This window comes from Suillus clintonianus (genome assembly GCF_016758775.1).
Source record: "Suillus clintonianus strain FC179 chromosome Unknown DEU56scaffold_7, whole genome shotgun sequence".
In the NCBI taxonomy this organism is placed as follows: Eukaryota; Fungi; Basidiomycota; class Agaricomycetes; order Boletales; family Suillaceae; genus Suillus; species Suillus clintonianus.
The window spans coordinates 118,017-627,150 of record NW_024539231.1 but is presented as its reverse complement, the minus strand read 5'-3'; the positions used below and the strand labels follow the sequence as shown (position 1 = coordinate 627,150).

General features: G+C 48.9%; 167 protein-coding genes and 1 non-coding gene across 168 annotated transcripts in view; 90 read left to right on the top strand and 78 right to left on the bottom strand.

The window, feature by feature from the left end:
• DEU56DRAFT_908071 (pyridoxal phosphate-dependent transferase) overlaps positions 1 to 1,888 on the bottom strand; it is a gene marked incomplete at both ends in the record, with an annotated part of 3,393 nt that extends 1,505 nt beyond the window's left edge. The window contains 5 exons of the mRNA XM_041356958.1: positions 1 to 73; positions 127 to 264; positions 677 to 1,553; positions 1,607 to 1,798; positions 1,851 to 1,888. The exon at positions 1 to 73 is cut by the window's left edge and continues 179 nt beyond it. Coding sequence (XP_041213525.1) covers positions 1 to 73; positions 127 to 264; positions 677 to 1,553; positions 1,607 to 1,798; positions 1,851 to 1,888 — 1,318 coding nt within the window. The remainder of the gene's footprint in view (positions 74 to 126; positions 265 to 676; positions 1,554 to 1,606; positions 1,799 to 1,850) is intronic.
• Positions 1,889 to 2,006: 118 nt separating this feature from the next.
• Positions 2,007 to 4,022, top strand: DEU56DRAFT_776708 (Alpha/Beta hydrolase protein). Its single transcript, XM_041351728.1, has 7 exons — positions 2,007 to 2,275; positions 2,332 to 2,382; positions 2,434 to 3,202; positions 3,260 to 3,365; positions 3,418 to 3,501; positions 3,562 to 3,675; positions 3,729 to 4,022. Exons 1-7 carry the CDS (start codon positions 2,178 to 2,180, stop codon positions 3,824 to 3,826), a joined length of 1,320 nt encoding a protein of 439 aa, XP_041213524.1. The 5' UTR covers positions 2,007 to 2,177; the 3' UTR covers positions 3,827 to 4,022.
• A 334-nt stretch (positions 4,023 to 4,356) lies between these two features.
• Positions 4,357 to 5,504, bottom strand: DEU56DRAFT_520356 (Alpha/Beta hydrolase protein). The gene is made up of 3 exons (XM_041346612.1): positions 5,282 to 5,504; positions 4,834 to 5,231; positions 4,357 to 4,772 (listed from the first exon to the last, which is right to left on the bottom strand). The coding sequence occupies exons 1-3, from the start codon at positions 5,406 to 5,408 to the stop codon at positions 4,542 to 4,544; spliced, it is 756 nt and encodes a 251-aa protein (XP_041213523.1). The 5' UTR covers positions 5,409 to 5,504; the 3' UTR covers positions 4,357 to 4,541.
• Positions 5,505 to 6,481: 977 nt separating this feature from the next.
• Positions 6,482 to 7,034, top strand: DEU56DRAFT_520341 (uncharacterized protein). Its single transcript, XM_041346611.1, has 2 exons — positions 6,482 to 6,619; positions 6,674 to 7,034. Exon 2 carries the CDS (start codon positions 6,698 to 6,700, stop codon positions 6,974 to 6,976), a length of 279 nt encoding a protein of 92 aa, XP_041213522.1. The 5' UTR covers positions 6,482 to 6,619; positions 6,674 to 6,697; the 3' UTR covers positions 6,977 to 7,034.
• Positions 7,035 to 7,966: 932 nt separating this feature from the next.
• On the bottom strand, positions 7,967 to 8,997 carry DEU56DRAFT_520311 (Alpha/Beta hydrolase protein). Its single transcript, XM_041346610.1, has 3 exons — positions 8,740 to 8,997; positions 8,291 to 8,688; positions 7,967 to 8,229 (listed from the first exon to the last, which is right to left on the bottom strand). Exons 1-3 carry the CDS (start codon positions 8,864 to 8,866, stop codon positions 7,999 to 8,001), a joined length of 756 nt encoding a protein of 251 aa, XP_041213521.1. The 5' UTR covers positions 8,867 to 8,997; the 3' UTR covers positions 7,967 to 7,998.
• A 542-nt stretch (positions 8,998 to 9,539) lies between these two features.
• Positions 9,540 to 11,804, top strand: DEU56DRAFT_849882 (MT-A70-domain-containing protein). The gene is made up of 6 exons (XM_041355170.1): positions 9,540 to 10,099; positions 10,154 to 10,600; positions 10,654 to 10,758; positions 10,820 to 10,996; positions 11,048 to 11,316; positions 11,374 to 11,804. The coding sequence occupies exons 1-6, from the start codon at positions 9,593 to 9,595 to the stop codon at positions 11,495 to 11,497; spliced, it is 1,629 nt and encodes a 542-aa protein (XP_041213520.1). The 5' UTR covers positions 9,540 to 9,592; the 3' UTR covers positions 11,498 to 11,804.
• Positions 11,805 to 11,883: 79 nt separating this feature from the next.
• DEU56DRAFT_520293 (Alpha/Beta hydrolase protein) lies at positions 11,884 to 13,036 on the top strand. The gene is made up of 4 exons (XM_041346609.1): positions 11,884 to 11,944; positions 12,002 to 12,263; positions 12,312 to 12,706; positions 12,769 to 13,036. Exons 2-4 carry the CDS (start codon positions 12,143 to 12,145, stop codon positions 12,982 to 12,984), a joined length of 732 nt encoding a protein of 243 aa, XP_041213519.1. The 5' UTR covers positions 11,884 to 11,944; positions 12,002 to 12,142; the 3' UTR covers positions 12,985 to 13,036.
• A 1,020-nt stretch (positions 13,037 to 14,056) lies between these two features.
• On the top strand, positions 14,057 to 15,069 carry DEU56DRAFT_879668 (Alpha/Beta hydrolase protein; the record flags this gene model as incomplete). Its single annotated transcript, XM_041356067.1, has 3 exons — positions 14,057 to 14,183; positions 14,233 to 14,630; positions 14,689 to 15,069. 3 exons carry the CDS (start codon positions 14,057 to 14,059, stop codon positions 14,923 to 14,925), a joined length of 762 nt encoding a protein of 253 aa, XP_041213518.1. The 3' UTR covers positions 14,926 to 15,069.
• A 190-nt stretch (positions 15,070 to 15,259) lies between these two features.
• DEU56DRAFT_520277 (Alpha/Beta hydrolase protein) lies at positions 15,260 to 16,244 on the top strand. Its single transcript, XM_041346607.1, has 3 exons — positions 15,260 to 15,468; positions 15,525 to 15,922; positions 15,983 to 16,244. Exons 1-3 carry the CDS (start codon positions 15,342 to 15,344, stop codon positions 16,205 to 16,207), a joined length of 750 nt encoding a protein of 249 aa, XP_041213517.1. The 5' UTR covers positions 15,260 to 15,341; the 3' UTR covers positions 16,208 to 16,244.
• Positions 16,245 to 17,816, bottom strand: DEU56DRAFT_520285 (uncharacterized protein). Its single transcript, XM_041346608.1, has 5 exons — positions 17,609 to 17,816; positions 17,440 to 17,562; positions 17,273 to 17,386; positions 17,152 to 17,223; positions 16,245 to 17,091 (listed from the first exon to the last, which is right to left on the bottom strand). Exons 1-5 carry the CDS (start codon positions 17,801 to 17,803, stop codon positions 16,282 to 16,284), a joined length of 1,314 nt encoding a protein of 437 aa, XP_041213516.1. The 5' UTR covers positions 17,804 to 17,816; the 3' UTR covers positions 16,245 to 16,281.
• Positions 17,817 to 18,538: 722 nt separating this feature from the next.
• On the bottom strand, positions 18,539 to 19,406 carry DEU56DRAFT_776683 (uncharacterized protein). The gene is made up of 4 exons (XM_041351727.1): positions 19,344 to 19,406; positions 19,000 to 19,287; positions 18,890 to 18,948; positions 18,539 to 18,837 (listed from the first exon to the last, which is right to left on the bottom strand). The coding sequence occupies exons 1-4, from the start codon at positions 19,369 to 19,371 to the stop codon at positions 18,658 to 18,660; spliced, it is 555 nt and encodes a 184-aa protein (XP_041213515.1). The 5' UTR covers positions 19,372 to 19,406; the 3' UTR covers positions 18,539 to 18,657.
• A 5-nt stretch (positions 19,407 to 19,411) lies between these two features.
• DEU56DRAFT_520255 (uncharacterized protein) lies at positions 19,412 to 21,983 on the top strand. Its single transcript, XM_041346606.1, has 9 exons — positions 19,412 to 19,614; positions 19,665 to 19,781; positions 19,829 to 19,895; positions 19,947 to 20,028; positions 20,086 to 20,179; positions 20,231 to 20,413; positions 20,467 to 20,593; positions 20,651 to 21,649; positions 21,706 to 21,983. Exons 1-9 carry the CDS (start codon positions 19,486 to 19,488, stop codon positions 21,837 to 21,839), a joined length of 1,932 nt encoding a protein of 643 aa, XP_041213514.1. The 5' UTR covers positions 19,412 to 19,485; the 3' UTR covers positions 21,840 to 21,983.
• Positions 21,984 to 22,182: 199 nt separating this feature from the next.
• DEU56DRAFT_752160 (uncharacterized protein) lies at positions 22,183 to 23,709 on the bottom strand (the record flags this gene model as incomplete). Its single annotated transcript, XM_041349614.1, has 3 exons — positions 22,183 to 22,759; positions 22,869 to 23,149; positions 23,218 to 23,709. The coding sequence occupies 3 exons, from the start codon at positions 23,707 to 23,709 to the stop codon at positions 22,183 to 22,185; spliced, it is 1,350 nt and encodes a 449-aa protein (XP_041213513.1).
• Positions 23,710 to 23,879: 170 nt separating this feature from the next.
• Positions 23,880 to 25,035, bottom strand: DEU56DRAFT_776672 (uncharacterized protein). The gene is made up of 4 exons (XM_041351726.1): positions 24,644 to 25,035; positions 24,440 to 24,592; positions 24,224 to 24,390; positions 23,880 to 24,171 (listed from the first exon to the last, which is right to left on the bottom strand). Exons 1-4 carry the CDS (start codon positions 24,984 to 24,986, stop codon positions 23,974 to 23,976), a joined length of 861 nt encoding a protein of 286 aa, XP_041213512.1. The 5' UTR covers positions 24,987 to 25,035; the 3' UTR covers positions 23,880 to 23,973.
• Positions 25,036 to 26,113, top strand: DEU56DRAFT_776667 (riboflavin kinase). The gene is made up of 4 exons (XM_041351725.1): positions 25,036 to 25,390; positions 25,444 to 25,631; positions 25,680 to 25,782; positions 25,836 to 26,113. The coding sequence occupies exons 1-4, from the start codon at positions 25,144 to 25,146 to the stop codon at positions 25,937 to 25,939; spliced, it is 642 nt and encodes a 213-aa protein (XP_041213511.1). The 5' UTR covers positions 25,036 to 25,143; the 3' UTR covers positions 25,940 to 26,113.
• Positions 26,114 to 26,995, bottom strand: DEU56DRAFT_776665 (uncharacterized protein). The gene has a single exon (XM_041351724.1). The coding sequence runs from the start codon at positions 26,936 to 26,938 to the stop codon at positions 26,288 to 26,290; it is 651 nt and encodes a 216-aa protein (XP_041213510.1). The 5' UTR covers positions 26,939 to 26,995; the 3' UTR covers positions 26,114 to 26,287.
• An 80-nt stretch (positions 26,996 to 27,075) lies between these two features.
• DEU56DRAFT_908057 (ubiquinol-cytochrome C reductase UQCRX/QCR9-like protein) lies at positions 27,076 to 27,451 on the top strand (the record flags this gene model as incomplete). The annotated part of the gene is made up of 4 exons (XM_041356957.1): positions 27,076 to 27,081; positions 27,138 to 27,177; positions 27,246 to 27,340; positions 27,398 to 27,451. The coding sequence occupies 4 exons, from the start codon at positions 27,076 to 27,078 to the stop codon at positions 27,449 to 27,451; spliced, it is 195 nt and encodes a 64-aa protein (XP_041213509.1).
• Positions 27,452 to 28,157: 706 nt separating this feature from the next.
• Positions 28,158 to 30,602, bottom strand: DEU56DRAFT_908056 (SAICAR synthase-like protein; the record flags this gene model as incomplete). Its single annotated transcript, XM_041356956.1, has 3 exons — positions 28,158 to 28,985; positions 29,042 to 30,436; positions 30,489 to 30,602. 3 exons carry the CDS (start codon positions 30,600 to 30,602, stop codon positions 28,158 to 28,160), a joined length of 2,337 nt encoding a protein of 778 aa, XP_041213508.1.
• A 2,099-nt stretch (positions 30,603 to 32,701) lies between these two features.
• Positions 32,702 to 34,708, top strand: DEU56DRAFT_776647 (uncharacterized protein; the record flags this gene model as incomplete). The annotated part of the gene is made up of 5 exons (XM_041351723.1): positions 32,702 to 32,786; positions 32,997 to 33,084; positions 33,139 to 33,291; positions 33,343 to 33,536; positions 33,587 to 34,708. Coding segments are annotated over exons 1-5 (1,343 nt in total), but the record flags the coding sequence as incomplete, so codon positions are not given.
• A 311-nt stretch (positions 34,709 to 35,019) lies between these two features.
• DEU56DRAFT_727576 (uncharacterized protein) lies at positions 35,020 to 37,050 on the bottom strand (the record flags this gene model as incomplete). The annotated part of the gene is made up of 3 exons (XM_041347994.1): positions 35,020 to 36,147; positions 36,207 to 36,660; positions 36,710 to 37,050. The coding sequence occupies 3 exons, from the start codon at positions 37,048 to 37,050 to the stop codon at positions 35,020 to 35,022; spliced, it is 1,923 nt and encodes a 640-aa protein (XP_041213506.1).
• Positions 37,051 to 37,182: 132 nt separating this feature from the next.
• On the top strand, positions 37,183 to 38,249 carry DEU56DRAFT_776621 (mitochondrial 18 KDa protein-domain-containing protein). Its single transcript, XM_041351722.1, has 4 exons — positions 37,183 to 37,369; positions 37,427 to 37,515; positions 37,567 to 37,698; positions 37,782 to 38,249. Exons 1-4 carry the CDS (start codon positions 37,223 to 37,225, stop codon positions 38,014 to 38,016), a joined length of 603 nt encoding a protein of 200 aa, XP_041213505.1. The 5' UTR covers positions 37,183 to 37,222; the 3' UTR covers positions 38,017 to 38,249.
• An 88-nt stretch (positions 38,250 to 38,337) lies between these two features.
• Positions 38,338 to 40,220, bottom strand: DEU56DRAFT_776620 (eukaryotic translation initiation factor 2B delta subunit). Its single transcript, XM_041351721.1, has 6 exons — positions 39,650 to 40,220; positions 39,420 to 39,599; positions 39,241 to 39,368; positions 39,095 to 39,186; positions 38,768 to 39,034; positions 38,338 to 38,715 (listed from the first exon to the last, which is right to left on the bottom strand). The coding sequence occupies exons 1-6, from the start codon at positions 40,154 to 40,156 to the stop codon at positions 38,507 to 38,509; spliced, it is 1,383 nt and encodes a 460-aa protein (XP_041213504.1). The 5' UTR covers positions 40,157 to 40,220; the 3' UTR covers positions 38,338 to 38,506.
• Positions 40,221 to 40,327: 107 nt separating this feature from the next.
• DEU56DRAFT_849845 (exoribonuclease 2) lies at positions 40,328 to 44,556 on the top strand (the record flags this gene model as incomplete). Its single annotated transcript, XM_041355169.1, has 16 exons — positions 40,328 to 40,390; positions 40,442 to 40,490; positions 40,539 to 40,675; positions 40,730 to 40,759; positions 40,814 to 40,916; positions 40,972 to 41,085; positions 41,143 to 41,294; positions 41,346 to 41,471; positions 41,524 to 42,037; positions 42,091 to 42,805; positions 42,854 to 42,934; positions 42,991 to 43,048; positions 43,096 to 43,241; positions 43,294 to 43,597; positions 43,651 to 43,988; positions 44,115 to 44,556. Coding segments are annotated over exons 1-16 (3,312 nt in total), but the record flags the coding sequence as incomplete, so codon positions are not given.
• A 333-nt stretch (positions 44,557 to 44,889) lies between these two features.
• DEU56DRAFT_519804 (uncharacterized protein) lies at positions 44,890 to 47,622 on the bottom strand. The gene is made up of 6 exons (XM_041346605.1): positions 47,299 to 47,622; positions 47,229 to 47,243; positions 47,077 to 47,170; positions 46,953 to 47,017; positions 45,544 to 46,903; positions 44,890 to 45,489 (listed from the first exon to the last, which is right to left on the bottom strand). The coding sequence occupies exons 1-6, from the start codon at positions 47,451 to 47,453 to the stop codon at positions 45,022 to 45,024; spliced, it is 2,157 nt and encodes a 718-aa protein (XP_041213502.1). The 5' UTR covers positions 47,454 to 47,622; the 3' UTR covers positions 44,890 to 45,021.
• A 2,672-nt stretch (positions 47,623 to 50,294) lies between these two features.
• DEU56DRAFT_776606 (Longin-like domain-containing protein) lies at positions 50,295 to 51,443 on the bottom strand. Its single transcript, XM_041351720.1, has 5 exons — positions 51,289 to 51,443; positions 51,128 to 51,237; positions 50,909 to 51,069; positions 50,692 to 50,853; positions 50,295 to 50,640 (listed from the first exon to the last, which is right to left on the bottom strand). The coding sequence occupies exons 1-5, from the start codon at positions 51,358 to 51,360 to the stop codon at positions 50,486 to 50,488; spliced, it is 660 nt and encodes a 219-aa protein (XP_041213501.1). The 5' UTR covers positions 51,361 to 51,443; the 3' UTR covers positions 50,295 to 50,485.
• A 307-nt stretch (positions 51,444 to 51,750) lies between these two features.
• DEU56DRAFT_908048 (uncharacterized protein) lies at positions 51,751 to 52,571 on the top strand (the record flags this gene model as incomplete). Its single annotated transcript, XM_041356955.1, has 5 exons — positions 51,751 to 51,783; positions 51,837 to 51,913; positions 51,971 to 52,127; positions 52,175 to 52,349; positions 52,408 to 52,571. 5 exons carry the CDS (start codon positions 51,751 to 51,753, stop codon positions 52,569 to 52,571), a joined length of 606 nt encoding a protein of 201 aa, XP_041213500.1.
• Positions 52,572 to 52,638: 67 nt separating this feature from the next.
• DEU56DRAFT_519563 (uncharacterized protein) lies at positions 52,639 to 54,146 on the bottom strand. The gene is made up of 10 exons (XM_041346604.1): positions 54,073 to 54,146; positions 53,989 to 54,014; positions 53,720 to 53,939; positions 53,431 to 53,668; positions 53,367 to 53,380; positions 53,240 to 53,316; positions 53,172 to 53,188; positions 53,003 to 53,113; positions 52,915 to 52,943; positions 52,639 to 52,862 (listed from the first exon to the last, which is right to left on the bottom strand). Exons 1-10 carry the CDS (start codon positions 54,094 to 54,096, stop codon positions 52,770 to 52,772), a joined length of 849 nt encoding a protein of 282 aa, XP_041213499.1. The 5' UTR covers positions 54,097 to 54,146; the 3' UTR covers positions 52,639 to 52,769.
• Positions 54,147 to 54,248: 102 nt separating this feature from the next.
• DEU56DRAFT_898431 (general substrate transporter) lies at positions 54,249 to 56,283 on the top strand (the record flags this gene model as incomplete). Its single annotated transcript, XM_041356464.1, has 3 exons — positions 54,249 to 54,729; positions 54,813 to 55,724; positions 55,778 to 56,283. Exons 1-3 carry the CDS (start codon positions 54,483 to 54,485, stop codon positions 56,281 to 56,283), a joined length of 1,665 nt encoding a protein of 554 aa, XP_041213498.1. The 5' UTR covers positions 54,249 to 54,482.
• Positions 56,284 to 56,358: 75 nt separating this feature from the next.
• DEU56DRAFT_519548 (uncharacterized protein) lies at positions 56,359 to 58,403 on the bottom strand. The gene is made up of 2 exons (XM_041346603.1): positions 57,207 to 58,403; positions 56,359 to 57,154 (listed from the first exon to the last, which is right to left on the bottom strand). The coding sequence occupies exons 1-2, from the start codon at positions 58,310 to 58,312 to the stop codon at positions 56,434 to 56,436; spliced, it is 1,827 nt and encodes a 608-aa protein (XP_041213497.1). The 5' UTR covers positions 58,313 to 58,403; the 3' UTR covers positions 56,359 to 56,433.
• Positions 58,404 to 58,434: 31 nt separating this feature from the next.
• On the top strand, positions 58,435 to 59,242 carry DEU56DRAFT_776592 (dUTP pyrophosphatase). The gene is made up of 5 exons (XM_041351719.1): positions 58,435 to 58,631; positions 58,685 to 58,794; positions 58,849 to 58,950; positions 59,002 to 59,072; positions 59,123 to 59,242. Exons 1-5 carry the CDS (start codon positions 58,462 to 58,464, stop codon positions 59,186 to 59,188), a joined length of 519 nt encoding a protein of 172 aa, XP_041213496.1. The 5' UTR covers positions 58,435 to 58,461; the 3' UTR covers positions 59,189 to 59,242.
• Position 59,243: 1 nt separating this feature from the next.
• DEU56DRAFT_519517 (uncharacterized protein) lies at positions 59,244 to 59,945 on the bottom strand. Its single transcript, XM_041346602.1, has 2 exons — positions 59,374 to 59,945; positions 59,244 to 59,327 (listed from the first exon to the last, which is right to left on the bottom strand). Exon 1 carries the CDS (start codon positions 59,902 to 59,904, stop codon positions 59,422 to 59,424), a length of 483 nt encoding a protein of 160 aa, XP_041213495.1. The 5' UTR covers positions 59,905 to 59,945; the 3' UTR covers positions 59,244 to 59,327; positions 59,374 to 59,421.
• A 29-nt stretch (positions 59,946 to 59,974) lies between these two features.
• Positions 59,975 to 60,780, top strand: DEU56DRAFT_776588 (uncharacterized protein). The gene is made up of 3 exons (XM_041351718.1): positions 59,975 to 60,252; positions 60,301 to 60,385; positions 60,437 to 60,780. The coding sequence occupies exons 1-2, from the start codon at positions 60,009 to 60,011 to the stop codon at positions 60,372 to 60,374; spliced, it is 318 nt and encodes a 105-aa protein (XP_041213494.1). The 5' UTR covers positions 59,975 to 60,008; the 3' UTR covers positions 60,375 to 60,385; positions 60,437 to 60,780.
• Positions 60,781 to 62,523: 1,743 nt separating this feature from the next.
• DEU56DRAFT_752143 (cytochrome P450) lies at positions 62,524 to 64,597 on the top strand (the record flags this gene model as incomplete). Its single annotated transcript, XM_041349613.1, has 11 exons — positions 62,524 to 62,725; positions 62,778 to 63,102; positions 63,150 to 63,298; positions 63,349 to 63,491; positions 63,517 to 63,639; positions 63,697 to 63,886; positions 63,943 to 64,024; positions 64,076 to 64,201; positions 64,251 to 64,261; positions 64,331 to 64,466; positions 64,504 to 64,597. 11 exons carry the CDS (start codon positions 62,524 to 62,526, stop codon positions 64,595 to 64,597), a joined length of 1,581 nt encoding a protein of 526 aa, XP_041213493.1.
• A 1,286-nt stretch (positions 64,598 to 65,883) lies between these two features.
• DEU56DRAFT_776573 (uncharacterized protein) lies at positions 65,884 to 66,811 on the bottom strand. The gene is made up of 2 exons (XM_041351717.1): positions 66,158 to 66,811; positions 65,884 to 66,102 (listed from the first exon to the last, which is right to left on the bottom strand). Exons 1-2 carry the CDS (start codon positions 66,393 to 66,395, stop codon positions 66,065 to 66,067), a joined length of 276 nt encoding a protein of 91 aa, XP_041213492.1. The 5' UTR covers positions 66,396 to 66,811; the 3' UTR covers positions 65,884 to 66,064.
• A 548-nt stretch (positions 66,812 to 67,359) lies between these two features.
• Positions 67,360 to 69,449, top strand: DEU56DRAFT_849827 (cytochrome P450; the record flags this gene model as incomplete). The annotated part of the gene is made up of 11 exons (XM_041355168.1): positions 67,360 to 67,561; positions 67,608 to 67,932; positions 67,980 to 68,128; positions 68,183 to 68,298; positions 68,351 to 68,473; positions 68,530 to 68,719; positions 68,776 to 68,857; positions 68,909 to 69,034; positions 69,084 to 69,094; positions 69,162 to 69,291; positions 69,349 to 69,449. The coding sequence occupies 11 exons, from the start codon at positions 67,360 to 67,362 to the stop codon at positions 69,428 to 69,430; spliced, it is 1,536 nt and encodes a 511-aa protein (XP_041213491.1). The 3' UTR covers positions 69,431 to 69,449.
• A 2,012-nt stretch (positions 69,450 to 71,461) lies between these two features.
• DEU56DRAFT_908040 (uncharacterized protein) lies at positions 71,462 to 72,987 on the bottom strand (the record flags this gene model as incomplete). The annotated part of the gene is made up of 8 exons (XM_041356954.1): positions 71,462 to 71,555; positions 71,607 to 71,761; positions 71,811 to 72,005; positions 72,062 to 72,200; positions 72,252 to 72,445; positions 72,497 to 72,608; positions 72,668 to 72,802; positions 72,860 to 72,987. The coding sequence occupies 8 exons, from the start codon at positions 72,985 to 72,987 to the stop codon at positions 71,462 to 71,464; spliced, it is 1,152 nt and encodes a 383-aa protein (XP_041213490.1).
• Positions 72,988 to 74,666: 1,679 nt separating this feature from the next.
• On the bottom strand, positions 74,667 to 75,407 carry DEU56DRAFT_908039 (uncharacterized protein; the record flags this gene model as incomplete). The annotated part of the gene is made up of 2 exons (XM_041356953.1): positions 74,667 to 75,332; positions 75,375 to 75,407. 2 exons carry the CDS (start codon positions 75,405 to 75,407, stop codon positions 74,667 to 74,669), a joined length of 699 nt encoding a protein of 232 aa, XP_041213489.1.
• A 460-nt stretch (positions 75,408 to 75,867) lies between these two features.
• On the top strand, positions 75,868 to 76,587 carry DEU56DRAFT_908038 (uncharacterized protein; the record flags this gene model as incomplete). Its single annotated transcript, XM_041356952.1, has 3 exons — positions 75,868 to 76,167; positions 76,237 to 76,317; positions 76,372 to 76,587. 3 exons carry the CDS (start codon positions 75,868 to 75,870, stop codon positions 76,585 to 76,587), a joined length of 597 nt encoding a protein of 198 aa, XP_041213488.1.
• Positions 76,588 to 77,556: 969 nt separating this feature from the next.
• On the top strand, positions 77,557 to 78,265 carry DEU56DRAFT_519367 (uncharacterized protein). Its single transcript, XM_041346601.1, has 3 exons — positions 77,557 to 77,746; positions 77,804 to 78,021; positions 78,071 to 78,265. The coding sequence occupies exons 1-2, from the start codon at positions 77,604 to 77,606 to the stop codon at positions 77,985 to 77,987; spliced, it is 327 nt and encodes a 108-aa protein (XP_041213487.1). The 5' UTR covers positions 77,557 to 77,603; the 3' UTR covers positions 77,988 to 78,021; positions 78,071 to 78,265.
• A 4,319-nt stretch (positions 78,266 to 82,584) lies between these two features.
• On the top strand, positions 82,585 to 82,953 carry DEU56DRAFT_752138 (uncharacterized protein; the record flags this gene model as incomplete). The annotated part of the gene is made up of 1 exon (XM_041349612.1): positions 82,585 to 82,953. The coding sequence occupies one exon, from the start codon at positions 82,585 to 82,587 to the stop codon at positions 82,951 to 82,953; it is 369 nt and encodes a 122-aa protein (XP_041213486.1).
• A 273-nt stretch (positions 82,954 to 83,226) lies between these two features.
• Positions 83,227 to 85,128, top strand: DEU56DRAFT_752137 (uncharacterized protein; the record flags this gene model as incomplete). Its single annotated transcript, XM_041349611.1, has 7 exons — positions 83,227 to 83,473; positions 83,535 to 83,605; positions 83,665 to 83,750; positions 83,801 to 84,413; positions 84,464 to 84,701; positions 84,732 to 84,889; positions 85,117 to 85,128. The coding sequence occupies 7 exons, from the start codon at positions 83,227 to 83,229 to the stop codon at positions 85,126 to 85,128; spliced, it is 1,425 nt and encodes a 474-aa protein (XP_041213485.1).
• Positions 85,129 to 91,045: 5,917 nt separating this feature from the next.
• Positions 91,046 to 92,714, bottom strand: DEU56DRAFT_776551 (S-adenosyl-L-methionine-dependent methyltransferase). The gene is made up of 6 exons (XM_041351716.1): positions 92,505 to 92,714; positions 92,442 to 92,454; positions 92,234 to 92,382; positions 91,684 to 92,173; positions 91,526 to 91,632; positions 91,046 to 91,475 (listed from the first exon to the last, which is right to left on the bottom strand). The coding sequence occupies exons 1-6, from the start codon at positions 92,687 to 92,689 to the stop codon at positions 91,433 to 91,435; spliced, it is 987 nt and encodes a 328-aa protein (XP_041213484.1). The 5' UTR covers positions 92,690 to 92,714; the 3' UTR covers positions 91,046 to 91,432.
• Positions 92,715 to 92,806: 92 nt separating this feature from the next.
• DEU56DRAFT_776546 (uncharacterized protein) lies at positions 92,807 to 95,236 on the top strand. The gene is made up of 9 exons (XM_041351715.1): positions 92,807 to 92,905; positions 92,965 to 93,104; positions 93,188 to 93,263; positions 93,313 to 93,414; positions 93,467 to 93,862; positions 93,911 to 94,373; positions 94,427 to 94,681; positions 94,737 to 94,885; positions 94,935 to 95,236. Exons 1-9 carry the CDS (start codon positions 92,869 to 92,871, stop codon positions 95,069 to 95,071), a joined length of 1,755 nt encoding a protein of 584 aa, XP_041213483.1. The 5' UTR covers positions 92,807 to 92,868; the 3' UTR covers positions 95,072 to 95,236.
• A 284-nt stretch (positions 95,237 to 95,520) lies between these two features.
• Positions 95,521 to 96,850, top strand: DEU56DRAFT_776541 (uncharacterized protein). Its single transcript, XM_041351714.1, has 4 exons — positions 95,521 to 95,990; positions 96,046 to 96,211; positions 96,261 to 96,561; positions 96,610 to 96,850. Exons 1-3 carry the CDS (start codon positions 95,613 to 95,615, stop codon positions 96,539 to 96,541), a joined length of 825 nt encoding a protein of 274 aa, XP_041213482.1. The 5' UTR covers positions 95,521 to 95,612; the 3' UTR covers positions 96,542 to 96,561; positions 96,610 to 96,850.
• Positions 96,851 to 98,229, top strand: DEU56DRAFT_776538 (high mobility group box domain-containing protein). Its single transcript, XM_041351713.1, has 6 exons — positions 96,851 to 96,979; positions 97,234 to 97,260; positions 97,403 to 97,553; positions 97,608 to 97,666; positions 97,719 to 97,784; positions 97,839 to 98,229. The coding sequence occupies exons 2-6, from the start codon at positions 97,234 to 97,236 to the stop codon at positions 97,899 to 97,901; spliced, it is 366 nt and encodes a 121-aa protein (XP_041213481.1). The 5' UTR covers positions 96,851 to 96,979; the 3' UTR covers positions 97,902 to 98,229.
• Positions 98,230 to 99,845: 1,616 nt separating this feature from the next.
• Positions 99,846 to 103,096, top strand: DEU56DRAFT_727425 (P-loop containing nucleoside triphosphate hydrolase protein; the record flags this gene model as incomplete). Its single annotated transcript, XM_041347981.1, has 22 exons — positions 99,846 to 100,025; positions 100,077 to 100,167; positions 100,219 to 100,380; positions 100,431 to 100,591; positions 100,638 to 100,690; positions 100,739 to 100,763; positions 100,814 to 100,953; positions 101,005 to 101,102; positions 101,149 to 101,171; positions 101,221 to 101,322; positions 101,378 to 101,489; positions 101,539 to 101,583; positions 101,632 to 101,748; positions 101,805 to 101,816; positions 101,865 to 102,036; positions 102,088 to 102,190; positions 102,240 to 102,371; positions 102,418 to 102,457; positions 102,512 to 102,645; positions 102,701 to 102,837; positions 102,896 to 102,976; positions 103,024 to 103,096. The coding sequence occupies 22 exons, from the start codon at positions 99,846 to 99,848 to the stop codon at positions 103,094 to 103,096; spliced, it is 2,193 nt and encodes a 730-aa protein (XP_041213480.1).
• Positions 103,097 to 103,410: 314 nt separating this feature from the next.
• DEU56DRAFT_977229 (uncharacterized protein) lies at positions 103,411 to 105,396 on the bottom strand (the record flags this gene model as incomplete). Its single annotated transcript, XM_041359646.1, has 6 exons — positions 103,411 to 103,446; positions 103,505 to 103,638; positions 103,699 to 103,755; positions 104,444 to 104,636; positions 104,691 to 105,099; positions 105,150 to 105,396. 5 exons carry the CDS (start codon positions 105,394 to 105,396, stop codon positions 103,564 to 103,566), a joined length of 981 nt encoding a protein of 326 aa, XP_041213479.1. The 3' UTR covers positions 103,411 to 103,446; positions 103,505 to 103,563.
• A 2,378-nt stretch (positions 105,397 to 107,774) lies between these two features.
• Positions 107,775 to 110,159, top strand: DEU56DRAFT_879598 (amino acid/polyamine transporter I; the record flags this gene model as incomplete). The annotated part of the gene is made up of 15 exons (XM_041356066.1): positions 107,775 to 107,873; positions 107,932 to 107,978; positions 108,037 to 108,091; positions 108,182 to 108,262; positions 108,321 to 108,387; positions 108,440 to 108,472; positions 108,525 to 108,615; positions 108,675 to 108,776; positions 108,830 to 108,921; positions 108,977 to 109,039; positions 109,093 to 109,163; positions 109,210 to 109,246; positions 109,297 to 109,444; positions 109,491 to 109,803; positions 109,863 to 110,159. The coding sequence occupies 15 exons, from the start codon at positions 107,775 to 107,777 to the stop codon at positions 110,157 to 110,159; spliced, it is 1,596 nt and encodes a 531-aa protein (XP_041213478.1).
• Positions 110,160 to 116,406: 6,247 nt separating this feature from the next.
• DEU56DRAFT_695365 (uncharacterized protein) lies at positions 116,407 to 116,673 on the bottom strand (the record flags this gene model as incomplete). Its single annotated transcript, XM_041347212.1, has 1 exon — positions 116,407 to 116,673. A coding segment is annotated over one exon (267 nt), but the record flags the coding sequence as incomplete, so codon positions are not given.
• Positions 116,674 to 126,518: 9,845 nt separating this feature from the next.
• DEU56DRAFT_977227 (uncharacterized protein) lies at positions 126,519 to 132,145 on the top strand (the record flags this gene model as incomplete). Its single annotated transcript, XM_041359645.1, has 9 exons — positions 126,519 to 126,836; positions 126,981 to 127,422; positions 127,472 to 128,764; positions 128,834 to 128,958; positions 129,059 to 129,241; positions 129,323 to 130,950; positions 131,004 to 131,430; positions 131,479 to 131,629; positions 131,680 to 132,145. 9 exons carry the CDS (start codon positions 126,519 to 126,521, stop codon positions 132,066 to 132,068), a joined length of 4,956 nt encoding a protein of 1,651 aa, XP_041213476.1. The 3' UTR covers positions 132,069 to 132,145.
• Positions 132,146 to 132,576: 431 nt separating this feature from the next.
• DEU56DRAFT_908021 (uncharacterized protein) lies at positions 132,577 to 134,467 on the top strand (the record flags this gene model as incomplete). The annotated part of the gene is made up of 5 exons (XM_041356951.1): positions 132,577 to 132,644; positions 132,700 to 132,877; positions 132,926 to 133,178; positions 134,317 to 134,390; positions 134,456 to 134,467. 5 exons carry the CDS (start codon positions 132,577 to 132,579, stop codon positions 134,465 to 134,467), a joined length of 585 nt encoding a protein of 194 aa, XP_041213475.1.
• A 257-nt stretch (positions 134,468 to 134,724) lies between these two features.
• On the bottom strand, positions 134,725 to 135,526 carry DEU56DRAFT_752128 (uncharacterized protein; the record flags this gene model as incomplete). Its single annotated transcript, XM_041349610.1, has 5 exons — positions 134,725 to 134,803; positions 134,931 to 134,961; positions 135,009 to 135,295; positions 135,343 to 135,393; positions 135,444 to 135,526. 5 exons carry the CDS (start codon positions 135,524 to 135,526, stop codon positions 134,725 to 134,727), a joined length of 531 nt encoding a protein of 176 aa, XP_041213474.1.
• Positions 135,527 to 135,803: 277 nt separating this feature from the next.
• DEU56DRAFT_727563 (uncharacterized protein) lies at positions 135,804 to 137,198 on the top strand (the record flags this gene model as incomplete). The annotated part of the gene is made up of 7 exons (XM_041347991.1): positions 135,804 to 135,883; positions 135,941 to 136,084; positions 136,139 to 136,247; positions 136,294 to 136,487; positions 136,548 to 136,850; positions 136,896 to 137,024; positions 137,081 to 137,198. 7 exons carry the CDS (start codon positions 135,804 to 135,806, stop codon positions 137,196 to 137,198), a joined length of 1,077 nt encoding a protein of 358 aa, XP_041213473.1.
• A 3,483-nt stretch (positions 137,199 to 140,681) lies between these two features.
• On the top strand, positions 140,682 to 143,321 carry DEU56DRAFT_879594 (amino acid/polyamine transporter I). Its single transcript, XM_041356065.1, has 15 exons — positions 140,682 to 140,933; positions 140,992 to 141,038; positions 141,097 to 141,151; positions 141,242 to 141,322; positions 141,388 to 141,454; positions 141,507 to 141,539; positions 141,592 to 141,682; positions 141,746 to 141,847; positions 141,901 to 141,992; positions 142,048 to 142,110; positions 142,164 to 142,234; positions 142,282 to 142,318; positions 142,369 to 142,516; positions 142,563 to 142,875; positions 142,935 to 143,321. Exons 1-15 carry the CDS (start codon positions 140,835 to 140,837, stop codon positions 143,226 to 143,228), a joined length of 1,593 nt encoding a protein of 530 aa, XP_041213472.1. The 5' UTR covers positions 140,682 to 140,834; the 3' UTR covers positions 143,229 to 143,321.
• A 690-nt stretch (positions 143,322 to 144,011) lies between these two features.
• Positions 144,012 to 145,317, top strand: DEU56DRAFT_776495 (uncharacterized protein). Its single transcript, XM_041351712.1, has 2 exons — positions 144,012 to 144,501; positions 144,558 to 145,317. The coding sequence occupies exons 1-2, from the start codon at positions 144,178 to 144,180 to the stop codon at positions 145,143 to 145,145; spliced, it is 912 nt and encodes a 303-aa protein (XP_041213471.1). The 5' UTR covers positions 144,012 to 144,177; the 3' UTR covers positions 145,146 to 145,317.
• Positions 145,318 to 145,368: 51 nt separating this feature from the next.
• DEU56DRAFT_518830 (uncharacterized protein) lies at positions 145,369 to 147,610 on the bottom strand. The gene is made up of 17 exons (XM_041346599.1): positions 147,416 to 147,610; positions 147,273 to 147,355; positions 147,210 to 147,219; positions 147,133 to 147,152; positions 147,049 to 147,081; positions 146,905 to 147,001; positions 146,824 to 146,852; positions 146,742 to 146,769; positions 146,660 to 146,692; positions 146,533 to 146,609; positions 146,422 to 146,482; positions 146,292 to 146,372; positions 146,132 to 146,242; positions 146,044 to 146,084; positions 145,966 to 145,991; positions 145,693 to 145,903; positions 145,369 to 145,576 (listed from the first exon to the last, which is right to left on the bottom strand). The coding sequence occupies exons 2-16, from the start codon at positions 147,309 to 147,311 to the stop codon at positions 145,708 to 145,710; spliced, it is 882 nt and encodes a 293-aa protein (XP_041213470.1). The 5' UTR covers positions 147,312 to 147,355; positions 147,416 to 147,610; the 3' UTR covers positions 145,369 to 145,576; positions 145,693 to 145,707.
• A 6,121-nt stretch (positions 147,611 to 153,731) lies between these two features.
• Positions 153,732 to 155,086, top strand: DEU56DRAFT_727696 (uncharacterized protein; the record flags this gene model as incomplete). The annotated part of the gene is made up of 7 exons (XM_041348001.1): positions 153,732 to 153,804; positions 153,860 to 153,978; positions 154,032 to 154,193; positions 154,255 to 154,330; positions 154,381 to 154,509; positions 154,570 to 154,754; positions 154,808 to 155,086. The coding sequence occupies 7 exons, from the start codon at positions 153,732 to 153,734 to the stop codon at positions 155,084 to 155,086; spliced, it is 1,023 nt and encodes a 340-aa protein (XP_041213469.1).
• Positions 155,087 to 156,435: 1,349 nt separating this feature from the next.
• DEU56DRAFT_776462 (uncharacterized protein) lies at positions 156,436 to 158,632 on the bottom strand. The gene is made up of 9 exons (XM_041351711.1): positions 157,599 to 158,632; positions 157,465 to 157,549; positions 157,262 to 157,415; positions 157,110 to 157,212; positions 156,947 to 157,049; positions 156,834 to 156,888; positions 156,756 to 156,782; positions 156,640 to 156,701; positions 156,436 to 156,580 (listed from the first exon to the last, which is right to left on the bottom strand). Exons 1-9 carry the CDS (start codon positions 158,426 to 158,428, stop codon positions 156,521 to 156,523), a joined length of 1,479 nt encoding a protein of 492 aa, XP_041213468.1. The 5' UTR covers positions 158,429 to 158,632; the 3' UTR covers positions 156,436 to 156,520.
• A 147-nt stretch (positions 158,633 to 158,779) lies between these two features.
• On the bottom strand, positions 158,780 to 159,888 carry DEU56DRAFT_776459 (acyl-CoA N-acyltransferase). Its single transcript, XM_041351710.1, has 5 exons — positions 159,676 to 159,888; positions 159,602 to 159,620; positions 159,423 to 159,552; positions 159,309 to 159,364; positions 158,780 to 159,260 (listed from the first exon to the last, which is right to left on the bottom strand). The coding sequence occupies exons 1-5, from the start codon at positions 159,798 to 159,800 to the stop codon at positions 159,015 to 159,017; spliced, it is 576 nt and encodes a 191-aa protein (XP_041213467.1). The 5' UTR covers positions 159,801 to 159,888; the 3' UTR covers positions 158,780 to 159,014.
• Positions 159,889 to 159,964: 76 nt separating this feature from the next.
• On the top strand, positions 159,965 to 166,972 carry DEU56DRAFT_776457 (nucleoporin Nup186/Nup192/Nup205). Its single transcript, XM_041351709.1, has 12 exons — positions 159,965 to 160,135; positions 160,186 to 160,629; positions 160,680 to 165,077; positions 165,129 to 165,293; positions 165,350 to 165,471; positions 165,534 to 165,683; positions 165,738 to 165,981; positions 166,034 to 166,108; positions 166,163 to 166,302; positions 166,364 to 166,487; positions 166,543 to 166,748; positions 166,799 to 166,972. The coding sequence occupies exons 1-12, from the start codon at positions 159,970 to 159,972 to the stop codon at positions 166,901 to 166,903; spliced, it is 6,339 nt and encodes a 2,112-aa protein (XP_041213466.1). The 5' UTR covers positions 159,965 to 159,969; the 3' UTR covers positions 166,904 to 166,972.
• On the bottom strand, positions 166,973 to 167,979 carry DEU56DRAFT_776453 (Got1/Sft2-like family-domain-containing protein). The gene is made up of 5 exons (XM_041351708.1): positions 167,684 to 167,979; positions 167,521 to 167,631; positions 167,444 to 167,470; positions 167,264 to 167,381; positions 166,973 to 167,209 (listed from the first exon to the last, which is right to left on the bottom strand). Exons 1-5 carry the CDS (start codon positions 167,899 to 167,901, stop codon positions 167,057 to 167,059), a joined length of 627 nt encoding a protein of 208 aa, XP_041213465.1. The 5' UTR covers positions 167,902 to 167,979; the 3' UTR covers positions 166,973 to 167,056.
• A 576-nt stretch (positions 167,980 to 168,555) lies between these two features.
• On the bottom strand, positions 168,556 to 171,479 carry DEU56DRAFT_908008 (uncharacterized protein; the record flags this gene model as incomplete). Its single annotated transcript, XM_041356950.1, has 7 exons — positions 168,556 to 168,636; positions 168,693 to 169,258; positions 169,309 to 169,944; positions 169,997 to 170,377; positions 170,433 to 171,028; positions 171,079 to 171,279; positions 171,337 to 171,479. The coding sequence occupies 7 exons, from the start codon at positions 171,477 to 171,479 to the stop codon at positions 168,556 to 168,558; spliced, it is 2,604 nt and encodes an 867-aa protein (XP_041213464.1).
• A 906-nt stretch (positions 171,480 to 172,385) lies between these two features.
• DEU56DRAFT_970382 (cytochrome P450) lies at positions 172,386 to 175,024 on the top strand. The gene is made up of 13 exons (XM_041359427.1): positions 172,386 to 172,845; positions 172,907 to 173,003; positions 173,060 to 173,193; positions 173,248 to 173,373; positions 173,428 to 173,677; positions 173,727 to 173,852; positions 173,906 to 174,008; positions 174,062 to 174,148; positions 174,204 to 174,238; positions 174,290 to 174,336; positions 174,386 to 174,508; positions 174,560 to 174,589; positions 174,643 to 175,024. The coding sequence occupies exons 1-13, from the start codon at positions 172,631 to 172,633 to the stop codon at positions 174,836 to 174,838; spliced, it is 1,569 nt and encodes a 522-aa protein (XP_041213463.1). The 5' UTR covers positions 172,386 to 172,630; the 3' UTR covers positions 174,839 to 175,024.
• Positions 175,025 to 175,728: 704 nt separating this feature from the next.
• DEU56DRAFT_752119 (uncharacterized protein) lies at positions 175,729 to 176,221 on the top strand (the record flags this gene model as incomplete). The annotated part of the gene is made up of 4 exons (XM_041349609.1): positions 175,729 to 175,833; positions 175,878 to 175,919; positions 175,977 to 176,114; positions 176,165 to 176,221. The coding sequence occupies 4 exons, from the start codon at positions 175,729 to 175,731 to the stop codon at positions 176,219 to 176,221; spliced, it is 342 nt and encodes a 113-aa protein (XP_041213462.1).
• DEU56DRAFT_776434 (uncharacterized protein) lies at positions 176,166 to 176,701 on the top strand (the record flags this gene model as incomplete). Its single annotated transcript, XM_041351707.1, has 2 exons — positions 176,166 to 176,256; positions 176,280 to 176,701. Coding segments are annotated over exons 1-2 (248 nt in total), but the record flags the coding sequence as incomplete, so codon positions are not given.
• A 1,407-nt stretch (positions 176,702 to 178,108) lies between these two features.
• DEU56DRAFT_752118 (uncharacterized protein) lies at positions 178,109 to 178,850 on the top strand (the record flags this gene model as incomplete). The annotated part of the gene is made up of 3 exons (XM_041349608.1): positions 178,109 to 178,251; positions 178,374 to 178,698; positions 178,719 to 178,850. 3 exons carry the CDS (start codon positions 178,109 to 178,111, stop codon positions 178,848 to 178,850), a joined length of 600 nt encoding a protein of 199 aa, XP_041213460.1.
• A 635-nt stretch (positions 178,851 to 179,485) lies between these two features.
• Positions 179,486 to 181,085, bottom strand: DEU56DRAFT_977214 (uncharacterized protein; the record flags this gene model as incomplete). The annotated part of the gene is made up of 3 exons (XM_041359644.1): positions 181,063 to 181,085; positions 180,887 to 180,991; positions 179,486 to 180,831 (listed from the first exon to the last, which is right to left on the bottom strand). Exon 3 carries the CDS (start codon positions 180,614 to 180,616, stop codon positions 179,486 to 179,488), a length of 1,131 nt encoding a protein of 376 aa, XP_041213459.1. The 5' UTR covers positions 180,617 to 180,831; positions 180,887 to 180,991; positions 181,063 to 181,085.
• Positions 181,086 to 181,463: 378 nt separating this feature from the next.
• On the bottom strand, positions 181,464 to 183,859 carry DEU56DRAFT_977213 (cytochrome P450; the record flags this gene model as incomplete). The annotated part of the gene is made up of 12 exons (XM_041359643.1): positions 181,464 to 181,742; positions 181,805 to 182,101; positions 182,152 to 182,328; positions 182,378 to 182,388; positions 182,449 to 182,488; positions 182,543 to 182,601; positions 182,654 to 182,952; positions 183,011 to 183,025; positions 183,083 to 183,156; positions 183,205 to 183,286; positions 183,348 to 183,391; positions 183,452 to 183,859. The coding sequence occupies 12 exons, from the start codon at positions 183,857 to 183,859 to the stop codon at positions 181,584 to 181,586; spliced, it is 1,665 nt and encodes a 554-aa protein (XP_041213458.1). The 3' UTR covers positions 181,464 to 181,583.
• Positions 183,860 to 184,542: 683 nt separating this feature from the next.
• DEU56DRAFT_957988 (cytochrome P450) lies at positions 184,543 to 187,095 on the bottom strand (the record flags this gene model as incomplete). The annotated part of the gene is made up of 12 exons (XM_041359274.1): positions 184,543 to 184,986; positions 185,057 to 185,353; positions 185,403 to 185,579; positions 185,629 to 185,639; positions 185,700 to 185,739; positions 185,797 to 185,855; positions 185,908 to 186,206; positions 186,265 to 186,279; positions 186,337 to 186,410; positions 186,460 to 186,541; positions 186,593 to 186,636; positions 186,697 to 187,095. The coding sequence occupies 12 exons, from the start codon at positions 187,093 to 187,095 to the stop codon at positions 184,828 to 184,830; spliced, it is 1,656 nt and encodes a 551-aa protein (XP_041213457.1). The 3' UTR covers positions 184,543 to 184,827.
• Positions 187,096 to 187,666: 571 nt separating this feature from the next.
• Positions 187,667 to 189,273, top strand: DEU56DRAFT_776409 (uncharacterized protein). The gene is made up of 5 exons (XM_041351706.1): positions 187,667 to 187,858; positions 187,918 to 188,131; positions 188,188 to 188,412; positions 188,466 to 189,061; positions 189,112 to 189,273. Exons 1-5 carry the CDS (start codon positions 187,768 to 187,770, stop codon positions 189,219 to 189,221), a joined length of 1,236 nt encoding a protein of 411 aa, XP_041213456.1. The 5' UTR covers positions 187,667 to 187,767; the 3' UTR covers positions 189,222 to 189,273.
• Positions 189,274 to 190,188: 915 nt separating this feature from the next.
• DEU56DRAFT_776401 (amidohydrolase 2) lies at positions 190,189 to 192,284 on the bottom strand. The gene is made up of 8 exons (XM_041351705.1): positions 191,796 to 192,284; positions 191,593 to 191,744; positions 191,363 to 191,535; positions 191,296 to 191,310; positions 190,980 to 191,240; positions 190,862 to 190,929; positions 190,437 to 190,806; positions 190,189 to 190,368 (listed from the first exon to the last, which is right to left on the bottom strand). The coding sequence occupies exons 1-7, from the start codon at positions 192,222 to 192,224 to the stop codon at positions 190,666 to 190,668; spliced, it is 1,239 nt and encodes a 412-aa protein (XP_041213455.1). The 5' UTR covers positions 192,225 to 192,284; the 3' UTR covers positions 190,189 to 190,368; positions 190,437 to 190,665.
• On the top strand, positions 192,285 to 193,015 carry DEU56DRAFT_776396 (bola protein). Its single transcript, XM_041351704.1, has 4 exons — positions 192,285 to 192,525; positions 192,587 to 192,626; positions 192,684 to 192,733; positions 192,795 to 193,015. Exons 1-4 carry the CDS (start codon positions 192,403 to 192,405, stop codon positions 192,843 to 192,845), a joined length of 264 nt encoding a protein of 87 aa, XP_041213454.1. The 5' UTR covers positions 192,285 to 192,402; the 3' UTR covers positions 192,846 to 193,015.
• Positions 193,016 to 193,163: 148 nt separating this feature from the next.
• DEU56DRAFT_776393 (uncharacterized protein) lies at positions 193,164 to 194,607 on the top strand. Its single transcript, XM_041351703.1, has 4 exons — positions 193,164 to 193,665; positions 193,716 to 193,733; positions 193,793 to 193,955; positions 194,015 to 194,607. The coding sequence occupies exons 1-4, from the start codon at positions 193,411 to 193,413 to the stop codon at positions 194,485 to 194,487; spliced, it is 909 nt and encodes a 302-aa protein (XP_041213453.1). The 5' UTR covers positions 193,164 to 193,410; the 3' UTR covers positions 194,488 to 194,607.
• A 337-nt stretch (positions 194,608 to 194,944) lies between these two features.
• DEU56DRAFT_776389 (peptidase C65 Otubain-domain-containing protein) lies at positions 194,945 to 196,674 on the top strand. The gene is made up of 9 exons (XM_041351702.1): positions 194,945 to 195,045; positions 195,111 to 195,173; positions 195,223 to 195,269; positions 195,328 to 195,484; positions 195,541 to 195,564; positions 195,621 to 195,851; positions 195,900 to 196,058; positions 196,115 to 196,265; positions 196,313 to 196,674. Exons 1-9 carry the CDS (start codon positions 195,006 to 195,008, stop codon positions 196,347 to 196,349), a joined length of 909 nt encoding a protein of 302 aa, XP_041213452.1. The 5' UTR covers positions 194,945 to 195,005; the 3' UTR covers positions 196,350 to 196,674.
• Positions 196,675 to 196,800: 126 nt separating this feature from the next.
• On the top strand, positions 196,801 to 199,789 carry DEU56DRAFT_977207 (uncharacterized protein). The gene is made up of 18 exons (XM_041359642.1): positions 196,801 to 197,006; positions 197,059 to 197,064; positions 197,123 to 197,338; positions 197,409 to 197,519; positions 197,570 to 197,578; positions 197,625 to 197,734; positions 197,800 to 197,905; positions 197,956 to 197,968; positions 198,022 to 198,199; positions 198,253 to 198,263; positions 198,324 to 198,394; positions 198,455 to 198,767; positions 198,824 to 198,834; positions 198,895 to 198,903; positions 198,960 to 199,012; positions 199,065 to 199,191; positions 199,253 to 199,387; positions 199,459 to 199,789. The coding sequence occupies exons 1-17, from the start codon at positions 196,960 to 196,962 to the stop codon at positions 199,293 to 199,295; spliced, it is 1,434 nt and encodes a 477-aa protein (XP_041213451.1). The 5' UTR covers positions 196,801 to 196,959; the 3' UTR covers positions 199,296 to 199,387; positions 199,459 to 199,789.
• A 3,474-nt stretch (positions 199,790 to 203,263) lies between these two features.
• DEU56DRAFT_776328 (uncharacterized protein) lies at positions 203,264 to 204,026 on the bottom strand. Its single transcript, XM_041351701.1, is given in 6 exon segments — positions 203,264 to 203,463; positions 203,516 to 203,669; positions 203,721 to 203,729; positions 203,738 to 203,741; positions 203,752 to 203,788; positions 203,980 to 204,026. 3 exon segments carry the CDS (start codon positions 203,727 to 203,729, stop codon positions 203,411 to 203,413), a joined length of 216 nt encoding a protein of 71 aa, XP_041213450.1. The 5' UTR covers positions 203,738 to 203,741; positions 203,752 to 203,788; positions 203,980 to 204,026; the 3' UTR covers positions 203,264 to 203,410.
• Positions 204,027 to 204,549: 523 nt separating this feature from the next.
• Positions 204,550 to 206,641, top strand: DEU56DRAFT_776315 (Thioesterase/thiol ester dehydrase-isomerase). Its single transcript, XM_041351700.1, has 10 exons — positions 204,550 to 204,767; positions 204,821 to 205,171; positions 205,222 to 205,364; positions 205,418 to 205,525; positions 205,574 to 205,778; positions 205,830 to 205,852; positions 205,902 to 205,927; positions 205,979 to 206,137; positions 206,197 to 206,329; positions 206,385 to 206,641. Exons 2-10 carry the CDS (start codon positions 204,825 to 204,827, stop codon positions 206,468 to 206,470), a joined length of 1,230 nt encoding a protein of 409 aa, XP_041213449.1. The 5' UTR covers positions 204,550 to 204,767; positions 204,821 to 204,824; the 3' UTR covers positions 206,471 to 206,641.
• A 1,055-nt stretch (positions 206,642 to 207,696) lies between these two features.
• On the top strand, positions 207,697 to 210,801 carry DEU56DRAFT_907994 (uncharacterized protein; the record flags this gene model as incomplete). Its single annotated transcript, XM_041356949.1, has 16 exons — positions 207,697 to 207,855; positions 207,919 to 208,058; positions 208,122 to 208,260; positions 208,315 to 208,623; positions 208,676 to 208,819; positions 208,872 to 208,909; positions 208,956 to 209,029; positions 209,080 to 209,165; positions 209,219 to 209,233; positions 209,288 to 209,353; positions 209,407 to 209,532; positions 209,591 to 209,645; positions 209,692 to 210,115; positions 210,167 to 210,321; positions 210,381 to 210,693; positions 210,744 to 210,801. The coding sequence occupies 16 exons, from the start codon at positions 207,697 to 207,699 to the stop codon at positions 210,799 to 210,801; spliced, it is 2,301 nt and encodes a 766-aa protein (XP_041213448.1).
• A 4,628-nt stretch (positions 210,802 to 215,429) lies between these two features.
• On the bottom strand, positions 215,430 to 215,540 carry DEU56DRAFT_t37. The gene has a single exon. It is a non-coding gene; the product is annotated as a tRNA-Leu (tRNA).
• A 149-nt stretch (positions 215,541 to 215,689) lies between these two features.
• Positions 215,690 to 217,385, bottom strand: DEU56DRAFT_977202 (uncharacterized protein; the record flags this gene model as incomplete). The annotated part of the gene is made up of 2 exons (XM_041359641.1): positions 217,265 to 217,385; positions 215,690 to 217,215 (listed from the first exon to the last, which is right to left on the bottom strand). Exon 2 carries the CDS (start codon positions 217,205 to 217,207, stop codon positions 215,690 to 215,692), a length of 1,518 nt encoding a protein of 505 aa, XP_041213447.1. The 5' UTR covers positions 217,208 to 217,215; positions 217,265 to 217,385.
• A 1,916-nt stretch (positions 217,386 to 219,301) lies between these two features.
• On the top strand, positions 219,302 to 221,710 carry DEU56DRAFT_752107 (uncharacterized protein; the record flags this gene model as incomplete). The annotated part of the gene is made up of 5 exons (XM_041349607.1): positions 219,302 to 219,353; positions 219,473 to 219,479; positions 219,538 to 219,601; positions 219,651 to 221,337; positions 221,622 to 221,710. 5 exons carry the CDS (start codon positions 219,302 to 219,304, stop codon positions 221,708 to 221,710), a joined length of 1,899 nt encoding a protein of 632 aa, XP_041213446.1.
• A 2,719-nt stretch (positions 221,711 to 224,429) lies between these two features.
• Positions 224,430 to 227,353, top strand: DEU56DRAFT_907990 (P-loop containing nucleoside triphosphate hydrolase protein; the record flags this gene model as incomplete). The annotated part of the gene is made up of 9 exons (XM_041356948.1): positions 224,430 to 224,647; positions 224,698 to 224,904; positions 224,955 to 225,531; positions 225,584 to 225,637; positions 225,691 to 226,092; positions 226,149 to 226,271; positions 226,321 to 226,438; positions 226,494 to 226,798; positions 226,853 to 227,353. 9 exons carry the CDS (start codon positions 224,430 to 224,432, stop codon positions 227,351 to 227,353), a joined length of 2,505 nt encoding a protein of 834 aa, XP_041213445.1.
• A 1,222-nt stretch (positions 227,354 to 228,575) lies between these two features.
• DEU56DRAFT_776264 (uncharacterized protein) lies at positions 228,576 to 232,319 on the top strand. Its single transcript, XM_041351699.1, has 11 exons — positions 228,576 to 229,253; positions 229,304 to 229,357; positions 229,414 to 229,518; positions 229,807 to 229,914; positions 229,967 to 230,121; positions 230,258 to 230,293; positions 230,561 to 230,990; positions 231,046 to 231,169; positions 231,218 to 231,387; positions 231,410 to 231,879; positions 231,931 to 232,319. The coding sequence occupies exons 1-10, from the start codon at positions 228,879 to 228,881 to the stop codon at positions 231,875 to 231,877; spliced, it is 2,025 nt and encodes a 674-aa protein (XP_041213444.1). The 5' UTR covers positions 228,576 to 228,878; the 3' UTR covers positions 231,878 to 231,879; positions 231,931 to 232,319.
• A 116-nt stretch (positions 232,320 to 232,435) lies between these two features.
• On the top strand, positions 232,436 to 238,637 carry DEU56DRAFT_977198 (uncharacterized protein). The gene is made up of 6 exons (XM_041359640.1): positions 232,436 to 233,770; positions 233,820 to 234,808; positions 234,859 to 235,355; positions 235,405 to 235,616; positions 235,672 to 236,936; positions 236,994 to 238,637. Exons 1-6 carry the CDS (start codon positions 232,464 to 232,466, stop codon positions 238,442 to 238,444), a joined length of 5,721 nt encoding a protein of 1,906 aa, XP_041213443.1. The 5' UTR covers positions 232,436 to 232,463; the 3' UTR covers positions 238,445 to 238,637.
• A 728-nt stretch (positions 238,638 to 239,365) lies between these two features.
• Positions 239,366 to 241,219, bottom strand: DEU56DRAFT_517322 (3-deoxy-7-phosphoheptulonate synthase). The gene is made up of 8 exons (XM_041346598.1): positions 241,003 to 241,219; positions 240,710 to 240,954; positions 240,651 to 240,654; positions 240,550 to 240,594; positions 240,366 to 240,498; positions 240,187 to 240,295; positions 239,897 to 240,132; positions 239,366 to 239,842 (listed from the first exon to the last, which is right to left on the bottom strand). The coding sequence occupies exons 1-8, from the start codon at positions 241,084 to 241,086 to the stop codon at positions 239,523 to 239,525; spliced, it is 1,176 nt and encodes a 391-aa protein (XP_041213442.1). The 5' UTR covers positions 241,087 to 241,219; the 3' UTR covers positions 239,366 to 239,522.
• A 135-nt stretch (positions 241,220 to 241,354) lies between these two features.
• On the top strand, positions 241,355 to 242,342 carry DEU56DRAFT_727275 (pre-RNA processing PIH1/Nop17-domain-containing protein; the record flags this gene model as incomplete). Its single annotated transcript, XM_041347972.1, has 3 exons — positions 241,355 to 241,583; positions 241,633 to 241,725; positions 241,774 to 242,342. The coding sequence occupies 3 exons, from the start codon at positions 241,355 to 241,357 to the stop codon at positions 242,340 to 242,342; spliced, it is 891 nt and encodes a 296-aa protein (XP_041213441.1).
• An 876-nt stretch (positions 242,343 to 243,218) lies between these two features.
• Positions 243,219 to 244,066, bottom strand: DEU56DRAFT_752101 (uncharacterized protein; the record flags this gene model as incomplete). Its single annotated transcript, XM_041349606.1, has 7 exons — positions 243,219 to 243,268; positions 243,330 to 243,429; positions 243,494 to 243,593; positions 243,655 to 243,698; positions 243,749 to 243,822; positions 243,875 to 243,918; positions 243,960 to 244,066. The coding sequence occupies 7 exons, from the start codon at positions 244,064 to 244,066 to the stop codon at positions 243,219 to 243,221; spliced, it is 519 nt and encodes a 172-aa protein (XP_041213440.1).
• Positions 244,067 to 245,308: 1,242 nt separating this feature from the next.
• Positions 245,309 to 247,214, bottom strand: DEU56DRAFT_776227 (uncharacterized protein). Its single transcript, XM_041351698.1, has 3 exons — positions 247,123 to 247,214; positions 246,254 to 247,071; positions 245,309 to 246,195 (listed from the first exon to the last, which is right to left on the bottom strand). Exons 1-3 carry the CDS (start codon positions 247,126 to 247,128, stop codon positions 245,733 to 245,735), a joined length of 1,287 nt encoding a protein of 428 aa, XP_041213439.1. The 5' UTR covers positions 247,129 to 247,214; the 3' UTR covers positions 245,309 to 245,732.
• Positions 247,215 to 248,238: 1,024 nt separating this feature from the next.
• On the top strand, positions 248,239 to 250,802 carry DEU56DRAFT_776223 (glycoside hydrolase superfamily). Its single transcript, XM_041351697.1, has 9 exons — positions 248,239 to 248,400; positions 248,453 to 248,526; positions 248,589 to 248,620; positions 248,677 to 248,775; positions 248,835 to 248,886; positions 248,932 to 249,083; positions 249,138 to 249,158; positions 249,216 to 250,512; positions 250,578 to 250,802. Exons 1-8 carry the CDS (start codon positions 248,362 to 248,364, stop codon positions 250,394 to 250,396), a joined length of 1,650 nt encoding a protein of 549 aa, XP_041213438.1. The 5' UTR covers positions 248,239 to 248,361; the 3' UTR covers positions 250,397 to 250,512; positions 250,578 to 250,802.
• Positions 250,803 to 250,951: 149 nt separating this feature from the next.
• Positions 250,952 to 251,683, bottom strand: DEU56DRAFT_517137 (dolichol-phosphate mannosyltransferase subunit 3). Its single transcript, XM_041346597.1, has 4 exons — positions 251,467 to 251,683; positions 251,293 to 251,400; positions 251,182 to 251,236; positions 250,952 to 251,126 (listed from the first exon to the last, which is right to left on the bottom strand). Exons 1-3 carry the CDS (start codon positions 251,590 to 251,592, stop codon positions 251,183 to 251,185), a joined length of 288 nt encoding a protein of 95 aa, XP_041213437.1. The 5' UTR covers positions 251,593 to 251,683; the 3' UTR covers positions 250,952 to 251,126; position 251,182.
• Positions 251,684 to 251,809: 126 nt separating this feature from the next.
• Positions 251,810 to 258,335, top strand: DEU56DRAFT_977193 (uncharacterized protein). Its single transcript, XM_041359639.1, has 17 exons — positions 251,810 to 252,190; positions 252,266 to 252,614; positions 252,675 to 252,792; positions 252,851 to 252,887; positions 252,988 to 253,156; positions 253,318 to 253,490; positions 253,591 to 253,749; positions 253,867 to 254,229; positions 254,342 to 254,801; positions 254,865 to 255,142; positions 255,198 to 255,267; positions 255,321 to 255,598; positions 255,655 to 255,724; positions 255,778 to 256,055; positions 256,126 to 256,311; positions 256,357 to 256,501; positions 256,550 to 258,335. The coding sequence occupies exons 1-17, from the start codon at positions 252,107 to 252,109 to the stop codon at positions 258,190 to 258,192; spliced, it is 4,860 nt and encodes a 1,619-aa protein (XP_041213436.1). The 5' UTR covers positions 251,810 to 252,106; the 3' UTR covers positions 258,193 to 258,335.
• Positions 258,336 to 259,093: 758 nt separating this feature from the next.
• DEU56DRAFT_907981 (uncharacterized protein) lies at positions 259,094 to 263,440 on the top strand (the record flags this gene model as incomplete). Its single annotated transcript, XM_041356947.1, has 10 exons — positions 259,094 to 259,177; positions 259,291 to 259,726; positions 259,778 to 259,895; positions 259,951 to 259,987; positions 260,083 to 260,251; positions 260,418 to 260,608; positions 260,681 to 260,842; positions 260,887 to 261,261; positions 261,413 to 261,719; positions 261,783 to 263,440. 10 exons carry the CDS (start codon positions 259,094 to 259,096, stop codon positions 263,438 to 263,440), a joined length of 3,537 nt encoding a protein of 1,178 aa, XP_041213435.1.
• Positions 263,441 to 263,981: 541 nt separating this feature from the next.
• Positions 263,982 to 265,347, top strand: DEU56DRAFT_776199 (TAFII28-domain-containing protein). Its single transcript, XM_041351696.1, has 4 exons — positions 263,982 to 264,600; positions 264,653 to 264,740; positions 264,797 to 264,893; positions 264,942 to 265,347. Exons 1-4 carry the CDS (start codon positions 264,062 to 264,064, stop codon positions 265,082 to 265,084), a joined length of 867 nt encoding a protein of 288 aa, XP_041213434.1. The 5' UTR covers positions 263,982 to 264,061; the 3' UTR covers positions 265,085 to 265,347.
• A 134-nt stretch (positions 265,348 to 265,481) lies between these two features.
• On the top strand, positions 265,482 to 269,233 carry DEU56DRAFT_776181 (uncharacterized protein). Its single transcript, XM_041351695.1, has 12 exons — positions 265,482 to 265,611; positions 265,704 to 266,334; positions 266,393 to 266,510; positions 266,568 to 266,604; positions 266,703 to 266,872; positions 267,003 to 267,009; positions 267,094 to 267,258; positions 267,361 to 267,522; positions 267,636 to 267,998; positions 268,109 to 268,571; positions 268,625 to 269,101; positions 269,165 to 269,233. Exons 1-11 carry the CDS (start codon positions 265,531 to 265,533, stop codon positions 268,831 to 268,833), a joined length of 2,406 nt encoding a protein of 801 aa, XP_041213433.1. The 5' UTR covers positions 265,482 to 265,530; the 3' UTR covers positions 268,834 to 269,101; positions 269,165 to 269,233.
• On the top strand, positions 269,092 to 271,995 carry DEU56DRAFT_776179 (Golgi complex component 7-domain-containing protein). The gene has a single exon (XM_041351694.1). The coding sequence runs from the start codon at positions 269,216 to 269,218 to the stop codon at positions 271,739 to 271,741; it is 2,526 nt and encodes an 841-aa protein (XP_041213432.1). The 5' UTR covers positions 269,092 to 269,215; the 3' UTR covers positions 271,742 to 271,995.
• DEU56DRAFT_776173 (hnRNP A1-gamma isoform) lies at positions 271,919 to 274,380 on the bottom strand. The gene is made up of 7 exons (XM_041351693.1): positions 274,241 to 274,380; positions 273,816 to 274,188; positions 273,384 to 273,424; positions 273,280 to 273,314; positions 273,084 to 273,209; positions 272,781 to 273,035; positions 271,919 to 272,729 (listed from the first exon to the last, which is right to left on the bottom strand). The coding sequence occupies exons 1-7, from the start codon at positions 274,281 to 274,283 to the stop codon at positions 272,136 to 272,138; spliced, it is 1,467 nt and encodes a 488-aa protein (XP_041213431.1). The 5' UTR covers positions 274,284 to 274,380; the 3' UTR covers positions 271,919 to 272,135.
• Positions 274,381 to 274,639: 259 nt separating this feature from the next.
• On the bottom strand, positions 274,640 to 276,002 carry DEU56DRAFT_879509 (initiation factor 5a). The gene is made up of 8 exons (XM_041356064.1): positions 275,858 to 276,002; positions 275,713 to 275,788; positions 275,578 to 275,660; positions 275,501 to 275,521; positions 275,366 to 275,431; positions 275,153 to 275,314; positions 275,066 to 275,097; positions 274,640 to 275,006 (listed from the first exon to the last, which is right to left on the bottom strand). Exons 1-7 carry the CDS (start codon positions 275,894 to 275,896, stop codon positions 275,068 to 275,070), a joined length of 477 nt encoding a protein of 158 aa, XP_041213430.1. The 5' UTR covers positions 275,897 to 276,002; the 3' UTR covers positions 274,640 to 275,006; positions 275,066 to 275,067.
• Positions 276,003 to 276,022: 20 nt separating this feature from the next.
• Positions 276,023 to 277,810, top strand: DEU56DRAFT_776166 (uncharacterized protein). Its single transcript, XM_041351692.1, has 8 exons — positions 276,023 to 276,207; positions 276,257 to 276,277; positions 276,331 to 276,342; positions 276,397 to 276,465; positions 276,523 to 276,530; positions 276,580 to 277,282; positions 277,332 to 277,457; positions 277,510 to 277,810. Exons 1-8 carry the CDS (start codon positions 276,142 to 276,144, stop codon positions 277,561 to 277,563), a joined length of 1,059 nt encoding a protein of 352 aa, XP_041213429.1. The 5' UTR covers positions 276,023 to 276,141; the 3' UTR covers positions 277,564 to 277,810.
• A 1,022-nt stretch (positions 277,811 to 278,832) lies between these two features.
• Positions 278,833 to 281,915, bottom strand: DEU56DRAFT_776160 (uncharacterized protein). Its single transcript, XM_041351691.1, has 4 exons — positions 281,776 to 281,915; positions 281,383 to 281,721; positions 281,218 to 281,333; positions 278,833 to 281,168 (listed from the first exon to the last, which is right to left on the bottom strand). Exons 1-4 carry the CDS (start codon positions 281,893 to 281,895, stop codon positions 278,966 to 278,968), a joined length of 2,778 nt encoding a protein of 925 aa, XP_041213428.1. The 5' UTR covers positions 281,896 to 281,915; the 3' UTR covers positions 278,833 to 278,965.
• Positions 281,916 to 283,315: 1,400 nt separating this feature from the next.
• On the bottom strand, positions 283,316 to 284,651 carry DEU56DRAFT_776159 (uncharacterized protein). Its single transcript, XM_041351690.1, has 7 exons — positions 284,624 to 284,651; positions 284,093 to 284,567; positions 283,914 to 284,046; positions 283,803 to 283,857; positions 283,696 to 283,749; positions 283,413 to 283,638; positions 283,316 to 283,356 (listed from the first exon to the last, which is right to left on the bottom strand). Exons 2-6 carry the CDS (start codon positions 284,341 to 284,343, stop codon positions 283,463 to 283,465), a joined length of 669 nt encoding a protein of 222 aa, XP_041213427.1. The 5' UTR covers positions 284,344 to 284,567; positions 284,624 to 284,651; the 3' UTR covers positions 283,316 to 283,356; positions 283,413 to 283,462.
• Positions 284,652 to 284,835: 184 nt separating this feature from the next.
• On the top strand, positions 284,836 to 286,118 carry DEU56DRAFT_727710 (uncharacterized protein; the record flags this gene model as incomplete). Its single annotated transcript, XM_041348003.1, is given in 5 exon segments — positions 284,836 to 285,018; positions 285,068 to 285,352; positions 285,409 to 285,446; positions 285,496 to 285,876; positions 285,893 to 286,118. The coding sequence occupies 5 exon segments, from the start codon at positions 284,836 to 284,838 to the stop codon at positions 286,116 to 286,118; spliced, it is 1,113 nt and encodes a 370-aa protein (XP_041213426.1).
• Positions 286,119 to 286,381: 263 nt separating this feature from the next.
• Positions 286,382 to 289,970, bottom strand: DEU56DRAFT_879500 (glycoside hydrolase family 3 protein). The gene is made up of 13 exons (XM_041356063.1): positions 289,625 to 289,970; positions 289,273 to 289,568; positions 289,053 to 289,169; positions 288,937 to 289,007; positions 288,654 to 288,887; positions 288,479 to 288,603; positions 287,853 to 288,429; positions 287,589 to 287,795; positions 287,220 to 287,540; positions 287,138 to 287,168; positions 286,907 to 287,082; positions 286,790 to 286,856; positions 286,382 to 286,734 (listed from the first exon to the last, which is right to left on the bottom strand). Exons 1-13 carry the CDS (start codon positions 289,686 to 289,688, stop codon positions 286,492 to 286,494), a joined length of 2,529 nt encoding a protein of 842 aa, XP_041213425.1. The 5' UTR covers positions 289,689 to 289,970; the 3' UTR covers positions 286,382 to 286,491.
• A 117-nt stretch (positions 289,971 to 290,087) lies between these two features.
• Positions 290,088 to 292,242, top strand: DEU56DRAFT_776134 (uncharacterized protein). Its single transcript, XM_041351689.1, has 5 exons — positions 290,088 to 290,213; positions 290,268 to 290,423; positions 290,615 to 290,807; positions 290,862 to 291,309; positions 291,359 to 292,242. Exons 1-5 carry the CDS (start codon positions 290,171 to 290,173, stop codon positions 291,977 to 291,979), a joined length of 1,461 nt encoding a protein of 486 aa, XP_041213424.1. The 5' UTR covers positions 290,088 to 290,170; the 3' UTR covers positions 291,980 to 292,242.
• Positions 292,243 to 294,621: 2,379 nt separating this feature from the next.
• On the top strand, positions 294,622 to 296,772 carry DEU56DRAFT_516324 (uncharacterized protein). Its single transcript, XM_041346596.1, has 4 exons — positions 294,622 to 295,558; positions 295,612 to 296,058; positions 296,112 to 296,193; positions 296,249 to 296,772. The coding sequence occupies exons 1-4, from the start codon at positions 294,674 to 294,676 to the stop codon at positions 296,530 to 296,532; spliced, it is 1,698 nt and encodes a 565-aa protein (XP_041213423.1). The 5' UTR covers positions 294,622 to 294,673; the 3' UTR covers positions 296,533 to 296,772.
• Positions 296,773 to 297,444: 672 nt separating this feature from the next.
• DEU56DRAFT_752086 (uncharacterized protein) lies at positions 297,445 to 304,031 on the bottom strand (the record flags this gene model as incomplete). Its single annotated transcript, XM_041349605.1, has 8 exons — positions 297,445 to 298,452; positions 298,500 to 301,179; positions 301,231 to 302,855; positions 302,933 to 303,043; positions 303,149 to 303,221; positions 303,345 to 303,555; positions 303,610 to 303,856; positions 303,906 to 304,031. The coding sequence occupies 8 exons, from the start codon at positions 304,029 to 304,031 to the stop codon at positions 297,445 to 297,447; spliced, it is 6,081 nt and encodes a 2,026-aa protein (XP_041213422.1).
• A 1,659-nt stretch (positions 304,032 to 305,690) lies between these two features.
• Positions 305,691 to 307,309, bottom strand: DEU56DRAFT_727656 (uncharacterized protein; the record flags this gene model as incomplete). Its single annotated transcript, XM_041348000.1, has 5 exons — positions 305,691 to 306,289; positions 306,347 to 306,421; positions 306,470 to 306,659; positions 306,717 to 306,913; positions 306,973 to 307,309. The coding sequence occupies 5 exons, from the start codon at positions 307,307 to 307,309 to the stop codon at positions 305,691 to 305,693; spliced, it is 1,398 nt and encodes a 465-aa protein (XP_041213421.1).
• An 861-nt stretch (positions 307,310 to 308,170) lies between these two features.
• DEU56DRAFT_727318 (uncharacterized protein) lies at positions 308,171 to 308,870 on the bottom strand (the record flags this gene model as incomplete). The annotated part of the gene is made up of 2 exons (XM_041347975.1): positions 308,171 to 308,461; positions 308,511 to 308,870. The coding sequence occupies 2 exons, from the start codon at positions 308,868 to 308,870 to the stop codon at positions 308,171 to 308,173; spliced, it is 651 nt and encodes a 216-aa protein (XP_041213420.1).
• A 456-nt stretch (positions 308,871 to 309,326) lies between these two features.
• On the bottom strand, positions 309,327 to 312,395 carry DEU56DRAFT_868810 (uncharacterized protein; the record flags this gene model as incomplete). Its single annotated transcript, XM_041355522.1, has 10 exons — positions 309,327 to 309,466; positions 309,553 to 310,062; positions 310,116 to 310,360; positions 310,500 to 310,719; positions 310,773 to 311,146; positions 311,198 to 311,421; positions 311,451 to 311,614; positions 311,640 to 311,772; positions 311,820 to 311,972; positions 312,111 to 312,395. 10 exons carry the CDS (start codon positions 312,393 to 312,395, stop codon positions 309,327 to 309,329), a joined length of 2,448 nt encoding a protein of 815 aa, XP_041213419.1.
• A 2,206-nt stretch (positions 312,396 to 314,601) lies between these two features.
• On the top strand, positions 314,602 to 315,376 carry DEU56DRAFT_868809 (uncharacterized protein; the record flags this gene model as incomplete). The annotated part of the gene is made up of 3 exons (XM_041355521.1): positions 314,602 to 314,678; positions 314,737 to 315,197; positions 315,240 to 315,376. 3 exons carry the CDS (start codon positions 314,602 to 314,604, stop codon positions 315,374 to 315,376), a joined length of 675 nt encoding a protein of 224 aa, XP_041213418.1.
• An 82-nt stretch (positions 315,377 to 315,458) lies between these two features.
• DEU56DRAFT_776120 (uncharacterized protein) lies at positions 315,459 to 317,459 on the top strand. The gene is made up of 3 exons (XM_041351688.1): positions 315,459 to 315,976; positions 316,031 to 316,773; positions 316,827 to 317,459. Exons 1-3 carry the CDS (start codon positions 315,646 to 315,648, stop codon positions 317,145 to 317,147), a joined length of 1,395 nt encoding a protein of 464 aa, XP_041213417.1. The 5' UTR covers positions 315,459 to 315,645; the 3' UTR covers positions 317,148 to 317,459.
• Positions 317,460 to 318,005: 546 nt separating this feature from the next.
• On the bottom strand, positions 318,006 to 320,719 carry DEU56DRAFT_776118 (NCS1 nucleoside transporter family). The gene is made up of 14 exons (XM_041351687.1): positions 320,397 to 320,719; positions 320,326 to 320,338; positions 320,189 to 320,268; positions 319,932 to 320,121; positions 319,849 to 319,878; positions 319,713 to 319,788; positions 319,380 to 319,657; positions 319,302 to 319,324; positions 319,004 to 319,253; positions 318,880 to 318,959; positions 318,756 to 318,831; positions 318,615 to 318,695; positions 318,427 to 318,555; positions 318,006 to 318,376 (listed from the first exon to the last, which is right to left on the bottom strand). Exons 1-14 carry the CDS (start codon positions 320,531 to 320,533, stop codon positions 318,164 to 318,166), a joined length of 1,656 nt encoding a protein of 551 aa, XP_041213416.1. The 5' UTR covers positions 320,534 to 320,719; the 3' UTR covers positions 318,006 to 318,163.
• A 51-nt stretch (positions 320,720 to 320,770) lies between these two features.
• DEU56DRAFT_776113 (kinase-like domain-containing protein) lies at positions 320,771 to 323,430 on the top strand. The gene is made up of 7 exons (XM_041351686.1): positions 320,771 to 320,951; positions 321,007 to 321,064; positions 321,110 to 321,206; positions 321,254 to 321,351; positions 321,406 to 322,212; positions 322,276 to 322,798; positions 322,851 to 323,430. Exons 1-7 carry the CDS (start codon positions 320,919 to 320,921, stop codon positions 322,993 to 322,995), a joined length of 1,761 nt encoding a protein of 586 aa, XP_041213415.1. The 5' UTR covers positions 320,771 to 320,918; the 3' UTR covers positions 322,996 to 323,430.
• Positions 323,431 to 323,813: 383 nt separating this feature from the next.
• On the top strand, positions 323,814 to 326,133 carry DEU56DRAFT_970351 (cytochrome P450). The gene is made up of 13 exons (XM_041359426.1): positions 323,814 to 324,059; positions 324,107 to 324,236; positions 324,288 to 324,476; positions 324,533 to 324,684; positions 324,736 to 324,851; positions 324,906 to 325,020; positions 325,076 to 325,089; positions 325,151 to 325,340; positions 325,388 to 325,444; positions 325,506 to 325,530; positions 325,587 to 325,712; positions 325,762 to 325,902; positions 325,963 to 326,133. The coding sequence occupies exons 1-13, from the start codon at positions 323,873 to 323,875 to the stop codon at positions 326,036 to 326,038; spliced, it is 1,518 nt and encodes a 505-aa protein (XP_041213414.1). The 5' UTR covers positions 323,814 to 323,872; the 3' UTR covers positions 326,039 to 326,133.
• An 84-nt stretch (positions 326,134 to 326,217) lies between these two features.
• On the bottom strand, positions 326,218 to 327,204 carry DEU56DRAFT_776103 (uncharacterized protein). The gene has a single exon (XM_041351685.1). It carries the CDS (start codon positions 327,156 to 327,158, stop codon positions 326,709 to 326,711), a length of 450 nt encoding a protein of 149 aa, XP_041213413.1. The 5' UTR covers positions 327,159 to 327,204; the 3' UTR covers positions 326,218 to 326,708.
• Positions 327,205 to 328,101: 897 nt separating this feature from the next.
• On the bottom strand, positions 328,102 to 329,334 carry DEU56DRAFT_879475 (uncharacterized protein). Its single transcript, XM_041356062.1, has 5 exons — positions 329,017 to 329,334; positions 328,873 to 328,964; positions 328,782 to 328,820; positions 328,586 to 328,730; positions 328,102 to 328,532 (listed from the first exon to the last, which is right to left on the bottom strand). Exons 1-5 carry the CDS (start codon positions 329,063 to 329,065, stop codon positions 328,351 to 328,353), a joined length of 507 nt encoding a protein of 168 aa, XP_041213412.1. The 5' UTR covers positions 329,066 to 329,334; the 3' UTR covers positions 328,102 to 328,350.
• Positions 329,335 to 329,352: 18 nt separating this feature from the next.
• On the top strand, positions 329,353 to 330,660 carry DEU56DRAFT_727596 (uncharacterized protein; the record flags this gene model as incomplete). The annotated part of the gene is made up of 4 exons (XM_041347996.1): positions 329,353 to 329,570; positions 329,623 to 329,989; positions 330,043 to 330,147; positions 330,187 to 330,660. The coding sequence occupies 4 exons, from the start codon at positions 329,353 to 329,355 to the stop codon at positions 330,658 to 330,660; spliced, it is 1,164 nt and encodes a 387-aa protein (XP_041213411.1).
• Positions 330,661 to 331,365: 705 nt separating this feature from the next.
• DEU56DRAFT_977171 (uncharacterized protein) lies at positions 331,366 to 333,180 on the top strand (the record flags this gene model as incomplete). The annotated part of the gene is made up of 1 exon (XM_041359638.1): positions 331,366 to 333,180. Exon 1 carries the CDS (start codon positions 331,396 to 331,398, stop codon positions 333,178 to 333,180), a length of 1,785 nt encoding a protein of 594 aa, XP_041213410.1. The 5' UTR covers positions 331,366 to 331,395.
• A 12,590-nt stretch (positions 333,181 to 345,770) lies between these two features.
• Positions 345,771 to 346,778, bottom strand: DEU56DRAFT_907952 (uncharacterized protein; the record flags this gene model as incomplete). Its single annotated transcript, XM_041356946.1, has 5 exons — positions 345,771 to 346,035; positions 346,095 to 346,270; positions 346,327 to 346,488; positions 346,541 to 346,669; positions 346,722 to 346,778. The coding sequence occupies 5 exons, from the start codon at positions 346,776 to 346,778 to the stop codon at positions 345,771 to 345,773; spliced, it is 789 nt and encodes a 262-aa protein (XP_041213409.1).
• A 2,256-nt stretch (positions 346,779 to 349,034) lies between these two features.
• Positions 349,035 to 349,455, top strand: DEU56DRAFT_907951 (hydrophobin; the record flags this gene model as incomplete). The annotated part of the gene is made up of 3 exons (XM_041356945.1): positions 349,035 to 349,133; positions 349,193 to 349,354; positions 349,408 to 349,455. 3 exons carry the CDS (start codon positions 349,035 to 349,037, stop codon positions 349,453 to 349,455), a joined length of 309 nt encoding a protein of 102 aa, XP_041213408.1.
• A 1,217-nt stretch (positions 349,456 to 350,672) lies between these two features.
• Positions 350,673 to 352,246, top strand: DEU56DRAFT_776071 (Zn-dependent exopeptidase; the record flags this gene model as incomplete). Its single annotated transcript, XM_041351684.1, has 6 exons — positions 350,673 to 351,039; positions 351,091 to 351,257; positions 351,313 to 351,705; positions 351,759 to 351,898; positions 351,954 to 352,104; positions 352,167 to 352,246. 6 exons carry the CDS (start codon positions 350,673 to 350,675, stop codon positions 352,221 to 352,223), a joined length of 1,275 nt encoding a protein of 424 aa, XP_041213407.1. The 3' UTR covers positions 352,224 to 352,246.
• Positions 352,247 to 354,460: 2,214 nt separating this feature from the next.
• Positions 354,461 to 356,622, bottom strand: DEU56DRAFT_957820 (uncharacterized protein; the record flags this gene model as incomplete). The annotated part of the gene is made up of 3 exons (XM_041359272.1): positions 354,461 to 355,788; positions 355,827 to 355,925; positions 355,973 to 356,622. 3 exons carry the CDS (start codon positions 356,620 to 356,622, stop codon positions 354,582 to 354,584), a joined length of 1,956 nt encoding a protein of 651 aa, XP_041213406.1. The 3' UTR covers positions 354,461 to 354,581.
• A 3,737-nt stretch (positions 356,623 to 360,359) lies between these two features.
• Positions 360,360 to 362,921, top strand: DEU56DRAFT_776035 (Zn-dependent exopeptidase). The gene is made up of 8 exons (XM_041351683.1): positions 360,360 to 360,398; positions 360,452 to 360,691; positions 360,759 to 361,280; positions 361,332 to 361,498; positions 361,554 to 361,946; positions 362,000 to 362,139; positions 362,195 to 362,345; positions 362,409 to 362,921. Exons 3-8 carry the CDS (start codon positions 360,827 to 360,829, stop codon positions 362,472 to 362,474), a joined length of 1,371 nt encoding a protein of 456 aa, XP_041213405.1. The 5' UTR covers positions 360,360 to 360,398; positions 360,452 to 360,691; positions 360,759 to 360,826; the 3' UTR covers positions 362,475 to 362,921.
• Positions 362,922 to 363,831: 910 nt separating this feature from the next.
• DEU56DRAFT_776033 (uncharacterized protein) lies at positions 363,832 to 365,411 on the top strand. The gene has a single exon (XM_041351682.1). It carries the CDS (start codon positions 363,940 to 363,942, stop codon positions 365,323 to 365,325), a length of 1,386 nt encoding a protein of 461 aa, XP_041213404.1. The 5' UTR covers positions 363,832 to 363,939; the 3' UTR covers positions 365,326 to 365,411.
• Positions 365,412 to 365,478: 67 nt separating this feature from the next.
• On the bottom strand, positions 365,479 to 368,929 carry DEU56DRAFT_776012 (general APC amino acid permease). Its single transcript, XM_041351681.1, has 18 exons — positions 368,334 to 368,929; positions 368,061 to 368,173; positions 367,947 to 368,011; positions 367,855 to 367,889; positions 367,681 to 367,733; positions 367,545 to 367,599; positions 367,419 to 367,482; positions 367,144 to 367,226; positions 366,965 to 367,098; positions 366,832 to 366,913; positions 366,662 to 366,782; positions 366,434 to 366,606; positions 366,314 to 366,372; positions 366,187 to 366,260; positions 366,079 to 366,140; positions 365,924 to 366,026; positions 365,783 to 365,877; positions 365,479 to 365,726 (listed from the first exon to the last, which is right to left on the bottom strand). The coding sequence occupies exons 1-18, from the start codon at positions 368,448 to 368,450 to the stop codon at positions 365,643 to 365,645; spliced, it is 1,572 nt and encodes a 523-aa protein (XP_041213403.1). The 5' UTR covers positions 368,451 to 368,929; the 3' UTR covers positions 365,479 to 365,642.
• A 913-nt stretch (positions 368,930 to 369,842) lies between these two features.
• Positions 369,843 to 371,692, top strand: DEU56DRAFT_907944 (uncharacterized protein; the record flags this gene model as incomplete). The annotated part of the gene is made up of 3 exons (XM_041356944.1): positions 369,843 to 370,532; positions 370,591 to 371,280; positions 371,327 to 371,692. 3 exons carry the CDS (start codon positions 369,843 to 369,845, stop codon positions 371,690 to 371,692), a joined length of 1,746 nt encoding a protein of 581 aa, XP_041213402.1.
• Positions 371,693 to 379,263: 7,571 nt separating this feature from the next.
• Positions 379,264 to 379,931, bottom strand: DEU56DRAFT_907941 (uncharacterized protein; the record flags this gene model as incomplete). The annotated part of the gene is made up of 2 exons (XM_041356943.1): positions 379,264 to 379,846; positions 379,897 to 379,931. 2 exons carry the CDS (start codon positions 379,929 to 379,931, stop codon positions 379,264 to 379,266), a joined length of 618 nt encoding a protein of 205 aa, XP_041213401.1.
• Positions 379,932 to 380,022: 91 nt separating this feature from the next.
• Positions 380,023 to 380,998, top strand: DEU56DRAFT_514964 (uncharacterized protein). Its single transcript, XM_041346593.1, has 4 exons — positions 380,023 to 380,203; positions 380,256 to 380,573; positions 380,634 to 380,816; positions 380,881 to 380,998. The coding sequence occupies exons 1-4, from the start codon at positions 380,187 to 380,189 to the stop codon at positions 380,948 to 380,950; spliced, it is 588 nt and encodes a 195-aa protein (XP_041213400.1). The 5' UTR covers positions 380,023 to 380,186; the 3' UTR covers positions 380,951 to 380,998.
• Positions 380,999 to 387,600: 6,602 nt separating this feature from the next.
• DEU56DRAFT_727578 (uncharacterized protein) lies at positions 387,601 to 387,882 on the bottom strand (the record flags this gene model as incomplete). The annotated part of the gene is made up of 1 exon (XM_041347995.1): positions 387,601 to 387,882. A coding segment is annotated over one exon (282 nt), but the record flags the coding sequence as incomplete, so codon positions are not given.
• Positions 387,883 to 389,003: 1,121 nt separating this feature from the next.
• DEU56DRAFT_775929 (uncharacterized protein) lies at positions 389,004 to 390,094 on the top strand. The gene is made up of 3 exons (XM_041351680.1): positions 389,004 to 389,592; positions 389,643 to 389,685; positions 389,748 to 390,094. The coding sequence occupies exons 1-3, from the start codon at positions 389,429 to 389,431 to the stop codon at positions 389,817 to 389,819; spliced, it is 279 nt and encodes a 92-aa protein (XP_041213398.1). The 5' UTR covers positions 389,004 to 389,428; the 3' UTR covers positions 389,820 to 390,094.
• A 1,036-nt stretch (positions 390,095 to 391,130) lies between these two features.
• Positions 391,131 to 391,774, top strand: DEU56DRAFT_752065 (uncharacterized protein; the record flags this gene model as incomplete). Its single annotated transcript, XM_041349604.1, has 3 exons — positions 391,131 to 391,252; positions 391,377 to 391,555; positions 391,686 to 391,774. The coding sequence occupies 3 exons, from the start codon at positions 391,131 to 391,133 to the stop codon at positions 391,772 to 391,774; spliced, it is 390 nt and encodes a 129-aa protein (XP_041213397.1).
• Positions 391,775 to 392,680: 906 nt separating this feature from the next.
• On the bottom strand, positions 392,681 to 393,846 carry DEU56DRAFT_752064 (uncharacterized protein; the record flags this gene model as incomplete). The annotated part of the gene is made up of 6 exons (XM_041349603.1): positions 392,681 to 392,906; positions 392,932 to 393,015; positions 393,076 to 393,191; positions 393,221 to 393,358; positions 393,547 to 393,722; positions 393,777 to 393,846. The coding sequence occupies 6 exons, from the start codon at positions 393,844 to 393,846 to the stop codon at positions 392,681 to 392,683; spliced, it is 810 nt and encodes a 269-aa protein (XP_041213396.1).
• A 929-nt stretch (positions 393,847 to 394,775) lies between these two features.
• Positions 394,776 to 395,338, bottom strand: DEU56DRAFT_775914 (uncharacterized protein). The gene is made up of 3 exons (XM_041351679.1): positions 395,216 to 395,338; positions 394,983 to 395,161; positions 394,776 to 394,910 (listed from the first exon to the last, which is right to left on the bottom strand). The coding sequence occupies exons 1-2, from the start codon at positions 395,313 to 395,315 to the stop codon at positions 394,983 to 394,985; spliced, it is 279 nt and encodes a 92-aa protein (XP_041213395.1). The 5' UTR covers positions 395,316 to 395,338; the 3' UTR covers positions 394,776 to 394,910.
• A 2,403-nt stretch (positions 395,339 to 397,741) lies between these two features.
• Positions 397,742 to 399,779, bottom strand: DEU56DRAFT_907936 (uncharacterized protein; the record flags this gene model as incomplete). The annotated part of the gene is made up of 11 exons (XM_041356942.1): positions 397,742 to 398,137; positions 398,191 to 398,263; positions 398,320 to 398,477; positions 398,541 to 398,666; positions 398,718 to 398,768; positions 398,816 to 398,833; positions 398,891 to 399,021; positions 399,078 to 399,306; positions 399,364 to 399,399; positions 399,456 to 399,559; positions 399,611 to 399,779. The coding sequence occupies 11 exons, from the start codon at positions 399,777 to 399,779 to the stop codon at positions 397,742 to 397,744; spliced, it is 1,491 nt and encodes a 496-aa protein (XP_041213394.1).
• A 1,418-nt stretch (positions 399,780 to 401,197) lies between these two features.
• DEU56DRAFT_727570 (uncharacterized protein) lies at positions 401,198 to 401,458 on the bottom strand (the record flags this gene model as incomplete). The annotated part of the gene is made up of 1 exon (XM_041347993.1): positions 401,198 to 401,458. The coding sequence occupies one exon, from the start codon at positions 401,456 to 401,458 to the stop codon at positions 401,198 to 401,200; it is 261 nt and encodes an 86-aa protein (XP_041213393.1).
• A 497-nt stretch (positions 401,459 to 401,955) lies between these two features.
• Positions 401,956 to 404,554, bottom strand: DEU56DRAFT_775859 (uncharacterized protein). Its single transcript, XM_041351678.1, has 4 exons — positions 403,934 to 404,554; positions 403,786 to 403,880; positions 402,899 to 403,664; positions 401,956 to 402,787 (listed from the first exon to the last, which is right to left on the bottom strand). The coding sequence occupies exons 1-4, from the start codon at positions 404,419 to 404,421 to the stop codon at positions 402,259 to 402,261; spliced, it is 1,878 nt and encodes a 625-aa protein (XP_041213392.1). The 5' UTR covers positions 404,422 to 404,554; the 3' UTR covers positions 401,956 to 402,258.
• A 114-nt stretch (positions 404,555 to 404,668) lies between these two features.
• On the bottom strand, positions 404,669 to 405,323 carry DEU56DRAFT_775857 (uncharacterized protein). Its single transcript, XM_041351677.1, has 4 exons — positions 405,199 to 405,323; positions 404,973 to 405,140; positions 404,894 to 404,908; positions 404,669 to 404,832 (listed from the first exon to the last, which is right to left on the bottom strand). The coding sequence occupies exons 1-4, from the start codon at positions 405,204 to 405,206 to the stop codon at positions 404,778 to 404,780; spliced, it is 246 nt and encodes an 81-aa protein (XP_041213391.1). The 5' UTR covers positions 405,207 to 405,323; the 3' UTR covers positions 404,669 to 404,777.
• DEU56DRAFT_775853 (uncharacterized protein) lies at positions 405,316 to 406,395 on the top strand. Its single transcript, XM_041351676.1, has 2 exons — positions 405,316 to 405,427; positions 405,474 to 406,395. Exon 2 carries the CDS (start codon positions 405,497 to 405,499, stop codon positions 406,169 to 406,171), a length of 675 nt encoding a protein of 224 aa, XP_041213390.1. The 5' UTR covers positions 405,316 to 405,427; positions 405,474 to 405,496; the 3' UTR covers positions 406,172 to 406,395.
• A 4,198-nt stretch (positions 406,396 to 410,593) lies between these two features.
• On the top strand, positions 410,594 to 412,819 carry DEU56DRAFT_775824 (uncharacterized protein). The gene is made up of 4 exons (XM_041351675.1): positions 410,594 to 410,690; positions 410,742 to 411,401; positions 411,453 to 411,922; positions 411,976 to 412,819. Exons 1-4 carry the CDS (start codon positions 410,658 to 410,660, stop codon positions 412,691 to 412,693), a joined length of 1,881 nt encoding a protein of 626 aa, XP_041213389.1. The 5' UTR covers positions 410,594 to 410,657; the 3' UTR covers positions 412,694 to 412,819.
• Positions 412,820 to 414,456: 1,637 nt separating this feature from the next.
• Positions 414,457 to 416,868, top strand: DEU56DRAFT_775819 (uncharacterized protein). The gene is made up of 4 exons (XM_041351674.1): positions 414,457 to 414,746; positions 414,806 to 415,183; positions 415,236 to 416,688; positions 416,739 to 416,868. Exons 2-4 carry the CDS (start codon positions 414,813 to 414,815, stop codon positions 416,760 to 416,762), a joined length of 1,848 nt encoding a protein of 615 aa, XP_041213388.1. The 5' UTR covers positions 414,457 to 414,746; positions 414,806 to 414,812; the 3' UTR covers positions 416,763 to 416,868.
• On the bottom strand, positions 416,739 to 419,760 carry DEU56DRAFT_514010 (uncharacterized protein). The gene is made up of 3 exons (XM_041346591.1): positions 419,566 to 419,760; positions 419,210 to 419,510; positions 416,739 to 419,157 (listed from the first exon to the last, which is right to left on the bottom strand). Exons 2-3 carry the CDS (start codon positions 419,345 to 419,347, stop codon positions 417,016 to 417,018), a joined length of 2,280 nt encoding a protein of 759 aa, XP_041213387.1. The 5' UTR covers positions 419,348 to 419,510; positions 419,566 to 419,760; the 3' UTR covers positions 416,739 to 417,015.
• Positions 419,761 to 420,909: 1,149 nt separating this feature from the next.
• DEU56DRAFT_514050 (uncharacterized protein) lies at positions 420,910 to 421,805 on the bottom strand. Its single transcript, XM_041346592.1, has 4 exons — positions 421,502 to 421,805; positions 421,346 to 421,452; positions 421,131 to 421,293; positions 420,910 to 421,079 (listed from the first exon to the last, which is right to left on the bottom strand). Exons 1-4 carry the CDS (start codon positions 421,733 to 421,735, stop codon positions 420,957 to 420,959), a joined length of 627 nt encoding a protein of 208 aa, XP_041213386.1. The 5' UTR covers positions 421,736 to 421,805; the 3' UTR covers positions 420,910 to 420,956.
• A 46-nt stretch (positions 421,806 to 421,851) lies between these two features.
• Positions 421,852 to 424,699, bottom strand: DEU56DRAFT_775804 (uncharacterized protein). The gene is made up of 15 exons (XM_041351673.1): positions 424,334 to 424,699; positions 424,236 to 424,280; positions 424,080 to 424,187; positions 423,901 to 424,027; positions 423,795 to 423,853; positions 423,703 to 423,741; positions 423,534 to 423,652; positions 423,383 to 423,481; positions 423,253 to 423,330; positions 423,178 to 423,210; positions 423,013 to 423,126; positions 422,906 to 422,962; positions 422,580 to 422,853; positions 422,439 to 422,530; positions 421,852 to 422,383 (listed from the first exon to the last, which is right to left on the bottom strand). Exons 1-15 carry the CDS (start codon positions 424,476 to 424,478, stop codon positions 422,138 to 422,140), a joined length of 1,635 nt encoding a protein of 544 aa, XP_041213385.1. The 5' UTR covers positions 424,479 to 424,699; the 3' UTR covers positions 421,852 to 422,137.
• Positions 424,700 to 425,435: 736 nt separating this feature from the next.
• On the bottom strand, positions 425,436 to 426,119 carry DEU56DRAFT_727474 (uncharacterized protein; the record flags this gene model as incomplete). The annotated part of the gene is made up of 2 exons (XM_041347986.1): positions 425,436 to 425,860; positions 425,906 to 426,119. 2 exons carry the CDS (start codon positions 426,117 to 426,119, stop codon positions 425,436 to 425,438), a joined length of 639 nt encoding a protein of 212 aa, XP_041213384.1.
• A 3,190-nt stretch (positions 426,120 to 429,309) lies between these two features.
• On the top strand, positions 429,310 to 430,087 carry DEU56DRAFT_752056 (uncharacterized protein; the record flags this gene model as incomplete). Its single annotated transcript, XM_041349602.1, has 6 exons — positions 429,310 to 429,426; positions 429,485 to 429,562; positions 429,624 to 429,718; positions 429,787 to 429,853; positions 429,907 to 429,976; positions 430,044 to 430,087. 6 exons carry the CDS (start codon positions 429,310 to 429,312, stop codon positions 430,085 to 430,087), a joined length of 471 nt encoding a protein of 156 aa, XP_041213383.1.
• Positions 430,088 to 430,695: 608 nt separating this feature from the next.
• DEU56DRAFT_513806 (uncharacterized protein) lies at positions 430,696 to 431,464 on the bottom strand. Its single transcript, XM_041346590.1, has 4 exons — positions 431,333 to 431,464; positions 431,194 to 431,275; positions 431,048 to 431,134; positions 430,696 to 430,989 (listed from the first exon to the last, which is right to left on the bottom strand). Exons 1-4 carry the CDS (start codon positions 431,400 to 431,402, stop codon positions 430,911 to 430,913), a joined length of 318 nt encoding a protein of 105 aa, XP_041213382.1. The 5' UTR covers positions 431,403 to 431,464; the 3' UTR covers positions 430,696 to 430,910.
• Positions 431,465 to 431,497: 33 nt separating this feature from the next.
• On the top strand, positions 431,498 to 433,823 carry DEU56DRAFT_775783 (S-adenosyl-L-homocysteine hydrolase). Its single transcript, XM_041351672.1, has 12 exons — positions 431,498 to 431,628; positions 431,684 to 431,730; positions 431,791 to 431,826; positions 431,879 to 431,931; positions 431,981 to 432,050; positions 432,103 to 432,137; positions 432,188 to 432,366; positions 432,426 to 432,661; positions 432,711 to 432,922; positions 432,972 to 433,121; positions 433,180 to 433,428; positions 433,479 to 433,823. Exons 1-12 carry the CDS (start codon positions 431,610 to 431,612, stop codon positions 433,483 to 433,485), a joined length of 1,293 nt encoding a protein of 430 aa, XP_041213381.1. The 5' UTR covers positions 431,498 to 431,609; the 3' UTR covers positions 433,486 to 433,823.
• On the bottom strand, positions 433,824 to 435,358 carry DEU56DRAFT_775775 (carbonic anhydrase). Its single transcript, XM_041351671.1, has 4 exons — positions 435,009 to 435,358; positions 434,861 to 434,955; positions 434,720 to 434,793; positions 433,824 to 434,652 (listed from the first exon to the last, which is right to left on the bottom strand). Exons 1-4 carry the CDS (start codon positions 435,120 to 435,122, stop codon positions 434,309 to 434,311), a joined length of 627 nt encoding a protein of 208 aa, XP_041213380.1. The 5' UTR covers positions 435,123 to 435,358; the 3' UTR covers positions 433,824 to 434,308.
• A 2,168-nt stretch (positions 435,359 to 437,526) lies between these two features.
• DEU56DRAFT_775768 (uncharacterized protein) lies at positions 437,527 to 441,684 on the top strand. Its single transcript, XM_041351670.1, has 4 exons — positions 437,527 to 438,541; positions 438,596 to 438,600; positions 438,727 to 440,789; positions 440,849 to 441,684. Exons 1-4 carry the CDS (start codon positions 437,787 to 437,789, stop codon positions 441,242 to 441,244), a joined length of 3,219 nt encoding a protein of 1,072 aa, XP_041213379.1. The 5' UTR covers positions 437,527 to 437,786; the 3' UTR covers positions 441,245 to 441,684.
• An 81-nt stretch (positions 441,685 to 441,765) lies between these two features.
• On the top strand, positions 441,766 to 442,469 carry DEU56DRAFT_775766 (uncharacterized protein). Its single transcript, XM_041351669.1, has 5 exons — positions 441,766 to 441,870; positions 441,929 to 442,011; positions 442,068 to 442,092; positions 442,146 to 442,212; positions 442,268 to 442,469. Exons 1-5 carry the CDS (start codon positions 441,838 to 441,840, stop codon positions 442,342 to 442,344), a joined length of 285 nt encoding a protein of 94 aa, XP_041213378.1. The 5' UTR covers positions 441,766 to 441,837; the 3' UTR covers positions 442,345 to 442,469.
• On the bottom strand, positions 442,443 to 443,471 carry DEU56DRAFT_977143 (uncharacterized protein; the record flags this gene model as incomplete). The annotated part of the gene is made up of 2 exons (XM_041359637.1): positions 442,605 to 443,471; positions 442,443 to 442,550 (listed from the first exon to the last, which is right to left on the bottom strand). The coding sequence occupies exons 1-2, from the start codon at positions 443,427 to 443,429 to the stop codon at positions 442,443 to 442,445; spliced, it is 933 nt and encodes a 310-aa protein (XP_041213377.1). The 5' UTR covers positions 443,430 to 443,471.
• Positions 443,472 to 443,553: 82 nt separating this feature from the next.
• DEU56DRAFT_775753 (major facilitator superfamily domain-containing protein) lies at positions 443,554 to 446,591 on the top strand. Its single transcript, XM_041351668.1, has 22 exons — positions 443,554 to 443,667; positions 443,739 to 443,874; positions 443,949 to 444,060; positions 444,113 to 444,191; positions 444,240 to 444,312; positions 444,365 to 444,384; positions 444,446 to 444,516; positions 444,572 to 444,632; positions 444,687 to 444,714; positions 444,763 to 444,781; positions 444,834 to 444,913; positions 444,967 to 445,017; positions 445,067 to 445,144; positions 445,195 to 445,381; positions 445,437 to 445,469; positions 445,520 to 445,609; positions 445,659 to 445,765; positions 445,824 to 445,963; positions 446,019 to 446,096; positions 446,147 to 446,222; positions 446,271 to 446,334; positions 446,392 to 446,591. Exons 2-22 carry the CDS (start codon positions 443,765 to 443,767, stop codon positions 446,407 to 446,409), a joined length of 1,575 nt encoding a protein of 524 aa, XP_041213376.1. The 5' UTR covers positions 443,554 to 443,667; positions 443,739 to 443,764; the 3' UTR covers positions 446,410 to 446,591.
• Positions 446,592 to 446,597: 6 nt separating this feature from the next.
• DEU56DRAFT_775752 (uncharacterized protein) lies at positions 446,598 to 448,368 on the bottom strand (the record flags this gene model as incomplete). Its single annotated transcript, XM_041351667.1, has 8 exons — positions 446,598 to 447,140; positions 447,205 to 447,267; positions 447,317 to 447,420; positions 447,477 to 447,680; positions 447,732 to 447,894; positions 447,953 to 447,992; positions 448,043 to 448,079; positions 448,131 to 448,368. 8 exons carry the CDS (start codon positions 448,363 to 448,365, stop codon positions 446,781 to 446,783), a joined length of 1,206 nt encoding a protein of 401 aa, XP_041213375.1. The 3' UTR covers positions 446,598 to 446,780.
• A 53-nt stretch (positions 448,369 to 448,421) lies between these two features.
• On the bottom strand, positions 448,422 to 451,671 carry DEU56DRAFT_775739 (major facilitator superfamily domain-containing protein). Its single transcript, XM_041351666.1, has 22 exons — positions 451,184 to 451,671; positions 451,015 to 451,126; positions 450,881 to 450,959; positions 450,745 to 450,817; positions 450,676 to 450,695; positions 450,554 to 450,624; positions 450,441 to 450,501; positions 450,366 to 450,393; positions 450,298 to 450,316; positions 450,166 to 450,245; positions 450,064 to 450,114; positions 449,938 to 450,015; positions 449,694 to 449,880; positions 449,602 to 449,634; positions 449,462 to 449,551; positions 449,297 to 449,403; positions 449,096 to 449,235; positions 449,004 to 449,038; positions 448,905 to 448,947; positions 448,779 to 448,854; positions 448,667 to 448,730; positions 448,422 to 448,614 (listed from the first exon to the last, which is right to left on the bottom strand). The coding sequence occupies exons 1-22, from the start codon at positions 451,315 to 451,317 to the stop codon at positions 448,597 to 448,599; spliced, it is 1,599 nt and encodes a 532-aa protein (XP_041213374.1). The 5' UTR covers positions 451,318 to 451,671; the 3' UTR covers positions 448,422 to 448,596.
• A 510-nt stretch (positions 451,672 to 452,181) lies between these two features.
• DEU56DRAFT_957750 (uncharacterized protein) lies at positions 452,182 to 452,744 on the top strand (the record flags this gene model as incomplete). The annotated part of the gene is made up of 3 exons (XM_041359271.1): positions 452,182 to 452,370; positions 452,438 to 452,572; positions 452,625 to 452,744. Coding segments are annotated over 3 exons (444 nt in total), but the record flags the coding sequence as incomplete, so codon positions are not given.
• A 16,693-nt stretch (positions 452,745 to 469,437) lies between these two features.
• DEU56DRAFT_775726 (microtubule associated protein-domain-containing protein) lies at positions 469,438 to 472,335 on the bottom strand. The gene is made up of 5 exons (XM_041351665.1): positions 471,890 to 472,335; positions 471,627 to 471,839; positions 470,800 to 471,574; positions 470,497 to 470,744; positions 469,438 to 470,442 (listed from the first exon to the last, which is right to left on the bottom strand). The coding sequence occupies exons 1-5, from the start codon at positions 472,256 to 472,258 to the stop codon at positions 469,666 to 469,668; spliced, it is 2,382 nt and encodes a 793-aa protein (XP_041213372.1). The 5' UTR covers positions 472,259 to 472,335; the 3' UTR covers positions 469,438 to 469,665.
• Positions 472,336 to 472,511: 176 nt separating this feature from the next.
• DEU56DRAFT_775721 (ATP2, beta subunit of the F1 sector of mitochondrial F1F0 ATP synthase) lies at positions 472,512 to 474,754 on the bottom strand. Its single transcript, XM_041351664.1, has 6 exons — positions 474,444 to 474,754; positions 473,782 to 474,345; positions 473,396 to 473,714; positions 473,012 to 473,345; positions 472,797 to 472,964; positions 472,512 to 472,745 (listed from the first exon to the last, which is right to left on the bottom strand). Exons 1-6 carry the CDS (start codon positions 474,613 to 474,615, stop codon positions 472,680 to 472,682), a joined length of 1,623 nt encoding a protein of 540 aa, XP_041213371.1. The 5' UTR covers positions 474,616 to 474,754; the 3' UTR covers positions 472,512 to 472,679.
• Positions 474,755 to 477,327: 2,573 nt separating this feature from the next.
• On the top strand, positions 477,328 to 479,155 carry DEU56DRAFT_957736 (uncharacterized protein; the record flags this gene model as incomplete). The annotated part of the gene is made up of 15 exons (XM_041359270.1): positions 477,328 to 477,363; positions 477,425 to 477,434; positions 477,482 to 477,501; positions 477,555 to 477,587; positions 477,634 to 477,730; positions 477,780 to 477,811; positions 477,861 to 477,888; positions 477,944 to 477,976; positions 478,033 to 478,109; positions 478,162 to 478,225; positions 478,276 to 478,353; positions 478,408 to 478,518; positions 478,567 to 478,607; positions 478,662 to 478,687; positions 478,736 to 479,155. The coding sequence occupies 15 exons, from the start codon at positions 477,328 to 477,330 to the stop codon at positions 478,929 to 478,931; spliced, it is 882 nt and encodes a 293-aa protein (XP_041213370.1). The 3' UTR covers positions 478,932 to 479,155.
• A 1,118-nt stretch (positions 479,156 to 480,273) lies between these two features.
• DEU56DRAFT_513087 (uncharacterized protein) lies at positions 480,274 to 482,026 on the top strand. Its single transcript, XM_041346588.1, has 15 exons — positions 480,274 to 480,360; positions 480,427 to 480,436; positions 480,488 to 480,507; positions 480,561 to 480,593; positions 480,640 to 480,736; positions 480,785 to 480,816; positions 480,869 to 480,896; positions 480,953 to 480,985; positions 481,037 to 481,113; positions 481,167 to 481,233; positions 481,281 to 481,358; positions 481,407 to 481,517; positions 481,573 to 481,613; positions 481,665 to 481,690; positions 481,738 to 482,026. Exons 1-15 carry the CDS (start codon positions 480,325 to 480,327, stop codon positions 481,937 to 481,939), a joined length of 891 nt encoding a protein of 296 aa, XP_041213369.1. The 5' UTR covers positions 480,274 to 480,324; the 3' UTR covers positions 481,940 to 482,026.
• Positions 481,967 to 489,594, bottom strand: DEU56DRAFT_513074 (uncharacterized protein). Its single transcript, XM_041346587.1, has 9 exons — positions 488,953 to 489,594; positions 488,769 to 488,894; positions 488,005 to 488,709; positions 487,641 to 487,957; positions 487,310 to 487,490; positions 487,069 to 487,254; positions 484,525 to 487,020; positions 482,082 to 484,475; positions 481,967 to 482,026 (listed from the first exon to the last, which is right to left on the bottom strand). Exons 1-9 carry the CDS (start codon positions 489,241 to 489,243, stop codon positions 481,994 to 481,996), a joined length of 6,729 nt encoding a protein of 2,242 aa, XP_041213368.1. The 5' UTR covers positions 489,244 to 489,594; the 3' UTR covers positions 481,967 to 481,993.
• Positions 489,595 to 490,731: 1,137 nt separating this feature from the next.
• On the top strand, positions 490,732 to 491,338 carry DEU56DRAFT_898343 (uncharacterized protein; the record flags this gene model as incomplete). The annotated part of the gene is made up of 5 exons (XM_041356463.1): positions 490,732 to 490,832; positions 490,886 to 490,969; positions 491,027 to 491,094; positions 491,151 to 491,208; positions 491,261 to 491,338. Exons 1-5 carry the CDS (start codon positions 490,740 to 490,742, stop codon positions 491,336 to 491,338), a joined length of 381 nt encoding a protein of 126 aa, XP_041213367.1. The 5' UTR covers positions 490,732 to 490,739.
• Positions 491,339 to 492,625: 1,287 nt separating this feature from the next.
• DEU56DRAFT_898342 (uncharacterized protein) lies at positions 492,626 to 493,587 on the bottom strand (the record flags this gene model as incomplete). The annotated part of the gene is made up of 5 exons (XM_041356462.1): positions 493,136 to 493,587; positions 492,999 to 493,082; positions 492,871 to 492,941; positions 492,754 to 492,811; positions 492,626 to 492,700 (listed from the first exon to the last, which is right to left on the bottom strand). Exons 1-5 carry the CDS (start codon positions 493,235 to 493,237, stop codon positions 492,626 to 492,628), a joined length of 390 nt encoding a protein of 129 aa, XP_041213366.1. The 5' UTR covers positions 493,238 to 493,587.
• Positions 493,588 to 494,496: 909 nt separating this feature from the next.
• On the top strand, positions 494,497 to 495,098 carry DEU56DRAFT_907905 (uncharacterized protein; the record flags this gene model as incomplete). Its single annotated transcript, XM_041356941.1, has 5 exons — positions 494,497 to 494,589; positions 494,643 to 494,726; positions 494,784 to 494,854; positions 494,911 to 494,968; positions 495,021 to 495,098. 5 exons carry the CDS (start codon positions 494,497 to 494,499, stop codon positions 495,096 to 495,098), a joined length of 384 nt encoding a protein of 127 aa, XP_041213365.1.
• Positions 495,099 to 496,849: 1,751 nt separating this feature from the next.
• On the bottom strand, positions 496,850 to 499,767 carry DEU56DRAFT_775677 (uncharacterized protein). Its single transcript, XM_041351663.1, has 2 exons — positions 499,560 to 499,767; positions 496,850 to 499,493 (listed from the first exon to the last, which is right to left on the bottom strand). Exons 1-2 carry the CDS (start codon positions 499,640 to 499,642, stop codon positions 497,270 to 497,272), a joined length of 2,307 nt encoding a protein of 768 aa, XP_041213364.1. The 5' UTR covers positions 499,643 to 499,767; the 3' UTR covers positions 496,850 to 497,269.
• DEU56DRAFT_775659 (aryl-alcohol dehydrogenase) lies at positions 499,768 to 502,407 on the top strand. The gene is made up of 17 exons (XM_041351662.1): positions 499,768 to 500,107; positions 500,157 to 500,285; positions 500,379 to 500,449; positions 500,502 to 500,625; positions 500,678 to 500,714; positions 500,789 to 500,878; positions 500,928 to 501,032; positions 501,088 to 501,154; positions 501,210 to 501,247; positions 501,294 to 501,369; positions 501,434 to 501,448; positions 501,502 to 501,602; positions 501,653 to 501,747; positions 501,802 to 501,852; positions 501,907 to 501,980; positions 502,035 to 502,091; positions 502,148 to 502,407. The coding sequence occupies exons 2-17, from the start codon at positions 500,260 to 500,262 to the stop codon at positions 502,231 to 502,233; spliced, it is 1,113 nt and encodes a 370-aa protein (XP_041213363.1). The 5' UTR covers positions 499,768 to 500,107; positions 500,157 to 500,259; the 3' UTR covers positions 502,234 to 502,407.
• A 204-nt stretch (positions 502,408 to 502,611) lies between these two features.
• On the bottom strand, positions 502,612 to 503,614 carry DEU56DRAFT_727319 (isoprenoid synthase domain-containing protein; the record flags this gene model as incomplete). Its single annotated transcript, XM_041347976.1, has 3 exons — positions 502,612 to 502,888; positions 502,940 to 503,091; positions 503,147 to 503,614. Coding segments are annotated over 3 exons (897 nt in total), but the record flags the coding sequence as incomplete, so codon positions are not given.
• A 1,868-nt stretch (positions 503,615 to 505,482) lies between these two features.
• On the top strand, positions 505,483 to 506,347 carry DEU56DRAFT_512809 (acyl-CoA N-acyltransferase). The gene is made up of 4 exons (XM_041346585.1): positions 505,483 to 505,710; positions 505,762 to 506,131; positions 506,184 to 506,227; positions 506,275 to 506,347. Exons 1-4 carry the CDS (start codon positions 505,621 to 505,623, stop codon positions 506,314 to 506,316), a joined length of 546 nt encoding a protein of 181 aa, XP_041213361.1. The 5' UTR covers positions 505,483 to 505,620; the 3' UTR covers positions 506,317 to 506,347.
• A 125-nt stretch (positions 506,348 to 506,472) lies between these two features.
• DEU56DRAFT_512895 (60S ribosomal protein L24) lies at positions 506,473 to 507,373 on the bottom strand. Its single transcript, XM_041346586.1, has 4 exons — positions 507,247 to 507,373; positions 507,107 to 507,184; positions 506,758 to 507,051; positions 506,473 to 506,709 (listed from the first exon to the last, which is right to left on the bottom strand). The coding sequence occupies exons 1-4, from the start codon at positions 507,247 to 507,249 to the stop codon at positions 506,635 to 506,637; spliced, it is 450 nt and encodes a 149-aa protein (XP_041213360.1). The 5' UTR covers positions 507,250 to 507,373; the 3' UTR covers positions 506,473 to 506,634.
• Positions 507,374 to 507,833: 460 nt separating this feature from the next.
• Positions 507,834 to 508,815, top strand: DEU56DRAFT_868781 (synaptobrevin-like protein; the record flags this gene model as incomplete). Its single annotated transcript, XM_041355520.1, has 5 exons — positions 507,834 to 507,853; positions 508,239 to 508,432; positions 508,488 to 508,551; positions 508,667 to 508,682; positions 508,735 to 508,815. 5 exons carry the CDS (start codon positions 507,834 to 507,836, stop codon positions 508,813 to 508,815), a joined length of 375 nt encoding a protein of 124 aa, XP_041213359.1.
• Positions 508,816 to 509,134: the final 319 nt, after the last annotated feature.

The window sequence follows — 509,134 nt, the reverse complement described above, 5'->3', positions numbered from 1 at the left end:
TTGCAGAGGACTGAGTGTGTGCAGAAAAGTCATATATAGGCTTCAAGTAGCGTGTACTGGGGGTTGTTGGAAGCTACGTCTCTTCGCATTTTGTAAACAAAAGTTACAAAACACACGCTGGCGTACCTCAGATACAACATTTGAAGCATGCCGCCTGGGTGCTGCTGATGGGGTCGCACTAGAGCCTCGAGCCAAAATTTGCAGCCGGGTAACTGGGAGAGGACCTGACAGACGAGTCAGACGCGCAGTGGATTGCATGGATGCCTGCAATGTAGTTGAACCAACTCTCGAAGCAGGAGATGTAAAAGGAAGAGAAAGTACCACACCACAGGAATAAATTGATGAGCAGTACTATGAGTCACTGGCACACCAACTCCGAGTCTGACCAACAGCAGTAGTGTGGTACACAATTTAAGGCAAGGGGAGCCGACTAGTCAGCGGTAATTTCATAGGACCAGCGTACGTATGTAGAGCCAGTAGCATTAAACTTGCAACAACAAAAAAGTCCACCAATCACAATGCAAGACAGATATTTGCAGCACAAAATTTTGTACAAAATACAAAGCAGAAGCAAAGCGGGCAAAAGCCTCACGAGTCATAACATCCGGATAAATAATAGATTCTGGGTGCTGGCGCTGGCATCTTAATCTCTGGAGCGACTGCGTCCAGTGCTCACGGACATGGACGAATCTGAAGAACCTGAGCGACCACGTCCTGTAGGTCGCGGTGATCGCGAGGCATGTCTCCCACGATCCTGGTCTGTTCCATTACGGGGAGGAGGTGAGAGCTCTCGGTCTTGCCGAGTTGGAGATTCTGACCTATCCCGTCCACGTCGGCGGGGCGGTGTTTCTGAGCGATCACGGCCACGACGAGGAGGCGATTCTGAACGCTCACGCGGCCGTGTGGGGGGTGGCGATCGCCTCAGTGGTGGTGTTACAGACCCAGAACGCCGATAGCCTGCTCGGCCGGGGGAACGAGACCGTTTAGACTGCACAGGAGACGGAGAGCGCCGACGAGGCGGAGGAGACCGAGAAGGTGACCTGCGGCGTCGGACGTCTCTGTCACGTCGCGGGCTTCGGCTCCTGCGGTCACGCTCACCATGAAAATCTCTGGGTCGATCCCTGAATGCAGGAACGGGAGGAGGAGGCATTCTCTCCTTCCTTCGGCCGGTCTCCTCCTTCTCTCTTCTTACCCTATCCTCCTCCCTTCGACGCAAGCGATCGCGCTCCCTCTTGTCTGCCTCCCACTTCTGCTTTTGCTCCATCACTCTCAACCTATCTTCCTCACGTTTCCGCTCGCGCTCTTCTCGCTCAACCATACGACGCATCTTGTTTTCCTCCTGTTTTTCTCGATCAAATGCATCGCCCTCCGTGTAGTTACTTTTCGTGCCAAATGCTCGGGCCATTTTGTCGAGTTCAGCCTTTTTGGCAGCTGCGATACCATGCGTGTCAGATGGTTTTAGTTTTTTCGCGGATGGAGCGAGTGATGCCAAATCCTTGTTCAAAGTTGTGCGAAGTTCTTCAACTCGCGTGTTGATTGTGTCTTCATCCAGACTGTTCAGACAAAGGTCAGAGAATCGCTAATGCAAACATTCAAGTCCACGTACCCATCGTCCTCTAGCTGCAGTTGCAGCTCCAGACATTTGACTTCAACCTTTCTCTTTCTCTCGTGTTCCAAAATAGCCTCGTCCGGTTCCCTGTGTTTTGGGGGAGCCACATCCCATGCAGCAGCTCGGTCTGCGGCAGTCTCGTGCACACGAAGTGCCGAGAGGTTACGCATGACATAGCCATTTGTGCCGCTGTGATACGTCATCAGCATGATGAATTCGACCATGGCCGAAAAGAACGCACCTTCCACGGGGAGTGGTTAATCCGATACCGTTGTACATGGCGTTCCAGAGATGAAGACGATGTAATTGGGTTGGGTTCAAATGATTGAGGACAACATAGAATCGGAGATTTAATATGGTCCAGCCGAGATCGGCATGGCATAAAGATTTGTCATGACTCTCCCGTTTATAGGACGCGTCGTGGTAGCGGCAGGGCGACTGCCTCAATATAATTACATTACATAGCACGCACACCCTTCTCCATAATAACCCGTTCCTTCTTACATTCTCCTTTCTTACATCTTCCACCATTTCAGCGATTAACCTTCTCCGCAGGCCACCAGGCGCCATGTCAGCTTCAATACCAACTAGTAGTTCATCTACCTTCCTCCCACTTCCCCCGGCTAAGGATATACCTGTCACCTTTACGGCGAGCTTGAAGAGCTGGTAAGTGGAAGGAAGGCTAATACACGTTGCTGTGTAACCCTGACGATCCGAGCCAGGTGGGCTGCTGGTGACAAGCAGGGTACTGCATCCGAGGAGCGGCTACTCAGGTATGCAGCATATCTCCATGAATTGAAAGCATGCATATGACCTCATTGCAGGCGGCTTCCATTCTTCCAGCCAGAGAAAATGGCTTCCTCAACGAACGACAGTCCCGTTATCGCGCACAGGGAGCGTGTGCAGCTCGCGGCACCAAAGCACTTCCTAAATACCTTATCAATCAAGTCCACCAATCCGTCACCGACTGCGCCACCCCCCGCCGTCGTCCTTCATGGCTACGGTGCAGGTCTCGGTTTCTTCTTTCGTAATTTCCCTGCACTCGCACAATGGGCAGGGCACCGCGGCACCGACGTATTTGCTGTGGACTGGCTGGGCATGGGCCGCTCCGCCCGCGTACCTTTCACCATCAAAGCAAAGCGTGATGACATCTCTGGGCGTGTGAACGAAGCCGAGTCCTTCTTCGTTGACTCGCTAGAGGAGTGGCGAGCTAAGATGGGCCTCGAGAAGATGACGCTGATCGCACACTCGCTTGGCGCTTATTTCAGTGTTGCCTACGCACTGCGGTACCCCACTCGCGTGCACAAGCTCATTCTCCTCTCCCCTGCTGGCGTTCCTCATGATCCGAATAACCTCACCATGCCTTCGCGCGAACTAACTGATGAAGGTGACTCAGGAAGCATGACATCGGCGACTCATTCTGCGGTCGCTGCATCCACTGGGGGTGTTAAACGTATACGAGAAGAGCAGAAGGCCATCAAGGAGAAGGAGAGCCGGTCAAGAAGGCTCCTCACATACCTATGGGAGGAGGGTTGGAGTCCCTTCCAGGTTGTACGATCGACCCTTTTCTGGAGTCCCATGCTCGTAGGAAAGGTTCGCAGTATGATATTGTCAAGCAGAGTGGGACACTAACGTTTCTGCTCTATGAAGTATTCAAGCCGCCGTTTCTCCGGTTTGACAGAAGATGAAACACGCGATATGCATGATTACATCTTGAATATCACACTTGCTAAGGGTTCGGGAGAGTATTGCATATGTAATTTCTGCCTTTTCGTTTTCAGTCCGTCATCTAATATGGTTTCACATAGCTCATATCCTTGCCCCCTATGCTCACGCTCGTATGCCGCTTGTTGACAGAATAGCCGCGCTCAAATTACCAATAACTTTCATTTGTACGTACCATCTTTGGCTTCGTCCTTGAACGATCCCTCAGTGATCATTCATTCTCTTAGACGGCGAACATGATTGGATGGACCCACAAGGCGGGCTGCAGTCTCTCGAAAATTTGCGCAAAGCCGGTAATCATCGAAGCAGGATGTACAATATACCATATGCTGGTCACCACGGTATGTTTTCCGTCTTGTATGCCTCATCCAGCCATCTGATCCGATGTCATCAGTATACCTGGATAATCCCACGGCTGTGAACGAGCTCCTCGTCGCCGAGCTTGACGATGCCGGGGAGCAGTTGTATCTCTTCGCCGCCTCACGGTCATGATAAATTAATTACTCGCCACGGTTTGCTTAATGTCCACCCAAAGACGATTGTTCATCTTAGTCTGTAGATTTTCACGCATACACCTTTTTGTATAGATTTTGTGTACTAGAGGTCGTGTTTGAGCACCACAAATTACAACAGTTGAAGGCAGGGTGCGCATATGAATATTATATTTGGCTATCTACGCGTGTCTAAATATGTGGACCTCTCAACAAACCGAACGTCTCGCCATGGTCGATAGTTGCGGCTGAAGGTAAAAAGATTGCCCATAAGCTGAATTCCGCTGCGCTAGACTCTAAGCCCAGGCACAATGTTTCAGCGCTGCAAGGCGACGTAGATATTTGCTAGGATTTACACTTGCATCAAGTATCTTCCGTTACTCCCAGTCGTTCTTCTCCGATTTTCGGAATCATTCTAGGAGGTATCACGAATCTGACAACGTAGCACACAAGACGGTCACTGTCAGCATTGCGAATGAGTGCATGCATGGTGACAGACGATCTAAAAGTCGTTCAGCGATGTCTGTTGTAGGGAACAGCTTTGTGAATTGTATAAATATGGGACAGCATCCAATAAACTAAATAATATGCTCGTAAACAGCAAACCTAGCTTCCTTGAATGGCCTGTGGGCAACATCGAGAACAGGTAAGTATATATTTGAATTTGGCGGTTACAGACAAAAATTACGCCGCAGAACATTATCCCTTGATACGGCTCACAGTTTTTCTTTTGGTAGGGGTATTTCACCCATGATAGCATCGAGACACTCGTATTGAATCCAGTGTCCAATTCCAATTAAAACTCTGGCGTTCAACCTCGCCACGTCACAAGGGATATGCTCCAAGAAACAGACACCACCAAATGCCGGATCTGCTGCCAATATGGTGGTCTTCACGTGAGATGGGATGTGTTTTAATAGGCCACTGAAAGACCAAGGCCTGTTATGCTGTTCACAGCAACAGTAAAATTGTCAGCAATGCTTCCCTTTTCGACACCAGAAATATTACCTCAAATATCCGCTCGACAACAGTGCGATCACACATGTGGGCTCCTAGCGCTCTTAAAACGCTGTCACCTCGAGACCAAGCAGGATTCTCAGCCATGTGCTCGTCCGCAGTTCTAACATTCGTAACTTCCTTCCTAAACGATGCTTTAGGTATTTCGATTCGCTCCTCTGTAACCTCGACGGGGGGATCGAGGAGTATGACGGTGGTTTCTTTCGCCTTGGGCAAGAATGGCAAGAGCGATATAGTCACTAAGCCCCCAAGAGAATGACCTATAATCACGTCGTAGGACGTGTCCATGACAAAATATGGCCGGAGGTCCTCTGCAAGGGCGGACATGCTATAGTCGGTGCCCCGTCTCCATGCATGGCCAAGGAGATTCGGTGCGACGACAAAGAACCCTAGATAGCCTGTTAAAAGCAAAACATCATAATAATATTATAAAATTGACCTTCTGCTACTAATAGTTGAGCGATGCCCTCCCATGATTGTGAGGACATAGTCAATCCATGAATGAGCAGAGCCCGTCTAGAAGCGGTAGGGGAACCCCAGTTGGACGCTGAAATGGATGTGTACATAGTACTCGGACGACTCGGACGTGTTCAGAGATATTTGCGAGCGGTGAAGCTGGTGGGAATGAAAAGGGACTCAGTCTTCACTTAAATATTGAGGTGTGAATGAACTGAAAACGGGAAAAGCATGTATAAACTTTGGAAGGTGGTCATTGGATTATCCTTACTCTTCTGTGGAGATATTGTCTGGCTATTGAATTATCCTTACCTCTTTGTGGTGATGTTGACCTCGGGGGACGGCCCGGATTTGAACGTGTCGGGCAGCTACCAATATCGCCATTGCATCAACAGAGCACCATGACTGAGAGTAGATCGAATGAGGATGATTCATGACCCGTCTGAAATTTACCTAGCTAGATGTGAGAGTGAGGCATGTCGCCCAATAAGTAAATGACAGCGAAGAAACGTCCCCAGTCACACTAGACGAATACGACACCTTATCCAAATGCTCTGAGAAGAAAGTGTAATGGCAATATCAGCTGGGAAGTAGGAAGAGCAAAGGAAGAAGCGCTTTTAGCCTCGGGCAAAAAGAGAAACTCGACCTTGCAGTTACGAGTTCAATCGTGCGCTAACTTGACTCTTGAAGGCATAACGGCACAACCGTGCCAAAGTTAATCTATTTGCAATGCACTACAACGCGAAAACGGAAAACAATTACGACGTGTATTGCAGGCGCAAAAAACGAGAAGAATAACGAGTGAGGATGCGCGAACTATGCCAAATTTGCTGTTGATGGTAGGAGGAAGAAACGCACCTGAAAGTGTGGTACCGGAAAACTCCGGCAAGCTACGTTTAATACTCGGCATGGAAATATGTCGATCCCATTTAAATACCGTATCAAGCCCTATAGCGGAATCTGGCGACCTGACCAGGAGCTTTTTATGAAAGACGTGCTCGGAAGGATCATGCATGATCATCAGGGCCAAGCAGAAAGTATACCTTTTCAACAAAACCACCTGCCCTCAGACACAGGAATTCACGCCCCCTCACGCCTGATGCATCCTCCGTGTCAAATAGTACTCCAGTATTACTATTACTACTAGGTGAGTTTCAACTGACACTAAGGACTACGGTCGAAACTCAGGCTGACAGACTAGCTTATACAGTAGTATAGCACCACAATGATATCATTTATGTACTTAATGGAGAGTAGTCTTCATAAACACAGACAGGCTGTCACAGGCTGACTCTAATGTGTGTACCTGTGACTAGCTCCGGTCTGTATGACAATTTCTTGTGCTTGAATTCGCCGCTTACCAGGGCCATGACAGAGACCTTGGTGTCCTCGCTCGCTGATGGCTTGTAAAATCATGCTGCTGTTGCCGCACCCAGTGGGGCTTTTTGCGAGGATTGCAAGATCACTTACCTGGTGCGCTTCTGTATTCGTTCGACTGTTCTTTATGCTCGCATCCAATCATCTGGTGCACGATATCATGTCGCTGCCACCACCATCATCCAATATGATTCATAGGTCGTTGTCAACATCCAGTTCAAGTACACATCCATCGGTCCCGACGATATCCGGCTGGACATACTCAACCAAGTCTCACCGCACTGTGTTCTCTTATTGTTGACACCAAATGACATATCATATAGGGCACAATCAGGTTTCCTTTCGCTGGTGAGTTTTCTCATGATCACCGGTAACATCCTTCAATTGTAACAACTTTTTGGACATTCGGACACTGCGCTAGCATCGAACACCGGGTCGCGAGGCTCTGATGTAGGTACTCGCTTTCAACATACTATGTTTACCGTTACTAACACTCTCATAGCACCTTTGGATTGTGTTCGTAACACAACTCATTTGTACAATATTTGTAGCAGAGGATAATTACCTTTTTCATCCAATTAACTTCCGAAGTTCCACGACATTGTGATTTCACCATGAAATTGCACTCTAAGTAACTGTAAGGATGCTCGAGTAAATATCATGGACAGCTAGTGGTGGGCTGCCCACTTAGACTGATCAGACGATGTCAGGCCTGGTCCGAATAATAAACCCTGGCCAGGGTTCTATCTCAACTTTCAGGGCCATTGAAAATTGGCGATCCAACATCATGAGCCGTATCAGGCTATGTCAGGCGATTCTGATTTTTTTGAAAAATTGCAGCTGAAGGTGAGGTAAAAGATTGCCCATAAGCTTATTCCGCAGCGCCAGACTCTGAGCAGTGGCACGATGTTTCAGCTCTGCAGGGCGACGCAGATATTTGCTAGGATTTACACTTGCATCAAGTACCTTTCGTTACTCCCAGGTGTTCTTCTCCGATTTTCGGAATCGTTCTAGGAGGGGAGGTATCGCGAATATGACAACGTAGCACACAAGACAGTCACTGTCAGCATTGCGAATGAGTGCATGCATGACGACAGGCGTTTTGAAGGTCGTTCAGCGATGTCTGTTGTAAGAAACAGCTCTGTAAACTGTATAAAGATGGGACGGCATCCCATGGACTAAATAAAATACTACATTGTGCTCGTAAACAGCAAACTAGCTTCCTTGAATGGTCTGTGGGCAACATCGAGAACAGGTAAGTGTATATTTGAATTTGGCGGTTACAGATAAAAATTACGCCGCAAAGCTCTTACTTTACACAGCTCACAGTCTTGCTCTTGGTAGGGGTATTTCATCCATGATAACATCCAGACACTCGTATTGAATCCAGTGTCCAATTCCGATAAAGACTTTAGTGTTCAACCTTGCCACGTCACAAGGGACATGCTCCAAATGACAAACAGCACCAAATGCCGGATCTGATGCCAATATGGTGGTCTTCACGTGAGATGGGATGTGTTTCAATAGGCTACTGAAAGACCAAGGCTTGTTGTGCTGTTCACAACACCAGTAAAATTGTCAGCAATGCTTCCCTTTTCGACACCAGGAGTATTACCTCAAATATCCGCTCGACAACAGTGCGATCACACATGTGTGCTCCTAGCGCTCTTAACACACTGTCACCTCGAGACCAAGCAGGATTCTCGGCCATATGCTCATTGGCAGTTCTAACATTCGTAACTTCCTTCCCAAACCATTTTCTATGGATTTCGAATGTCTCCTCTGTAAGCTCGAGTGTGGGATCGAGAAGTATGACGGTGGTTTCTTTCGCCTTGGGTAAGAATGGCAAGAGCGATAAGGTCACTATGCCCCCAAGGGAATGACCCATAATCACGTCGTAGGACGTGTCCATGACGAAATATGGCCGGAGGTCCTCTGCAAGGGCGGACATGCTATAGTTGGTGCCCCGTCTCCATGCATGGCCAAGGAGATTCGGCGCGACGACAAAGAACCCTGGACAGCCTGTTAAAAACACAGCATCATAATACTATTACAAAATCTGACCTTTTGCTACTAATAGCTGAGCGATGCCCTCCCATGATTGCGAGGACATAGTCAATCCATGAATGAGCAGAGCCCGTCTGGAAGCGGTAGGGGAACCCCAGTGGGACGCTGAAATGGATGTGTGCATAGTACTCGGATGACTTGGACGTATTCAGGAAGACTTGAGAGCGGTAATCCGATGGGAACGAAGAGGTTAGGGACTCCGTCTTCACTTAAAATACTGAGGGTGTGAGTAAACCGAAAACGGGAAAAACGCGTAGGAAGAGTGGGTAGCCTAAGATGATTTTCACAGAAAGGGTCATAAGATGACTATGATTGAATCGTTCTGTGGAGATGCCGTCAATCAGACTGGGAGGACGGCCCGCATCTTAAAGTGTCGGGCAGCAACCAATGTTCAAGTTGCGACTGCATCGACAGAGCACTGGGAGCCGCAGATTGAAAACCGATGGACGCGTGGCCCAGTACGCAAATGTTATCGAAGAAACGTCCCACTGGAGGAATATGACTGATGATGTTCTGAAACAAAAGATGAAGAGGAAAGGAAGAAACGAAACCCTTTTAGCCTCGGGCAAAAGGAGAAACTCAACCTTGCGGTTAATTGCTCAGATCAAGCTGAGAGCTGAAAAATTGGCTATGCGACATTGAAGCGAGGGCAGCCCACGGAACGCCCTAGTAAAAGGCGAGGGCGTTGTCTGCTTGAGTTACCCTCTGTCGCTATACAAATAAGGAAATTTTAAGGTGGCGCTAACAGAAATTTGCATTTGCTTTGGTAGACGGGTTTTATTTCCATACCCATCTTGGGAATATCATACATTATCCCCTTACCACTGTTCGCCATAACACACTTGTCATCATGAGCGATGATGAATTGTCGCTGCTGGTATCGACAGGCTTGCAGACCTTCCTGACCTCAGGCAGAATCTCAACGCCGTTAACTTCAATGGATTTTCTTTTGGCTCTCATATCCTTCAGGCTCTCCACATCTGCCTCAGGCCTCGCCATGCCACGTCTAACTGATCTACCCCGTGTAGAAAAGGTGCTCGAGGCCCTCTCATCGAACTGGGATCATGGCTCCATCCTGCTGTCACACGAAGGCGGCGAGTTGCATATCACGGATGTCCATTTGGGAAATCATCGTGTGCTTGAGGCTATCAATCCTCGGAAGCGCAAGCGAGCACCCATAGACGAGGATGCAGACTCTGCTGCTGGTAATAATCCTGACGAGATCTCATCATCCAACGGAGAAAGTGATTCCTCCATCTCCATGAACACCCCCTTAGGAAGTTTAAGTAAAGCCTTGAAGGAGGTCTATGCAATCCTCCAGAAGAGCACAGCAAAGGGACGGTTACTTGCGGAACGCGTGCGTGTACTACTGATGTCCATGTGCTGTGTCATGTTGAGCATTCAGCGCTAGTTTCGATCTCCCAACGGTGGGTTCGAACCGATCTGCACCTACATTACCAAAGTAGACTGCGCCAAATCCCGCTCCGAAGCTGATCCTTCTAATCCTGCTACATTCTGCAATCTCCTGCACTTCCGCCCTCTCATTCGACCCCACACAGATCCCAGCCTTGGACATTGCTCCTACCTCAACACGTGCTACTCTGAGCCGACATACTCACAATCACCTTCAATTACTCCTTTCCCTCCCGGCACGGGAGCGCGTGTGTCATTACCGTCTGGTCTTGGCGCAGGAGGCAGGGGAAAGGAGAAAGCGCCATGTCGGTATCTGCATTTCGAGATTGATTGGGACGAGAAGGATGGACCCCTCGCTCCAATTGATGCATGGAGAACCCAGAGGTTAAAGAAACCTTTCAAGATTGAGCTGGGGATGGGCCCTGATGGAAGAGACATGCAAGTGGTAAGCACTATGGCTGCGTTTCGACATCCTTGATGGTGACGTTGTTCGGTCAGCTCCCCCCCCAGTGGATCAACTGTGACCTGCGTCGTTTTGACTACTCAGTGCTAGGAAAATTTCACGTCATTATGGCAGACCCTCCATGGGATATACACATGAGTGTGCGCGTCTCAATAGGACCATTTCATTGTACATGAGTCTGAGTGAATTCTTTTCAAATAGCTTCCGTATGGTACCATGACGGACGATGAAATGCGTGCCATGCCGATACCAACGCTCCAGGATGAAGGAATGCTCTTCCTTTGGGTCACTGGGCGTGCAATGGAAGTCGGTCGGGAGTGCCTCCGGGTATGGGGGTACACTCGTGTCGATGAAGTAGTTTGGGTTAAGACTAACCAGGTACATGCCTTATAAACCCTCTCAACTCTCCTATCTACTTACATCCAATAGCTCCAGCGGGTGATCCGCACCGGCCGAACAGGCCACTGGCTCAACCACACGAAGGAGCACATGCTTGTCGGTGTCAAAACGCGCACAGACGCTGCGGGGAACCTCACTTTCCCTTCCTGGGCGAACCGTGGACTCGACACTGACGTCATCGTGAGCGAGGTGCGCGAGACGAGTCGCAAACCAGATGAGGTGTATGGGCTGATCGAAAGAATGTGTCCTGGCGGGCGGAAGATTGAGATTTTTGGAAGAAAGCACAATACGCGGCCTGGGTGTGTGGCTGCGAACGATGACATGGGTTGTGGTGTACTGACAAAAATGCTCTGCAGGTGGCTAACGCTCGGAAATCAGTTGGGTCAGGACCAGATATATGAGGAGGATCTAGCAGCGCGGATCAAGGCGAGATATCCAGAACGTTTCATGACCGTGTCTAGTCAGGTTTTGCATCACTAGATAGTCTGCATTTTGCTCGATGGCAGCCTTCAATCTCGTCTCACTCACCTGAGGCCCCATTTTTGTGAGGTGGGTTATCTTCTGGGCAAGTTTTACCTTGCAAGGGGCACACTTCTCTACACTATGAACACAGATTGCTTCTGGTCATGCCATGTGCGCTTGTGTTTCGCGATATTTGCGCGATTCATGGTGCGTCTACCTTCCTGTACTTGACGCCCGATGCACACTTTGTAGCTTTCGTTTGCAACCGTCACAGTCAATCATACACTTGCTATTGATCATCCCCAAAACTGTGTTAAATTCCCGCTAGATAAGTTTACACACGAAAATGCAAACTCGGGACTTACTTGATGGGTCGGTTTTGCTCTCACTTCTCTGTCAACGCATGTCAAATCGTGGCGGCCTGAACCCCACATTCAGATGCGGATCACGCTCTGTTTCGCACCAGTAGGCATCTTTGATAGAGTGATAGGTATATTTACTGATTTAGAATCTAATCTTTAGTGCCTTATGACCCCTGTCAGATCTCCCTGACACCGTTTACACGGTCACTTCTTATACACTCATCATCCACGCCTCCCTTAGCTGGAATAAGCGCCGAACCTCTTCACCCTCCTCGAACACCTAAGCTATCTGAGTGTGCAAATGTCCAATTCAGCGTCCCAGTGGGGTTCTCCTACGGCTTCCAAGCGGGCTCTTCTCATTCATGGCATGACTATGTGCTCGAATTCATGGGAGGGCATCGCTCGACTATTGGTAGCAGAAGGTCAGGTTTACAATACTATGTTGATGATCTTTTTAACACGTTGGCCAGGTTTCTTCGTTGTAGCGCCGAACCTCCTTGGGCATGGATATAGACGGTGCACCAACTATAAGGTGTCCGAGTTTGCAGAAGACCTCCGACCATATTTCGCCATGAATACGTCCTACGACGTAATCATCGGACATTCTTTTGGAGGTCCAATCACCCTGTCGCTCTTGCCGTTCTTGCCCAAACCGAAAGAAACCACCGTCATACTCCTCGATCCCGCCCTCGAGCTTTCAGAGGAGCGTCTCAACTCTCAGATGAATGTGTTTTTACAATGGACGGCGAATGTCAGAAGCGCGGAAGAGCACATGATTGAGAATCCTACTTGGTCACGACGTGACTGCGTGTTAAGAACGCTGGGAGTCGCAATGTGTGATCTCAATACTGTCGGGGTTTTTCAGGTAATGTTGAACGTGTTGAAATGGGAGGCATCGCTGACATGTTCTGACTTTGCGTCGAACAGCGAAACAGCCCATGGTCTTTCAGCGGGATGTTCAAAAACATCCCGCCTAACGTCAAGATCACTGTGCTAGCATCGGATCCGAATCTTTTGGAACGCATCCCTAATGGTGTGGAGAGACTGACCGTCAGAGTCCTTACCGGCATCGGTCACTGGATACAATACGAGTGTCCGGATGTTATTATGGATGCAATTCCCCTACCAAGAGCAAAACTGTGAGCCGTGGAGAGTAGGAATGGCGTTCTACAGCGTATTTTTTCTACAAGTGTCACATCCAATCGTGTACTTGCTATTGATCTTTCTCCAGACTGTTGGAGACTCGGCATGTGGCAAGAGCATTAGAATATGCCTCACTTCAGCTCAACCCAGTGAACACTTGGAGAATGCCGTGATAGCTTTCACCACTTTTGCTGATCCATCCGATGATTCCAGCACCACCACCCCAAGGCCCATCAGCGCTCGGAGTTGTTCCCCATACGATGAGGCATGTGAGTTATCGTTTTTTCTTCTTGACTGGTAGGCAGTTCTAATATTAGCATGATTGTTCTCCCGAAGTAGTAGGACCTGAACGCTGAGACCAGACTGCTTGAGTCTCTTCACGAATCACCGTCAGTCAGTCTACATGTAACCCAACCGCAACCTGAACACAGTGCCTTCGACTAATACTAGTCCTTGGTTTAAATTCTCGATCCATCGCACGCGTCGCGCAAGCAATTATACATTGACCTGACTCCTGAGGGCGAAGTTGACTCAAAACCAGGGCTAACGACTTCAAACATAGCGGTCAAAACACAATTTGCTGTCACAAGTAGTGGTAGCACCATCCACGACCGCACTGAGGTCTCCGTTTCGCGGCAAGCCGCCAGAGTGCTTCACAAATAATTAGGTGCGAGAAGGTGCGCTAACGCGGAAGTCATGTGGTCAGGGCTGCCTCTAGAAAACTTTCTGTGGAGACCACTCTCGTAAGTATTAAGGCAAACATGACACGATCCCCGGACCGGGTTTGCTGGCAGACGCCTGAGCGGCGCAGACTGTTTTTCTTTCAGCAACTAGAGATTCGTGGCACCTCTCAACAGATGGATAAGTATAGTGATTTTCATTCTAGCCTTCAGTGTCTTATAGTTATTTCAGTCAGGATATGATATACGCCCTATAAAGATCCGCCATTTACTACGTGCCGCTTCCTGTTCTAGCTCCTCCCTCAACCTGTAAAGTCAGGATTGAGTTGCGAACCTCGTCATTCATACGTGCTCTCCTCGCGAGATTTTTACCACATCCAAGCCAATTTAGTATGTACTCGCCCAACTCAGCATCTCAGTGGGGTTCTCCCACTGCTTCCAGGCGAGCGCTGCTCATTCATGGTTTGACTGCGTCTTCGGATTCGTGGCAAGGCCTCGCTCAGCTATTAGAAGCAGAAGGTCAGGGTTTTCTATCGTGGTGATGCTGTGTTTTTAACAGGCTACCCAGGGTTCTTTGTCGTCGCGCCGAATCTCCTTGGCCATGCATGGAGACGGGGCACCGACTATAGCATGTCCGCCCTTGCAGAGGACCTCCGGCCATATTTCGTCATGGACACCTTCTACGACGTGATTATAGGCCACTCTCTTGGAGGCACGGTGACCTTGTCGCTCTTGCCATTCTTGCCCAACACAAAAGAAACCACCGTTATACTCCTCGATCCCCCGCTCGAGGTTACAGAGGAGGATTCTCAAATTCACATGCAACTTGTTAAAGATGAGATCATGAATGCCAAAACTCCCGAAGAGCATATGGCTGAGAATCCTACTTGGTCACGACGTGTCTGCATATTGAGAGCGCTGGGAATCTCCATGTGCGATCGCACTGCTGCCGAAGGAATCTTCTTGGTAACTTTTCGAAATTTCAACAGTGGAAATGACAAACCTTGCTGACAATGGAAAACAGCATAACAGGCCAATGTCTTTTAGTGGGCTGCTCAAAAACATTCCCATTAACGTGAAGATCACTTTGCTGCTAGCAGATCCGAAATTCGGCGCGGTTTGTTTCTTGGAGCACATCCCTCAAGGCATCGAGAGATTGAATGTCAGAGTTCTTCCGGGCATCGGTCACATCATTCAATACGAGCATCCGGATGCTATCATGGATGCAATCCCCGGGCCGCTACCAAGAGCAAAGCTATGAATCGTGCGAAGGAGAAGTGGGTATTTACTGCGGTAGTTTGTCTGCAACTGCATTGTGTGTTTCAGGTGTCACGCTCAGAGAAAGACAATAGCTTTTCATACATCATGTTTATATTTTGTTTTCGAATTGCGCTCGTCGCTCGCCAAGTGCAAGTTTCCCACTGCAGTGACATGAAAGCCGCCGAAGTATTAAAATTAAGCTCCTATTGATATTGCTTGCGAGTGGGCCACGGAGCTCTGGAACACAGAAACCTGGCAGATGACGGCGAGGAAATCCAATATGTCTTACAGCATAGTTTATGTCCATACTAAGTGTTAACGTTGAGCGCTGAGTCGAGGTACCCATAAAAACTGCGCTCGGTATCTGAATTGCTCCTATTAGAGCCAACTTACCTCAAGTCCTTGATCAATCTCACCATGGCCACTGTCCCGTCTGCAAGTCAGTGGGGATTCCCTACTGCAAGCAAGAGAGCACTCCTCATACATGGCTTAAATTCGTCTTCGCACACGTTCCACCGTGTTGCATCGGCTCTGGCGGCCAAAGGCGGGTCTTCTTCGCTCATGCCTTTTGACAGCGCTAATATATCAACAACATTGTAGGATACTTGGTCGTTGCTCCAAACCTTCTTGGACATGCTCTCAGGAAGCCTGGAGCTGATTTTCTAGTCCAGACATTGGCAGACGACCTCTTGCCCTACCTTCAGGCTGCTGAGTATGATATCGTCATTGGCCACTCAATGGGCGCGCTCGCGGTATTATCGCTTCTCAAGTACCTGCCAAAAACTAGGCCTACTTCGGTGGTTCTCATCGATCCATCTGTGGAGGTGACCGCAGAGCAGATGGTGGATCGGAGGGTTAACTTTGCTAGCGATGTCATAAATAACCCCACCGCAGAAGATTATATGGCATTGAATCCTCTATGGACGAGAGACGATGCCGTTTGGAAAGTGTTGGGGACCCATATTGGCAGAGACACCAACTCTGATGATCACATCGACGTCAGTGTTTGCGAGCTTGAGTGGCGTTCCAGAATCAACGGTGCTGATGGTTTTCTACAGGGCAATGTGCCATGGTCATTTTCGCATTTGTTCGCCGACAGGCCTGCTGCTGCCGCATTGACGGTTCTGATCGCAGATCCGCGATTTTGTGGTGCTTTGAAGCTGGAGGCTGTTGCGAAATTCAAGGACATTAGAACAGTGATTGTTCCGAATGCCTCGCACTGGATACAGTATGAATTCCCGGAAGTGATTGTTGAAGAGGCACTAAGGAATATCAAAGAGTAAGATGATGGGCAGTAAAGACTTGCATGATCCCAATACGATGTGTAGAAATGTACAAACTGGAATGGAAATCAGCTTTAGTCAACGAAAACCTCTACATCTTCATCCCATCCAAATGTCTCTGTTGCAATTCCAAGCTGTCGGAGCATCGTACCCATGGTGTTCCGTACTTGCTCTTCATCTTCTGAGAGGGTCTTGTTGGAGTAGCCTTCGTCCAAGGGATTCTCTGTAGCAGTATTCATCTCGTTCTCCGGATAGCCTTCGCGTTTGATGCCAGGGGAGTCCCAACCCCAATTTGAGTCCCGCGCCATATTGCCCTTGCTTGCGCCTCCAACCCAACCCCCGTCCCCCTTGTTCGCAGCATCTTTCACCGAATCCCAAAGCTCATACGCGACTTCCCTCCCTGCCTCTGTCCATTTCTTGATTAGCCCGACGAGTGTCTTTTCCTCATCATTCTCTTTCACTTTGACCGCGCGTTTAAGAAGTTGTAATTTGCGTTCTAGGGACTGGACTGTAGGCGTAAGTTGAATGGACAATCCTCTTCCGGACGATGCTGAAGCAGAGGAGCTTAACGGAGATTTGAATTGTGACGCCGCTTTGAGAGTGCGAACTCTAGTCTTAGCTGGTGTAACGAACGGGGCTGCGTGGGCATGCTGTGGATGAGGTTTCTGAGGTGTGATAGGCATTTTTGGAGCTGGTGGTGGTGCCAGAAGAACCGACAAAGGACTCTTAAACTTGGAAAGATCCTCTGATGGAACATCTTCATCGTTGCTCGGCATCAAAGGTGAACGAAATGGAGCAATGAGTTTCTTGAACTGCTGCTTCTGAGACGCCAAGGTAGCGCGCTTTGGAGCTGGTGGCAGATACACTTGGTCATCGTGTGTTTTCTGCAAGCATGATCGATTAAATGACAGGGCGTCGTCAACAAATGATAACATTCTAATTACCACGCGTTTGGTCGACCGTGTCTCTTCCAGGCTTGGTGGTACGTCCTTGGCATGCAGGAGAAGGGCACTGATCTAAACAAGCATTTTAAGTCGGCAGAATTGGTTGAGCACTCTGCTATACCTCTTCTTCCGGCCAGGGTCGCTTTTGCGGCAACGGGCTGACTTCCTTCTTGTCGTAAGCGCTCTCGTTCGTTTTTGGGATTCCCCCCTGAATGGAGAGTTCGTCGGGCTCATGCTATAATCCAAGCAATTTATTGTAAGCGGGTTTCCGAAGAAAACATCACAAACCGTTTCTCGCTGTTGATATGCGTCAGTGTCATCGCGATTGTTATAAGCCTCTTCCAAGGTATATGGGTGAACTCCATCCGGAGAATTGGTCAGATCCTGATCGTCTGGTTCTGTTGTTTTAACCTTGGACTTGTCAGCAAATACACAACGAGAAGCACGGCGCATATACCCTGTCTTCAGCTTTGTAATCATCTCCAATTTCATCGAGAGACGACTGAGACGATGCGAGCGGGGACGAAGAAAAAATCTGGGGAGGGCTGGAGCTGGGAGGCAAAGAAGACGACCGTGCGTTATCCAGTGAGGAGTTCGATAGTGCTTCTTCAACTACTTCAGATGACTGAAAGCGAGGTAATTGAGCTGTCATGCTACTGGATTTGCGACGAATGATCTGTAGGTCGCTTGTGTCGGTCAATTCAACATGGGGGATACCTCTCCGCGAGATAAAAGGAGAGAGTGATGCATCGAGGGTCTGCATATGGTGTTAGATTGCTCCACATTGCAACAAAGTATGTACGCCTACTTCATCTCTTTGTGGTGTTCCTTCGTTTGTAGTAATTCCGGACATTTCTGCTGAACATGTATTCGTCGTGGATTCTGCAATGTGAATGGGAGAAGACGATCCTAGGTCAGTGAAGTCAATGCACTCTTCAGTGGTATTGATAGAGATAAATTACCTGCATCACGTTCAGGACCCTCCAAGTCACTGAATGGTGGTAGTGGAGGAGAGAGGTCAGGAGGTAGCTGCGATGCAAGTGATTCTTCACCCGGCTGTGCATATATGCGCACAAATATGCACAAATCAGTAATACGTCAGGCGGGAATATACTGTAGACTTGCCTGATGGTTCTCCAAAGGTGACTGGTCCTCCGCGCATGATGGGTCGATAGGGACCTGTGTGTATGCGCATGGCGTCGGGCTAATTTCATCATGGGAATCCTTGGATGGGAGAGCATCAGTACTAAGATCTGTCGTTGGTTGTTCAGCAGTTGTCTCCATATCTGAATGAATGAAAATATGTAGTTTTATGAAAATGAGCACTGGTGCTTATTGAGTGAAATGGCGAAGAGATCCAAGGACGCGTCTCATCATCAAGACCACGAGAGTGATCACGTGCTCATAAAGTAGCCAGCTATATTTGGTCGCAAGCTTGCACAAAATATTGAAGACAAGTGCAATTGTCGAGCAATATTAAAGGTCTTTCAACAAACACGGAGAGGACTACTTTCGCACAGAGCGGACACGTGGATCGCCCCGTTCTGAGCGTTTTCGTAGCTTTTCTTGCCTTTTGCTGACCGTTTCCTTCTCGCCACCCTCTTCAGCAGGACTCGCACCACTAGACCAACCGAGCATCGGTCCAATAAAGTTACTCCACAACTTGTAACCGGCGTACAATGGGATCTGGTAAAGCAAGATCAGTTTAATTATATGATGAGGCTACGCAGATACTTACAACGAGGTAGAACCACCAGACCCAATCACCAAGGGCCCCACTGCCGATCTGACACGCCCCTGGACATAGACTATGTGTTCAGCCGACCAGTTAGAGCGGCGTTGACTCACATGTAACATAAAGTATATCAAAACACCATTCTGTTACTCCCGGTTGATTAAGGTCTTCTCCGGGAGAGATGAGTGCTCCAGTTGTCGGGTCTCGTCTTGGGGTGCCCATCCTTTCAAGATAACGTGAAAGAAATAAAGCAGGCAGATATGTCACGACATAAATTGCCAGCGAGCCTTTAGATGGAGGAAGAGAGTTTCGCCGAAATAGAAGACGAAAGACTGCAGAGAGGAGAGTGGGGATGAACATTCCGAGCCTCAAATTTCGGAGAGCCTGTTCATTCTGTTGCGCTAAAGAAAGTTATACCTATTCAAAGAGCACACTGAGTTGTATGATGAAATCGTACCAATTCGCTTGGCTGCACCGTGAGCCATGGGTGATGGGTGGTGGATAGTTTGCAAGCCCAATTTGTGCACGCGTCCCTAAAATTAGCTCCCGTACAGACAACCTTATTCTACATAAGTTGTCAATTTCGCCAGCTTAAGCTCATGATGTCGCAGACCAACTGCACGGATGCAGTGAGAGAGGCCGTCCAGGCTAATAAGGACCACCAACACGCCTTGAAAGTATACACCGAAAGACTCGAGGCAGAGCTCCAAACTGTCGACAAACTCCTGGTGCGTCTTATTCTGTATATTTCGCACTTAGTTTCAATGATAGCTTCCAGGAAACTGCTGATGCTGATCTGGACGGCGAGCCAGACATCAATGTTGGAGGCTGCATCCACATCCCAGGCTCCGTCAAGGCATCTGGACTCTTGACACCGAGTGAATTGCTTTCAGAGGTGAGAAAGTGCCTGTCTGCTTTTCTACTGCTGAAGCTCTCTTCCAGGACTCTCCGTTCTTCGAAGAGGCTGCGCGACGCAGTCGATATCTAAGCTTGACAGAGGTTCATCCCAGTGCGTTATCCAAACTATCACGCTATTCATCCCCCTAACTCGTAGCTAAAGTGACCAAAAAGGATCTTGAAACTCTGAAAGAAGCTGTGAGGACCGAAAACTATCGCATGCACGCTCTGGATGCTCAACGAAGGTCCGTTTCGCTCTATATATGATATAATCTTGCCAATCATGCCAAATTCTCCTTCAGAGGCAATCCTGTTTTTGCGAGTTTGAGTGATCAACCATCAAACTATCTCGAGCTGAATAAGGAGGGCCTTGATTGGGATCGCATCGCAGAGAAGGTACATTTAGAAATCCATAATCACAACTGCGTGTTAACATGCTTGCACCAGGTCTCTTCAGCATCCATGTATACGCGTACAGCAAGAGAGTGTGAGATACGCTGGCTGGGTGATCAGCATCCATGTTTCAATCATGGTCCTTGGACACAAGATGAAATCACCAAACTCAAAGGATTCGTTGCCGAATACGGGTGTGAACAAGTGGACTGGGAGGCCCTAGTGGACAAACTCGGGGTATGTCGGCTTTTCTAATTAACAAAAATTTAACGACGATCTATACTTGACAGACCCACCGAACGCCGCTGGACTGCATGATACACGGCACAACGCGAAAAATTCATTTGTGGACACCGGAGTCCGACGAGCGCATGTTGGAAGCTGTTTCTACTTTCGGTCACGATAACTGGTCTGTAGGTATGTGTCTTGCGACATTACGCGATTGTGTTCATGTTCATCAAATATACTGTACAGTCGCCTGTCATGTCTCAGAAGATGCTACTCCTAGCCAATGTCAGAACCGCTATCAACGCACTCTCGACCCTTCTCTGAAGCACAAAGCATGGTCCGATGAGGAGGACTCACTCCTACGTCTCGCAGTCCAAGCGCACGGTACTTCCTGGGTGGATGTCGCGACCGCCATACCAGGTCGTCATAATGATCAGTGTCGTGATAGATGGAACGATGTCCTTAACCCTGCAATAACCAAAGGGAAGTGGACCAAAGAAGAAGACCAAGATCTTTTGGCCATAGTTCAGCAACTGGGTACTTCGAGCTGGAAGGATATCAGCAATCGACTGGGCAGCGGGCGCACTGACAGCATGGTAACATTAAGCGCTTCTGAGGCGCATGTCTCTGACTTTTTGCTTCAGTGTCGAAATAGGTATAATAATCTCCAACAGCCAAAAATTTCGAAGTCAACCAAGACGCAATCTCAGACAGCAACCTTCAGCGTAATCGCTCAACCCTCTATGGACGTGGTCGCAGAGTCATCTCGAGCAGCGTCTCGAAAGAGAAAAGCATTCACTCCTGTTGATGAGTCCACCGACATGAATGAATTCGTGCCCATCGAGGAGTCAAGTTCTGCGCTACAGCCCAGATCCCCAAGTATACATGTGACCACGCGGACCGCTGATTCGGCTATAATGTTCCTTGATCCGATCATCAGCGTCAATCCTGAAACTCACAAGAAACGCACTCGAGAAGTTCTAGGGATGTCTAAGAGCAAAAAACCGGAAAAAATGATGAAGTCAAAGGCAAAGGATCCTGATGCTAGTGCCACCGCCAAGAACACTCACAACCCATCTATCTCTACCAACAAGGGGGGGCGGAAGAAAAAGGCTCATGTAGAACCCGCATCCGAAGAAATGCCAGTCAAGAAGGCTCCCCGTCCTAGAGCTCGACCCGTTCGCGGAAACAAGAACGCTGCGCCTGGTACCATGGTTTTGGATTTGGGGGCTCCTTCTGTTCCAGGTACGTACTCATGATACCATGTTGTTCTTATGTCTTGACTCTCTTCAACGCGCCAGCGGGGAACAATAACGGGGCTAGTGATCAAGGTGGGCCAAGCGCTATAAATCCTGGAGGCCCGGGACTCGTAGTCCAGTGCTGTCATGTCAGTGAATTAGGCTTAAGACCGCCGTCGCCGAATCGAATGGGATAAGTACTCCTGAACGCTAACGTTTCATAACGCTTTCGTTCAAAAATTCTTGTGAGCCTGAAATGGTAGATTGTGTCACAATACACGCATATAAGGTACAACCGTGAAATTGTATGATACGGTTCATTCCTTGACACTCCGTGTTCGCGTGTCCCTATCAATATCTTGCTCCTGGTCAATCCGCTAATATCACAAACGCTATCTACTAGCACCCAAGGCCTCTCATCAGTACAAAGGCGGGGACATTACGAGACTGCTAGCGCGATGTCCTTTGTAACTATAACGAAGGGTCAGCATAATTCTCGCCAACTTCGTACTTCAATGACTGACCCTGGATACTTTGCATCTATGCACTGCCGGCAATCATCCCAGTTTCGAGTGCAATCCCTGCACATGGGAGATGAGCAGGTTTTGCATGAGTACTCCGCCTCGGTCCATCTACACCGATGGCAGTAGCAGTGACCACAGCTCGAGCACCTCGATACGCGGGGCACGCAGCCATCGCAGATATGGCGGCGGCATATCCCGCACTTCTCGGTGAACCGCGGACATGGGAGTAGAAGTTGTTTCGTATCATCTTCAGGCTCCTCTTCAATGCAGTCATCGCATAGTCTTGTGCTGCTGCAAACCGTACAGCTTTGGATGTATGCACACCAGTCCTGGCAATACACGACTTTGCAGCTTGGGCATTCAACGAACGGCGTCCCGGATGAGTCGGATGAGCATAGCCCACATAGCCACGTCCGTGAACATGCGCAGGAACGCCCTCCTGGTGCACAGTCTGAGCAGACCATGTCTCGGAAGCGATTCCGATTACGGGACCAGCAGTAAACATTGCCACACCGGCGCCACGCTGAAGCATGGCCCTGGCGAACGCATTCTCGACAAGGAGCGATCCTTGGAGGATGCTCGTGGCTGATCGACTGATGGTCGTCCTCCGTATCTGGGTCTCTGATAGGATCAATGATTTCAAATGCTGTGTGGTTAGGTCTGGGAGTCCACTGAGCGTCGCCTTCAGGCCGTCCAACACACCAGCTCAATGACTCCATGCAATACCACTGAGAGCATATTGGACACTGGCCAGTTTGAGGTGTCGCACAGGAAACGCAGAGGAACTCTCGGTCGTGGTAAGAGCAGCCTACGACGGAGACTATGGAAGATGCCTTGCAGCTTGCATTCTCGCACGCGTGTACACCGCAGACACGACATCGGATAAGGTTGTGGGAACACAATGGGCACGTAGTAGTGGGGGCATCACGTTCCAGCACCTCTGGATCTACAAGGTCCAACTCCACGAGACGCTGCAAGAAAACCTAAAGGACATGTGATTATCATGGAGACTGCAGGAATCTACTAGCGAGTACCACGAGTATCGACTTACGATTGCGTTCTTTATGCGACGTTCCTGTTCTTGCTTCCTCTTATTCTCATGCTCCTGCCTTCGTGACTCTTCATCCTTCTTCCACTCGTTAACTTGTTCGGTTACGAAATTCTTCAATTCGTTTTGCACGCCCTCGTCTGCGGGTAAGGGGAAGTCCGGGATGCCCTCGGAGCCCTGGGTGACATCCCTTACCATCATATTATTCAGATCGACTGAAAAACATATAGTCTTCTGGCGTGAGAAGGGATCGAGCCTGGAAAGATGAAGACCGGAATGTTCCAGGGCACCAGTAGTAGCATTTAATATAGCAAGGAAGGACGAGTGCGAGGGTAGCATCTCATCCGGAGTTTCCACGCCGTCTACGCTATCGCGACTGGCGAGAGCTCTTGCAATCTCCACGATTTTAGGATAAATTGTGTGGTCAGCTCCAACATGGCGGAACTGCATAGTGTTCAGTTTATGGATTGTGATGTTGATGACCGGAGGTGGCATGTTGGTGGTCAGAAGGATTGAGAGCGTATTTTAAATCATACACAATGACATTGGGTGCTAATACTGGGCTTCACGCCAACTTCACGCGCACGTCATGGAGAACCCTTAACCTAACGTCATTGAGTAACATTGGGTCAATCAAGGACCAGGCCTGTCCAACTTGAGACAGGGTCATAGCGATGTTGAAATGGAGATCATTCAATTGGCACAAACATGACGATGTGACGCCCAATGCAAGGCCTAAGTATACACGAAATTAAATGGTTAACCTGAAACTTTCCACCGTTTCCGTGGGTACGTGGAGGCTTCCCAGTTTACGATATGACCAAGCAATTCGCCGTCTTCTTGTCCGAGATTATCCTCCGTAGCCGTAAGCAGATTCTTCAGAGACTCCTGAACCAGCCCTGCAGTTTTGAGTTTTCTTTCGAGTGAGGGAAGCGCGGCTTTTTTAGGGGGAGAGGCCTTTGAGGAACAAGTTCAGTCAATACATCTGAAGACACGATGATGGACGTACTGGTGTTCTGAGATACGTATGCTTTGGTGGCAATGCAGGGAAATGGGTTGGAAGCTGGCGTAGAGTCCCTGGCACGGCGGGCGGCATATTCTCGTCATCTGAAGGAAGGAGTTCGGGTGACTGCGATCGTGAAGGCGGCAGTTCGAAAATTGGTTCGGCTGGTTCAGCTAGATGTACGGTCAAATATTCAAGTCGGCATGGCTTGACATTCCATACCAGAAACTTTCATATATTCTGCAGCGACTGCGCGTAGATCCTTTGTTTTCAGATCTCGCTCTTCGCAAGCCACTAGCATATCCTTTGCTATCGGTATTGCGCGATTGGCAAGGTTAGCGTACTGGTGGGCGCGTTCAAATAGTTCCTGAATGACTGCTCTCTGAGATGTGAGCTCAATAACGGACAGAATGAAAGACTGCGTACAGACTACGACTTCTATCTCTAATCTCTTCAACGCGGGGGGTTCGATCGAATCATATTCCGAGGTCTGCAGCTGGGCAAGGATGAGCCGTTGCACCTCTTTGGATGCTATTTCTGGAGAGATAGCTGGTATGATCTCAGCGACTGCCACGCTTGGCAGACGTGGAGGCTGAACATGAAATTGATAAGTCGAGGCCACTGCTTGTGGCGGCGGCGGGAATCGAGGGGGATAATGCGCCGCCGTTGGCTGAAGCAACTGGGGAGGTCCTGAACCAGTTGCATATACGATGGGATAAGGCTGCTGATAAGTTCCATAGCTTTGCTGATATGGAACGAAATTTGACATGGTAGTAGCGTGTTGGAAGACTAGCTAGATTGGTCATGCTCGCCGTCCTAACTATTTCCCTCATAGCCGCATGATGATCTTTGTCTTATATGCCGTGCGGCACCATCGGATAGCTGATAGCTAAGCATCGTGCGCTTGCGCAAGCTCTCTTCTTCACATGTTTGGCCTACTGAGTTTTCTTATTTCTTTTTTCAAAATGGGCGATGTAGCCGCCGTAGCTTCTCCGAGTGTGTCAGACTCCAGTAAGGATTCTGCGGGGCTTGATGTTCCAGACGAATCTTTCCGCACGAGTAGGCCAGATATCGTTGGGCCCGACGTTCCAGACGTCCCATTCCCAATTAAATTGTCTGGTCCCGTGCAGCATGGATTCGGCAGAGGGAGCAAAGACCTCGGATGTCCAACTGGTATGTTTCCAAACTCAATCTTGGTCGAGCTGAATTGACGGTGTGAACTACAGCGAATCTTCCTGATGACTCCCTCCCACCCATGATCAATGCTGCAAAGACAGGAGTCTACTACGGCTACGCTCAGGTTACCCCTTCTGAGGGAACACCGTCATCATTATCTAACCAAGACGTATGCGTTTTGCCTATGGTCATGAGCTTTGGGTGGAATCCTTTTTACAAAAATGAGCGCATGACTGCGGTAAGTCTTCTTCTGCCACTTTGAACTATCCTAAATCATAACGCGCAGGAGATTCACATAATGCACGAGTTTAAGACCGACTTTTATGGATATAATATGAAGGCTTTGGTATTGGGATATATCCGTCCGGAACTGCATTACACTTCACGAGGTGGGGTTGTCTTTGGACCGCTTTCACCCACACTGACGAGTTCCTATTCATAGAAGCACTTATAGAGGACATAGAGTTCGACAAGAAAGTCGCGTTCAAGTCACTGGCAAGGCCAGCGTACGAGAAATACGCATCGGACCCATTCTTCACGGTCTAGGCGACTGATTGAGTCACTAGACCTTGCGCTACGAATAGCACACAACACTAGCGCAGCACGAGGTATTTAGAGCGTTTTACGGTAAATAGTTGTACCATGGCTGTAACAAATAGAAATTTTGTCAGTGGGCGCTGATATGTGTTGCACTGTAGAGCGAGAATCAATTATATTACCATTGGCTAGATACGGTGGAGATCCTTGTCGACAAGCACTCCCTGCCTGTAATAATGGTCAGTGGGTTGCGGATCTGAGCAGACTTGTACAACTCTGCTTGGGAGTGCGCGTGCCGCGAATGACGATAATCAATTCAGCGGATACATCACAATGAGAACTGGAAACAGCACAATACTATAGTCGTCTTGCTTTCTTTGCCCTTGTCCCTCCAATCTTTATAGGTGTCCTGTCCTCAACTACCACCACTGACGACCGGATATTATCCCCCTCAGAAGTCATGAACGCCTTTTGTACCGCTTCCCTCCCCCACCCGAACCCTTTAAACTTCAGCGCAAGCGTGACAGGCGACACACCACCATCTTTGAAGTTCGGACTAGTTATTTCCTCCTCGATGCGCTTGAAAGCACGCACGGCGCATTGATACCCTGCTTCATAGCTGCTTTTATTCGCTCCTTTGAAACCGCACGAACCACTCGTCCACCATCCATTCTTGACGAGCTTGCCGGACGGATAGGTGAAGACGACGCGGCAATTGTTGTGTGTAGTGTATACGTGAACGTGGTAAGGTTTTGGACGTTCCACGACGTCCCTCTTTGGTTCCCTCTGCATCATTGCAGTCATCGGGTTGTAGTATGTATTTGGGCCCATTGGAGGCCCATCTAATGGAGGAGCAGCCGAGTCTCCGCCTCCCCACATGTCATCGACGAGACTGGTCCCGAAGGAGACAGGTCTTGAGAAAACTGCATTTTCATGCAGGCGAGCACGATGAAGGGATTGCCGTGCAGCGTTGAGCACTGATGGCCTCAGTTGAGCGAGTGAGACCATGTCTAATGCTTGAGTTGAGCAAACGCAGGAATTATTGCAAGACGTGTCTGAGGACCGTGGGAAAGCAAAGTCCGTTGCATTTTCGGATTGCACCGGGTCTGAAACCTTCTCATTCAACTAGCTGCTCTCAAAAAACCATGGCTGTAAGTCGAATGCATAGTCAAATCAATGATACAACGCTAACTGGGGTTCCTTCTAGCTCGCCAACGCGTTCTACAACACATTCGTCAGGCGCAACAGTACGTGACCCGATCCTCTCCAGGGCTCATGGTTATGCACAACTCGATTGACCACGTCAAACCTCCAGGCGTCTTCGTCACTTCCATTTTCGCAGGAGCCTTTGCGTTCAACGTAGGCTTTGACGTCGCTGTGACCAGTTTCTGGGACCGTTGGAACCAGGGGGTAAGTAACTGACATGTATCTAACGCCGCCCGACTCCTGACTCCGCTGTTGATTTAGAAACAATGGAAAGACATTCGCTCAAGATACATCCAGGAGGAATCGGACTCATAGTTTCGTCCCGGTTGACCAGCGGCATGCATGCATAATGATCATATTCCCCAATTAGACTTCTTCCTGGAATTGACTTGTCGGTGTGTGCTAGAACGTTGAGAACCATGTCTCATTGGGTGATTTAACCGTGAAAATTCGGGGCTGTTGATGCGCTGATTAGCTCTGCGTATCTGCTTGCATTTTTCCATACAGACGGCACTCTGGCGACTTGGCACGAAGAGCCACCGTCTGCTAATCAAACATCTGGCCAAGATCTCTACTCCTTCCTGAACTTTACTTTTGGGAGCGTGCTAGAACGAGAAGTGCATATTTTGGTTTGATTTCATCGTGAAAAGTTCGGTGCTGTTGATGCCCTCAGCACCATATATTCATCCACCGATAGTACAAACAGGCTGGGCCATTACAATGAGTTCTATTGGCAAACACGATGAAGTAGGATTCAATATCTACGTGTTTGAATATGTGGAGTATGCGAGTGTATACCTCGAAACGTGGCGCTACATGAATGCAAATGAGGGTGAGGTACAGTGCTAGAATACGACGCTGAATTGTAAGTGCAAATGAGCATTGGTCTACCGATGATGATGATGGAAAAGAGACACAGTCAGACAAACAGAAGGCAGTCGAATGGAAACATACAACGCGATAGATACCGCATCGGCTTAAAAAAAGGTGTCACGGGAGGGAGGAGAGAGAAGGGATAGTATCAAGTAGAGAGCATGCCGGGGTCTTCGTCATGCTCTAAACGGCCGAAGATTTCATCAAAGATCTCTTTGCCATCAGCGGATAGAGGAGGAAGCTGATTGGTGTCAGCAGACGGATCATCCCGCGAAGCCTTGATCCTGCGGATACGTTCTTCGTTCCAGATGTTCTCAAGGGTCTCCGTAAGGCTCTTCAATCCGAACAGAAACCCACGATCAGGCTCTTCGGGAAAATGAGGGGGAAACCGAGCATATATCAGCCCTGTTTCTACATCCACTTCAGCTTGGTAACCCTTAGAGCTCGACACCTGATGGACGATATCGCGATCTGCTGGCGGGGGATAGGGAAGCCAGTCACGCCCAGTAGTTGTATGCGCGAAATCGACGATGCGAACGTTGACTTCGCCACGCTTTCGCTTCCCGCTGGAGCGCTTGCCAACTGGGCCAACAAGCAGATCTTCGCTATGGGTACGGCGCAGTAAGGGTCGTTCGTCACTAGTGCTAGACCGCGTACGAGACCGCTCCAACGATTCTCCGCGCTTACTGCGGGATGAAGGATGCTCAAGGGCGCACGTTCGGAATGCTTCTTGCGCCTCTCGATCTCCATCATAGATAAGGAGGAGACTGCAGCCATAGAACCTGAAGCCCTTCAAACGATTGATGATCCTAGCGAGAGCATAGAGCTTCTGAAGAAGAATGGGAATCTGCCAGACGAGGAGGCGTTCACCATCTTGCAAGAAGGACGCCAAGACCGATCCAAACTCCTCAGCTGTTACGTCTCGGCCCCTGTACTTGTCTTGGGTCACGTAGGCTTGAGTGGCGATGTTCCACACCTTAGATGTAAAACAGTTTAGTTGACTCTGTACTTCTCACCCATCTATGTACTGACCTGCATACCGCAGACCCGGACACCTAGGGGCCTGCTCGTCGTGCGGTCACACTTCTTCCGTTGACTCTTCTTCTTAGCAAGCGTCGCATCCATCCCATACTGCCGTGTTCCCATCTTCAGGTCAAGAACGCACGAGCGCTTTAATCGACCAGTTAGATCCTCCATGCAAATGAAATGATTTTGGCGCGTGATCGAGTCATCAAAGTTGAATGTAGACGGAGGTTTACTGGAAACTGGTGTTACAGGGGTAGAAAAATCGAGAGATCGTGACCGACTCCGATGTCTTGTGAGGGAGGGAGGGAGGTCGGATTGGTTCTGATCTTCAAGCGTAACGGAATCCCTATCGCTGGTACTTTCTTGCGCATACATCGAGTCCATAGCAGACTCGCTCTGGACACGCGGAAGCACTGAGGGGAACTGGAGAATCCCTTCCTCTCCTTTCAGCCTCTCCGCTTGTCCCACAGGGTACTTCCGACGATGCGAACGAGCGCGTCGAGCGGAAGAAATTGGACGACCTTCGTGATCCGCCATCTCGCCCTCATCCTCTGTCTTCGTAGACCACTTCGTGCGATTTCGGCGCTGGAACCTGCGGAGAATGGTGTTAAAGACGTGATCCTTGAGTTTCGTGTTGACCATCGTTAACCCTGTTCCCCCGAACCAACTAGGGGTTCCCTGCTGCTGCCCAATCACCGACTCGGAATGGAAAGGACGCAAGGACTGCGGGGGAGTCCCCTCCGGCACTAACATGCGATGAGCTGAATGGGAGTCCGCAGTTAGTGACGTCGGAAGGACGCCTGAAGAGCATTCTGGTGAGTTGGAAGGCGGCGGCGGCTCCCCCTCCTGAAGAAGGATGGTGGCCTGACGCGAGAGAGGGCTGCACTTCACCGAAGAGGACTCTGGTCGCGCAAGGTCAGGTGTTGACGCTATCATACCGCGCACGGACTGGAGATGTCTGGGAGCATCAGGAAATTTATGATAAGACGGTGGGTAAGAGTACGACACGGGACGATCGTGTTTCGGCCCGTCAAGATGGAGAACCCATTCAGGAATAATGTGACGGTTACGGTCAAGCACTACTTCGGGCATTTCATCAGATGTTTCATGGCTCGACATATCATCCTCTTCCAGAAACTGGGTGGGGCACGATGGCGACCCCTGAGTGTGATGAGGAGGGTAGGTATTAGATGTGCGAAAGTCAGGACGAGGTGGGTGGGCGGAACGGGGATGAGGAGTATGCGCATCAGGTACATTCAAGCTGGTGGATGGTAACGAGGCTTTGGCTACGCGCCGGTAAGTGACGAGCATCACGCCGAGATAACGTGGAATGAATCCAAGTAATGGGGGTGCTTCTCGCTCAACAGCTTCATAAAACTGATTCTCTCTCGAAACCAGAGGCTATATAAGATGTCATAAGAAACGGATCCCGACAGAACATCGCCAGGCATACCTTGCACACAGCGCGCTTGGTAAATCTATAGATCGCGCTGTGGCCACCGACTTGATTGTGGAAAGGACGTAAAGGGATGTGTGGAAGACTCTCATCTGATGCACCAAATGTCATATCCAGGTGGCTTTCGTTCCAGGCAATTGAAGCCGACTGTGCCCGGCTATGCATCAGCTTTGACCTGTTGGAAAAAAGACGAGCACTCGACGACAAGTACTTCGTAGATATTAATCCTCGTGCTGTCGGTCGTTGTGAGCTGTGGTCCGGAGTGACTTGCACAGCTAGTTGGTCGGGAGCAGAGTTTTTGAAGAATGATGAATGACGATATGGACGAGACACGTGCTTTGTCGACTTGTTGGAATGATGACTAAGCCAACAGGTCTAAGCACCGATGCACCTGTTACAACTTATTTCAGCACGAAATGCGGATAATTCATCCAGCGACCAGCATCTTACCTTGTAGGAATGAAAGAAGAACTTTCAAACGTCAGAACGGACTTTTCTACTCAGCGCAATCACATGCGGTGCCACGGGTCCTATCGCACGTTCGCTGGCAAACGTACTTCTCCAAATCCTACAAAACCACCTGATCCTCACCAAATGAAATCGTAGCCTGGACCAAACCGAGTAAGCTTTGTCTTCGCCGCAGTCGTCCCACCATATTTACCACCAACGGCGAATAAGAGCAAGCACGGTCTTGCACTGCCTGCAAAGCATGTATACTGCGCCCATCTTTAGCCGCACCTTCTCGAACCCAGCTTAAAACGTGGCCTTGTTTTCCCACCGATGGGCTCACACATGTATCGCGTTTTCCGCTCTCTTCAATGGCTAGTACGTGTACTAATCAAGGTGTGGGTTGTTTCCGAACTGCTGGCACCTTGGAAGCAAATTCCCCCGTGGGGGACCGATTAGTGCGATACCAGTAAGCTCAAGATTTTGCAAATTGATGAGGAATATTCCGAATGCCTGTTTTCAGCCAAGCCCAATCATGGATCGTCACCAACTTCCGAGTTCGGCCACTGGCACCGATTCCTATCAGTGTTCTTTCTGTCAGATTCAATGAATTCATTGACTCGTCCGGCGCGAGGGCCTATCAACAGCCTGAGAGTCTCAGCAAAATGGGTGTTTCCGTGCAGATAGGCTCCATGGTGCTTTCTCCACTGGGGGCGACACAACCGTCATTTCATTCATATCCAGTACCCCATTGATGCTGTCCTTTATCTTCGCCTCGATTTCGTATTCAGGGCTGCTTTCATTCATAGCTGCGAATGCTTATGATCACTCACTATCGATGTGATAAGTTAGTGTTTGAGATATCGTGAATGGCGAGTCGTATCAAGATCTCTGGTTGAATTTTGACATATTCTTAGAGCGGACCGGTGTTGTTTATACAACAGGATTCGAAGAGGAACGGCACAGATTGGAGACGAGGGGGTTCGAATATGGATGGTACATATCCGGGAAATGTTGGGGAACCCTTGCTGTCATTACACTCAGGTAAATCACATCCGTAGTGAATTCAACATGAAGCTGACATTTTGAATGATTAATTAGGTCTACGAGGGGGATCCTGACTCTGACTTGCCAAGTATTTACACCGAGAGTCTCCTGTAGAAATTTATATGGAAATTTGCACTCACTTCACATTGTATTTATAGGGCTGTGCCATGGCTGAAAGATAGGGGTACTACAATGATGTTCTGTTGTCTGTAAGCCAGGCTTTTAGCCTATGTACACATATAAACATTGCTAGACACGTGTTTTCCTAAGCTTATACACTATATTGCTATCTGCTTCAGACTGTGAGTTTGTTGTGTTTTGCATGGTCTTTCATGATTTTCCATTGTAATGTGAATTAACACTACCTGAAATAGATGGGTAGTGGTAAACATACAGGAATCAAGCACTGCTAAAAACCTCCATCATCATGTCATAATATGTTAATCTATTAGAGGCAATACATGGTGGAGGAATCAGGATCAGACAGACATACAATGTTGATGTGATACACAATAAGCATCCTTCCACCAGTTACTGCCAGTTCCAGAGTACTAGCCACTGAGTAACATAATGTATTGCTTGGCATGAGAATAGATAAGAATCTTCTAGAAGGTTAAGAACTTAGTTTGGTAAATGAGTCATATTGCTAATTAATTTCAAACTCCGACCGCAGGACTATAAATTGGGACATGGGTCCATATTTTATTGATTTATCTCTCAACCAAGTGCCACCATTATCCACAACTTTCTCTTGTAATGACACATCCTTCAAGCAGCCCTTCCTATGATGGTGGTGTTGGAGTACGTTCTTCACCTACTATTTCCAAAGTTTTGCCTTCTATCATTTCTGGAGCAAATGTCCAGTCACAGAACCATCGTTCTGCTGGACATCATGTACAATGGTCAATTCCATTAGTGCATACCAGAGGTATTCCTGCAAGGGAATCTCATGGGATTAATCCTGTATTAGCTATTTTTACTCCCTCTATTGTCTCTCATCAGTCTTTCCAGGATGATACTGGGACCATTGCAGGCGCCATGCAGGGTCTCAATTTGACCCCTGCTACTCCTAGTACAAGTACCAGTTTACCTGCTCATGGCAAGCTACCATCCCAATTTTTCCCATCATTATGTCACCAACCCACTAGCACAGCCAAAGGTGCTCACCAAGGTTCCTCCTTAATCACTGCACCCATGGATCCAAATTTGCGATTCATTTTTGAGCGCCGGTACCAAGCTGCTCGAGCAAGGGAACTTTCCAATCCTGTATGCTCTAGTGTCATTAATGAGAGCCCTGCCTCCACAGGTAACCTTAGCATGCCTTCATTGATATTCTACTCTAAACTTCACATATCAGAACCCCAAAACCCAATGTCAGAAGTGTCTGAGGTAGTGCATCACCAGCCAAATGGCACTGTGGACTCTATTGATGATGTCATTGGAACTCCCCCACCAACTTCCACTGTCATGGAAGATGCCATTGACCTCACCCTTGGCAGTGATGAGGGGAGTAGTCCTTTGCAAAAGCAACCCACACAGAAGCAGAAAAATGTGAGCAATGCTAGTTTTGATCCGAGCCCATCAATAACATTCAGACTCAGATCCTGTCCACGTCGATCAAAGTCAACACAGCCAAGCGCCGTGTTGACTCAGATTCCAGTGATACCTCGGAAGACGGTCCTCGAAAGCGCCGAAAGAGAACCGGAGCGCTGCCTCGTTCTGACTCAGACTCAGCGACGAGCGACACTGACAACGAACGCAGCCACGTCCCGCCACAGCGCTTGTCAATCGAACCACCGTCGTCGAGTAGATACTCGACCAGCAGCGTCGAAGTTACCGACACTCCGGCGAGCGGTCCAAGATCTATAGCGGACGCGTACAACAATGGTATAAAGCCTTCCGTCTCTCTTGATGACGCACCAAGGCACTCGGCCCAGGAGAGTAGGGTTTCAGTAGTAGTGCGCACTCGCAACAGGCCGAACACTGGGAGTGCCGTGGCGTCGAGCAGCAGGGTCAGGATGGAAGACATGGAAGTGTCGGACGCCGAGGCCAATACCGGTGATCCTCAGCGAGCACGGCTCTACTCGAGTGCGATCTCTCGAAAAGTGCGTTTGTGGGCAGAAAAACTGAAAGGAATCCCCCGCGCGCATTTGGATTCCCTGTTCGACGACAGCGTAGTGGGTGTTTCTCCGTTCTCGTCGTATTATCTGAGCACTAACCTACGCACCTTCCGGAAACAGGTGGTTATGTCCAAAGCCGAGATTCTGGAGTTGTTGAGAGAGATTGACGAAGACAAGAACTGGGCTACTCGTGCGGAAGTCGAGGATTCTCGTCTTGAAAGGTTTCTGGTCGCCGTCGTGACTGAACATCTGGTGAACGGGACGGAAGCCTACAGGCTCGCAATCCGCATCCTCGATAACTTTGCGCAGAGGTTCCGCGGCCAGAGGTACCCGCAGACACGTAGGTGAAGGGAGAACAGGTTGACGGGATGTAACTCGTGAGATGCTGTAGATGGCGTGGACGTGGAACGAGTTTCAAAATTTTCGCAGGTGCCAGCCATGGCGCTCATATTCTAGAGGGGTAACTTGTCCGTTTTTGGCGTGTGCCGTTGTCTCATCGTCTTTGTGCGCTGTCTCACTGTCGCTATCTTTGCTTTGTTGTCGTGCTTTGTCAATGCTTTGTGAACGTTAGAACGTTGACGTTCTTTGCTCTGATATTTTTTTCTTCAAGTCATCATGTCGATAACCCCTAACGTATATTGATAACTCCCCTAAACACAAACTCTTTGCATTAGCTAACTTTTCATGAATGCGTACGCCCAACGACTTCTGTGTAAATTCTGATCTATAGTCCTATGAATCGTAACCATGCTTCCATGAGTGTCGTATGCTACTGCTGAGTAAAATTATTGCATGAACTATAGTGGGCTGGTAAAAGTAAGTCATGAAATGGTGTAGGAACGAAGACGTGAAGTCACGTATGCAATGGGTGGTGATCAGGGAGTGGAAAAGTAACAGTTGATGAGACGCCGATGCTAACAAGCCATGTCTATCCGCCGCTTCTTCATTGCCGGGCCCTCATCAGCCGAGTCAATGTCGTCCACAACAATGATAGGAGACTCGCTGCGAGGGGGAGGTATGGGTGAGGTGATTGGCACAGGCACGGGAGGCTTCTCCGCGATACTGAGAGGAACGCTCTCAGCGGTCGGTGGATGGGCGGCTGGTGCTTGGGTCTGGGCACTGCTGAAATCCGGCACTGTCGCTGGTTGAGGCGTCCGTGATGGGAGCGGCGCAGTGGTAAATGGCCCACCTGGCGGGGGCGCTTTGTTGTCACGAGACCCGGGTGTACCTCCACGGCCGCCTCTTGCGCGTTTGGCCCGTCCGCGTCCGCGCGTCATTTTCTCCTTGAGATATCGCACGATATGGCCTTGTAGAATCTCTAGTGCCTTCTGGGCGCCAAGCGCCTCGAGCTCTCGGAGCTGCTCTGGAGACAGATGTGAAAAGATTGTGGGAGACAGTATAAGGGTATTGTTATGAAGAATAATAGGTTGTGCTTGCTCAGGGTTTGAGGATGAAGGATGCGAAGGAGGAACAGGCCCGACGATGATGGGTAGGCAAACAGATGCTGGTAATGCTGAGAAGGGTGCAGATGCAGCGCTAGATGCCGCACATGCGGAAGATTCTGATGAAGGAGTCGCTGCTAGTGCAGGAGCCACATGTGGAGATGCGGCTCCTGGTGCTGGATGTATTGTTGAAACGAGTTTGGGTGCCATGAGAGGCTCTGTCTTGATCTTAGGTGTGGTTGTGAAAGGACTCGTGAGAGGGGCTGTTGTCATCGGGTTTGACTGCAGTGTAGAGGAATTAGTTGACTTGAACGGCAGCGGCATGGATGTTAACGGTGGCGGAAGAGTGACGCCTTTGATGTCGCCCTTGACGCTGCGTTTGAGTGCAGGTTCTAGAGGCGTTGCCTTCTCCTTCTTCCTGCCCTTTCCGTCTTTACCACCCGTACTTGACGATGCAGCTTGTGATCTGGCTTCCTGCTCCTCGAAGGTGTGTTCATACTGTTCGTCCACAGACCAATAAAACCCCTTCCCGCGCTCTCCGGAGCTCCTCTCCATCTTCTTGAACGCACGGCCGGAAGATAAATTATGTCGAACAGAGTTCTGAAAAGCAGGTGAGCCATTGTACTGTCAAGTGCTATATCGGAGATAAGGCAGCTCACCTCCCACCCTGCACCCTCGTTGTACCGATACCAGTCATAATTCTCCATCATCCACGAACATATATCCTGTAGTGTTGCCTTACCGCCCATCGCCTTGATAGCTCGATAGCAGAGTTGAGCGTAGGTAAATTGAGGTTTGGGGGGCATGACCTCCGGCTTTGGTATAAGCGCAAGGTCTGATTTCTTGCGCTTCTTGGGCGCATTCTTTGCCCTGGATATACTGTTCGTATTTGGGAGTTGTGGGTCGGGTGACTTTGGTGGCGGAATCGGTACGGAGACGGGCGGCGGTGAATTCGAGGGTAGAGAGGAAGGTGGCGATATAGACGTAATATCGACAGAGGGCGACCGCGCGCGCTGCACTGATGAATTTGAACTCGGGGATGGCGAGTCCTCCGGCGCTGGAGGGGGTGGGAGTACGAAATGGAAAGTCCTCGAAGCTATCTGAATCTGGGACCTGATTCGTGGTCAAACGAGCCCCGGCTCATGAGAAACGAAAGACCGACCTTTCCCCCAAAGGAACCCTACTACCGCTGCCCGACCAAACACCGTCCACCCAAGCGCCGTTTCTACCAACGACGACGAGAACAAAGCGCTCCTCGTCCTCCTCGTACTCGATCTTTGCATGGAGCCTGGATACACTCTTGAGGGGTCCCAAATCGACATCAACAGGACTGTTGTCGCCGGCAGATGTAGAAGCGTTGGGTATGCAACGTCGTCCAATAGTTACAGTCAGGGTCTGAAGATAGAAAGTGATGTTTGGGAAGACAAGAGAATAATATGCGCTGATCTTTGCTGTAGAGTCATCTGGAGATAGTGAATTGCGAAGAACGTCGATGTTGTCCATCTGAGAGTCCAGCGCTGCGAGGGCTGTTAAGGACATTATTGTTGGAGTCGGCGGGTGTCGGTGAGACTGACTTGCTTTCGTCAACACGGGGTCAAAACAAGAAAAAACGACCCCTCCATTATGTAATTTCATGCCACTACTACGGGCCTACTACTAGTAGACTAGGACGGTCATGTCGCGAATGACAGAGAAAGCACAGGATGAAATATCATCTCTAGCCGACAGAAATGTAGATAGCACAGACTCTGATCTGCGTTACATGGCATATGCTGCTCGTCTCAGGACTGCAGTGCGCGCCGGCAGTCGCTATATCGCATATGTACGTTTCCTCCCATCACTCGACTTAACTTGTGTTCGTGGTGGTGACTGATCATAGACCAGTGATGTCGGAGAGGCATTTCGCCCGGTAGTACCTCCTGCCATAGTTACTGCATGTTATGGTATTTCATGGCTATATCTCGCCGGGTACGTGCCGTTTTATCGTCCTCTACTGGCTTGTAACATCATGCCATCCAGCGACGTGAGTTATGAGGCATATAAGACTCACAGACGCGGTCCAAGCCCAATAGAAGCCGCCCATTTCTCTGAGCCGACAAGAGTAGGGATGGTAGCCGTCAAACGTGCGGTTTTTCAATCCGTAGCATCAATGTACGTGCACGTTCCTGACTATTACATCCTTTCATCGTGAATGCATTCTATTGCTCTCATTGGATATTCACCATCACGTACAGGGCTCTTCCCGCATTCACTATTCATACCGCCGTCAACCAAGCAAAGAAAGCTTTCACGAACGTGCAAAACAAGAGATTGAAGACATGGGGTCCGACTATCAGTGGACTTGCTATTGTTCCTTTCCTGCCATACATATTCGATCACCCCGTAGAGACGGCAACAGACAAGGCCTTTGAGTGGATAGAGAATAGGCTAATTGAGAGCCAGGTGGCTAGAAAGAAGACAGGATCGTAATCATATTTCATTTGTGTTACCCACTCCTCTAGCTCACTGTTTACCCTCTGCATCGATATGCTATCTCTGTAGCACATATATTATTTGCCACCATGGTCAGAGTTAAGACCCCCCCCTAACTGTGATCACTGAGAGGCTTACTACTGCTGATGTTGTTCGTCATTGCCTCAATGTTTATTGGTTTCACACCTTTCTTTGTTTACCTTCAGATACCAAATTCAGTCTCCTGGGACCGGACCATTAGATTCCGAAGTGAGACCATATGACCATGCTGGCGTCGAACTTTGAACCCTGCACAATCAACGCACAATCGGACGCATATTAATGGGAAACCAAACACAAATATTATTATTTACACATGGACTGCATGGACTGACTGGTGTTGGCACACGTATTAATGGACCAAAGCAGCATGACATCTATCCAATTAGATCGTATGATTGTAACTTCCTACCCGTGAACGTACAACAATCGTGCTATGTGCGGTATGTTACAGTGTAGTGCGACCGAGTGCGAGTGGAATCGAGCTGATGGAGCTGGGCGGAATAACTCCGACTTCTGTCACGACAGCTGTGATACTCGACGGAGGTGTCAGGTCGTAGAGCGGATTGAGGATCTCTAGATTGAGCTGTTTGTTGAGGGTGAGCGTATCTTTTGACCGAGTGAGGGGGAAGGACGAAAATATATCGCCAGCTGGCGCTGCAGCATAATATCGGATGAGATCAAAGGCAACAACTGCGGGTAAACGTACCGAGCTCGTTCTTGGTAAAACTATCCAGCTGGATTGTTTCCGCGAACTTGTATGTCTCGCAGCAAACGACGACAGGAACGCTGTGCTGTTTTGCCATCATAGCTACTAGGGCTGTGCCTGCACGAGAAAATACGGCGCCGTTTGAATGTAGGGAGTGAGCGCCCACTAAGACTGTCGACACCTCTGTGATGACAGAACCAATCGATGGCAGAAGGAGATAAGTGCAGGGAATACCCATGGCCGAAAGTACGGAGAGTAACTTCTTGCCTATTCCGTAGGCCAAAGCGTGAGATTACAAATGGGGACTACAATAACAGGACCTCTTACCCTCTAGCATTGGCCGGGAATCGACGACGATAACCGAGAATTGCTTCCCATCTTCCCAAGCACCAACCAGAACTTGCTCCACAACTGAAGATCTACACGAAATAACTGTCAGCTGGTGATAACGGGAAAACGGCGAGCCTTTTTACCGAGCATAGGTCAGAATGACGTCTCCGTCTTTGATCTTGGTTCCTGCAGTCTCTTGGATGACTTGATCTGCTATGATAATCCGTTCGCTGATATAATCATCTATCTTTTGACAGAGGGAGTTTTTCGCCTAACAGTGTATGAGCGCGTGTGCGAAGGTGACGAATATATTAACACTAACATCCTGCTCCGGAAGGTCGATATCCGATCCACTGATCTCTAATTTGAGCTCCCGGATGGCATTACCCATAGTGACAGACATTGGGCGAGCAGAAACAAGATGAGTAATTTGAGGTGAAAGATGTGTCAAGAGATGTCTCGAGAGCGTATTGTTAGGAGGAGTGACATAGTCTTGTATGACCTTTAATAAAAGTCAGCGATGTTCGGTAGACCAGGATGATCGCAATGTACAGTTTTAAACGCAGTGAGTGTCGCAATACAGCGCGCATTCGCCCCTGCAATCTTGAACTCCGAAAATTGCAATCCGAGGCGGATGATAGCGGGGTGTATGTCTCCCTTGGTGGGGCCAGGGGGTTTGGGAAGGCCAAAATGGGAGAATATCCGCAAACTACGAGCAGAATCATCGGATGCGGTTTCTTTTGTCTCCTTGGTCGGCTTGCCATCAGGACCCTTTCCACCCTTCTTAGCTGAGGCACTAGTGCTTGCAACAGGTAGTGCACCCTTCTTCGCCTGGGCAGGATTCTGAGTAGATCCGCTAGGATGCGGACCAGCTACTTTGGTAGCAGCTTTTGCAGCTCTCTGACGTTCTTGTTGCTCGCGTCTCTCCGCTTTTGTCATCTGCTTTTGTGACTTCGGGGGCTGAGATGATGATGCTTCGCCATGAGATTGAGCAGGAGCGAGCTTGATCGTGGATTTGGAAGGTGGAGCTGTCATTGTGATGGTCGCAGTTGCGCTCATCGTATTAGCAGAATATTTAACAAAGTCCAAGCTTAAGCTTGGTTAAGAGCAGTAGACATTACATTCAACTTTGATTGATCGTATTCGAATCATCCGAGTCATAGTCTGGGGCACGTGGGAATTTTACTTACATCAGCTTAAGTTCTCACGACCATCATTTTGCTTTGACACACTCCAACGCCGAACGCTGCAGTCAACGATCACATTATAATCTTCATTTATTACTGCACAATGGTATGTTCCACAGAACTACTGACTTCAGGCTTTCATTGACCTTGGTTATAGGGTGTTCCCGCACTGTTCCGCTGGCTGAGCAAGAAGTATCCGAAAATCGGTGAGCAACCCGTGCTTCACTTGTGTTTGTTACGCTAACAGCTACCAGTAACATCTGTCGCTGAAGCGGAGGAGGAAGAAGTTCTCGACGCAGCCGGCGATCCTATCAAACTTCCCGTTGACATTACACAGCCTAATCCCAATGGCGCGGAATTCGACAACTTATACCTGGATATGAACGGTATCGTGAGTGATGCAGGTAATTACGGTTTACGTGGCTGACCACCCGTACACACACAGGTTCATCCTTGTACTCATCCCGAAGGCAAAGTACGCATGTATTGCTCTACAAACTTTGTTCACTCGCTGACTCGTCTTCCGCAGCCGGCTCCCGAAACGGAGGAGGAAATGATGCTCGAGGTCTTCAAGTACACCAACAGAGTAGTTAATATGGTGCGGCCGCGCAAGCTTCTTTTTATGGCCATTGGTGCGTTTTACATTTGTGTTACCTTATACCACGACCTTATGCAGAGTTCAATTAGACGGCGTTGCTCCTCGTGCCAAAATGAATCAACAGCGGAGTAGACGGTTCAGGACCGCTCAAGAGGCAAAAGACAAGGCGGACGCTCGTAAACTTGCTGTCGCTGAGTGGGAAGGTACGTCGTTCTCAGAGCGAACTTACGCTAGGTTTCTAACCCATTTCATTATCACAGCTATGGGTAAGATCATTACCGACGAAGAGAAAAACAAGGAATCCTGGGACTCTAACGCTATCACACCCGGTACGCCGTTCATGGACCTTCTAACAGCGTCGTTACGGTACTGGGTCGTGGAGAAGATGAATACTGATCCAGGGTGGAAAGATGTGCGTAGTGAGCATCTATTAGAGACCCCTTCTGATCTATCTCTTGTACAGCTCCAAGTCATTATCTCGGATGCAAGTGTGCCTGGAGAAGGAGAGCATAAGATTATGGACTACATTCGCAGACAACGCACAAACCCCGGTCATGACCCTAATACTCGACACGTAATATACGGTTTGGTGAGTCGATTTCCAGGTCCATGCTACTCTCTGTTATTCACCGCATATTCAGGATGCTGATCTCATTATGCTCGCCCTCGCGACCCATGAACCATATTTCCGAGTACTTCGGGAAGATGTGTTTGCGCAGGACAAAGGTTCCGGGTGCCGTATATGTGGACAAGAAGGTCACTATGCCGCTCAATGTACAACATTGAAATCAGAGATTAAAAAGCCCCCTCCGCCGGATAAAAAACCGTTCATTTTCCTCGATGTCGCCATTCTGCGCGAGTATCTGGAATCCGAGTTGAATGTGAACAATACGCCATTCCCTTTCGATTTGGAACAGGCTATAGATGACTGGGTGTTGCTCATATTCTTTGTCGGCAACGATTTCTTGCCGCATTTGCCGTCGCTTGAGATTCGCGAAGGAGCGATTGATACTCTCTTGAGGATCTGGAAGATGGAGCTGCCCAGAATGGGTGGATATCTGACGAACCATGGTCAACTAGTGCTTAGTCGTGCACAGATCATATTAGAGGGACTGGCGCGACGAGAGGATGAGATCTTCCGTAAGCGACAAGAGAGTGAGTATCTATAATGTGATCTGTCAACGCCTTAGAGACTTACCATCTCTCAGCTGAGCAACGCCAAGATTCGGAGGCGAAGCGTCGTAGGATTGAAAAGTCTGGGTCTGGAGAGAATGCCGCGAGCGATATTCAGATCGCCACCCCGTCTGCGAAGCTTGGTCTGACTGCATCCACTACATCTCTATCATCTCTTCCCCAACGTGCGGATAATGCTTTTGCTGCCAAGGCCGATTCGATTGGTCTCGGAGCGCCACGTAATGCTCAGTCTCTTGAAGTCGCTCCAGTTGCAGCGCAAGCACTTGCCGGTTCAAATCGTGATGTAGTTGCCAATCGAGCTGCTATACGGATGGCGAATATGAGTGCTGCAGAGATGCTCAAGGCAGAGCTATCTGGACTCATCCCTGTGAAAACGAGTGCTTCTGCTTCTAAACCTGAACCGGTTGTTTCGAACCCTCCACCCAAAGCAGACGCTGAGCTTATGGATGACGGGGACATCCCAGGTCTTGGGAATGCTCCGTCAGCACTTGAATTCGTTGATAATGGGGCTGGTGACATGGATGTCGAGCCCAATAATCCTGTTACTCTTCCAGTTGATGAGCCAGTAACACCTGTCGCTGGCATCAAACGGAAGCTCGAAGAGATCGAAGGAGATGACACTGATGAAGTGGCTGGCATTGATGAGGAGTCATCTGAAGATAACGAAGATGCGTCTTACGCCCTAGTAGTCAGAGCAGATGGCTCAGTTGAGCAGGCCGATAACGTGAGGTATGAAAAGCTGTGGAATATCCAATGCTGTGAATAACATTTCCTCAGATTGTATGAAGCCGGGTATAAGAAGCGATACTATCAGCAAAAATTTGGCCTATCAGAAAATGATGATGATTTCCGAAGAAAGTGGGCGCTTTTGTTATCGATTTCTGAACAAACCTGGCTGACTCTGCTGTGTAAAGGCTAACAAAACACTATGTAGAAGGTATTGCGTGGGTTTTGCATTACTACTACCAAGGGGTGAGCTCCGTCCGCCGATTTGCCTTTCTTTGCTGACTCGGTATCAGACCCCTTCATGGCAATGGTATTATCCATATCATTTTGCGCCTTTCGCGTCGGACTTCGAAGGTTTGGAAAACATGCAGCTGGAGTTCAATCTCGGACAGCCATTCAAACCTTACGAGCAACTTATGGGTGTTTTCCCCCCTGCTAGGTACGTTCGTATTTAGTAATGATTTGACCTCACGGCTAACCAGTAACGCCAGTCGCAAGCACATACCTGAATCATTCCATGATCTCATGATGAACGATGAATCCCCAATTCATGATTTCTACCCAACAACCTTCCAGATCGACATGAATGGGAAGAAGATGTTGTGGCAAGGTGTTGCTCTTTTGCCTTTCATCGATGAGAAGAGGCTATTAGATGCGATGGCCGAGCACTACCCCAAGCTCACTGAGGATGAAGTCCGAAGAAACAGCTGGGGTCACAACGTCATGTTTGTCGCTGATGAACATTCATTGTACCCATTCTTCGAGGGATTATATGGTAAACGCAAGGAGAAACAGGTATGTGGTTAGTTCGATTGAAGCCAATCTCGTTATTGACCACGACTACTCAGCCTCAACCCATGCCTACCAACCTGTCCAAGGGCATCAGTGGTAGCGTTCTACCGAACCCTGATTGTTTACCTGGCTCGACGTATTACTCTCCATTGACTTCTATGAACCTGCAAGATATTAAAAATGATCGCTCTCTCTCCGCGTTGTATTTCTTCCCAAAGCAACTATCTCCCCATCGGTCAATGTTTCTTCCTGGGGTTATAAAACCTACAAGACAACTTACTGGCGAGGATCTTGCTCGGAGGGGTCGAGGGGGTGGCCGAGGGGGCGGCATGGATCGTGGCGGCCGCGGACGGGGCGGCTATCAGAATGGCTCTTACAACAACAACGGACATGGGTACGGCAGCACCCATGGCCAGTCGCACACTGCGACATCATATGTCTCGTCATACACCTCACAGTCTCGGACGCCGTACGCTCAAGGGCCCCAGCAGGGATTCGGAGGGTATGGCTCCAATGGAAGGCCACCAATTCAAAATTACGGTAACAATTATCCTGCCCAGTCGCGTGGTGGTCCACCCCCACGGGGAGGAGCCCCTCCCTCGCGCGGAATGCCACCAGCCCGCGGTGGCCCTCCCCGTGGTGGTCCTCCCCGTGGTGGCCCTCCTCGTGGTGGTAGTTCCGGGTATGGAGCTTCTACGTCCTATCCTCAATCCGCTCATCAACCGGCACATGGCCGTGGAGGCTACTCTGGTGGGTACAATGGCGGCAGCGGAGGGTATGGTGGACAGGCGACTGGTTATGGCGGCTATGGAGGCTACGGTGGCCAGGCAAGCCGAGGTGGCTATGGTGGTTCAGGAGGACAAGACAGCAACAGCAGCTACATGGGTTATGGAAACCAAAATGGCGGACAGACTCGTGGTGGCTATGGAGGCGGCTACAATGGAGGAGGCTACCAGAATCCTTCAAGGGGCCGGGGCCGAGGATTCTAGAGTAACTTATGGATACGGCCTTGCGTTAATATTTTTTCTTCGCAGATATTTTGTATTTTAGACCATCGATATATATTTTGTTGGTTTCTTTCACTGCTGCACAGTCCCGGTCGAGAAATACTTGAATGACGCTCCCAGATCCCATCCCTTAGTAATTCAGACTTTTTTTCGTTCACTTTCCCTGCAAGCGGGCCTGAGCGTCTCTCATAGCCGTTGAATAGAAGATTATCGAGCGTCAACAGAATGGCAAGCTTGGATTCTCGGAGCCTTATGTAAAATGACCCAGTACTTGTGGACCTCACACAATTGAATATTGAACTTGACGACCTCGACCGGGTAACAAATTGATTCGCAGTCCGTAGTATGTAGTACAATGACAATGACAAGATTAGGTATCAACAAATTCGACGTTACTGGATTCATGCGCTGCATGTTCTATTAGCCATAGTAAGATCCCGGAACAGGCATGTCGCGAGGCGCGATGTAGTTCAAGTACAATGCGTACTGCCTCTCGCGTTCCTTGACCTTTTTCCTGAGCTTCTTTTCCTTCTTGCGCCACTTCTTTTCCTCCTTCTTCTCTCGGCGCCTTCTCTTGGAGTCTGCAAGATCAACGCCGCGACCGTAGTACCTGTCGTCCTCAGACTCCGAAGAGAGAGAAGAAGAATCAGACAAGTCTGAATCAGAGTCGAGGTCAGGCATTGGAAGTTGGTTGTCCAGAGTCCCCGTGTGCGGACCTGAGCGTCGTTCGCGGCCCTTGTACAGGACCACCTCGACGCGACGGGCACGGAAGAAGGAATCGTTCCACAGATTGATCAAATCTGCAACAAGTGAACTCCGCTTAGGGGGAGCTTCACCCCTGGAGAACTCATGAATGGGCAACTTGCCGGCCCACGCAAGAGCAAGATCCTAAAGTGGAAAGTGAGTTGATATGTCAATGAATACACGTTTGTAACCACATACATTCATGAATCTGATCCAATCCTGGTGGTATACATCATGAGTATCGAGTACAAGCGGCATGCGAGGAATCTGTTCGTAAAATTTGTCCATATCTTGGATCCTCATCACGCCGAACGGAGTGTAGGGCTGAGCGGCATTTGGCGGACGGGAGAACGCCTCTGGAGCAGCAAGTTGTTGCAACGAGTCTCCTCCCGTGGCAGCGCCGGGCATACGGGGCGATGTAGGGAATCCTGCGTTGGGCATGCGGGGAGATGAAGTGAATCCTGTGCTAGGCATTCGTGGGGATGAATTGAATCCTGTGTTGGGCATGCGTGGAGACGAAGGGAATCCTGGCCCGGCAGGCGCACCGGGCATTGGAGAAGGTGCTCGCGACCGAGGGGCCGCGATAGGCTGTCCCTCCATTACATGCCCACGGGGGTATACTGAATGAATTTGCGGTGGGGGCACAAATGGTGAAGGAGCGCGCTGAGGATAAGTCGATGCCGCCTGTTGACCATGGTATGGGGACGGTGCGCGAGACGGAGGGCGTGCGTATGGGGAAGGAGCACGAGGCCCCGGTGGCATTGGAGAAGTAGAACGCGCCGCCTGCGGCATTGGAGAGGGCACTCGAGCGCCATAAGGAGAGGGTCCTTGGGCACCATAAGGAGAGGGCGCTCTGGCACCATAAGGAGTGGGCGCTTGGGCACCGTAAGGAGAAGGCGCTCGGGCACCATAAGGAGCGGGAGCTTGGGCACCGTAAGGAGAAGGCGCTCGGGCACCATAAGGAGCGGGCGCTTGTGCACCATAAGGAGATGGCGCTCGGGCACCATAAGGAGCGGGAGCTTGGGCACCATAAGGAGAGGGTGCTCTGGCACCAAAAGGAGATGCTGCCCTCGCCATGGGATCCGGTCCACCAGGGTACGTGGAGGATGAGAATTCTTGCGGCCTTACATTTGGTGAAGTTGAGAAAGCACCCACAGGTCGGTAAGGAGAGGCCGCCCGGTTGTAAGGGCTGGCGCTTCCAGTTGTAGGATAACCTGTTGGACTGGTATACGTTGCGGGAGGGGACGAGTACGCCCCTCCACCACTCTGAGAAAGCTTTCTGGGCCTCGCACCGAAGGAAACCTCCTTGCGGTCGATGTCGAGATCATTGAATCTGCGGTCAAGATCTGAGCTGCTGTAGGCACCGTATGCAGCGGTCCCCGGCGCTGGATATCCAGAGGGAGGTGCTTCTCCGTAGAAGCTCCTTTTGCGTTCTCTGACCTGAGTATCCCTCTCACGTGCCATGCGGATCTCCATTTCGTCCCTTTCAAACTGTTTCGCGATGTTCTTTAGGGATGCCTTCTCTTCTTTTTTCTTGCGCTTCTCTTCAGAGCGTTTCCTGAAAATGATGTAGAGAACGGAGCAGCATGACATTGACTGGACCGTACCACTTTTCAAGCTCCCTCTCGTCTTCCCTGTTGAGCTGGCCGCGATTCCAGGATGCAGCAAATTCCTGATTCATATGCTCAACAGTGTGGTCATGGGCAAAACTCAAGCTATTTGAGGACTCACTGCATTGGCAGGTTGAGCGCCAGTTGGCAAGATCTGTGTGGCTTCGGCAGGGACCCATTGGATACCATGTACAACACCTTGGGGTGTCTGATAGCTGCGTATCATAATCTGATCAGGCGGTGCGATCTTATCAACGTCGCAACCACACTTGCCTAGCAGGCACCGCTCTGCATGATCGATGGGTTACGATAGAGCTAGTTTGCAAGACAGATGCGATCATACCTGAAAGGATGGTATGTAACCTGGCCATCCGCACTAGTGGACGTCGTATAAGTGATAGATCCAGGTGCGATCTGGCCGCCAGACGGGGGTGAATATGGCTGGGGCTGCTGCTGGGGTTGCTGCGGGGGCGCAGTGAATCCTCCGGTTCCGCTCATTGTGCAGTCTGATTCTGAAGATGAGGGAAGGTGGGAGAGAAGGGAATCGCACTGATAAGTGGCGATTGTCGCCTCTCATCTAATTAATTGACCCTGTAGCCCTACCCTGCCTCGTGTTGTGCTATATCGAGACAATCACTGGCGATGGCCGAGTTTTTCAGCGCTGATTTTGATCGGATAGCGCGGAGCGAATGCATGCCGGTCGGATTCAGTACCTTTCTTGATCATTTGCCCCTCGACTTACCTGAGACCTACGTACAAACTCCATCTTGGATGTACTTAGGTATAACAGCTTGCATTGTTACATGATGTATACCCATCCATATCCAAGGAGCGATGGCATAGCAAGAACTCCAATTGACTTCAGACTTCAGTAGTCGCACAATCATGACAACTATACTTAGCTCATGCTCGATATTATCGATGAGCTTGTATCGCGACTGGATCGAGGGAAATATCATGGCTTGAGATAAAGTTGGATGACTCTTACCTGATCCTCTCAGGCTGGTCTGCACGCCGTTCTCGTACAGATAAAAGAGCAATTTTTGTCGCATTGAACTATCAGTTTAATGATTGCCCACGCAAGAAACGAAGCTCTGCCAAAATGAATCCCGTAAGTGCATGTATGCATGATAATCAAAGAAGGACTGGGTCAGATGCTTCCAACATACCAAGATGTCATTATTTTCCGTGAAGAAGCTCCAGAAATATAGGTTCCTCTTTGTCTCCCAAAGCCAGATGCAGCATTGCGTGGGTCCAGTTTGACTGATTACCGAAGCGACGAATCCGGGGGTATACGTCAGGATCTGCATCATCTGCCTATCCATCATTAATGATTTATGATACTGGTGGTAGAGGTGGTCACCTTTAGCGCCCCTTTGGGAATGAAGTATCCATGATAGGCTCATAAACGTCTTCCGAGGGCAAATCATGTATACCATTGCTTGGACTTTGATGTATCGATGGCCTGCTTCTCAATAATACCACGGAGAACCACCGAAGCGCTTCATTTATGAACTTGAATACTTTCACATACGGCCCCGGGAGATGTCCCTAGGTCAGGTTGTTGGCAGCCTGTGCTTGTTGTGAATTTTCGGGATGAAGCCTGATAGGTAAGAAATAATGGTCTACAGAGGTCAGTTCCTTTGCCATCACATCGCAAAAACGACTTACAGTATCAGCTCCCCGTGTACAAACGCCATTCGTCTGGGCAGCCTACTGCAGCGTTATTTGGGCCTTTCTCTGAGCACCTTTCCCTCAAGCAATCAGTTGCAGTGAAAAATCGAGAGGCAGCACCGTGAGCTAGCAATACTTTCAGTTCGTTGACCATTTCCGACGAAGAACTTGAGGACTCTTTATGGAAAAACGCTCCAGGGTGTCAACAGCGAAGGTGCCTAACTGGTTACCAGCCGTCAAAACCATTGCGTGATGAAGATAAATGTGCACAGACATACATGAAAAATTCACTAGATATGCGCGTTGGAAGTCTTGTGATAGTAAGGCTTATTCTCGTCCTCGACATCGTAGCATTGATAGTCCGTTCTGCTAACCAATGCATATGATCACAAAACTCGTGGGGTAAGCGCGCTTTAGGAAACGGCACTCCTGGCGTCCATGAGTGCATGATGTTCAACCAGTGCCAATAGGTACGGCAAGTTTTAGGGCGGCGACACTTTAACCCGTTGCCATATTGCGGCAAAACATGGGAGTTCTTCCATCATCTACAAAATGTCACGATGCAATGATTGGTTCCGCGGAACCAATTTACATTATGATATCGTCGCCCAGAACAAGTGATGGACGGTTCGAGTAGGAAAAGCTGCACTTTTCGAGTAGATCTTTCGCGGGCTGCACAGGTTTGATAAGGATCATAACATGAACCAAGATTATTTTCACTGCAAGTTGCGCAATGCATCAGCCATCGGCTATTTGTAGGCGATAATTTCCTCTTACCATCTTGCTTCCCCAGACTGAATGTCAACGTGGCTGAGCTGAATACACGGTGATGGAGGCTGGTCTCAGCAACTGCGGTGTTAATGCATACTTCATCAGATCCGGGGCCCTTGAGTATCAGGGTACACAACGATTCTCCCTTTCTAACTTCTGGCACTCCAGCCGCGAGAGGAAGCGGTCGGTTAGCGAATAACACCACTGGGTAATGTCATTCAGTCCTCTGTAAATAGTGGTCGACTTCCCGGAAGGATTCGGTGATGTTCCACGACTAGGCGAGTTTGCCTGGAAACGCGGCTCCTAGGAAGCACTTGACTTCCTTTTCCGTAAGACTGACTGTGCAGGGATAAGTGCGTTTTACGGAAGTGGGCAACTCACATCTATTTTTTCTCTGGCGTCCAAGCCTCTTCGCAGTGATGTCGAGATTTGTATTCAATTTATAGACATGATAGGAGATAAACCAGTCAACTGGAAACGACGGTACATGCCACCGAGTTGTCGTAGCGATTTAAAGTTCCATGTGGTCAAACGAATAGCCTTGCGGGAAAGCTGAGGACCGGTGATGCTTCTGATTGTCACGAATCTCCGCCGAAAAATCTGGTAACGTGCCATTGATTTCACTACGACGGAGATGTCGACTATTGCTCGTAGATTGCACATTGCTCCCAAAAAACTCACTCCTGTAGGAATATCGAGTCGCTTTAGGCGCTTTGCGACATGGAAGACAATATCCTTCAGGAGGGAAATGAGTAGCATGATGCGTTCGTCATTGACACTATCCGATACTTTCAGTAGCCCCCATGTCACAATATTATTGACAGTGTAAGAGGGTACGAACGAGGAGATCGTGCAATTGGCGTCAATGTCAATTGTGTCGCGTTCTCATTGTACTTGACCAGCAATGCGAAGGGGCGAGGAGGTAGATGACACTCGCTGTATATTCCACGATTCAGATGGCAACAGAAGATACGACATACTGGTCCGATGGGATGCACAATATTACAAAGTCTTGCAAAAGGTAATAGATTACTTTGCCTGGATGACAGTTTTCCAACTCTTCGCGGAAGGAGCCCGAATGCAGTTCATGAGAACCGCCACCACAATACGATGATAAGGATAAGTGCCACAGCACCAAAGGGTGCATATTGTCGTATGAGCGCCTGAATATTGATGTTTCTTGCTGCCTTGCGGTACTTCTCCGATTCAGAACGCAGGGAAGTTGACAGATGCGACATTCCTGTAAAGCGTCAAGATATCAAAGAAGAGCCTCAAAGATCTCTACACTCACTATCTAACGAGTCCCCCCTCCATAAAAGCTCCTCCATATTCTTGGTCATGATTCGAGTAACGTCTTGCAATTCATTGTTTAACTTGTCCAAGTTTGATGATCCAGCATTATCAGCTGCACGTGTATCTAGATATAGCCGTGCTGTTTTCGACATGAAGGTATCTGAATACAGCGCGAATGAGTCTTCGGTAAAGATACGTGCAGAAGGATCGCGCACCAAACCCGACAAAGGCATAAGGTTTCCGCACCGACTCGACTTTGGGTCCGTAAGATACGGAGAATTCCTTTGAAAGTTCTTCTAAATACGAGAAAGCAAGCTTCCGCGGGTAAGATTTGTCCGCAATAGTGAGATACACGACATTATCCGCGAGGAGGTAGCTATAGCAGCCGGCGGCTTAGAATGCGGAGCCTGATCGAGATGGGAACGGATGCTCACTGAAGCGTGTACTGCCCACTTTCGATGGAACACCGCGGTTCCGAGTTGGGTGTGATGCGTCGAAAAATCAGTTTCGACTGTTGCTTGTGCTCCTGAAGAGCTTGCTCGGTCTATTAGGGTATATGAACCTCCTAAGTAATTGATACAATGAAGAAGCTGACCTGTTCATCATCCACGCTTGCTGCCATTGGCAAAGCATCTGTTGCGCGGACTATTATTGTTGAGCGGACCATGGTGGGAGATGACGACGTTTCAAGATGTTGTCGTGGCTCACAAGTGGTATAAGCACGTGACCGGCGGTGAATTGGTCGATAACCGAAATAGGAAACTTCTGGCAGCACTGTGGTGTGTACGTGTTCGAACGTCCAAGGCCGAGTTCTTAAAAACCTTCTTCAATTCTATCAGTTCGATGGGCCGGTGAAGGCGAATCTCTTACCACTGTCATTCACAAAAAGTCGGGCAATATATAATGGACAAAACCCGAGGAAGTTCTCTGCTCGGCGTCTGCCGCCGGCAGTGTCTCGTTCCGTTGGGGCGTGATTCGTCACTCCGTGAGTGTTTTATTTAAGCATGTTCCAGGGGCCAATTTCTGTTTCAAATCAGCTTTCACAACCACCATCATTATGTCTCCCTCCTTGTTCGACGTTCGCAAACAGGTGCGTACCAAGCGTTGACCATCATCGACTTTACCTGACGTTCGCCTCAACAGCTCGCATTCTACGGTTCCTACCATTCTAATCCAGTCAACGTCCTCATTCACATCTTTGGGGTCCCAGCTCTTCTATGGTACGTCGCCTTTTCATACGTGGAGTGTGGATTAGGTACTACATTGGTCCAATTCAGGAGTGCACTGCTGTTGGCAACTCGCATCCAGACTCCCGCTTTCTTGCCAGAGATTCGCTATACGTTCAATGAGTACCTCGTATTTGATATGAACACCCCCGCGATGGTCACCGCTATCTACCTCCTGTACTATCTTATCCTGGAACCGATTGCTGCTGTCAGTCTCTCTATCGTATCTGTAGCGCCACCTGACACTAGTCCCAGTTGTTGTACGCGCCGCAGATGGCGGTGACACTACTGACTGCAACAGCTCACGCACACCACCCTGATGGTATTCGAGACGCGATTATCGTCCAAGTTGTCTCATGGATTGCGCAGTTTCTGGGGCATGGACTTGCTGAGGGTCGTGCACCGGCCCTTCTAGACAACATCGTTGGCGGTAGGTCATCTGTCTGGCATTTAACCTCTGTGTATTGGCTGCTAATAGTCCTTTCCAGCCTTTGTACTCGCTCCTTTCTTCGTCCACTTGGAATTGTTGTTCATGCTAGGATATCGTCCCGTCCTGCACAAACAGCTGCAAAACGATGTCGGCGTTGAGATCGCCAGGATCAGAAAGGCACAAGGCGAAAAGAGGCGTCGTGCAGAAAAGAAGTCCAGTTAATTTGATCGATGACGGGAGCCTGATATCAGATCTATAATCTTTGAATCTCCATGTTGTGTATTTTTCGGCTAGTTGTCAGACCTTATTATTCCTAGCCTGTGGAGGTTCTGGGCTGTACATAGTTCGTCATCGTCTTGTATCATACATTACATTGAAACCGGTCTCCACTATCAGGTTGCATATTTATCAGTTTACCCTTCAAATGAGACTGGCGGGAGGTTGGAGGGCCGGCTCTCCAGTAGGGGTAACATAGCACGAGGTGAGGCCTCCGTCGACCTTGAAATCCGTACCCTATTGACGTGGCATTAGACAAGCATCTCGCATTAATTGGAAAGAAACACACAGTCATATAACTGCTGTCATCGCTCGCCACTGCGTATGAGATAGTAAAATCAGATCAGCCGGATAGCGTCACCCAAGCAGAGACGTACGGAACAATGCAGCCTTGGCGAGTTCAACGGCCTCACCGAAACGACCCATGGGGAGGTGAACGAGCCGGCGCTCTTTCTTCTCCGACGTGTTGAGGAAATCCATCAAAAGAGCTTCAAAACATTATATGTCAGCGACATAAATTTTGGTGCAGATGTGATGTGCACTGACGCGTCTTCAGCGGTCCGCTGCGAGTACCAAGGTCAGCATGCAGCAATGCAAGTCTCACTTCAGCTTACGGGCAAAGGGAATTCAGCCGAATTCCTTCTCTCGCATGCACCATTGCGAGCTCTCGTGTCATGGATAACACAGCGCCCTGATGTCCTTTCAAACTAATGTATCCTAGCGAAAAACTATTCTACTTACCTTGGATGCAGTATCTGAAAATCATCTTTTAGAAAAACAAAAAAAGTGCAGTGTGTTCACGTACATGCCAACTGTGGGGTAGCGGCACCCATGATAGCAACAAAGCTCGCAGTGTTGATGATGGAGCCCCCAACACGGAGGCCCTTCTCCTCGTCGACAGGATTTTCCCGCATAGCCATAATGGCATACTTGCAGCCCCACCAGACACCTTTCACGTTGATTTGCATTGTCAAATCCCAAATCTTCTCCTCTGTGTTGAGGGCGTGATCGTCTGCTGGGTGCATGATACCCGCGTTGTTGAACTGCGGACTCGTTGAAACACCGTGCAGATAATCATAAAATATGAATCCTACCATTACATCTAATCTACCGAATTCTGCAACAGCGCGATCAACCGCTGCTTTGATGTCATCTTCCTTCCCGACATCAGCGCGAACGGCCAGCGCTTTGACGTTCGGGAAGCGTTGCTGGATGAGCTCAGCACCTTTCTGCGCAGCTGGTAGATTGATGTCGACCAGCAAAACATTTGCGCCTTCTTGAGCGAAGAGCAGAGACGACTCAAGACCTATCCCACTGTAATCGTATTAAGATAAGAAAATGCGATTTGTTCTAGCAGACTCACGAGCCGGCTCCAGTAATAAGAGCAGACTACATCAAAATTTTCGTCAGCAGTATGTCAGGTTGCAAGGTATCTATGTTGGATTACTTTGTTTGCAAGGCGTCCTGGCATGACTAGGTTGATAAGTTCAAGTTGTGGTTGGTTCAGGAAAGGTCGCGGTGCTAGAGCTGATACTATCAGATAGGATAATGCTATTTATAGCTCAGGCTTGTGATTGTCGATCCAATAAACCTTAATTTATGTGCACCTTCCGAAGTCAGCCTCAGCCTCAGCGTCGACGATGGCTCATTCGAATACTGATAGGTCGCATGATGGGCCATGGCCAGTAACTTGATCAGCCTGAGACATTTGAGTCCAGCACGTCATCATGTTTTCAATCAGCCTGGCCTATATAAAACCCCTCAACTTCAGTCGCCAGTCTCTCATTCACTTTCTATCTACTAACAGGTGCAGGTTGCCTTTCCACTACAATTATTTTCTCTCGCTTCATTTTGACAATGACTTTCACTATGTCCCTTCGTCCTAAGACCTACACTGCTCGTTACCCACAATGGATGGTCGGGAGGCCTTTGCTCTATATGTCCTCCGCCCTTGCATCTCTCGGCGACGCTATGTTTGGCTATGGCCAAGGCAGTATCGCCTCAGCTCAGGTTCAGCCTTCTTTCATCCTCCGAATGTTTGGCAAGGAGGTCACCATGGCGCAAATCCAAGCTGGCCAGACCGGTGTGAACCCCTTCTTACAAGGTTTGATTCATTTTTGTCCCATCCTCGGGTCGCTCAATCGCCCCTTTTGTTAGCCATAGCCGTTTCTTGTTTAAACCTAACAGCGCTGCTGGCTTCATTCATCGCTGCCTACCTCTGTGATCTTCTTGGCAGGCGGATGTCTGTTCGTATCGGAGGCGTCATGTATTTCATTGCCGCTCTTATTCAGCTCTTTGCTCCAAACCTCGGCGCCCTCATCGCCGGCCGATGTATCCAGGGCCTAGGTGTCGGCATACTTTCCATGACTGTTCCGATTTTGCAGTGCGAAATCGCCCCCGCTCATGCTCGCGGTCTCTTTGTCAGTATCGAATACATCTGCCTCAATATCGGTTACGCTGTTTCCGCTTGGGTCGGATATGGCTTCTTCTTCGCCATGCCTTCTGAGATCTCATGGCGTGGCCCCTACATTGTACAGGCTGCTATCGCAGCTGTTCTCATCGTCTGGACGTTTTTCCTTCCCGAGACACCTCGTTGGCTGGCCCAGAATGGCTTCCAGAAGGAGGCTTTGGTAACTCTCGCAGACTTGCACGGCGCTGGAAACGTCTCCGACCCCAAAATTCTGGCTACCTACGCTGAGATTGTCGGTGCTGTCGAGTACGAAGCTCACTTGGGTCAAGCTTCCTGGCGTCAACTCTTCACGCAATACACTCGTCGATGCATCGTCGGCATCACCTGCCAGATGTTTGCTCAGCTCAACGGGATCAATGCCATCTTGTACTTCTTACCATCCAACCTCACCCGTGCTGGATTCACGATTTCCCGTTCCCTGCTCTACTCTGGTGCTTGCGCTCTGATCTATTGTTCTGGAACCATTCCCGCGATGTTTTTAATCGACAAATTCGGACGCCGGGTGTTCTTGCTCTTTGGAAGCTGTGCGCTGGCTGCGTCCCTTTCCATTGTCGGTGGTCTCCAATACTACGCGGACAGTCTTCCTCTGGGATCTGCCCGAGTCTCTGCTGCCGACGCTATCTTTTTTGGTATGCTGTCATTTTACTTGCAAGAAAAACATGCGCTGAAGCTCATCCCCCAGGTGTTTGTCTGTACCTATTCTTCTTCGGCGCCACCTGGGGTCCTGGCCCCTGGCTTCTTGGTGCTGAAATTTTCCCTCTCCGCGCTCGCGCCAAGGGCATGTCGCTCAGCACATGCACCAACTGGTTGTTCAACTTCATTATCGCCTTCATCACGCCCCCGCTTTTCGACGCTATCAAGGCAGGGTACTACTTCGTCCTCGTCGGCTTCTGTATCATCTCTCTCCTCGTCGTCTGGTTCATCTATCCCGAAACCGCACACCATACCCTGGAAGACCTTGGCGAGGTATTCGGCGACAAGGTCATGGACGATGAAGGTCCTGCGCGCGAGAAGGCTCAGAGGAGTGCGAACGAGATTCAACGGGAACGTTCGGGTTTGCCTGTCGCCACCGATTCAGAGGTCACTCTTCAACCCAGCATGTCTTCCATCATGCCAACGTCCAAGGATGACGGTTCAATTATCATGAAGGAAAGGTCTTCTGTTGCTACGATGGAGTCGGACGTTTAGCCTCTGACCCAATGGACTTAGTAGACTACTGAACTTGTATACCGGACAATAACACTAAATGCATAAGTGATTCAACCAACGTCCATGTGCATATTAATCCAATGACTTCTTGTCTGCTCTGCTAACCAATATTAATATCCGACTTAACTTTTAACAACGCAGGGACTCCGGGAAATCGTCAGGGTAACTTCCATCGCCCTCCTGGAACATCTCGAGGAATTCTCTCACTGCCGGCGGTGGGGTTCTTGAAGGTAATAAGAAACATCTGCGTGGTGCTGGGACACTCATCCCAGCACCCTGCTGCATTAAATCGTCCAGTGAGGAAGTGTATGACGGATCAGGTGTTTGTCGCTTTCTGTAGGGAGAAAGTTTGGCAGATTGGTTTGGGATGGAGGCTCTAGTTGTTTGAGGCCGCTGAGTCACGTCTTGCGGTTTACAATTCGCGATCTCTGCTGGGAGAGCGACAATCGGTATTTCTGATTCTGGCTCGGTTTCGGAATCGTCATCTGGACCAGGTTTGAGCACTTCTGGTTCTGACTCTGGCTCTGTGACAGAGTCGTCTTCCTGAGCGGGGCGAACATTATCCATAGACTCTGTACGCTCTATGGGCTTCTTAAGGGGAGAGATCTTGTCTAAGACGCGACTTGGAGTGCCTTTCAAAGGCCTGCGAGACGGCGACGCAACAAACGAGGATCTATTTCTTGGAGATCTATATGCCAGGAATGAACCAGAGAATCTTCTTGGCGGTGAAACAACAGGCGATGTGGCAGGACTTGACCCAAGGGAAAATTGGTGCGGTCGTTTGCGCTCACTACGATTGAAATGGGCAGCGTGCGTAATGGGACGCGGCGTTGGGAGGTCGGCTTCGATTCTGGAAGTTGCTGGTAAGTAAACGAAGAACAACATGGACATGTTTTGCTGACCTTGCCAAATACAAGTTGTTCAACAAGCTTCCGGATAGAGACGCCATGCTAATCGCTCCCTCCTCCTGCGACTGTGAGCTTGGGACAGGCTCATAGTTGCTGATTGACACGGGTTTTACTACCCGTTTGCGACTCGGCGTCGCATCTAATGCAAGCAAGTATTGACTTTGCGAGGATGGGATGAGTTCTTCGACTATAGCAGGAGCAGACTGCAGCTCCTTAAATGGTGAATCTGGGGAAGACACAGGGGTCGCATGGACCACGTCGCTGTTTCGGGGCGCGCAGGTAAAAGGGTCGTCAGGATCTATTATCTGTCGTATTCCATGGGAGGTATCCGTGAGTTTCCTCGGGTGGGCGTCTAAGTCGTTGGCTACTGGGACAGTGAGCTTCATAATGAGCGGCGCAGAAGCTGGGGAAGGGCTCGATGATGCATGAGTGCCAGACCCATGCTTTATTCTGCACGGCGACGTCGCGCCAATAAATGTGTGCAAACCGGTCGGTGCATGCATATTGCTGGGTTTACGCACGTTGGTCTCCGGAGTAGGTAAAGACACAACGGCGGGAGCTACGGTAGCGCTCCGAGGGAGAGGGCGAACTACCGCAGTGCTTGATACTGCCAGCGTCCGCTTCTTTGTTTGGTTCGTTGGGGGAGGAGTGGCTAGAGATTGCTTTGCAGTGCTTGCGAGATGCACGGGTTCCTTGACACTGGAGAAACATGGTGCATTTATTCTATGCGAAACAGTGTTCGAGCTGCCCTTCGCCGACCGAGAGCTGCCCGCAACCGGCCGCTCGGGTGACGAGTCAATGACCACTACATCGTGGGATGGTCTGCGAGGTAATGGCCTCTCTCGTCGGCTGGAGGTCGACGCGACAAGAGGCTTCGAGGGAGGAAGCTTTGTTTGCTTCCTAGTTTTCTGCGGCCGTTTGGCGCTACCCTGAGCACCCGTATGCACATCAGCAGAAACTGCTGCCCGCTTTGCTGGACCTCCCCTGTCGTCCGCAACTGGTGCGAGTTTCCTCTTCTTGGTTTGTTCTGCCACTTTCTTGCCCTTCTTATCTCGCGCAAAGTAGGATGTGATGGGGAGTTCTTGTTGCGACAAGTTCATGCCAAGAGTTACTTAAGCTTAAGGTTGGTTTCCCTTCACGAAGATCGCTGGATGGTAATGAGGGCGGAGTTGACACGCTTTTAAAACTCAGAAATATACATCCGACGCGTCTCGTCACGCGCTTTTCTTTCACAAAGCTCAATAACATTATGGGAGACACTGGCTCACCGCAGCTCAAGAAACGCAGGATGTCCGTGTCCGACAGCGCAAATCACGACCCGCTCACTCCCACATCGCAGTTGTTGGTCAAGAGGCTCTCTGACAAGGCCAGAATTCCTACTAGGGGATCGAGTTTGTCTGCGGGGTATGATTTATACAGGTGAACACGTTCAATGAGCAGACTTGATGATCTGACCCAGAAATACAATACAGCGCAGAGAAAAAGGTGATTCCAGCGCATGGTAAGGCACTGGTTGACACTCAGCTTTCCATTGCTGTTCCTGTGGGCACATACGGACGGGTTGCACCGCGCAGCGGTCTCGGTAGGTCATGTTTTGTGTGCTATGTGGTGCCTGACTCAGGAGATTCTCTTTCAGCATCGAAATTTATGATTGACACGGGTGCTGGTGTCATCGACGCGGATTACAGAGGTGTCGTCTTTGTTCTGCTTTTCAACCTCTCAGACAAGGATTTCCAAGGTTTGTCAAAGGGTGAACCTAATTATTGTGTGTTACTAATCGGGTCCGAAGTCGAAGAAGGCGACCGGATAGCTCAATTGATCATGGAACGTATTTATACGCCCGAGGTTATGGAAGTAGATGTGCGTCTTGCTCGCTCGCATTCTGAGTTGTGTGATTGATCACCCAGCAGAACCTCGATGAAACATTACGTGGAGCAGGAGGGTTCGGCTCTACGGGTGGGCACGGCTTGCTGTAACATATCATACCTACTGTGCGCCTATGCATTACCATGAGACCTGTTTTTTTTTTTGCGACGGGATCGATATTCATTACGAGTTGGCATAGTCCAGTATGCAATTGTTGAACGTAGATGCTCCGTGGATGTCTGCTGATTCCTGAATATCTCAGCATTTTGTTGGCCCGTTTCAATGTCGTACTCACCTGATTATATGATAAGTATACAATGCTGCAAAACCATGACCGGAGCGTTCATCTAGAGCGATCTGTCTCGACGACATACATCCCATTCGCACTACGACTCGCATATGAAAGCAGCTCCTGGCCTCTCACATCCTCGTCCTCGCGTGGTGTCCTATCGAGGGGTGTCCCAGACCCTTCTGCTATCACCCGCCCGTCTGGGATGCCTATGTTCCCCGACTCCTCCACTTTGATCAGCTTCGTGGCCTCCACAAGCTTGATCAACTCCTCTAATTCGTGCTTTAGCTTTGCATACTCTGGTGTGCCTTCTTCGGGCGGTGATAATGCAGAGAGTTCATGCAATCGTTTGAATGTGGCTGGTGATATCGTCGGAGCTGGATAAGAAGACAACAATTCCTGGACGGACCAGGTGGGCTTGAGAGGTATACCATACGCGTCGGTTTCTACTATGGCTCTAGACGTCGAGTACCGCAGTGGGACATTCAGAGAACGATACCATGCATGACCTGCTTGTATGACTGAACGCCGTAGCATGGTGAAGAGTAGTACTAGAACAGCGTGGGAACGTTGTGGGAAACTGCTTCGGGTGTAATAGTTTGCATTTGCTCAAACTCTTCCGTGACCGTCTGCAAGTCAACATGGAAAGGGCAGTACGCGCTATTCAGGGCCTATTACCGAGTACACTCCCCCCATCTCTACGAACAACACCCGCAAATCTTTACCAGGTGCTTTCTCGAGCTCCCGGAGGTGGCGCGGGCCAGCGTGTGCACCAGATCCGATGGACAGAAAAAGGCATACGAAACTGCTACTGGCAGGTAACGCGAACACGACTCAAGCTTGAGGGGAACCACGGAAAGGCATGGGGGAAGCTGTACTGGAGAGGTGAGTTCTCACCTCGCGAAGCAGACACAAACTTATCTGCATATGCAGGCAAACAAATTAGTGAACAGGAGGAGAGGATAGATGGTTCGTTAAAATACAAGTGGTCAACAGGTCCATCTTAGCCAATGGAAATGTACGTGAGATTGTACTCCGTTGTAGAGTTCATGCTCACGCAGCTTCCAAGATTACCGTGCAGGCAAGCCGGCACACTGACGTTTGGGACGGTTCAAGTTAGTTACCCGCGTAATGAACATCGCCTCATTAAAACGTCCTCTACCCATCATTATTTTCGACAACCATAGATTATCATCAAGTGAATTTGGCATTGTTACCCGTTAATGACTTTTCCATTTTCGAAGATTGTCACTATTCATTCAGTGTTTGGACTATGTATATGTATATGATGTAAGTGCCAAGTGTGACTATGGCTAGATCTAATGCAGGCTTGGACAATATCATCGCGAGCCATGACACGGTCGCGACACGAGCATCTGGACTGAATACCAAGGTGGTCGCCAGATGCTGCCCTATTTAAAAGCCATTGAACACCCCGAGGTCCCCACCATCACCGTGCAGGATATTATGGCATTGATGGAGAGCGAGGAGAATTTCTATGGGAGTTCCTACCACGACGTCAAGCCCTCTGTCCTTCCTACGTGGGTCGCTGCTCAAACGCAAACTTCAATCATACGATCAGCGAAGGTGAGTAGACGGAGTCCACGAACATATCAGCGCGGTAAATATTGTCTGCAGCTCCAGAAACCCTACTTGACCATACACGACTTGCGAGTAGCAAAATTGAGTGGATTTCACTGTAGAGCAATGAGCTAACTTCGAAGAGTGACTATAGCAACGATTCAGACGCTGAGCTGAGATTTATATTGTTTGTAAATGAATGATGGCTTCCTGTTGAAGAGCGCCAGTCTCCTATAGTTAGTCAGACCTTAAAAGAGACATCACGTGACTTCTCGCAGAGCCGAGGCGTAAATTTCTCGACATAAGTATCAAGCTCGTGATCACTCTAACTTGTGTTGATTTCAACAGTTGGATGGAACTGGGTGGTGGCACGTCGTGATACAATGATTGTACGTGTCATCGTATTGATAATGCGTGCTCTGGTATCAAAAACGCTCGCAGTCTACCTGACAATCAGTGGCCTGTCTTGCACCTCCCGCTCAATGATGAAGAGCATACCCAAGTTATTTGTCTCTCTGTTACATGACTGACAATCAGTCAGGTAGGCTCTACGCATGATGACCACCCTCGACTAAGTACTTCCCAAACAGGTCACTGCCGGACAGCGTCCGACGTCGCACAGGGTGGTGAAGAATTCATCAGAACGCGTAGCACGTGAATAGTCCGATGCTTTCTATCGTGATACGAATTCCGGCTGCTTATCCTTCTAATCCGATCCTGACCTCTCCTCCAGGGTCGGGAAGCCCTTTTTTCTATATTCAAGTCTGTGGTGTCTACAAACGCCTCGAAACAATGAACCTTTTTATCTGGTTCAGTATGAACATGTACTAAATCTAAATCCTAGGCATCGCAAACATCCGAATACGAAAACCAAAGTCCCCAGGCCTTTTTTTTGATGACGCACGACTTACTTCGCGGTGGTAGGTAGGCACAATGCGCATCCCATCGGAAAGTCAGCTGTCCACTTTTTCGCCGTGACAGATGGTGATTTACCAGTAAACGTTTTCCTGCCAAAATGTGTCGACTCTCTGGAATGCGGATTGCACCGCAAGGTCGTTGTTGTCTCCATCTCTTGTTGTCAATTTGATAAACTTGCCGACTTCTCTTGGATACCATCGATTGCACCGGAAGGTAGTAGTTGTCTCCATATCCTGTTATCAATGCTTACCTCATTCTATGGTGTTTCCTCTCATCAAATACAGCTGTGATAATATACTATCACGGAGTCCACATTGATACATGTCCAGTCGTAGGTCTGGCGAACCCAGATGCCCAGATTCAACTGAATGTGCATTTTGGAAATTTCCACCATTGGTCACTGCCAACGAACGGTCCACCTTCTTGGGGTGGAGATTCACGACTACTCATGATCTCTCACGCTCGCTTGTAGGTTTTCACTGAGACCGATTATCTCTCTGATTTTAGCACTTCAGATAAAATGAGCCTGTGCAACGTTGGAATGTGATATACCTAGGATAATACCTGAGCCCTATCCTGGCATGTTATATCGTGTAATGACTATATAAGAGGCAACACACAACCTCGTTCTTGAGTGCTCATCTCTGCTTGTAATCCATGTTAACGCTTACCAACGTCGCTTGGCTGAACCTACTATGTCTTGCTGGTGTCGGAGTATATCTGCTACTGCGGGTATTCAGCAAGAAAAACCCTGCACCATATCCCCCTGGTCCTGCAGGGTTGCCTCTCGTTGGGAATGTCCTAGACATGCCTCAAATCAAACCCTGGCTCATCTTCACAGAGTGGGGCAAGAAATATGGTGAGCGTCTCGTGTTTTGCCAAAATCATATATTTCAAAGTCTTGTCTACAGGTGATATCTCACATGTCGAGGTTCTGGGTCAGCATATCATGGTGGTGAACTCTGTCAAGACTGCGATGGACATGTTGGAAAAGAAGAGCATTGTGTACTCTGACCGTCCTGTTCTTCCTATGACTGGCGAACTTGTTGGCTGGAAGCACGCTTTGCCTCTTCTCTCTTACGGCGACCGTTTTCGCCAGTACCGCAAGAACTTCCACCGCATCATTGGCAGTCGTGCGGCATTGGGGGCGTACAACCCGATAGAGGATATTGAAACTCGCCGATTCCTTAAGCGTGTGTTTGAGACACCCGACCAACTACAGGAACATGTTCGACAGTAAGCATTATTTATCCTTGCATCGACATGATCTTGAATTTTCATAGCACCGCTGGCGCTATCATTCTGCGCATCTCTTACGGTTATGAAGTGAAAGAGAACGACGATCCCTTCGTCAACCTTGCAGGACGCGCCCTCGACCAATTCTCGCGTTCCACTAATCCTGGTGCCTTCATGGTTGATTTTATGCCATTCTGTAAGCTATAACATTCAGACGTTTGATTCTAATGGCCTTATGATGTGTAGTGGCCAAGGTCCCCGGGTGGTTCCCTGGTGCTGGCTTCAAGCGCCTAGCGCGTGAATGGCACGAGATTGTCGAAGAAATGGTTTCTGCGCCCTACCAGTTCGTCAAGGATCAGATGGTGACCGACATTCGTAGTTTTGCGATCGTGCGTTGACCATTGAATGATACAGGCTGCTGGCATTGCCCCGAAGTCTTTCGTCTCAGATCTGTTGGAAGGCCATACTCTGACTGCAGAGGAAAATGATATTGCGAGATGGTCCGCTGTATCTATATATGGCGGGGGCTCCGACACGGTCGGTCCCTACATATTCAAAATAATATTTCAACGAGACTAATACCTAATTTCCCAGTCTGTTTCTGCAATCTACTCGCTCTTTCTAGCTATGACCCTTTTCCCTGATGTGCAGAAGAAAGCTCAGGCTGAAATAGATGCTGTTGTTGGTCCTGATCGCCTTCCCTCCTTCGCCGACTTCAACTCCCTCCCCTATACAGAGGCGCTTGCCAAAGAAGTACTACGCTGGAATGTTGTCGCTCCTATAGGTACGTGTATCTCGTTTATCGTGTTCTTTTGTTGCCGAGCGATATCTCAATAACAGGTTTCCCTCATCGTGTCACTGAGGACGATATTCATAATGGGTACTACATTCCAAAAGACTCTGTTATAATAGCAAACATTTGGTTGGTACCCCCTTTTGCCGTATTCGATATTTTCACAGGTCATATCGACAGGTCCATGCTCAATGACCCGGAGACATATGCTAACCCCTCGGAATTCAACCCTGAACGGTTTTTGGCCAATAACGGAAAGAAGCCTGAGCCCGAGCCCCGCACGATCTGCTTTGGCTTTGGAAGGCGGTAAGCATCAAATTTATTTTGAGAGAAAAACTAATTTTCTGCTCCGTAGTATTTGTCCAGGTGTGCCCAACTCATAGAAATGCCGATATATATATATATATTCTGACATTGCTTTATTTTCATTTACAGGTCTCCTCCTCGCTGAAGCCTCCGTTTGGTTATCCGCCGTGAGGTCACTGGCTGTGTTTGATATATCCAAAGTCGTCGAGGACGGTGTTGAGATCACCCCCAAAGTTGACCAGTTATCTCAGGCTGGCACGATCAGGTATGTCGCGTATCTGATTACGTCCGCGGTACTATAGACACACCCCCAGTCACCCCAAGCCCTTCAAGTGCTCCATTAAGGCTCGCTCTGCGAAAGCCATTGTGCTCATTGAGCAAGATGCTAACTACTAAGCGCTCAAAGATGGATATGCAGGCAAATTCCTCACCCTGGGCGGTGACTACTTCAATTTTGTTTTTATTTTACGTCCCATTTGTTATCTTCATGGAGGTACGCCCGATGTAGGCAGTACACGCATTATGCTACGGTTGTTCTTGTGGTTGTTTTGTTTAGTATCGTGAATGACATGACTCGGTGTTATGAACCGCTGGCTCGCGCCCTGTACGTAGGTTTGAGGCGGCATAAATCATGGGAGGCGTTGACTTTCACTCGGAATTATCTGTCATTATTTGTATTTTGCGCTTGGAACGGGCCGTGGCACAGCACGAAGGTCGTACAATCATATGTATTGCTTCATCTATATACATTGCAACGGATAATTACACACCGGCAACAATATTACCTTGCTTTCGTCGCCTTGGTTCAAAGTGCGACCAGACCGCCCCCGCCAAATTCTGGCATTTGAACCGTGCAGCCACAACTAGATCTGTTGATCGCGTACTTACTTGAAGGTCCGTATTGTAATATTCATTAGAAAATTTTAAATAAGATTGGTAGCAGGGCAGTCCCTTATCTGATGGTATGTGAGAGCTCGTCAATGAAAATCATTTCATCCTCGTCGAACAAAGTTAATCGGATGACTGTAATACTGATAAGCCTTACTCGGTCTTGGTCTTGGAGCCCTAAGTAGATCAATAGAAGACTTCTTACTTTTTAAGCATTAAGTTCAAGGTACACAGATGAATATCAAACGCAGAATAGATTATTTCAAACATTGAAAACCAATTGCAAATATATTAATCTGTATACAAAACAAAACCACAAGGCATGGAGTACTAATAAGTTAGCAGTAACCATGCAATGGGTGATTAGGACCACTGACACAGCATAATCTGGTGAACGACCAAGAGGGGCCTGGGATGGGTGTTTTCTATGACGGAGAAGACACGAGAATGTTATATAGCAGCAAGTTGAGTAACGATTGTGGCTGGTGTCGCCAAACTTTGATGAGATCATATATAATATCATGCATGACTCGGACCCTGCACCGTCGCAGGAATATGTGGCTCAGCGTACCCATACGAGGCCCTGAGGGTGTTTGGGTTCGCTATGTAGGGAGATTATGTCAGCAGATATCACTGGCGTTAGTAGCCTAAAAAGGTAATGAAACATTTATTCTAACCCTTAAAAAATTTAAAAGTTTATAAGAGGTCAGATCAATTGCAAATTGGATTCAATGAGTATTTATTCTAGGCTAAACTGGCCTTTTTTGATTTTATTCTATTCTATTTCGCAGTCACCAGTGGCCAAAGTGGCCAGGTATTACGTATGGAGTTACCACCGTGGTCGCACAAATGAAACTTGCCGTCCGCAGTCGTTGTCCTCGCTCAGACAAGCCTGTTTTCTATTAATGTAAACCTGCATTATATTCACCCTGGTCCCCCGGGGTGCCCATTCGTTGGCCACGTTTCAGACACGCCTCACATCAAGCCCGGTTGACAGCGGGGAAAAAAGTATGGTGAGTGCCTCCCGTTTTGCCAAAATCATTTTCATCCTGAAACAATTTTCTGCAGGTGATATCTCGCATATTGAGGTTCTCGGTTGGCGCATTATTGTGCTGAACTCTGTCAAGACTACAATGAACATGCTGGACATACAGGCACTATACTCTGACTCCGTTTTCGCAGGTACCGCAAAAAACGCCACCGTATCATTGGCAGCCACGCCGCATGGGGCATATACGGCCAGACCGAGGAAGCTGAGACTCATCGATTCCTGAAGCGCGTGCTTGAGAAACCCGACCAACTGCATGAATGTTCGAAAGTATGTATTACTTATCCTTGCATTGATACCTTACCATGATGCAGCCTGTCTGGCGCCCCCTGCCAAATAATGAGGATATTAGCTCTATGTTCTCGAACTGACACCTCAGTCATGCTTCACGCATCGTGACCACCCTCGACTACTTCAAAAAAAAGCTCTCTGACAGACTTCTCGTGCTGACTCGGAGTTCACCATCTTATAGGGTGGTGAAGAACCTCGTTGTTTTCGATTCAACCGCGGTGGCCCAAGCCTTGTGAACATTAGAACCTCGGTTTCCGTTGTCGCTCGTTGGAGCGCATAGCACGTGACTTGTGCTTCTAGACTCTATTGCGACCCAAATCCCTGCCGCTTCATAATTTTCCGATATGATCCTGATCTCTCCTCTAAAATCGGTTTGGAAGCGCTTTCGTATATTCAACCAGTCTATCGTATCTGAAGACCTGTCTGTTTACTAAAAACACGTTCTAAATCTAATCCCTGGGCGTCGCAAACGACCGAACATAGAACCCACTTGCTTCGCGGTTGTAGGCCCTCACATGCTGTCTCCATGTTTTGTCATTAAAACATACCCCACTCTATCGCGTCTTCCCTCATCAAATATAGCCCGTGACAACGTACCACCACGGAGTCCACGCCGACACATACCGCTGTGGATTTGCGGACACATCTCACTTGAATGTGCATATTGGAAATGACTACTCATGTTCTCCCACGCTCAGTCGCATGTAGGTGGCTGTAGGTTTTCACTGGGATCGACCATCTACAAACAAGTCACTGGTACCAGCACTTCGCTTCGGCTCTCTGATTCCAGCAGTTTGGATACAATATGCCAAGGATAGGACTCTATCCCGCGCATGTCACGTATAGTGCGCGACCATATAAGAGGAGGCTCTTCTTGTTTGATCGCTCACTACACGACCTCACTCTTCAGTTGATCTACCAGTAGACTATGATGACACTCACCGTCACTTGGCTGAACCTACTATGTCTTGCTGGTGTCGGAGTATATCTCGTAAAGCAGGTGTTCACAAAGAAGAACCCAGCACCATATCCCCCCGGCCCTCCGGGGTTACCTCTCGTTGGGAATATTCTAGACATGCCTCACATCAGGCCCTGGCTCACCTTCACGGAGTGGGGCAAGAAGTATGGCGAGTGTCTCATATTTTTCCAAAATCGTGTTTTTCAACCTCGTGCGTGCAGGCGATATCTCTCATGTCGAGGTTCTGGGCCAGCACACCATGGTGCTGAATTCTGTCAAGAGTGCGATGGACATGCTGGATAAGAAGAGTTCGATCTACTCCGACCGTCCTGTTCTGCCTATGGCTGGCGAACTTGTTGGCTGGAAGCACATTTTGGGTCTTTCCCCTTACGGTGAGCGTTTTCGCCGGTACCGCAAGAACTTCCACCGCGCCATTGGCAGCCGCGCCGCAATGGACAGCTACAACCCGATCGAGGAGATTGAGACTCGCCGATTCCTTAAGCGTGTGTTCACGAAACCTGACCAATTACAGGACCATATTCGGCAGTATGTATTAAATTGTTCTTGCCTGGCTCAATCTCGAATTTTTATAGCACTGCTGGCGCTATCATTCTGCGAATCTCTTATGGATATGAAGTGAAGGAGAACAACGATCCATTTGTCGACCTTGCGGACCGTGCTCTGGAGGAATTCTCACGGGCGACTGCTCACGGTGCCTTCATGGTTGACATCATGCCATCCTGTAAGTTATACATAGCATTCAGACGGTCGCTTCTAATGGCCTTACAATTTTTAGTGGCCAAGGTCCCCGAGTGGTTCCCTGGTGCTGGCTTCAAGCGCCTAGCGCGTGAATGGCACGAGACTGTCGAAGAAATGGCTTCTGCACCCTACCAGTTCGTCAAGGATCAAATGGTGATCGACATTCGTAGTTTTGCGATCGTGCGTTGAAGTTTGAATGATACAGGCTGCTGGCATTGCCCCGAAGTCTTTCACCTCAGATCTGTTGGAAGGCCATACTCTGACTGCAGAGGAAAATGATATTGCGAGATGGTCCGCTGTATCTATATACGGCGGGGGCTCCGACACGGTTGGTCCCTTCTCACATATACCAAATTACAATGAGACTAACACCTGGTTTCTCAGACTGTTTCCGCAATCTACGCGCTCTTTCTAGCCATGACCCTTTTCCCTGATGTGCAGAAGAAAGCTCAGGCTGAAATAGATGCTGTTGTTGGTCCTGATCGCCTTCCCTCCTTGGCCGACCGCGGCTCCCTCCCCTATATAGAGGCGCTTGTCAAAGAAGTACTGCGCTGGAATGTTGTCGCCCCGATCGGTATGCATTTCTCGTTTATCACATTCTTTGGTCACGGAGCGGTATCTCAATGTCAGGTTTCCCTCACCGTGTCACCGAGGACGACGTCCATGACGGGTACTTCATTCCAAAAGGTTCAGTTATAATGCTAAACATTTGGTTGGTACCCCCTTTTGCCGTATTCGATATTTTCACAGGTCATATCGACAGGTTCATGCTCCATGACCCGGAGCGATATGCTAACCCCTCGGAATTCAACCCTGAACGGTTTTTGCCCACTGACGGAAAGGAGCCTGAGACAGAGCCTCGCACGATCTGCTTTGGCTTTGGAAGACGGTAAGCATGGAATAGGTTTCCAGTGTAATGCTAATTTTCTGCTCTGCAGTATTTGTCCAGGTGTGCCCAACTCACAGAAACGCCGATAAACAAATATATTCAGACGCTGATTTCTTTTCATTTACAGGTCTTCTCCTCGCTGAAGCCTCCATTTGGACATCCTCTGCGATGTCACTGGCCGTATTTGATATCTCCAAGGTTGTTGAGAACGGTGTTGAGATCACCCCCGAGGTTGACCCTTCATCACTCACGATCAGGTATGTCGCACATTCTTATCACGCTCGAGGTGCTGGTATCAATAGACACGCTCCCAGCCACCCCAAGCCCTTCAAGTGCTCTGTTAAGGCTCGCTCGGCGAAGGCTATTGCGCTCATTGAGCAGGATGTTAACTACTAAAGGCATGAAGACAAGATCCTAGCCATTTCGATTTGTCATGATTTTCATGAGACGTGGAGTGTCGTAGCGTGTGTTGTATATATTATTGCCTTATCTTTTTCAATTACTGATACTACTCGCAATCTACCTGATCACTCACCCATCTGGCTCCTCTTGTCCAGTGATGAGTAGAAACCTTAAGCCAGTCTTCCGCCGATTACCGGTACCCCATATAAGGCTTTGCGCCTTGCAACTACTCCGACTTCATCGCGAAGTCCGGCCAGACTTCCCATGTGCACCAGCTCGCACTGGTGGCATGCTGCAGGAAGTCCCACGCTCCTACCCAGCAGATGTCTCAAGGGTGGGGGCTAGTAACGAAGGCCGAGCAACGTGGAGCAATTGTCCAAATTGTTACATTGTGCGTTCATATGTTCAAAACTGTGACTTAACTCCACACATTAAAAAGAAGTTGTCCTCATAAGTATCATGCCGCAAAGCTTGATATGCATTCATAGAACACGCAGCAACGAGTCATTCACGCGCTCGCACGAATGTGCATGTCGACTAGCACTCATCCCGGGCCCCTGCAACGATTCTCAACGCAATCCGATCGTTGTCGTGTGAGAGCGTCATACGCATACAGGAGATGGGCCAGATATTGCTTGTTGGATACGTATATGACAACTTCGACGTTGATTTGAAGACTCATCAGCGCCAGTATACGAGAAGGGATCTGGTTTTGTTGCGGATTTAAATTTTTGAATATACTTGACGTGAGGTACGACGCCAATCCTAAGTCCTTGTAATCTAAATCTAGTAACATGACGGACCAGGCCATGGACCTGTGGCTGCGCTGTTTACCTATGTTTTTTTGGCTAAATTACAATTTTATTTTTCTAGGACGGGAACCCAGCTGCAGCGTGACCCCCCTCGAAACGTCCACTGGGAAGGAGCGTGTGCAAGTCCGTGAAACCGCAGGTAGAGTAGCTCAATTTACTGGTATGAGGAGTATTTGGACCAATACCACCGGTGCTGTCTACGTACTCAATGCATATGCCAAACGAGGATGGTAGGCCACGTCATATTCAGGATACACTCCACCACTGAAACATAAATTTTACGACCAACTCTTATACTTACCTTATAAAATGTCTAACTCCTACAATCAGTGTAATTATGACATGTCAGTCTGTAAACTCATGAAGAGCATTACACACTTAAGTCCCGTGGCCAATGACTAGGACGATGAGTGTGATTTAGCTTCCTTATCATTCATATTGAAACTACCGACTTGCGTCTGTGCGGTATCGTTTTGGCTGCAGAACCATAAAGCTAAAATTTGGCCATAGGCGTCTTTGATATGACACAATTATGGTATAGCATCCAAAAGTTATAATTCACCAGTAAGTGGCATCCTGCTGCATATCGGTAATTTTGACTCCATATGTCATTTGTTGGAGCGGTAGATATCATGTGGTGGCAGTTAGTTACACCTGGTCTATTCATGCATAATAGATACTACATTATAATCCTAAATGTGATGGCCCGTCAATCTGTCACATGAGTCAAGCTGTAGTAACTATGGACCAGTAGCCAAACTTATCCCCTATTGATATATGTTTAAAACTATGTTTACTGTGGTGCATCTCTTGCACTTGTTCCATTCTGATGTTTTATTTGCGCTGTACCAATCTCGGGCGGTAATCACATCCATTTCATAAACAGTGGCAAAATGTGAAGATTTCCCAGACCCCTCCAGGGTAATATTGGCTATCATTCAATGTCTCAATTGTATGGTTTCGTCGTGTCACACAATCAGGTCTACATGGGGGATACATAATTCTGTGGCAGCAATGTGCCTTTTGTGATGATTCCAGCTTCATCTGTCGCTCCATGCCATTCGTTTGTATTTCGGTTCAATTTCGATGATTCTAGAATAGCTGCTGCGCATCCATTATACTGATCCCACGATGTGAAGGCCAATTTAGGTTCATTGTTGTATATACATATATATATAATACAGATAGGTAGTACGTGTATTAGTAAAACATATCACTGGCGGCGTCTGGCAGAAGTGTTAGCAACAGAGTACTGCGCTACATTCTGAGGCAAGTAAGTAGACACATTGCGAGCCCCAAAGACCGTTCTACAAAGTGTAAGAAATGTGTGAACAACAGCAAGCTTACAACACACCCACCTGTTCCACCAAACAAGAAGGGCGTCAATGGAGGCTTTGGCGGCAGATGTAGGTGGTTGCTCAAAGTAGTCGATGATGTAGATGTAAAACTGACGATGATCAAACTCGTCATCGATGATACGCCAGGCACCGCAGCTTGACAAGGCAAATCGTAACTGGGGTCCCTTCAGTTATCCTCGCATCTGAGAAAATTATTAAACATACTTGGACTGCTGAATACGCGATAGCTCGCGCTTGAACTGAGCGCATTCCTAATATCGTCGCAATGTTAGACCGGGTGCGCCGTTCGCCTGAGGTCCTAGACCGCTTGTGTGATGGTTCCTGATAGCCCAGGAGTTCTTCTTCGTCGGGTTGTATCTTTCCAGCAGAGCTGGGGGACGTAAAAATATGTTTGAAAGTCTGTCAATAGGTGAGCACAATACCTGAAAAATGAGGACGCATATGCTAAAACCCACCCTGACGAGCAAAACACTTTTGAACAGCCCTTTCATCGGGTTGTCACGGTCATATTTGCCGTTGCTATACAAAAATGCTGGCCATGAATGAGCAGTAACTTGGAAGTCAGGTTCGTAGTTTCGTATCCCTTCCTTTGTTCTATGGCTATAATCAACATGAGGAGCAGCAAGCCGGTCAGTGAGGTCATACCTTGGATCGACCCAATTGAAATCCACAGGACAGAGAAGTTCCCCAGTTGTATCGTGATAAAATCCACGTCCAGACTTGTCGACCGAGGTGATTGGTGGGTCGGGGGTAGGACGGCTCTCATTAAGCCACGAAGCCACTGTTTTCTTCAAGGAACTAGCATCATCGCCACGTGCCGAATCAGCACCTCTATTGAGCTGAATTGGGTTCAAGCATTGATGTGACTACTTGTGTGATGGACGACTTACCTTTTGAAAAGCAACATTGAGCTGATACCCGTCACTTTGAGAGTTGAGAAGGTTGCGGACACATGGAACCCAGCGAAGTAGCTGTTGAAATGACTGATAGAGTTGTTCCTCCCTAGAATTTCGCAAATGAGATTAAACCATCCAACTGAAGTACTCAAGCACAATACCCACTCTTCTGTGTGTTGGTCGTCTTCATCACACAGAGAGCTCCTTCGGTCGTGCTCTCCGACGAGGTCCTCGATTCTATCGGTTAAGCTCACGAGGCGCCGGATGGCTCGGCCAGCAGTGACATATATATCACCGCGGCTATTGGACACGAGCTGCGTCAGATACATAGTATAGCAATCCACATTAGTACAACACCTATTCTTGCTGCGGCTTTCTCCCTGCAGCTCAGCGTTTTGCTCTTCTAGAGCAGCAATGCGTCGTTTTAGAGCGTTTTGGGTTGCATAAGGTGAATTGCTGTCAGAAGGACTTGGGGACTGTGACATAGGTAATAGGAACGTGAAGGAAAAGATGGGGGTGATAGACGTACTCGAGATGATGAGCTTTTCAAGCACTGATACTTGAAATTGACATGGAGCAAGATTTACGCTCGTTGGAGCCGTCCACCCTGTTTGGAGTATTAAAATGGAACATACCATCATGTCGTTATATGAACCCTTGCAGTGTTTCCGAAAAGAACGGAGATATGGTGTCAGGAGCAAAGGTACTGAGTGCGAGCCAAACTCTGAGTCGGATCTCATCACGGAACTTGTAGCATCATTGTAATGTCTGAAAGTTGAACAACAGCTCCTCACTGACATCAATGATCGAGGGTGGTGGTATGTTGTGGACTTGACTCTGATCGTCCAATTCAGTGTCCTTTCAAAATTGTGACCACATGTCGATAACTGCGATGCAAGAGGGCAGGTGAGTATGGTGAATATTTAGATGTACATGCAGTGATTATCACTTCACTTCAAGCATCCTCACTGAGATTGAAATTGAAATAGACCCATCAATTTCGTACCCCACCTTGGAAGCCTTTATGGTAAAGCTCGACAATGATGAGCCAGCGCGACAATGGCCAGACTTATTCCTCACCCCTTTGAAACGGACGGGAGCGAGGACACTTGATGATGTTGTGGATATGTGCATCGTGTCACCCACAATGCTCTCCGTATTTTTTGGGCTGTGCCCTATGATGATCATGGATTTTTATGTCCATGTCATTGACACTATTAATGCGCTGCAGCACACAAAGTTAGTATAATGCAAGACTGAAAAGGTAAGAAACTTCACCTTCAGAAAGGATTGCGCACTGACTCCTTAATATTCTAGACTAAAATAGTGTAGATTAGCGCAAAATTTAATCAAATGTATTGGGTTTATACTGAACCAAAAATTAATTGGTACAGTGAACCGTCCCCACTTCTCATCAGAGGGACCTGCCAGCAAATCACCAATTATTTGACCACCGCAAAGATGATCCTGTTAGATTTGCCATCTCAGTTCTTGCTCGTCTGGTGGCTGACCTCCACCTACCCCCACATCTTCCGCATCATCAACTTCTTCCCACACCCATTTGATGTCTTCTAGTTTCACCCGTTCTTCTGGCACAACCAACAATTCTTCCGTGTCATCGGCATGATTTGATAGCAAACCTCGGGAGGATCCTAGCAACAATCCATTCGCAGTTCAACTCAGAGGCTGTACCACAGTATATCTACACTCGAAACCAAGATCCTCAATGAAGACCCTGAAGACCTCGTGGATGAAGGTCGCATTGTTCCAAGGATGAGGGCGTGAAGTTAGTGATGAAGACCTCCAGCTGCGTCCAGCAGCACAAATGGACGAAATTGATCTCAAACCATAAATGGTATGTGACTCTTCGATCTTCATCATGATATGATTGATTGAAAGTATGCAGAGTCGCTGAGATGATGCATAATCTGATGGAGATCTCCCTTGCCTTGAGCATTCCGGCTTCCCTCCGTGTTATCCCGGGCAAGTACAATATCATCATCCATTCCATAAACTCCTCAAGGCCTTGAGACGTGCCTCTTTTTTTTCCGCCCTAGCTTTTGAACGCCTCCAAGATTTTATATATTAGGCTATGGACGTATAGCTTCAGGTATCTAGTCTATAGTACATATGTGTGTAGTGCTTCGGCACTTTGTGACAAATACTACCACAGGCTCATCCCATCACTTGCTACACGATCCCAAGTATCACGAGGGCTCTTGGCATTCACAATAATACAAGGATCGTCAAGACCATGCTCCAGCAGCCATTTCTCCACAGTGCTAACTTCCTCTGTCACACGCAAAACCAATACCTCCAGGATAACACAATTTGCAAGGATCATTTGGAGTGAGGCTGGCGCTGTCTGCTTCGTGAAAACTCGGAGGGAAATATGTGTGAGCTGGGTCAGGCAAGGTATGCCGATTGGAGAGCCCCAAAGCACCCAGCCTTCCAACAATTCAAGATGAGTAACGTGGCTGAATATAGGGATGGATGGCAGAAACGGCATGGCTGTCCCGCGGAAGACAGTCGATAGTTGAATGGACAGCCATGACAATGGCAACCCATTCAATGCCTCCAATAGAAAATCCGGCATAGCATGGTTATCCCCCTCTGGAAGAATCCAGAGGGCAAGGCTGCAAACACCACTACAAAGGTGCATGACCTCTGCCGCTGTTGCAAGCTGCACTGTACCGCACAGGCAGAGTGATTTGACATTTTTAGAAGCAAGTGCCAGTCGAGAACGAAGTGAATCAACGAAGTGACATGCGCGTGTCTCGTTCGTAAGGATGATGGTGTGATATATCAATCCTTCAGTCCTATCCGCATCCTGTAAGTAGCGACTTCAGAACATTCCGGGACTTGTACTCACCAGTTTTGAACTCGCTGGGCAACCAGTAAACATGAGCGCACATCATTTGCAGGGTGCATGCATGCAGCAAGTCGGAAGACTTTTCGTTCAATCTCGTATGGCAGACACAGCATATCAATGTCAGGTCAATGTTCGAATATTCAACCGCTTGGACTCGGAAATACTGGTTAGTTTCATGTGTAATCCTGACGCCCACCTTGACAATTCACAGCTTCCGACTCGGAGTCGATTCAATGCGGATCTTGTATCAATGACACATTCCCGATTGGAAATTCCACTACGTCCTACCTAATTGCACTAGTGCAGGGCCAACCCCGCAATGCGTGCAAGCCTAACCACACCTGAGCGCTGAGCACTGAGCCGTCAAAATCATCATATCAGCCTTATAAAGGCGACGTTCCACTAAATGATATCATTGTGGTGCTGTGCAAGCCGCTGTTAGTTTTGACCATCACCGGCAAACCTAGTACTACTCACATACTCATTCATTGCGATGCCTTACTATGATCCAGACCAAAGCTCTGAACACAGCTCACGAGGCTCAGGTTACAATGACGGTGCATCAGAAATCCTGGGAGTTGAGGACAAACATCGTGGAGGATGGCGCTTTCCAGCCAATGGTCAAGGAGCACCAGCAGACTCCCAAGGAAATTACGTCTACACCCGTGAACCACTGGAAGGTCCTGGTGTTCAAGGGGCTTTAGATTCTGCAAAGTCGCGCTCACCATCATCAAAGGCACCCAGCATTGCATCACTGGCAGGAGACGACTCGGAAAATCATGCTAGTAACCAGGTGCGTATGCCGGTACCATTTCATAAATTATGAACTGACACAAAGAGGCTCGAAAACCATGTTTCCTAGCATCCTGTCAATATCCCACATCATAATTTGAAGCGTGCACTGTCAGGCAACGAGTCAAACTCTGATGTGAAATCCGATGCAGTGAGTCTTCTCTTACTCCGTTGATATAAATCATCTGCTCACACTTGTGCTCAGAGCCGGCACTTCGCTGACAATATCGCGAACTCCCTGCACGTGCAACCACCCACCAAGAAGCGGCGGGTCACTTTGTCTGACAGTAAAACTATTAGCAAGGCTGCGGATAAAGTGGATGAAGTCATAGAGAATCGAAAAGAAATCGTCGCGGTGCTTCGGGAACAGACTGCTGTCCTGGCACGGCTAGTATGCGTTCTTGAAGCCGTATCTCGGTGATTTAATGGATGCACCTTGGTGGTCAACACTGCACAATCATATTGATGTATTATATTGTTTATATCTCCACGTCCTCATCGGAAATGATGGAATCCATGCACCATGCAAACCCTTGTCTTCATGGCATACTCGTTTGATGACGTTCATTGACGACGGGAACACATTGATGAGACGCGGTAGATATATCACACCGTGACAATGACCTAGCGCAAGACTAGCGTATTGTGGAATTTGCCGACTGAGTTTGAAAAATGTGTAAATCAAAAATTCGAACTTTGGTTTTTGTTCCTCAGGTAGTACCATAGGGATTATCAGTCATGCTCATTCCAAAGACCGATACGAGCACCATGCGCGGCTCCCCATCAGCGGGACACTTTCAGCTGCTTAGGCACTGATCCGCGAACATCAGCCGTTAACTTGTGTCTTTTAGGTCCCTGAGCAGGGCGCCCTGGGAATCCTCATTTTTTCTTTGCTGTGGGTGAGGCTGCCCTGCTATGGCTGGAGGTCTCCATGCGAGCTTCGATGACCCCGCAGCAATGATTTGAATACTTTCTGAATTTCACGCCAGAGTAAGTAGCTATCTACTCTCCCTCCTTGTTCTACAGCCGCTAACACCTCTTCGCACAGTGTTTTTTCAACGCTGTGGGCTAGCCATGCTGACTGGGTGAGGTGCGGACTAGAACATATTGTTGAGTGCGTCCTTTCTGTTCTTTTTAAATGTGAACTCACTTGAACATTCAGCGCCGCCGCCCAAGACCCCGTCCTCTTCCACTCCAGCATAGGCTACTACATGGATTACAGCCAACCCAGCACCATCACATGCCCAGACAGCACCATCGCATGCCCAGACAGCACCATCGCATCTATGTGGGTGGACCAGATGAGCGCGTCCGAAGATCCCAAGTCATTAGGACACGATATAAACGACAACATGTTGTCGTCTCACCCCTTGGCACTGTCTCGCATCCCCCTCGTTCGATCATGCCGATCTTTCCCCTCAGCAAGTTGCGAAACTCATGTCAAATCTTCTTTCCGAGTCCGTTGCTGAGACCCCCATCTTGGACCCCACGCAGCATCGGGTGCTTATTGCTGCTGTGCAGGCAAAGTATGGGCCCGAAATCGTCGCTCTTATCGTGCAGCGCATTTTCCCAACGTTGAGGTAAGGGCAGCGCGTTTACCACTTCCGTCCCATAATAATCCGAACCCTTTTGCGCAGCTTGCCTCCTGGGACTTCCCTGGTTCAGACGCTGATTCCGTTGGGTCCTGACATTACAAGCGATCCAGACACTGTCTGCGCTCTGCTCCAGCGCTTTGGCATTTCGGATGCTAATCCTCCTGGAGACGCTCAATTGGTGGAGATCGTGGGCTCGATTGGCCGCGGAGGGTACAACTCTATGTGACGTTGGAGCTTTGGTGAGGGTGTCGAGCAGCTACGTAAGTGTCGATTTGATCGAGATTTGCACATACTCACGTGTATGATTAGCACATTACTTTGAATTGGGCGAATGTTACAGGACCTGCCATTCCCGAATATGTCACCAACATTGACTCCTGCCGATGAATGGGTTTGATCCTACTCGTATGCAGGGTGAAACCCAGGTCATGCCGATTGGGCCTACACCGGCAGCTGAGCCTCAACGTGCTGTTGGGGCACATTGAATCAATTCTCTCGAGCTTGCAATGCAGCTTGTTGACCGTGCTGTCCGGGAGGTTAGTGACTGTACATTGATTTTCGCTCCATTAGTCTGAGGTGTCCCGCAGATCATTGTTCCAGTTGTTGAGAGGTCTGTGACGATCGCTCTCATCTCGCTACAAGGTGCGGCTGTGGGGTTTCAAATGCTGCAAAGGTTAAACTAATGCTGGTCTGCCCACAGTTCCTTCATGAACTGCCTTGCGGGTTTGATCTGGAACAGTTATCTTTGAAGGCGATGAGCTAGTGCATCGTTCTTTCCACTATGTGACCTCAAGTATTTCAAATATATCCAATTTCACGCCTTCACTACGAAAGTGGAGCTATTACATAGAGTGGCAGTGTTTCCCAGTACCTACTTCTTGATTCTCAACCGCTTCACCACTGACTATAGTCGACTGTTGGGAAATGATTGACTCGAAATGAACAACATTAGATATATCCTCTGCATCGTTCTGTGTCTGGCTTTGTGTCTTTTTACAATGGACCACCACCGCTGGGGATGTGGGACACCCTGTCTACGCCAGTTCTCTGACTACACGGGGCTTGGTCGACACCGTACGACTTGCAACCATTACAAGCATCGCGTGGATCTACAAGCCCAGAATTTCAAACGCCGAGCTCGTGAAGACCCCCAGCACGTTAAGGCGTTTAAGAAGATGAAGCCCTCTATAGCGGATGAAGACCAGGTATGTGATACTTATCTTACCGTCCACAGGTGATAGACTGATTGGTATCCAAGACCTCAGTGCCTTCATCCTCGACAATCAACCATACTCCCCAGATACTGGATCAATCCCATGGTATCGCTCCCTCCCCATCCGTCAACGATTCAATCGGCTGCAATCCAACTAGTTCTCCTCCCCCAGACCCTTCCAACACTCCGGACTGTGATCATGGTTCACGCCCAAGGCGCATGCAGCGACTCCCATTGCGATATAGGGATGAACTTCCGGAAGCACCACTACCTGTTGCTCAGGATCCACCAACCTCGCGTCCTACCCGCATAATCCTTCATGTTTTCGACTACATCAGCACATGTTTCAATAAATTTGGTATTGCTCGCCAATATCGTCATCGCCCTTCGTATGATCCAGATGCAATTGTATCGGCTGATGACCTCTCTGACCTACGTCCTGCCGAATCCCATGTTAGTGACTGTGGCATACAGGATGGCGAGGTGTCCTCGGGTGACCCTTCACATCCACCACCCTGGCCTTGGAAAAACATGTCAGTCTGGAGGCTGATGTCGTGGTTGGTGACAGGAAGCGATCGGAAGTCGATGGCAGAGGCCAAACGTCTGGTCAATGACGTGATGCAAGCAGAGGACTTCAACGTTGATGATTTCGAGCACTTCGACCCCAACGCTCAGATGAAGAATCTTGATACATCTGAAGATAGCGCCGACACCACGGACATTCTGCAGCGAGACGGCTGGAAGCAGTCAGATGTAGAGATTATGGTGCCATCAAAGGAGAAAAATCCTAGAGGGAATGGGCGTGTATTCTCAGTTTCTGGGCTCTTCTACCGGCCACTCATTGCAGTTATCCAAGCTGCATTCTCGGAGAAGTCTTCGAAATGGTTCCATCTAACGCCTTTCAGGCGTATTTGGAAATCACCAGTCACAGGGCAAGAGCAACGACTTTACGATGAGCTTTACACCTCAGACGCATGGCTTCAGGCTCACGATGAGTTACAGAAACAAAGAAGGGACAATAATTGCAAACTGGAGAAAGTTATTGCAGGTCTTATGTTCTGGTCCGACGCCACCCACCTAACTCAGTTTGGGAGTGCATCAGCATGGCCGATATATCTGTTTTTTGGGAATCTATCAAAATATGTTCGTTCGGATCCTAACTCTGGTGCTTGCCACCCAATAGCTTTTATTCCCACTGTAAGCTTTCTAGACGTCTGTCAACCGGAGATGTGTCATTGATTCGCACCCTGTGTAGCTACCGGACTCAATTACAAGCTTTTTATCCACCTTTTTACAGAGGAAGAACTACAGCGATATACTTACACATTGCAAACGGGAGCTGTTCCATGCGGTGTGGTGCATCCTCCTGGATGATGAGTTTGTCGATGCTTACGAGAACGGCATTGTGATTAAGTGCTATGATGGGGTGTATCGACGTGTCTTCCCTAGGATATTCACGTATTCAGCAGACTATCCAGAGAAGCACGTCTACTCTCGTCCTCATCTCTTTTTTGACACTGACTGGGTGTTGATGCTCGTAGAGTCCTCCTAGCCACCATACGTGATAAAGGGAATCGGCCATGCCCTCGCTGTCTGACTCCAAAGTCAATGTTCAACCGCATTGGATTTTTGCATGACGTCTCGCAAAGAATGAACCAGCTACGGACATATGTTACCGAGAAAGTGGCCAAAGCCCGCAATGCAATATATATGCACGGTGCTCCCATCAAGGGAGCCTTAGTTGAGAGTATCCTGAAAGATCTTTCATTGGTGCCTACCGTTGTAAGTGTGATGCTTGGCTCTCACAACGTGGAACTGACATTTCTCCAGAATAGCTTCGTAGATCGCCTCTCATCATTTGGTTTTAACATTTTCCCCGCCCTTGTGGTCGATTTGCTCCATGAATTCGAACTCGGAATATTGAAAGCAGTAATGACACATTTGATGCGGCTACTCTTCGCACTTGACCCACGGAAGATTGTCATCCTCAATGAAAGGTATGGCGTTCTTTTGGCTCTGATTGATTCTTATTTTTGATGCCTTCGCACACCAGATTTTGGTTAATACCTTCCTTTGGGAAAGGTTCCATTCGTCGGTTCCCCGAGAATGTATCATCGATGAAACAGCGAACGGCTCGACATTTTGAAGATATGCTGCAGGTAAGTCTCTACTATCTCATGCGCAACTCACATGCATTCTGACCAACTTATTCATTCCAGTGTGCAATACCGGCTTTTGAGGGGCTTTTCCCCGGAGAGCATGACCATGTCATCAGGGTCCTTCTGTTTCGCATGGCGGAATGGCATGCCCTTGCAAAGATGCGCCTTCATTCTGATGATACCCTGAACTTGCTTGGCCAGTCGCTTCGAAGACTGGGAGCTCAGCTTCGAAGGTTCAGCAAGTTTACTTGTTCAGCCTTTCGCACTATGGAACTTCCGAGTGAGGTGTCTGCACGTCACAGGAGACAACATAACGGGTTTGAATCTCAGTCCAGACCAAATACGGCTGACCGAACAGGACCTCGACCAAAGTCGTTCAACCTGTTTACGTACAAGTTACATTCCCTCGGTGACTATGTGCAATCGATACGAACATTTGGCACTACTGATTCATATAGTACTCAACTGGTCAGTGTATTTTTCAAATGTGCATACCCGTAAAGCATGTCTCATTTTGGATGCAGGGAGAAGTTGCACATCGCCTCATCAAGAAGTTCTACCGGATGACCAACAAACAGGATGTTCCGAAGCAAATGGCAAAACATGAAAGGCGGCACACACATATCAGACGGCAGCAGCAGGATCTCGAAATAGACTCCGAGGAACCTGTCGAGACATTGCCAGAACTTCACCACCACCTATCGGATTCATGGGTCAATGTTATCAACCTCGCAACATTTCTACATGACCATTCATCTGATCCGGCAGTCAAAGTCAGAGTTTGTCCTTCGTGCACCTCATTTGACAGATACTGATACTGATACTATATACTATACTAGGACTTCGTTCCGAAACTCAAAAATCATCTTCTAACTCGCTTGCTGGGTCTCGAATATGATGGTGACGAGCATCAGTTTTCTGATCCCGAGAGAAATGAGCTGCGTTTCATTGATAACCTCTCTCGAGTCCAGCAACCACGTCGTTTTCAGGTCAATTATACTACCTATGATGTCCGGCGTGACCAAGACTCCATGCGACCCGGATTTAATTGCACTGTCATGACACTATCAAGGGAAGAGGACGAGAACGCACACCCTTTCTGGTACGCGCAGGTACTACGTGCCTTTCGGATACAGGTGTTGCATACTGGATCGCAAGCTCGAAACCGTTCATCTCAAAGTGTCGAAGTTCTTTGGGTTCGATGGCTCGGGGTCGATCCTACTTATCATTGGGGCCTTAAAGAAGCACGCCTACCCAAGGTTGGATTTGTCCCTGAGACTGATGATAATGCCTTTGGCTTCCTCGACCCATCACTCGTTATCCGCGGCTGCCATCTTATTCCAGCGTTTTCAGAGGGGCGTTCAAATACTCTTCTCAGACGGGGTCCTTCTCTCGCAAGGTTTCAGCATGAAACTGATGACTGGGAGTGCTTTTATGTAAACATGTGAGGAATGGCCCTCATCGCACTACAGCCTACACTCACTTTGCTCCATAGTTTTGCAGATCGAGATACTTTTGCACGATTTGCTGGGATTGGTGTCGGACACGAGGTCCAGTACACATCTTCGGCAATCAGGCAACATTCCAGCAAGTATCGGGATGACTCTTTCAGCTGCGGAGATGAATCATCAGACGAGGAAGACACTGTCGAGGATGGAGATGCCAAGGAAGGTGATGTTCAGGAAGGCGATGTTCAGGAAGATGATGGCGAAAGTGATGGCGGCGAGGACAGTAACAGTACTGATGATGAGCCTGAAGAGTCAGACTCGGACGGGGAGGAGGATGGCAGTGATGACGACGACAACCTATACAGATTTTAATGCATAGACTGCTGCTTACAAACTGCTTGGTAAAACTGGTGTCAATGAACTCCTTGACGTCACTCAGTATGTTCCTGGCCACTTGTGTTAACACCCTCTATAGTACTCTACTAGTACTAGTATACTACCTGTAATAAAACTTATCCCTTATAGCGGAAATTGCCGGTTGTGACAGCTGTTGTTTGTTGACAGCCGCGATCATGGATAAGGCTCGGAACTCTGCCGTGTATATATAAGTGGAGTTGACTATGGTGCCACATCAAGCACGCTAGCATGCCTCTCTCACCACGCCGAGCACAGAGCAATAATTTTGGGGGCAGAAAAAATGCAACACCCTACAAAGGGAGTTCTCTTGGAACTAGCTGCCCTCAGCTCCTCAAAAGGACTTCAATATCTCCGGCGGCCCGTTTGACTGCAATCCCATCTTCAAGTCCTATATCCTTGAACCACAAATTTCATGGTTTTCAAGTAACAACACCCCCAGCAAAAGTGCCCAAAGTTGAGATTTCCAAAAAGGATGGTAAGTTTTTCCCTTTAAACATTCACACCTGCCAGTGGGTTGAGCTAAATGTTTGTGATAGTTTTACATGGGCAGATTATCGGTTTTCTCAGAGGAGAAGGACAACCTGAGGACACCAACGCTGATTTCAAGGTATGAGGCCTTGAGGCTCAGACTCCCACGATAATTCCGCATACTTACTTGTCCCATAGATCTTCTCTGACGTGTCAATCGATGATTACGAGTTCATCATCGAGGCCATCGCCGAAGATGATAATAATCAATTCAATCGATACAAGTAAGTCCGTGTGCGATAATCCGATAACCATTAACAACTCTTTCCCGCAGACTATCACATTCCCCGTCATCCAACCAACTGGTCGCAACACTGCCTACTCCACTTCACGAGAACCTTCTCAAGCCGTTGCGCGACACTATCGATGCTGTTCTCGCATCGATGGGTATCGATGAGGCGCTCGGCAACTTTATAATCCAGATGAACACGACGCTCAGAGGGGAGGGAGAGGGGGGGTCTACAGAGAAGGCCCTTGGTACCCCTGATGCGTTGGTAGAGTTCCACGATGGAGACGGAGGCCGTCTACAGCTTTGGGGGACCGAGATTTCGTTTTCGCAGGCTCGGGATGCCGCCATCGCCAAACTCCAACGCTCCGTCATATTCAACAAATTCATGCGGGCTGTCACACTCTTCGATGTCCTAGAAGATCAGCGCTACTCATCACCCTCAGAATCATCACACGCGTTCCAAACACTGTCGGAGACGGACAGGGTTGTACCGTACCGCAAATGGCTTCAAAAGGACGACTTACCAGTCTTTGGCCCAGTCACCGGCTTTACCCACAATTGGGTGTCGTCGCTCACCGTTGTTGTTACTACTTGGGTCCGTCCTGATGACGGACCGTTTGATCTCTATGATCAGGATCCGCGATATTATGCAACTGCTGTGAGTTCCCCTCCCCCCTCATGTGTAGTACTATCTAATTACAATGACAGCAATTGTGTCCTGACACGGACCTCGTGGGCCTCGACAACGTACAGCAATTGTTCCATCGTACATTCGCGAGCATCAGGGACACCACCATCAGCCACCTCGAAGACCTCATGGCAGAAGAGGAGGGATCCAGCGCCGAGTCCGACATCTCAGATGAGTCTGGCGATGAGGGCACATCCCACATGGCAGAGGCATCCGCCATTTCGGCGTCTCCTACCCCTGACCCCTTCCAGCTCGTTCGTACGTGGGTGCCTCCAATGTTGCCTATAGACTGGAAGAAAGTCATGGTCCAATTGCGGAACGCCGCACGACAGACGGGCTATACGCGTTACTCCACCTGGCACGAGAAGCTGATCAAACGCAAGCTGAAGAGGCAGAATAATCTTCCAGATCCTCCAAGAGGACTAGACGTTCACGGTGATGTCATGGTAAGTTTAGATTATTCATAATCGGTCATTCACTAACGCGCGCTCAAGTTCTAGGATCGTGTATTCTACTGTACACTCGAATAGGCTTCCCATCATCAAGTTCTCTGTACGACTCGCCCACTACTACTTGTACTAGTACTGTTGTTTGTTTTGCACCTCATGTTTTTTACTACGTACTGCAGCCATTTTTTACTGTACCATTAGTACTACAATACACATGCATGTAGCTCGTTCAGTAATGTCTAGATCGGATCCGTATCAAAGCTTGCATTGATGCTTACGCCGGAAAAGTTTTGGTAAATAAGCGATAGCGCCAGCTAAAGTGGCAAAGCCCGCCTTTTCTCACGACATGCAGTGAAATCTCGATGCTTAGAGCGTGGATCTAACTGTAGACACTCACCATATGCATACGGAAAATGTCTGAGCAAAAAACCAGTACCCCACCCCTCCACCTCCACCTCCACCTCCACCTCCACGAGATCACGAGCCAATCTCATTAAGATTCTCTAACCGAGTCACTACTACCGAGCGATGGTACCGCACGCCCGATCGACGTATTCTCTTTACCAGATCCACGGCATATCACTTGAAGTTGACGGAAGTTTGATGACTCGCACTTGACCATATTTTGGTGTACGGGTGTTTCTATATGCGTCTTCTTGCACTTTTTATCTCTGCTATCTGGGCATTCATTGGTAGTTTCATGAGAGATAGAGACCAAGAACCGTCAGTGTGTTTTCTCGTTATTTTGACTACGCAAGCTCATCAATGTACTCAGTCTTTGACTGTTCTCACTTGTACCCCTCGTTCTCTCCGTCATCACTGCCAAACGCTTAGTGAATTTACCCCGAGAAATCTGTTCAACTTCCTCTATCCTTGACCTTACCACACAGCTTCTCATTACAAATCCTTTCCTTCTCACTCTCTCCCATGATGCTTCTCGCCATGCTAGACGCATCTATACCATCCATTACCCTGATCTTCCGACTCCTTTTGATCGGTGATGTCTTTGAACCCAATGGGACACTAGAAGGGTATTTTTGAGGGTGGGCGAACTGGGCGATCGTTGGTGCGGTCGGTGTGTGGCTTTGGAGCTGGTGTGTCGCGAAGGGTATGCTATGTACGATTTGTGCAGGTGTTGGCGCTTGAAAGTTTGCCGAGTAAGCGTTTTTTCTTCCTTGGTTTTTGTCTCGTTTACTCATGAGTCATGTCCTAGTCCCGATATTCCAATTCCACTGCCAGGCGATACTCACATCATTCATACCGCTCTCATGTGGGTGGCATGCCCATTCCTTGGATTGATTGCCCCCAACAAATAGGACTCCTTACCCCCTGTGCTGGATTCCACTATACCTCCCGCTCGCTCTGCGTCCATGGTGTCAGCCTATAATCATTGGTTCAGGCATGGCAGTCTCATCTTGTATACACTGGGTTGAACGGAGACCCCTTCTTTGCGAGCGCAAGGAGAACCCGGGCCCTCACTGCCGCTGTCAAGACTGCCAGTGCAGGTCGTTACCGCGAGAAATTGAGGACTGACCATATGTATAATTTTATGTTTTGCGATATCTAAGACAACCGATACAGGAAGATGAGCAACAAACGAAGCCATGGTGGTAGATTGAAAGAACGAGGGGCGCACAGTCGCAGGTAATGCTAGGGGCCCGAAAATAAAAGATCCTAAAACAACCAAAAGAGTGAGGTCTCGACTGATCGATCAGCACTGCCTCTGTCTATTCCAAGTAAAAACGCTGCCACGACAAAATCTGAAGAATCTACACCCAAAAGTTTCCCAACCGATGTGATAAGACCCACTACTCAAGGTAGCGGGAATATTGATCTTCCCACTAAGAAATGTGACGAAACCCCCAGCTTTTCTCATTGGTGGAATTAGCGATCCACCCTTGTCAGACTATCCAATGCTATCTCAACAGCCAGAACAATGCTTCAGGTTTGCAGTTTGAATTTACTTGAAGATAGACTTGGTAGCACTTGGTAATGACAACAAAATTTGGCGCCTGTGTTACAAGGGTATTTCTTAGAGTATAATACTTCACCCGAGAACGACAGATTTTCTCATTAGTGTAATTAGTGTTCCACCCATATCAGACTATCCAATACTATCTCGACAATAGGCATGATGATTCAGCTTTGTAGCTTAAATAAGGCCATATCACGATATCAGGTTTTCAGTGGTGTTCAGTCGTGAGAATGTAATGAAAGAGACATGCCTGTCCAGTGTCGACTCACCTTTAGATCTGACAGAAGGTTGTCAAAGCCAGCTTCTCTGACAATCGCAGCAGCGTCCCACGTGTACGCGTTGTTGTCCCAGGAGCCAGTGGTTAGTAGCTTTCCATCCACGGAAAACGATACGCAGTTCACTGCATTCTCATGCCGGAGTGGAGAACTGATGGGCTGGCCATTGTCGAGGTTCCACAATAGCACCGTCCTGTTTGCTGATGCGTTTGCGAGGATGCGGCCATTGGGAGATATTGCAATGCCCAAGACAGTGTTGGTGTGTGCATCCAGAACTGCAATCTGCTTCCATGTTGTCGTATTCCACGTCCTAATCGAATCGTCAGATGACCCAGAGATGAGCATTTTCCCGTCCATGGTCCAAGCCAGGCAATGCACCCAATTTGTGTGTCCTTTGAGAGTTGCGACAAGCTCGCCTGTCTTCGCATCCCAGATTTTAATTGAAGACTCCTCCCGTCCACCAGTCGCAATCATGGTCGTGTCTGGCGAATACATGGCTGCGTACACTTGTACATGCCCTGTCTTGATTGGCCCGGGTGCCAGGATTGTCTTTCCGCTCTCCACATCCCACTGCCTCGCTGTCCCATCCATAGATCCGCTCACTACCCGCTGACCATCTCGACTCCAACAAACAGACCACACACTACCTGTGTGTCCCGTCCATTTTGCGATGACCCTGCCTGTGTTGATGTCCCACAACCTCACCACACCGTCCCTACTCCCGCTAACCACTTTCTTTCCATCTGGGGACAACTTTATATTGCACACTCCACTGTCTCCGTCCCGCCAGTCTTCTCCTATCTGTTTCCCACTCTCCAGGTCCCAAACCCGCAGCGAGCCATCTTCCGAACTAGTAATAATATGTTGTCCGTCAAGCAGGTGTATGACGCCCCAGACCCAATTAGTGTGTCCTCCAAATTTTTGGCGAGGCGTTATCGCTGATATCTCTTTCAATTTAGTGGTGGGTGAAGACATGCTTCAAAATTCCTACTAACGAGTGCAGCACAGTCTCAGCTTTCATCGAATTCCGAATTCATCTGAATCACTTACGAGGACAGCAGTGACGGGCAGACAGCAGGGCCGATGGGTGCTTCGGTCAGAATTGAGTTCACTGTTTCCTGGTTCATTTTACATGCCGTGTCCTCATATTTGCTTTAGAGCGTATCAATTATCATCATCGCACAGCCAAACATCAGATGCGCCGGTGAAATTTGCCCCTGGTCGTCGTTTCATATCGGGTGAGGTCCGTTACGTGGTTCACGAGAACGATAACCCCGCTTTTGGGTCGTCGGGTTCTGACGTTTGCGCGCCGCCAGCAACGGTCCTCGTGTTGACGAGCAAAGTAAAACCCATCTACACGCTGTGAGTTCAACCTGCAAGGAAAAGTAGAACAATGGCCATGACCACGCAGGTTCAAGCCATCATTTACTTACCGAATTTCTTTGGGTGCACTGATGCGCCTCATCAAATAACAAAAGTCACAACGCAGGAGTTTAAGTCAAATCATTGTGATTGCAATATTTTGCGGGACCTGACCTGACCTGACAGTTCACAGAGAGGGAGAGACTGTCAGAATATGCAAAAATAATTGCACTTACCTACTGACATGCCACCAGCCGTGTAGAGGAGCGGGTGTGTTTGAAAGTATTCCTGTGGTGAGTGGAAGAAGTGAGAACACAGCTGGATCGTGCAAGCCGCGATGGTAATTTTTGAACTTTGCTAGGCTAACAACTTACAAGAGTCAAGTATTCGACCGCCAGGAGGATACAAGCACCATTAGCTCAAATTTCACATATATACATACACGTGCGCCGATGCAGATAGATATGACAAGGCATCTGGTGTAAAAACAGATGATTGGTGATACAGCAGAGTGCGTTGAGCACGTCAACGAGAGGTGTAAAGGCATGTAGCTCATAAGGGATGAGAAAATCACAGACTAATGACGATCATCTGTGTATTCAGGAGACAGACAACCAATGAAGAGCCAAAAGCGAGTCCAAAGTCCAGCGTGTCTTATCATTGCATGAGGGCGCGAGGCTGTTGGCGTTGAAGATGTGGTGATATTACCAATAGTAGGTGTGGTAGACGGATCGAAGACAGCTGGCTGGGTCTGAGTCGCACCACTGGATTGCTGCGTGACATTGGGCTTTGGAGGCCGTGAGCTGCCCAGCGTAGTGTGTAATGTTTTCGTTTTCCGTTTCTCTCTCCCTGAAGCATTCCTCTGCATGATGTCAGGTCGACTGGAACATCTGGGAAGGAGAGAAAACATACACGTTTTCCCTGTGCATACGGGACCTCGGCAACTTCTGGGCTGCGCCCGTGCCATTCGATGCCTTCACCACCCTGTCCGCGCTGTTTCAAAGGGTTTTGTGCCCACTTGAGAGGAGAGGACGGTGAGGTATCATGTGGATCGGAGAGGCTGCGGTTGAATAAGCGGCCAAGAAGTGTGCTTCCTTGCGGTGCTGAGGAGTGGAGGTGACTTCGTGCAGAAAACTGAGACCATGAAGGTCAGGAAAACATCAAAGTGATTGTAAATGACATACGTGAGAACGATCCGATGGGACATCGAAAAAACCTTGGGGAACCTGATGGGCAGGCTGACTTCGCTGGACCAAATGTGGTGAAGAATTGATAGCCTGCAGTTTATTATAAGGTTTGAACGCAGTGAAATCTGTTTATGAAGGTCTCACGTACACGGGATGCTGACTTGTTGGCCTGGCAGAGCACGTTCAGTTTTGAAAATGTAATGAAATGAGATATGCCTGTCAACTCACCTTTGGATCTAATAAAAGGTCGCCGAAGCCAGCCTCTTTAACAATGGTAACGATGTCCCATGTGTATACGTTGGTGCCATCGCAGCCAGTTGTTAGTAGCCTTCCATCCGCGGAAAATATTACACAGCGAACTACATGTGCATGCTGGAGTGGAGAACTGATGGGCTGGCCGTTGTCGAGATTCCACAAACGTGCTGTCCGGTCGGCCGATGTGCTCGCGAGAATGCAGCCATTCGGAGATATTGCAATGCTCAAGACATAAGAAGTGTGCTCATGCAGAACTGCAATCTGCTTCCATGTTTTTGTTTTCCATGTCCTAATCGAGCCATCGGAAGACCCGGAGATGAGCGTTTTTCCTTCCCTGGTCCAAGCCAAGCACAACACCGAATTTGTGTGTCCTTTGAGAGTTGCGACAAGTTCGCCTGTCTTCGCGTCCCAGATTTTAATTGAGGGCTCGTGGTTATCTTCAGTCCTAGGTCCATCATATCCACCAGTCGCAATCATGGTTGTGTCTGGGGAATAGACGGCTGCCAACACTTCTAGATGCCCTGTCTTGATTGGCCCGGGTGCCAGGATTGTCTCTTCGCTCTTCACATCCCACTGCCTCGCAGTCCCATCCAAAGATCCGCTCACTACTCGCTGACCATCTCGACTCCAACAGACAGACGTCACATCATCTTTGTGACCCGTCCATTTCGCGATGACCTTCCCTGCGTCGATGTCCCACAACCTCACTCCACCGTCGCTACTCCCGCTAACCACTTTCTTCGCATCCGGAGACAACGCTATACAGATCACTCCACTAGTGTCTCCGTTCCGCCAGTCTTCTCTTATCTGTTTCCCGCTCTCCAAGTTCCATACCCGCAGCGAGCCATCTTCTGAACAAGTAATCATCCGCTGTCCGTCAGGCAAGTGTACGACTCCCCGGACCCAATCAGTGTGTCCTTCAAACGTCTGGCGAGGCGTTATTGTTTCTTGCGTCTTAGCGGTGGGCGAAGACATACTCCTCAATTTCAGCTACTGAATGCAAAACCGTCTCAACTTTTACCCATCAGATTCAAAATTTATCACTCACCGAGGACAACAGCGACGGGTGGATAGCAGGTTACAATACTATGGTGTTACGGTCAAGTCAGAGTTGAGTTCACTGCCTCTGCGTCCGTTTTGACATCGCTTCACAGCTTATATACAGCATAGGCTGTGCATTTGAAGCGCCCAGGACTTATCTGCCACTCCGTAATTCCTATTACTGTTGGATGGAGGAAGCATTGCAGTTTTGCCTGTGTTCATGCAGAGTGTCCAAAGATGCAGCCAATGGCTTGGTTTCAAGCTGCGTATAATTCCTCTTAAGAAATCTTGCGACTCCTACATTGTAAACCATCCGCTACCGTGATTGCCACTGGGTTGTGCATCGACGGTAGAGTGATCAATCACCATATGGATTGGCACATGTGAGCGTTGCAACAGCGCGTGTATTCACCAGCCTGATATAATACATCCATCGAAAGTTCAATCAAGCAAAATGTATGCCCTCGTCGTGAAATGCAGATAGTAGTCTGTTGAGATGATGAGAAAACACAAAGGAGACAAAACGAAGTCCACTGACTTTAGAAGATCGTCAAGGGTCATCTTGGCTGCCCGCTGTTCCGAGAAACCCGATGAGCTCAGGACTTCTTCTACTTTAGCTTTCATGTTTGTATTGTCATCGATCATCTAGTTTGTAGGAGGTAAGGCCCCATTTTCAATGCACAAAAGTAGAATCACCTTATTTTGCGTTGAGCACCACGTTCTCCAATTTTGTTCCAGCATCTCGATGACGCCTTTGGCCATGAATGTGGCATGCACCATTTTATTTCGCCTCGAAAAGATGATTCTACCCAGCCCATCAAATTCCTCGAACTTGATAGGGGGAGGAGGATCAAGAGGTACCAGTCGGACCACTGACGATTCAACTTGCGGTGCTGGTCGGAAGTTATTTTTCCCGACGTGCATAACCAGGTCCACCTTCGAATAAAGTTGTACGTTCGCGGATAGCCGCGACCAAAGCTCAGTCCCGGGCCGAGCGACAAGCCTCATGGCAAATTCTCTCTGAAACATGAGGATTGCGACGCGAAATATGGGTCGGTGAGAGAGAAGGCGGAAGACAAGGGGTGATGATATTTGATAGGGCGTGTTGGATATGCATACGTCGAAATATGGGAGATCGGCTTTCACAAAGTCTCCGATGATTATGTCGAGTTTTCGTTGTTCCGGTCTTCCGAGGAGTACATAGCCTGTCAGGTGACGATTTTAACAGAGAGAAAGTTGTACGCACTTCCCCTGAACTCGCTTCGTCAATTCAGCCGCCATCCGTGGGTCCATCTCAACAGCGGTGACATTTTTGACTTTTTCAAGGATCTTTACGGTGAGGTTACCCGTACCAGGACCGACTTCGAGGACTTTATCCGTGGGGCGGAGATTTGCCTAATGGCACGGTTGGCATCTATGAGATTCAATCAGCGCACGAACGAGCTGAGGCGAACCTTATCCACGATACTAATGTAGATTCAGCATGAGTGATATTCCACGAGAAAATGTGAGCGTACGTTTGAGCGATCTGCGGATTCTTCAAGATATGTTGCCCGAATCTTTCTGTATTGAATATTGGGTTGCGGACGCCAGCTGAAGTCCCTTCATTTGCACTGTGGTTTTTGGATGAAGATGATGCAACGGCTGATTTTATTGACGGCTGGTGAGTGCGCGAGAAACGCCCTGAAGTTGCACGAGGCATTTTGTATGGTGGTGGGGTCGATTTTACAGAAAAATGCAATGCTGCCTTGTGCTGGAAGTCAAAACACGTGACCAGAGAATGGAAGCACCAATGTGGCAATGCCATTCAAGTTGTAGACTCCAATTGACTTGTCCAAGTCGCCCAACCACTAGAGTCCACGATCGAGCACCCAAAACATCATGTTCAAGAAGCCTTTGGGGAATTTAAAGACTTCAGGTGTGCGATGGTTTCTGTTCATCGACGTTACGACTAATATTCATTGTCATGCTCACAAGCACCCCTGCGTAGCTCTGACAGGCGCAAGCTGAAACAACGCGTTATCCAAGCCTTTTCCCTCAATCCAGAAGTCGGAGAGGAGCTTGTTCCGGACGGTCTGCTGTCGGCAAAATTCAACACACATACCGATGAGCCAGGTGTAAGCGAGCATCATTACAGCCCTTGTTACTGATCACATATCGATGAGACCCGCGAAATGCCTCACAATCACGCCACACTTAGGTGGCTTATTTGGGACCTGGTGGAGACCCTTTGTGGTTCACGCTTGGGATAGGCAGCGAGGACATGATTCCGACTGGTGAGTTGTGCCTCATACGAATCTGTCATCCGTAGCTCAGATGCGATAGTGTATACGCTGTGGAAGAAGCCGGATCTCCTCTCTTTTCTGTCCACACCATCTGCAGTTATTCCCGTTCTAGTTGGTGGTGCAGATCTTATGATTCCTGGAGGTACGTATCACTTGTTGGTTTAAATATGTCCTCGCTCAGGAGTCACTGCAAGTCGTCCAGCATCCATCATCACTTCAAGCCGGACAACTTGTCAGCATTACAGAACACATTCACCATTCGACGCGTATTGGCGCTCCACTTGCTGTCGGGCGCATGGCGGTGGATAGTCATGTCTTGTCTGGGGTTGCCGCGAAGGGCAAAGCGGTGTTTGTCATGCATGCTTGGAATGACCATTTATTTGATATGGGGCACAAAGGTAATCCACCGGATCCATGGGAGATGAGCCAATTAGTGGAGAAGGATGAGCAGGCCGTCAAAGATGAGGATGACGCAGAGAATAACGCAGAGAATATTGCGTCGAAAGAGCCATTGGTTGATGCGCTGAACTCTCACCTGTCGCAGACGCAGTTAGATGATCCTGCTCCAACAATAGAGCTGACGAAAGAAGGTGCGTTCAACCACATTAACTGTGTCTTTAATCCCTTAATTCTGGCAGACGTTTCGAGTATCCTCCATGACGCCCTTCTTCAAGCAATGAAAACGATTTTATCGAGCCCCCAGACCTCCGCGCTTCCCATGCTCGCTAGCACGTTTTACTCGACTTATGTTCTACCCTCGCGACCTGCCCAGTCACCATCTCAGCCAACCGTATCCACACCCATCGATATCAAGCATTCCTCTCACAAGTCACTCGCGTCTTTTCTCAAATCTGCAGAGAAACAAGGCCTCTTAAAGCTTAAAGAAATTAAATCTGACCTGATGGTATTTTCCGTAGCCACATCACATGCAAATGTTGTCGCACACAGACCATATTTATCTCTAAAGGATGTATCTCTCAGGAACGAGAAGCGTGGACAACGAGAGGAGGAGGAGCGGACACGGGTCAAGGAGCTTGAAGTAACAGAGCTTTGGAAACCCCATCTGCAATCGCTGAAGTTCTTTGCTGATGCTGGATTTGAGTAGGTAACAGCGCCATTCCTGGATCATCAAACGCTGACGACATCCCCTGCAGTAAATCAGCCCTATACACCTATACGGATATCAAGGCCACACTCGACAAGTACGTCACCGATCGTCAATTGGTGAACGCGCACGACCAGTCATATATCAACGTTGGCGCGGATGGACTTCTACAGACGACCATCTACAAGTCTGACAATCCAGCGAATACGGAGTTTTTCAAACGCGAGGAAGTGATTGAGCGACTATCAGACAAAATGCAGAGTTGGTACAGGATATGCGCCGAGGGCAGGGATCCTATGCTCAGGTATGTCCGGTCTTCAATCATTCGTTGATTATTGTTTCACAAGCTTCGGGTACAGGAAAGGGCAGATCAAACCAATATCGGTGGTAGTTAAAATCAGACAAGGTCGTAAGGCGACGACGCTCATCACAGGGTTCGAGCCATTCTTGTTGGAGGCGGTTGATATTTCAGAGGAGCTGAAGACGAGATGCGCCTCCTCCACTTCAGGTGAGGCAAACTATTTTGATGTGTGGTGTTGCTGACATGAGCTGGTTAGTTTCACCTGCACCAGGGAAGTCGTCGGGCATGGAAGTACTCGTGCAAGGAAAGCAGATCAAAGAGGTCACAGCGTTCCTTGCCTCGCGAGGTGTACCGAAGCGGTGGATTCATACAGAGGGCGGGGGAAAGAAATAGATGGGCGTCGGTGCTGGCTGAGTCCTTGTGTTCGGAGTTATTGTTTGACAACGAAGGCGTGTATATGTTACGATCAAAAGGGTGAGATCAATATTAAACTAAATATTCACCTCTGCGCGTCTTTCTGTCTCCATTCTTTGGCTTGGGCATTTGCTTCTTGCCTGCTTTAGGAATTGCTTCCTCTTTCGCCTCAGGAAAACCTGGTCCACACGAAGCTTGCAAGGCGTGTGATGTGAAATAATGTCTTGCAAATTAATCAAGTCCTCTCTATTGTAATTAGAAGAGGATCAAACAGAGCTAGCCGCTGTGTACGTCGAGATCCTCGACCGCGTTCAACTTGAATTGGCTTTTGTGTCCGTGAACGAGTCACGAACGCGTCATGTAACGCGTGGCACGTGATCGAGCTTAGTATTAATTTAATGAACTCAAACCCTTCCTTTCTTAGTTCTATCAAGACTAGTACTCGTTTTGTCACTTTGTTTCCGTGCCACTCAATTACTGATTATTCTCGATCGGGCTATCTTCAAGGAGCTTTCTCATAATGCCAGGTCCATGCAACCCGAAAAGAAAGAAGAAGGCACTTGTAAAGAAGAGCAAGAAGAGTACATCTGTTATACAAGCTACGCCTTCGGAACCTCCTCCCCCCGTTCACGAGCTTGAACCACCTCCCAGCGAAATTTCTTGTCTTGGCTATGAGCCTCCACCTAAATTGCCTGCTCCTCATGTCCAGGAATTTCATGAAGAAGTACTACCGATCATCCATGATCCCGGAAACGGTCCGCGAGTTCGCGACGTCCGGGGTTTCCTATCTTCATTCTTTGCCCACCCTCCCTCACTGGATGACCCCTTATGTGCGGAATTTTCACAGGAAGAGGTCCTTCAGATGCTCTGTACCGCGCTGCCGGAGGAAACCGCTATGGTGAGTGAATGTTGTGCGAGGTAGCTAGCGAGCTCACAAATGGATCCCCCCACAGGTCCTATGGTACAATAAGAGTCGTACTACTAGTCGCATCTGTCCATCATGCCGACGGCTTTATCGCCTCGGCGATATTTTGCAAGACCTCACAGACGATGGCGAAAATGATATCAGTGAAACGCGCTCACCCTTACTTGCCCGGGAACAAGAGATATCGGGTCTTTGTATGTACTCTTATCTAAAATTCGATCAGAACGGGCCTGACTAGTTTAGGTTCTCCTGTCTGCTTCATCGTTGCATCGTTCGAGTACCCAAGTGCGATTAAAACGACTTGGGGTAGAACAGCTGAGGAAATAGATGACTTCACGTGGGACCTTCTAAATGGTCCTGGGGATGGACAGGGCGACAAGGGACTTAGTCTCTTACTCAAAATGGCGCGACTGCCTGACCTTGGTTTAGGACAGCTCTGTCTACCTGACATTGACTTCGAAGCGGAACCCGCGGATCGAATCTACTGCAGGCAACATTACGAACGTGACAAATGTTCTTATTAGCTATTTATTTGTTTTCGAATGTGAGTACAGAGCTTGGGAAAGACGTGATGGATGCTAATTGCCTTTAGATCTGCTGTTCTCCTGCATATTCACATCGTTCATACTGTCTGGATCACGGGCCTGCGTACTATTTATGTGTGTCAAGACTGGTCGTCATTTAAATTACTTAGGCCAATGCTGGCCCTGCATGAACCCATCGCTAAAGAGACCGTAGGTCTGCTGTGTGTAAGACGGGCCGTTACATCGTGGGTTTGTTGAATTGGTGGTTATGTCAGCAAGAGTCCGTGCCCTATTCCCACGCTTGTTAGGTGGCTGGCCTTATACAAGGCTCCCACCCGCCAAACTCCCCCTCAGCCAACCTTGCCTGTATAGCTGTACTGTGGTCCCCACCCGCCTAAATCAAACCGTGCTTAATACTCACCGTAGTACACACCAACGGTCAGTCATACATTTTATTTTTTATTATCTTCTATCTGCTTCATGGACATCCTGCGGTGTTCACTGTTGCTCTCTCTACGTCGTTTTACCGTCGTCGAGCTCGTCTAGAAAGTGAAGACGGGCGCCGGCAGTATTTGTTTGGCCATCGACGCGTTGACGCGCACCGCGTCTCCCCGCGTCGCACTCGTTTTCCTCGATTTCTCTCATGTCAACGACGTGTTGAATCGATCGCTTATGCGTTTTCCACGCTCTAGATGCCCAAGGACACCACCAAAACCAAGGTTCGTCCCCTATGCATTTACCTTAGCCTCAATACCACTTTTCTCCATATGTATCATACGTTCTCCATTATTTTTACCTTGTTCAACTTCCATTACGTCACTTGGTCGAGTTCAACAACCACGATACTGATTGATTCAACAGCGCAAGGCTGCAGGCAAATCAGAGGGCAAGGCAACCAAATCCAAGGCTGCTAAGGCCAAGGGCGCTCCTAAACGTGCTCTTTCCGCATACATGTTCTTCAGTCAAGATTGGAGGGAAAGGATCAAGACTGAGAACCCAGATGCTGGTTTTGGTATGCCTTAGATGTTTCTTCCAATCTTTTGTTGTTTTCTGATCCCCATCATAGGTGAGGTTGGCAAACTACTAGGTGCCAAGTGGAAGGAGCTTGACGAGGAGGACAAGCAGGTTCGTTCAAGCTATCTGGCCAAAACGCGGTTGTGCTGACACAATTTAACAGCCTTATATTGATTTGGCCGCCAAGGACAAGACAAGGGCGGAGGAGGAGAAGGCATCCATGGCTGCGGTATGCATATGTCGTTTGTCCCAGTCATGGCACGTATTGATCATATTTTTGCAGACCAAATCTTCGGCAAAAGAGAAAAGTGACGGGGAAGAACCAGCCGATGAAGAGGAAGATTAGTGCTGCGTCTCCCCATCTCCTTGTACATATGAAGGCATTGTTCGCTTTCGTTCTAACATAATTGTCATAAGCCGTTTGATGTCAGTTGAGTATATTAACTTTCTATGCGAAACATGCGACACTCGTAATGCACTCCCCACGAGCCCTCGTACCGTTTGCCTTCCTTTTCATTCGTGTCGCTATTCATGTTGTGTGTTTTGTTACACATTTATGTTCTGCATGTTGTCCCTCGCTACTTCAGAAAAGATTGTATTTTGTACGATCAACCTTTCTGTGGCAAGTTGGAGGAGTTGCTTGAATAATGATGATGGCACACTTTCATGCAGTCTTGTCAGGACTACGTTAATAAAGAACGTGTCTTTCAAGTTTCGACCAGAGTCACGTGATTGTGCTACACATAATCACGTGATGCTTAATATAGAACGACGCGCCCAAAATCGGTGTTCTCCTTTTTTCTTACCCACACCACGTCCAGAGACTTGTCATTGGCCCGCTAAAGATGTCACGGCGGACTGCAAAAGTGAAAATTCCTACTCATGGTCAAAGCAAGTCCGTGTTCCTCAGGATCAGTTTGTAGGCTGACCATAAGCAGGGATCCTTGAATCTGTCCCCGCACCCCTAGGTTCGCGTGATCCACTCGAAACAGCATTGATGATCTTATGCATGATTTGCTATCCCCCGTACAGAACTTGATTCAGATCCAGAATTTAACCCTGGGACCTTTGTTTATGAGACTAGTAAGAAACGTGGAAAGCGCAAAGCAACGGCTGTTGGGGACGCGTCCCCATCTGCCCCCCTCAAGTCACGCAAAAGACGAAGTGAAGTCCTTGGTAATTTTGAGTCATCATACAGAAGTCGTGAGTCGTTTTTATTTCTAAACAATACGCGTTTTTGAGGATTATATTAGTGAAACGCCGACCAATGGATCCAGAGGCATCTCGACTTCACAATCCCCTTAAACAGTATTTTGGTTCGTCGAGTAACTTGTTTTTTCGGTAACGCTTAACACTTTTGTGAACAGATGAGGATCTTGGATTGCAGTCTGCGTCTGATGACGGCGAAATGGATGAAGAAAATCCTGAAGACGGTGACTCGGCAGAAGAGCATGAGTCTGAACCTGAACAACCAGTCACACTAAGGACAATAACTGCGTTCATTCAAGCATCGAAACAGGGGACTCCTATTACGCAGCGAAGTCATTCACAAACTCCGGTTGATGATGATTCTGTCACTGGTAAGTCGATCTTGGGCACATGTATCACGACTGTAATCACTTACGCTTCATTTCAGAACCAGAGTCTGAGCCAGATGTTGCTCAAGTTTCGATGAAGCGGAAGTCACCTGCATCAGAGCAGATTATGCCAGCTTTCAAGTGCAGGAAGATGCCTTGCCCAGATGGTACGCTTAACCTTTTGACCAGCCGGAGTAGACATATCGTGACGCTCGCAACAGATGATTCTGAAACCGAACCCGAGTCCGACGTGGATTTACCGATAGTTTCCAAAGTTTCACGACAGCTACTGCTCAATACTGCGAAGCTTCCAGAATCCGACTCTGAAACGGAGCCCGAAGACGAAGATGAAATAGACACATATCCCAACCCAGTAAAGCACAATCCAGTAATTTGATCCTCATCTACTGACACAGATACAGAATCTCCATCCAAGACCCGGCTTCTCACTTGCTCCCGGTCAGAGTCCTCTGGGTCCTCTGATATTGGATAAAGCCGAGGGTATCACGGTGCCTGCCTCAATCAATACCTATCTGAGAGAATACCAGAGGGAAGGCGTCGGTTTTTTCTGGGATCTATATAAGCAAGGACGTGGTGGTTTGCTGGGTGATGATATGGGTCTTGTCAGTCCAGACGCGTTCTTCTTTTCTTCTCAACTGAACCCACCTACTCAGGGTAAAACTATCCAAGTGATATCGTTTCTATCTGCAATCATGAAGAAGAAGGGGGACGAACGCGATATAAACAGGCGTCGAAATCATGTGTCGAACCTCCAGGATGGACCGGAGTGGACAAAACGTCGCACTTTGCCACCGGCGAACAAAACCTGGCCTACATGCCTTATCATCGCCCCAACATCTGTTGTGCCAAACTGGGAGCGTGAGTTTCAGACGGTGAGTGCTACGATCAAGAAATAATACCACAATGTCTCACCACCGCCTCAGTGGGGTTACTTTGAAGTCGGGTCTTATACAGGTTCGAAGAAAGAGCGGGACGATGTTTTGACTGACTTCAAAATGGGCCGCCTCGACGTTGGTAAGCCCATGAGCGCATCCACTCTATCCGGCTGATATCCTGGAGAAACAGTGCTCACTACGTTTGACCTTGCACGCCGGGACATCGCACAATTGGACGACCTCGCTTGGTCTGCTGTCTTCGTCGATGAGGCGCATAGAGTAAAGAATCCAAAGTCGAAGATCACCTTGGCATACAATCAATTTACATGTCTTTGCCGCTTTGGTCTGACAGGTAGGACTACTCTGCTTCTTGAGGGTGGTCTGATCCAGCGGAATATTTAGGCACAACCATTCAAAATAGTTACATGGAAGCATGGACGATACTCGACTGGACCAACCCTGGCCGGCTTGGAACGAGCAAGCAGTGGAAAGGTTATGTTGTGAAGCCATTGACAATAGGTCAATCTACTAGTGCGACTGAAGAGGAGAGGACAAAGTCTTTGGTGAGTGCGGATATCATATCGCGTGGCTCATTCTAATATCCAGTAGACAGTCGCTGTTATTGTCAGAGACAAAGTACTACCCCAGTTCTTCAAAAGGAGGTACGACCGACGATTTTTCTGCAGATATTGCCTAATTTATTTCCCCAGAACGAAGGACATTATTAAGGATCAAGTACGAAGCATCAACCTGGTACACCATCTTGTGCTGAAGATACCCATTAGTTACCCACGAAAACCGACGAAGTGGTCTTTTGCCCGCTTACGCCTATACAGGTTGCTGTGTACAGACGCATTCTAAACATGCATCCCGTACAGAATCTCGTTAGAAAAGACGAAAATTGCGATTGCGGATCCGAAGAAAAGTTCGTTCTCCTTTCATGTCCCAAGCACGCTGAGAATCGATTTTTGTACAGACGTAAAGACTGCTGTCACCCTATTGAGAAGGGAGGCGTCCTCAAGTACATGTCAATACTCATCAAGATCTCGAATCATTTAGCTTTAATACTTCCAGGTATGGATCAGTGGCTCACTGCCAAACGAATGCTCATACCTACTAGCCCCAAACGATAGCCCAGAGCAAGTACGTGGATGTTTTTATTGATCTAAATGGTGCATAATAGTTATTCTAGACTCTACGAAATCGGGAGCTCGCTGAAGTGGCCTTTCCAGGCCAACCTATACCGAAGTATGGGACAGCCATGCTACTGCCTCAGTACTGCGGGAAGTGGGTTGTAAGTCATTGTTTTGTGAAATTTATCTCCTACACTACACAATGTGCCCTGGCAGGTACTCGACACCCTACTAAAAGAATGGAGAAAAGACCGCACGAACAAAGTCCTTATATTTACTAAATCCGTCAAGCTTATCGATATGTTGGAGTTTCATCTCAACACCAATAGTATGCACGACATTCGTTCCGTATCGGTTGGGCACTGATCAATTGTCAGGTTATGGCTTCCTCAAACTAGATGGATCCACGAAGCAGAGTGATAGTAAGAGACGATCCCTTTCTTCGTTGTTGTTACTAATGCCCGCTTCAGGGATGCCTATGATAGATAGATTTCACCAGGACTCGGATATCTTCATATTTCTCATCTCCACTCTCGCTGGAGCAACCGGTCTTAACTTGACTGGAGCGAATAAAGTGGTCATTTTCGGTGAGTTTAAACGTCCTGCTTTGAATGTTAAGATTAAAACCCTGGATGTTATGTAGATCCCAACTGGAGTATGTATTTGCATGATTTTCGTTTTACATCGACTCATGTCCACGTAGATCCCGCCCATGATCTGCAAGCTATGGACAGAGCATATCGCTTTGGGCAGACGCGCGACGTTTTTGTTTACCGCCTGCTCGGAGCCGGGTCAATCGAAGAGTTGATATATGCAAGGCAGTTGTACAAACAACAACAGATGGCCATTGGGTATCAGGCAAGCGTGCAAACAAGGTATTCAATAAGGACCAGGGTTCGAGCGCATGATTTCAGCTTTCCCCCTAGGTATTTCTCCGGCGTTCAAGGGGACACGTCCAGACAAGGAGAATTGTTTGGAATCAAGAACATTTTCAAGCTGCACGAGGATACTCTGGCAACCAAGATGGCTGTAGGTTGAGAAGTTCTGCGCAGGAGACATTGATGCAAATCTGCCGCAGATCGAAAAAGCAACGATCATGGAGCTTGACTGGGCTCTTGCTCATCTCAACTCCTCGAAGTCAAAGAAACCAGCAAAATCCAAGGCCGATGACTGGGTGTATGAGGCCGATTCCAAGGGCGGAAAGGAAGACGTGAGTCTCCTGTCTACTTGTTTCACGCTATCTAACCATGCGTCAGGCCGACTTACGGGGGCTGAGTGCTCTTCTTTTCGATGATGGTGAGCTTCAGCTGGAACTAGCATGCGAAAAGACTGATTCTTGTGTTTCCAAAGAACCGCCGGAGGTCACAGACGATAATGACATCCACAAGACACTCAGCGCAATAGGCGTTAAGTACAGCCACCGCAATGACGACGTGTTATTACCAAGTCGCATAGAAGAAGAACGCTCTCGGACCGCACTTAAGGTCAGTGTTCGTGTTATTCTCTCATAGGTTTGTTGAGCGAATATGCTGGCAGGAGGCGAAGAAGAAAAGAGCAGCTGCGAAGAAACTGAAATCAGAGCGAAATCAAAGCACCCCTCAGCAATCGAAAACACCTGAACCACAGTGGCCACCTCAACGGAAGCACCATAAAGCACCTCTGTCTCCGCAGTCTAAGTGAGTTCTCAAACAAGTGTTTGAGGGTGTTGAGATTCCTATTCATCGTACAACGTAGATTGGTCTCCCGACAAATGGCGCTGATTGAACTAGGCATGATCAACAGTCCAGCCGACCTACCTTTTTTCGCGCAGTCTTTGTAAGTAAGCCGTATGTTGCCGATAACCACAGCTAATCTATTGCTAGTTCTCGTAAGTCAAGCGAAGAGCAGAATGAGATACTTGGGAGGCTGGACAAACATGTCCACAGTCGTTCTTGAATTTTGCTAGGCTACGATCCAAATGTTACAATGGCAGTCATCAGTTCACGAAAGTGCTAATTAGTTGTAGGACTGATCAATTGTTATGCATACATTGGTAATGATGCATCAGCTCGAAGACTGTGCCAGCAAGTTGTGAAGCTTGAGCGCGAACAGGAGAATGACAACGCATGTAATTTGCCACGTAAGTAGGCGATTCGAACCTCTGAACCGTAAGAGTACAATTGCAAGTGTACCACGCTTCAGAAAAGCTCAGATGGCATTGAATTTGGTAGGCAACCTACGTGAATTTAGGTTTCCTGATGCCAGTGTGCCAGTCCGGGACTCTGGGTCGAATTGTCATATGTTGGCTATTGAGAGATTAATGCGTAAAAAGGCTTGTTATTTTGTTTCCATCTGGGGACACACCAGGCAACCCTACGGACAGCAGATGAAGAAGTCGACTTCATCACTCCAATCAGCATCGACTACACGATGTATTTAGTGTGGTACGTTTCGTATCGGGTTTCATTGTATTCGACGTTGAAGGTGTGCGCTGGCAGCTAGATTGAAGAACAACAAGTCAGGTTTGATGTTGTCATTAAGTATTAACCGCTACGAACATAACTGAAAAGCGCAGCGCTCTCCACAGACGCCGAATCTGAAGATATGGAGCGGCCCTAGCATATATCGATGAAGTTACAGTGAGTGTCAGATCAACTTCTGATTGTGCAGATGCCCTGCTCGCCCAGCTAATTGTTTCTGCACAAGTATCGTCGGAGGTATAGTGAATGGTATGTAAGTGAGAGTCCGGACTCGGAAGAGCCAACCAAGTTTGTTTGTTACGGCTATGTAATGAAACTACAAATGTGGAAGAAACTCGGTCCAATCCACTACATCGTACACGCCAGGAGGCGGTGATAGAAAGCTCAGCATAATTAGTACAAATATTATAATGCGCGCAGCAATATATAAGAGCAACATCAATACTGCGGAGGAACGCCGATACCACAATATTACGGATGCAGGGAATCCCAGAAATTTAAAGCACGGGTCAAGCATGCGGGAGCCAAGCGTAGTCAAAATATTCAGCGGTGTACCTGCCACCGCAAGGGAAGCCGCTCGCCATAATATTTGCTCTGCGGGTCTCTGAAATAAAAAATTCCAACCTAGACAATGTATCCCTCCTAGCAACACCCCACCCCAACCTATAATGAGAATTGTGATCTCACGCTCTCCAACACGCCACCTCGAAATAGCTGTGATCTGGCTCTCGATAGATGGCCCCATAGCGTGACTTTCAGTGAGAGGTGCGATCTGGTTCCTTCTAAACAGCCTCGTGGCCGCTCTCATAACGAGCCGTCTCACGTGACCGCTGATGACGATGAGAGTTATGATAAAATCACCAGGCCCACCATAGCCACCTAGAGACGCGACGCGACGTGAATGGGCAGCACTGGGGGACATGATTGGGCCCATTCCCGCAGAACTCAACCAGGGATAGATGAGATAGAATAGATAACGAGAACAACCTGCGTTGCTGAATCTCGAATCTGCCTCGCTAGAATGTTGGTGAATCAGAGCAGTTTCAGGCAAGCAAATTGGCAAAACATACTCGTAAGTAAAGGTGAAGTTGCTCAACGGCAATGCTTTTCCTTTCCAATGAACAATATAAGGACGTCCCACATCCTTTGGCTTCCACCACCACCAGAGATAGGCAATGAAGGTCAGAACAGCTACAGCCAGGGTATCAACTTCAAGCAGCGATATCGGAAGGTTCTGAACATGACGAGCAACGAGCTGGCAAATGAACCATACGAGCTGAAGAATGGCGATGCCTTTGGATATTATGTCACCCTTGCTTCGGTCTTTGATGTCCGCCTTTGGGATGACAGGCATGTCCACAGATCCCTGAAGAACAAAGTGTAGCAGTTCATCAGGTGTAAGAGTGGCTCGCGGCTGGCCATCGACGTAGAGAATGAATCCACCCATCCACACGAAGAACCCATGAGTGATTGTCCAGTCTGCGAAGACATCGGTTGCATGTTCGGTACTGAAAAAACCGAGTACTGACCTCTAAACTCTGCAGGTCTAAGAGCGCCACTCGATTCTGGATGGTGGTCGTGGGCTTCAGCAGGTTGTGCACTTAAGGCATCCTCTGCAGGTCTAAGAGCGCCACTCGATTCTGGATGGTGGTCGTGGGCTTCAGCAGGTTGTGCACTTGAGGCATCATTGAACCGCTTTGCAATTGCAATAGCGCTGAAAAACTGCCGCGAAGCCCAAGCGATAATGAGTTCTGGGGCGATCAACACCATGGTCATGATGCATATACGACGAAAGAAAATATAGCGTGTCTTCTCTTCCATACCCGGGATGTTCGGATGAATGGCAGTCCATGCGCATGCAAATAAAGTTATGCCACAACTCCAGATGATGTCCCACAAAGTTCTGGTGTTATTGCTAGGTGGACAACCGCTGGTATCGAGTGTAGGGATAGCGGTGCCATTGAGACACATGGGTGAAGCGAAAACAAACGGAATGTATAAGAGGACAGCGCAGTGAAGGCCGAGGTACTATGATTTGTTCACTCAGCTCTCTTTTGAAGGTGTGGCCGCATGTATCAATTCATGATAAGCTGGGACTTAAGGTGTCGGAGAAATATTAATAACAAAATGTGGCAGAACAAATCAGGTTCTTTGACAGAAAAAAGTTCAATTGCAAGTGATCGTACCTTCCAACTCGAACTTTCCGCAGCCGCGGCGTATCATACGTAATGGTGAGACCTCGAGGTACTGCAACGTTGGTAGTTGTCGAGCAAGTCAAATTATGCCAAGCGGATATCGGCAGTAGTGGCCTAAAACGGAAGGAAAAGTCTGCACTAGATGGGCATGCCTGGCTGCAGACCCGAGCTGGAGAGCTTGGCTGCAAACTCATGGAACAAAAGACTGGTTGAAAACCGAAGCGGGGGAGGCCGGCTGTAGATGTGGGGATTTGAATCTCCATGTTTGCTCTCTACGAATAGCCAACGTTTCGCAAGTTTGCTTGAGCCATTCAACCGCCGGCAGAAGCCGATGGGCCATAGATGACACTTGTTTTTTAACATTAACGTTTAACCTCGATCGATCGGGCTCTAAATGAAAACTTGAACTCGCTCGTGATAATTCCACACCATCTTCCTGTGCGTCTTCAATTGACACCTAAAACCTACACCATCACTATTTAAATCGCAACTTGGCTTACGATAAGTTCATCTTCGCGCTCATACAACTACCCCGGGCCGACATGCGCGTTTCTGACAACACGCAGCTTGTCTTGAGGTGACTGTTTGGGCTTCCCCTGCCACTCGGAGACTTCGAAATTCGGTGGCACTCCTTGCTACCTCGCCAGTCAAGTTTCGGATTTTACACATAGTCAGGCAAATTAACTCTTGGTCATAACGCTGAACAGGTCATAACTGAGAGTGTGGGTCGCAATATCCTTCGCGACGTGGGAGCAATGGAAAATATACTGAGATATTGCGCTCGCCAAACGTATTGTTGGCAAGCGGGTTCCTATCTAAGCCTCCATGGGCACCAATTCATGTGTAAGTATCGAGCAATGTATATTGGGTATGGCCGTCGTGTGCTAATCGTTGACGCGGGGTGTTTGAAACCTGTACTTACGAAGAGTTCTCTTCAAACAGACTTCGCACTCATCCTGTCAACCATACTCTTGTTTACCCAAACAGTTCGGGCACCCGCTGGTTCGGACACTCACAACCCTCACAGGGTGGTAATGCTAAGCCACCGCCTGTCTTTAGCGAGCGGCTGCCAACAGCAACGTCATGTCCTCTAGTGGCGCTTTGATTTGTCTGAGGTGTTTAAGACATATGCCATCACTTGAATGCGCTGTGATTTACGATGTATTCCTTCCCCTCCTTCCTTGCGCTCATCCCACTATAACTCAACACGCAATTCGTCAGACCCTATGATGCGTATCTGACCGCCAAGGCGAGACAAATACAGGAAGCTATGGTGGAAGTGCGTCAAAATGGAGATCAAGAAGAAGTCGGCGAAGTGCGTTCGGGACTTGAATCGAATGCAGGAACCATCGGCGTCTTGCTCTGCCCTGAAGGCTTTCCTTCTGCGTCCTGCTATCTTTTAGCGACCGAGTTCCACTGGCGTTGGTGGTGAGGTGAACACACAAACCTACGTGAATCTCAACCTGGTGTTGAAATCAGACAAGCGACGAGTTTTGCAAGTAGGTGGGCTCAGGCCGCTGTGACGACCTAGTACTAGCAACCTGTTCCTGTCGTTGACGCCCGCACAGCCATGAACGATCTTAATTGGCTGCCAGCAAAATGAAAGGCTTATGTTACGTAAGGCGGTGATGCAAAGTACTGGTCAGTTGAATTTCGACAGAACGCTTTTCCGAGTCCCACTGGCGGGGACTGCGCGCTGAGCACGATCCCGGGCCTAATCCCGATATCCAATTGTTGCACAGATCAGTGCCTATCTTACTTATCGGCTAGTGATGTCAGGTGGTGGTTTACTTATCGGGCCTCATTGACAGTTCTATCAGTGTTCCAAATATTATCACATGGCTTACTCCGTAATGCGCGCTCAATGTTCAAGTTTTAGATAACACAAAATGGGTTTGGTGTGGGGCCGGCTTTCTTCCGCGCCCCATCGCTTCTTCTTTTCGACCCACTACCCGCGACATGGAACAACCGCAGCACGCCACTGCAAAGGCAGACGAGGCCCTGCTCGCTGAGCTCGGGTACAAACAAGAGTTCAAGCGTGCATTCACACCCTTAGAAGTATTATCAGCGCTGCTATGTTTAGCGATGGGAGAACTGATGGCGACGACGACCATAGGTTTTTGGAATAGCTTTCAGTATCATTGGCTTACTTCCCTCAATTGCGTACGTCGTACTTTTCTTCGCCTTCCAAGGATGCAATTTATCTCGTTGTTCTGCATAGTTCTGTTCTGTTTTACGCCGTGCCTAATGGTGGACCAGTCTCGATGGTGTGGGGTGTACGTGCTTGCTTCGGGTATCTCCATGCGCGAATTATGCTGATGGATGTCATGCTTGTTTGTCGATATCCCATACCTGTTTGCCTATAGTGGGCAGTTGCGAGCTTGTTTATTCTCTGTGTAGGAATGTCGATGGCAGAATTGGGTTCTGCAGCGCCAACTTCCGGAGGCGTGAGTCTGTTTTTGTCTTCGTTGACGTGTAGCCTCGAGTGACGTGGATGATCTACAGTTATACTTCTGGACACACTCTTTGTCATCTCCGCGGTGTAGAAACTTGCTTGCATGGATTGTCGGGTGTAAGTATTTATAGTAATTTTAACGAGCAGAGGTATAATGACTTGAAAACAGACTCAAACACCATTGGGACCATAGCGTCGGTCGGTAAGACGCTCATTTTCGTCTTATATTATTCTTAGAATGACACACTGCATAGCATCTATCGACTGGGGATGTGCAGTGCAAGTCATGGCTGCTGTATCCATTGGCTCAGGCCAAACTTTCACCGCAACGAGTGCGCAAACTTTGTGCGTAATTTAAGACACCGATTCAGTCGACCAACTTGCTCATAATATCGAATATCTAGCGGAGTCTACGTTGCAATAGTCTTGTCACACGCAGTGATATGCTGCTTGGGAACTGCTGTTCTCGCAAGACTGCAAACAGTTTATGTTGTGCTTAACGTCTGGTTTGTGCTGAAATCGTGCAGGCGCACTCGAGATGCTGAATTACTCCGGGTAGTTTATGTTTCGCCGTTATCATTGGCCTTCCTGCTGCCACCCCAAAGGCCAACATGAACAGCGCAAGCTACGCGTTTGGTAATTTCACAAATTGTCAGTGAACCCATTCCGTTGGCGAACCCGACTGATTCCAGAATGATATCTATAGTGAATGGCTGGCCAAATGGCTATGCATTCATTCTGAGCTTCCTTGCGCCGTCCTGGACCATTGGTATGTTCTCACAGGTTCTTACAGGCGTCATTGGTGTTGATGTCATGTTCAAGCTTCCTTTGACTCGAGTGTGCATATTAGCGAAGAATCGTCGAATGCTGCTACTGCTGTTCCATGGGCCATCGTAAGCTTCGAGTTCCGCATTTATCCAAATGCTGAGTGCATTCCAGGTCAGCGCCATCGGTATTGCAGGAATCCTTGGTTGGGGTACGTATTTATTCATGGTAAATTCTCGAACCCTGCTTACCGTCTAGCAGCAATAAACGTCTCAATCACATTCTGCATGGGCACCGACGTGAACTCCCTACTCAGTAGCCCAATCGGACAACCCATGGCTCAAATTTTCTTCAATAGCTTCGGCCAGACTGGAACACTGGCGTTATGGTCCTTCGTCGTGCTTGTTCAGTGAGTGGACAGTTGTGTCATTTGAACCATGATTGACTGGGTACAGGTATATGATGGGCTCGAGCATGGTCCTTGCTTCATCCCGCCAAACATTCGCATTCGCCCGTGACGGTGCACTTCCGTTCTCATCCTACCTCTATCGCATGAATAGCTTCACGAAGACGCCTGTCAACACCGTCTGGTTCGTTGCGGTCTTTTCCATCCTCCTCGGTGTATTGTCGTTCGCGGGTACACAAGCTATCAACGCTATCTTCTCTCTCTCCGTGACGGCGTTATACATCGCATATTCGATCCCAATCGTTGCACGCTTCGCGTTCAAGAACAACTTCAAGCCTGGTCCATTTGATTTAGGCATCTTTGTAAGTCGGACGGCTTGGTGCTTACGGATCCGTGTTCACCATTGACATGTAATTTGAAGAGCCTTCCAGTCGCTGTCATTTCGGTATCGTACATGTTGATTATTAACATCGTGTTTTTCTTCCCGACGACACCACAAACCGACGTTGCGAACATGAACTATACCGTGGTCGTGCTATTTGGTATACTCTTTTTGTCTATCATGTGGTACTATTGCCCTGTGTATGGCGGCGTGTATTGGTTCACGGGCCCAGTGTCAAACCTTGGGAAGGTAAGTGAGGAGAGCACGTCGAGTATTCGCGGGTCGTCGGTGGAGAAGAATGTGCGTGTGGATATCGGGGAATCCGTTGGGGCTTGATACTAGAAGGATTCCGATATTGGGTCCATAGTAGATTTTATTCGGTTACCCCGTACACTGCTTGCTGTTCGTCGATTGTCTGGTTGAGCCGGACAAGGAGAATGTAAAAATTGCGCTTGATTTACAAACCGATCGCATCACGAAAAACCTCCCCTGCTAATACTGTCTTAATGTCGTCTAATCATGAGGAATTCTTGATAATTAACATTTTTAGGAGATATGATGTATTATGTTACACCCCCTGATAATCTGTCAATTATTCTTATAATTTGACAGTATTTGGAAGAATGTCTGCCTTATTGTCTTTGCAATGTAAAAGATGTGTTTGAGTTTAAATCTAATGAGAAACCCCCTTACCTGGGGGTACTTGCTTAGTCAGTAAAAACCCTTCTGACTTTACACCTTCTGGCAGGGTTTCTCATGGCCAGAGTAACCGCCATGCTCGGCTACAGACAGCGCTGTCTTGCTGCAAACACTGACATATTTCAGTTGAACTACAGTACTCCAGACTGGTCTGTTCTAGGTCACTGCGAATGAGTTCCGAGGAATCCTATAAAACATACTCAACACCCAATCCATTTTCAGCATATTCTAACAATTATTTTCAGAGCATCACCTTCGAGAATCCTGTAGCTCTTGAATTTCCCGAAATTGCTCCAGCCAGCTCAGTCTCTCGCTGGTGCTTTGATCTCGATGTTCCTGGCTCGGCAATGGCCACCATTATCCTGCCTGGTGAAATTGTCCTTCACTTGGATGACCTGCAGCCCATCAACCAAGACATGAAGGAGGCATTCAGCAAGAGTGCACAGTCCATGTCTATAGATGCAATAATCAATGGACAGCCTATTTCACTAGTCTACCACTTTGCAAAGGTACCATCTATCACTTCACACTTGTAGCCTGACCTTACTATGTTGATTGCTAGATACAACTTTTTATAGAAGTCAATAATTTCCACCCGAAGATCATCTATGCATGTCAGCTCAATTAGGCAATGTCATGGGTACCAGCAACCCACGTGGGTCGTGGGTGTGGGTATCTCGTGGGTGTGGGTGGGGGTATGCACTTTGGGTACCCACACCCATACCCATACCCCTATGGTGGGTATGCACTGCGGGTACCCATACCCGTACCCCTATGGTGGGTATGTAAGCAAAATGTTATGTAATTTCCTATACTGTACCAAGTTCGAACCTTAACCTAAAGCACGATACCAATCAACAGAAGGATAGCCAACAACACTAACAGGCTACCATGCATTCAACAATTCTCAAAAACACTACTAAACGTATCACCAAACTTACAGATAAAGCAAAGGCAGCAGTGGACGAGAGGCTCGAAATCACATCCAAAAAAAGAAAGAACACTGATGGTAGCAACAGAACAATACACACACAGCCAAAGAAGGCCAAGTCAACCCAGGAACATGGCACTAACGGTGTCGAGGAAGCACTTCATAATGTCCCAGCATCAACCGAGCCTCATGGCAAAACCATTGAACAAGCCCCGCGTAAAGCCCTTCCAGCACCGAGCCGACGAGCAGTGGTCCACTCTGAAGATGAAGACGAAGTGTTGAATGACGAGGCAATTGTGATCAGTGATGAAGAAGAGACTGCCAAGGAGGAGCTCGGTGAGGGGCCAAGTTCGAGTTCTATGTATAAACTAACATTAGTCACTACAGAACGATTGATGAAGGAGTGGAACTCACCGATCTATGCCTTTTTCGATCCCACACCCACCATCGAGATCATCGAGGGACGTCGTGCACATGGGTTCAAGTGCATGGCGAAGGGATGCAAGGTCCGTATTCGTCGGTTCCTCGATAAGAAAGATGCTCGCTCGACAGGTAACATGCGAAAGCATGTCAAGTCTTGCTGGGGGGATGAGGTTTTGCAGGCTTGTGATGAGGCAAAAAACGCGGAGGAAGTGCGAACCAAGATCGTCAAGAGTATCCTGCATAGCGGGTCAATTACGGCGTCATTCGAGCGTAAGGGAAAAGGAAAGGTCACGTACTCGCATAGGCAGCATACTCGTACTGAAACCAAGTGGGTCCTCGAGCTTCATCTGCACATTAGCTAACAGACAATCTTGCAGGGCTGAATTGGTCCGTTGGGTAGCGGAGAGCCTGCGACCATTTGATATAGTCAAAGATAGAGGTTTTCAGTCATTGATGAAGACTGGGAGGCCCGAGTATTACATACCTTCTCCAAGGACAATCTCTCGTGATGTAAGACTGGTGTTTGCGCGAACGCGCGAGCGAATTGCTAAGATGTTAGGAGTTAGTAAAGTCTTATTTAATTGAATCACAGAAAAAAACTAAAACGACCTACCAGGAATACAAAGGGAAAATGAATTTTACTACGGATGCGTGGACCTCGGAGAACCACCGTGCGTTCGTCGCGTTCGCAGTACATCTCGAGTACGAAGGTATCCCCCTGAGTTTTCCGTTAGACATCATCGAAGTCGCCACGGTATGTTGATCACTTACATCGTGAACGGTCCATGTGTTGACCCACTGCTAGTCTCACACTGGAGAGCAGCTTGCAGCTGTCTTTGCAGATATGCTAAAAGAATTTGGAATATTAGAGAAGGTAATGTTTTAAAATAGTAGAAAAAACTTACATGCTGAAGCGTTGATAAATAGATGTTGAGCGTAACATGCGACAACACATCGAACAATAACGTCATGGTCGACAAGCTTGCAATGTTGGTTCCCGAGTTCGCAGGAGAAGCGAGCCACACACAGTGTTTTTTGCACACTGTGAATCTTGTCGCAAAGTCCTTGATACGCGAGTTTGACGTATCGAAGAAAGACGCTGAATGTGCCTGGGATAATAATGCCGCCGAAGATGATGGGCTTATCGAGCTCAGCGCTGACATTGAGAGGGAGGACAGGGAGATGGTCGCACAGTATAACGAGTTGGAGGATGACCCGCAAGACAACAATGAGGGATGGGTGAATGAGGTGGCCTTGTTGCCAGAGGCCCAAGCTGCAGAGCTGCGAACAAATATTCGACCCGTTAAGTTAGTTCTTCTCAAGGTGCGTTAGAATCGATACAAACTCACCTGCAAATTGACCACGACATTGTGCAGTTGCGCAAACTCGCGTACAAGCTCATACACTCCACAACGCTCCTCCTGCCTGCCTGGCACAAGATCCTCCTTGATCAGTCCATGTCGCCAACTAACATGCCCCGCGATGTCTCCACTCGTTGGAATTCCACATACAACATGTTGGAGTATGCCGTCTCGCATCGGAAAGCGATTGATGCTGTTACACAGCGAAGAGAGCTGGGTCTGCGAAAGTTCGAGCTTGCTGACAGTGAGTGGGAAATTGCCGGTCAACTTCGTGACGTCTTGAAGGTGTGTTATGACTTTGTTTACTAAGCAAACACAAACATGCTCACCGGCATCTAAGATTCTAAAGGATGCTACCCTCTTCTTCTCTCGTTCAACTCCTAATCTTGCAACCGTTATACCCGCAATGGATTTAATCGACACCCGGATGACCAAGTATTCTCACGACACGAAATATTCTCCATCAATTCGCGCGGCAGTTCGACTCGCAAAGAAGACCTTGGACCGATACTATGAGCTGACCGATACATCAGAGGTCTACAGGATTGCCATGAGTAAGTTCTTCCGTCCCACTCAGTAGTTACCACATCCCTATGAACACTGACTATTCTTTAGTCCTGCACCCTCGTCATAAACTGGCTTATTTCAAGTCCGCCGGTTGGGAGCAAGATTGGATCAACACCGCAGAAACCCTGGTCCGTGACGAGTTTGAGCGGTCCTACCAGGACATGGAGATTCAAGACGACGATGCTCTTGAGATGGCGATTGACGTGCCTGCTCAATCGGCGGTGGATTCTTTGTGCGAGGTTCGTTTTTCTTTGTTCCATCCACTCACTACTCACTGTGTTCTAGAATATATTTGACCATATGTCAGCGCTCGCGCCACCCCAATCCATCGACTTAGGGAACGAGCTTGACCGTTACCTGAGTGCTGATGTTGAGCACGTTACCGACGCTATCGTGTGGTGGCATGAGCACCGTTCATCTTATCCATGTCTCTCGCGGATGGCACTCGATTACCTGACAATACCTGGTACGTCTAATTTTTTACTATCAAAGATTGTTCTGACATTGTTGGTAGCTACATCGGTCGACGTTGAACGTCTTTTCAGCCGCGGTAGGCTCCTCTTAACTCACGTTCGGTCACGTCTGTCTGCGCAGTCAACACGCGCCTTACTCTGCCTCGGCGCTTGGAGCCGTTTGAACCTTGTCAAGGCTGAAGACGTTACGAAAGTCGCTACATTGCCCGACGTTGATGGTGATGCTGACGAGGTACTCGAGGATGGATGGGATAGAATAAGGTTGAATTAATTGTAGTTACATTTTGTTTTTTTTCAACTATGTTAGTGTGCACCCGCAGGTGTACCCATGGGTGCATATACCCGCGGGTGCGCTACCTACCAACCCACCATAAAACCCGCACCCGCGTCGCGGGTGTGGGTATATCTGCGGGTACGGGTGCGGGTGACACTGGCGACACCCACGGGTATACCCGTGTCATTGCCTAAGCTCAATAAGTATATCACGACAGTGCTTCCGATTTCACAGCAGTGAGCGACAAATTTCCTGTCAGCATCTGTTACACAGCATATTCAAGGATTTCATGTTACTGAGTTCCCACTTTGGAAACTTGTTTGTCTATTGGACAAGAATTGGGGTGAAGAAAATGTCCTCAATGCAATGGCAAACTGCTGTACTTTTGGCTAGCATCAGCATCAAAGTTCATTTTTTTTTCACTTTCTGTTTCTTCTGACATCGTTTTTCAATGATGTGAGATACCTCTATGGTCAGAAGCCACAGGTGTTTAGTTGAAATTTTGCTGCCTTATGAGACCAGCTGCATAGTTCGGAAGTTCAGACTATGGGCTTTATTGTCTGGGATCACAACCATTTTGCAGCATATTTTTACAACAAGTCTGCATGACTTCTTCACAATGACTCGATGGGTCTCGAACCAGCTTCAGATGTCCTTGATGTCTTGTCGTGGTTTCTGACAGGTCTCAGTGACCACCCCCCACCTAGCTATATCCAGAAGGGAGCTCTTGCTCTATAATCTGCTAGATCGTGGAGTTGTGGTGTTGCAGCCCACAATTTTGTTGAATCACTTGTCGACAATAGCATTCCATATTGGAATAATGTCTCATCACCAGCGTTCCGCAAGAAATCACTACAAGTAATGATTATCTATCATGATGCAGCTGTGCAAACAACAGTAAGATGGTCATATGATTCGTAAAATTTTATGTAGCTCATATTTTCATGTACTAACTCTTAGGACATAGTCTTTCTTGACTGGGTTCACCTGTGTCTAGGCAATAAATTTCAACCTAATGTCTTTTTTTTTTTTTTTTTTGATCCAATTTCTGTCCTTTGCAGAGTCTAACTCTATGTAGGACATTACATTCTAGTCTAGAGGCCCCCGGTGCCTCGTTCGCATCTCGAAGTACTCGAATGCCCTGACGTGAGGCGTACCTCCGTCAGTCCGCCGTTCCTGCCGGCCGTTTTAGACGAGTCCCTTCTTCTGATGAGACGACTTTGTAAGTACGTTCGTGGTGTAATGTATCTGATAATGCAAAGCTTGACGCGTACTCGGCTGCAAATTGCAGCTTGTACAGGAACATATAGGGAGGAGTATAAATGGATGTGATGTGACGTGGCGCGGATGCTGATGAACATGAGCTGTCTGTGCCTATTCCATTGGGATTGTCCTTCGGATTGAGGTTCCATGTAAACGAGTGGTGGGGGGTGAGAGAGTGAGGGCGACTTGATTACGGAGGTTTCACGATGCGCTGGTACTGATCTGGACGAAGACTGCTATATTAATCTGATGGAGTGCTGGGCAATGGTACTTCACCGTATGTCTGTTTGAGTCTCCCTGTCGAGTTGACATAGCGTACAAGATGCGGAGTGGCTTCTGGACTGGTGAGGAGGAAAGGGAGGGAGGTGGCCTTGCGCCCCAATGCGCATATCAGATTGTGTCGTTCAGGGCGGTAACACGTGCAGTCGATAAGGAAATGGGGGACTGTCTCTTTGATGCCTGGACAGTGCGGACAGTGCGGGGAGAGGGACTTTCCGATACGGTGTAGATGATGATTGAGCGGGACATGTTGTGAGCGTAGGGCCATATATAAGCTCGTGAGGCGTTTGGGGAATTGCGCGGAGAGTTTGACAAATGAACGTTGGAGAAGCTTGGGGTCTATGCGGTTCATGTGTGTGTAGCGGGGTGATCTACGCCAGATTCTCTCCCAGCGAGCTTGCGTGAGTTTGCTGTGTGCGGCCTTGAGCGCTGACACGCTCAGTGGAAGATTTCCTAGCCGCAGGTAATTGGGAAGGGACCCCACTGGGCTGTTGTTGTGTCTTCCTTCGGCCGCTCTCTTCGCCTGTGCGTCTACTTGCTCATTTCCATGTACTTCTGAATGCCCTGGCACCCAACGAACCATAACGTTGAACTCGCGGTACTCTCTAGCGATGTCTTCCATTCTGTGGCAAAAACGGTCTATTAAGTATGATCCAGGTCTAGAGTAGAAGTGTTCACCGGATTGTATGGTGGCTTGATTGTCGACTAGTATGGAGATGGGGAAGGTCAAGTCATCTTCAGTCGCCAATAGTTCCGCTGCTAATGTGAGGCCTACTGCCTCCGCCTCAAAAACGGTGTGCTCATCTTCTGAACCTAGGTAGTATCTCAGGGTGTGCGGGCGGCGTCCTGCTCGAAAGAGGATTGCCGCCGCCCCGATGTTGCCTTGATGCCCTGATCCATCGCAGTATACCTGGATGTCGTCTGAAAGGTGAGTGACCTCTTCGAGCGCTTCTTCCTTGGACGCGGCTATTCGGGTTTTGAACAAGTTGGAGCTGGATGGGGATCGGTGGACTGGATCGAGGGTCTCGATATCGTGTGGCACGATCGCGAATTGACGCGTGAGGCGGTGGAATGAGGAGCGATGGGAGCTGACATAGCGGTTTGCCGCACGACGGATAGGGCTGTATAAGGGGTGGGTGGCTGGGCGTGTAACGATGCGGACTGTGGCCCTGTAGCAGATATTCTGAAGGAGGAGGGGAATGGGTAGGAGGTTGGCATGTGCCTCCAATAGATCGGTAGCCGTGGTTCTCATTGCTCCAGTGATTGCGGTCGCTGCCAAGCGTTGTACTGAGGTGAGACATCTTGCTACTCTGATGGACCCGCGCTGAAGCGTGTCTGAGTGGTTGCGGAACGAAGGGGTGAACCATAAATCTGCTGCATATAGCATCTTCGGGATGGATACTGCCTGGTATAACCTGCGCATCAGCCGTAATGGGAGACCTTTGGTAGAGGAAGATAGTCTACGCAGCTGGCAGACATATGCCGTTCCCTTCGCCACTGCATTATCTACTTGCGCGCTCCATCTCAACTCCTGATCTACAATAACGCCGAGGAAACGATGCGTTGTAGATGGTCGAATAGTCGCCCCCTGGATGTGCATGTCGGGTCTGTCCTTCTGCCGATTCATCGAGAAATCTATTAATGCAAATTTGTTAGTTTCGAATTTGGAGTTGTGCGCTCTGGACCACTCGTATCCCCCGTTAGGGCGCTCCAACATATCTGCTAATATGCGGTGAGTGGAGGCAAAGTCTTTACCAATGGCGATGAATGCCGTGTCGTCGACAAATGCTAACGTTAGTTCTTTAAGCGCTTCGTTACCTCTCCTTGCCTTGGCGACGTCAACTGAGTCCGAGCTGTAGATTATGTAGAGGATCATAGATAGTGGATCCCCCTGGCCGATGCCATTATTGATGGGGATCCAGTCTGACACGTATCCGTCGAATTTGAGTTGAGTTTGTCGGCTAGATAGTACACGTTCTGTGAAGTCCACGAGCGGCTTTGGGAGACGGCGCTTGCGCATGTTGTGTACCAGGCGGGAAGTAACGGCGTTGGGAAACGCGCCTTCTATGTCTAAGAATAAGGCCGATGCTACTTTGTTAGTCCTCCATGCGTTCTTGACCGTCTCTTCCAGTAGATGCAAGGAGTCAGTAGTAGACCTCCCCGGTCTACCCCCGAAATGGGTGTGCGGAAGCAGTTGATACTTTTCTAGAAGATAGGTGATCCGTTCAGCGACGACCACTGTTAGTAACTTCCCCATGGTGTTAAGTAAAGCGATAGGGCGGTACGCCTTTGGGAGTGAGTAATTGGGCTTCCCCGGCTTACGCAAAACGACTGTGGTGAAGTGCTTCCAGGGTTCGTAATAGGTGCGGAAGGTAATCGAGGCGTTGAATAGATGTACGAGATGTGGGACTAGAACACCAGTGCACTTCTTGTATACCACGTTGCAGATACCATCTGGGCCTGGGGCCTTGAAACCATTGAGTTTGAGGATGGCGCGGGAGATTTCGGCTGAGGTGAATGGGGTGTGGCGTTCCACGGCATCGGGGTATAGGACGTCTGGAGGGATAAAGTCGTTAGCAGGGGGAGGCGGGAAAAAGGACTTAGCTATAGCGGTGCTCTTCTCTTGGTTCGTGTTGGCGATTTCGAATGTGCCGTCGGGTCGTTTGATCTTGAGGGTTGGGATCCTCGTCTTCCCTCCATCCTTGGGTTCCGAAGAGACGTATGCGTTCGCGGTCCATAGATCGTTTCCTTCGAGGCTCTCTAACCACTCTGTCCAATGTTCTTTCTTGGTGGTCTCGATCTCTTCGGCATAGCGTCGTTTGATGTTCTTGAGGTCTTCATGGCAGCGGTGGTTGGGGAGGCCTCGTAGTTGGTAGGAACGCCGGCTTGCCTCATTGACCTGACTGCGGAGCTTGGTGAGATCTTTAGTCCACCAACGTTTTGAGTATGGGCTGGGTTTTGAGAGTGGGACGACGGCTTCCATGGCATTGTTGATGGCGAGCGTTATGCGTCTGGCAGCCTGTTGGAATTCCACGTCAGAAGTCAGAGGACGAGGGGGAGAGGACGCAAGGGATCCGTTTAGGTGCTCTACAAAAGCCTCCCAATCTGTATCCCTCCAGTTGCGGCGTGGTACTTCCTCGTCTTTCTGGACTCCAAGTTCGAGTACTAGGCAAATGGGGACATGATCCGTGCGTGGACCGCGCTGGCTGGGATCGGTGTCGCATGACGTGATTGCGTTGACGAGGTGTTCTGTGCCGAATATGTTATCAGGCCTCGTCCAATTGCCGGTGGAGGTTGATTGAAGAGTAGGGATTCCGCAGGGAAGGAGCTGGAACATGTCGAAGTTGGCGATTAGATCGATAAGGGGTTCTGCCGCGGTATAATTGAAGAGGTGGCGGTTCTCGATGGCTTCCCACATGGGGTGGTGACGATTAAAGTCACCCATCCATAACATGTGATCGCGTGCGGACGGGCGGACAGTTGCGATGTTGTTTTCAAGATAGTCGTTAAGGGCCGTGAGCGTGTGTTGAGAGCGACCATCGTTGTAGATGTTGAGAATGGTGCAGTGTCCGTAAGGTCCAAGGAGCTGAACGATTACTACGTCAGATGATGGGAAGGTTAGTTGTTTCCAAGAGTTAGTGTTAAGGGACGTGTTAATGAGTGTGATAGCGCGTGTGCGCTGTTGGGGGTGAGTATGGTGTTGAGTAGGGTATAGAACATGCCATCTATGGTTAGCGCAAGTATTACGGAGAAAGTTAATGTGAGGTTCCTGGATTACCATTATGTCCCATTCGTTGGCGGATGGGTTGTTGAGCAGAGAGGCTTGCGCGACCATGGATGTGTTCAAGTTTTGCTGCCAAATTCGAAGACTTGCGTTCGGCTCCTCCAGTTGTTCAGGCATATTGGGTCGGGGAGGGGGGGTTGCTGTCTCTGGGGTGTTGTCTCCCCAGCGAGGGGAGGGGGCGATGGCGTCGTGTATGGCTGGATCCTGTGGCTGTTGCGGGGATCGTGGCCGTTGGAAATTGATCATGGTTTGCCGGAGTTGCAAGGGGCCTGAAACCTGAGATTGTGATGGCGGAGGTGAGGGCGGTGGTGTATTGGACTTGGGGGATCTTGGGGGACGTGTGACCTGGGTCCAGTTGTGTTCTGTGGGGAAGTAGGGTAAGCGGTTTTCAGGGTACTTATCATCTATTTCATTGCAGCGCTTGGTGAATTCTGGGCATGACCTGCTCCAGCTCGTGTGTTGCTGGCTTCAACAATTGGTGCAACGAGTCGTACGGTAGGAGTTACACTGGGAGGTTCGGTGCTGTTCACCGCATGTACCGCAGGTGTCGTGCGGGGCCGTACAGTTCTTGGCAATGTGGCTGAATTTTTGACATTTCGCGCAACGCATCGGCTCTCGTTTGTCCTTCCATATGTTGATTCGTTCGTTGACCACGCAGAGGCCATCACGGAGAATGTTATTTGCTGTGTGAATGTCCGTGACTTGTACAATGGTGAAGGCTTTTCGTTGTTCCGCAGCGCGTTTCGCAGGGGGTTTGATCCATCTAATGGTGGCCAACGATGATGGCGGGAGGCGGTTTTCTTGCTCTAGGTTCTTGAGGAAGTCGTCTTGTTCTATCTGTAAATGGACAGGTAAGTATTCAAGGACTATTGCGTAGGTGCGTTGGCGGAACGATACTGCTATGTCTAGATTGCTTTCGAGGGCCGCTCTGCCTGTTGGGCTGTTAATCCATGTTGCCAATGATTCTGATTCAAGCTCAATCACTACTCCTCCATTCCTTAGTGCCATAACCGCCTTGATGTTGCCGGGTGGGGTTGTCTCGGTTCTGGCCTTCGCGAGGGCTCCATTTAATTTCTTCGCTATATCGTAGTTTGAGGTGTTGGGAGGGAAGAACGATCCGCCTGGGGTCGGGTCTAGCAGTACTTGACGAGCCCGGATGGCTGCTCTCCCGATTGCTTGGTCGATTGCCGGTGGAAGATGCGATGCGGTTATGGAACTGTAGGTTGGTTGGGGAGTGGTAGATTGGTGGTTGAATGACGGTTCTATCTGTTGAGAGATTTGGTTAATTTTTGCTTGCATAGCGTCAATGGATGGAGTTAGAGTTTTCAGGGCATCTTGGCACGTCTCGACGTATGAAAACAAGGTGTCCGCTGATTCTTCGATGCGTTCGGCTGCCGATTTGATGTTGCCTTCGCTTTCTGTGTGTAGTCTGCTTGCTTTATCTTGCGCTTTGTCGGCTTGCTTCAAGGATTCTGAGGTGGCGAGGGATGCGGAGTGGACTAAGGCAACTTGAGGTGAGATGGCGGCTACCACGTGTTCTACTAGACGAGAGGCTAGAGTGTCCGAGATCATCTTTGCCGCAGTTTCTGCTATTTCACATGCTGCATGTTCCTTGAGAACAAACGCCACTGCGCGAATTGCCGAGGTTACTGGTATGGGAGTACTGCTCGACATTTGCGTAATCTGAAAAAGAACCGAAATTAGGTGAGTCAGCGAGAATGGTTCGTTGACGTGGCATAGCAGCTTTGAGGCCAGGAATTCTTTTCCGCTTGCAGAATCTTTAACTTTGTTGGACATAGCTTCGATAGCTTCTTGAGATATCGTCGATCTGGTGGTCCTCCGAGTGTTCAAGCCGTATGTTGGGGACGTGGTGCGTGATAGTGGAGTTGAGCCTGCACTGACACTGGCACTCCTCCGTGTTCCCGGCATGTCGGTGTGTTCTGTTCTGGGAGGAGGTGTGTACCTCTTTCGCTATTGGGACTTGTATGGATTGGTTACGCCTAGGGCGATAGGACGCCGGCGGGCGTTGTTGTACTCGCTGTTGGGTGAGTATTTTTCGGGGTCTTGATCCGGGGTGCCACTTGGTGTGGGTCCAAGGGGCGTTTTTTCAACCTAATGTCTCTGAAGCCTTTGTCAGCTTCAATGATTTCAACCTATATACACCATTGGTAGATCATAATCTAGACCTTATATGAGTTTCACTTACTGACATATCACCTTCATGCTTCTCATCCAATCTATAAATTCAAGACTTTAATTTCAAATGAACCAGTAATAGCCCTGCCATTTTGACATCTCTCGTCTCGTCAAATGGTCTTAACTGTAAGATGAACTTATCGAACATGTGCTAATAGTGGTATAATGATTGTTTAGGACTCATCACTGCTAAATGTACCTGCCATAATGACATTACTTACACCCCCTCTAATCACACCAATCCTGCATCTGGTCACAGTATGCTTAATCCTATCATCCTCGGATCCCCTTGATTTTCGGAATGGTCCAAAATGCAGGAACCAAGGACTCCGCTTCAAGTTCCAAAAATTGAGGTTATTGACCTTGTTTCACCACTCCACATCACGCCAAGTGCACTGCCAAAATATAATGTGCCTACTTTCGTGCATCAGCAAATCTATGTGAATGAGATGTGTGGTAAATATGAGATCATGGTATAACGTCGATCGTGAGGTGGTTTGGTATGTAGGCTAACTATATAGCCTATTGATTCATCTCTGGTCACTCGTTATAAGTCTTTGAAACTTGCAAACAAACGGAAAGCTTACCCTCTGCACTGCCAATCTCACTCGCTGAATCACACGATGGAAATCGTCCTTCGAAGATTGTATCCATCTCCCGACTGGACTTGGTCGCGGCGCTTGCGGGATATTCAAATTAGCCGCCTCCAAGCGCTAAAGTCAGGCTGATACGATCGAGTGATTGATATAGATGTGCACCTTAATTTTTGTTTCTAGATACTCTAGATGTGTCTGTTGCGCGTTAGCGCAACTTGGACGATGTAAGAAAGCATAGTGTTACTTATGCAGGCGTCATGATCGGCGAGCTGGGGTCTGTTGATAACCCGTGACATTTCTGTCTACTAACGTCGACATTGACATCAATATCTATTAGTAGATCTGATCGGGCATATTTAGTCGATTTATCATACCTTATTTGCCGTAGTTTGACGTAACTAAAGTTGTCGTTTATGGGAATAACGAGTTATGTGTGGTATTTGTGATTGTTTACATCTCAATACCTGTTCATTACTAATTGACCTGGACTTGCTGCATTACGTAATTTTTGAACTCTCGCCGCTACCACTACCATCATCTGGTCTGATCTAACTAAGGATACTTCGTTGAGGTGTTCCCTACGCTCAAAAAGTGCAAAGGTGCGTTTATCGTTCACCTCATTCGAGCCACATCACGCTAAGAACATATTGATGATTTTGTGATAGGAGAATATGGTACGTCTAATCGCTACCTGCCTTATGATGTTGCGCGATCCTCAGGACCTATCATACTAGACAACATCACTATCCCGACAGCAATCTGTGGCGTTGTCTGATTGCACCCCTGGTTGTAGTATTAGACCTAGTAAAATGGGAACTACCAGTTTTGCCATAGACACTTTTGACAGCAATTACCAACAGCACAATTTGACCTAATCCATGGCATTTGTCAGGCCCTATTTTGCTGGGTGTTTTGGCTTTCACAGCCGCATTTTTTGGATTTTTGAAACTCAGCTATGTTTTCAGTCACAAATGTGTTTTCCACATTTGTCAGATGTTTTGATATGTTTTATTCCGCAATTTTGGCCTCCTAAAGCGGAAATTCACAAAACACATCCTGTTTTGGTCACCTCCTCATGTCAGGCCTCCCCACATTATTCCCACACTCCGCATTTTCGCATTTTTAGCCACCTACTGTGGGAATTACCCCACAACACCCAAAACATCATCCCAATATGGTATACCACATAATTATAATTATTCCCACACCCTCCCCACCTCACTGCAGCTTCACCACTACACCACAATAGGTCCCCCCTTGTATCTAAGTAGTAGTTTGGTATATACATGTATAATATTATATAATAAACCGCTTTTTTTGTCAATTTGTGTGCCTGCTCATCCTCCAGGGCCTTTTTCAAACAGGGTAGGGTACAGAACATTTTCGCATTTTTGCCCCTTTGATAGGGGGGTGTTCCAGGACATTCAGAACATATTTATGAGCATATATGAGTATATTCCCATCTTTATTTCACCCCCTGAAGTGTCCTACATCAATAGATATAGCACATATGCAAGAAAACACAGAATATGTTCTCATGTGATTATTTCTGGGTGAAGAGCCTTGTAAAAATGATTCCCAGCATCTATTTAACAATAGGAACAATGTATCAGGAGCCCAGGACCATAGGATAATTCCCTGTTGCATGGTGTGCCCCCCCTCTCCTGGTGGTTTACCCCCTGTGAAATTTTTTCCTGTAGGACCGGACCTCAATTGAGGTAGGGGGTCTATTCTTATGTATATTTGAGGTAAGTCTATCATATAGCTGGCCCAGGACACACATAGGATCCTGCTACAGGAACAAAAACATAGAAAATCGCATTTTTGACACTTTTGATGTTTTTTAGTCCCTTACACTTGCACAAATGACCAGGCTTGCTCATATATGATCAGTAGTACATTCACAAATATGTTTTGTGCCAAGGATCAGCCCTACATAGGGTGCAAATGTGATATATGATGTACAGGGGCTTGTCTACTGATAAGAAGCCTACATAGTAATCAAGCCTGTGGTAAGTCATCAAAGACCTTGGATATGTCCTATATATGCCCCTGATGATAGATTTGAAGATTTAGAAAGATCCATCAAGGACTGACTGAATGACAAGTAAAACCACATATGTGTGAAAAGTGACAATTGACATCTTTTCACACAAAGTTACATTTATTTAAGATACAGGTCAAATATTTCATTAACAATATGTAGGATACATTGTAGACTACTAAAGGAATATATACTACATACTGCCCTGAGGTTGAAGGGTGGTGGAAGGGATGTGGTGTATATCTGAGTTGACCTAGCATTAAAATGCTACTATTGCTCAACTGACCATTTTCGATGTTTTGGGTCTTTGAACTTTCCCACACTCAATTTCTTATCTATTTCACTTCCTCAGCACTCAATTCTTGTAGGATTGTTCTGTAAATTTAGGACTATGATACTGAGTATATTTGAAATCTACTCCAGGTGTCTGATTATTAAATTTCGATGTATTGAAAGTATGGGATCCTTATCAGTAGAAATAGCAAGTATTCACACTAACTCAAACCTCTGGCCTATTTTGAGCTGATCCTTGTCACAAAAAGCAAGTATATATACTATGATAATGATATATGAACAGGTTGTATTATTTATGCAAGTGTAAGGGACTAAAAAACATCAAAAGTGTCAAAAATGCGATTTTCTATGTTTTTGTTCCTGTAGCAGGATCCTATGTGTGTCCTGGGCCAGCTATATGATAGACTTACCTCAAATATACATAAGAATAGACCCCCTACCTCAATTGAGGTCCGGTCCTACAGGAAAAAATTTCACAGGGGGTAAACCACCAGGAGAGGGGGGGCACACCATGCAACAGGGAATTATCCTATGGTCCTGGGCTCCTGATACATTGTTCCTATTGTTAAATAGATGCTGGGAATCATTTTTACAAGGCTCTTCACCCAGAAATAATCACATGAGAACATATTCTGTGTTTTCTTGCATATGTGCTATATCTATTGATGTAGGACACTTCAGGGGGTGAAATAAAGATGGGAATATACTCATATATGCTCATAAATATGTTCTGAATGTCCTGGAACACCCCCCTATCAAAGGGGCAAAAATGCGAAAATGTTCTGTACCCTACCCTGTTTGAAAAAGGCCCTGGAGGATGAGCAGGCACACAAATTGACAAAAAAAGCGGTTTATTATATAATATTATACATGTATATACCAAACTACTACTTAGATACAAGGGGGGACCTATTGTGGTGTAGTGGTGAAGCTGCAGTGAGGTGGGGAGGGTGTGGGAATAATTATAATTATGTGGTATACCATATTGGGATGATGTTTTGGGTGTTGTGGGGTAATTCCCACAGTAGGTGGCTAAAAATGCGAAAATGCGGAGTGTGGGAATAATGTGGGGAGGCCTGACATGAGGAGAGGACCCCTGATAATGCCTTGGGAACCCAGTCATCGATCCGGACAGAAATCGACCCAAATGACCATTTGTCCCAGGTTACAATCCGGACTTTTAGGGTCTGATTTTGGGTCTACCTGGGTCAACCATCCGGACATCAGCAAGGTTGTTTGCGAGCCAGGTCGCCATCCGGACACGGTGTTCTTGTCGCATGGTACAATAGTGTAGTGGGTGTAATGTATGATGTCACGTTTGACTGCTGGAGCGGTGGAGCTCTGGAGTTCGAACCACACTTTTTACCATCTGCCGCAAAACTGCTCAATATTAATCGTTATGATTCGGAGTGTGTTGTCCGACGGAGGCTTCATATTGGACAGATTGGCCTGTCAGACATGCAAATTGAGTGAAAAAAAACAAACCATACTTTTTCTTCAACACTCCTAACATGAATGATGTTATCGATCTCATACAACCTCCTATCTTTAATCCTCACGAGTGGATTGGGAAGGGAAAGATATACGATAAAAATACACTTCCGATGTCAGTACTCAACGCTCGTTCCGATGCACTCGTTATTCCATCCACCCACACCCAACACATTCCTTCTCATCACCTTCCTGTTGCCGATTTTCTGAAGATATCCTTGCCTACTCGATCACCAACTATTGTCGCTGTGAAGATCAAGTGTTGGTTCAGTCATGACCTTCCGGACCGTGACTTCTCTTACCTAAATACCCGGCCTATTCCCTCTGCTGAATTCCTTGTAGAGATCAACAAAGCCTTCGATCAAGCATGGTTTGATGGAGCTCGGTCATTGATAGACCCACGGTATAATGATGGCAAAGATTGACTGCCTTTATGGACCTTGACATGGTGGCGCGAGTTAACGACTGTCATTCGTGCACAGTCCGCATGGAGAACGAGCGAGGCGTGGCTTGCGAAAGCATTGTTGATGACTGGAGAGGCTCCTGACATGACGGCGCATGTCCAAGATATGTTCCTTGCCGTGCTGTGGAATAGTAAAGGTGGTGGATCCACGTCAACATTAGAGTTCACGCACCTACTTGGAATGGGATGGATAACGGACGAGCTCATAGATTCAATGATGGCGCACCTTGCTCACCGTGCCCACGCACAGTCCCATGGAAGACGAATTCTAATCGAAAACTCCCGACTCGCAGAGGTTATCAAGGGTCTCACAATTTCCGGCAACATGCATCCTCTGCTGTCCAAATGTCAAGAAAAAATTATTACCTTACACTATGAATTGCTGTTGTTCCCTGTTCACGTTCACGGTAACCATTGGGTCGCGGTTGCTGTCGACTTCAACAAAAAAAACATTGCTATTGGTGCGTCAGTATATCCACAAAGAAAACCAACAACTTACGAGTGTACTAGGGGATTCCTTACGGGGACAAATACCACCACCTGATGAATTCGCGAGGCAGGTGCAGCAATGGCTTCTGCGTGTATTCAACGCACATTTTAGTATCAACAACGAAGGCCTGACATGTGCGTCACAAAATGACACATATTCATGTGGGGTCGTGAGCACCAATGCAATTGCACACACTGTATTTGGAGATGAGCTCTGGCAACCAAAAGCGAAATCAGTTGCACGAGCTACCTGGTTTGTGATCCTTGCAAGAGATTGGCTGAGTAATGTGAGGATGTACTTTGCCATTTGCTTCAAGTGCCATACTGATATGATCATGTTTGCGAAGTGCGAGATTCGGAAAAGTATCAATGGTGGTGAAGTCGATAAAAAGAATTCACTATCCTTCATTCTCAACAACCCGTCTTCTTGCGCTCCTCCGATTCTTGCAACATCGAGCACCAGCACACTAGCCAGTACGATCGAACCAGTGGTGAATCATTCCAGTGTCGACTTGAGCGCAACTACGGGAGACTCGAAGATAGAGGTTCCAAAGCAGAGCCTGTTGAACTGGTTAAGCCACGTGCCAAAAGTCGGGGGGAAACGCACTCGTTCAAAGACAGATTTTGTGGGCACCGAAAACAAAGTGGTGGAGGTGGTGAAAAAGGCAAGATTAGGTGAAGAAAGCTTTGGCCCAGTGGGAATAAGCCAATCTGCCACTGCTTCGCGTGGTTTGCGTGCTGCAGCAAGGAGCGGTGAGTTCAAACCATGTCCGAAGAAGAAGGCCACTTGGAAGAAGAAGATCCGTGAACTCGATTCAGATGCCGTGGCCGAAGACGACTGTCAGACAGTCCGACATTCAATATGTGGGCGCACCATCAAAGTGAAGGAACCATATGATGTGTCAAGGTTTCGAGAGCATGCTACGAAAAAGTGTGCTCATCAAAAGTCAACTCCCGCTGCTGGAATGCCTACAGTCACTCAGTGGACAGAGAAGTTTGACATACAGATGAAAAACAACAACACATCCAAGACGTCCCTTAACTCCACCTTATCGACACCCAGTCTTCCTTGTCCTGGCATTTCATCACAGGTTGAACCTCTGATAGAAAATTATCTTTATCGATCTGCGGTCCCTGGAGGAGGCTCAAAATCAGTCGTGGAGATTGCCAATGAACTGTTTTCGAAGACATTTGGCAAATTGTCGAAAATGCGAAAGCAGATCGTTATGGACAAGCAAAGTCAAGGATGGAAGTGGAAGAATGACCACCAGCGAATTCGGGTCTACTCCACACAATGTGAAAAAGTTGTAAAAAGTACTGATGGACGTCCTCAACCATGCATTGAATGCTATTCTCTCCTCTCACTCGACAAATTTCTATGAGCAATCAAGCGGCCAATTCCAAAAGACAAAAACTTCATCCATATCAATCACCGATTTCGCTCAGCTGCACTCGCCATGATATACGCTCGCACCATTGGAGTTCGAGAAATCCTTGAAACAGCTGCAGTATGTTTCAATCTATTGACTCGTTGATGTGCTTTTATAATTCAGGTCTTAGAGTGCGGAGCGAACACCTTGCATTTAATTTGCTACTGGTGTCCTTCAGGGAAAATATACAGACCTCAATGTCTTCACTGGCCTCGTCGAAGCCATGGTGACCAAGCTTGACCGCGAAGAACGTGGTGTCGGCATGCAAAACTTCAAGTACTCGCCTAGCTGGGACGAATTTTCCAATGTCCTCAGGATACATAGTCCACAAGCACTTCGGTTTCTATCCAAACACCTCCCCGTTCATACAGAGCGAAGCTTTAGAGAGAAAGAGAGTTGACGGCCACATTTTCCGATGACAATATGCGAACATACCTTTCAGCTGGTCGCAGACCATCTCGCAGACTTGAGTTATCGTGGCCCGACATCTCTATGCTGTGACAACACCAAGCTATATTCTGCATGGCGTATCTTCTGGGATGCCGAGAAAGAAGCTCACTATCTCATTGGGGGGATTGGTGAACCATATCTCGTTGCCAACCTGGATGCTCTCCGCGAGATCATCAAGGAGGCTAAGTTAACTCTTGCAACGAAAATGCGTCTTTGGTGCTTACAAGTCCCACTCCCTAAGATTGCTCCAATCATCGTGGCTGCGCTCCCTCTCGCTTCCGACCACAACGCTGAATCTCTCGCAAAATGGAGTTTAGAGATCATTGGTGGCCTTCGGAGGCATCAAATCCCCATTGTCTCGTATGCGTGTGATGGCACCGAGGTCGAACGTGCTGTCCAGCGTATTGTTGTGCGAGATGCAGATAGTGTCATCGTCTACGGGATCGAGAGTCCATTTGCTGGCATGAGCGCAATAAGGCTGGAGATTCCTGTACACCATGGACAGGCCTTGGTTAATATCCAAGACCCGAAGCACGGCTTAAAAATGTTTCACAACAATCTCTTTTCTGGCGCTCGTCTACTCATCCTCGGCAACTACACAGCTCTCTTCGCTCACATACGTGCCATGGCCTTTGAAGACGGGACACCATTGTATCATTGGGATGTCGAGAAGCTAGACCGCCAAGACAACAATGCTGCTGCGAGGCTTTTTTCATCAGCGACCCTAAAGTTCCTTGTTGAGCACCACCCTGACCATGTTGGAGAGATAGTTTTTCTTTTCATCCATGGGGAGATTGTTGACGCCTATCAGCATTGGAGCATCTCTCATTGCGAGCGAGTCAAAATGGTGCTTCAAGCACGCTATTTTTATGACGGCTGGCGACTTTATCTGGCCAAAATCGGCTACAAAGAAAACAAGTACTTCATGTCACGCGAGTCGACCGACATTGTCATGAGGCTCATTGATGGTTTAATTTTGCTCGTCATCGTCTATCGTGACTACCTCCCCGATGACCACCCTCTCCTTCCTTGGCTTCATACCAGTGAACCCTGCGAGCACTCCTTTGCCAACCTCCGGAACATCAAGAAGGATTTTGTCATGCTCGATGCCTATTATGCCATTCCGAAGCTTCATGCCAAGCTGCAAGAAGAAGTCCTACGGCAACGATCACCCGATTTCAAGGCTCATGCTCAAGGTTACACGATAACTTACTTTTACGATCACACTGTTGACATTCCCGAACTGTCACAATATCCCTCTGACACAGATATACAGGAAGCTTCACAAGATGCAGCACACGAGGCACAGAGCTTATTGGCGTTATGTGGCATCAGCCCCGGCCTTCTCATGCAAACACAATCAATTGTGTTGCCAAGTATTGTTCACTTCGACGGCGGAATGGATATTAGCGACTCGGATAACGGGGGTGATGAATCCGAGAATGAATCTGTTGTTGACCGCGATGCAGATGCCGAGGAGCAATGCGAAGCTCAGTTACTCAACACACTAATGAAACTCGCCGAAGACGATGACATCTCCCGTACCGAGAAACAACGGAACAAGCTCCTTCAATTAACATTCGCTGCAATTGCCCTAGATACTGACGAGCAACAGTGCATGTAAGCATCTGTTTGTGCATCTCTTCATTAGTACTCACTCATCAATCAACCAGACGTAAATTTGCTGAAGACGAAGACGAAGACGACACCGAGATTTGTGCGCATGAATTCGCTCAAATCGAGCACTGCTTGTCACTTCCCACTGTGCGCCTTGCCGATAACTTGAGCAAGCCTATGGGTCTCGGTACTTTTCCTATTCAAGCCCTCGATATTGATGCTCTTGTGAGGATTCGGAGCAATCACGAGACTGAACAAGTTAAAAAGGGTATATGCACGGGTCGTGCCCAACTGAATGACATAGCGGGGAACGTGCTATCAGAAAGGCGGCGTTTGATACGCGAGTTCCAGGTGGTTCTCAAGGAACAGCAAGGTCGTGCGATTGGTACCGGTCTAGAACATGCTGCGCATTGGACAGAACAAGTTCCACAGGCAGGTAATTCTGCTAACGCCGCTAATGCAGCGAAGGCGGTGGTGAAAAGGGTGGGTGTGATTTTTGCTCATTCGTTTTTGTGCTGATTCTGTCATCAGGCAATGCTGCGCAGGAAAAGTGTCTTCAAAACGGCAAGACTGCCTCTACTTGCCATTCTTAACGACGCTCATATCACTTTACTTCGCCCACTCAAAGATGGTGACTTCGGCATTGTATTCACGGAGCAATGGGGACTACGTGTTGGACGCGGTAAGTTCTATCACTTCGTAAAGCTGGAGTTTAAACTAACTTCATGAAAGTCGTTGCAATATACTCAAAAGGTGGCGGAAAGAATGGCAAGCACGGCGCTGTTGAAAGCGTGGATGCTATTGCTGCAATCTCGTACTTGGGGGTTCAGCTCTACCAACAACATTTCCGCCAGTACTTCCGCTCCCTGCCCGATGCGACCTCCATCTTTCAGTGCCGTCAATTTGTGTTCCTTCCATCCACTGCCTTTCTTTGCCTTCTCACTTCTGCACCTAAGGTGACACCTTCGGGACTTGAACTTGTACCAGCTGACGTCTCCGCATTCGAAACACTACATCACGCATCTCCTCGACTTACCGAAGCAGCAAAACTTTTCCGCAAGCGAGTAGTAAATCAGACGGTCTTGCAAGCGGATCATGATGAGGGGGAGGAGGAATACTAGTATTTCCGTGTTTCCCTAGCTGCGCTACATGATCCTAGCTACTCCAACATGCAAAAAACGCGTTTTTGAAAAATTTTATAACCCGGGTTGGAATCCGGACAAATTTTGCGCTCATGGGTGACCCAGGACGGGATCTGGACAAAATTGGACAAAATCCATCCGGACAAGTTGGGGCCTCCGCCAACCCGGGTTCCAAAGGCATTATCAGGGGTCCTATGAGGAGGTGACCAAAACAGGATGTGTTTTGTGAATTTCCGCTTTAGGAGGCCAAAATTGCGGAATAAAACATATCAAAACATCTGACAAATGTGGAAAACACATTTGTGACTGAAAACATAGCTGAGTTTCAAAAATCCAAAAAATGCGGCTGTGAAAGCCAAAACACCCAGCAAAATAGGGCCTGACAAATGCCATGGATTAGGTCAAATTGCGCTGCTGGTAATTGCCGTCAAAAGTGTCTATGGTAAGAATTGTAGTTGCCATAATATGTAGGTCTAATACTACAACTATGGCTGCTGATTGTGGTATTGGTATCTGGCCGACGCAATTACCCCGGTACGCTGAAGCGGTCTCACTGTAAGTACTCATGTCATCAAGTACTTGGAGTTTGTATTGACTTATATATACATAGTCCGGATGACGCCTATGAAGATAACCTGGTCCACAAGAGGGAAATAAGTGATCCCCCATTTGTTGCCTTAATTTCGACCAGTGTCAATCTAACTTCCATTGACAGGCTCTTGATGTACGGAGACTGGCAAGAACTAATTCATCCACTGGGTGGTACATATTTCTACAATCTCAAACAGGTAAGCACTGCTTATACTTTTGAGTCACTTTATCTCATTCAGATTCAGAACGCGTATACTATGACAAATATGAAGACCTGTCGGAACATGCAGACACTCGACGCATTTCTTAATGCATCACGAGCTGCGGCGCAAGAAGATGCGTGGACATTGGTCGTTCAGCCGACGCTGTTTATGGGTGAGGAAAGATTTCAATACTATTATGTAGTCCCCGGCAGCCGCATCATTACCTGGCTAGAGGACCTGGACGGCTACATTCTTTTCCGAGCTTGTGTCAAGCCAAGCGAATGGAAGCACAAGAGTATGTCGTCTCCTACATTTATTTCATGAACTTAATCAAACCAATGCAGGGCTCGAATTGGAAGCTCAATATTGGTGAGTGGTCAGCATCACACAGAAATAAAGTTGAACTAAGCTGAGCGTTTCTCGCTAGGAAACACTTCGAGTACTTTCTGCACCAGTGTAGAATGTCTCGATCAGAAGTGAGGTGCATATGGGGAGAAATGGTTTGCTATCTTGGAGGTAAGCTCTATGCTACTGTGGTGACGCTCAGAATAACAGCAAAATAGAAGCGATAACCTTAAAGCAATCCACTGCGGCGTCCATATTCTGGAACTTAGACGAAATGAATTAGATCGTTGGCCAACTGGCCTGTATCGGTATGTGTCCCTATCTCACTGTACAGCAGCCATGATGAGATTAATCTAGTTCTCGTCGCTTAGAAGAAATTGCAGAAAACGATCTGGTCCCAGAAACCGGAGTCATAACATGTTGTTCGTGAATTTGTAGGGCCGAGAATTTCAAATGCTGATCCTTTTTTCACTAACAGGCAGAATTTTGTACATGCTACATGCGTTGCTCTCTTGTATCGCATGCGCTATTAATCACGCAGAAACATAGGTCATCATCAGTATTTGCACCGCCACAACCAACCTGAGGCTCGTCTAATTCGTACACATGAAGTGAGAGAAGTGAGAGAGAAGAACAGAAAGTTCAAACTCCTGGATTGTATGGGCAATACTGCAGCTACAATGCTCTGCGTGCCGATCACTATTGCTCGCGTCAGGAGCACCTCCATTGATGGTATCATAAATGGGGTGGAAGTTCAGTCGTTTATCGATGATTTCGGCAGCCAGACCAGAAACCAAATTACCCTGGTAAGCGTATATCAGTGCCGTGAATGAGGACACCTCCCCATTCAGTCTGCTCTTACAGGCAAGTGTCTCCATGGCCTTGGATGTCGCCATCCTTGCCATTCCATGGTTAGGCACAACAACAATTGCACAGGCATTGTGCTCCTGTTCCTTTCTTTTAGGTGTCGGCTGTATTTTTGCAGGCACGATAGTACACAACTTTGGTGAGAGAATGAAATCTTTAGATTTTGCAGTTCGATTTCTTCATCTTTCTGCGTCTTGAGCCTGACATTGCCAACTGAACAGGCCTATTATCTGCAAAGGAAGGTGCTGATGCTTCTGGTTATCACATGCATACCGACCTGTTTTTACGTCTTGAGGTAAGCAGATTTGATTTTGATTTTGATTACTTAGGTTACTCATGGAATTGCTTGCAGTGTGACAGGTTCCATTCTAGGATTTTTCACAGGTATCACTATAGAATTCAAGCCATCCGCGCCCTTAGTCATTGCGTGCTTTGCTACACTTGCCGTTGTGGTAGGTTCATTGATCATGTTGGTGGTCGCCAGTTACGGTCCAGGCCCAGCTAGGATAAGGCCTCAGTGATATCTGCGGGGATGTTTGTATCATCTCGCATGGGTTGTGCTCAGAAGAGGTTAGCTCTAGTTATTTAAATAGACAATGTCAATTTCCATGTTCTGAGTCTTAAGGTACCTACTCGTACGTTGGTTGGATGTGTTCGATGTTTTGACAGAAGCTTTTACCGCTCAGCTGGACAATATCGGCAACCGCACTATTCAAGTCAATTATTGTTGTATGCTATCGCAATTTCAGCTGGAATAACTACACTAAGATCTTCTGGTCACAGAACACTACCGCGACTACCTCAAATCACGCGTTACAATGTCTTCTGCACTTACTCCTGGTATTCAATTTTGTTGTCCTCATTGTCTGAGGAAATGGTCAGTTTATTTCAAGGGAACTCACGTGGGACATACTTTGAGTGGGGGAAGGGGCATTCCATGTGATCTGACGAGGAGAGTATGTGATGATCTCACTTGGTGCGTATTCCTCCAAAATTTTGGTCCGATAACATTCCTCTAACCAACAAAGCCTGCATTTTTGGTACATCTCTTCCAGTTTTGAATAGCACAAGTCTGCAAGTTGCAGTTGTTCTTTGAGTTTGGCTACAGAGTCCTCGTTCTTTTCATGAATGTGCTCCTCCAGAAGAGTGGGAGCCTCGTTATCTTCCGCTGAAGATGAGTTCTTGTCAATGTCCGTCGCTCTGCCTACCATAAGTTTTGGGAATGAGTGATGATGGTGTTCACAGACCTTATGATGATGGGCTCGCCCCTCTGATTGTCGTTTCCTGCTGCCTCAATCCTAATGGATGGCATTAGTAAGTCCCAGCGCAAGTGCATCATCAAAGTTACCGGAGGTTCAAGCTAATAATATATCCGGATATGTTAGAGGTTTGGCTCTGATTCAAGGATTGCTGCATATTTTGGTCGAACATTTTACTTCTTAGCACTGGTGAAAGTTTTAAGGAGCTTTTATTCCCCATCGATCTAACGGAATGTTGATAGCCTGCGAGTGTAGGCTATCGTGGCCCCCGGTCGCCACGGCCAGCGCCCAAGCCCCCATCACCATGTTCAGCCAGCCAGCCAGCCATCTTGACTTTCGCTTGGCCGCCATCAGGTACATCATTTACCTAGAATCCCACGTGGTGTGTTCGTGATAAAAGCTGACTCCAGTACCAGCGAAGCATGAACTTTCTTACCTCGCCAGCTCCCATGAATACTGAAAATGCCGCTTCCAGCATTCCGAGTAAACGCACTACATCAGCCCTCCAGATGGGGCCCCGTAAAAAAGCGTAAGCTGTCCCTTTTGTTTGATATACTGAGTTTGGCATTCTCATCTGGTCGCACAGTTCAACATCTGATCCTCTTATCTCCCATGGCCGTCACTTCGGTCGAACAGTATTCGCTCTGTGCAATTTCCCTTCTCTACTCACCAACGGTATCCTCAGGTTAGAGCAAATGGAAGATGCTCCACTAGAGGACTTTTCTGCTGAGTGAAAATGACATGCGTCTGTATTTACTCGCTGGCTTATTGACATCATTGGCAGTGAGCGACGAGAGCATCGCGTTTTTGAACACCTCTTAGAATCTTACCCTGGCCTTTTAGAGCGACTGCAAAACGGATCCGAGGAGGAGCTTATTCACGTGGGTGAGCTAGTGCGTTTTTTTTTGTGCCCCCAGAGTTTATGCTTATGCTCTGTAGATCGGTAAGGGAGCTGCAGGTGCCAGGGGCGACGACACGAAAACATTGAAGTCTGCAGTGATTGATTGGATTTCCCCGAAAGGGATTGCAATCCAGCCTCCTTTACACAGAAACTCAAAGATCGACCGCAGATTCAATCATGAGCTCACCGGATCACTGCTTTGTCCCACAGGGTTGGACTGGAAAGACCCAGAGTATGTTTTGGTTTACTGGCATCCGCAGTCACCAATCATTTTTCACTTCACTATTTACAGGACGAGAGAGAACCTCCGAAGCGGAGAAATGTCGGTATGTGGAGATCAATGGCCCGTATTTTTGTACGCCAACCATACTTACGATGCTGATGACCCGTGGTGTGGTCTTCTTAGGAATTGTTTACTTGTATCTGTGAGTAGGCACACCTATTCTATGTTATTCTTAACTACATCCCCGAGCTCTGTTGACAAAGAACCAAAAGCTACGCGATCTGGAAATGCTCGCCTTCATGGCATGAACACTGTCACTCTCACTTCTATATCTTATATTGCAACACAGGTTGGTTTTAGCATGCTTCTGAAGTTGAACTGTTCTGACACATGACTGTAGGTCTGATTCGCTCTAAGTTCCTCTTCAGTGTTTTCACGGACCGACACGACAACAGACTCAGAGACATTCTACCACAGTCTCCTCGACCTCTTCGAGGACCCTGATGAATGCAATGAAGTCGACGAGCTGCTGACGTGGTGGAATCGGTATTCTTCTCACTCTTTACCATTTTGCTGGGACTCGCGTGTTGTTGTTTACCCAGTCAAGTTTTTCCTACTTCATCTGCTGCCAAGCGACCTATCAGCGCCAACAGCGCCTTGGCAAAGATTCGACTTAAACGCCTTGCAGTCAAACAGACTGCAGATTTAAACTCCTCGTAGTCCTCATTCGAGTTTTTATTCGTGTAATAAATACATTTGCAATTTCATATTAGTACTCTCGCAACAAAGCTAGCACTGGATTGACCACAAGACAAGCCTACACATTACTCCGAATGCAAATGGTTCACTTTGAAGACAACTCAAGATAAAATAATTGAAATTCAGCTGTTGGATGACAACTTGTTGTCACTGTGCAGCACAATGTTCTCCTACGCCAAATTGATCCATGCGAGCAGGCCCTAAGAGACTATATCTACAGCTTACTTTCCGTTCGAGCCTTGGGGAATTATAATAACCAGCTGAAATGGAATGTGATGATCATTCCTCAGCGGCCAGCTGGTGAAAGTTAATGCATTGTTATTACTCCGCGACCTTGAATCAAAGTTAGCCGTAGTCCTTTGTAGTCTAGCCTTGGAATACTGTAAAGAACAACGACGTTCTGAGAGAGTTGTTGTGGAATAAAATGACAACCTTCACTTGCATACCATGATCATATCTCATCGGAGTGGGGCAGGATGATAGTTCACTGTCATTCATTGCTTACATTGTGTACCTAACAAATCTGGGCAACACAATCTGGCATCACAATCACATATCTAATATCAGCAACAAGAGAGATCTTGCCGAGTCTGCAACAAGAAGCACAACTTGCATATGACAACCATCTCAATATATTATGATACCACACTACAGTTTTCCCACACCCTTTACCCGTTGGCGGTGGCGATCCAGAATAGTCCGGCCATATAAACCTTGATATCATATTGGCATTTATCCAGATATTGTGAAGGAAGAGAACCATCAGTAAAATCACACATTACTTAATCTTACTTAAACAGGCTTAACTCACTTTTGTAGCTTTGCAAAAAGGGATCTACTTTGCTAAAATTCAAACTTGAACATATTCAGGAAAAAATTGTTGAGTTATATTAACATGCATGTTTTATTATATTTCACACCAAAAAACAAAGAGATATGCCGAGTGAATGATGCATGAGAGTGCAAACATTTTTGAGTAAAGTAGATTAAGCTGATTAAGTAATGTGTACATTTACTGATGACCCTGTCAAAGTTTACATGTCATGACCAGGACAGGGCAAAATTGTAGTGGATTACAAGTGTACCAGCATTATTACTCAAGTTAGAAACCATGGAGGCTCTCATCAACTTCACAGCAGCTGGCAGATGTTATAAAATATATCATCTTGATGACAAGCTAGCAGGTACTTGCAATGATACTATCAACATTGTACATTTGGCCGTTTCCATCCCATGTAGTCCGGGTATTTAAAGCTTTGTAATGTGAAGTACAATTATGATATTTATTGTACATATTGCAGATCAGATAAAGCATTCTATGACTTTATCATTTTCGCATCGGTTACCTGATGAAATGGGGTCCGGTCCATAGAAATGGATCCCGGACACGGGAGACAGATTCCAGTCCAGGGAAAAGGAATGAGGATAATCTAAGGTGATATTCAAATTGAGGAAACTACTACGAGTTACAAAGGGTTTATATACTATAGTGTATCCGATGGGTATCCAGCCGAAGCGCAGTCCTCGGAACATAAGGCTATGTAGGAAATGTACTAGCGGAACAAAACATACTGCGGACAATCGAGAATGGAGTCGGATATTAACTGTCAAGCAGATCCGGGCATATAGGGGTTAGGACAAGGGGACTCGGACTATACAAATGGGGTAACAGAATAGGAGCAGGATCGGAAATGAACTGTCAAGCAGATCATGGGAAATGGGGACGGAGATGAACTGTGAAGTAGATCCGATGTTTTCAGGGGTTAAGTGGGTCCGAGGCTCAGGATCTGAGTAGGTCCGATGTTTAGGGTCCGACGAATAGGAGGTCCAATGAATAGGACATCCGACGAATCCAGGAGGAGTGGACAAGTGGACGAGCGGATGAGTGGACAAGCAGACAAGTGGACAAGCGGACAAGTGGACAAGCAGACAAGCAGACAAGCAGACAAGTGGACGACATGGGTGGGATCTGATGAATAGGACATCTGATGAATAGGACATCCGACGTATAGGATGTCTGATGTATAGGGGATCCGAGGCATACAGGAGGAGGACTGATGAATAGGAGGTCCGACATATAGGAGAAGCAGGGCAGATCCTGCTGAGGGGTATGTCCGGACCGTCTGGTGGAGACTGGGATGCAGATTTATCCTGCCGAGGGGTAGGGATAGGGTTAAGGTATAGCTTGGCTACATTTCAGAGGTCCGGACATTGTTTGTTGGGAGAGATGGGATATGATTCAGGGGCTCAGTGTACGGTATATGACAGTACGCAAACAAAGTCTGACATACTTACATTTCTTACCTTTGCAAAGGTTCTTTGCATTTTGCACAAAATTAGAGTTTTGCCGTCTCGAATTTCTTAGATTTCTATCTATCTCAATCTGTACTTAGTAGACGTCTATTGCTACCTATCTACCTCATTCCTGTCGATTTTCACTGGGGCTGATTGCTCATACCTTGAAGTGATGCAATTCCAGGGAACCAAAAATTGTCGGACGAGTAACAGGGGACGGTAGACTCGTGAAAATGCCAAATTGATCAATAACATTTCGAAATAAGTGTTGCATAGCGGAAAACTCCCAAACCGCCGGTGTGTGATCATTTTCGGGTCGGTTACCTGATGAAGTTCCTTCGCTCGTACCTCGCTACGTAATAGAATTGCAATAAGTCAAGTTGCCTTACTAGATAGTCCCACGAGTTCGCGCGTCCCTAGAGTTCGCGCATTGGCTTTAGCACACGCAATTCTGCACGGAATCCTTATGTATGTTACATATAGGTTCCTCCCAACATAATACACATGGCCATGTATTTTGTTTGACAAAAAATGAAGCGGATCTCGTGCCATGGTCGAGTTATGGGTGTTCGAGGCTCATTTTGTGCATAGATGACTCCCTCCAAAGGTCAGATCACCACGGAAAAATCTGGGATGTGATATCATGGTTCTACATGATTATACAATGCCAAAATAAATTTCTCCGGGGCCACATGCTTGTCAGAATCATCCGCTGTGAATGAAATACGACCCAGACGTGACAATCTATCCAAAGCGTTATAATGACTGCACGCATCTAAACTCCGCCGTACCGAAATGCGGCACAAAAACACCAATGCAGACTTTCAAATGGTGCGGAGTGTGAAAAGGCATGGCGGCAAACGTGTGACATGGTGTGACAAAATGCGCGAACTCTAGGGAAAACTGCACTTTTCTGCGCGGTAAGTCTCCGCTGGACTCAACACGTCAATTTTAAAAGAAAAAACTAGCGGGCCTCATACTCTAAAGGTCAGGCTATCCATCCGTCGAAAAATTATATTTTTATGTGGACGTGTTGTAGAGTTATAGATGTTTTCTCGAAAATGCGCGAACTCTATGGGACATCTAGTAACTACACGTGACCGAGTCATTTGAGCATCGAGTTATCCTTTTCGCCCTATATTCGGGTTACAAACCACCGGGTAGACGAAGAAGCGATCCATCGTATGGCTTACTCCGTAATGAACGCTCAATGCTGTAGATAACACAAAACGGATTTGGAGTGGGACTGCTTTCTGCCGCACTCTATCGCCTCTTCTTTTCACTCCACTAGGTGCGCGCGACATGGAACCACTGCAGCACACCATTGCAAAGGCAGACGAGGCCCTGCTCGCTGAGCTCGGGTACAAACAAGAGTTCAAGCGTGCATTCACACCCTTAGAGGTATTATCAGCGCTGCTATGTTTAGTGATGGGAGAACTGATGGCGAAGACGACCACAGGTTTTTGGCATAGCTTTCAGTATCATTGGCTTACTTCCCTCGATTGCGTACGTCGTACTTTTCTTCGCCTTCGAAGGGTGGAATATATCTCGCTGTTCTTCATAGTTCTGTTCTGTTTTACGCCGTGCCTAATGGAGGACCAGTCTCAATGGTGTGGGGTGTACGTGCTTGCTTCGGATATCTCCATGCGTGAATTATGCTGATGGTTGAAATGCTTGCTTGTCGATATTCTATACCCATTTACCAATAGTGGGCAATTGCGAGTTTGTTTATTTTCTGTGTGGGGATGTCGATGGCAGAATTGGGTTCTGCAGCGCCAACATCCGGAGGCGTGAGTCTGTTTTTGTCTTCAATTTCATTGACGTGGTAGCCTCGAGTGACATGTATGAACTACAGTTATACTTCTGGACACACTCCTTGTCATCTCCGCGGTGTAGAAATTTGCTTGCATGGATTGTTGGGTGTAAGAATTTGTAGTAATTTTAATGAGCAGAGGTATAATGACCCGATCAAAGACTCAAACACAATTGGGAACATAGCGTCGGTCGGTAAGACGCTCACTTTCGTCTTATATTTTGCTTAGAATGACATTCTGCATAGCATCTATCGACTGGGGATGTGCAGTGCAAGTCATGGCTGCTGTGTCCATTGGCTCAGGCCAAACTTTCACCGCAACGAGTGCGCAAACTTTGTGCGTAATTCAAGACACCTATCCAGTCAATCAATCAACCTGTTCATGATGTCGAATATCTAGCGGAGTCTACGTTGCAATAATCCTATCACATGGAGTGATATGCTGCTTGGGAACTGCTGTTCTCGCAAGACTGCAAACAATCTATGTTGTGCTTAACATACTGTTCGTGCTGAAATCGTGCAGGCGCACTCGAGACACTGAATTACTCTGGGTAGTTTATGTCTCGCTGTTATCATTGGCCTTCCTGCTGCCACCCCAAAGGCCAACATGAACAGCGCAAGCTATGCGTTTGGTAATTTCACAAATCGTCAGTGAATATATTCCGCTGGTGAACTCGACTGATCCCAGAATGATACCTATAGTGAATGGTTGGTCAAATGGCTACGCATTCATTCTGAGCTTCCTTGCGCCGTCCTGGACCATTGGTATGTTCTCACAGATTGTTACACACATCATTGGTATTGATATCGTGTGTAAGGCTGCTTTGACTCAAGTGTGCATATTAGCGAGGAATCGTCGAATGCTGCTACTGCTGTTCCATGGGCCATCGTAAGCCTCGAGTCCCGCATTTATCCAAAATACTGAGTGCATTCCAGGTCAGCGCCATCGGTATTGCAGGAATCCTTGGTTGGGGTATGTATTTACTCATGGTAGTTTCTCGAACCCTGCTTACCGTCTCGCAGCAATCAACGTCTCTCTTACATTCTGCATGGGCACCGACATGAACTCCCTACTCAGTAGCCCGATTGGACAACCCATGGCTCAAATCTTCTTCAATAGCTTCGGCCAGAATGGAACACTTGTATTATGGTCCTTCGTCGTACTTGTTCAGTGAGTGGACAATTGTATCATTCGAAGTGCGATTGACTGGGTACAGGTATATGATGGGCTCGAGTATGGTCCTTGCTTCATCCCGCCAAACATTCGCATTTGCCCGTGACGGTGCACTTCCGTTCTCATCCTACCTCTATCGCATGAATAGCTTCACGAAGACGCCCGTCAACACCGTTTGGTTCGTCGCGGCCTTTTCCATCTTCCTCGGTGCATTGTCGTTCGCGGGCCCCCAAGCTATCAACGCTATCTTCTCTCTCTCCGTGACGGCGTTATACATCGCATATGCAATCCCAATCATTGCACGTTTCGCGTTCCAGAACAACTTTAAGCCCGGTCCATTCAATTTAGGCATCTTTGTAAGTCTCATGGCTTGGTGCTTACGGATCCGTGTTGACTATTGAACTGTGATTTATAGAGCCTTCCGGTTGCTGTCATTTCAGTGTCGTACATGTTCATTATCAACATCGTGTTCTTATTCCCGACGACGCCACAAACCGATGTTGCGAACATGAACTACACCGTGGTCGTGCTAGGTGGTACACTGTTTCTGTCTATCATGTGGTACTATTGCCCTGTGTATGGCGGCGTGCATTGGTTCACGGGCCCAGTGTCAAACATTGGGAAGGTGAGTGAGGAGAGTACGTCGAGTATTCGTGGCTCGGTGGAGAAGAATGTGCGTGTGGATATCGGGGAGTCTGTTGGGGCTTGATACTAGAAGGATTCCGATATTGGGCCCATAGTAGATTTAATTCGGTTACCCCGTACACTGCTTGCTATTCGTCGATTATCTGGTTAAGCCGGACACGAAGCTTAAGAAATGTGATTGTAATCATCGCGAGTAGATGACTCATCGAATCCAGCAGTAGAAAACATCATGGGTCGTGTCTGGCGAGTACATGAGACTGCCTTCAACAAATTGCCTAGTCTAGATAATTGGTGTGAGATAGTCACGGTCGCGACTCGCCCCGATCTCCACGTCCCACTGTCTTGCAGTCTCGACGTTCCGTGGATCAGGGTCATGCCATGACCATCATGGGCACGAATAGGTTCGAACCTTCTCCTGCAGCTAGGTAATATTAGATTTCTGATCTATAGGCTTGCTTCATAGACAGGTCACAAGCCCAGGATTGATCATATGCGGCGTGCAGTGGGCGTAAACAGTGATCGTCGCACCCCTTTATCAGTTGTTCCGAAGACATCCTCGAGTCTTATCTATCAGGCGCTCTTGCTCTCTCCCACTTCCCACTTTCAAACTCTCACTAATCACTCCTACAACTCACGATGTCTACCTTGGGAAATGCGCCAGCTGGCACTCGTCGGACATATGCCTTTCGCCCCAGAGCAACAGAGTCCACACAGCCTGACACCTCCTTCATCCTCAAAGACCTTGGAGATAAGGTAGCCAAGTTTAAAAGGAGCACAGATGTTCGTAGTCCTGTTGACGTTACAAACGTGAAGCCCGTTGCTTCATACTCATGGATCGAGGCTGCAACGCCAACGATCGCTGTCCCTGGTGAGCAAAACGTCCATATCTGTGTAAGATCAGGTTAATCGGTGTTTGCTGATGTCGCATAGGTTCTCCCAGAGTCTGGTTCAACGGGCCCCAGCGCGTTCCGGCTGACTCTGGAATACGCTTTATAGACCAAAATGCATTTTACATGCGAAAAATGTCCCCCCTCATTCCTCTGTTTGCGGCCATCGATGATATGGATCCTAGTTTTGACTACAAGCAGTTCGACTTCATCACGGACCGCAACAACCTTCGCAAGCTTCTCCGCTGGGCCAGTGGCTCGCCGGATGAGAAAGACTTCCGCATCGATGTCGATGTGGCGGGCTGGACGTGCTTGTTTACACGCCTTGAGGCACAGAACACAGATACCGTGCAAGGCTTTATGGGGTATGGACACGAGTATGAGAAAGCGGCAACGAGGGTCACTCGCGGCTGCGAGAGAGCTACTGGGCATCATCGGATGATTTCTATCGTAAGACTCTTGCATTATCAACCGGATCACTCATCGCAAGGTATTATGTTTCACAGGACATTGATGGACTGAAAATTCTCCTTCGTTTCACGATCGAGGCATGCACATCTTCCACCAATTACACGAACGACGAGGACGACCTCCTAGCAGCGTTCTCAGGCCTGGGTATCGGTGGAGCATCTGCCTCCACCGGCCGGGACACTAAGAAACCTCAAGTTACTGTGCCAGCCGTCCGTGGCGTCTCCATCAACCAAACTACACCGCGCAAAGTCGTCCCGCAATCTTCTCTCATCGAGCTTAAGACGCGCGCCGCCCGCCGAGAGCTCGACTGGGAAGAAGTATATCCACAAGTCTATCTTTCTCAGACAGCATTCTTGTATCTTGCGAAGCACGACCGCGGCAACTTCAACACCCTGGAAAAAATAGAGCTTGGCGCGAAGAGCATGCAGACCCATGCCCGCCGTGCTGAGCAGGGTATCGCGAAGCTGAAACTCGTGCTTCAAGATATCTTGGATGCTGTGAAAAAGGAAGATGTGGGGGTAGGCTTGAGTTTGGTGTCAAAGGATGGCAAGTTGGCATTGTACAAGCGCCAGGAGGGGACTGGAAAAGGGCCGGGAAAAGACATCACGGATAAATTCAAGTGATGTGGGACTATCTTGGTAAGTAAGAGATGTCAAAGCAAGTCTTCGACAATTCGCGGTGTAGGATATGATTAGAGCGATACCATGGTATTGTGATCAAATTCATGTAAAAGAGTGCACGCATGATTAATGCAAGATCGACCATTTGTGGGACCTATGGTCACTCGAAAAGCCGCCAATATCGCTGGAAACCCCACGTGCCGACAGAGGGGAACAGTACTGAGAAATGACAAACGGAACAGAAACGATGCACGGAACAGAGGCGACAAATGGATGTACTCGAGGATGAGCACGCGACTAACTTAGCTAGGCCCAAATTGTGTTCGTAACGATGTCCTGCAGCACAGTTCATTGACTAGGATGCATTCTACATTTGTTCTCCATGCAGAAAATGTCCGCATTGACGTGCTTGTTGGCGCAGAGAACGCATACACCTGGGTAGTAGAATATCTCACCACCGGAATGTAATATCGCGATAAAGAGAAGCCGAAACGGGTGAGCAAATTATAGTCAGCAAGATCAATCGACAAGCACTATTTGCGTGACCCACAGACTATTAGCAGGCCTAAGCTTGCCAATCTGGCTGGACAGAACCAGCAACCATCTCGCTACCATCAGACCATGCTTGAAACTCATGTGGACGGGACAGCAATTCCATCGAAGACGTCAATCGCTCGGTGGGCAAGCCTGGTAGCTCGCTGCTCACTTGAAGATTGAATAGTATTCGAGAAGCAAGAACACTGTGCGCAACAACTTGAGGGCTGAAATGAGGAACATGAGCTTTCAACATTATACATCTACATATATACTTGACCATACTAACGCGTTTAGCGTCTCGCTGTACGAGAGCTAGGGGATTCACTCAGTCCTTCGATGTCAACGGAAATAGGAAAGGACTCACAGGTAGCGCAGCGATAACAATCACATTGAATGTGGACATCACTATACATATGTCAGCACGAAATAGATCATGACAATGGTGTTAATACTTGTGATGCAGAACATGTAGAGGAGTCCATCACGATAGATACTCTTTATGAGCGTGCTATGAGACTCAAAGTAGTGTCGATATCTCAAAAATGCAGTGACGGACATGAGAACTAAAGGCAGATAGTCAGAGAAGGAATATTGAATTGATTGTCGTCTCACGAGTCTCGAATAAAATTGCAAGTCCATATGGGAGGGCAATGCCACGAACCTCCTCAAACGCGCAACTTGAAGGCGGCGCGACTGAAAAGGAATGAATACTAAGACTAAGAAGTGAACCTTGAGACCTCGCCTTCTGGAATGTTTGAATTGATGGGAGCAGCACTTAGAATCACAGACGTCACCAAGATGACCTGCGCCATATGGATTAGCGGTGCACAGGGAAATAGAGATATCATTGTACCAAACCAAAGGAGAGAAGACTGATAAGATAAACTTTCTTGTTGCCAGAAAAGGCGTAGACCCTGGCGATCAATAATCCTATTGTGCAAATGTAAAAGCACGCTGCGATGTGGTATTAAAAACTTAACCTTCCGAGGCAATAATGCCCAAGAAATGTATGCCTGCGAAATGTCACTGCGAAGTCATGTCACGAAAGACGTTTAAACCAACCATTTACAGCATTGTTAAAGGGTGCACACTGTATATTGATGTGAGTTGCAACTGACACTGCACATATCAAAGGTGTACTCACATCTTGCGCACCCCATGTCTTGACAGCGGCTTGTCAGGAATCAGCTTTTGCGTGGCAGTGCGTACGGGCGTAATATCTCACAGTACGAGGTCAAAAGTGCACCGGCAAAAGGTACATATCGTGAAACCGTGAAGGCAGTGCGAATTATTCCCCACTTCCGTCCCCAGGTCCATTGAACCTGCAAGAAATATTAACGGCGAGGTATGGGTGGCTGACTTTTCTGACTTCAGAGTGTAGCGTGACAAAGTAGTCATAAATCTGGTGAAACATCAGAACAACTCGTAATGAGACTGAATAGACGCAACTCACTAAAATTGCTGATGCAGCGACTTCAGAGCAAAGAAGAGATGTGAATAACGAGAAGCTTGACATCAGCACGACCTCACCGTTAGTATACTTCAATAATAAGAGACGTCAGAGAAAGGCTGGACAAAGCACGAATGAATTACCTTGGCTAACTGCAAGCCGAAGGTGTCTGGGGCGGACATTTGCGAGTGGCAGTGACAACGGGTGACTGAATGGAAATCTGCTGCTGCAAGAAGATGGTAATAAGTACTGCACAATGCAGTGTGCACTGCAATATTGTACGGACTCGAATGTGCATGTGATTGCCCAATGCCGACGGTAAGTAACGAGGACTGTGAGAAGCGCTCAGCGTTCAGATTTGAAAGGCGCCTTGATCGTCGTGATATTATGATGCACAAATCACGATGCGTCACACGGCAGGCTGCTACGTGATTGGAGCGCAGTATCGGACTCAAGCACGTTGAAATCCAATACCTGACTGCTTCAGGACCTTCTTGTGCACTCCCGACATTTTCTGTTTCTGTTTGAACCGTGAATTGTCCTACAGGAAGCGAGGGGTGTCGAGGTGTCCCTCCGAGTCATCACCGGCGGAGGTACACTACGTGCATGGATTCCCATACGTCTATGCAAACGTGCATGTAGAATAAGTTTATGGAGAGAGTACTTATTCAGAGTTGGGTAGTGGGAGAGCTCGAGGGAGCCTAGCTGACCAAGATTCCCACTACCCTGGGTAGTGCATTGATGGAAGGCCTTTGCTGTTGGTATCTTGACTTGTCAGCGTCGAGCATCTTTTCCTAGAAGTGATGGATAACACGCAACGTCGACTTCATTCTCACGGCGAAAGTAGGGTGGTTATTAGTAATCACACATTATGTGGATGGACGACCCAAATTCAACAGACTAGTCCCATCGTAAATCTGCTTAACACTCGCCTTTCATGTCGGCTCCAGCAGACAGTAAACTCTCTGCGCGTGTCCTGTCATTGTGCAACGATATTACCTGTGGCAGTGTCCCACAACCTCACCTCACCGTCACTACTACTGCCGCCAACCACTTGCCAAGTTGCTTCGCACCCGGAGATAACGCTATGTTGAAAACGGAATTGTCTTCGTCTCTCCGGTAGTCGTCATGCCCTATCTGCTCCCCACTCTCCAATTTCCATACTCGGATGCCCTCGAAACAAGTGATGATACGCTGTCCACATCAATAGGAGGTGCGTGCAGTGCGTGGCCCCGTATGGACGTACTTCAAATTCGCGACGGGGCTTTATCGTTGATGTCTCCGAATTCTGCGTCCCAGCAATGAGTGAAGACATTAATCAGATCTTCAACCACTCCCGTTTCGGCGTTCATCGAGACTGGTAACATATGCATTATACGTGATTAGCAACGGTCCTCGTGTCAACAAGAAAGAGAAGAAAAGTAAAACCCATCTACATGCATGCTAAAGTTCAACCTGCAAGGAAAAGAACAATGGCCGTGATCAAGCACGTTCAAGTAATCATTTACCGACTCGTGTGCTGACGTGTGTCACCGAATAACAAAAGTCACAAGGCAGAAGTGCAAGTGAAATAATTGTTATTGCAGCATTCTGTGGGGACCTGTCCTGACCTGTCAGTCAAAAGAGAGGGACGAGAATCACTGTGCTTACCTACTGATGAGCCGCTAGCTGTGTGGAGAAGCGGATCCGGTGGAAAATATTCCTGCGGCGAGTGGAGGAAGCGAGAACACAACCAGATCGTACGAGCCGCGATGGTAATTTTTGAACTTTGTCAAACCAACAACTTACAAGAGTCAAGCATTCGACCGTCAGGAGGATACAAGCACCATTACCTCAAATATTGCATATAAACATATACATGCGCCGATGCAGACAGAGATGACAAGGCATGTGGGTATCGAAACAGGACAGTTTGAAATATAGCAGAGTGAGTAGCACGAGTGCGTTGAGCACGTCAACGAGAGGTGTAAAGGCACGTGACTCGTAAGAGATGAAAGAATGACAGACTAATGACGACCATCTGTGTATTCAGGAGACAGACAACCAATGAAGAGCCAGAAACGAGTCCAGAGTCCAGCTTGTCTGAGCATTATGTCAGGGCGTGAGGAAGTTGAAGTTGTAACCGCGGTGGTATCACCAACAGCAGGTGTGGTAGACGAATGGGAGACAGCTGTTTGTGGTTGCGAAGATGGCTGTGTCTGAGTCGTACCACTGGATTGGGTGGCATTTTGCTTGGGAGGCCGTGAGCTTCCCATAGTAGTACGTAATGGTTTCGTTTTTCGTTTCTCTCTCGCTGAAGCATTCCTCTACATAATGTCAGGTCAAGTCGAATGTCTGGAAGGAGAAAAAACATACACGTTTTCCCTGTGCATACGGGACCTCGACAACTGCTGAGCTGCGCCCATGCAATTCGACGCCTTCGCCACCCTGTCCGCGCTGTTTCAAAAGGTTTTGGGCCCAGTCGAGAGGAGAGGATGGTGAGGTGTCATGTGCATCGGAGCGGCTGCGGTTGAATAAACGGCCAAGAAACGTGCCTCCTTGCGGTGCTGAGGAGGAGTGGAGGCGACTTCGTGCAGAGAACTGAGACCACGAAGGTCAGGATAAAACACGAAGTGATACTAATAACATACGCGAGAATGAGCTGGCGCGATATCGAAAAAGCCTGGGGGTACCCGATGGGCAGGCTGACGTCGCTGGACCGGATGTCGTGTAGCATTTTCCTAGAGTGAGTATGTTTGAACGCAATGAGATCTGTTTATGAAGGTGTCACGTACATGGAGCGCTGATTTGTTGGCCTGGCAGAGCGCGTTTAGTTGTGAGAATGTATGAAATGAGACATGCCTGTCGACTTACCTTTGGATCCAACAGAAGTTCGTCGAGGCCAGCTTCTCTAACAATAGTAGCAATATCCCATGTGTACGCGTTGTGATCAGAGTCACAGCCAGTGGCTAGTAGCTTTCCATCCGCGGAAAACGATACGCAGGCAACCATACGTGCATGCTGGAGTGGAGAACTGATAGGCTGGCCGTTGTCGAGGTTCCACAATCGCGCTGTCTTGTCCCACGATGCGCTTGCGAGAATGCGGCCATTCGGTGATATTGCAATGCCATAGACAGAGGAAGTGTGCTCATCCAGAACTGCGGTCTGCCTCCATGATTTTGTATTCCATGTCCGAAATTCCGAATCGAGCCATCGGAAGACCCGGAGATGAGCGTTTTACCGTCCGGGGTCCAAGCCAGGCACCACACCAAATTTGAGTGTCCTTTCATGAGAGTTGCGACAAGCTCGACTGTTTTGGCATCCCAGATTTGAATTGAGGACTCGGTTCCATCTTCAGTCCAGGGCCTATCACGTCCACTAGTCGCAATCATGGTGGTGTCTGGCGAATAGATGGCTGCGTATACATGTTCATGCCCAGTCTTGATTGGCCCGGGTGCCAGGATTGTCTCTCCGCTCTCCACATCCCACTGCCTTACAGTCCCATCCCAACATCCGCTCAATACTCGCTGCAGCGGCTGACCGTCATCTCCGGGTCGACTCCAATAGAGAGACCACACTTCATCTGTGTGTCCCATCCATTTCGCGATGACCGTGCCTGTCTCGATGTCCCACAACCTCACTCCACCGTCCCTACTCCCGCTAATCACTGTCTTCCCATTTGGGGATAACGTTATACTGCCCACTCCACTGTCTCCGTCCCGCCAGTCTTCTCCTATCTGTTTCCCGCTCTCCAAGTTCCATACCCGCAGCGAGCCATCATCTGAACAAGTAATCATCCGCTGTCCGTCAAGCAGGTGTATGACGCCCCAGACCACATCGGCGTGTCCTTCAAATTTTTGGCGAGGCGTTATTGTTTCTTTCATCTTAGCGGTGGGCGAAGACATAATTCAGAATGTCAACTGCCGAATGCAGCACCATCTCAGCTTTCATCCAGCATATTCCAAATTCATCACTTACCAAGGACAACAGCGACGGGGGGATAGTAGGGGACGATGGGCGTTTCGGTCAAGTTAGAGTGTAATTCACTGCTTCCTGGTATTGTTTGCCATGATTTATCCTCATGTCCACAGCTAATACACAGCATAGGCTGTGCAGCTGAAGCGCCCGAGAATCATCTGATACTCCGTAATGCCTATCGCTGTTGGACGGAGGATAAGTTAGCATTGCAGTTGTGCCTGTGCGTGTTCACGCAGAGTGTTTAAAGATGCAAGATGGATAGCTTGTTTTGAGGTTGTGTCCATTTCCTCCCAAGAAATAAATTCTTGACCTCCTCCCTAGACATCGTAAACCATCTGCTACTTGGACCTAGGCATATTCCCCACACATTATCGATCCACTGGGAGACGGCTGGATGGTTTGTTGGGCTTCACCTCCATCTTCTTGTCTGTGATGCTACCCTCGTCCTTTGATGCTTGAATTATGTATGCGGCGTCTTCTCTCTTGGGCTTTGCTTCTACTGCGGCTTGACGCTTTGCTGATCAAGGTTTTCGGCATTCTCTTCAGGTGAGCAAGCCGTTCTATGAGACGGTCATGAATCGTTCTTGGCTGTGGACGAGGACTTAATGATCGCTCGATGATATAATGAGCAAAATTGTCTCAATCCCTCAGCCGGCACTTACGAGTGAATATTTCTTCATGGGACAGTTGAGATTGCAGGGATGTGATGATCACATCCGAGTTCGGCGATTCAAAATATCAGAACGCTTGTTCGATGGTATCGAGAGTGGAGTACGAGCGTTCCACGTAGTATTGAATGATTCCCCAGCTACTATTGAAAACGCAGAGTTCCGTCCCACGATAGTACAACTATACACATAAGAAGCGGATTACAAAACGTTCTCGAGCTACAGCATTGCATAACAATGCAGAGCAAATAAAGAGGTCGCACGTAGAACCAACGTACAATGCCAGATATATGACATTGGATAAGAACTAGAAACTTGCGGATTGAATAATAACGAACGTCGATGTACGAGATGCACAGCAAATAAAACGCCAGAAGTGAGTTCAGCGTCTGGCCTGTCTTATCGTTGCATCAGGACGCGACGGCATGGACGCCCGAGCCGCGGAAGTACCACCTATGGCAGGTGTGGTAGACTCAGTAGCCTGGGGTTGCGAAGTTGGCCCGGCCTGAGCGATACTGCACGTTGGACACCGTGTGTGACGATTGAGACGCCGAGCGTAACACCGTGAGCTACATGTAGCAGCCTTATTCGAGTATTTCTGTCAATGAAGCATTCCTGTCATATCGGGGCGTCCAAGAAGAAACTTGCGCATTTGTCCTGTATAGCACCTCGACTAGTGTCGAGGCTCTTGCAACTCGATATATCTGCGCTGTGTAAGATTTCGAGCCCATTGTATAAAGGATGGCATATTGAGAGAATGAGGTGCGGCGAAAGTGAACTGAGACTAAAACCAAGAATTGAATCGATCATAACGAAGCCGACCCTCACCGACAATGACGCAAAATGGGATTGGCAAATATGAATAAATGACAAGGTGGTACGATGACTCACTTGCGAATTCATTATTTTTTGACACACTCGCCGGGTACAAAGTACTGGCTCCTGCGTAATAGCGTCCGGGAGTGTTCTGATGGGCGGATACCAAAAGTGACATTGTACGTTGAAAGAAAACATCCAGGGAACCGACACTCCGGGAACCACAGACTCTGGGAGTTCGAGTGTGGGAGACAGCAAGCTGGCAGGCAGAATTGAGTCGCAATTTGATTATGTCTATGACTTCATGAACGCTTCCTGACGCCTCCCAAGTTGTGCAAGTTCTCGGTGACAACACGTCTCTACAGATGAATCATGACCAAGACATTGAAAGAGGAGTTCGCGAGTTCTGGGTGCGTCGCTCAGACTGAGAGCTGAAACAGACTCCCTGGAGTCCATGAAGGACTGAAAAGTAATAAAACTGGTGACTGCCACTGCAGCGTTGATGACAGACGGTGGTGGTTGCAGTTATGTAGCTATATATTGGTAGTTGTCGTCGCGGCAAGTTGATTAGGGATAAAACTCCGACCCAATTCGAAGCCTCAGTCACCTTCGACTTCTTAATAGGTACTAGTAAGGTAGGTAAGAAGAAGATTCCATGTTGAGACCTTATCGTGACCTGCTGATCCGCATCAGGGAGCCATGCAGTGGCTGATGGGTACAAATTTCAGGCGGAATCTGCCATCATGCATCATCATGTGTTCTGCAAAATACCACGCTAGTGAAGTCCGATGGTGCCGGCTGTCTGCCAAAAGCCAGGGCAAACACTGCCGAGGGCTCAGGCGCAGGTCTGTCATATGTGACACATACAGTTCAGCGGTGTTACACCGGAATACTAGTATGAGACGCATCGCCTTCGTCCTACTATTTCGTTTGATTCTGATTATATATGGATACTACTAACACCTAACACCTTAGATAACAGCCTCGTCGCTTCCGAAATTGATCTCAGGAATTAGGGCGCTGAATAATCAGATATCCGCATGATAGAGGCCGATCTGGGGTCTTCGTATTAAGTTCTACTAGAACTATGATATACATGGAATTGACGAGAGTGCAACGCCCTTGTACGCCCCCAAGCAATCCCCGGGCGTCATTCTTGCCATGGCTTTTGCAAGCTCCATCTCGCTGGATACTGCTGCTATAATGTCGACAGCGCTAGAAGGCATTTTATACGGTGAGTTCCTCAATCAGTTCGTCCATCTGGTAACTACAAAGCTAGGGTTCTTCAGGCTTTTCGGTCCTCATGTTTATCGGCACCATCTGGGCACTGACCTACAAGCGATCCATGCGGGATGTCAATCGCCCAGTCGCTGCTGCGGCCATCCTGCTGCTGTTACTGAGTACCGCAGTTAGCCTTTCATATCTTTCATTCGATGTCATCTGCTGAATCATTCATCCAAGCATATAGTCTTGGACATTATTCGGACCGTAGACGGACTGGTTATCTATCGCAATACGTATCAAGGTGGGCCAGCGGCGTACTTCGCAGACGTTTCTCAAAATACGTATGTGGTCAAGAATTCCATATACGTTGTGCAGACTCTGCTTGGTGATGCGGTAGCGGTGGGTTCGACTTTTGATCTGCAAGCTTGAAATTGCTATAGAAATGTCTTGCTGGTGACAGATCTATCGTTGTTACATCGTTTGGCAAACTGCCTGGGTCATCATCTTACCAGGCATGTTATGGTGCGGTGTCGCAGGTTAGGTTGCAATGATTCAGGAGGTCGCATACTCTGATGTTGCCTTGAAGTCACTGGCGCTCTTTCAGTCTACGGGGATTCACAAACAACTAATGCTGGAAGCATATCCGCCGAAGTGACTATGGAGTGCATGGGTGCGTTCTGTGCCTTAACACTTGCAGCCAATTTGTCAAGTTCAGGTAGGCACGCTTCTGCTTGAGCGTGTTGTCATATCCTCATGCCAACTTGAATTTGTTAAGGACTGCTGGCGTATCGCATCTGGAAAATCGAACGCAATGTCTCTGCCTCTCGCGCTACGAAGGTCGTGACCACGAGTATCATGCGCGTAATTATGGATGCTGCTATTTTGTACACCATGGCGCTCCTCGCTACAATAATAGGATCCCTCTGCTCAGGCAGTGGACCGTTTGTTCTAATAGACATGGTGATTCCAGCGACAGCTCATATCATTGAAATTACTGACCTTCGATCAACTAGCTCACGCCGATCATCTCAATTGCCTTCTACATGGTAATCATCCGAATCGCAATCGGTAAAAACGCTCACAGTCAGATCTTGACTGTCCGTGGGGGGATGGCCACTAGTGAGACGGAACGAGGGAGCTTGCCGCAATATCATTCTATGAAGCCTCTCCAGGTCCATATATCCCGCTCCACGCACACCGATGGTACTCTGTATGAAGTTTGGAATCAGAACCGACCACCGACACGTAAGGAGTCTCTGGAAGGGGCGTCTTGCGACGTGTCATCAGCCTAAACGTTGGAAATTGTTGTAATAGTATCAGGCGATATCGATATAACCTTCGGTGAGTCGGTCCGAGGCGCGTGATAGCGAAGAAGTCATTCAACAATACTAGTCACTGAGATGATATATGATTTGAATAGGTCGTTGTACAAATACTATATGTTCTTCTCGTCATGAACAGTGGTAGCAATAGTATAGAAGCGTAGCGCTCAGTGTAGATTAATGATGACCGTCGTCAGTAAATTCAGGAGATGTATAACATATAAAGAGCCAGAAACGAGTCCAGCGACCAGCATATCTTATTGTTATGTGAGGGCGCGGGATTGTAGCTGCGGAAGTAGTTGCATCGGGAGGTAAGGAAGAGAACGTGGGGACAGTAACATGTAGTTCCAAAGACGACTAGGTCTGAGCTACTCCGATGGATTGCTGCGTGACAGTGTTCTTGGAAGGTCGTGAGCTGCCTACGGTAGCGGCCTTCAAGTTCAATGGGTTGTTCTTACGTTGTTCTCTTGTTGAAGCGTTCCTCTGTATGAAAGTAGGAGTCAAACATTCGAGAAGAATAAAAACATACACGTTTTCCCTGTGCATACGGGACGTCGATTACTGTTGGGTATTCCTGCAATTCCATGCCTTCGCCATCGATGCATCCCGGCTGTGCTGTACCCCAGGCTGGAATGGTGTATCGTGGGCATTGGAGTGGGTGCTGCGATATGACGAGAACAAGAGCGGCCAAGAAGCGTGCTTCCTGATACTGATAATATACCGACACGGTGGTGACGTGCATAAGAGCGGCGTTGTGGAGAGCTAAAGCATGAATATCAAGGAAAGACTTAATTTGATACTAATGGCACACGTCAGCGCGATCTCGCAGGTCATCGAAAAAACCTCGGGGTACACAATGATCGTTCTGAGGTTGCTGGACCGGACGTCGTGTAGCGTCAGCCTAAAAACATATGTTTAATCTCATTGAGATGATTTTGTACGTGTCACGTACATGGAGTAATGCCTTGTCACCATCCTGTAGAGCATGTTGGTTTACAGAGAGAGAAATGAAACGAGAAATGCCTTGAACTCACATTTGGATCTTACAGGAGGTCGTCGAGGCCAGGGTCTTTGACAATCACAGAAACATCCCATGTGTATTGCGTTGCCAACGCAGCCAGCGGCTAGTAGTTTTCCATCGCTCGAAAACGACACATGATTCGAAGAATATATAAAGCTGCAGCTAACTCATAACACGAAGGAAGGCTGACATACAACAGTGTGAAGACTTGCTATCGTTTCTTGGTATGCGCGCTCGGCCCATTTAATGATAAACTTGCCTGTATGTCAATGTCCACAACCTCACTGCGCCGTAGCAGTCAAAGTTAAAAATGATTGCTTTCCTCGACTGAAGGGATATACATGAATACTTTACTCTCTGTGGTATGCTTAGCAGAGTTTACATCAATATAAGTCTTCATTAGTGGGAAGATCGAACCCTGCGGCATGGAGCAGGGTAGCAAACTGAGTGTGAATTCATCAAGATAAGAACGAGAGCGTGCTGGATAGACAGACAGACGAACCTGAACTTTCGCAATAGAGCGAATTTGGCTCAAGTCGTAGCCAGGACGCTCGCTGAGATCACCTGAGGGAATATCAGCTCTGGGGTGGAAAGAATGGGAGGGTGTGAAGAACTGACCACTGTTGTGGTACATGGGGTCCGCAACTAGGTGGATGCGAATTAGCACGTCGAAGAGTATGTGCGTTTAGGGCTTACTTGGGCCAGCACGCTCAAACACTTGGGTCGAGGCATATCCTTGCTCATGGAAGGACTGAAGGAATGCAATACGAGTTGGCTCGTGTTGTCATGCATGAAATCACAAAACTGACCTGATGATCACTGCAACATGCAGCAGTGTAGCCCACAGTAAGCTCAGGGCTGTAGATGGCTGACATGTTTGAAACAAGTTGAGCCACTTCTGGAGTACCGATGCTGTAAAATGGAAGAGGTCGTCCATGTCCGGTTTAGTAAATCAGGTATAAAGAGACGCACTACATCGGAAGTCCAAGTTGAGGAGGTTCGCCAGGGGCATGGTACGCAAGCATATCAGCTTGAATCATCACAGTGATATTTGCATCCTTCTCGCGCATCTCGCCTGCATGGAGTGGTCAGATCTTTGACGCGTCGAATAGGTGCTGACTCACGGGCGTAAGCCTTTGAACCGTACAAGCCCTGTTCCTCGCCTGCGAAAGCGACGAGCTCTACGTTGCTGCGGAACGTGAGACCGGAGCGGGCAACGGCACGTGCGATTCCGAGCAGGGCAACAGTGCCTGAGCCGTCATCGTTTCCTCCAGGAGCCTGAAAATATTCAGAAAATGAAGCTGGTGATAGCGGACAGAGACATTACCCTCTGTGAACCAAAGGAACCACGAGAATCGTAATGCCCGGAAATGAGAACAGTGGACGTTGTGTCCACAGAAGCAGGGTATTTGCTATGACTTCGTTGAGCAACTGCAAGAAGAATGAGCAGACTTTGCTTACCAGGCTACATTCGGCGCGAATCCGAACATGAAGGTCTTGAGTTCGCAAGTTGCGCCCGTCTCCTCAAAACGCTCCTTGAGCCAATTAGCAGCGACGCGGGAGCCCTCCGCAAACGAGTGGCGGGAGACAATTCCGGACTCTCCATCCTCACCCGTGAGCCATCTGATGTCGTCACGCATCTGATCCAATGAGATGCTGTTTACGACTGATGAGACGACTGGGTCGAAGCGAACGGTCTCAAGGAGGTTCTTGACATGCTCGATAGCAGGTTTTGGGACCGGAAGAAACGACCTGGGTTGCATGGATAGAGTATATGGCTTCCAGTAACGAGGGAGCAACGCCTCAATGCTGGGCGCTAGACTTGGTTCGACGGTTATGAGTCCATAGGATCCCCCCGCTGGCTGCAAGTCCACCAAGTGCAACTCTACCCCAGGCTCATCTGCAGAAGACAGCAAATGCTGATAACCAGACAGTTGTTGACCGCCTCCCATGGAGTATCCGTCTTCTCTCAACCACCTAAAGAAACCTTGGACCTCCGCCTTGTACTCTGGAGTTACTAGAGCACTGTCGATAGCCGACTCTTGCAGCCATATAAGTTGACGGTCACTGTTGGCAACATATGGAACCAGAGAGGCCGCTTCTAAGCCATTGAAAGAGCTGGTTTCGAGGCAAGTAGGTGAGAGATGGAAAATGCTCCGTCCTCCGTATGTTCCATAGAAGTTGTCTGTTAAACAACCTGGTGTAGTTTCGACGGTAGCAATGTTCGGCGTATACGGGGTTACCAATAGTAATGCAGTGGCAACACCAGTAGCAGTTGGGGAGAATACCATGTTGATCTGCAGTCAACGAAGGGCACCGAGGCACTTATATCAGTTGATAGCAAGTTGCTTGAGATCTGCCTCGAGAACGCGACACGACGATTTGGGACAAACTTCCAGTAGCCGGTCGCCGTGAGTACATACCTCCCGGGGCCCAAGAAGCGACCCGGAACGGACCAGAACGGCGGCCAACGGAGGCAATATGCGTCCGTGCGATACCCGGTAACGTGACCGTTATCGTGGAATGACTGGGAGTTTCGCCTTCCTAGCTCTACAGGCGAGGTCGACTTTTGCACCTGCGGCCAATGCCATGACAGTTACCCACCGTAGGAAGCGAACAGGCTCATGGCGTATCTGAAATTCAGGGTCTCGATCCTGTGAATCACGGGCTGCATCAAAATATTACTACAAATATCACTACACATGTATGTGGGGTATACTAGTGCCTTGACACGATGAGAAACAGGCGATGAATGGTTGAACCTAGGTTGAGCGGGGTTATACAACTGAGACGGTGTTGCTGTACAGCTAGGGGCCATTATGACTATAGAAAGTCAGATTAGAATGTAAGGTCATGATATTGGTCGTGTGACTGAAATCAACGATATGAGACCTCGTCGTCGTCGTCCGGAGCAACTGGATAGGAGAGAATGGTGTTGGTTGGGGAACGCTTCATATAGTGTGGAAGGTTTCGATCCAATTCTGATGGAGGGATAGAGAGAACCAAACGAAAAGCATCCTTTCCATTGAGGTAGAATCGATACAGCCGTTTCTCGCGGATGAATCCCAGGGACTCATAGAGGGAAAGAGCCGGTGCATTATCATATTCAGTTTCAAGAACGACCTAGTTGGGCGTTAGGCAAGTTCTGAAATATAAATATGAATTACGCACCTCGTCAACTCCGTGTCGTCTCATGACCTCCACTGATCGTCTGACCAACGTGCTTGCTGGGATCGGTGGGTAAATAGAGATGATTGGATAGGAGCGCACGTGGTTACAGCGTACCTACACCACGTTTGCGCCAGCTCTTGCTAACGCTGAGCATAGCGATATAACCTCTATTGGATGCATGTTTGTGCATACTCTGCTTGCAAACGATGACACCTATCGGGTCCGATGATCCCGCAGGTATTGCCTGAAAGGGTCGTTCATTTCAGGTGATAGAAGGAGGTCGTAACACGCACGAGAAAAGAAAGTTGTGGCCTGTACATAGTAAAAGTCAGTGATTCGATTTCGCCAAATGGATAACGAGACTTACCATTGATGTAGGAAATAACGATATGTATATATCACATACGGCTCACTGAGCTCACTCTGCACGAGCGCCATAATGTGTGGTAAATCAGATTCGCCTACATACTGTCTGTACAATATTTCAGTCATTGTCTCAGATAATGGTCAGGAGCAAGAGCGGAAACACGACTCATCCTCAAGGCGAGCACGCGACCGACATTGCAAGGTCCATGGCGCGGTCTCCGGTGGACCATAAATATTCCCACGATTATACAACATCAAAACTAATCCCAGTGTCTTGCTCAACTTGATCTGCATTATGGAGTCCATATTACGACTCAGAAGCGTGCTTTTGACCAGTCTCAGCTCTCGTGGACATGGAGAGCAAGAACTCTTTGACGAACTCATGATGCACAAGCAGCGCCTGCTGGAGCTGTTCGAGGTCGGGCAGAGCAGTCAGCAGGAACAACAAGAGCTGCGAAGTGGTGAGCGCTTTGCACCTGTATCGACGCGTAAAATCCAATCATTTCTCTAGGAAGAATTACGATCAATGGCAGGTCATTCGCAGTCAACGCGGATTTTGCTCAGCAGGCAATATTCCTTGCCCAGCAGCTCAAATCCTCCGAGAAATACATCGCGAGCATACTGCATTCTGTCATGACCGAAAACCCAAATATCGGCCCAGTTGGTTGCATGGAAGCTACAGTCGTTGAATTTCATCAAAGACGACGCCATCTGGTCGACTGTCTGCGTTACATCTTTGAGGCTGCTGAGCTGGCTGAATTGCCAGATGCACCCCGACTTTACAAACGACTGGATGCTTTTGCTAGGCAGGATCTCGTCCCACCCACGAAGGGACCAGGGGGAGAGGTGTCTCTGGCATTACGAATATTCAAGGAGTTGGAGAACTTGGGCAATACAGTTGCACGAGCACAACAAGCAAAACAAAGTGCCACGAGCAATACTGTAGCCCCTTCTGGTGAGTGCTGCCTCGTCGTGCTGTTCATATCTAATGGACCATCGTTATAGGTTGTTCACCCACTCTGGGCCACGACATCCTCAGTGCACGTTGCGACTCACTCAAATACGAGAGACGATACCTTGCCACTGTCTACTTTCAGATTGCCCGTCTTGGATGTCTCACAGTCTCTGACATTCGCACTTCCCTCGACTGGCTATCCGTGAATCCCAACGACGCCATGACATTCTATGTCTTGACTGCCATTCTGGCTGCCTTTGATTTGGTGGATCCCTCATCTGTTGGTGGCCAGAATCGCCAACGTCTGGCTACAGACAACGCAATGATAACATATATGAAGCAGAAGCTCTCCCGAAATACGGAATGGAAGGATACGGGTTTGAAAGCAATTGTGTTGCTAAAATGGACTCTCCTCTTGACAGAGACGCGTCACCGGGACCCCTCTTTGGAGGCCAGGGAGGGTTTTAAAACAACAGAGCTAGAGACTCAGATTTGGAATGCGGTCCAGGGCGATGCCTTTACGTACCTCACCACAGCGCTTATCCAGTTGCAGCAGAGGTCCAGAAGCTCCCCATCGACATCATTCGCTGCCTTTATCGAGCTTACGCCCGAGCAGGAGCAACTAAGAGAACCGCCTCACGAAGACTTTAAGCTCGCCGTTCTGAATGCTTGCGACGCGCTGGTGCGCTCGGTGATAACATATGCATCTTCAGAGCTACGTAAAATCAAACAACGCCAGGAGGACATCGTGCTCGCCGGCGCACGTCTATTCCGAACAGTGACACATTCCGGGCAAGACTCGGATTCTCAAGCAAATCCACGCAACGACATCGCCATGCTGTACTCGTTCATCGGTCTTCTATACTCCATCCTTCCTCCCGAACGAGCTCTGCAGTTCTGGGGGGCTACGCCACTCACTGAAACTCACCGTCTCACCTACCTGGAGGTCACGGAGACCAATGCAGGAAGACTTCCGTCTTTCCTACAGTGGGCAGTATGGTCCACACAAACTCGTGATGTCATTATGACCACTGCGCTATACGATATGCTGTCTGGTTTAGCAAAAGGCCAACAATGCAGCGAGCTTGCGTATAACTTCCTTGCTAGAGGTGGTGCAGAAGTCGTACCAGGGAGCAGCCTGGCTGCCAGCTCATCTCACTACAGTGCTGGTTCGGCTGTGTCCTGGACGCTCATATTCGCCCTCCTAGAATCCTGGGCAGCTTCATCGACCAGCCCCAAGCCCCACCCACCTCCGCAACAAAGCTTGGGGGCATCGTTCAGTAGCTTCAGGTCATCTCATTTCGCCGAGTCTCAAGCTTCCTCTCAACAGCAGCAGCAGAAACAGGTTGTCATAGGGCCCAATGATGTTTTGCTTGCCCAGTCGTTCCTCCGCCTTCTATCTACCGTGGTTTCGTGCTCGGTCGCTGTCCGCCTCGCGGTCTCGGGAAACACGCATTTCAGGGCTATTCCCACGCTAGTCTCGCTGATACCTCTTGGGATACCCTTGGAGCTGAAGGGAGCCATTTTTGACGCCCTGGCAGCGTTTTGTGAACCTGGAGCAGGTGTTGCCGGAGTGGAGATATGTAGATCGGTATGGACGTTGATGGAGCGGCTAGAGGTCATAAACGTCCGCGCAAGCACTTCTCGTATTGGAGGAGTCTTGCATCCCGTCAAGGGCGTCGAGGTGGAGTTAGACGAGGTTGAAGCTATCCACAAGCTCTATCCCGCTACGATCCCATTCCTTAATCTCCTTAGCACCCTTATTCACACTCCCAAACGCATTTCCTTGAAGGACCTCGTCACGGATTCGGAGCCGCTAAATACTATTCCTGATGCCCTTGGTCAACCTTATCGTCTTCCTGGAATCGGACCTTACATATCCTTCGTCATCGACAATGTTTTCGCTAATATTCCCCGGAGAGAGTACAGGCGACCTTCAGACAGGTGGCAGATGAATGACTTGTGCTTGTCTTTCGTCGAGCGCGTTCTTGCGAGCTACGACCTCGAGCTGCTGGTCTCATCAGGGGAGGATGTCGTCTTAAAGCGAGAAGCCATTGTCCCCCTTCTCGTTCATCCAGGATATGATATCATGCAACGCCTCTTGACAAACTCGCTGTTGCAAACCAGCATCTTGACGTACATCGTCGACGGCGTGGAAGGCTTTGAGAAAGGGTTCGCCGATGAAGAACCGCATTTCAAAAATACAATCGTGCGCGTTTTGCGGATCCTCCACCGCGTTCTGGACATCCAGGACATCTTCCTTGACGTGCTCGTGCCGCTCCTCACGGAGTTTGATGGCTCGCAGTTTGTCGGCGTCGCTCATGCTCGGTCATATTACACGCGTTTCGATCAAGCGCTGTCGTATGGCACGCAGCATATTCCTGCGATTGCTGCGTATGTGGCGTACCCTGCATACCCTGAGCTTGTCCTTCTCGCCGTAAAGATAGTCACGCAACTGTCGTCTTCCGTCAGCAATTTGACCACCCTCATTGAACGCAGCAATGACTCGGATCGTATCCTCAATGGCTTCAGGCAATTACTCAGTGTCGAGTCATTTGATGATGTGGATGCTAGCGAAGCACAGGCTGAACAGGTGACCGGCGCTGGCGCTCCTGATAGAGAAGCACAAGAACCCCTCGATCAGGCAATACGGCTTGCTATCCTTGAATTGCTCATCCAGAATTCGCGACCAAACCGACCGTATCCCACCATCGGCCATTTTCTGCTATTCGGTGGCCCAGAAAACGATCATCAAATCCAGGATCCACATGCATTGGGTGTGCACAGAACTTGTGCCCACGTCATCTTCGACCTCGTCAATGCCGGCGTCCCCAGAGTGCACGGCAAAGGCAAAGAGCGCGAACGTGAACGCCGGCTTGCGCGTCAAGTGGACCCGTTGTTCATTTCTATACCAGCCTTGGCAGAACGTTGCTACCAGGTCATCCACCAGCTCTGTGTGCACCCGCGGACATCAGAGTCCACCATGCGATATCTACGCACAAGAGAAGACTTCTTCGCCCGCCATCTCGCAGCCATACCTTCCAAAGCCCCAGAAACGCAGGATGAACCTGTCATCGAGGTACTATATCATGACGGTTCTCGCGTCATCACCAGCGTATCAGCTCTGCGGTCGTTCATGGGCATACGCTCTCGCATCCTGGATTTAGTATCTCTTGATCTCCACGCCCTGACCCGCAAAGGCCATCACAAAGGCGTTTTGGAGGTTTTGCAGATCATATTTGGTTCGGAGGCCATGGCTGGTGAGGATTCGTTGGAATGGGATGTGGACGCGTTGCAGCCGTTCCAGGAGATGGGCCAGTCGCATCTTCGGATCATCGAGTCCGTTCAATCCCTCAGCTTTGATTGGTCAGACAGTTTAGCCGTTCATCCTGTTGACCTGGATTTCCTTGGTCAGTTGAACCTCCAGTCCTGTATCCGTGTAGATGGCACCGGTTGCGAAGTCGTTGATCGATCTGCGCTGTTATCCCTGTTGACGCTCGCACGACGTGCCCTCCATGCCCAAGGCCGAATCACCAATGGCGCGCATGCTGATAAATTGAACGCTGAAACTTCGTACGTCTTGGAGAGTTGTGCGATCGAGAACCATCGCCGCGAGGTCGCTTTTGCTGTTGCTACGGGATATGAAGCGTGGTGGAGGCTATTGGACATCACACTTACCAAGTGCTTCCAGCGTCTGCCGCACGACAGGCGCGAAAACATGCTCTTCGACTTGTTGCACGTTCTACCTACCGCCATTCGTTCCTCTGATATCCAGGAACCTACCGCAGTTCTGCTTTCGGAAGCCGTGCTCTCTTGCATCACGAAGCTACGGGAAGATCGACGTCACCAAGTTATGCTTCAATCCGCCGGCGGGGACACTGATGCGGGCTCTTTGCCTGCAGAGAGACTGTATGCCCTTCTTCGCAGCATCCTTGACTGCATCCTGGACAACAACCGTTCCGAATTGGTCCGCGGCAACCTATACGCCTCGTTGATCAATTACTTCCACCTTATCGGAGGGAGTGATCAGAGGCCTTCGGGAGAGGCGTCATTGGAGACATTCGGAAAGCACTCATCGTCAATGTCGATGTCAATGTCAATGTCCCTCTCCGTTCTCTCATCGCGCGACGATCTGTCCGAATCTCGATCTATGCACGGGACGCCAACGCCTGCAATGAATGCTTCGGCGCTAGAGCAGGGTACGCTAGCTGCGTTGAAAAGCGTGTTGGAGAGGCTTGTCACAATCGTATCTCGGGACGCTATCGATGGCACCGAAGTTTGGAAGACTGTCGCTTTCATGCTGCTAGACTCCCTCACTCAACTATGCCGCTCGGACAAATCCCGCATGCTCCTCACGTCTTTGGTTCGCTATGGAATTTTGTCGAACTTTGTTCAGGGACTGAAGGAAGCGGAGTCTCAAATGCAGTATGTGCTGAAACCAGACCCAGGTACGTGAGCGGTACACTTGTATCGCGAAGAAAACTGAAGAAATGGCGTAGACGATCTAAATCCTCTATACGTTTACGAGTCAAAGATGTCCTTCTTGATACGGATGGCACAAACGAGGCCAGGCGCGGAACGGTTGCTCGAAGCTCGAATTTTCCCGATCCTGAGTCAATGCGAGTTCTTGGATACGAGACCAGAAGCGGATCAGTCGTTTATGGGTGTGTTGACTTTGTCTTCTTCGGAGGGATTTCACGTACTGAGTCGTTTTATGAAGACCAAGACTCTTTCTTGCCTTCGGCGATTCAGCGATACCACCAGCTTTTCATGCCGGCACTTCAGCTCGTTGCTGCGATGCTGACGACGTTGGGAGCTCAACATGCTACAGCGAGTAGTCAGGTAAGACTGATTTCTGATTTTTGTTGTCTGATGGATGGACTTTGACTTTGACTTGCTATCAGGCACTTGACTTTTTATCAAGCCATCGAGAAACGATCATCATTCTCCTCAAAAACGATGCTGAAGAGATCGGCTTGTCAATTGTTCAAGAAATCCATCTCATCGTGTCGCTGAGCAGAAGTGTCCTGACGCTCGTCCCAAAATCTGAGCTGGTGAGCCGCCGTTCTTACCCTTGTCTTACTCGGTGGCTGATTATGCTGTTCTAGATGTCGACAAATTCTGGGTTTGGTGGTATCCACGGAGCCGTGTTGGGCCTTGCTGCGAGGTGCCTTGGAAATAGAAACTGGAGTCAAGCAGTGAAACCTCAGACGGACGCAGAGGTTCTGCGAGCTAGCGTCTTTGCATCCGGGCATGGATCGACCACTCAATTTGATCTAAATTTGAGGCGCCAAGAACGGTTGCTCCTCAAGGCCATCGTGGAGTACTTGGGAACTGCTAGTGAATTTACAGGTAAGTTAGTGGCTGCCTTGCTTGAACGCTTGCTGAAAAATTGCAACTGTAGAGCCTGAGATTACGCTGGTGCTTTCTCCTGTGGTCACGGTCCCTCGACATGATGAACGATCGTCTCGTTTCGTTGGTATGTAATGGTCCTCTCTGTGCTATCTTCACAATCTTACATGGTTTGGCGTAGCCACCATACCGGCAGTCGGCGATGCTATCGAAGCGCTGAATGGACTCTGCGATGATCTTTCAGAGACTTTGAAACAAATAGCTGACTTGTCTGCTGAACTGTCTTCAAGAGACCATATTCGAGTCGACAACATTCAGGAGGTACGTCTGCGCGTCTTTCTGGAGGGTATTTTGAATTTGAACAATGTTTGGGTTCGTGCAGATCGTCAGCGTGTCTGATCCTGCTTTCCTACAAGATCTAGACATTGCGCAGAAGAGATCGTTGATATTTAGAGAGTATGAGCGACTTAGGAACGAGGCTCAAGATGAGGTTAAAAACATGCTTGGTGAGAATCGTTTCGGGACGCTATTGCTGGGTGATATTCACGAGCGCATACACAGGCACTACTGAGATGGTATTACTGTTGCTATGGCGCCATCTCGTGAGCTATGTGGAGCGTGATTTATCGAGCAGCACAACCTCGGCGCCAGCCATGAATATGAAGAGCACCCTCAGGCTTCTTCCGCCTCCAGACTCTGATTCGTTCAAGGCGAATGCAGGCAAAAGATTGATCGGCGCGCTGGCGAGGCTATCAACATTGGATTTGGTGAGTTCATTCGTTCGTGTTCGCATGGCTTTTGGTGACGGTGATATCAGACGGTGGATACGCTGGGAAGTGAGTGGCAGTCATACCAGGGATATATTGAGATTATGTCGCGGAGGTTGAGGGATACGGTTGGGTTGCATGAAGCTCTGGAGTAGATGATTTGTTGTAGTAATCGTTTGTTGTTTTCAAAAGCATTGATCGCACTGCGCTCACAATGGGTTGATTGGCGGTGTTAGAATGAATAATGAGCAAGCACTAGATATCGTATGTGAGAATACAGTCATGTCAATGGGTTTCTATCATTATTTTTAGAAGGGTAATAGGCTTCCTGCTCCTCGAAGAGCGACTTGTCCACCAAAGCGCAACGTTTGTGTACCTCCCGGGAAGTACGCCAGGACATACGCTACTAGAGATACTACCTGGACGATACCTGCTAATAGCGAACCCAAGTACGATTGGACCTAAAAATGATCATTGAAATGGAGCCTCGTGGTAATGAAAGACTGCAGACTCACGCTGATGGAGAAATAGAGTGTCAAGCCCAAACTTGAGAAATAGACTAGGGTGAATGGCAGTCGCTCTTTTGAAATTAGATGTTTTGCGTGATTTAATGGCCCTATGAGCACTGAGAAACTTGAATATGGTAGTGCAGTCAGCTATGATCGGTTGGATTGACATGGAGTGGTAGGACATACCCGAACATCACGAGCAAGCTCCCCAGACTGCGAGGGAATTATCGATCGGAAGGTAAAGAACAAGGACCTATGCATACCTAAATGACAAAGCAAACTTTGCAGGATTGATTGGAAGCATAGGGAGGGTTATGAAAGCGACAAAAAAGCAGACTGCTGCGCCCAACAAGCATGCACCGAACCCGAGTAGCCTGGAGATTGAGGTCTGCGTTGAAAAGACTGGTAAAAGTTTTGAACGCGTACCTCTCCCAACGTGATAGCGCAAACCATGCCTCATCTTCGTTGGAGCGTTCGTCGGATCTGAGTGGGATATAATCGCCTGCTACTGCATTATAGAAGCGCGAGAATGGGTTTGATGATGGGAGTGATTGTTGGGTTTGTTGAGAGTCGTCTGTGACGCCTCTGGCCCAGCGAAACTGAGAGAGATTGGCCCTGAAGCTTTGTTCTGAGGATGGCGGCATGATGGTGTTCACGGGAAAAGAAGGAGCATGTGAAGCTTAATTTTGTGCCTTGTTCATTCACACCAAACTGGGCTCACGTCATGCTTCGAGTCGACTTCTGCTGCGGCAACTGCGCCTTACAGGCACTCATCACACAGAATCGACAGGATGCTACCAGAATGATATACGCGCAATGCATAAGGTCTGAGCTGAGTGCACACCGTTCGCGATCAAATTCAACAAGGGCGAAAGCCTTAAGGGCAGGAAGTGACTTGGTAGTCTAGTAAGTGCGATCTTTAGTGGCCCCGAATCAAGACCAAATGGGTTGATACTCCAGTTATGGTTCCATGCATTATTCGGATATGATAACACGAAGGTCTGTCTAAGGGAGATTAGCACAACGCTCGAGTGCGACACGCCGGCTTAGAGCATCGAAATCGCGATACAAGCCTACCCAGCACCTGCCACGACGACGAGATAAGCGTGCACAGTGAATGGTCACCGTGCGTTGTACTGCATGGCCAGCACACCACTTGTCTAATCCTCCACACTAAAGCAGAGATCACCGTGCCGCGCCATGAGGAACAACTAGCATCCGTGGTAGTATACGACAGGCTGGTCACAAGCCTACATATCCTCGTGGTATCTAACAAAGTAGTAAGGGGATCTCTAAAGCTAAAGAGTAAACTCTATAAGATTGCTACTTTGCATTCTGCGTGCCATTGAGATATCTACAAGATCATGTGTGCAGGCCATCTAGGGATGCAGTAACAACCGACTACTTATAACACACCAACAGGATGGCGACGTACAACGCGTGGAACGACAGACTCTACGTGCACCAGGAGCCATGTCTGGAATATAGATCTATCGTCTAGCACACTGGGCCGTTGGAGAGTGAGAGTGTGAAGGCAGAGTATCGCGATCTTCCAATTATCTTGGTGCGACGACGAGGCTGTGATACCATACTTGCCATCATCCTTCTTGTGCTGAAATATCCCCTTAAAGTCAGACTTTTTCTCCCTGCATCTAACCGCATCCACTGTGAGCCAGTCGTCGAGTAGTCTGCCCTCGCCCGAGGGCAAGAGTTCGCCACCCTTATACCGAAGACAGACCCAGACGAGGACCCATATGAACGATTCAGCGTCGTGCTGGTACAAGTGTTTGACTTTGCCTGCGAGAGCATCTTCCCGGAGCAGTTCAATTGCCATAAATGGCACTGTTCCTATGCGCTCGTTGCCGCTAGGCCCGTCGGAAATTGATGACAAGTCGTAGTCATTGAGAACCGCCACCCATTTGCCATTTAACCGGTACACCATGAGATTGTTCGGACTGACGTCGCGGTGATGGATACCGTGCTTCCAGAGGGTATAATGACCTGTAGGCGCAGTTAGGGACAATAAAGAGCACAATAAAAATCACACTCACAGAGTGCGGCTTGCCACCATGCGCCGAGGAACTTGTTATCGCTCAGCTTCGTGATTGGACGAAGCTTCCTGAGCACGATGATATACAAGACGCGACTGCCTTCTTGACCGGGAGGGTCTTCAATCCCTAGTGCCTTCCTGATGTTCACCGTTGACGTCTCGTCAAACCTGTGGGACCAGACCAGGTCTGGAATGTGGTTCTTCACTGTTGACTCCTTGCTCGCAATGGCATACACCTTCTGCAGTATCTCATCCTCGCTCTGGCGCCGCTCTTCTGGCCAATAGAGCTTGGCAACCAGTTTCTTGGTACGATTACCACAAATATCCCTAGTCTTCCTCGTCTTCGATAGATACTTGCTTTTCACTGGAAAGACATTGGTTGTGCGGCCGCGTAGACCGAAGTGAGTAGTGCAAGCGTTGGACTGCAAGTCAAGTTTGAGATCAACTTCGCCGACAAGAATGTCGCACGAAACTCCAGGCACAGTGGTGAAGTGCGAATTATGGCCCCATTGTTTGGGTGTCATGCGCTGCATAGAAAGCAGCAAGACCAGAAAGCGAGGAAGATCTTGGATGAAATTGAAGCCGGCGGATTGAATGGCGTTCTCGCGATCAAAATACCAGATGTAGATGATGTCGTCTAGCACGGGTCATCAATGTGACGAGGGGCCTGCAGGATTCAGTCGACCTACTCATCACCACATAGGAAATGATGTGCTGCAGTGCAATGTTGGCGGCAGATATCTCTGCGGCATACACACCATTCTGGACGTTAGGATGAATCTTTTTTGGCTCCTGCTCTGTGTTGTTGTTCTTGTCGTTCTCGATGGATGTGTCGTGCTTGCGGGATGCGTAGTCGTTCTCGTTGGATGACTCGTCGGGCTCGCTGGATGACTCGTCGGGCTCGCCGGATGTGTCGTCGCTAGATACGTAGTCCCTCTCGTTGGATGTGTAGTCGCTCTCGTGGGATGTCTTGAGGCGCTTGACGTCTTCGCTGGAGATTCTATCCTCAGGTTTACGTTTGTTTTTTGCTGCTTTTGCTTTCAGTCGCTCGGACCTACGCGGAGCTCGGGCTGAATCGTGAAGGTCAGCAATGAAGTAGTAAGTAGATGCTCTAGGTGGGCTTACCTTCATTCGATGTCATGTTCGCAGGAGCCGAACTCGTTGCATTAGCAGGGGCTTTCGTTTTCTTCCGAGAGTCCAGATACTTCGTCACAGGGGCGGTATATTTCGTCACTTCATATTTTTTGGGGGGAGGGGCCAGGCGACAGCGAGGGCATTTGAATTCCACTGTTGATCGAACACCCGTCCACTCGAAGTGGCCGACAGGTTTGTGTGCCGCCTCCTTCGTGTAGAACGCCTTCTTCGCCCTAGCCTTTTCGTCCAGATTCCCCTCTTTACCCTTACCCTTATTCTTCACCTCGGCCCTACTACCCTTACCCTTTCTCTTACTCTTACCCTTGCCACGCTTGCTCTTTCGATTGATCGTCGCATCCTTCGCCGTTTCCCAAGAGACAAGAACGACCTCAGGCTTGCATGTCGACCATACGCCTTGGTGCATTTGTGTTATATTCTTGTCGTTATGATGAAAGAGGATATCGGTGTCGTCGTTATGCGGAGAAGCACGTAGTCCGGACACCTCCACATTGCTCAGTTCGAGGAGTGCAGTGTTGGCCGCACGCACAAAATGCTCGTAAAACTCTGGCTCTACAGTGCAATCGGCACTGGACAAAGGCATTGAGTTCCTTACACACTGTTTGACCTCCCTACTTACAAAGCAGTCAAGTTATCTGTGATTTCTGGAGTGTTGTTACAGATGTCCAGCACGGCTTCAAGGGAATCTTGAAGTAACTTCGACTTCTCACTGCTAGAGCGCTGTTCGAAGCCACAAAGAAGTTCCTGCAGCATTCCATCTGCATCGCATTCCTTGTAGTTGTCGACATCCCGAGTGATCCATGGGCGGACATTATCAACCCTGCGTGCATGACGAAGTTCAATACCGGTGGCCGAGAAAAAAGAAGAAGCAACGTACTTAACGCCTACAGTATTGACGGCGTCGCTGATAACGGCAGAACCAGTTGCAAGTGGGGTAGACCTGAGCGCGGATTCAGAATTGACGCCGTGACCCGGAGGAGCCGTCTTTGGCGCAGTGGCGCCAGTGGCACTATTGACCATGGTGACAAGGCTAAGTGCTGCAAGGAAATAATTCGTTAAAAACAAAAGAACTCAGATTGAGGTTCGCGTTTAGGTCAGAACGCAACTTCGGATGAGTTGATAGCAGAATGCAGGATAGGAGCCACAGTTCAACGTTCAACGTTCAGACTCTAGGGGCGTGTCAGCCGCTCGGCTCAATTCGGTCGACTCGTCCCGCGCGTCTGTTGGTATGGGAGAGTTGAGGAGAGCGGTGCGGGTGCAAGGTGAAAACAAGTGAATATATTCAGAGAGCACCCGCTGGTTTTGGGTGGGGTCTCAGCGCTCAGCATGTGACTAGATCTACAGTACTAAAAAATCCCTAAAAACACGGAGAGTGGGAGTCTGCCTGGTCTGTCTGAAGGCTGAGGCCTGGGTTGTGCCGAGAGTACGAGGTGACACGGAAACCACCCAACAGCGCCAGAAGGACGTAGGACGCGAAAACAGGGAACGCGAAGACGAACGGGGGAACTGCCCACAAGCGGAGGCCTGCAACGAAAAGAGAGTGATGGGACACGAACGCGAAAGAACGGAACGGCGAAGGGGGGTAGGGGATGTTCAAGGAGCAGATGAGATTCGAGGGCCGATCATTTCTACATGTAGGGGAGCGAGTTGTTCGAGGCAGCGCCAGTAGCGTAGGAACGCGTCTGAAGACCAACAGCTCAGAGTTTTCACTGTGTGGGGAGGTACACCACGGAGCAAAAGCTCTGTGCCACTGCAACAATAGCGCTTTCCCAAAAAGGACATTTCTGGTCAATTCCTGGGGAAATAGAAAAGTCACCCTTCGATTGTGATTTTGCACCTAAAAGTGTGATCAGCCGCCAAAACCTGTCCAGTTCCGAATAAGGACCGGAAGAATTTGAATTTGAATTCGAGCAGCTCACATGCCAGCACTGACATTAAAATCAAGTATGCTGGCCAAATGAACTGCATCCTCCAATTCAGGTGTCCATCAGCATAATTTCCTAACTCTGGGTCACTGTAAATATTAATATTAACGAGTTACGGCCAACATCTTCTCTTGGTGGTTAGATGAGGCCCGTGGGTCGAATGCCAGCATTACTTTAATCTATTGGTACGGGGTGCTATGGGGTGCTTAAAAAGCTATTCATCACTTGACAGCACTTTGACTTACGATGAGTTTCTTCCAATCCTTCTTTGCGCTCATCCCACTACAACTACCTGACCTGCGCATCTCTGACAACACACAGCTCCTCCTCAGTGCTGTGGCTTGTTTTAGTGTCATAGGAGTAATTGCTCGGGCTTTCCGTCCTAAATCAGAAAACAACCTTCCTCTCCCGCCTTCCCCACCCACATGGAGACTTGGGGGACACTTCCGGCCACCTAGCAAGTAAGAATCCGCATTCGAATCACTGGCTTTTGAATGTTAATCGTGTCCTATCGTTGACAAGACCATTTCTCACTACAGCGGGATGGATCGACGAGTACGGTCCTGTGATCACCATTCGATCAAGACTTGAGAAAATTGTTATTGTCGGTCGTTACAAAGTAGGTCCCTACACGCTGCGTTATCATATTTAGGCTCAACGGCATTCTGTTTGCAGGCCGCCATGGACATTTTGGAGGATCAGGGAAAATCGACAGCTGATCGTCCCCCAAAGATTGCTGCTGAAATGACTAGCGGCGGATTGAGCATTGCCTTTGCACCCTTTGGAGACAGGTACCGTCGGATGCGTAGGTTAGCAGTCCGCGATACTTCTTCTTATCTATCTTACGTTTCAACGTGATGCAGAGCACTTCATTCTCATCTCTCGCCTACAGCGGCTGGGGCCTATGAGCCCCTGCAAAAGTCACACGTGAAAAACTTGATTCTTGGCATTCTCGATGAGCCACACAACTTCCAGAACCATGTGGTAACGTAGGTGCTGTTGCTTATGATAGAATTGGTACTTTGCTTACGGTTGCTTTGAAGTTATGCTGCGACGACAATTCTGAAAGTCGCATATGGGAAGAATACGCCCACGCTTGCGACTGATCCCGAAGTCATTGAGATACGCAAAGTCTTCGGGATGGTTGCTGAAGCCCTGCGCCCTGGTGCTTACCTGGTAGACTCGATCCCGTGGCTCAGATACCTTCCTTGGTATGGCCGGGATTTAAAGATGAGGTTTCAGAGGAGCAAGAAACTTAACACTGGACATCTGAACCGTGTGAAAGAGCAAATGGTGTGCATTCTTCTTTCCATCTTCACTTCATGATTGAATCGTTCCACAGAAGAGCAACGAGGACATCGGCCCTTCGTTCATGAGATATATGCTAGAAAATAGCCATCTCTATGGTTTGACAGAGATTGAGATGGCCTTTCTTGCAGGTGCATTTTTTGGAGCTGGATCACAAACGGTGAGATGCTGTTTTGTTGCCTTTGAAGATGTGTGGCTGAAAACAAGCGCAAGACTTCTATGGCAATTTGCACGGTGCTCATGGCAGCCGGATGTTTCCCCGAGGAGCAAGCTAAAGTTCAGGCCGAGCTCGATGCGGTCATCGGAAGGCACCGAGGTAGCTTGATCCCCTATTGCAGCGCTGTGGGTTCAATATTTTTTGCACTAAAGCGCCGACCTTCGACGACCAAAAATCCCTTCCTCGCCTACAAGCATTCATCTCTGAGGCTATGAGATGGAGACCTCTGACTTCCGGTGGTGGGCATCTTCCTTTTCGTTTTTGTGCCTAGGTGTCACAACATTCACGCCGCAGCATTGGCTCACCGAACAACCAAAGACGTGATTTGGGCAAGTGATCTTTTAACAACTTTTCGCGCGAATGATGATCTGGCCCATCAGGAAAACTATTGTATTCCAAGTGGGACCACTGTATACGGCGACGTTTGGTAAGCATCGTGCTTCAAGATACTGAGGATCTAACGGTCGCTGCCTTAGGTGCATCTCTCGAGATCCAGATGTCTACCCGGAGCCTGATGCGTTCAAGCCTCAGCGCTGGATTGACGACCAAGGTAACCTGAGAGAGGATTTAAAATTCTTTACTTTCGGGTTTGGTCGACGGTGAGCATTGTCTTTCGGTTACTAGTTTTTTTGAATGACATTCCTTTTCAGCGCATGCCCCGGTCAACATCTCGCGAGCAGGTAACGCTATTTTGTACGCACGCGGTCTTTAGAACTCATTTTGGTTGGTGCAGGTCGATGTACATAACTACCCTCCTTATTTTCTGGGCCTTCCAGCTCACTCTGGATCCTACGAAGCCATTAGAGGATATGGGGTTCATTGGTAGGTTGGGGATGCCAGTTGTACCGCCGTGCGTATTGGAGTTTAAGAAGAGGATTCCGGAAGTGGAGCTCAGGCGCATGATGCAGGGGTATGCTGAGAAGCATTGATGTCTTGATGGGTCAGGGAGAGAACGAAGAATCAATTGGTTCCCAACGAATCACCAATATTGGTGCATCCCTGCAGGACAGTATGTTTAATTTTGGCCGAGCTGATTCTGAATTGTGCATCATGTAGTTCCTATCTCCAAGTAGCTACCCTTTAATTTGTTGCAGAGCCTGGTAGCCATTTTCGAGTGGACGAAGCATCAGCTGCGTCAAGCTTGTTCTTTCTAAATTCAAAAAAAACAGTAATCGTCGACTCCCTGAAACTGTTCCTCTTTTACTGAGTGCAACGTGACTGTGCATATCTGCTCCAGATTAAGTGTGTTGCATCTATACAATATTTAAGCTTGAATAAATTGCGTCCACCCCGTCATGCTATGCTGACGCGCGTTTTTGCCGTTGGTCTGTACCGATGCATTTGAATAATTCGCGTCATTTGATATCGTTGCTCTGCGTTCTCCTATTTCCTTGCGCGCACTGCACTATGGCGCTCTGCAGAAAAGAATTTCTAGCGATACGACAGATTCGAATTCATCGCCACTTCAGACAGCGGTGATCTCCATCACCAAAATTCCCCAAGTCTGAAATTACCTTATGCGGACACTTTCCCGCGCCACAATCTTTTACGGGCTGATGACGCGATGACGATTGATGACAATGGGCTCGCAGGTTCAACGACACTCCCTCAGACATACCTCAATACCCTCCTAAACGTGTAAGGCCGCCATCAGTCTGATGCGCCCCTGGTAAGTTCAAATTTCCCCTGATATTCCACAACCAGCTCCGATAGATATATACGTGGGGGACGTTAATTCTCAGAATGCTTCCACTCATGCCTTTCTTTGGCAGGCGTCTCTCGTACGACGGAGCATTTTGACTTCTGCAGAACTTAACCCATGATTTCTTTTTTCCAGGACGCTTCGACCAGACCTGGCACAGGGTTTGCCTTTCACGCCACCGTCAGATTTCCGCTCAGAAAGCCAGTGATTCCAATTCCTTCAGTCCGTCTTTTCAGTCAAACTATTGTGCACGTCTCGAAAATTAGTCTGATTCACGCCACTCTGAAACCGTCGACTTCAACTCTCCGGTAAGTAGATATCATATATGCGCATTTTCCTGTTGAATCAAAGGATTTTTTCCATAGAATATCCTCGAACCACTTCCGCTCGGTGATGGACCTGAGAAATTGATCCTCGCAAGACAAGCACTTCTTGCCACGCTTCTTCTCCCTGCTCATATCCCAGATAACGCTCTAAACCCAATCCTCATTCCTCCACTGTTAGTAAGTCACACTCGACCTCCCGAGCAAAAATATTTTGAAAACTTTTGTAGCATTGGCACTATACTCGCAATCACCATCCCTCAAGTACCTGTTGTGTCATTCAATAGCTCCATGCCTCTGGTTGCTGCCACTGGGAACTACAATGCCTCGATTCCCAGCAAATTTCTCCCTTCCGGCACACGCAGTTTATCCAAGTTGATACCACCGCTAATATAATTCCCCTTACATTCAACTACATGTCTGCTGAAGTTCGGGATCCAACACGAATCTACAAGTCGGTACGGCTTACTTTGGAAAAGACACCCTCCCCGCCAAGTTATTCGAAGATCCAGGTCCCGCTCAACTTCTTGTATATTGCATCGAACGACTCGGATCCGACGTGGAATGTCTGCATTGTGGTATGCGTGATGCTTTCCGTGTACGCAGTGTTTGACTTGCTTATGCTGGGGACATGAAATCAGTATATGCAATGCACCATGTGTCTTGTACTATGTGACAGTCTGTAAATGTCTTGTTAATCCACTAGGTTGACCATCCCAGCGACCACGGGGACGAAGTAATGTATAGGTTCATCATTTCACAAAGCCGTCGAGAAAGTCATGTATCTGAATTTCAATGAATGCTATGTATGATGGCAGACGTCTATCAGTAGCAAAGTATCTTCAAATACATGCAATAGTAGTCTCTTATATTGCAGCGAAGAGGTTCTGAAGGGGTGACCGGTGACCGCTTAGCGGGCGCGGGAAGCAGCAGTACTCGTTCGCTAAGTGTGCGAAAGACACGAGAAACACCTTGCTAGACGTGCAAAGCAGCTAATGTCTGGAACATATTCAACGTCCATCGGAGAAGGGGGTCTGTTGGTTGCAGCAGAAGTACTCGTACTTCCGGTCTGCAAGGTTGCTGAGGTAGTTCCATCAGTCACATTGGATGTGCCCAATGGGGGTGCGCTGCTGCTCGAAGCACCAGCATTCGCTACACCAGTGTTGGAAGTGTGGGCTGGTTGGGGAGGGGGACGTGGTCGCTGCACCACATGCCGTTTCCCGCTGATGGCGTTAGCGGTGCACTGCGAGAATGTCATGAAGGGATCATGGATTGCCACAGCTCAGGAAACTTACGTATTTGCCCCGAGTTGCGAAGACATCCACAGTGGGGTTCCTGCTGGGGAGGGGAGTATCACCCTGAGGAGCGGAAGAGCGAGAAAAGAGACGATTCATGATGTTTTTTTTTTTTCATTCGTGAGCCTTCGGCATGGCGCGTGGTTGCAGTAGTGCGATTGTTGCGTCCAGGTGGGGAATGCGTATCAAATTGCAGAAGGATGATGAGATGTGCATTGAGACTACCCCATGGTACGGCAGAACGTTGAGTAATGGTAGTGAATTTGATAATCACGTGCGTCATTGATACGTGAACCAAACACCACGTCAATAACACCAAATATTGATAACACTATCTCATCGGCGGTCGTGTCCTAAGTTCTAACCCTTAGCCCTACCACCATGTCAGCCTGTCGCACTCAAGCTCCTCTGATCCCCTATTTGATTATTTCTCGTCGTATGAAGCTTTCACTTGGAAAGTGTAAATTGTAAGCACACTGCATACATCCATCGGAGTCATCACCAGGGCCCTTGAAAGTCAGAAAATGGAACTTTGGAGGGGTAAGCAACCACATAACGAAGTTGAAAGAGCAAAATAAAGTAGTCTAAGCATCCACAATTGTGAGTTCTCAGATTACATGTCAAAATATAGCGCATATATTGACTTTATTCGATCTCGTAGTCTTTTGACACCCGACCTCCCTCAGCTTAGGTGAGTGATGTGATCCGAACATGGGCGCTAACTATCTTAGACTAAGTCTATCTCTCGTGTGTTGCTATGCAAAAGCCACGGTGAGCCGCCAGCCCTATGTCATGTGCTTCGCGAGCTCAACATAACTCACTCCGCCGTCGGAAAATGCTGTTGTCAAATCAAACCCTGTACGCCTCGTCTCGCATCTTATGTTCACACAGCGGTACCGCAATGCTGCGTTCGCTGGTGGAGAGGAAAGGTGTTGTTTGATTAATTTGATGGCTGTTGTAGAGTTCTTGGAGAATGTGGATCTTGGTGCTGTGGGTGTTGGGAAGGGTGTTGGTATTGTTAGGTGGGTGTTCAAGCTTTTCGATCCCTCCATCTCGTGGGTTTGCTTGATTCAAACCGCTGTTCCTTGTTTCCCGTACTCTAATATCCATTCTCATTCGATGCGCTAACATTGATTGTCTACAGCACCGCAGACCTCACTCCAATCCCAATTGTACGCACCACACTTCCACCAGACGCACCTGCAGACGCGCCGGGCAGCCCCCACGGACGCGTAGAACAAGGTGTCGATGCCATCGCTGGGTCTGCTAATAAAGTAATGATGGGCGTCGTAGACAGCTCATTCGGCGTCCTCCGCTCATTCCTACCATCTGCACCCAGCGCAACATCTGCTCTTACTTCAGCATCTGCTGTAAACCCAATATTCACGTCTGCCCCTGCTACAGAGACCAGCGACGCGCAGTGGAACATGGACCACGTACACCGAGCCCTCGCTGGTATACCTGCACCCGTCTGTTGTCTTCAATGCAGATTCGGACGGGAATTCAGAGCCAGGCTGCTGACAACGAGGGCATGTCTCGTCCGATCATCGCATGTTTCCTTCTTGTTGTCGTTGTCATACTGAGCCTCCTTCAGAAGCTTTGGCGCGTGTCTGCCTCTTAGAGAAGCCCTGGTGCACGTTCTGCTCTTAGATGTACTTTTACTGTCTGCGCATACCATGTAATACAATACCGAAATGAAGTGTTCTTATCAGAATCCAATACCAGATCAGAACATATAAGTAGCATTGCCATATCAATGCTTATAAGCTCAAAATCTATGCTAAGGTACGAGTTACTTACCCAACCTCCGCCATCTTACCTTCAATTGAGTTTCTCAACCAGATCTTATACGTCGGTTCCCCCGCCTTCCGCGCGCTGATACACCTGGTGCACCTTTTGTGACCTTGCGCATCCTGGTCAGTCATTATCAGCCCTTATCCGAGTTGGGGAATTTCGGTGATGTCCGTGTCAATGTATTTATGTTTGGTGCGAATACAGCTTCCGCCGAAGATGGTATCTATCTGTTGGACGTGCACGAACGACTATTCTCGACCTCCGCACTGACCCCTTTGCTCACGGTCAATTATATACAGCGTGATCGAGAGTAAGGACACGGAGAGACACACTATCCTTATTTACGGAGACGAACGAAGAACAAGATTCTGCAAACATTGTATTTTCCGAGTTATTATTTTAAACGCAATGCTATTATATACAATGAATCATATATACAATATCAGCCATATCATAACACACCTAGTCGTCTTTAGAATCATAACGCCCAAATCCGCATGCCCAAACCTTCTGCCAATCTTCACGAGCATACCTAAAGTGTAAACGAGAACGGGACACCTTGAAACGAACATCATCCGACACAATACACTCCTCTCCGGGACCCCTCTTGATAAACCCACTCGCCACGTACGGAACAGGGTGGCGCAGCAAGGATGCAGACAACATCAGCACCTCCACATGCAAGGGCAATCCCGTTGTGATCAATGCGGATGAATCGAAAGGGCGTCTGACATGCGCATAGGCCAATGACACTGTTTGAAGCTTCTGGAAAGAACCCCATGGAGTGCGCTCCATCCACTTAGGCAGGTCGTACATTTGAGCATAGATCAGATCATGGGCAAGATGACAAGGGTCAATAAGCCCAACCCATCCCCGGGGGATGTCCGCCGTGAGGGGTCCCCATGGGGTGTTGTTGGACGTGTTGTTGGAGGCGAGGTGAAGGATCGAAGCAACGAAAGCAGATCCATGGGAAGTACCCATCAGGAACTCCCATGGTCTGACGCTATCTGCCTTACCAGATAGCGTCAGAGTTTGGGTTTTCCAGGGAGGCGGGGAGTGTTCGTTGTTGACGTCTGTGTCTGTACGGGACTCCCATGCAATTTCCAGGCAGTCTGAAAGAAGGTCCAGACTTGTCCAGGCAAGGGCAATGGAGGGCGCAGTGAGTAGCACCGGAGCCAGCAGACCCATGGCACGCTCGCGCTCAGACGCCGGTTCATAGCCCAGGGTTCTGAGCAAGTTAGGTTCTGCAAGATCCTCGTCCTCTCCAATCCAAATTTTCTGTACGAAAGATGCGTACTCGAATTGGAAGGGGCTGCTTTCTTGAGCATATGCTTCCTGCATATGCAGAGCTTCCACGAACTTTCTCACGTTCTGAGATTTTGGGAGCGATACGGTGTGCAGTAAATAAGGAAGCACGATCTCCCTGAAATTTTTGGAGACGAGACATAGCGAAAGAGTGGTCGAATAGGGATTATGATCAGCATATTTTTCAGCTTGGGAAAAAGTTGGCTGTGCAGCCTCTCTGATGATGAGGAGGACAAGCTCAGCTGGAAAGAAGCCAAATGGAGATCGGGTGATAGGTTGAGATGCCATGATGAGTGGGTAAGATGTGAAGCTGGTTTGAAGGAGCCCTGCCTTTAATACTCCCCCATGATTTGCGGCGTCAAAGACAGTAGTGGAAGCGCATTGTGTGTGGGACCACACGCTTTGATACGGAGGTCTACTGCAGATTCGTTGTTCCTTCGAGGTCGTACAATGTGCTTTGCCCTGCCTTGTCCTTGCCTGTTGTGCTCTCGCCCAGTCGTGTACTGGACCTGTGGATTACCATAGTGATGCAAAGGTAGCACGAACTATAGATTCTACCTGGATCTTGATTTCCGAACAGAGTCCATGTATCGGGTTTGGTGGCCAAACTCGATGCGTGTGCACGAGCTCATTCAGATTCTGTCATGGCAGAATGAGTTGCTCCTGGGGAAATTTCACTGCGCTTCAGATCAACGATAGTTTGAGAATGAACGTCCTCCACAAAACAAACACACCTCATTGCTCTCTTGCAGCTGCGCGTGTCGTTGAAACTCGAGGTGCCGGTTAACCATGGTTAGCAAATTTGATAGCTTGTTTCATATTATCTTCCACCTTCTTCCACTCTGTCGGAAATTTCCAAACTTACAAATTTTTTCGGGTCCGCTTTCAAGGCGAAGTTGCTTCAAATGGGCTCGAGGACTTATAATGCCCCACGCCAACCAAAAATAACTTTTCCAACATCAGGGTTTCCCTGTGGATGAAACATATCGACTTGTTGTTGTTCCCTTAGAGTCAATTTAGCCTGACAAGCTAGCCAAGGGTCGAATTACGAAACCGCGGGATAACACAGGTTACTAGTACATATGAAACAGCCTCACATTCGTCGGCGCGATTTCTTCGGCTTCCTTCGCTTTAGCACTGGACCTGCAAATGCGCGAAAACCACTCCAGCCCATGTATATAGGTACACCCCGAGATTGACACGCAGTTCTGTTACAGGGTTATTTACAGTGGTATTACATAGCTGCAGACAACAATCAAACCTCATAGCGGCGTACGCGAAGAGGCATACTTCCAGCATCAGCATTTCCAACCACACTCGGTCTCGGCAGAAGCCCAAAACTCTCCACAATCTCCACTCCAGGGCTATCCGCCATCTCAAACACGAAGTTTCGCATAAGCACGAACATCACAGACTGGGACGAGACCAAACCCGGTCAAAACGAATCAGAACCAATACTCTTGCACAACTGCATACCTTGAACTCTGTCAATGCAAATACTCGACCCAAGCACATCCGCGGGCCATCGCCAAATGTCATTAAATGACGATAGCCATGCAGTGCTTCTCTGCCCCCAGGCGTGTCCTTGTCCTCATTGAGCCACCGGGAAGGTTTGAACACCTTCGCGCCAGGCCCCCACATACTAACTGAGCAATTGAGCGCCGCCAGCGGGATAACGATTTCTGTCCCCTTTGGGATGCATACGCTGTCAGTAAAATCACCGGCCGCCGTACGCATGGGTTCACTGAGCGGGATCACGTCTTCTTCCAGAGCCTGCAATAGTTTGTTCGAGTGAGTTGTGTTGAATGATTATTGGATCGTACCGATCGTGCAAGTTCCTTGATCGACGGATGGAGCCGAAGAACTTCACTCACTACAGCGTCCAGGTATGGAAGCTTATTTGTGAGGTCGTCATATGAGGGGGTTGACCCAAAGTCTAGACACTCGTCGCGAAGCTTCGTCTGAATGTCTGGATTCCGCGCAAGTTCTATCAAAGCCCACTGTGAAGTTGAGAAACGCGGATGAAGCAGTGAACAGTTCAAAACATACTGTCATGCTGACTGATGAAATGCAAGCAATGGTGAGTGTGCGATTTATTTTGCTAGACAAATGCACGTTACCTGAAGTAGTCTCGAAGCCGCCGAGAAGTAGAGCCCTTACCTGGTGGAGATGGAAATTAGTATCACATAGCTTAGGGAACTTCTATGATTATACCTGGGCTAGCACTTCTTCGTAAGTCAGCCCCGCGCTCTCACCAGAATCCTCCGCTTTTACTACACAAAAGTTGTAGCGTTTGCAATTCGGAGAACCAAGGGCAGAACTCACAGAGCAAACCCAAGCATGATTTGTCCCCCTGCCCGGTGCCGCCAGCCTCTTTTTCCTTGCGCGACCGCGATATCGTCTCGTTGCATATTTTACCAAGACTCAGGGTCAGCTTCTTGAAGAACCGTGTGTGAGGCAATGGCAGCTTCAGGATGGAAGGAAAATTTTGTGCAAGGATGGCCAGGTCTTGGGAAGCATTGGTAGCTGAACTAGCCGCATTCAGGACGTACTGGACATCAGACTCATTTCCATCGAGTGCACGGAAGTCATGGGACAGGACGGCTATGCCCACGCTATCAAGTCTACGTGGCGGGTGTTGCATGAGACAGCAGCCTGGTAGAGAGGGATGGATATACATACGTAATGTGATTCATCCTGCATGATGTGTGTCTGAGTGCGTAGGTAGGAAACTTTGGGAGAGAAAACAAATACCATTGTTGAACGTCAATTACAGCGCAATGACCGCCCTGGTTCGATCCTATCTCAGCGTCCCAAGCGATCGCTGCCTGTGACCTATTTTGAGTGAAGTGACGGGCGAACGATTAGTGACTGACCTTGTGAGCTGCATCTTGGAAAACATATGTCAAGCTACGGATGGCAGCCGCGCTGAAGGCAGGGTTGAGAGCCTTGCGTTGCCTGATGAATGAGATAATGGCGTGGATTTAGAGCGGCACCACGCGAAGGTCATAGTTCTGACCTTTTGTGACTTTCACCATTGGACCACAAAATTCCTCGTCCAGCCTGTTAGTCGCAGAAGCTCACCATGACCATACAGTTGAACAAGGAGGTAAAGGGACATACAGTTATGCTAATGGCGAGCTTGTTGAATGGAGTTTGGTCATATAACAACGTGTCTCTTGCGACGAAATGAGAGATCGCTTTTGGGTCCCATAGTATGACCCTGGACTCTCCCAAGGCGAGGGGGACCCTGTACACTGGACCATACTCTGTGGCCCAACGTTCGTATAGTTCAGTAGTGGCGGTAGAATCTAGCACTGTCTTGGACCAGCCAAACACCCAACTTGGGCTCTGAGGTCCTCGTATGCGTGTCGCTCGTCGGTTTCGGCGATACACTTGCAGGAGATAGAGGGACATCAGTATCAGAGCTGAGACATGTGTCGTTGAACTTGTTAGGGACACTGAGAGGCAGAGGTCCTTCAAGGCATGCCAAATGTCCCTGCCGTAGTGCGTGCTTTGCGACACACCCATGGTTGAGAACAAGGGTATGATCGGGCAGTAACTGAATACTGGATGGCCTTTTATTATTTTGTAAACCAAATACACCACGAAAAGGGGTTCAGCTGATTGGCGAAGGACTTTGCTAAACACACACAAAAGGGCTCAGATGATTGGCCAAGGACTTTGTCAGACACCCCAAGTGAAAATTAAAAATAAGCGAGAAGAAGCGGGAAACAGCTCGCCGTAATCAAAGTTGATGATTGACTCATCGTCCATTCCACGATCGTTGATCGAGTTTAAACCGTCAAGCACGGCAACCGTCCCGGTTGGGCATCATGCCCCGTGAAGAAACTGTGTCAGTGAAAATGGAGGGAAGTATAACCAACATCGCATTCGGAATCACCTGCAGCTGTTGAGCCTCATCAGAGGACTTGGTAAGCTGCATATATGCCGATATGATCGTGTATGAAAAGGTTGTCGTTATATTGGAATATAACTAAATAGCAATCAGATAGAGCCATGATAAAGTCGGAAAAATTCCAGCATTCAACGTAAAGCACTGTGGAAAGACTCACGAGTTCTCTGATGACCCTTGCTCCTCTGATGAGGGTCGGGGACCTGGCGCCCGATGGGCACTTTGAGGAGGTAAGCAACCGCATTATAATACCCATGCTCCCTCAATTATGGCAACAGTTTGAGGGGCAGACCTGTAATCACATATTAAAATGACATCATTTATATGGTGTCATTGCACTAACATTTATCATAAGTACGACAAGGTTAACGAAGACTGTGGGGCTCTGACACCAGTAGTCCAGTAGTAGTAGTGAGGAACTCACGGTGAAATTTCAACTTAGAGATCTGGTTGTTCCTGTGTATGGATGACGTTCGTACCCGGACCACGTCGGGAGTACCCGTTACACACATAGTCATCCAGACGATCCGCGAGATCGACGATTAGGAATTTAACGGTGGCATTGCACAGCTGCCGACAGCAATCAAACCTCATAGCGACGCATCCGGAGAGGCACACTTCCAGCCTCAGCACTCCCGACCACACTCGGTCTTGGCTGAGTTCCTAAACCCTCCACAATCTGCACCCCAGGGCCATCTGCCATTTCAAACACGAAGTTTCGCACAAGGACAAACAGCACAGCCTGGGACGTGACCAAACCAGGTCAAAACGAATTGGAACAAATACTTGCAGTGAAGTGAGCAGCTGCGTACCTTGAACTCTGTCAACGCAAATAACCTCCCCAGGCACATGCGCGCACCATCGCCAAAAGTCATCAGATGACGGTAACCGTGCAATGTATCTCTGGTCCCATGCACGCCCTCGTCCTCTTCTAGCCACCTGGAAGGTTTAAACACCTTTGCGTCGGGCCCCCACATGCTAACTGAGCAATTGAGTGCCGCCACCGGGACAACGACGACTGTCCCCTTCGGGATGCATACGTTGTCGGTAAGATTACCCGCAGCCGTGGTCAAAGGTTCACTGAGCGGGATTACGTCTTCTCGCATGGCCTGTCATTGTCAGTTCGAGTGTTGCATCGAATGTCTGTCGGATACGCACCGATCGCGAGATTTCCTTGGCTGCTGCGTGGAGGCGGAGAACTTCATTCACTACAGCATCTAGGTATGGAAGCTTATTTGTGAGGTCGTCATATGAGGGGGTTGACCCAAAGTCTAGACACTCGTCGCGAAGCCTCGTCTGCATGTCCTGATTCCTCGCAAGTTCTATCAAAGCCCACTGTGAAGTTGAGAAACGCAGTTGAAGTAGTGAGCGCTTTGAAACTTACTGTCATGGTGACTGATAAATATGCAAGGCATGATGAGCATTAGGTTCTTTTACTAGATAAATGCACGCTACCTGCAGTGGTCTCAAAGCCGGCGAGAAGTAGAACCTTTGCCTGGCGGAGACCAAGATCAGTTTTACATCAGTAAGGAGACTTCTATGATTTGTATACCTCGTCTAGCACTTCTTGTTGAGTCAGTCTTGCGCTCTCACCAGATTCCTCCGCTTTCACTACACAACAATTGTAGCGTTTGCAATTCAACAAACAAAGGGCAGAACTCACAGAGCAAACCCAAGCTTGATTTGTCTCCCTGCTCGGCGCCGCCAGTCTCTTTTTCCTTGCGCATCCGCGATACCATCTCGTGACATATTCTGCCAACGATCAGGTTTAGCTTCTGGGAGAACTGTATGCGAGGCAGTGGTAACTTCAGGATGGAAGGAAATCTGTGTGCCAGGGTGACCAAGTTGTAGGAAGAGCTGGCAGATGAACTAAATGCATTCAGGACGTGCGCAACGTCGGAGTCGATTCCATCAAGTGCGCCGAAGTCATAGGACAGGATCCCTATACCCGCACTGTCGAGTCTACGTGGTGGGTGCTGTATGAGACCACAGCCTGGTGGAGAAGGACGGATATACATACGAGATATGATTCATCCTGTATAATGTATGTCTGAGTGCGCGAGCAGGAAACTTTCAAGGAGAAAATAAATACCATTGTTGAGCGTCAATTACAGCGCAATGACTGTCATGGTTCGATCCTATCTCAGCGTCCCAGGCGATCACTGCCTGTGACCTAATTTTGAGTGAAGTGACGGGCGAACGATTAGTGACTGACCTTGTGAGCTGCATCTTGGAAAATATATGTCAAGCTACGGATGGCAGCCGCGCTGAAGGCAGGGTTGAGAGCCTTGCGCTGCCTGATGATTGATGGATTTAGTTCAACACGACTTGATGGTCATAATTCTGACCTTTTGTGACTTTCACCATCGGCCCACAACACTCCCCTTCCAAGCTGTCAGTCGCAGAAGCGCACCGTCATCTTATAGCTGTACAAAGAGGTAAAAGGACATACTGTCATCTGGACGGCGATCTTGTTGAACGGAGTTTGGTGATACAACCATGTGTCTCTTGCAAAGAGATGAGAGATCGCTTTCGGGTCCCATAGTATGACCCTGGACTCTCCCAAGACATCCGGGACCTTGTACACTGGACCGTACTCTATGGCCCATTTTTCGTACAGTTCAGTGATGATAGCAGCAGAATTCACTGTCTTTGCGAAGCCAAACACCCAACTTGGGCTCTGAGGTCCTCGTAAGCGTGTTGTTCGTTGTCTTCGGCGATACACTTGCAGGAGATAGAGGGACACCAGTATCAGTACTGAGGCGCGGATCATCGAGCCTGACAAGGACCCAGCGAGGAAGAGGTCCTTAATGGCCAACCAAAAGTCCCTGCCGCAGTGCAACAAACCCATGGTCGTGAACAACTTGAAGAACCATCATCAATCAATCAAGGTTTATGTACTACCGGCAGCAACGGGCAATTGAGAATCGGAGAATGACGTGGCCGTGACGCGGCGTGTACGACGCGTTGGAATTGAATTCGAAATACATTTCATCTTCATTCTTGATGGATGTCCGAATCTGCGTACATGCCCGGAGTGCTGAAATGCACATCTAGATCTCAGCACAATTCCAGTGCTTGTCCTCCACATTCATACAGCTTAGGGATGTATTAATTTGTAGTGTGCCTCGGGGTTGAACGTTGAACCGTTGAACCAAAAGTCGCGTTCAATTTAGCGGTTTTGCTGAACGCATCAACAAGGCCATAAGAACACATACAACGTGTACACATGTTGAACTCGTCTGCGCTGGCTGAATTTGAAGGGTGGGAGGAGTGCGGCACCTGGAGTTCTAATAGCTAGTGGCCATGAGAGGGCGGGAGTGCGCAGGTGGTCCAGTAGTCGGTTGCGGCTTGCCAACGCTAGGCTCGTGACCAGCCTGAAGCGAGGAGTTTGAAATTTAGCAGGTGTTGGCCGTACCGGTGGTACTCGAATCGTTGTGTATAACCAAGTCTAAATTCGACAGTCACGCATCACAGCGTTTGATTGCAAAAGTTGATTAGATTCAACTTTAACAAACCAACCATGTCAATGGAGCTCAGTAGCGCTGCAGAGCTCAGACGATGGCTCACCTCCCATGGCGGATTTTTTCATTCGCTCGTCTCTTTGTCCCAAGGTGCTCGATCTAACACGTAAACACATCATATGCTTTCCGCCGTTTACTTTCACCGCCAGGCAAATTCGGACTCTCTGCCATCGCGCAGGATACTATCAATACCGACACAACGATCGTATCTTGTCCATTTTCACTGGCCATCGACGTGGAGTGTTCTCTGCGTGCTCTCACAGCGCTATTTGGCGAATCGACTCTCGTTGACCTGCAGTCGTGGTCGGAAAGGCAGCTTATTTGTACTTACATATGCTTGCACTGGATCTTCCCTGATTCTAGGCGCGTTGAATTATTTTTGTCCGTCTGCGTGCGTGTTTGATGATCCCACAATGCAGCCCAATTCCCGATGTTCTTCGACATCTCCCCTACTTGAAAAGCCTTCCACCTGCGGACGCATTGCTAACGCCACTTCAATTCACGCCATCTGAACTTGAGGCTTTCCGAGGAACTAACATCTACGGCGCTACCCGTGATCGTCAGGAGAGCTGGAGTGCTGAGTGGAACCAATGCCGAACCTTCATCCACGCCGTTAATCCGGATTGGGCTGAAAGATACACTTGGTATGTACCCTCCGTGCTTGTTTTATCCGCGTACACTCCTCAAACCAAATCAGGGATAAATATCTAATAGCATCGACGTATCTTTCAACCCGCGCATTTCCATCCACGCTCCTATCTCGATCCCCTACGCTGCAGACCACCGCCTCGAGTTATCCGTTCATGCTTCCGGGCGTGGATATTCTCAACCATGCTCGTGGACAGCCCGTTTCTTGGTGTACGTCGTATCCAGAGGGAAGTAAGGAAGAAAGGGATGACTCGGCCAATATTTCCATCATTTCGCATACCACGACGCTTCTTGGCGAAGAAGTCTTCAACAACTATGGACTGAAAGCAAACGACGAGCTGATCCTCGGATACGGCTTCTCGCTTCCACAGAACCCGGATGACAAAATTACGCTACAGCTAGGTGGGTCCTCTAACAAGTGGGTGATCGGTCGTCTTGCAAGTGGTGTGGAAGGACTCTGGAACGAAGTGAGGCGACTGGTGGCTGCAAACCTGGAGGAGATAGGGTACGAGGACGATTTAGAAGCAGCACAACTGCTGTTGGAAATGGTTCAGAAGAAATGTGATTTACTTCCGGATCTACCGGACGAGAAGGACGTCACTATACGCCCGGAGGTGAGATTGATGCTCAAACATTACCTAGAAGGTGGGTCTTCGGGAAATTCGTTGCGAGGTTTCCTGACGTCATTTTTTCAGGGCAGCGTGACATTCTTTCTTCGTTGAAATTGTACTTCGAGGAGAGACAAGAGGCCGCAATAGAGGCCGCAAGAGATGAAGGCATTGAATTAGTATTTGATGACGAATGAATATGAATAAAAGAGACTTGCTGGGAGCGCACCGTCAAGGTTCCTACAACCAATATCGACTAGAAATCAGTCTGCCCACTCAGACATCGATGATGGGGTGAATTTTTTTCAACAGAGATACAATAGCGCGGATATTGTGTAAACCACGAGTTGATAAAGGGCGAAACTCTCCAACCCAAGGACTCCAAAGGTAGAAATGCATTGGACCCCCGCCTAGTAAACCAACATATTTCTTCAAGCTGGACTTGCTGGACTTGGAGGAGATGATGCAAGCAATACGTGTAGCAACGTGAAAAGTGATCAACTTGTACCTGGGTCAAGTGCTGGGTTATGAAAACCATTGAAAATACAGGAGCCTTTGTAAGCTTCTGCCCTTCAGACAGAACGACGAGGTACGAACGCAGGCCCATAGAACACCACTGCATTTCAAGCCAGGAGAGGAAGTGATTATTCCAGACAGCCATATATGTATGGATGAGTACGTCGTCCCATGAGTTCGGAGCTCGCGAGAGATGAATAGCCCAGTGTTAACATGCGTATTTGAGAGTACCCGAAGCTGATCGACTTCGTTCTCGTTTGCGAGGTTTGTAAAGGTCTCCATGGAACGGATGACTTCCACATCGAATAGAAAACAATGTCGTTGTGTTGAATGATCATGGTGCCTCATGGCCAGGAGCGCCGAAAACATTAGGGAATTAGGCGTGCTTTTGAACCGCTGGATCGCTTGAAATGCCAGCTGTGAACACAATTCTGGGACAACTTTGGATTCGCTAATTGCTTCCAGTGTGCTCGAGAATTCTTCCGTTGTCACCCAGACGCAGGAGTAGATTGCCATGCTTGACCGTGAGATATGGGCAGCCACTCTCGTCCGTCCCTGGCCTGGCAAGACGGTTCCAAGAGGTAAGCCGTGACTTGACCAATATTAATTTTACAAGGTTTTATGTAAAAAGAACGTTCACTCAAATTCCCATGACAATATTTGGTCACCGGTGCCGCGCGCGGTGGTGCGCCATATTAGTGCGCCATCCGTTCACCGTCTTTTTCACCCACGGACGCCTACGCACGCTCGACGTAGGAGTTCCACATTGCATTCCACCACCCAACAGTGTCAGGCGGCTTTTGGACTCTCTGCGACTGCACTCAATCCGTTCGTCTCATATCTATTTTCGCCGATTGCGCGTTGCGACGAATTGACATGCTATGGTGATATCCAAGTTTACTTCATTGTAATCAAACTTTTGGGAGAAACAAAGAGATGCGATAAAGACTGCAAGGGAAGACTTAGGAGGCCAATTGAAGTCGTTTACGACGATAAATGGATACTTCAGTGCTTCTGGAATGAGTACATGAATACGAAGACACCATGGAACGACATTGCAATCTCTTGTATTCTCCCGCCCTTCTTTGTTCTGAACCACGGCGGCCCGTGTGTTCCAGGTGAATATCACTGGGGAGACAAAATACTAATATTCGGCTGAAGCCCTAGCATATAGATGCGATTCGCATTTTCAAAGAATGCCATCTTCACGATAGACACTGCCTGGTCTTCCGTGAGGTCTCGTTTACCGACAAAGCCCGCTAGGACCTGAAGAATCAAATTTCATATCTAGAGGATTCACGCAAGGAAATATACCGATTACCTCGTACATCACCTCGCGAGCTTGGGCAGTGGCAAGGTAGAACCTTTCCGGCCACCACGCCGCATCAGCTATGGAACGGTAAGTGGTGTGTGCGGTGACAGATAGGCTGCTGACGAACTGGACCACAAGATCTTATTGGTAGGCGCCAACTCAAGCACTTGACGTATCACGGTGCGTTGGCCGTCAGCGGAGATGAAGGGGAAAATCTCTCCAAAGTCGAGATAAACGTTCTTGTACACGGACGTGAGGTAGCCAGCGTCTCTCGTGTAAGGGTAGCTGGAATGCAGGAGAACGAATATGGTTTCTGGGAAGGCTTTGATGATAGGCTGCATATGCGCCGGAGAGGACTTTGTCAGCGTAATGTCATTGTCTCCGAGACCTTGAGGCGGATAAGTATCACGCACGACGACCGAAGCCGCAGTTTAGCAACGCACCTGTGTGGAACTGGACTTTATACGACGTGAGTGGGAAGGTGACGCGCGGAGTGGAACGAATGCTTACTAGGTTTCTTGCATCTGCCTGCAATATCGAGGACTATCTTGACTAGGTGATCGTTCAAAGCTTTGTGCTCGAAGCGAATAAAACCTTTTTCCTTGAACTGCTCAGATGCAGATGTTAGGCACTGGTAGAGTTCATCCGCACTGCAGGGCGCAGGATCGATATCCAAACCAGTTCTATTGCATCTGTGAGTCGACCTGACCATCTATCCAGACCACGATACAACTACTTACCTGTAGCAAGCAACAGATTTGTACCCTACCACATGATCATCTACGGCAGTATCATTCATGTAGATGGTGAACTCCTCCAGGAATGTGTCGCAGAGAATATTAATTGAAAGAGGCGAGTTATCATTTGCGACGAGGATGTCTTGTAAGATGTTCTGTGCATCAGAACTGAGCGTTTCTCAAAGATAGGGATGGTGATCCCTTACCTGGCCCTCCACTTCTAGTCTCACAATCCGCTTCGATGGACTTCCAGTGTACTGGTCGTGCCAATTCAAATCTTCAGCCATTTCCGCGATTCCACCTAAGCCATCGTCGAACAATATACACTGGATTCCAGTAGGCTCCATGCAGAGCTTACACAGCTCTGCATAATCAAACTCGAGCCTCTTCTTCTTGACGCCCTCCCAGGTAGCATCGTCACCCGTCAATCCAAAGAGTTGGGATAATTGAGCTGCTGCACGCAAACAAGGAAGAGTGTGGACGGCGTCGTTTAAAGCGTCGCCGTGGGCCTCAGATATGAGCACTTCGTATTGAATGGCGTCGCGGTGCTTTGATTTCAGGAATGGATGTGCATGGTTGTCGATAATGGGGTACCCGAAGGCAGCTTTGGCTAGTTCTCTGTACATTGGTCCCATGGTAGTTAGATGAGATGGTAATGATATGGGAGTGCTCGGAAGCAATTCTTATCTAGGGGTTGCAGCTGAACCTGGAATATTTATAACCGACATCGGACGATATCTTATCAGATCAAAGCACGACAATACAAAGTTGCTCCCGCTTTCCTTCACCCACACGAAACCAGTGACTGTTGACATGCCTGTGTCAGTCGAGGATTTGGATCGGGCAATTCGAGCTGCATTCCCCGTGTCCCATCTTGAAATCGAGGATCAATCGAGTGGGTGTGGATCCAGCTATGCAATTTTCCTAGTTAGTGAGGTATGTACTCAAATCGAACTGAAGCTGCTCATAGTCAATATGAAACGGAAATACTACATAGGTCTTTGAGGGCAAGAATACTCTCGCGAGGCATAGATTAAGTGAGAGACTCTCAGCATGACGTTCATCAAGATACGGGGATGCTCATCGTCTGACAGTCAATCAGGCACTGAAACAAGAAATATCACAGTTGCATGCGTTTTCTCAGGTGAGCTTGGGGGCTTCTTCATGGTTGGAACGGTACTTTGATTGATCGACTTTCTCTCCAGAAATCCTTCACTCCAGCGCAATACGCTACGTATCTAGCGAAAAGCGGTTGACCAATGAAGTTCTTTTGAACAGCACAATAGTTTCGCCACAAATTAGATGGGCGACACCAGCATGTTTTTTTTTAGTTCAAGTGGGGGATGTGACTAATAAGTAATACTGAAATCAACGCTCCAAGTGTAGCCTTCAGATCCAATGTGATGTTGTCTTCTGAAAGTGGACAATAGAGCCGGTTGCTCCTGCCTAGACCTCTGCCACTGTGCTTGTACACTGGCTGGCATTCAGTTGTTTCCACATACCATCATTCTCTACTACTAATTCACATTATTCACACACGGTTACACGACCTTTCACGTGACCTTGTGGACTCAGCATTATGGTTGATAAGTCCGATGGCCCTGCTTTGGTCAGTGCCTTCAATCACTTGTCAGTGTGGCACGTTCCCGTTTCATTGTGATTTGGTGAATATCCACAGGGACGTTTAGGGTAAAACAATAGCTTCTCGCGACGTCGTGCCCACAACAGAGGGGTATAAAGATGCTCGCGATGGACAGCAGAAGTCCCAACGCACAACACATCCATCTTCTTCTCCGTATCTTTTGATCTACCACTCTCACCATGTCAGAACAGGTTTTTGTCGACATTGACGCTCTTGTGAACGAGCTTCAGAAATATCCGCTTCCCACCGAAACAGACGCGTACTTTACGGAATTTGAGCCTGGAAGAGCCTTCCTTAGAGAACAGCTATACGCCGTCTTCAATGGTTTCCTCTCCCAGTTCTTCACGCCAGACGCTACAACATTTGTCTCCACTTGCGATAGTCTGATCCCTCTGCTTGACCTGGCGCTACTTACCGCGGAAAATCGCAAGCTGGTATGGTTCATCTCAAGTCATTTTGACGCGCTGGCTTACAAAAATCCTAGGTTTTAGATATCTTGGAGGTATGGGTTTTATTATGGCTCGCTAATACACGTTAGATGTTGACTCCGCGATGTACTAGCTGGCCGACGTAATGTTCGATAAATTCGTGAGCGTCTCTCTGACGCTCCAGCAGAGCTGCGACCCGCTTTCTGTTGTGCCGACACATTCAATCATCCGAACGCGCTTGCTTGACCTCATTGACCAATGTCTCGCGCCTCCGCACTATTTCAGTGACATCGGCTGTACGTATCCAGCTCATTCTCGATTGTGCATGCATGTCTCATAATTTCGCCCGCTTCAGCCGAGCTGCAAACTCTAAAATCAAAGATTCAAGAGCGCGAGGACCAAGCGAAAGCTGCCTTATTTGCTTGCGATACACAGTGGATTTACGATCTATGGGATTCATGCCCTGAGTTCAAAGCACTGGACTCGTGGCTGTCGGAAGATATTCCAGCTTTAGCGCTGGAAATAGTTGCTCAGGGATGCACGTCTACTGTTCCCACTTCCAATGAGGTTTCCATGCTTTCACCAAGCACAACCGCGCAACTCAGACGGAACTCGTCTATCATTTTGGAAAACCTACGAGCGTCCAACCTGGGAGCATCTCAATATTTATCTGCTCTACCTACATCAGTTTCACGCCCCATTAAGGGCCTCCCCAAACGAGGTGCCTCGTTTTCCCGGACGCAATCACTTTCCGCGATGCTTCCTCCTCAAGCTCAAGCCCGTGTGCTGGACGCGCTTGGGACGGTTGCTGAAATGGAGGAAGAATAGGACTGAGGTCCGCAGTTGTATTTGTATCGCATTTTACTGGTCTCAGCATAGTCTCAGCATATTCACGTACATATACTACTATTGGTAGTTGTAGCATCACAAAAATTCTGTCTTTTCAAACATTCGCTTTGCGGTATCTTGAAGTTCTGAACTACCTGTAAGTGGACCTGAAGGTTAGAATAATTCATAGTTGAGTAACAAAATACTGAAAGACACCGGTAATTGGCCAGTTTCCGAGTCGTGCTTTGGACCACCAGAAGGGGTCAATAATTCTGAACACTATTGTCTGAGGTCAGCAGACTTTTATTGGGAGGTTCTATGGCGGGCGGGGACATGCAATTTCAACGGTCAAACCATACTTTTATAAACGACGTTCGCCACAACCTTGACTATGTTTGACCATATTTGGTGTTGTTGAAAACAGAAGGCTTTGATCAACAAGTTTGATCTCTTGATCAAGAACTCATATACGACATTTAAGTACTAGTATCATACATCCAGTTGACATCCAGCACACAATGAACGACGAAGTTTCACGCTCTACATCTCCCAGTCCTTGTGAGTTATTCATTTTAGTCTGCTCACAATACACGTGCTATCGTCTGAATGCTGATCTTTTGAAGCTGAAGGAACCCATTTGAAGTCGGCCCAATTACACAGTACTTCACCATTACAAGAAGAGTTAGGTAGGTAGTTCTGCTTAATAAAAGCACGATGTAACAATTCTTTTGACAGATACCTATGATGGGGCACACAGATCTCAATTCTATGAATTGGGTCAGGTTGGTTTATAGTCGATGCGCTGTGCTGCGTACATAATTGATGCAGCTTCGTTCTTAGAAATTACTGGAGGAGAGTATGGGTCCAGATCGGCCTCTTATATCTCCACCGACGTCAATGTATGAGCTCCGGGGAGAGTATACTGGCGCCCCATCTTTTGTGGCGCAGATTGACAGCTTGATGAATCAAGGTTACACAAAGATTATCCGTACTAAAGGTAGTATATCAATGAAGCGAGGTACTCGCACAACCTGATGCGAACATTTAAACCAGGTGATGGGAATTGTTTCTACCGAGGTAAAGTTGAATTTACGACTTCCGCCTTCCGCATACTCACGAATTCATAATATCAGCTCTTGGATACGCGTACCTCAGTAGCCTCATCGATTCGCCAAACCTCGTCTCTTCTGCAAAATCTGTAATTGAATCGGGCTGCAGAATGATGGAACATAATTTCATGGACGCGGATATCATTTCGACTTTCTGCGAACCCCTCATGGATCTAGTAGATGCCGTTGGAAATCCCGATCCTACTCAAGTGCTGACGGATGAACATCTATTATCTGCTTTTCTGGAAGACGAAAGTAAGATTCTCGTGTACGACCTGACTACTTGCATCTGACACAATTCAGCGTCTAACTGTATTGTCACGTACTTGAGACTTTTAACCACAGCCCAAATACAATCCGCCAGCGACGATTATGCTGGCTTTCTCTTCAATGATTCAGGAGATCCGTTGGAACCCATCGAATTCTGTCGGCAATATGTCGATCCCCTCGGGAAAGAAGCAGGTCAATATACTGAGTTGCAGTCGCATTGATATATTCAAGTTGATATCATTCGATAGACCATGTTCAGGTGGCGGCCTTGTGTCGGGCTCTCAAACTGCACATCAGGATCGCGTATCTTGATGGCCATTCTCCAGACGGCCAAGCCCACTTCCAAGACATCACACCGCCGTCCGGCGGACAGAACAAACCGTTGATTCTCATCTATCGGTATGTCGACGACCGACTTTGAATTATCCACAGCTGATATTTGGTAGCCCTGGTCACTACGATGTTTTGATAAAGACGAACTGATTTGGTGCAGTATGAGCCCGCTGGTGCAAATATTCCCTGCGTATCGGTATGGCATCTCCAACCTATGAGTCTGACATACCTATATATCCTACGCGCACGCAAATGTGATTTGGCCGACATTCGTTCATGAATTCGAATTCTACTCGTCACACGTAGTCAAACTGTTGGCGAGTATATGTGGTTCATATGTGTTTCATTGCACGTCACCCTGTCCCGATCGCCCGCGACTTACACACATTGCAACCCGCTGGCTCAACAAGAATGTGCATATCGAATGTATCTGGGTGTACGTTCAGGGATAGATATTAATCCTGCGGCCTGCCAGCCACGAAAATAAGTGTGCCACTATGGCTCTTGAATATTGAATATTGAATCTTGATCATAGTAGTCTTCCATAGTACTAGTTTCGTGCATTGAATTTGAGCTTGATCCAATATTACTCGGCCCTGAGGCCTGAGTCATTATAACGCGCGCCGGTCCAGATTTCCCACAGTTTGAATCGTCCAATATCTGTCCCAGCCTGCCTTAGGCTGTAACAAATCAATCATCCTTGATTCTCTAATCTCTTCTTACAAAACCAAGGACGTAGTCCTTGCAGCGCAACTCGGAGATGTTCCAAGCACCATACCCACCGTATGATCCAACTGATAAATCTGGGTGAGTTAACCCTTGCGGCATGAGAAGAAAGCTGATGAGCCTAATCATTCAGATTCTCGTAAGTCTCCTTTCGCTCGTGCTCTGAGAGGTCTGTTGTTGACTGGCTCTCCATCAAGATATGACACAGTAGTGAAGAGGTGGCCCATCATCTTGACAACCATCATCGATCATGTGCATCGTCTTCTCCATGACATCACTATAGAAGCCCAACAAGCCCGCAATTCAGATGTTTCTAAGGCAGAAGAATTGTCAAAGAAGACAACAGAGGGGCAAGAAATTATCTCGGAAATAAGCCGTTTGAAGTATCGGATGGCAAGGGACCACGAACTTGAGTGGGTAGAACATGACAATTTTTCTTAAACATATCTGAGATTCCTTTATATGCTGATGCATATGACACAGGAATATTCCCCAGGACGGGGACATTCTAATCGCTGAATATAATGCAGAACTTGAGAGTCTAAAACAGACGTCCCGGAACACTTGGTTCAAGGCACCATGGTTGTATGCGGAGTAAGTTAGGTCTGCCCCATAAAATTCGAAACTCTGAATTCAACGTGCAGATGCTACTTGTATGTCACCTCGAACAGGAGTTACTACACGCTTAGACACGCATAGATACCGTCTGATCCGGGCGTATTTTAACCAGAAGACACACTGGCGCGGATTTGATCCATTTTTTGCTCAAAAGCAGGAAATGTTTAAGAGCAGCGGGGCAGCTATCTACCGTATGTTCGACTAGGCCCTCTTCTTCTTCTTCTTGGGCACGACTGATAGGATATGCTTTTGCTAGAGATCGCGACCACTATGCACGAATTGGAAAGTGAGAAGGCCAAACTTCAAGGAGATCCCGATAAACTTGAAGTGTTATTCAAGGAGATGATTCAGATATGCCTTTGGTTGGTCTGCATTTCCGGTTTTGTGACGTTTTACTAATAGATCGATGTAGGGGCAATGCAACAGCAAGTCTGCCGTGATGCTCTTTTTCGCATATCGTTAACGTCGATATATGTAGGATCTTTCCCTCTTGACGCACCTCTCGCCGTCGGACATAGAGCATTTGCAGACGGTCGGTAAAGAGGCTCAGGAGGCTCGGTCAGGATTCATTCTTAAGGACGACCAAGGTGCTGTTTGGAGTTACATCAAGACTCTGGCCAATCAAGGAAAGCGTTTAGACTTCGTATTAGACAACGGTACTTCTTGGCGCCTGTTGCTGCACTTATGTCTAATCATCTGTCATGAACAGCTGGTTTTGAGGTTCGTTATTTATCGTCTCTGCAAGCAATGTGAAGCTCAATTGCTAACCTCGAAATACAGCTGTTTACAGATTTCGTTTTTGCGGACTTTTTGGTCACTTACACCCCGTACTTCTCTCAAGTTGTATTTCAGTACGTCATCTGAGGATTTTCGCTTTCAAACGATCGTGACCTCTGACTAACATTCACAAGCCCCAAACTATTCCCATGGTTCGTTTCTGATGTCACTCCTACCGACTTTGCGAAGACTATTTCGTCTCTACTTTCTGCCGCATTCTTTCCACCAAACTCCACGATTAGTCCAGATTCTGCTGCCCACTTACAACAGATGGTCACTCGATGGAAAAATTACATAGACAAGGGCATTTTCGCTCTCGCCACAGACATTAGCGATGGACAGAAGATGACGGAGTTTTGGAATGGCCCGTGGCCTTACTGGAACATGAACGAACTTGCACCGGAGTTGGGGCAGTGGCTGAGTGGTTCTGGGTTGGTTATTTTCAAGGTAAGTGGCACCCGTTAATTTTTAAAAGCCTAGCATTCGAAATATGCATTTCTTAGGGGGATCTCAAGTAAGTAAAATTCGTTACCATACTGATCTCTAAACCTGAAGTTTGAACGCTGCGCCGAAGTTACCGCAAGTGAGAGCTTTTCTTTTCTAGTTAACATCTGTGACATTGATGCGACTCAACGTCAGACTTGCAGGTGATGTTAAGTGGCCTGTATCCACTCCATTCCCAACCGCGATCGGTTGGTAACCCATAAATCCTTTTCGTCATTGCTTAAGAATGATATTTGGCAGGCCCACTAGCCGGATCATTCCCGCTTCTCAGCCTTCGTACGAATAAGGCTGATGTGGCGGTGGGAATAGATGAGGAAGTAGCTGAGAATCTTGATAACAAAGGCGAAAAGTGGAGAGTAAGCGGGAAGTGAGTTACGCACAACTTTGGACCATTAATCGGATGCTGATCTATGTTCCACACTGCACAGGTATGCCTTGGTTAGCTTTTTGCCAGGAAGAATTAATCAGTAGATCGGCACAAGTTTTGTCGTCAGAACCATCGTATCCATAGGCTGGAAGTACGGTACTAGAGTTATACTTAGATTACTTGCAAACGGGCACAGGTAAAATGCTGCGGCAACTGCCGCGATCCACTGCTGCGCTGCTCACAAAACATTAATGAGTGCACATTCAGATACTCACTACGCCTGCTGTTACTGGACCTCTGTGTATTCCAAACTACCCATGGAGTCAAGCATGCGCTAGGTCCTTATGCATCCACGCTCACAAAATCGGGTGCTGTCATACCAAGATTCACGCGCTCTTACTAGCGCTCCTTCTGCAAGTCTTGGTTCAATAACCAATGTTGTCTTCTTCAAAGTCGTCAAACAACTAATTTTCCTGATGTCACCAACACTAACTATACCGCATCATTCGAATATTCAATGACAATAACAATATTCAATTTCTCCCCATACACACGCACCATCATTAGTCCCAAAGATTGATATATACGCCATGCTGGTTTCTTGGATTCCATAATGATTATCTGACTCGACACTCCGTCATGTCTTTTTCAACGTTCTTCGGAACAAATGACTTGAATACATATTACGACGAAATATTTGCGAAGACCTATGTCTATGTCTAGATCTCCTTGAAATCCGTTCCGCAACACTAAATAAATAAGTACTACGACGAAACTTGAAAATCAAGAAGAAAAAGCCAAATTCTCCTGCTCCCTGCATAGCACCAGACTACCGTCAACATCATAGAGCATCTCCCATGCTATACGCCACTGCCTGTCGATATTTGCACGCGCTCCTGGAAAGCGATTGAGGTCATGTCGGTTGCTGCATCAGAGTCGGCCACTAGCCGAGCGTAATATTCCCGGACGCTTAGGATGAGGCGTGGTCCTAGCACAAAGGACTGTATGACTTCCAAAATCTGACCAAAACTAACAAGAATCTGAGCGTCCAGGGAAAATGGGTCCTATAGAAATGATGAACCGCGGTCGCATGCAGAGGTCAGTGAAAGATTGCCATACCAGTAAGAGCGTTGGAGAAAGATCAATAATGAGGTTGAAGCAAGACACAACAACACAACTAGCACGTTCAATCATTCAGCGGAAAAGGGAACCACATTCACAATATGAGCTCACCTCGCAAGGTAAAGCACATGGAGTTTTATCAACTTTCCGATAATCCCTCCTGCCGAATGTTGTCGCAGTTCACGGAAGTGTTTTACAGCAATCCAGACTGCGAGACACAGTGCGAGGACCTCCCAGACAGTGCTGAGTACCCAAGCCATGAAAGTCAGAAGTACGGGATTATCGTCCGCATGGCCAATCGTGCACGCATAGGTGCCAGAGAGAATGAGTTCCTCTTGTATTCATCAATGAGCGCCATGCACGGTTTTCATTCACAATTAAGTGTACCTCCTGGAGCATGCCTCGTTACCACTACAATGGCCACTACGTCGACAATGTTGACAGCAAAGCACACGATGTCGAGAAATATCAGGATCCTTCTGGATCGTTGATACATGGCATGTAACCAAGCGATCATGATGACTGCAACATGTTTCGGTCAAGTCAATATCATAGGTCTTGTAACTGCACAACTCACCACACAGCATTGGCAATGTCACAACATCCGTCCAACTCTGTACGAGGTACATAATCCGGCCTGAGAAATCCAGTTAGTGATGGGCCTTGGGTGGATCACACACTACAAAGAGACTCACATCTGTAGCAGTCATGATAGTAAACGAAGAAGCTAGTCAAGAATGACACTCACCCCTACAGGGTGTCGCGGTTAATTGAATGGGAATAGCAGGCATCTGTGCAGAAGACTCACTGCATCTGTCAACAAAATCATCGGAACATTGACTGTATTCCACTGGTCACAAGATACAAACACGGTGAATGCGAGAAGACATACGCAGTATGGCCAGGCTGATTGTGAGAGATAGCAGATTAGCACGACAACAATTATCAAGCCTTCTAAACATACATGACAAAGAACATTCCAAGATAGCGCACCTAGGATATTGTCAAGTCGGCAGAAATTCACAACAGGCAAGCTACGTACACTCAGATAGAGAACCGTCATCAGGGACCAACGTTGCCTCTGTCGCAAATCAATATCGTTCTTCTGACGTGGAACTGTGCTCACCCAGACCAGTTCGACCTACAAACCAATCTTAGCGAGATGGCTGCTCCGGTCATAGCATCAACATACCTCTTGTCCGAACGTAAGGGCTGGAAATACTTGTGGGAAATCAGCAATTCTCTACTGTTATCATGCTCACCCCAATCATACACCACTCCAACACCAGTGGCAACTGGAAAACCACAATCAAGGTCAGATTAAGACATCAGCGTCAACATCTGACTGCTCTTCACGAACCTATAAAATAGCTTAAAAAACGCCATGAATTGATGAGTGGCCAATAAGCAGGGTCGTCTGAGATCAGGGTCATGCTGTTAGTGGATGGATGTGAGGGAGCGGGGAACTTGGTGGACATACAACGATGATATTCGTGCTAGATATACCACCATCCAGTGCTTGTATGACCGAAATGAGATCGAGGGATGATATCCGTTCCTGCCAATGGATATGATATCATGAAGTGATGCATTGGGCCTTGAATAAAATGCCGCTCATGCGAAAGTGATTGGATACTGACGGTTCGATGCTAGCGATCACCGCACCCCGCGCCAACGGCAGAATCGTTGAGTGTTGGTGCGGCAGTGTCTTCCCTTCTATCGAGGTCGTTCACTACAGGTACCAGTAGATATCTTATATCATTGATCTTCATTCTAATAGCCAGTGTTGCCAGCCTGTGCTTAATCAGGGAATAAATAATGAATTCAAGATGTGGGGCTCAACGTACGTAGAACAAGTTAGTCATGACACATTTGCACAGGCAGAACTTGAACACCGCAAAAGATGAAAGAACATCTAGAACTGTTCGTGATTTTGTCACCTCTGTTCTGATGCCATTCTCATATGCTGGTCATGATGCATGATGGGCGCAGTATTTTCGAATTTGCATCGTGGAGTTGGTGACAGGCATCAGTTTTCACAGCCAGAGACATGTGCATCATGGTTGAAGTTCCGCGATTGATATCTGGTGAAGATACTACACCATATGTAGCTCAAGATAGCAACACAGGGGAAAAGAGGAGTGGGAAGCACCGTTAATGACCGCATCAAGCCTGACTTGTTGTTTTTGGACCTAGCTGCCAGCGCACACCTTTAACGTCGAATACAATGAAGCCCGATGCGAAACGTACCACACTAAATCCATCATGTAGCCGATGCCGATTGGAGTGATAAAGTCGACTTCTTCATCCGCTGTTCGTAGGGTAGCCTGGTATGGAATACCGTCAATATCTCACGTGAGCCAGTTACTACCAGGACTACATAGTACACCAACCCCCCAGAACACCCACTAAAGATCAAGATTCGAGAATGCAGAGCCTCCAGATCATGCAGAAATGCTGTCTGAATTTGAGAATGCAGAGGCTGTAGACGGAGAGGTGATTGTAGCAGTGAGGTGATTTGTGGATATCACTACTACCTGGCGGGTGTAACAGGATCAAACCAGGACGATAAGTTGACTGGAGTTGCGGGATTGGTTGATGGTACAGCATTAAAGAACCTACTTATCTTTAGCCTCTGATTTGGTCTTTGACGATTTCATCATCGCGATCGATGTGGATCATCATAGGAATGTTTCTGTGCTAGAACGCGGATAGCTTGATCAGAAAGATTTCACGAAAGATTTCACTACTCGAGGGCCTGTGCGCATTTGGACATTCAAATGTTGATCTATTTGGAGTGTTTAGAATATTTTTCGAGGTTTACAGCATAGTATTTGAACAAGCTATACGCCGTTAGATATTGCATATAGATGGAAATATGGAACAGGAAGAGTTACATCACGGGGCAGCAGACTGAGAAGCAGAGACAGCGGGACGAGTTCAGCGTGGGATACACCAAAGTGCGAGGCAAAAATTGCCTCAACAATCATAGTCTTCTTCTTGAGTAGGTTGTTGTATCGCCGTCTGTACCTCAGGCTGACGCTGAGGGGTCGAATGTGGCTGCGATGCAGGCTGAGCTACTGCTGAGGGCGACTGACTAGTCTGAGCTTTCGAGTCGGTCTTCACAGGGGGAGGTGCTACGTAGACTCTCTGAAGATTAGGTGATGTATAAATAAATCATAACGAGGGACATCTAATACACTGCTTGCCTTTTTTCTTCCGGAAGAGACGGCGTTTGGGGTGCTATTGCATCGCAATGGACCCCCTTGCAGTAGGACGATGTCGAGAGGGGAAGAAGAAGTTCCAGAGGCGGCGAACCGAGGAAGCACGAGGACGCTGGGAACGAGGAGAGGGACCTGATGGTGCCGATGGCATGATAAGGCTTCGAATGTTTATCAACAATGTACCCTTTGCATGACGAAACACGAGGCTTACCTGAAAAAGTCGCTGTATGGATCTTCTCCCCCCTCTGAATCTTCTGTGAGAAGATTTGTAGCGTTAACGGAAAGCAGTCGAATGCGAGAGTACTGACGTCAAGGCAAGGTGGTGGCGGCGACTTGGTGAAGTGCCCTGTTGTGTAGCTTGTCACCTTGAAGCATGGGTGTAAAAGCACGTACTTGAAGATCAAAAGCTACATCCACAAAGTGATGTTGCTGTCATCTCCACTATATGCGATGTATCCTCCATCCCGAGAGAATGATACACAAAAGGGTTTTGCAATCCTCCTGGCTTAATGACTGTCTGGGTCGGTTATGGGGCTCTGTGTCCCATAACTTTGCTTAATACCAGAATAGCCCACGCACGCCAGTACACTGTGTTTGGGTGAAAGTGTGACGGAATTCACCAAATTGTTGTGTTTGAACTTTGAAGCGATTTCGAACTTCTGTGCCAGAGTTGGGGCAAACATCGCGGCATTATCACGTTGCCCCTTGCAAACGTATCACATGACAGATCTGAGGCTCCGGTCCGGCAACATCTTAAGCCGAAGAACTTTTGTCTGTTCGGTTTACGATTTTGAATGTCCACTGGTAGTCTGGTACTACTTAGTATGGCACTTTTACTCTCGGAGAACGTTTTGGATCCAACAGTCGTTCTGACGCTCTGAAGACGGTGACCGTACATATTGATATCTTACAACCTACTGGTCGAGCATTTGGAAGTATGTTTGCACTCCGTTTGCCGAAACGACAGTGTCTACGAAGCAGATCACTCAAATATGTCCTCGCCCCCTCTCAGCGGTGGATATCGTCTTCTCCAGCGCAGCTATGGAAGACAACCCATGCAACATCTACCTCAACAGAACTCAAGGCTGCAACTGAAACGCAGGATATCAAAGCGTTGGATAATCTTCTCAAAGCCGTCAGTCAGTATCAAGACGCAGTGTTTTGACGATATGATTGCTAATCTCGAGTTGGCGGCTTTGTAGGCGAGAAGGCTAATCCTGCTTACCACAAGTGCGACTGTTACTCATGTTGAAAGGAGGCAAACAGAGCTGACCATAATCTAGTATTATGCCAATGAGGACGCCAATGCTGTGGTCAGAAGCACTCTTGAATGCCACCTCGGCGTCGAAATCTTCTGGGGACAATCCCGTAGAAGCTCCTGCGCCCGAGAAAACACTTCCTCCACGGTACATGCACGATACATATGCCGAAATCCTTCTTCCGTTTGCGTCATCTCCAAAGTTATTTGAGCAGTATACAAACGCATGGGGTGGACTTCGGACTGGCATGCTTATGGAACATCTTGACTCGCTGGCTGGATCGATATCTTACAAGCATATGTTGGGACCAGGCGTGGAAACGCTTGGTCGTATACATGAAAGAGGCTTCTACATTGTCACCGCTTCTGTTGATAGGTCAGTAGAAGCCAAAGGGAAGTTATAATGCGTCTTAATGCTTGTCCCAGACTGGACGTCCTCGCCCCTCTTTCGCCCGTCAGGGACATCCGCCTGAGCGGCATAGTTATCTACACTGGGACTAGTTCCATGGAAGTAGCTGTCAAGATGGAAGCTCTCGGGGCAAGCGGCGTGGAGGATACTCTGCTACTTGGTCAGTACCCAACACTTGTCGGAGCTTTGTCTTGAGAAGTAACGTTTCTGCAGGCCGATTCTCTATGGTATGCAGGGACGCCCGAACTCACAAAGCTCGGCCGGTAAACCCACTCATACGTAGTTCACCCGAAGAGACTGCATTGTATTCGATGGGCGAAAGTGCGTTGTGGTCTCACATATCTCGTTGGATCCGTTGAAGACATGTAGATGCAAAGAAGCGGAGACGATCGATGGCCCTTCGCTCTCTTTCTAAGGTACCTCCCAGTTCTGATGAAGCGGCAGAACTGCACTCGATGTACTTGCAATACGGACAACTTGAAGACAATGGTCATCAACTGTCCAACTACGAACGTGTTTGGATGGGAGACACACATTTGGAGAAGACCATGCTCATGTTTCCGCAAGAGCGCAAGTAAGTCTTTATCCGGCTTTGTCTTTGTAGCGCTCAGTGACACGCTCGAAGTGTCCACCAGAAAATCTTCGGAGGTGACTATTTTGAGATCTGCCTCACACAACGCTGATTGTTCTCCTGAAGGCTATCTTATGCGACTTGCTTATGAGGTGTGTTGACTACTGCTGCTGCTAGCCACATCGTTGATATGGCATTCTCAGCTTGGTTTTGCGAACGCATCACTTTTCACACGTTCGCATGTAACATTCATGTCACTGGACAGTATCTCTTTCGCAAAACCCGTTCCCATAGGATCTATTTTACGACTGACCTCGCAGGTTCTTCACACTACACCTCCCGGAGAGCTCCCTGGTGTAGTGGTACGTTTTCAATGTATATGTTCTTGCTGCTCGTGCCTAAACCCCTGTATGTCTTTCAGCACGTTGGAGTCCAAGCTAATGTTGTCGATGTGCGAACTGGGCACGAGCAGACTACCAACGATTTCCGTTTCACATGGTATCCGGATGATGGTTCCGCTGTCCTTAGAACAGTTGTTCCAAAGACCTATCAAGGTATGGGCGAGCGCATTTCAGTAGAATTCTTGAATGATCAATTGTGGAATGACAGAGGCGATGCTTTGGTTGGAAGGCAAACGAGCACTGGAGATGGGCGATCAAATCAGGGGGGAAAGAAACCAGAAACGAAGCGCCTAGTAGTTCTTCTAATTGACGTTCATAAGAGAGGTCCCTCTAGACCAACCTCGCTACAATATCATTTTCGTGCCACTTCAACGAGAATGAAATCAATCAATTCACCCCTACTACAGGACGTTTATTGTGATGGAAGCATGCACGGATTGTGTTGTGTAATGTGCGCCCCGAAACTGTTATAGGCCTCAAATATTGTTCTCCGAAATGTGCACTTGACGAACCGAATGCTACCGGTATCCTAAGGCGAGGGTGTCCGAGGGACGACAATAGTGCATAGTGAACCTGAGGACTGTGAGTGCATTGAACAGTTTAGGGAACGGGTTTGATGTGACGTCTCTGAGACCTATGCACAATGATTGAAAGTTTGTATGCAGAACGTTTCGGCCCGGAAAATCTAGCGGGAGGAGAGGTTGGGGCGCAGCTGGAGTTGCTCAGCACATCATTTGGTGGAAGTACACCTATATCCACTTGAAAATAAGCACTCTAAGCTGGTCCTTGTTGAACAGCTGATTCATTAAAGCCGTTGTCCTGGTGTACAGTCCTGCTAAAACCTGAGTGCTGGGAGCCGGAAGTCTGTTAATCAACAAAGGTTAACGTTCCGGTGTGGCGTCGAGGAGAATGCAACACAAAGAAATGATACCATATTCGCATTTATCTGCAAGGCTGAGCACTGAAGTCCTGAAGAATTCCGAAGGCCTCGTACGGTTTACAGAGTAGGCTGTGTTCACTGTTTCTCCCAACTTGAAGGCACTGAGGTTTACACAAACCTGCGAAATACTGGCACTCTGAGTGCCGTTATGTAACCAGTGGCTGAGGCTGAGTCTGAATCGTACTAAGAACTTGTCTCCGCCACGGACCACGTCTGTACTTAAACTCAACGGAACACAGTAAAACGCTCAACAGAAGCGATATTCCTATAATTTTCGTCCGTGCTGTCATTATCCATGTCGCTCGAGTAATGCAATGCAATTTTGGGTGTTTCATTTCTGGACACGCTGACCTTCAGCTGACCTCCTTGTTATCTCCGAAACTCTCATGCATGTCAGATTTGTTTGATTTCAACGTTCAGCGCTTTAGTTCTCCTTTGTGATACTAGTACTATCAATCTACACAACAACACCAGTTTAACCGTTCTATTACAGTTTACCTGACTTGCTTTATCGCATGCTACGTCCCTGGGCAGTCCCTTCGGAACAACGACCCCGGGCCAGTCAATCAACTTCTTCGCCATGCCGCTCAGATTCATTCGTACGAAAAAGCTTGGAATCGACCCTTTGCAAGCAGCGATCACTACAACGGCTTTCGCCAGGGACCTCATGGCAACTATGCAGTTTCCTCCAGCCACTGCCGCTGTCTCAGTTTTGCTCCTGATCTTGGAAACTATCCAGGTGAGTGGACACTTCAAATATACATGTCTGCGCGTGTTTCGACTTGTGTTCGCCTTTATATAGAGCATTCAAGTCAACAGGTCCGGCTGTGATCGTTTGGCGCGTCGTGCTGCACAAATACTAATTGATATCGACAAACAAATGCGTGGACGATACCATGAAGCTCCGGAGGCGCTTCTCAGGAATTTGGACAGGTTTGAAAGGTACATCTGGCTGTTATCTGTTACATGATTCTTGACAAAGCATTCGTTCTCAACTTTTGACAGCACCCTCATTTCTATCCATCAGTTTATGAGAAAGTTAGCCGATTCGAAATGGAGTGATAGGTTCCTCCGTAAGTCGTCAATTGACGACGCTCTGGTCGAGTACATGCGCATGCTTGATGAGGCAGCGCAGTCTTTTCAGGTGTGCGTAGTGTCAAATTTACGTTCCAATTACTGAAGAGCCCTTGTAACGAAGCTCGCTACCCTCATCAATATACACCTCGCTGTGAGTTCACTGAGAGGGAATGCTGCTTCGGACGCAACTGCTGAAGGAGTCGTCGATGCTCCGCCTCCGCCTGCATATGAGGTTCCGAATGAACCAGACTCGGTCGCTGTAGAGATACAAAGCCCAGGGATAGTCGATGCAGTGGAGTGTCTAGCAGTTGTTAAATCTGATCCTTCGGTAGCAGCAGGAGGGGATCCTTTGTCACCACTCGAAAAAAGAATTACAGACCACTATCTTCCTGAAGAATTGTCATTCATGACTCTAGAGGATGATCACGGGGTCAGTAATCACTTCCTTTATTTGTTTGCTTGCTCATGTATTGTATACCTAGTTCCGACGATACCACCAGTCAGAGGTTATCTTACGCGGCCGGTCTCGACTGCAAGACGGATGGTGGGCTGGTGCGACGGAAGTCCAGGTCCAAGGACAGCGAGCCTTGATTAAGAAATACGATGACAAGGACCATGCATACTCTGTAAAGTGGCCATTTTCTCGTCTACGCAGTGGTTGCTCAAATCGCTTTTTAGAAATGGCTGCGAGACGTCAAGGTGCTGCAGAATCTTTAGTATGTCACATGAAGTACTTTAATTCCACCTAACCTCATTTTCTAGTCACCCCAATTTACCTCAGATGCTTGGGTTTTCGGATGAACGAGCCCCAACTCCTTTTATTTTGTTGGCAAATGGTATTAACCCATATCAAGCGTTCACGATATCATATCTAACACAAGAGCAGTTCAGACGCAGAGCCCTCAAGCACTAGTTCGCGAAGTGTTGCGCTCGTCAAGTCTAGGGACCTCGATGGAGCTCTTATTGCGTTTTGTAAGGTGTTTCTTTTGACTAGTTGATCAGCATATTGATATAGTGATATACAGTATCGCGACCTTGCCGTGAATGTTTAACTACATATATGCCGTCATTCTCTTGTGTTAATGGTTGTTTAGGACACAACGATGTATGTCCAGAGACAACTCAACCTGGATGAGAACAAGGTTCAAGATTTCATCGAGGTGTGTCGCCTGATCTGCCTCGCAGCTTATACTTGAAGTCGTATTTTCTGCAGGCTTCCTCATTTCGCGTCGATTCTCTCAAAACTCTTGTGGTTGGTCTGCCTCCTCCTCGAAATGGCGAGTGGTATACTGCGCGAAACTACGGGTTAACGCATACATTGCTAGATGCGTGTTTGCGAGTAAGAGCGTCGTCTTTCGTATGCTTTAAACCTTATACTAATGACATGCGCGCGCAAGATGTTGCCAAACAATGGGCGCGTCACTTACTCCTATGATAGAGGGGAAGAATTTGGTATGAATTCAAGCTCATGATGACTCCCTCGCTTACATCATTGCAGTGACAGAAGAGATACAAAAGAAGATCAACCACCTCGTCACTTTAGCACGAGCCTTGCTTCCCAGCGGGAAGCAGTCCCCCGTACTCCCAACACAATTAGAAGCCTTAATCGAAGAAACGGAATCCGAGACCCCTTCGCTGACTCTGCGACAAATTCGGGACCTCACTTGGAATGCTGAAGGCGCCCATGGTCATACGTGGTATGAGAGGAACGTGCCGGCTGATAAGTTTTCTATCGGTGACATCGGCTACATTCCGGCTGGGAAAGACTTTGGATCCTTCGTCCTTCTCAGCAATGTCATCAAAGATGGAAAAGCTGTGCTCAGCCTATCTCAGCGGTCGCACGGCGAGCACTGGTGCTGGAAGCATGTTCCAATACACAGACAACCTCTCTATGCTTTCGAGCTGCCTGAAGCTGTTGCAGGGTGAGTATTTTGACGAACTGACAGAAATTTTGTAAATGACATCCTGATAAGATGGCCCGTTGCAGTACCTCCGTACACTCAGATTGATGTCGTGGTGGTGCACGAGGCCTATATTGATTGCGTCAAGGATGCATGGCAATATCTATTGAAGAATGGACATGGCCACGCGGTCAATGGTGGCATCAGGCCGGAGGATTTGATCCTTGGTGAGCATTTCCTCGGTCCTGCGTGGCTTTGCGATGTCGTTGCTCACCCATTACGACAGTGACTCATGTTGGAACCCATCAAGATTTCTATGTGAGGGATTTTCGATCAAAGCCTCTTATGCCGCAAACACATGCAGCAAATCCCCGGTTTGCTACGAATCAGTTCCATCACCAACAGAGGCACGGTTTTCACCAGCCACCGGGCTTCGGGTTCCAGAACCATGGCGTCCCGCTCGCCCTTCCTACAATAGCTTATCTATTGACCTCGTTGGATGCTAATCACGAACCGCATTGGTCATCCTCACCAGTGTGTTTGCCAAAAGGAGCGTCTCGTCAACCTCTGGAGCGATATTTCACGACAAAGATCGGGTGGTGAGTGAAACCTACTGTATTACAACAGTTGGGCTGACCTGCCGGTGCAGGAAAACTGGGTTTTTGAACTATGTTCAACTTCATGCTGAGGACTTCGATGGCACATGATGTTTGGAGCTTGAAGCTGTTCCTGTCACCGTTCTCCTTCGGGCTTGACCACTATTTGCACATTTAAATCACGCTGAATGCCACCCCTCAATCCTCCACACTCTTGATACTCCGCTGCTGTCACACCCCTTCTGAGCACTAAGGGATGATCCGCTGCCCACAACATTATCTATCTTTTAAGCGCATCTCAAATCAGAATCAGACGAAGCGTTCCGAAACGTCTTTCTTGAACGCCAGATAATGTATACATTTTGCAGCGTATGTATACGTGTATAGCTGATAGCTGTAAGAGCAGAGCAAAGAACCGTGATAACACTGAGGCCTGTAAAGTCGACACCTGTCAGTCCCAGTCTCCCAGTCGAGAACTTGCGCCATCGTTCATACTCCTATGCGACCGTCCTGTCGCTTGTAAATGAATATGCCTAGGAGAACACGCCTTTGACGTCTCCTTTGTGCTGGTCTGAGCGCAGACTGCTGAGACGTTACTGCGCTGCATAATGACTGTCTGGTTATCTATGTCCATCAGGAGCTTACTCTCCATCATCGGTTGTATTCTCAATACAGTTACAATGTTCTCTCGCAAGAGGTATAATGGCTAAATAGCCCTTTGCGCGTCTGTTGTTAGGTTGTTGTCTGTAGTGCATATGCCTTGTCAACGTGTTGTCCGACGCGAGTCATTAGTAAGTGTGAAATCATCCAAATAAGGGGCATTCATTCTCTATTTAATACTCGATCGAAAAAGAGTTCTTCTCCAAGCTCAAATGCACCGCATCCGAGAGTCTCGTGTAGTAGCCAGGTGTCTGCTGGAATGATTACTCGTAAGTGATGATTTCTTGGAGTGACCATCGAGTCGTCATTCACAGCTGAGCGCTGAGAGGTAAGATGGTCGCAGCCCCGTCAAACACGGCGGGAGTGTCTTGTGCATCTTGTACTCAGAGAACGGCTCGCTGCGATTATGCAACTTGAACAGCCATGGACAGGTATGGGAGGTGACGATGGTAGTGAGGCGCTCTTAATACTTAGCGTATCGTATCATCGAGGCCGGGCAGTAAAAGTGGAAAACGGGAGTCAGGATGGCGGAGCGAAGTTTTGCCGGGAAATGTCATGACGAGATATGTGGGCGGTGGGTGGTGTGCGGTATGCGGTTAGTTCTTGTACAAATGAGGCTTGGGCGCTTCAGCTGCACAGCCCTATGCTATAAGCTGTGAAGTAAACGATGACACGTATAAAACGTACCAGCTCGAACTTCCTGTGCGCTTGACTCTGACTTGACCGAAATACTCCTCGTCCTCTTATTTCGTAGGTCGAGTCCTTCTGAGAACCACATTCTCGTAAGTGCTCATGAGTGTGAACTTTGTTGGATTAAAGCTGATACGGAACTGCCACCGGTAGTTGAGATTCAGGATTATGTCTTCACCTAGTATCGTTGAGACGCCGGGGGCATCAGGAATAACGCCCTGCCAGAAATTTGAAGGACACACATATTGCGTCGAGGGCGTCATTCATCTGCCTGACGGACAGCAGATCATGACTTGTTCAAGGGATGGCTCGCTGCGAGTATGGAACATGGAGAACGGGAAACAGATAGGAGACGACTGGCGGGACGTTGATGACAATCAAGTGTGGACCATAGCGTTGTCTCCGGACGGGAAGAAAGTAGTTAGTGGGGGTGGTGGTGATGGTGTCGTGAAGTTGTGGGATATCGAGACAGGCAAGGTCACTGCCAAATGGAAGGGGCACACAGATACCGTACAGTCGCTCTCCTGGAGTGAAGATGGTCAACAAGTGTTAAGCGGATCTAACGATGGGACTGCAAGGCAGTGGGATGTGGAGAGTGGAAAAACAATCCTCGGACCAATCGAGACCGGACACAAATACGTGTGGGCAGTGTTATACTCGCCAGACACGACCGTGTTTGCGACTGCTGGATATGACGAGTCCTACACTGTAGAAGATGGGGGGTGCTCAGTTAAAATCTGGGATGCGAAGACAGGGCAGCTGGTCACTACTCTCAAAGGACACACAGATATTGTTACGTGCCTGGCTTGGACCCCGGACGGAAAAACGCTCATTTCCGGGTCATGGGATCCCTCGATTCGGACATGGAATACGACAACATGGAAGCAGACCGCAGTTCTGGATGCGCACACTTCCGCTGTCTATGGCATTGCGATATCTCCGAATGGCCGCATCCTCGCAAGCGCGTCGAACGACGACACAGCGCGATTGTGGAACCTCAACAACGGCCAGCCCATTAGTTCGCCACTCGAGCATGCGAATTCAGTGGAATGTGTGTCATTTTCGGATGGAAATCTACTAGCCACTGGCGCCCGGGACTACAACGTATACATATGGGATGTTGCTACGATTGTTAAAGAGGCTGGCCTCGACGAACTTCTGTCAGATCCAAAGGTGGGTACTCATGTCTCATTGGAACTGATATCTTCGGTGGTTACTTAATAAGTGCTGAATTCGCCCTCCCAGGATAAAAAATTGCTGCTTGATGTATGGAGCACATTTACAAAATCATCTCATTTCGTTCGAGTAATATATTTTCTAGGATGATGCTACACGACGTCCGGGCCAGCGACGTCGGCCTGCTCATCGGGCACCCCCAGGTTTTTTCAATGTCCCACCAGATCGTTCTCGCGTACGTCATTCAAGTTAGTATCGCCACAATTTTTTTTCCTTGACATCCTTGGTCTCAGTTCTCTGCACCGAGCCGTCTCCGCTCCTCAGCACTGCAAGGAAACACACTTCTTGACCGCTTATTCCACCGCAGTCCCTCTGATGCTCATAATGATACGTCAGCGTCCTCTCCTCTTGGCTGGACTCGAAACCTTTTGAAACTTGGACGAAGCGGTGAAGGCATCGAATTGCACGGGCGCAGCTCATCAGTTGTGGAGGTCCCATATGCAAAGGGAAAGCGTGTATGTTTTCTCCCTCTCGGCCATTCAGCCCCACCTAATGTCACGTAGAGAAACGCTTCAGCGAGGGCGAAATGGAGGCCAATCACATTGCCCTCGAAGAACTCTACGGCAGGAAGCTCACGGCCTCCCCAGCCCAATGTCACCCAGCAATCTGGCACAGCGACTGAGGTTCAGCCATCTTCGCAACCACAGCCAGCTGTGTCCCCGTCGCCCACAACACCTGCCGTTGCGGCGACATCCGCAGCTACTACGTCGACGATCTCGCGCCCTGATATAACGATAAGACAGGCTGGGTGCTGGACTCGCTTTTGGCTCTTTATTGGTTGTCTGCCTCATGAGTATACCGACAATCATTAATATGCGATTCCCTCGGTGATTTCTCGTATGTTTTTATTAGTTCAAAGTGGACATACATCTGTTCATTGTGCTCCGCGACCTCCGTCCACGCACGCCACTCGCTCTGCTACATGACTGATGTTTTCGTTTTTTTGTACAATGCCACAAATAGTGATAGATTGAGTCTGGCATATAGGTCCATCATTTTGTCTAATAAAGTGACAATCTTGCGTTCATCAACCACCGCTAAGATGCTCGGTCCCCGCATCCCAAAAGTCAACCCAACCAGATTTTCCTAGTTCGATCGTCATGCAGGGCGCACGGACACTTGCCATGATCTCCAGCGCGAAATGGAAGACCTCTCTAACGACGAAAAGGAATTCAATGATGCGATACGTGTTTCTTTCATCTCATTCAGGCTTCGGAGTGGCGATTACTTACTAGGTACTACCATTTATTCATACCCACTCCTCGATGCGCGCGAAACAGAACCTATCAAACAGAATTGTATATTCTAGTGGCTCATCCCCATGGCTGGGCAGCATACAACGCTGCTTGAAGAGCAGGACAAGGCGCGTGGCAGGAATTTTTACATATTCTTTTGTTCTTGAACTATCGCTGATCAGATGGATGTGCTTCTCAGCAGAAGAGGACTCAGAGGAGTCCGAATGCCAATAGCCGTTTAAGCAGGAGGCACACAAACGCAGTGAGTTATGGGGGACACATTTTGTTTTAGAGCCAATTAGATAACGGCACTAGCATCGGTAACGTAACTCACTGCAATACCAACTCATCTTCCCATTCGACAGCAGCAGACACTGACCGCGATGCACGAGAACCAACTAATCATGGTGGAGTAGGGAGCCCCCAGGCGAGGGGTGAGGTCAATGGACTGAGGCGTCAATAATCGTAACTGGGCGGATTATTTAGGCAGTGAATGGGACGAACACTTGCTTGTGGAGAATTCATACGTGTTGGGAAGTCGCAAGCTGAAGTAGCGATGCCGTACACGCTCTTCAGGGGATCTCATGGTGTTGATATTCTGCACGACACGATCAAGATACGTTCCCTTAGCTCATGGTGTACAGGGAGCACGCGAGCCTTCTCGTTGAGAATTGGGGTACCAGATGTAGAGTTACTCACCAAACGGGTTGATTGGTAATTTGGTATTATAGAACAAGTGACAGAAGGAACTGCCAGTCAATGAAGCCAGAGTAGATTTTAGGAGCCGTTGGCGCCCGGGGTTTGAAGGAAGCTGATTGGAGACACTAGACCTTTCTCTTTTCTCAAGGCTCGAACGCGAAGACCGTCCACTGCAAGTCCACTGGCAGGTGAATAAAAACTACGACAACCAAAAACATTTGAACAGAGTGAGATTCGAACTCACGCCCCCGAAGAGACCAGATGATAAGCTCATCAAATGAGCTGGTGCTCTCCTTAGTCTGGCGCCTTGGACCGCTCGGCCATCTGTCCTGGGCTCGAACCTTGCTTCCGTGGCACCTTTCACTCCGACACCAACTTGGTGTCGCGGTATGGTTACTGATTGACAACAGATCGAGAGCATGTTATTACAAGGTAAAAAATGAGTAGAAAGTAGTAAAGGCTTGATAGCGAAAGTTACGCTAAAGGTACAACAGAGTCGGGTGTTCTGGTACGTGGTCGGGACAACAAATTTTAATAACTTCTTTTGTCATCTCCTTCTTCCACCTTGCGGTTGCCGCTAGATGAGGAGATGCATGTGCATCCGAGGACAGCAAGAACCCGGTAAATGGGATTTTCCCAGACCTGTCGATGGAACCATCCTCACCATCTACGCGATAGTCCAGGACACCTATTGCCCAGGCCGTGTCGCGACGTTCGCGCTTTGGGCCAATGTGCCTCACCTTCACCCTAAAGTAATCATGCCTGAACGAAAGGCATCTCGAGTCAGGCAGCTCTTCGGTGATGTCCTCTACCTGGACGGCCAGTAGGAGCACCCTTATTTCGAGGCCGTGATTGGTCAAGGCAAAGCGTCTATCTCCAATCTCGTCAACTGCGCTGGGGAGTGTTTCAGTACATCCCGCAGCATAGCAGTGCGGAGCATTCGGGAGGGCTGCGTTGTAGCGGGAACAACGGCCGCTCCACAAAAACACATCCCATTTGTCGTATCTCTTCAGTATCTCCTCCAAGAGACGGAAGAAGGCTCTGTTGCCTTCGCCGTATGCGATCATGAGGCTGATATCGAATATTCCGATAAGGCAGTAAGCGATGTCTTCGATACGAGTTGTTCGCCTCCTGGATGCCCACAACATCTTTTCTGGAACTCGATCGGTGCCAGGTGTGAATGATATAAGATCATTCATATGAATGTCCGTGAGCTCCGATATCTTTCGCATGATGGCTTCACTGTCCCTGTCGTTCGTAGAGCCTTGGATGAGGGGTTTCCAATGTGATCCGTAGAATTTGATTTGTGATGGAGCGAGGAGCTCTTGAAGCGTCCATCCTCTTATGAACCAAGCATCGATTCTCGCCTTTTCACCTCTTTCACCCTTCTCCTGCATTTGAAGAGCTGCTAGGTCTGCCGTTTCTGACAGAAAAGCGATGCATATATAGGAATTCCTGTACCAGCGAAACATGGAGCGGATGGATTCATCCAGCTCTGCGCTGCTTTTTTTGTCTATGCAGCAAGTATCAGACCAAGCAAATTCGCACTTGTGGACATCCTTTGCTGTGCGGCAAAATATTTGAAGCTTCTCCCATCCTGGCTCGGGATCGTCAGGGATATCCATCGGTTGATTCGACATGTGGTCATACAGAGGCTCTTGTTCGCCCGGCAACCACCTATGCGAGAAGATGGCATATTTCAGTTCCTTTTTCACGCGCTCTCTGATACGATCCTCCCTATCCTCCCCGTTCACGAGCATCATTTGGGCAAATTCTCCGTGAATGATGTCGGGGACTGATTCGAAGTGGTTCCTTACGAAGGCCCTGTCCACGAGTTTAAACTTTGTCTTCTGGTCGTGTTTGGTGATATGAAGTAGGCGAATGGGCATCTCGTTGGTGATGTACTCGTCGAAAACTTCTTGAACGAGGTCTTTAAGGTCGTCATGGCTGCCTGTTGTGGCAGCAATAGAGGCGCTCGTAGTAGGAAAGCCACCCATTGAGTTATCTAAGAATGTTAGAAGGCAGCGACTGTCATATGCATAGTGCGAACTCACGATCGATGACGTTTGGTAGCAGTGGTGACTGAGAGACTCCCAAGACGCTCTGCAAGGGATCGAAGAGGTTTTGGCTTATGAGGGTTTCGTGAACCCTGCTTTTAAACGAACGGACACGAGGAGCTGTGGATTTATATTCAGCACATCATCACGTACATTAGCCGTCTTCTCCTGGGTTAACTGATACAGCAATGCATTGCCTTCGTGAAACTTGAAAGAATTCCTACAGGTCTCCCTGCACTGCATTCGAGATATGGAACTTTCATCATGTCATATGGTCGTTCAGCGTCAAAGTAAACAGTCTAGAACTTCTGTCTTCTATAAACGGAACACAGGATGTGAATATTACATACCGAACATTGTCTGAACGTGGGTAACTGCCTCTAGCTGTTTTGGTTCAGATAGACGCGTGTAGAAGCGCCGAACCCGCTTTCTTCATAGCATCCGTTATCAAGAAGTAAGCCCACCCCAATTTCATTTAAGCGGTTATTCCTCAGAAAGCCTGACTTAATGCAATCTTTGATGCCACCCTCTTCATGTTGTGGTCCGATCACGGATACAGACAGACCGCTGAGATGTTATCAACGTATGCTTGTGAGCGCCGAGTCATGCATAAGCATGAGGGCTTGCGTTCGATGATTATTATCTCCTCATTTGAGGACACAGCTACTGCGTCTATTTCAGAATGTAAAACGCTAGATTGAGTGATACGCCAACAAGACGAGGCAGACGTACCATTTTACGATAAATCTGTTGGTTCCTGCCATCGCCTCATGAGCGCTGGACGTGAACTATTGACTGAGAAGAGTCTTAGGAATGAATCTAGAAGGAAGTTGGCAATTTCCATACCTCGTTCACGGAGTCTACATAGTTGCCCACCCTCCTCCTGTTCTTCCTCCCTTCTTCTCTCGGTTCGCACACGCGCGTGGGTCAAAACCAGCCTTTAAGGAGCCTCGACCTAAAGTGTGTTCTATACGGGAGATTGAGCAATTGAGCAGTATGCTTAGTAGTAGGCTGCTGTGTCCGCCGCATCGTCCACTCGCGCCTTGTTCTATCTTTCGCGTCATTTCAAATTGGTAAGAAACCGTAGGTCACCTTCCTCAGGCTCCTGCCTGAAGCAAAAAAAAAATCCATCAATTTGGTCAAAACTATTACACTCTGTCGACCAAACCTTTCAAACCCTGCGCATTGCCTCGGGTCTTCTGTAAGGCGGTGACTGGATAACGCGCTCCGCAGTGTCCGCACACGTGTTGTACTTCTAGGGACTCCGGAGGATAGCAGGATATTCGGTGACAGATTGTGCGACTCTACTTGCGGGAGGAGGCAGGGTTGAGGCAGGAGGTGGATAGCCAAATTCAGGCACGAAAGAGGACGAACACTTGTTTTAGTTGTTTAAGTAGAAGCTACATGTGTTAGTTGGAGTGTTTTAGATAAATGAGCTTCAACTTGAGAGATGACTTTCCCTGGCACGGTCAACTTGAAGATACAAGACTAGAACTGATAACCAGCTTCAAGTACTACGACCTCGAGAGACTTGTCGATCTCCGAGTTCGGAGCAGCACAGGTCGCTACTTGGCAGGGTGAAAACGTAAAAGTCTACAGTTGCCGATTGTGCAGCGTGCGTTTTACCAGTACTGAAGGCACGTCGCTGACTTGGCTCTTCGCCAACTCCTCCCACAACTCTCCGCGTCGTTCACCAAACAATTTCAGATAATCAGTTTCTTCTTATTTCAGAATCAACGACAAAGCCAGAAGAAATCAATCTTTCCTGTGGATGTGGTCTCGCTGGAGTAGCCGTGTTCTAGTGCCACTGCGTCTTCTCGGTTCGAGACTACATACCGTGGAATCTGGATGCAATGATATGGGGGTGTTCTACGGCAGGTGCACGCACGTCGGCTGCACTCAGCGAATTTGCAACTAACCAACTGCTCCAACACAACAGACTCTGAGCAAGCCGCACGGCACGCGCCGGGCCAACGGCTCAAGCTTCAAGTTCTGGTTTGCGGTCAATGCCACACTGCAGCCGGTGTTCTTCCCATGGACGAGCGTCAAATTGTTCTTCAGTTGCATTCCACCTGCTTACTCTGCAGTAAGTAGCAGAACTCGACTGTTCTATTATCCAGCTCATCACCGTTGGACAGACTTACTGCGTTAAAACATCGTTTCACAACTTCAACTTGAAGTTTTAGTGTGACCTTTGTTGATCAGCGCCCTCGTAAGTCGCAAGATAACCGTCGCTCCTATGATTTCTAACCGCTGTCGTATCTGATTAGAGTTATTCCACTTCATCCCACAATCTGCGTTATCATTATCATTGTCCCTTGTCAAGGAGTCGACGTGAGTATGCCTATCACTTTTCCTTATCTGTCTCTGACCGTATTACCAGTTCTTGGATATGTCTGAAGGAACTTGGGAGAAGTTGGCCCAGATCACCGTCAAGGGTGCTGAACACGACTCTCGTGAACGCCTTCCCCATCCCCAATGTTTGGAAGGGACCCGAGTGGTCCTTCTCAATCACATCTACGGAGTATTAGATGACAAATCAAAGAGTCGACTCATTTGGCTTCATGGCACAGCGGGCGTCGGAAAGTCTGCTGTTGCGTTCACTGTGGCTGAAAGGATGAGAGGTCTGAAGGTGATGGAGGAGACGAATGTCGAGAAGCGGCTTGCGGGAACATTCTTTTTCTCCCGCAAGCACACGAATCGGCGTACAACTGGTTATTTCTTTGCGACGCTTGCCTACCAGCTGGCCAGCAACTTCCCCAGCGTCAAGACGCATGTAAATAAAGCTATTCTCGAGAACCCTGCCCTTCTACACCCCGATGGGTCTCTCCGCAAGCAGATGGAAGAGTTGTTTTCCCGACCTCTGCGGCAGCTCAAATCCAGACTACGCGAGTGTCCGCCTTTGACATTCGTTATTGATGCCCTCGATGAATGCACAGAATCCCTCGATCAAGCCTCACCGGAATCCCTCGATCAATCCACATTCGAAAACAAATCCGAAATCGAGCTTGCTGAACTCATTTCCCTGCTCGCCCAAGCTCTTCGTGATCCTAATTTGCCCGTAATCCACATTTTAGTCACAAGCCGCTCGGAAGCGCATATCCAAGAAGCCATGCAGAACGAAGACGTGTGCCCGCTGGTGTGCGAGATACCAGTGAAGATTTCCGGACAGGGCGTTGCTGCTACCATCTCGTTAGACGGCGCAGATGTTGACGAAGACATCTATTTGTTCTTGGAACATTCGTTCAAAAGAATGCGCAGTCGCTTTTCCACTTTCCCGCAGCCAACGAAGGGTCAACTTGAACGGCTAGCGAACCGAGCGGGCAGACGCTTCATCGTCGCATCTACAATGATGAAGTTTATCAATGATCAACACAGTGATCCCCGCGATCGGCTTGAGCTCATGCTCGAACTAACAAGTGAACTGCTTCCAGGGACGGAGGTGTACAAGTTATACGACCGTATTCTCTCCACATGCGCTGACCCGACGCAGGCATACCTGCACTTGTCGGTTGTTGCTGCCCTTGCGGATCCTCTACCCATGGCACAAATCTCGGAACTTCTTGGCCCTGGTCAGGGCAGGGATGTCGAGGCAGTACTGGTGCAGCTACGGTCTGTCATAGATATTCCTACCGACAGCAGTCTCCCCGTGAACATATATCACTCCTCTGTCCGTGACTACGTTTCCCACCGCTCCAACTGCAGCCTCATTCAAGTGAAATATATCACATCACCACATTCCCTACTCGCTCTTTCCTCTCTCCACTTGATCATGTACGGCATCCCAGAACGTAAGGCTCTCTTGGACGCTCTCTCAGAATTGACGAAGCACAGCAATGCTATGGTACCCCAGGAGCCCCAGAATTTAAAACACTCATTATCTTTCATGGTCCAGCCACCGGACCCACTGCAAGTTATTACAGCCCTACTATGGCTTCGGGGAGATCGAGGCTCAAACTTCCAATTCTGGCTAGAGACCATGGACGGGCGTGCCTGGCTGCAGACTGACGGAGTGGAAGACTGGCTGCAGACTCAGGGGGGGAAGGACTGGCTGCTGACTCACGCGGCGAGTGAGTGGTTTCTGACCCGGTCTGGAAAGGATTGGCTGCAGACCCCGAGCGTGCGAGACTGGCTGCAAATACAGGGCGCCCAAGACTGGCTGCAGACAGAGAGCGGGAGATTCTGGCTACAGACAGAGGGCGGGAAAGACTGGCTAAAAATCAGGGGCGGGAAAGACTGGCTGCAGACTCACGGCGGGGGAGTTTGGCTGCAGACTAAGGGCGGACGAGACTGGCTAGGGACAGAGGGCGGCCGCGACTGGCTGGGGACAGAAGGCGCGACAGATTGGCTGCAGACAGAAAGCGCGACAGACTGGCTGCGAACAACAAGCGCGAGGGACTGGCTGCAAACAGAGAGCGCGGCACACTGGCTGAAGACATATAGAGGGAGAAATTGGTTACGGACACAGGATGCGGAAGCCTGGCTGCAGGTAGAGGGTGGGGCGTACTGGCTGCAGACCAAAAGCGGACAAGACTGGCTGCTGACAAATGGCAGGCGAGAGATTTGGCTGCAGACCCATGGCGGGCGAAGCTGGCTGTGGACAGAGGGCGGCCGCGACTGGCTGGGGACAGAAAGTGGGGCAGACTGGCTGCGGTCAGATAACGCGGCAGACTGGCTGGGGACAGAATGCGCGGCAGACTGGCTGCGGTCAGATAGCGCGGCAAAATGGCTGCGAACAGAGAGCGCGGCAGACTGGCTGAAGACACATAGAGGGAGAAAGTGGTTGCGGACACAGGATGCGGAAGCCTGGCTGCAGACAGAGGGTGGGGCGTACTGGCTGCAGACCGAGGGGGGGCAAGACTGGTTGCTGGCAGATGACGGGCGAGAGAAGAGATGGCGAGACTGGCTGCGAATAGAGGGTGGACAAGACTGGCTGCGAACAGAGGCTGGGCAAGACTGGCTACAGACAGAGGCCGGGCGAGAGTGGCTGCAGGTCAATGGTGGGCGAGAGTGGCTGCAGGCAAATGGCGGGCGAGAGTGGCTGCTGACCCTGGACGGGCGAGAGTGGCTGCTGACCCTGGGCGGGAGAGACTGGGTGCTGACCCTGGGAGGGCGGGAGTGGCTGCAGACAGAAGGCGGGAGAGAGTGGCTGCTGACAGCGGGCGGGAGAGAGTGGCTGTACACCCAGCACGGGCGAATATGGCTACTGACCACAGGTGGGCATAACTGGCTGCAGACAGAGGGTGGGCAAGACTGGCTGCACAACCACAGCGGGCAATGCTGGTTGCAGATCCTCGATGTGCTTGATGTGCTTCTATCCTCGCTGCCACTTTCCCAGCAATCCTCGCGCTCATCCCTCCAGCAATCCTCGCCCCCGCCTGTCAGCAAGGTAGACCTCATGGAGACTTGGGACGATTATTGGCTAAAAATCCATGGCGTGAGAGATCTGCAGACCCAGGACGGGCAAGATTGGTTGCAGACACAGGTTGGACGACACTGGCTGCAGACCCAGGGCGGACGAACATGGCTACAGACCCAGGGCGGGCGAACATGGCTACAGACCCAGAGCGGGCAAGACTTGCTGCAGACCCAGCACGGGCGAGAGTGGCTGCAAACAGGGAGGGGTGGACGATATTGGCTGCAGACAGACGGTGGGCGAGATTGGCTGCAGACAGATGGCGGACGAGACTGGCTGCAAACCCTGGGCGGACGAGACTGGCTGCACATTCTAGGCGGCGAAGACTGGCTAAAGACAGAGGGCGGGCGAGAGTGGCTGCAGACCCAGCACGGGCGAGAGTGGCTGCAAACAGAGGGCGGGCGAGGGTGGCTGCAGACAGAGGGCGGGCGAGGGTGGTTGCAGAACCAGGGAGGACGAGACTGGTTGCAGACACAGCACGGTCAAGCATGGCGGTTGACCACTACCTGGGTAACCATGGAAGAATTCTCGAGCACTTTGCAGGCAGTCAGGGAGTATATAATCGTCCCAGAATTGCCTTTGCAGCCCACTTTTCAAGTTATCCAGCAGTTCAAGAACCTGCCGGATTACTTGATGTTCCCGGCATTTCTGGCGTTGAGGCACCAGGGTCATTCCACTGCGTCATTACCACAAAGGCATCTCCCACAAGACATGGAAATCATCCATGCTATAGAGGCCTTTTTATGTTTTGCCCACGAAGCACGGGAACAAAGCCAATCTACTTCCGACGCTCTTAACTACGCATGTCAAAACTGGGCCGTCCATCTCTCGCGAGCTTCGAATCCATGGGACGAGAGGCTTGCCCATACATTTAAGTCTTTCTGGAATCGGAATCTCCCCTCCTGGCTCGAGCGGCAGTGGTGTTTGAAGGATTTGCGCTCTTGCCTCACTATCTTATCCGAAGGCGAGAAACTTGCAAAGGTGCGTGCGTTCCGACGGTTGCCTAGGCTCACAATCTGACCCGCTCATATAGCAACATCTCCAACAAACCTCAGGGTCGTCTCAGTAACCAGCTGGAGCTGTCGGGTTTATACCACGTTATGTTACTGAAATGCCCGTGACGGAGTTCATTAATTATTGATACTTTCTTCAAGGATTCTTCAATGCTTGCTTGAAAGTATCTATCTGTTCAATTTCAGTTCAATACGAGTACATATAAATATTGTATACCCATGGTCCATGAAAATGCAACTCATTACAACGGCCGAAGGATTGCTCGTGAGTAAAGTAAAAAGCAAGGTGACAGTAATACCAGGTACCACTATGGTCCATGCAAATGGAAATACTAAAAGTATGTGGCTGTGCTATACATGTCCCTATCCGCCATTTTATTTCTTCCACTTTGCAACGACATTCAAATCGAGGACGCTCTTCCGAGCCTCGGAATTTAACTACACGCTGGCCACCTTCCTGTGTTCGAAAAAATTGCTGTCGGATGCGTTGTGCGGAGGCAGGGTTCCGAGTTATCCACGTATCCCGACATCAATCAAAACGTCCTTGGACGGCTGCAGGGCGTCTCGCTCAGCGAGGAACCTGACTTTCCTCGGTATTCGAAGCTATTTCAATAGTCTCGAAAGACACGTCCAGAAACGCAATAATGAACCTCGGGGTGTCCGTCGGGCACAGTTTTCGGTTTCGTGTCCCTCGCGGAGTTCAGCGCAGGTGTTGCTTCAGAAGCCAAAGGAAATGCATATCCCAACAGAAGATTATTACCCTGGAACTTCTGCCCCTCTGCCACCTTCTCAGCGCTCTGACTGGCGGCTAAGAGCCACTTCGCGTACCCACCGCACTCAACTATTTGATGCTCAACGACACAGGAGATACATCAAACGTGTAAATCCACCCCATATCCAAGTGCAGCAGGGAGAGCCATTTTTTGAAGAGATACAGGCCTACAATAAACAGTTCGTCACTTTTCTGAATCTCGTCGTTGTATCCAATCAATTTTCTACAGTTTCTTATCCTTGCTCGAGTCTGAACAAGCCGAGGATGAGGCAGTTCTGAGGGAGCGACTGTCTACTTGGTCGTTGCTTCGATTACAAGAAGAAGGTTATACTATATCGGGTCTTTCTGCCTTTTGGATGGGCGCACCAAAGTTCGGACGTCCCGTGGCTTCGTTTTCTCTTGGTCCCGGTATCGACCTACCAGAACATAGATTTGAGTAAGCTTTCAAGAGTGGAATCATGTCACATAAGTCATTACTTTGTTCAGGAACGGTACCCAAGTTCTGGTTTCACGGTTCGATCCCCTTCAAGAGCCACCGCACCGAGGAAGCGTTCTTAGCAGGACTGCGTCACAGCTACGCGTAGCATTTGAAGAGAAATTCGACATTGAAGATGGCTGTTGGCGCTTGGACATTGGACGGTCCAACATCGTGTTCATTCGTATGCGAGAAGCCATTTCTCGCTTCAATCATGATCCGCAAGCACTAGAAGACCGAACTCAGTTGATATCCTCTCCAGACAACCAGTTTATTCTCCACGGGACACATTTGCGAGACGTATTGTTGCGTTCGTTCTCTCCAGATAGACCATCATTGCATGCACCGTTGCAACCTCCAGATGAGGTTGAGTACGTGCCTCGAGGGAGACTTGAGCATGACAGTCGCGAGGTGCGAGAGCACGGAGGCGCGTTCAAGGAAGACATGCACATCCAAAGCTGGGCAAGACGCTATTCGCAGATCAATCCAATTATCATAGATGGTGATCCGGTCCTTGAAGGCCTGAATGCCACGCAGATTCGAGCTATTGCCATGATGATTAGCGAACGAATTAGTCTTGTTCAGGGAGTACGTCTCATCTCGCCAAGTCATATTGAAAACTAAAGGACATTTGCTTCAGCCGCCTGGTACAGGCAAAACGAAAACCATCATTGAAGCCGTGAAACTACTGAAGGTCCGATATTCCTCGCCATCAATTTGATATCTATCTCTGATATGTCATTCAAGGTTCACTTCGAAGTCCATCACCCTCTTCTCGTCTGCACCTACACCAATGTCGCAGTCGATAATCTGGTGGAAGGTTTTGCTGCGGCTGGCGTGAAACCTCTTCGAGTTGGGTTTGGTGCTAAAATCAAATCGTCTCTATACGAATATACGTTAGATGCGAAGCTGGAGGCGCATCCTCTCAAGCCTAAAGTCGACCAACTTCTGAAAGACCAGGAAAACGCCGAAAAGAAGTTGGGCGCGCTGGAGCAAAGAATTGTCGAGGCTGAAAAATCGGGCAGTGAAAAGCTCAGTAACATGCGGACTGCGTTAACCGTATTGGAGAGGCAAGTTTTAGCGCTGAGAGCAAAACTGTATGCGCTGCATCAGGAAATGCTCAACAGTATCACTGCCGCGGCCGACGTAGTGAGTGATGTATTATCTGCGCCCCACTTTGCCACGGACTCACGACTTAATGGTAGATTTGCACGACGTGCATTACATCCGCCAGTGCTGCACTCAATATTCTTGACTTTCCTGTTGTGTTCTTGGATGAGGCCTCCATGTCGACAGAACCGGCGTCACTCATTCCTTTGATGCGAGGAGTGAGCCGACTGAGCTTTTCCCACATTTTCGTTCTGACCGTTAGTACAGTCTCAGCATGTGGCCCTGATTGGAGATCATAAACAATTACCTCCCGTCATCACAAGTCGCGAGGCGCAGCTTAACGGCCTTGGCATCAGTCTGTTCGAGAGACTCACTGAAGAAGGAGGTGTGTGATTCTTGCAACATCCGTCTGGAGATTTCTTATCAGAAATTTCAAATAGTTGTTCCGTCAATCATGCTTGATGTGCAGTACAGGATGCACCCTTCCATTTCTAGATTTCCCTCTTTAGAGTTTTATGACCTTGCCTTGCAAGACGGGACGGTGGACTCTGCTGGTAACATACACCCCATGCTTCTACCCCCGCTGTCAAGTCACCTCGAACAAAATGTTCTCACTGGTCACCGCCCCTCTGTCGTATTTATCGATCACGGCGGTGCAGAAACTTACAAGGACCGCAGCAGGGTGAACTGGAACGAGGCTTACATTGTTTGTAGCATCGTTGAAGACCTACTCTTGCAAAACGAGGTAAGCGCTGCCTGATCGCCGGGCATGTCAGACCGACATTAATAATTTCCAAAGAACCTGCAAGGAGCAAACATAGGTGTCATTGCCCCATATGCTGCGCAGATTTCGCTCTTGTATCGCCTCCTAAACACCGATGCCAAGTATCGCAAGCGCTTCGCATCTACTCTTGGCGATCATCGAATGATGCAGCTCAGCAGTATCGAAGTGAAGACGGTGGACGGGTTCGAAGGACGCGAGAAGGACGTCATAATCTTTTCGACCGTGCGAAATAATACGTCAGGGTATATTGGGTTCCTTGCTGACAGACGACGATTAAATGTTGGCCTCACGCGTGCAAAGAGGGGGCTGTTCGTTGTTGGGAGTATTAGTACTCTGAAGGCTGGGAAGATGGCCAAGGGTCGGTTGGGCGAGGGCCCTGCAAGAGTGGGTAAAGGCGCTGAGGCTTGGAGGAAATACGCGAAATATCTCCTCGAGGAGAACATGGTGCTGACCCTTAGCGGAGATAAGCTAAGGAATGTGCTGTATGGACACGCAGCAAAGGCGACGTTGAGCTGAGTCTTTCTACCTGCTGGATCCTAGTACATATTGGTCATTGGTCTCGTATGTGCTTAGCGCTATTATGTCGCAGTGACCCCTCTTTCTGTGCGAGTATCAGAAAGGACGTAAGTTTTCCATCGACCTCGAGAAGTCAGAACCCTTTGCGAGGCTATGTTTTCGAACATTGATTGACATTTTTCGGCGCTCATATTACGTTGTACCCACTCATGGGGCAATCCGGGACAGCTTGGCATTTGGACCGAAGCCGGAAATGACAGCATGCATACCGACATGTAACATACAACCCTGAGTCGGATAATAAGGCGATACTTGTGCGTTCCTTGTGCGCTATAAGCACATCGGTCCCGGAGTTCGTGCCGTTTTGACAATTATGGTTTCTCTCGGAGGGATATCGATTCGATCGCAGCCTTCGCTAATAGCGGCTGTTGGCATGAATGTAAAAAATGCCGCAGTTGGTAGTCTAAAAACCTTGAAGCTGCGATTTGCTGGACAAGTACGTGAATTGATCCAGATCCGAACCGCATAACTTGAAGCAGGGCCGGCGCCATCGCTGGAATCACTTTGTTGAGACCCACGCTCTGTATGAAGGGTGAGTGCAACTATATTCAATTTTCCCCGGTAGTGCACATCGCGGAATATTTGAGCAATATGTGACATACGGGATTTGGATGGAGTCCGAGGGTTACACACGGGGCGAGAGAGAGAAAGGCTATATCACTTTTGAGCGCTGACATTAATCAGTCACAGCCCAGGGCTGGATTCGCACTTCACTTCTTTTTTTCAGGGCCAAATTGGCGCTAGGCCTTCGATGGTGCTGTGTTGCACGCTGGAGAGGACTTGTGGTTCGGATGAGCTTCGGTTGGCTTCCATGGCCACCGACATACACCAACGGAAATCCGAAAAAGGAAAGTGTTGATCCGTCACGTTGTGCACAGCAAAGAGCGCGGGGCTCCGAATCGTATGGACCCGAGGCGGTGCCGTGCAGGGTAATTTATTGAATGCTCCGCTAGTGCTGAGACTAATGAGTCTCTCTGAACTTGTTTGACCGAGGATCCGGGAAAGAACTGGGATAGGACGCCTTTGGACGCAAGCTTCTTGGATAAATTGATGATCAACTTCCTTGATGATGATGCTGTTGTTGGAGGATGCTTTACGTAGTTACGTAGGGAGCGGAATGGAGCGGAAGTAACCGTCGGAGGATGCCACGTGTGGCGAGATATCGCACTCTAATTTGACTGTGTGAATTGGGTGTCAGATTGTTACTGACAAGTGACGGAATCGTATACCGTACGAGCGTCCTTCCAGGACAGTTGAAAAGGACGTTTGGAATGAGATTTACCCACTTATTTCCCTCATTACTTGTCACGGCGGTCGTAGCAATCCGGTATAGAGAAGACTACTACCATTCGAATTCTATTAGGAATCGACAATCACTTTAATCTGCAAATCGTAAACTTCTTGGTAACCAACAAAATTGCCATCTCCGCTGGCGGTATCGAGTTCAAATAGGCCCCTCCTCCCTATGTCATCCAATTCATTCAACATGCACTCCCATCCTGCAGTGTCTTTCGAGAACATGTTGCGTCAATTTCGCAAGTTGTCCTCCCCCTCATGTAATTCCTCCCATTATCACCTCGATCCTAATTGTATTCCTCCATCGGCAATTTCTCAGCCGCCTTCCCCCCTTCCTTGTCTCCGCGTCCCTGTATCCTGCCAAACGTCAATCGATTTAGACATCGGCATACCTACCTATCACCGCTTTCACAGCGACTCCCACTTGAATTTGTCTCCGACATCCTCAGGGAGCAGCGAGGGACATTCCTTGCCGTCGTGCGAGCTCTCTGCTAGCCGACCATTATTTGAGCAATTCAGAAATACACGGTCGCGCGTCCTGCTTGTAAGTACCTTGGTTCTCCATGCCTTTCAGTATCTGATAACCACTCGAAGCTCCACAAAGATCGCCGCTCCCCATTGTCCTCGTTTGTGTCGCTCTTTACAGAGGTAAGCGCATCACCGCTAGAACGTCCAAACCATTTGTTGAGTGATTGTCTGAACAGGGACGAGACAGACGCGCTTTTGTCAGACCACCTGTGTCTATGTGGGCCGCAAACGAGTGCATTGAGCCAAGCGACGTTTGGGCAATATTCCAGTCACACGAGGATGTAAGCGGCATCTAATTTCTTTATATGGTATCGTTCCCTCGAAGGGTTTAATATTCCCGTGATCCGGAGACCCATTGTTTCCTACTTTGGCCACTTCCGGGCCAACGTGTCCGCCACGTGAGAGCGGGTTAGTGCAAAGGATACCGTTGCATTGCTACCACTCAGTTAGGCACCAGCGAGATGATTATCGATGATTTATTCCACTGCTGGCTTATTTTTTTTTGTTCATCCACTTTCACTGATTATCCGATCTTAAAATTGCGGTGCTGACTGAACATGATTTCTTAGGCCTGTACAACTCTTTCTCTCTCTCACCCCTCCATCACCATCACCCCCGCTCTTGAGAGCGATTTGGAGCCTTTTGATAGGTTGCGCAGAGTCGATTCCGTGTTGAAGGTGCGTCATATACCATGTGGCTTAGCAGCGGCTCAACTCAGTGTCACGTCAGAATTCTTCTGCGATTTCATATCCTGCTGGTCTCCGCATGTCCCTGTCAACACCTGACCTTCACAAATACGTCCAATACGGTGCGCCGCATGATGACTTTGTCATCTCCAGCAACCCGCCCAACCCTCGGACGACATTCAGACTGGGTGACTGGATGTAAGCACTTCATTTCGAACTCAATTTGCAAACATGATTTTGTTTGTGATCGTGTTGTGGAGTTGCCCAGACATCATAGGGGCAACTTTATTTGAAATGGATTACAGAGTCAGTTTGCTGACTGGTTTCTCGACAGATGCAATTCGCCCAACTGCGCAGCGCACAACTTTGGGTGAGTTTCGTTCTTTGACGGTCACCATATTTTTGGCATATTTTTCACTCTCGTTGGATGTGAAAATCCCGAAGGCGAAACTAGGAGAACACGTCACACTCCGAAATCGCTCGATCATCATATGCGTCATCGTTACCTACTTTGAACTGCTCTTCTCATTCTGTTATCCGTATCTTTACTTTGATTGCTCGCCACCTTCCTCTCCCTTCCAATCTCTCATGCAAGGATGGTACTGACTGATTCGTTTCCTTGCATGATTTTACACAGGCGTAATTTAGCTTGCAGAGGTTGTGGATGTCCACGTTCTGAGAACCCGCCCTCAACAATGCAGCGACAAGGGTCTTGCGGGCCACCCGCGTCGCGTCTCCCAGTATCACCTCGCTTCGTCAATCCATCTGGACACACGCCCATGCCGCAAAGCTCTCTTTCTCCACCACTTACCTCTCCTCTTTACGCCAGTGCCGGTCATAACGTGCGTCATGCACCCCAGCCTATCCAGCCTAGCATTATGAGTGCAAAGCCTCCCACTTCGCCTACCCACCCACTTCTCACCCCATCCGGTCGTTCTTTTGCGGTGGGAGGGAAGGTGCAAAACGTCTCTTCGGACCCGTTGTCGCCGTGCGTCATGTATTGGCCGGATAATGAATCATTCCCAGAACAAGGTCAAATTCGACCGAGCAGCTTGATGGTCATTCCGGCAAGTACCGCACTCTATGTTCTTCCTTCCCAGGCTAACGCGCAATTATTTCTAGCAGCCTCCGATCCTGAACACTGGTAACCGTGGGCCTATCGAACATCAGCCTGGCGATTGGATATGTCAGAAGTGCAATTACCTGAATTGGAGACGCCGCAAAGTTTGCCAGACTTGCTTCCCTTGTAGGTGCACATCAACTGCGAAGTCGAATTTTTATTAACCTTTTGCAGATGCTGAAGGAAACGGCGATTCTATCTCCGCTGCTGTGCAAGCGGAGCGCATCAACTTACTTACGTCGCTCCTTGCGCAGAACCAGCTTCCGCTCGCGAGTGGCCCCCCATCTCTTCCATCTCAAGCCCCTCGGTCTCATTCCATGACACCCCCCGCAGCGCCGTCGTATGTTCATGGACAACGTTCCTCAGAATCAAGTACCATACCGATCCCGTTCGCATTCTAATTTCGACGCAGACACCCAATATTCTGATTCCCAGTTCATCTATGAAACGTCCGCTCCCCGTCGTACCTCGCCGTCTTCGTTCCCAAGTCTTGGTGACCTCGAGAATTATCTTCCTGTCAACCTCCCTGCTCCTTTGCTCCCCTCTTTCTTGCAGGATATTGTGCAATCCCCCACTCTGTCTCCGAGTTCTACCTCATCCACTGACCTCTCTCCTGAGGATTATGATGATAGTTTTTCTTCGGAACGTTCATCGTTTGGGAAGGATCGCATTGCGACGAACGACTCTTCTTCGAACCTGCCTGTTAGTAACATTTGGAAGCTAAACGACGAGGAAACCAAGGGTATCGCCGGCGTTGCATTGCCTCACATAGGTGTGATAGGGAGTCGGAAAAGCAGCCACGAGGCATTGCGTCGCCGAACCAATTCGCCTTGATTGTAAGCTCTCTCTTCGTTCCAAATCGATGAGTGTGCTCACGATGCCTTTAGTCATCACGTATATATATTAAGCATTAGGGAAGGATACCGACAAGCAAGGTCAAGTGCGGACTCATCCGCGGATGGACATGTGGACAGCGTCCTGGGTATTGTACGGAGAATACGGTTAGAATGATTTTTCTGGTATTTTTATTTGTTCTTCCCCTAGTGCTGGCTCATATGACGGATTGGCTTGCTTCGATGCAAGGCGTCCCACGCATTTTTTCTGCTTCATCTTCGCACTTTCAAGTTGGATCTCGCAATCGCACCAGCATATTCTGCATATTGTTTATCTTGGTCATTTATTTTATCTTGGAGTTCTTACGCCTCCCTTATGTACTACTGCATAGTCTAATTGTGTTCGTAAAAGTTTGCAATAGTATCGACGTGGTCACCCTTAATAGGAGTAGCGTGCTCCCGACGATGTTTGTGCATGTTAGGATCAGAAGGTGTTGCACAACAATGGACACTAAACACAAATAACGCGCTTGCTGATATCATGGTAGTCGCTTTTGCTATCTATCAATGTTTGCACGCCGCATATTATGTCTGGTGTTGTAATACAAGTTCAACAATATCAGCCTTCCGCCGCCACCACATTCCTCACAACCAAATCAGGAGATGCGTCCGAAGAATCTGACCTCCTTCGCTCCATACGTGCTGCCATTCGAAGTTCTCGTACTAATACTGTGACCACGACTTTTAGCCCCCTCTTCACAGGTGGATCGGAGTCCTGGATAGACCAAGAACTTTCCTGGAACGACTATTGCGTGGTTCTGAGTGAAGGTGGCGTCATCAAGAGGAAATGGGACCTCACGCAAGAAAATCAGATCATCCAACACGCTTGCGTCGGAAAACTCCTGCAGCCGACGGGATGTTCTAGTCGTCAGGCCCACGGCAGTGCCCACTATACGAGATCAAACGAAACACCTGGAGCTACGAACATCTTTGGACCCTTTGCGTCACTCCGAGACGAAACTAGAGCTGTTGGGGATGCAGACGAGGAGATAACGGGCGTGTTTGTGTTCCTGCGGAGCATTGGAAAGGTTTTCTTGCAGAATGGGATGGACTACACGTTTTCGCTTCCGTTTCTCGTTCACAAAGCGTGGCCGCTTCATCCTCATGGTGTCCTTATCCAGCGAATCCTTGATCCGGCTGAAGTTGACGAGGCTCGGGCTACCGGAGATGAGCTATTACCCACCATATTCACCATCACAAGCGCGTTCTCGGAGCCTGAAGCTGTAGGGATCACGAGTGGCATTTTGGGAGGCTGCGGTAACGAACCTGTTGCTTTAGTAGATGAGGAAGAGAATTGTTCCAAGCCACTGGTCACTGTCTCTGCTAGCGAGGAGGTCGTCTGGGTCTCTCCTGGCGTCCCTAATTCAACTGGCGAATTTTTGGTCACCTTCGATGCAGACAAAGGGGGTCTGTCCATATGGAGATATGCCTACATCAAACCCAAAGACGCTCCTGTGCCTCTTACTCGGGCTATACGTCGCAGTACTTCGCGGAAGAGCATGTCTGCACCCGGAAACAGGCGACAATCAAGCATCAGCGACCTATTAGAACTTGACCGCCGTCTACCGTCTCAAGACATGGAGTTTGATGGTGATTTCCCCCCACCGTTTCCCTCAATGTCAGCTTCAACGGCAACTAGTATCACTGCTCAACCACCAATACCAGGACGAAAACGGGATTCCCTCACTCGCCTAGATCTCAGTTTGACAATGGACAGAATGGCGCTTGGGGGACAGAAAGATGCAGAAGTGTTGATCACCCCTGTCGAACATGGAAGAATGAAGGCGTCTTATTGGGCCCAGCAATTGACCACTCATCGTTTGGGAGGGAGACAGTAGGAGGTTATTGATGCCTTATTTAAATGCACACTCATGTTGTTGTAGACTGTCGTCGCGGGATATCTCTGTTGCGTTATTTGATCAACGATGTGATGACAAGGCTCACCACTCGCTCCTCGCAGTCTGCCTGCCCGAGGCCAAGGTGATCGTCTTTACGATTACCTTTGAGGAAGGCAAGAAATCATTTGTGGTTGAGACTCTCGGCACTCTGGAAGCCGTCGCAATTGCGCCGATACGCGCAACGCGCGGTGATATTTGGGACCTCCTTGCAGTGAAGAAGGATGGTTCATTATCATTGTACACCCATGGATTACACGAGCTGCGTATACGACTGAGGCTCGCGCAGCCCTGGAACGGCGACAGCAATGATTCATTTGAGGTCATCTCACTTGATCATGTTGTAGCATTGAACCACGTTTGCGTCTCGTCGGTGTTTATGGAGATGAGTGATGGGAAGGTCTATTATGCACGACTGGACATGACCCCATGCGATCCATTGGTGACTCAGGCCATACAGGTTCTGTCACTTGTGTTGCCGAAGGCTCAAGCTTTTGATCTGCACCGAAACTTTCTCGAGTCATGGTCACAGCATTACTTCCGAACATCGCCTGGGCTCGAGTTCCAGGAGTTCACGCTCGCACTTTTCGCCCTTCTTGAGCTGAAGCTTGTGTATCCATTCAAAAACGACGAGTCTACAAGTTCTTCTGTGTGGGAAAGATTTTCAGCTCTGTCTACTTCTATTCGTTCTTTCAATGACGATCCGGCTCTCAAGCGCTTGAAGCTTCCTACACCCCCGACCACGCAACATTACTTCCTTTTTACTCTGACCGTCAACCCTCTCCTCGCGCCTGTGCTCTATGCATTACATATGCTGGCAGAGGATCTCCGCTTAGTGGTCCTTCGATACGAATCTCTCATGCTCCTCATTCCTCTGATATGTCAAATTGCACACATCATTCGACCAGAATGGGCAGATTACTGGAAGCGCCTCTGCCCCAATATCATGCCAGGATGGCCAGCCCCATCCACGACCCGTCAGTTCACAGGTTTCTTACGCCGAACTGTTCTTAATCTTCTTACTTAGGTGTGGACATGCTGGACGACCGGATACCAGTCTGGCCGCCAGATATGTCGGCGATTCTTTATGGAAGCATAAGTAACCCTGACTGGCAATTCCCTGCGTATGGAACTTCCCGACTGGCCCGATCTTTTTCCATTGATCCGTCATTTGCTTTCGGTGACACCGAACCGCTCGTGTCGTTGCAGCGTCTCACGGCGGCCTATAAGTGTCTTGCTGACAAGACGGTGCCGTCTACACAAAAGCGGGCAGAAGTAACCGTTGAAAAGCTCGTCGACATACTTGGGACGGCGGAGAAGGGTTCTGCATTCCTCAATAGTCTTCCCTTGGGTATCGCGGCGCCCCTGAGAGAAGCTGTTAGAACCTGCCAGCTGGCGCCTCCTTCACACTGGCGTAAAGAGCATTATGACCTCATTGGCCGGCGTGACTTGGCTTTCAGCGTCGCTGGGACACAGCCAGAGCTCTCTCAGAAGGGCATTGCTCAGTCTCCCGAGACCTATATGGTAGGGGCTTGCAATTCGAGATTTATTGGAGTGACTAATCCAATTCCAGAATACTCATCAACGAGTGACGATCAGTAGTCTGGCCGAGCAGGCAAAGCATGCAAGCATCGGAGAAATCGATGCGGTTTCTGGAGTCGAGCTGGATCTCAAGGGATTTACCAAGATCCGTTTTGGGCAAGATCGCAGATTGGAAGAAGTGGCCCGTATGCTTTGTTCGTCAGCAATTCCATCGGTTCGGCTTATAGAGCGCCCGGAATTGAAGTGAGCAGGACACTCAGTGAATCAGGTCGAGGATTTGCTAACAACTCCTGAATAGCGAACATGACCAAGCGAAGGAACAGCAGCATCAAGTGGTTCGTATCGCAGAGCGAACGCTGGCACTTCCCTATGGCCGTGCTATGTTCACCTTTGGTTCTGTGTTGATGGTCACGAAAGAGGCCTATATCATCCCCAAGATCGAGTATGCGGTTAAGATACAACCATCAAATATCACTACTGCACCCGAGATTGGCAAGATACCTATCGATTGTCTCAGCTGGGGCGAGTTCCATAATGGCGTTGCAGCAGGATTACGCATCGCTCCGGAAGCTCGCGGTGTGGAGAGTTCGTGGATTGCCTTTAACAAGCCTTCCGACCTCACACCAGAACATGCCGGCTTCTTGTTTGGCCTTGGGCTCACGGGCCATCTCAAGGAAATGCTTACATGGCATACCTTTGGATATCTAACCCCAAAGCATGACTTGACGTCCATCGGCGTCTTGCTTGGTTTGTCAGCTGCGAACGCTGGGACAGGCAATCGGCATGTGACAAAGCTGCTTGCCGTTCATACCCCAGCTTTGCTTCCCACGCAGAGCGTTGACTTGAACGTATCCCTCATGACCCAAGCGGCCGGTTTGGCGGGAGTCGGCATTCTGTACCTCGGTACCAAAAATAGGCGTATGGCAGAAGTATGTCTTCACCAAATCAGCAGAAAAGACCTCGTGCAACCGGACCTTAGCAATGAACACCGAGAGGCTTATACTTATTGTGCTGCCCTAGCCTTCGGCATGATAATGCTAGGTCAAGGCTCCTCCGTACCCGCAGATCTCTCATCGCTCAATCGCCTCCGCATCCTTGTGCATGGTGAAGGAAAGTCAGTTGTGAACTCCCAAACACGGCCGACATTCGATGTCAACATCACCTCGCCAGCGGCTTCTATCGCGCTTGGGCTGATGTATCTCAAGACAGAGCGACGAGATGTCGCTGACATCCTGGCGATTCCAAGTACGGTCTTGGAACTGAACCGTATACAACCCAGCTTTTTGCTCATGCGGACCATTGCAAAATCCTTGATCATGTGGAACGATATCGCAGCGACGCCGCCGTGGTTATTTGCTCAGGTTCCCGAAACTATCGTAAAGGCTATGCATGGTCACGTACAAGGAAAACCGGCCGACGATGCTATCGAGCTTGCCTATTACAACATTATTGCAGGTTGTTGTTTTGCTATCGGCTTGAAGTACGCGGGGACAGCACGTCATGAGGCGTATATCATGCTTTCGAATTACTTTGATATGTTCAGTAGATTTGTGGCAGCTAGTGGTGAATTTCTTTCACGGGACTCGCAGGGTTTCATGCTAACTATCTGATGCTTTCCAGGCCCTGCCTTCGACCACAAGATCAAGCGCTCTGCTGTTCGTGAAGGCTTGAACCTCATTTCTATTGCGCTTTGTATGGTCATGGCGGGTACAGGGGAAATCACCTGTTTGCGACGCCTGAGGTATGCATATGGGATGTATCACCAAGCGTTTCGATACGGTGTCCATGTTGCAACTCATCTGTCACTTGGTTTATTATTCCTCGGGGCCGGTCGCTATACCCTCGGAACTTCGAATGCCGCAATAGCTTGCATGATCGTTGCCTTTTTCCCCCGTTTCCATCATGTATCGTCGGACAACAAAAGCTATCTCCAGGCCCTCCGCCACCTCTGGGTTCTTGCAGTCGAGCCCAGATGCCTTATGGCACGGGATGTTAATACCCGGGAGGCAGTCTATCTCCCAGTCAAAATCACGACAAAAGAAGGTGCCGAAAAGGGCGCGACGCAGCTGATATCGCCCACATTGATACCGGATTTCAACAAGCTTTTATCCATCAGAATCGATACGCCCCGCTATTGGCCTTTCTTTGTGGACCTTGAAAACGTACCACAGCACAGGAGAAGCCTGTTAAAGCACCAAACGTTGTACGTGAAACGACGGACGGCTTTCTTGAGCTATACGGAGGACCCTAGGGGAAGTAGAAGTCTTTTTGTCCGCTCTGGTTCATCCGCTGGGGATGCTGCAACTTTAGACTTTCCGCAACTGACCGACACGAAGGCGCACCCCGCAAGCGACCTGACTCATTTCATCTCATCATTCTCCAACGACACCCTATTCCTAGCTTTCGCAGATTATTTCTCACGCGAAGACGGCAAGACAGTCGAAGAAAGAGTTTTCCACAATTACTGTCACGCGGTCCTGCTCGATAGCATCCTCCAGGATAAGATGGAAACACTACAGTCCCATCTGATGCTCTATCAATATCGCACGCAATCGCCATCGTGCAGCTACTTTCATCTCCGGCTGCAAGATCTCCGTTTTGCTGTTGACTTTTACAGCAAAGTCTACGAGCGGCGGTTCAGCGGGAAATCCGAAAATAACATTCGGCCTTCCTTAATTCGCGAAAATACGGTCTCTGGCGCATTACAAGCGTTGGATGAGCGCCTTGCGCAGGTGCAGAGTTCTACGGCCCTTAATATGGTCTTTAGTAGATATGCGCGTGGGGAGCTTATTGTGGAGTCTGAAGATACCCCTGAGGTGTCGCGCTGGCTGGCTTGGTATCTGCTGCGCCATGGTGTCCCGTCTGCGTCGCTGCTGGCTATCCTCAAGCAGCTTGCGCAAGATGCTCATACACAATGTGCTGCTCCTGGGAACGTCGATTTGAGGATGCTGGATGAGGGCATAAAGGAAGTTTTGAGAGGGACGGGGACGAAAATGAATACGGTGTTTGGGTCGGGGTGGTCGGGTCCGTCTTTGGAGAGGGTTATTGATGCGTGGCAGGGACATTCGTGAGAGCTGATTCCGTCTGTGACTTTCTGTTGTTTATTGGTAAATGGCGAGAAGATGTAGCAGATATGATCGTGCAGAATGAAACTTGCAGTTACAACCGTGGATATGTTCATGTCCGTCCGGCATGCATTGGCAACCTTGCATGGAGACACATCATCCAGATGTTAAAGATCCTGCGGAGATTCGACCCATAATGCACTCGTATATTCGTTTCACCTGAGATCATAACGCAGACCACACTGCATAATATCTATTTTACTCTGTATCACAACACCACATATGTAGTTTCACCTTGATCAATATGACCAGACCATGTGCATGAGCGCTGGATATGTACCGTATAAGTGGACTCCGCAGCGTAATGTGAATGGCACTGCATGTGCAATGTACACCGCACTCTAATTTTATTCGTTTCACCCTGATCACTACCGTAGCGCTCGATGGAGGCACGTCCAGTTGTGTCAAGATTAGGAATACTTTACCGCAAGGAGTGATGGCTTGGGGTGATACGATGCAGGGAACCCCTGAACGTCGCGTCCATGGATACATGGGTACAAATCTAGAACGGTCCGGAATATGTATGTAGCATGCTGGGAATCTTTGATGTGATTCTTCATTGATATTAAGATTTGACAGCAACGGGTTTGGTACGTACGCGCTCCAGCCTCCAGCGCATATGCATGCATAAATATCTCATTGAAGGTATGCGTCCCACGCCGAGAAATAAAACACAATTGAATGCGAAAAAGAGGCTGTAGTATTATCATGTTATAATTAAATGCAAGGAACGCAGATCAGCCAGTAGTATTTTAGACAAAAATCCGGGAAACATTGATAATATTATCGTATCATGTTTTGTGGGTGGACAAAAGATAAAGCATAAGAATAGTTTAACCCGCACAACGTTCGATGGGGGTAATGAACGTTGGACTAACTAAAGGAATACAGCAAGGATCCCCCCTCCTCCTCTCCTCCTTCTAACGATCTAAATACTATGGACGGTTGGAAGAAGACTAGAATACAACACATACATGGCGTACATGTAACAAAGCATCCACGGAGTTACAATATGAACCCAGGTTCACGGCGAGGGAGGTGTGCCACGTTGGAAGCCAGCTGGCCGTTGCAGACCCTGCTCGAAGAGGAAATCACGACGTGCCTTGACAGCTGCGTTAAGCTTGTCCAACATCCCAACAGTGCACTCCCAGTCGACACATGCGTCGGTGATTGAAACACCGTGTTTCAGGGCAGCGGGGCCTTCAGCGGGAACATCTTGGCGGCCTGAGTTGATGTGGGACTCAATCATGACGCCGGTGAGGTTCCTGTCACCGGCGGCGAGCTGTGAGCAGATGTCATCGACTACTTTGGGTTGGTTGTTGTGGTTCTTCTGCGAGTTGCCGTCTGAAGATATTGCATGAGTGATTTTGGCTGACTGGGATGATTAATGATGCTTACGACTGCAGTCTACCATGATGCTGGCATGATTTGTTGGGCGAGCCTTCTCGATTGACTTGGCACCCGCGCGAACGTGTTCGGATGCGAAGTTGGGACCCTTTGTACCACCACGGAGGATGACATGTACATCATTGTTTCCACGGGTCTTGACGATAGCGGCAAGACCTTGCTCTGTGACGCCCATGAAGGCGTGGGGGTTTGAGGCTGAGCGCATCGCATCGATGGCGACGTTGACACTGCCAAGAACGGGATGAGGATATGTTCCTCAAATGAAAATATAAAGTGTGTACCTTCCATCAGTGCCGTTCTTGAACCCTATAGGAAAAGAAACACCGGAAGCGAGTTCGCGGTGGAGTTGGGATTCCGTTGTTCGGGCTCCAATCGCTCCCCAAGAGATGACTGTGTGAAGGAAGAGGCGGTGTGTGTCAGACTTCTAGGAATGTTGGGAAACTGATAAGGCGTGACGTACGGTCTGCGATGTATTGAGGCGAGATGGTATCGAGTAGCTCGGAACCGACGGGAACACCGATATCGGTAAGGTCGCAGAGAAGCTGCCTTGCTACTCGAAGACCCTTGTTAATCTTGAAAGAACCATCGATATCCTTGGGGAAAGAATGAGGATGAAATTAGAGGTAGAAGAGAATTGAACTGACGGGATCGTTGATGAGACCTTTCCATCCGACAGTAGTTCTTGGTTTCTATAATAGGAAGGGTGAGTCATTGCCAGGAACTGATTGATGTGCGGGCGGCGAACCTCACTGGATGACATAAGTTCAGTTGAAGTACAATGTATGAGTAACAGGCACGACTCACAAGTATGCGCGCATCACGATGAGGAGATTATCCCAGGAAGCCATTTTAGATTTGAGCAGGTTTGCATACTCAATGGCTTGGGATGCGCAGTGAATGGAGCAGGGACCGACGATGACGAGGACGCGGTCATCCTGACCTGCTACAATGCGAGCAGCATTGTAACGGGCAGCTGCGATTGTGAGCTGTGAAGCAGCTGTTGGCTGAACTTCATGCCTGAGCAAAGCAGGTTGGACGAGAGGGTCATACTATGGTCGAGTTTAGAGTATGAAAATGGATGTTAGTTGAGTACATACGCCAATGACACGTCTATCCTGGATGTATTGCTGTAGCTTCTGGTCATCATCGACGTCGGGAATGGGAGTGACGTTGTAAGGCATTTTATAATAATTGATTGATTTTACAAGGTAAAAGGAGATGATGATTGTACCAAGGTAAGTGAAAATGCGCGGGTTTTTATAGCATATGTGAGGCCGAGTAATTTACCGATTTCAGAACACAGCAAACGTTGACAAGTCATTCTCAATTTGCCAATTTCGTAAGTAGAACTTCATTTTTGGTAAGTGCAGGTCCATAGTCTCAATTAGGAAATGAATGTAATTCGTTGAAACTCGTTGTTTCCACTTGGTTTCCACGCTATCTTCGCTTATGTCCTCCTCAATCAGTCTAACGCTAAATCCAGTCCCCGGTTTCTGTCTAAAATCAAACGTCCTCACCGCCCCCCAACTAAAACTTTTCCTTAACATCGCATGGGACGCTAATGTGCCACCACCTCCGACTGAGACTGAAGATGTGATTCAAAAGGCGATGCGTGGCGAAGACGTTGGATGGTTCGTACCGGTCATAGTCTCAGATCTGCGCCATGACAAAGATAAAGGTCGGTGCAGTGCTCTACCCGTCTCCTACTTCCCTCAATCGCCATTCAGTCGGCCGACCGGCCCTTGTCGTCGACTGTGTATTCAATACATCGATCAAGTCACGAACGATGAAAGAACCAGATTTCAAAGCGTTCATTATAGGTACGTCATTTTAATACACCTCCGATACCTTTCTAACCATCAATCTAGAACTTGCCCTCCAGCGCGTTGAATCCCAGACCTCTCTTTTACTTTCTCGGCAAATCGGCACGCCCAACATCGCCTCGAAAGGCAAACCTGTGTCGCGCCAAGTCCTCGTGCCTGAACTACTCTTCCCGCCTCACCACAAACCCGACACTAAGTCGCTCGTTCAGGAACTAGCTTCTACACCGACAGTCAAGGGGATATCCACTCCCACATGGTCTTGGTCCAACGATGACCGTAAAATCCGCATCATCGTCAATGTCCCCAATCTGGTAAGTCTCATCCCCCGGCATACCATCTACTTTCCCTGTTTCCACGGAGACACTAGCATTTTAGTTCCCGTGTTCATACCGATCATACAGACTCATGCACATATTACCACCTCAACTCTCGACGTAGAACCACGAAGAGTAATACTTCATGTTCCTTCATTATACGACCTAGATATCAACTTCGATCTCTCGCCTACGTATCCTCTTGGTCCAACAGACCTCAAAAGGTTCAGAGATCTTGATGTGGACGGTGCCAAGGCGGAGTGGATAGTTGCTGAAAAGGTTATAGTTCTTCTGGCTTAGCAGTGCAGGCGCCATACCTCCGACTCGGGGTAACCTTGACGAATATGTGCGCTTTAATTATTTAAGTGACTGTATAATCCGTAATTAGCACAGCACCTAGCACTGCGCAGAGATATAGTGCGAGGGTGAGTTTCATTCTTCATCAACTAATAATCTTATGGCTTCTAACTACGCCACCAGCGATAACCTGCTCGGGTCGTGACTGCTCACGAGTAGGGTCGCAACTGCTCACGAGCAGCACTTCGGGTCCTGACACCAAGATTGACGAGGTCGCGAATTGTGCCCTAGATATGACAAGGACCAATGATTGTCTGGACACCTCTAAACTTGCCGTCTATCAGTGCGTCTTTGTTATCTCTCCTACCTGCGTATCATGCACGTTGCTCCCTCCATTTTACTAAGCGCAAACGTCAACCGTTCCGTACAATTGCTGTGACTTTGATCATCATCATGTCATCCCTTCCCTCGAAAAGCACCCCGGCGATCTATGTCTATATCTCACCAGGGACATCCTGAGATTTGCGACCGTCGCTTACTGATTGCTGTCCTCGCCTCCTACGTCTCCGGAAGCTGGCGAAATTAATCCCTTGCGCAATTAGAAATACAGGCACCATCATGCATGGCTTAGTATTTCTAGCGTTCTTACCGGCCGCATCAGCAGCGAACAGAAGAGGGAACCTATCTACGCCGGGGACCCGAGTCAATGTGCCCAGCTCCACGTCATATGGGAATCAAAGTTCACGGTGACTTGTTGGTACATGGTATCAAACTACAGGTTGAAACCCCTTGAGCGATACGTTTCATTAACACGGGCCCCCATATCTGCGCTCAGGCCTCGCCAAGGGGGAATGATATAGTACATCGGTCTGGGGTCATTTAGCAATCGAAGCGCAAGGCGCCTAGCTCCTGTGCAATGTCCCGGGGGCCTGTGGAGCGGGGGGAGCGAAGATCAGCAGCAGAGCAGCATAAGAACGGAGATAAGCATACACTGGCAAGCGCTTTTGATTAGGGCCATCCCTTCCAATTGGCCGTTCTCGACTTCGTGTCCGAGGCTGATGATCGCTTGATGGCGCTTTACTGCGAGTGGCTGTAAGAATGCTATTTGTTTAGAGAAAATGTAATTATGGCTTCTTGACGCTGAAGGGACAGACTATGAGTTCTTGCTGTGCTTCAGCGATCGCGGCTGTGATCTGTCGCTTCTTGTCTTCTAGAATCGCATATTGTTCGAGGAAATTCTGATGGATTGCCTCCCTTTGATTTGTGCATCAGCGTTAAGTAGCAGTGGTGTGTGCTAGGACAGGGATGTCCCTACATATCGTGTATGATGCTGGCGATTTCTGTTTCCTTTTTATGGAGCTGGTTGGGAGTTGAAGATTATGAGACGATGAGCCTTAAAGAATACGAACGGCGAGGTCTAGTTCCTTTTGTGTCGTCTGTATGATTTTATCGTCGCGTCCTCTCAATTTCTTATCCCATGTCGCTAGGAGGCGCATATAGGTAGCGTAATGAATCCCATGATGCGTAGGACACACCTTTGAACTCCGCTGCGACGACCGCGAATGTTCTTGGATATGGGCTTGTTGTCAGCGTGGTAAGATTAAATTGGGTGGAAATTACTCGTTGCTGTGGTCAGAGAGGCTGTCTTCGGGGGAGAGTTTGAAGTCTATGTCTTCTGATGGTGCTTGGGAAGGGGGTCTGGCTGATGGGACGCGTCTTTCGGGCATCTTGGGTGATATCGGTAAGAGATCAGTAAGCAGTAGACGCGCGTCGGTGGTTGTTCGTAAGACGCGATCACGTGATCATATATTTATGCGTCGTTATACATATGCTCCACCAGCGTCCATTATGTATATGAGGAAGAGCACGGGTTCTCTTTAGGGGCTTCTTTGTCGTGGTGGCAATGGCATTGATCATGAGACTCTACTGAGTTCAGACACCGGCGCTTCGCGGGAAACCAACACGGTCACCCGCGAGTGCCCGTCGTTCCTTTCATATCGTCGAGATAGATATATCCTGTTCAAAACAACCGCTCCGAGGGCACGTGTAGGTTGGCATCTGCACAAGTTCAGCCTCATCAGTTAATTCTCTCTTGCAACTTCACAAGTTCAGCCTCATCAGTATTCTCTCTTGCGACTTCTCCGTCGTTGTCATCAACTTCGAACACCGGCGCTTCGCGGGAAACGAACGCGGTCACCCGCGAGTGCCCGTCGTTCCTTTCATATCGTCGGGCATCATAGATAATATTATCCTGTTCGAAACAACCGCTCCGAGGGTACGCATAGTTGCGTCTGCACCAGTTGAGCCTCATCAGTTAATTCTTTCTAGGGGTCTTCTTTGTCGTGGCATCGAGTTCGAACACCGGCGCTTCGCGGGAATCCAACACGAGTCTGGTCGTTCCTTTCACATCGTCGGGCTAGAGACACCCTCTTTCGAAACAGCCATTCTGAGCGGTTGCTTGGAAGGGTATTTAAGGGTATTTAATCATGGCATTGATCCCAACAAACGTGTGCAGGGAATATCCCTATAGATCAGCGCTAATATCTACGCCAGGAACACTAGGTGGCCAGACAATCATCGAGATTCAAGCAAGGGACGTGGCAAGTTTGATTGTGTAGGTGCGATAGAATTGCTAATGGAGCGCGCGCGCGGCTGCTGATCATTTTGCTGGATTAGGCGTTCCGGGAACCCTGCACTGCGGAGCTTCAAATGTCAAAGTAGAGGTGACTAAAACGTACACAAGCCTAAAGCTTGTGCTCCGCCTCGCTGATATATGGACCCACAACCCTCATTGTATACCTAATAACAGGCACAAGCGCGTGCAGCCGATGCCAAACTTTGCGACCCTGTAGATAATATACTCTTTGATCGCTCTGATAGCGGCACAAGCAGTACTCGGTAACTCACATGTTGGCAATACCAGTGCTTGCGGCGTGTTCACCACTAGGATTATGGCCTCACCCGAAAAGACCGCCTCGCGCTTTCCCGCAGCGTTTACAACCCTGGATGAGGTTTTGAATCTTAAACGTCGCATCTCCTATCCGCCTCACACCTTGGCCGCCATGTTGTTGCAAACCGCGGATTTATTGTATCTGAATTCTGTAATACATGGGACTGAGAGTAAGCGGAGATCGGGGCACAACATCGTCTTGAAGTTTCAAAAACTCCTTTCGGTATCTAGAACATGTTAGAGGAGGAAGATGGGCCGCCCTGTTCTATGTATTTTTAACGTGCAGATTTGTAAAACACTGGCGTTTGACGGCAAGACGTCGGCTGGAGGACTTTGGATTGATTTAGATTTGAAACGACACTCTAAGCGCAGCGGGAAGTCGTCAGTGCCAGTGTAGCGGTCACCCAACACCAGATACGGACTGTAGAACAAACTCCTATTCCTCAGTCTGCCTCCATAATGTGCCATCTTGGTACAATAATAACGCTTCTTGGGGGCATCAATGGCTCAACCGAAAGGCTTCCCAGTACCTCCCTCGGCACCACACTAGTGAGCATAGCCTTGTACCACGGTGTCCAGGCCAAGATATCCCTGCCCTCTTCGAAATTACGACTGGGCTCCACAACGTGTGGAAAAAGGACGACATAGCATTGATCTCCCAAATCGGATGTGTTGGCGGACCTGTGGCGCGATGAGATGCGACATATGGCGATATGAACACGAGTGGGGGTGGGGGTTTTCGTGGGAAGAGGTTGTACGCGCAGAATACGTAGGCGCATGTCACACGCTGGAATCGGTGCGGAGGGTGGCGCGGACGAGAGCTTCTGTTTGAGCTGGAGGCACCAAAGGGTATAGTCGGTCTTTGTTCCTGAGATCAAGTGGTGCGCGCGCGCTGCCATTCCACCGCTGTTATACCGTTGTGTTTCAGTGTTAATCGGCGAGTATTTTCGGGGCGCGCACGTACCGTATAAACTTCGCTTTGGCGCTCTTGTTTTTGCGAGGGCTGAGTCCAATACCGCGCTGCATCTCGCGCTCGAATGGGGAGATAAAGTTGTGTCCGTGCTGTTGAAGGAAAAGCGAGAGCAGCTCGGCACCTGCACCATCCTTTGTGGGATTTGTCGCAAAAGATGAGATGGGCTTCATGTTAGTTGATGATTTCTTTGAGGGAAACGGAGCAAAGCTAGGTGGACCAAGAGGCTTCAGAATGACCGCTTTAGTAGTTGGCTGAGGCATCGGAGGTGGCTTGAGAATCGAGAAAGATCGGGGTTTGGAAGATGATGCATTTTCTGGGGCACTGGTTATGAACGAAGGTGGCTTGAGAGGTTGAAGTGCGGAATGTGGTTTTTGACGAGATATCGGGGGAGGGTGCGCAGATCCTGATTCCGAAGGGGCAATGGCGAGACGCTTCACGGTTGGCACGCGAGATGTGCCTGCCTCTGCGTTACTCGCAGTGGTAGATGGGTTCAGTCGCTTGCGATTGCCAGCTGGGCGAACTGATGACTCCTTTTCCTTTTCCTTTCCCTTAGCCTCACGTCCAAGTGAAGTGTCGCCAAAGTCTGGGAGCTCGGCAGTGAATGGGTTCTGTGGTCGCTCTCGAACACGAGTTGAACCCTTTGACTTTTCATCGGGAATCTTTGTTGATGGCCCGGCCTTGGGTGAGCCAAAAGAAGATACAAAGGGCGGGGGAGGTTTGTAGGCCGGTTTCGAGGTGGTCTTCGTTACCTGGAAGCCGTCGGGTCCTTGAAAGCGATGTCTTTTAGCTGGTCGACTGCTGGACTGCTGCTGGACCGTCATCAGTATTTGGAGTGAGAAGGATCTGCGTGTGCCACTGACCTCCATGTTGCTTTTTGTCCTGCAGTTTCTGAAGTGATAGGAGCCACATCAGGTTGAATGATTAGTCAGCTGTGATTTTGCAATTTGTTCCCCGCCGCGGGTCGTGACGACGGTCCACAAAAAACCTGCATTATCATCGCTTGACTGGCTCGATTTAGATTTTTGAAGTGCTTGCGACGAACGGACTCGTACAGAGATAACAGTTGTCCCCGTTATGTAACTCCGTGGTCCAGTGAGCGTTAGCTTTCATGACGAACGAAGCTGACAACAGTGACAACCACTATTCAAATACCTCTGGCCTACATAATGATGTGGGGTCAAGTCCCATGTCAAATTCCGCGGCTGCCTTGTCAACCCCACGTCAATGTTTAATCGGCTACACCTAGTGTGGGGTCAATTCCATGTCAAATTCCGCGGATGACTAGGACTTGTCAACCCCACGTCAATATCTCTGTCACTGCTGCGTCGAATTTCCGTGTTTGTGCCATCACATGCACCACATTCTATTCATGACGTATCATGTGAGGTGTGCTATTTTCTGCTTAATCCCACCCAGGACATCCGATCTGCTTTGACCCTGTACCATCTGGGCGTCTATTGTCAAGCGCACGTGCATCATCGTATTGTGCCAGTGCGCGCGGACTCGGTATACCTTTGCAGTGACCAGCTCTCATCGATATTAACTTCAATGCCATTTCAGGGTTATATTAAAGGCCGGATCTAAGTTATCAAACTTTGTAGCTTCCTGCTCCAGAAGCTTTTGCATTCGCCAAGTGCTCGGAGTGTCATGCCTCACAGAGAAGCCAGAAAGGGAAGGGACGCATAGAACTCAGGGTTACCGTACGGTGATGTAACTATGTGTTATCAGGATGAATGAATCCGAAAGCGAGAAGACAGCCGTTCATTGTTCCATAGACTCGGTGCTACGTGCTCCAATTCCACTCTTGAGGCGCATTACAACAGGGCGCAAAGGGAGCTGTCACAGCGCAGCCATGGGGCCGCATCTGGCCGCATCAGCTAAGCTTGATGTATGTGTACTACTAGCTCGGTGCAATTAGGTTTAGCTACATGGTAGCTGGAGTGCCTTTTCAAATGCATCACCGTGCGGCCCGGTCGCTGCAAGACCGGGTCACCTTAGCCACACTCAATTGCTCCGAAGTTGAAAGCCACCTTGTGACAACGTGATCACGATGTCTTCAAACCATATGGCCGACCTTCGTTTCTTCGTTCTTGACTACCATGAATCTTTCAGACGAGGATAAGAGGGAAATCGGTCAGGTGCGCTGAAAGCTACTCTAAGATAAAATCAACTTCTGAAGTCGGACTACAGCACTTCGTTTTCGGATTTCATGGACATGAAATCAGTGAGGATGCAAAGGAACTCATCGAGAAGTATCATGTTGGGTAGGGAAACACGAATATAGATGTGCTCTATGCAAGGGAGCTCACGGGCCATTTGCGATCAGGAACATCATCCTCATGAAACGGAACGTACAAAGTGAGATGCTAATGTTTGTTCAAATATTGACACCGTGCAAACAATGATTGTCCTAGGTGTGAAGCAGGTGCACGCGCTTGTTCAATCTTTGCAGCAGTGCGCAAGAGATGCTGGTCATGCGCATCCTCTGATGATTGGGATCGATCAAGAGAATGGTGCGCTGAGGCTTCTCAGTGACGATCTCATCTTTGGCAGCAACTATATGATCACACAGGCCTCGTATCCGCGTTCAGCTCAACTGCAAAGTATCAGGCTGGGACACAGTTGTAAGTTGTGTTCCGTTGAACCTATTTTGTCTCATCATTTTTCAGCCCAGGGGCTATGGCAATCGCTGCTACCGGTGATCCAAAATATGCCAAAGAATGCTCAGAGGCTTCAGCTCGCGAGATGAAAGCTGTTGGCATCAATTGGTCCTATTCCCCGGTAGGAGATGTGAATTCTGACCCGCAGAACCCGGTCATTGGTGAGTATCAAGCTTCGCCCCTCAATGGTATCTTTACCTGTGATTTTTCGTAAGGTGTTCGCTCTTTTGGAGATGGTGAGATCTAGGCTATCTTATTTACCTCGAGAATTTTGGCTGAGCTTAGGTGATTAGACCCTACAAAAGTTGCGCGATATGCGAAGGCGGTTGGTGATGGCCTCACACAAGGTGGTGTCGCACCGTCCGCGAAACATTTTCCAGGGCACGGTGATACAAACATCGACTCGCATCTTGGTCTCCCCGTCATCAAGAAAAGTCGTATCGAGTTGGATCAAACAGAGTTGAAACCTTTCAAGGAACTGATCGACGCTGGCATCGCCAGCATCATGACGGGGCATATGGTTATCCAGGCCTTGACTGGTGACAGTGAGACTCCAGCTTCCCTTTCACGAGCTGTGACTACGACACTCTTGCGGGAGGAGCTGCACTTTGAAGGAGTGGTCGTGACGGATTGTCTAGAAATGAATGCGGTGAAGGAGAGACAAGGCGGCGTACCACGTGGTGCTGTGGAAGCATTAGCGGCCGGTGCAGATGTGGTAATGGTTTGCCATACTATGGCGTTGCATAGGGGAGCGATGGAGGCCACCTATGAGGCAGTCCAGAAGGCCGAACTGAATATGGACGAGCTGAGGAAAAGTGGAGAAAGGATTATTGCGCTGAAACGGGAATTCGCTGGGACATGGGACGACGTGCTTGGAAAGCCATTTGACGAGAAGGCGATGAATGCGTTGCAGGCGACGAACAAGAAACTGAGCAAGGAAGCATACGCAAAGTCCACCGCGCTAATTTCTGGATCTCTCCCTGTGTTTTCTTCAGGCAAGATTGTGGTGATGACACCAGTCGTGGAAAGCCTAAACGCAGCAGTGGATGATGCGGAAGGTGTGCAACGCACCGACAATGGCCACGTCCGGAATACGGCAGCACCTTACTACATGTCTTTTGCGGAGTCTGTGCAACGCCGCACTGCAGATGTCGAACATTTGGTTTATGCAGCTGATTTTGACTGCAGAAGAGATTTTGGCGAAGGAATTGTGTTCGTGACACGCAATGCGGATCGTGGCGCTTGGCAACTGGATGTCTTGGAGAGAGTCAGGACGCAGGCCAGTGGAGTACCGGTCGTGGTACTGGCGAGCTGCGCACCGTATGAATTGTTCTCTAGGAGGGTCTTGGGTGTGCAGGCATGCGTGGCGAGCTTCGAGTACACCAGTGAAGCGTTGGAAGCTGCTGCGAAAGTTATTTTTGACGGGATTTCTCCGGTGGGGGAGTCGCCTGTTAGCAATATTCGAGGACAATAAGCTTGGTTGCTAGAAAATTATGTACATATGTACCGCAGACTCTGCCAAGCAGTACGAGCGTCTTCGAAATTTTGCTATGCTCGTCGTTGACTTCACACGCACGACTCGCGTCGAAACTAAATGCATCATGCATGTAAATTTATTGTCTGTGTATATATACTAGCTAGTAGTCACGACTCACCGGTGCACCACCCTAAGCGTTTGTCGCAATGCTATACTTATAATCAGCAGGCTCTTGTGCAAAGTGCAGATAAAGCTTCCTCATCCATGATATCCATGGCAGCCACCCAGCTCCTTTTCCTACCAACGGAGAAGGAATTTGAGCGCGATAAAGCAAAGCAGCAACAAGTCACCTCGAGCAGAGACGTTGATTTTGTCATCGACAAATATGTACGTCTTGAGTACTGAGTCTTAGCTTGATCTCTCACTTACTTTTTTTTTGCAACATCATCAACTGGCGCTGACTAGAACTCCAAAGCATATGGATAGGCCGTACACGTTACCAGTCACACTATCACCATGCCTACACCTACACCCACCCCCCAGACTAACCCAAATCCAACACGAAGAGACGGACGTACTGAGACAGAGAAGGCACAGCCTGGTATACTGAAGGAGGTACGAGAGCGCCTTGGGCGAGAGGAAGTTAATCCCTCAGAGCTTAAGCGCATGATCGGTAGGTCACTTCAGCCGACACCTGATGTCGCAGGCATTAATATCTGCAAGGTGTCTGCAAGTACATATTATGAGTCGGATGTAGAAATGGAAATATGCGAAGGAGACGCCTCAATCGACGGTAACAGCCCGACTTCGGAGATCGTTTTTGGCTTCGTTGATCTCCTGCGGATGACCAGATATCAGCACATGACTCTTTGAGAAAAATTTCCGGTGCTTACCTGCAACAACTCGTGATAGGCTTCGGGGCAGTCACGGAATGTAAACACCCCCCAGCCGAGACTCCAGAGGGAATACGATCCGAATGATACCAAAAGCCACCAGGGAATCTAGTATTATGTCGAGTGTGCGTGAATTAAGGTGTTCGTGCCAGTGAGCTCATGAGAAGGACGTACGACGGGAAGAATTTCTTGTGCTACACCAGCGTCAATGAGTGGTATGGGTAGGATCTCGAACAACACCAGTAGATAGATTGAAATAAGGATGGTGGAGTATATTGAGACTCGATGCAAGCGAGCCATGTTTCGATACAATAAAGTGTCCTCACAAAAACCGGGTTGGCAAATGATGGATGTTGATGACGATGAGGGCTGTCGACGGTCGTCGTGCTTGACAGCGTCGGATTTCATATTTTGAAGGTCACGTGATTCACTTGAAGCTTAGTAACAGCATCCTGTGACTGTCAGTAAGTCTTAACTTGGCACGTGTTCGTTCAAAAATAATGTTGAAAATTCAAATAAATCGACAATTCAGCAAACTTGAGCAGAAAGCAACTGCCGACCACGACGAGCGCACGCTGTCTAGGGTCACCTCCTGAATGCTCTGACGAGAATGCCTCTCATTCAAGTACTATGCATATGCACATACTGCAGACTCTGAGCAACACAAGCGATGCATAAATATCGGCCGCCTGCAGCTGTGCCCTGTATGGTAGTCGTAAAGAGGCTGTGACTCACTGACATTAGGAAGTTCCTGTGCAAAGTGTAGGGATTAAAGCTCTCTCATGATGACCAGCCCTGTTTCCTTTTCCTACCAATGAAGAAACTCTTTGGGCGCGACAGAGTGAAGCAGCAAAAGGTTACCTGGCACAGCGATGTTTCGGATGTTCTCATCGACGATGTAAGTCTTGAGCTCGAGCCTTGATACATCATAACTTGGATTATCACTAACCTGAACTTTGATGCATATGTATAGGACGCAGTACTACTTGTGCCAGTGCGCCCCAAACGGCCCACACAGGGCCACCGTGACTGGGATATCACACTATCTGAGCCCCCTGCCCCTTCTAGCCCACCTCAGTTTGCCGTGCCTCCGATATCGCCGAACCGTCTAGCTTCCATTCCACCTGTAATATTACTCGCAGAGAAGAAGAGTTTCTGGGACGGGATCAGCCGGGATAGGGACAGGGACAAAGACAAGGAGCGCGGACGTGATAAAGAGCGCGAAATTCGTGAGAAGGAAAAGGAAAGAGAAAAGGACAAGGAGGGTCGAGACCGCCTTTGGCGCGAGGAAGATAATCCCTCAGAGCTTACGCGCATGATCGGTGCGTCAATTCAGCCGATACCGTGTCTTTGATGGTGCGGGATCAATATCGGTGGTGTAGTGTATCTTACGGCGACCTCATTGGAGGACTGGGTGCTCGTACTCGAAGTCTCCGACCGCGCGTCGGCTACTGAAGCGAATGCCAAGGAGGCTATGAAAGCCCTTAGGCGGGAATTCAAGTGCGTTTCATAACCGAACTTTACTTTCTATACCGTTGACAGGGTACATTGGATACAGATATGCAGAGCCTAAATCTCAACTATCGGCTGCCAGGGTGAGCACCACCCTTCTTGTTGCTTTGTCCTTGATCTCTCTCACCTCGGAAAACGCATATTCGTCCATTCTTTGTCCAATTTGTATCACTGTTTGCACAGTTATGGGCAATAATGCTCCGCAATGCGTCCGGTATCTTTCTTACCCAGATCAGCTCCCGCAAATTCATTGACACCGTCGAGGACGTGCTAACAAGCTCAAGAACGAGTCCTGTTGTCAGAAAACGACTAATGGAGGTGCTCGCAGCTGCCGCATTCATCACTGCTTCGCGTATGTGTTAAGTTTGTTCTTGACTATACACTCCCTTTTGCTGAATATCTTTTTTGACTCATTTAACTTTTGGAAACCCATTTTTATCGGTCTCCAGCCATTTCCCCATCAACCCACGTTCTTTTCGCGTTACTGCTACTCTCACTGACCCTTCTTCACAGGTCCTCATCCATCGCCTTTTTTACTCAATGATCGTGACCATGATTGGGACGGTTTCTGTGCCCTATGGATACGATTGAAACCTGCTGACAAGCCCGATGTGGGGATTCCGTTCGACATCGAGGATGCTATGTTTAGCCCCCCTATAGGTTCTACGCGTCCGCCAATAGAGGAGGTCAGTGTCATTTTTGTTTGTGTTTATAACGGTACCCTGATCGATTCTCTTGATCTGTTCTTGCTTGCGGTTTGTCTTGATGATGTCTTGTTGTGAATAGCCGCCGTCGAGGAGTCTCCGCCAGCGTGGTGTCATTCCTCCTGAAGATGATATAAAACGCTTATTCCAGGAATGCAAGATCGCGAAAGGAAATGCGACCGTCCTTAGCGAAATGCTTGCATACGCGAAACCGGAGCAGATAGAAGGGAGCCAAATACTGGTGCGTATGATTTCTCAGTTAACCTCTGATCTCCATTTTGTTAGTCTGCCACATCTCTGCGTGGCATCATGACTCTCCTGCCCAATTCCTGTTGACATCAATCTGACCGATCCATAGGAATATTTGACAAAATGCCGCGGGTCGCAAGAACTGATATATACCCAAATTCCATGGGCGTCTGCAGGCGCCGAACGGTCACGCAGTGACCGAGAAAGGAATGCAGAAGGAAATGAACGCACGAAATCGCAGCCTGATGTCCAATTCAGTTCTCCTCCGAGTCGAGATTACCATGGCATAGAGGGTAAATTCTATAATGCAGATGGAGAAGAACAGACTTTGGAGGAACAGCTTCTTGCGGCGTTGCTTGACGCGAATGAGGCGCTGTTTGGGGCGTTGAGAATATATGATGATGTTATGCGGGTCGCGGAGGAACGGGTGGCTGTTGAGATTAGTAGGAGGGATGTGAAGATGGACCGAAGAGTGAGTGTTTCTTTTTTTGCTGCCTCAGCCATTGCAACTTTCATGTACTCTGTACATTTTCATTTTCATTTTCTTCCCTGTACCTCCGGACTGAGGCTGACGTTTGGTATAGCACATGGAAAATGAATACCTCGGAGAATCTCAACATGATTATGGAGGCGGTTCTTCACGCACGCCATCTCCGATTCCATCACCACCTGCTTCGCCCAGCCAACACAATCTCCCTTCCTCACAAGTCTATACCCTTCCTCGGGTCCCTGCCACTATCTCCCCTGCCCATTCGCACTACAGCCCACCACCACCGTACGACCTGCCCCGACAACACGATCTCCCACGTGTTGTTCCCTCACAAACCCATCCCCTTCCTCGGGTCCCTCCCGCGCTCTCCCCTGCCCATTCGCATTACGGCCCACCACCACCGTACGTGAGCACATCAACGCTGCTCATGCCGCCGCCGGTACCCCGTTCACCTGCAAACCTGCCACACCCACCCTCGCCTCCGCCTCTGCCACCTCTAGCTAGTACATCTCTCATACGACCGAGCGCGAAGGTCGTGGAAGAAGTCGATGATGGTGCGTTACGCTCTCACTTGATCAATGACAAAATTGTGGTTTCCTGATGTGTGGTCGACATAGAAGAACACGAGCCGAGTGACTTGTACTGCGAGCCAAGGCATGAATCGGTTGTACTGGACTCGGACGAGGAGGTTCACGGTGAGGTTAATGCAAATACGTGGTGGCTTCGAAGACAGCCTATACAGTACGTATATGACGCAGTTGCTGAGCGCACGACGCAGTATCTGCGAGAAAGGAGCAGACCTCCCGACATATTCGGTGTGAGCTTTGCCCTCGACGCAGTGGATGCTACGTCCATCCCCACCGTAGTTCCTACACATCTGCCAATGGAATGGGAGGTGAGCACTTTTTCCATCTGTGTTTGACGAGGGTCTATAATTGACTCCTTTCTAGCCTCCATCCCCAATACAACCGAGCGAAAAGGCGCTCGGGAAGAGGAGGGTCGTGGAAGAAGTCGACGATGGTGGGTCACAGTTGATCACAAGACTGTGGTTTGCTGATGTGTTGTCGATATAGAACACCACGACTCGAGTGACTTGTACTATGAACCGAGACGCGAATCGGTTGCACTGGACTCAGATGAGGAGACACATGGTGGGGATCATGCTAATGCGTTGTGGGCTCGAAGACAGCCTATACATTACGTATATGATGCGTTTGCTGAGCGCACGGCGCAGTATCTGCGAGAAAGGAGCAGACCTCCCGACATATTCGGTGTGAGCTTTGCCCTCGACGCAGTGGATGCTACGTCCATCCCCACCGTAGTTCCTACACATCTGCCAATGGAATGGGAGGTGAGCACTTTTTTCCATCTGTGTTTGACGAGGGTCTATCATTGACTCCTGTCTAGCCTCCATCCCCAATACGACCGAGCGAAAAGGCGCTCGGGAAGAGGAGGGTCGTGGAAGAAGTCGACGATGGTGGGTCACAGTTGATCACAAGACTGTGGTTTGCTGATGTGTTGTCGATATAGAACACCACGACTCGAGTGACTTGTACTATGAACCGAGACGCGAATCGGTTGCACTGGACTCAGATGAGGAGACACATGGTGGGGATCATGCTAATGCGTTGTGGGCTCGAAGGCAGTCTATACATTACGTATATGATGCGTTTGCTGAGCGCATGGCGCAGTATCTGCGAGAAAGGAGAAGACCTCCCGATATATCTGGTGTGAGCTTTGCCCTCGACGTAGCGGGTGCTACGTCCACCCTCGACATAGTTCCTACACATCTGCCAATGGAAGAGGAGGTGAGCACCTTGTTTTCATTCATGATTAATGACGGTGCTATGATCGATTCTCTTCTGTTGTGCTGTATAGATACCTGGTAGCAAGCCAGGTGCTACTATTGCTTCCAGCGATTTGGACAGGGCTATTGATAGGGTTACCGACCCATACTGGGCAGGGATGGATCTGGATTTTTCAACGGATACTGTCTTTGCATACAGCAGTAAAGTAAATTTAGAAAAAATGGCATGGGAGGATGCGCGTCTCGATGCGCAAAAGGTACGATGACATCAATCACTTTGGAGCCAGAGCTCATTTTGGCAGGTCATCATACTCAACCCATCGTCCTATCTTGGATACCAGTTGAAGCATGCAGCGCTTCATGGCGCACACCGCTATGACGAAGCGATCGAGACTTTCGACATCATGCTTTCCAAGTTGGACAATGCTCCTGAGATGCAGCTACGAGGTGAGCCCCAAATAACTCATGTGTCAAGGTGCTTGACACTTTCTCCAGAGCTGCGCCAGCAGTATTTCAGTCTATCCGAAGCAGACGATGCTATTCGACAGGCCATTCACGCTCAACTCGACGATGCCCCACTTCGTCTACTCGACACCACTTCCGGGCTCTTGTGTGATCGAGAGGCGCAGATATGCGCCTTCAAACTGAGCACCGAATACAAGGGGCTTCTGTCATTAATAATCAAGCATGCAGACATTCGAATGGAGCGCATAAAAGAAGTGGTGGCGTTCTACTTCCGCTGTGTCATGTTATCACACAGGTGGGAAGGGAAGGAGCCACTGCTGCAAGACATCAAGGACAAGGTCGTGTACAAGTTGAATCCGGTCAATGGTATCGTGAAGTTGCAGTCGTTCTGCAAAACTGCGCGCGATACGGGCTATCGATGGGCGTGGATTGATACGTGTTGCATCGACCAGAACAACAACGTCGAGCTCCAAAAATCACTCAATTCCATGTTTATTTGGTATCGCCACTCGGCGCTCACGATCGTCTACCTGTCGGATGTCGTGCCTTCGTCCAAGTCTGGCGCCCTAGCGAGGAGCGCTTGGAACACGCGTGGGTGGACTCTCCCGGAATTCCTTGCTCCTGAAATCGTTCTCTTTTACCAAAGAGATTGGTCGCTATATCTCGATGACCACTCTCACAATCACAAAGAGTCTTTCATAATCATGGGGGAGTTGGAGGATGCGACGGGCATAGATGCACATACCCTCGTTACATTCCGTCCGGGAATGACAGGTGCCCGGGAGAAACTCCGATGGGCATCGACGCGTGTAACAACTGTGCAGGAAGATGTTGCATACTCACTGTTCGGCGTCTTTGGCATCCACCTACCTGCTATTTATGGCGAGAAGAAGCAAAACGCGCTCGGGCGGCTCCTACAGGAGATTGTGGCTCAGTCGGGCGACATTACTGCATTGGACTGGGTTGGAACATCATCCGAGTTTAATAGCTGCCTGCCAGCCGACATAACCTCATACACAGCTTTACCATCCACGCTGCCACCTCTGTCCGAAGACTACATTCAGTCATCTGTCTCCTGGCTGCAAAATACCGTGGATATTGATGCGGCTTTGAAACTTTATAGCCTGCTTGACAATCTGGGTGCTCCTCGTTTCGCGAACCGCAGGCTGCGTCTGCCTTGTATCGCATTCACTGTCACAGAAGTCAGACGAAGCCGTGCTCAAGACCAGGAGGCCTGTTTTGCGTATGAAGTCAAGGCAAGCGGACTTCGTGACCTGCTTTTCACCACGGAAGACAAGCTAGTCCAATTTTCGCGGGCAAAGCCCACTCTGCAGACATTCCTGCTTGTCCGTCCGTGGGATCCTTATCTCTTGGAGTTGCCTGAATTTGCAGACAATCCACAGAACATGGACAATTGGTCTGTGCGCGGTTCTATGGTTCACGATACTTTCAGCATGTTTTCAGGTGAAACGGGGCCGATTGATTTCCAGTCAAAACCACGAGCATTGCGATTGATTGTTCGCCTCGGACAGCCTTTCGGCGCGTTTCTGCTAGCGCGGCAGCGCGGTGGAGAATACAGGAGAATTGCGTCAGATCGCAATATCATTGCGCAAGTCAAAGACGTGGCGGGTTCTATTCACAGAATGCATGTCAGAACACTGGAGATATCATAATATTTGGAAGGACAGATTTTAACATTCATACCTTGTTCATACCTTGATAGTTGACCTTATATATAGGTTGCACATATACCTCTCTGTACTCGTGGTGATACTGTTACAACTGGAAAGCGGACTGTCATTTCACATGCTCCATCACACAGTGCTCAGTACTCAGTACTCAACTCCGAGGCCTTTGGAAGTTGCATTGTTTGCTGGGCAAGTACCGCTCCCTCTCCTGACCTAATTAGTATCCCTAAATCACCAGACCATGAGTCCGGTTCGGAAAGGTCCAGGTTCGAACCAAGGTTCAGAACCTACCTGTAAAGCACTACTCCCAGCCAGTGAAGATATATACTGCCCTCCACATCCACGTTAGCAGTTACTTCCTTGATGGCGGCATTGACGCCTCGACTCGTGAACTTGGCTCTGACCTTCCGCAGAATCTTCATGCAATGCGCAACAACACTCCACGGTTCTCGTCATCCCGTTCGGGATTCAACATGCTCGTCAAACCAAAGCACAACCCCTGGGATAGGACATGAAGTCATTCGTCATTTCATGGTTTTCCTGACACTTTCTACCTGAATCTACCCTACAATCAGCTAATCAGACTGTGATAATCCTTTAGATTGTTTTCTTTACCTTTGACTCTACGTCAAAATTTTATACATAGTTAGTATTGAAAATGTCGGAGTGTCTGCGCGCGATTTCTTTTCTGCGTGCGTGCGTGAAATTCTCGCGTGCACGTAATTTGATTATGTTATCCACGGTACACTAATACGCCCACGCTAAATAGTAGTAACAGGTGATTCGCAATGCTGTATCATGATGCTTATAATTAGCAGGCTCCTGTGCAAAGTGCAGATACTAAAGCTTCCTTGTCCATGGCCAACCCTGCTCCCTTTTCCTACCAATGGAGAAGCTCTTTGAGCGCAACAAAGCAAAGCAGCAACAAGTCACCTCGCACAGCGACGTTGATTTTGTCATCGACAAATATGTACGTCTTGAGTACTGAGTCTTAGCTTGATCTCTCACTTACTTTTTTTTGCAACATCATCAACTGTCATAACTTGGGTGATCACTGACTCGAACTCCGATGCATGTGTACAGACCGTAGACGTTACCAGTCACGCTATTACCACGCCTACGCCTACACCCACCCCCCAAACTAACCCAAACCCAGCCCATACCGAGCAGAGGAATGGACGTAAGATTCACAAGGCACAGCCTGCACTTGGTATACTGAAGTATCATGATCCACATCTGGAGCATGCCCTGCAACAGATTCACCCACACCATGTCCACGAAATAAAAATACCAGAAGATTCTTTTCCAATGGATCACAGGGACAGGGCAGAGAAGAAGGAGAGGAAGAGTTTCTGGGATGGGATCACCCGGGACAGGGACAGGGACGAAGACAAGGAGCGCGGACGTGATAAAGAGCGTGAAACTCGTGAGAAGGAAAAGGAAAGAGAAAAGGACAAAGAGGGTCGAGACCGCCTTTGGCGCGAGGAAGATAATCCCTCGGAGCTTAAGCGCATGATCGGTAGGTCACTTCAGCTGATACTTGATGTCATGTGCATTGATATCGGTGCAGGGTACCTTACAGCGACTTCATCGGAGGACTGGACGCTTGTGCTCGAGGTCTCCGACCGCGCGTCTGCTACTGAGGCGAATGCCAAGGAGGCTGTGAAAGCCCTTAGGAGAGAGCTCATGTGCGTTTCACAGCCAAGTCTCACTTTTTATATTGATGAAGTGCATGGATTACAGATATGCTGAGCCTAAATCTCAACTATCTGCTGCTACGGTTAGCCCTATTTGTCTTGTTCTTCATCCTTGATTTCTCATTTTCGCCAATGCATACTCGTCCGTTCTCTGTTCAACTCGCATTATTGTTTGCAGTTATGGGAAATAATGCTCCGCAATGCATCCGATATCTTTCTTACTCAGATCAGCTCTCGTACATTCATTGACACCCTCCAGGGCGTGCTAACCAGCTCAAGAACGAGTCCTGTTGTCAGAAATCGACTAATGGAGGTGCTCGCAGCTGCCGCGTTCATCACTAGTTCACGTACGTATTTTTCCATTGCTGAGTCTATACATTCCCCTTTCCTGAACATATTCGTTCTCATTTACCTTTCGGGAACCCATTTTTATCGGTGTTGAGCCATTCACTCGTTGCATCGAGCCCCCATTCTTTTCGCGAAACTGCCACTCTCGCTGACCCTTCTCTACAGGCCCTTGTCCCTCACTCAAATCTAAACCATCGCCTTTTATACTCAATGGATACGACTTTGATAGGAACAGTTTCCGTGCCCTATGGATGCGATTAAAACCTGCTGACAAGCCCGATGTTGGGATGCCGTTCGACACCGAGGACACTGTGTTTAGCCCCCTCGCAGTTCCGACGCGTCTGCCAGTAGAGAAGGTCAGCGCCTTTTTTGTTTGTGTTTATGACGGTACCTTGATCGATTTTTTGCTTGCGGTTTGTTTCGACTAGCGGCCGTCGAGGAAGGGTCTCCACCGGCGTGGTGGCATTACTCCTGAAGAGTACATGAAATGCTTATTACAGGAATGCAAGATCGCGAAAGGACATGCGACTGTCCTTAGCGAAATGCTTGCATACGCGAAACCGGAGCAGATGGAATGGAACCTAATACCAGTGCGTGTGATTTTTCAGTTAACCTCTGATCTCCATTTTGTCAGTCTGCCACATCACCTCTGCGTGGCATCATGACTCTCCTGCCCTATTCTATTGATATCAATCTCAGGCTGACCGGTCCACAGGAAGTTTTGACAAAATGCCGCAGGTCGCAAGAACTGATATGTACCCAAATTCCATGGGCGTCTGCAGGCGCCGAACGGTCGCGCACGAAATTGCAGCTTGATATCCAGTTCAGTTCTCCTCCGAGTCGAGATTACCATGGCATGGAGGGTAAATTCTATAATGCAGATGGAGAAGAACAGACTTTGGAGGAACAGCTTTCTGCGGCGTTGCTTGACGCGAATGAGGCGCTGTTTGGGGTGTTGAGAAAATATGATGATGTTATGCGGGTCACAGAGAAATGGGTGGATGTTGAGGTTAGTAGGAGGATTGTGAATATGGACCGAAGAGTGAGTGTTTTTCTTTTCTTTTTTGTGTGTCTAAGTCATTCTATTATCCTTGACTTTATTGCCATCACCCCGATTTGTCATTCTGTTTTTTTCTCTTGGAGATTGACATTTGGTATAGAACATTGACAATGAGTACCTCGGGGAATGTAACAATGATCACGGAAACAGCTCCTCTTGCACGCCATCACCAACGTCATCACCACTTACCTCGCCCCACCGATTCGATCTCTCTCCCGTTACGCCCACACAAATCCATCCCCTTCCTCGGTTGTTTGTGAGCACATCGGCGCTGCCCGCCCCGCCGCCTCCCCCTATGGGACCCCGTTCGCCTAAACTGTCGTCGCCTGCTCCTGCACTAGATAGTAAATCTCCCATACGACCGAGCGCAGGGGCGTTCGGGGGGATCGTGGAAGAAGTCAATGATGGTGTGTTGCGTCGTTCTCATTCAGTTGATGACAAAATTGTTTGCTGATACGTGGCCAATATAGAACGCGATTTGAGTGATTCTCCAGAGCTGCGCCAGCAGTATTTCAATTTATCCGAAGCAGACGATGCTATTCAAAAGGCCATTCACGCTCAACTTGACGATGCCCCACTTCGTCTACTCGACACCACTTCCGGGCTCTTGTGTGATCGAGAGGCGCAGATATGCGCCTTCAAACTGAGCACCAAGTACAAGGAACTTCTGTCATCAATAATAAACCACGCAGACATCCAAATGGAGCGCATCAAAGAAGTGGTGGCGTTCTACTTCCGTTTTGTCATGTTATCACATCGGTGGGAAGGCAAGGAGCCACTGCTGCACGACATCAAGAACAAGGCCGTGTATGAGCTGGATCCAGCTGGCGGCATTATGAAATTGCAGTCGTTTTGCCAAACTACGCGTGGTGCGGGGTATCTATGGGCGTGGATTGATAATTGTTGCATCGACCAGAAGAACAACGTCGAGCTCCAAAAATCACTCAATTCCATGTTTGACTGGTATCGCTACTCGGCACTCACCATGGTCTACCTGTCGGATGTTCCACCTTCGTCCAAGTCTGGCGCACTGGCGAGGAGTGCTTGGAACACGCGCGGATGGACTGTCCCGGAATTCCTCGCTCCCAAAATTGTTCTCTTCTACCAAAACGATTGGACGCTATATCTTGATGACGGTTCTCCAAACCATAAGGAGTCTGCTACAATTATGCAGGAGTTGGAGGATGCGACGGGCATAGATACACAGGCCCTCATCGACTTCCGTCCGGGGATGACAGGCGCCCGAGAGAAACTCCGATGGGCGTCCGGACGTGTTACAACAGTGCAGGAAGATATTGCATACTCGCTGTTTGGCATCTTCGGTGTCCACCTACCTATCCTTTATGGCGAGAAGAAGCAAAAAGCGCTCGGACGGCTCCTGCAGGAGATTGTGGCCCAGTCGGGCGATATTACTGCACTGGACTGGGTTGGAAAGTCGTCCGAGTTTAATAGTTGCCTGCCAGCCGACATTACTTCATACAAAGCTCTGCCATGCGCCCTGCCACTTCTGTCCGAAGAGGACATTCAGACATCGGTCTCCTGGCTGAAAAATGCCGTGGATATTGATGTGGCTTTGAAACTTTATAACCTGCTTGACAATCTAGGTGCTCCTCGTTTCGCGAACCGCAGACTGCATCTTCCTTGTATCGCATTCACTGTCACACAAGTCAGACGCAGACGTGCTCAAGACCAGGAGGGATATTTCGCGTATGAAGTCAAGGCAGACGGACTTCGTCGCATGGTGATCACCACGGAAGACAAACTGACACAATTCTCGCGGGAAAAGCCCACTCTGCAGACATTATTGCTTGTCCGTCCTTGGCATCCTTATCTCCTCGAGCTGCCTGACTTCGCAGACAACCGACACTGGAGCATGAGCAGTTGGTCTGTGTCCGATTCTCTCAGCGTGGTTTCTAGTGAATCGGGGCCGATTGGTTTGCAGTCAGGCTCACGGGCGTTACGATTGATTGTTCGCCTTGGACAGCCTTTCAGCGCGTTTTTGCTAGCGCGTCAGCGCAGTGGAGAATACAAGAGAATTGCATCAGATTACGATATCATTGCACAAGTCGAAGACGTGGCGGGTTCTGTTTACAAAATGATGGATGCCAGGACATTGGAGATATTATAAGTTAGCCGTGATTTTTTTTTGGAAGGACAGATCTTAACATTCATACCGTCATAGTTTACCTTACAGTCGTACAAAATTACATTTTTGTACTCATAGTATTTTGTATATCGGCTTACAACAGAAAAATGACATCTGAAATGCTTTGAGGTACACGCCCAGAGTGCTCAAGTCCGAAGTCTTTGGCCCGGGAGGCTGGGTTGGGTTTTCCCGACAAGCGGAGGACACAGGCTAGCGGAGTACCTGGGTGAAGCACCATATGAATTGTTTTCTGGAAGGTGAGAAGGCACGCGTAGCGAACTTTGAGTACACCAGCGAAGCTTTGGAAGCTGCTGCCAGATTTAGTTTTGACGAGGTTTCTCCGATGGGGGGAGCAGCCTGTTAGCACTCGAGGATGGGGAGCTAGGTAGTGAGCTAAATAATCGCAAGAATTTTATGCACGTAGCTGAGTGTGATATGTTCAATTGGGCAGTAAATTAGGTGAAGAAATGGAGCATAACTTATCACTGACTCGTGATAGTCACTGGCAGGACTGTCAGCAAGTCGTTGTTTTGCATTGTTTGGAGTACTTCTTCTCCTGATCACATAGGCTACAAACATTGTCATTAACCTTGCAGATTAACGATGACCACGCCATACACACCGACGTCGTTCATTCAGATGACTCCTAGCACACCAGCAACGCCAAGTCCAGCGCCAGCGCCAACGCGTGGTCGCGGAACAGGTGCAAAACGCGGCCGCAAGCCTCGCGGTACATTCCCCAACGTGTCCACCGATACCCCTCGGCCCTCACCACAATCTGGGCCATCTACACCTGCAATGCGATTTACCCCGGTTCAGTGGGCGACTCCTGGAGCCCCTGCGGGCGCCACTGCCACTGCTTCGACATCTACTGCGACTGTTCCTGCTCCAAGTACCCCCGGAAATACTGGAGACGTATCGATGGACAGTGGGGACGATGAACCTGTAGCGACGCAGCCTCCACCTGTTACTGCTGCTTCTTCTTCGACAGATACGATAATTCCACAGCCTGGGACCACTGCAAAACCCGCGGGTGCCCCGGACGAGGATGCGGAGGGTGAAGACGAGCTCTTGCCTGCAATGGCGGATGATGACTATTCTGCGCAGTTGTCATGGCAGAGTGAGAGCAAGGATAATCTGAAGTGAACTGGGTATTTTGTTTGATAGTACACCGTGCTTATCAAATTGGTCTAGGGTTCTTATGGACAATTTCAGTCCAGGACAGTATGAACGCTTTGAAGCCTATCGACGTCATGCACTACCAAAGCAGGCTATACGGAAGGTGCGAGCTCGTGATAACAAGATGTTGCTGTCTCTTATTTGTGACACCATGGATAGGTCATACAGCAAACGACAGGACAACAGGTCTCTCAGCCCGTTGCACAAATAGTAGCAGGTGTTGGGAAAGTGTTTGTTGGCGAGATTGTGGAAAAAGGTGTGCTTTTTCGTTTGTATTGTGTATTCTCATTTAGCTCGCATTTAGCCCGCCAAGTCCAATCACGGCGTAACGATTCTGGGCCCCTCACGCCAGACCACCTTCGTGAGGCATATAGAATGTATCAGGCAGAGACTGGGCGTGTGGGCAGCGCGCGACCAATGAGAGGAAAGCGGCTATTTGTCAAATAGTGAGTCAAGCTCAGACTTGGCAGTGTCATTATATCATGAAGTTGCAACCTAGGCGTACGCGTGAATTACCACCGGGGGGCCACTTCCCTGGTATTATGTGGACATTACGGTGCAGTAAATTAGTGTTGAAAGTTTATATCTGATGGACTGTGCATGGCTATAAGCGCTTTAACATTGATATTAGATAGTGACCTTGCTACGAAGTCATTACAATCACTGATAGATCGACTGGCTGTGCATGTGAATGCTGCCAAGACACTGAGACTAGCCAAGACTACATTGACCGACGGTGCCGGGAATTGAGTTGAACGCGGCAGTCGCGACGAAGGGATATGACTTGTCACGTGATGGCAGCAGTAGCTGTGATACACAGCCTCGTGTGTAAGTGACTGCTTGTAGTCCTCATCCATCTACTCCCAACTCTTTTCTTTCTATCTATCATACCAATGAAGAAACTTTTTGGGCGCGACAAAGCGAAGCAGCAGAAGGTAACCTCGCACAGAGATGTTGATGTGGTCATCGACGATGTAAGTCTTGATCTCTCACTTAACTTTTGGCAACAATCATCCATGTCATAACTTGGATTATCACTAACCCCAATTTTGATGCATATGTGTAGGATGCACCACTTGTCCGCCCCAAACAGCCCTCGGAGGACCACCGTGACTGGGAGGTGCTATCTGAGCCCCCTGTCCCTTCTAGCCCGTACCCTCAGTTTGCTGTGCCTCCGATGTCACCGAGCCGCTCGTCTTCCTTAGCTTCAATTTCACCTGTAGTCTTACCCGCGCGTTCTAGCAGCCCATACAGCGTTACCAGTCACACTACCACCACGCCCACGCCCACACTCGCACCCACACCCACTCCCCAGACTAACCCAAACCCAGCCCATATCGTACGGAGAGATGGACGTAAGATCCAGAAGGCACAGCCTGCGCCTGCCGCACTTGGTATACTGAAGTCTCTTGATCCACATTTGGAGCACGCCCTGCAACAGACTCACCCGCACCATGTCCACGAATTACCAGACGATTCTTTTCCAATGGATCACAGGGACAGGGCAGAGAAGAAGGAGAGGAAGAGTTTCTGGGACGGGATCATCAGGGACAGGGACAGGGACAAAGACAAGGAGCGCGGGCGTGACAAAGAGCGCGAAACTCGTGAGAAGGAAAAGGAAAGAGAAAAGGACAAAGAGGGTCGAGACCGCCTTTGGCGCGAGGAAGATAATCCCTCAGAGCTTACGCGCATGATCGGTGCGTCAATTAAGCTGATACCGTGTCTTTGATGGTGCGGGGATTAATGTCGGTCTAGGGTACCTTACGGCGACATCATCGGAGGACTGGGCGCTCGTACTTGAAGTTTCCGACCGCGCGTCGGCTACTGAAGCGAATGCCAAGGAGGCTATGAAAGCCCTTAGGCGGGAATTCAAGTGCGTTTCTTACCCAAATTTTACTTTCTACACCGTTGACAGGTATTTTGGATACAGATATGCAGAGCCTAAATCTCAATTGTCGGCTGCTAGGGTGAGCACTACCCTTCTGGTTGCTTTGTCTTTGATCTCTCACCTTGGAAAACGCATATCTGTCCATTCTCTGTCCAATTTGCATCACTGTCTGCACAGTTATGGGCAATAATGCTCCGCAACGCGTCCGATATCTTTCTCACTCAGATCAGCTCCCGTAAATTCATTGACACCCTCGAGGACGTGCTAACAAGCTCAAGAACGAGTCCTGTCGTCAGAGAACGACTAATGGAAGTGCTCGCAGCTGCCGCGTTCATCACTGGTTCACGTACGTGTTCATCGGTTTGCTAAAATTATTATCAGTCTTCCCCCTTTCCCGAGCATCTTTCGCAATAACGTTTCCTCGTTTACTCCACAATTCCCCTTTTGTAACCCCATCTCCATCGGTTCTGAGTCAAATCCTCATCCGAACCTGCGTTCTCTTCGCGATACTGACCCACCCTCTTGCCGGTTCTTCTTCACAGGTCCCCACCCCTCACCCAAGTCTGAACCATCGCCTTTTTCGCTCAAAGATCGCGACCGTGATAGGGACGGTTTCCGTGCCCTATGGATACGATTAAAACCTGCTGATAAGCCTGATGTGGGGATTCCCTTTGACACCGAGGATGCTATGTTTAGCCCCCCTATAGTTCCTACGCGTCCGCCAATAGAGGAGGTTAGTGCCTTTTTTGGTTTGTGGTTTATGATGGTACCCTGATCAATTCTCTTGCTCTATTTTTGCTCGCGGTTTGTCTCGATGGCGTCTTGTCGCAAATAGCGACCGTCAAGGAAGAGTCTCCACCAGCGTGGTGTCATTCCTCCTGAAGAGGACATGAAACGCTTATTCCAGGAATGCAAGATCGCGAAAGGAAATGCGACCGTCCTTAGCGAAATGCTTGCATACGCGAAACCGGAGCAGATGGAAGGGAGCCTAATACCGGTGCGTGTGATTTCTCAGTTAACCTCTGATCTCCATTTGTTAGTCTGCCACATCACCTGGCATCATGACTCTCCTGCCCCTATTCTCTTGACATCAATCTGACCGATCCACAGGAATTTTTGACAAAATGCCGCGGGTCGCAAGAACTGATATATACCCAAATTCCATGGGCGTCTGCAGGCGCCGAACGGTCGCGCAGTGAGCGAGAAAAGAATGCAGAAGGAAATGGACGCACGAAATCGCAGCCTGATGTCCAATTCAGTTCTCCTCCGAGCCGAGATTACCATGGCATGGAGGGTAAATTCTATAATGCAGATGGAGAAGAACAGACTTTGGAGGAACAGCTTCTTGCGGCGTTGCTTGACGCGAATGAGGCGCTGTTTGGGGCGTTGAGAATATATGATGATGTTATGCGGGTCGCGGAGGAACGGGTGGCTGTTGAGATTAGTAGGAGGGATGTGAAGATGGACCGAAGAGTGAGTGTTTCTTTTTTTGCTGCCTCAGCCATTACAACTTCTATGTACTCTGTCCATTTTCATTCATTTTCTTCCCTGTACCTCCGGACTGAGGCTGACATTTGGTATAGCATATGGAAAATGAATACCTCGGAGAATCCCAACATGACTATGGAGGCGGCTCTTCACGCACGCCATCTCCGATTCCATCACCACCTGCTTCGCCCCGCCAACACGATCTCCCTCCCGTTATTCCCTCACAAACCCATCCTCTTCCTCGGGTCCCTCCCGCACTCTCCCCTGCCCATTCACATTATGGTTCGCCACCACAGTCCATGAGTACACCAACACTGCTCGCACCACCGCCTCCACCTATGGGTCCTCGTTCGCCTGCATTCCCGTCGCGTCCGCCCTCACCAGACAGGGGTGGTCTCGTGCGTCCATCAAGGGGGAACTCGCTGGAAAGTATGGGTGGTGCTTTGGACCGGTTACATATGGACGAAAACGATGCCGATGAAGAAGAAGTTAAGTCCCCAATACGACCGAGCGCGAAGGCGCTCGGGAAGAGGAGAGTCGTGGAAGAAGTCGACGATGGTGCGTTACAGTTGATCTGAAAATTGTGGTTTGCTGATGTGTTGTCGATATAGAACAACACGACTCGAGTGACTTGTACTATGAACCGAGACGCGAATCGGTTGCACTGGACTCGGACGAGGAGACACGCGGTGGGTACCATACTAATGCGTCGTGGGCTCGAAGACAGCCTACGCAGTACGTATATGATGCGGCTGCTGAGCGCACGGCGCAGCATCTGCGGGAAGGTAGAGTGAATGTAGCTGCGAATGGGGTTCATTAGCGTTTTTGATACTTGGTCCTTTTAATCTGTCTCGAGCTTCATTTGAAGTGTGGTTAGAGGAGATGTCCATTTTATTCCGTTCTTCATCACATCATGTTCAACCAATTTGTACGTTAGTTCTGCAGTCAATCATCCAACCCCCTTGCTATTTATGTTTTTGGAACTGTCTTCTTTGACCTGGACGTTACTCTACTACAATTGTAACTTGTACCAACCTGCTATACAGCCTTGATTGGAGTCTTTCACTATCCTTGTGTGATCGTAGAAAGTGGGCTCCGGCGCTTCAGCTCCACAGACCTGCTAACTGATGCTGTGATGACTTTTCTGTCAGATCTCATTGCCTGACACAAACAACCACAGGCACAACTTGAAACTCTAGCGTATGGCGTCCACATCAGCGTCTGCGCTCGTGCAGGAGCTAGATGATACACCCGACGTGCTCACATGGCTCAACGATACGCTTACACCACAGGACAACCATGTTCCGCTTGCTGCTCTGGAATCCCTACTGGCGGACCTGCTGACCGCCACAGACCTCTCAGCAGTAACAACTTCCGCCACACTCGAGCACACGATCGATGAGGTGTCGCGCACCGCTCCCCGTCTCACGTACGACCTTCATTTCATGCGTGACGGTGCTCTTTCCCTACACTCTGCTCTCGCTACCGTCACTGCCCGCATTCCAGCAGGAACAGGCACTTCTGCTGCTCTCGACAAATTGCAGACTCTTGACACTGCAAAACGACGGATGGAGGCTGTGAGGGATGTGCTACGTGAGGCAGAGTCGTGGTCCAGCTTAGAGGCAGAGGTTATTGCATTGCTGACGGAGCGTGCATATGACAAGGCTGCTGAGAGATTGAACGAGGCTAGCAGGAGTATGCCTGTATTTGCAGGAACCCCGGAATACGAGCCCCGTCGTGCGCTGATGGTGTCCCTTCAAAACCAACTCGAAGCTGCCCTCAGTTCCGCGTTGGTTGGCGCAATCAACTCGGGCGATACGGCGATTTGTAGAAACTTTTACGGGATATTTTCTAACATACAGAGGGAGAGTGAGTTCAGGAACTATTACTTTGGCTCTCGGAGAGCAGGGCTGGTTGCTTCGTGGCAGAGCGAGGTGTTGGAAGACACGGAGCCGTCATTGCCTGCGCTGCCGAAACAGACGTTCAACGCCTTCTGGGCGACTTTTTGTACCAGTTTCCTGGCTGTCCTCAATGCAGAACGCACGTCTATTCCTGCCATATTTCCTGATCCTCAAATCACGCTCTCGACGTTCATCACTTCCACTTTATCCACACTACAGCCTTCGTGTCCGCAACGCCTTGCATCCCTCTTCAACACCGCCGGTTCATCTGCTCTCAAGGATGTCATAGCCATCTACAAAACGACAGAGGAGTTCGCGGCGAGCACAGACAAAATCATGGAGAAAATACAGTTCTCTGTTATCCCTACGGACAGCACTTTGGAGCCTCCGAAGCACACACGCCGCCGCTCCATGCGTATGTCCATGTCCTGGCGCTCAAATTCAGCAACGAACTTCTCACGGGCCCAACACTCTACACTCAATGATGAACTTGATTGGGACCAAACGCTCTTTCAGGCGTTTCTCGACTTCCAGGTTGAGTACGGCACACTGGAGCGGCGCCTCCTCTCTGATGAGCTCGCTTTTCCCTCTACACTCACTCCTAACAAGAACCCAAGCACTGATCGGGCTCGCCTTCTTCGCGAGCGCGCGGTCGATGTGTTTAGTGCTGCAGAGGAAAGCCTCGTACGATGCATGTCATTTACTTATGGATATGCTGCTCCTGGACTTATCTCCGCGTTGGATACGGCTCTCGCGTCATTTGTTGACTCTTGGACCCAATCTCTGACCGCAAATCTAACTGCTCCTTCAACTGCTCATGTGGAATCCGAAGATGACCTCGCGGATCTGGATTACTCCCCGCAGGACTGGAGCAACATTCAACTTGTCTTACACCTCCTCGCTTCTACAAGAGCCGTGCTTGACCGACTTGGGACATTTGAGGGCAAGCTGCGAGCTGCACTCGTACAAATCGCCACGGCGTTTCGGCTGGCACAACACGAAGGCGGTTTGTATACACCTTGTGCAACTAAGGGTGCTAGTTTGCTCCTTGCGCAGTCCCCTCTGAATAGCGCAGCTTTGCACACTCTCTTATCCTCTGCGGAATCCCATCCCCCTATTCCACTCCTCACCACAACACGCGCATCCATTGCGTCCCTTGCCAGGGCCCTTCAGTCATCACTCCAGCATACCCTTCTTGCCCCTTTACATGCGCATCTCTCACCCTATGCATCCCTTGCCCTCTGGGCGGCACCGGGTGATCCCAAATCTATGCGCACGGCCAGCGACCTGCACGTGCCTGTGTTTTCGCTTTCCCCCAGTGATACCGTACAGCACGTTGCTGAAGGGCTGTTAAATCTCCCGCGGCTCTTTGAAGTGTATGCAGACGACGACGCGCTGGGCTTCTCACTCAACACACTCCCGAATGTTGATGAAGCATATCTGAGTGGTCTGGGTGAAACGCAATCCCCTGAGCTTGGACACAACCGACGAGCTTCGCTCGTCATGCCTTCCAAGTCGGTAGTGCTGAGCCCGGAGGCAGTTGCAGCAGCCTGGCTGTCATCCCTCGGACATTCTATCTTATCACATCTTACCAGCAACGTCCTGCCAAAAATCCGTACGCTTTCCGTCGCAGGCGCGGCACAGCTCTCATCGGATCTTGGGTATCTGTCGAATATCGTGAGGGCACTCAATGTTGAGTATGAGGAATTGGATAGGTGGAAAGAGTATGTGGGGATGAACAACGAAGAAGGAAATCGGGTGGTTGGGGAGAAAATACCTGGTGATCAGGTCTTAGCGCTAGTGGCGAAGATGAGAGGGTGGACGTGATGACAATTGATGGGGTCTTTTTGCTTTTGGTCTTAGTTAGACATGCTTAGGTTCAACTGGATACGCCTCAGAGACAAAATTCAGCTGAAGTGTACAAAGAACAAGGTGGAATTAGAGTATCAGTGTCGATCTACACTGAACATATACGTATGCATCCAGGAGGGCATTATCATATTGTGATGCCCTAAGCCTGGTTCGAATTCGTAGTTCCTGAGTATGACATTTCCTAGTGTAGCTGAAATTGTAGTGATATTGGTAGACAACACTGTCGCTACGTGAGGACAGCGCACTTCAAGAAGAAGTTTGTCATGCACTCAGCCATGCATAGTTAAATAACTAGTGGTGATATATGGTACAGATCAGCAAGTGCAAAGCAAATAAAAATACCAGCACACTATCGTGCATATGGATGGAATGAATGCTGTCCACGACTCGACATTCTCGAAGGACCCAATCCCTGGTTCATCGTCATGCGCCCTGCATTCGCGTTCGGGGTAACAGCGCCAGTCATGCCCTGTCGCATCCGCATCCCCATGCTGTTCATCCCCAATCCCGCGCCTGCACCCGCAGCGTTCATCATCCCCATCCCTGGCATTCCCATCCGCATGGCGTTCATACCCATACCACCCATAGGACTCATACCGCCCATCATGTTCATCCCCATGCCGCCCATTCCGCCCATGCCACCCATACCACCCACGCCGCCCATGCCACCCATACCGTTCATGCCGCCCATGCCTCCCATGCCCATGCCCATCATCATGGGATTCATCATGCCCATGTTCGCTGCTCCCATCATGGGCATGTGACTCATGACGCGTTGATAAAGCATGTTAGTGGCTGCGGAGTTGGGCTGTTGCGGGAAGCCCATTGCGGACGTGTTGGGCGTGCGTGAGTCGGAGTCGTTGAAATAGGGTTCGCGGCTGCCCTGTTGCATGTTTCGCGCTTGATCGCGCTGGCTTCGGGGTTGAGCAGCTTTCACTTCGATCTGTCGACAACTTGAGAGGAGAATGTGTTCGGTAGGCACATCCATACGTACCTGCTTATCATCCAACATCAACCCGAGTTTCCCCACGAACTCATCAGAGTTGTTCGAGTCCTCAAAGGTGACGAAGCCAAAGCCTTTGGAACGGCCTGACTCGCGATCGACCATGACTGTCGCATCGACGACCTTCCCAAACCGCGCGAAAAACTCGCGCATGGTGTCTGCATTGGTTGTGGGGGCGAGACCGCCAACAAAGTACCGCGTGTTTCTTAGGTGCTCTTCTCGGGGAATCGCGCGTTTTGGGTCGATCTAATGCTTGCGTTAGTGATCGAAAAGTTGCAAGCCGGAGACACTGACAGCTTTCCCGTCCAAAACATGTTCCCTTCCGGTGACAGCATTCACGCTCTCTGGTTCATCGAAGGTCAGGAACGCGAAACCCCTTGAGCGCCCATCCGGGTCGCGCATAATCGTACAAGCATCCACCTTAAATGCTCATCAGTATCATAACCCGACGACAACATCCATCAACAGCTTAAATCCAAAAATAAATTACCTTGCCAAACTGCGAAAAATATGTCCTTAGACCCTCTGCTCATAAGAACAACATAGGATAATAGTCAGTAGATAGAAGTTGATTGTCATTGCATGGGCGTATACCATCTGTAGTGTCCCAGTTAAGGCCGCCAATAAACATTTTGCTATCGGAGGTGACGACCGTATGTGAGGCAAGGACCCGTAGGTGAGGCAAGGCATGTAGTAAGAGTAGAGCGTGTCGATGGGTCCACGGAAGTATCCAGAAAGATATAAGTGATTAGTGACCAATTATAGCAAGTAGCCATGAGAGTATGAAAGACGGCAGCATAGGCGATGCGCAGAGTGTAAGTGCAGATAGTAAGCTCGACTGTAAGCAGTAGTAGCAGTGCAGCGGCATGTACTGTAACTGTCAGGCCCTGTTCGTTCATCTCTCGTGAAAGAACGACAAGGGTAAAACTATCGTGCAAGACATAGCGGAGACCGAGTCTAGAAATGCTTCGCCCCCAGGAGAATACAGACAAGAAATAACCATACATATAGCAAGCGTGCACTTACCCTTCATCTTTCATTTCCGACGGTCGGATAGGCCTGTCCGCATGGCTGTCGGTCGGTCCTTCGTGTGTTGCTATTGCAGAAGGCCCACCTTGTGTACTCGGATTTGGTGGAAGGGGCAAAGGTGGTTTCTGAATACGCTCCTGGCTCGGTGTCTGTTGGTACGCAGAAAACTGCTTTGCAACCTGTGCTGAATATGACATAGAAAAGTCGCCTTTTGATGACTGAGGTTTAGCAGGTAGCGATGACGCAGACGTGGTCGATGTTGAAGTCTCCATCTTCACAGGTTCAAGATTCTTGTCGGCGTGCGGAGGAGCCTCGGTGGTAGGTGAGGCTTCATCGTCCAGTGGGACAGTGAACTCGTCATCGTACAAGTCTGCGCAATGTGAGTTATTGCCCTAGAGCCGATGTCATGAAATAACACTCACCTCCGTAGAGGTCAGAATCTGGGTTTTCCTTGGAACTTGCCATGTCGATGAGCCTTCAATAATCCGTTAGCCGAGGGCTTGTCCGTTGTGGTTGATAGTATTGTCGTGGTCGCTGTGCAAGGTAAAGCGTTAAAATACCGAGTCCTGTGCACTTTCAAAGGTAGGATGATGCTCAACCAAACAACCTATATATAGAAGTCACTTATATGTAATATAGAAATAAAATTTGAAGAAAATAATAGTAGTTAACATTTACAAGTAATTGCTGTACGAGGATCACCGTGGACCAACCGTGGACCCACGGAAAATTTGACTGGCAGGGCTGCCATATCTACTCAGTGGTCTGACCACAGCATGCCATCATGCCACCAAGACTATGTTGGTGATAGTTAGGGGGCAGAATTATCGCGGTTATTCTGCTAGCAGGACAACCGCTTCCACCGAAGCGCTTTCCAACATGCTGGGGAAGTACGTAGGGGTACTAACTCTTATCCGGAGGTGGTTCGGGCGTTCACTGCGACAACTCAGAAGTGGGCATATGATCGGAATAAATGGGAGACCACGATCTCCTCCATAAATGCCTCCTGTGACCTGTCTACAACATGAAATACATAATTCTTTATTTCAACACCGGAACCTAGTCATACTGATGTACATTCAGTACAATGCCTTGATGAAAGTACATGCGCAGATATCGACTGAAAGTAAGAATAGCTGACGTGACAGAAAAATGACAGGACGTGTACGACAATCAGAAGCGAAAGACCTTGATAACAAATAGTGTGAAAATTGCGGACAGAGCATATAATCAAAGCAAAGACATACGTTTACTGATTGGAGACCTTGAAAGATGTGACCTAGAACGCGCATTAGGAGTCAGAAAGTTGAAAGGATGTTGCATGATAAATGTACCTGCTCCTCGCCCATCGCGGCAGTGACCGTGACCATGACGGTGTCTGCAACTTCGTAGCCAGCCAAGATTTCTTCACCGAGCTTCCCATCGGGAAGCTTGACATCATCCTTAGTACCTCCGTCAGTGTTCATTAGATTGAGGAAGCCGTCATCGGTACCGAGCTACCGCGAATTTAAGTGACATCAGCAGACGAATGTAAACAGCACACTCACGAGCTGGTACTCAGTACGGTTCACATTGGGGACGTCCATGTTGTGGGTGGAAGGGGAGATATCTTCCTATAAAAAGGCATAAGGGAGCCGTAAGCGGCAGCGCTTATGTCTATGAGTCAATTATTGATACTTTACCATCTTTTTGTCAGTGAAGATCTGTGTGATCGGAAATTAAGGCAGCAATTCGCAGGTTTAGTGGAACATGAACGCACGTCGACACCGACGAGATGGACCTTCGCGTGACCGTGTTTTCCGGTCTTGGAGGTGGACATCTCAACGATCTTGCAGGGACGACCTGGAATAAGGTTGTCGGACCGGCAATGCAAGACAGATACAGTCTAACGCACCTTTTATGACAACGTGGCCGTTTTTGCGGAGCGCAGAACATTGCATAGGGAAAGTGAGCGAGGCACCTGCGCTAGCCTATATGACGATTATCGCGCAATCAGTTGTCTAGGATGATCGCGGGCGTTATAGATCAGATAGGCGGACCTGCTCGAACTGCTGGTTGTGTTGCTCATCGTCAGACATGATGGCGGAATAAGAAGAGAAAACAAAAATCTATGAACTGGATAAGAGGGAGGGAGATGGCGATGAACGAAAGATTGGCGTGTAGCAAAAAAGCGATTTAACTTTCAATCTCCGATGGATGTTTCCCGTTACTCCTCCACATTACATAGTCACATCCGCTCATAAGCACAACCATCCTCCAAGCTTGCACTGATACTAATCTGAGACTTGAACTTGATCAGGTACAAGTCAAATTTACAGTCACAATGCACCCGTTTGGCGGTACGCCGATATGTCCTAGATGCAGCAAGGCTGTTTATGCTGCAGAACAGGTTAGCAGCCTCGTTTCATGCTTCGCGAATTTCTTATGACGTCCGACAGGTGATGGGACCTGGCAGGAAGGTGGGCTGATCGTAGTACTCTGCAATACAAATGTTATTAATAAACGTAATCAGCTCTATCACAAGGTGAGCTCCCCCACATACGCCTCGCTTCGTGTGATTTACGACAAGTCCGGTTAGCCTTGCCTTGCCTGCACGACATGCAATAAGAGATTGGACTCGTTTACTCTTCTTGAACACGATCAGGAGGTGCGTTTTGTCTGTGAGGATGTTTTTGCGTCGTGCAGCTTACCCTTCCCTCCTTAGCCATACTGGTAATCCCCGCGGCTCTTCGTGTCTTCCAATCATTGACCTGAATTACAGCAAAACATGTCACGTTCGAAACTTCGGCACTCGCGACCTGAGGCATGCCAATCTTCCCCATCGTAATGACATGGCCTCGCCTCCACCACTTCCTGCGTCACCCGTGCGCAGCACCTTCCCTGCACCCACTCTTGTGCGCGGCGAATCTGTAGATCTAAGCCAGCGGCAAGGTGCGCGATCACCGGTGCATCCGCACAATACTGGCACAGGACGCTATACGAACGGTGCCATGTCGCCACCACCCATCCTCAAAGCGAACTCGGTCCTCCCTGCACGGTACAATCGCTCACCCATTAATCCTATTCCCGATATTAGCTCTGAAACCCGAAATCAACCTCTCAACACAAACTCGCACCGTGAGGAAGAGAGAGAAGAGACACCGGCAGAATCCACGCCGCCTTCAACGCTCACGTTTGCGGGGACAGCTACTAGCACAGCACGCATCGGTGATATGCCACGTACTGTTCCATTGAGTCCGACTAAATCGATGGGCAATGGGACTTATGCTACGTCTACCCCGAAATTATCTTCTGTGGCACTTGGACGCTCAAGTTCATCTTCGACGACGCCGTTGCAGCCAACTGGCACTGGCACGCGGTATGGCGCAGCATTTGGTAGCGGTGGCACTCCCGTAAAGGTCTTTTCTGCGGGTGCAACTCCAGCGTGTCCGCGGTGCGGGAAGAATGTTTATTTCGCTGAACAGGTAAATTTTATCAAGAGGCCGACGCGAGTTTGACTAATATGTGGGATAGATGAAGGCCATAGGAAAGACATGGCACAAGGGATGTTTGAGGTGCAAGGAGTGTAATACTCTGTTGGATTCAACTAGATTGACGGAGAAAGACGGAGAACCCCTTTGCCATCGATGCTACTCAAAGGTATGATTATTTTCTTTTCGTGTTTTCGGTATTTCTCATGCGTGCAATGTAGCTGCACGGCCCAGCAGGAAGCGGCTATGCTTTGCTCGGTAAAGCCGGCGGTTAGGCCTGTTAGGTATGTATATCGGCGACTCGGCACACCCCAATCGTTCGCACCAATTTTTACTGTCATATGAATGGACTCTACATATTTCCGCTTTCTGTTTTCTTGATTTGAATTGTTGTTGAGATACTACTGTACTGCCACTCTTCTTGATGGTGTATCGATACCTTTCACTGTCTCCGCTAGTGCTCGCTTTCGTATCCACTCGTCCATAGATTGCTCAATGCTCACTATTTTTATCGAGCTGCCAGTATCTAAGCTTGCAAGTTGCGGCACTGTTATGATCATAGATAGCCACGCAATAGCTCGAGGGGGTGAGATGAGCTTCATGGTATGTCGGATGAGGTGGGAGAAATCATCATTCTTGGAGGAATAGAAAATTTTGGTAGACTAACGACGACCTTGAGTATATTTGGGAGAGGTACAACAAATAAACAGCCAGAAACGAGACCATCGTCCAGGCTGTCTGATCGTTGCATGAAGGCCCGAGTTCATCGATGTTGTAGATGCGAAAGTGGTAGTGATGGGACGCGTGGTCGATGGTGTCGCAGTCAGTAGCTACGAATGTGACTTGGAGGTGAGGCCGCGAGCAGCGTTTTTGGGGCTCATTGTAAGAAATTGTTGGAAGGCGAAGGAGACAAATGATGAAACGAAACATGAAACGTCAGCTGGCAGAAGCAGTAAGGGGGTATGAATGGGTGAGGGGGAGTCATAGTTGTTGGCACCATCCGAAATAACACTCGCCATATTTTTCTTTCTCTGTCGTGCCACCTACCGGAGTATCATGCTCAAACGGCGCGGGCCACAGCTGAATCAGCGGGGGCGCGGGCCACTTGAGTGGTGTGAGGGTGAGGGGGGGGAGGGGGGGAGGCGGAAAGGTGACGCGAGGGTACGCATATGAAATGGTGCGGAGTCTGCGGATCATAAATATGACTGTAGATTGGCGGGACCTAGGAGCAGCCGCCAGCGGCAGTGTGATCAATCATCGGGTCAAGTAAGACAGGCAAGTTACAACGATTTATGATCTGCAAATTTGTTTAGAAACCGGCCGCGGCAAACAAAGTTAAAGAATTGTGAAATACAACATGATCTTCCAATGGACACGGTATGAATGATCATGTTGAGATATAAGCCCAGTTTTCCCATAACATAGAAACTGGGTCTGAAAGACTCGTTATTGGCACCGAAAGCTGCTGCATAAGGTGACTATTGTCGATCTACTGTAATTGGTCGTGTACTGGAGAGATCGACGAGCTTGTCCGAAGAATGACCATCCCTGATAATTCAAAACCCACAACTCTAGGGTATCGATCCCATTGATCCTACACATACTTGTTGTACATCCAAAAGCTTAAATTACGATCAACCAACCCAAAACCAACCGGGTAATATAATGGTCGAGTTATCAAGTCAAATCAATGATATCATTCTCCGCCACAACCGTCCTCGTTGATTTGCCCTTTAACATCGGCTCGAGGTCAGGGCGTTTGCTTTTGACGTGAGACAAACCATCCCCTTTCTTGGTTCTCTCTCTGGCAAGTAGCAGGGGTGCTTTGACACAAAGTTTCGTGGGTGGTAATGGTACATCGGAATCACTGGATATATCAATTATATCGTCGAACTTCTGGATCAGTCGTATAGATGGTGGTGAACCCGGGCGCATGGTCAAGCTTGACGAGCGCGGGGATGTTTGCTGCGGCAATTTTCTTGGAGATTTGGTTGCGGAGGGTGGGATGGGTTCGGAGTCAGATGACTTGGTATGTTTCTTAGAGCCGGTTTGTGAGGACTGCTGGGACGTGTGAGCGCGAATAGAATGTGTGGGCTCTGCGAAAGGATCGTCAGAAGTAATGATGAAACCTGACAGTGGGAAAGGACGAGGAGCAAGCGCAGTGGCCTGGGGTTCTACGACCGCTTTCTTCCGGCGGACTGTTGTCTTCTTCGGAGAAGATGAAAGAGGTAGGGCATCTCTATCGCTGTCGCCTTCGGCGGTGGAAACATCCTTCTTTTTCCTCTCCGTCATGTCCGAGATATCAATGATATCGTTAAATTTGCGCATCGGCTGTATGAGTGACGTTGAACCCATGCGCCTGGTCAAGCCTGGTGAGCGCGGGGATGTTTGCTGCGTTGATTTTCTTGGAGACTTAGTTATATGGGATTGTGGGGAATCTGAGTCCGATGATTTCGTATGTTTCTTAGAACCAATTTGTGACTGCCGAGGCGGATTAGCGCCAACAGGATTCTTGGGCTCCAAGCAAGGATCGTCAGAAGCACTGATGAAATCTGAGATTGGGAGGGGATGAGGAGCAAGCCCGCTATCCTGCCGTTCCGCCACCGCTTTCTTCCGACGGGTAGGTTTCTTCTTCGCAGGAGCTAGGATAGGGAGAGCATCTCCATCGCTGTCTCCCCGCGCAGCGGAAGCACCCTTCTTCCCATCCGTCTTGTTCGTTCGCTTGGTCTTTTTCTCCAGCTTTCTGCGCTGGATGTCCTCGAAGGCTTCGACGAGTTCTGGCTCCACAATCTGCACCATACATGCTGGCATCCATACACGAAGGTGGCTCTTAGGGTCTGGTGGAGGTTTCTTCCCCTTGCTCTTGCCCTTTTGCTTTCCGCCGTCCTCGTCCTCATCATCCCCTTCAGTTTCATCGAAAGTAGCATCTACTTCGATTGGGGGCCTTATTCCTTGAACACCATCCCCAGCCAGTCGTACAAGCTGTGCAGGCGCAATCTCCAGTCGATACTCAAGAATTTTATCCGTGGACGCGTGCCGTCGCGAAGAGTGAATCTTGACAATAAGCCTATCTTCTTCTGCTTCAGATTCAGTATCACTGCACTCTTCCTCCTTCCGGTTGTCTTTGCTTGGGGAGTTGAGCTTCATCGACGAAAAGTACTTTGTAATCATCTTCGAGGGTGTTCCGGGCGCGAGCTTGCCTGTTGTCTTGCTCTTTTTTGGGCTCATTGGTAAACCCTTACGCCTCTTCTCATCCTTTTCCATCGCGCCACGCCGCAAGATACGTTGTACAGCGCTTGACCATAAAACGGTGCGAAAACGCTTGATAATCACATCCTTCACACCCCATTCGAAGTACAGTTCGCAAAGTCCAGCGATTTTACCAATGTCGGGCTCTTGTTCCCAAGTGATTTCTCGCGTCGGTTTACCCTCTGTCTCGCTCGTGATAGGATTGGTGTAGGACAGTAGAATATCGACATCAGGAAAATCATCAGGAATCTTCTTTGCGAGTGCAGGCTTTTTCGATCCGATAAGACCGCTCTTGTTCGTACGCAATTCCTCGCGCACATCTTCACGCCATGTGTCAAGCCATTTCTCTAGCTCTTCACGGCTGAGGGAGCTGGCAGCTTCAAGCAGTCGGTCTCCGAATCCACAACGTGCGAGGGCAGCAGCAATGAGCTTGCCGCAACCTTGAACGCCAGCCTGATGGTAATCTCCGCCAGAGAGGAGGCCGATTAGGATACATCCTCCTTGCGAGAGACGGATGTCGTCGTGGGAGAGAATATCAGCGGCGCGATACGTCACGACGTGGTTTCCATCATCACGTCCCTCAGCGTTCTTCACCGGGTGCGCACGATTTCCGGAAAGCGTGTTGCTGGGACTATGCGACAGTTAGCGTTTGACGGTTTGCTTAGGGTGATACAATTTACTTGCGGATGACCATTGTGGCACCAAATAGAAAGTTATCAACATCATCAGAGAGTACAGCATCAATGATTCCCATGCGATTCAGATATGCAAGTTCAGCTTCAGCCTCTCCAGGAGCCTGTGCAGCGTAAATATTCTGTTCGTCATCACTTGTTGTGCACACGCACCGTTCTCCACTCAAAACCAAAAGCAGCAATAATGTTTTTCATTCCAGTAGTAAGCCAGTGCGCATTGCCGCCCACCCTCTTCCCGCGCTTGACCGAAGGCCGTTTTGGACCATCGAATACGAAGAGTGGGAGAAGAGGCATGTTCATGAGTCTAGAACAGCGAAAGAAGAGCGTACGCAGCTCCGGATTCTCTCCTTCTTTACCGTACGCGGCATGGAAGAACCAAATCGAGGCATCAATGCCTATGCGAAAGCCTCGTCGGCCACCAGCATTGGCTTCAAATCCTTGGATAACAGAGAGATGCGTTAAAGACTGTGTTTGTCCAGCAGGTCGTAGCACCTAGTAGTAGACCATGACTCAGAACGAAACTTCGTGTCAACTCATGCGACAAACCTCCCAAAGTCCCGCTACACCCATGTCCTGCAATAGTTGAAGTAGAAAAGGATCGCAAGGCAAACGCAGCCTCAGTTCACTGCTCGATGAATGATTTGCTGCAACTTGAAGTTGAATCATGCAGACAAGTTGCACGTGATCGCGTGCTTGGTTGTATTACTAAGCTAACTTGCGGCCCATTTGATGGCAGCCAAAACATACAAAGATACAAACCCCCCCCGGCCCATTTGGGGTCCAAGCCAGGACCTGTGCAAAGAATTGCGACAAGCTCGCCTGCCTTTGCATCACAGATTTAGTTGATTACTCTCTGTGTTCTTCAGCCGAGGGCGTCCCATCTACCAATCGCAAACATAAGTATTCATCTCTGGCGAGCACACAACTACTCCCACACGTATTCGTGCTGGGCCGAGAGTATGACCAAGGTCTCTCCGCAGTCCCATCGTTGGATCCACTCACCACTCGCCGACCATCTTGACCCCAGCAGACAGACAATACTCTCCCTCTGTGTCCCATCCATTTAGTGGAGACCTTGCCTGCGTCAATGTTCCGCAACCTCACAGCTCAGCACACACTGCCGCTAACTTTCTTCCCGCCTAGAGACAACGCAATGGTCCATATTCCACTGGCTTCAACGTCCTGCCTGTCGTCTCCTACCGAGCGAGCGACAGGATACGTTCTCGTACTAGGTCACTGATTTATGCTCCACCAGTTCCATCAGCGCGCCCAAACACCTTTGCATCGATTTCATCTGCTGCGCCCGATGAGAGGCTACGTACAGGATGTGCAGGAAAGTTGAATTGTTGCTCGCGAAAGACGCCAAGTCTCGAAGACATCAAAATCTCATGCGTCGCCCAAAGTTCAACTACAGTGTAATTGAATGAGTGCCGCTCAGTGCACGAAAGACAAACTCACAGTGTTTCTCAAGCTTTCTCTCGCGTCATTGGAGAACAGTCATACTCACAAGTAGCCATGGAACAAGGAGCGGATCGCAATGTCATCATGCGGCACATCAGTAGCACACTTTCCTCTTGGCAGGACAATGTCATTACGTGGACCTTTCAGCACAAAGTGCCACCTCAAATCTGATCAATCGCGATGATTAGTTGCCGCTCCTCGAGAATACATGCCCAACATTGAACAACACTGTTATACATAGCCTCACGGAGTAGAACCTGTGTGATACATCATTGCCGGAGTTTGAATTTATGCTGTAACTCTTTGTAAAATATGAATCTTCAACTGGAAGTACAGACGTAATTGCGGGGCCCGCGCTCATCACCATCGTCGCGACTTTTTAGCCCTGCGAGCACATCCGCGCTACAACCTGCAAATCATTCTGATTGAGACGGTGGCTGATTGGTATCAGGAGGCCAACGAGATGAAGAACCAGCCCCTATTATCATCATTAAACATTGCGAGGTAACATTGGCAGCGAACACAACAAACCACCATTCACCCCGATGTTCAATGTTGTTCCTGTCGATTCTGAATCAAAAGACACCACGCTTTGGTTGATATAAATATTGATTGTGCAACTGCGGCTAGGAGACGGCGGTATACTTTGTGAGGTTGAGGGTCTGACTGAGAAATCAAGAAGCTTGTCAAGGGATATCATGGGTGACAATTTAGAAACCCACTTGTTTCACCATCATCGTCGTCGTCATCATCATCATCACCATCATCATCATCATCCTCTCTGGAGAACGTAATTCCAAGTCGATCGAGCATCGCAAAGGCCTCTTGTGCTTCTTGTTCGGTGTTTACATTCACATTTATGTCTTGCATGTTTTCGTTCGGAGACAGATCTTCGGCTAATCCGCTGTATGTGAGATATGGGGGCAGAGTAAGAACCTTCACACCGACCTGAAAGATCGTCTTGATCAACGATAGTGTTTCACCATAGGATGTGATAACACACACCTGGACCCTCCTCAGTAACAGACTCGTTGCATTGCGCGGACTCCCCGAGGTTCCCTGATTAAGTTAGCCAACAAATTGAAGTTAGCAATAGGAAATTGCTGACATACTTAAGATAGTATCAATTTCTGACAACAATAGTCTATTCAGGTCATCTGAAGTTCTCTGTGTCGCTATTCAACTGCAATTCTAAGGATCTGCCATGCGGTTAGTCGACTTACTCTGATAGACGAATAATTCCGATATGAGATTTTATAAAAGTGCTTGGTCTTTGACTCGCGGACGAAAAGGTTGACAAGAAATTTGCGAAAAGATTTCTTTTGCGTCAACAGTTGGTTTCTGATTTTTATCGTCCTGCGAGAATGATTAGTGAGGTCTTTTTGCTGGGTGAAAAGCCTACTCTTCAGATAGGATCCTACCACTCCTGTAAGCTTCAGCGCAGGAAGCTTTTTGACTTGCTGAAAGGCGCTCGTGTGCTGACAAGCTGGCGAGCTCGTTCAAGGTTGCCAGAGATAATTGTAGATAGTGCGAGCCCTTTTCGTAATTTGTCCGGCCCTTCAGCAACTTGGCTATAGTAGTGGGTGAGTTCGAAGATTTGCTCGTAGGATCTACGGGCGTGGCTATCGGTATCGTGATGGTCGGAGGATCCATTGGTGAGGACTACTAAAAATGACGGGAGCTGCCAGTGGTAGCGCTGATTGCTTTAGGTTGTGTACAAAGGCTTATATGCAAGCGATTGTATACAATAAACCTGTTTCGTTTACAAGGAGATTATGGCAATATGGCAACTGGCAGTGCCAGTGGTGGACGAAAGTTACTGTATAGTTCGAGCCTTGTCGACCAAAAATCATACCATCCTCGATATCGATGAGATGCTATCATAGAACTTGTTCGGGTAACAGTTTCCTATCGCGGGGTACTTTGCAGATACATACTGGATATGAATCATTGGTTGTGCTTTGCCTGCCGGTGAGATAAGCCGCTAAGTGACTTGTGGTCCACAAAACGTTCTAACTAGGAAGTTGAAGTCCGCGAAGTGCCGGGGTCCGAATTACAAAGTTGCTTGTAGGTCCATATTTGTTCTGAAAACGTTTATGTAAGGGTACCCTTAGTTGACACCACAGCTCAAGCAGTTTTCATAGGATGGACTCAACCTCCGCTGCTCATTCCCATCTTTCTGAATTTGAGATTTGGTGGAGGGACCACTATAATTTCCTCAAAGACAAGGGCTACAAGTTACGAAGTCGCTATAGTCCGGATTGGGTGCCCTCTTGGACGAACACCAACAAAGTTGACATAAATTGCGAGGATGGAATCATGCCACGAGTAGGTGCTTCCATAAACCAATTTTGATCATCTGCCATGCGTCCTTTAGCATTATTCTTTGCTAGATGCACGGCGCACTCAAGACGACGCTCGCGTATCACTCAAACGTATAGACGTATCGCGACATCCATATGAGATAGAAATCGGTCGCTATTTCTGTAGCTCCCCTCTCAGCGAAGATCCAGCCAACCATTGCGTGCCAATTTACGATGTTTTGGAGGTACCCGGCGGCAATCATCTTGCGATAATTGTTATGCCGTTACTTCGAGATGCTACGGATCCCTATTTTGATACTGTCGGAGAAGTTGTAGACTGCATTCATCAGCTCTTTGAGGTAAAGGTCTTGATTGACTAACCCTTCGTGACTCATCTTTCCTCTTTCTTTTGAAGGGGCTGCGTTTCATGCACAGACATCACGTCGCTCACCGGTACGTATCATAGCCGCTCGAGTGACTTGGTCTCATCGCCTGGGCAAAGGGACTGCATGCAGCTAAACATACTGATGGATGGCAGCATGTTCATAGACGCATGGCATCCAAGCGACGAATACATGTCTGAGGACTTCAAACGCGTGGCCAGGCACCGCACACGCACGCAGTCTCCGCCGCGATACTATTACATAGACTTTGGCATCTCCCGCAAATATGATGTGTCCAATGCCAATCCACTGGAAATACCCATATACGGTGGAGATAAAGGAGTGCCAGAGTTCGCGGAAGCCTACACCAAACCTTGGAACCCTTTCCCAACTGATGTTTGGTATCTTGGGCATGCTATCCAAGAAACATTTCTCGACGTAAAGTGCAGCAGCGCTTCTCATTTTTCATACTCTGATTTGGACACAATAGCGCTACTCAGGTGTGGAATTCTTGAGCGGTCTGGCAATGGATATGATGCACTCCGATCCAGCACAACGTCCGAACATGGACGATGTTTTTTCTCGATTCCAGGTTCTGCGTCAAGACCTCAGCAAATGGAAATTACGTTCCCGGGTGGCTCATGATGATGAGAGATCTCTTTTTAATTTAATAGTCCACTGGGCCCGTCGCATTCAGTACTTAGTACGCAGGATTCCCTCAACGCATACCTCGCTGTCATAGAATGGACTTCTTTGTAACCAGTCTCCTACAATGCACGAGTTTTTTGCTCTCAAGTCCTCGCATCTGTAGAATGGATGTCGCGCTGACTTCACGCTGCACACTCGACTGCACATCGTCTGATGCATTGAATTCATCCGTTAAGCTGTGGTTCCTTCTAGGCTCTTACGCACAACCTTACAATGACGTCAGGTGACTAGTGGCCTTCGTGCATGCACGCAACCACGCCAAACCGCGTTTTGCTTGAAACTTAAAGTTGACACATCGGCAATGATATTTGACCCATCCTGCATTCTAGAACGACTTGTGCGACGTAGATTCGCCAAAACCTGTTCAATGCGCCAAGTCAAAAGCATCTCGAGCATAAATAACAAACTCAAGCAGGGATAACACCCCACAACCTAAAGTCCCTGCTGCTTGCGCCAATAGAAAACGAGATCTGGCCGTCAGGTTTGCACCAGCCTTGAGCAATGACGTCCCAGACAGACAGTTCGTAGCGGGAGAGTGTGATCGAGACATGCTTCGTATTGTACGGTCCGATTTCAACATTTGTAAATCCCTTCAGAACCGAAGGAGGTTCGCCGGCGGAAGACGGGTGGTGGACGTAGAGCTGAGGAATCTATTCGAAGTTGAGCGCAGGGTTAAGTGCGGCTAAAGTAACAGGTTTCACAAACCTCAGTCCCGGACAGAGTTCCAGTGTTAGTGACCTTGAAAGTGACCTTGAATGCGGGCTCATGGAGCCTGGGAGCGGCATCAGCCTGCAGATCTGTCATTGGTGGTGAAAATCTCACCAGAGCGCAGTAGAAGACCCTTCGGCGATGGGCGACGCCTCCCCGTTCTCCCACGCAGTGATCAAATCTGCCTGATCAACGTTTGATGACTGAATAGTAGTCACGCCCAGGTCGGAGTACGAGAACGTGGTGTAGCTCAAGCCGAAGCCAAACTCGAAGCGCGGCGTGATATTGGCCTGTAGTTCCCCTTATTCAAGACGCGAAAGCACAAAGCAGATTCGGGTATCTCACTTGATCAAAGTGGCGATAATCGATGAATAACCTACAGAGATCGTAAAATCAATCCAGAACGGCCTTGGCCGAGTGTACGTACCCCTCCGTATAATCGATTGTCACAATGTCGGTTCCAGAACCATTAGTGATGAGTTGTGCGGGATAATCAGCAAGATCCTTGGCAATGGTATAAGGCAGTCTTCCAGAAGGGTTGTATGCGCCATAAAGTACATCAGCAATAGAATTGCCTGCTTCCTGGCCTTGGATGCCGGCCCAGACGACGGCAGTGATGTTAGGGTGCTCAATCCAGGGCTCCAAAATGAGCGGGCCGACGCTGTTTACGACAACTATTGTATTGTTGTTCTGCGCGGCGACAGCAAGGATAAGGTCATCACCGTTGTTCCAGGCAGTGAGGTTGTTACTGGCAGGGAATGAAGATCACCATCACCTGAAGATGTGAGAGACGTACCGATCGCCCTCGTTGCCATCAACAGTAAGATAACCCTCGCCAGAGTCCGAGTTGGTGAAAACCAGAGCGACGGCCTGACCAAACGCCATGCTACCAGCGAGAACAGTGTTCCAGTCGTCAAAGTCCCAGAACACGCTGCTGCCATCCTGGCGAGCACGCTCCTGGATACCCTCAAGAGGCGAAATAAGGTAAGGGAAGTAACCAGTCCTATGCGGCGCCAACCTTGTTCAGGAACAATACAAGTATATCTGAGAACGAACATACCCAGATCCCCAGCCCATGGCAAGAATGCCATCACTACCGCCGCCACCAATCTGCTGTGTAAACTCGTTCGGGCCAGATTTGCCTGGACCCGCATCACTTCCGATCAATACCAAGTTCTTGGGTTTGTTCAATGGCAGTGCGCCGTCTTTATTTTTCAAAAGTACCGTCCCGGCCGCGCCAATCTCCCTCACAAGCTTGTAATGATCCGACTGCACGTTTACATGCTTGTTGTTCACTTCATCATTCGGATTGAATAAGTTGAAGTTTGTTGCAGGATAGTCCTCGTCTTGGTGAAGGTAGTACCAAGCAGCAATGATACGCGTTGCCATATCGTCCAGGCGAGCCATGCTGATATATCCGTCGTTCACATATTCCGTGAGGTTGCCCCCGAAGTAGGAGTTGCCAGAGTCACCACTGATATCACCGGGCATAGTCATGTCAAGCCCTGCAACAGCAGAGAGGGTCGACATTGTCGCCCACCAGTCAGATAGAATGAAGCCTTGGAAACCGTACTCCCGCTTCAAGATGTCATTGAGCATCTTGTCGTTGTTGCATGCGTAGGTTTCGTTGATGAGGTCTGTAGACCTCAAATGATGCAAATGGTATAGGACATGATTGGAGCTTACTGTAGCTGCACATGACGGCTGAAACACCAGCCATGACGCTGCGCAGGAACGGGTGCGCGTAAATCTCATGTTGAGTCCGGTCATCAACATTTGAGGATTCTATACCTCGAAAATGCTCCTGTTCACTAGAGGGACAGATAAGAACAAGCGCAAATTGGTGTAACGGGAAACGAACTTGTTTATGAAGTGCTTGACGCAGGATTGTACTCCGCCGTGTTGCAGGCCTAAAACTGTCTCATACGCAGACTCGCCGGCCAGGAAAGGGTCGGCACCGAAACCCTCCCAATTGCGGCCACCTTGAGGGATGCGTCCCATATTCATCATTGGGCCATTGGCAATGTTGACGCCCTTGCCCTTGAACTCTTGACCCAAAGCCAGGCCACGAGCACGCATTAAAGCACGATTCCAGCTGTGATACATATCAGAAATATTACGTTGGGGAGTTGTCGGTGATTTACGTGGACGCTACCTGAATGCCAGCTGGAAACACAGTCGCAAAGTCTACATAATTGACGGCGAGAGGTGAGTCCTGGCTCATCATCAGACAAATATTTCATAAATTCAAGCTATGCACCTCAAGACACAAACCAGGGAAGTTCTTATTGGGTGGGGTGTTACCAATGCAGAAGCCATTCCCCAAACCGACTCCAGTGGTGATGCTGACTTTTTCCTCCATGGTATAATCTAATATCTGGGTAGAAAGTATATTCAGCACGTGCCGGCATCGGTGATTATGGGAAGTGTTACAAAATTCATGATGAAATTGGCAAGACGACCAAAATTATTGCACTCACATGGTTCTTGGCCTTCTGGTAGGCAGCGGCCCACGCAGGCGCAAAATCGGGCACAATGTGCGGATCGCTGCTGACATTGGGAGGGTTCAAAGGATCGGTTGCGGGGAAAACCGGGGGGCGAGGGTTGAGAGTAGGTGTAGGGTAGGGAATGAATGAATAGTTAGAGAGTGGAATAGTGACGACACCGGCTGTAGTGGACGCGGCTGGGATGTTGGCGGGTGCGAAAGTTGTAGTGAAGCTTATTGTATCACTTGACGAAGAATTGGATGAAGTTGTTGCCGACGAAAACGAGCCAGCTAAATGAACGTTAAAATTAAGCCCTGGAGTTGGGGGCGGGCCAAGGCCGGCGCACCTAGAGCACAGGGAAATATACACAACAGCGACAGTAGCTTGGGTAGGTGGGCTGAACGCGTCATGTTTTGTGGAACAAACGAGCGAAAGGACCTACAAAATTCAACAGCTGGGACATTTTATGAACTGTGTGCTAGCACTTTGTACTTAATTATTTGAGCCACGAGGCTGCTGACGATTGGCAATACCGCATCATAGCTACGGACCACGGTACGGTTGCGTGTCATGATCGCACTGGCACCGGGCTTGTTCCGCAGATCATATAGAGGCCCTCGATGATAGAATTGACGAACTAGAAGGCTGATGCGTAAGATTTTAGGATCATCATACAGTCGAACATAGCATTCATTATGCATGACTGAAGCAGTACTGCTAAGTAGTAGTATTGTTCAGCAGAGCTGATTTGTCAGCAAGCTCATTTTGAGCGGAGTCCATAAACAACTGGAGACAGGGTTCGGAGATTGATTTACTTCTTGCTCACCTTCCAATTCGTTGCACTCGCCGTCACGCTCTCGAGATTTTTGTTGTTGACATCCCGGTTTTAAAAATGTGGAGGCCTGCTACTCGCGAGGTGACTGGGACGAATGAAGGTCGGTCCCATTTTTGCGACAAAACCTTACATTTGCTGATAAATGTTTATTCAGTTCCGCTGGGCACCCGTCGTCGTTTTGGACCAGCACCTGCAGAAGAAACTGCGCGCCCACAGCTTGCCCAACCATCTCCCTCTGCCTATCCAAAACAGTCCAATCAAGACCAAGACTCGAGGAGGGGGAGGGAGGAAACCCCCACCAATTCCCAAGGTAAGCCCATCATCCTTGAACACCGACTTCCCAAGTCGTGCTTCCTTGCCAAGCATTTCTCTATAGCAGGTCCTGTGAGATTTGCTGGCGATCCTGGCAGCTCGTCTGTTGCGATTGCTGTTACAACCTTACTAATTACTAACTGACTGTGTTACTAACCCTGATACTATGTGCTTTTCACTTACCCACAGCTGACGCTAATGGTGCTCGCAAAAGGCGCAGCCGCTGGGGAGAAGCAAAGACGGACATCCCTGGTTTACCTACTGCCATCTCTGCTGCCGGCGTTTCCCAGGCACAACTCGACAATTATGCAATTCACCTTCGGTTGGAAGAAATCAATCGCAAGCTGCGATTGAACGATTTTATCCCGCCCGAGCGTGAGCGGTAAGTAGATGATGGTTTGACGTCTTCAGGGACATATGCTCATTCTGGTATTAGGTCACCTTCGCCCCCTCCCACCTATGACGGCCACGGTCGCCGTACTAACACCCGCGAGGTCCGCTATCGCAAAAAGCTGGAAGACGAACGAATCCGCCTCGTCGATCGTGCTATGAAGAATGACCCCAACTTCCGCCCTCCTGTCGAATATCACCAGCAAAAGCGTTCCCAACGTCCATCCGAAAAAGTCTATATACCTGTCAAGGAATTTCCGGAAATTAATTTCTTCGGTCTTCTTGTCGGTCCTCGTGGCAATAGTTTGAAGAAGATGGAGAGGGAAAGTGGTGCCAAAATTAGTATTCGTGGCAAAGGAAGCGTCAAGGAAGGCAAAGCTCGTCCTGACCAGTACGCTGACGACGCAGAAGAAGATCTCCACTGTCTGGTTCTTGCTGATTCTGAAGAGAAAGTTGCAGCATGCGTAAAGATGATCAATAGGGTCATTGAAACAGTAAGATCCCTAGTTTGTATCATCGACCATTTGCTGAAAGTTTCTTCAGGCTGCCTCTACTCCTGAGGGTCAGAATGACCACAAGCGCAATCAGCTTCGCGAGCTCGCAGCATTGAACGGTACCTTACGTGACGACGAAAACCAGATTTGTCAGAATTGTGGCGGTCTTGGTCACCGAAAATATGACTGTCCAGAACAGCGCAACTTCACAGCTAACATCATCTGTCGTGTCTGTGGTAGTGCAGGCCACATGGCGCGCGACTGTACCGTTAACAAGGACCCCAACGCAATCGCTATGGGCAGCCCCCCTCCTATGAACAAGGGAGGGTTCGACTCTGAGTACGCTAGCCTGATGGCAGAGCTTGGCGAGAGTGGCAGAGGCACAGGCGGCGATACAGCCAAGAGCTCGTGGGGTGGCCCCAGTGCTGGTCATGATATCACTGCAGGCGGGTCCAGCATTCCTCCTTGGCGCCGACCAGAGTCCTGGCAATCCAACAACCCTCCGCAAAACCAAGGTTACCGCCCACCACAAGCCTACAGTGGCTACAGCGCTCCTGGGTACAGCGCGCAGTGGGGCCAGCAAGGCTACCCAGGTTACGGCTCACAGGATTATGCAGCGAATTACGCCCAGTACTACCAACAGCAATATGCCCAGCAACAGCCCTCATAGTGACGAGTCTTTGCCTGTCGGTAAACTCACCTAACAGCCCCATAATTTCCGCCCACTTGACCAAGATTTGTTTCCGTATTCACATCTCATAGCAGCTCGTTCTTCCCTCACTTTCGGGTGAAGCATGGAGTCCAGGAACCGTACTCACTGCAGCTGACATCCAGCATTGTTTAGGACCGTTATTGATAGCAGGGTAGCTCTTATTGATTGAATTGATTGTAGCTCACGTTTCCTTGATGAATTTCATCCTATGAATTTGTAAACATAGTCGCGTGATAAGCTTAGCTTAGTCTATGCCTGACGGCCATCCAAATGCAAGACAAACCGAGAAGTACGTATGTAGTCTTTCCAGGCTGCATATGCGCGCTGCTTAAGGCCTAAAGAATGACGCGGACTTTGAAAACTATTCCAAGTTGTGTAAACTGCGCAACTCGTCTGTCACTCTGTGGACTTGCAACGGGAAACGTTCAGTCTAGTCTGCGACAATCTGCCCTCATCGTATCCAACGCTGGACTCGTCGTTCTTTAGTGTCGGAGGCTAATCGCTGCCATTAGAAGGAAGATTTCAAGACAGCCGTTCCTTCTATATATCGACATGTAGTTCAAAAGACGCCTGAAAATACAATATGCACAGCTGACTACATACCATGCGAAAAGGCCGAGTCAAGCACATTTACAAAACGGCGAGATGGAGGATGAGGGGCGGTGTGGGACCCACCGGTGGTTGGTAGACCTCATCGGACGAGAAGGACCTGCCACGTTATGGTGCACAGCACCACCAGGATGCACTTTGGGAAGGGGAGTCACCACATTGTGATGCCTACCGACTTACTCAACGAGAAGCAAGCGGGAATGAAGAGCTTCTTCCTGGCATTCTATTATCTTAAACGGCCACCATGAACTCAATGGTGGCAGTGTGAGATGATCAAATGCGATATCAAGATTTCACACTCATGCCAGGATCGCCGCCAGGAGCGAGGATCTCACAAATAGATCACCACGAACAACTCGTTTCCGGATGCGAATGGCACATTTCACCACATGATCGGACCTACTTCGTCGATCACAGTACTCGAACCACATCGAGGAAGAAGCCAACGCCAAAACGTCCACCAGGGAGCTTGACACTGGATTGCGTCATTCAAGATCATTCCAATGTCATTTGGAGCCTTGCACGTTTGGGCACCAGTTGAAATATAATGAGCACGTCAGGCGATGGTTCAATTTGTTGAGATGGAGAGCCGGTGGGGATGCTTCGAATAGTCGTGGAGGACCGGTTGGTCCAGTCGCAATGTGTTCGGATGAAACAAGGATCGTGAGTGAAAGCATAGACGGGAGACTACGGTTGTGGGACATCAGGAAGGGCAGCATGTCACAAGCAATGGGATGGACAAGGTAATACATGTGTGGTTGGGGGACAGCGAGCTGCTATTCGAGATTAAAGGATATGAAGAGACAGTGATGTCGTTGTGTTGATCCAAGGATGGTACATGCATCTTCTCTGCATCAGTCGATTGACGGGGAGGAGCTTGCGGTGTATGCCCTCTGTATTTCCCTTGATGTTGGAGCCTGGGAGCAGACAGGCGGACGATGATCATGTGAGTGCGAGTGTGGTTATTCATTGTCAACGTCTTTTCTAAAGCGGGTTTTGGTTGTCATTCAGATTGCGGATAATGACTATAATCGCGACGTGAAGCTCAAGGCGAATCATCTGCACTTCTATATATGAATACTGCATCTCTTTTTTTTTGCCAGGGACGTACAGTCTGACCGAGATATGTGCGTCAGGCTGCTGTGAACAACCAGACCCTTTTCTCATTTGTGTCGTTAGATGTTTGAAGTGCATCTGGTATCCAAGTAGCAGCCCAACAAGAGAGGCTTGGCAAAATGTGTCAGTAATCCTTGCTTTTTTTGCTCCTAAGTTCTTGCAAGTTTGACATGAATACAGGGCGAGGACTTTTGGAACACTGATACGCACCGCGCGCCTCATCAAGCAGCTACTCCTGCGAGCCCATCGTCTGCCCTTCATCGGCGCCAATTGGTCGGTTCCCTGCTTTTCAAATTTCAGCACTCAATCTGCAAATGCACCACAATCAGTACGCCAGGTACCGCTCGAACCACGGTATCGGAAGTTCAGCCTGCTTCTTGTAGGAATCTCTAGATGAATCGTCGATTTAGCTGCCTTGTCGCGAGGAAGATGTAAGCGTTCGACATGATCGATATTCACCCTGTTTAATAGATTTGATATTTCCCATGAGATGGACACAGAAGCAGCTGCAGCTATACATTGTACATGCGGTAACGAGGCTGACGGTTTAGCACTCTACTACGCCAGGGATACAAGGGGCTATCAACAACAGAGGCTCGAGTGTGGTGGTGGGACAGGAGAAATTGTCTATGGAGGGGTAAGCTTCCATGTATTTTTTATCGTCGTCGTCCCACCTCGCATCAGTTACGAGGTGATCTACTGAGACTCTCATGTTACTTTAATAATCTTCGCTCTTCCCCCTCTTATGATTGACTGTATGTTGATTTTACAAACACGTGACTTTCGCGTTGGTTGTTTGATGATCAAGTTGGCAAGCACGCACAAACAATATATTTATTTCGCGGGATATCTTGGAATCGCCCGCCGTCGAATATCTTTCCAGCTGCACGCCGTATACGCATACATCTCATAACGATATTCACCATCATGATTTCTACCACTTGTCAAGTTACTTCGCGCTTGGCCATTACGGGCCTCATATCGGTGTACTTCTTTAGAGACACCGTCGTCCGTCCTCAGGTTCTATCTGGACGCGACAAGAAGGTCACCGCCGGTCAAATCGTCGTGTCGACCTGCGTATCGACGGTCATTCTCGTTCTCGCCGCCCATAGGACTGCTGCAAAGTTCCTCAGCGGCGAGATCGGTGCACCCTCCACCGACGAGACCCTTACCGACACCGATTGCCCAGCGTTACGACGTCAAGACACCACGAGCCGTTGCCCGCCCGTGAATTCAGCATCACTAGTTCCAGTCCAGCCTCCATTTCTACCATTTCAGCCAATCTTATCGTCACCTGTACTCGACCCAACGCCTTGTAATACCATTATGATCAATTTATCAACTTCTTCGTCACCTGTATTCAAATCAACAACGCCTTACAACATCACTACCACCATGGATTTGCCAACTGCCTCGACACCTGTACTAGATTCAACAGCGCCTAGCGACATCACTACCACCATGGATTTGCCAACCACTTCGACACCTGTAATCGATTCAACAACACCTAGCGACATCACTACCACCGTGGACTTGTCAACTACCTCGACACCTGTACTCGATTTAACAACGCCTGGTGACATCACTATCTTCGATTTGCCGACACCTTTATCACCTGTATTCCTATCAATACCTTCCGACATCTCCATCATCGAGTTGCCAGATCTCGCCAATTGTTCCCGCTTATCGTTCACATCTGATACTACCGTCATAGCCCGCGACGACAAAGACGACTCGAAGAACACCTTCGCTGACGATACCTCGAACACCAAAGAGGCCGAGTCGTCTGGCGACCAACGGACCTTCCACGAGGTACGAAGAATCATTCCTAAACTCTCCGTTGCCTAACGTTTTAATCTCTATAGGCTGAGGAACCAGAACCAGAACGTGCTGCACAGTCACAGGACAACTACGCTATGACAGCTAATCTGATAAAAAATCCTCCCTCTCGTCCGGCTAACCTTTGGCGACTTGCTTTGGTCGACAAAATGAAGTCTACGAATACTAACCCTGCTCTTCCTGGATTTACTGATCCCGCTAACGCTAACACCTCTCTTACCGGATCCGCCCACCCCGCTATCGCTAACACCTCTCTTACTGGATCCGCCCACCCCGCTGACACCAATGCTTTTCTTACTGGATCTACCTACCCCACTCACGCGCTAGGTCAAAAGACGAAGGCCGCTGCCTCCTGGCTAAAGCCTCTGATACTGGTCACGAAATACGCCAGTCGACTTGTACCTCCCCCTCCTACAGCACTTCAATACCCCCAGCCTGAGAAGCCCCGTCCGCATAAGCTCAAGCCGCAAAAGGTACGGACGTGTTAATCACTAGATTAAGTATGTCACTCATCATGTTTTATTAGCGCAAACACAGAGCTTCTCGATCGAACGCAGCCTGCGACAGCATCGTGCGTTCTCGCCTTCGGCGGCACGCCAACAGGATTGGTCAGTTATTTCTCGTGACGTCAACAAAATCGCTTATTGATTTCATTGCTACTAGTTGGCCACCTTGCGCAAGTCTGCGAGCAGATTCGCGCCGACCAGGCAGTCCTAATGGACGGCTGGGTTGCTGCCATGGCGGGGCTGGGGCTCACCTCAACACTAGCTGGCAACCACCAAACGTCGCCAGGATCGCCGCTCCCTCCTATAGCTGATGCTGTTTTAGTGTTAGAGCCTGGCTCACGCACAAAGGCCCGCATTGCGTCGCTTCGCCAGCGAACGAATGCAATCGTAGCCACGATTCCAGCTACCACCGCCACCACCACCACCATTGCCTCGGTCTAAGACCTCTGACATCTTACGCCCGCCCGTCGCCGCTTCATTACTCACCACAGCGCCCAAGAACCACCCCCTAACAATATCACACTACGTACGATAGCCCACCATGTTCACGGGCCACAAGCCGATGAGCACAATACGATGCTGTTAGGAAACCATCGTTTCATGACACTTACGCCACGACGCTATCAAACAACACGACTTCGCGACACTCAAGCCAGATCACGAAAGGCGCTACGACGCTCTCAGACGTAGACCATTTCACGACACTCACGACAGACAATGCTAATCACCATTGCACGACATCCAAGAAAACTCTTATGACGCCATGAGGACAAGACGACTTCACGACACTCACCACTGACCTTTTCAAAATGGCTCGTGTTATCGCCGGGAAGCGCGATGTTCTGCTAGAATAACCCAGCGAGACGAGTCTCAACCTGCTCCAGAGAACCTATTGACCTCGTTGGGTGTTCGATTTGCTAATTATGCTTGATATCTATCTACATTACCTGCTTCCCTTACTGTTCTGCGCATTTTTGTATTGAATGACAATCTCCTTTGATCAAGTTCATTACCTGCTCGCTCGTCCTTTGTTTGAATGTCATGATAAGTCAGCTCAGCTTCAACAGCGCATGTGTATTCTTGTGCCACATGCTATATATGTCTTCGCAAAGCCATTCATAGGTCATCAGATGCATTGGATGACATGCGAGTTATTGGCTCCTTCCAGTCGCAAAATGATAGTGACTGTGAATCAACCTTACACTACGTAATCCATGATAGAAGTGGTGAACAATACAAGTAACATACCATGACGTGAAGTACGGAGATCAACTTGAACAAAGATGAGTGAATTGTAGAGAAGAGATACCCAACGTAAAATATCCCGCGTAGAACCGCAAACACATTCAAAGGCTAGAATGTAGCTGTGAAGTTGCGATAGGCCTCCTGCCCGATTACTCCCTCGATTTCATCCCCAATCTGCAGGGGTGGCATTTTCTCCCTCTTGAACACCATAATCTTTTGGAGTCGAGCACGCCAGTTGGTGATCACCTCGACTTCCTTGGTGTCTCGTTCTGTGCGTTCAAACACAGACGCAAAACAATCCGCCAGTAAGCTGAGTTGCCTGACCAACAAAGGGAGCTGTTCCGCCGATATGAGCTTGAAGTCACCGACAGGCGTAAAGTCACTCATGCCAGGGGCACGTTGGATAGTGACCTTGAAATACTCGTTTTCGTGGATGTTGTTGGAAAAGGCAGCGATTGCGCCAAGGGAATGTGGTTCGACGACAATGTTCACAAATTGGAACTGAGTGGCAAGTGTGTCGAACCGATAGGGAATTCCAGAGTCATTCCACACGATTCGGACGTAGTCATTCCCAATATGACGTTTTTTGTCGACGCAGTACTCGTCGTCAGGTTTGGACGGCATCATCGTAGCGGTGTGGTAAAGGACTTGACCTATGTCATCCCACCATGCATAGGCGTATTCACCGTCTTCGTCCGGGCTGAGGCCACCCGCATAAACGTCGACTTGACCTCGAAGATTGATGAGTCTGCCAATGCCCTCGAGGAACCTTGTGTACGCAGGCGACCCATGGGTGTTTCGTAGAATATCAAGCTCATGAGTCTGGCCAGGTGCAACGTACATGATTCCCACTTTATGGGTGTCAATCACGGGAATCTGGTCCAACGACCGGAAGAGAGCCGGAAGTAACGCTGGATCGACCATCCGCTGGCTAGCGGGTTGGTTCATCCTATCAGGGTAGGGGGAAAGTTGGAGGGCGAAGAAAGCGGGATCGACAGCAACATATTTTCGACGTTGGGAGGGAGCAGTGTTACTCCACACGTAGCCAGTGATTGGATCTGGTGCTGGTGGTGCAGTTCCACCATCATCCCCTTCGACGACGGTTTTGATCGAGTCCTAGAATGGATGAGCCCATTAGTTTGTGAACGAGAGTTCCGGCTTACACTGCGAGGATTCGTTTCTAGTGATTGATCAGCGCCCGCATCGGGGCGTTCAGGGCGTGGAATATCGCGCTCCATCATCATACCCGCAGCCACAGAAACCATATCAGGATCGACATCACCCGGTCCAACTAAGGGTATGTTTTCCAGCTTGCAGAGGAACCTAGTTAACCCAGAAGGGCGGCGAGATAGAACTTCAATCCAACCGAGGCGGGCCAGAGAGCGGATGGTGACGACAGAATTACCCAAAAGCCACGTCTTTTCACTGACAGCAGGGTCCGGAGATGCCAGGTTACTGGGATTCATCACAATCTCACTCAGCGTCGAACGAGCGGGTCGTGGATCGGCGCTGGCGTACGCATATCGCGCCAGCCAGTCGAAGCATACCTCGGTGGGTTCGTCAATGTCATCCTTCCCCTCGTTCGCTAGTAGCAACTGGCGAGTGATATATGAGATATGTCGAGGACGATGAGGAAGTTTGACTGCCAAAAACCAGACATATACCACGTAGAACGAAATCGTTCGAACATGCTGGGACATTGCCCACGAAATTGTGGGCGTTGCACCAGGACGATTGTGATGCTGAAGGTATTGCAACGCAACACCAAACACCATTTTGAAGTCTTCTTCCCGAAGATTAGCATGTAGCGCGCGGATTGAGCCAACGATGGAGAGGAAACTGAGAATGTGAACAGCCATGTCTGGATTTGACATGATCTGCGAGAGCTTCTCCAAGATTGATGGCAGGGACCTCTTGAGCGAAGACAGAAGCTCAAAGGCACATAATGACAAAGTCTGCAGACAGCAGATGATGGTCGTTGGCTGACTATCCAACCCTTCTCGAAGCACATCGACAATAACGTGTCGCAACGGCAAGTCGAAGCACCGCCGATAGCTGACGAGGACGGTGAGTGTGTGGAATGCCAATCCATGAGCATCGCGAGGTTTGAGACCGAGAGGCCAGCGATCAATATTGGAGGCTAATTGACCACTTGCCAATCCCGAACAGATGGTGGTAAGCAATCTCGCGATCACCTCGCGACACTTGGGGCCGCAAAACAGGTGTTTGTTTGCGAGTTGGACGGGAAGATGACAGAGCACGTAAGAGAAAATTTCCCAATTTCTCTCTTTCTCTAGCAGGTCGAGGACGGCAGACAAATAAGAGTCCATGTGTATGACACCAATAGACTCGGCTGCTGGATCATATGAAAAAATGCCCTCGCTTGGATTGTCTGGGTCTATGGAAGTGAACGGGAGAGATTCGGGAACTTGCCAAAGGGTCTCTCGTGATTTTGCTTGATTTGCACTGGGCGATGGCGTTGGCAAGGGTGCTCTCGATCGACTGCGGCTGCCTGCTGATTGATTGGGTCTGATTCCCCTTCCACGAGATGCTCGTCTCCCATCGCGCTCTTGCGTACCTCGAGGCTGCGGTTTGCGCACATGAGAGTCATCGTTGTTCAGGTCACCAGAGCTAGTCCTCTCATCTTCTGACTGCTGCGGCTGTCCATAAAGCGATGGTTCTTGTATCCGACCTATCAGCGATGCCAAGGTCGTGGTATTGCCATCCGGGTCATGATGGGCGTCAACGAAATAAAGGCGATGATCTCTGTCGGCACGGATTCTCATGGTGAACTGGAGAACTGTGAGGCGAGTGCGGGGGGATTTTGCTTCACCAATGAGCTGAACCAAAGTATCGAATATCTGGCCTGCCAAAACGACGTTATGCTGCAGTAGTGCGTGAGGAGTGAATGCGAGTTGGCTGAATATCGAAACCAACGACACCACTGCTACAGCTGCACGAGGCAATATTGGCTCTGATACAGGGGAAGCGACCAATGGCACGAGGGTACTCTCATTTTCTTGAGAGTGCTGGGACTGGGAGCGGGAACCCGCAACGAATGAGAGAATTGACATGACTGAGGGCATATTTGAATCTCTGTCTCTAGCATTTCCGCTGCGATGCTCTGACTGCTTTCGTGAGAGAATAGGAGTTGCGGCAGCAGAAGCACTGCTGGAGGAAAATGCAGGTGATGCTGGGGTGCCAGACATGTTGGCACATCCAGAGTCATCGTCATCCTCTTGGACTCCTTCGACAGCAACAGCTATCAAAAGGTCTATCATTTCCCGCAAAGGTGCAAAGAGAGTCGGAGCCTCGGATTCTGAAGATGGGGCCGCTGACGCTGGTGCAGTATGTTCCTCTGCTGCACGAAGGACTACTTCATCGCCTAATATCTTCCATGCCACGCTGCTGTCGAATGTCATGTCTTCCTGCGGATTTTCTGCCTGCATCCGACAAAACTTGAAGACTAGGTCTGCCAGGGACCTCCTGTAGCTATGCATGTCCTTGAGAGAGTCGTAGACGGATCGTAATGCCTTCATGATTTCCAACCGCGTTAGCGCTCGCGTAGGAGCAAATAGAGTGGGATTTGAAAGAATGTCCTCCCAGCTCTTCAACCAATCTGGTGATGCAGGTGAGAGGTCATGTTGTTCAAACATCATGCTTGGGAGTTTGGCAGTATCTGCATCGGTAAGATGGTCCGCAATAAAGAAGAGTGTGGTTGACAGCAACGGGATCATGTAGGTTGAATGATCTCGGGCTAACAAGGATGAAAGCGTGCGTAGGAATGGCGTGGGGGCTTCGGCGGGCTGGTCTAGCGGTAGGATCAGAGGTCCATCCATGGTCCTGCAAAATTAGTTTCAATGTATGCGTCTGCTCGTAAAAAAAGCAACACACCTGATCGGACGAACAAAACTGACAAGTTGGCGGAGGGTCGCTCCTGCAACGCTCGCTTCTTCGTCGTCCATATCGACGCCATCCTCCCTCTCATCAAACTCCTGAAATATATCTCTCATGGTACATGCCGCTTCGTCCATGATCTTGTCCTTCTCCATGTCATAATCCTCCACGTTATCCGACGGAGTGAATCTGACCCAAGCTTCAACCGATTTGCAGAGCAATCTTGTGAGCCTTGTGTGATCCCATCCAGAAATATCATCCTTCGACCATGCGCGCTCCATAAGATCTTTCTCAAGATCCTTTTGTCCGGGAGCTCCTGAAGCGGTGTATGAGACGGAAGTCAGTCTGCAAATGTATGCGCGAGCCATTTTTGTACATAGTCCTTGGCGGATGATGTTTCTCAGTGTCCTGTGTGCGCCAAGAGCGACGATTGGAGCGATATGAAGGTCCTTCCCAGCCTCGGTAGGAGGAAGAAGGTGTCGTTTGAGTATTGCCATGCACGAACTGCCATATGGTCCGGAAAACAACACGTTCAAAGATTTTTGAATCCTGTCCTCTAAGCTAGCTGGCGTATGAGTGCGACTTGTCATTATGGATACACGGGGTAAAGGAGACGCAAAGAAGGCCTGCGCGCGCAAGAGGACAGGAAGAATGAGCGTTAAGAATTTGGGTGCGAGTGCTTTGAGTTGCGAACTAAGGTGGTCCAGATAGATAACGACCATTAACTCTGCGGGGTGCTTTCGAGAAGGCAAGTTTGGAGATGAGATGGAACGGATTGATATGGATGATGGATGGCGTCTGTGTATCCCAACAGTTGTTTTTACGCCGATGGGTTGATCAGCGTGAGCTGCGAGAGGCGGTGAAGGTACCGGATCAGCAGCAGGACTCAGGGGAGGTACTGTCAACGCCCGACCAAGAAGACCAGCATAGAACTGAAGCGCACTGGCAAGGTCACCTTCAGATACACGAGCCGCGGATTCTGGTTGCTCCAGTACGGAAGATAGGAAGGTAGCTAAAAGCTCAATGTGTCGTTCTCGTTCTGCACGGTCAATAGAATCGGCAGCATCGCCCGACATGTAGGCATCAAAGGCGCCTTCTGTCCATGTTCTGAGCAAGCTAAGTAATGGGATTTCAATACCAATGACTTCGGTTCCCCCTCTTGTGAGAGCCCGTAGAGCCCGTAGTCGAGGTTCTCCTACATCGGCAGCCCAGACGGTGTGCAAGAATAGCGAGAAATACTGAAGGATATCTGCTGTACCCAGGTGGCCGTCAAATTTCTCCCAGAATGTGGCCATGATTTCATATCCTGCCGCCTGCAATGAAGAAGGCGAATCATGACCGCAGAGTGCAGCCCATACTGGGTTCAGCACGGATGGTCGAGGCAGGGGTGATTGCGATGCCATTAGAGTAGCTAAAGAGCGTGCATGGGCGAGACTTGGAACTGCAGGGGGAGTCAACGCCTCGACAAGGGCATCGAAGGTCAACGGCTGTGTCTGAGGTGGGATGGTGGTAGATACGGTGTCGGCTTTGCGCCGCCACGCAAACGGTGCGAAAGCTGTGGTGTTTGACCTTTGTCTGAACCGGGGATTGGAATCTGCATCCTGTTGTTGACGAGACATGTGCTGTATCGTACAATGATGCTTATGTGCTTCAACTAAACCATTAACTGGAGGATGTGTGATGCTTTGACATAACGTACCTTCCACCCGAGATCCGAGTCAATGTTGGCTATCTCTAGGTAACAGATTTCGGCACGCTCGTCTCTACGATAACTTGAAAGTAACGATTTTGTCGTAGGCTGCCGATGGAACTGCACAAATGTGACAGAGGGTATGGATCCAGGGAGAGTTAAATTATCATTGGAAATATTAATATTATTGGATATTGCCACCGTAACGGTCAATCATTATGATACCGACCAAGTACCGTTGGACTGTATCAAAGAACGAAAAGTACACCCGCCGGCCTCTGCGATTTTTAAAGCTTCTCTACAACGCGACATAAGGGAGGAACAAGATATGAACGTATTAACGAAAAAGATCATTTCCTCTCGTAATCTCGTGAAAGATCGATTTCTCCCTTCAAATGAGTGTTGGTAATCTTGGCTTGACGTTGTCGCGGTGCTGAGCGCTTTCCCTTCTTCTTCAAATTCGACGGTGCTTTTGGTATCGGCGTTTCTTCCGCAGTAGCCTGGAGACCCTCTGTAGATGCCTGTCAGACAACAAATGGAAGGAGATAGCTCGAGACTCGTGCCAGCATGCAGCGCTTTGAGAAGGTCAACATCGTTCGGCACCTTGAGCGAATGCCACAAATCGAAGAATTCTGCGAGAAACGATCAGTAGGGGATATATGGATGTTATCATAGCTAAAACTCACCTTTCTCTACTTGCTTCCCCCCACTCTCGTCATCCGGTTTTATTTCGTTCCAAAACACCATTCGCAGCTGACCGTCCTTCACCGTCCGCGTTACAAGCACCTCCCCCTCCTTCTCTAGCTCCTCGATAGCTTGCGGTGCCTCTTTCCAAGACTCCTTCAGCGCACGAACAGGAATCCCACCGCCTTTGCGCGTCTGCCGCTGTATTTCTGTAAGGAGTGCAACTTTATTTCGAAAGCTGAACTCATGCTATATCACACGTTAGTACACCTCTAGTGAGCCCATCATACAAACATACCCGATATGAGTACAGGTCAGTCTTAGGATCCCAGAGAATGCGATCGTGCGCCTTGAATTTCTCCAGCAGGACCATATCGGTCTCTAGCGGCGTATTCGTGACTATGGCTATATCTTGAAGACGCATGGGATTATGCGTCGACTACGTAAATCTCGATCTCAGCAAGCGCAGTGGTCGAACGACACGGAAAACACGATACCTTCAGATGGTCAATCGCATATACTAGCTGGGTATTTACATTAGTACCAGTTCCCGTGTCCGCCGGTTGTGAATAGACGATATCTAGAGAGGGATTGAAGTCAGAACGCTTGCGAATGTGCAAGCATTGAAGACGTGCTCGTCTTTGGTCGTTTCTTTTTGGTGCTTGGCGTTGACTCAGACGTGGATGCAGATGCAGGTGCTGCAGCTGGTGCGGGTGCTGGTGCTGGTACAGAGTTAAGTGGTGCGGGCTGCGAGTGCCATGAAGTATAATCTTGACGATGAAGGACTCGTTTGAAAGCGTCGGCGTCTTTTCCGAGAGACATGGTAGTTGACAAGAGAAGAAGAGTGTTCCTGCCTTCTGTGGCCTGAGCACTCAGTGTGGAATTAGTCCACTGTGTGGACGAGTCACGTGCGCACAACTTGGTATGTGACACACCGTCACGGTAGTCACTGGAGCATGGCAAACAACCATATCTTCCACCTGGGTAGCCCAATTAGGAAGCCTTACTAGGCTGAACGATAACGTGCCTCGTCAACTATAATTAGGCTAGGATGTAGTAATATCCAGACACCAGTATTAAACCGTGCCCCAAATCACCTTGTATCTCTACCACCACCAAAGCCTAGTACTAATGTTTAAGTAAGCTGGCGCCCCGCCCCAGGAACGTATACCGCCGCCGCGCTCAATCCGGCACTTCCCGCAATGTGCCTATTTTCGTCATAGAGGTTGATTTGTCGGGTTCCCACGACCTTTCCCTTATCCCGACCACATAGCAGGCTGCTCACTGCAGGCAATCGCTGCCGCCTCTATAGCCTGGCCACTGCCCTCTACAACATCTGCCCAAGGCCACCACTGCCCTCTACAACATCTGCTTCATCTGCCTCACCCAAAATCCCAGCACCGCAGTCGTCTCTGCGCCCCCAGCACGTTGCTTGCAGCATTCTGCCTCCCATCCCACTCTACAACACCTGTCCCAGCACGCTGCTTGCACCAACCTGCCTCCCACCTTGTTATCCTTGCCCACCACCGCCCTCTACAACCCCTGCCCAAGTGGTCTGTGCACCCACCAACGCTCTAGTCTCGGCTACTCACCTACGCCCACAGAGTCATCACTTAGGGATCGCACTATTCAGATATTCACCCACCAACGCTCTAGTCTCGGCTACTCACCTACGCCCACAGAGTCATCACTTAGGGATCGCACTATTCAGATATTCACCCACCAACGCTCCGCTCTCAGCTACTCACCTATGCCCACAGAGTCATCACTTGGGGATCGCACTATTCAGATATCTGGTCTCGCACCCACCAATGCTCCGCTCTCAGCTACTCGCCTACGCCCACAGAGTCATTGCCTTATCGTCCTCACAGTTCCCAACCATCCCACCGGCTCCCAATCTCGTCTCGCACCCACCAACGCTCTGCTCTCATGGTGGATAGACCAGGGTATGTCTGTAGGGACTTGAGAACTGCGCACTAAAATATATTTTAATGTCGAAAACACACTATATTCATGCTACTACGTCAGCAAACAATGGTTGAATGAAAACGAACATAGGTAAATGAGGCCGAGGCCTCCATCCCTACAACAATGAGCTCAACTGCACAGGGCCATACAATCTATCTAACTCAGACAGCGCGGCATCATAATCAAATGGGGGAGGGTCAAAACTGTCAGTGAATGAACCAGAAGCACCGTCTGAGGGCTGTGGAATAGTAAGAGACTCGTCTGGAGAAGCCAAAGCAGAAGCAGCAGCAGCAACATCACAAGATGATGTAGCTGGCTCGTCTTCCTCCATACTGCTGTTGTCACTGATCCCCGCGCTCGTGTGCTGCTCACGGGAGGCAGTGGACTTCCTCGTGTCTGTATTATTCCGTTTCTTTCCTCTGTCAGATCTCGGACGGCGACGACGATCAACTATTTCGCCGCTCTCGAGCTTGTCGTTGCGTTCCTTGCGGTATTCCGCAAACTCCTCGTCGGTCAAGGCCTTCCAGTATGTTTTGTTAGTGTCCCACTTGCGCCAAAGCATTTCGAGGTCTGCAAGTGCGCTCGACGCTTGGCTCAGGTTTGCGAAAGGAATGTTCTCGGGCCAGCCTTCCACAATGACCTGGTACCGCTGAACGACGTTGCGGAAATAATGAGTCCATTGCATCTTCGCGCTGGGGTCACCAGTAGCCTCTTCTATATATTGAATTTAGTCAGACCATTGTCACAAAGTCAGAAGAATCAAATACTCACGAAGTTTTCTGTTGATAATTTCCCGGATTTCTGAACGTTTGTCGGAGACGCGCTTCTTGTGGTTTTTGGCAGAACCTGAATGTAATTAGACAGAGAACACGATACTAGTAGGCAGACACTCACCTTGCATGCCTTGTACTGCAAAACCCTCCATTTTACTGACTAAGTCTTGGTTATCAATGCCCATGACGGTACCCATAAAATTTTCGACACCGTCGGTGGAAAATGCGATACCTCGAAGGGGAAGATCGGTAGAGCCACGTGTAGTGTAGAGAATAGACTCTGCACCCGTACGACAATGCAGACTGATGAGCTAAAATTTAGGGGGGTCGTGTGAGAGAAATTCAATCAAAATCGACTAAGAACGTACCTCGTTTTCGACCGCCTTTAAGGTCTGTGTGATGTCGTTTATCTTCGACTTCGTTGAGGTACGAATACCGGTAGTCTTCGTCTCCTTCCATTCAGTGAACTCGGCAAGCAGTTCGTCTTGCTCCTCCCTCGAGAGGGCAAGGTACTCAGCCTTGTGATCATGCACGAGTGATTGGAGTGCAGCTTTACCGTGGGCTTCTACAAAAAAAAATTGAGCGGTGCGCACGATGAAGTGTGTGATAAATAAATGAACTCACCGTTCTCTCTATCCTGGTTCTTCTTCCAGCAAAACGCATTCCATAGATTCGGCTTTGAGCGTTTCGAGCGGAGAAGCCCCCGACCCACGTACAAATCATTTTGAACACGCCGGATACTTTTATGGTGGGTAGTAGCGATGGTTTTGGTAGCGTCGTCCAGCTGCTTCCAAGCATCGTCTAAAGAATCCTTGAATCGAAGGGACTTTGCACGTCGGTCAAGTCTGAGAGCAGCGCGAGCCTCTTTGCTGAGCACGACCTTGGCACGTTGACGTGTGGGTGGCTGAATATGCTTTGCGCCGCTTACACGCTTCTTAGCATAAAAGGATTGGGTGACCATCAGGAGAACCAGCAGAGACGAGTCAACAAACAATGGTCAAATATTTTCTCAACTATTTAACGCACCAGGTCCATGTTTGTTTGAAGTCCATGATCGGGACGAAATGACACATTATTGCATACTAACAAACCAACATTTAAGATCTACAGTAATAAAAGACCAAAAAGGTAAAGCGCACACAAAAAAACCAAAATGCCGAGAAGTTTCAGGATCGTGGTAAGCACCGATGATCGGTGCTATGCACAAACATTAATCAGATCAACTTGAAAAAATTCGCAGAATGGAAGATCACTAACCTCCAAATTAGCGACCTCAGGGTTGACGGCCTTCATACCCACTTGTAAGTCTACAAGGAGAGCGTTAGCTAAAATGGAAGCATTTTCGTAGTTGAGGTCCCATGCTGGAGACCTCAGTATAGCCTCCCATCTACTACTGCGAACACTGCTGATCAAAGAACGGAGCCTTGGCAAGTTTTCGTCACCCAATCTCAAATGATCAAGAGCGGCATCCGTGCGTGGCCCAATACTGATCAACGGTGCCTCGAAGACTGAAGGATCACAAGCGAGTCCTTCATATTTTGGTACCGCTGCAAGTGGGCTAGGCTTGGCAAATATATCGGCCGGACGACGTTGACGTATCTCGGAGCGTGGTGTCGATGGCGTGGCTTTGTTCCCTGATCCACGAGCCAATTCTGCTCCATGCCGAAGAGCTGCGGAGTCCGAAGAAGGTAGCGGGGAGAAGGCTTTGGAGGCTTGCGCCGAGCACTGGATGCGAGCGCCTGTGGCCACTGTGGGTGGAGGGAGATGTGGTGGACCACTGGCACTGATATGAGTTGCTGCGACTTGAGAGCTTCATTAGCAATTAAATAATGAAATAAATAGTGAAGTACTTACAGTGCCTTGGGGGTTTCACGTTTTCAACAGCACAACGAGCCGTAAAGCGCTGGAGATGAGGTACCACGAATTCCTGCGCAAATGCTTGCACCAAGACAGCAACATCTCCGCCAATTCTCTGCTGTGATTCTTGCAGCTCGCGGGGCGTGATATAGACATCGATGGGAAATTGTTCGGGCGAGATATTCGGAGTCGCTTCACTGCCAGCGCATCGAATCAGAATTGATATTCCACCATCAAGACGGTCTTGCATAGTGATCTGAGAAATATCGTGAGGTTTAAGAAAAAGAAAGGTAGAAACAACTGACCGCATCAAAGACATCCTGGAGGGCTGCCTCGCCCAGCTCGCTGTGAGTCAGGGTCCGCTCTGCCTCGTTCACGTCAGTTGGCTGATTGAAGCCGAGGTAGGATGGGTGAAGACCCCCCGCTCTCCTCGTCTGGTAGTGGGTACCGTCGATATGAGCATCGTGCCTAAGCAGAGCTCGTGCAGCAGCTTGCCGCTCATTATTGCTGAAACCTGGTGCGAAAGTAGAAGTATACAAAGCCGCAAGACCTGACATAGTGAAGCGGTGGTATCCCACTGTTTTGGCACCTGAACTTGAAGATGGCTTCTTCAAGTTGGTGGAAGACGCCAGAATGAAGGGTGGTGGAGAGGGCGGTGGTTTCATGGATGCGAGTTGTTGGATGTGAGGTGTGGTTGAAGAAGTGAGGTGTAATACATGTAATGCTGTGAGGTGTAATGGCTATAGTATTATGTACACAGATTGATGTTCTCGCATACAGATTGATGTTCTTGCATGCACTATAATTCAAGTTCGGAGGCTCAGCGCTCAGCAATTATATGTATGCTACATTATCGCATTTTCTATCCTACAGTTGTATGTTACATTATATCCTATGTACAGTTGTATGCTACATTATCGCGCGTTATCTATCCTACATGTACAGCTGTATGTTACATTATCGCATATCCCACCTTAGTATGCTACATTAACGCATTTCTGCATTTCCGTCTGACGGGGTGTTGGGAAACAGTGTTTATATCACAACTAGACATACAGAACTAATGAACTAAGAGGTAAGTAACTGGTGCTCAAGTCAATGTCGAGTAGGTGGTGCCCAAGTCAGTCAACAATCAATTGTAAATAATCAGCCATCTCTTCCGTCAATGCATCTTGTTCTTCTTGATCAATGGCGTCAAGGTCAGTGTTCTCGAGGGATTCAGAATTGACCTGGAAACTCGCAATATTCCCCAGCGGTTGTCCTGTGAGATAGATTAGTATGAGATCTATGTACTCAAACAACACATACCACGATGGCCAACTTGATCAGCATCACGAGTAGATTCACCAGCGCGCTGAAGGCGGACGCCAACACCTTTGGCTCCCGAAAAACCTGCGAGTTTCTCAATGCGACTCAACCGGTAACAATGCACTGCATTGATAGCCAGGCGCGAACGATATTGGCGCTGTAGCTCGCAGGCCAGGTGAGGGTCTGAAACGAGAAGTTCCTGCATGACGTCAGACACCCCAAGCTCTTCATCATGGATGGCGGTGCGCAGGCGCCGAACTTCAACGTTTAAACGAGTGATTTCTTCGCGAGCTCGATGAAGCTTGAAGTATTTCGTGGTGGCCTCTCGATGACCCGGCTTCGACCAATCACTGCTTCGAATGTCATCGCGAGAATGACGCAGAAGATCAAATTCGCCTAGAAAGCCATAATCAGCAATATCTTTCCAAGAAATATTCGGACGCGGTGGGTTGAGTCCGGCGGCTTGAGTGTTGTAGCGAATAATGGCATTGCGAATAGCTTCTGAACGACGTTGTAGAGCTTTGCCAATCTGCTGCCGTAGCTTGTACCCTACAAAATAAATAAATTCATCAGTGTGCGTATTTTGACATAAACGAGCTTACCGGTTCCTGATAATGACAGTTTCGAGAGCTCGAACAGCCTCATCACAACGAGGCGCTCTAGCTCATCTAAGGCGGTGCGATACTTTCCCATGCTCGCTTCTTCCTTGAAACGTTGGTACTCCAGTCCACCAATCTCCCACCGCTGGTCCACGGCCAACTGAGCCTCTATATGCGCGACAAGTCCCTCGGCGTTCTGTAGCTTAATGTATGAAGAGTCAACTCGAATACGAGCTTGTGCGAGGGCACTGTTGATCTGCGTTAAGCCTCCAGTGGGGATATTAGTAAGGGCGTTGTTGCCAACTTCGCGAGCTACATCCCAATCAGCACTAGAATGATCAGACATATCAGAGATAGGCTCGATTACGGTATGTAAACTTTACTCACCGCCGTTCGGCAAGTTCGTCCAAAACCTCAACGTAGCGTATGCAGAGTTGATCCCAAATTGGTGGCAGCTTCAATCTGTCAAGGTAATTACGTTCTTCATCAAGAAATCGCGGGAAATCTTCATCAGTAAGAAATAACTCGGCCTTGATGGCTGTGAGCTCGGCGGTGAGCGTCTGAATCGATTTTAATCCCTCTCGATAATGATTCCAAAGAAACGTGCCTGATCGTTCATTAGTTGCATAATTGATGGACTTGAAAAAAAAAATTACGCACTGAGCGCGGCATATTTGTCAGCGTCCCAGAACGAGAAGTGCTCCTCGATTGTCTGGCGCCGGTGGAATGGGGTCGCATGTCTTGTACTGCGAGCAAGCTCATTTGATGACGAGAATACATGTTCACAACCTTCGCCCTCAGTGTGTCCAATTCCCGGAATGTACATGGGATGCCAGTCTAGCTGGCATTTGCGGTTATGGGCGTGTCCGTGAAAGGCGCCTACCATGAGCCGAAAATCTAACTCGCGTGCTTGCGTTCCCAGGGAACTGTTAGTTAAAGTCTTCGAAAAGGCGCATCCGATGTCATAGGCACAGCCGCCATTCTTCCCATACACTGCGAGGAGCTTCTCAATAATAGCAAGCGGATATTTAGCCCTGTAGAATTATAGCTCAGCAACGATAAAGATGAGGGAAAAATAACCTAACAATTCCCCACTCCGGACCATGTCGCATGCCAGAACAACGAATCGATGACGACACGCTGCGATGAAAATACCTGATTCATCGAATACGGAGAACATTTTTTTGCGAGTGTCTGGTCCGGCATTACGCCACCGGTTGACGCACGTGAATGTCCCAGCACCTTCGTTTGCGGTGGTTTCATCTGTCCAGTTGTCATCGTCTGAATCCCTCTGCATAGCATAATCAGACTACAGTTGTGCACAGAGAGACGTCTTACCTGTCGTGTTCTGACTTCATCTTTGAACCTGTCTACATCACAAGTGTCAAGCCAGTAGTCCGACCGTGCCTTACGAGAATCTGTACGCCTGGTTGAGCCGTAGATCGCGGAGTCCCACCGTTTCAGACTATTGTTGCCATCTATAGACACCAGCCAATCGAATTCTAGAGCAGGCTCGTCCTCCAGCACGTAGAAGCATGCGCCAATGCGGTGTGTCATGTTTCAGCGCCTTGCGAAGGCGCTGATTCACACGGTGGATGATTTCCAGATAAATATCGTAAGCGGCTGAAAATTGCACGCAAAGGTATGGTCGATAGGGAGACTATGACAGCATCATTAGCGAAGTCATAAGATGCGATTTATACGTACGTCATGCAGGAAACAGAGACTCTTGACTTGGGCTTGGACACTGAACCGAGGGCAAGTTCGATGTATTTGACGGTAGGCTGCAAGAGTGCGCAGTGATATGGCAACTGTTGGATAAATTGGTGAGCACCCGATGTAGCCATGATAGATCAATGTCTCATTGGGGTATTTGTGTGAGAGCCGTGATTGAGGTGAACTGTGGCTTCGTGCTGCAAATGAGTTAGGGTATGTAGAAGTAAAAAAAAAATTGTACGTACTAAATATATCAACAAGTTCAATGTTAGTCAATGAAACACTAGGAGAATCGCATAAAGGTGGTTCCGGATCTTTGAATGTCGGCATCCCGTCACCAGAGTCGCGAGAACGGTAGTCGAGGTAAGCATCGACAAGCTGGTCTAGCTGAAGGTCCCATTGATCGGTTTGATTTTCTGTGCGGTCCTGTCGAGTGCGGAGGTCAACATAGCGACTAGTATATGGTATGAGTGAGAGAATATAGAGATAAAAACCATACGTGCTAGCCACTGATATCTGCGATCTGCTCAGCAAGTCCTTCGAATGCTTCATACTCTCCACCTGCATGACTGAATTCCATCCCTTCGTCTCCAGGAGGTGCCGTGAGTGGCAGGGTCTCAATATCCATGCCGCAGTCAGCCATCATATCCTCCACCATATGGCGATCCTCATTGGACATCTCTGACATGAGTGGGACGTGGGGGTTAGAGTTACAGGCGATAAAAACTATAAAGCAAAGAAATACCTTGAATTTGAGCCTGACGGCTTGCATCTGTAACTTCCCTGCGTTGAAGCTGCCGGCCAGCTGTCAGAATACGCGATTGGCGCTGTCTCCCTCGAAATTTGTGTGTGATGACCGAGTTTGAGAGGCCCTTGAGCTTATGATACCCTCCTCCACGAGACATGAGGAGCAAGAGTGATATTTGAATAGTGCAATCCCCAAGTGATGACTCTGTGGGCGTAGGTGAGTAGCTGAGAGCAGAGCGTTGGTGGGTGAATATCTGAATAGTGCGATCCCTAAGTGATGACTCTGTGGGCGTAGGTGAGTAGCCGAGACTAGAGCGTTGGTGGGTGAATATCTGAATAGTGCGATCCCTAAGTGATGACTCTGTGGGCGTAGGTGAGTAGCCGAGACTAGAGCGTTGGTGGGTGCACAGACCACTTGGGCAGGGGTTGTAGAGGGCGGTGGTGGGCAAGGATAACAAGGTGGGAGGCAGGTTGGTGCAAGCAGCGTGCTGGGACAGGTGTTGTAGAGTGGGATGGGAGGCAGAATGCTGCAAGCAACGTGCTGGGGGCGCAGAGACGACTGCGGTGCTGGGATTTTGGGTGAGGCAGATGAGGCAGATGTTGTAGAGGGCAGTGGTGGCCTTGGGCAGATGTTGTAGAGGGCAGTGGCCAGGCTATAGAGGCGGCAGCGATTGCCTGCAGTGAGCAGCCTGCTATGTGGTCGGGATAAGGGAAAGGTCGTGGGAACCCGACAAATCAACCTCTATGACGAAAATAGGCGCATTGCGGGAAGTGCCGGATTGAGCGCGGCGGCGGTATACGTTCCTGGGGCGGGGCGCCAGCTTACTTAAACATTAGTACTAGGCTTTGGTGGTGGTAGAGGTACAAGGTGATTTGGGGCACGGTTTAATACTGGTGTCTGGATATTACTACATCCTAGCCTAATTATAGTTGACGAGGCACGTTATCGTTCAGCCTAGTAAGGCTTCCTAATTGGGCTACCCAGGTGATATCTTCACGTGTGACATGTGCCACTGTCAGGCGTTCAGTTGTCTGTTTCTTAAGCTAACACACCGAGTTTCAAGTGTTCTGACATGTTTTATCTTTCTTTTTAGTTTGGCCTACTGTACTGGCGAGGCTGCAATGTTAATGCCAATGATCTTCGTTTTGAACTCGCAATGCCATCTTAATGCGAGGTTCATCATGTCATCACATATTCAACAGCCTAAGTGTGCTTTAGCACACCTGAATTTTGGTGATCAATATCAATCTGTGTGATTACTGACTTCCTACTTGAAAATTCACTGTAGATCCAAACTATTTCTCTGCTCGCTGCTCTCACCTGCCAGCTCTGGACTCCCTCCCACTGGCTCCCTCGCGAGTCGCACCTTTTTGGCCCTCAAAGAGTTTGTTTCGCCATTCAACGCCCTATACCAGCCTCCCTGCACCTCCCCATACCTTTCTCGACACCTCCTCTATCCTCTCACATTCCCAACTACACATTTACTTCCTCTTGCACCCTCTAGTAATGCTGCACTACCACCACTGTCTCGCACCATCCACTACTGTCGCTGTCTCGCACCCGCCACCATCTCACCACTGTCACCGTCTCGCACCCACTGCCGTCTCACATCGAATTCTACCTCCCCACCCTCTCATGCTGCCGTGCCATCTTGCAGCCACCGGAGCATCCCACATTGTCGCATCACTCGATCTCGCACCCGTCAGCCACACGGCCTGTATCACACTTTGATTAAGTGATCACGGCAGTTGCAACAAGTCGCAGCAGTGGGTACTAGTTAGAAACACCAGAGTTATTAACCGGTTAATAGCCGATGTTAGTAACATCCGGATTTCTCACTGAGCCCTAGTGTACTAGTACTATATGCATCGAGGAGTCGACGAGTTCCGATACCTGGTAGCGGTGTTCAGGGACATTGATGGTGCGCTGATCAAGCTCAGATGCGATTACGAATGAATCTCAGCCTTGCGAAAGGGTTTAAAGGTTGGCCACAGCACTTTAAACTCCATCTCCCAATACTCCACGATGCTGCCGCTTGTCCTGTATGATATCCTCTCTGATCTACCAGGCAATAATTGGTCAACCAACCCCGCGAAGCCGAGGTCAGTAATTCATGCTATGTATACCAAGCTTTGGTATCTGACCAAAACTGCGCCCCAGGTTCGTTTTGAGCTACAAGGATATTCCGTTCGTGACCCTCTGGGTCGAATACTCAGACATCCCCATCGCTATGAAGGCCATCGGTGCAAAGCCAAACAAACGCAGAAACGGCTCGGACATCTACACCGTCCCCGTTCTCAGCGACCCCAACACTGGCGCCCTCATCACCGACTCCCTCGAAATTGCCTCCTACCTCGAAAAGACATATCCCGAGAAGCCTATCTTCCCAAGTAACTCAGAACCCCAGATACGCACGTTCGATTCTGCCTATCCGAGCCTCATTCGACCTGCCATTAAGTTCATCCTCGCGCGCTGCACGGAAATATTAAGTCCCGCCAGTGCGAAGTTCTTCATGGGAGCTCGTTCGGTGGATATCCCACTGCCTTGGGATGCGACGCGCGATGCGGATTGGGAGCTACTAGAGAAGGGGCACAATACTGCGTATGATTGGTACCAGAAGAGTGACGGGAAGTAGATTATGGGCGACACTTTTTCATATGCAGACATCATCGTCGCTTGTTGGCTGCTGACATTCAAACGAGTGTTGAAGGAGGATGAGTGGGCTAGGATCAGTTCTTGGAATGGGGGGAAATGGGCTCAAGTCCTTGCAGATGTTGAGAAAGAGTGTAAATTGGCTTAGAAGACTTGCACGTATGCTACTGTATATTTGCTAGGTCTTTCCGTCCTGCTAATCGGATGCACGAAGTTCGAACAGGGCTGACCTTACGATACATCGAGGCGTCGAACCTGAGGCCTGAGAAGTGTGGGTCTGTGTGCTGAGTGGTCTCATCAAGTTTCATGCAGCTGGACATTACGGTAGTGCACAGCCACTGCCGAACATCAAACACAACTACATATGATTCTTTGATGATACTAGCAACCACCCCTTAAGCTTGATCAAGCACGGACATGGCATCTCAAGCTGCAGCGGCAACCATCCTCGACTCGGTCATCCTAAAGATTCTACATGCTCACAATTTTTCAAGGTCATCGTCACAGGCTTCTGTGGTTCTTGCCAGCCTCGTTTCTCGCTATCTTATTCTCCTCTCTTCTGTCTGTGGTAGCTACGCCGAACTTTCAGGACGCTCACGAATATCAGTATGGGACGTGTTGAGCTCATTAGGAGATCTCGGTGTGAACCTGGAAGAGTTAGACGAGTATTGCGTCTCTGAAGGAAAGGATCTTGGAAGGTATGCGAGCAGTAGTGCCAGGAGACTCGACGATCTCTTAGAATTCAGAGGTAACTTTTCAAATAATCCTCTTTACCATTAGGTTAACCCACTCATGTTCACAGGTTATCTCGAGGACGGCCACGAAGATAACTCGATACCTCTTATCGACCCGCAACCTTTGTCAGGCGACGACTTTGACGATTTATTCGACCGCTCAACTACTCCAGATTTCCTCCCACCTCTCCCAGATGATACATCACGACCGCGAAGCGCATCGCCCGCGCCCACGCCTCACCCCGTGAAGCTAGAAAAACCGCCTTCACTCATCCCACAGCACATAACCTCCAACACCGTTTCCGACTACGTAACACAGGTCAACTACTCAGAGTCAGTCTTAGCTTCCACCCCAGAGTGGCACCTCCCCTCGCGCCCACCAGCCAGCGCCCTCTCCCGAAAACAGCCACCTCACCTTCCAACCCCCCAAACAGAACAAGCGCTCCTCCAAGCATACCACCACATCCTCACGCACCCCGTCCCCCCTCCCGGCCCACCAAACCCCTTAAAACACAAAGTTGCGACGACTCTCCTTTCCCAAGTACAAAACAACCCGCGGTGGAACCCTCCAGATACGCTATACGCCAATATTGCACCCTGCCCACCTCGTGTCGCACTCATCGGCCCTTCTTACCCAATCGCACAGTCGACTCTGGACGACATACGCGCAGGGAAAGACGACAAAGAATCAAATAATAAACCCATATTCCCCTCTGCGCCACCTCGCCCAGTCTTTTCCTCAGACAAACCCGTTTTTCTGGTGTCTCAGCAATCTTCGCGTCTGCCAGACCTTGCGCGTCAGATCTTACCTGTATGTCATACTTTCGCACATCCGTTTCATATCTCACCATGGTGCTACCATAGCCCTCAGTGCTCGCACGCACCACGCGTCTCGCACATCCACCTGTATTACAACGGGGCAACCAGAAACTCTATTACGGCACTGGTATCAGCGCCCCGTGGAACTCTTCAGCATCAGGGGCGCCTACTGCCACGAAAGCAAAAGACGAGAGCACAACTAACGGACGCAGCAACGAACCTCCAACGTTCACATTACCCGACGCACAAATGTTCGCCACGTGGGATTTCGAGGCAAAGAGACCGCAAGAGGCATTGGTAGTACGCAGAGGGAGGGGCGGACCTGCTTCTGGAGTGACACTGTCTATGGGGAACCGTAAAGGGTAGCATGCTGAGGCAATTGAATTGGATGGCGACCATTTTCTCCACAAATGTACCATGATCGAGGGCTAGATTCGGCTCAGCATTGGCTCAGCAATAGCTATACATTGGTGTACTCAGGGGATGCACAACAAACAGGTGATAAGAGGTGCGGTGAGTGATATGGATACGGGCCGCAGCCTGTAGTTGCGAAGATGGCTGAGCATGAGCTGGTCCACCGGATTGATGGGTGTCACTCGTCTGATGAAGAAAGACTCGACGGAAGTGACACAACGCCTCATCCGATTCTTCTGCGGTGCACCTGGGAGACATTGTGCGGGCGGGCGGGCAGACCCATCCTGGATGCTTGTAAGGAGTACTATATAACATATTTTGCATACACGAATGAGTTCAGAACTTCCGAAAGAGTGTCACGAGTGGGAGGGGAGAGCATAAGTATTAAGAGGGAGCTGGGAGGCACCAATCAACTTTGTGTGCCGTACTGTACCGTGCACGGGTGCGTCTTGTTCAAGTTCTAATTGGCTCGTACTCCCTTAACACTGTTCGAAGTTTCCTCGCAATGCACACTGGCAGAATATTTCCAGCCACGAGGAGAACCCGGTGAAGTGCCCCTAATCACGGGCCTTCAAATCTCTTACCGCTTCACTCTCTGCTATCAAAACAAACATGTTGACGATTCAAGGGAACGACAGCCGACTCAGAAGCCAATCATGTCACAGGTTTCATCAATGCATTGCAAAAACATCGTGAGTGCCCAGTTTCACAAACTATAGGCGCTCGCGTCTCATAGTAATAATCATCAATCACTTTAGGTGACGGAGCGAGTGGTCGTACCAGTCAATCTATTCAGATATATGATATGATGCCATGTTCATGATTATAAAATTGCAGACCTCGAAACTCCACATTGTGGGATTTCAGGTTGCGCTGTCACGGAGAATATTGGCTTTCCACGGAAAAACATCAATGTCAAATGACGCCTGTGAAGATACACCATGTGCCAGGCAGGTACTATGCATATGTTACACATGTACTTCAGTGGTCTCGACGTTTACGCTCTTCTTATCCTCGCCGTCGGTACCACTCTGCACTGTTTCTGTGGGAGATTTCCTGTCATTTTCATATTGCTTGTCCATGGGCATGACGTCGTCCGCAGAGATTAGGCCATCGACATAAGTATCGTGAGGAGGGAACAAGTACGATGTAACGTAATAAACCAGGGACGCAACCACAAACTAGCAGTAGGTGTGAGCAAGACATGTGAAGGAGATCAGGAGTGCCGTACCCCATACATCCATGCGATGTCGAATAAACGGGTCGCATACCCTATCTTGATAGCTGGGTTGATCGAGTTGATAAGGCCGGGAAGCGTGGGCCCAACTGTTACTAACATCGCCAAGACTGCGCGCCAGTTCTATGTAAGCGGACAAATATATCACGAGGCGGAACATAGCAAGTAGTATCAAAGCTTACAAATCCTGCGGTGTAGCGATATCGTCCTGAAGGGTCATACATGGCAGGAACGTCAACATGGCCTTTATGCACCAGGTAAAACTGCGTAGTGCAAAGGTTAATCAACCATCAGGCGCGGGCGTGCTTCTAAGTTACACTCACATCGGTGACCATGATACCAGCAAAAGGGCCCAGGAAAATGGTATATCCATCCATAAAACTCAAGAACCCCGTAGCACTATCGGATTTAAGGGCTCTATGAACTGCACACATGACGAAGACTTACTTAGCAAGAATCTCCCATGGGCACAGAGCCCAGCCACCAATAATCGCACACAATATCTGACCGCGCCTGATGTTGATATACTGTTCCAAATGAGCGATTGTTTGTGAAGAGTATAGATGCTAACCTTGGGACACAGAACTGTCATATCATTTCCCGCCCCGAGGGAATTGGCGCTGATGTTGGTACCAATCGTTGTCAATGCGAATACGAAGGAGGCGAAAAAGGCTGCGGCCCGGTTGTCCCAACGATCGATTATCAGAAGAGGGTCCCACAGGACCTCGCCATAGAGCTGTATTCCAGCACTAGTCACAGCAATTCCGACGAAGCTGCACAGCGTAAATGCGATGGGTATGATAAACGGTTGGACGTATTGACTGAAAGGCCATTAAGCAACATCGTGGATCTCAGACGGGAATTCATACGCTTGTTCATTCTTGGCGTAGCGCTGCAGGTTTTCGTGAGCAATCGTGGCAGCACATTTACAGACTCATCTGACGCACAGTAAAATCGGGAATATTGACTGATAAACTGGCATAGATTCCCAAGGCGCTGTTCATCGCGCTGAGCCATGCCCATGAAAAGTAGTTGCCCTCGATAGTTGCATGCTGGGAAAACAATCCCTGTGAGGCAGGGACCCTTACAAATGCCCATATGATCATTGCCAGCCATGCTATAGGTGTGAGTACACCCTTTGCGAAGAACAACCAACGGATTTTATGAGGAGTCACGAAAAGAAACGGTAACTGGATGAGCCAATAGAGAAAGTAACATAACAATCCTAAAACAATTGGTCAGATAACCATACCATAAGGGCAGCAGGGGAAAGGATGTACCAGAGCTGGTAATATTTGCGGAGACAGGTAGTTGATTAGGCATCCTTGCAATCGACGGCCAAATGGCTTTGATCATCTGAAAGGTATTGGGTGTCAATATGCCCAAAGAAGATTAGTAGAGTACGACTCAATGCACCTGATACACGCATTGCGACCCATTGTATGTCTAAATGCATGCATGAGTACCCATGTCATAAAATGCACTCCCACAATCATTACCTGTATACCGAACCAGAACATAGATAATAAGACGCGACTGAATACGGTGAAGTAACTGAACCAGAAGCCGAAAGACGATCGATTCAATACAGGGAAGGCGATATGTAGACGAGCGCCTATTGTGCCGGTCAAAACCATCACGACGGAGATAATCGCATAGGCAGCCGCAATACATGGCAAAGCCTGACGCCTATCAATTAAAGCGACGTCAGATGAAATGTGTTATCAGAGCGGAGGACTGGTTCGAGGAGTCATACCAAGATAAACCGATTGCAAGCATGGAGCTAGCCAACTCCCAAACTGCAAGATTGGTGGCATCAGAGACCCAATAGGATATCTAGAAAACAAGCCCATTAATGCAATGTATGGTGATAACTTTGGTGGGATGTCCTACATAATTCCAGGTGCTACGAATAATCATCGAGGTTATAAAAAACGGCTGGACGGTGCGACTATCGTACTTACGTCCATGTTCTCAAACGAGGAGGTACCGGATCCATGTCCTTGTTGCTCCATCCATGGTTCGCGAAAGTCGTTTCTTCACGGTCGAGAGCCCAATTGGAGGGCCTGAAGAAATTGACTAAACCTCCGCTTTCCATCATGATGGTTAACCTAGAACAAGAGATAAGTCCATAATTTAAAGTCAGTGCATTTCATTATATACTAGGCTATACGCGTGAACAAGTGACCTCTGCACTTATTTATGTTGAGATAAGAGTTCAAAAGTTCACAGACAATCGGGATGCCAGCTTTCAGGCTGTCATGGCCAACGAGTTGTGATAACGAACTTGTTCAAACTGCTATTCCCAAAATGGATAGCTGACTAAATGACGTTTGCACAGAGAACCACGTGGGACACGTTCAGTCTCACAAACGCGGTCAGCCTGGCATATGATGCAGGCCTTGCTTCCTAAACCGTAGTTCTCAGTGTCACCATACCTCTTTCATTCAACCGCTGTGAACCAGTCGATTTGGTCCGATCAACTCATGTCCGACCCATTCGACGTTATACCCTTCGAGGTACGTGCTACTCATATAAGTAGCCTCAAACCACACCCACCGGTCTTGTCAAAAGGACATCAAGGGGGAATGGAAGAAGCTAGGATCAGGCTCTTTTGGAAATGTTTTTAAAGGTATCTTGTTCGATCAAATACTCCTCCCAGCTAACAGGCGTGTAGGATCATACCTGGGCATTGAAGTCGCGATCAAGGAAGTCCTGCCATCCAACAGTTATAACGTTGCCAAATATTTTGAGAGGGAATGGAGACTTATGAAGTAAGTGTGCGCTACTAGTTACAGATCGATATTAAACGTCGCGTCAGAGAAGCTCGCCATCCAAATGTTGTACTTTACCTCGGCCTATCGCGTGCCCCGCCCCCGGATGGACGAATCTTCATAATATCAGAGTACATTGAGAACGGTGGGTTCAGTTTTGGAACATTATCTCCTGTTCCTCTTGATGCCGTTTGTTCAGGAAATCTCAGAATGTACATATTCGATAAGACGAAACCCTTTCCGTGGCGTCTCCGGCTTTCTTTTGCTACAGATATTGCCCGTGCTCTCGCATACCTTCATGCACGCAAGTGCATACACCGCGATTTGAAAGGCGAAAATCTCCTGGTCACCACAAACGGCAGGTTGAAGATCACCGACTTCGGTTTCGCTCGGATTGCCGCCCGCAACGAAGAGGAAAGTAAACGTCTAACCTTCTGTGGGACCGACTCTTACATGTCACCCGAAATTCTACTCGGGGAAGAGTTTGATTTACCTACCGACATTTTCTCTCTCGGTATCATCTTCTGTGAGATCGCGGCTCGGAGGTTAGCTGACGACCGCCATTTCAAACGTATCGGCCCAACTTTTGGGATTGACGCCGAGGAGGTACACCGGTTGGCTAGCCCCGGCTGTCCACCTGCGTTCCTTGCTCTTGCGTTCGACTGTCTTGCTGAGGATCCAAAGGCACGCCCCACCACTCGCGTCATTTTAGACAGGCTAGGCGAGATTGAAAAGGAGGTTTTGTCACGTCCAGACACTGATGATTTGCACGTCGGGAGCATCAAACTTATGACAGGAGGCAGACGTCCGGGTGCTGCTCCCCGCATCCCGAGTTTTGGGGCTAGTGTCGGGAAGGACATCAGGCATGGCACGACCTCCGCCAAAGAGGACGTTCTCGCGGCCTTGTCCAGCGGTGAAGAAAGCAGCGATGAAGAGCTCGTGGACACCATGCAAGGTCTGGCTATCAGTCTGTATCCAAACAGCGATTGGAGCACGGCTGCCAACGGTGAGATTATTGATATAGACTTCCTACGACTTCTGATAACGTGCTTCGATTGTTGACGCCCAGGACACGCAGGTGATAGCACCCAACCTCTTCTCGTCAGTAACTCTAGCACATTGTCAGAATACAGCACCTCCGTCATCCGGGCCCATGTTCCCACAACTGCAGATGACATCCCGACATCTTTGTCCTCCATTCTCACTATTCGGCCTGCACTCAACCCAAACGGAACAGCAGAACCCATTACCCCAGGCGCCTCCTTGACTGACAATAGTAATACTCCGACAGGCAGTGACTCCATTCTGTCCGCGCAGAGTTATCAGACTGCTCAATCATCCATCCAGTATTCCACCACAGCAACGAAAGGCCACTCCTCCATCGACTCTCCCCCTATGCTTCATCGCTTTACCTTACTAAGACCTGGCTCAAAGCGTACCAGTGGATCAGTATCCCCGACACGTCATGCCGACGGAGGATGGAACCCCTTGGAGCTGATCTTCTCTAGCGGACTACTCGTGCAGAGATGTGATATATGCTCAAAGAGGATTGGTTGGAAACCTGTTTTGGAATGTGACGATTGTGGGCTGCGGTAGGTCCTTGACCTACGATGATAGCGGGTCTCATCCATGACATAACTCCAGGGCTCACGTCAAATGCGGAGAAGTTGCCCCTCGTGACTGTAATGTTCGTTCCGTAATCCAACCAGCCCTGCACACATCGTCACCCTTGTCAAAGGGAAAGAACCAGGCGAAGAGAGTGTCCTTACCTAATTCGATCACGCGATAGGAACCCTGCATGTTCTCGGATTAGTGTTTACGAGCCTGTCGCAATCATCACTTAGTCGCCTCCTTTCTGGATTCCCATCAAGCCACATAACTTACATTCATAGGACGATAGATCATACTACGTCACTGCTGAGTCACTCGGTATCCTTGCCTTGTATTGTTTACCTACATTAATGTATTCCCATTCCCAGCATTCGACAATGCAAATAGCACTCGAGCTCTGGTCGTTATCATTTTGCCGAGTGACAGCGACGTCGTCGACTAGACAATTGTGCCAACACAAGGACTCTACATAAGTACACGATGTCCTTTACAACTTTACCCATATCAATGGCAGATCATGTGCGTCGATTCTTAACCACCATCTTCTCATCTGTTTAGGAATACGTCCAATCGAGGCATGCTGCCGCAATTCAGGGCCTCCCTGGTGCTACGGACATTCATGATGTGTAATAATACAGTCCCTGATGCCGATCTGGGACCGCGTCCGCCATATATCTGATTTGAATAGACATACAGCACGTGTGCGACACCTGTTGTGGGTGCTTGACGATATGCAGCTAGGTAGGTGCGAACTCAGTCTAGTGTGTTGAGAGGAACGTTTCTTACAATCATGTTAAGGTTACGCCCAAGTTTGACACACGCTCAAGCAGCAATAAAAATAAATGGCAGGTCGCAAATCAATACCAATCAAATATCAATCTGGCCACTGTATCGTGCTTGTTCGGTACAACGATGTTTCATCATGAAATGGCATGGGACTCCCATCCTATTCTCAGCTGTATCAGGAGAGTACAAATAAGCTCTTCTTCCGAAATTCAACAATTGGCCTCCTGAACAACGCCCCAGCACCATACTCAAAGGTACACAGCGTGCAGATGTCTCCGTTCCCTTATATCCTTGCTGTAACTGTCTTGTTGCTACTGTATCGCAGGTCTTGGTCAAGGAAGTCAGCTGGGCTACCCCTTCCGCCGGGACCGCGACCACTTCCATTCCTTGGCAACATTTTTGATATTGACATGGTGCATCCATGGCGTACATATAGTGAATGGAAGAAGAGATACGGTTAGTACTGCGATTTCGAATACTTGCCCCTCTCACATTCCCAGTAGGTCCCATTGTATCGTGTCGTCTGATCGGTCAGACCGTCGTCATAATCAACTCTGAGAAAATTGCAAGGCAACTCCTTGATCAGCGCTCAGCGATATACTCTGACCGTCCTGCAGGTCCTGTGCCCAAACTGTGAGGTCGCACTTCCCCTCATGATTCGTTCTGATTGTGATAAATTGTTAGTTTTGGCGTAGATTTCATCACCGCGTTTCTTCCATACGGGGATAGACTTAGGCTTCATCGACGATTGTTTCACCAGGCATTGCGTTCTGATGCAGCAGATTCTTATCGAGATCTCTATTTAGATAAGGCTCGCCAGTTGTTGTCTAACCTCATTGACTCTCCTGAGGCATTCGAGAAGCACATTTTCCTGTAAGTTAGTCATTCCTTGCCCCCTGACGCCTACTATATGACTGAGACGGGATCAGGTACACAGCTTCGATTATCATGTCGGTAACTTACGGACACGAGAAAGTCTCTTGGGATGCTCCTCCCATCGTGTCTGTCGCCGAACTTGCGGAGCTATTGACTGTTGGCCTTCCGCCAGAAAGGAGTGCAATACTCACGGCATTTCCGATACGTACGCAATTTATTTAAGATAGAGCTTCTGATGCTACTTACCTCGTTGCAGTTACGCAACTACCAGCGTGGTTTCCGGGTGCAACATTCCAGCGTGTCGCGCAGCGTACGCGGAAGCTGGCACTTGAGTCCATGAACGAACCATTTGAATACGTAAAAAGGAATATGGTGAGCGCATGACCTAATAGTCTCGTGGACGCGGATACTCAAGGGGGGCTGAAGGCTGCCGGAAGGGCACCAAAGTCAATGGTTTCAGATCTTTTGAGTGAACGGGATGAGGGCAAGGAGGCCTTTCCAGAACAAGCGGTGAAAGAAATTGCCTTGACTGTCTTTGTTGGTGAGCTCGCTTTCTTTTATGATATAGGAACGAGCCAACATGCGGACGTTTATAGCTGGATTTGACACAGTAGGTCCATTATATTACGCTACACATAGTCCGCGGACAGATCAGCTGATGGATTGCACAGAGCTCCTCTACGTTGTGCTCCTTCATACTGGCGATGGTTTTGCATCCCGAAGCTCAGCGGCGTGCTCAACAAGAAATTGATTCTGTCATTGGCGTTAATAGACTGCCAGATTTCTATGACCGACCATCTTTGGAGTACGTGGAGGCAGTTTTTCGGGAAACAATTCGTTGGCATAACGTTGCACCCCTTGGTGAGGGACTCGATGTATTAACTGTATCATTTTCATTGTTCCTACAGGTCTTCCTCATGCAACATCGAGAGATGACGTCTTCGGAGGCTATTTCATTCCAAAAGGTTAGTCGGCGGGTTCGTACTCTATAATCGCATCCCTACTAATGTATGTGTCTCATTATAGGCTCTCTCATTATGCCTAATATATGGTTTGTGGCGATCTCTTGATGAGAGTCTCATGCTTTGTAACTTAGTCGCCCTTCAGGGACATGTCCAGAGAAGGACACGAAGATCCTGATGATTTCAAGCCAGAAAGGCACTTTGAAAGTGACGGGACGCTTTTGCCAGACACGATAGCGGCGAAACCTATGTGGGGTTTTGGAAGGAGAGGGTGAGTGAATAACCTTATTCAGGAACCATTCTTCTTACAACCTAGATAGATGTCCGGGGCGGTTCGTTGCCGAAGCTGCGACATGGAGTGCGGTGGTGCATCTCCTTGCAACATTCCGGATTACGAAGGCAAAGGATGAAGCAGGGAAAGAAATTGAAGTGAAAGAAGAGTTCACATCTGGAGTGGTTTGGTGCGTTCCTGTGTGTTTGATAAATGAAGTTCGATATCCTTACCACTGTTAATTTCGTAGCCGACCCATGCCGTTTAAATGTTCTTTTGTCCTCCGATCGACGGACAGGGAGCAGGCAATCTGCTCGGGCGATTAAACTTGAATGGGGTCGTGACCTGCTGTACGAGACGAGGTAGTTTACTTTCAGTATGAAGTCTGTAATAACACATTGTATTTACTATTACATCAATAATAATCGTTCGCTGTCGAGTTTTCGTCCAACACACACTTCTAATAAAGTTTTGCAGCACCGTTATGAGCAGCTGCAGGTACCTGCTTGTGTTGATTTCGTTCGATTGGGACACTCGTTGATTTCTCCGATGGGGCGTTTCATCTACACAAGACAGTTGTTAAGAGTGGTTGAAGACTTGTAAAGGACAGTGACCGGTACGAGTGAAGTGTGACGACGTCAAGTTTAGTAACAAAACAAACCACAAAAAACAGTCTAGGAAGATAAAAAGTAGGATCCTGCAGTTGAAGTAGATGTGAAACGTCTATCCTTGCGCCATAGAATGCTGCAATATGCATATGGTGATCAATTTCAACGATACACTCAAATGCCGGACAGTCCGCGCGAAGAAGTTACGAGCTCGATGAGTATACCTAGTTATGACATGGTGGCGGAATTAATCAGAACCAGGAAGTAGCGCAGACGCGGAGTAAAGAAATAACAAGTGCTAACGGAGTAGCGAGGGGCTGAAAAACGCCAGTAAGATAGCATTATCAATTATTCCAAGGGAAAACCTACCTGAAGAGACGAGACGCACTTATTTCTTCGGGGCAGCCTTTTGCTTCTTGCTCAGTGGGGGCTCGACTTCAGCCTCAACACCCTCTTGAAGCTCAGTCCACTCTCCCACACCAACTTCCTGTCCGAATTTTCTCCTGAAGCGTCCTAAACGACCAGTGCCCTCCTGCTCTTCATCTTCTATGCCTCCCTCACCAACTGCTCCGCTCAAACGTTGTGTGGCATTCCACAGAGGGTTATTTGTTGTGTCGCGCGTTAAATGTATTCGTGAGCGTGGTGAAGTCGTCCATTGCATGTATGATGAACCGTCCGCACGAACCACACGCTGAGGGAAGTGAGGAACAACTGGGTTGGGCAGTTTGGGCAGACGTCGCTTGAAGATATGCGAGCGACCGTACGGGGAGGTAGAAACATTTCTAATTAGTGACGATGGTGACAATAGTGCAGAGGGACGTTTATGGAGTAGAGACATCGTCGGCGGTCGCTGACAATTAACTTGAATGGAAGTACCGCAAACCTATTAAGCTTCAAGTGGATCATGTGACCCAAAAACTTTGAAATTAACTTCGGGTGCTCATCAATTGATCACTGGCAGATTTCGCCAACTTCAACTAACATTTTCAAGGACTTGTACCATAAGCTCGGCCCAGTGCCCACTACTCACAAAGGAGCCTGTCTCGCACCAAGACTACAAGACCACGATACCGATACCTAGATCCTCCCACAAACCCCAGTCTATACACGAAAATTGCCTTCTCCGTACACAGATAATTTAAAACGCCCCCCACAGGGCCCACACACCATGTCTGACAATGTTCTCATGCGATGATCAACATCGTGGTCCATAGATGGAGGTCATTTATGTCGGTTCTTTCAGAGTCGACTCGACTATTCCCCTCAGTTCCCTGCTACGTCACCCCTGCCTCGGGCCACCACTCATTTCGATCATGTCAGTCTTCATTTTTAGTAAACTCGCGATGAATGACTGATTCAGTGTGTTTCCAGTTCGAGATGGGTTCTCCGCCTCACCCTCGAACGGAATTATACAATTTCTACAGTAGAACTTTTCTTTCCTCGTACCCAGACATAGCCATGGGCCACCAGTCGTTGAAGCCGCGCCCGGGCAAAAACGTCAAGCCAAGATTACCAACACCCAATTTCGCGAGATTTCCCTCCTTATGACGTGTTGTAGAGAAGCTTTAAAAATTGCAGGGGCGGGCGGGTGTACTTTTTGTTCTTTGACAACTCTCGTGAGTATCCAACATTACTCTCCTTGGACACAACTATCACTTTTACTGTGGGTCTGTCCCTCGAGCTGGCAGCTGCAGTATTTGTTGGGGATAGATGATCTACATATTTCCTTGCAAGCACTGCAACTGTATCGGCAACGGTTTTGCTTACCTTCATCCAGTCACACATAAATTGCAACCTTTGCAGCTCCCTCCATGTTCAAGAGTCATTCAGGCGGTCGTGTTTCCAGCCCAACAACTTGAACGTCCTTCCATTGAAGGCGCACATTGCGAGTCTTCCTAGCCTTTACTCATTATTGACTCAGATTCATTTCATTTTGTAAAGGACAGGCGCACGCGATATATTATTTCATCAAGCATACACATCATATAACGCATAAGATATCACCGTTGCAAGCCGAAACTGACGTTCGTTCACATATTAGACAACAAGACAATACTGCCTGTACCCAGGACCGCAGAAACGCCGACGATCAAAACAGTGGACACAGTACCCAAGGAAACTCCCAGAGGACCATCCCAATTGGAAGGGACGGTCAAGGTAACGGAGGAGGAAGGGACGGTGAAGCCTGCGGATGAGCACGCGGCGGCGTATGCTGATCGAAGTGGTCAATACAGTGTGATGATCATGGTAGCAGGGAGATAGTACCAGTAAGAGCAGTAGATGAACCAGCTCGGGGATCGGTGCTCGTTGCAAACTTGGCGATCAAGTCACTGAACATGCATTGCTCGCAGGATGTGATAGCCGTGACTGTGTTGGATGCGCAGAGACAGGAATCATTGGCGGCGCACATCTGAAGATGGGGATAGATTAGATAAGGATGGGAGGATGGAGGGGGACATACAGTGATTTGAGCGGTTGCATTGGAGCACTGGTTCTGACACTGATATTTGACGGTTACGAAAGAGGATATGATGATGGAATGAGGGACTTACGTCACTCAAGAGGTATGCATCGGTGACGTTGAGAAATTGGGTCGCATCGACAGTTCCGACAGAACCACCGACAGCGATCGATAACGAAAGGGCTACGATGATGTGTTTCGGAATGAATTCAAGAAAGAGAATGAGTAGACTGACCTTGACCAGCAAACAAGATGAAAGAAGCAAAGGCAATAAAAGCACGCATGACTAGCAAGGTGTGGTGGAAAAGGACAAGGCAAGATATTGATAGAGAGGCTCTTTATAAGAATCTTCCAACGCCTACCGGAGCCGCTGGGAATCCAATGCACTGGTTCTCCTCTATTTTCGTTTGACAGACACAGCTGAGAGCAGCGGGCTGCAGCGGGTAACCCAAGGCGATGAGAACGAGCGGGTGGATGTAATACCACCGATCTCTGAGCCGCGACCCACGTGATGTGTTTGTTGACGCGAAATGTGCAAACATCAACATTTCATACTTACAATCTAACTGCCATGGCCCCAATCGCATTCAGCGGTACTATTCCTTCAAAGAAGAAGGCTGACCTTCAGGCTATTGCAGTAGCTCTTCAAATCAGTGATGCTGGAACCAGAGAGGATCTACAAGGCAGAATCAAACGTCATCTCGAGCAACACCAATCCAAATTTGAAGATGACCCTGTGTTCTCTGGTCTATATGGGAAGAAGAAGAAAAGCGTGCAACCTCCTCTAGGGTCAGTGCAATCTGTATTATAGTTACCAGTTTCGTCCTTATCGTTTTGGCAGTCGTTTCGTACCCGGTTCACCAGACAAATCGGAAGTGACGCACGAGAGCCCTCAACTCACTCGCAGTGCTCGTCGTATTGTTGCGGTTGACCCACGTGAGACAACCGCTGTCGACGACATGCACAACGTGTCTGTAATGCTCAGGAACCTCCCTATATCCCCTGAGGTCGACTCCCCTCTTCCCCCGTCTGCTAAGCCTTCTCCCCAGAAGGAGCAGCGCAAACCAGACAGTGTTCGACCTGTCGCGTCCATTCCAAAAACGCGTCCAGTCTCTAAACCTGTTGCTGTTGTCGTTCGTGACTCCCTCGCGAGCCTCCAAATCAGCGTGCAGACGCACACCCGAACTACTTTGTTGACGACGCGTGCCGTAAGTGTCACCTTCCTGTGGGGAATCAAATCCATTAACCACGTGTTGTTTAGGTCCTCTCCGACTCTACAAATATTTTGTTCCTCACGGCTCTCCTCGAGCTACTCTATGTTCTCTACATGGTTGTTCCATGGCAGATTGTTAAGGTTAGTTTTCCCGTACTCTTCTTCAGTTCACGTATTCAACTTCCACTTTAGCTAGCACCATCGCTCTCAGGCTCGCGCAGCCAGTTTTACCTCGCGATCCCATATCCCCCCGCTCGTACCTTCTTACAACCATCCTTCTGGACCGTCCTATTCCACTGGTCGATACCTACCATCCTCGTCCCCCTCATCTTCGGTCTACTCGTCTCCTTCCACCCCGCTAATTCTACATCCGCCCGGATCCCCCAAGTCCTTGCACTCGACCCACTTTCAGCTTCTATCGCTCGTCTCGCAGCTCATGTTGTCTACCCCTTCCACACTCTCGAAGCCTCCCTACAAGGTGTAGACGTCATCGGTCAGAGATGGCGCCTCTTGACAGCATCTGTCGTAGTTGCATTCGCATTCGCAGATGCTATTTTCTCTGCACCTAGTGCGTTTGCCGAGTCGAGGGTTCGCTTGCGCGCAAGCACTCCAAGGCGTACTGTCCCATCCGAAGATACTCTCGTCTCTGTTACCGCTGAGTCATGAGTTTTGCGCTTTTGCGTGTACATACTATGTAACGAGCCGTTCATGATCTGTTTCTCTCATTTGATTTGCTTTGACGAGCTGCTGTTTGGTTACCGCACCGACATATTTATTCTTTACCTATTGGCATTCTATGACCTGGAGTATTACTACTGTTGTGTCCCTAGGCCTGTCGCAGCATTGATGTGTGCGAGTTCTTTACGTCGTGTATGTCTTTCATTCGGAATATATGCTCTTGCATTGACCCCCATCTAAGCGGTGTCCTGTTGGATGTTGATGGTGTTTGAATCAGTTCTGGGTTCCTTGTAATGAGACCTGATTTGAGCGCGCAACACTTTCAGCAAGTACTTGGGTACTTGAGCTCGAGGGTAACCACGAAACAGACACTTGACAAAGCGTTCGAATCCCAGTTGTAAAGCTCAGGCGCTCGTCCGGTCCTAGGTAAATGCACGATTCGCGGATTTGGGTGTAGTCATGTATGAGAAAAGAAAGGGTGGGCAATAAAGTTCTCTGCTGTACCAGAGATAGTAGTGGGGCGGTGGAGCGGAGCGATCTAGCGGGACTCGGACGGATCTGGTTTAGGCAGAAGCAGGGGTAGCAGGGTGTTAGGAGTCCAGGGGAGTTCGGGGTCGCAGCAGTAGGCACTTGCATGTAGAACACAGAGACAGATCATCATCATCGTTGTCTAGCATCTTCCTTCGTCGCTCCTGACCATCGTGCTGACCAGTCCATCTGGTGATGAGAGTGGGGCAGCGACCCAGCACAGGAGAAATTAACCTCGAAGACTGTGCAAAACTACGTGGACTCACTGATACAGAAACGACACGACGCAGAAACTCGAATTCCTCTCCTACTCAACTTACTTTCTTTCCGGAATTTTCAGATAGCACAGCTCCAGGCACCCCTCGCCGTCGCATTGTCTCTCTGCCGCCCCACCTAGAACGCCAACATTCCCCCGAATTTATATCGGAGCAAACCGGGAGCACGAAGTTTATGCTACAACCCGCACGGTTTACACCTAGACAAAGAGAGAGCACAACAACATCACCATCTTCAACTTCCTCACTTACAATCACCCGTCCTACGCCGACCCCATTTAATAGCACCGCACAGTCACCAACCACGAAACGACCAACCTCATCACGATTCAGCATGCCCAACGAAAACCCGCGGCCGGTACCACTTTTTAGGGGAGACTATGGAGACAAAGAGGAACCAACGGAGTGGTTCGCTCAATTTGAGTTATCGCTGCCAGAATCCTGGGACGATGACAAGAAGGTAGACCGCTTCGAGATGCAACTAGCGCCAGGAAACTTAGCGGAGGAATGGTTTCAAGACAACGTTCCCACTAAGTCCATCACGTTCGCAAGTCTCAAACTCGCATTCCGAGGGCGCTGGCCACCACCACGACGGCCTAGATACACACGTGCGCAGCAGAAGGAACGGATTATGGCGGAAATACTGGAGGAAAGTGATATAGGGTCATGGACGGCAGGAAACTATGGTCATGTCACCTGGGCAACCAGAGTGTCGCGCCTGGCCTTAGGAATGGGAGACGTAGAGGGACACCTGATCGAGTACGTTATCGAAGGGATACCAAATCTCCTGAAAGACCACCTCAAGTGCGACTACAAAAACTGGGACGAGTTCATAGAAGACGTGCAGACGGTACCAAGTGTGAAGATTAAGAGGGGACGAGAGGATTTGGACAAGGAAAGGGCCAGAGACGCAGACATCGCGAGGTTGAAGGCACAAAGCACACCGTCAATGGCTGCATTGCAGCAGCAGTTCGCGCAGATGGCCACAAGCACCTACCGACCAAACACGTATCGAGCAGCGTTACGCACTCCCACACCACCCAATCCACCACCAGTACTCATGAACAACCCAACAAATGCTTATTCGTTTCCAACTGCGCCAACATTTCCAGTTCGAGGAGGTCTCAACATGCGAGGAACACCATTCACGCGTATGCAACTAACTAGAGCACAGATTCTAGAAAAACTGTCTGCAATACCTCAACGAAGCAATACGGAGATGGGAGTACGTCAATACGAAGCAGACGTAGAGTTATGGCATCGAACACACGGCACAGAAGGGTTCCCGACCATAGAACGACCGTATCCACTCCGCCCAGGAACAGCAATTCTCGGATCGGGAGAATGCTATAACTGTGGCATGGTCACAGAACCACCTCACCTCGGAGCGCAGTGTATAGTCCAGGAACCGTTGAAACCTCAAGAGGCTCGCTGGAGACAACAGGTGGCGGGTCTCCTCAGACGTACAGCTTCACCTATGAACCGACCAGGCTATGCAGTCGCGCCAGTGCAATACGTCGCATCAGACATCCACCCAAACTACGGCGCATATCGGGCAACAGCGGCAGCTCCAGTATACACGATAGCGCAACATGAGGAGCAAGGAGGGTGGGATGGACAAGACACTTGGGGCATGCAGGAAGCGGGGTACGACTGGATTCCGGAAAACAGCCTGGGACCACTGCCGACAGCGGACCAGCAGTAGCTCCCATGATAACTAGTCCACACTCTAACGCGTCATCCACACCAAATACTGTACATGTTATTCCTTCAACTCTCGTATCGACGGACGCAGAATCACTAACCGATACATCGTCTTTGCTTACTACCCCGGTTGTACTTTCATCTATGCCAAACAATTCCATTACTGACGTTTATTCGGTGGACGCGTCCGGCAAATTCATTCCCTCTCGAACAAGTAACCCGTTTTTAACGGTGCCATATCTGCATGGACCTCGTGGAGAGAAAGCACGATTCCTAGCCATTGTTGATAATGGCGCAATGATCAACGCGATGGACACAGCGGCGTACCAGAGAATAGCACGACATTTAACACCGCTAAGTCCTTCGAGTAGAACCCTTCGCATGGCTGACGGAGCGTTAGTACCATCCACAGGAGAATGGTCAGGAACGGTATCATGGGGACCAATACAAATCAACACAACCTTCGAAGTATTCCCGAGCGGGGGATCATGGCGCATGTTGATAGGTAAACCATTACTCGAACAAGCGCGTGCAATCCACGATTATAGTACTGACTCAATCATGTTACCCCACAAGGAGTCTCAATATCAATTACAGAACTTCTCTACTTACCGCCCCCTCCCAACTCCATGCCTACCAACAGCCATTAGATTCCCTTCCTCGTCAACATTCATAAAACCCCCTACTATAGAACCTAATACACCAACCGCACATACTATACATAATACCCAAACACAAAGTCCTACATACCCACCAGAACAATGTACTATAGAATCATGGGATCATTCTGCGAGCTTAACGCTACTAACACCCCCATCTAGAGCACAGACAGACGAACGCATCAAGAGATCATCGGATCATTCTGCGAACTTGGGACCATCGGATCATTCTGCGAGCTCGGGATCATCGGATCATTCTGCGAGCTTGGCACTACCGGTAACCTCAGTCACAACGCAAATGGACGAACGCACCAAGAGATCATCGGATCATTCTGCGGACTCGTCGCAGCCCATACCTCCAGTTATAGCGCAGGTATACGAGCCAACAGAGGTCAACCAGGTGGACAATGTCGAGGACGACAGAACGATACTAGGTGAAGTACCGGACCTCACAGATCCAAGCCTACCTGACGAAATCTATACTAGATTAACGGCTCGAGGACCATTCCACCCACCACGAGTAGAAGCAGTAGTGAACGCAGTCCGTTTTGGACCCAACCTCGATCAAGAACAACTACGCAAAGCGCGCGAACTGGTCACAGAGTTCGCAGATGTGTTCGCACTATCGATCCGAGAAGTGAAGCCGGTAGACTTCATCAAATTTCGCTTGACAATCCCTGAAGAGGCCGTGTTCTCGAAGAAAGTACACCAACGGCCGTTAACGAAGCCGCAACGGGAGTACCTATTTCCAGTCCTAGATGACATGAGACGAGCGGGGATTACGAGGTTTATACCTGCGGACGAAGTAAAAGCGGTAGCGTCAACTGTGTTAGTCCAGAAAACACACTCGGGAACTAGTCTATCGTTGGACGACATTCGACAAATTGTGAATCAGCAGTGTATCGAACTCGGTGAGCCCCCGGATTATGATGTTGAGATGAAATCTTCACCCGCTCGCAACCCAGAACCAGTAGACCCAGCCAAGGTGAAATGGCGAATATGTCAGAATTTTAGGGACGTAAACAAGGTATCCGACGTAGCGGCCACGCCTCAAGGAGATATCTCAGCAAAACAACAACGGTTAGCGGGACACGAGTACATATGCGTGTTGGATTTTGCGGCGGGATTCTACGCGATCCCAGTAGAAGAAAACAGCCAACCGTATCTGTGCTTTTACACAGAGGGACGGGGATACGAAGCATACGAGCGCATGCCAATGGGGGTGCAAGGAGCCCCATCATGCTTCAGCGACCTCACAGCACAAGCGCTACACGACATAATGATACAACTACTCCTCGAGTTGTACGTCGACGATGGCGCTATGTCAGGTAATGTATTCGACGAACTGTTAGCACGCTTACGCTTGTTTTTTCTTAGATGTAGGGAGAAAGGCTTATCGATCTCACCGACTAAAACGCAATTGTTTATGGAGGAAGTCGTTTTCGGTGGATCGCGAGTTGGTCGCAAAGGTATACGACCAGATCTAGCGAAGATCGCGGCTGTAGCAGAATGGCCAGTGCCATCAAATCTCTTAGAACTAATGAGATTTCTAGGTCTTACAGGATATTTTCGGCCGCTCATCAAGGATTACGCGCGCTTAGTACTACCGCTAACTGACCTTCTCCGAAATCTAGATAGACCGCCGCCTAGTGCGAAAGGAGGTAAACGGAAGTATAGACAATACTTACGAGAGCGGAACTTAGATTCGTACTGGGATCAACGACACGCGAAAACCTTCCTCAAACTTAAACAAATTTTGATTTCAGAACCTATCCTACGTGCGCCTCAGTTCGACGGAACACCCTTCATTATCACAAGTGATGGGTGCAAGGATGGGTTTGGAGCGGTGTTAGCTCAACAAGTCACTTCGCAGGGGCCCAACGGGGACACGATCACCACCATCCATCCTATCGGTTTTGCGTCAAAACGCACGTCACCGACCGAAGAGCGCTACAAACCATACCTACTCGAGTTCGCCGCCATGAAATTTGCATTCGACCAGTTCGGGGCAACGGTCTGGGGATTCCCGGTAGAGGTTGAAACAGATTGCACCGCACTAAGGGACACACTGCTTAGTGATAAGCTCTCGACCATACACGCGCGCTGGCGAGATGGAATACTAGCTTACCAAATAGTAGCGGTACGACATCGACCAGGCATAACCAACACCGCAGCGGACGCGTTAAGTCGACGCATGTCTGGACGACCACGAACGGATGGAGACGGGAGCACCTGGACAGTCAGCGAAGACTGGGAAACAGCCCACGGCCTAGTAAATGATCTTCTATTAGTACAACCAACTGACTCGGTGATTTCAGACCTACGGGAACACTTCAAACAGGAACCCTTGTTCCTCGAAGTCATAGAAGCGATACTCAACCTAGATGGCAGCAAACCCGAACGCGAACGTCGCAGAGCACGCTATCGTGCCCTAGGGTATATGATTGATGAAGGACGCTTATGGCGTATAGCAGATGGGAAATCCACGAGAGCACGAGCGCGAATAGAGTGCGTATCGCAACTAGAGGCGATGGAGTTAGCAAAACAAACGCACGCCAACAACGGGCACTGGGGTAGGGATCTCACCAAACTCCAGCTAATGGATCGCATCGTCAGCCCGCGACTCGATAAGTCTATAGTCAACGCACTCTTGGAATGCCCGCAATGCAAAAATTTTGGGTCAGCGCAACTACACGCACTCATGTACCCCATCACGCGACGTCACCCCTTCGAGCTTCTAGTCGCAGATTACCTAGCACTTCCAAAAGGTAAAGGCGGATACCATAATGTCTTGCTAATCCTCGATACCTATTCACAGTACGTCTGGGGGTTCAAGTTAAAAGTTCACGGCACGGCAAAGACAACGGTAGACGGACTCGAGACGATCGCACACACCTTTCGCCCACCGGACACGTTTATGACGGACGGTGGCTCGCACTTCGACAATGGGATCGTGCGTACGTGGTGCACAGCGCACGAAACCAAACACCATGTGGTAGCGGCATATGCTCCATGGATTAACGGACTAGTGGAAAACGCGAATGGGAAGTTGTTGGGGCGTTTGAAGAAGCTGTGTAGCCCAGGTCTAGGAGAGGACGAATATGAGGGCGTGGAGTCAGAGAACCTGGCCAAAACATGGCCAGATCACTTCGACAATGCCATTCGTCAATTAAACGAGCGCATCATCCCAGCATTCAAGTTCTCGCCCAAGGAACTTATGTTAGGGCTCGTCGTCAACACAAATCCAACACCAATTGCGGACGCATCTCTGGTGATCAGAGGCGAGCGGGGATGCGAGAGAGCGGGAAAACTAGATAGATTATCTCAGTCTGTATAGAATGACTCAATACAATGTATAGTACCTAGATAGATTCTATGGAACGAGTTAGCCGCTTGGTATAATGTAGGGGGGGAACATAAGCTTACATCTCAGTCTGTATAGAATGACTGAGATGCTCGGACGGATAGAGTCGTGAATTTAAGTAAAGTAGCATAGTGATGAAAAATATATGATAGCATACGACCTTGACACTTTGTATCGTCGGCGCGATGCCCGACGTCAAACGTCGTCATCCAACTGCGCTCGCAATGTCTCAGCGTGACGTTTACGACGTCACCTGTCCGGTATTCGATCCGGAGTCCAATACTCCCCCTCGAGCGCTGTCGAGGTGCATGAGATGGCGTAGCTTCTGGAGCCTAGGACGAGGGAGGGCCTTGGTGAACGCGTCCGCGATATTGTCATCTGTGGGACAATAGGTGAGGCTGAACGTGCCGTTCTTGACGTGAGTTCTGACGAAGTGATAGCGAAGATCAATGTGCTTGGTGCGGGAATGAAACTTGTTGTTGGAGGCGAGGGCTATGGCTGCCTGGTTGTCGCAATGGATGGGCGTTGGGAGAGTAGGGGGATCGTATAGCTCGTCTAGCAGAATCTGTAGGTATAGGATCTCTCTCCCGACAGTTGTTAGCGCAATATATTCGGCCTCAGCCGTGGATAACGCAATGATAGGCTGTTTGCGTGCGCTCCACGCGACTGGCCCACCGTTGAGTAGGACAATGTATCCTGAGGTGGAGTGGCGATGCGTCTGGGACGCCCAATCAGCGTCTACGTATGCTTCCAGACCACTGTCTGTCCCTCCAAGGGTGATACCGTACTCAGAGGTACCCTTCAGGTAGCGTAGTACGCGTTTTGTGGCCTCCCAATGAGCAGTTCCCGGATTTCTCATGAATTGAGAGAGTGTCGCTACGGAGAAGGCGATGTCGGGGCGTGTGCTGGTAGCTGCGTACATCAGCGACCCGATGGCACGCTGGTAGGGTACGTCGCGCATGGCTTCCAGCTGGGCGTGGGTGGCAGGGCACTGTGCATCCGACAAGTCAGCTCCAGGCTCCATTGGCGTCTGGCTGCTCTTGGCGTCTGTTAGGTAGAATCGCTGTAAGATGGTGTCAATGTAAGCGTGCTGCGACAGAGTGATGGTGCGTTCGAGACGGTTACGCTCGACCTTAAGGCCCAGCAACCAATTGAGTTCTCCTAAGTCCGAGATTTCGAAGTAGTTAGTGAGCTCGCTCTTGAACTTCACGATGTGGCGTAGGTGCTTTGAGGTAACTGCCATATCGTCGACGGATACAGTGACGACCGTGTGTTCCTCGTCCACGCGTCTGTAGTACACTGCCTGATCGACCTGTGAGCGCTTGAAGTCCATCTTCGCGAATACTCCTGCTAATTCCTCAGACCACTCAAATCCTGCCTGCTTCAACCCTGGTAAACTCCTCAACAACTTCAAGACCTTCTTCTCGTCTCCTTCCCTCAAGTAACCCGGTGGGGCCCGCATATAGATGTCTTCCTTCAACTCCGCGTAGAGGTAAGCGCTCTTTATGTCCACTTGATGTATCTCCCAATCTTCTTGTGCAGCCATCGTGAGGACGGTCCGTATGGTGGACATATTCGAGGTAGGGGCGAACGTATCGAAGTAGTCGATCCCGAACTTCTGGCGTTGACCGTTTGCGACTAATCGAGCTCGGAGTTTCAGCTTCTCACCGTTTGGTCCTCGTTTTGTCGCCAAGACGTAATGACACGGTATGAGGTTCGCGCGTGCCGGTAAGTCAACGATCTCCCACGTGCCTAACTTCTCGAGTTGGCTGATTTCATAATCGATCGCCTCTTGCCACTCAATGGCATCAGGCCCGTTCAAGGCCTGCTGGTAGGTGACCTCTGGCTCTACTGCAGCGAAGGCATATTGGCTGGGTGAGTACTTCTTCGTCGATGAAATCTGACTCTGCAGGTTCAAATACCTGCTCTGCTGCAAGCGTGGCTCGCTCCCCCTGCTGCAAAGACGCATAGTATCCAGGAGGAGGTCTTGCACGTGTCTCGCGAGGTGCTGATGGTTCTGGAGTTGGGATGAGTGGTGTTGGCATTGGCGACGGAGACGGTTGGGTAAGTGGTGTTGGCATTGGCGACGGAGAGGGTTGGGCATGTGGTGTTGGCATTGGCGACGGCTGGGCGCTATTAGTAGTGGACTCCCCCTCGCCCAGCGTTACATCAACAACGGCTGGCGTAGGGACGAAGGTGAGGTTTCTTTCCACTGACACACGCCTCTTCGCTGACCAAAACACCCTGTACCCTTTACTTTCAGCATCTATCCCCACGAACACTGCCTCCTCAGCACGCGCTTCAAGCTTACCGGCATGCTCAACATGCACCAGCACCTGGCATCCGAACTCCCGTGCCCTCGAAAGATCTGGGGGCGTACCATGGACCAAAGCATAGGGCGTCTGGCCTGGTATCGACCTGGATGGAAGACGGTTCTTCAACCACACGGCATAACTGATTGCCTCCGCCCACAGGAACTTTGGTAAGTCCTTCGCGATAAGCATAGCACGAGCGTGCTCTACTAACGTCCGGTTTAGCCTCTCTGCGACCCCATTCTGCTGTGGGGAGTCGTGGACCGTCAGCTCACGACTAGTCCCACGGCTTTTGAGGTGGGCTTCGAACTCTGTGGAGAGGTACTCTCCCCCTCGATCAGATCGAAGGGTCTTGACGTTGCGACCGTGCTTGTTGGTGAGTCGTGCCTCATATGCCTTGTACGCTTCTAACGCCTCGCTTTTGTGCTTCAGGAACGTCACTTGCGTCTCGCGGGAGAAGTCGTCCGTGAACGATATGTAGTAGGAGGACCCTCCAATGCTCGTGGTCTGCGCTGGACCCCAAAGGTCACTGTGCACGACCTCACCGTAAGTACTCGCCTTCCTCGTTGCCTCCTTTGGGAAAGGGTGATGTGCTGACTTTGCTTTCACACAGGCATCGCAGAATTCGTCCTTCGAGGACAGGTCAAGCTGAAGGCCTGTGACAAGTCCGCTGGCAATGGCGTGCTTAACGGCGGGCTGGGCTATGTGCCCCAGGACTTTGTGCAGCGCATGGACGGTGAGTTTGGAGTTCGCCACGTTGGCGTATTGGTGCTGACGCTTCGCATCCACCACGTATAGACCTTCGACTTGTGGGATTTGGGCGATGAGGGTGGAGTTGGGGGCAGGTGAGTATATTTTGCAAAACTTCCCTTCGAAGTGCACTGCTAACCCTGCCGCAGTTATGCGATTCGTGGCGATCAGTGTGAACGCCATACGTGGGGCGTGCAGTGCGTTCTTCAAGGTCACGGTACTGCGCTTGTCTCCCAGTGGTAAGTCGATCGTGACGTCTCCCCTTCCCACTGCGCTGATCTTGGAGCCGTCTGCAGTGTGAACGTCTTGGGGCGGGATGGGGACGTAGTTCGTAAACTTCGCCCGATCGGGGCAGAAGTGCGATGTCGCTCCCGAGTCCATTATCGCACCACGACGATCTGGAGGTACGTTTAGTCCTTCCGCTATCCCAGCTAAGTCTGACGTTGCCGCGAAGGCATAGTTATCAGCTGCTGGCTTGTCTGTTGCCGCATTAGCACCTTGCTTTTGTGGCCGTCCTCCCCTCCTTCTATGGTGAGGGGGGCGCTGTCCCTCTTTACCACCCCCTGGCCTCCAACACTCACTCTTGTAATGTCCCTTTCGCTCACAATTATAGCACGTGGCGTCAGGGTTGGATGAACTGGTAGTGCGGCCTTTGTTCTGGGTGGTATTGGCGGATAGGGCAGAGTTAGTGCCCTTCTTCGCGGGGCGTCTTTCGGTGAGGAGCCTATGCTCATACTCTTCGCTAACGACATTCATTAATTCGTAGGGCGATAACGGCTTCTGCGCGATCTTCGCGGCAGCGTTTATGGAGGATAGCAAGGGTCGATACGATTCTGGGAGCGAGCCGAGCGTGATCGCGTAGAAGTCGCGGTCTTCTATATCGGCCCCCATGCCCGCTAGGGACTCTCGTAGACGGAGTAGCTCGCTAAAGTGAGCTTTAACGTCTCCATTCTCGTCGCATCTGACCTCTTGTAGGCGTCTACGAAGGTCAATCTGAACCAGCTCAGTTTTGCCTTCGTGGATATCGCGTATCTCCTTCCAGATTCTCGCAGAGCCCTCGAGCTTCTGCACGCGCAGTAACAGTCGATCAGTGATCGTACTGAACATCTGCTGCTTGACGAGTGAGTCTTTCTGGAAGTACTCATCCGTTTTCTTATCTAATTCGTCCACCTCCGCTTCCGTAGCTGGCGAACCGTCTGGCTTCGACAGGGCGCTCGTCTTCGGATCGATTTTGAACGGAGTCGGTTGTACTGCTCGACCGTCGACATAACGCATCAAACCTCGGGCAGCAATCGCAGTCAACATTCTCTCCTTATAGGTAATCCAATTGCTGCCATCCTCGGCTAGCTTGGGGACGTTGAATAGTGCGGAATTGGTGCTGGGGAGCGCGGAGTCCATGGTCGAGGCAGGGCTCATAACCTCTGGTGATCAGAGGCGAGCGGGGACGCGAGAGAGCGGGAAAACTAGATAGATTATCTCAGTCTGTATAGAATGACTCAATACAATGTATAGTACCTAGATAGATTCTATGGAACGAGTTAGCCGCTTGGTATAATGTAAGGGGGGAACATAGGCTTACATCTCAGTCTGTATAGAATGACTGAGATGCTCGGACGGATAGAGTCGTGAATTTAAGTAAAGTAGCATAGTGATGAAAAATATATGGTAGCATACGACCTTGACACTTTGTATCGTCGGCGCGATGCCCGACGTCAAACGTCGTCATCCAACTGCGCTCGCAATGTCTCAGCGTGACGTTTACGACGTCACCTGTCCGGTATTCGATCCGGAGTCCAATACATTTCAACTGTAATAATAAATTATATACCAGCCTTTGACTGGCCTAATTATAATAATTACAATGTGGCGTGGGTTTATCTAGTTCTGCTCCGGTGATCTCGACAAATGGAAGTTTCCACTGGCACAAGAACCAACTTGTCATAGGACAATCAAGAAGTCGAGCTTGCTATAGCCAGTCGAATATTGGTTTCCCGTTCCGAGATAGCTGCGTGGTCGATTCACGACACTCACGGAGGGTGCATTTGGTCTTTCAACACGCTGCTTGAATTGGTGTGCTCAGGATGTAGGTCGTCGCCGCCATCAAACACAGTAATTAGTAACTGTCTTTCAACATTCTTGGTTTGTAATTATGTTACTGACGAATCACTTTGCCACGTCAGATAAATTCCAAAGTCCAGTGAGCATCACGATGATTTCACTGATGGACTGATTGTAGCAGGACCTTCCGGACGGCGAGGAACAGCGCTGCAAACGGTATACCGAAATTTTGATGTACAGCCTTTCACGGCGTTCAAACGTTCTACCGTGCAGCGCTGCTTCCCAATTGTTCATACGAGGTTCATATGGCTCCTCGTGCAATCAACGTGGCCACCAGGAATATACCAGTCTCAACTTTGTTCAAATGGTAGGTCACCAGCATGTTTTCAGCTACCTTGTAGTCTCGTGGAGAGTAAAGCCAATTGGTTAAACTTGGACAAGAGGCAGGCTGATACCATTATCGGAGCAGCCGTCTAACGAAGGTTCTGCAGTTTGAACAACCTGAGCAAAGTGCCTCATATCAAAGAAAAACAGGATAATTCGGGGCAGAGGCAAACACCGGTCGCTCGCGACTCTTTTCCATATCTTAGTGCACGCGTCCCATATTACAAGCACAAGTTGCGAGGTGTGGTGGCTTCACGGTATTCCGGGTGCGATACAATTTTCTGTTCATGTTTGACTAAGATATACGGCCAGGGGGTTTCCCCAGCTAGCAAAGAGCAATTTTTTGCCACATATGATGTTATTGTATCGTGCACATGGGTCGGCCTAATTGGATTTTCCTATTACAACCCTCTAACCTGCACATTGGAAATCAAGCTAATAACGACTTGTTGACCTTTTTCGTCCTACATCAAATAGAAACTCATTTTTGCTCGTCTTGTGACGCTGGAATAGGGGACCCTTAATGAGAAGGGCTGCAGAGACGCGGAGTTTGCCGAGGAGGAAGAGCATTTGTCAGCGGTTAGACACGACGCCCGGATGTAGTAGACAGAGGGCATTGCTTCTAGCAGAGAGCAGCCATAAGGCTGACACCACTCCGACGCGATCTAGGCCGGGCGTTGTGGAAATTTTTCATGGGCGCCCACCACCGACGGATCGCTGAAGAACCATAGTTCCGGAACCGTGCTGTCCCAGGGTTAGAGATCCTCAACTGGACGATAAATATGGCTGGATTCGGTTTTGGTGCGTTTTGTATGTCTTTCCTGAGAGGTTTACAATCAAAAATAGTCCATTGTAGCTCTGTGGCTGGATAACCGGAGCACGGATGACGTGCAAACTGTGGATATATGCTCCTCGTATCATCCTTGGACGCAGACGGAATGGGAGACCAACATTCGGAGCGCACCTGGTATGATACAACGAGACCCACTCAAAAGAGGCAAGAATATTCTGATCCGACCATTATTTTAATGGAGAGGTGCGATTGGATCCAAGTCTGGGGTAACTCTGTGTGATTAAGAATCATCTTCAGGATTGGAGCGCCCCCCGCGCAAGGCCTATATAGCCAGACCCAATTAGAAGGAAGATGTTTCTTCTATTAGGTGCAAGTCCCGGATCAGGATGAGAATTTCAATCCCAACTCCGCAAAAAGCACAACCAGTTTGAAGGATTCAGGTGGTCCCGCCATGCCAGGTTGAAGGTCATCGATACGAAATTATCACCAAATCAGAATTATTGTGCCTTTCAAATACTGGCGTTACACAGGGTGCTACACGCCTTCAAATTGCTTCTCAGACTACTAGTCTACAACTGAATCCACTCACCCGTGTAGGATGTGGCGGTTGAGGATTCACAACGTTGAGAACTTGTGAGTTCCTCTTATGTCCAGTAAGTCTCTTAAGTCCATTTGTGCGGGCTTTATCAACGTGCCTATCAGAACGAAAGAAAAGAGACAGAAAAATAGAAGCGAAGGCTATGCATTGTCAAAGCGCTTCAAATCTTCAAATTACATGGCCAACTTGCTGTAGGAGCTGATTATCTTACGGCTACACAAGCTCGAGCCTCAAGTTGCCCTTAACTGACGTTGATATATTGACTTTACGTACGTCCTGTATCTGTACGTGTCTGAGGCAGTAGCCATTGATTTCCGCCAAAAGCCACTACAGCTTATACGTCATTGACAGGGCACACCGTGGGTTGTAATCAACCCGTATTTGCTCCTTGGGAGTGGAACTCAGTGCCCGAGTTCGAGGCATTGAGCTTTCCGACACACTCTGCAAACGAGAGATCTTTCTCATCCTGGGTCCGAAGTTGTGTGCATACATAGTACAGTTCATTTACACATATATGTTGTCGTGCTCCCTGGGGCTATTATTGGCTTATCACGCCGGACTATTGGGGAAACTTCAAGCACATCGACAGCTCGGTAACCTTCCCTCCTCGCAGGGCTGAGACCAGCGTCAATCATCTCCACATTGTCTCCACATCAATCCATTATCTCGTACATACGTAACAAACTTCAAAATTAATTCACAAAAGAATACAAGTACAAGGACGGACGAACAAGATTACAGTCAATATTTGGTGTTAATGGTGTTAGTACGATAAACATAAACCTCCGGCAACTTGGTTGAAACCAGTCCTCTCTCTTCCCGTGCGTCGCGCCCACACCTCGCTTCTACCCCACCTGTGGCGGTAATGCCTCCTTCGATCACATCGGATGTAGCGTCTAGCAAAGGGGAAATAACAGGTGTCAGCGGAAGATCAGAGGAAAAATAGATTGAGTTCAAAGCTTTGTAAGATGGAATGGGAAATGGAACGAGTAAGGGCCTTGACGAGTTTTGCCAACATCACCGGTGCCGGGATGAGGTTATCTCGAGAGGAACGGCCAGAAAAAGCGCAAGGTTTGACGAGCGCCAGTGATAAACAGGGTTATATGAGAAGCATGTCACGGTCTACTGCACAGGACACATGAAAGAAGAAATCTATGAAAAGAAAGACGCGCAACATGGCGCAAAGTGATAAGAAGGGAAAGAGGCTGTATAAAGGGAACAGCACACATGGTGATGAGAAAGGTGACGCGCGGGATGCAAATGAGTGTGAAAATGTACAGCATGGAGATGAGTATGAGAACGATCCGGTACAGCATTAGACCTCAGCAGAAATAAAAAAAATGCAAAACAAAACAGAAAGCGAGAGAGCGAGATGACGAGAAAGAGATAAGAAGAACCAATGGAATAAAACAACAACAAAGCGAATTGAAAAATTAAAGTTCCAAGAAAGACACATACTCATGATCCTCTAATACAACTGGAAGAGAGCCGATGCTCCGCGTATTTTCAGATGACGAGCTAGATGATGACTGATAAGAAAAATAACGTGCATTCCGTCGCGATGATGGGGTGTCAACGAGATATGAGCGCCTCCGCATGTGAGAGTAAGGAACTGGGGATGAGGGCGGGGAAGAAGGAAAATTGGGGGAGGTGCGGAGACGCTCAAGCAGGAGTCACTCTTCCCGGGACCCAGGATCCCCAGAGCCGGGGTTGGATGGGTGGGATACCTTGCTCCAGAGAGCGGCGATTCCATGTTTCTCTTTGGTATCGCGGGAAGGAGCCCGTCCACTTGGGTCGCGCGACGCGGAGCGGGAGCGTATGTTTCCAACCCCGCCGCGTCCAGAGGATTCGAATTCGCCGTGACGATGGACTACACGCTCAATATCAGGTGAATGGACATTTGTAAGGTTTGCAGCTCCGCCTCTGCCAGTCGAGTGTCTGATAGGGGGATCACAAGTGTGTAAGTTAAAGACCGCAAGCGAATGCAGCACGCATACCTCGCTTGAGTATGAGCATGCTTCTTTCTTTCTTCTTCGTCCGTAGTGTCAACGCTGGCGGCAGCTCCATATTGAATGTTCCCTGCTCCACCTCGTCCCGTAGAATGAACTGTTGGACCACGAGAACGAGAGCGGGAACCTGATATGTTGCCAATGCCACCCCTTCCAGATGAATGCTAAGATATATTGGGCTTGCATCAATGTTACGTGACATGGAATGAGACGGACATACAATCGGGTTGGATTCAGCGTGGTGCTTCTTGACTTGCTGTTCATATTCTGCCTGGACCGCAGCGTGCTCGTTGAGGATAGTCACAGTTTGAGGGTGGTCTGCTCCCACTTCCTGAGAAGGGGAACGCATGTTACCAGCTCCACCCCTGCCCACCGAGAACAACTGCCAAGAGCCATGTGAGTAGGTGTCATAGAGGGTGATGTGTACGGCATACCCTGTCAGGGTGTACAGCTTGCTCCCGCCCACGAGCCGAATCAGAATCACTAGAACTATCGACGGGACGAGGATCGCTTGAGATGGAGGAACGCCGAATGTTGCCTATACCACCTCTACCCGAAGATTGCTAACGCACGCAATCGTTAGTAGACGTCTCTGGCAAATATGACTGCACTTACAAATGATTCACGTCCCCGAGACACAGACCTGCTCTCGTTGGTAATCGAATCTGCCATGAGCACGTATTAGCTTCTGCAGCGAGAAAACGATAGTGATGGTGATGGTGATAGAAAGACGAAAGGGAGTGGAGTAAAGCTGGACAGAAAGATGTCCGTAAAAGGGACGGCAGGGGCAATTGCCAGCCTAAAGCTACAGCTGTGCACGAGGTCGGATCCTGCACGAATGCCTGTGATGACGCTCAAAGTTAACAGTGACAGCCGGAAGACAGCTCTTGCCCCTGGGAGATAAGAAGAGAAACCTAAAGGGACAGACAGCCGAGGCCCGAGAACTGAAGAGAATGCGGGGCCGTGTGATATCAGCCCTTATCTCAGAGTTATCTAAATTATCTCTCTTGCGGCTGCCAGGCGCTTATCTTTCTTCCGACCTGCACAATGCAACAAAACGACAAAAACATAAAACTCACTTGTTTCGTTCACCAACGTTGCCCCGTCATCGCTGTCAAGCGTAGGCACCCGACTCAGCCTCGTCCCAGGCACAGACATATGTTCTCCAGAATCTCCAGACATGTTGTTTAGCGTTCTGTTCATCTAATCTGCCACCGATCGACAGCTTATTGACAGACTTTGGGGGTTGTGTCGAATTGTGTTGTCAGGAGAGGATGAAGTCGGAGTCGATGGCGACTGATGGCGTTATATGGATGGCCTCCGGATCCAACTAGTGAGTCACTGTGACATCAACGGTCGGATCTCTGTCCAACTGCAAAATGGAGCTGGCTCTGGACTGGACCTTGCGTGCATTATTCCTCCAAACAAGTGAGTACCGCATGCCCTTCCGTACATATGTCAATAATCTTTTATTTGTCGACCGACACTGGCACTGGCAGCCGACACCCGTAGGAACAGCAAGGGACTCCTGCCAGGCTGCCAAGACCTAGCATGTCAGACATGCCACCGCCAAGGCACCGCATGAAAAATGTACGTAAGTACTTCACGGCATCCCGGCAGGCTGCACCACTCGAACCGACTCGTCTGAGATCCGTCGTCTCTTCAACCTCCTCTTCACTTTATACCCCGCTCCTCAATTCGCCAGTGCGAAGGAAAATAAACTGATATCAGATTCGAATGTAACCCACCATCAAACACATACAATTTTCCATTGTGAGTCGACCGCCTGTCGCTCGACAACTTCAAAACCAGGTCAGCAACTTTGATGCGAAATCCATGGGACGCGGGTGGCCCTTCCGCGTAACTGCAGGTTGTACTGAAGTCCCGACCTCAAAACTCTCACCGGTGTGTGTCTCACCTATAATTACAACCATTTCGGAAAATAATGCCCGACCCGTACAGAGTGGAATGCCGACTTAGCATCCACATCAAACGGAGTATGCCCTGGCATTGCCTCATGCTGGATGAAAAATCGTAACCACAAAGTTGCTTAATTTAACCATCTTGTCGAGAAGAATTATACAATATTTTTAGCGGGTCAGGTTCGCGAGAGTGTTACACCCCATGGTTGTACGATCGACTTTAATCGCTACGTGCCGACGTCTTCGAGAAGGCGTCAAACGACCAATCATGATTCTTATTGGCACTTTGGGGCACCGTCCGAGCTAAGGCAACCATATGATACATCCTCCCATTCTACGTGATCTCGAGAGTCTCGACCATCATCTCCGTGAACGCTTCTGCTCGATGTTTTTTTTTTCCGTGGATCTCCGAATGGCTTACGATCTCTGGCAATCCATCACGATATTCTCATATTCACCCCGACGCTATTTCTCAGGCCTTCGAATCGAAGGACGGCGTCAGTCTCATGACCATGCTGGCTGCATTGCAAATGCCATAGGATGCACCACGTCGACCCTGCACAAGCTTCACAGGTCTCAGCGAGTCCGCCGTCGTCGGCGCTAGAGCCTAGAGGCCGTCCTTCTCGAAATTTCATAATCGCATGCCAAACAAATTTGTTAGGGACGCATGTAGTTCCCGCCAATCGTTGTCGAACACAGATCAAAATTTTCAGATGGCCCCCCAGCATTAATCAACCCTCATGATAGAAGCACAAAATCAAGGCACGTGCACGTATGCGTTTCACCGCCTTACGTTCCGCGATCTCAGACTCGACCAAGGCATCAAGAGGTGCGGTAATACTACGGAACTATTTACAAACAAATTGTGGCTGAGCTCTCGTCCGAATCGTATAAAATATGGGCTCTGAAAGACAACTTTTTTTCATTCCTCTATCGCTCTTCAAACAACTTTGACTCTCCTCTAGCACCTCTTGACCAACCTCATTAATCTTCTTTATTCTCAAAAATGTTTGCTCGCATCTTCGCTCTTGCTTCCCTCGTCGCCTTCGCTCTTGCCGATCAGTGCGACACCGGCAACATCCAGTGCTGCGGGAGTTCCACTTCCGTATGTGAATGTATCTTTTGTAGTGCAGCGAGATGACTGACGAATGGCGCGCTACGTAGGTCCAGAACTACAACTCTGCGGCCGAGATTCTGGGTCTCATCCCCATTGTTGCTGAGGTTGCCGGCGACGTCGGCCTCAACTGCAGCCCTATCAGCGTTGTGGGTACCGGTGCTGGCTGCGAGGCTAACCAGGAGCCTCTGTGCTGCAGCAACAACCAATACGTTAGTGCTTTCACGGCGGTCCATGTAGCTCCCTCCTGATAATTGTGCTTTAGAACGGCCTTGTTAACATTGGCTGCACGCCCATCAACCTCAACCTCTAGATACCCAGCAAACCCCTTGGTGGACAAATGATTAATGTGTGGTTGGAGGGTCGCTCATTTAAAATTGATACATTTTGTTGTCGAAGATCGTACTGCATCATAATCACACGCTCTCTGCTTGATTTCCTTTTGCGTTCTTTGATCGACTAGACCAGTAAGACAAACCCTCAGAAGCCTTCAGGCCGCAAGACGACGATAATGTGATAGATTGTGATCTCGACGATGAAATTTAGAATTTGTGCGTGGGCTAAATGGAGATATCCTTGACGATCTGATTCTGATCACGGTTTATGAGAAGTTGAGAACGCGTTTTGCATTCTTATGCGTTGTCAACTTGTCACGGTTGTAATCACACGCTGAAGCTCGAAGACGTACAGGTCTACATAATTTATTCCGACGGTACTTTGTCTGTCCTCCGAATCGGCCATCTGGTTTCTCGGGGTTTTTGACGGCGTTTGAGGAGGACCCGTCAATCATGTATTGCAAACCATCATACTGCTCATTCCTGAAGACGGTTGTTTAAGCTTGAGCTCGGGTCTCCTGTTACACCAGTACTTTATGAACGTACCAAGCTGACAAGGGCACTCGCTGCGGCAAATTATGCTATCTGACTGGCAAGTGGTTCAGTGAATTTTTTTTTTTCCTACCGTTACCTTGATCCCTCGGAGTCTCGAACTCAAAAGTGATTTGCCGTCTGGTCGGCCTTAGCGCAGCTTAGTCAGCAGGTAAAGTTTCCGCATGACAATTGTCAGTTGCTCGACTTCTGATTCCACCCATGACCAGCCTTCTCGTTGTGTCTCTTGGCATCGAGGCATTCTATCCAACATCAGAATTCGATATATATACCTCTAGCTAGCGGAGTCTGCGGAGTCGCGACAACTTTGTGGTACCCAGACACTGGCATCAAGTGATATACCGCAGGGTCGTTGTGCCCATTGCAGAGGGCCAGAGGCGGCCTGATTTTTTTCAAATAGAGGACAAGTGTATTACGGGTGCTTGGCGCGAAGAACCACGGCTGTGACGGACCGCGCGGCCGTGTGCTTCCCGAATTGTTCTCATTCTTGAAGGCAACGGACGTTCGTGTGAGTGAATATCGCTAGAATTGTATGTATTTGCTTCAATTGTGAGGCTGTCCATCATTACCCGCAGCAAGCTCTTGCTTCTGTTTCAAAATTCAAACGGCCTGGAACTTCTCTTTTCTTCACTAGCTGTAGGCAATGAGACCATCAACCGCACTGTATGCGCTCCTGCCAGTGTCTGTTCTCTTTGCATCCGCTGCTACGGTTCTCGACCAGCCGCCTCAGGATGTACTCAACAGGCCCACAGCCGATATTCTGGCTGACCGTGATGCCATCATAGAGAAGCTGCTTGCTACCTATGGGGACGATCCTGTACATGTTATGCGTCTTCTGGATCCCGAGAACGCGTCAGAACTCGATGCGCCACGATTGTTGCAGGTCTTTGGGGCCGAGGCAGTATGGATGACCGAAGGCGACAAACTGCGCCTTCGACAGCAGGGCCTCGGGTTCATGGATCTCACCAATCACCAGGATTTACACGCATGTTCTGGGTCTGTTGAGTCGAGTCCGTCTACCTCGTACTTCCCTGATTTATGATAAGCTAAGTGTCGAATAGCATGGCCTAAATTACAATATCAAGAGAAGGTGAAATCAGTCACAAAGCTTTTGAGCAAGGACGAGATGAAGAACAACTTGGGGAATTTAACCTCGTTCCACAATCGGTATTATCGCTCGGAGTTCGGTGTCCAGAGTTCACGCTGGTTATACAATCAGATTCTGGACGTGAGTGTCATCGCATTGAACTTTTCAAACTTATGTATCCAATATTCTCGTGCAGATTGTCTCTGCTGCCCCTCCCGGTGTCCGTCTGTCAGTCGAGACATTTACTCACACGTTCCCCCAACCTAGCGTCATTGCCCGCTTTGAGCCGTTCTTTGGACGCTCTTCTCCCAATCCAACGATAGCCCTTCCGCGCATCATCGTTGGCGCTCACCAGGACTCTGCAAATTACCGCTTCCCCTTCCTCCCTGCGCCTGGAGCAGACGATGATGGCTCAGGAACAGTCACGATCCTCGAGGCGTTCAGAGCCCTCGTCCAATCCGGGTTCGCGCCAGAACGCCCAGTCGAGTTCCACTGGTATGCCGGGGAAGAAGGTGGCTTACTAGGAAGTCAGGAGGTCGTGTCGGAGTATAAGCAATTAAAGAAGGAAGTGGGCGCTATGATCCAGTTTGTGAGCATGCCAGTAATCCATCCATTGTGAGCTGAGAATCAACTGACTACTAGGACATGACTGCATATGTACCAAAAGGAGAAGTTCCCATTGTGACCTTTATCACGACGGACGTTGATTCGAATCTAACGAAGTGGGCGATGACCCTTGCAGAAGAGTACAGTACGTCTGTTGTGGGCGGGGCGAAACTCTTGTAAGTGGGGTACCACAGTTCTCGCGGTGTTCCTTGCTGAGCTTATTGCGTAAAGTGCCGGTGCAGGCTCAGACCATATGTCATGGCACCGAGCAGGATACCCTGCCATAGTTGCAACAGAGGGTGATCCGTTCAGGACGTTCAACCCGTACATCCACACGACGGGAGACAGGATGGACCTTGCCGATGGAGAGTTTTCATTTGAGGTGCGATTTCTTTTTCCCTGATGTACATTACGTCGTGAATCATTGACGATGTAAACAACCAGCATGCTCTCGAATTCGCGAAGGTTGCTGTCGGATTCGTGGTCGAGCTCGGTGGATGAGTCGAATAGCTTCGTAAAGATGGAGTTATAGATACTAGCTTGGTCGTACGGACCAATGATATACTTAAAAGATACTCTCTATGATCAATCCCCTCACATTGCTACTTACAGCCATGATGCATGAAGGTCCTGTCGATCATTAGGCGAGCTAATGATCAATCGCGATTTGCAAGTTCAGGGCCAAGAAGTTGTAGGGTACTCATGAAGTCGGAAATGAGATCGCAGTTTCTGGTCCAATGCCATTTGTCAATTGGGACCATGGGACTTCGTGCATTTGCATATAAGCTTGGCTGCCTTAAGTCACTAACCATCATGGAGTCCGTTCGATTGGCGTGAAAGCTTGTCAGCCGTGAGGCCAGTACACTGGCACATATATAATGCGGCGATCGTCTCCGTTTCTTCTTCTTCTGTTGTTTGTTGTTTGTTGTTTCTGTACTCGATCATGACTTGGGAGATCGTAGAATACTGGTGTTTGCAATTACATAGTAGTGGTATTCACAATAAGATTTTAAACGTTCATGAAACGCACTGAAAGTGCGTTGAAACAAATTTTGAAAGAGCTATGAAACTTTTTCAGCGTGAATTTAAGCTCCGCTCGATTACCTTCAACTCGGTAAGTCCAAATCTAAGGTTAGGGTTAGACACAATGCCTCGACAATCTGCGCGTCAAGACCTCTTACATCAGCTCGACGCTGCTTCACTGGAGGTCGCGATAGCTCGGATAGAGCATGCTAGACGTGAGTTGGATCTCGACGATTCGAGTTCGGGCTCCAATAGTACGATACCGAGTCCGATGATCATGTCCCCAATCTCCCCTATCTCACCAGATATATCAGACTCTAGTAGTACATCAGACCATTCAACTGACAGTTCAGGTACCGACTTCTACAACGTCGATCTGCGCTATCTGCGCCTTTTGGGGGACATCGCGGCACTTCGTGATGAAGTAGAGAGAGCACGAGTCCTTCATCGCCCTGACGAGCCCCCCATGCGCGCACCACAAATTCAGCTCTTACCGCACTTTGCTGCCCATCGCCCGGATCTTTTTCGCCAGAAACTGCGCGTCCACCCCGACATTTTCGACGACATCCTCGACTGCATCAGCGATAACCCTATCTTCCACAATAATTCCAATAACCGTCAGCTCCCCATTGCCCTGCAACTCGCTATTTTCCTCAATCGCGCAGGTCACTACGGTAACGCAATTTCTAACGAGGACGTCTGCCAATGGGCGGGCGTTAGCGTCGGATCAGTCACCAACTGCACCAACCGCGTCATGATTGCTCTACTCGAGCATCATGACCGGTTCATCTTCTTCCCAAGTCTCAATTCTAACGATGCTGCTCGTGCCCGAGAGTACGTCTCGAAGATCTGCCCACAATGGCGCAATGGTATCTTCGCCACCGACGGCTCGATGATCAATCTCTGCAACAAGCCGGGGCTCTACGGCGAGACGTTTTTCAACCGAAAATCCGACTACTCCCTCAATTGTCAGGTAAGTTTTCTCATTTTTTTCTTGACACATTCAACTAACATACGTCTAGGTAGTGGCAATGCCGCACAACCTTCTTATCGTGGATTATTCAATCGGCCACGTCGGTAGCGCGCACGACGCATATGCCTTCCACTCTACACGTGTTTTTCAAGACCACGAGGCGCTTCTTGGAGACGACCACTGGATATGGGCCGACAGCGCTTACCCTTTGGAACCGTGGTGCATCGTGCCGTTCAAGAAGCCGCGCAATGGCGCACTCAGTAGGGTGCAGAAAAAATTCAACTATAATCTCTCTACGGTACGTATACTATTTTTTCCGTTGTATCTATGTACTGATTTTTGGGGTTAGGTCCGCGTTCGCATTGAGCATGTCTTTGCGGCTCTCAAAGGCCGTTTTCAATCCCTCCGCGAGCTTCGGCATCTCATACAAACTGAGAAACACCTCGAGTATACGTCTTACTGGATCATGTGTTGCTTGATCCTCCACAACATGGTCATCCGCTTCGAGGAAGAGCGCCACATATCTACCATTCAATGGGCCACAGGGGAGGACGGGTTTGAGGAGGAACGAGAGGAGGATGTTGGTGAGGATGGAGCCGGTGATATGTCGTATGATGGAACGCCTGGACAGGCATCTCGCAGTCGGTTGATGGACTACTTGCTCGAAACCCTCGAGAGGAGGCAGGGGTAGGCAATCACAAGGAACATAGTATAAGTCACATAGAACATGTAAGGCATACTGGGCATATGACAACGAGACTAGGGAATGCGCATGACTTGGAACATGAATACAACGAATGAACAAACACAACAGCTTCAACACGAACAAGCACAACAACAGAGGCGAGCAAGCAAACAGCAAATCAAGTTTCTTTCGACGCCGACCCTTCTTTGAGAGTGATCAACTCGATTTCGAGGCGAAGGGCCGCCGCCTTCTCTGACTGAACTTTGGCCTGGGCTTCAAGAAGACGAAGCTCGAGTGCCTTCGCCTCCTGTGACCGCTTGTGCACTGAAGCAGCTTCACTGCGCTCAATTACACCCTGCTCCCGTTGGAATTGTATATCGCGCTCATGGCGAAGCGCATTGACCTTGGCGATTTTATACTCGGAGGCAGATTCCTTCGCAGAGTATATGTAACTCATATCGTCGGTGAGAGACTCCACCTGGTCAAGCACATCGGACGTGCCCGATTGAACACGCCCTGAAAGGCTGCGCTTGTGCGCAGCCTTTTTCCGGCCGGGTCTCTGTGAGGTCTGTCGGTCTTGTGATACGCGGGATGACGAAGCAAATGTCTGCACGGATGAGCTGGGGGTATTCGCCGACGAGGACGCCATAGACGCTGGCTTTTTTGCACGAGGGGAGCCATGATCCATGGTACGAGCGACATGAGACTTGCCAGTGAAGGCTGCTTCACGAGAATCATACTGCGGGGTGCGATTTGTTGGCTTGAAGGTATTGGGTGGTGGTGAGGGGGATTTTTGATGTGGGCGTTTGTTACTTGGACGCTGCGTATTATCTTCTTCCTCGTTATCCACCTCCATCTCCAACTCCTCAGCGTCGCCACCCCAATTTCCGGGGTCGTGCTCTCCAAGTGCAGGGTCAAAGTCGTCGTCTGTAGGGTTATATGGAGGGTTGTGGCCCCCAATCGAGGTAGCAGGGGGGACACCTCCACCAAGTAGATTGTCGGTGTTCATATTGTCGAGGTCAGATTCCATATTGTCAAGGTCGGTGTTCATATTGTCGAGGTTAGGGTTGGTGTTGGAACAAGTTTGGGAGGCGGTAGGATAAGGGGTGTCATTGGATTCAAAATTGGGAGCCCTCTCTTTCCCCTTTGCTTGTGAGCGCACCATGGAATCATCTGCGGTGGCACTGGAATTTGCGGGATGAGAAGCAACCTGCTTGCGAGAGGTCTGTTTGCGTTTAGGCTGTGTTAGCGCATGGAGGGCACCAGCACGATCATTTCCAGGAACGGAGGAGAAGGTCTTTGGGGCAAAGGCAGGGTTGTCCTTCCACAGCGCGTCAAGGTCTTCGAACCATGGAAATTCAGATGATACTTGCGCTGCAATTTTTCTAGCTTGATAAGATCATTTAAATGATTTAAAAAAAACTTGCCTCGAAGATTAACTTTAGATAGAGGGTCAAGAGGGTTGATGCCAGCGCCAGTCATCCCAAAACGATCGGTTGCAGCCTTATACTTCCCCCTAAGACTAAGATTCATTAGTGAATACACGTGTAGGGAGAAAGATGGATGTACTATGCGAGACGATTGGCAACGGCTTGTCCGAACTTCGGCTGGTTCGCTTCTACAGCGTACCGGGTCCCATATGTTGGGTCGTCTTCAAATACGTGTCTGGCGATTACAAGGTAGATATCGGCTTTACTCTTGCCCGAAGGACGATCAGTGCCGATCACCGCGCTGCGATTTTTCTTGTTATCGGAGAAGAGTATCCGACAATCGGCTGGATGTGCAGCGAGCCAGGATACGAGGGGTGTAGTGCCATCAAAATCGGTGGTCTCCCACCTGATCTTGGCGGGGGCAAAGCTGGTGTCATCCCCAGGAGTTGTAGGCCAATCTTCAGGGCCTGTAGTGCTTTCGATGTCGAGATCGGTTGCAGATTGATGTTGGGGGGGATCTGGATGGTTGGTTCCTCCTCGTCCTCGTCCCCTCCCACGAGTCACAGTAGTACCCCTCACTCTCCCCCTAGCCCTAGCCCTCCCCCTGCCATGCGAGGATTCCAAAGGTTGTGGCGGTTGTGGCTGCTGTGGCTGCTGTGGCTGCTGTGGCTGCTGTGGCTGTGGTGGTGGTGGTGGTGGTAGTTCGCTCATGTTAAGACCAGCTGATATTTGGGAGAGTTGCTTGAGGCGTGCTGAACGCCTTACAGTGGGTGAACGTATTGGGGGCATCGTGCCCGTGCAGCATAAAGTTTTGATTTCAGACTCCGATACCTGCTGCCGGGGTTCCGAAAAGTTTGCATGTTTGTTGATGTTTCAGGGAAGTTCCAAGCAAGTTTCAGGGCCAGCTTTGAATCCCACTATTGAGTCAACAAACGTTTTATGTAATTGGAATTGTTCAACCACAACATGATTTATATGATGGGCCTCGACATCTGAGACTGCGATGCGGATGATCTATTCATTTTGCTTCCCCATGCGTCGAGGTATGATCCATGTCGGTGTGTTGAAAGAGGTCTTGGTATCCATATGAACCTGCGTTGTATAGGAACAACTCATACCGGCGTTGACGGACGTCGCTTCAGACTGTAATCCAGAGATGTGGACAACCAGGGCTCAATATTAATATTCAACTACGACTCGCTCTACGAGAGGAAAGGCGAGTCACGTCAGGCTCTGATGTCACCTCAATCGCGCTAAAGCACTTCTGGTCGAAAACGCTTACAGAGTGGCACTAGACACCTAGGAGGTACAATCCGAGATCTTACTTGTGATCGACGTACTGCTCAAATACATCGCACTGTGACAACGATAACCGCCTCATCTTGACGCTCGCTGACAGATTTGGGGCATGAAAAGGCGCCTGCAAATACAGCATGCACAGCCCACCATCTCTTCATCACTTCCACCATCTCTCCTCGCCCTCGACTATTCATTTTGCGCATTGTCGAAGTCTTCCTTGCTATCAACCCGTCTGTAAACCACGGCATCGTTTCGAAACTTTGTCAATCATTGTCATGCTCCGCGAAGAGGTCGAAACAAGCACATCAGCAAGACGGAGAGATGGAAAACGAGGAGTGATGTTGGACTCACCGGCAATTGGTGCACCTCTTCGGACGCGCACGAAAGACCCGCCACTCTATGGCGCACAGCACCGCCAAGATGCACTCTGGAAAGGTGAGCAATCGTTTTGTGATACTCACTGACTTGCTCAACGAGATGCAGGCGGGAATACAGCTCTACCTCCTCAATGGCAGCAGTTTCAGGTGTTGGATGATCCAACGCATTATCAAGATGACACACTCACAATGGTTTCCTCGAACCGACCTTTACCAGGAGTGCGTCTAGGTGAACGAAGAATGTGCCGCTAGGAGCGAGGAACTCATGGTTGAACATAGATTATCCTGGACAACTCGTTCCCGGATGCGAATGGCACATCTCACCCCTCGGTCGGTCCTACTTTGTCAATCACAATACTCAGACCACGTCATGGACGAAACCAAAGCCAGAACGTCTACCAGGGAGCTTGACGCCGGAGTGTGTCATCGAGGGTCACTCCAAACGCATATTGAGCCTTGCCTGCTTGGGTACCAATTGCAATATAATGAGCGCATCAGGTGATGGTTCAATTCGTCAGTGGACAAGAGACGGAGAGCTAGTAGGGCGGCCTTGGAACAGTGACGGAGGATCGGTACCGTCAATAGCGGTGCATCCAGATGAAACAATGGTCGTGAGTGGAAGTGAAGACGGCAGGCTACGGCTGTGGAACATCGGGAAGGGCAGCGCGGTCGGCGACCCGTGGGAGGGGCACAATGCTATAGTGAGGTGCCTCGACTGGTCTTCCGATGCGCTGGAGATAGCAAGTGGATCGGAAGACGGCACGATACGACGCTGGAATCCGAATACTGGCCGGCAAATCGCGACACCAATAGAAACCGGTCATGGCTGGGTGTTTGCTGTCAAATACTCTCCGCAATGCGACAAATTCACATGTGGCGGTCTTGACGCTAAAATCTGCGTGTGGTCGAAGAGCGGTGAGCTGCTTATAGAGATACAGGGACATGTCTTCTCCGTGATATCGTTGTGTTGGTCCAAGGACGGCGCACATATATTCTCCGGGTCAGGCGATGGGACCGTCCGAAAATGGCGGTCAATGGATGGAGAGGAGCTCGTCGTTCTTCGGGGTCATACCAACAGTGTCAGATCACTGTGTCTGTTACCTGATGAAAGCCATCTCGTCAGCACATCGCGTGACTACTCAGTTCGCATCTGGGACCTCGACACCAATCAGCAAGTCGGAGATCCACTCTTGCACGATGATGAACTGTTAGATGCTGCCATATCTCCCGATGGAAAATACATTGCCACTGCTGGATTGGACGCAAAGGTCTATCTATGGAGTGTAGAGGCAGCACTCAGACGGCAGAGTGGTGATCAAGTTGCCGTGCGTATGCGTATTGTTGTTAGTGTCTTTCTAACGGACATCGGGTCTCGTTCAGAGTGACGTAAAACGCAAGGCAAGTTATCTCTGCCTCTCTTCCACATTGGATCTCAGTTCTTTGTCAGGGACGCGCAGTTCCATCTAAAGACGTGCGCCAATCAATTGTGGACAAACTGGTCTTTCGCTTATTTATCTAGGCAGATGTTTGTCGCCCCTCGCATACCTAGACAGAAGGCCAAGAACGGCTTGGCTAGATATGTGGGTCCAATCATGTCTTTCTCCAGCTAAGCTTGCTCGCTTAACATTGATGCAGGGTGAAGATTTCTGGGGCAATGATACAAGTCCGTCAGCTCCGCTCGCGGGCCCAACAGCTCCCCTCCGTTGGCGTAGTTTTTTCAATTCCCTGCGCTTCAGCCCCCGGCCTGCAAATGTTCCACAATCAATACCGCTCGAGCCCCGGCGTTGGAATTTCAGCCTGTTTCCCGGAGGAAGGTCTATACGCACCGTCGATGTAGCACCCGGTCGCAAGAAAGATGTACGTGGCTTGGCATTGCTCCTTTTGATACCATTGAAATAAATGTTTGCAGAGAATTGCCATTGCCCCTCCTACCGCTGCAGAATTGGCCAAAGCAGAATTGGCTGCAGCTACTCAATATGCGAGTGGCACAGAGCTGGGCAGTTCACTGCAACAAAGTCAACCTGCAGTGGGGGCGCAAGAGTCTCAAGGACAACCAACACAAACACGTGTCCCGACTGACGAGTCGGGAGACAGAGACATTCCCTATATAGGAGTGAGCTGCTGTGGACTTGTCTTTGGACTTCGCCGTCCCCCTTCGAATCAGTCATGAGTTAAATTGCTGGAACTGTCAACTACATTCGTCGGTATTCCTTCTTATGAAGTTCTCACTCGAAATTTCGACCGTGTACTAGTCTATATCTATGCACGAACACATTTCAAACTACTGGCAGGTAGTTTAGCTTTGGTGGTGCAATTGAGCGGGTTTGTTCGCGCTTTTGACCATATATGAATCCTGCTCTGACTTTAAGGCTGCATAGAAAATATCACAGATGTACATGCTTGCTAAGGAATTCTTGACGTCATAAAAGTCAGTGGTCTCGGTCAGTTCCAATCCGACGGATCCTCTCATCACCCGTTTTATGACCTCCAAGTGGGACGTGCTACTCCCATGGATGCAATTTTTTGCACGTCATCTGTTGGCAGCGTAGAGAAACTCATCGATGGATGTTTTATTCAAACTTACTAGCATGTCTGATGTTCGGGTCTCCTGTTACACCAGTACTGTATGAACGTACCGAGCTGGCAAGGGCCTCGCTGTGGCAAATTATGCTACCTGACTGGCAAGTGGTTCGATAAACTTTTTTTTTTACCGTTACCTTGATCCCTCGGAGTCTCGAGCTCGAAAGTGATTTGCCGTCTCGTCTGGATCACGATGTCGGCCCTTAGCGAGCTTAGTCAGCAGGTAAAGTTTCCGCATGACAAATGTCAGTTGCTGGACTTCTGATTCCACCCATGACCAGCCTGCTCGCTGTGTCTCTTGGCATCGAGGTATTCTATCCGACATCGTGCTTTGAGAATTTGATATGTATACCTCTAGCTAGCGAAGTCTGCGGAGTCGCGACGACTTTGTGGTACCCAGATACTGACATCAAGTCACGACACACCACAGGGTCGTTGTGCCCACTGCCCATTGCAGAGTCGGCCTGATTTTTTCAAATAGAGGACAAGTGTATTCCGGGTGCTTGGCGCGATCCGGCAGCGCGAAGAACTACGGCTGTGACGGACCGTGCAGCCGCGTGCTTCCCAAATTGTTCTCATACTTGAAGGCAACGGACGTTCGTGTGAGTGAATATTGCTAGAATTGTATGTATTTGCTTCAATTGTGAGGCTGTCCATCATTACCCGCAGCAAGCTCTTGCTTCTGTTTCAAAATTCAAACGGCCTGGAACTTCTCTTCTCTTCACTAGCTGTAGGAAATGAGACCATCAACCGCACTGTATGCGCTCCTGTCTGTTCTCTTTGCATCCGCTGCCACGGTTCTCGACCAGCCGCTTCAGGATGTACTCAACAGGCCCACAGTCGATATTCTGGCTGACCGTGATGCTATCATAGAGAAGCTGCTTGCTACGTATTGGGACGATCCGCTTCAGGATGTACTCAACAGGCCCACAGTCGATATTCTGGCTGACCGTGATGCTATCATAGAGAAGCTGCTTGCTACGTATTGGGACAATCCTGTACATGTTATGCGTCTTCTGGATCCCGAGAACGCGTCAGAACTCGATGCGCCACGATTGTTGCAAGTCTTTGGGGCCAAGGCAGTATGGATGACCGAAGGCGACAAACTGCGCCTTCGACAGCAGGGCCTCGGGTTCATCGACCTCACCAATCACCAGGATTTGCACGCATGTTCTGGGTCTGCTGAGTCAAGTCCGTCCACCTCGTACTTCCCTGATTTATGATAAGCTAAGTGTCGAATAGCATGGCCTAAATTACAATATCAAGAGAAGGTGAAGTCAGTCACAAAGCTTTTGAGCAAGGACGAGATGAAGAACAACTTGGGGAACTTAACCTCGTTCCACAATCGGTATTATCGCTCGGAGTTCGGTGTCCAGAGTTCACGCTGGTTATACAATCAGATTCTGGACGTGAGTGTCATCGCATTGAACTTTTCAAACTCATGTGTCCAATCTTCTCGTGCAGATTGTCTCTGCTGCCCCTCCCGGTGTCCGTCTGTCAGTCGAGACATTCACTCACACGTTCCCCCAACCTAGCGTCATTGCCCGCTTTGAGCCGTTCTTTGGACGTTCTTCTCACAATTCGATGATAGCCCTTCCGCGCATCATCGTTGGCGCTCACCAAGACTCTGCAAATTACCGCTTCCCTTTGCTCCCTGCGCCTGGAGCAGACGATGATGGCTCAGGAACAGTCACGATCCTCGAGGCGTTCAGAGCCCTTGTCCAATCCGGGTTCGCGCCAGAACGCCCAGTCGAGTTCCACTGGTATGCCGGGGAAGAAGGTGGCTTACTAGGAAGTCAGGAGGTCGTATCGGAGTATAAGCAATTAAAGAAGGAAGTGGGCGCTATGATCCAGTTTGTGAGCATGCCAGTAATCCATCCATTGTGAGCTGAGAATCAACTGACTACTAGGACATGACTGCATATGTACCAAAAGGAGAAGTTCCCATTGTGACCTTTATCACGACGGACGTTGATTCGAATCTAACGAACTGGGCGATGACCCTTGCAGAAGAGTACAGTACGTCTGTTGTGGGCGGGGCGAAACTCTTGTGAGTGGGGTACCACAGTTCTCGCGGTGTTCCTTGCTGAGCTTATTGCGTAAAGTGCCGGTGCAGGCTCAGATCATATGTCATGGCACCGAGCAGGATACCCTGCCATATTTGCAGCAGAGGGTGATCCGTTCAGGACATTCAACCCGTACATCCACACGTCGGGAGACAGGATGGACCTTGCCGATGGAGAGTTTTCATTTGAGGTGCGATGTTTTTTTACCTGATGCACATTACGTCGCGAATCATTGACGATGTAATACAACCAGCATGCTCTCGAATTCGCGAAGGTTGCTGTCGGGTTCGTGGTCGAGCTCGGTGGATGGGTCGAATAGCTTCGTAAAGATGGAGTTATAGATACTAACTTGGTCGTACGGACCAATGATGTACTCCAACTTACAGATATTCTCAGTTTGTGATCAATCTCCTCACATTGCTACTTACAGCCATGATGCATGAAGGTCCTGTCGATCATTAGGCGAGCCAATGGATCAATCTTGATTTGCAAGTACATGTGGTTCAATGCCATTTCTCAATTGAAACCATGGGACTTCCCGCCTTTGCATATACAATGGGAGCTTGGCTGCCTTGAGTCACTGACCATCATGCCATCATGCCATGAGTCCGTTCGATTGGCATGTACGTCAGCGGTGAGGCCAGTACACTGCCATATATAATGAGGCGATCGTCTCTGTTTCTTCTTCTTCTGTTGTTCATTGTTTCTGTACTCGATCATGACTTGGAAGATCGTAGAATACTGGTGTTTGCAATTGATAGAGTCCCTAAAGTGTTTCCAATGTTGAGTCAACAAACGTTTTGACTCGGAGTTCAGCAGATTCTTGACCACATTATTGCTTGCTAAGGAATTCTTGACGTCATAAAAGTCAGTGGTCAGTTCCAATCCGACGGATCCTCTCATCACCTGTTTTCTGACCTCCGAGTGGGACGTGCTACTCCCATGGATGCAGTTTTTTGCACATCATATGTTGGCAGCGTAGAGAAACTCATCAATGGATGTTTCATTCAAACTTACTGGCACGTCTGATGGTTGTGGGTGGCAGAATGGCGTGGGACTCGGAACAACTTGTGGCGTTTCCCAGGGTGGCAGGTTTGTGGACACTGGACAAGTTCTCCTTGAGTTCAGTCCGCCATTTGATCAAATAGAAGGAAGTGTCTTCGATAGTATTATGATTGTGGACTAATGTTTTGATATCTCAGACACTCAACTGGAGTCCACAAGCAGATTCTGCAACCGAATGGTTTCAAACCCATTGTGCATAAGCGCCTTTGAACCATTGATGCGCCGTGGACTGTAAGCACTATTAGTAGACCTGCAACTTTCATACGTTGGTACGTTACTGTCCGCAATTCTGACCGCTGACGCTTGATGTTGGTGGTCAACTGTAGCATAGTACCACCGTTACGAAGCAAGGGAAAATGTTAACGTGCTCCCAAGGAATGTGATTGCTGGCCACACTTCTTTGAAGCAACTTGACATTTTTTCACTGGCTACCACTGATCGATTTATTGGCCAATGGTGTGTATCAACCCTTCAAAATTGGTCGTCCACATCGTTGAACTGAACCGGAAAAGGACAATAGATATTCTCTCCACTACCTCTTCGCGGAGTCCGAAACACCGCACCGACGGACACAAGTAGCATGACTTGTGGACGTTTCCGCTTTCGGAACATCCACAACTGAAGGCGGTTAAAAGTCACATTTCCTTACGAGCGCGATATTTCAAGACCCAACACAACGTTTCAAACTCTTAGTCCACACCCTACCTTCCTCAAGAAATATGTTCTCTAAGCCTTATCGTCATATCCCCTTCTTCCCGGAAACACCTGCTGGATTCAGGATGTTGAACTCTACGAAAAAGTCTTACCTTCGTCCCTTCATTTTTTCGCGCAGTCCTTTACCGCACGTTGGCTCCCCTTTGAGCAGCCCCGCTCGGGAGCCAAAGGCACCCGCATTCTTTGATAACAACGCACCTCCCACACAGGGCCTTCCATACATCTTCGAACCCACCAACACCGCCCGTGTTGGTCGTACACCCAAGACTGCTCCTATGCCAAAGGTCTTCAAGAAGAGTGCCCCCACCAAGACTTCCCCCAGTCAGGTGATCCACACTCGCCGCAAACACGGTCACAAACGCTTTACCTACCATCTCAGCCTCACTCGTCCTGGCCTCCGTCGCAAAGGCCCCCGTTTCCATAACCCCGCCAAGCTCAAGCGCGTCAAAGCAGCGGTGGCTCTCGTCAATCTTGAAGACGTCGCCCTCCAGACCATGCAAGCCGGTAGTATGACAGATGAAGATCGTATCTTCCTCAAGCAGCTTGAAGAGCTCCGCCTGGACCAGCGGCGCAAGCACACGTTTGGAGATGCTAGGGAGGCCGTCGCCCGTGCTGAAGCATTGTGCCCAAAACGCGAGTTGGAGCACGCAGAGCGCGACCGCCAAGCTGCCCTGCGATTGAAGGACAGACCACGCAGGCAAAAGGAAGAGGAGGAATTGCGCCGTTTGGAGGAGCTGCGCCGTTTAGAGGAGGAACGTCAGCGGCAGGAGGAGGAGAAGCGCAAACAAGAGGAAATCAGGCGCAGAGAGGAAGAATCCAGGCGTCGCGCAGAAGAACGGGCACGCCTTCATGAGCAGCGCGAGCGCGAGCAACAGGCCAAACGGGAGGCTTTCCGTAAAGCACAGGAGGAAGATGAACGCCGGGCCCGTGAGCAAGCAGAGCAGCGCCTTCGTGAAGAAGCTCTACGGCAGGAGAGGCAGCGCCAGGAAGACCTTCGCAACACAGCTGAAGCTGCGAATATCATCGCTTTTTTCCAGCTCTACGACGCCAAGTGGAATGAGCTCAAACAGAGCAAGACATTGACCTCGGTCATGCTCTGTGAGATGCCATGGCCCATCTGTAAGCACAGTTGCACATCCCCCGATGATATCTCCCGTCGTGGCCTGGAGGAATTCATCTTCCATCCCCTCCGCCCTGGGATGGAGATAAAGTCGCGCAAGGACCGCTTAAGAGCAGAGATACTTAGATTCCACCCCGACAAGTTTAACTCACACCTCATGCTCAAGTTGCGGGAGTGCGATAGGGAAAAGGCACTCGAAATCGCGGGAGCGGTGGCTAGAATGCTGACGGAAATGTTGGCTGAGGAGATTGAGAGGGAGAAGAGTCAATAGATTTCCCTGTAAATCAACCAGTAAAATTGTATAGCCATCAGCACCGACATATGATATTCGGAGAGTAAGGCTTGGTCGCACGTACTTCCGGGAATGTCTGTCCGTCAACGTGGTGCGAGTTCACTCAAGTCGATTCATGTCGATATGAAAGCTGGGGTCCATGGTTTTATGATACCGGCAGGGCTCAAGAATATTTACATTGAGATCAAAAGGAACTAAATTAGTGCTCTCTCCTCGCCGAATTACCAAATTATAGGATATCTCCCAGAGTATATAAATAATCCACATGTCCAGCAGATACAACTTCATGACTCCGGTCAAAAAAGCACAGCACCAACGTGCTGCAAGAAACCTTTCGGAGGGATCTCAGGACTTTCGGTTTCTTCATAGCTAGGGATCCCCTGTTTGATTACAAGTGAATCTGAGTCCCAGTTAAGCTGATGTGCCAAACGCGCACCGTAGTGAAGTCCATATCATCTAATTTCCAAATCTCCGTGCTTCGTGTAACCTTCCAGAAGAGAAAGAGCCCAAAGAATAACGGGATATTCAAGTCTGTGATAATTGGTCAGAAATTATCGGTAGAGACGGAAACGCCTACATGAGGTCAAGAAGCTTGAGGCATCAAAATCCCAAAACACGTTATACCCATTTATTAGGATAAATATTATACACCAAATAAGGCCCCAGACGGAGAGCCACGGCTACAAACCGGTATCAGTGATTATTTTAGATGTTTTGGTGATTCTGTCTGACCTGTAGAGGATTCCAGTAATGCAGTTTCCTTCGGTCGATGCCTTGGTAACGTAGTCCGCGATCTGCACAATCCGTTAGTGATGATCCATAAATCCGTCCGGTACTCACTGAAGAAAATGTAAGTTATATTAATCGAAAGCCAGCCGAAAAAACCACCCATTACACAGAGATGCTGGAACCAGCTGACGAACGATATGAGCCACATTATGAACAAAAGACAAACTATGGAATTCACTTGAACACAGTCTCTGCGCCTGATGATACATTCATTAGAGACAAAAAGGCGAAGGCACTCTGTTGTAGACCCCACATCAGCGTCCGTAATACTTAGGACTAGACAAGCGCCCATTCTTACCGAGCATAGCACTGCCACAATAGGCACGCCCTTCTTCGTACAGATCGTGAGGAACTGGGGTGCTTGTTTACGAAGTGCCAAACCATAGAGGATACGCGAAGAGCAAAATAGGAACGAGTTCCCTGCGGAGAATGCGCTGGTTATGAAGCCTGCATTCACTACAGCTGGTAACACTAACATGGCAGGGGGAAATGAGACACAACTGTATGGAGAACCTCGAGCACACACCTCTTATTCCTGAGGTCTGCATCGCAATCACAAATGGCGACTTTGCAGAGAAACCAGATCCCATCAACAGGTCTGAGTTAGTTGAAGGTACAATGAGCCCTGCAACGAAAACGCCGAGAATCTGCTGAGCCGTAAGAGGCTATTCATCGTAAGATAACATGATGCTCAACGTAGAAAATAAGGATTCGGTAGAAAACTCTGCGAATAGCCTTGGAAATATTCCTCCGTGGGTTCTGCGTTTCAGAAGCTGCACTATCGGATTGTTAGTGAATATATGCTAGCCCAGAATGAGATAGGAAATACATGGCTACTATCTCCATTCCTTGGTAAGCGAACGCAGCTTGTGTGATGACACTCATTATTCCGAGGAAATGATCAAGTGCGGGATACCGAGGTTCAAGTCCAGGTCCAGCAAAGACACCCGGATTATTCCAGTACTTTGGATAATCAGCTCATCAGTCCGCCGTTAAATCAGCACGTACTTGAAAACCAAGTCGCTGGTGATTCGGTGCTCCCCCAAGGTCAATGACAAGGCCAACAATGATAAGACCAGTAATCATTATCACTGATAAATACGTTTAGTTCGATGTACATTGACAGAAGACTTCCTTACACTTTAAGATCGAAAAAGCAAATTCGGCTACTCATCCTTTAGCACGTTAATTAAAAAAGCATAATGGACCTACTTTCTCCGAAGTATCTAGAAAATGGGAATGAATACATATGGCATAACCTGCTTAGAAGACTCACACTACACCGAAAATGTTCGTGGCGCATATCAAGATACAGACAATTACAGTATAAACTGCGGCGTGATGTGACTAAGCGAGATTCCGACCTTTTGAACACAACAGGAACGTCAGATATAGTTCAGGAAACTCACATCCCACATGGAGATCAGTATTTGTGCTCCAGATATTTCCACAGGGACGAAGAACCTGAAAAATATTGATGTGAATCACTGACTGGTTGTGAAAAAAATATGCACATACGCATTAGTCTAATGAAAGGGAAATCACCATATAGGCACAATTTCGATGGAAACAGAATGAAAGCTCACGAAAAAATAATTCTAACAAGTGACGCTTGATTAGCCATGTTAAACACGCTAAGATTAAAGACGCACCCAACCAACCTAGATAATATATAAGGTCAGTCGGAGGTAGGACTATAGGCTATAATAGGTCACTCACTGCAAATCCCAATGCGGGATCTACCCAGCGGGAGGCTATGTGACAAGGTAGTAACTTCTCATCATTCCAGTCTCAAAAGGAGAAGTACAAACCGAAGTAGGGAAATGATCCTGATATCGGGGCGAGGGATGTCATCTCCCCGAGTGAACATAATGACCTTGCTGAGTTAAGCAGGCGGACAGAACCCGCACAAATCGCAGACTTACGAATACGCTACAGAACCAACAAGGGCAAATGCAATCAAGGCACCAAGTGGTCCAGCTGTTCGGATGGCTTCCCCTGTTCCAAGAAATAGTCCTGTACCCATAGTGCCAGCAATCTTGAAAAAAAGGTCAAAGAAGTTCGAATGCAAGACAATCGGAGACTTGCAGCTATCCTATTATGAGTTGCGAATGAGAGCCAACAGGATAAGTAGAAAAACTGGCACATCTGTCGGAGACTTACATCTGTATATGTCGTTGCTTGAGCCTTCGTCTCACAAGATCCATGGAAGCGACATCCAGTGGAAGATGACCGCTTGAATTGACTTGAAGTACTTCCACGTGAGTGGCATCATTTGAATGTCTGCGCTCTTGGAGCCCATAGGCTTCTCCCATTGCGACACTGTGAGATTAGGCAAGAAGGTTGGGGAAGGTAGTAGTGTGAAGGATGTTGACAAAAGACGGTAATGCGTCGTTGTACCCGTACTTAAGTTAGCGGACTACAGCAACTTGAAATCGCTCATCAAGCTCCGCATCAGATCTGGCCCAACTCAAGTCCGATAGAGCAATGGCTGATAGCACGGCTCGGGTAGGTAATGTCCGCCTAGGCGATACACAGGTTCAACGTTCCAGGACCAATTAGAGCTCGGCGCAAAGCTTATCATCTCGTAATCCTGAACTGCAATTGGACGCTCTTCAAGGGGGTGCGATGCTCTGTGCATTTGGTTATCCATCAGCGTGTCAATGTCAAATGCACGTTTACTTTAACTATTCTCGGAGCGTGAAGCTGAGAGTGTACGGAGTGGAAGATGTCCCCCTCGATGTGAAACTGTGGAGAGGGAGAGTTCTATGTATTCACGCAGCTGTGTCAGTAGTGCACGTGTGGGCAAAAGTTATCAACCGGAAAATTCCCAGAGTGCCGCGGCATTTGTGAGGCCTTGTGTGGCAGTAATTTAAACTCAGCTAAGCGATCAAGCGCTCATAACTTTTTCAGACACTGTTAGCCCTTACTTGTGCCTTATCACAGGTAGTACGCGCAGGTGCGCGAATAATACATGCACTCCATGGCGAGAAGACAGAAAACCATTTCCAAAGGCCAACAATTCAAATCCCTGCCAGACAACTACGAGAGCGGCGTACCAGAATCACTGCACCCTACGTTGATTACGGAGAGGGGCAGAGCAGCTCTTCAAGGCTGACTAGTTATCTGACGATAGAGAAAACCCGCTCGATGACTCTGCTGTCTGTACTCCAAAGCACATACAATGGTCGAAAGACGAAAGACTGCGTTCAACTCAACCAAGTTGTCGGTTTGCTGTGAGTGACAATCGTCCTTCGCAGTCCTTCCCATGTGTTTGGCCCAATCTATATCTGGAACATAGTCTAACATATATATGGTTCACAGATCCCGAGAGAGCTCACAATATGAGGTCCTTACACCAGGACAGAGGCTAAATTTGTAGATCGTACGTCTTCACTGAGTCACTGGTGGCTCTGGGCATGACCTATGTAGCATTGACAGCAGAACCCTAGCGACACGACAGCAGAAGATAGGTTTTTACTGACCTTCCACTATGCAATGGAGGAAAACGGCCATGTACATCCCGCCCACGACCGATAATATTTGGGATTTGAAAATCCCTGTTATGACTCACCTGTCGTCACGATCTTTCCTCTTGGATTTAGTTTTTTCTCTCGAAGAGAGCTTATAGTCCACTCATCTATGAGCCCTTTATCACCTGCTTTGCGTCCCTCGCAATTTCCTCTAGACCTACTGTCGGCTTCGTTATGACATCTCCTTGGACGTCACTAGATTCTTCCCCAGGCCAACGCGTTTTCTTTCGTCCACTTGGAACAACTGAATCATCATTCTATTGGGATAGCGTTTTTAACAGCACAGCAGACATCGTAGGCCACGTACACCTTCGCACCACGCAATCAAATGACTCAGACATCCATTCGCATCCGAATGTCATGCGTTCTTGGGCATCTGTCAAAAGACGCTTTCCCCTTCTTGCGGCCGAAGTGCAAGAATATGAATCTGGTTCACGCTTCATTCTGCGTGAAGAAGCGGTCGCAAATCTTCGGCCTGATGATGTCACATTCAAGGAGGTCAATTCGCTTCACCATGTTGAATGCTTCATAAACGATATCATGGATGGACAGCGGCTTCTTTCATCTCAGTTACTTGCTCGCATTTACATTCTGCGCCGAACAGACAGGCATGATCATTTCCACATCGTGATTATCGTCGCTCACTGCGTCACGGATGCCCCGTCCACTAGCACAGTTGTCAGGACGTTCTTAGACACGCTGTCATCTCGGATTGAACCACCGTACATTCCTCTGGGCGAAAGAGTGCATACGTATCAGCCCTTAGAGAGTCGTTTGAGTTATGGGGATCTTCCGCTTGTCAAACGACGATGGAGGCGGGCTTTAGGCCATGCAATCCTCACAGTGTGGATGTCCAAATTCAAGGTCGGCATTCCACTTTCTCAATCAGTGGCGTCGTAACAAAGCTGAAGTATTGGGGCAGGGTGGTCAAACGCTCCCTGGAAACTTCAGGCAATCCACATTTCGTACACCTGCGAAATCACGCAGCCATGTCTCTATTTTTTCTAGCAAAGTGTCTTCCATCATTCTCTCCAATTGCCGTCGCCATAACATCACCATGAACAATGCGTGCTATGCTCTGAGCCAAGTGGCTTTGGCACGCGTTCTATGCCGACGGTACCTCAGGGGCCAGATCTTGGAAGAAGAATGGGAATACAGGAAGCGCCAACCCATGCATTTCACGGGGGGGCTAAACTTGCGCCCGTACCAAGACATGGACTGGTTTCAGACGGGCGGCTCGGGCGATGTCGGTATCAACATCAGCTTCTTCTGGTATAACCTTCCGTTCATGCCCCTTGGTGAGATGTCTAAAGGGGATGCAAGCAAGCTGGAACTTGTCGATGGGGCACCGGACTTCCCGGCGCTCATGTCTTTCGACCGGTTTCTTCTTCGGTGCGCTAATGTGAAGGCACAAGCTCAGAAAGTCTTCAAGCACCCCCGGTTCGTTGACATTTGCACCGCTGGACACGATCGAGTTGCTTCAACGAGGGAAGTTGCTTTGAAGTGGCTAGAGATGAACGATGGCGGTCTCCCGGAGGATGACCATGAAGGTATAATGCCCGTTCAGTCTTTAAACCCCATTATCACACAAATAGGATCCACCTTGGGCAATGTCAGTGGCTCTCATAATCCATATTCAACCAGCTGAACATTTGCAGATGGAGACCGTGATACCACTGTACTATCCTCTGCCTCTCGACCAGGAGCTGTCACCACTGCGTAGTACGACCCATCCCCATCTGGCCGGTTATCCAGCATGGTCGCCCCCTACTGATGCCATCGAGGATGCCAAAATACCACGACTCCATATTGAGCACTGGCGCGCCCATATTCATGCGCATCCTGGGGAATTCTATCTTGCTGCAACATTTGCACACCAGCAGCTGCAATATTTTACTTCCTACGACCAGCACGTTTTCAGCGAGGAGACCGTACAGGAGTGGATGCGTGAGCTCAAGGATGCGACGCTGTGGTATCTGGGCCAGCCTCACGGCGATGAAATGCCCTTGCAGAGTAAACTATGATATATGTCGGTGCACTTCGCCCCCAACAACAGAGGGAAAGTGAGTCATCGTTGAATACGACTCCAATACACTACTGTTTACCTGTCAGCAGAATCCAGTCCCCCCCCCCTTCTCGGGCCACGCTGTCTAGCTCGTTGTAAAGTTTGTCCAGTCCAGGGAGCTCTATTCCACGTATCACCTCACTTGAGTTGTAGACCTTTATCTAGTGAGGATCCAGTATCCTTTACGCGCCGACCATGCTTCATGTCACGGTTTGCTGCAGATTCAGTCCGCAGTGATCAATTACTCTTCGCGTGCGTCACTGAGTCCTACCACGTTCGGACACGATTCATTATCTGATCAATCGTATTTATGACGATACTACTTAGCGCTGTGTGTGCCAGCGCGAATTCAACAGCGCACAATTGCGATCACCACCTACGTCTCTCGATCCCAGGTGATTGTTTTTTAAAGGTAGCTGCTAGTGAGACTTTTTTTTTCAAGAAACACGATTTTCACGCACGATGTCAGCCTTTTCATCAGAGTCAATGTACTGGGCAATGACACCCAAAGCCCTTGAAGCGGAATTAGCATACTACCTACGATCAGTCGAAGAGCACAGCGCACCGAACAGTCATTATACGAACTTCAATACTCTCAGGATCGTTCAGAAGACCTTCAAAGAGTTTGAAGAAGCTTTGCAGATGCTCCTGGAAACCCTCCACGATGCTTTCGAGGACAGTGAACAAAATGAAGATGGCGATTTCAATTACAAATACAATATACATAAGTAATATACATGATCCCTGTACAGTACCCCGGCGGGGATCACTTGCCAGAATCTTGTCTCATGTTACACACCACCGCAGGCTGATACGTGTCTGCGCTCCTGGAAAACAACTACATGCATGCCAATACGCTCATCAGAGCTGGCCATGAGCTGAGTGTGATATTCTCGAATGCTAAGGATGAGACGTGGTCCTAGCACAAACATCTGAATGGGCTGGACAATTTGAAGAACGCCGAAGTAAATATTATCTGCCATGGAAGTCGAGTACTATGAAAGGAGTTGTTAGATGCACTTGCAGTGACGATCAAGGATCAACGCACAATGATATTTGGAGTCAGCGAGCCGAAGCTGAAGCAAGAAACAGCAACAAAACTAGCAAACGTGGAATTTCAGTGAAACAAGATACATCCAAATTTATCACCAAGCTAACTCACGCTACAAAGTATAACACGTGACTTTTTGTTAACACCGTGACCCAGTGTCCAAGGGTCGATCCTGTCGAAGATTGTCGCAGTTCACGGAAGTGTTTGATAGCGATCCAGAGTGCAAGACACAAGGCGAGGGTCTCCCATACAAAAGTAGGTATTAAGGTCTCGTTATTGAGAGCCATCCTGCCTCTGTGAGAGAAGACAACACATTGATGGTTGCCGGAACGGATGAATTCATCTGGTAATGATTCGTATATGAGTATCATGTGCTTGAGGCTTTCATCAATAATCGAGACTTACTCCCTGTAGCACCAATGTTTGCTATTACTATCATAACTCCGGAGGCGATCGTGCAAGTCAGCAAGACTACACCGAGCAAGACGAATATCTTCCTGGATCGCTGATACATGGCAAGTATCCGAGCCATGATGATGACTTGCATCAAGTTTTAGTGATGTCAATAATAGCAAGGTACAACAACCGAGCAGCTCACCGCCCAGCATGGCATTGACGACGACAGGCGTCCATACCTGTACGAACCAGAGGATAGTGCCTGAAAACCCAATTACTGTTGTGCATTATTGAAATAAATGCTTCTAATGAACTCACAACTGTTGATATTGTTACCTTGAAGAGATAAACTGATCGAGAATATCACTCACTCCTATGCAGGAGTGCAGTGAGTAGTTGGAAGGACATGGCAGGCATCAGTGGAAAATACGCACTGCATCTGTCATCGAGACTGTCATGATGGTTGCTGAATTTCACTGGTCAGAAGAGACGAACACTGTGGAATTGATGATACGTACACAGCACGTTGGTGCTGATTGCGAAAGCCGGCTTATTAGCACAGTGCGGTGTCATGTTGCCTTCAAGTTGCAAACGTACATTAAAGATAGTAGCCCGATGTAGCGCACCTAGCATATTGTAAAGTCAGCACAACTTGTCAGCTGCGCTCACAAATTAACATGAACTACGTACACCAATATAAAGAACAGTCATGAGGGACCAGTGTTGCCTCTGTCCGGAATCATCTTTATAATATATCCCGTTTGCTTCTGATATAGGATTTTGCTCACCCAGACCAGTTCTACCTATAAAACGATTTTTAATGAGTCGGCTGAGCCGTTAATGTCACTGACATACCTCTTGTCCGAATCTCAGTACTGGAATACCGTATATGTAAATAAATGATTCCAGCACTGAATGGTATCTCACTCACCCCACTCGTACACCACAACAGTATATGATGCCACTGTGAAACCGCAATCAATGACAGTGAGATATCACCAGCATTATCATCATCTGGATTGACTTCACGAACCTACAAAATAGCTGAGAACACGATCCCAATGTATTAGAGCCCACCAAACGGGGTCATTTGAGATTACGGCCATATTTGGAAAATTGGATTGGAGAACTTGATGAATACAAAACGATGGAGTTCGTGGAGATATACCACGAACTAGCGCCTTCATTACCAAAATAGTAGAGAAAGCTGTAGTATCTGTTTATCAGGGCGTTGATTGATCACCGCAAACATTGTCAATTAATTGGAAAGGGGGCATGGATTTGGACGCGTACGTATCTCAGATTCACAGTATCTTTTGACATTGGATGGTCTGACATATCATTGCATGGCAGAAAGGGGGCTATAGGCTGTGCAAGAATCAGAATGACCCCAGAAATATCAGAAGATCAAGGGGCAGACTGCAAGGAACAACAAAGTCACTGTCAACTATGACGTCTTTGGGCAGTGAGCCTGCAAATAGATAGACAGATAGATACTGCTAAGTTACCTGAGCACCTACATCACCTTGATGAAATTCTGTCTGGCCGTCACTCCGGATCTGCCAAAGCAGTGTTCCCGTAGTTAGCTCTCGATCATCTTGGTGTCACAACGTCATACGGAGCTTCGGCATACAACTGCGCTGCTCAGCCTATAGAAGTGAGCTGGTGACCTCCGGTGTCGAGCGACAAAAAGACTTTCCTTGCCTGAATGGTGTGGGTTGAAATCCACTCCCTGAACGTGAGACCATAGGCGAGCAGAAGTAGAATGGGTATCATCACGACCAATCACCAGAACTGCCCGTCCTAAAGATTTTTGATACTGATGGGGTTTCCCTTTATATCATCCAATCATAATGTCGCGACGCACCAGAAGGATTTCTGTTGGTAAGGAAATTGCTCCTGATTCGTCAATTCGAAAGTCAACCCGAACCATGCGCACCAAATTGCCTCGTTCGTCGGATAACGCCTGATGTTTCAACGATAGAAATTGACAATTCCATAGAAAGTAGGGCGAAAGATACGTGGATCATATAACGTTACGCTAGCGAATCCAATAGCACTCTGTTTAAAAGGCCAACGATCAGAGGTGCGTGCAAGGGTATAAAGTCATAGCAAAATTCATATACGGTCGACTGTGCGAACAAACCCGCTCAATTGTACTACCAAGCTAAACCACCTGCCGGTGGTATGAAATGTGTTCGTGCATGCACATTGACTGGTATACATACGCGAGAACTTAATAAACAAAAGGACGGTGGTAAGTAGCTGACAGTTTCAGCAATTGAACTTATGAGTGATGCGAAGCGGGACGGCGAAAACCAAAGACAAGACCACAGCAGCTCACTCCTATATAGGGAATGTCTCCCACCTCGTCAGTCGGGACATGTGTTTGGGGTGGTCGTTCTTGAGACACTTGTGCCCCCGCTGCAGGTTGGCCTTGTTGCGGTGAACTGCCCGCTTCATTTCCACTCGCATGTTGAGTAGCTGCAGCCAATTCTGCTCTGGCCAATTCTGCAGCGGTGGGAGGAGAAATGGCAATTCTCTGCAAACATATTTATTTCAATGTATCAAAAGAAGCAATGGCGAGCCACTCACGTTTTTCTTGCGACCGGGAGCTACATCAACGGTGCGGATAGACCTTCCTACAGGAAACAGGCTAAAATTCCAACGCTGGGGCTCGAGCGGGATTGATTGTGGCATATTTGCAGGTCGAGTGTTAAAGCGCAGGGAATTGAAAAAACTACGCCAATGAGGGGGAGGCGATGAGTCCGCGAGCGGAGCCGAGGAAATTGTATCATTTCCCCAGAAATCTTCACCCTGTATTAATGTTAAGCTAGCAAGCCTAGCTAGAGAAAGACAAGATTAGACTTACATATCTTGCCAAGCCGTTGTTGGCCTTCTGTTTAGGTACGCGAGGGGTGACGGACATCTATCAATAAAAATGAGTGAAAGACCGAGTTGTGCACAACTGACTGACACACGTCTTTAGATGGAGCTGCGCGTCCCTGGTAAAGAACTGAGATCCGATGTGAAAGAGAGACATAGATAACTTGCCTTGAGTTTTGTGTCACTCTGAATGAGACCACCCTGCTGTGCGAGTGCTGCATCCAAGCTCCATACATAGATCCTTGCGTCCAATCCAGCACTGACAATGTATTTTCCATCGGGAGACACGGCAATAGTTAACAGTTCATCATCGTGCAAGAGTGGATCTCCGACTTGCTGATTGGTCTTGAGGTCCCAGATGCGAGCTGAGCAGTCTTGTGATGCGCTAACAAGATAGCTTTCATCAGGTAACAGACACAGGGATTTGACGATGTTAGTATGACCCCGAAGAACAACGAGCTCCTCCCCATCAATCAACCGCCATTTTCGGATTGTGCCATCGAATGACCCGGAGAATATATATGCGCCGTCCTTGGACCAACACAACGACGCCACATTGTAGTCATGTCCCTTTATCTCCATGAGCAGCTCGCCGCCATTTGACCACACGCGGATTATACTGTCCGTACCGCCGCTCGTGAATTTGTCGCATTGCGGAGAGTATTTGACAGCATACACCCAGCCATGACCAGCCTCTATTGGTGTCGCTATTTGCTGGCCAGTATTCGGATTCCAGCGTCGTATGGTGCCGTCTTGCGATCCACTTGCTATCTCCAGCGCATTAGGAGACCAGTCGAGGCACCTGACTGCAGCATTGTGCCCCTCCCACGGGTCGCTGACCGTCCTGCCCTTCCTGATGTTCCACAATCGTAGCCTGCCGTCTACGCTTCCACTCACGACCATTGTTTCATCTGGATGCACTGCTATTGACGGTACCGGTCCTCCGTCGCCGTTCCAAGGCCTCCCCACTAGCTCTCCGTCTCTTGTCCACTGACGAATTGAACCATCGTCCGACGCGCTCATTGTGTTGCAACTGGTACCCAAGCAGGCAAGGCTCCCTATGAGTTTGGAATGACCCTCGATAATACGCTCTGGCATCAAGCTCCCTGGTGAACGTTCTGGTTTTGGTTTCGTCCATGATGTGATCTGAGTATTGTGGTTGACGAAGTAGGACCGACCGAGTGGTGAAATGTGCCATTCGCATCCGGGAAAGAGTTGTCCACGATAATCTATGTTCAACCATGAGTTCCTCGCTCTCAATTATACATTCTTCGTTCACCTAGACGCACTCCTGGTGAAGGTCGGCTCCATGAACCCATTGCCAATGTGCCATCTTCATAGTGTGGTTCACCATCCATCACCTGAAACTGCCACCATTGAGGAGGTAGAGCTTCATTCCCGCCTGCTCCTTGTTGAGTAAGTCAGTAGCCATCACTAGTACGCGGTTGCTCACCCTCCCAAAGTGCATCCTGACGATGTTGTGCACCATATGGTGGCGGATCCTTTTCGCTCGTCCGAAGAGGCGCACCGAATGCCGGCGAGCCTAGAGGTACTTCTCGTTCTACCATTCTCTGTCTTTTTGGTGTGCTTGACCCGACCACTCTTCGGAGCATGACAATGATCGAAAAAGTATCTGGACGGCGCCGTGCTTTACAGACAGATGGACCGCAATGCGAACCCTGATGATGCGTCAAATCAATAGTTGAGGGCAAGGATAGATAGTGGGAGAGGTGAAGATCGTTGGCTGTGCATGCCGTATTTACAATTGAGGGCCTGTTTCAATCGGAACTTGATGGCAGTGTTTCGAATCTTTAGGCCGTTTGATACATCTTGGTGCGTGAGTTACGCCAGATTCGTCAGTGAGCGCCAAGATAAGGAGGCTGTCGTTGTTACATTGCGATGTATTTGATCATGAAGTACGCCAGTCACAAGCAAGACCTTGGATTGTGCTTCCCTACAAAGAGTTGCCGTCGAAGTAAAGCGACTTCGAAGTTCGAAATCGTGGGAGTTCCGAACGATTGACTTCGTTGTACAATCGTCGTACACTGGCAGTATCTAGGAATGTCATAGACGAGCTCATGCCAGCAGGGAGAAATGAAAATGAGCATTGAGGACCATTTGATTATTAATTATGTAATCTATTCTAAGCCGGCACAACTTTCAAGTTGCTAACACTTTCGATGAATGTTTATAGGCATGTGTTTTCGCGCGCGGTCGGTCCATAAATGCCCACAAGACGGAAGAGCAAAAATTATCGAGAATGTCAACAGACTAATGCATTGAGGCGGGACGACCACAAGTAAAGAACAATCCACAGCACCTAATTCCATAGGAAACTTCTCCCGTTCCACCACTTGAGCCGTGAGTTTTGAGGCTGTTATTCAAATGGCTAACATCTTCTAGCTGTGATGTATCGCTATGATATTATGGGACACGGCAAGCAAGAAGCGGGCTCACCTTTTCGTCTGACATGCAGCCATCCCAGTGCCTGTATCACTATGACATTATGGACACGGCAAGCAAGAAGCAGGCTTGCACTTCCATCTCCTCAGGCTGTGCAGACGGGCCCACCCGGGCCTAGGCCTATAGTTGCGCCTTCAGGGGTTACACAGCAAGTCGCGCAGGAGCAATCCTCGATGACCATAATAGTGCTATCTTCCGTACAGTAAAACGAAAACGCCCAGCCATTGTTATAACCTGCGACTACTTCGCACCCAAATGACTCTGCAAGCACCCATAAGTACACGGTCTGACGTCAAAACAGCTCAAGGTGATTACCTTTCTGGGCGCATGGCGTGCCGTTAGGGTCCGGCGCCGTGACCACGCCCGCCAGCACTGCAGCAGACATAAGTATAGTCGTGAATAAGGTGAACCTCATTGTTTCACTTCAGGATGGGATGATTGCACTGAAAGTCATCACTTCGCTTTATACATAGACAGTACTTATAAGGTCTCAGCCCAGAAATATGTATTTGCTGTGCGTTCCTAATGCGCCGTGGCACCACGATATCTCTTGACGCTCCATGTGATTTCGCTAGTGTCAAGCTAAACTTCACAGACACCATCAGTTTTCCCGACGATCTACGGGTATGTAAGTTTTTGGCAGTTCTTGAATCATTTCCTATATATGACGATATAATGCCATATAAGACAGTATCTCTTCTCGCTGGTTCTCTGATGCGCCCTTGCTGTCCAAATCACTGGGCAGACGCCACGAGTCCGTTGTTGACTGTAAATCTGCTGGGATGTGCTGTAGCTGCGTCGTTCCGCGTCAGAGCGTGGTAACCAGAATGTCCTACAGGGACAATGTGCTTTCTGGGAGTGGGTGAATAGCGTTGCTTGTTTGGGTTTGTCACCGTGACATTACGAGACGAAACTTGCAGTTGTTCGGCAAGATTCGAACCGAACTTGAACCGCTCGATGTTGTCGGGGCCAGTCTCATAGACAGTCAGGTCTCTTGCGACAACCCACTCGGGACCACAGATGCTCTCTCCAGTCTGGTCGAGCTCCGCGGCCATGTCAAGGTAGTGGATGGAATCGCCATCGAAGACGAACAAAAGGTTGATCTCCAGGTACGCGAAGTGAATATGGACGTAGACGAAATAGAGTCTGACGAGGGTTAGGACTTTTTTGCTGTGCACTGGGGCTTCGCGGAGGAGGATATTCCGGAGGTCAGCACGGGTTGGGAAAGGGCCCAGAATGGGGATGTCAGGTTTGAGTCCCTTTATGTCGTATTCAGAGTCTAATGGATGGGGGAGGCATGGGGAGGCTCTGCGATGCCTGGGAAAGTGAGTTACTTGATTTGGTAGAAACTCTTACCCATTGTTGACTCCCCCAATGCCTGGTACCGTTGAGCACTACCCATCTATCTTTACATTCCCTCATTGCTCTTCCACAGGACAAGCACGTCAGACTACTCAGCAGCCAACTGAGCAATGCTATACCACGATGTCTGTTGTACCGCCCCCCGTCATCAACATGGTAGTACTTCTCGGACTGTCCTTCCACATTAAACCGATAATTCTCAAAGACATCTCACTCAACGCCACAGTCGACGATACCCCCCAATGATGAGTTTGCGGTATCTGAAAATACATGTTATGACGATCATTCGAATACGATGAACCTCGAGTTACGGTTAGTCTACCACTGATTCCTCTTCATAATGATCATCTCACACCGTGATCAGCCATTCTGGTCGGACTGTTTTTCCTGGCTCGTCGAGCCACGTCGCCAACTTGTCCATCTACACCGCCAATCATACACAGTTTAACACTGCCATGATGGACAATACAGCACGTCCACAACTTCCAACAGCCAATACAATACATGACAACATGTATATTCCAATGATGCCTAACAACGCACCTGGGCCACAAAATGTCTACGAGCGTCCTCCGGCGGCCTACATGAACCAGTATTATGACATCCCTTCTCACAACCTCCCAAGCTCTCATGGTGCCCTGTACCACAACCCGGTAACAGGGAGATCATATTCCCCAGCAATGTATGCCCCTCGTCACCATCTACGACTAATTACTTTGCTTACAGCTACCCCCATATACAGGCATCTAAATGGCAATGGTACTTATTCACCTCAATACATCTCGCCCAGTATCTTGTATCCTTTTCTTTGCGTCTTGCCAATCTTTGTTGAGAGTGAGCATGAAGTTTGGGTTTGGTGCGGGTGCTCATTGAAGCCAGTAGGCTGGGAGAAGCTTTGCGTCGTCGTAGGGAGAAAGAGGGTTAGGTACTCTCGACCTCTAGCACTCTGGCGAAGAATCCAACATAATTTTCCTGTTCTTCCACTGCAGCATTCAAAGCGAATCGCAAACCATCTTCTCCTCTTCGCAAGCATTTCGAGGTTTCAATCTGTCACAATAATGTCATCTTCTAGTCCCGATAATACGGCGAGCTCACCATGCCATCACGCAGGGTTTATCCTCACAACACTACCACCGTCTACTCGTCCTAATCCCATCACTCGAACGTGTCAACCATCTTCTTATTCCAAGAATCTCGTTGATAATGAGTATCACGGCAAACCAGGGTGCCGTCAGGCCATTCGATGATTCTTGCCGGCGTCGGGCAAACAAAGTCGTTGTCCATTAAATCCGTCAATTGTACGCCCACTGGCAAGGACTGCTATATGCGTTTCAACAGTACTACTGAAGGTGGTTTACCAGCATCACATTCGACGTAGCCACTGTGATCTCCTACACTGTCAAATCCATGGCATGAGGTCCAGCGTATAATTAGCCTGCATCGCATGTATCACGCCCTGACAAATCCTTGTGTTATGACCATTGAACGCAGGCCGCGATTGAAATGAATATATGAGCAAGGCGCCTCCCTCGTAAGTAGTACTTAAGCATGTCACTGCAATCCTCACATCTTGACGCTCGCTGACGAATTTCGCGCAATGTACAGAAATACATCGAACTGCCTTGGAACTGCCCCTGTGACATTCAAAGCACTGCCATCGATATACGGTTGAAAAAGGCAGCTGCAACTACAGCATGCACAGCCGACCGTTTAGCAGGTCTCTTCATCACTTCCACCATCTCTCGTCGCTCTTGATTTTGCGCATTATCCACTGTACACTGTCCCCTCAGCACAGCCGCATTTCAAAACTTTCTTCATCACTGTGATGGCGCCCCCAAAGGCCCAGTTAAGCGGATCAGCAAATCGGAGAGATGGAGAACGAGGAGTGGTGTTGAGCTCACCGGCAGTTGGTGCACCTCTTCGGACGAGAGAGAAGGATCCACCTCGCTATGGTGCACAGCACCGCCAAGGTGCACGTTGGAAAGGTGAGTAATCGCGTTGTGATGGCTAATGACTTACTCAACAAGGAGCAGGCGGGGATGGAGCTCTACCTCCTGAATGGTGGCAGTTCGAGCTGTTGGATAGTCAAGTGGTATATCAAGATAACACACTTGGGATGGTTTCATTTAACAGACCTTTTCCTGGAGTGCGCCTAGGTCAGCGATGAATGTATCACCAGCAGCGAGAAACTCATGGTTGAACATAGATCGGCCCGGACGACTCGTTCCCGGATGCGAATGGCACATCTCACCACTCGGTCGGTCCTACTTCGTCAATCACAATACTTGGACAACGTCGTGGAAAAAGCCAACACCAGAACATCCACCAGGGAGCTTGACGCCAGAACGTATCATCAAGGGTCATTCCAAACCCATAAGGAACCTTCAAGCTGTCTGCTTGGGTACCAGTTGCAATATAATGAGCGCGTCGGACGATGGTTCGATTCGTCAGTGGAAAAGAAATGGAGAGCCAGTAGGAAAGCCTTTGGTTGATGATAGAGTAAGTGTGGGCGTGATGGCAATGTCTCCGGATGAAGCCATGGTCGTATTTGGAGGCTCAGACGCAAAGCTACGGCTGTGGGACATTAGGAAGGGCAGAATGGTCGGCAACCCGTGGGAGGAGCATGGCGGTGTAGTGGAGTGCCTCGATTGGTCTCCCAATGGCCTACAGATAGCAAGTGGATCGGGAGACGGCACCATACGACGCTGGAACCCGGATACTGGCCGACAAATAGCACCACCGATAGAGACCCGTCATGGTTGGGTGTTTGCTGTCAAATACTCTCCACGAGGCGACAAATTCACCAGTGGCGGCGAGGACAAAATGATCTACGTGTGGTCAAACGACGGCAAGTTGCTCATGGAGATTAATGGACATGACTACGAAGTGAGGTCATTGTGTTGGTCCAAAGATGGCACATACATCTTTTCTGCATCAGGCGATCACACCATCCGAAAGTGGCAATCCATTGATGGGACGGAGCTTGTTGTTTTCCGGGATCATAACAGTGGTGTATACTCTATCTGTCTTTCCCCTGATGAAAGGCATCTTGTTAGCGCATCATATGACAACTCGGTCCGCATCTGGGACCTCGAAACCAATCAGTCAGTCGGAAACCCACTCATTCACGACGACGAAATCACGACTCTTGCAATCTCCTGTTATGGAAAATATATTGCCAGTGCTGGATTGGATGGCAAGATCTATGTATGGAGCATGGAGGCAGCGCTGAAGCATCAGGGTGAAGATCAAGTGAGTGTATTTATGTGTTGTCAATGTCTTTCCTAAACGGTTTTGGTTGTCATTCAGCATGCAGATAATAAAAAGCCCAACGCAAAGCTCAAGGCAAGTTGTCTGTGCTTCCCTTTCGCGTTGTATCTCACTTCTTCACCAGGGACGGGCTGGGCGACCGAGAGATGTGCGCTAATTAGTTGTGAACACCCTGACGTTTTGTTTATTCATCCTGGTAGATCTTGAATGCCAGTCTGGTCTCTAAGCAGCAGCCCAACAACAGAGGCTTGGCGAAATATGTCAGTATAGTTTTTCGTTCTTGAATTTTTGCGACTCTGACACTGTTTCAGGGAAAGGACTTCTGGGACGCCGATGCAAACAACACGCCTCCTCGCGCAGCTGCGTCTGCGAGTCCATCATCTGCCCATCGTTGGCGTAATTTGCTTGGTTCGCTGCGCTTCAGCACTCAGCCTGGAAATGAGCAAGGATCAATACCACTCGAGCCCCGGCGTTGGAATTTCAGCCTGTTTCATGCAGGGAGTTCTATACCGATCGTCGATGTAGCTCCCGGTCGCAAGAAAAGCGTGAGTGGCTCCCATTGCTCGTTTTTATATCATTGAAATAAATCAATTTGCAGAGAATCGCTATTGCCCCTCCCACTGCGGCAGAATTGGCCAGAGCAGAATTGGCTGCAGCTATTCAACATACGAACGGCAACGAGGCAGGCAGTTCAATGCAACCAGGACAACCTCAGGCTGCACCGGGGATACAAGTATCTCAAGGACGACCAACAAAAACACAGGTCTCGAGCGGTGGGACAATGGGAGAAGCCTCCTACGAAGTCAGTTGCTGCGGACTTTTTGGTCGTCGTCCCACCTCGCATCAGTCGTGAGGTCGTCTGCTCAAAACTTATTCCGAATTGTCTCAACTTTCTTCTTCTTCGATCTGCTTCAGTTCGCTTCGTGGTAACACTAATCATACTCCACTGACTCAATTGTTGTCGAAAACGATCCAAACACCTTCGACGAATACTTACTAGGTGCATCGTCGTGGTCCAGTTATATTGAAGACTGCAATATCTCTCTGCGTAAATGAAACTACAGTACGATACCATAATGTTGTCAAAAACAATCCAAACATTTTCGACGGATACTTGTCGCTGTCCGACTATATTGAACAATGCAATATCTTGAGCTGTATGGTTTTCATCTAAAACGTAAAATGCGGCGCTCACACAAAGCAGTGCGGTGTGCGACTGGGTGCGAAATAGTCCGTAAACGCCCACAAGAGGGAAGAGTGAAATTTTCGAGAACGCCAACAGATGACCTCACGACTCGTGCGAGGTGTGATGACCACAACTAAAGAACAATCCACAGCACCTAACTACATAGGAAGCTTCTCCCGTCCTACCGCTTGAACCGTGTATTTCTGTCAGTTGTCCTTGAGACACTTGTGTCCCTAGCGCAGGTTGACCTTCTTGCATTGAACTGCCCGCCTCGTTGCCACTCACATGTTGCGTAGCTGCAGTCAATTCTGCTCTGGCCAATTCTGCCGCAGTGGGAGGGGAAATGGCAATCCTCTGCAAATGGTTTATTTCATTGATATCAATAACGAACGATGGCGAGCCACTCACATTTTTCTTGCGACCTGGAGCCACGTCAACAGTGCGTGTTGACCTTCCTACACGAAACAGGCTGAGATTCCACCGCCGGGGCTCAAGCGGTATTGATTGTGGCATATTTGCAGTCCGAGTGTTAAAGTGCAGGGAATTGAAAACACTATGCCAACCAAGGGGAGGTGTTGGGCCTGCAAGCGGAGCTGAGGGATTTGCATTATTTCCCCAGAAATCTTCACCCTGTATCAATGTTAAGCTAGCAAGCCTAGCTGGAGAAATAAATAATTAGATTTACATATCTTGCCAAGCCTCTGTTGTTGGCCTTCTGTGTAGGTAGTATGTGAGGGGCGACAAACATCTAGTAAGACAAATGAGTGAAAGACTAGGTTGTGTACAACTGATTGGCGCACATCTCTAGATGGAGCTGCACGTCTCTGGTAACGAACTGAGATACAATGCGAAAGAGACAGTGATGACTTGCCTTGCGTTTTGCGTCACTCTGAATGAGACCCGACGTCCGTTAGAAAAGATGCTGACAGCAGCACTGAGCATACGCACGGAAACTTTGTCAACACTCTGCTGTTTGAGTGCTGCCTCCAGGCTCCATAGATAGACCTTTGCACCCAACCCAGCACTAATAATGTATTTTCCATCGTGAACTATGGCAACAGCGAATAGCTCATCATCGTGCAAGAGTGGATCTCCAACTTGCTGGTTGGACTTGAGATCCCAGATGCGAACTGAGCAGTCTTGTGATGCACTAACGATATGGCTTTCATCAGGTAACAGACACAGGGATCTGATGGCGTTGGTATGACCCTGAAGAACAACGAGTTCCTCTCCATCAATCGACCGCCATTTTCAGATGGTGCTATCACGTGACCCAGAGAATATGTGCGCGCCGTCCTTGGACCAACACAACGACATCACCGTGGACTCATGGCCCTTGATCTCCATGAGCAGCTCGCCACCATTTGACCACACGCAGATGATCTTGTCCTCGCCGCCGCTGGTGAATTTGTCGCCACATGGAGAGTATTTGACAGAAAACACCCAACCATGGCCGGTCTCTATTGGTGACGCTATTTCCCGGCCAGTATCCGGATTCCAGCGTCGTATAGTGCCATCTTGCGATCCACTTGCGATCTCCAGGGCATTGGGAGACCAGTCGAGGCACCTGACTGCATTATTACGCCCTTCCCACGGGTCGCCAACCATCCTGCCCTTCTTGATGTTCCACAACCGTAGCCTCCCATCTGTGCTTCCACTCACGACCATAGTTTCATTTGGGCACATTGCTATTAGGCCCACCGCTCCTCCGTCGCCATCATTCCAAGGCCTCCCCACTGGCTCTCCTTCTCTTGTCCACTGACGAATTGAGCCATCAGATGACGCGCTCATGATATTGCAACTGATACCAAAGCAGGCAAGGCTCCATATACATTTGGAGTGACCCTCGATAACACACTCCGGCGCCACGCTCCCTGGTGGACGTTCTGGTGTTGGTTTCGTCCATGACGTGGTTTGAGTATTGTGATTGACAAAGTAGGACCGACCGAGTGATGAGATGTGCCATTCGCATCCGAGAGCAATGAGTTGCCCGGGGTGGTCTATGTTTAATTATGAGTTCCTCGCTCCTAGTGGCAAATTCTTTATTTACCTAGACGCACTCCTGGCAAAGGTCGGTTCCAGGAAATCATCGCGAGTGTGTCATCTTGATATATTGGTCCACTATCCAACACCATATACTGTTGCCACAGCAGAGGGAGCGCTGCATTCCCGCCTGCTTATTGTTGAGCAAGACATTGAGTATCACAACGCGGTTACTCACCTTTCCAAAGTACATCCTGGCGGTGCTGTGCACCATAGGGTGGCGGATCCTTTGCGCTCGTCAGAAGAGGCACACCCATTGCCGGCGAGTCTATCGGCGCTTCTCGTTCTACCTCTCTCTGTCTTGCTGACGTGCTTGACTTGGCTTCGTCGCGGAGCATGACAATAATTGAGAAGGGCGAGGAAAGATGGTAGATGGTGGAAGTGATGAAGAAACGGTTGGCTGTGCATGCTGTATTTGCAGGCCAAATCCATCAACGAACGCCAAGATAAGGAGGTTGTCATCACAGTGCGATGCATTTGAGTAGCACACCCCAAGTACGCCGGTCACAAGTAAGTCACTAAGACCTCGGATTGTGCTTTAGTGGGAGACAACATCAGGCCCCGAATGACTCGCCTTTTCGCTCGCAGAACGAGCAGACCTCTGGGTCTTTCAACACACCAACACGAATCATACGTCGACACATGAAACAGCAAAGTGAATAAACTTTCCGCATTACAGATACATGTGTAGAGACCAATCATACGCCATACGCCATCTACCACTTACCACCCGCTCACTTCACTGAATAGATGATTGGACAATGTAATGCAACCTTCTATGCTGTGTGATTCAGTGGCATGGTATTACTTGTGTGAGTCGTAGCTCCCTGCAGAGTCACGGTTTGAAAAAAATCTGCATCCTTCGAATTCAACGAAAGACACGAACAAACAAACACGACCGCCAATTTCCTATGTGTAGTGGTCATGTGACTCATGTACTCGGTCCTTCGCGACGAAATTTATTGATTGCAAAGGGTATGTACTATGAATTGTGTTTATTCGTTCATGCAGGTTCATGCTACGCCACCCACGTGGTCTAAACGGTTCGAGTACAGAAACAACAACCAACAAAAGAGAAGGAGATGATCGTGCCATGCAGTTCAGTGCATGTCTATTAGTCTTCATGTTACTTGAACGGGCGCCCAGTTGCCAAGTCATTTCCCGTTTGCTCAGTAACGTCATGTCCAGGTCCACATCAACTCGAAGTCAATCAACGCAACGACGCTTGCTGCATCTTCCCCAACACCCTCGGCTGACTCAAATTCGCAATATAAATGAAAATACCACCCGCAGGGTATCTGTAAAGCGGCGCACGGAGCCTCTTCTGGTTGAGATGGTGCCCGGTGAAAGCGATGCTGCGGCTTAGGACGACGAGCCCGTTGAACGTCCTGATCTTGAAGTATTCGTCGGCTTCTTCAGGGGTGAGGGCGCCGGAGTCGCGCGGGAGGTCAACGAAGCAGACGGCGATGCAGCCGTCGACGTTGAGGATGAGCTGTGGGGGTAGGTGTCAGTCCCAAGCGAGCAAAGAACGAGGGAGTTTGATTCGGGAGCAAGTGGGATAGAGGGAAAGGAGAAGCAGAGGGCTCACAGTGTCCTTCTAACTAGTCGTCACCTTCTCAACAACACATAATCAAAAAGCGACAGCTCCTGAAGTGTGGACATCAAATGGCCCAGATACAGTTGCTGCCCATCATCTTCGCACATTTGCCAGGGGGGCCATCAGAGTACTCCGCAATACTGAGACGGACTTGGATATCAAGGTTGGTTGGCAAACTTGCATATGATGAAATAGCTGACGTTTTCCTTAAGAGTCTATTCTTATATTCCACTGACGACTATGATATTGTTATCCAGCTGAACCCTGCCATTCTACCGAGATACTACCAAAACGTCAATGCAGAAATAAGTGTTTAGACTAGGGACTCTCATTTGGGCATAAGCGAGTCGACGCCTCGCCCAGGATTTAATCCTCTTCTTCTGTTTCTCGCCGATCTGCAGGTATGTTCCACATATGAATGTAGGGTCCCCTTTACAACCATCCCTATACAGAACATGTTCGCAGATACACTAAATTATTTGCTGACCCCCTGGGAGGTGATTGCATTGGAGCAATTTGGCGACTGGGTGCACCCCGTTCCTTCCGTGCACTAGCAGCTTTTTCGAGCAAGCGATTGCCCAAGGTATGTCGATCTCATCGAACCATCTGCATAAAAATAATATTTGGTAGGAGGATAAAGCGAAAGACAAGGGGCTCAATCGACAATCCGTTCTGGACGACATCGGGAGATTAGGAACAGGTATGGTCCAAAAGATTATCGCACATGAGCGCATATAGAGATGCACATAGCGCTCATCTAAAACCAATATAGCAAAAGCGACAATGCTGGAATATGACCGGCATAATAAGAACGAAAATAGGGAGCATCGTCATTGGGAGACTTCCCGCAGCATTAGAATCCTAGACTTCGTGTTCGTCGGAGATTATGCTCATAACTCTAGAATCACTGCCAGTGTGTTCCAAACCGCACACCAATTATATCTAGATTCTAAACGTGAACCGTGACGCATTAACGTTTTAAACGACTACTTTGGCGAAATGCTTACATTCATATTCTGTCATCGATGAAACGAGTTTATGTAATTGACTAACGTATGATGGCTCGATAGAAGGAGCGACTGTCTTCCTTCAAGAGTCTGCATACGGGAGACCAGCTGGCTACAAAGTGTAGACAACTCCTTTCCTCACACTGTTTAGCCCTTTTTGTGCGCTACATATCCATAGTATAGGGCCATCCAAGCTTCAAGAGTCATCTAACCTCGGGCCTCCGAGTCCACCCCAAGTCAACCCCTACCCCAATTTCGTGAGAGTGACGTCCACAATTCTTCTGTCTGTTTCTGATTCTTTTCGCTAAAGTACCGAGCAACCTTGGGCCTCCTTCCTTAGGGTTCAAGTTACGTGCGTGGCCCTAGTAATTTCAGCCTATAAAATACCAGCATGCGATGGCTTTACATCCAAATCCTTCACTGCAACAAGCTCCATGATGTTGACTTCCCACTTCACCATCCTTGCGCTGCTCACCTTCCTCACTGGCGCCAACGCGGGATGTGCAGCGTGCGCTGATACTTTGGAAGTCGATGGTGTAGCGGTCTACACGCTAGTCAACAGCACTATAGAGTACAAGGACGGGTACACACTTTGCACGTACGTTACACTCACAACTTCGTCGAGCAAAGTGACTGATAGGTTAACAGTTACGAGAATATACTGGGCTTAGAGGTGACCTGCGAGTATTCGGTACGTGCATGCTGGATGTTGTGCAGCTCATCGGTTTCGTTTGACACGTTTGCGGTTATCAGGACAGGGGCGCGTACGTGGATGGGGATGACTTGTGTCCGCGTGGGTCAAAGTCGGATACGATTGGGTGTTGAGCAGGATATGACGTGGAAATGGCCTAACGGGAGTAGCAATATTGTTTTGCAGACAGCTGGACATATCAGTATATTTTTTCCGTTAGAAACGTTCCCCTCGTTGTCTTGCATTGGCCAGCTTGTAATAGACGATCTTCTCGAGCCTCTCATCTCATTCAGTATTCCTCCTGGCCTGGCACTGGTCAGTGTCTCAGTCAGATTCGAAGCTTGAAAATTCGAGCGAGTTCCTCGAGTTTCGTTCTCCGGGTCAAGACTATAAGTTGTAAAAAAAAAACCTAAAATTGACACGCACCTACAAAGTTCACTCATGCTTGCAGGGTCCAAAGGGGAAGCATACGTATAGCGCATAGCAATGCTTGCATTAAGTAGTGTAACACTCACTTCTACACTTCTTCCACCTCACGGCGGCTCATACTGTGCACCACGATGCCCTCGCCAAAATATCCCCCATGCTACACATCACCGCCACTTAACTCGTGTGTACGCTCTTGAAAGGCAATTTCAGTCATGGCAGTTCCTTCGTCGGAGTTGGCCAGAACAAGCTGGTCAAGAATCTCATTCACCCCTACATAGTTGGTTAGTCCTGAATGGCAAGATCGGATCAGTACAGCAGACCGACTGCCAGTCTGTCAATGAGAATGATGGGAATCACAAGATGTTCCCTGCATCATTCGGCCGGTCAGACACCACGAACATCATGTGCCGATATGACGTTACTAGTACGTTGGTGCTGTTCGTGAGTATCATATTGTGCTCAGGCTAGCGGTAATATTGTGTGAGGTCTACGACTGTCTACGAAGACTGAACGCAGACTCCGTGACAGTGACAATTCGGAAAGTGCCGGGAAGTAGCATTGCAAACCCTTCCCAAATCCTTTTTACGTCATATCTTTACCACTATGCAAAGCGTTATCAGCATCGCCAGTCGGGATCCCGCCCTCACCCAGATCTCACCTTCTGTTGCAAGGGAACAAAAAACGCGGCCGATATTCTTCCTTCTATATATTTGTCACTATCTCGATGACTCTGAGTTGAAATATACATCTATTGGCACCTGACTTTCACATTTCCTGTCGTCCTCCCCATTGTCCGGCTGCCAAGTACGTTTTGAGAGGCTGACACTGACGGCGGCTGCACGGGGCGGCCGGATGGCAATCACAATGATATGAGACAACCCTGGGAACTTTCCAACCAAGCCGCCTGTAGCAGACTTTACCAAGACTTCGTAGCGGAGACTTCACCAGACCGGCCATTGTCAATGCACTTCTGTGCAAGATAGAGAAATGGTGCAACGTTGGTCGTATCCCTATACATGCCTGCCGTCGGCCGCCCGGGTGTATCTGAAAAGGTGGTTGCACAACCAACTGGCGAGGAGAAGGCATACGAAGTCAAACTCTGGCTACTGTCAAAGCTGAAGGAGGCAGCTGTGATATCGTGCGACGACGGCTTTCTAGATACGAGTGGTATTTGCGGCGTGCACAGGCACACAAAGCTCTCGATGACCTTCGCCTTCGCACACATCTACAAGTTCAAGGACGACTACATTCGCGGGCACCAGGGAATCCGCTGTGCTCGAAAAATTCAACCAGACCGTTGGGACTGCTGCTGCTCGGTATCTCAGGGTCTGGGTAGCAGTCAAGACACTATCAGCGGTCCTGGACAAACTGAACTGGGATGCTGAACTGCTGGTAGCCGATGTTCGCGGGATGTCAAAGAGAGATATATGGCCAACCCAAGGTCACTGCACGCTTTCGTGGATCTAAAAGTAGGGTGTCTGTGATAGGAGAAGATGGCGAGGCTGTTTTATTTGAAGGTAGGCATTCGCATGATTGATTGTAAGGAATTGTCTTGACATCATGATATGTAGCGCCAACGAGGGAGAAGCATCAACGAGAGACAAGCATTAACGAGGGGCTCGAAGAAGCACCGGCACGAACGAGGGAATCGGGTCATTGACCTGGGATGCGAGAATAGCATAGGAAGCTTCGTCTCTAGCTCAATGCTTCACGGACAAAGGGTTTAGTAGGGCGGGCAGTGCCTCTGACTTGATGTTTCACTTTCAAAGGTTTAGAGTCATTTTCGCATCAAGGTATGTTTTCAATTTGATACACTTAAGCGACAACACTACAGGTACAGGTGGGCAGTGGTAGACGTCAAAGCAATTCCCCCAGGGCCAGTATCACCGATTATGGAAACAGGCTGTAATGTATCGCTATGATATTATGGGACACGGCAAGCAAGAAGCGGGCTCACCTTTTCGTCTTACAGGCAGCCACTCCCCTCTGGGCCTAAACCGACATTGAAGGGGTGACAGCAAGTCGAACAGCTACACTTATTGACGACCTCGACAGTGCCGTATTCCGAACACCAATATAAAAACGGTAAGCCGTTGTTATAACCCGCGAGTTCTCCGCACCCATACTCATCTGCGAGCACCTGTAAGTACACGGTCTGACGTCAAAGCAGGGGTGATTACATGTAGGGGCGCATGGCGTGCCGTTAGGGTCCGGCGCCGTGACCACGCCCGCCAGCACTGCAGTAGACATAAGTATAGTCGTGAATGAGGTGAACCTCATTGTTTTGCTTCAGGATGGGATGATCGCACTGAAAGCCATCACTTCGCTTTATACACAGACAGTACTTATAGGGTGTCAGCCCAGAAATTTGATGTGCGTTCCTAATGCGCCGTGGCAACACGATATCTCTTGACGCTCCATGAGATTTCGCTGGTGTCAAACTCGCGTCGAAATTTCACAGACAATCAGTTTTCCCGATGATCTACAGATATGTAAGTTTCATTGCATTTCTTGAATCAATTCCTATATATGATGATATAATACCATTATAAGACATTATCTCTTCTCACTGGTTCTCTGACGTGCCGTTGCTGTCCAATTCATTGGCCGCATCTTTGTTGACGCCACGAGTGCGTTGTTGACCGTGAATCTCTTGAGATGTGCTGTAGCTGCGTCGCTCTGCGTCAGAGCGTGGTAACCAGAATGTTTTACCGGAACAATGAATGTGAAGTGGGTGAATAGCGTTGCTTGTTTGGTTTTGCCACCGTGACATTACGAGACGAAACTTGCAGCTGTTCGGAAAGGTCTGATCCAAACCTAGAACCGCTCGATATTGTCGGAGCGGTAGAGCTTGGAGGGGATGGTGCTGTCTGTCGTGCTGCGTGCAGGTGTACGTCGATGCTAAAAGGGAAACAAAGTTCATGTAAGATAATAACAGTGAACGAAACGAAACGAACGCACCTTCCAGAATTCTCAATCCTGAAGCGCCTAGGCTTAATCCCACCAACAGTAGCAGGCCCAACGATCAAGACACCCCTTCTCTTTTTCGCCTTCCACAAAATCTTCCTCGCCTGTCTCTCACGCACCCACCCCGCAATCAACACACTAGCCTTAATACCCACACTCCAATGCACGCTTGAAGGCCATACACAAAATGCGTGTCTTTGTCGAAAGGTCCATACGCAGGCTGTGTGCCCTTTTCACTAAGGGAGGCGAAACGCACGACGACGACGACGACGTTGGGCTGGGTTTTAGAGTCATTTTCGCATCAAGGTATGTATCTAACCTGATACTGTTGAGCTTCAACACTACAGATACAGGTGGGCAGTGGTAGACGCCAAAGCAATTCCCCCAGTGCCAGTATCACCAATTATTGAGGCTGTAATGTATCACTATGTCATTATGGACACTGCAAGCAAGAAGCAAACTCACACTTCCATCTCCACTGCAGGCGGACCCACCTAAAGTTGCGCCTTTAGGGTTAGGGATGGTACAGCAAGTCGGGCAGGAGCAATCCTGGATGACCAGAATAGTGCTATCTTCCGTACAGTAAAACAAAAATGCCCAGTCATTGTTATAACCTGCGACTAGTCCGCACGCATATGACTCTGCAAGCACCCATAAGTACACGGTCTGACGTCAAAACAGCTGAAGATGATTACCTTTATGGGCGCATGGCGTGCCATTAGGGTCCGACGCCGTGACCGCGCCCGCCATCACTGCAGCAGACATTATCATAGTCGTGAATGAGGTGAACTTCATTGTTTCACTATAGGATCGGGCTGGCTGAATGAACTGAAATATATCACTTCGCTTTATACATAGACAATATAGGGTGTCAGCCCAGAAACATGCATTCGCTGTGCATTCCTAATGCACCATGGCAACACGATATCTCTTGACGCTCCATGAAATTTCGCTGGTGTAACGCTCGGGTCGAATTTTCACAGATGATCAACTTTCCCGACGATCTACAGATATGTAAGTTCTGTCGCGGGTTTTCAATCATTTATGGTATAATGCCATTATAAGACAATGTCTCTTCTCACTGGTTTTCTGGTGCGCCCTTGCTGTCCAAGTCACTGGTCACATCCCCGTTGACGTCACGAGTGCGTTTTCGACTGTAAATATCTTGGGATGTGCTGTAGCTGCATCGTTCCGCGTCAGAGCGTAGTTACTGGCAGAATGTCCTGAACAGAAGCGTGTTTGGGTTTGCCACCGCGTCACATTACGAGACAAAAGTTTGACCTTTCAAACTTTCAAATTTTGCAGCTGTTCGGCAAGGTCCGAACTGAACTTAGAACCGGAAAATACTGGAATACGAACCGCATCATCGAAACAACCGTGGACAATGGACGAAAACCTGCAATTGTGTATTGGTGATTGGTACCATACCCGGTTCTCCGCACCTTTCAGTGAAGTGAACCTTTTGATCCCCAACTAGCAGTTGATTTAACTGTATATTTTGACGCTCGCTGACTCGGATTTGGTGCGAGTGTTGACAATACATTATGTTTTGTCAGGGTCCTTTCTAATTATAAGCGGGTTTTGGTTCAGAACGTGGATGCGAGCAATGCTCTAGAGAGAGCCTTGTCTCTAGTTTGATGCTTCACAATCAAAGGGTTTAGTAGAGCAGGCCGTGTCTCTGACTTGATGATTCATTTAGAGTCATTTTCGCATCAAGGTACGTATCTAACTTGATACTGTTGAGCTTCAACACTACAGCCTGAGATTCAGGTGGGCAGTGGTAGGCGCCAAAGCAATTCCCCCAGTGCCAGTATCATCAATTATTGAGGCTGCTGTAATGTATCACTATGACATACATTATGGACACGGCAAGCAAGAAGCAGGCTTACACTTCCATCTCCTCAGGCTGTGCAGACGTCGGACCCACCCGGGCCTAGGTCTATAGTTGCGCCTTTAGGGATTACACAGCAAGTCGCGCAGGAGCAATCCTCGATGACCAGAATAGTGCTTTCTGGCGTACAGTAAAACGAAAACGCCCAGCCATTGTTATAACCTGCGACTACTTCGCACCCAAATGACTCTGCAAGCACCCATAAGTACACGGTCTGACGTCAAAACAGCTCAAGGTGATTACCTTTCTGGGCGCATGGCGTGCCGTTAGGGTCCGACGCCGTGACCGCGCCCGCCAGCACTGCAGCAGACATAATCATAGTCGTGAATGAGGTGAACTTCATTGATTCACTATAGGATGGGGCTGGCTGAATGAACTGAAAGTTATCACTTCGCTTTATACAGACAGTACTTATAGGGTATCAGCCCAGAAACATGCATTTGCTGTGCGTTCCTAATGCGCCGTGGCAACACGGTATCTCTTGACGCTCCATGAGATTTCGCTGGTGTCAAGCTCGCGTCGAAAATTCACAGACGATCAGTTTTCCCGAGGATCTGCAGATATGTAAGTTCTGTCGCAGTTCTTCAATCATTTCCTATATATATGATGATATAATGCCATTATAAGACAATGTCTCTTCTCACTGGTTTTCTGATGCGCCCTTGCCGTCCAAGTCACAGTCTGGCCACATCTCCGTTGACGCTGCGAGTGCGTTTTCGACTGTTAATATCTTGGGATGTGCTGTAGCTGCATCGTTCCGCGTCAGAGCGTGGTTACTGGCAGAATGTCCTGCCGGCCGGTGAACAGCTTGTTTGAGTTTGTATGCTCTCAGGTTCCCATACAACTCAAACGACACACCGACATTGTGGCGGCGTAACATCGTCTGCTTCAAAACTTTGTAGCTGTTCGGCAAGATCCGAATTGAACTCTACAAGATCCGGAAAATGCTGGAACACGACCGGATCATCGAAACAACCGTGGACCGAACCATGGACGAACACCTGCAATTGTGTATTGGTGATTGGTACCACACCCGGTTCTCCGCACCTTTCATGTGGTGAGGTGAACTTTTTGATCCACAACTAGCAGTTGATTTAACTGTAGATTTTGACGCTCGCTGACGGATTTGGTGCGAGTGTTGACAATACATTATGTTTTGTCAGTGTCCTTTCTAAGCGGGTTTTGGTTCAGAGCGTGGATGCGAGCAAGGCAGAGCGCGATACCAAGTTCAAGGTATGTCACATCCGTGCTTGGATCTGCCCCGCTGTAAGCATCTCACTTTTATCATTATGCAGGAACATGGAGCGCGACTAAGAGATGTGCGTCATTTAGTTTTCAACAAGCTCATCTTTTCCTTATTGGCTCGTCATATTTCTGATGCCTGACTCGTCTCCAACAAGCACGCCAATGGAATAAGCTTGGCGAAATACTTATGCCAATATCTGTTTTCGCCTTCGGAGCCCACGCTAGTCTGACAAAAATCTAGGGCAATGATTGTTTTCGGTGCCAATACAAACCGCGCAGCTCCTCCTGCGAGCACATTATCTCCCCTTCATTTGCGCAATTTTCTTGATTCCCTGCGTTTCAGCACTCGACCTGCAAATGCGCCTCAATCAATACCGCTCCAACACCAGCATTAGAATTTCAGGTTATCTCCTGTAGGAATGAGCCCTTCGATGTAGCTGCTGCTCACGATGAAGATCAGTGAGTGACTCGCCATCGCTCCTCTTTAATATCATTAAACTGAATTTGCAGAGATACGGCAATACCCCTGAAAGTGACGCTGAAGCGGCCGCGGCTATGCAACGGACGGGCGACGAAGCTGACAGCTCAGCTCAACCATGTCAGCCTGCAGCGGGGGCTCAAGGGTCTCAAGGGCGACCAACACATACACATGGCTCGACCGGTGGAGCATAAGAAATTGTATATCAAGGTGTGAGCTGCTGCGCATTTTTCTTTGGCTGTCGGCGTCTCACCCCGCATCAACCATAATATCATGTGTTAAACCACTTTGTCACTGTTCTCTCTTCTTTCTAGCGTGCTTTGGTGGACTACTTTGTACATACTGGCTATACATGGTATCTTGTTGCCGTTTTCACAGTAGGCACACGCCGATGGCGACGCGCACATTCCTACCTGGACAAAATGCCATCTGACAATACCTGCATGGGTCCTCGCAACGCAACGGCCAATATCGGTCTCCTGGGCCTTCTTGTTGGAATCATTTGAGAATCAGAGGACATGTCTAATTAAAACTTGAAGCCAACCTCGAGTCGTGACGGATGTTCAAACATTCACTGGAGCTTCTGAAGCTTCAAACTTCAAGCATTCACTGAGGTACACGAAAGTGTGTGAAGTTCGTGTCATCCGAGTCCGATACATACACGATTCGGCAAAATACATCATGCTGGTTCGAGTTGATCAGCAGACGTTGAAATCACCCACTGAGTTTGCTCTGCCCTCTCTCATGTACTTTTACTGACTATTTGGTATTACCCAGTCATACAGCTCGAGCATTAGGGTTTATTAATTTATGCAGCAGATAATTTGTTATAACTAGGCACAGCGGCCGTCGTTTGTGACTCTGACATTGAGAGTTGGTCCAAACGACGATCATTAACCAGTTTTGTATTGACCGATGCCTCTCGTAAATTATTCACTCGACGAGAAACGTAACGACTGTCGCATGTGTGTGGAAACTAGAGATGAGTAGTTATAAGTGAAAATGAATGTGAAGCTACATTGAAGTTTTCTGTGTTCGAGCTATGACTAGAATTTCCAACCACCCGCCAATTCCATCACATTATCCGGGTCGACAGCTTTTTTGATGGCCCGCAAACGAGGTAAATTATCACCATACATATTCTCTAAAGCCATGTCAGGAGGTGCGTTGTTCGGGTACACAGCAACATTCGCGACATCCTGGCCGAGATCTGTGAGTGCCTGATTCATATGCTGGACGCTTGCGTCGACAGCGTCGAATATCGTGTCATCATATCTCGAATCTGCCCAACCATAGTACACTTGGATGAACGAGTAACCTCGACTCCGTGACGGTGGGTATGCGGTCGGTGAATCTACATGGTCGTAGAGTGTGGACAAGTATATGTCCACATCATATGAGACGATTCGTAGGCTAGAGTTTGTCAATTCTGCTCCCCAGAACTGACCATATATGCGTTAACGTTATATCCAAATTGAAGGGAAAGAGTGATTACCAGTGTCTCGTTCACAACCATGTCCAACACAGGCATTGTGATCTCCTCCATTGCCGCCCAATGAAACACGGATCTGTCTTTGAGTGAGTACTTGTAGACCAGACGGTCTTATGTTCCCCAGTAACTTACCTGAGTCCAGAAGTGGCATTTAAGGGAAGAGACTGAATGAGAGAGATGTAGGATCTAGTCGAAATGTCTTCTTCGATGTGGGGGGCCGACAAGAATTCATCAAACATGCCCTCAGGGCAGGTTGGAGCATCATAAAAAAGGATACTCAACATTTCGGCCTGCAAAGCAGCACGTAGGTCACTTATCGAATATCAAGTGGAGAACAGCGATAGCTGACTCACCGCTCCAGAGATATAGTTATATGTGTTGTATATGGATGCCTTTGGATCGGATACATTCGCCCCAAAGTTGGCAATAGCTAAGCCTGCTGCTTCCCATTGGTCCAGCGAGTACGAAACACGTCCACCCTGCACATAAGAAATTTGTCAGTTTAAATCACCCAGACTCCGAGTTCTTACCCAGACTTGAGACTGAGGATATGTTTTGACAGTAACCCTCGTCACGATACCCTGCCATTGTCAGCGCGTTCGCCAACAGATCAATGGGCGCTACGCACAAAGTTATTGAATCCCCCCTTGAAATTTCGCAGAAAATTTAGATAGGTGATGTCATCAGCCCACTAAAAACTCACCCGCAACGCAAAGAACAGATCTGAATTTGTGGAAATTGTGATATCGGTCACTGTCCCATTGGGCAAAACAAGTTCGAAGGCTACGACGTTGTCGAAGGCCAAACCATACTGGTTAGTCAAATACGAATATCCTAGTATACAAGCAAAATGAGTTTCGTTTTCGTCGTGGGCCTGAGTAACACCATACCTCCTCCCAAGGCAATGCCTCCGACTCCAATGCCAGTGACTTTCGCCCCTACGACAGTGACACTATACTGTTCCAGTGCAAGGTAAACATCATCCCAAAGTAAACCTGTGCCTATGGTGGCTGTTTGTGCATCCGAATCGTATACCACATCCGAAAAGGAATACATCGCAATTTGGACGCCTGACGTCGAAGAAAAACCTGCATTTGCAGCATGTCCTCCACTTTTGATCTTTGTGACAGTCACGATTATCAACACAAAATGCAAGCCAAAGCCATTGTTACTCACTCCAAATGGTGTCTGCGTCTGTCCCAAAATTCGAAGCTGATGTGAAGGACACATCAGCAGATGAGTGCTGAACTTTCTCGCCTTGTACGTACCGCGATTCCAACATCTTCAGCTGTTGCAGGCTCAAAGGAACATTCAGAGGTTTGAGTACTGGACGCAGACCAGTGATAATTGCCCTTGGTATATTGATTCGAGCCTGTGGAACTTTGAGTTCGCTGCCATCAAGATCTTGAATGGAAGCACATACCAGTGTAATACACTACGGAGCTCGACGAGACTGCAGTTGCGATCTGCTCACAAACTGTACTTCGGAGGACATTTCCTGCATCGAAAAATCCTGAAGAAGCAACGACCAAAGTGAGGCCAGATAGACCAAAAAGAAAGGAAAACGAAAGGTCAGCAAATGCGACCATCATGATATGTCCTCTCCCGAAGGAAACTTTGCAAGCTGGTCACATCAAGTTGCTGAATTTAAGTGGAACGTTAGTCGGGTCGTGGCTCAATGCCCGAAGGCTCGACCCTATAGCTATTACCGACTCGTCATATATACTATGCGGGTCTGATCGTCGCGACGGGCTTGAAGCAGAATTCTTGGAATTTAGAAGTTAGTGCTTCTAGCGCTTGATCACGTACGTTAGCGAGGAATCCCCACTGATTCACGTAACATGATCACACAATCATGAAGTTTAATTACATCTTTTTGGAAGGAGACCACTTGATTGGGGTGATCCTATTACTCGCGCCGCAGTGCTAGGCAAGTCTAGTTTGATCCAGCTCGGCCGCTCAGAGCTCGAAGTCGTTCGGACCAACGCAATGCTGAGGCATTCAACTTCGGCTGTTGCTCTGGACGAAGAGATGGCATCGTGAGGTTGGGCTGGAACTCCCCGTTGATGAATTGAGCCGTCGGGTGGACGGGCAAACAGTGATTTTGGTGTGATGAAAGTGTAGCGGTGGGAGTGAGGGCTCAGGGAGGGGAAATAACAAGTGGTAGGGTCAAGGTAGTGTATGTAAGTAAGTCACCCAGCGCCGGCAGGGTCCGAACCGACTCGGACAAGCACTTATTAGACTATGCCAGGTCCGAGGGCGATAAATTCTGGGGCCTTAGGAAATTGCCGCATCTGTGCCGCACCCTGCTGCACCCTACTCAACAATGTCTTATATGCCTCTAAAATGCGTCTACGTCGTACGCAACTGTCTGAAATATGATTTAAGAATAAGTAATACTATATTCCAGGTGTTTGTGTAAGGCTAACAGTGGTACTACAGTGATATATGTACTTGATGGGTGCGGCAGTGATGCGGTAGGGTGCGGCAATTCTGTAATCGGGTGCGGCAATTCTGTAGTTGGGTGCGGCAGTGGCTGTGCACTACCGCACCACTGCACCGACACCAAACCACGCATCTTATCAACTCCACTTGCAGCACGGTTACCAGCAGCTGCGCGAAACTTGGTGAGACAACTCAACGACCCCTCAAACAGGCTTGCGCCTGTCAGGTTTGGTGCCTCGATGCCTCCGCCTATCATTCAACACCTGTCTTTGCTGGTTGCATGCCTTGCCTGACTTCACTGTCACACATCTCCTCGACCACATTCTGCAGCAACCTGTGCAAACGGATACCGGGGCTTTAAGGTATGTATGTCATATCTGTGTGGCCTTTTGTCCTTGCAAACTGAGTCTCGTTCATTTCAGAGTACAAACTACTACTACGAGGCCCCAGCCTATGAAGCCTTGTGTATCTTCCTTGGTTGTGGCCGCGGTTTGGTTTTTTTGGTGTGTTTCTCTTTCTTAACTATGTCAGGCTCACTTCCCTCGCTAAAGTTCGGTCCACACTATTAGTCAAACCATGTCAGACTGATCCGCGATGAAAAGCGATGATGATGCACGTCTACTTCTCCTTCAAATTCTGGTGCGTATGAATCTCGGTCGCCATGATTCCAGTGCTCAGGGAGGCCCTCATAGGGATTCCATCGGTCTTGGTGTGCACCAGCATCTTTTCCCCATTGTTCATTTCCTGCAGCTCCTGCAGCCAACGAGAGCTCGAACATCTGCTGTTCCAGTATGCCAAGACACTCCAAGTCGACGTCTATATCCATCGAGGTCAGATCATAGCTGAGTTGGAGGTCAAGCCAGGCAGCCTGGAGCATCGTGTTTTCTTGCTCTTCGGGAGTAGGAACTGAGTTCACGTCAGGTCCTGACGAGCGACGTTCAATAAGGATATTTTGGGCTGGCTCCTGGAGTAAGTTTTTCTTGCGCTTCGAAACTACGATAGTGCAAGCATGTGCATATGTAGCACAGTTCAGCCGATTGATAATTCGTTTAGCTGCACCAGGGACATGTCTGCCGCACCCAGTACCGCATCCGTGCCGCAACATGCTCAAAATTGTTCTCTGAATTCAGACTCTCAAATGCATTGGTGTGAAGTGGATAATTAAGGAGTCGGACGAGAAACACTCCTAGTTCATTTATTTGGTGCACGAGGACAGTGCAGGCCGAAAATAAGTGTAGTACTTATGATTTGGTATGGGTGCGACAGTGGTGCGGTAGGGTGCGGCAAGTTGCGGCAGTGATGCGGCAATTTACCTGAGCCCAGTCAATACGATGCGACAACGCATCCAGCACAGGTAATACCGCCAAGAACAAAAAACACAATGAATATCTACAAACAGAACCCCTCCCATCCCACTTTTCATCGTCATCTTTTACTGCAAGTACCAACTCCAGTCATCATCGTCATCAAAGCTTGTTGCCGTCCCAGCATGCAGGAACGAAGGAGGCGCGAATATCTATACTATAAACATACAATACCGTATACGCCTGCGCACCCGCTCCTTGTTCTCTACCTTTCATCTTCCAACAACGGCCAGAGAGCCCCCAAAACGAACAAAGTTAACTGCTACCAATTCCAGTCGTCATCATCATCGAAACTAGTCGCTGTCGCCGTGCCTCTTTTGGTGGGTGCAAGTGAATTGAGCGTTTTGCCTACTGATGTAGACGTAGAGGCGGTAGAAAGCTTAAGTGCAGGGGCAGAGGCAGAGGTAGGCGCAAGCACAGACGGCATCATAACCCTCCCAGCATTCACCGTATCCTCTTCTTCATCTTCCAACCAACTCCCGGGGCGCGGGGCAGGTATATGATTGCGAGTGTGCAGGTTCGTCGAGCGCGTCAGTGGAGAGCTCGTGTTTGATGATGGTGTAAGGAAGGAAGAAGAAGCGGAAGTGACCGAGGAACCGCGTAAGGAAGTGCTGCTGCTTGAGGGCGTGCGGAGGGATGATGGAAATGGGAAAAGGGATGGTGCCGGCGTTGGTATTGATGTCGGGACTGGCGCAGGGGAAGTGGCTACTGGGCCTGGAGTCAGTGCCGATACGATGGATTGGGAGACATCTGAGAGGAGTATGGATGCTCGTTTTTGGCTTTTGGAGAACCTGTAATGGGTCATTAGTTCGTGAACGTGATGGAGCATCGGAGAAAACAAGAAATCGGTCGTGAATGATGCAAAATATTGATGACCGGGAGACACGGAAAGAATCACTTACACATCACCTCCAAGCTTCCTGCCAACGTTCCCCCATCCCCCACCAACTACGGTGAGCGATCCTGCGCCGGGCATTGATGAGGGTGGCGCTGGGGGAGAACGATTGATACGTAATGTATTTTTGCTTGGTGCCTCAGGAGACTCTGTACCGTCTGCGTCGATTTCTGAACTTGATATGCCCACCGCTGTAACAGACGCATCCATTCCCAAATTGGACGTACCCCGAACGATGTCTGAAGTCGCGTCAAGATCCGCGCTGCCTCGCCCGAGATCCACGCTGGTGCTCGTACTATTATATGAGGTGGCATGCCTCGTAAATGCAGTAGGTGGATGTGAAAGATCGCGCGATCTTCTACGGAAGACTTTTTCTTGCCTTTCTCTTGCTACCTCTTTGTCTCGTGATTGATTCATGAGGTTTCGTTCATTGTTTTCTGTGCCGATACCAGATGAAAGGCAAACGTCCTCGTCCCAGATAGATGACACAGAACTCCTCGAGAGTCGCCTCACCCCTGAACGTGTGGACGCTGATGTGGACGAGTCGCTCACGCGCTGTGCATGACGCCTCGGGACACTCGTTGTGTCTTCTATATTTATTGGAGGAGCTGGTGAAGGGATGGGAGAAGAGAGGTCGCTTAGGTCGCTCAGACCCGCTGCAAGTAATCTAACGCCTTCTTTGAGGCCATCTACGACAGAAGCAGTGGGTGTGGACGAAGGAAGAGTGGGGTGGTATGGTTCGCGGTTGACGATACGCTCCCATTTGCGTTTTACTAGGAAACGAAAGATGGTCAGTTCGCTCTGATTTCATATTTAGGTGGATATAATGCGGAACGACGGCACCGAGGAAGAAGACACAAAAAGGACGAAATGAAACATCAAGAAAGGACTCACGTTCTCCTAAATCCCCTTCAACAGCAGCAAGCTGACCTGTGAGCTCGAGACGTCTACTCTCAGCGGCTGCAATTGCGTGTAGGAGGTCGGCGTGCCTGAGATTCGATTCCGTTGGCATCAATACAGGTACGCAGAAATCGGGACGTACTTCTCAGCCAATGTCAAGGCAGCTCTTTCTACACTCCCACTGGTACTGGTATTCCTATGTGCGCGAGTTTCCCCAACTGCGTTTAATCCGCGCAACTCCTCGAGCCCTGCCATAGTCCGCCTCTTCATTGAGCGTGAAGTCCTTTTGTGCCCATCGAATAGACCTCCCGTTCCAAGTACCGTATCCGCTCCTATCAAACCATCAGCCACGGTTGTATGCGTGGATGCTCCGTGTCGGGAAAACACATCGACGCGTGAGGACACGTAGGAGATGGAAGATTGCCGGCGGGTGGCTTTGAGGGCTTTGGTCGCGTCGTTGGGAGACACGCCGCGTGCGTGGGCACTGGTGGGCGGTGTGCTGCGATTTGCAGGGGGTGAATAAGGCGGGGAAGGGAGAGAACTCGCCGCTGTTGGCGAGCTGGATGTGTTCAGGAGGGACAAGTGTTTGCTGCATGCTGGTGTCGTACTGCCATTATGGTTAATGTTCATCGTGGTGGTATACGTTTGATTTTGTCGTGTGGTATCGTTATATGGTAGAAGACATGGACGTTGGTGAGGGAGTAAGAGAACGTAGTTGGTGTGTCGGTCGGTCACACAGTACAGCTGGTTGATGATCTGGCAGTTGCAAAGCAACGATCTCAACTGTAACACACTAAAGTAATTATGAACCGAAAAGGAAACTCTTCAAAGTCCTGGCTTGCGAAAACATAGGCCCGGTCGTCGACGGGAACAACGATGAGAGCGAGAAAAATCTCTATTTCCATAGGTCACTGCACTGGTATGTCTCTGACCACCAAGGTAACTACATGCTGGCTTCGCACTGTATATTAATACGAGATCCCGAATCAATGATGTGCTGCCCCGCCCTCTTTCTCGGCCTCTGCAATAAAGTTCTTGATACTGCTCATCCTGGTCAGTCCGTGCTGCAGCACGAGTCATTTGTCTCTGACAGAACACGTACAATTGTTCTTCTTCACTGTAGAAGCAAACGCCGCAGTCAGTCTGTGTCCGCGTACACGTTAAAGCAAGAACAAACGCACCTGGACCCAGCATTTATGGGTACGGCCTCCTTCACGCGCTCTGCAAGAGGTTTGCCTGAAGATGCAGAATCCTTCTTTCCACCAAGGGATGCATAGACGGCACCGCCGGTCGCGAAGAGTGTACCCAACGTGAGGTACTCGGTTTTGATGGCGCGGCCAAAGATGACGCTGCAAATCTGGTGGATCAGTAGCTAGTTAGTGGGACATGTGGAAAAGAGAGACGCACTAAGACATGTCGATTTTCGGAGGTGGAGGAAGAGGTTCAAGCACAAGTGAAGTAGCCCGGGTTTTCCCGGTTTTGCCAAATCCACCGAATTGATTAGTCCTTTAGACGAATATTTACCATTGACCGACCAACCTCTGACAGATCTGCCCCCCAGACTTTGTCAGTTTGTCCAGTCTGTACCCGACGCAGACTCGCTGGCAACATTTCGCACTTTCTGCTACCACTTGAAGTGATTAAACATCAGTCTCCCTAGCTAAGGCTGATCTTAGACGAAGGTCGTACTGAAGTTCAAGTTCTGATGCACAGGACGCTATCTACAGTCGCGCGTGGAACAGCGTTCGAGCAAAGGTCGCTCCAATTGCTTCAAGAAAGTTTCTCGATGTCACTCAAACGCGTTGGTGGCAAGTCTGACGGCGGCGTCGACTTGCTTGGCTGGTGGTGGCTACCCCTCTCCGAACCACAGTCTTCTCAATCCACCGCAATCACCCTTCCCCGTAGACGCATCCGCGTGCTCGCACAATGCAAAGCGGAAAAGAAGAAATTCTCGCCAAACTATGTTCGCGAGATGGAAGGTGTATGGCATACGCATACTACCACTCAGGCCCCCTCCTCCACACCCGTGTCTGAACTGGGTACAGTGGCATTGCTCCTCTCAGAGTCAAAATTCACCACTGCGACCCTCACCCGTGCACTCGGTTCCAGCGTCCCTTTTCTCCTCATGCACCTCCCTCCTCTACCGGTGTCCTCAGATCCACGCGTTGAAACCACCCTCGGAGAAGTCGGCTCCGCTTTCTGGAACCCCGCTCTAGGTGGTGCGCAAGGTCTTCTTCGCGGGGACCTTGATGTTCGCTGGGAACGTGACCCGGGAGGGGGTGGGCGGCCTGGGTTATGGTGTCGTGACGAGAGGCTCCAGAACTGGACACCGGATACGCACGGGGAGTGTCTTAATGCGCTCGAGGACATCGATCGATAACTAGGATAGTGATCAATCGATGGATGATTTGACTTGGGCATTGAATGTCGCTACAACTGTATGTATGCTCTACTTTGGTCACACTTTGCAGAGGCGCCGACTGGGCGCGTGACTGCGTTTGCATGTTCATTACATTACATTCGAAATACACTATCACTGGTGGTCCAGGTGTCTCGATATCTGTCGAACCTGGGCTCAAGCATATTCCATATCTTAGCGCTCACTGACAGATTTAGTGCAAGTGATTATCAGACGGAACAAACCGAAGTGTATCGAGATTCAAAGCACTGCCGCTAACAAGTCTTCTCACCAAGGTTGCCTCCAACCGCAGCATGCGAATCTGAGCATCCAGCAGATCCGCTCGTCATCACCATCTTTCCTTGCCCTCGACCATTGATTTACGCATTCCCGTGCCTGCCCTCATCGTCTCTTCTTGGCCATGCCCCGCAAAGAGGCCGAGTCAAGTACGTCAGCCAGACGGAGAGAAGCGCTGTTAGACTCGCCAGCACGTGTTGCACCTCTTCGAGCGGGAGCGAAGTATCCACCACCATATGGTGCACAGCACAGCCAGGATGCTCTTTGGGAAGGTGAGCAACAGTATTATGATACATATTGAGTGACCCATCAAGAAGCAGGCGGGAATGAAGCGCTCCCTCCTCAGTGGCAACAGTTTCAGGTGTTGGATGGTACAACAATATATCAAGACAACACGCTTACTATGTCTTCATTGAACCGACCTTTACCAGGAGTGCAACTAGGTGAGCGAAGAACGTGCCACTAGGAGCAAGGAACTCATGGCTGAGCATAGATGAACCTGGACAACTCGCTGTTGCTGGATGCGAATGGCACATCTCGCCATTCGGGCGGTCCTACTTCGTCAACCACAACAGTCGGACCACATCCTGGAAGAAACCAAAGCCAGTGCGTCCGGCAGAGAGCTTGGTGCCCGAGTGCATCATCGAGGGTCACTCTAAATGCATATGGAACCTTGCCTGCTTGGGCATCAGTTGCAATATACTGAGCTCGTCGCAAGACTGTTCGATTCGCCACTGGAAAAGAGACGGAGAGCCAGTAGGAAAGCCTTTGGATACTGATGGTGCGAGGATAGGCTCAATGACATTATCCCCGGATGAAACAATGGTCGTGAGCGGAAGTACGGACGGTAGACTACGACTGTGGAACATAAGGAAGGGCATCATGGTCGGTGACCCGTGGGAAGGGCACAATGATACAGTGAGGTGCCTCGATTGGTCTCCCAATGCTCTGGAGATAGCAAGTGGATCGGAAGATGGCACTATACGACGATGGAATCCGAATGTTGGCCAGCAAACAGCAACACCAATCGAGACCGGTCATGGCTGGGTGTATGTGGTCAAATACTCTCCGCAATGCGACAAATTCATGAGCGGCGGTGCGGACAGTATAATCCGCGTGTGGTCCAAGGACGGGCAGTTGCTCATCGAAATCAAGGGCCATGACTACGACGTGGCGTCATTGTGTTGGTCCAAGGACGGCGCACACATCTTCTCTGCATCATATGATGACACCATCCGAAAATGGCGGTCAATTAATGGAGAGGAGCTCGTCGTTCTTCGGGGTCACACCAACCACGTCAGATCCCTGTGTCTGTCCCCAAATGAAAATTATCTCATTAGCGCATCAGAAGACTGCTCGGTTCGCATCTGGGACCTCAAGACCAATCAGCCGGTCGGAGATCCACTCTTGCATGACGACGAACTCTTGGCTCTTGCCATATCCCGTGATGGACAATACATTGCTAGTGGTGGATTAGACGGAAATATCTATGTTTGGAGCATGGAGGCAGCGCTCGATCAGCGGGGTGGCAACCAAGTTGGTGTGCGTATGTGCATTGACGCCTTAAAACGTTTCTAACGGTTCTGCTTTAGAGCGTGGATGATGCCAATGCAAACCCTGACCCGAAATCTCAGGCAAGTCGGCCCTGCTCTTCTTCTCTTTACACTCGATCTCACCTTTTCCTAGGGGCGTCCAGTCCGACCGAGAGATGTGCGCCGATTAGTTGTGATTAACCTTGTCCTTCGCTCATTTATTTGTTCAGCACTTTCCCTCACACCCAATCGTCTCCAAACAGCACGCGAGTAACAAAGGCTCGGCGAAATATGTCAGTGTTGCTTTTCATTCCTGAGCTCTTTCGCGCCTGACACTGATATAGGGCAAAGACTTCTTCGCCAACGATACAAATTGCGCACCAGCTCCGCCTGCGAGTCCATCAGCTGTCCTTCATATTTTGTTCAGTTCATTACGTTTCCGTCCTCGACCAACAACGCGCGAGCCCCGACATTGGAATTTCAACTTAATTCCTGTAGGGATTTCCAGACGCACTATTGATGTAGCCGCTGCTCGTGATGAAGACGTGAGTTTTCTTGCTGTCGCTCTTCTTTCATTCCATTGAAACACACTGCAGAGGTACGGTATCACCCCTGAATCTGATGCGGAAGCTGCCGCAGCTCTGCAACGTACGAATGTCGACAACGAGGCCGACAGTTCAACGCAACCAGGTCAACCTACGCCGGTGGTACAAGGGTCTCAGGGACGACCAACAGAAAAACAAGGCTCAAGTGGTGGGACGGGAGACCTGTCTTATGAAGTTACCTGCTGCGGCTGCTGCGGATTTTTCTTTGGTCGCCGTCGTCCCACCTCGCATCAGTCCTGAGTTCATTTGCTGGAAGTCATTCGATGTTTTTCTCTTCTCTCTCGTGTGCGTTTAGGCGTTGTATCTCACTCCTAGCTCGTGCTGTCCTATGCAGATGTACATGATATTATTTTGTTAGATAGTTATGAATTGTAAAGTAAGGTAAAGGAATCATATGTAGATCTACGTTTAAACAAGATGTCCCGGTGCAAAGTGCATGCAGACGCAAACGCAGACAGAGGTATGCTTGAGGACAGGCGGCGTTACATTCCTCGGTGTGCATCGTACGCTCCTCGTCACCATCTTCCAGCCAACTCCCCGCGCGTCAGTGGTGAGCTCGCATTTGATGATGGGATCAATAAACAAAAGGAAACGGTGCTGGATGAAAACTGCATAGGGATGTAGTGTTGGATGAGGGCGTGTGCAGGTATGGTGCTGGTGCTGTGGAGGTGGTGCTGGGCCCTATGGATAATGCTGATACAATGCAACCATTTGGGAGCAGGAGGGAGGCATGTTGGAGAGCCTGGATGTAGTCCATCAACCTGATAGAGCATTGAAGAAAAAACAGCGGCAGAGAAAGTTGAAAACCAGGAAACAGGACGAGAAGTATTACGTCGCCTCCAAGCTTTTTCTCCATATTCCACCACGCTCCACCAACCACTTAACGAGCGATTAGACACGCATAGATGAGGCAGGCAGGCCAGCCTTCCCTTAGATGAAACGTTGGCTGAGATGTGGAGTGGCTTAGCCTGCGTTGCAGCGGCTGTGATTCACGCCACGATTCTAGACAGGAAAAAAACGATGCAACATGATCGTCGTGTGGAACGTACGGCACTTGAATCGAGTGGGAATGTGCACCAACATTAACTTTGACTCTCCCTAAATTTAAAGTTGACAACTTTCCTTTAATAATTAATGCCTGGGTTTTCCCAGATCAGTTTCGAACATTGTAAAGCAGGCTCTACTACTTGAGTCGCGAACTTCGACCAACGTTTGCTCGATGCCAGTGGTCTGGCTGGTCACTGCAGGTCGTGGCGAGTCACTTGCTCGCACTTAATGCAAGGTAGAATTTAAGGCTCGTCCTTTTATATGCTTGCGACGAGTCGATCCAGTAAGGATGGAATGTTGAGTGGGTAGTCGTGAAAGTTGGATGGAGTGTGCTGCATGAATATATCATCCTGAATGATTTTATTGAAAGTAGAGGTGTCAGCAGTGTAGTCTAATTTTCAGTCGCTACAATGACTTACCATGCGTGTTATCATATCCCGGCAACATTTCATGGCCTGGATAGTATCACACTGTACAGTGTACGCCACAGACACGCATCATCAACAGTAGGGTGAGGCGTTTGAGGGTAAGTGCCACGTCGTCGGTTATTCACTTTTGATCGACAAGCTCAGTAGGTCGCATTCAGGTCTTCGGGCGTGCAGAATATGCCGTCGGCGCTTCTCTCATGATACTGTGGCTTAATTCATAAGCTACCCTGCGACGAGCAATATCATTCACACAACTGAGACTCTTACCTGTCCTTCTCAAATTTGATGCAGAACTCACTTTGAACTCACTCAGATCTGAGACTGAGCCTGATTCTGACTAGGGTACGGGCGAAAACTCTCCGAGCAGTTAATAACATGGTTGAATAGCATGCTGCTCACAGGGAATTGAATGGCAAATAGTAAGTAATGTATGTATATATTTGGCTAAGTACTGATGTAACGTAATCATCAAACTTGGTACACAGTCACGTGCGATGCGAACCGTGATCTTGGACAAACCACAGCCTGCCAGACCGCGTCGAATGTGAAACTTAGACGGATGCTGAAGAGTCCGAGAAAGAAGAGTGTGACGGTAAGCCTTTTGAGGTGTAATACGTTCATATCATGATTAATAAACGAACAGCCATCACGTCCGCCGCGGAGGAATGGCTCAAGGCAGGCCAGTGTAAAGAGGGAGCCACCAGAGATCGACTTGAGTGCAATCAGACCCCCCAGTCCGACCGAGGACCCGCTTTTATTGAGTGCAAGACGTGCGGGGTCAACCGCAAGGTCTAGATTGACCCCTCTCTTCTCAAGCTCGTCACCGTATAGACATACCGATGTCAGGGATACCCAGTCAGCCGAGTGGACGGACACCGAATCAGAAGGCGAGGGCGAGTACACAGGTCGTTTCAAGATGTTTCACGTGCCCACGAAGGCGGACCCGCCGACGAGTGAGACAAGGGCACGCATGGAGGAGTGGGGTCGGCCGGTCAGCCCATTTCCTTACGAGGCACGACTGGACAGGAGCTTGCCTGATCCAGTGGATATGGAAGTCGCAGATAGTGAGAATGAGGACATGGAAGGAAATATTTTGGATGCATTGGATATCGAGAGCGTGTTTGAGGACATTGTGGAGGTGCCACCTGCGTCGGACGATCAATCTAGCGATCCGCCAACCAGTGATTTTCATGTCGGGGCAGAAGAGAGTGAGGATTCAGATGTGGACGTTGAAAGCAACGTAGTACGCATCACAGGCAGTGACCCAAAGGCTGCAGCGAGGGCTGCTGCGATTTTGAAATTAGTAAGTATCCATCTTTATTCGCCAGAAGTTCAAGTTTCTTAACCCCCTCAGCACGATTACGACTGTGTATTGGCTTCTTCTAAGCGTGCCGCTGCCCGGTCACGCACAACGTTCCTTGATGCAGGCGTCGGGAAACGTCGCAGCTCGACGCAGAGCCGGCGTGCGGTTCACAAGGAAGATGCGACGCCGTGGTGCAATGTCGAAGATATCATGCAGGACATTACCTTCATCGAGCAACATACGCCTATTAAAATGCCCCTCCGGGTCAGTCTTGGCCACAATGGACAACGAATGTCTCGTCCTTCGAGTGCAACATGCGCCCAACCTCGGTATAAGCCTAAGGCGGGCGAGTGGAGGCGTGAAGACTGGAAGCTTTTGGATAAATGTTTTTTCGAGGAGCGCCGTATCAACGGAGTCATCACTGCGTCGGATGAGGTTAACAGGGAGGCTGTGGTGATGAGATTTCAATCTCTTGCTGGAGGTCACGATGTTGTGACAGGGCTGGGTCCCCCCTGGAGTTGGTTTGTACTTCTTCGCTGTTTTTTCTTTCCTAGCTGAGCTGACACATACTTAGGGAGAACTTGTTAGCGAGAGTAGATGTGCTCATCAGAAAGCGGGCTGCGCGAGCCGATCTCTCAACACTATCCTTTGCTAGCTTCGTATCTCCGAATGCATCCACTCTGGCGAATTTCACCTCTACGCCATCCCCCCACACACCGCGGTACCGCGACCTCTTCGATGAAGCCAGTGCAATTGACACAACGAATATTCCCATATCTACACCATCTTACGCAGCTAGGTCTCAACCGACCATTGTACCACCAAATTATCTACCGGAAAAGACAGGTTTCTTTTCCAAGCTTCCAACATGGGCATCATTTCTTCCTCGCCGTGTACATATAAAACCTGATGACCACCCCGACTGTCCTCCCTTGCCTCCTCCGCCCGCAAATATCATAGACCGTCGCAAACCTATTTTGACACCAGCGCGGAAACTTTCGGAGCAGCGGAAGCCGCACAAGGATTTTGTGAATCTTCACCATACCACACCTCAACAGAAGCGTGCGCAGCTGCGCAGGAATAAGCCAAAGCGCCTCGTAGAGCTTCGTCACATATCGCCGGAGCCTGTCCAACGCGGATTCACAGGCGATTACCAGGCAAGACGGAGTAGCGGTGGTAGCGTCAAGGATTTGATCCAATGTTTTGAGGGGACGATTGATCTTGCCGGTGAAGGAGGTTCTATACGGGTCTCTCCAAGTGCCGTGCAGAATAGGCATCCTTGGAAACCATAACTATGCATTTATACTGGAATATTAAGATTATTGACTTTTAGATTGGGATTATAATATATAGTAAGAAGTTGGGAGGTTAACTTGATTGTTCTTGCACTCGATAAATAAAGCTTTTACATGTGTCAACTGAGCACTTTCGATGTAGCTCCTGCTCGCGATGAAGATATGAGTGGTTCCCCAACGCTCTTCTTTGAGGTGATTGACATCAATGTGCAGAGATACGGTATTGCTCCTCCCACCGAGGCAGAGGGGGCCGCAGCGACGCAACGTACGAGCGTCAACGAGGCCCGCATCAGTCATGATGTCGTCTACGTACTGAACCAAGGCTCTTTGCTCGACATGCGAATTGATGGCATTTGTTGGTTCTAATGTTGACGATAGTGGTTGAGGAAACACACTAGGGGCCCCAAGAGACATCGATATCATTATGCATTCCAGCGACAAGGACTTTGAATTGGAAAGTAAAATAAACCGCATACAAAACACATGCACTGATACACGCGACACGAAAGGTCTGGTCACTCTGGTGCACTAGAAAGACAGAGTTCATTGAGGGTCAGACAAGGGACAGGCTGCTGGATAAGTAATGCGTACTAGCCCGTGTCCACGAAGAACATGACCGACTGCCTCTAGATAAGCCGTCCAAGGTTGTCTACGGTTCACCGTGAGTCTCTCGTTTATGATAACGCCGTATTCACATCCAATCGTAGGCTGGTCGAGCATCATCTAAGAGGACGCTGTCTTGGTGTCACATTGCAAATCCCGCACGCGTATCTGGCATCGATTAGGAGGAAGCCCTTTGTTCCTACCTTCTTCTCAAGTGAGAATCTACGTGCGCTGCGGCTGCAGTATAGCACTCTAAGCGGCTATTCACGGCCGATAACTTCTCGCAGACGGTCAGGTCACAGGTGCCTGCAGTTCCCATCGGACTACAAGAGAGAGGACATGTCGCATAACGTCGTCGCACTTCCATCCGTCTGCGTCTGCACGATGATGAGTACATGATAGGGAGAGATGTCGATGGATGCTTGAATTCGCTGGTATACCGGTCCAATCTATGTGCACTTTCAGAACCCTTGGAATTTGCAACAACCGTTGACTGTTTTGTTGGAGTACGGAACATCTTTCAAGGTATCATGCCAGTGACAGCGGACCAATAATCTAGAAGGATCATAGAGTCGGTTTCGTTCAGTGAGAGGTCAACCGTTCACAGCGACTCACAGCCAGAACACTGTCTTGTCTCTTCGGCAACTGCGGTGCCGGTGGTGGGCAAAAATTGCTACCCCAAGACCGGCTACAAGGCAACTTGGATAAGCGTTCAGGCTTTGACTGTTCTCGTCATTAGTTCGGCACAGATAGTGGGTGAAGTCATTGGAGGTGGTGTGACATGTTGACTCCTTCCAACACCTGAAAGGTTCCACCTAAGTATGCATGGAGAGATATAATTATCTGGTGGATTGATGCTCATGCGCTATATGGAGTATTTCGAAACCCGGTGGACGGTCCGCTATGAATGGGGTTGAGCTAGATTTGCTTCCGCTGGCCAATTTGCTTCCAGCCTTCCATCTAGGCTCACGGTCCTTTGATATTACCATATCCTAGCAATGACAACCCACCTGCCATTCAAGTTACCGCAGTGGATGAGATGATGGGCGAGGGCGTTGGTAGATGACTTATGAGGTCTGGTATTAGTAGATACTAGAGATATGGGTGGAATGAAATTAAGCTGTGCAAAAACGAACTGAGTCGGCCGCGTTTCGTTCATCTTACGCCGTGTCACAGTCTGCCGCAGGCTCGCCAGTGCTAGTGCTCGTTTGACTCCGTGTTGGCTGACTCCTTGCCAGTGCCCATTGGCCTCGTTCCATCGTATAAATTTAGTGATACCCAGTACAATTTGCGTTATAAGTTCATTCTTTGGCGACTGGTTATACTTAGTCTTGCCATCACTCAACGAGTGGAACTGCACTAGAAACCAGTCGAGCTTACCTTCCCTTTGCGACACCCTTTCTCGCTTTCCTGGTCAACATTACCGTCACAAGTGTGTATAGATCTGGTGCGCTCCTTTCATCTTGTAAATGAAATCATCACTGACTATCATCATATCTACCAAAGGTCCGTCATGGCTCAATCAGGAGGACACTGGCACCCCAATCCACAGCTCATGCAGCAACAAGCCATTCCTCACGGTTGGAAAGGCACCTGGCCGCCACCAGCTGGTGTTGCTCTTCCTCCAAATTTCCCTGGCCCGCCACCTATGCCGCCTGGCGCCAACACTCACCCGCATTGGAAGGCTGGTTTCTGGCAGTATAACCCTGCACATAACATGAATGCAGGTCCCGGTATTCCCTGGGCACCCGGCATGGGGTGGGCTCAAAACGTCCCTGCTAACTTTAATCCCTACAAGCGCGTCCCGCGTCCCGCAAGTCCGAGCTACTGGCGGACACAGCTCTCCGACAATGGGCTTGGTTTGCAGGACATGGTCCCTGCTAGGTGCGTGCGTGATTTTGCCTTCAGATATGGTCTGGCTTGAAGGGCACTGTAGAACAGATCGAGATCGAGAGTCCACCAGAGATGTACAAGGGGATGCTGTGCCACAAACTCCGTGGATATGGAATCCTCCGAGTCTATTACCGACGGATGGACCAGACCGTGCAACCCCGACGAAGGACTTTAACAATCGTCGGAGCTCGCAAGATAGTAGTCGGAGTAACTCGACCCCGACCAGTTTTGGTCCCCCACGAAGAGGTTCGCAGGACAGCCACAACACCGCAAATACGGGCACACCTGTACGAGACTATTTTTACAGTCATCCAGCCTCAAGACAAGGTTCCTTAGACAGCCTCATCCCCCGCTCACAGGGCCTGAACCAACAAACCATCTCCTCATCAACTCCGCCACCACCATCCTCACATGGCCGTATGGGTTCGATTTACTCAAGTCGGACATCATCATTCGGACCGCAATATGTGCCTCCCTTTCCAGCTCCGCCATCTTCAGCTCCGTCTACATCAACGGCCACATCGTCATTGGCAACCCGCATACAGCAACCTCTTCATGCACCCATGTTCACTAGAGAGCCAGAGTCATTTACGATCACGGCAGACCTCCAACCTACATTCACATCCAATGCCGTGCGGACCCCTACTCACTATCAAGGGACACGCAGATATACAGATGAGGATCTCGACCATCCTTCACGCTCGTCTTCAGCGCCTCATGCGAGCGCTTCCCGTGGTCTTTCAGTGCCGGAACCCCTTTCGCGGCATCATTCACTCCCAACCACGTCCTCACCATCCTCCATGGGTTTTCTATCCGCGTTTACAGAGGATATGGCTAGTGTACTGAGCCCCCTAATCAATCCCGCGCAAAGATCTGTTGCTACCGGTTCGTTATCACGGAGTAGGACAGAGCCCGTGATTCCACCTGCCCATTTAACAACCATACCAGAATCTATGTCGTCATCTACCCATCCGAGCGCTGATGACTTTTTCTATCCTCTATCTGTACCTGCAGATTCTGACGAGGAATCGCCAGAACCGTCACCTTCGCGTGATCGTGTTCGCACGCGGGAGATGGAACGCGAACGGGAGAGAGATCACGGGCGACGTAGGGAAAGGAGTCAGGAATATGAACGAGCGAATCGCTTGACGCCATATAACACTAGCTCACGGCCAAATCCTCTCCCGCCACCCCCGATGGAGCGCCCCAACCCTGCTGCGTCTGCACCGCCTCATCAGTCCCCCGAGCCCGCACATTATACACGACGCGTACGAAAGGGGTTCTGGAACAGACGTGGTGACTACCTCACGGCGAATTCGTATGTCGTCTATGCACCAGAGGATAAGGCGTACCCTGCAGAGTTGCAGCACTACCCAAACGAGACGGAAGGATATAAAGATCAGTATGGTGCCTTTGTACCGTATTTGCTGGAGAGGCCAGAGTTACCTGCGAGTTTACCATACCATGGACGGCCTCCAGCGCAGCCGTATGACAGCGTGAGTGTTGTGCACTTCTGTTTGTCGATAACGTGGCTGATGTGACTTAGTTTGTCGTTTACAGTTATCATTGAGGACGGGAGGAATAATTTACTGATACTTGTTGCAAGTCATTGATGGGACACCGGAGCATGCATACACAGATCGATTACATTGTATAAGTAAAATTATAAATACTACTGACGGGACAAGGATCTTGACACAAGTACAAATCGCAGTGCACAACAGATGGTGGAACAAATGGAAACTGAAGCAAGCCTAGAGAGCAGGCATAAAATATGGTCGAAAATAAAAAGAAAGAAAGAAAACATGTCAACGAATGAGTGATCACAGGAAATCTACCCCGATTCCGCCATGCTTTTCTCGCATGTGATCGTAGATTCCATCCCCCTTGGGGAACGTTGCTAGACATTCCCAGCAGATGTGCGTTTGGCATCTAGTGCAGGTCATGTGGTTACAGCCCTCGCTGCGTTCTATAGGAGTCTTGCAGCCAGGGCAGTTTTTAACATCATGAGTGGCTGCCCATTCATGGTACAATTTGTCTTCTGCCCGGTCCCGCTCTTCGCAGGTGAGCCCATCATGAGCCTCTGTATGACAACCGGAACAGATGCGAACCAAACAAGATGGGCATTGGAGAATTGTACTGCTGCCAGGAGCTCCACGATAAACCTGAGCGCAATCTGGTGTCGGGCAGTGATGGAACTCGTCCGTCCGCGCGTGAACGTATGACCAGAATGAGGCTTCACACAGCGCGGCGAAATCCTCACCAGATAGGATCTTTCGGGCGAGAATGATAGAGATGCGTTCGGTACATGAGGCGTCAGCGCCAAGGCAGGTGAGAGGGAATGCCTTATTCTCGACTGCGGACACAAGGTAACTCTCAAGGCAAGACGTGCACCAAATGTGTCCGCAGGTGAGAATGGTTGGGACTGATGCTTCAGTGAAGCAAACAGGACAGACGGATTGGGGGGATGGCGTGGAGCTGTCTATATAGCGGCTTTGTACCTTTTCTACCGCTTCACAGGCGATGCGGTAAGCCTGCTCGTTGCCTCGTATGACCAGATTGCGCTGATTCGAGAGGTGCTGTACGTAGCAGTTCTCAGGACCGAGGGATTTCTGAAGGGTCAAGAGGCCTGTGCCGACAAATGGACCCACTGCCTTGCCTGATAGAGGAATGCGCCACCGCTGTTGCGCCTGTAATTCTTGGAACCGCGTCATGATATCTCGTCTTGCAAGCTGACGCTGTTCGATTGGGCCCAAAAGCAGAATTTTGCCCATCCGAGTTCGTAGTCCAATTCCAGGATATAGGCTCTCTAGCTCACGGAGGAACGACTGGCCGGATGGATGAGAGAAGTATCTGTCCCATATGGGTTTCTTCTGGAGAGTCACGACTTCACCATGTTGAAGTTGTTCGAATTCTGCTTTGGCAATCCCAAGATTGCTTAGGTTTTCCGCAGAAATTCTGATGTGAACAGGCCCATCAGGCGATATGAGGTGGTCAACAAGGGTCACGTCATGATTGAACCTTGTCCGCCACGACCACCGAAGGCGAATGATGTCTCCTTCCAGCATCTTGAACTTGCTCAAAGGCAACGAGAAATTGAGAGACTGCACGTGACGAGCGAATATATAGATTTTTCCTCCCATCGCACGAGGATGTTGGCCATCCAGATGATCCTTGGCATTGCTGGCGTCCGCATGGGTCTCAAAGGTTGCCCAAACGAGTACGGTGCCGTTCCAGATAGGAAGAACTAGATCGAAATTGGACAGATTGCCGCATGAGCGCAACATGCGAAGTACTGCATGGCGAGCGCTGTCAAGCGACTCATAATTGGGGCGCTCGAACACGATGGACTCTGCGTTGCCGAACTGCTCCAGATCTTTTCTCTGCGCATCGGGAGGAAGGTGAGAAAACATGACGTTGTAAACACCGACTGCGGGTAGGCCTTCGTACAAGGCGGCTGTGAGAACGTTGCCCTTCATCACAAATCCAGTGGCGGCTGCAATGGCAGCTTTGGCCTCATTAAGGGTTACGTAGCCTGCGTACCCAAGCCGCTGGGGCGCATTCCAAGTGATACGGACAGCGGTATCCCTGAGCACTGTGGTACCACGTGCGGTGGTGTTCAAAGGCAACTTCGCAGTAAGCTTTCTTCCCTGAAATTGCAATCCTTGAAGTTTCAGCGAAGCGTTCATGGCTTCTGTTGCGGTTGAAAATTGTGCTCTTATAGTCAGCCGGTTGGCGCCCTTTCCATCCGGAACGCACAACTCGTCGACTGTGCCGTATGCTTCCAAGAGAGGGCGGAGTTGAGATTCCGTGGTGTGCGGTGAAACATCTCCAATGTGTACCCATCGAGTTTCGAATCCGGTAGTGACGTCCTGTATTTCAAAACCGTTCCGAAGTTTTGCTATGGTGTGGTCTGAGATTGTTACTGGAATGTTGAAATCTCGGCGCGTCGTCTCCAATATGTTCTAGTAGCATATGTTAGGGAGCAATGTGTAATACCAAACATGCAGAACTCACGTCGTTGGGACGTTCGTGCGGGAAACGGCAGGCGGAACGTGTGCACCGACCACACAACCAATCATGACAAACTTTCGGTTGGCGACCATCGGGCTTCACAGGATAAGTTACAGAAATGAAACAGGGAGAAATAATCATACATTGCTGGATGGCTTATGCCGCGTAGTTTCTGGTGTGTCATTAGTCGAAGCCACCTGAGAATGCCGTTCTGAACCGCGGAATTTCATTTCAGAGGGTCGAGCTTGTGTCATAGAGCACTTAGCACTGCTGGACGTGACAGAAGATGGAGGTAGAATTGAGTCTGCGGGATCAGGATGAGATTGCCATACGGAATCTACGTTGAGCAGGAAACATACCTTGATCTGTGCCTCGAGCGCTACCGTTTCGAACTGATCCTTGATTCTTAACAGAACCATCTTGAGTTCTGCCGTTACGAGGTGGTTGATCTTTCACGGTATTGTCGGGAACTTGAACACGAGTGTTGCCGTCTCGAACAAGTCCTTGAGTCTTGACAGAACCGTCGGGAACTTGAATGTCGTCTCGAGTTTTGCCGTTTCGAGGTAGTTGATCTTTCACGGAACTGTCGGGAACTTGGACACGAACGTTGCCGTCTCGAACAAGTTTTTGAGTCTTGACAGAACCATCGGGAACTTGGATACCGTCTCGAGTTTTGCCGATTCGAGGTGGTTGATCTGTCACGGAACTTTCGGGAACTTGGACACGAGTGTTGCCGTTTCGAACAAGTGGCTGATCTTTAATGGAACGGTCAGGGACTTGCACAGCGTCTCGAGTGTTGCCGTTTCGAACGGGTGGTTGATCATTAACAGGACGTTCGGGAACTTGCACGACGTCTCGAGTATCACTGGTTCGAACAGGTGGTTGATTATTGACGAGATCGTCGGAACTCTGAGCAGTAGGTCATCATCATGCTCAAATAATAGTAGTATCGGACTTACCTGATGGCCGTGCACGAAAGGACACTCCGACCGACGACACTCCCCCTTCAGCCAACGCTTGCAAGTGAACTTAGAGGGGATTTTTTTATGGGCATAGTGGCATCGCGAGCCGCGATCACAGACACCAGCGAACCACCTGATGCACATCATATCCTTGCGCGAAGTCGACAAACCTCCTGTATCCTGCTGGCGGAGGGAATCAATACGGCTCAGTACCAGAAACCAAACGATGCCCACCGTAGAAGAATTCGATTGCGTTGGGGCAGTCGATTCTCTGAGAGACGGGTTTGGACTCGATGGCTGTAATCCCCCCCGAACGGATGGCAGCTTGACGCTATTTGAGGAAACTGGTGAAATTTGAGGCCCGGGGGTGTCTGGTTTAATCGTGACGGGGTCGATATCTGCGACTGAGATCTTAGGTCCGGGTGATTCCCGAGACCGCTCTCTACGAGTCATTTCCTGCAAATTCGATGACTAAATAAAATTTCCGGAAGCCCGAGGAGAGAGACAACTACCTTCGCCTTAGAAGATGGCGGAAGGCTGACGTGAATTGACACTGCAGGTAATGCGACACCTCGGCCAGCAGGCGACTGCAAACCCGGAGGTCGCTTGGGTTGTTCGGATGGTGTATTCACTGCTTGCGTATGGCCAGCAGGTTTAACTCGCATCGGTGGGTGGGTGTCCTGATTGCGTGAGTTGTCGTGATGAGACATGGGTGCTGGCAGAGTTGGTGTTTGCAATATAGGCTAAATAATTACTGATTAGTTTGTTCATATGAAGGAATAGTTGAATCATACTTGATCGATAGGAAGACGAGGTTCAACTTGATCAGTAGGTGATTGTGAATGTGAGGTACTCGGTGGAATGCCAATGTGAATGCCCTGGGCAGACAGAGCAGCCTTTATATCTGGCATCTAGCGCCCGTGAAAAATTGTGGCTCCGAAGAATGTGTAATGTGGACTTACAGGTTCACCTGCCGTTTTCGGACATGTCAACAATGGCGAACTGACGATGGAGGACTGAGGTTCCAGCCCCGAACTATATATTGTGTGTGGTCTTCGTCCAAACGTGGAACCCAGCTGCTTTGGAAAGGGAGAATAGTCAAGGCTTATATTTGGCTCACCCATCCTACGCCACGCAAATGAAGGTGTGTTCAAAGAGGGGTAACAGCCTGACTCACGGTGCCGCATACTGCTTCTGTAAGCGAGGCGGTAGTTGATAATTAGGAAAACAGGTCGAAGCTGCACGATGATAAGGCGGGGGGACCCGAAGTTGTCCATTAGAGTCCTGAATCTAGTTAGCGAGTGCGATGGAGTAAATATGCCAGCAGATGTACCTTTTTGCCTATGGAAGCTCCATGCCGTTGTGGCCCTCTATTATTACTAGGCACTATGCCAGTGATGGGTGTGATTGGGGGTTGTTCTTGTGCGTAAGACTGTAGATGTTTTTGACGCTGGGGTACATAGGCGTGTCTGTCCATTGTCTTGCCAAGTGGTCCAATATCGTCAGAATGACACCTGGGTGATGGGAAGATGTTTGACTCCCTACGGACATCCAGTTGCGCAAGCATAGCAGCTCACAGCGGAAGGTAGTCGATGTAAGAGTCAGTAAGACGCTGAAAGCAAGAGACTATAGTGATTAGCGGACCCGGTTAACATTTCATCAATGACAAATATTGGCGCGCAGAGAGGGGCATGGTAAATAAATAAATAACTAAATAAATAAATAAGCATTTACATGCACATACAAGAAGCCAGTAGTATACTGCAGCTTCGCCGCCTTGAGCCTCGCGCACACAATTGGCATGCCCCGTTAAAACTACTTCCAAGCAAGACAAGACTAGTTTAATGGTTTCGCGCAATATCCTCAGCCTGAACGTTTAGGGATGCATGGAGTGCATTGTGCTTTTGAATTGACGCAAAGAACTAATGATCAGAAACAGTACAAGACAGAATTGCAATGACGACGACGTTCAATAAGGGGTAGTTTGACGACAGATCCTATCGGGTATACGAGACACGCGAGGCCCAGCAAGTCGTCGAATGATCCGCGGGTCCAAATAGTCATTCCTTTGCAGAGGCCTGACGTTCGAGACAGGCGACACATTCTCTTCTAGGTGAGAGTCGAGACGCCATGAACGTTCTTTCGGCTGCACCTTTTGTGAACCATGGAACTTGGGTAACAGTTGACTTCTGATGCGGGAAACTGCGACGCTAGTCTGCGACAGTAACATCAGAAAAATAAAAACAACGGAGTTTCAAGCCTTGAGGTACCATGAGAAGTGACGGTACCACTTCCAAAAGACGCCAGAGGAATACCAGGAGACTGGTTGCGGCTTGAAAAGTCTTGAGGCCGAGCAATGATGCTAACATAGGGACGTCAGAAAAAAGAGCGCAGAGTATAGCAACACAAACTGGGTTCGACAAAACGCAAAAGCCACTGCAGATTAAATAGCCATGCTTCGTGTTTTGACTTGCGTTGAAAGTCGTCAATGAGGGCAAGGGCCGTCTGATTGATTGCTTCAAGTTCGCGGTGAGTGGCTTCCGTGAGTTGGGAGATACTGTTGTCAAGATGTGAAACAGACTCTGCGACCTCTCGCTGAATCTCTTGTGCATGCACTACTTGGGAAAGAGAGGTCTCCAAGGAGAATGTAAGCCCTGCGATCACGCTCTGCAGGTCGTGGAAGGACTAGATTGCAGTTGTTGTCAACCTGCGACAAAAACAAGAGAATTTCGGTCACATCACGCATAGCAAAGAAAGTCGCGTCAAGCGCGGACCATTTATGCTGAACTTGGTCCTGGGGGGTCAATCAGAAGAATGTGACGCAAAATATTTAGAATACCGCACCGCCACTGCCCGAGATTGAAGGCGTTGCTCTAACATCAATGATGCGATTTCTTCGATTTCAGCGGTCAAACGCGATTCGACGAGCGATAGCAACGACGACATGGCTTTTGAATGCTGTGTGTTCCTTCAGGAACACTTTGAAAACTAATAGAACGAGAGCAATACACTTGATGTCATCTCATCAATCCTCCGGTCAACCTGGGAATGTTAGCTTTCATAGAGAAGCCGTAGAGGAGTTACCTTGTCTAATGAATGAATACGATCATCGAGGCTGCGCTGGTTAATAACTGACAAGGTAGTCTCCATCTTTGTGAACAGCTGCAAGCAGGTCGTACATAATCCGTGCCTAAAACATCAGACGGTCACCCACTGATTCCGCATTTTGACTGATGGAAGCGGACGTCACATCTGAGACGTCGCGTATATGACTGCTAGTCGACTTCAACACACTGATGAGATCGCCCAGGTCCTGTCGGAGATCATCAGTTGCGCAGTTATGCTTATTAGAGGATTGCGCTAACTGTAGATGATCGCTCCCAGTTCTGGCGCGCAGCTGTGAATCCCTTCTGCTGTTCCAGGATAAAGCGAATTAGAGTGAGTTTCTCCAACGTTATGTTTCTATAGATATCCTTTGCGGTGTCTAGGGGGTGAAACGTGAGGGAAGCAGCTACCATCTCCGCTAGAGCGCACCAATTTCCATCCAACGACGAAACGCAAAACACAGCTGGGCTGATCGCAATAATAATAATTAGCAGAACGGCCAAGAGATGACCCAGTCTCACGGATTTCTCGCAGGTACCCGGAGTAGCTAGACCAAAACTGGGCGCTCCGGGACAGTGCGCTAAGCATAAATCAGCGTTCGCCTATACCCGATTTACAGTGACGTACTCGACACAGTCACCTACCGCATGATGCGGGATGTGTGATCCGACATTGTTAGTAAATGGAGAACACTCGAGAGGTGATGTATGATGGCGGGCTGTGGCAAGTTCACATAGAGTGAGCCTGATAGCGACTAAACATATTATGAGGAAGGTCTCGAATCGCGCACATCGGACCGAGAAAACCTTGTATGCGTTCATCCTCGCTCATGTGAGACTCCTCGCAACGACCTTGTGCGTGCTTTGCAGCGTCTTGAAAACAGTCATTTTTGCGCATATATCCATCGAATGCGCCTACAACTTGTGAGATTTCTATCCATTGAATGCAAAGATCGGGATCACCAATGTGTTTGGAAATCAGGTCGGTCTCTTCGTGGGATAGCTCAGCTGTGGAAGAGAGCATTATACATCCACGATAATACAGAGACCATAAGAACTACCATATATCTGAGATGAAAATGCGGGAGTATCATGCTTAGCAGACTGAATGATGCGTAATTGATCCGGAGATTGACGTGACCATGACCAGGCGATGCAGCACCGGACGAGAAATGTGAATGCAAAGAGCCTGGAAGCCTTTGACATCGGCCTGTTGATATATAATTATGCGTGAGTGAGAAAATTGTTGGACTATCGGGATCCTGATCGAGGGAGTAGAGGCGAGAGACAGGGAAGTTGTACAATGTCCGATGGTAAATGCCGACACCATCATCATGTGATCCGCTGCCATCTCGCGGGAGTCGGAGCTTCACGAAGGGTAGCAGGCCGAGCCCTGCCACTGATGTGGGCCATTTTTTAATATCAGCGCTAAAACTACGGACATAACAATATAAATAATTCTTTAAGTCTCGCGGAGTCCGTATTTTGAATTTGAAACAAAGTCGGTGCACTGCAGGGTGTGTCATGGCAAGAAATGGTACAGCTGGCGTGCAGTGCACGCACGCACAATCTGCACTGGAAAACTAAATGGCCATGTTCAACGGCTGTGGCTTGCTGATCGCCGCCTGTGAAAGTCAAATTAGTAGGCTGTGCAGAGAATTGAAGATTTTTATGTGAATTTGTCAAAAGCATCCGCTGAATCTCTGATACTGGACTGTAGCACTAATGAGCATGCTCCAGGTTGAGTACCATTCGACCATTGTACAACAGTCGGACCGAGTCATTAACACAATTTCTTGTAGACTGCCTGCACACGTCGTGGCTGCTTTCGGTTCACTCTTTGTTCCCACTGTCTGAATCCTCCTACCAAGTATATTGTGTGTGGCTAGGGAAGATCATGAAGCAGTACTTCGGTTGATGAATTATCTGTCCATACAATCTCGAATTTATGTGATCTACACAATTATAAGTTGTCTATAGGGGCAATGTTCGTTATATAAGAATATAATTAAGGGTACGAGCGTTATGAGCAATTGGAGACAAGACTAAAAGATGAGACCCAAGAATATATGGAATACAATATGCAATCTAAAAGCTAACCTCGTCATACAGTAATGCGTGTGGATGTAGGAAACATAAATATCGACAATCGATGACCAAGGCTTACCGACGATCCTCGCCTCTTTTCCTGGAGCTAGAAGAACCTGAAAGCAGTTTTTGCTCCCACATGGCGTTTCCCTCTCCCTCTACCCAATCTCCCGTTACCGGATTTCTTTCAAAGTCGCCATCCCTATATCCATATCGCTCCTGCAGTATTTTGAGGAGAGGGTTACGAAGGGCAGGGTCCATACGGACGGCCTCTCCAGGATGGTAGCTGCCAACACCATGACGAGACAAACTTTCTTCGAAAAGTGCCTCGTCGTATGAGCAACCACAGTTTAGATAACCAACAGGAGCCATACGCGGTGGGTATACTCGACGCTCCCGACGCGAATCGTGCCAGGAGCATAACGCATTTCCAGCGCGATTCAACGAGCAGAAAAGCCGTGTTCGAGCCTCTGTCCGAGCTTTCCAGGATGCCTGCACAGCTGGAGGAGTGGGCATTGTACCGGTCACTGCAGAGGTAACTGCACCCGTGGACGGGTCTGGGTGTCTGATTGAAGGGCCGCCGATGCTGCGGCCATCTAATTCTGCTTCAAGTTCCCTAATGCGCTGGCGAGCTTTCTCATTGACTAGCTCAAGTTCCTTCACCTTCTTTCGAAGTTGTTTGTTTTCTTCTTCCGTGGCATCCTGTGAAGGACGGCGAGACTGTTCGAATGACGTCCGAGATCCTGGCCGGCCCACCATGGCGGTGGGAGAATTTTGAGGAGAACGGTCTTGTTGGAATGTCATTTGACTTGGGAAGGTGTGCGCAAATGGCGGGGACCTTGCAGTATTATGACCTGTGGTAGGAGTGGTGTTATATGGAATAGTGGGATGAATGTGGGATTGCATGTTTGGCGGAATATTGGACATATTGTGAGCACTAGATGCCCAAGATGTGGGTGCATTTGAGTACGAAGATCTGGTTGCAGGGTTCCATAGATGCGGGGGGATATTCATGTCCCCGACGGCACCAGACAAGCTTGACGTTGGAGCCATGGTGGAACCAGATGCTTGTGGGCCTACATCCATGCTTTCGTGAGACTGCGAGAGCGAGAAGTGCGTTCTGTGAACATGGCAGTGAGGCCAGAGAGAGGCGACTCACTTGGACAAATGCGCTTGGCAGTGCATAAGGCGGTGACTGCACGATGCGTTGGCCATTGTCCACAGACCTCCGACCAGGGACGTCCGCTTGAGCAAAGAGCATCCGACTAGGCGTCCCCCTTGAAGAAAAAGGATGGGACATGGTCGCGCGGCGATCAGACACTTTGCGAGAATCCCTTTTTGAGTGAGCCTGTCGAAGGCTTGAGGATTGCAAGTGCGTTCGTCTTGAGTGAGCGCCAGGAGAGGAAAACCGCCGAAGGGGAACAGGGGGAGACGAAACAGTGCGATAGTATTGAGGATTTGAGAAAGTGCAGGTAGAAGTTGAGGGTAAACGCCAGTCGGATGGCGTGTCTTCTATAGCCTCATGCTTGATATCCACGGAACGACCACCCTGGACGCCTTCGAGCCGATTAAATGTATGGAACATGTCTACCAGGCCTAGGCAGTGTTGATCACGCGACCTTTAGCGGGAAAGGCAAAGATTGGAGGAGCTAGAGCCTCAGTAAGTAAAGCAACGGACAGAGCCTCCAGGACAAAAGAATGGTCAAAGACTTTGGGATGAGTGTCGCGACGAAATTGTTAGTAGTTGCGAAGCAATGTGTGATACAACCGCAAACTCACAGCATGACTTGACTTGACGACTTCAAACACAACATCTGCGACGGGCTGTACGGGAGCATTGATCACACCTCCGAAGACTACCATTGCTAGGCTAAGCGCCCTATCAAACTTTTTTTGATGGCCAGTTATAAACACCGGACTTCAGTTGGAGATCACGGCATGCAATCATCGACGAATGAACTGCAGTGGCACTGCCCGCCATAGGTCGGGAGTTCTGCATCATACTAGCGGATGGTAGCCAAGTTTGAGGTATAGCTTATTTATATGCGTGGAAGTCATAGTCGGTGGTAATTGCCAACTGGGAAAGTGTTGTACAAAACTGTGTCCTGAATCCTGATTCCTGATTCCTGAAAGCCCAATCAACGCACCTGGGACGCACGCTGATACATCTCCAATACGGTTCGACGGTGCGTATGTCGGGGCCATGGATCTCCTGGACGACCATAACAATACGAGTTGTCCGGAGTTGTTTGTCTCTTGCAGATCATTGAACGGCATCAGACGTGGCACCCCCGAGTCGACGCCGATCTTCGGACATCGGTTGGACAACTCGGATTAGAACAATTTAATGGCGCGCGCCAAGTTGTCGTCCAACTGCAGTTTACACAACAACTACATCAAGGACGACGATATCGATTCGATAAACAACAAACCGGTTGTAACTGGGAGAGTGAAAAAATCTAGGGCGTTATTTCTGCTAACAATATTTGCCATGAGGAGCACCACAGGCAGTGTCGATGTTGCATATGCATGCACCAATTAGTGTGACCTATGCGCTAGATGCTGTAATGTATCATCCACCATCATATAATAGCCAGTTGGTCGGAGTATCATTGAAAAGAAACGATGATGGACAATAATAATACACACCAGAAGCTCACACATGGCAAATATCAATGACCTAGAGTATCCATAGAAGCAAAAAAAAGGATGCTGGCAGTCAATCAATTATAGCCACAGCTAAACTCATTCGGAGGGCTACAGTCATGGAGCCGGATTTGAAGTTGATTTGAGTGACTGAACAACTCGGATTTCAGGCCTTCAAGACCACGCGAGACCTATAGCTAGGCCGCCGCCTGCTCCACAAGTTCTGATACAAGATTCTACCCCCAAGAATCAACACTTTGCGGCTCACTTCTGGTCCCTGGAGCATGTCAGTGACTCAGTGAGTACTTGGTCCTTCAGGGTCGTATGTCTCGCCAATTAAATGTTTGCTGTTTATTCCACATGTGACTGAGGTTGCAATTGTCGGGGTAAGTGTGATTGTGATGCCGACTCCCGCCGAAGTGCAAACAGAAGCTCCGAGTCACACCCGAGCTTGCTTCATTGACTGAGACATCCTGCGTGGTATGGTAGGCCTATATAGGACGTCTCTGAGTGGCGATGACTGCAATTAGTTGGAAATGGGGTGTAGTGTATTGGTGATTTCTTGCAGGGTGACGTGCACGTGAAGGATTGTGGCGAGTCTCTATTATGTAAAGTGCATTAGTTCCTGCGTTTCGTTGGTTGCGGTACCGCATCTAAATCGCCCTCCTTAAGAAATACTATCTTGATATTCAGCAAGTCAACGGACTACATCCATATCTTTTTGTATGATTCCTGCGGTCCGCGGATGATGGCATGATTCGCATTCGGCTGCATATCTAGTTGTCGATATCTGGGATCGTGCTGATAGGAGTCATAGGACCGCCGCTGATCTGCTCATAAAACAAAACTGGACTGGATCGTCACGCTTTCACCGCTCAGGCTCCCGATCAGCAAGCTAGGTACGGCGCCCACCTTATCGCACATCTCTTCGCTTGCGGGCCCACCTTAGCGCGTAACAATGAGATGATCTTGCGCTGCACTGACAACCATTTCTCGAAAATGAGATCACAAATGGGGGGTTAGAGAATTCCAGACCCAACCGAGAGCATTCCAGAGCACTCCAGATTACATCTCGAATGTAATTCAACTAGCGGCAAAAGGTCGCTGTGTCAAGGAATCCAAGAAACTTCTTTTGCATTGGAGGTGTCAAGCGTAACGGTCTGACGTAGTATGTAGTCACTGCGGAGATATCTATAAAAAATTCCTGCGTAGGACGTACATATAAATGATGTTACAATCACAGGTTTGAAGAGCAACTCACTCTCATATCTCATACCTCACCAACAACAAGCCAAGTAGCACCATGTCGTACACGTTCCGTGGTGTCTTTACAAATGTCGGAGACAAGTCCCTCGTGTTGACATTGAAGGACCACAAAGTTACTGTGGCCAAGTTTGTCGAAGGCGATAAATGCCAGACGGTGGGTAGCCATTAAGGAGAAATATTCCGAGACTGGTGCTGATAAGTGATGTCAACAGTGGGAGATAACATTTATAGGAGACAAAGCGGAGGCGCCGTTGCTGAACAAGGGTTCAGGCAAATACATCGGATGGGACGTCAGTCTGTCTGCGAGATACAGTGTTCAATGATATGATTTGAATCTGACCTATTTTCCAGACGAGCTTCACTGAGGCACTCAGTGTCTCAGATGACCCAACTTATTTGTGGCAGTATGGTCCTGGAGTAGCGGATCTGGTTGGCGGGAAATTCCAGTGTGTATCAGAATGTTGTTTGAACCTATCTCAGGCTGCTGATCACGAATTGTTTCGACGATGGGCAGTTTCCGGCCCATAGCTCTCACAGTCGGCCCCGAGGTCTACTCCTTGGTCATCAATAAGACGAAAAAGGTTAAACGGCATTATTTTGTTGTACCACGCGTTTCCTGACAATGCACCTGTAGACTCTCGAATTCGTCAAGAGACAGCCCATTGATGACTATGCGGAGTGGACGTTGTCTTACACCGCAAGAAGTTAGTTAGGATGCCAGTCAGATGTGTTGCGAGCGAGCGTGGGCTGCCAGTGATGTAAGATATCTAGTGATGGAGATTCCCGAGGCTGTCCGAATTGTTGTTGTGCCATGACAGAATGTATGGATTCAAGTACTGTCGATTGCTAGTGAGCACCGGTTGAGCGCCTCCTGCACTTCGCTACCCATCAAGATGCAGGCCCCCGGAAGCTCCCTATGATGTTTGCACGCCAACACCCTCCAATTGAATGGCGCTTTAACAAACAGTCGCCTATAAGTGCCTTCTTTCTGAGGATGAATCAAGATGTTTAATTGAGAGGCGTGAAGGTCGAATGCACGTTGCAAACACGCACTTCACAGATGAGCTTGTCATCAGTCTACTTTGGACATTGATTTGACGATTGGAACAACATACGCGCTCGTTGTCCAGCTGCAGTTTACACGACGCTGAATCGATAAATGACATAAATTGATTGTAACTGGGAGAGTGAAAAGTCTAGGGTATTATTGCTGCGATCAATGCTATGAGGAGCACCACAGGCAGTGTCGATGTTGCATGCAGCAATTATTGTGGCCTATGCGCTAGATGCTGTGACGTATCATCCACCATCATAGCCAGTTGGTCGGAGTATCATCGAAGAGAAACAATGATGGACAATAATACACACCAGAAGTTGAAACATGGCAATAATGATCTGAAGTATCCATAGAAGCAAACAAAAACAAGGATGCTGGCAGTCAATCAATTATAGCCACAGCTAAATTCATATGATACTGAATGCAAAAAGTCAACTCATTCGGAGAGCTAAAGTCCCGAAGGACCAAGTACTCAGCGACATGTTCCTGAAGTGAATCGCAATATGTTGAGTCTTGGGGGTAGAACCTTGTATCAAAATCTGTGGAGTAGGTCTCGCGTGGTCTTGAAGGTTTGAAATAGTTCAATCACTTGATCCGACTTCGGTTTCACGGTCGTATCGACGTATGTCTCTCCAGTGTTTTCCCTTTGGAAGAAGGGCGCTGTATTATTGGATGGGCTGAATACAGGGTCACGATGCAACACTGTCTGATAACGAACCTAGACTCGTCCGGTATTTCAATCTGTCCTGTCTTGAGATCGATCTTGATGAGTTTCGTGATTTCCACGGCTGGACGGTCAGGACATCTGAAATAATAGCCACGTCAATTAATGTCAACTGCCTGAGGTGCGCTGTTCACACGAACATCCTAAAGATGCGAGGGATAGGGAAGCACCGAGGACGAACTTCTCCACTTGGAAGCTCTTCTGGTTCACATGTATATTGCACTTGAAGACACACGTCGCTAGTTATTCAAGAACGTATCTGCAGGGAATTTGTCATACCTATTTCCAATAGACGACATTTCTTTCTCTCAGTCACCTCGTCAGATTGTTCATGGAAGGCCATGTGCATGAACTGTGAGAGAAGATCTGGAGGACGTCAGATAGAGTGGGGACTCTCTCATGGTCAAGACTGAAACGGTAAACTCCCACGCACCTCGTATGTAAGCTTTCTTGATTAGCGCACGTGGGTTTTCTAGATAAAAAGTCGCAGCCATCAGTTTCTCATCTGGTTTCACTCATTTTCCTTCTCCCATCATCTCCTCAGAAACATTTTAACATGGTCTTCAAAGTAGCAGGTATGATAGTAATTTTCGGTCCAGTTGTATCCATCCAAACGATCAATTTCTGTAGACGTCTCTCTCGCAGCGTTCGGTCGCAAGGAGATCGAGATCGCCGAGGTATGAGTTTCGCCCTGCTGCTTATCGCGATCGCTCGTTGACCAATCTCGTGTCTTTTAGAATGAAATGCCAGGATTGATGTTCATGAGGTCAAAGGTAGTTTGTGCGAGCTCGCAAATGAATTCCTTTTTGATGGCACTACCTTCAGTACGGAGCTGCTAAGCCACTTTCTGGCGCTCGTATTGCTGGATGTCTGCACATGTGAGTTATAACAATGATTTATTCTTGCGGAAGTCCTTATACTCTGCAGGACCATTCAAACCGCCGTCTTGATCGAGACATTGACTGCTCTCGGTGCTGAAGTCACCTGGTCGTCTTGCGTAGGTGCCCATGGTTACGTGATTATCACGAGGCACTCATTTCCATTGGCAGAATATCTTCTCGACCCAAGACCACGCTGCTGCTGCGTGAGTATATTATAATCCGTGATATCAGTGTCCTAATCTTGACTTTATAGTATTGCCGCAACTGGAGTTCCTGTCTTTGCCTGGAAGGGCGAGACTGAAGAGGAGTACCAATGGTGTATCGAACAGAGTCTTGCTGCCTTCCCCGGCGGCAAGCCCTTGAACATGATTCTTGACGACGGAGGTGATCTTACCACCCTTGTCCACGAGAAATACCCCCAATACCTCAAGGGTGAGGATTTTTCATATCGGTCTATGTGAAAACACATTGTTAACCTTCTCGGAATAAAGACATCAAAGGTCTTTCTGAGGAGACTACTACGGGTGTCCACCACCTGTACAAGGCTTTCCGTGAAGGCAGGTTGAAGGTCCCAGCCATCAACGTCAACGACTCCGTCACGAAGTCCAAGTTCGACAACTACTATGGATGCCGGGAATCCCTTGTTGATGGTATAAAGCGCGCCACTGATGTCATGCTTGCCGGCAAGGTCGCTGTCGTCGCCGGTTACGGTGATGTCGGCAAGGGTGTGAGCATTTTTTCTCTCGTTTTCGCTATCTTGTTCATGGTCATTTTAGTGCGCTGAATCTCTGCGCTCGTACGGCGCGCGTGTTTTGGTCACGGAAATTGACCCCATCAACGCGCTGCAAGCTGCGATGGCTGGTTACGAGGTGACGACCATGGAGGATGCTGCTCCGCGCTCAAACCTCTTCATCACTACCACTGGTAACCGTGATATCATCACTGCCAAGCACTTCTTGGTCATGCCCGAAGATGCCATTGTTTGCAAGTGCGTACAATTCACCTTACCTCGGTGATGAGAGCTAACTATTTGATAGCATCGGTCATTTCGATGTTGAGATCGATGTTGCATGGTTGAAGGCCAACGCCAAGCAGGCTGTCAATGTGAAGCCTCAAGTTGACCGTTTCACAATGGCTTCTGGCCGTCACATCATCCTCCTTGCCGAGGGTCGTCTTGTAAACTTGGGGTTGGTTATTCCAAATCCTACTTTTCTACTTCGTAATTGACCTATGGTGAATTACCAGTTGTGCCACCGGTCACCCGTCCTTCGTCATGTCTTGCTCCTTCGCGAACCAGGTCTTGGCCCAGATTGCTCTCTGGACCACCCCTGAGAAATTCCCCCTCGGCGTTCACATGCTGCCCAAGGAGCTGGATGAGGAGGTCGCTCGTGCTCACCTTGCTCAGCTCAACGTCAAGTTGACTGAGCTCAGTTCCGAGCAATCCAAGTACCTTGACATTCCTGTTCAAGGCCCATACAAAGCTTCCCACTACAGGTTAGACAAATACAACTTTTTCATCGTACATTGACCAACCACTTCAATAGGTACTAAGCGTATCAATTGCTGCATGACGGCCTCAACGTGCCCTCGCTAGATAAGAGGAGACGGGACCTTCAACGTCCTTGTTGGTTGGATGTTAATTATGGAAGAGTCTCAACGCTCTTTGTCGAGGTTGACAAAAAGGCTGGCTCCTTGCTGGGCCATTGCTGGAGATTCACTATACTTGAAAGACTTGGCTTCTTGTAGTGCACTGTGGCGGGACAGGGCAAGCCATGCGGGCCTCAACGTGCCCTATCTTATATAGTGTAGCATATATCTATGCAATCGAGATGAGATGAAGATGTTGATTTGCGCAGAGATCGGCTTAGCGATCGTCGGATCATTTGGGTTTCTATCAGTTATCTGCGGCGTTATGGTTGTACTGACTCGTCTGCACACCAATTTAGAGCGTCGGACGCGAGTACATTGGAAGAGATCCAAGAGACCGAATACTATCACCTCCTGCTTTGGAGTGGGACTTTGTGGGATTGCCTCGGTCTGACAATGAAATTGGGCGCCGGAATCATCATTGCCTCAGAGTCTACATCAAATCAATCTCACGGGGATTTTGGTGCCACTCATTATCCCCGAAGTCGTGTCATTGGTAATGGGGCATCGCAATGATTGAACCCCGAGGACTTGATTCGACAATCAAATGTGGGGGGACGGAAGGAAGAGCTGCATTGACACGCATAATCCTACACAGAAACAACCCGCAGCACACCCTTTGACGTGTGCAGTGATTTTACACGAAACTAGCAAAGAATGCATCGAAAACCATGAATTTATCGCAAAGCATTGGCATCAAAGATAAACAAGTCATGAACTGTTCTCGTTACGCTTGAGCGTCCCGGACGACAAGCTCTTTGATGCGTCCCTCAGCGAGGTCGTACATCCATCCGTGCACGGTCACTTTTCTCGTGTTCGGGTCTGCCCAGGCAGTGGTAATCGGCTCCGATTTGCAGATATTGTTGACCTGCATGATGACATTGGCTTCAACGACTTTGTTCAGCGCCTCACTCGCAGAGCACGCGGAGAGGTCGAGAGATCGAACGAGTGTGGTGAGGGGGCTCAGCCAGCGCGTGAGCGGGGTGGACGCGCCGGGGTTAGCGGCTGTCTTTTTGGCTGCTTCTATGCAAGCCATGGCACCTCCACAGTTGGTGTGACCGACGAGAACGACTGTTGAAGGCGTATACACGTTTAGAGGGAAAAATCGACCTCAGCAAGAGAGCAGTAAGAAACTCGCCGTGTTCAACACCAACTTCTTTGATAGCAAAAGCGAGGACAGAGAGGGCGCTGTCATCGTGGAGGTGGAATTGGCTGCAGGGACGGGTTGTGAGTATAACGTGGCCAACTCAAAAGTATGATAAGTTTTGCTGATACGTACTTGGCAACGTTTCTGTGCACAAATATATCACCAGGCTTAGACGCTGTGATAACAGATTCTGGCACGCGCGAGTCAGAGCAGCCAATCCAAAGGATCTGAAAATGATCTTTGAAAAAGTGGCTAAAAGTGGAATACGCGATGGACATACCTTGGGGCTCTGACTGGTGGCTGACCGAGCGAAAAAATCGGGCGTGTTCTTCATTATGTTCTGCGCCCACTCCTCATTGGCATTGAGTAGGGTTTGGATGGGCTTGTGGGACATGCTGCGGAGGAGTGGGAGGCGCAGAGGCAGGACGAAGAGGTTTTGAAGGCTGGTTGGGGCACACAAGTATGTGGCCCCAAAAATTGGCTTGAATCTTGACAGCACGATGACTGCCACTGAGTATAGTGATCAGCTCAAGTACGAATGGCAGGAAACGAGTGGAATAAATGTGCATGGATGATGTGATCAGTGACTCCGCGTGAGTTGTGGCAATTACAAATCGCATAACTAAATATTGGCATATCCATTTTAGTTTCCTCGGTCATCATACATGCGTTCAATCCCGTCCGTAGCATAGTAGACTTTTCGATGCCGTGCCCACCAAACAGATCGTTCTCGACATATGACAACAAGTCGAAGTGTCCTACCTTTTATGAGTAGGAACAACTAGTAGGGGAGACTAGCCCGTACCAAAGTGTTGATGAAAGGAAGCAACAAGCAAGCCTAGATAAGTACTATATCATGATATGCATCCATCTATAATAAGTAATGTAGCTTATACTCCATGGGGAGTATGATTTTGAAATATTCGACCGCAGATCTCTCTGATCAGCTCATGCACGTACCTTTGCCTCGTGTCAGCGACTGCGCCCGTTGATTATCGGATCATGGTCACGGCCCCTCAAACACCTTGAACTTGTCAAATGGCCTCTCTGGATCAAGGTAGTTTTGCGCCCAAACACCGTAGAGATTGGATTAATTACAACGTCGTTTCGAAAACCGACGTACACGTCCGCACCTCAGTCACGGTGCTCATGAATCTGGGCTCGTTCGATGTCACGAGCCTCTATCAACAGACCTGGTCGTTGTTGCGCCTAGGAAATACCCCGGTTAACTGCGATTCCATGGAGGTTTTGTACCAAAAATCAGTTGTCCTTAGGTCTAGATCTGTACTTGGATGGTCCGATTTTGTTGGTTGTTCCCTGTTGCTTAGGTCGCAGCGGTACAGATGGAACATGGAACCTTGGGGTTTCAGTGAAGGCTACTTATTTGATGATTGGGGTAGAGTTCAAGCTTTGGTTTGCATGCTGATGAGCCCATACTACACGAACTCGCTGTCAACGTTGACACCCTGTTGACGTTTCCCCTTTCTTCGCTGCCATGTGTGGTTCATCACGTTCCTCACCTCGCCGACGTTCCGTCAACGTTATATCCCCTTATGTCCCTCGTCAATCCATCCTCAAATACGCAACCTCCGCAAAATTCCCACAGCATTCCATAATTCAATGATTACACGACTATCCCCCGGGCAGCATATAACCCCCGAGGCTGCTGAGGCACCGAAATTCACGTTTTCGGAGCGCATCTGCCTTCCAAATGGCCCCTTTTTCCGGGAGTGACAAATTATCCAGAGACACAATTCTGGCGAGGTCGCTCGTACATTAAGCTGATGGCAGAACATCCATACTGTCGAGGTGAGGATATGTTAAGCAAGATCAATCCTTACTAGATGGCACGCTTTTGAAGTTGTCGGACGACTCTGCAAGCTGTTGCATGCCACAGATGTAGCTTGAAACGATGATGCTGAGGCAAGTATCTTATCGTTGTGCACCGTGGACATAATACTCACGATCGTGCAGATCTGCATTTACTATTTCTATACGAGCATACAGTGCAAGAGCTGATGAATATCAACGGTGCTTGCATTATCGGAGCGACTCTGTATACCATGCCCGGTAGCCTGATTAGAAGTGGGTAAGGTGACACTTGAAACCCAAATGATCCACGCACTCCCGCCATTCGTAGGCGCTGGTGAGAACGGTTATCCTGAGCATCATTACAAGCACACATTTGAGGACACTATCTTGTACGTCCAGAAGCACTGTAGAATGCAGTGTGTAATCTCTCATTATTTGCGTCCTCCTAGAGTGAACGGATAGAGCTTCGTGCGAGTGGCAGGCAGGCAGTGACAGTTTGTTGTCCAACCAGGTGTCCGCGGGCCGTTTCCCTCTGGCGAGGATTTCTTTGTGCGCAGTATATTTATCCTAACGTTCCAAAGGCGATTACAATAATAGAGAAACTAAACTAGACGTCGGCGATACATACTGATTGCCACCTAAGTGACTGGAACGAGAAACTCCTAGTCACAGATTCCTTCAGTCGATTTGCTCGGTAGAAGACAGGGACGTAAGATCCGACCCGGCGTTTGCAAGAGAAAAGTTTTGCGAATTGGAGTCGGGGAGACAGTGAGCGTAATACAATTGCAGGATAGAAAAGCCTATCAGCTGTCCAAAATGCGGCTATGATGGTAATGGGGCGGATATCGTGAGGAGGTTGAGAGAAATTATCGGTTTATCATCGTCTGGACAGGAAGCGTAAAAGATGATCGTGATTGATGGGATGAATCAGATGCTTAGGCTCGATCGGTTCAGTCGAGGCTCGGTAGTAGCCGACGTCAATTGAACGGGAAGTGCCGATGTGGGTGTAGGGGCCATGGTCAAATTATTATGTAGACGAGCGCGTGCTTGGACCCCTTCATCGCCTCCCCCTCTACCTTCCATATCCCTAGTTTACATCAAAGACAACCACTTGTTCAGCCCCCATCTGATACCTTCTCCAAAGGTCAAGCATCTCCCGACCATTGACTTCTGCAGCTAGTCAATTAGTTAATTGTTAATCATCGATTTCGCGTCAGTCACATCAGGAACGTTTGCAAGCAGGCAGATGGTTTCGTCAGCGCCTGCACCCTTGATCAACCCTACAGTTTCTTATGCTGAAAGTGTAAAAAAGGTTCATTCTCCTCGCTCTCCTAACGCTGTTCGGAACTCTTTTGGAGACTTCCCAGCAATCTCTGGCGCGTCTGGAATATCTTCTTCTTCTTCTTCACCGCCTTCGAATGCCACGTCCCATCTTAGCTCGGTCGAAGCGATAGGCGGATCTCAGGCCGGCGCTTCTGATTTTCCAGAACTCTCCACCGAGATATCTTCGCAGAACGCTGTCAAGGACCACAACGGACCAACGAACCATGTACATCCGAATGCCAACAACGTGCCAAAGGCAGCGCCTGCTGTGAACGTATGGACAGAACGTTTGAAAGAGCAGATGGCGCTTGCACCCATACACGCACATCAACCTCAGCGACAACCTAGAACAATAGTCACATCTTCTGCTGGAGCGCCTTCAGTCCCCCACAGGCTAAGACCCATCGTCATGGGTACTTCACCGCATACACTCGATGCTACCAATGCCGTGCCATCGGCTTCCACATCTCGTTCGAGTCCACTGCAGACGATTTCTCTCAACGGAGACGATAGTTGCCATGATCCTTTCATCGTGCGCATGCCTTCACACCTTTCTCGACACTCTTCTTCCAAGTCAATCCGTCTAGTTAATGACACTGATACGTCTAATTGGCTAGAGGCCATGAAAACTCCATCTATTGAGCTTGGAGAACATGACGGTGGCGAGAAGCCCAGAAGGTCGGAAAGTCACGCGGATGCATATAAGTCCTCAAACTCACCTGACCTATCCAGAAAGAGTACGTTATTTGCCTTGTCGACTCCTTCGCCTTTCTTAAACACCCTACATTTACGATTCTTTACAATGTCTTTTTCAATATGTTCAGACCATGCTGATGATTGGATGATGGTGCTCGTATCGACAGATAGCATTGATTCCACCCGACATCAAAGCGATTCAAGACCGTCATCAGCTCAAATGTCTCGACTGAACAGTAGAAATGTATTCGAGGCGAATTCTACGGGTTCGCACTCGGTGCCCTATTCACTAGTAGAAAGTCAAGCTGGGAGTTCGTCCTCGAGTCCTCGGCTACAAGTGCGAGGAAGGAGACTACCGGATGACGATTTGACTGTAGTATACGACCTTCGTCATGAGCCTCCAAAGGTTCCCTATAATCCACCGCGCATGAGTTCAAGGGTCCCAGAGAGAACCCCATACCACCACCACCACCACCATCACACCTTTTCTCATCCTCCCGACATTTCATCGCAATATTTCAGATCTCCGCCCATACCAATCGCTATTGACGCACCATTGCATCCTGCACGCCTATCACCGCTACTTTCCGCTATTCGACATCCGTACTACGCAAACCCTGTTTCAGGACACACCTCTCCTACGTACGCGGGTTCGCGCCCTCCCTCTGGAGCTGGAACTCCGCCATACCCGGTATATCCTCCATACACGGTGACATGCGGATACTGCCATTCGCGCATTCCGTGGGATGGGTTCGTTCCCCCAATTCACCCTCGCCCCGTTCCGGGCTTTTCTTCCCCGTTACTGCAGGACGAATATACTGTGCCTCCGCCGACGCTTCCGACGTTCTTCAATCCACCGTTTCCAGGAACAACAGAGCCATCACCGAACACCCATTTAACGCAGAGTGAGCGTTCGTATGAGAGCTCGCAGGACGCACAGTTGCATCCTGCTATTGTTTCACGAAATATGGTCTTTGGGAGCATCGGCCTGACTCATAATAGCATCCACCAGATGCCGAAAGAAATGGACGCTGCGGGGAAAGAGAGCAAGGAGCCTATTGAGCGAATGGCGGAACAGTTCTCTGGCTTTTCTATCGGCATTATGCCTGGCGAACCGGTGCCATCTCGTCAAGGAAATAGGAAACATTCGACTAAGAGTCTTTCAAGGCCTCCCGCGGGTACCGAATCGGAATATGCAGACACTGCGAATGCAATGGATGATGCGACCCAGGAAGAGCGAAAGGTGGTTGACGAATATCCGAACACTCCTGCAGGGGAAGATGTTGCAGCACCTGGTAAGAAGTGGGTGTTCGGAACGACAGCGAAGTTTGGCAGTCTGAATGAGGATTCACGTAACGCGTCATCTGAGCGCCTACCTCTACCTGCTGAACTTGCGCAACCAGTCGCTCCTCCAAGTGGCCAGCATTCGCCTGCCGCAGCATCCGTGGCGCAGCCCTCCAGGAATGAGAAGCCTGTCACGCCGCCAATTAGTACGACACAGGCTGAAACTTCAATCATGCAGTCTGAAGATGGTTCTGCGACAAGCGACGTCTGGGAGGTCAAGGATTACGGATATGGATTCGGCGACGTCAGTGGCACAGATAATGCCACTGATGTTATCCGCCGCGCCAAGGAGGCTCGGGAGATGCGGCGACAACTGGAGTGGCAGAAGGAGCAGGCGCAGATACAACTCCAGAAAGAACAGGAGCTACAGCTTGACGCACAAGAAGTTCACATCCAGCACATGTGGCAGGAAGTACATGAAGGGCGAGAAGTGTCGGACCAAGCCAAGGAGTTTGGACGTGGGCGACCCCGTCGAGGCTCTTGGGCCAGCTCGTATGGGTCGCACGAACGAGGCGCTTATGGGGGTCGGCGAGCTCGAGGATTTGGTGGTCGCTACCAAGGCAGGCATCCTGGTCGTGGAGGTTACCACCACCAACAACGATCTTCTATATCTTCTCTTACTCCGCCTCCACAATTTAATCCTTTGCCTCTACCCGGTGCCGATTATATGAACGGTTACATCCAGATACCATCTTATACACCTCCCGATTACGAGTTGTACCACCCCGTTCCAGTCACTATACCTGTAAATGGCGCACCTCCCATCCCTATGCCACAGTCGACATTGGCATTCCCTCAGGATCCGACGCGGTCGTATCTTCTTGGCCAGTTGGAGTATTATCTAAGCCCTCAGAACATGGCACAGGATTTCTTCCTCCGGCAGCGGGTGAGTTCAATAGTCGATGGGAATCTCATGTTTCAGACAAGTACCGACATGTTACACAGATGGATGATCAGGGATGGATACCCATTTCTCTTATAGCTTCCTTTAACAGGGTACAAAAGTTTACCACAGAGATCCAGCTCGTGCATGACGTGCTCAACCTGTCCAGCTTGACTGAAGTCAAGGGTGAATATGTTCGGATGGCCAGGGAGCAGTGGAAGCAGTTCGTCTTGCCCAATGCCCCGAGGAGCGTTGTGTGCCATCCGATCGAATCTGAGGCAACAGATCCTCAGGCCGATCAGGCCGCTTACGCTCAGGTTCAGGATGGTGAGATAGAAGAAGAAGGTGATACGTATGGAGAGGATGACGATGAAGAAGACATCGTATTTGTCATTGGCGAAGAAGCAGAAGGCTCCTGGGCGCCAGAACGACGATCAGCAGCATCGGAAAACACTTGACCGCCGGAATTGCGTTCAGTGACCCTTTTCAAAAAGCATTCTTGAAGGAAGTTTATACCCTTACCCGTGTGCACATTTCAGTGCGTTCGCGGACAGGTGATCCTATTGATTTTACCTCTTTGTTATGTTCTTTATGTGGTTAGTCTGTATCCTCGTGTTCTCCATCGCTAACATTTTTGCTTCATATGCACGCTTACACAGTAATGTTTTCTCCACGGCAGTATCATCCTCGCATACCATCTCATCGTTCAATCGTTCACATTTTCCTGGCTGGCTTTTATACAATGTTGTTCGTTTTCCTGCAGTTATCGTTCTAGTACACGAGCTATCCCGTCTATAAAGTAAATGATTATTAGGCTCTCTGGATAGGGCACTGACAGAATCCGTTCCTATTTTCTTCGTTGACTCAACGGATAGGCTGAGCCTGTCACCGTTTCATGCATCGACATATGTAATATTGTTTACCTTTGTTGTTAAACTATTTATAATCTCATGAGGTCACACGGCCACTGCGGCTGCGCCCCACCGTGACATACATATAAGCCTAACCCCACTTACAAACCGCAGCGTCATTATACCTCTTGCCTGCCACTATGGTGAAAGCCTCTGACGTCCTTTTGATCCTAGTTCGTGCCTACACTGATGCTATATGCATAATGCATTGGGAACTGAATTATTGAACAGGTTGCTATCCTCTTTCCACCAGCGGCTGCTGCTTTCGTTTCCGGCTGCAGCTGTGACTTGCTCATAAATATTTGTTTAACTATGTGAGCTTGCTATTATTACCGTAATATAGATGCAGGCTGGCTGACCACTAGCATAGCTTGGGTTATATCCCTGGACATATCGTGCGCCGGCTAACTGTCCCATTGAAGAGCTAGACTCTGACACATTATCACAGCACGCCTTTTGGCTCATCTACAAGAAGATGCAAGCTGAAGAGAGATATGGGCATGGGGGGTTCTATTGTACGTACTTGCAATGCCTGCCATTTTAATTGAGGCTGAGACTATAATGTAATAGACACCGGCAACGGGCATTACCAGGCTCTCAATCAAGGTTTTGCTGCTCCTGCAAACTATGGCACGGCAGGGCCTTAGGATGATCTTTGTCACTCAGATAATATCCATCATACACACGGACTGTAATACGTTGCTCCACTCGTCGTGCTTTGCAACTATATATGTTTTGTTCAATATTATTGCCCATACCTTATAAGCTTTGTCACTATCATCATGCTTTCAAAGTCTTGAAGATTCATGGATTTATCTGGTGAAGTAGAGAACGCCTCCAGCATTGCAATAATCTGAAGAGAAATTGTGTCGACAAGGGACGACATGAGAGAATGAGATGGGCTTACTTCCTCAGCCTTTAACTTCTCTTTAAGTAGATTAGCAACGCGCGTGACGTCCTTGATCATGATTTTGTGATGGTCCAGCTCAGCGTCAGGCACATCAGGGAAGAACCTCGCGAAGTCTTCCCGACATTCAGCCTTTTGTTTTGCGCTCAATTGACCAGCATCAAGCCTAATGTCGGTGGGCGACGACTTATACGACTTTCGGGGTTTCCGCGAACTGGGAACAGTGGGGTGCCTATCATCTTGATATTCCTCGTCAGATGCTTCTAGCTCACTGATGTCCCCATCGACGGATATGCGATAGTCGTCACTGCCCGGGCCACTATCTTCCTCCTGGTCACTGAGTGCTACCATATCGGATTGAGCAGCAGAAAGCCCGAAATCATCACTCCCTCCCCCGTCTTCTCCCTCTAAAAGGGCGGCACACACAGATCGCCAGTCCTTTCGGCTGACTTCACCCGATCCCTTCAAACCTGCTCCCCAGCCTGATGCAGCATTTCGAAACACAGAAAGAACCTCTTCGTCATCTGGAGGGAGTCCAAGAAGTTGAAGTGCAGCTGGGACAGATGAAAGTGATATGGAGATAGGGTCCGGAGACGAAGTGCGGCTTTTGTGTTCGGCGAGCAGGAAACCTCCTGCGTCCTCTATCAAGAATCCTCCTGGTGATTCGTCTTCCACAGCGAATCCACCGGACTGAGCTGAATGAAGCTTGCGCTTCTTTCGAGGCAGATTTGATGATGTTGAGCTGCTTCCAGCAACATTATCGAACGCATTATCTATGCGCCAACGCAGACTAGCAGAGAGTGTAATGAAGCCAGTGTCATCCATGATGCATGACTCCTCCTGGTACGGATTCTACGGAAGAAGCCCAATTGAGGACCATTATGTCACGTGGACATATCACGCGTTCCCGACTCTGAGCTGTAAATAGCCCAATTGGAACTGTTGGTAACACCCACTAGCCTAGAATTACCCTTGGTATCAGCGCATTGGAATTACGCCTGGGACAGCCCGTGTCGCGCCTTGGCAAAATGAACTTATCTCTAAAATGGTCATCTAATGCGAGGTGCGTGCGAACCGTCGACTCTTTATTTCAACCTAAGGATATACATTATAAACCCCTCGGGCGGTTATAAGTCACACCTCTCTGACTCTGGCCCACAATGCTCCAGTTAGAAGAACGCTCGGATAACTGTGATGTTGAGGTCGCGGAAAAATTCGACCCCACCTCTTACTATGAGCAGGCTGCCGGTCGTTTGGTGATCGATCCCCAGTATGTGTCCTAATTACAGTCTTAGCCTGCTGGCGGCGAGTCAAGGACTAATACCACACCTGCTTTAACTTTAGGCAGGCAAAGGTCGAGTTTGGCGAGGCACTGGCTTCAACGCTCAAACTGAGCCGCGACGGCTCTACAATTCTCTGGCCACAACCTGCCGACGATCCGAATGACCCACAGAATGTGAGAACGTGGTTACTATCTTACTACACGATAAGCTAACAGTTCGAGGTAGTGGAGTGATCGGCATAAAGCTCTGCACCTTCTTGTTATCACTCTGGCAGCCAGCATACCTGATTTCGATTCAGGAATTGGTGTGTCCAGGCTACGATGTGTATCGTAGCGTCTGACGATATCGCTAGGAATTGCTTCGATATTTGGATTGGCACAGACATATAATACAACAACAGGTGTTATCAACAACCTTACGTCCAAGTGCGCAACCTTGCATTCACCAGTGAAGGGAAACACTAATGATAGCCAATAGCTGGAGCATCTTCTTGCTAGGTTAATTTGGCTATCTAAGAGATGAAATCCCACAGACCGGCTGATTTCTTCCTCCTACAAGGATGGGGTGGGATCTTTTGGGTAATGCTCATGCGACGTTACGGTCGCCTTCCTGTGCTATTTTGGACACAGGCACGTATCTCTTTGAGATCACATTGTAGTGCTGGAATCACTTACTACTCTGTAGGTTTTCGCGGTTGCGTTCCTCGTCGGTGCTACCTTTTCACCGGACCTGGCTACCTTCACAGGTAAGATTCTATATGCGGTGAATAAACTCGATACCGACGCTTCTCGTTTGAAAGCAATGCGTTGTTTGACGGCATTTTTTGGGTGTGCACAGTTTCTCAATTAGCAACAATGTTACTCACGGATAACCAGGACTTGTCCTCAGGTTACGGTACGTCCCATGTGCCCTCGTCCATACTCCCGTCGTCTTAATTTCATCATAGGGCCTTTATGTTGTCACTGACATATTCCCATTCCATCTACAAGCTCGAAAATTGAATATTTGGACCTTTGGATTCATTATGCATGTTATTAATGTGTTCATCGGCATTTAACAGCATTCATCATTTAGCACAGATCCCCATTCTTATCGCCATTCGCTTTTGGCTTTCTTGTAGCACGTATGAGGCAAGCCTACTCATCCCTTTGAGATAAATAACTATTGATACACATGCAGCTGGAGATGGGCCTACGGGATTGGGTCGATTTACAGTGCCATCGTTGTCCTCCTGATCGGTCTGTTTATGGAAGAAACGTAAGTTAATGCTTCACAACACATTTGATAAAATGTTAAGTCACGATTAGGATGTATGACCGCCATCTGGATCCCCACCGAGAACGAATATTGCCAGGCATACAATATCGACTCAAGACCCTGATTGGCATCACCGGGTATAAGATGGCCAGGTATCGGTCATGCTGGTCAGAAGTTGTATGGGCATGTTTGAACGTTGTTTGGAGACCTCAATTTATCTTGGTTGCATTTTTTGAGGTGAGTTCGCAAATAAGGCACTTGGCAATATCTCAACCTCACCTATGGATTAAAGGCCTTTGTTTTCGGATTCTCAGTTGGCGTCAACGTGAGCTGCTCTTTGTTGCTTATGCGTCCCTTGAGTATTAAGGGTGCTAGGTGACAAATGTTGTTTTCATGGGCTCCCCTCCTCCAGTCGGTTTTGGATTCAGCGAATTTGGGGTTGCTGGCGCATACGCGACTCCGATTGTGAGTATCACTACTACCAGCGGAAATCAATGTACCCATGTCATGCTAGGTAGCTGTGATTCTAGGAGAGGTGTGCGGACGATTCCTGAATGACCGAATTATGGACTTCACTGTTCGGAAGAATAATGGTATATTTGAGGCTGAGAGTCGTTTATGGTGGGTGCATAATGTTGATTATCAAATAGCGGCTGCTGAAAGGACATGCATACTGCAGGGCATGTTATGCAGCAATGCCACTGTACATCTGCGGCTTTTTGACATTAGGAGCTGGTATCCAACATTTGAATAAAGCTGCACTTATCTTAGGTTGGGGGATAGCGGAAGTGGCGGTCATGGTGAATACAGTTGCCGTCTGTGAGTCGTACTATCACTTGCGGTTACTGGTCAAGTTGATAACTCGTTTCATCAGATGCGTATTGTAATGATTGCTTTCCGCGGCGTCAGGGAGAAATTAGTGCTCTGCTCAACCTGGCGCGCGTGCTAGGTGGTAGGCACTTGCATTGCTTCCTGTCTACTGCATGTCGTGACTATTCACAGGCTTCAGTGTGGCATACTTCCAAGTCCCATGGGCTACAAAATCTGGCGGAATCGAGACGTATGGTGTTGAAGCAGCGTACGTACTCACCAGACTGGCTCACAACAGATTCTAACCACATGACAGGATTGTGATGGGATTGTTCTTACTTGCTGTGCCAACGGTGCAATTGAGAGGGAGATATTTCCGGGTGCGTGACAATATTGTGATCTGATTGTCATCGCTCAACTTCCTGCTGGCGTCGTAGGAGCACTTCGCCTTATAACGCGATGTTGCTATTTCGTAACTCCGGGACAAGTGGAAGTCCGAGAATTGTATTTCTGTGAAGCGGTTTGCCCCAGTCGCGTTACTTTTATCACCGCTGGAAGCATTAGATGCCTAGTGTAATCAATTGCATGGAATCCCCGCCAGACCTAACAAGTGACCTTCGGGAAATCATGCAGTTCTAGACCGGAATGAAAAAAGAGCACGATCAAGATTCAACAAAAGAATGGATTGCCGGGCAATACATTACAAGAAATAATTGCGAGGTCAATAAGTGGTCTGACTTCCAATAAAAAAGTCAGTCCACGCTGAATCACGAAGTGGCTATGTCCAACTATGTAAGGGGTCCGTAGGAAAATGTACCATCACTATTTAGAAAATAGTAGTAACGAACGCAACGAGACACAAGACACAAGTGACAAGTATGCTGTATTGTATGTTTGCGCTCAAGATTGCTCCAGATGTGGTGCTGCTAGGGCTGGTCGCACTTTGTGAACCTGAAGCATTGCCACTCGACCCGCTGGTAGTCGAAGAGGATGGTGGGGCAGCCGTTGCGAGGTTGCTCACAGTGGCCCATGTTGCAGCGGCGTTCGTACTCGTGTTACCCTCAAGGTAAGGGAGGTAGGACACGGCACCATTGCTCGTGAGCTGCACAAGAGCTGTGATGCCGGCGAAGTATGTCGCTTTAGAGTCTTTGGTAGTGGGCGCTGCCAGGGCCTGAGTTGTGTTCGTCTGAAGACTCATTAGTGGTGAGAACAAGTCGTTTCAAGATGAGGGTCTGAATGAGGGACTGTACCTCAACATTAATTATGTAGGTGGCGGAGGAATCTTCAGGAATGAAGGCAAACTCTTGCTGAACCTATTAACTGCATGTGAATATACCTTAGGTAGTAAAGTACAAGACTGACTGTGTTGTCTGCCTGGAAGAATGAGGTGGTTTTCCCGTAAGTGGCAGGGAATGCGCTCCCATTCGAGAGTGGGTAGGCCTGGGATTGCGGTTGGAAGTAGGAGTCTGGTCCCACATGATCAGTATCTCTTCCCTGGGAAATAGATGGGTATGAAACACACAGTGAATGACGAAGATGTCTGCACTCCCAGCAGGGACGTTGGGGACGTCGAGGAAGTGAATATGATTTTGCGCCAGAGCCATGACTGGAACGTAGCCCGAGGGGTACGGTACTTGCTCATCGTTAATCCAGTTTAATGGGGTATTATTGGCCGCTTTTAGTAAGCCCATGTCTAGGGAAAAGAGGTTTCCACTTGACAAGGCATCTGTGGTGGCATGTCAACGAAACAAAGTACGTGGAAACGGCATCAACTTACAGAAGACGTTCGTGTCATGGTCCAGAATAGCACCGAAAGATGTGTAGTCGAAAGAACCAGCATCGACTGCCTGCATGGACCACGATTTCGCGGTCGCGTCGTAGATGTAAAGAGAAGAAGGATTCTTGGAGTCGGCGTTGATCGCATAGATCGCGTTGGCATACTATCAACGAGAAATTAGCCCGCGGTTTAAAGCTACAATTGTGCGTGCTCAGGCTTGCCTGCGAGAGGTAGCACGTAGTGTTAGCAGCATCAAATGGCCTATGGAGGACAAATGTAAGCACAATACATGGGTGAAGAAGAGTACTGACGGCCGGTTAGAGGCTGTGATGTCTGTGGCCGCAGTGCCTGTTTAACAGAATGTTAGGTGTTTAGAACTCGTAACAACAAGAAACTGACTGCTGGACCAGGTATCTTGGGTGCCCGCGTTCCAGTCTTTGCCATTGAGGCCGAAAGCAAGGAGGTTCCAGTTGGTGTCAAAAGCGACACATGGAGATGCTCGGACTGTTGCCGAAGAGAAGAAAAAAAGAGAGGCGAGGGTAGGCAGAAACATAGTTATGATGACGGAAGAAACAAGTTGAGGGGAAGATGAAATTGAACGAGACCTTCGGAATGCGCATGTACACAAGTTCATTAGGTAAGGCACAATGCTAAATTTACTAGGGCACGCACAAGTCTCAGGCCTCAGGCTTCACACACAAAAATACTGCATTGTAGAGACCGTAGACGGCGGGTACATAAGTACTAGTACTGGTAAGTTCATATATAGATGCGCCACGAAGTAACCAGACAGCGCATCTAAATCTACGGAAAAATCATCGTTCCTGATTTTTGGAATTGAGAGGGTGTAGAGTAGTGCTGCTGATTATAAGGCAAAGCGTCCCTATTCGGCACAGATTCAATGTTGTAAGTCAAATGGATATGATTGCACTTACTCGGAAGTAGCTTCCCTTTAGCTGTGTCATAGGAACAGCGATTAAAAACATGGCGATCACAAGCCTATACGAATCGTTAGGCTCTTCAAGTGTGCCGAGCAATATCACTTGCGCTGCTTCAACACCAAATACCATCAATGCTCCAGATTTTGTAGCCCACGGGACTTGGAAATATGCGACTGCGAAACCTAGGCCACATTCGCGAATAGTAAAGTGATCATACGTCGTTATGACTCACCACCTACTGATCTTGCGAAGTTTAAGAGGGCACTGACTTCGCCCTAAAAGTAGCAGCACATGTCACTGAAATGCAAATAAGTATGTATGCGTCACTCACTGCCCTGCGAGGGAAGCAGTCATTACAGTATGCGTCTAATATTATTCCTTGAGTTATCCCATGACACTCGAAGCAATAGATCCGAGACTCACACACTGCAACAGTATTGAGGGTGATTGCAACAATTGCAATGCCCCAGCCCATAATGAGAGCGGCTTCGTTGAGATTTTGTATCCCAGCACCCAGTGTCAAAAAGCCGCAGACATAAAGCGGCATGGCTAAGTAACAGGTCCTACACAAACTCTCAGTTCTATTCTCCTCTGAAAGACCGACCATCAATTGAATTTGCATACCACAAACGGCTCTCGGCCTCAAAGAAACCACCATTTTTGCGAATGTTCAGATTCATAATGAAGTCATTTGTGTGACGACCAATGAATTCGCCAAGAAAGACAGCAATCTAGAAATTCGAAGCTGAGTACAGTAGTCAGGGACACTTCATCGAGGGGAAAACTTGCAATGGGAGTCGCATACGCTCCAGCCACGGCATATTGGCTGAAGCCGAATCCGACCGGAGGAGAAGACCCCATAAAGACAACGTTTGTCGTCTATGAAAGTTGCTAAGTCTATTACTTCAGATCGAAATGGAAACGCTCACGTTCACACCGATCGAGAACCCGAAAACAAATGCCTTCCAAAAAAAAAGTCAGCGGATGTGGTACGTAAGGTCAGCAATTTAACCCATCTCACCTCAAAAAGAACAACGAAGAAGAATTGAGGACGCCAAGCAACATCCAAAGATGCCAGTAGAACCTCTGGCCATCGTGGTCTATATTTCGCCACCTTGTATCCAGTGACACCAATCAGAGTTTCAATTCGATATTGCAGTCCTGTGGAAGTTCGTGGTGGCTTCGATACAAGGCGGCGATCATACATCCTGGTCGAGGAAGATCAACGTCATTGCCACAAGAAGAAACAGGATATCAGAACGCACGTTTCTTCCATGAAAAACGCGATGAGAAATAACACTATGGCACTGTAGATAGATCCTATGGCATATGCCCACCTCCAGCTAACCAATGATAAATACATCGCCTGATCAAGACAACATCAGACATACCTTACACGCGCTACAAGGAAACCAAAAACAAAAGGTGATAGGAAAGGGGATCTATGAGATAGTGAGAAATGTCTCTCCCGCTAAAAGAACCCATCTTCTGACATAACAAAACCCGAAGTCCAGATGTTCAACTTCCGTGCTTGAAGATGGAAGGGGAAGATATCCGTCACGACATAAAGACCCTTGCAAGTTGGTGAGCGTTGGAACTATCACGAGAATCGCTACTAGTCATACCGTCACCTGGGGACACGTTCTAAAATCGTAGTCAGCTTAATGCAGGCATGAATGGCATGATGACTTGCCCAAAGAATGCAGTCAGACAACGCATCCCTTCATGAACAGTCAATATTTTCCGTTACGAACTATCGTGCAAATACCTGCAAAAGTGGCTAGATTTGGTGCCAACGTAGCGCCAACCAAGAATGCAAGCGCGAAAAGCTACGTTTAAAGATTTAAGGTTAATATTGGCCGGATGATGGGAAATACATACCTGACTCCAGAAGAGTACTGGCAGCCGACCATAGCGTCTCATGAGCATGACCCAGAAGATACCTCCCCAACCTGGACTACCAATGAGAAGAGTTTATTACCCATGTAATAGTCTGATCTTACCCAAAAGGAAGATACTCCAGCTTCAACGAGTTGTCATTATATGTGAAATACGGACGATACACTACGCACTTTGACGTCATATCGTTGATGACACCTGAGGTCGTGTCATAAGTTTGAGCGAGCCCAAATATCGACGCGATTCCTGCCAACAAAGGTATATCAGAATGACACGAATGTGGGTATTGAGCGAGGGCGAAATCCATACCGATTCCGGAGTCGAAGTCAGGTACCACTGCAGACATAGTGATGATGATCAGTTGCATAGTCTTACGAAAATCGGACCACTACGAACGTATAGTTCAGTGTTAGTGAAAGGGATAATGACGATAAATGACGAGCATTTTGTGGGTCGTTCGGATCGTCGGCGGGTTGAGGCCAGAGAACCTTCAATCCATCAGGGCTGAGCTTAAGCCTCGAGGCCATTACCTCCCCAAACTCAACCTTCGCCTTTCTAGCAAGTCATGAATGAGCAACGGTGGACTCAGAAAAGCGGCAAACAACCACGTACTCGGGGTCAACTACCAAACGGCCAATAGCCTGCTCATAATAAGCAACAAAATCCACCTCAGGCGGATTAACATCGACTTCGACCGAGTCATCTGCCTTCGTTTCTGACTGCGGCCGCTGGGGGCTAACACTCATGGTAGCAGTGAGAATTGGGAAGCGAACAGTTAGGTGTCACCATTCGGTACCCATGGCCAATTTAAAGTGGGGCACTCACAATAATAATATCTCTTTTAATCTCGGGGAGGCGCAGATTGTGAGGGATAACCAGCGATACGATAGGTCCAAAATTCGAGCGAAGCCGTTTAAACAGGTACAAGTGGGAGCAAGACAAGGATCTGGGAAATCGGAAACATAGCTACTGACTAACTCGACGACGTGGACAAGAAGGTTTCACGCGGCCTTGACGTAGCACTGACGAGGGACTGACGAAACTGTTCTGCCAACCAGTTTTACAGAACTCCGCGAAAAACTGAAAAATTTGAATGACTGCTGGTAGAACTTGGCAGAACCCAGGGCTGGCAGGGAATTAATGCATAATAATATTAAGATGCACATGTACACGTGTATACTTCAAAAATGTGAAAACACGAGCCAGGCGGGTTCTAACTTCTGACTCCGTCATTTGTCTCAGCAGAAAGAAATTGACGAGTGAGATTTGTGATTTCGCTTGTCCGCAACAGTAGCATTCACTGGCACCTGGGTTGCCCAATTAGTAAGCCTTATTATACTTGGTGATTACGTGCTTCGACAACTATTATTAGAGCCCGTTCAGCAACTGATGTTTACAAATATTTGAGAACGAAATGTACGAGCGGCATGCAAGCCGGTATGTCGGAGTTTCAATAATCTCTCCCTCTGACTATGAACATACCTTGTACCACCACCTATCGACTCACCCCCCAGCAGCGAAAGCGCATCTTCGCAACTGTAACTGTACTCCTAGTGTGCGCTCAGTTTCAACTTATCAACATGGCTCGAAAGGACGAAAACAAGCAGCCCAAAGCCCAATGGAATGAAGCTGAAGTTGACGCCCTGCTAGACTATCTTATCACCCAGAAATCCAAGATCGCTGGAACCACCTTCAAGGATGAGGTCTTCAACGAGGCTTCGAACATGATTGCAGGAATGGGGACATATGGCCCATCCAAAACCGGACCGCAATGCAAGACGAAATGGGCATCGGTATGTGTTCCCATGTCATTATCAGCAGTGACTGCTCACTAAGATCTACACCACCCACATACAGCTCAAGCAGACTCACAATGCCATCGAGCGATATCGTAACAATCGATCTGGTTGTCATTGGGACAATGTCAATGGAGCGAATATTCAGGGGGAAGCGGCGGAAGTTCAGTGGGGACAATTTCTCAGCGCCAGTGTGGCCAACAAGGTATGTGAACATGTTCAGAGATCTCCAGCTGCTGCTTACCTTTTGTTTCGAGGCAATGCGATTCTTCAAAAACACCGGGTGGAGATTTTGGCCCAAGATGTTGGAGATCCTGCCAAATGGGAGTGGCGCTGAGGGCGCTGCCGCCTATAACCCGGCTTTGTTAGCCGCACAGGAATCAGCACCTGCCGCTTCCGCCAGCGCTGAAGCCAGTGGATCAGTGCTTCCCACTCAGGCATCGGCACCCGCTGCTTCTGCCAGCGCTGAAGCCAGTGGCTCAGTGATTCCCACTACTCGTGCTGAGGCAAGTGGCGAGGCTATGGGTCTTGCCATTGGCGTGCCCGGCGCTCGCAATGCGGGTGGTGTGCCCAGTGCTCGCACAGCTGCGAGCCCCGGCTTCGAATGGGACCAAATCATGTCTGCCCTTCCATCCACTGATCCTGGAATGGTAGCTCGCGCTTCCACGAACATCCCCCCTCCCCCATCGTCAATCGCATACACTCACAGTAGCACCGGAAAACGTTCGCATTCCGACATGGTCCTTTCCTCCACTACCACCCAAACTTCGGTATCACAGGTGAATTCCCCCTCCCTCGACAAAAAGCCGAAGTTGTCGACGCGTGGTGGCAGCTCTATGTCGCGTGTGACTAGTCAACGCACAGGCACCAAGGCCACCAAGGACACCGCGAACAACGCCGCGAATACCGCTGCATTCATGAACCTTCAAGGTTCCATCAACCGCTTGACGGACAGTCTTGAGACGTCGATGACCAAGACCGATGATGGTCGGGTAGCGGATGAACGCACGCAGGCCTTAGACATGATGCAAGATGACGAGCGCATCTCGCCGTCTGACAAGGTCACCCTCATGAACGTGTTCGCGAGGAGCCCAGCGGTCTCTTCCACCTACTTGGTCAGCAGGCCAGAGAATCGTATACCTTACTTGGAATCAGTCCTCCGCCAGGCTGCCAATGGGGTGTACGGCGCGCTGTAATAATTCATACCTCACGTTCCTTCATTCTTTGCGTTCGTCGTTTTTCGTTTTTAGTCACTTCGATATGCAGCGCATCTTCGTTTGTAGCACAATGTAAACTACCATACATTGTGAAAGTTATAGAACATCTTCATTGGCATCATCCTCGCTGCCATAGTACTGATCTATGTCTTCCTCTTCCTCTGGGCCTTCATCAATTTCACGCTCAAGTAAGATCCTCTGATAGTCTTCCCACATCTCCATGGCCATGCGGTCGCGAAAATTGTTTGCATTTGTATCATCCTCAACAATCATATCATGATCAGGTTGATCATGATACACATCATTGGGTTGCCCTTGATTGGTGGGGTTGTCATTGAAGACAGCCCTCTGAGGCAGAGGCCCTTCACCTGGGTCCTGGGTACATATGTAGTTGTGTAGAGCACATAGTGCTGCAGGAATACGAGCTTGAATTCCAATCTTGTACTCAGGGGATATCAAAAGGATGCGAAAGCGCCGCTTCACAACACCAAAAATCCGTTCGATAACATTGCGAGCAGATGCATGACGAAGATTGAATAGTTCTTCCTTGTTGACAGGCCTAAAAATATTATTGGATGAGCTGGACTACAAAAGAGAACTGTAAGTCATACCTGACATTGGCACGACCCCATTCAGCCAGATGGTAACGAACACCACGGTAAGGGACCAAAAGCTGTGGGCATGAGGGGAACCCTAGGTCTGCAAGAAGATATTTTCCTAGTGGGATATCCAAGCCATTGTTACGAGCTTCGCCCCAGAGCCGTGAATCTGTTGCTGATCCCTCCCATCCCGTAAGTGCAAACATAAACTTGAGGTCGAAGTCACAAACAAAGAGACAGTTTTGAGAGACAAAACCTTTTCGGTTGTAGTAGAGGTGGCGGCTTGCTGATGGAGGGAATGCATGGATGTGGCTACCATCAATGGCTCCAATAGCATCACGAAAGTATGGCCAACGTTTTGGATTGTTGCGAATTGCACTGGAGACAGGTGCATTGACAATGGGAAGGTGAACGTGAGTGGTGTAGAAGGGGTGAGATGCAAATATATCTAGCATCTTTCTGAAATATCTAATAGGCAGAGTAAGCTGAGGTGTAAGACATACATGAAATCACATACTTTGAAATAGTAGCATTTGATCGCTGGAATCGTTCTCCAACATGTCTGACAGTTAATCCTGTTACACAGGTGTACAGAAAAATGGCCAGCTGTTCTTCGAGCGACACATAGCGTGAATCAGTGTGCCCAAGGTCGCGAAGGTCATTGATCAAGCTCGCAAAAACATGAGCATTGACACCAAGCTCACAGCGGATGCGTTCCGGGTGGCCAGTGATTAATTCAATCACCCACTCTTGCCCTGTGAGGGCTGATGTATGGTAGGGCTCGCGGTCAGATGGGGGGATCTGCTGCTGAAGAATCTGTGCTGTGGCAGCAAGTAGTATATTGAGGATAAGAGCAATGTAGCGAAGAATGCGTTGGCGAACTGCAGCTTGTGCCTGGTGAGTCTGGTCTGCAGGTTGAGCTAGATGGGTCACAAGAGGTCGAACAAACTGTGGGTGCACATGTCCTGGATCCATGGTAGCTTATAGTATAGCTACTAGACATGTATCTTATCACTATCGATCTTACCGACGATTTTGAAACTCCGCTTGAAACTCCGCATCACGTGCCACCAACAATTTCGTTTGGTTTTGCAACATTTCAGTTGCTGAACGGGCTCTTAGGCTTACTTGCGTTAAAGCTCAACACCGGCATTACAGCTGTTTGCAAAAAGGTTGACAGTGGCGACATTTTGAGAATGAACAAATAAATAAATAATAGCCACGTACATAGAGCTAAATAACATGTACATGTACTCGCAAATGCTCAATGTGTGCCATATACTCACAACAATCGACTCATATTCACGGTAACAACTCTTCGGTGCTGATACTCGTGAACATTTATTGCTGCGAATTCGATGTTGCAACTAATTTTGCAATACAATGATCAATTTGTGATGCCTGTAAGTGGCTATTATTTATTTGTTTGTTCATTCTCAAAATATTGCTACTGTCAACCTTTTTGCAAACAGCTGTAAATACTGCCCCAAATCATCTACGACCTTCAGCTATATCTACAGCGGGGGTGTCATATCCCATACATGAGGCTTCTCGTCCGGTCCGATCCACCCGATTCCTCGGGTCCGTTCTAGAATTCATTTCCCTGAGTCCCCATTTGTATAGGCTTCTTTCTGCCCCTATGTGTCCGGATCATCCTGACAGTTAATGTCCGGGTTCATTCTGATCCGTCCGTTAGTCTATTCATTTCCCTTTCATTTAACTTGTCCCCCCTGTTTCATTTAATCTCCGGCTCCATTCTCGATCGTCCGCAGCGGTTCATATCCGTTAGTACATTTTCTACATAGCCCTCTGATCCGAAGACTGCGCTTCGGCCGGAAACCCGTCGGATACACTACAGTATATAAACCCTTTGTAACCCGTAGTATTTCCTCAGTTCGAATATTAACTTAGACTCTGTTCAATCCTCGTGTCCTCTCGGCTCTTGGGATTATTACCCTAGTCCGATCCTCCGAGCCTCGGGATTATATCCCTAAAGCTAAATACCTCCGCCTCTACCTTCGGGTAGTCTGTACCTTGTTAGTTTCTACCCGGACGAAGTCTCGGGTAGTCTTCCCTCTCTCGTCCGGCCCGTCTATACCCTTTGGCCGACGATATCCAAACCCCCTGTAAATTAGGGGCACGTACTCGGGTAAAGAGCGCAGCGCACGAGCTGAAGCTAAGCCCCTCCGGTCCGACCCGTTGAACACGGTCTTAACAGTATATTCGAACTCACACTTTACCGAGTATACTTATCATCATGGCTCCCACCCAGACAACCAGAACCAACCTCGCCGCGGCCGGTTTTCTAGCCAGCTCACGTAATGCTGCATCCGACGCACAGAACTTTACCGGCTTCACTCGTCGTCGTACGAGCGTACTAAGAACCCCCACGGACAGCGTTTCGCAAATCATAAACCGCCCGCACCCAGAAACTCCTACTCGCCCGACAACCCCCGGACCATCAGACCCGGAAGGGCCTGATGATGGTGGTGATTCAGATCCGCCGGGCGATGATGGGGATGACCCATTTGGTGGGCCCCCAGAGGATGAAGACGATGGGCTAACCCCCGCTGACAGAATCTTCCTCCGCTTCTCTCAAGCCATTGAGAACCTTGCCCGCACTACGCGGAAATCCCCATCCGAAGACTCCAAAGTCAAAGTTCGGGAACCCGATACTTTTGATGGGTCCGAACCTCGCAAACTCCGCGCATTCTTCGTCCAATGCGAACTCAACTTCCAGAACAAGGTCCGCTCTTTCCGCACGGACCGGGCTAAAGTCAACTTCGCCCAGTCCTACTTGAAGGGCATGGCCCTGGAGTATTTTGAGCCCGACCTCCTGTCCGGTGCAACTAATGACCGCCCGGACTGGATGGATGACTATGCTGAGTTCATGCTAGAACTCCAGACCAACTTCGGCCCCCATGACCCGGTCGGGGATGCAGAAATGCAACTCGAACAACTCGTTATGCGCGACGGACAGCGCATTAATAAATATGTAGTAGAGTTTCAACGACTTGCTTCCCAGGTCCGAGGTTGGGGCGACGGAGCATTACGCCGTCAATTCTATAACGGACTTCCGGCCCGCATCAAGGACGAGATTTGTCGTCAGGGTAAACCCGTGACCCTCGCCGAGTTCAGATCCCTATCCCAGTCCATCGACGCCCGATACTGGGAACGCAAGGGCGAGACCTCCCGCGAGGTTAAACCGTCCACATCCGCGCCTCCAACAAAACCATACGTACCTCCTACCCGATCCTTCGCACCCGCTACTGACCGGACAACCCCTTCCGGAAGTAAACCCTCCAAGCCCTCCACCTCCTCCTCACAGCAACCGGACTTGTCCTCAAAATTAGGCAAGGACGGTAAACTGACATCCGAGGAGTGCCAGAGGCGCATGGACATGAGGCTCTGCCTTTTCTGCGGTGGACCCGGCCATACGGCCCGGGACTGCTCCAAATCGACCTCACGCGCTGCCAAAGGCCGTGCAACTACAGTGGCCCCGGATGCTATTCCCGAGGCCCCTGTTGAGGCAAAAAACTAGTCCGTGACCCTCCTGACTCCGCGCGGGACGAGGGTCGCGTTGACTCAACCCGCGCACTGGAGTTACGACTCAACGCTGTCGCACTCACGAACCCATCATCACTCCGTCCATCCGTATCCATATCCGCATATCCGAACATTGCCGCTTTTCCGGCCTTAATAGATTGCGGGTCTTCGCATTGTTTTATTGAAACCAGCTTCGTCCGTAAGCACGGACTGAGTACCTATGCCATTCCTCCACTCTCGCTTCATCTTTTTGACGGTACTTCTAATGCTACTATTACTGAAGCTATAGATCTACCAATCCGATTCACATCTGGTGTAGTTACCTCCGATACATTTTATGTAACTCCGTTGGATTCATCCTGTTTGATCGTTCTTGGATATAGCTGGCTCTCCCGACACAATCCGTTGATTGACTGGGTTAAGGGCAGCATCGAGTTCCGTACGATTCCACATGGAATGCCAACACCTCCTCCGACGTCACCATCTCCGGTTCATCCGGATATATCTCTACCAACTACCCCGGACCCATCTACTGATAAAACCGCGCCCCATATATCTCTTGTCAATGCAGTAGCCTTTTGTCGGGCCTGCAAACTAGAGGGGGCGGTCCAGTTCAGCATCTACCTCCGTCCGACCGGTGTTGATTTGCGCTCCGCATCACTCTCCTCGGATCCCCCAAACATGTCCGGGATCCCCGAGGAATATCATGAGTTCGCGGACGTTTTCGACAAAGGCAAAGCCAGCCAACTTCCTCCTCACCGGCCATACGACCTAAAGATCGATTTAGAGGACGGCTCTGCCCCACCCATCGGTACCATATATTCCCTTTCCCCGGTTGAGCTGGTAGCTCTCCGCAAGTTCCTTGATGAGAACATTGCAACCGGTCTCCTCCGCTCCTCCTCCTCCCCGCACGGAGCTCCGGTCCTTTTTGTCAAGAAGAAGGACGGATCACTTCGGCTCTGTGTGGATTTCCGAGGCCTCAACAAAATCACGAAGAAAGACCGCTACCCACTTCCCCTCATAGCCGACCTCCTAGACTCTCCGAGCCGTGCAAAGGTCTACACCAAAATCGACTTGCGCTCGGCTTATCACCTTGTCCGCATGGCGGAAGGTGATGAGTGGAAAACCGCGTTCCGGACCCGTTACGGGTCCTACGAGTGGTTGGTTATGCCCGAGGGACTCACTAATGCCCCGGCGGCTTTCCAACGTTTTGTCAACACTATCTTTGCCGACCTACTGGATGTATATGTCATCGTATATCTTGACGACATCCTTATCTATTCTCACGACCTCGCATCCCACAAACAACATGTCCTTGAAGTCCTTCGTCGGCTCCGTAAGCATCGCCTATATGCCAAAACCGGAGAAGTGCGAATTCCACTCCGACTCGGTTGAATACCTCGGCTACCTACTTTCCCCCACCGGCCTGACCATGTCATCCGAAAAGATCCAATCCATCATCGACTGGCCCGAGCCCCGGAAGGTAAAGGACATTCAGTCCTTCCTCGGGTTTGCCAATTTCTACCGACGGTTTATCTTTAATTACTCGGACATTGTTGTACCTCTCACCCGGCTGACTCGGAAAGATGCCCCATGGGATTTCTCTGATAAATGCCGGACGGCCTTCACCACCCTCAAAACCGCCTTTACGTCGGCCCCGGTGCTCACGCACTGGATGCCCGATGTCCCAATTGTTGTGGAGACAGATGCCTCGGACTATGCCATCGCTGGAATCCTTTCTATCGTTTGCCCGGACACGGAACTTCGTCCGGTTGCATTCTATTCCAGGACTTTAACGGCTCCCGAGCTCAATTACGACACCCACGACAAAGAACTCCTCGCCATCTACGAAGCATTTCGGTCCTGGAGACATTACCTTGAGGGCTCGGCCGAGCCGATAGATGTTGTCACGGACCACAAAAACCTTGAATACTTCGCTACTACTAAACTCCTTTCACGCCGGCAAGCTCGCTGGTCGGAATTCCTCCACCAATTCAACCTTGTCATTCGTTTCCGTCCCGGGAAACTGGGTGTTAAGCCGGACTCCCTCACTCGCCGTTGGGACGTCTACCCCAAAGAGGGGGATAAGGACTACGCTCAGATTAATCCACACAACTTCCGCCCTGTATTCGCTACGGAACAGATCGCTTCGTCCCTACGAGCCACCACTTTAGCCATCCCGGTACTAGGAGCGGCCGTATTAATGGACATAGATCAACTCCGAGCGGACATCCTATCAGCTCTGCCCGAAGATCCTATCGCTTCCAGCCATCTTCCTAAGCCTTCGGATCCGAGATGGACCGTAGATAATCAGGGTTTCCTCCTGTTGCGATAATCGCATATTCGTTCCCGAGTCCAATGACCTCCGTTTACGGGTCCTACGGAACACCCATGATCACCCCCTATCGGGTCACTTCGGTCAGAACCGGACCCTAGAGCTAATCCGTCGGGAGTATACTTGGCCGGGAGTACGTGCCTATGTCAAGGATTATGTTAAGTCCTGCACTACGTGTTCTCGGGCTAAAGTTCCTAGACATAAGCCCTACGGCCTACTCAAACAACTCCCCATCCCCGAGAAGCCGTGGAATTCCATATCCATGGACTTCATCGAACAACTTCCATCCTCCGCCGGATTTACCGCCATCCTAGTCGTCATAGACCGCTTATCCAAGCAGTCCATATTCATCCCGACTTACGACACCATAACCTCCCCGGACCTCGCTCAGCTATTCCTCCTCCACGTGTTTTCCAAGCACGGAGTTCCATCCCATGTCACCTCCGACCGAGGCACGGAGTTTGTCTCCCACTTCTTCCGATCCCTCGGCAAAGCACTGGACATGACCTTGCATTTCACCTCCGGTTATCACCCAGAAGGCGACGGTCAGACCGAGCGCGCCAATCAAACCCTTGAGCAATACCTCCGGATCTACTGTAATTACCAGCAAGACAACTGGTCCGAGCTCTTGCCCTTGGCAGAGTTCGCATACAACAATGCTCCTAGTGCTACCACGGGTGTTTCCCCCTTCTTCGCGAATAAGGGTTATCACCCGAACATATCCATACATCCAGAACGAGACCTCTCATCCGCCCGGGCCCGAGAATACGCCATTGACCTCGATGAGCTCCATCAATTCCTTCGGGATGAGATGTCTTATGCGCAGGATCGATATCAAGGCCCTGGCCGACGCTAGACGTAAGCCCGCACCGGACCTCCAGGTCGGACAACAAGTCTTCGTCAAAGCCAAGTACTTCCGCTCCACCCGTCCGTCGAAGAAACTATCCGAAAAGAACCTCGGACCCTTCGATATCATCGCCCGCCCGGGCACCCATTCCTTCACAATCCGCCTCCCGGACGCAATGCGATCCGTACATCCCGTCTTCCATGTTTCCCAGCTCGAACCCGCAACCCCGAACACCATCCCTAACCGAATCCAACCACCTCCCCCACCCGTCTCAGTCGACGGGGAACCGGAATACGAGATCTCTGAAATCCTTGATACCAAAATCGACCGAAGAAGACGGACGTGTCAACTACTTTACTTAGTTAGGTGGGCCGGTTATCAGGGGACGGACGAAGAAACATCGTGGATCCTCGCTACCGAACTTGGAAACGCGTCCGAACTTGTACAAGACTTTCATTCAGCATATCCGGACAAGCCGGGTCCTATTGTTGTACAGTAAAAACAAAACAAAAAGATACATTGTACATAGGGAAGAGACATCCGGATCATCCGGACCACCCTACTCCTCCATTTCACCCCCATCTCCGGATTCCTCCTCTTCACCCTCCTCAGTCCCTTCCTCAGTATCCGGCCCCTTCTCCAACTCCCTCTCCCTCTGGAAAAACATCCTCATCTCAGTCAGAAAGAGGGCCTGGAAGACCCTTTGTTGCTCCAGGAGCCGGCCGATGGCACCGGTGCTACTTTCGGCCGCTTCAACAGTCCTCTCGAGAAGACTGTTGGTCCGGGCCAACTCTGCGACCATGTCGTTGACGGCCGCCACCCAAGCCTGATCGTCGTACTCCAGGAAATCCTGCTCCTCGCCTGATAATGCTGGGTAAGGGGCCGGGGACGATCTCAACAGAGTCGTCCGAAGGAACCGGACTCCTCTGACGCCTCTTCGCCTTACCCTTAGGAGACGGAGTCCCCTGCAGTACGGGGCCGCTTCTTACCCTTGCCCTTGTCAGTATCCGTCCGGGCGGGTGGCGCCCCACCATGGCACTTCATCTTCGCAGTGCGACAGTGGTCACACGCGTTGACCGGCTTCAAAACATCAGTAAAACTCACATCCGGACGAAAGAAGTCCACTCACCCGGCCCGTGGCAGACACGCCCGAGTAAACGCAGGCCCGCTTCTTATCGGAGCAGGGCTTACAGGGTCGTCCGACGTCCTTGGGTCCGACAGAAACCTATATCCATCAGACAAAAACATCGGCCGAGAAAATTCGCTACTCACTGCAGGTCCGGACGAAGCGGACTTCTCAGCAAGCCTCTTCCGGGTCTCCTCTATATCCTTCTTCTTCTGCTCCTCCCTTAATCTCTCCTCCTCCTTCAGCCTCTCCTCCTCCTTCAGTTTCTCCTCCTCCAAACGCTTCCTCTCGGCTTCCATTTCCGCGAGTACTCTTTCTTCCTCCTGGGCCAGCTCTTGCTGCGCTGCGTTTAGCCGGGCCCGGATGGCCGCAAGCCGGGCATTGGTAGCCTGGGTAGAGTCGGATGGGGTCTGGGACATGGTAGTGGAGTTGGTGGGTGGTAAGAATCAAAGGGAATGGCGTCCCATCAAAACCCTCAACCCTTTTATCAAATTTTCAATAAAACCCGGGTCCGTTCTCGTGCTCTTATCATCGGATCGGACATCCGGCCTCGGCCTCGTGGGCTCGGCCTTAATGGGGGGATACTGTCATATTCCGTACCTGAAGCTTCTCGTCCGGTCCGGTCCGTCCGTTCTCTCGGTTCCATTCTAGAATTCATTTCCCCGTGTCCCCATTTGTATATGCTTCTTGATGCCCCTATACGCCCGGATCCTTCTGACAGTTAATATCCGGGTTCATTCTGATCCGTCCGTTAGTCTATTCATTTCCTTTCATTTAACTTGTCCCCCCTGTTTCATTTAATCTCCGGCTCCATTCTCGATCGTCCGCAGCAGTTCATATCCGTTAGTACATTTTCTACATAGCCCTCTGATCCGAAGACTGCGCTTCGGCCGGACGTCCGTCGGATACCTTATAGTATATAAACCCCTTGTAACCCGTAGTATATCCTCAGTTCGAATATCATCTTAGACTCAGTTCATTCCTCGTGTTCCCTCGGCTCTTAGGATTGTCTTCCTAGTCCGACCCTCCGAGCCTCGGGATTATATCCCTAAGGCTAAATCCCTCCGCTTCTACCTTCGGGTAGTCTGTACCTTGTTAGTTTCTACCCGGACGAAGTCTCGGGTAGTCTTCTCTCTCTCGTCCGGCCCGTCTATACCCTTCGGCCGACGATATCCAACCCCCTGTAAATTAGGGGCACGTACTCGGGTAAAGAGCGCAGCGCACGAGCTGAAGCTAAGCCCCTCCGGTCCGACCCGTTGAACACGGTCTTAACAGTCCCACAGATATGGTATATATATTAGTTGCTGCCTTCACATATACAAGGTCATCTAGTCTAGTGGTAAGTGATGCTCGAAATTGTGGGAACTGATCAGCTGCTCTCAGCTGGTGAGTGCATGGTTGAGAGTTCTAACTGAGTCAGTGGCAGAAAATAAAGTGGTGCAATTAAGTAATCATTTTACTCGATCTCCTCACAGTTTCCGATTGCCTTATTCTCCTTAAACCGCCTGAATCAACTTGCTCGTAGAGAAAGCTCTCGTTGAGTGAGTTTAGGCAACTGGGGTCCTCCAGCTTAAAGCTTGGAGGACCCGCAATCAAATTTTAATCACTAAGGAAACGAGACCAACAACTTCGTCGTACATGGGAAAGAGATCGAAACGTATATCATACACAGACACGGGAGGACCAGCGAGGAAAGGTCGAGCTTGACTTGTCAAGCTCGACAAAAGCGCTAACTAGGGAGGCCAGAGGAGGGTAAATAAATTAACGGCGCAGTGAATGCGCAAGCAGTGAGTGCTCAATGCTGGATGATGGTGAAGATCAAGGACCTGAGTCGCAGGTTTCAGCCCCTCATCAGCATTTAGGAGGCTCAGTCATGAGCATACGTCGTTCGATGACGTGGATAAGCGCAAACGTGAAACTCGGCTTGAGCCGAGCGTGATCGTTGATTCAACTTGTTTAAACAAGTTAAAACTCGATGAATCAACTTGCTCGTAGAGAAAGCTCTTGTTGAGTGAGTTTAGGCAACCGGGGTCCTCCAGCTTAAAGCTCGGAGGACCCGCAATCAAATTTTAATCACTAAGGAAACGAGACCAACAGCTTCGTCGTACATGGGAAAGAGATCGAAACGTATATCGTACACAGACACGGGAGGACCAGCGAGGAAAGGTCGAGCTTGACTTGTCAAGCTCGACAAAAGCGCTATGAGGCTATTTATTTTTTTATTTTTTTTTATAATTATATGTTTGTTTTTTGAAGGTCGTTTTGTCATTGGATGTTCTGAGTCTCGATAGGATTTTTGATGTTCGTACAGATAACAGATGAATGAAAAAAGTCTGAGCTGTTGATCTCAATGAGTTACGGAATGTGAGAGCCATGAATGAGTAAGTGAAGCAGAAATGGGTGCTTGCGAATATATTTCTGGTACTCGTCCGAAGACCAGCGACCCGCTGCCTGAATCAGCGCAGGGGCAACGCCGTTCGCGGCAAGAGCAGTAGCACCTCCAGCACGCATGGAGTGCCCAGAAATACTCGGCGGGAAGAAACGCCTTAGATAGCGCATGAACCACGCGCGTGTGGGAATTGTTCCAGCTGCAGTGAGCCAGAGTTGTGGATGGTGAGGGAACTTGTTGTCGCGAGCAGATACGTACTGATGAAAAAACTTCAAAGGGTCTACTTTGGCGTGAGGTTCGGCCAAAAGCAAGATCTCACATCCCACGCCCAACGAACTGGTTTTGTGATGTGGTAGGGTGTAGCTTGCTGAGTCGTTTGTTAATGTGAGTGAGTGCCGAAGTGGCACCTTCCGATAGGACTGGTGTTTTTTCGCGTTGGGCCAGCACAATTCGGCCAAGCGTTGCAACATTTTGAACCCTGTAATGAGTAGGGCGAGGAATAAGATGTCGTTATAGTCGACGGACGAGGCAAAGGTGTCAGCCACGAGTTTGAGATCATCGAGACTGAGTGGTAGTTTGCGCTGGACAGGTTTGGACAAGCGCCGTTTGCATCCTTTGAGCGTGCGCGTGACGAGCAAAGAAGTGCGTGCTTCTCGCACTCCAGCGAAGTGAGTTTCGAGGCGATTGACGATGCCTGACAAATAAGAATCGACCGAACGGGGTTCAATATGGTGAGAGAGCCAGACCACATAATAAGACAGAGTGTCCTCTGTTGGTTGGACTGGTAAGTTGTGGAGTCGACAGAAATTGAGATAGGAATTCAAATGTGAATCATAAGCGGACGCCGTAGTTGATTCGATAGCGTAACCAAGGGCTAATGAACGCTCGAATTGCAAGCGTTCAAGTGTCCATGCTTCCCGTACGGGTTGCCTGGACTGGGTAGCGCACGGGATCATTTTTTGATTTCCCCCAACGCATCCCGAGGGGGTTCAAAGTCGAAGATTAGAGCCGTAGGCACAAGATCTTTGACAAGCTCGTTATGAAAACGTGACAACGCATCCGCTATCACATTTTGTTGACCAGGGATGTGTTCCACGCGCAAGTCGACATGATAAGCGATCAAAATATCCATAGCCGAGCGCAGTACTGAATTGTAGGCCGGTTTTGCGCGGAGCGAGTCGAACATAGCAACAGTATTCATGTTGTCAGTGTATATGAGCAGCTGCGCTGGAGTCTCGTCCATGTTCACAACAGCGTGTATAGCGGAGCAAACGGCGAGTGCCTCAAAGAAGAAGATTGTGTCGTGATGGGTGTCTGTGGGCAAGGAACATTGACAGGCGAAATTATCGTCCGGGAACCACAGTCCCATGCCAACACTAGAAGCGTCAGTATAGGCAACAACAACCTCGTCACTCCTCGGATCAAAATCTATGCACTTGAAGAGGTGCAGTCCGTCAGATCGTTCAATATGATCTGCGAGCCAATGTAGTTCGTCGAGCAGAGCGTTGTTGACGTGGATGAGTGCGAGGGCGTTGCTCTTTCCCCTAATTTTGTCGTATAAAACCGACAAACCGGGTTTCAAGAGCGGGAAAACATTGAAACTCCATTCGCACCATCCTGCGAGTCGTTGGAATTCCCGAAGTGACCACCGATTATTCTTGCGTGCGAAACGGCGCAGTTCTGCAACCAATTCGTCCTTCTTGTGGACTGGTAAAGAAACCTGCATGGCATTAGGGTCTACGTCGAATCCGATGACAGTTAAAGGTGTGCCGAACACCTGCTTGGGGCGCTCGTGTGGTAAACAAAGTTCGTCCCATAGTAGTAGTAGCCATGTTTGTTTCGCGGGAAACGAGCAGTCGTATGGAGGATAATACAGCAGACGATTTGCGACCTCAAAGGAGAATGAGTCGTCCATGTAAGTCTTGAGTGCGTCAATGAGGGTTTGGTGTATAGCAATCCAAGCTACGAGGGACATGAATGATATCCATACTTTGGGTGAACCTCTGCCACCAAAGTTGTTATTACGATCCACGTGCCGCTGACCATGGACCGTCAGAATTTGCTTAACCTGCCATAGCGGGTGCATTGGTAAGCGTCGGAAGGCTTGCGACACGTCCGATTTGAACATCACCAGCTGGACATTAGGGTGCTGTTCACGGAAACGTAGTAGCGAGGCCCCGAGTGAATGTAGCCCATCGAGCTTTGTACCTTTGATAGCGTCCCTGTCGATCATAGAGTTTAGGGAGTACTCGCCCGCAGTATGATCTACAATCAAGCGAAGTTTGTCAGAGTTTGGCTTGGGCACTGTGTGCATTGGCACGCTGTACATTCCAGGGTAAAGTTCCGTGCCGAAACTCTCTGAAACTCGCCCCAAGCGTATCTCTTCACACAATTGATCTTCAATGAATTGTTGCTGCTCATTAGACTTGGAGCAGGTACGTGCGGAGTTGTCGTTGGTGGAAGGATATGAATCGTCTGAGGTGTCAGCCCACGGCCAGAAACCCCGACGTAACGATTCGCAGACGGATTTGACGAAAGGTTGGTTTGGGTGGTCCGAGAGTAGTTCTTCGAAACGTTCAACGTTTATAGGGGTGACGATGCGAAACAAATCTGGTCTGCGAGCTATAGTTTGTGCAGCATCACTGCAGGTAACTTCGTTCAGCGGAGGCGATGGGACAGGTTCAGTGTACTCTGTCGAACGTGCAGTCGGACTGAATGAGGCATCCTTGGGTGACCAAATAAGGCCCCGTCTATGACGCGGGCGCTTAAACGGCTGTTCAATTGGGTTTGGGCTTTGACTCCTCGAAATGCTTCGTTTCCGTGTGACGCCTTGCACATAATCTGCCATCTTGCTCATGTGAACAGACGTGTGCATAGCGACAGGTTCCCGCGCTGCGAGCACATTCCCCGATGTTCCATTTTCGACATGGCTCACGGCGACTGAAGGCGGATTTTTCCCGTGGAGGTGCACTGGACTTGGTTTGCTTCTCGTCGTCGTGGTGCCTACCGTCTGACTGGAAATGGGACTCATAGATGTCAATGAAGGAAGCGAGGTCTGAGAGTTCGACTCTGCGCGAGTTTGCAGCTTTATTTCTGATAGCCTTGTCATACCTGATAATCCTCTCATGTGACCGTTCGAGTGTTCGGTCGAATCTGGTAGTAATATATTCTCCGTAGGAAGCGAGCTCATCCTCTCGATGAGGGAAAGCGAACTTGATAGCTCTGGCGGTCCTATTCCAGGCTGCGGACCATTGCATTGCAGTGGTGATCTTCTTCGTAACTGTCTCCGATGTTCCGGCATATTTGATTTCAATGTCACCGATTGTCTCGGTGCATTTGTCAATGGTGCGTGACGAGGAGATAATGGAATGCACGGCGTCGAGATTGACGCACTTGCCTGCGACGATTTCAGCCCATCCAGCTTCATGGAATTCCGGGCTGCATCGGTGATACATAAGTTGTCGTCGAACTTCTTTGGGGTCTTGCGACCAATTGAGAAGGATCTCGTTAGTTTTTGTGAGGTTTGCAGAGAGCTGTCCTCCTGCGCTTGATTGCTCGGCACGAACGAGACAGGTGAGGTTAAGTTTACCTCGTTTCCGAGCTGGTTCACCTCGCTCGAAACTGACTTCCCTCTCATGCTCAATCTCTCTAGGAGAGTTGGTTCCCCTATCTTCAGATCGTCGTCTGACGTCCGGTTCATATTCACGGGGAACTCTGGTGTCATCCTGCTGTTTGGTCCAGTCTTCGAGCATGGCGAAATATGGATTCGCGATAAAAGACTCGGCCTCGTCTGTAGCTTCTTGGGTGGAGGCAGTGATAGTCTTTGTGATAGTGATAATTGCCTCGGACTTTGAGATGAGGTCATGCTTGTAGTCCTCGACGATACTAAGGCATTTCTCCGCCAGGTCTTGTTGGGAAAAAGACGATCTACCAGCCTCGGTTTGAGTCGAAGACCCTGTGATTCCGGGTCCTGTAAGTGACGTTCCGGTGGGGACATTGCTGGTCATGGAGGTACGACGGAAGTGAAGTGTATGCACGTAGATTCAATATTAAATAAATTAATGGCGCAGTGAATGCGCAAGCAGTGAGTGCTCAATGCTGGATGATGGTGAAGATCAAGGACCTGAGTCGCAGGTTTCAGCCCCTCATCAGCATTTAGGAGGCTCAGTCATGAGCATACGTCGTTCGATGACGTGGATAAGCGCAAACGTGAAACTCGGCTTGAGCCGAGCGTGATCGTTGATTCAACTTGTTTAAACAAGTTAAAACTCGATTAAAATAAGGAGGTTTCGAGGAAAGCTCCTTGGTTTAAGGTGATGGATCTCCTTAGAATTATTTATTCTAAGGAGGTTTTAAGTGTGAATTAAGGTAAATAAGGACAAATAAGAAGCATATAAGGGATAAAAAGGAACTCGATGATTTCCTGATGTACTTCGCTGGCAGCTTCGGGAGTGTCTTTCGATCGTATTCAAGCTATGGGACGTTGGTCAAGCGACTCTTTTCGAGTTTATATACGAAAAAATCCGGCTCTCATGCACGCACTCGTCTTCAACGGCCGCTCCATACATGATCCAGCGGCTCCCTTCCATCCCATTTAATACTAAGCATTTCTATATCTTCATTCTTACTTATTGTACTTATTATTCTGTATCAACGCCCTCCCCTTCCCTCCCTTTATAGCTGGTGTTATAGCACTGGGCTGTCCCGTAGTCTCGTACAGTACTCTGTCTCGCGTTGGTTTGTTTCCCGAATCGATTGAGGACCCCGTTACCCTCGTAGTGGGGTCCTCGTATTGCTGGCTAAATCCTCACTCGTCTGCGTTCACACGAGACTCGAGCGAGGACAATTAGATAGAACGAACGACCGATCATGACCGTAAAATCCCTCCTCTGGAGAGTCGGGGAAGAACGGGTGGCTCATGCACATGACTTACATGTTTACATAAAATTTTAAATAGCTCTAAGCTTACACGTGCACCTGATGTGCAAAGTTCAATGTTCAGTCCATCCGAGTCGTGCATCATGATTCATAATGAGGACGAAACAAAATTGCCCAACAAAGGCTTCGTCAGAATAGTACAACAAGGCATACATAGTTCATAAGTTTTCGAAATGGCGTCGCCGTTAAAAACTACACAACTAACATAAATTTAAACAGACAATCTCGCCGTGCTTGAATGATGAACGAAAGTGAAGTTGATCAGGAGAAAACGAGAAAAAAAGAATGTAGGAAGTGACACTCAGCATCCATCCTCCTCCGCGACGCTCATCCCCCGAAACCCACTCTTCCATCCCGCAGCGCCTCCACCACCGCCATCGATGCTCGGCCGTGGCTTGAAACTCTCCTTGCGAATGCGGCCCGTCGTCTTTTTAGCTGCTGACTCCCTGGAATGACTGGACGCCACCGAACCAGAATTGTACGATCGTGTGCTTGAAAGATGGTGCGAGCTCACGCTTGAACCAAGATGTGTTACGCTCGTTTGTGATCTTGATCGTGGCATCGTCGAAGGATTGCGCCCCCACCCAAGCGCGGCATACCCCTGCGAGTTCTTCGACTGGGAAGACATAGGGGGCGCGTTTTGAGTGGTTGGACGGGGGAGAGCTGAGTTACTGGGTGTCCGGCCCCTTGTGGGAGATCCTGGACGTACTGCGGGATGATGCGTGCCATCGACGAGTTTCTGTCGTTTATTGGTTCCATGGGTATATGAAGACATCGAGGATCCTGACCGAACGGCGGGCGTCACCACACCGTGATGAGATGCATTGGATTTGCCAGGGACATAGCCTCCTTTGGGAGCGACATTCGTCCCACTAGCGGCAGGCTTCAGGCTTTGCGAAGCCACCCTGTTAAGCGCCTGTGCGGAGTATTGAGAAGTAGGCGCTCTCTTGCGGTTCTCCTGTTCGTTCGCCGACGCATTCTCCATCAACAGCTGAAGCATGCTTTCGCCATGCACGAGGAAAGCTCGTCCATGCGTCTGCTCCCATGTAGGTAGAGATGATAGTAGTTGTTGTTCAAGCTGTTCGGAAGAAATCAGACCGGAGGTTCAGAGTATGAACAGGAATTGACAAACCTTGGGCTTCTCTTTCCCAACCCTCTTTCGCATCTTCTCTTCCCGAAGCAATCTGCCGGGATCTCGTCCTCCACCCCTTCCTAGAAGGCGCGTCTGATCACTTGCTACGCGCTCGAGCTCCTTCTCTTCCTCACAAATCTCCATGTACTTCTTGATCGACGTCAGCATTGGCATCTTGAGACGCACTTCTGCTTTCAGACGGGCGATCTCATGCTCGTGCTGGCTCAGCAAATCCTCCGTATGTTCATCTATGACATCTACTCAGTCAAAACTCCACGAAGAGGGTGTCAGCCACAAACTCACCATCAGAAAACGCCGCAAAATCATTCCGCTCATCATCTCCTACCATGAGCTCTTCCCATAAGCTCTCAATTTCTGTACGAGCATTGGCAATAAACTCGCCCATTCTCTCGCGCTTCAAATCAATCATGCGTTCCAGTTCTTCTTCATACGCTTGGACTACAGGAGGCGTCGTTCCGCGATTCGCCTCGACAAAACCATCCATAGCCTCCTCGCCTACACCCATACGTCGCCAAAGCGCCTCTAGCTGGTCATACATAGCTTGGATATGCACTTCGCGCCGCCTCTTGAGTTCGTTAAGTTCAGCGTGAAGTCTTTCAGCCCATGATAAAATCCCCTTCGTTGGTTCGATACCGCAGGAATTTAGAATTGGTCCAGGTGACGAGTCCTGTGGCGACGAGTCGAGTAGTTCGATGAAGCGTCCGAGGGACCTGAGGTATTCATGTTCGTTTGGGAACTCGGGGACCTCTGGAAGGGCTGTGGAGGGCTGTGGGGAAGAGGACGACGGACAAAGCATGTGGTTATTGGATTTCCCGAGAGATGAAGGAGTAGGAGTTAATGGTCCGATGGTTGAGGACGCGAATGGATCTGCACTCGAGTTGAGACGGGTGCTTCCGGCTGATGAAGATCGTGGTAGAGAGTATCTTGGTACAGCCAGTGTTGAAGATGAGGTGGCAACCGATGGTGTGACAGTGGATGGGGGAGGATCGATTCCTAGTTCTGAGTAAAGCCAGTCGATCTGGGTGAAGACTTCACCCAGTTGGTTTAGTCGCTTCAACTGTAAACCTGTGGTTAGCGGTATAGATCTAGACGAGACGAGACTGGCTCACCACTTCGCCTTTTCCTCTCACAAGCTCCTTCTCGAGTTTGGAAAAACGTTCAGGCATAACATCACGTAGTGCTGTAGGGTTGTCTAGTTCCTCAGTAGCAACAAGTGCTGGAGTTAAGATATCTGGTGGAAAGAAATGGGAGCCCAAAGTACGCGCGAGGGCATTCAGGCGATTGGTCAATGTTGTGAGCTGCTCGAGCTTCGTATGATAGATCTAAGGAACCATCGTCTCGGTAGATCGCGCGTAGAAAATATCCGACTCACCTGTCTTAGTTTCTCCTGGTACACAGTAGCGCTTTCATGTCTCCTCGGCAGGACCTTCTCGGCTTTCAGATCGCTGAGCGATCCAGCAACTTTGGCATGTGTGCCCAGCGCTCTCGAATAACGAGCGCAACCAGACTCCACTCCTTCACATTTTCCTATCCAATCATCCACTTGTTTCCTCCGCACTTCTATCTGAGACTCGACGGCTTTGGTCAGGGTATGCTGTAATGTTTGAAGTTCGTCTTCCAGAGCGGTTTGCGGTAAGCCGAGTTGAAGATGGAGTGTCGGCAAAAGTTGAGTTTGGGCATTCAGGTGCGTGTGTAGTGTTGATAGTAGCGTGCTCAACGTTAAAGATGACGAGGAGGACATGTTTGGTGCGATGAGAGATGTGGCATCCACCAACGTTAGCGCTGGCGAAGGTTGGCGACCATTTCAAACCAAACCGCGTGTCTTGGTCACGTGGCGGTGACTTCACGCGTCCACACTTGTGACAACGCGTCGCATTGATAGATCAGTGTAGGCTACGTAGTGGATTCAGTGAAATGTGAGCCTCGGAATGCAAAGCACCTTGTCCTAAGCGTCATGCCGCTGCTCACGCTTCCTACGCTTATGCATGTACAAGCTTGGAACAAATACTAAACTTTCAAGACAAAGAAGGGGCGTCACACCAACAACATATCTTGCCGAAAGCACAATGCGGATATAATGATATCTTTAATCCAAGTATCAGCTCTATTCTACGTGGATGCAGTAATGAACGAGTAAGTAGAGCGAGTACAATGTGTCCTGTCTAGTTGCCACTGATCTCCTTGGCAAGCTGCTCAGCCTTGGACTTCACATCCTCGATAGTACCGGCCTGTTCAGCAGATCAGCCAACATTACACCAAAATCATGCATGAATGCGTACCATGTAGAAAGCAGACTCGGGCAAACCATCATGTAAACCAGCGAGGATCTCCTTGAAAGAGCGGATGGTGTCCTTCAAAGGCACAAGCTTGCCTTCGTAACCCGTGAAAACCTGTGCGACCTGGAAGGGTTGCGACATGAAACGCTGAATCTTACGAGCACGCTCGACCTAGTCTCTGTCAGCATTCATCATCACTTCGGTCTGTGTTCACTAACCGTCAACTTGTCCTCTTCTGACAACTCGTCCATACCCAGAATGGCAATGATATCCTGGAGAGATTTGTAGTCCTGAAGGATCTTCTGGACAGCGGTGGCAACCTCGTAATGCTCTTGGCCAACAATACGGGGGTCAAGCATACGTGACTTGGAGTCAAGGGGGTCGACAGCGGGGTAGATACCAAGCTCGGCAATACCACGCGACAACACAGTAGTAGCGTCCAAGTGAGCGAAAGTGGTGGCAGGAGCAGGATCAGTCAAATCGTCAGCGGGCACGTAGACTGCTTGCACGGAAGTAATTGAACCCTTCTTAGTGGTGGTGATACGCTCTTGCCTATACTGAAGGTCAAACCAATACTACAGTGAGGACAATATGGTACATACATGCCACCCATGTCAGTAGAGAGTGTGGGTTGGTAACCGACGGCAGAGGGGATACGACCGAGCAGAGCGGACACCTCAGAACCAGCCTGGGTGAAACGGAAAATGTTGTCGATGAAGAGCAGCACATCCTGGCCTTCCTCGTCACGGAAGTACTCGGCGATAGTGAGGCCGGTAAGGGCCACACGGGCACGGGCACCAGGAGGCTCGTTCATCTGACCGAAGACAAGAGCGACCTTGGAATCACCCTCAAGGTTGATGACACCAGTCTCAATCATTTCATGGTACAAATCGTTACCCTCGCGAGTACGTTCGCCGACACCTATCGAATAAAGAAGATGAGGCCGTGACACAACCAAAAAAAAAAAAAAAAAACGAGTTGAACTAACCGCAAAAAATGGAGAAACCACCATGGGCTTTGGCAACATTGTTGATAAGTTCCTGAATCAACACCGTCTTCCCGACACCAGCACCACCGAAGAGACCAATTTTGCCACCACGGGCGTAGGGAGCAAGAAGGTCGACGACCTTGATACCGGTCTCCAAAACCTCGGCAGTGGTCGACTGGTCAACGAATGGAGGAGGGTCGGCGTGAATTGGCGAGAGCTTGACACCCTTTATAGGACCACGCTCGTCAATTGGCTCACCAATGACATTCATGATGCGGCCGAGAGTTGCGGTACCGACAGGAATTTGAATGGGAGCACCGGTATCGACTACCCTTTGGCCACGGACGAGACCTTCGGTACCGTCCATAGCAATGGTACGGACGGAGTTCTCGCCAAGATGTGATGCGACCTCGAGGACAAGACGGCCACCGTGGAAATCCAGAACCTCCAGTGCATTGAGAATGGGTGGAAGAGCATCGGTCTCGAACTGAACGTCAACGACGGCACCAATGACGGTTTTCACAGTCCCAGCAGCTCCCTTCGCTTCCGTTGCATATGTCCGCGCTATAACCCGAGTTCATCCGGTTCAAATAGAATGACGCGAAAAAAGCCAGAAAAACACAATAAGTGGCAGAAACAACAACCCCAGACTTGAAACTAACCGGGTTGCGCTGATACACGCGAAGGACGAACGGCCGCATTTTGTTTTTGGGAGGAGGAAGGAACGGCGACACGCGACAAAGAATAAGCAGCGGTGTTGATGAACCGGCTGGTGTTCTTTGCACTGTTGGCCGCTCTCCGTGAGATGCGGGTAACGCCGCGGGCAGTAAGCATTCTTCTGTTCAACGACGGCGAAGACGACGACGACGGATGTAAGGTTGCAAGAAATACTTACCCGACACACTTATTCGCAAACGTGCGAAATTCAACTTCCGTTCAAAGCTCCGCCATCGGGTGAACGGCACGAGCAACCTTTACCTGTGATACACTTTGTCTTCGAAAGAATCAAAATCAAGTCAGAACTATTTGTCGAGCTCACAGTCGTAGGGCTTTAGGTCGATGACATCCATATATTTGCACATGCAAGTCCAAGTTGCGGCCGAGCGTTGTCACTTGGCAAGGGTGTTGCGACAGGGCCTGGGTTCCGGGGGCGGCTGTTGTCAAATTAATGCTGATCATGCATGTCTTTTTTGACGAGATCCATCGAATGAATCACTGTCTATCCGCGTTCATCACGATGGTACGAGCTTAGCAGGTTCAAATCTATCACGATGATCATGATGCTGATAATGATCTGCATGAGCATTCTTGTTGTCCTAGCTCCATCCTATGCCGTATATTTGTTCGGCGATGTCGTCCTGTTCATGATGGTGCACCTATTGTGAGGCACCCGCCGTTCGAATCTGTTCGAAGGAATATCCCTTCTGGCACCACGATATTTTGAAGCATGCATCCCACTCAGAATTTCATTGATCTACATCGACTTCTGGCGGTGGTATCCATCATTATATGATACGTGGAATCGCCTTCGGGAGAACTTTCATCGTAAGTTTGCGCAGCCTTAATTTCTTGGTCTGAATCTCGAAATAAGCAGTGTCTTCGGTTGTGCACTCTCAATAATGCAGTGTATAATTGCTGGTGGCAAATGGAACTGTGTGGAAGCCAAGAGCGGTGCATGCTACGCGTGTAAGTATTGGACAGTTATTGAATTATCGGGGCTGCGTATTGATCAGGGGGAGCCTCGGAACATTATGCGGTGCGCTGCCCATCTCCTATGACCAAACTTGAAAGGAAATACTTATGCGCAGTGCTGGATTCGGGGCTGGACGACATCCTGTATCAACGTATACTGGGTGCTGGACCCTGATCGATGATTAGCGCTTCAGCTAGGAACAACAAGCTCCTTCAAGAGCGATCGTCGGTTGATCGGTAACTGAAAAAATGTGTTAGCGCCACTGGGTATACTCCAATTGTGCGAAATCCTACCTCTATACGGTGGCACGAATGTCTACATACCATCATCGCAAACGCAATAGCCATGCGCGTGTGCTGGAATTTAAACGCAAGTGGTCGATTAGATGGTAAGTCTCATAGTCACCCATTACGCTTGACCATTACGCTTGAAGCTATTGTGCTCTCCATCAGCTTGATCCTTGAGGGGTACTGCCATGACCACGTACGGTAAGTCGCGAGTACTTGCATCGTTGATCACGTCTGGATGATATTTAATTTACGGTGACTGACTGGTCCAAGTACACAAGCGTTTGTGAACTCGTAATTTGAATTGAAGTCTCACCGATTTATTTCAGTGTGCGAATTTTGACGATGTCTCATACAGTAAGCAGTGCTTAGGACGGACTCGATTTTGGCGTGGACGACGTTGAACACTCATTAAGGTTCGCACTTGATAAGCATAATCGCTTCAGAAGGTCGGCCTGATGGCGTATTCGTTGTTTTGAACCAGTATGCTTATCATTTCTGCTCTGCAGACCTGCTTATTTTTCGCACATTTGCCTTTTGGCACCAGAATAAGAAATTGCTGGTGTGGCTTCTCGTCCTCGCTGCGGTAAGTGTCAACTTGATGGTCCACCGATCAAACTTAAATTTGTATTTGGACAAGAGCCAAATGCTAAGAAGCAACGAGTCGCGTTTGCAAGAGGAACTCCAAGTTACGTCATCGCTGGGTTGTGGGGAATGGAAGAGAGGGTTTCGGGGACAGTTGGAGGACTAATGCTGATCCTGCTAATCTTTCTTATGACTTCAAATGAGTATGATGGTACGAGCGTGGCAGGTTCACATCTATAATTTATTTTTGTCGTTGACGCTGATTTGCGGCCTCATGATATCTGTATGTGTCCCCGTTGTAGCCGATCATTTGTTCGGCGATGCCATCTTGTTGGACCTGTGCATGATGGCGCATCGTGCCATGGGATCAACTCAGTTCCGAACTCGCAGTAAGTTCTAAACAACCTGGCGATGTCTATCCCTTCTGAGAGAACGAACTTTGTAGATATGTACCTCATGCATTGGTCTCCATAGACTTCCTGCGGAAACCCACGTTCATCCGGATGATCTACTTTGATACATTAGAAATATTAACAAGGAATGCAAGGTCCGCCGAGACTCGGAGATCGTCGGTGAACTAAAAAAATGTCGACGTCGCTCTCTGGTGCGAGATCCTACCTCGGTATACGTACCGTCGCGTGAATGTATGTTCCTTATCGCCACTGTTTTATCTAAATTCTGCTTGCGGCTAGTTACAACCGCGAGCGGAACAACGGTCCTAACGCTTGGCCATCTGTAGCTGGTGCGTCTATTGGTTCGATGTGACAACCCTCATTCTCGTGGTGTACGAAGACAATTCTAAATTCAGACCTGAAGTTGAAACTGTGCAACAATGTATACCCAACCATACACCTAGATTGCCGCACGGTGGGACCCAGTTCCTAAGATGGTACACGATGAAACTTCACGCGTCATGATTGACCGTATTTAAAGGCATACAGGCGAAAGTTAGCACACTAGAATACCCTCATCGTCTTCATCATGTCAGCTACAAGTGTGGGCTTTCAGACGACGCAGGTTAGTCTATCACCTTCCAGCCCGTAGTCCAAATATGCTCTAACATCCTGGACTTTTGTAGTATTTCACAGGTGTGTACTTCACCCTCTATCACTCGCATTGTCTAACTATGGAGAAGTTGGAGCAATGGCAGTGGCGGTGGGTCTCTGAACTAGAACGTCTTTGAATGCTCTTCCTATTTGTGCATGCAGATTTTCGACTACTGCTTGACGATTTCACAAGAGGTTTGTGACGATATTCGAGCCAGATGCGAGCTGAATTAGCTCGCAGATCCAGTTGATTTGGGGAAGGAGGTGGGACGCCACTAGAGTTACTTTCACCCTCGCTCGTTATGTCACCTTGGCCGGTGCTGCCATGACCACGTACGGTAAGTCGCGAGTCTTTGCATCGTGAATCGCTCCTTGATGGGATTCAAGCTGCGGTGGTTGACCGATCCAAGTATACAAGCGTTCGTGAACTTGTGATTTAGAGAGAAATCTGCTGACTGTTCCTTTCAGTGTGCTACTTTCAACAATGTCTCATACGGTAAGCAACACTAGGACGGACTCGAGTGTAGCGTGGTCATTGAACGATAACCAAGCTTCACATTTGATAAGCATCATCGCTGCAGAAGGTCAGCCTGATGGCACTTTCATCGTTTTGAACCAGCGCTTCATCTCCACTCTGCAGGCCTGCTTATTTTTCGCACATTTGCCTTTTGGCATCAGAATAAGAAATTGCTGGCGTGGCTCCTCGTCCTCGCTGCGGTAAGTGCCAACTTGATGATCCATTGCTCAAGAGTAAAATTGAATTGGACAGATTTGCATTGCAGGGTCTGTCGGGGTGACAAAAGTTGTGAACATCCTCCATCCCGCTCCTACAAGTACCCGCGCTTTATCATATCGAGAGAGCACCTTTACTGACCTATTTCAGTGAACACCACTGGCTGTGTGTTTGCAAGCGGAAAGAGCAGCGCTATACAGTACTGTTTTTTGATTCTTTATGAGCTGGGTAACCCAAGTTGATACTGTTCAATTCCCGAACTGTTGACCTGAGATGTCACAGTGCTCATGGTCCTTATGATACACAAGATATTAAACTTCTATGAAGGCGCTCGAAGTCGCATCATCACCACCCTTTATCGTGATGGGATGATATACATGACCTGCATCATAAGTGAGTCCTCTTGTTTGTGAAACTACACGAGTCTAAGAAGTCATTCAGTGGCATCCATCATGAACATTTTTGTCGCCCTGGTCGTTCCTGTGAGTTTTTATGTATCTGGATCCACCGAACTTACTAAAATGCTCGACCTGCAGGTCGCGTACACTGACATTATGGATGCGTCAGTCATCTCTTCATCTTACAGGTTTTTCCCGCTGACTTCTATAAGACCACAACTCGTGATACACGGAGTGCTGGCCTCCCGTATCTTATTCCATCTGCGTCAAAGCCGTCGGTCTGAATCTCCGAACATTTTCCCCCTCGCGGACATGTATCGCACACCTGATGCAGGTGAAACGACAACTGGTAGTTATACTACTTTCGTCAGCGTGCACAAAGATATTAGTGCCGGAGATTCGTGCTGAGACTACTAGTATTCAGTCAGCGTAAATATGAAAGACACTTATATGGTCAATCCGTAACTGGTCTGCCCACCGGACTCTTTTGAATTGCGGTGTCCTTTGATTCATTCTTGTTTTCTTTCCTTCTTACATTTGAACAGTACATAATTATGAGCGTAGATGGCCAAATTTGTTATCAATACTACATGTCATCATTCTAACACGCAATCAGGCCACACGAATCCCACACTCGGTGCTACGTCGTCCCACTGGTGGCAGCCATATATTCTGATTGGCTTGGAACCAAATGGCAAGAGGCCATCGGGTCGCGTTCAATGGTCCTGAGACACGCTGTCATCGCTAGTGCGGCGCCGCGGTAGACCCTCGGGGAAGGAACTCAGTTGGGGGCCAGTGAGTGTTGCGGTCGAGGACGACTCGGAGGGTCTCGGACTTTCCCTATAGAGGGCCCGACATGGCCGGTATTAGCGAGGCTGCTCGGGTACTCGCCCGGGTTACGGTATGGCGCAGAACAACTCTTTTTCTGATTCTTTTAACGGCTGTTTCATGATTCATCCACGTCTGGACTGACGCTCCTCAGACTTGTGACTCGGATTTCCTTCTAATCCACATGCCTCCTCAACGTCAAATATTGGGCTTCACTGCCATCCCGAGCTTTGGTATATTGGCCCACAACGGCTAGTCGTAAACTTGTATCCTCCAGACGACGTCTTATGCCACCCTGCATGCACAGACTTGTGTGTCCGTATCCCTGCTTTTAGTTGATCTCCTACACTGCCAGTGATGTTACAACTTGAGGGACCGTAGTATATCGTAGGGTAGTACCCACGTCTATCCACATTGACGGGGAACACAGCCAAGATGATGGTCCTCGGCAATCGCTGACACTATATGCAGTGTTGACGTCATTGATACCCCAATCCTGCGGCTCTTGTGCGAAATTTTACCTTTACTGCGGTGAGAATTTGTTTGACTTATCATCACCATTGTAGCTGAATTTCTGTTTGTACGTGATCTTGGATGGAAAAACCACAACAACCGTGTGTGGATTTATCACTTGGTGGTTGCATAGGTCCGGTGGACAACTCCCTTAACTTGATACGACGCCCCAAACCACAAAACCAACTGCTCATGAAGATGGTCCCCAATCGCTGCAACTCACGAGGGAAACAGTCCTTGAGTCTTCCAGGTACATAGTATAGTATCTGCAAATCATTTTGATGCCAAAGCTGTGCAACTGATCGTGAGATTCGTCACCGCTGGGTTGTCGAATGATGGGACTGTTGTATCCAATAAGTCCTAGATGGGACATACATGATGCCACTAAGTACCACTGGCTGTCTACATTAAAAGGTACGCAGGCAAAAGTTAGGAGCACCTCGCATCCACCATCGTCACAATGTCAGCGATAAACACAGGCCTGCAAACCGCCCAGGTTAATCCATTGTTTTCCAGCCCAGCAGCCCAAAAGCTGACGTTTTAATATCTTGGACATTTACAGTATTTCACAGGTACGCACGCCGCCACCATTGCGAGCATCCTCTTGTCTGACGATGAAGAAGTTGGAGCGATGGCAGTAGCGGTGGGTCTCTGAACTAGAACGTCTTTGAATGCCCTTCCTATTTGTGCATGCAGATTTTCGACTACTGCTTGACGATTACACAGGAGGTTTGCGATGACATTTGTCCCCGATGCGCGCTAAATTAGTTCTCAGGTCCAGTTGATCTGGGGAAGGAAGTGGAACGTCATGAGAGTTACTTTTACCCTCGCTCGTTATGTCACCTTTATCGGTGCTGCCATGACTACTTTCGGTAAGCCGCGAGCTCTTGTATCGTGAATCCGTCTTTGATGAGATTTAGCTGCGGTGGCTGACCGGTCTAAGTATACAAGTGTTCGTGAACATCGCAACTTGGAGTGATAAACATTAATGACTGCCTTTTCAGTGCAGTACTTTCAACAGTGTCTCGAGCGGTAAGTAATTCTAGAAATATGTTCAAATTTAGCCTCGATGTTGAGTGTTCATCAAGCTTCGCATATGATAAGTATCATCGCTGCAGAAGGTCGGCCTGATGTTGTTTTGAATATGCATATTTATCAACTCTACTCCGCAGGTCTTCTTATTTTTCGCACGTTTGCCTTTTGGCAGCAGAGTAAGAAAGTCCTCGTATGGCTTCTCCTTCTTGCCGCGGTAGGTGGCTATTCGGTGATTCGTCGACCACGCCCAAACTTGGATTTGTATAGATTTGCATTGCAGGGTCGGTCGGGGTTACAAAAGCTGTGAACAGCCTCAATCATCCTGCCCCTGGAGGTATCTGTGCTTTATGTCGAAAGGGTCCCTTTATTAATACATTGCAGCGAACACGACGGGCTGCGTGTTTGAAAGCGGAAACACCAGTGCGATACAATACGGGTTTTTAATTCTTTTTGAGCTGGGTAACCCGATTTTTTGGATGCTCAAGCTGTTAATCTGAAATGCCGCAGTGCTCATAATACTTAACGTATACAAGAGATTCCACTTCTACCAGGATTCACGCAGCCGCCTCGTTGCGATCCTGTACCGCGATGGGTTGGTATACATGACTTGTATCATAAGTAAGTTGTTTTGTTTATGAATGGGTTTGATATGGATATAATGAGAATCGTTCAGTTGCGTCTGTTGCAAACATTTTTATCGATGTTTTCGCTCCTGTGAGTATGTAGGCATGTGGATATTGAAATTTACTAATGCATATGCTTTAGGCGGCTTACACGAACATTATGGACGGGTCAGTAAAATCCATCTTTCAGGTTTCCTCCTCTTGACTTCTCTCAGACCACAACTCGTTATACACGGTGTGTTGGCCTCCCGTATCCTATTCAATCTGCGTGAAAGCCGCGAATCTGAGTCCGCCATAATCGGACGAATTATTCCTCTCGCGCACATTCATCACACGCCTAGTCCGAGTACAACAAGTGGCGAATCCACTCTCATCAATATTCAGCACAACGATCACAGGGCCAAAGATCCATGCTAGTATAGTGTTACATACTCCGACTAAAGCTACAACAAGCAATCGAATACATGCGAATCACCAAGTTTCAAGTGTCCTTCGAGCACATTCCTGAGACAACACAAATCAAGATCATTTCAGTGGATAATAGTGCGGGGGGACTCACTCTAAGTCTGGAGAGATTGTGAACAATTGCTACATTCACAATTGTGCGTAACTTTCTCCTGAATTCAGGTTTGCTGAGGACTAGCTGGTACGGTCCGGAACAATGACAATATCGCGATACGTTGTCCGAGCGAACTTGCTTGCACTTGCCGCAGCGCATGTCCTGTTGCGTGAACGCTCTTTCGAGCGATCCAACAAGTCTGACCAGCTCCATCTCAATCGCAATACGGTCGTACTCTCCTCCACAACCTCCGCAGATCCAGCGTGGTCTAGCGCCATCAAGACCATACGGCATGAGTTCTGGATCGCGGCAGAAGTCAAAGTCACGAAGTGTATCGCAATGCCGGCAAGGGACATTAGACAATTTGAGCGGCTCGCATGGATTGCGAAAAATGGCTTCATTAGCAAACTCGCGCACACCAGCAAGGTCGAGGAGGTTACGCTTGAGCAAACCGATCTCAACCTGATAATCAGAGGCGAGGCCAAGCACGGTACAGATAAATTTGACGAATTCAAGGAGCGCATTTGTCATGTTGAGATGCGAACCAGGGAGGACAGGGAACTGGAATTGAGCGCTCAGGACTTCGTCCACGGAGGCATCTCTTTGCTTGGTTTGGATAGCACCAACCAACCGAAGCAACTTGCGTGTGAGTTTCCTGGCGATAAACTCCCGCGTTGCATCAACCTCGTTGATTTTGTTCGGGTCAGGCTGAGTGGCCTCGGGAGCCATATTCTGAAGCACTCGGAAGGGTGCTCTTGAACCTTCGTTATGCTTCTGCCGAATCTTGAAAAGCTCGATGATGAAGAATTGGATGACGGCACCGAAATCGTCTTGGATAGCGGGTGGTAGGAAAGTCTGGATATTCCATCGAGTCTCGATGGTGAGCTCTTCTGGAGGGTCAACAGCCAGCGGGTCTTCGCATACAATGCCTCCCATGTTCGCAGAGTCCATGAAGAGAAGAAAGTCGTAAAAACGCTCGGTTTTGAGGTACATATGTTCAAAGAGTTCGTGTGATGTCACTGCTGTGGTTATGTAGGTGGCATATGCGTGGGCAGTGCCTGGAGGCTTCGATGTCGCTAGCAAAATCCGGCTGAAGTCCGCATGGATGACGTGAGATCCGAGTCGCTTGAATTCAGCCAGCATCTGGATGAATGTTTTCCTCATGAGCCCATGAACGAAGCGATAAATATTTGGGTCATGAAGGTGGGAAGCACTTGTGCTGATCCAGCGCCAGAAGTGATCAATTGCTAGCGTGGCCGGGCTTTCGAAATTGCCCTGGACTTTGTCAAGCAACCATGTCTTGACCATCGACTTGAGGATGCCGAAGGTGAGAGTCGAGATGTTTGATTCTCCAAGGGTAAGGTCACGCTGAGCCTCGCCTCCGGAGAACTCGTCCAGTGTTCGAGATACGGAATCAAATGCTGTTGCTCCGCCACTCCCTTCAAGCTCATTAACAGCGACAGAGTGGAGGATGGAGTTCACTGCCAAATTGCGAACAGTGACTTCCAGACAGACATTGGAATAGCATCCAGGCGATGCGAACTCTGTTTGCTGTACATCCTCGGTTGGTCTGTTATCATGCTCTATGCCACCAAGATCTGGCCGTTCCGACGGCGACCACCAAAGGACAATGTCTTGCTGAATCAGTCGCCGGGCGAAGCTAATGTCCGACAACAGCAGTGGCTGATCGCCGTCGATGTGACCAATAGGGATATCATAATAATCCGCTAGGGCAATTGAGCGATCCAGCCAGGTTCCTAGTGATAGGTACCGCTGAACCATCTTTTGGGCGACGTCAGGTTGCCAGGGGAAAACATTGAGCGTATGCGCTGCTTTTGTTTTTGACATTGAAAGAACAGGGAATTTTGAAAGCTTTGGAACCCATGCATCAAAGTAAATTTGATCCTTGATAGATGAAATCACGATGGTGTAAGACATATTTTCCAGAAGTCCGAGTTCTCTGGAAATGGATTTGAGGGCTGTCGTGTCCTTGTTGTGGTATGTAGTATTGAAATCGCATGAGGTGGGATAGTCGAGCGAACTATTGCCGTCCTTGGATTGTCGCTTCGCCGAAAGGTCTTTGTACAACTCTTGGAGACGAGGGATTTGTTGTCGACGGGGAGCGGGATCAACAAGGTGAAGTTTGACGGCGCCATTGGGCATGAACATCGCAAATACGTGGACATGCGAAGTACTAGAACATGCATGATACAGGAAGATGTACTTCCCCGAGCGGCCGCCATCCAGGTATATTCTGCGAGAAAGGGAGGGAGTGGCTCGGTCGAGTTGAGACAAATCGACACCACTGCTTTGAGCACGGTTCAGAGTCATGCCCAGTTCGTCCACAGTACATGTCTTGCCTAGTTTGAGGAGGGCACGCATCTCTAGTGGAACCTAAACGGCTGTGAGTATACTATTTGCTCACAAAGCGAACGAAATGTACCTGCCGCTCAAAGACGCCATCAACATTCGGATCATTCGTAAGGTCCATAAAATGCTCTTGAATTTCCTGATAAGCGTCCTCCTTGACAGAAATCCGATAGAGATTTGAGCAGGGAAGGTCACGAGGAAGGTGACGGACAACTTTCTCGAAGGCATAGTATTCTGGTTGAAATAGGCCGTCGCGAGGCGGAGTCTTCAGGTGCAAGAAAAACTCGCGAGGAATGCGCAGAGGCACAGACACCAGTTGAGCATCGACGGATACCCATAGTGTGAATCGCCCGGGAATCTTACTGGGACGGATTTGTACGATGTCCCATCGCTGTGTTGTGCGAACCCGGGCACCTTTGAACATGGAAGGCACGATAGCGTCACCAGTGTTTCCCCAGCGAGCATTTCGCTGTTTCTTCCAACGCGGCCTGATGGCCCTGATCCACGCGGAGTAGCTGATCGTAGGGTCAGGAAGTGGAGCTTCATCGTCTGGTACTTCTTCGTCAGGCTCAGGCGTCCGTTTGCGGGACTTCCGATTGACAATAGCGATGCGAGGGCGTTCCAAGGTCTTGTCTTGTCCGAAATCCTCCATGTCCAATTCTGCGTCAGTTATTTGAGTCTGCGCCTGAGACTGGGACTGCGAGTCAGCAGTAGCACGCGTAAAAAAGTCGGTGACTTTGTTCTGTTTGAACTTGTCCACAGCGCCTGCAACACGGCGGTGCAGCCAATCAGGGTGGCGGATACGAGGAACAGGGTTAGAGACTTTCTGCATCGCGGCGGGGATGGTGATAAGCTTCTGGATGACTGAACCCAAACGCTCTATGTAGTAATCCCAGTCGAGGATGGATCTGAGATCGAAGTTGCAGAGGCTGTGGTCTTTGAGCCATTTACGCAGGTAAGTGCGCTTGACACTCTCTTCTGCTGAGAATATAGCAACAGGGACGGCACGCTCTGTGACTGGCGCTCCATTGGGCTTCGCGGAAATGATAAACTTGCAGGCAAGACCTTTGTCCTTGACCATCTGGTCACCAAGGAACTCAGCAAGTCGCTTAGCGGTGCTGATAGAGGTTGATTTCTGTCCTCCGTACTCCGCCAGCGTCTTGGACATGCTACGGTTCTCGGCAATGAGTTCAACGAGCTCCTCGTCAGTCAGCGTGTCAGCCTTGCTAAAGAGGATATCGAGCCACTGATCCGCAACCTGCGCAACTGCGCCATAGCATTCCTCCGTCGTTGTTCCCAGAAGGAATTTCTCGAAGATCTGTGACTGGAAGATCTTGATCAACTGGAGCTCTCCCCGGCGCTTCACCTCAAACCCCTTCAGCTCTGCAAGCGACCCGTCGTCATTGAAGACGGCATACCGCTTCTTCAACAGCTTATCTTCCTCCTTCGACGATGGGAGAATCATGGCTTTGTATGGCCCATCTAGTTCGAAGAAAATGGAGTTCTCGCTGTGCACGATGTACTCCCCGGTGGAAGTGTCCAGGTCGTGGTACTGGTGGTTGGTAAACCGGGCGTACACAAGGTGGTTAAGCATCGTACACGGATATGAGAACCCGATGGCTTTCCCATTGTTGAGTTTGAACTTGAAGTTCTCCGGGAAGACACCAGGAAGCATGCACCAGATTCCATCCGTATCAAGCTCCAGCGGGCGACCAATCTGCTCGACGAGCGCGCGCGCCATCTGGATGATCGTTGCGCCTGTGAGACAAGTAATTCCCGCCATCTCCATCGAGTGCCACCGCGCACCCTTGCGCATCACGTACCCGTAGAACGAGTTAAGGATACATTTGTGCGCAAGCTGTAGGGAGTCATAAAGCACAATCATCTTCTTCGCCTCATCGACCTCTGCGATCGAGCGTCCCTCACTGACCACGGTGTCCAAATTCTTCTTCCAGGTCTTGTGAAGTCCCTTGTACTCATAGCGACGGTCACGGAAACGTCGCACCGTGTCGACATAGAAGGGGTTCTCCCGCTGACACACGATCGACTCTCTTGTCTCCACCTTCGTATCCTTGATCTTCTTGTACACCTTCCGCGAGTAGTCACCCAAGCGCTTATGCAGCAACGCAGTCTGCTCCGCATCTGTCAAGTCTGGGAACCGCCTCTGCGGGCCCCCAGGCCTCTTCGGGGGAAACGTCTCCTGATTTAGTGCGTGCCTAATCATGTTGTACTCGTCCCTCCTTGCAGGAAAGAACTCTCCCCTCCATGCCCACTCGAGCCGCCGATCGCATGTCTTTCCGGGACGATTGAAATCGCACACCGCGCACACAGACTCATCCACCATCGAATCTGGCTGCAAGCGATTCGAAAGCATGATGTTCGGGTACATCGCCGCAACATCCAAGTGGTAAATCAGCGGCTTGTCCGTGCGCTTTGGGGTATCGCGTAATGCCTCGAGCGCCGACTGTATCTGTGACTTGACCTCGTCATAGTTGGTCACATCTTCCAGTGAGGATTTAGACTCCTCGGTGATGCAAAAGGTGAGTGCGGCATCAAGGTCGTCGATAAGCTGTTAGATGTAAGTCTGGGGTGTGTTGCACTGCGACAGGAAGCTTACCTGTTGCACGGCTGCGGGCACGATCTTGAAGTCCGTGAGGATGTCACTGCGGAATACGCCGGCTTCAAGTGCCTCGACGTGCCCTCCAACATAGGTCTCTGATGCAAGTAGATGGCCCTCGAACATGTTCAGATGCGCGTCCTCGTGGCGGTTCGGCATGATGATGTGGCCGCGGTACGCCTCGACCTGGTTCATGTGCGAAGTCAGCTACAACCGAACGACACGAAGGAATCAGACATACCATTAGCAGTGTCTCACAAAGTGTGCCACTTCCTTTCCGCAGCACTTCGTCCGGACAGAGCGGAATGATGTTGCATAGTGAGAAAATGAAGGGGTGCACGTATTTCATGTATAAGTAGTACGTCGCTACCGCATCGGAGACAGAATACTGCGCAAGGACCTGTGGCTGCTCCATCGCATAGCTGCAAGGAACACGTTAAAATGTCGTGATTGAAACTGGGACAACAGAACAGGGTCACAAAGTTGAGCAAAACCGAACAGAATATTCAAAGAAAGCGATATAGCACATACACAGCGTAAAAATAACATCATAAAGGGAGAAATAGACTCACGGTGTCATCAACTCTGGATCAAGTTCAATTGGATTGTACCCAAGCTTGGCTGTCGTGACTGCCTTCAAGCCCTGGCTTCCCTGTGGTAAATACGAGTCGCGCTTTACCCACCTGAAGCAGTCCATGTGTACGCATCCGCGGGACTTGAACTCGTCCTCGTTATCCTGAGCGAAACCTGTCAGCAAAAACATGTCCAACCCGTTTGCCTTCGAGCGTGCACACAGGAATGGAAAATCGAAGAAGTCGCCGTTGAATGTTGCCATCACCGTAGGTTTCACATCCTGGATGTGATTGAAAAACCGCATGAGTGTTGCTGCCTACAGAAGATATGAGTTCAAGTTAAAGACAGAAACGACGGCGTCACCTCGTCCTTCTCGTTGAAAATTATGAACGGCCCCTCATACCCCTCCTTTGGCGTATATTCAAAGTCATCAATGTCCTCGCTTACAATCTCCCGGTTCGTTACTAAGAACCCTTGACCATCCACCATGTATGAAATCATCATCACCTGGTCCACTGCCGCATCTGGGAACTTCAGCGGCGCTTTCGTGGTCTCGATATCGAATGCCATCACTACAGGATCCGCGCGTTTGACCCTCTCTGTCAACTGCACAAACGAAGGCTGTCCAGCTGTAAACGTAATCCCATACCACAGTCCCACTCGCATCTCGTTGTCGATGGCCACTCGCAAGTAGTAAGGCACGTCGAATTCGCGGATATCCACGATGCACGACGGTGCATCTCGATCCCTGTAGTTTGTCGCATTGCTTCTACCGATCTCCGCCCATTCGCCTTCAAGTTCTACATTCGTGCTCGCTGCCGCTACAACTTCGGCATACGCGTCGATTGCGTCTCGTTTTGCGCCGTTTGCGAGTGCGAGAGGGGCTATGTCCCGTCGTACGGCCAGAAGGTCGCTCACGTTTCGAAAGCACAGTTGCATGTACAGACGGTGATGACCCATGAGGTGGTTCGGCAGCTTCAAGTCCTCTTTCTTCTCCCGCACGATCCGTACAATCAAGCCTTCGAACCGCTTCTGTAACCACTCTTCAACAGAAGACTCTGACCCAGTCTGTGGGATGTAATTAATATCATAGACATTCATTGCCCAAGAAAGCTGCGGAGACTCACCTTGCATGCTATGTAGAAGTAGGGTTCATACAGCATTGTACACTTGAACATTCCTCCGTCATCCTGAATGAAGTAAAAATCGACGGCCGCCTTTCCGCCCGGGTAGTCCGCATCCTTTATTAGAGTCTGAAGGAGGTTCGTGAATGAATGAACTGAGTCCCAAAAAGCCAAACACGGGACTCACGGGATGCATGTTAATCAACCAGCCCTCTCTCCTTGCACCTTCTTGCACTCTCCCAAATCCCAGCTTCTCGTCAATCTCGTCGCTCTCTCGAACCCGTTCGAATCGTTCTTCTAGTTGTGTTCCATCATCTTCCCGTTGCGGGGCTGGACCATCACCTGGTGCATTCGACCCGCCGCGACCGCGACCCCGTCCACGACCACGAAAGTGTGTGCTTCCGCGAGTACCACCTCTGTACCCGCGACCTCTACCACTGGATGTAAGCCCAAAGGCGCCTCGACCTCCTCGTGCCATCGAGTTTGTGGATTAACAATGGCGAAGACGAGACTTCTTCTCATTCAAGTTGATGTGACAACGCGATGTGACTTGCGCGATCTGTCATCACGTGACGTGATAATGTCACAGAAGACTCTCATGATTCAAATTTCGTGAACCACTGGTTAATATCGAACATCACATCACGGAGATCGAGTTTTTTCATCGCTGGACACTGATAACATCATACAGGAGTAAACCGCATTGATAGTGAATTATCGAAGAAGGAGCAATTTTTTTGGCGGCGGCCCTTCTTTGTCATATTTGATCGCGGCCGGATTGTTGAATGGCAAAAGGACTTGCATCGCGTCCTCGCGCTTCTGAATGTACGTCTCTGTAAATTCATATGAGCTTCTGCTGTGGTTGATGTGGAGATCCTCGTTTTCAGTGATGAGTATGTGGTGTTGATCGACGAGATGCATCAGAAAAGTTCTCTCGCCAAACGTTACCTTGAAAAAGAAACGATTTTTGTACGAGATTGCAGCACTGAAAATATACTGTCGCTGATACTGAAAGCTTAACTTCCAGTATCCTATCAGTTTCCCCGCACGTCCATCTGGAGCAACTGGGCATCTTCAGATTAACCTAATCTTTCAGGCTACTGATTCCCCACCACTTTTTACTTCTGATCTGAGAGTACAATTGAGTTGTGTCGCTACATCGACTCATCCTCCATGTACAAATCATGATTCGTCCCTCGTCTGAGCGACACCGAGACGCGCACGGGGATCACAAAATGCGACTTGGAAGGTCAAATACCGAATCCCATCTTCAACGGGTACCTCGCAGGCTGCAGCTGATACTGAGGCCGGGTGTTCGCATTGTGACTCTAGCACACGCATATACACGCATATACACGCGGAGTCCCACGCACAAGGTCGCGTGTGCATAGTGTATTTGCCATCCAATTTCGTTTGATAAAAAAGGAGTAGTTCTTGTACTGTCTATAGTGCTCGGAACTTCAACTTCAATCCACATGTAATACTGACCTGGACGGAGATACGGACAGACCTATGGAATACAGAAGATAGTCGTTCCTTGCCGTCACCTTCCATACAAGCTTCTATGGGTCTAGAACTAAAACCCACGACGGAACAATGTTCGAACCGCGATGTTGCCCCTGTCGAAGCTTCCCCTCGGACTCGAATGAAAATGTAATTGCGACCCTGTCCGATGCTGACACAAAATACATGGGCGGGGTGATCTGGACAGAACCAGGCCTTGTCAAATCTCGCTTGTTCAAATCCCAATTTTGACCAAGGGTAAAATTTAACGAAGAAGGCACCAGTGGAATCGGGCTTAGAATGGGTCCGATGTCAAGTGAGTCGTGCCCCAAAACTCAGACTTGAAGGATGGTGCTGACTTCTGCATCTGGAACCTAATGGAGCGTTCAGACAGGTACAAAGGTCACAACATATCCTACCATTACTTTCCATCAACAACCCTCTCTCATTGTCAAGTACTACCAGCACAAGATGAATGTCCAAAACCTTCGCCATAATCTCAGCTTTCTCCAGTTGAATGCTGCCGGCCACGTCGTGGGCAATAACATTGGCCAATGTTCGACGGTACGCGTGCATCATGATAGCGACACGCTTCCTATGCTCATCAATGTTCATAGGTCCAGGTCATTTGGAACGACAGGGCCCAGGGCACAGCGAACCTCTATGTTCCCGCGGCGAATAAGTTTATTACGATCGATGGAGTGATTGGTCTATCTGGTCTTGACAGATACGAGATTGCTAACAGCGCGAAATGATAGGAAAACCAGGTCGTAGGATCCGCCGATTCCCAGCTGCTCCAGTTGGACCGGGAGGGAGCATGCTATGCGTAAGTATAATCTTCGGTTCCAATAGCAATAATTCATTCATCCCCTTTATGCGCAGAATCCGTAAGGTCGACGACCCTATTAACAGGCTGCTCCTCGATAAACCCTCAGGCCCGGTTTGTTTTTCATCGGTGTCAATTTTTGGCCATATGACTGATGTTGCTCCAGGTCACCTATGGTCCGGCTCCTCTCGTGAGCGCTGCGGACTTCAACAAGCAGTACTGGATGCTCGTTGCGTCGAAGTAGTGAGATGTTTCAGAACGCGAGGAGACCTAGTTACTGTCATTTTACGTCGTCCATCGCAGAATGTTTATCGGATCAGCTTTTAGTGGTGATGTATGGAAAATATGTTTGTGACTCCCCTTGGCTAGACTGTAGCTGTCCTGGTACCGCGATTAAGTTTTATCGCATTTCCTTTTTGCCCGCAGAAGCAGGTCACCAGGGTGTCTAAGGAACTAGTCGTTACAAATCGGCGGCAGTTGCAGTTTAACACTGCTCAGTGTATAGGCATGATTTTGAGTGCGTGGGGAACGGACTTCTGAGAACATCACAAATCCAAAAGTGACCGATACGAAAAATAAAGGATCATACAAGGTTAGGACAACCGGGCACAGTTTTTGAAATGCGTTCAAAAAGGTATTTCGGGCGCATACATGCATCCGATGTTTGCGAATGGTAAGATGCTGCAAGTCTATTCAGCCGAGTGCATCAGATAGGGCTTGGGCATCCTGATGCTGCACCGCCCTGAGGATTGCCTTGATCAACATCCATACAAATATCCACCGTCAATCCTCTCACACGCCCGGAGTACATGTGCGCCCTCCAGCAATACGCAGCCTCTCAGAACACAACGCACGGCGCCAGTGAGGACAGGCTGGGCGACGAGTGTCTCCAGTACGCGGGCAGCATGGGTAACCATCGGAAGGTGGAGGGTCTGGCAATATGTTGGAGTATAGATGCCGAGGAGCTGTCGCGAAACGAGCAATAACGACAACTGGGCGTGTGTGCTGGTATGTTGGCGGGCTGAAAGACATCGAAAGAATGGTTGTGTATGCCATGGTGGACGAACGGGGAGTTTTCGGTCGCTCCGCTAACGCCATAGATGACCATATACCGACCTAGATGCAAATGATATTTCACTGCGGTATACCAAGTTACTGAAGTTGTTTGGCAAAAGCTTCGGATCCAAACAACTTGAAGCTGAGCGCTGATTAATTACCTTGTTTGAGTGTGTATATTAATAGACACATTTGGATATAATATATTTGATTGGATTTCGCCAGAAATATCTATTACATAAAATCACTTCTTGGCTGAATCCTTGTACTATGATAATATGAAAACGGTAGCGGAACTGTTTGTCGGTCTAATCGTGTACGTGCTACTGGACACCTCATCGTCCAGCCGGGGAGAGTCACAAACGTGTTTCCATACATCCCGACTAAAACCTAATCCGACATACATTCTGCAACGGATGACGTATACCGACAGCAACTAGCCTAGGTCTCCTCGCAGTCTAAAACACCCCTTCTACTACAGCTCAACAAGCACCCAGAACTGCTTGTTGAAGTCCGCAGCGTCCGCGAGAGGAGTCGGGCCACTGGTGATCTGGAGTAACGTCAGTCATGAAGCCCAAAATGGTCACCGATGAAAAAACAAACCGGGCCTGAGGGCTCATCGAGAACCAGCCTTTTAACAGCGTCGCCCACCGCATGGATTCTGCGCATATATGTGACGAGTGAATCCGCAATACCACTGGGACCGAAGACTATACTCACACAAAGCTTCCGTCGCCCTGCACGTTCAAGTGGAGCAGCTGGGGATTGACGGAGCCTACGACCTGGCCTACCTATCATTCCATGCTGTTAGAAATCCTAAATCTGTCAACACCAGATAGATCAATCACTTCACTGATCGTAATAAACATGTTCGTCGCTATATCCAGGAGATTCGCTTTGCCCGCAGCTGCGTCGATCCATTGGACCTCGACCTATGGGCATTGATTAGTATAGGACGCACTTTTCTGCCGTTATGAACGCTTACTAGATCACCGTGACCAGTGTTTCTAGCCAGAACCTGGTTGAAACGATTCATCTGGACATGGCTGAGATTATGGAAAAGATTCTGGATCATGAAAAAGGTCATCGTGTACTGGTGGTTGACTCCGCTGAGTACTACTCGGAGACAGAGTTATCGATGAAAACTAATGGTAGGATATGCTGTCACCTTTATACTTGTCTGAAGCTCCCTTAGGTTCCAGATACCAAAGTCTAACATCCTTCAAGTTCGTCTGAGTACTGGTCTTGGGTCGAGACTTTGCTTCGGGGCATGTCATTCGCCGGATTCCAGCATCAAAGGCACATTCGTTCCTGACGTTATAATCCAGTCTCGACTCTCCCGCCCGAAGCTGACTCGGTCATGTTGGAAAGAAGTTCGCTACGATACCCTATGATATCTTTATGGGTGCCCTCGGCAGACGAGTCATTGTAATGGGGCGCGATATCTTTTAATAGTCACCGACAGGCGTTCTTTTGACGTGCCACTTGTTTATCGACATTAATCTAATCATTCAAGCCACTGACCCCCCACCGCTCCTTACTTCTGATCTAAGAGTACAATTGAGTCAAGAGCAGCTTGGGAGTGCAGCGACATCCCATGCATGAGAATCACATAAAGCGACTTGGAAGGTCAAATACCGAATTTCATCTTCGACGGGTACCTCGCAGGCTGCAGCTGATACCGAGGCCGGGTGTTTGCATTGTGACTCTAGCACACGCACATCTGGCATGTGCATAGTGCATTTACCATTTTATTCTCCAGATAACCAAATAAAGTGCTGGGAACAACTTGAAGCCGCGTGTAATACTGACCTGGATGGAGACAGCTTGACTGCCTGATCAGTGACTTGAGCGTCTTGGTAGTCTGCCCTAGCCAGATACGGTACAGAAGATATTGATTGCTTGCCGTCATCTTCCACGCAGGCTTCCATCGGTCTAGAACTAAGACCCACGACGGAACAATATTCGAGCCGTGATGTTGCCCCTGTCGCAGCTCCCCCTCGGACTCGGATGGAGATAGGATTGCGACCCTGTCTGATGTAACACAAAATACATGGGCGGGGGTGATGTGGAGTGGACCAGGCCTTGTCAAATTTCGCTTGTTCAGCTTCCAATTTCGAGCAAGGGCAAAATGTAATGAAGAAGGTACCAGCGGAATCGGGCATATAATGTGCCCGATGACATGTGAGTCATGACCCAAGACTAAGACTCAGACTTGAAAGGGCGGTGTCGACTTCTGCATCTGGAACCTAATGGAGCGTTCAGACAGGTATAAAGGTCACAACATATCCTACCATTACTTTCCATCAACAACCCTCTCTCATTGTCAAGTACTACCAGCACAAGATGAATGTCCAAAACGTTTACCATAATTTCAGCTTTCTCCAGTTGAATGCTGCCGACCACGTCGTGGGCAATAGCATTGGCCAAGGTTCGAAAGTACGCGTGCATCATGATAGTGACACGCTTCCTATGCTCATTGATGTTCATAGGTCCAGGTCATTTGGGTGGACGCAGTCAAGGGCGCAGCGAACCTCTATGTTGAGGCGGCGAAGAAGTATATTACGATCGATGGAGTGATTGGTCTATCTGGTGTTGACAGATGCGAGATTGCTAACAGCGCGAAATCATAGGCAAACCAGGTCGTAGGCGGCGCAAATGAACAGCTGCTCCAGTTGGACCTGCAGGGAAACGGAAGCTATGTGTGAGTACAATCTTCGGTTCCAGTGGTAATAATTCATTCATCCCCTGTATGCGCAGAATCCGTAAGGCAGGCGACGCTATTAACAGGCTGCTCCTCGATAAACTCTCAGGACCGGTTTGTTTTTCATCGGTGACAATGTTTGGCCATATGACTGACGTTGCTCCAGGTCACCTATGGTCCGGCTCCTCTCGCGGGCGCTGCGGACTTCAACAAGCAGTACTGGATGCTCGTTGCGTCGAAGTAGTGAGATGTTTCAGAATGCGAGGAGACCTAGTTTAAGTCGTCCGACGCAGAATGTTTGTCAAATTAGCTTTTAGTCGTGATGTCTGGAAGATATGTTTGTGACCCCCTTCGCTATGTCCTAGTGCCGCGCGATTAAGCTTTCTCTTTGCGCGCAGAAACAGGCTATCGGGTGCATTGTGAGCTCATGCTGCAGTATACGGGTCGACTAAGCGATATGACATACATGTGATCATGAATATCCGATCGGAATCAGTAACGCCGTCGACTGCGAGATCGTGAGTGTCGCTAGAGAGGTAATTTATGGCGCGGAAAACTGTTGGGATCGAAGACTCTGGCAAACATAGAGGAAGGTCAAAGAGCCACTTCGACTAATACACACATATGAACTGGGAAGTTGCCTGCCAGGCCTAAAGTCATTATGGGTGGGAACAAAGTCTTCTCAGGCTCTTCTTCGTCTGATCGTGATTCTAGAAGGAAGCCAGTTAGCCAGTGCTCGAGATCAGGTAGAATATGCAATTCTGCAATCACTTTTTGAGAAGTTCTTCACCGCACACCTCTCTGCGAGTTCAACCGAGTTTGGCAGTATTTCGCATGATGTGGGTCTGAGTACGATGACACTGTCTAGGAGTATCTCAGAGTCATAGATCAGTGATCTGAATCGTTTCCATGAAGCATTCAATAACTGTCGGGCCCTCGTATTTGAGCCACTTCAAGTTGAAAGTAGTTGATGTCACGGTGGAAACTAGGGCTCCGTTAAAAACCTCTGAGTTTTTGACGTTGGAGTTTTTGACAGGTTTTTAACGTGTTTTTAACCAGTCGATAACTCGGGGTCGATATTGGGGTGTCAAAAACTGGTCAAAAACTCGAATATATATGTATATGATCCCAGGAACATAGCCTGTCAACTCTGTCTCTGAACGTCCGAAATCACCAAACAATCGATAAGATATGACCGGTGACTGACGAAAGTACTGTCAATGGTCTACTGTCAAATTGAGAATATGTTTGATTCATGAAGTATCTCGAACGGCACTCGCACAACTTCTACATAGTATCCCCCTCGGAAACTCTAAATATAATTTTGAGCATTATGCACCAGAGTGACCGGACCCGGATAGGGTCGAGCTCTATGGCAGTATCGAAGCTGCGCTCAGGAATAATGCACAGTTGTGCACTTACACATCATATGTGGTTCCGAGACTCCGAGTCCTACCAACACCAAAAATGCAACAGCCGCAGCTACAGCAGCTCGCCAAGCAGAATCAGAGTCAAATAATGCCAAAGGTGACTCCGAGGCACTCAATATTGATGCCGCCGAGTATGCAGACTTGCCTGAACCAGTTGCGCAAGGCCCAGGTGGAGTACTTGTGGGTAGCGAGGACTTGAATCTTGATGCTCCTCGATTGTGAGACTTACTATCAGAGAAGCCGGTAGAAGGGGCAAGGAGGACACTTCAACTACGGCCCACAGCACAGCACAGTAACCAGTTCCAGCGTCGTTGAGAGGGCCCGTGCCGTGGGCATTTGCATTACCGTAGCGAAAAAATGCCAAAATGACCTGGAAAAACACGTTTTTTGAGTGTGTCAAAAACTGGTCAAAAACTAGTTTTTAAATCGTGTCGAAAACCCCTCGAAGGTGGGGGTAGGTTAAAAACTCGTCGTTAACTCCGTGGGGAGTTTTTCACGGAGCCCTAGTGGAAACTTGTCAAATGAAAGAGAGTTAACCCCGCAGCGTGGGAAACTTGGGTGACCCTGACAGTTCACTGGAATTTTCGGGAGCACATATGCTTGTTCGAAAAATGCCTCTTGCCTGGCAGCCCGGCCCCAGCCAGTGATAGGTCGCGGTAATGGAAGAACTCGTGCAGTCCCTGCAGTACCACTTGCGGGTCTGATATTTCCTATCCAAACTGCCACTGGCAGATGACACTTGCACTGCCGTGCTACTACCAGCGGCGCCGCCTTCTGTAGTATCCTTACACCAGTGTGGCACCAGTATTACTGGAACCTCCTCATACACACAATATTGTCCCACCTACTCCCGTCAAGCTTGAAGCTTCGTGCCTGATGATTCGGTCAAATTGCAAAGCATCTTATTGATATAATATGTACAACTGATGTATCCCAGCAAGTACTCAGTAAGTTGTTCTTGAACGCTTTAGACGCACAAGCTGATTCAGCCCGAGGCACTCCCAGTGGCTTCTTCGTCTTCAAACAGCTTGAAATTCATACCCTGCGAAAACGCATCCAGAACGCAGTCCAAGAAATTCCTCCTGTGCTTCCCCAACCACGCAAGACAGCCGACGATGGCCATCTCATCTATCCACTTTTTGACGGTTTCGGCTCTAGTATCCCCTCCCGGAGATGGCTTGTATCCCGGGAGCGATTTCCGCAACATCATCTTCATATTCGAGAAAAGCAAGTTTGAATGCTCTTCTGACATCTTGTAAGCGAGCTGAGCCTTGGGCCTCTCGCGCGGTTGCGAAGAGTACGGTTCCGGCAGGGACCCCAGCATCATGCGACCAAGACATTGGATCATAGAAGCTGTTAACTGATAGTATCTCTGACTGATGGGATTGGTGGTCGGCCCAGCCATCCCGCATAATCCTCGTAACGAATATGCCATGTGAAAACCGGAAGAGAAATTTGATGGTGAAGCCCGCCGCTCGTACAAAAACCGCGTGAAGTACAAGACACATCTATCTGCTGACGTGCCTTCCTTGAAAAGCCTTGACAAGATTTCGGGGGCCTGTGGGCTGCTACACGAGAGTGTATGCCACACGCCAGGGCTGCATGACGCACGTTGCAGAAAGCTCAGCACGGCGACTTCATCTTGAACCTCTTCCAAAATCCCTTCACCTCCAGCCATCACCGCGCCAAGTGTGCTCATGTGTGGTATCATGAATTGGAAGAGTTGAGAAGACGACTCGGTGGAAATCGAAGGGAGCAAGGGGGCGAAACGGGCGCCCTCAGCGAAAGACACGGTAGTCTCCAAATATCCTCTGCAGACCTTAAAAACCTTCGTGACCTCTCGCCTGATTTCATCTGCGAATGAGGTGGGCTTTGCTTTCTCCATGATCTTCAGGACTAGATGGGCCCTGTCATATGCAGAAGGGAGCCGTTTGCTACCCATGCATATTTGCATGAGAAGCGCATAAAGCTCTATATCGACGAGTTTAAGGGCATCAATATCACTGCCAGGGACAGCCGTTGGTGATTGCAATGGTTGACGAGGAGCCGACACTTCTGTCTCCGTAGTGGCAGTCAAGCGCCCAATGAGCGGAACGAGCAGCTCGCTCGCCAGGAAATTCATTGGCAAACACCGGAACGCACGCGAGGTGCGAAGCATACTCGCACTTGACAGAAAGGTCAAAGAGCCTGTCTCCGTCATGTTGACCAATACAACGAAATTGAACGCCAACGTTTGGGGTCTCGACAGCTTTGTTATCTTGAACACAAAGCTGTCGTTTTCCCCATCCTGGGAGGATCTGTAACGTGCAAGTGACCTCGCGGATTGGAAGTGGTCAATGTGCATGTTATTCCCTCCACTGCTGTAAATTGGAGTCGGTGGTGCTGGATTCACGTCGAGCAAGGAGCTCACGAGGGCGCCTGGCATTAGGTGTTCTTTCAATTCTGGACGCGATATAACACCGCGCAGGACGATAGCAATGCGGGGGCTGACTACAAATATGCGGTGCAGGCCAGGGGAGCCACCTGCCAAACCTTCCCACAAACCAAATGCATTGTGCGCGATGATAAATTCTTCCCCTTCTGCGGCTTCCCATATACTGAAGAAGTAGCCGTTTGCCTGAGTGTGGTAAGTGTAAGCTGGGAAGAGTTCGAGATCAGGTGAGATATGGGATTTGGTCATCATTTTTTGAAGACCTTCTTCACCGTACTTCTCGATGAGTTCAGCAGCATCGCGCATGATGTCTGAATGAGACATGTCCAGGTAGTATCTGAGGAAGTGTAGCCACACCTCGACAGAGGATTGAAGACCCTTCGCCCTCATGAAGGACTCGATCCACTGACGGCCCCCTGCGTTTTCCGGGTGATCCACTTGAAAGTAGGTGCCGGAGCACGATACATTGCGATAATGCATGACAAACAGGAACTTCCGCAGGCGCTCTAGAGGCCTGCGCTTCAGAGTGAAAGTACCCTGAGGAAGCTCTTTATGCAAGGCTGTGATGATGGAGGCTGCATGACTTTCGAGGTCCCCTAATTTCTCCTCTAGTTCGTTGATATTTCCAGTGTTACGAATGTCCTGGTAAAAGTTCGGTACGCCGTAAACCTTTCCAATAGGGCGTATGTCAAGGCTGCCTGTAGCAATATCATAGTAGTGGACGTATTCAGGATCAACACCAGTGCGTCCAAATTCTCTATCTCGTTCTGCTCTGGACCTGCAAAGAGTATGCTTTAGTGCTTAGGGTTACACAGAGAGTGCTCGAGGGACTCTGAAAACACACTTCACAGGCCCGACTTGGAATCTTCGCAATATGAACCGTGGAATGAAATGTTGGTATTGGTTTGTACTGCGACGTCGTGGCATTCTGTAGAGTATAAATAAGCCTAGGAAATGAGTAGGAAACGAGTAGTAGGAAACGAGGGAAACGAGTAGGAAATGAGCGCTAGCCTCGCTGAGCACGCCACATCTGTGGCGTGCCGGCCCTGTAGTAAAGCTTAAAAGCTTGAACTACAGAACGTAGTACTACCTTATGCGGTGATCGATGATCATCCCATAGTAAGTGCAATGGGCGCACAGCCGCGGTTTGCGAAGCGAGGTTCAAAGATTCAATGTCGCTCGATGGTGTGCAAATCTGTCTGCCTCATTAGTTACTAACTCTGAAACTCATGATCAGTAGCTCTTCATGATTCTTTGTCCCTCGTTTTGTACTGTTTTCTTTTCATTCGGCTTTGTGTTCCCTTATTCAAGTACACACGTCTTGGTGCTAATTTCGCGCTCAATTATACGTTGATGGTGCACATATTTGTGAAGAGAACTAGCGCCATGAAGGTGAGTGACAATCGGTGTAGTCACAGACTGAAATCGATATCTACGGTAGGTTGATTCATTCTAAACTGTTGTCAAAAAAGGCCACGTTCAACTGTCCGGGGCACCATCCTACTGTTAGCATTCATTTAAAAATAACATTCTTATCGAAATATATGAACGGCGCCGGGCCTCATATCAGGTGAGCATTTGCTGACGAATTGAATACACTTGCGATGTACCTAATAATAACAATATGGCACGCCGTTCCTACCACCATACCATTGTCTTCAAGTGTTGAGCTCAGTCATTTCCCACTGTTCGTTGATCATTCAAACATGTCCACACCAAAGAAAATGACTTATGGTAAGTATGGCCACGTTCCGTAGGAAGGTACTCACTCCAACCATGTACTCAGTGAGGCTGGGGAATTCTGGCCTAAAGGTGTCCAGAATCATCCTTGGCATTATGCAGTACGGCAACAAGGGATGGCAAGAATGGGTTCTCGGAGAAGATGAAGCGGTAGAACACATCAAAACCGCGTACGTTCCCAGTCTCGATCATAGATTCACAAGCCCCTTGACACTGGGGCAGCTACGAAGCAGGAATTCAGACATTTGATACGGCTGATGTGAGTTACCCAACATTACGGTTAAGTGTCAATCCTGGCTAAATAAAGGATATCTCGTATCTTCTGTTTCTTAGACGTATTCCAATGGTTACTCAGAAGTAATTCTTGGTCGAGCAATCAAGAAATTGAGGCTACCTCGCGATGAAATTGTTGTCATGACCAAGGTGAGTGTCGCGAGTGTTCTTCAGCTCTCATCATTTCTGCCTCACCCAGGTGTACCATGTGGTCGGACGTGAATATAGTGCCAGCCGGTTCTTTCCCGGGCGTGATGAGCCAGACCGACACGGGTTTGTCAACCAGCATGGTCTCAGCCGCAAGGCATGTTTTCAATCAAGATTTTGAGGTGTTTCGGCTTTCTGAAACAACGAAACAGCACATCTTCGCAAGCGTGAAACAGAGCCTGGAACGGCTTCAGCTGGATTATATTGACCTTCTACAATGTATGTCCAACCATCAATATGCTGGCCACTTCTCATACTGCTTATTCACTTGTAGGCCACAGATTCGACAAGGACACACCAATTGAAGAGACGGTAATGCGTATTACATACTTGATCTCCTGTGCTAAGTTTTGAGAAGATGCAAGCATTGCACGATGTAGTCCAGGCCGGTTACGTCCGCTACATCGGAATGAGTTCGTGTTGGGCGTACCAATGTAGGTACACCTTGATACTCCTCTGTGTGCTGCAGCACCGGTCTAATATTCATTTTTTGTCCAGTCCAAGCGATGCAAAGTCAGATTTCAATACAGCTCTGCATACCTTCCTCTGACCTTGAATTAATGCAGACTATGCGATCGCAAACAAGCTCACTCCCTTCATCTCCATGCAAAACCACTACAGTCTACTCTATCGCGAGGAGGAACGCGAAATGTTTCCCACTCTCCAGGTTCTTCAGTAATGTTGAGGATATTAGCATTGTGACTCACAACAATGAAGATGTTTGGTGTCGGCTCAACCCCGTGGTCTCCGCTGGCTCGCGGTGCCCTTACACGTCCCCTCGGACGGCAGACTGAAAGAGGTCAAACTGATTCGCAAGTTTCCGACATCCTAATCGGAGTGATCGCCTGATTTATGCTCTCTTACAGCATGATAGGGAACTATGTTCACGTATCGGCGTACGAAACTATCATTAACCGGTATGTTGTCACAGTATTGCTCGAGAAAAGCAGTGGGCTGACGGGGCCAATCAGCGTCGAGGAGCTTTCCAAGAAGAAAGATATAACCATGGCCCAAGTAGCACTGGCATGGATCTTGACCAAGGATGGTGTGTGGTTTTTCACGCTCATTCGGACACTTGAGCCTCATAATTTTTCTCCAGGAGTGTCGGCTCCAATTGTCGGAACAACAAGTCTTGAAAAATTGAAAGACCTCATTGGTAAGTGGTGATTGTCTATATGAAGCATCTCTTACCCCACTGACGCTGCACCCCAGCTGGAATCGACGTGAAGCTTACGGCGGAGGAAATCAAATATCTTGAGGAAGAGTACAAACCTACTGCTGTGATTGGTCACTCCTGAGTAGTTGAAGGTACAGCTCTGATGGACGCCTATCGGTCTTCGTTCGTTGCTTGAAATGGACACTAGCGTTTGCAGTACTCTTAATCGCATCAAATCTAGTCAACACTCACCGGCGGCCACGCGGAAGGACATCGCGTGCGCCTCGTGAACATGTGCAAGTCTATCGATTCATGATCATAAACATAAGCCAAGAAACCCAAACAAGTAACATATAGGGACAACATAGTCAGTCAAGAAGGTCAGATACAGGTACAACATATACGCATCGTGCGTTACAAGCGAGAAACTCAACCTAACGAGGCTCTAGCTGTTTCAAGAAAAAAAAGGCATGGTGGTCAACGAAATGAACGCTGGAAAGTATCATATGGAACAATGGCATCAATTAAGAGATGACGCCTCCAACATAATCTCCTCTAACTTGTACCTTTTCAGGGCAGCGTGATAGTTGATATACCCATAGAAGAAACTGAGATAGGCGTCATATGCCTCGGGACACGGTTTCAAGCATCCGAGGATATTGTGATGCGCTTGCATGGTTTTCTCAATGATTCCACCCAGAGCGTCACGTTTGGTGAGGTTATGAGCGGCGGCCATGAGACACACGTAGTTTGTGGTTTCACCGTCCATTTCCTCTTTATAGTAGGATAGGATATCGCTAAATAAGGGAAAATTAGGACAATTTACCAGAAATGATAGATGTGCTTACTTTACGGTGTTCACGACAAACATCACGTCCGGCATAGATTGAATGAATTGACGATACGGGATCGTGGAGGGGAAAATAAACAACGCATATGCACACGACAAGCCCCCTAAGATCCTACAATAGTATGGGTATGAGGGAGCATGTGTTGAGACCTATTAGCACGAAGAATTAAACATTGAGTTGCCTTTATTCCGGACAACACCGTACCTGCATATTGTTGGTCCCATGTTCAAGCATGATCCCAGATATGAAGTCGAGGGAGGACGTGATGATCATATTTGCCACCAATGGGGAGTAATGGTGATGGGCCTCGCGCATGAGCTCATCAAACGCACCCAGGAGTGTATTAGCTTGTGGCCGACAGTTCACAAAGTTCTCATTAAAACTCTGCAGATGCACTGGGTCTAGTCCCTTGTTAATAATGTCGTCTATGCGGGTGCTGACGCCAGTGAACAGGCAGATCCACATCCTTGCGGCACGATCAGGGAGGTGGGCATAACTAGCACAGAACATGGACACGCCATTGGCCATGTGCGAGCGGACGGAATATTCTCCTTCCATCGGAAAGCCACGATTGATGGCTTCCTGGATGCATTCGGTGTATAACGCTTCGTCGAGCACGAAATCCTTGTATTGCAAGCCGCAACGATGAAGAAAATTGGCGACGTCCTGGCGGATGCTCGCTAGGACCTATATTCGGGATTATAATTGCGACATGGAAGCGTGGCAAAGAAATACACGCACGGCGTCATCGAGAGTAGATGTGGACAAGCTGTTAATGGACATCGTGAATAACTATCAGAGCTGAGCTTTGAAGAGGATGGTTGGAATGAGTGTTGTGCACCCTGGTACTTATACCCTAATACTTGATGGGACGAGTGATGTGTGTCATCTTCTTGAAATTATTATTATTCGATGTCGTGTTCGTTAGAAGCTAATAACGAGTCCTCACGTTTCGTGCGTGATCGCCAGTACGAGTAAGAGTACATGTACAACGTGATTGTGGAGCCACCGTCCTCATCCACTTTGCCTCAAAGAGATTAAAATATGTGATCGGCACTTCACACCCGAACTGCCGATCCTTCCGAAGCGCTATGCATACAATGTCAGACGCCCATGATGCTTAGAAGATGAATAAGCACAAACACAATTGAACGTAATTTTGAGAAAATTGCTGAACTGCAGTGCCATCAGAGGCCAAGAAACTGTGAGCGCTCCGTGTCCTGCTGTAATCTTACGTGATCATGCTAGTGATATCGCCGCTCGTCGTCACGGCGTCTTCTGGCGCGCATGATTGTTTATTCGCCTGTGACGTCGAGTTCTGGGCGCAAGGTCGTATGATAAGAAGCTGTTTCACTTGGAGGAATGATGCACACCACTATTGCAAGATCATGTTGTGCAAAAACCTCGGCAGTCCTGCCGAACGGTTTGCCCGCTGACTCCTCCCATAGGCAAAGGCTACCAGTTGAAGAAATGAAGGACAGTCCGACGTGGATCCTTCCTGATCTTTCTAACTGGGGAGAGCACTGTCGGAGACGTGTAATTAGTGAAATAAATCGGAAAGTTTTTGACAATCTACAAACATACCCGCTTTCAGCGGAACTAGGTTCCCTATAGGTGAGTACTGGAGCAAATGCATAAGGCCTAGGCACTGACAAGGAAAGCCAAGTTCCATGTACCTCATGACGCCATGGGTTACTTTCAGTAGGACTATCATGATATCGGACGATGTCCCAGCAGGAAAATGTCACCCCAGATTTCAACCACAGTATGACAGACTCTGAATAGTATTGCTGGTGCGAAATACACTTGCCTTACGATTGCGGCGTCTCTTTTGGATAGTGCCGCGCTTCTGGCACGTATCCCAATGAATTAAAAGACCCTCACCATAATCATCTGCGGCAATGAGATTCCCAAGGTTGACGCCCCGGTGAGAAATACCGGACGCATCGCATGCAAGGCCTGATTGGCTACAGGGCAAATGAGCGTTTGCGGTTCGATACGTCTATTCAAGAAAACTCACCTTCTATGCTCTTCCATGGCGTCAACCACCACACACTCGCTATCACATGTGTGGATTGAAATGTCGCAGTCGACGAGACCAAGCACTAAGTATATCGTTACAATAGGGCAGTTTCCCTTTTGTTCGGCAATGACTCGGAATAGGCTGACATCGAAAGCACAATGGCCCGCCAAAAACTCTTCCAAAATTGGGGCAAGGTATCTCGAACGCATATTTCTGTTGTTCCTGGGACCTGGACCCGATATCAGGTTCAGGTTTAGGCAGTGACAACTCTACGTGAGCGAAGAGCATATCGGCGCCGTCGAATCGACAAAAATGAGGTGTGACGGTTTCGACTAGTTTTTGAGGCTGCAAATTCACGTCTGAACCACACCCTTGCAAATCGACCTGGAAATCTAAAGGTGAAGTCATAATTGATAGGAACGAACGGGTACTAGTGTTTGTGGTCAGCCGCCAGCCATACTAGTCGTGACGCGCTCATGCATGGGTGGTGGCTATGTTTGACAACGTACATATAAAGCAATGCGTTTGATGGCATCATGCCCTTCAACCAACAACCTATACGCCCACCAACACCGCCATATCGCCATTCTCTTCAAACTCAGTGCTTGCTTGAATACTCTTCTTAACTTACCATCACTATTCAATAATTGATATCATGTCCACGACACGCACAGACCTTGATCTTATGTTCCCTCAAGAGCACATTTCACTTGAAGTTTCAGCACAGCTCCCCTCTGACCTCCAGGTAAGTTGATTATCGGCTCCCTCACATTGACTTCGCATTAAAGAGACATAGATACGCCCGCTCGCCTCAACAGACTACAAACGCGGACACCTCGATGTCCTTGCCGTTCTTTCCGTAGTCAACGACCTTGGCGAGGCAGCGTGGGTCAACCAGTTCCATGCCATGCGCGTAACCCCGCGCGCATACTACTCTATCGTCATCCTTGACAAGGCGAGCGACAAGATCGTCGGAGTAGGCACTGTCTTCATTGAGCGCAAGTTCCTCCGCGGTCTCGGCAGCGTCGGTCACATTGAGGATATCGCCGTCGATAAAAGCCAGCAGGGCAAGAAGCTTGGCCTACGTATCATCCAGGCTCTCACGCACATCAGCGAGAGCAACGGCTGTTACAAGACCATCTTGAACTGCAGTGACGCCAACATTCGTGAGTAACTTCCCTCCATAGACTTTTGCTTATGCTGACCATTCTTCCACAGCCTTCTACCAAAAGTGTGGCTATGTCCAGAAAGAGAACGAGATGGTAATTTCTCAAGCACTTTTCATAGCATTTGCTAATGACGTGCGCAGGCAAAGTACGCGCCGGAACGTGGTCATACACCAAAACTTTGATTTGCCATCTTATCCACTGGGCTATACCCGTATATATATCATCGTCATCAATTGCACATATTTAGATTTGACCGTGATTTCGGACATTCTCCACACACACCTGTATCATCAGTCGTATTGCCAACACATTTTCTATGACTAACGGCTCTGCCTTGAAAGTCAAGTGGGCATCGAGATGCATGAGACCTACGCCCATCCCTAAAACCAGGAGAAGCAGATAGTGCCATGTGAAAGCATGCAACATAGATTTTGCGCGTGTGAAGTCATGTCGAAAAGGATGTGCGATACATAGGTCTGTGTCAGCGATGGAAAAACTGTTCATCGTCCACCCTTGCCACCCTTCATCTGTTGCTTCGACACCCTGGGTCCACTGGCGACAGGCGCACGTGCAGGCTACACCGGGGTAAGTCGTACGCACTTCATTCATTATTGATAACATACCTTGGCCTTTTTCGACTCCTTCTCTTTCTTCTCAGTCTTGGCCTTTGCAATGGCCGAAATTCTCTGCTGGTTGCGGATAGCAGCGGTCTGGTTACGCCTGGCGGCGATAGTAGCAAGGTCAGCACCAACGATACCACGTTGGTGCTTCACGGTCCGGCGAGAACGCTTCTTAGCGACTTCCTCGGTGATACCCTTCTTGTGCATGCGGCGGTAGACCTGTGTCCATGCGATCTTACGTGGGTTCTTGCGCTGGAGGAAAAGGGAAGCATTCTTGGAGCTGGCAAATCGGAAAACCTAGATGGCAAGGGCGTTCAGGCGGATAGCTTGAAAATGGGATAGATGAGCTGACTTTAGAGTCTCCACGGACAAAGAGTTTGCCCTTGGAGGGGTAGACACGGAAACCTGAGAACGAGTCGATTTCGACCTTCTACTCAAACACATCGAACAATTTAGATTTCAGTGATGGTTGTATATGCAGCAGAGACGCACCATCTATATGAACCAACACACACGATGGGAACAAGTCAGCTAACGTCCTTTCCAAAGCTCCATGAATATGCGACAAGCCAAAAACGTCATCCGTTATCAGTCAGATTCATCCACCACTCCTACAGCCTATCTCTCGGTGAAATTCGCCCCAACTTCGCGCATGAACAAAACGGATGCTTTCCCGGTGTTTGGTGAAGAAAATGGCATGGGGTCATGCTTACCTTGACGGAATTGCCGGGGCTTGCTGATCTGTTGGTACCTTCGAGGACGGGGTGGATGCGATGGGTAGCGGGGATTCAATTTCGGCTTGTGCCGGGACCAGATTTGTTCATTCCGAATATCCGATGAACACACAGAGCCTTAGTTGAGCAAAACTCTACATTCGCAAGGCTATGAGACCCTCTTAATAGGTGGAAGGGCTCTGTTAAAATCCTAACTACACATTGTACCAAGTTTGCAAACACTGAAGAGCCGACCCCGATTTTAAATCTCCCTATTAGTTACTGCTTGCCTTTGAAATATTACTTCTGACAACTGCGAATACAAGGACCAGGTTGGAAGACTGACACTGAATTAGGACTGTTGCAATGCTGTGGCTAGAGCTTGAGTAGATTATCCTGTTGCTGTAGCAAGCGCAGCAAGTCGGTGCCTAGGGGCGCACTGCAATTTCAAGTCCGTACCTCAAAAAAGAGGGGCGAACCTACAACAAGGAAGTGTCACAAAACGGTCACACGTCACTGGTGCGTGCGAATACGCCGCTACCTTCCCCACCGCCCTCAGCAACACCTCCACGCAGTCCAAACGCAGTCACTCCTCAATTTGCTCCGCCCTTCAAATCTCACTTCCAACGGTGTGTTTCCTTCACTGAGATCATAGGTTTCTTGCTGATTCCACTGTTTCAGAGCCCTTTTAACGTCGTTTTACCGTCATGTTCGTTCGTTCTCCCAAATCATCCAGACGCCCTAGTTCATCTGTATTTTTCCCTATCCTAGGTCCGAACCTTACGACCCTTATCTCCCCCGCAATGGCTCCTCGTCCAATCCCGCTGGCGGGTCAAGTCAGGGTGGAAATCCCAAAACCGCAGCTATCCAGCAACAAATTGACGACACCGTTGGTATTATGAGGGAGAACATCACAAAGGTGGCAGAACGTGGAGAGAGGCTGGACTCATTGCAGGATAAGACAGGTACTTGAGTTTGTGCTCTGGCATATTAGAGCGAAGTTTGAAGGTAATTCCCCAGACAACCTTGCTGTTTCGGCACAGGGCTTCCGTCGTGGTGCTAACCGAGTACGGAAGGTGAGTCTGTCTTAAATTCCTTATATTGATATGACACTAAGGCACATACAACAGAATATGTGGTGAGTAGCAGTATTTATTTTTCAGTTGCGACCATGATTTATTGAACCCATAACTTTTTAGGTGGAAAGACATGAAGGTTCGTTGGACTCGTCGCTCAACGTCACGCACAAACCTGACCCCTTCTTTAGATGCGCCTGATCATTGGAGTTGCGGTCGCAATCATCATCATCATTATCGTAGTGAGCATCGTGAAGGCAACACATCACTAAGCAGTACGTGGGTTCCCACGTGCGCACTGCTCATTCTTACTACGGCTGGTTTGTTGATTGTTGTATCTATGCACCGTATCGTTAATTCTTCTGCTTCTTCCCTGTTTTACATCTGTTGGCTGCCATTCACCTACATTCTTCCGTAGGGCCCTAGTGGGCGAATTGTGGACCCTGATACATAGTTCTTCCTTCGTAAAATTGACATGTTGTGCTTATGGATGATCCACATAACTGCTTGCTTTGGGCTAGCCGCTAGTGCACTCCAGTTATCGGCATTAACCGAGCTCTACAGTCTAAAATTCCTTCGCCCTGTTCTTCA

Bases quoted from the DNA above. Each gene is read 5' to 3' on its own strand.
- DEU56DRAFT_776708 (XM_041351728.1), top strand. From the start codon at position 2,178: ATGTCAGCTTCAATACCAACTAGTAGTTCATCTACCTTCCTCCCACTT. The intron at 3,203-3,259 runs GTTCGCAGTATG...TGCTCTATGAAG, and splicing joins GTCCCATGCTCGTAGGAAAG to TATTCAAGCCGCCGTTTCTC. The intron at 3,366-3,417 runs GTAATTTCTGCC...GGTTTCACATAG, and splicing joins TTCGGGAGAGTATTGCATAT to CTCATATCCTTGCCCCCTAT.
- DEU56DRAFT_520356 (XM_041346612.1), bottom strand. From the start codon at position 5,408: ATGTACACATCCATTTCAGCGTCCAACTGGGGTTCCCCTACCGCTTCT. The intron at 5,232-5,281 runs GTCAATTTTATA...CAGGCTATCTAG, and splicing joins TCAACTATTAGTAGCAGAAG to GGTTCTTTGTCGTCGCACCG. The intron at 4,773-4,833 runs GTAATATTTCTG...TGCTGTGAACAG, and splicing joins TTGTCGAGCGGATATTTGAG to CATAACAGGCCTTGGTCTTT.
- DEU56DRAFT_520341 (XM_041346611.1), top strand. From the start codon at position 6,698: ATGGCTTGTAAAATCATGCTGCTGTTGCCGCACCCAGTGGGGCTTTTT.
- DEU56DRAFT_520311 (XM_041346610.1), bottom strand. From the start codon at position 8,866: ATGCACACATCCATTTCAGCGTCCCACTGGGGTTCCCCTACCGCTTCC. The intron at 8,689-8,739 runs GTCAGATTTTGT...CAGGCTGTCCAG, and splicing joins TCAGCTATTAGTAGCAAAAG to GGTTCTTTGTCGTCGCGCCG. The intron at 8,230-8,290 runs GTAATACTCCTG...TGTTGTGAACAG, and splicing joins TTGTCGAGCGGATATTTGAG to CACAACAAGCCTTGGTCTTT.
- DEU56DRAFT_849882 (XM_041355170.1), top strand. From the start codon at position 9,593: ATGAGCGATGATGAATTGTCGCTGCTGGTATCGACAGGCTTGCAGACC. The intron at 10,759-10,819 runs GTGCGCGTCTCA...CTTTTCAAATAG, and splicing joins CATGGGATATACACATGAGT to CTTCCGTATGGTACCATGAC. The intron at 11,317-11,373 runs GTGTGTGGCTGC...AATGCTCTGCAG, and splicing joins AAGCACAATACGCGGCCTGG to GTGGCTAACGCTCGGAAATC.
- DEU56DRAFT_520293 (XM_041346609.1), top strand. From the start codon at position 12,143: ATGTCCAATTCAGCGTCCCAGTGGGGTTCTCCTACGGCTTCCAAGCGG. The intron at 12,264-12,311 runs GTCAGGTTTACA...CACGTTGGCCAG, and splicing joins TCGACTATTGGTAGCAGAAG to GTTTCTTCGTTGTAGCGCCG. The intron at 12,707-12,768 runs GTAATGTTGAAC...TGCGTCGAACAG, and splicing joins ATACTGTCGGGGTTTTTCAG to CGAAACAGCCCATGGTCTTT.
- DEU56DRAFT_520277 (XM_041346607.1), top strand. From the start codon at position 15,342: ATGGCCACTGTCCCGTCTGCAAGTCAGTGGGGATTCCCTACTGCAAGC. The intron at 15,469-15,524 runs GCGGGTCTTCTT...ACAACATTGTAG, and splicing joins ATCGGCTCTGGCGGCCAAAG to GATACTTGGTCGTTGCTCCA. The intron at 15,923-15,982 runs GTCAGTGTTTGC...GGTTTTCTACAG, and splicing joins ACTCTGATGATCACATCGAC to GGCAATGTGCCATGGTCATT.
- DEU56DRAFT_520285 (XM_041346608.1), bottom strand. From the start codon at position 17,803: ATGACAGCTCAATTACCTCGCTTTCAGTCATCTGAAGTAGTTGAAGAA. The intron at 17,563-17,608 runs GTATATGCGCCG...GACAAGTCCAAG, and splicing joins ATTACAAAGCTGAAGACAGG to GTTAAAACAACAGAACCAGA. The intron at 17,387-17,439 runs GTTTGTGATGTT...CTTGGATTATAG, and splicing joins CATATCAACAGCGAGAAACG to CATGAGCCCGACGAACTCTC.
- DEU56DRAFT_776683 (XM_041351727.1), bottom strand. From the start codon at position 19,371: ATGGCTCACGGTGCAGCCAAGCGAATTG. The intron at 18,949-18,999 runs GTGAGTCAACGC...GTCTATGTCCAG, and splicing joins TGATATACTTTATGTTACAT to GGGCGTGTCAGATCGGCAGT. The intron at 18,838-18,889 runs GTAAGTATCTGC...TTGCTTTACCAG, and splicing joins TCTGGTGGTTCTACCTCGTT to ATCCCATTGTACGCCGGTTA.
- DEU56DRAFT_520255 (XM_041346606.1), top strand. From the start codon at position 19,486: ATGATGTCGCAGACCAACTGCACGGATGCAGTGAGAGAGGCCGTCCAG. The intron at 19,782-19,828 runs GTGAGAAAGTGC...GCTCTCTTCCAG, and splicing joins CGAGTGAATTGCTTTCAGAG to GACTCTCCGTTCTTCGAAGA. The intron at 20,180-20,230 runs GTACATTTAGAA...TGCTTGCACCAG, and splicing joins GGGATCGCATCGCAGAGAAG to GTCTCTTCAGCATCCATGTA.
- DEU56DRAFT_776672 (XM_041351726.1), bottom strand. From the start codon at position 24,986: ATGTCAAATTTCGTTCCATATCAGCAAAGCTATGGAACTTATCAGCAG. The intron at 24,593-24,643 runs GTACGCAGTCTT...CTCAGAGAGCAG, and splicing joins AGAGATAGAAGTCGTAGTCT to TCATTCAGGAACTATTTGAA. The intron at 24,172-24,223 runs GTACGTCCATCA...TGTTCCTCAAAG, and splicing joins ATACGTATCTCAGAACACCA to GCCTCTCCCCCTAAAAAAGC.
- DEU56DRAFT_776667 (XM_041351725.1), top strand. From the start codon at position 25,144: ATGTTTGGCCTACTGAGTTTTCTTATTTCTTTTTTCAAAATGGGCGAT. The intron at 25,391-25,443 runs GTATGTTTCCAA...TGTGAACTACAG, and splicing joins AGACCTCGGATGTCCAACTG to CGAATCTTCCTGATGACTCC. The intron at 25,632-25,679 runs GTAAGTCTTCTT...CATAACGCGCAG, and splicing joins AAAATGAGCGCATGACTGCG to GAGATTCACATAATGCACGA.
- DEU56DRAFT_776665 (XM_041351724.1), bottom strand. From the start codon at position 26,938: ATGGTCTCACTCGCTCAACTGAGGCCATCAGTGCTCAACGCTGCACGG.
- DEU56DRAFT_776621 (XM_041351722.1), top strand. From the start codon at position 37,223: ATGTCGCGAATGACAGAGAAAGCACAGGATGAAATATCATCTCTAGCC. The intron at 37,370-37,426 runs GTACGTTTCCTC...GACTGATCATAG, and splicing joins GCAGTCGCTATATCGCATAT to ACCAGTGATGTCGGAGAGGC. The intron at 37,699-37,781 runs GTACGTGCACGT...CATCACGTACAG, and splicing joins TTTCAATCCGTAGCATCAAT to GGCTCTTCCCGCATTCACTA.
- DEU56DRAFT_776620 (XM_041351721.1), bottom strand. From the start codon at position 40,156: ATGAGCGCAACTGCGACCATCACAATGACAGCTCCACCTTCCAAATCC. The intron at 39,600-39,649 runs GTACATTGCGAT...CTTTTATTAAAG, and splicing joins CACTCACTGCGTTTAAAACT to GTCATACAAGACTATGTCAC. The intron at 38,716-38,767 runs GTACGTTTACCC...ATTATGCTGCAG, and splicing joins TTTTACCAAGAACGAGCTCG to CGCCAGCTGGCGATATATTT.
- DEU56DRAFT_519804 (XM_041346605.1), bottom strand. From the start codon at position 47,453: ATGAGCGGAACCGGAGGATTCACTGCGCCCCCGCAGCAACCCCAGCAG. The intron at 46,904-46,952 runs GTACGGTCCAGT...CATCATTTTCAG, and splicing joins GAGAGGGAGCTTGAAAAGTG to GAAACGCTCTGAAGAGAAGC. The intron at 45,490-45,543 runs GTATGTGGTTAC...TTTCCACTTTAG, and splicing joins ATTGGATCAGATTCATGAAT to GATCTTGCTCTTGCGTGGGC.
- DEU56DRAFT_776606 (XM_041351720.1), bottom strand. From the start codon at position 51,360: ATGGTCCGCTCAACAATAATAGTCCGCGCAACAGATGCTTTGCCAATG. The intron at 51,238-51,288 runs GTCAGCTTCTTC...ATACCCTAATAG, and splicing joins CAAGCGTGGATGATGAACAG to ACCGAGCAAGCTCTTCAGGA. The intron at 51,070-51,127 runs GTGAGCATCCGT...CGGCTGCTATAG, and splicing joins AGTGGGCAGTACACGCTTCA to CTACCTCCTCGCGGATAATG.
- DEU56DRAFT_519563 (XM_041346604.1), bottom strand. From the start codon at position 54,096: ATGCCAGGACGCCTTGCAAACAAA. The intron at 53,669-53,719 runs GTAGGATTCATA...ACGAGTCCGCAG, and splicing joins TCGGTAGATTAGATGTAATG to TTCAACAACGCGGGTATCAT. The intron at 52,863-52,914 runs GTGTGTTTCTTT...CCACGTCAATAG, and splicing joins ATGACAGCAGTTATATGACT to GGTACGGATTTCAAGGTCGA.
- DEU56DRAFT_519548 (XM_041346603.1), bottom strand. From the start codon at position 58,312: ATGAACTTGTCGCAACAAGAACTCCCCATCACATCCTACTTTGCGCGA. The intron at 57,155-57,206 runs GTCAGCAAAACA...AGCAACTTCCAG, and splicing joins AACAACTTGTATTTGGCAAG to AATCGAAGCCGACCTCCCAA.
- DEU56DRAFT_776592 (XM_041351719.1), top strand. From the start codon at position 58,462: ATGGGAGACACTGGCTCACCGCAGCTCAAGAAACGCAGGATGTCCGTG. The intron at 58,795-58,848 runs GTAGGTCATGTT...ATTCTCTTTCAG, and splicing joins TGCACCGCGCAGCGGTCTCG to CATCGAAATTTATGATTGAC. The intron at 58,951-59,001 runs GTTTGTCAAAGG...TCGGGTCCGAAG, and splicing joins CTCAGACAAGGATTTCCAAG to TCGAAGAAGGCGACCGGATA.
- DEU56DRAFT_519517 (XM_041346602.1), bottom strand. From the start codon at position 59,904: ATGCTACGGCGTTCAGTCATACAAGCAGGTCATGCATGGTATCGTTCT.
- DEU56DRAFT_776588 (XM_041351718.1), top strand. From the start codon at position 60,009: ATGGAAAGGGCAGTACGCGCTATTCAGGGCCTATTACCGAGTACACTC. The intron at 60,253-60,300 runs GTGAGTTCTCAC...CTGCATATGCAG, and splicing joins GGGGAAGCTGTACTGGAGAG to GCAAACAAATTAGTGAACAG.
- DEU56DRAFT_776573 (XM_041351717.1), bottom strand. From the start codon at position 66,395: ATGCAGTTGGTCGGGTTTCTCAAGCACGCGCTTCAGGAATCGATGAGT. The intron at 66,103-66,157 runs CTGCAGAAAATT...GGAGGCACTCAC, and splicing joins CTCAATATGCGAGATATCAC to CATACTTTTTTCCCCGCTGT.
- DEU56DRAFT_519367 (XM_041346601.1), top strand. From the start codon at position 77,604: ATGTCAAATCTTCTTTCCGAGTCCGTTGCTGAGACCCCCATCTTGGAC. The intron at 77,747-77,803 runs GTAAGGGCAGCG...CCTTTTGCGCAG, and splicing joins CGCATTTTCCCAACGTTGAG to CTTGCCTCCTGGGACTTCCC.
- DEU56DRAFT_776551 (XM_041351716.1), bottom strand. From the start codon at position 92,689: ATGCCTCGTGCAACTTCAGGGCGTTTCTCGCGCACTCACCAGCCGTCA. The intron at 92,174-92,233 runs GTGCGTACAACT...ACTCCTCGGAAG, and splicing joins ACGAAGCGAGTTCAGGGGAA to ACCGGAACAACGAAAACTCG. The intron at 91,476-91,525 runs GTCAGTGGACTT...TCATCTCAACAG, and splicing joins ACCCTTGACGATCTTCTAAA to ACTACTATCTGCATTTCACG.
- DEU56DRAFT_776546 (XM_041351715.1), top strand. From the start codon at position 92,869: ATGTTCAAGAAGCCTTTGGGGAATTTAAAGACTTCAG. The intron at 93,415-93,466 runs GTACGTATCACT...AGTCACTGCAAG, and splicing joins AGATCTTATGATTCCTGGAG to TCGTCCAGCATCCATCATCA. The intron at 93,863-93,910 runs GTGCGTTCAACC...TAATTCTGGCAG, and splicing joins AATAGAGCTGACGAAAGAAG to ACGTTTCGAGTATCCTCCAT.
- DEU56DRAFT_776541 (XM_041351714.1), top strand. From the start codon at position 95,613: ATGCCAGGTCCATGCAACCCGAAAAGAAAGAAGAAGGCACTTGTAAAG. The intron at 95,991-96,045 runs GTGAGTGAATGT...ATCCCCCCACAG, and splicing joins TGCCGGAGGAAACCGCTATG to GTCCTATGGTACAATAAGAG. The intron at 96,212-96,260 runs GTATGTACTCTT...TGACTAGTTTAG, and splicing joins ACAAGAGATATCGGGTCTTT to GTTCTCCTGTCTGCTTCATC.
- DEU56DRAFT_776538 (XM_041351713.1), top strand. From the start codon at position 97,234: ATGCCCAAGGACACCACCAAAACCAAG. The intron at 97,554-97,607 runs GTATGCCTTAGA...TCCCCATCATAG, and splicing joins GAACCCAGATGCTGGTTTTG to GTGAGGTTGGCAAACTACTA. The intron at 97,667-97,718 runs GTTCGTTCAAGC...ACAATTTAACAG, and splicing joins TTGACGAGGAGGACAAGCAG to CCTTATATTGATTTGGCCGC.
- DEU56DRAFT_879594 (XM_041356065.1), top strand. From the start codon at position 140,835: ATGGAACCACTGCAGCACACCATTGCAAAGGCAGACGAGGCCCTGCTC. The intron at 141,848-141,900 runs GTTCGTGCTGAA...TACTCTGGGTAG, and splicing joins TATGTTGTGCTTAACATACT to TTTATGTCTCGCTGTTATCA. The intron at 142,319-142,368 runs GTATGTATTTAC...ACCGTCTCGCAG, and splicing joins TGCAGGAATCCTTGGTTGGG to CAATCAACGTCTCTCTTACA.
- DEU56DRAFT_776495 (XM_041351712.1), top strand. From the start codon at position 144,178: ATGCGAAAAATGTCCCCCCTCATTCCTCTGTTTGCGGCCATCGATGAT. The intron at 144,502-144,557 runs GTAAGACTCTTG...TATGTTTCACAG, and splicing joins ATCATCGGATGATTTCTATC to GACATTGATGGACTGAAAAT.
- DEU56DRAFT_518830 (XM_041346599.1), bottom strand. From the start codon at position 147,311: ATGTCCGCCCCAGACACCTTCGGCTTGCAGTTAGCCAAG. The intron at 146,853-146,904 runs GTGAGATATTAC...ATTCCTGACAAG, and splicing joins TGCACTTTTGACCTCGTACT to CCGCTGTCAAGACATGGGGT. The intron at 145,992-146,043 runs GTGAGTCCTTTC...TGAATCCCCTAG, and splicing joins TTGTTATCGCTGCGCTACCT to CTCTCGTACAGCGAGACGCT.
- DEU56DRAFT_776462 (XM_041351711.1), bottom strand. From the start codon at position 158,428: ATGGTATTCTCCCCAACTGCTACTGGTGTTGCCACTGCATTACTATTG. The intron at 157,213-157,261 runs GTGAGTCAGCAC...CACTCCATGCAG, and splicing joins CGGTTCAAAGGCTTACGCCC to GCGAGATGCGCGAGAAGGAT. The intron at 157,050-157,109 runs GTGCGTCTCTTT...TCCATTTTACAG, and splicing joins CAACTTGGACTTCCGATGTA to CATCGGTACTCCAGAAGTGG.
- DEU56DRAFT_776459 (XM_041351710.1), bottom strand. From the start codon at position 159,800: ATGACTGAAATATTGTACAGACAGTATGTAGGCGAATCTGATTTACCA. The intron at 159,365-159,422 runs GTACGCTGTAAC...CACCGATCCCAG, and splicing joins CTGGCGCAAACGTGGTGTAG to CAAGCACGTTGGTCAGACGA. The intron at 159,261-159,308 runs GTGCGTAATTCA...ACGCCCAACTAG, and splicing joins GACGACACGGAGTTGACGAG to GTCGTTCTTGAAACTGAATA.
- DEU56DRAFT_776457 (XM_041351709.1), top strand. From the start codon at position 159,970: ATGGAGTCCATATTACGACTCAGAAGCGTGCTTTTGACCAGTCTCAGC. The intron at 160,630-160,679 runs GTGAGTGCTGCC...CCATCGTTATAG, and splicing joins CAATACTGTAGCCCCTTCTG to GTTGTTCACCCACTCTGGGC. The intron at 166,749-166,798 runs GTGAGTTCATTC...CGGTGATATCAG, and splicing joins GGCTATCAACATTGGATTTG to ACGGTGGATACGCTGGGAAG.
- DEU56DRAFT_776453 (XM_041351708.1), bottom strand. From the start codon at position 167,901: ATGCCGCCATCCTCAGAACAAAGCTTCAGGGCCAATCTCTCTCAGTTT. The intron at 167,382-167,443 runs GTATGTCCTACC...ACCATATTCAAG, and splicing joins AGCTTGCTCGTGATGTTCGG to TTTCTCAGTGCTCATAGGGC. The intron at 167,210-167,263 runs GTGAGTCTGCAG...GATCATTTTTAG, and splicing joins CACTCTATTTCTCCATCAGC to GTCCAATCGTACTTGGGTTC.
- DEU56DRAFT_970382 (XM_041359427.1), top strand. From the start codon at position 172,631: ATGAGTTTCTTCCAATCCTTCTTTGCGCTCATCCCACTACAACTACCT. The intron at 172,846-172,906 runs GTAAGAATCCGC...ATCGTTGACAAG, and splicing joins CACTTCCGGCCACCTAGCAA to ACCATTTCTCACTACAGCGG. The intron at 174,009-174,061 runs GTAGCTTGATCC...TTTGCACTAAAG, and splicing joins GGTCATCGGAAGGCACCGAG to CGCCGACCTTCGACGACCAA.
- DEU56DRAFT_776409 (XM_041351706.1), top strand. From the start codon at position 187,768: ATGTCAATGGAGCTCAGTAGCGCTGCAGAGCTCAGACGATGGCTCACC. The intron at 188,132-188,187 runs GCGCGTTGAATT...CCCACAATGCAG, and splicing joins TGGATCTTCCCTGATTCTAG to CCCAATTCCCGATGTTCTTC. The intron at 189,062-189,111 runs GTGGGTCTTCGG...TCATTTTTTCAG, and splicing joins GCTCAAACATTACCTAGAAG to GGCAGCGTGACATTCTTTCT.
- DEU56DRAFT_776401 (XM_041351705.1), bottom strand. From the start codon at position 192,224: ATGGGACCAATGTACAGAGAACTAGCCAAAGCTGCCTTCGGGTACCCC. The intron at 191,745-191,795 runs GTAAGGGATCAC...TCTGATGCACAG, and splicing joins GACTAGAAGTGGAGGGCCAG to AACATCTTACAAGACATCCT. The intron at 190,807-190,861 runs GTAATCGGTATA...TTGATTCTTCAG, and splicing joins CTCGCGAGGTGATGTACGAG to GTCCTAGCGGGCTTTGTCGG.
- DEU56DRAFT_776396 (XM_041351704.1), top strand. From the start codon at position 192,403: ATGCCTGTGTCAGTCGAGGATTTGGATCGGGCAATTCGAGCTGCATTC. The intron at 192,526-192,586 runs GTATGTACTCAA...AATACTACATAG, and splicing joins CAATTTTCCTAGTTAGTGAG to GTCTTTGAGGGCAAGAATAC. The intron at 192,734-192,794 runs GTGAGCTTGGGG...CTTTCTCTCCAG, and splicing joins AGTTGCATGCGTTTTCTCAG to AAATCCTTCACTCCAGCGCA.
- DEU56DRAFT_776393 (XM_041351703.1), top strand. From the start codon at position 193,411: ATGTCAGAACAGGTTTTTGTCGACATTGACGCTCTTGTGAACGAGCTT. The intron at 193,956-194,014 runs GTACGTATCCAG...CGCCCGCTTCAG, and splicing joins CTATTTCAGTGACATCGGCT to CCGAGCTGCAAACTCTAAAA.
- DEU56DRAFT_776389 (XM_041351702.1), top strand. From the start codon at position 195,006: ATGAACGACGAAGTTTCACGCTCTACATCTCCCAGTCCTT. The intron at 195,485-195,540 runs GTAGTATATCAA...CATTTAAACCAG, and splicing joins AAAGATTATCCGTACTAAAG to GTGATGGGAATTGTTTCTAC. The intron at 195,852-195,899 runs GTAAGATTCTCG...GACACAATTCAG, and splicing joins TGCTTTTCTGGAAGACGAAA to CGTCTAACTGTATTGTCACG.
- DEU56DRAFT_977207 (XM_041359642.1), top strand. From the start codon at position 196,960: ATGTTCCAAGCACCATACCCACCGTATGATCCAACTGATAAATCTGG. The intron at 197,339-197,408 runs GTGGGTAGAACA...CATATGACACAG, and splicing joins GCAAGGGACCACGAACTTGA to GAATATTCCCCAGGACGGGG. The intron at 197,735-197,799 runs GTATGTTCGACT...TGCTTTTGCTAG, and splicing joins CAGCGGGGCAGCTATCTACC to AGATCGCGACCACTATGCAC.
- DEU56DRAFT_776328 (XM_041351701.1), bottom strand. The intron at 203,464-203,515 runs GTGTATTAGATG...CCTAATCTTCAG, and splicing joins CGGAAGAAAAAAGGCAAGCA to AGAGTCTACGTAGCACCTCC.
- DEU56DRAFT_776315 (XM_041351700.1), top strand. From the start codon at position 204,825: ATGCCAATGAGGACGCCAATGCTGTGGTCAGAAGCACTCTTGAATGCC. The intron at 205,526-205,573 runs GTGCGTTGTGGT...GAAGACATGTAG, and splicing joins ATTGTATTCGATGGGCGAAA to ATGCAAAGAAGCGGAGACGA. The intron at 205,928-205,978 runs GTGTGTTGACTA...TGGCATTCTCAG, and splicing joins TTATGCGACTTGCTTATGAG to CTTGGTTTTGCGAACGCATC.
- DEU56DRAFT_776264 (XM_041351699.1), top strand. From the start codon at position 228,879: ATGTCATCCAATTCATTCAACATGCACTCCCATCCTGCAGTGTCTTTC. The intron at 230,122-230,257 runs GTAAGCACTTCA...GTTTCTCGACAG, and splicing joins TTCAGACTGGGTGACTGGAT to ATGCAATTCGCCCAACTGCG. The intron at 230,294-230,560 runs GTGAGTTTCGTT...GATTTTACACAG, and splicing joins TGCGCAGCGCACAACTTTGG to GCGTAATTTAGCTTGCAGAG.
- DEU56DRAFT_977198 (XM_041359640.1), top strand. From the start codon at position 232,464: ATGTCTGGTGTTGTAATACAAGTTCAACAATATCAGCCTTCCGCCGCC. The intron at 234,809-234,858 runs GTCAGTTCACAG...CTTCTTACTTAG, and splicing joins GCCAGCCCCATCCACGACCC to GTGTGGACATGCTGGACGAC. The intron at 235,617-235,671 runs GTGAGCAGGACA...ACTCCTGAATAG, and splicing joins ATAGAGCGCCCGGAATTGAA to CGAACATGACCAAGCGAAGG.
- DEU56DRAFT_517322 (XM_041346598.1), bottom strand. From the start codon at position 241,086: ATGCCTTACAACGTCACTCCCATTCCCGACGTCGATGATGACCAGAAG. The intron at 240,499-240,549 runs GTCAGTTCAATT...TCTTTCCCCAAG, and splicing joins AAGGTCTCATCAACGATCCC to GATATCGATGGTTCTTTCAA. The intron at 240,133-240,186 runs GTACACACTTTA...CGTTCTTGGCAG, and splicing joins AAGAACGGCACTGATGGAAG to TGTCAACGTCGCCATCGATG.
- DEU56DRAFT_776227 (XM_041351698.1), bottom strand. The intron at 246,196-246,253 runs GTACGTGCGCGC...ACGGTATAACAG, and splicing joins GCCAAAGCGAAGTTTATACG to CGGTGGAATGGCAGCGCGCG.
- DEU56DRAFT_776223 (XM_041351697.1), top strand. From the start codon at position 248,362: ATGAATCTTTCAGACGAGGATAAGAGGGAAATCGGTCAG. The intron at 248,887-248,931 runs GTAAGTTGTGTT...ATCATTTTTCAG, and splicing joins TATCAGGCTGGGACACAGTT to CCCAGGGGCTATGGCAATCG. The intron at 249,159-249,215 runs GTGAGATCTAGG...TTAGGTGATTAG, and splicing joins TGTTCGCTCTTTTGGAGATG to ACCCTACAAAAGTTGCGCGA.
- DEU56DRAFT_517137 (XM_041346597.1), bottom strand. From the start codon at position 251,592: ATGGCTCGCTTGCATCGAGTCTCAATATACTCCACCATCCTTATTTCA. The intron at 251,401-251,466 runs GTACGTCCTTCT...ACATAATACTAG, and splicing joins CACAAGAAATTCTTCCCGTC to ATTCCCTGGTGGCTTTTGGT. The intron at 251,237-251,292 runs GTAAGCACCGGA...GGTCATCCGCAG, and splicing joins CCTATCACGAGTTGTTGCAG to GAGATCAACGAAGCCAAAAA.
- DEU56DRAFT_977193 (XM_041359639.1), top strand. From the start codon at position 252,107: ATGAAGAAACTCTTTGGGCGCGACAGAGTGAAGCAGCAAAAGGTTACC. The intron at 255,725-255,777 runs GTGGGTCACAGT...TTGTCGATATAG, and splicing joins CGTGGAAGAAGTCGACGATG to AACACCACGACTCGAGTGAC. The intron at 256,056-256,125 runs GTGAGCACCTTG...TGTGCTGTATAG, and splicing joins ATCTGCCAATGGAAGAGGAG to ATACCTGGTAGCAAGCCAGG.
- DEU56DRAFT_776199 (XM_041351696.1), top strand. From the start codon at position 264,062: ATGACCACGCCATACACACCGACGTCGTTCATTCAGATGACTCCTAGC. The intron at 264,601-264,652 runs GTGAACTGGGTA...AAATTGGTCTAG, and splicing joins GAGAGCAAGGATAATCTGAA to GGTTCTTATGGACAATTTCA. The intron at 264,894-264,941 runs GTGTGCTTTTTC...GCTCGCATTTAG, and splicing joins TGGCGAGATTGTGGAAAAAG to CCCGCCAAGTCCAATCACGG.
- DEU56DRAFT_776181 (XM_041351695.1), top strand. From the start codon at position 265,531: ATGAAGAAACTTTTTGGGCGCGACAAAGCGAAGCAGCAGAAGGTAACC. The intron at 266,511-266,567 runs GTGCGTTTCTTA...TTTTGGATACAG, and splicing joins GCCCTTAGGCGGGAATTCAA to ATATGCAGAGCCTAAATCTC. The intron at 268,572-268,624 runs GTGCGTTACAGT...TTGTCGATATAG, and splicing joins CGTGGAAGAAGTCGACGATG to AACAACACGACTCGAGTGAC.
- DEU56DRAFT_776179 (XM_041351694.1), top strand. From the start codon at position 269,216: ATGGCGTCCACATCAGCGTCTGCGCTCGTGCAGGAGCTAGATGATACA.
- DEU56DRAFT_776173 (XM_041351693.1), bottom strand. From the start codon at position 274,283: ATGGCAAGTTCCAAGGAAAACCCAGATTCTGACCTCTACGGAG. The intron at 274,189-274,240 runs GTGAGTGTTATT...CACATTGCGCAG, and splicing joins AGATTCTGACCTCTACGGAG to ACTTGTACGATGACGAGTTC. The intron at 273,210-273,279 runs GTAATTTATTTT...TGAGCATTTAAG, and splicing joins ATTTTTCGCAGTTTGGCAAG to GTGGATGCTTGTACGATTAT.
- DEU56DRAFT_879509 (XM_041356064.1), bottom strand. From the start codon at position 275,896: ATGTCTGACGATGAGCAACACAACCAGCAGTTCGAGCAG. The intron at 275,661-275,712 runs GTGCGTTAGACT...ACCTTATTCCAG, and splicing joins CGGCCACGTTGTCATAAAAG to GTCGTCCCTGCAAGATCGTT. The intron at 275,315-275,365 runs GTGAGTGTGCTG...AATTCGCGGTAG, and splicing joins ACCGTACTGAGTACCAGCTC to CTCGGTACCGATGACGGCTT.
- DEU56DRAFT_776166 (XM_041351692.1), top strand. From the start codon at position 276,142: ATGCACCCGTTTGGCGGTACGCCGATATGTCCTAGATGCAGCAAGGCT. The intron at 277,283-277,331 runs GTAAATTTTATC...TATGTGGGATAG, and splicing joins ATGTTTATTTCGCTGAACAG to ATGAAGGCCATAGGAAAGAC. The intron at 277,458-277,509 runs GTATGATTATTT...CGTGCAATGTAG, and splicing joins GCCATCGATGCTACTCAAAG to CTGCACGGCCCAGCAGGAAG.
- DEU56DRAFT_776160 (XM_041351691.1), bottom strand. From the start codon at position 281,895: ATGATTCAACTTCAAGTTGCAGCAAATCATTCATCGAGCAGTGAACTG. The intron at 281,722-281,775 runs GTTTGTCGCATG...GTCTACTACTAG, and splicing joins GTGTAGCGGGACTTTGGGAG to GTGCTACGACCTGCTGGACA. The intron at 281,169-281,217 runs GTAAATTGTATC...ACTGTCGCATAG, and splicing joins GCCACAATGGTCATCCGCAA to TCCCAGCAACACGCTTTCCG.
- DEU56DRAFT_776159 (XM_041351690.1), bottom strand. From the start codon at position 284,343: ATGGATCCTCCGACCATCACGATACCGATAGCCACGCCCGTAGATCCT. The intron at 284,047-284,092 runs GTAGGCTTTTCA...TCATTCTCGCAG, and splicing joins GGTAGGATCCTATCTGAAGA to GACGATAAAAATCAGAAACC. The intron at 283,639-283,695 runs GTGTGTGTTATC...ACGATCTTTCAG, and splicing joins TGTTACTGAGGAGGGTCCAG to GTCGGTGTGAAGGTTCTTAC.
- DEU56DRAFT_879500 (XM_041356063.1), bottom strand. From the start codon at position 289,688: ATGACGCGTTCAGCCCACCTACCCAAGCTACTGTCGCTGTTGTGTATA. The intron at 289,008-289,052 runs GTGCATAGCTTG...ATGATGAGCCAG, and splicing joins TCCCTGGTTTGTGTCTTGAG to GACTCACCTCTCGCCGTCAA. The intron at 287,541-287,588 runs GTACGTCTCTCA...ATTCCCTGCCAG, and splicing joins GATGGCAACGAGGGCGATCG to TAACAACCTCACTGCCTGGA.
- DEU56DRAFT_776134 (XM_041351689.1), top strand. From the start codon at position 290,171: ATGTGGAGGCCTGCTACTCGCGAGGTGACTGGGACGAATGAAG. The intron at 290,424-290,614 runs GTAAGCCCATCA...ACTTACCCACAG, and splicing joins AACCCCCACCAATTCCCAAG to CTGACGCTAATGGTGCTCGC. The intron at 291,310-291,358 runs GTAAGATCCCTA...AAGTTTCTTCAG, and splicing joins TCAATAGGGTCATTGAAACA to GCTGCCTCTACTCCTGAGGG.
- DEU56DRAFT_516324 (XM_041346596.1), top strand. From the start codon at position 294,674: ATGATTTCTACCACTTGTCAAGTTACTTCGCGCTTGGCCATTACGGGC. The intron at 296,059-296,111 runs GTACGGACGTGT...ATGTTTTATTAG, and splicing joins ATAAGCTCAAGCCGCAAAAG to CGCAAACACAGAGCTTCTCG. The intron at 296,194-296,248 runs GTCAGTTATTTC...CATTGCTACTAG, and splicing joins GCGGCACGCCAACAGGATTG to TTGGCCACCTTGCGCAAGTC.
- DEU56DRAFT_776120 (XM_041351688.1), top strand. From the start codon at position 315,646: ATGGCATCTCAAGCTGCAGCGGCAACCATCCTCGACTCGGTCATCCTA. The intron at 315,977-316,030 runs GTAACTTTTCAA...TCATGTTCACAG, and splicing joins CGATCTCTTAGAATTCAGAG to GTTATCTCGAGGACGGCCAC. The intron at 316,774-316,826 runs GTATGTCATACT...GTGCTACCATAG, and splicing joins TTGCGCGTCAGATCTTACCT to CCCTCAGTGCTCGCACGCAC.
- DEU56DRAFT_776118 (XM_041351687.1), bottom strand. From the start codon at position 320,533: ATGATGGAAAGCGGAGGTTTAGTCAATTTCTTCAGGCCCTCCAATTGG. The intron at 319,658-319,712 runs GTACATCCTTTC...CAATTGTTTTAG, and splicing joins CGCAAATATTACCAGCTCTG to GATTGTTATGTTACTTTCTC. The intron at 318,556-318,614 runs GTAAGCTTTGAT...CCGCTTACATAG, and splicing joins ATCGCTACACCGCAGGATTT to AACTGGCGCGCAGTCTTGGC.
- DEU56DRAFT_776113 (XM_041351686.1), top strand. From the start codon at position 320,919: ATGTCCGACCCATTCGACGTTATACCCTTCGAG. The intron at 321,207-321,253 runs GTAAGTGTGCGC...ACGTCGCGTCAG, and splicing joins AGGGAATGGAGACTTATGAA to AGAAGCTCGCCATCCAAATG. The intron at 322,213-322,275 runs GTGAGATTATTG...GTTGACGCCCAG, and splicing joins TTGGAGCACGGCTGCCAACG to GACACGCAGGTGATAGCACC.
- DEU56DRAFT_970351 (XM_041359426.1), top strand. From the start codon at position 323,873: ATGTCTCCGTTCCCTTATATCCTTGCTGTAACTGTCTTGTTGCTACTG. The intron at 324,477-324,532 runs GTAAGTTAGTCA...AGACGGGATCAG, and splicing joins TTCGAGAAGCACATTTTCCT to GTACACAGCTTCGATTATCA. The intron at 325,713-325,761 runs GTGAGTGAATAA...CAACCTAGATAG, and splicing joins TGGGGTTTTGGAAGGAGAGG to ATGTCCGGGGCGGTTCGTTG.
- DEU56DRAFT_776103 (XM_041351685.1), bottom strand. From the start codon at position 327,158: ATGTCTCTACTCCATAAACGTCCCTCTGCACTATTGTCACCATCGTCA.
- DEU56DRAFT_879475 (XM_041356062.1), bottom strand. From the start codon at position 329,065: ATGCGTGCTTTTATTGCCTTTGCTTCTTTCATCTTGTTTGCTGGTCAA. The intron at 328,731-328,781 runs GTATGTCCCCCT...CCCCATCTTCAG, and splicing joins ATGCAACCGCTCAAATCACT to ATGTGCGCCGCCAATGATTC. The intron at 328,533-328,585 runs GTACTATCTCCC...CACTTCGATCAG, and splicing joins TTCATCTACTGCTCTTACTG to CATACGCCGCCGCGTGCTCA.
- DEU56DRAFT_776035 (XM_041351683.1), top strand. From the start codon at position 360,827: ATGAGACCATCAACCGCACTGTATGCGCTCCTGTCTGTTCTCTTTGCA. The intron at 361,281-361,331 runs GTCCGTCCACCT...AGTGTCGAATAG, and splicing joins TTCTGGGTCTGCTGAGTCAA to CATGGCCTAAATTACAATAT. The intron at 361,499-361,553 runs GTGAGTGTCATC...CTTCTCGTGCAG, and splicing joins TATACAATCAGATTCTGGAC to ATTGTCTCTGCTGCCCCTCC.
- DEU56DRAFT_776033 (XM_041351682.1), top strand. From the start codon at position 363,940: ATGTTCTCTAAGCCTTATCGTCATATCCCCTTCTTCCCGGAAACACCT.
- DEU56DRAFT_776012 (XM_041351681.1), bottom strand. From the start codon at position 368,450: ATGGGAGAAGCCTATGGGCTCCAAGAGCGCAGACATTCAAATGATGCC. The intron at 366,261-366,313 runs GTGAATTCCATA...ATCGTTCGTCAG, and splicing joins GGCGCAGAGACTGTGTTCAA to CTGGTTCCAGCATCTCTGTG. The intron at 366,141-366,186 runs GTGAGTACCGGA...CGGATTGTGCAG, and splicing joins TATAACTTACATTTTCTTCA to ATCGCGGACTACGTTACCAA.
- DEU56DRAFT_514964 (XM_041346593.1), top strand. The intron at 380,574-380,633 runs GTATGCCCCTCG...CCCCATATACAG, and splicing joins AGATCATATTCCCCAGCAAT to GCATCTAAATGGCAATGGTA. The intron at 380,817-380,880 runs GTACTCTCGACC...CTTCCACTGCAG, and splicing joins GTAGGGAGAAAGAGGGTTAG to CATTCAAAGCGAATCGCAAA.
- DEU56DRAFT_775929 (XM_041351680.1), top strand. From the start codon at position 389,429: ATGATGTTGACTTCCCACTTCACCATCCTTGCGCTGCTCACCTTCCTC. The intron at 389,593-389,642 runs GTACGTTACACT...ATAGGTTAACAG, and splicing joins GACGGGTACACACTTTGCAC to TTACGAGAATATACTGGGCT. The intron at 389,686-389,747 runs GTACGTGCATGC...TGCGGTTATCAG, and splicing joins AGGTGACCTGCGAGTATTCG to GACAGGGGCGCGTACGTGGA.
- DEU56DRAFT_775914 (XM_041351679.1), bottom strand. From the start codon at position 395,315: ATGAAGTTCACCTCATTCACGACTATGATTATGTCTGCTGCAGTGCTG. The intron at 395,162-395,215 runs GTAATCACCTTG...GGGTGCTTGCAG, and splicing joins CACGCCATGCGCCCAGAAAG to AGTCATTTGGGTGCGAAGTA.
- DEU56DRAFT_775859 (XM_041351678.1), bottom strand. From the start codon at position 404,421: ATGAACATTAACCATAATGGCAGTACGACACCAGCATGCAGCAAACAC. The intron at 403,881-403,933 runs GTACGTCCCGAT...ATCGAATCTCAG, and splicing joins GCCTTGACATTGGCTGAGAA to GCACGCCGACCTCCTACACG. The intron at 402,788-402,898 runs GTAAGTGATTCT...GACCCATTACAG, and splicing joins AGGAAGCTTGGAGGTGATGT to GTTCTCCAAAAGCCAAAAAC.
- DEU56DRAFT_775853 (XM_041351676.1), top strand. From the start codon at position 405,497: ATGCACAGGACGCTATCTACAGTCGCGCGTGGAACAGCGTTCGAGCAA.
- DEU56DRAFT_775824 (XM_041351675.1), top strand. From the start codon at position 410,658: ATGCTGAAGAGTCCGAGAAAGAAGAGTGTGACG. The intron at 410,691-410,741 runs GTAAGCCTTTTG...ATAAACGAACAG, and splicing joins CGAGAAAGAAGAGTGTGACG to CCATCACGTCCGCCGCGGAG. The intron at 411,402-411,452 runs GTAAGTATCCAT...TAACCCCCTCAG, and splicing joins CTGCTGCGATTTTGAAATTA to CACGATTACGACTGTGTATT.
- DEU56DRAFT_775819 (XM_041351674.1), top strand. From the start codon at position 414,813: ATGGCTCAATCAGGAGGACACTGGCACCCCAATCCACAGCTCATGCAG. The intron at 415,184-415,235 runs GTGCGTGCGTGA...AGGGCACTGTAG, and splicing joins CAGGACATGGTCCCTGCTAG to AACAGATCGAGATCGAGAGT. The intron at 416,689-416,738 runs GTGAGTGTTGTG...GATGTGACTTAG, and splicing joins CAGCGCAGCCGTATGACAGC to TTTGTCGTTTACAGTTATCA.
- DEU56DRAFT_514010 (XM_041346591.1), bottom strand. From the start codon at position 419,347: ATGATTATTTCTCCCTGTTTCATTTCTGTAACTTATCCTGTGAAGCCC. The intron at 419,158-419,209 runs GTGAGTTCTGCA...ATATGCTACTAG, and splicing joins CGCACGAACGTCCCAACGAC to AACATATTGGAGACGACGCG.
- DEU56DRAFT_514050 (XM_041346592.1), bottom strand. From the start codon at position 421,735: ATGCTTGCGCAACTGGATGTCCGTAGGGAGTCAAACATCTTCCCATCA. The intron at 421,294-421,345 runs GTGAGTCAGGCT...TGCGTGGCGTAG, and splicing joins CAGAAGCAGTATGCGGCACC to GATGGGTGAGCCAAATATAA. The intron at 421,080-421,130 runs GTAAGTCCACAT...CACGGGCGCTAG, and splicing joins CGAAAACGGCAGGTGAACCT to ATGCCAGATATAAAGGCTGC.
- DEU56DRAFT_775804 (XM_041351673.1), bottom strand. From the start codon at position 424,478: ATGTCAAAGGCTTCCAGGCTCTTTGCATTCACATTTCTCGTCCGGTGC. The intron at 423,331-423,382 runs GTGGGTGACCGT...ACCTGCTTGCAG, and splicing joins TCAGTCAAAATGCGGAATCA to CTGTTCACAAAGATGGAGAC. The intron at 422,384-422,438 runs GTACCTCAAGGC...TTACTGTCGCAG, and splicing joins TGGTACCGTCACTTCTCATG to ACTAGCGTCGCAGTTTCCCG.
- DEU56DRAFT_513806 (XM_041346590.1), bottom strand. From the start codon at position 431,402: ATGCACATGGCCTTCCATGAACAATCTGACGAGGTGACTGAGAGAAAG. The intron at 431,276-431,332 runs GTATGACAAATT...TGTGTCTTCAAG, and splicing joins ATGTCGTCTATTGGAAATAG to TGCAATATACATGTGAACCA. The intron at 430,990-431,047 runs GTTCGTTATCAG...CCAATAATACAG, and splicing joins GAAATACCGGACGAGTCTAG to CGCCCTTCTTCCAAAGGGAA.
- DEU56DRAFT_775783 (XM_041351672.1), top strand. The intron at 432,367-432,425 runs GTGAGGATTTTT...CTCGGAATAAAG, and splicing joins ATACCCCCAATACCTCAAGG to ACATCAAAGGTCTTTCTGAG. The intron at 432,662-432,710 runs GTGAGCATTTTT...TGGTCATTTTAG, and splicing joins ACGGTGATGTCGGCAAGGGT to TGCGCTGAATCTCTGCGCTC.
- DEU56DRAFT_775775 (XM_041351671.1), bottom strand. From the start codon at position 435,122: ATGTCCCACAAGCCCATCCAAACCCTACTCAATGCCAATGAGGAGTGG. The intron at 434,794-434,860 runs GTACGTATCAGC...CCGTCCCTGCAG, and splicing joins GTGCACAGAAACGTTGCCAA to CCAATTCCACCTCCACGATG. The intron at 434,653-434,719 runs GCGAGTTTCTTA...CGCCTTCAACAG, and splicing joins AGAAGTTGGTGTTGAACACG to TCGTTCTCGTCGGTCACACC.
- DEU56DRAFT_775768 (XM_041351670.1), top strand. From the start codon at position 437,787: ATGGTTTCGTCAGCGCCTGCACCCTTGATCAACCCTACAGTTTCTTAT. The intron at 440,790-440,848 runs GTGAGTTCAATA...CATGTTACACAG, and splicing joins ATTTCTTCCTCCGGCAGCGG to ATGGATGATCAGGGATGGAT.
- DEU56DRAFT_775766 (XM_041351669.1), top strand. From the start codon at position 441,838: ATGGTGAAAGCCTCTGACGTCCTTTTGATCCTA. The intron at 441,871-441,928 runs GTTCGTGCCTAC...ATTATTGAACAG, and splicing joins CTGACGTCCTTTTGATCCTA to GTTGCTATCCTCTTTCCACC. The intron at 442,213-442,267 runs GTACGTACTTGC...ATAATGTAATAG, and splicing joins TGGGCATGGGGGGTTCTATT to ACACCGGCAACGGGCATTAC.
- DEU56DRAFT_775753 (XM_041351668.1), top strand. From the start codon at position 443,765: ATGCTCCAGTTAGAAGAACGCTCGGATAACTGTGATGTTGAGGTCGCG. The intron at 444,385-444,445 runs GTTAATTTGGCT...TCCTCCTACAAG, and splicing joins CTGGAGCATCTTCTTGCTAG to GATGGGGTGGGATCTTTTGG. The intron at 444,517-444,571 runs GCACGTATCTCT...ACTACTCTGTAG, and splicing joins CTGTGCTATTTTGGACACAG to GTTTTCGCGGTTGCGTTCCT.
- DEU56DRAFT_775739 (XM_041351666.1), bottom strand. From the start codon at position 451,317: ATGAGTGTTAGCCCCCAGCGGCCGCAGTCAGAAACGAAGGCAGATGAC. The intron at 450,115-450,165 runs GTCAGAAGATGG...ACTATCTCATAG, and splicing joins TGGACTTCGGGTTTTGTTAT to ATCCCCTTTCCTATCACCTT. The intron at 449,635-449,693 runs GTGAGATGGGTT...TTTTTTTGGAAG, and splicing joins TCTTCGTTGTTCTTTTTGAG to GCATTTGTTTTCGGGTTCTC.
- DEU56DRAFT_775726 (XM_041351665.1), bottom strand. From the start codon at position 472,258: ATGTCCTCCTCGTCATCTTTAACGTTGAGCACGCTACTATCAACACTA. The intron at 471,840-471,889 runs GTGAGTCGGATA...ATGGTTCCTTAG, and splicing joins ACCAGGAGAAACTAAGACAG to ATCTATCATACGAAGCTCGA. The intron at 470,443-470,496 runs GTTTGTCAATTC...TCTTCCGAACAG, and splicing joins TTGGGAAAGAGAAGCCCAAG to CTTGAACAACAACTACTATC.
- DEU56DRAFT_775721 (XM_041351664.1), bottom strand. From the start codon at position 474,615: ATGCTTACTGCCCGCGGCGTTACCCGCATCTCACGGAGAGCGGCCAAC. The intron at 474,346-474,443 runs GTTAGTTTCAAG...CTCGGGTTATAG, and splicing joins GCGTGTATCAGCGCAACCCG to CGCGGACATATGCAACGGAA. The intron at 473,346-473,395 runs GTATGTACCATA...CCTTCAGTATAG, and splicing joins TCTACTGACATGGGTGGCAT to GCAAGAGCGTATCACCACCA.
- DEU56DRAFT_513087 (XM_041346588.1), top strand. From the start codon at position 480,325: ATGTCAGCGATAAACACAGGCCTGCAAACCGCCCAG. The intron at 480,897-480,952 runs GTAAGTAATTCT...GTGTTCATCAAG, and splicing joins TTTCAACAGTGTCTCGAGCG to CTTCGCATATGATAAGTATC. The intron at 481,691-481,737 runs GTCAGTAAAATC...GACTTCTCTCAG, and splicing joins TACACGAACATTATGGACGG to ACCACAACTCGTTATACACG.
- DEU56DRAFT_513074 (XM_041346587.1), bottom strand. From the start codon at position 489,243: ATGGCACGAGGAGGTCGAGGCGCCTTTGGGCTTACATCCAGTGGTAGA. The intron at 487,255-487,309 runs GTATGTCTGATT...CACATGAACCAG, and splicing joins TTTGTGAGACACTGCTAATG to GTCGAGGCGTACCGCGGCCA. The intron at 487,021-487,068 runs GTAAGCTTCCTG...TACATCTAACAG, and splicing joins TGCCCGCAGCCGTGCAACAG to CTTATCGACGACCTTGATGC.
- DEU56DRAFT_775677 (XM_041351663.1), bottom strand. From the start codon at position 499,642: ATGCCACGACGTCGCAGTACAAACCAATACCAACATTTCATTCCACGG. The intron at 499,494-499,559 runs GTGTGTTTTCAG...TACTCTTTGCAG, and splicing joins TTCCAAGTCGGGCCTGTGAA to GTCCAGAGCAGAACGAGATA.
- DEU56DRAFT_775659 (XM_041351662.1), top strand. From the start codon at position 500,260: ATGAACGGCGCCGGGCCTCATATCAG. The intron at 500,715-500,788 runs GTGAGTTACCCA...TCTGTTTCTTAG, and splicing joins AGACATTTGATACGGCTGAT to ACGTATTCCAATGGTTACTC. The intron at 501,853-501,906 runs GTATGTTGTCAC...GGGGCCAATCAG, and splicing joins TACGAAACTATCATTAACCG to CGTCGAGGAGCTTTCCAAGA.
- DEU56DRAFT_512809 (XM_041346585.1), top strand. From the start codon at position 505,621: ATGTCCACGACACGCACAGACCTTGATCTTATGTTCCCTCAAGAGCAC. The intron at 506,132-506,183 runs GTGAGTAACTTC...ATTCTTCCACAG, and splicing joins CTGCAGTGACGCCAACATTC to CCTTCTACCAAAAGTGTGGC. The intron at 506,228-506,274 runs GTAATTTCTCAA...TGACGTGCGCAG, and splicing joins TCCAGAAAGAGAACGAGATG to GCAAAGTACGCGCCGGAACG.
- DEU56DRAFT_512895 (XM_041346586.1), bottom strand. The intron at 507,052-507,106 runs GTCAGCTCATCT...CTTGCCATCTAG, and splicing joins TTGTCCGTGGAGACTCTAAA to GTTTTCCGATTTGCCAGCTC. The intron at 506,710-506,757 runs GTATGTTATCAA...ACCCCGGTGTAG, and splicing joins AGGAGTCGAAAAAGGCCAAG to CCTGCACGTGCGCCTGTCGC.